The sequence below is a fragment of the Nasonia vitripennis genome (assembly GCF_009193385.2).
Source record: "Nasonia vitripennis strain AsymCx chromosome 1 unlocalized genomic scaffold, Nvit_psr_1.1 chr1_random0007, whole genome shotgun sequence".
In the NCBI taxonomy this organism is placed as follows: Eukaryota; Metazoa; Arthropoda; class Insecta; order Hymenoptera; family Pteromalidae; genus Nasonia; species Nasonia vitripennis.
In genome coordinates this window covers 1280001-1771900 of record NW_022279594.1, presented here as the reverse complement: position 1 = coordinate 1771900, position 491900 = coordinate 1280001, and the positions used below count along the sequence as shown (strand labels likewise).

The 491900-nt window shown below is 36.3% G+C and overlaps 7 protein-coding genes across 13 annotated transcripts; 3 read left to right on the top strand and 4 right to left on the bottom strand.

Annotated features, from left to right (window-relative positions):
• Positions 1–34464: 34464 nt before the first annotated feature.
• On the bottom strand, positions 34465–381677 carry LOC107981625 (sodium/hydrogen exchanger 3). 6 transcript variants are annotated; one of them, XM_031932706.2, is made up of 9 exons: positions 380892–381650; positions 313042–313253; positions 312856–312917; positions 311547–312446; positions 245262–245485; positions 242589–242802; positions 227002–227265; positions 97125–97321; positions 35652–36587 (listed from the first exon to the last, which is right to left on the bottom strand). In XM_031932706.2, the coding sequence occupies exons 4-9, from the start codon at positions 311629–311631 to the stop codon at positions 36327–36329; spliced, it is 1245 nt and encodes a 414-aa protein (XP_031788566.1). In that variant the 5' UTR covers positions 311632–312446; positions 312856–312917; positions 313042–313253; positions 380892–381650; the 3' UTR covers positions 35652–36326. The 6 variants fall into 6 exon arrangements, with proteins under 6 accessions (XP_031788568.1, XP_031788575.1, XP_031788566.1 ...); XM_031932689.2 differs by lacking the exons at positions 311547–312446; positions 312856–312917; positions 313042–313253 and having other exon boundaries at positions 380892–381677; XM_031932695.2 differs by lacking the exons at positions 245262–245485; positions 311547–312446; positions 312856–312917; positions 313042–313253 and adding an exon at positions 243419–243474 and having other exon boundaries at positions 380892–381677.
• Positions 260231–266573, bottom strand: LOC116417766. 2 transcript variants are annotated; one of them, XM_031932729.1, is made up of 6 exons: positions 265805–266573; positions 265550–265696; positions 264941–265192; positions 264522–264805; positions 263599–263849; positions 260231–260535 (listed from the first exon to the last, which is right to left on the bottom strand). In XM_031932729.1, the coding sequence occupies exons 2-6, from the start codon at positions 265578–265580 to the stop codon at positions 260529–260531; spliced, it is 825 nt and encodes a 274-aa protein (XP_031788589.1). In that variant the 5' UTR covers positions 265581–265696; positions 265805–266573; the 3' UTR covers positions 260231–260528. The 2 variants fall into 2 exon arrangements, with proteins under 2 accessions (XP_031788589.1, XP_031788587.1); XM_031932727.1 differs by having other exon boundaries at positions 265550–266573.
• On the top strand, positions 355637–356206 carry LOC107981537 (putative uncharacterized protein DDB_G0271974). The gene is made up of 2 exons (XM_031932742.1): positions 355637–355918; positions 356002–356206. Exons 1-2 carry the CDS (start codon positions 355699–355701, stop codon positions 356109–356111), a joined length of 330 nt encoding a protein of 109 aa, XP_031788602.1. The 5' UTR covers positions 355637–355698; the 3' UTR covers positions 356112–356206.
• On the top strand, positions 361950–362495 carry LOC116738630. The gene is made up of 2 exons (XM_032601365.1): positions 361950–362014; positions 362099–362495. Exons 1-2 carry the CDS (start codon positions 361968–361970, stop codon positions 362397–362399), a joined length of 348 nt encoding a protein of 115 aa, XP_032457256.1. The 5' UTR covers positions 361950–361967; the 3' UTR covers positions 362400–362495.
• Positions 381678–431364: 49687 nt separating the features above from the next.
• LOC116417759 (bromodomain and WD repeat-containing protein 3-like) lies at positions 431365–434483 on the bottom strand. Its single transcript, XM_031932671.2, has 3 exons — positions 434327–434483; positions 431606–431701; positions 431365–431512 (listed from the first exon to the last, which is right to left on the bottom strand). Exons 1-3 carry the CDS (start codon positions 434472–434474, stop codon positions 431391–431393), a joined length of 366 nt encoding a protein of 121 aa, XP_031788531.1. The 5' UTR covers positions 434475–434483; the 3' UTR covers positions 431365–431390.
• A 35726-nt stretch (positions 434484–470209) lies between these two features.
• Positions 470210–471451, bottom strand: LOC116417738. Its single transcript, XM_031932554.1, has one exon. It carries the CDS (start codon positions 471449–471451, stop codon positions 470210–470212), a length of 1242 nt encoding a protein of 413 aa, XP_031788414.1.
• A 16540-nt stretch (positions 471452–487991) lies between these two features.
• On the top strand, positions 487992–489752 carry LOC116417756. Its single transcript, XM_031932667.1, has 2 exons — positions 487992–489410; positions 489493–489752. Exons 1-2 carry the CDS (start codon positions 489244–489246, stop codon positions 489725–489727), a joined length of 402 nt encoding a protein of 133 aa, XP_031788527.1. The 5' UTR covers positions 487992–489243; the 3' UTR covers positions 489728–489752.
• Positions 489753–491900: the final 2148 nt, after the last annotated feature.

Below are 491900 nucleotides of genomic sequence, written 5' to 3'. Positions count from 1 at the left end.
ACCAAATTTGCAGATTACATCTTGTGATTTGCGTGAATACATAGAGCAGTCGACATTTATCATTCATAAACAGATATCTTTAGAAAACCAGGTCATATCTGCATATGTGAGTATTCGCAGCATCCCGTTGATCTGGACCAAATTTGCAGATTACATCTTGTGATTTGCGTGAATACAGAGAGCAGTCGACATTTATCATTCATAAACAGATATCTTTAGAAAACCAGGTCATATCTGCATATGTGAGTATTCGCAGCATCCCTTTCATCTGTACCTAATCTGCAGATAACGTCTCGTGATATGCGTGAATACCTAGAGCAGTCGTCATTTGTCATTCACACACAGATATCATTAGATAACCAGATCATATCTGCACATATGAGTATTCGCAGCATTCCTTTCATCCCGGACCAAATTAGCAGATTACGTCTCGTGATATGCGTGAATACCTAGAGCAGTCGTCATTTGTCATTCACACACAGATATCATTAGATAACCAGATCATATCTGCACATATGAGTATTCGCAGCATCCCTTTCATCTGGACCAAATTTGCAGATCACATCTTGTGATTTGCGTGAATACATAGAGCAGTCAACATTTATCATTCATAAACAGATATCTTTAGAAAACCAGATCATATCTGCACATATGAGTATTCGCAGCATCCCTTTCATCTGGACCAAATTTGCAGATTACATCTTGTGATATGCGTGAATACATAGAGCTGTCGACATTTCTCATTCACAAACAGTTATCTTTAGAAAACCAGATCATATCTGCATATGTGATTATTCGCAGCATCCCGTTGATCTGGATCAAATTTGCAGATAATATCTTGTGATATGCGTGAAAATATAGGGTAGTCGTCATTTATTATTTACAAACATATATCTTTAGAAAACCAGATCATATCTGCGCCTCTGATTATTTGCAGCATTCCTTCCATCCCGAACCAAATATGAAGATTACATCTTGTGATATGCGTGAATATATAGAGCAGTCGTCATTTATCATTCACAAACAGATATCTTTAGAAAACCAGATCATATCTGCACAGGTGATTATTTGCAGCATTCCTTTCAGCGCGGACCAAATTTGCAGATTAGGTCTCGTGATATGCGTGAAGAACTAGAGCAGTCGTCATTTGTCATTCACACACAGATATTTTTAGAAAACCAGATCATATCTGCACAGGTGAGTATTCGCAGCATCCCGTTGATCTGGACCAAATTTGCAGATTACATCTTGTGATATGCGTGAATACATAGAGCAGTCGTCATTTATTATTTACAAACAGATATCTTTAGAAAACCAGATCATATCTGCACATATGAGTATTCGCAGCATCCCTTTCATCTGGACCAAATCTGCAGATAACGACTCGTGATATGCGTGAATACATAGAGCAGTCGTCATTTGTCATTCACACACAGATATCTTTAGATAACCAGATCAGATCTGCACCTCTGATTATTTACAGCATTCCTTTTATCCCGGACCAAATTAGCACATTACGTCTCGTAATATGCGTGAATACCTAGAGCAGTCGACATTTATCATTCATAAACAGATATCTTTAGAAAACCAGGTCATATCTGCATATGTGAGTATTCGCAGCATCCCGTTGATCTGGACCAAATTTGCAGATTACATCTTGTGATATGCGTGAATACATAGAGTAGTCGTCATTTATCATTCACATACAGATATCTTTAGAAAACCAGATCATATCTGCATATGTGAGTATTCGCAGCGTCCCTTACATCCAGGACCAAATTAGCAGATTACGTCTCGTGATATGCGTGAATACATAGAGCAGTCGTCATTTGTCATTCAAACACAGATATCTTTAGAAAACCAGATCATATCTGCACATATGAGTATTCGCACCATCCCTTTCATCTGGACCAAATCTGCAGATTACATCTTGTGATATGCGTGAATACATAGAGCAGTCGTCATTTATCATTCACACACAGATATCATTAGATAACCAGATCATATCTGCACATATGAGTATTCGCAGCATCCCTTTCATCTGGACCAAATCTGCAGGTTACGTCTTGTGATATGCGCAAATACATAGAGCAGTCGTCATTTATCATTCACAAACAGATAGCTTTAAAATACCAGATCATATGTACACAGGTGAGTATTCGGAGCATCCCTTTCATCCTGACTAAATCTGCAGATAACGTCTCGTGATATGCGTGAATACATAAAGTAGTCATCATTTATTATTTACAAACCGATATCTTTAGGAAACATGATCGTATCTGCACTGGTGAGTATTCGGAGCATCCCTTTCATCCTGACTAAATCTGCAGATTACATCATGTGATATGCGTGAATACATAGAGCTGTCGACATTTTACATTTTTAAAGTATATCTGCGATTTGGACGTAATCTGCAGATAACGTCTCGTGATATGCGTGAATACATAGAGTAGTAGTCATTTATTATTTACAAACAGATATCTTTAGAAAACCTGATCGTATCTGCACAGGTGAGTATTCGCAGCATCCCTTTCATCTGGACCAAATCTGCAGGTTACGTCTTGTGATATGCGTAAATACGTCGAGTAGTATCCATTTATTATTTACAAACAGATATTTTTAGAAAACCAGATCATATCTGCACTTGTGATTATTTGCAGCATTCCTTTCACTAAATTTGCAGATTACATCTTGTGATGTGCGTGGATACATAGAGCTGTCGACATTTTACATTTTTAAACAGATATCTTTAAAATACCAGATCATACCTGCACAGGTGAGTATTCGCAAAATCCCTATCATGTGGACCAAATCTGCAGGTTACGTCTTGTGATATGCGTGAATACATAGAGCAGTCGTCATTTATCATTCACAAACAGATATCTTTAGAAAACCAGATCATATCTGCACAGGTGAGTATTCGGAGCCTCCCATTCATCCGGAAAAAAATCTGCAGATTACGTCTCGTGATATGCGTGAATACATCGAGTAGTATCCATTTATTATTTACAAACAGATATCTTTAGAAAACCAGATCATATCTGCACTTGTGATTATTTGCAGCATTCCTTTCACCAAATTTGCAGATTACATCTTGTGATGTGCGTGGATACATAGAGCTGTCGACATTTTACATTTTTAAACAGATATCTTTAAAATACCAGATCATATCTGCACAGGTGAGTATTCGCAAAATCCCTATCATGTGGACCAAATCTGCAGGTTACGTCTTGTGATATGCGTGAATACATAGAGCAGTCGTCATTTATCATTCACAAACAGATATCTTTAGAAAACGAGATCATATCTGCACAGGTGAGTATTCGGAGCATCCCTTTCATTCGGACCAAATCTGCAGATAACGTCTCGTGATATGCGTGAATACATAGAGTAGTCATCATTTATTATTTACAAACCGATATCTTTAGAAAACCAGATCATATCTGCATATGTGAGTATTCGCAGCATCCCTTTCATCTGGACCAAATCTGTAGGTTACGTCTTGTGATATGAGTAAATACATAGATCATACGAAATTTATCATTCACAAACAGATATCTATAAGATACCAGATCATATGTACACAGGTGAATATTCGGAGCCTCCCTTTCATCCGGAAAAAATCTGCAGATTACGTCTCGTGATATGCGCGAATACATAGAGCAGTCGTCATTTATCATTCACAAACAGATATCTGTAGAACACCAGGTTGTATCTGCACAGGTGAGTATTCAGAGCATCCCTTTCATTCGGACCAAATCTGCAGGTTACGTCTTGTGATATGCGCAAATACATAGAGCAGTCGTCATTTATCATTCACAAACAGATAGCTTTAAAATACCAGATCATATGTGCACAGGTGAGTATTCGGAGCATCCCTTTCATCCTGACTAAATCTGTAGGTTACGTCTTGTGATATGAGTAAATACATAGATCATACGAAATTTATCATTCACAAACAGATATCTATAAGATACCAGATCATATGTACACAGGTGAATATTCGGAGCCTCCCTTTCATCCGGAAAAAAATCTGCAGATTACGTCTCGTGATATGCGCGAATACATAGAGCAGTCGTCATTTATCATTCACAAACAGATATCTGTAGAACACCAGGTTGTATCTGCACAGGTGAGTATTCAGAGCATCCCTTTCATTCGGACCAAATCTGCAGGTTACGTCTTGTGATATGCGCAAATACATAGAGCAGTCGTCATTTATCATTCACAAACAGATAGCTTTAAAATACCAGATCATATGTGCACAGGTGAGTATTCGGAGCATCCCTTTCATCCTGACTAAATCTGCAGATTACTTCTTATGATATGCGTGAATACATAGAGCAGTCGTCATTTATCATTCACAAACAGATATCTTTAGAAAACCAGATCATATCTGCACAGGTGAGCATTCGGAGCATCCGTTTCATTCGGACCAAATCTGCAGATAACGTCTCGTGATATGCGTGAATACATAGAGTAGTAGTCATTTATTATTCACAAACAGATATCTTTAGAAAACCAGATCATATCTGCATATGTGAGTATTCGCAGCATCACTTTCATCTGGACCAAATCTGCAGGTTACGTCTTTTGATATGCGTAAATACATAGATCAGACGAAATTTATCATTCACAAACAGATATCTTTAAGAATCCAGATCATATGTGCACAGGTTTATATTCGGAGCCTCCCTTTCATCCGGAAAAAAATCTTCAGATTACGTCTCGTGATATGCGCGAATACATAGAGCAGTCGTCATTTATCATTCACAAACAGATATCTGTAGAACACCAGGTTGTATCTGCACAGGTGAGTATTCAGAGCATCCCTTTCATTCGGACCAAATCTGCAGGTTACGTCTCGTGATATGCGTGAATACATAGAGCAGTCGTCATTTGTCATTCAAACACAGATATCTTTAGAAAACCAGATCATATCTGCACATATGAGTATTCGCACCATCCCTTTCATCTGGACCAAATCTGCAGATTACATCTTGTGATATGCGTGAATACATAGAGCAGTCGTCATTTATCATTCAGAAACAGATATTTTTAGAAAACCAAATCATATCTGCACAGGTGATTATTTGCAGCATTCCTTTCATCCCGGACCAAATTTGCAGATTACGTCTCGTGATATGCGTGAATACATAGAGCAGTCGTCATTTGTCATTCAAACACAGATTTCTTTAGAAAACCAGATCATCTTTGCACAGGTGAATATTCAGAGAATCCCTTTCATCCAGACTAAATCTACAGATTACGTTCTAGTGATATGCGTGAATACATAGAGCAGTCGTCATTTATCATTCACAAACAGATATCTTTAGAAAACCAGATCATATCTGCACACGTGAGTATTCAGAGCATCCCTTTCATTCGGACTAAATCTGCAGATTACATCTTGTGATATGCGTGAATACATAGAGCAATCGTCATTTATCATTCACAAACAGATATCTTTAGAATACCAGATCATATCTGCCCCTCTGATTATTTGCAGCATGCCTTTCATCTGGACCAAATCTGCAGATAACGACTCGTGATATGCGTGAATACATAAGGTAGTCGTCATTTATTATTCACACACAGATATCTTTAGAAAACCAGATCATATCTGCACATATGAGTATTCGCAGCATCCCTTTCATCTGGACCAAATCTGCAGATTACATCTTGTGATATGCGTGAATACATAGAGCAGTCGTCATTTATCATTCACAAACAGATATCTTTAGAAAACCAGATCATATCTGCACAGGTGAGTATTCGGAGCCTCCCATTCATCCGGAAAAAAATCTGCAGATTACGTCTCGTGATATGCGTGAATACATCGAGTAGTATCCATTTATTATTTACAAACAGATATCTTTAGAAAACCAGATCATATCTGCACTTGTGATTATTTGCAGCATTCCTTTCACCAAATTTGCAGATTACATCTTGTGATGTGCGTGGATACATAGAGCTGTCCACATTTTACATTTTTAAACAGATATCTTTAAAATACCAGATCATATCTGCACAGGTGAGTATTCGCAAAATCCCTATCATGTGGACCAAATCTGCAGGTTACGTCTTGTGATATGCGTGAATACATAGAGCTGTCGACATTTATCATTCATAAACAGATATCTTTAGAAAACCAGATCATATCTGCATATGTGAGTACTCGCAGCATCCCGTTGATCTGGACCAAATCTGCAGATTACATCTTCTGATAAGCGTGAATACATAGAGCAGTCGTCATTTATCATTCACAAACATATATCTTTAGAAAACCAGATCATATCTGCCCCTCTGATTATTTGCAGCATTCCTTACATCCCGGACCAAATATGCAGATTACATCTCTTGAGATGCCTGAATACATAGAGCAGTCGTCATTTATCATTCACAAACAGATATCTTTAGAAAACCAGATCATATCTGCACATATGAGTACTCGCACCATCCCTTTCATCCCGGACCAAAGTTGCAGATTACATCTTGAGATGCCTGAATACATAGAGCAGTCGTCATTTATCATTCACAAAGAGATATCTTTAGAAAACCAGATCATATCTGCATAGGTGATTATTTGCAGCATTCCTTTCATCCCGGACCAAATTTGCAGATTACGTCTCGTGATATGCGTGAATACATAAAGTAGTCGTCATTTATCATTCACAAACAGATATCTTTTAAATATCAGATCGTATCTGCACGGGTGAGTATTCGCAGCATCCCTTTCATCTGGAACTAATCTGCAGGTTACGTCTTGTGATATGCATAAATACATAGAGCAGTCGTCATTTATCATTCACAAACAGATATCTTTAAGAAACCAGATCATATGTGCACAGGTGAGTATTCGCGGCATCCCTTTCATTCGGACCAAATCTGCAGATAACGTCTCGTGATATGCGTGAATACATAGAGTAGTAGTCATTTATTATTTACAAACAGATATCTTTAGAAAACCTGATCGTATCTGCACTGGTGAGTATTCGGAGCATCCCTTTCATCCTGAATAAATCTGCAGATTACATCATGTGATATGCGTGAATACATAGAGCTGTCGACATTTTACATTTTTGAAGTATATCTGCGATTTGGACGTAATCAGCAGATAACGTCTCGTGATATGCGTGAATACATAGAGTAGTAGTCATTTATTATTTACAAACAGATATCTTTAGAAAACCTGATCGTATCTGCACAGGTGAGTATTCGCAGCATCCCTTTAATCTGGACCAAATCTGCAGGTTACGTCTTGTGATATGCGTAAATACATAGATCAGACGAAATTTATCATTCACAAACAGATCTCTTTTAAATACCAGATCGTATCTGCACAGGTGTGTATTTGGAGCATTTCTTTCATCCGGAAAAAAATCTGCAGATGCAGAAATTTATCATTCACAAACAGATATCTATAAGATACCAGATCATATGTGCACATGTGAATATTCGGAGCCTCCCTTTCATCCGGACCAAATCTGCAGATTACGTCTCGTGATATGCGTGAATACATCGAATAGTATCCATTTATTATTTACAAACAGATATCTTTAGAAAACCAGATCATATCTGCATATGTGAGTATTCGCAGCATCCCTTTCATCTGGACCAAATCTGCAGGTTACGTCTTTTGATATGAGTAAATACATAGATCATACGAAATTTATCATTCACAAACAGATATCTTTTAAATACCAGATCGTATCTGGACAGGTGAGTATTCGGAGCATTTCTTTCATCCTGACTAAATCTGCAGATTACATCTTGTGATATGCGTGAATACATAGAGCAGTCGTCATTTATCATTCATAAACAGATATCTGTAGAACACCAGGTTGTATCTGCACAGGTGAGTATTCAGAGCATCTCTTTCATTTGGACCAAATCTGCAGGTTACGTCTTGTGATATGCGCAATTACATAGAGCAGTCGTCATTTATCATTCACAAACAGATAGCTTTAAAATACCAGATCATATGTGCACAGGTGAGTATTCGGAGCCTCCCTTTCATCAGGAAAAAAATCTGCAGATTACGTCTCGTGATATGCGTGAATACATCGAGTAGTATCCATTTATTATTTACAAACAGATATCTTTAGAAAACCAGATCATATCTGCATATGTGAGTATTCGGAGCATCCCTTTCATCCCGACTAAATCTGCAGATTACTTCTTATGATATGCGTGAATACATAGAGCAGTCGTCATTTATCATTCACAAACAGATATCTTTAAGAAACCAGATCATATCTGTACAGGTTAATATTCGGAGCCTCCCTTTCATCCGGAAAAAAATCTGCAGATTACATCTCGTGATATGCGTGAATACATCGAGTAATATCCATTTATTATTTACAAACAGATATCTTTAGAAATCCAGATCATATCTGCATATGTGAGTATTCGCAGCATCCCTTTCATCTGGACCAAATCTGCAGGTTACGTCTTTTGATATGTGTAAATACATAGATCAGACGAAATTTATCATTCACAAACAGATATCTTTTAAATACCAGATCGTATCTGGACAGGTGAGTATTCGGAGCATTTCTTTCATCCTGAATAAATCTGCAGATTACATCTTCTGATATGCGTGAATACATAGAGTAGTCATCATTTATTATTTACAAACAGATATCTTTAGAAAACCAGATCATATCTGCATATGTGAGTATTCGCAGCATCCCTTTCATCTCGAACAAATCTGCAGGTTACGTCTTGTGATATGCGTGAATACCTAGAGCAGTCGTCATTTATCATTCACACACAGATATCATTGATAACCAGATCATATCTTCACATATGAGTATTCGCAGCATCCCTTTCATCTGGACCAAATTTGCAGATTACATGTTGTGATTTGCGTGAATACATATAGCAGTCGACATTTATCATTCACAAACAGATATCTATAAGATACCTGATCATATGTGCACAGGTGAGTATTCGGAGCCTCCATTTCATCCGGAAAAAAATCTGCAGATTATGTCTCGTGATATGCGTGAATACATCGAGTAGTATCCATTTATTATTTACAAACAGATATCTTTAGAAAACCAGATCATATCTGCACATGTGAGTATTCGGAGCATCCCTTTCATCCTGACTAAATCTGCAGATTACGTCTCGTGATATGCGTGAATACCTAGAGCAGTCGTCATTTGTCATTCACACACAGATATCATTGATAACCAGATCATATCTTCACATATGAGTATTCGCAGCATCCCTTTCATCTGGACCAAATTTGCAGATTACATGTTGTGATTTGCGTGAATACATAGAGCAGTCGACATTTATGATTCATAAACAGATATCTTTAGAAAACCAGGTCATATCCGCATATGTGAGTATTCGCAGCATCCCGTTGATCTGGACCAAATTTGCAGATTACATCTGGTGATATGAGTGAATACATAGAGTAGTAGTCATTTATTATTTACAAACAGATATCTTTAGAAAACCTGATCGTATCTGCACTGGTGAGTATTCGGAGCATCCCTTTCATCCTGACTAAATCTGCAGATTACATCATGTGATATGCGTGAATACATAGAGCTGTCGACATTTTACATTTTTAAAGTCTATCTGCGATTTGGACGTAATCTGCAGATAACGTCTCGTGATATGCGTGAATACATAGAGTAGTAGTTATTTATTATTTACATACAGATATCTTTAGAAAACCTGATCGTATCTGCATATGTGAGTATTCGCAGCATCCCTTTCATCTGGACCAAATTTGCAGATTACATCTTGTGATATGCGTAAATACATAGATCAGACGAAATTTATCATTCACAAACAGATATCTTTTAAATACCAGATCGTATCTGGACAGGTGAGTATTCGGAGCATTTCTTTCATCCTGACTAAATCTGCAGATTACATCTTCTGATATGCGTGAATACATAGAGTAGTCATCATTTATTATTTACAAACAGATATCTTTAAGAAACCAGATCATATGTGCACAGGTGAGTATTCGCGGCATCCCTTTCATTCGGACCAAATCTGCAGGTTACGTCTTGTGATATGCGTGAATACATAGAGCAGTCGTCATTTATCATTCACAAACAGATATCTTTAGAAAACCAGATCATATCTGCACAGGTGAGTATTCGGAGCCTCCCTTTCATCCGGAAAAAAATCTGCAGATTACGTCTCGTGATATGCGTGAATACATAGAGTAATAGTCATTTATTATTTACAAACAGATATCTTTAGAAAACCAGATCGTATCTGCACAGGTGAGGATTCTGAGCATCCCTTTCATCCGGAAAAAAAATCTGCAGATTACGTCTCGTGATATGCGTGAATACATAGAGTAGTAGTCATTTATTATTTACAAACAGATATCTTTAGAAAACCAGATCATATCTGCACAGGTTAGTATTCGGAGCCTCCCTTTCATCCGGAAAAAAATCTGCAGATTACGTCTCATGATATGCGTGAATACATCGAGTAGTATCCATTTATTATTTACAAACAGATATCTTTAGAAAACCAGATTATATCTGCACTTGTGATTATTTGCAGCATTCCTTTCACCAAATTTGCAGATTACATCTTGTGATGTGCGTGGATACATAGAGCTGTCGTCATTTATCATTCACAAACAGATATCTTTAGAAAACCAGATCATATCTGCACAGGTGAGTATTTGGAGCCTCCCTTTCATCCGGAAAAAAATCTGCAGATTACGTCTCGTGATATGCGTGAATACATAGAGTAGTCATCATTTATTATTTACAAACGGATATCTTTAAGAAACCAGATCATACGTGCACAGGTGAGTATTCGCGGCATCCCTTTCATTCGGACCAAATCTGCAGGTTACGTCTTGTGATATGCGTGAATACATAGAGCAGTCGTCATTTATCATTCACAAACAGATATCTTTAGAAAACCAGATCATATCTGCACAGGTGAGTATTCGGAGCCTCCCTTTCATCCGGAAAAAAATCTGCAGATTACGTCTCGTGATATGCGTGAATACATAGAGTAATAGTCATTTATTATTTACAAACAGATATCTTTAGAAAACCAGATCGTATCTGCACAGGTGAGGATTCTGAGCATCCCTTTCATCCGGAAAAAAATCTGCAGATTACGTCTCGTGATATGCGTGAATACATAGAGTAGTAGTCATTTATTATTTACAAACAGATATCTTTAGAAAACCAGATCATATCTGCACAGGTTAGTATTCGGAGCCTCCCTTTCATCCGGAAAAAAATCTGCAGATTACGTCTCGTGATATGCGTGATTACATAGAGTAATAGTCATTTATTATTTACAAACAGATATCTTTAGAAAACCAGATCATATCTGCATATGTGAGTATTCGGAGCATCCCTTTCATCCCGACTAAATCTGCAGATTACTTCTTATGATATGCGTGAATACATAGAGCAGTCGTCATTTATCATTTTTAAAGTATATCTGCGATTTGGACGTAATCTGCAGATAACGTCTCGTAATATGCGTGAATACATAAAGTAGTCGTCATTTATCATTCACAAACAGATATCTTTAAGAAACCAGATCGTATCTGCACAGGTGAGGATTCTGAGCATCCCTTTCATCCGGAAAAAAATCTGCAGATTACGTCTCGTGATATGCGTGAATACATAGAGTAGTCATCATTTATTATTTACAAACGGATATCTTTAAGAAACCAGATCATACGTGCACAGGTGAGTATTCGCGGCATCCCTTTCATTCGGACCAAATCTGCAGGTTACGTCTTGTGATATGCGTGAATACATAGAGCAGTCGTCATTTATCATTCACAAACAGATATCTATAGAAAACCAGATCATATCTGCACAGGTGAGTATTCGGAGCCTCCCTTTCATCCGGAAAAAAATCTGCAGATTACGTCTCGTGATATGCGTGAATACATAGAGTAATAGTCATTTATTATTTACAAACAGATATCTTTAGACAACCAGATCGTATCTGCACAGGTGAGGATTCTGAGCATCCCTTTCATCCGGAAAAAAATCTGCAGATTACGTCTCGTGATATGCGTGAATACATAGAGTAGTAGCCATTTATTATTTACAAACAGATATCTTTAGAAAACCAGATCATATCTGCACAGGTTAGTATTCGGAGCCTCCCTTTCATCCGGAAAAAAATCTGCAGATTACGTCTCGTGATATGCGTGATTACATAGAGTAATAGTCATTTATTATTTACAAACAGATATCTTTAGAAAACCAGATCATATCTGCATATGTGAGTATTCGGAGCATCCCTTTCATCCCGACTAAATCTGCAGATTACTTCTTATGATATGCGTGAATACATAGAGCAGTCGTCATTTATCATTTTTAAAGTATATCTGCGATTTGGACGTAATCTGCAGATAACGTCTCGTAATATGCGTGAATACATAAAGTAGTCGTCATTTATCATTCACAAACAGATATCTTTAAGAAACCAGATCGTATCTGCACAGGTGAGGATTCTGAGCATCCCTTTCATCCGGAAAAAAATCTGCAGATTACGTCTCGTGATATGCGTGAATACATAGAGTAGTAGTCATTTATTATTTACAAACAGATATCTTTAGAAAACCAGATCATATCTGCACAGGTTAGTATTCGGAGCCTCCCTTTCATCCGGAAAAAAATCTGCAGATTACGTCTCGTGATATGCGTGATTACATAGAGTAATAGTCATTTATTATTTACAAACAGATATCTTTAAAAAACCAGATCATATCTGCATATGTGAGTTTTCGCAGCATCCCTTTCATCTGGACCAAATCTGCAGGTTACGTCTTGTGATATGCGTAAATACATAGATCAGTCGAAATTTCTCATTCACAAACAGATATCTTTAAGAAACCAGATCATATGTGCACAGGTTAATATTCGGAGCCTCCCTTTCATCCGGAAAAAAATCTGCAGATTACGTTTCGTGATATGCGTGAATACATAGAGTAGTAGCCATTTATTATTTACAAACAGATATTTTTAGAAAACCAGATCATATCTGCACTTGTGATTATTTGCAGCATTCCTTTCACCAAATTTGCAGATTACATCTTGTGATATGCGCGAATACATAGAGCAGTCGTCATTTATCATTCACAAACAGATATCTGTAGAACACCAGGTTGTATCTGTACAGGTTAATATTCGGAGCCTCCCTTTCATCCGGAAAAAAATCTGCAGATTACATCTCGTGATATGCGTGAATACATCGAGTAGTATCCATTTATTATTTACAAACAGATATCTTTAGAAATCCAGATCATATCTGCATATGTGAGTATTCGCAGCATCCCTTTCATCTGGACCAAATCTGCAGGTTACGTCTTTTGATATGCGTAAATACATAGATCAGACGAAATTTATCATTCACAAACAGATATCTTTTAAATACCAGATCGTATCTGGACAGGTGAGTATTCGGAGCATCCCTTTCATTCGGGCCAAATCTGCAGGTTACGTCTCGTGATATGCGTGAATACATAGCGTAATAGTCATTTATTATTTACAAACAGATATCTTTAGAAAACCAGATCATATCTGCATATGTGAGTATTCGCATCATCCCTTTCATCTGGTCCAAATCTGCAGGTTACGTCTTTTGATATGAGTAAATACATAGATCATACGAAATTTATCATTCACAAACAGATATCTTTTAAATACCAGATCGTATCTGGACAGGTGAGTATTCGGAGCATTTCTTTCATCCTGACTAAATCTGCAGATTACATCTTGTGATATGCGTGAATACATAGAGCAGTCGTCATTTATCATTCATAAACAGATATCTGTAGAACACCAGGTTGTATCTGCACAGGTGAGTATTCAGAGCATCCCTTTCATTTGGACCAAATCTTCAGGTTACGTCTTGTGATATGCGCAAATACATAGAGCAGTCGTCATTTATCATTCACAAACAGATAGCTTTAAAATACCAGATCATATGTGCACAGGTGAGTATTCGGAGCCTCCCTTTCATCAGGAAGAAAATCTGCAGATTACGTCTCGTGATATGCGTGAATACATCGAGTAGTATCCATTTATTATTTACAAACAGATATCTTTAGAAAACCAGATCATATCTGCATATGTGAGTATTCGGAGCATCCCTTTCATCCCGACTAAATCTGCAGATTACTTCTTATGATATGCGTGAATACATAGAGCAGTCGTCATTTATCATTCACAAACAGATATCTTTAAGAAACCAGATCATATCTGTACAGGTTAATATTCGGAGCCTCCCTTTCATCCGGAAAAAAATCTGCAGATTACATCTCGTGATATGCGTGAATACATCGAGTAGTATCCATTTATTATTTACAAACAGATATCTTTAGAAATCCAGATCATATCTGCATATGTGAGTATTCGCAGCATCCCTTTCATCTGGACCAAATCTGCAGGTTACGTCTTTTGATATGCGTAAATACATAGATCAGACGAAATTTATCATTCACAAACAGATATCTTTTAAATACCAGATCGTATCTGGACAGGTGAGTATTCGGAGCATTTCTTTCATCCTGAATAAATCTGCAGATTACATCTTCTGATATGCGTGAATACATAGAGTAGTCATCATTTATTATTTACAAACAGATATCTTTAGAAAACCAGATCATATCTGCATATGTGAGTATTCGCAGCATCCCTTTCATCTCGAACAAATCTGCAGGTTACGTCTTGAGATATGCGTGAATACCTAGAGCAGTCGTCATTTGTCATTCACACACAGATATCATTGATAACCAGATCATATCTTCACATATGAGTATTCGCAGCATCCCTTTCATCTGGAACAAATTTGCAGATTACATGTTGTGATTTGCGTGAATACATAGAGCAGTCGAGATTTATCATTCACAAACAGATATCTATAAGATACCTGATCATATGTGCACAGGTGAGTATTCGGAGCCTCCATTTCATCCGGAAAAAAATCTGCAGATTATGTCTCGTGATATGCGTGAATACATCGAGTAGTATCCATTTATTATTTACAAACAGATATCTTTAGAAAACCAGATCATATCTGCACATGTGAGTATTCGGAGCATCCCTTTCATCCTGACTAAATCTGCAGATTACGTCTCGTGATATGCGTGAATACCTAGAGCAGTCGTCATTTGTCATTCACACACAGATATCATTGATAACCAGATCATATCTTCACATATGAGTATTCGCAGCATCCCTTTCATCTGGACCAAATTTGCAGATTACATGTTGTGATTTGCGTGAATACATAGAGCAGTCGAAATTTATGATTCATAAACAGATATCTTTAGAAAACCAGGTCATATCCGCATATGTGAGTATTCGCAGCATCCCGTTGATCTGGACCAAATTTGCAGATTACATCTGGTGATATGAGTGAATACATCGAGTAGTATCCATTTATTATTTACAAACAGATATCTGTAGAAAACCAGGTTGTATCTGCACAGGTGTGTATTCGGAGCATCCCTTTCATCCTGACTAAATCTGCAGATTACATCATGTGATATGCGTGAATACATAGAGCTGTCGACATTATACATTTTTGAAGTATATCTGCGATTTGGACGTAATCAGGAGATTACATCATGTGATATGCGTGAATACATAGAACTGTCTACATTTTACATTTTTAAAGTATATCTGCGATTTGGACGTAATCTGCAGATAACGTCTCGTAATATGCGTGAATACATAAAGTAGTCGTCATTTATCATTCACAAACAGATATCTTTTAAATACCAGATCGTATCTGCACGGGTGAGTATTCGCAGCATCCCTTTCATCTGGAACAAATCTGCAGGTTACGTCTTGTGATATGCGTAAATACATAGAGCAGTCGTCATTTATCATTCACAAACAGATATCTTTAAGAAACCAGATCATATGTGCACAGGTGAGTATTCGCGGCATCCCTTTCATTCGGACCAAATCTGCAGATAACGTCTCGTGATATGCGTGAATACATAGAGTAGTAGTCATTTATTATTTACAAACAGATATCTTTAGAAAACCTGATCGTATCTGCACAGGTGAGTATTCGCAGCAACCCTTTCATCTGGACCAAATCTGCAGGTTACTTCTTGTGATATGCGTAAATACATAGATCAGTCGAAATTTCTCATTCACAAATAGATATCTAAGAAACCAGATCATATGTGCACAGGTGAATATTCGGAGCCTCCCTTTCATCCGGAAAAAAATCTGCAGATTACGTCTCGTGATATGCGTGAATACATCGAGTAGTATCCATTTATTATTTACAAACAGATATCTTTAGAAAACCAGATCATATCTGCATATGTGAGTATTCGGAGCATCCCTTTCATCCCGACTAAATCTGCAGATTACTTCTTATGATATGCGTGAATACATAGAGCAGTCGTCATTTATCATTCACAAACAGATATCTTTAAGAAACCAGATCATATCTGTACAGGTTAATATTCGGAGCCTCCCTTTCATCCGGAAAAAAATCTGCAGATTACATCTCGTGATATGCGTGAATACATCGAGTAGTATCCATTTATTATTTACAAACAGATATCTTTAGAAATCCAGATCATATCTGCATATGTGAGTATTCGCAGCATCCCTTTCATCTGGACCAAATCTGCAGGTTACGTCTTTTGATATGATTAAATACATAGATCAGACGAAATTTATCATTCACAAACAGATATCTTTTAAATACCAGATCGTATCTGGACAGGTGAGTATTCGGAGCATTTCTTTCATCCTGAATAAATCTGCAGATTACATCTTCTGATATGCGTGAATACATAGAGTAGTCATCATTTATTATTTACAAACAGATATCTTTAGAAAACCAGATCATATCTGCATATGTGAGTATTCGCAGCATCCCTTTCATCTCGAACAAATCTGCAGGTTACGTCTTGAGATATGCGTGAATACCTAGAGCAGTCGTCATTTGTCATTCACACACAGATATCATTGATAACCAGATCATATCTTCACATATGAGTATTCGCAGCATCCCTTTCATCTGGACCAAATTTGCAGATTACATGTTGTGATTTGCGTGAATACATAGAGCAGTCGACATTTATCATTCACAAACAGATATCTATAAGATACCTGATCATATGTGCACAGGTGAGTATTCGGAGCCTCCATTTCATCCGGAAAAAAATCTGCAGATTATGTCTCGTGATATGCGTGAATACATCGAGTAGTATCCATTTATTATTTACAAACAGATATCTTTAGAAAACCAGATCATATCTGCACATGTGAGTATTCGGAGCATCCCTTTCATCCTGACTAAATCTGCAGATTACGTCTCGTGATATGCGTGAATACCTAGAGCAGTCGTCATTTGTCATTCACACACAGATATCATTGATAACCAGATCATATCTTCACATATGAGTATTCGCAGCATCCCTTTCATCTGGACCAAATTTGCAGATTACATGTTGTGATTTGCGTGAATACATAGAGCAGTCGACATTTATGATTCATAAACAGATATCTTTAGAAAACCAGGTCATATCCGCATATGTGAGTATTCGCAGCATCCCGTTGATCTGGACCAAATTTGCAGATTACATCTGGTGATATGAGTGAATACATCGAGTAGTATCCATTTATTATTTACAAACAGATATCTGTAGAAAACCAGGTTGTATCTGCACAGGTGTGTATTCGGAGCATCCCTTTCATCCTGACTAAATCTGCAGATTACATCATGTGATATGCGTGAATACATAGAGCTGTCGACATTATACATTTTTGAAGTATATCTGCGATTTGGACGTAATCAGCAGATTACATCATGTGATATGCGTGAATACATAGAGCTGTCTACATTTTACATTTTTAAAGTATATCTGCGATTTGGACGTAAGCTGCAGATAACGTCTCGTAATATGCGTGAATACATAAAGTAGTCGTCATTTATCATTCACAAACAGATATCTTTTAAATACCAGATCGTATCTGTACGGGTGAGTATTCGCAGCATCCCTTTCATCTGGAACAAATCTGCAGGTTACGTCTTGTGATATGCGTAAATACATAGAGCAGTCGTCATTTATCATTCACAAACAGATATCTTTAAGAAACCAGATCATATGTGCACAGGTGAGTATTCGCGGCATCCCTTTCATTCGGACCAAATCTGCAGATAACGTCTCGTGATATGCGTGAATACATAGAGTAGTAGTCATTTATTATTTACAAACAGATATCTTTAGAAAACCTGATCGTATCTGCACATGTGAGTATTCGCAGCAACCCTTTCATCTGGACCAAATCTGCAGGTTACTTCTTGTGATATGCGTAAATACATAGATCAGTCGAAATTTCTCATTCACAAACAGATATCTTTAGAAAACCAGATCATATCTGCACATATGAGTATTCGCAGCATCCCCTTGATCTGAACCAAATTTGCAGATTACATCTTGTGATATGCGTGAATACATAGAGCAGTCGTCATTTATCATTTTTAAAGTATATCTGCGATTTGGACGTAATCTGCAGATAACGTCTCGTAATATGCGTGAATACATAAAGTAGTCGTCATTTATCATTCACAAATAGATATCTTTAAGAAACCAGATCATATGTGCACAGGTGAATATTCGGAGCCTCCCTTTCATCCGGAAAAAAATCTGCAGATTACGTCTCGTGATATGCGTGAATACATCGAGTAGTATCCATTTATTATTTACAAACTGATATCTTTTGAAAATCAGATCATATCGGCACCTATGATTATTTGCAGCATTCCTTTCACCAAATTTGCAGATTACATCTTGTGATATGCGAGAATACATAGAGCAGTCGTCATTTATCATTCACAAACAGATATCTGTAGAACACCAGGTTGTATCTGCACAAGTGAGTATTCAGAGCATCCCTTTCATTCGGACCAAATCTTCAGGTTACGTCTTGTGATATGCGCAAATACATAGAGCTGTCGTCATGTATCATTCACAAACAGATAGCTTTAAAATACTAGATCATATGTGCACAGGTGAGTATTCGGAGCCTCCCTTTCATCAGGAAAAAAATCTGCAGATTACGTCTCGTGATATGCGTGAATACATCGAGTAGTATCCATTTATTATTTACAAACAGATATATTTAGAAAACCAGATCATATCTGCATATGTGAGTATTCGGAGCATCCCTTTCATCCCGACTAAATCTGCAGATTACTTCTTATGATATGCGTGAATACATAGAGCAGTCGTCATTTATCATTTTTAAAGTATATCTGCGATTTGGACGTAATCTGCAGATAACGTCTCGTAATATGCGTGAATACATAAAGTAGTCGTCATTTATCATTCACAAACAGATATCTTTAAGAAACCAGATCATATGTGCACAGGAGAGTATTCGCGGCATCCCTTTCATTCGGACCAAATCTGCAGATAACGTCTCCTGATATGCGTGAATACATAGAGTAGTAGTCATTTATTATTTACAAACAGATATCTTTAGAAAACCAGATCATATCTGTACAGGTTAATATTCGGAGCCTCCCTTTCATCCGGAAAAAAATCTGCAGATTACATCTCGTGATATGCGTGAATACATCGAGTAGTATCCATTTATTATTTACAAACAGATATCTTTAGAAAACCAGATCATATCTGCATATGTGAGTATTCGCAGCATCCCTTTCATCTGGACCAAATCTGCAGGTTACGTCTTTTGATATGCGTGAATACATAGAGTAGTAGTCATTTATTATTTACAAACAGATATCTTTAGAAAACCAGATCATATCTGCACAGGTTAGTATTCGGAGCCTCCCTTTCATCCGGAAAAAAATCTGCAGATTACGTCTCGTGATATGCGTGATTACATAGAGTAATAGTCATTTATTATTTACAAACAGATATCTTTAGAAAACCAGATCATATCTGCATATGTGAGTATTCGGAGCATCCCTTTCATCCCGACTAAATCTGCAGATTACTTCTTATGATATGCGTGAATACATAGAGCAGTCGTCATTTATCATTTTTAAAGTATATCTGCGATTTGGACGTAATCTGCAGATAACGTCTCGTAATATGCGTGAATACATAAAGTAGTCGTCATTTATCATTCACAAACAGATATCTTTAAGAAACCAGATCGTATCTGCACAGGTGAGGATTCTGAGCATCCCTTTCATCCGGAAAAAAATCTGCAGATTACGTCTCGTGATATGCGTGAATACATAGAGTAGTCATCATTTATTATTTACAAACGGATATCTTTAAGAAACCAGATCATACGTGCACAGGTGAGTATTCGCGGCATCCCTTTCATTCGGACCAAATCTGCAGATAACGTCTCGTGATATGCGTGAATACATAGAGCAGTCGTCATTTATCATTCACAAACAGATATCTTTAGAAAATCAGATCATATCTGCACCTATGATTATTTGCAGCTTTCCTTTCACCAAATTTGCAGATTACATCTTGTGATATGCGCGAATACATAGAGCAGTCGTCATTTATCATTCACAAACAGATATCTGTAGAACACCAGGTTGTATCTGCACAGATGAGTATTCAGAGCATCCCTTTCATTCGGACCAAATCTGCAGGCTACGTCTTGTGATATGCGCAAATACATAGAGCAGTCGTCATTTATCATTCACAAACAGATAGCTTTAAAATACCAGATCATATCTGCACAGGTGAGTATTCGGAGCATCCCTTTCATTCGGACCAAATCTGCAGATGACGTCTTGTAATATGCGCGAATACATAGAGCAGTCGTCATTTATCATTCACAAACAGATATCTTTAAGAAACCAGATCATATGTGCACAGGTGAGTATTCGCGGCATCCCTTTCATTCGGACCAAATCTGCAGATAACGTCTCGTGATATGCGTGAATACATAAGGTAGTAGTCATTTATTATTTGCAAACAGATATATTTAGAAAACCTGATCGTATCTGCACTGGTGAGTATTCGGAGCATCCCTTTTATCCTGACTAAATCTGCAGATTACGTCTCGTGATATGCGTGAATACATCGAGTAGTATCCATTTATTATTTACAAACAGATATCTTTAGAAAACCAGATCATATCTGCACAGGTGAGTATTCGCAAAATCCCTATCATGTGGACCAAATCTGCAGGTTACGTCTTGTGATATGCGTGAATACATAGAGCAGTCGTCATTTATCATTCACAAACAGATAGCTTTAAAATACCAGATCATATCTGCACAGGTGAGTATTCGGAGCATCCCTTTCATTCGGACCAAATCTGCAGATGACGTCTTGTAATATGCGCGAATACATAGAGCAGTCGTCATTTATCATTCACAAACAGATATCTTTAAGAAACCAGATCATATGTGCACAGGTGAGTATTCGCGGCATCCCTTTCATTCGGACCAAATCTGCAGATAACGTCTCGTGATATGCGTGAATACATAAGGTAGTAGCCATTTATTATTTACAAACAGATATTTTTAGAAAACCAGATCATATCTGCACTTGTGATTATTTGCAGCATTCCTTTCACCAAATTTGCAGATTACATCTTGTGATATGCGCGAATACATAGAGCAGTCGTCATTTATCATTCACAAACAGATATCTGTAGAACACCAGGTTGTATCTGCACAGGTGAGTATTCAGAGCATCCCTTTCATTCGGGCCAAATCTGCAGGTTACGTCTCGTGATATGCGTGAATGCATAGAGTAATAGTCATTTATTATTTACAAACAGATATCTATAGAAAACCAGATCATATCTGCATATGTGAGTATTCGCAGCATCCCTTTCATCTGGACCAAATCTGCAGGTTACGTCTTTTGATATGAGTAAATACATAGATCATACGAAATTTATCATTCACAAACAGATATCTTTTAAATACCAGATCGTATCTGGACAGGTGAGTATTCGGCGCATTTCTTTCATCCTGACTAAATCTGCAGATTACATCTTGTGATATGCGTGAATACATAGAGCAGTCGTCATTTATCATTCATAAACAGATATCTGTAGAACACCAGGTTGTATCTGCACAGGTGAGTATTCAGAGCATCCCTTTCATTTGGACCAAATCTGCAGGTTACGTCTTGTGATATGCGCAAATACATAGAACAGTCGTCATTTATCATTCACAAACAGATAGCTTTAAAATACCAGATCATATGTGCACAGGTGAGTATTCGGAGCCTCCCTTTCATCAGGAAAAAAATCTGCAGATTACGTCTCGTGATATGCGTGAATACATCGAGTAGTATCCATTTATTATTTACAAACAGATATCTTTAGAAAACCAGATCATATCTGCATATGTGAGTATTCGGAGCATCCCTTTCATCCCGACTAAATCTGCAGATTACTTCTTATGATATGCGTGAATACATAGAGCAGTCGTCATTTATCATTTTTAAAGTATATCTGCGATTTGGACGTAATCTGCAGATAACGTCTCGTAATATGCGTGAATACATAAAGTAGTCGTCATTTATCATTCACAAACAGATATCTTTTAAATACCAGATCGTATCTGCACGGGTGAGTATTCGCAGCATCCCTTTCATCTGGAACAAATCTGCAGGTTACGTCTTGTGATATGCGTAAATACATAGAGCAGTCGTCATTTATCATTCACAAACAGATATCTTTAAGAAACCAGATCATATGTGCACAGGTGAGTATTCGCGGCATCCCTTTCATTCGGACCAAATCTGCAGATAACGTCTCGTGATATGCGTGAATACATAGAGTAGTAGTCATTTATTATTTACAAACAGATATCTTTAGAAAACCAGATCATATCTGCACAGGTTAGTATTCGGAGCCTCCCTTTCATCCGGAAAAAAATCTGCAGATTACGTCTCGTGATATGCGTGAATACATCGAGTAGTATCCATTTATCATTCACAAACAGATATCTTTTAAATACCAGATCGTATCTGGACAGGTGAGTATTCGGAGCATTTCTTTCATCCTGACTAAATCTGCAGATTACATCTTCTGATATGCGTGAATACATAGAGTAGTCCTCATTTATTATTTACAAACAGATATCTTTAGAAAACCAGATCATATCTGCATATGTGAGTATTCGCAGCATCCCTTTCATCTGGACCAAATCTGCAGGTTACGTCTTGTGATATGCGTAAATACATAGATCAGTCGAAATTTCTCATTCACAAACAGATATCTTTAAGAAACCAGATCATATGTGCACAGGTTAATATTCGGAGCCTCCCTTTCATCCGGAAAAAAATCTGCAGATTAAGTCTCGTGATATGCGTGAATACATCGAGTAGTATCCATTTATTATTTACAAACAGATATCTTTAGAAAACCAGATCATATCTGTACAGGTTAATATTCGGAGCCTCCCTTTCATCCGGAAAAAAATCTGCAGATTACATCTCGTGATATGCGTGAATACATCGAGTAGTAGTCATTTATTATTTACAAACAGATATCTTTAGAAAACCAGATCATATCTGTACAGGTTAATATTCGGAGCCTCCCTTTCATCCGGAAAAAAATCTGCAGATTACATCTCGTGATATGCGTGAATACATCGAGTAGTATCCATTTATTATTTACAAACAGATATCTTTAGAAAACCAGATCATATCTGCATATGTGAGTATTCGCAGCATCCCTTTCATCTGGACCAAATCTGCAGGTTACGTCTTTTGATATGCGTAAATACATAGATCAGACGAAATTTATCATTCACAAACAGATATCTTTTAAATACCAGATCGTATCTGGACAGGTGAGTATTCGGAGCATTTCTTTCATCCTGAATAAATCTGCAGATTACATCTTCTGATATGCGTGAATACATAGAGTAGTCATCATTTATTATTTACAAACAGATATCTTTAGAAAACCAGATCATATCTGCATATGTGAGTATTCGCAGCATCCCTTTCATCTCGAACAAATCTGCAGGTTACGTCTTGTGATATGCGTAAATGCATAGAGCAGTCGTCATTTATCATTCACAAACAGATATCTATAAGATACCTGATCATATGTGCACAGGTGAGTATTCGGAGCCTCCATTTCATCCGGAAAAAAATCTGCAGATTATGTCTCGTGATATGCGTGAATACATCGAGTAGTATCCATTTATTATTTACAAACAGATATCTTTAGAAAACCAGTTCATATCTGCACATGTGAGTATTCGGAGCATCCCTTTCATCCTGACTAAATCTGCAGATTACGTCTCGTGATATGCGTGAATACCTAGAGCAGTCGTCATTTGTCATTCACACACAGATATCTTTAGAAAACCAGATCATATCTGCATATGTGAGTATTCGCAGCATCCCTTTCATCTGGACCAAATCTGCAGGTTACGTCTTTTGATATGCGTAAATACATAGATCAGACGAAATTTATCATTCACAAACAGATATCTTTTAAATACCAGATCGTATCTGGACAGGTGAGTATTCGGAGCATTTCTTTCATCCTGAATAAATCTGCAGATTACATCTTCTGATATGCGTGAATACATAGAGTAGTCATCATTTATTATTTACAAACAGATATCTTTAGAAAACCAGATCATATCTGCACAGGTGAGTATTCGGAGCCTCCCATTCATCCGGAAAAAAATCTGCAGATTACGTCTCGTGATATGCGAGAATACATCGAGTAGTATCCATTTATTATTTACAAACAGATATTTTTAGAAAATCACATCATATCTGCACCTGTGATTATTTGCAGCATTCCTTTCACCAAATTTGCAGATTACATCTTGTGATATGCGCGAATACATAGAGCAGTCGTCATTTATCATTCACAAACAGATATCTGTAGAAAACCGGGTTGTATCTGCACAGGTGAGTATTCAGAGCATCCCTTTCATTCGGACCAAATCTGCAGGTTACGTCTCGTGATATGCGTGAATACATAGAGTAATAGTCATTTATTATTTACAAACTGATATCTTTAGAAAACCAGATCGTATCTGCACAGGTTAGTATTCGGAGCCTCCCTTTCATCCGGAAAAAAATCTGCAGATTACGTCTCGTGATATGCGTGAATACATCGAGTAGTATCCATTTATCATTCACAAGCAGATATCTTTTAAATACCAGATCGTATCTGGACAGGTGAGTATTCGGAGCATTTCTTTCATCCTGACTAAATCTGCAGATTACATCTTCTGATATGCGTGAATACATAGAGTAGTCCTCATTTATTATTTACAAACAGATATCTTTAGAAAACCAGATCATATCTGCATATGTGAGTATTCGCAGCATCCCTTTCATCTGGACCAAATCTGCAGGTTACGTCTTGTGATATGCGTAAATACATAGATCAGTCGAAATTTCTCATTCACAAACAGATATCTTTAAGAAACCAGATCATATGTGCACAGGTTAATATTCGGAGCGTCCCTTTCATCCGGAAAAAAATCTGCAGATTAAGTCTCGTGATATGCGTGAATACATAGAGTAGTAGTCATTTATTATTTACAAACAGATATCTTTAGAAAACCAGATCATATCTGCACAGGTTAGTATTCGGAGTCTCACTTTCATCCGGAAAAAAATCTGCAGATTACGTCTCGTGATATGAGTGAATACATCGAGTAGTATCCATTTATTATTTACAAACAGATATCTGTAGAAAACCAGGTTGTATCTGCACAGGTGTGTATTCGAAGCATCCCTTTCATCCTGACTAAATCTGGAGATTACATCATGTGATATGCGTGAATACATAGAGCTGTCGACATTTTACATTTTTGAAGTATATCTGCGATTTGGACGTAATCAGCAGAAAACGTCTCGTGATATGCGTGAATACATAGAGTAGTAGTCATTTATTATTCACAAACAGATATCTTTAGAAAACCAGATCATATCTGCACAGGTGAGTATTCGGAGCATCCCTTTCATTCAGACCAAATCTGCAGATAACGTCTCGTGATATGCGTGAATACATAGAGCAGTCGTCATTTATCATTCACAAACAGATATCTGTAGATCACCAGGTTGTATCTGCACAGATGAGTATTCAGAGCATCCCTTTCATTCGGACCAAATCTGCAGGCTACGTCTTGTGATATGCGCAAATACATAGAGCAGTCGTCATTTATCATTCACAAACAGATAGCTTTAAAATACCAGATCATATGTGCACAGGTGAGTATTGGGAGCATCCCTTTCATCCTGACTAAATCTGCAGATTACATCTTCTGATATGCGTGAATACATAGAGTAGTCATCATTTATTATTTACAAACAGATATCTTTAGAAAACCAGATCATATCTGCACAGGTGAGTATTCGGAGCTTCCCTTTCATTCGGACCAAATCTGCAGATGACGTCTTGTAATATGCGCGAATACATAGAGCAGTCGTCATTTATCATTCACAAACAGATATCTTTAAGAAACCAGATCATATGTGCACAGGTGAGTATTCGCGGCATCCCTTTCATTCGGACCAAATCTGCAGATTTCGTCTCGTGATATGCGTGAATACATAAAGTAGTAGTCATTTATTATTTGCAAACAGATATATTTAGAAAACCTGATCGTATCTGCACTGGTGAGTATTCGGAGCATCCCTTTTATCCTGACTAAATCTGCAGATTACGTTTCGTGATATACGTGAATACATCGAGTAGTATCCATTTATTATTTACAAACAGATATCTTTAGAAAACCAGATCATATCTGCACAGGTGAGTATTCGCAAAATCCCTATCATGTGGACCAAATCTGCAGGTTACGTCTTGTGATATGCGTGAATACATAGAGCAGTCGTCATTTATCATTCACAAACAGATATCTTTTAAATACCAGATCGTATCTGGACAGGTGAGTATTCGGAGCATTTCTTTCATCCTGACTAAATCTGCAGATTACATCTTCTGATATGCGTGAATACATAGAGTAGTCATCATTTATTATTTACAAACAGATATCTTTAGAAAACCAGATCATATCTGCATATGTGAGTATTCGCAGCATCCATTTCATCTGGACCAAATCTGCAGGTTACGTCTTGTGATATGCGTAAATACATAGATCAGTCGAAATTTCTCATTCACAAACAGATATCTTTAAGAAACCAGATCATATGTGCACAGGTTAATATTCGGAGCCTCCCTTTCATCCGGAAAAAAATCTGCAGATTAAGTATCGTGATATGCGTGAATACATAGAGTAGTAGTCAGTTATTATTTACAAACAGATATCTTTAGAAAACCAGATCATATCTGCACAGGTTAGTATTCGGAGTCTCACTTTCATCCGGAAAAAAATCTGCAGATTACGTCTCGTGATATGAGTGAATACATCGAGTAGTATCCATTTATTATTTACAAACAGATATCTGTAGAAAACCAGGTTGTATCTGCACAGGTGTGTATTCGGAGCATTTCTTTCATCCTGAATAAATCTGCAGATTACATCTTCTGATATGCGTGAATACATAGAGTAGTCATCATTTATTATTTACAAACAGATATCTTTAGAAAACCAGATCATATCTGCATATGTGAGTATTCGCAGCATCCCTTTCATCTCGAACAAATCTGCAGGTTACGTCTTGTGATATGCGTAAATGCATAGAGCAGTCGTCATTTATCATTCACAAACAGATATCTATAAGATACCTGATCATATGTGCACAGGTGAGTATTCGGAGCCTCCATTTCATCCGGAAAAAAATCTGCAGATTATGTCTCGTGATATGCGTGAATACATCGAGTAGTATCCATTTATTATTTACAAACAGATATCTTTAGAAAACCAGTTCATATCTGCACATGTGAGTATTCGGAGCATCCCTTTCATCCTGACTAAATCTGCAGATTACGTCTCGTGATATGCGTGAATACCTAGAGCAGTCGTCATTTGTCATTCACACACAGATATCTTTAGAAAACCAGATCATATCTGCATATGTGAGTATTCGCAGCATCCCTTTCATCTGGACCAAATCTGCAGGTTACGTCTTTTGATATGCGTAAATACATAGATCAGACGAAATTTATCATTCACAAACAGATATCTTTTAAATACCAGATCGTATCTGGACAGGTGAGTATTCGGAGCATTTCTTTCATCCTGAATAAATCTGCAGATTACATCTTCTGATATGCGTGAATACATAGAGTAGTCATCATTTATTATTTACAAACAGATATCTTTAGAAAACCAGATCATATCTGCACAGGTGAGTATTCGGAGCCTCCCATTCATCCGGAAAAAAATCTGCAGATTACGTCTCGTGATATGCGAGAATACATCGAGTAGTATCCATTTATTATTTACAAACAGATATTTTTAGAAAATCACATCATATCTGCACCTGTGATTATTTGCAGCATTCCTTTCACCAAATTTGCAGATTACATCTTGTGATATGCGCGAATACATAGAGCAGTCGTCATTTATCATTCACAAACAGATATCTGTAGAAAACCGGGTTGTATCTGCACAGGTGAGTATTCAGAGCATCCCTTTCATTCGGACCAAATCTGCAGGTTACGTCTCGTGATATGCGTGAATACATAGAGTAATAGTCATTTATTATTTACAAACTGATATCTTTAGAAAACCAGATCGTATCTGCACAGGTTAGTATTCGGAGCCTCCCTTTCATCCGGAAAAAAATCTGCAGATTACGTCTCGTGATATGCGTGAATACATCGAGTAGTATCCATTTATCATTCACAAGCAGATATCTTTTAAATACCAGATCGTATCTGGACAGGTGAGTATTCGGAGCATTTCTTTCATCCTGACTAAATCTGCAGATTACATCTTCTGATATGCGTGAATACATAGAGTAGTCCTCATTTATTATTTACAAACAGATATCTTTAGAAAACCAGATCATATCTGCATATGTGAGTATTCGCAGCATCCCTTTCATCTGGACCAAATCTGCAGGTTACGTCTTGTGATATGCGTAAATACATAGATCAGTCGAAATTTCTCATTCACAAACAGATATCTTTAAGAAACCAGATCATATGTGCACAGGTTAATATTCGGAGCGTCCCTTTCATCCGGAAAAAAATCTGCAGATTAAGTCTCGTGATATGCGTGAATACATAGAGTAGTAGTCATTTATTATTTACAAACAGATATCTTTAGAAAACCAGATCATATCTGCACAGGTTAGTATTCGGAGTCTCACTTTCATCCGGAAAAAAATCTGCAGATTACGTCTCGTGATATGAGTGAATACATCGAGTAGTATCCATTTATTATTTACAAACAGATATCTGTAGAAAACCAGGTTGTATCTGCACAGGTGTGTATTCGAAGCATCCCTTTCATCCTGACTAAATCTGGAGATTACATCATGTGATATGCGTGAATACATAGAGCTGTCGACATTTTACATTTTTGAAGTATATCTGCGATTTGGACGTAATCAGCAGAAAACGTCTCGTGATATGCGTGAATACATAGAGTAGTAGTCATTTATTATTCACAAACAGATATCTTTAGAAAACCAGATCATATCTGCACAGGTGAGTATTCGGAGCATCCCTTTCATTCAGACCAAATCTGCAGATAACGTCTCGTGATATGCGTGAATACATAGAGCAGTCGTCATTTATCATTCACAAACAGATATCTGTAGATCACCAGGTTGTATCTGCACAGATGAGTATTCAGAGCATCCCTTTCATTCGGACCAAATCTGCAGGCTACGTCTTGTGATATGCGCAAATACATAGAGCAGTCGTCATTTATCATTCACAAACAGATAGCTTTAAAATACCAGATCATATGTGCACAGGTGAGTATTGGGAGCATCCCTTTCATCCTGACTAAATCTGCAGATTACATCTTCTGATATGCGTGAATACATAGAGTAGTCATCATTTATTATTTACAAACAGATATCTTTAGAAAACCAGATCATATCTGCACAGGTGAGTATTCGGAGCTTCCCTTTCATTCGGACCAAATCTGCAGATGACGTCTTGTAATATGCGCGAATACATAGAGCAGTCGTCATTTATCATTCACAAACAGATATCTTTAAGAAACCAGATCATATGTGCACAGGTGAGTATTCGCGGCATCCCTTTCATTCGGACCAAATCTGCAGATTTCGTCTCGTGATATGCGTGAATACATAAAGTAGTAGTCATTTATTATTTGCAAACAGATATATTTAGAAAACCTGATCGTATCTGCACTGGTGAGTATTCGGAGCATCCCTTTTATCCTGACTAAATCTGCAGATTACGTCTCGTGATATACGTGAATACATCGAGTAGTATCCATTTATTATTTACAAACAGATATCTTTAGAAAACCAGATCATATCTGCACAGGTGAGTATTCGCAAAATCCCTATCATGTGGACCAAATCTGCAGGTTACGTCTTGTGATATGCGTGAATACATAGAGCAGTCGTCATTTATCATTCACAAACAGATATCTTTTAAATACCAGATCGTATCTGGACAGGTGAGTATTCGGAGCATTTCTTTCATCCTGACTAAATCTGCAGATTACATCTTCTGATATGCGTGAATACATAGAGTAGTCATCATTTATTATTTACAAACAGATATCTTTAGAAAACCAGATCATATCTGCATATGTGAGTATTCGCAGCATCCATTTCATCTGGACCAAATCTGCAGGTTACGTCTTGTGATATGCGTAAATACATAGATCAGTCGAAATTTCTCATTCACAAACAGATATCTTTAAGAAACCAGATCATATGTGCACAGGTTAATATTCGGAGCCTCCCTTTCATCCGGAAAAAAATCTGCAGATTAAGTATCGTGATATGCGTGAATACATAGAGTAGTAGTCAGTTATTATTTACAAACAGATATCTTTAGAAAACCAGATCATATCTGCACAGGTTAGTATTCGGAGTCTCACTTTCATCCGGAAAAAAATCTGCAGATTACGTCTCGTGATATGAGTGAATACATCGAGTAGTATCCATTTATTATTTACAAACAGATATCTGTAGAAAACCAGGTTGTATCTGCACAGGTGTGTATTCGGAGCATCCCTTTCATCCTGACTAAATCTGCAGATTACATCATGTGATATGCGTGAATACATAGAGCTGTCGACATTTTACATTTTTGAAGTATATCTGCGATTTGGACGTAATCAGCAGAAAACGTCTCGTGATATGCGTGAATACATAGAGCAGTCGTCATTTATCATTCACAAACAGATATCTTTAGAAAATCAGATCATATCTGCACCTATGATTATTTGCAGCTTTCCTTTCACCAAATTTGCAGATTACATCTTGTGATATGCGCGAATACATAGAGCAGTCGTCATTTATCATTCACAAACAGATATCTGTAGAACACCAGGTTGTATCTGCACAGATGAGTATTCAGAGCATCCCTTTCATTCGGACCAAATCTGCAGGATACGTCTTGTGATATGCGCAAATACATAGAGCAGTCGTCATTTATCATTCACAAACAGATAGCTTTAAAATACCAGATCATATGTGCACAGGTGAGTATTCGGAGCATCCCTTTCATCCTGACTAAATCTGCAGATTACATCTTCTGATATGCGTGAATACATAGAGTAGTCATCATTTATTATTTACAAACAGATATCTTTAGAAAACCAGATCATATCTGCACAGGTGAGTATTCGGAGCATCCCTTTCATTCGGACCAAATCTGCAGATGACGTCTTGTAATATGCGCGAATACATAGAGCAGTCGTCATTTATCATTCACAAACAGATATCTTTAAGAAACCAGATCATATGTGCACAGGTGAGTATTCGCGGCATCCCTTTCATTCGGACCAAATCTGCAGATAACGTCTCGTGATATGCGTGAATACATAAAGTAGTAGTCATTGATTATTTGCAAACAGATATATTTAGAAAACCTGATCGTATCTGCACTGGTGAGTATTCGGAGCATCCCTTTTATCCTGACTAAATCTGCAGATTACATCATGTGATATGCGTGAATACATAGAGCTGTCGACATTTTACATTTTTAAAGTATATCTGCGATTTGGACGTAATCTGCAGATAACGTCTCGTGATATGCGTGAATACATAGAGTAGTAGTCATTTATTATTTACAAACAGATATCTTTAGAAAACCTGATCGTATCTGCACAGGTGAGTATTCGCAGCATCCTTTTCATCTGGACCAAATCTGCAGGTTACGTCTTGTGATATGCGTAAATACGTCGAGTAGTATCCATTTATTATTTACAAACATATAGCTTTAAAATAGCAGATCATATGTGCACAGGTGAGTATTCGGAGCATCCCTTTCATCCTGACTAAATCTGCAGATTACATCATGTGATATGCGTGAATACATAGAGCTGTCGACATTTTACATTTTTGAAGTATATCTGCGATTTGGACGTAATCAGCAGAAAACGTCTCGTGATATGCGTGAATACATACAAAACCAGATCATATCTGCACTTGTGATTATTTGCAGCATTCCTTTCACCAAATTTGCAGATTACATCTTGTGATGTGCGTGGATACATAGAGCTGTCGACATTTTACATTTTTAAACAGATATCTTTAAAATACCAGATCATACCTGCACAGGTGAGTATTCGCAAAATCCCTATCATGTGGACCAAATCTGCAGGTTACGTCTTGTGATATGCGTGAATACATAGAGCAGTCGTCATTTATCATTCACAAACAGATATCTTTAGAAAACCAGATCATATCTGCACAGGTGAGTATTCGGAGCCTCCCTTTCATCCGGAAAAAAATCTGCAGATTACGTCTCGTGATATGCGTGAATACATCGAGTAGTATCCATTTATTATTTACAAACAGATATCTTTAGAAAACCAGATCATATCTGCACTTGCGATTATTTGCAGCATTCCTTTCACCAAATTTGCAGATTACATCTTGTGATGTGCGTGGATACATAGAGTAGTAGTCATTTATGATTTACAAACAGATATCTTTAGAAAACCAGATCATATCTGCACAGGTTAGTATTCGGAGCCTCCCTTTCATCCGGAAAAAAATCTGCAGATTACGTCTCGTGATATGCGTGAATACATCGAGTATTATCCATTTATTATTTACAAACAGATATCTTTAGAAAACCAGATCATATCTGCACAGATGAGTATTCGGAGCATCCCTTTCATTCGGACCAAATCTGCAGATAACGTCTCGTGATATGCGTGAATACATAGAGTAGTCATCATTTATAATTTACAAACAGATATCTTTAGAAAACCAGATCATATCTGCATACGTGAGTATTCGCAGCATCCCTTTCATCTGGACCAAATCTGCAGGTTACGTTTCGTGATATGCGTGAATACATAGAGTAGTAACCATTTATTATTTACAAACAGATATTTTTAGAAAACCAGATCATATCTGCACTTGTGATTATTTGCAGCATTCCTTTCACCAAATTTGCAGATTACATCTTGTGATGTGCGTGGATACATAGAGCTGTCGACATTTTACATTTTTAAACAGATATCTTTAAAATACCAGATCATATCTGCACAGGTGAGTATTCGCAAAATCCCTATCATGTGGACCAAATCTGCAGGTTACGTCTTGTGATATGCGTGAATACATAGAGCAGTCGTCATTTATCATACACAAACAGATATCTTTAGAAAATCAGATCATATCTGCACCTATGATTATTTGCAGCATTCCTTTCACCAAATTTGCAGATTACATCTTGTGATATGCACGAATACATAGAGCAGTCGTTTTTTGACTCAAGAACCTCAAAAATATCAAAATTTATCAAAATCTCTGATTCGATTATTTGCACTGTTACAAAGCTTTCTCTTGGAGAAAGCAAAACGGACTGTTTTTCCATTAGGCTACATTAAAAATAAAGAAAATAAGAAAATAATTGTAACGAGGTGCGTAATCAGGTAGATTCGCGCATCGTAGAAACGCGACATTGCGCAAGCGCGAGGCAAGATTTGGGGCCTCGCGTATCAGTCGCGGTCCGTAGGACTGATAGATAGCTTCTGGCCATAGGTGCGAACGCGTTAGCTCTCGTGTGCGAGAGTGACTGCATCGAGCGACGACCGAGAGCGTGCGAGAGAGTGAGAGTGTGTGTGATCGCGAGAAGAAGACGTCCGAGCCAACTCCTGCTACGAGAAGAAAGGACGACCTGGCTTGTCGATCAGCGACTAAACGAGAGGACGTCGGCTGCTACGAGTGAGCCAGCAACACCACCGGCGCAGAGTGTGTGTGAGTATGTGGTGCGAGAACGGCGACAACGAGAAAGAAGGGCTGAGCCCTTTAATCGGGATCGCATCAGCAGTAGCAGCGGCTACAGCTTTGCGACTTGGTGCAGCGGCACCAAGTAACGCCTTTGCGCGCGTAGGCTTCGTGAGATACTCTCCACGCCGAGTCGATATTGAGGTGACTTGGCGCACATTTGTAAAGAGACAATATTGCCGCACAATATATGATTTTGTTATTTTATTTTAATTGGGACTAAATTCATTTTCATGAGTTGTTCTCTCCCGTTCCCTACGTCCTCATCGCAAATACCGCCGCCTCCGCGGGCGTTACAACGAACGGTCGTAACGCAAAACTGAGAAGCCGGCTCTGCACAGGAGAGTGAGGAGAAATAGCAAAGTGCGAACACGACTTTCGCGAAGCAGCTTTCACAGCAAGCTGCGTTGCAACGCGGGTAAATCACAAGCGTTGAGAGAGTTCTCCGCCGCACCGAGGTATTGTGATCGGGTCGGGTATTGCCGAGTTTCCTTCGAAATCGAACCCCGTTACAAGATATATTTTATAGTGATTTATGCAAATATTTGTGCATTATAAAATATTTCTCACAAAATATGCTCGAATCAAACGAAAATATATTTTAAAAATATACAAAAAATATTTTTTAATATTTCCTTTACAATATTTACAATTACATATTTTAAATTGTATAAATCTTTAGGTCATATATTTTATGAAAATGTTTATTTCATAGTTTTAAATTGTCTTTAAAATGTTCCTAAAATATTTTAAAATATACAAATATTTTAAAATATTGTGTGCTATTAGGGTTGTGACTGTGTACACTGAGAAATTCTTCGCTTTGCTGCCCCGGCCCGAGTGAATGGTGCACTAAACGCACTAGCTCGTCTCTCCCAAAAGTTAGAGAAGTTGCTGCCCGAAAATGGTGCAGCAGTGCTCCCGTTTAGTGCTCTTTTCTCCCGTGTGGCGCATCGAAACCGCCGAATTTCGGCGGAATAACAGCTTGCGGGGCAGTAGCGCTCCTAAAATTGGGAGTGCTGCTGCTTGAAGCTCATAGTACAGTTGTGCTATGAGCTTCAAGCAGCAGTTCATGCTATGTGCAGCTACTGCCCGAAGAATTTTGCAGTATATATGTGGTGGTTCACGCCAGTGCAAGCAGATGCTCCAGCCCAGACCCGACTTCACCTAGCCGAGTCTGGCCGCAATCTGAGGCATGAGCGCCATTGGCCAACGACACGCTGCGGGTAGCGCGCACCCAATCGCCATTCTGGGCTCGGACGCTAAGTAGTCTAGACGCTGCTGAATTCTCTAATCAGTATTATAGAATAAAGTCGTCGTAATTCTGGTTTTTCATAAATAATCAGAGTTATTTGTACCACCCGCTCTACCTCATTCTTAACGCGTCAAGTATAAAATAAGGAGAACGATCTCCAAATATATACTTTCATATTCTTATTGCATATTAAGTATAGTTGCAGAATGCTTCAAAAACAGTTAAGGTTTCAAAAATCTCGCATTAATACAGATTTAATATAATATACTATTTTAAAAACAAATCGTTTAATCTAAGCTCTTGAATATTTCTACACACAGCGTGTATTAACTATTTGAAAATATCATTCATCGTGCTACACTATGAAATGCAGAGATAAGAATTTTTCAATCATTTCGTAAATTCCAACAATAGTAAATAATCCTTGCAGCAGTGTTATAGTAAGTTACATAAATAATGTATTTAAAATTAGTATTTGTGCAAATTAATATTTGTGACATTATTTACAATTTTTTAATTACGATAGGCAAAACTTCATACAATTCAATAGGTATATTTAAAACATTCGATAATAGTAAAAGGAAGAAAATGACATAAAAAGTAAGTTTTTCTGGAAAATTTTGCAAAACAATTTTCTTAATTTTTAATACTTAGATATTTGCAATATAATTTTATACAAAATAATTCCTTAGATATATTCAAAAGTCATAATCCAAATCGCGCTAGAAATCCTTTAAAATTTTTGCTTATTATAAGTAAAAACATTTTCAAAATATGAAAATTCTAGTAAAAATTAAATACTTACGCTAAAATTCCTGACATGTGAAAGATTTCAGCAGTTAAATATGCTAGGTACGCCATCACGAAAATAAAAATTGGTTCAATAACACGAACTTGGTTTGTAAATCGTGTTACAAATCCAGTCGTGAAGCCCCATATCACTCCAATAATAGTACCACCAATGGCCACAACAAAAAAAGATGCTAAACCAGATAATATATCAGAATATGAAATTCTATGATGTCCCATTTCACTGTAGGCTTCAAACATATGGTACAATACCTACAAATATGAAGAAAACAGTTAGGCAGTGAAATTAGCAAATTATTTAGGAAGTCAATGATTCTTTATTTATATAAAGCATATAATATTCATTAAACTGTGCAATAACTAATACCAATTTTCATATGCAATAAAAATTTTTAAATAAACTAGCACGCCACACGCGGCTTAACGGCCGCGGTGCCTTGCCGCCTTGCATCACTTCGTATTTTGCGTATAAGGCACGACCACTAACGCTTGCGCTTCGTGCTCGTTATCTAAGGTTTTTGTAAGCTATATACTTAAACACCCGTTTTTGAAGATTTGTCCTTGGTTTAAGCATTTTGGAAAAATATTTGTTACAGTAGAAATTCAGGTTTTGAAAATATCTTCTTACATTTATCATTTTTATATAAAACGTACAGCCGCAAAGTTTTATGGCGAATAATTTATTTTTTGTTTTGCTTTAAAAAAACGATTTTTGGCTGTTGACTCGAGTTTTAAGCATTTTGATAATTAGATACTAACAGAAAAAAGTTGTACTTGTTAAATATCTACATGTTTTCTATCTAACTTTTTTTGTAGAAAGCTTAGAATTCGTGTTAGAGCCAGAAAACCGTTTTTATCGATTTTTGGAGGTAACCTCACTCTGCGTATATATGCGGAATAAAGCTTAAAATAAAACCACAAGTTTTCAGTGATAAGAAAAATTTGTACACAAATTTTTAGTCCGATTGATTTAAGTTTTTCAGAGATAATCGTGTAACACCAACATTTTTATTTAAAAATACACGTAAAAATCTAACAAATTGTGCCCGCATTTTAAAACGATGTAGATGATCGCGATAAAAAAAAATAGTTTTTTAGTTTATGCGAGAGTGGACCTTCTAAAATTGCAGTCCAATTGTTTAAAAATTGCGTAAAATAGGGTATCTCACATATTTTTCGCTTACAAAACTATAAGGCACTTTCGTACTGTTGTCATGCCCAAAATTAAGACTATCGATTTCTACAATAATTTTTGGGAGAGTTATTGATCTATATTATCCAATATCAAGGGACCAAAACACTTCTAAACTTCAAAAAATTGATTATCATTATTTATTAATTAGAACATTTTTTGTAAAACGAGCTACTGAAACACGTTTATCGAAGGAAGTTTTTCCCGCAAAGTTATAAGTGAAATATGTATAGTCGACAGAGACTGGTATTCCTCAACTAAACATATTGAGGGTACTCAGATAACGATAACCATTCAGATCCCTATTAAAAATTTTACTTAAGGTTTTATATAAGAACTTACGTAAGGTCTTATATCAGATCTTGGCAAAGATCTTGCGCAAGATCGTACATAAGATCTCATCAGCGATTTTTAACCAAGAACTAACATAAAATCTTCCGTAAAATCTTATACAAGATCTTATGTTCATGATAAAAAAAAATATATTTTCATCAAATATTCATTTAAGATCTTACGCAAGATCGTATACAAGATCTTGAATTAATCTCTCTATATTAATAAAAAATCGTTGCTGCCGCCACCACCGCCACCGCTTCAATAATGAGCTCCGCCTCAATTTGGGTAATTGGGTTAAAATTATGCCTTTTTTTACGTCATTTTTAACCCAACTTTCGTTATTGGGTTAATAGTGAATGATTTTCACGTAATTTTACTGTTTCTGGCTCCCCCTCATTTTGGGTTATTAGCTCCGCCTCATTTTGGCGCCCCATCATTGGGCCTCCCTCTCATTTTGGCTTGCCTTTATCATAACTTTCCCTTATTTGGGCATCCCATGATATATATTTTACCCTTTCTCGCTTTGCTCGGTAATACCCCATTTGGATATATAATATGCTATGATTAATTATTATCTATTAATTTACTAAATATGCAATTCAGAAAGTACTGACAGATTTCCACACCACCCAAGGGGTACTGCCATAAATATACTGTAAATTTAGTGGAATATGCTGTTAGTGCGTTTTTTTAATATTTTGTTAATAAACATCAACAATGTGTTTTTCTTAAATATCATTACTAACATTTATTACTCTTTATATAAGTCTCTTTACATTTATATTTTCACATTCATTATGTGTTCTTCTTCAATGTTTATTAGACATATTATAACAGTGAAATGTATTTTAGTATCAAATTTATTTAATTTTTGTTATTAACGTTTATTAACAAATAAAGTGGTATCCACAGTAGACCTATTCCACTTTTATAATTTGCATTATAAAACTTTTGCTTGCATTTAAAATATACTTTTTTTTAAATAACTTTTCTCATATTTGTCCAATATGAAAACATGTATGTACATTTTTTATTATGTTTCATATATATTGCTTTTCTATGGACCTATATGAGCATACTACTTTATGATTTTCTAAAAAACATTAGATTCATAAATATAAATTGTAACGAGGAACAACGATTCTCGCCACGCCGGTAATCGAGGCAGAATAGAGTGTGACGAAAGACGGCGGCATTAGCTCGACGTACAGAGCGCGCGCCTAGAGATCTCGGGAGCGCCGGATCGATTCTCGGTCCCGGCGTCTCCTTTTGTGATTTTCTCCACTCACGTCAATGTCTCACCCCGTTACAAAATATAGTAATAACATGATTACAGCACAATTTTACTTATGTAATTTCATATGTCTTCTTAAAATTGTCAGTTCTATAAAATCTTTTGTTACAATAAGTACATATTTGTATATTTTTTCATATAAAAGTAAGTGACAAATAAGGTTATTATGTTTTTTGAATAATATTCCGCATTTGTGACAAAGAAAGATTTTAATGGCTGCATGCTCCCTTATGTGCCTTAAATAATTTTTCTTAAAATTAAATCTCGAAACACAAATTCTACAAATATCTCAAATCCTATGTGAGTTTCTTGATTTTGGAGAGGATCTGATTCCATTTTTTGTTGAATGAATAAAAACTTCCGATTGGGATTTGATCTAAAACAAAAGTTAGTATGTTAAATTATGTTTAGCAATCTCGAACAAAAAGTAAGACAATATCCAGAATATGCATAAAAATAATGAATCTAAAGACGTTTACACTACATAAGTTTGAACAAGTTTGCATGTATTTTTTCATATATTTTTCATACTTATAACATTGTGTTCAAATCTATAAAGATGTTAAGTATACAAAAAAAAAAATTTTTCTATGAAACGACAATTACTAAAGTGGATATTATAATCGGAGAACAGACATTTGCACTTATTTAAACGCTTCTGCCCAAACAATATTTTTATAAGTTGGGTATCATCGGTTTCATTTTGAATAAACAATTAATTTTCATTTTTACATCTAGAAAGGGCAACATACAACTGACCGTGAAAAAAAAATGGCTTATAAATATAAATACCAACTGGGTCAAAACTTTGTCCTTGCGATTCATTTATAGTCATGGCAAAAGCCAAAATTAGAGGAAATTGTCGACGGAATATTACAAAAGGCAAAGGTGTATATCACAGGTATCTAAAATAATTCTTGGAATAAAAGCAGTAGTTCCCTTTTTATCACCTGTAATAATCTCAGCTTTGTATACAGTTCAATTATTTTCAATCTGGTACTATTGCAAAGACCGTCATTTATACTTATATTTTGAATGAGCATGACTATTGTACTTTTTTTCAATTCAATTTATGTACTGGAAAACCTGGAATTTTAGAGAATTTAAATATTCTGTTGGATACTTTAATTGTGCATCACTATGAGTTTCATCAACACCTTTATGTCTAGCGTAATCGATACTATAATATATAACTTTCTCGCTATTAATTTTTTTTTAATATTTTTTTATTTATTTTGTAAATATCTTTATTATGGGGCGATAAAATGACTCTATTTAAAAGATCATCATTTACAGATATAACTGAACCGTAAATTTTATTGCATATAATATTATTTTTCCATTTATCTGGAATCTTAAAACTATCAATATGTCCATCACCAATATTTAAAAGAAAAGATAAAAAATTAATATTTTCCGATCTCATGTTTATCTTTAATTTTAACACCTTGAAATTCTCCAGAATATACACGAACAAATGCTATAATTTCCACTTCACGTACGTACCATTCATTGACATATGCATTTTATAAGTACTTCTATCAGTAATTTTTAAAGATTCGTCGACTACGATAAATGGCTAAAAATATTCCCAATTCTCATAAACATGATTTACAATTTTAGCTCTAATATGATTTTGTTTCGTATTAAACAAAAAATACGAAAAGCAACGAAATAAGCAATTGCCATCTCCAAGGATTTTTTTTGTCTATTTCACATTCTGACATTTTATTGGATATTCTGTACATCTACTATGTCAAAATTTAATAGATTATAAATACTTAACTTTCAATGTTGAGTATGGTTCTCTTTATCTCTCTTTTCCCCTTTCTCTCTCTCCTTCTCTCTCACCTTCTCTCTTTCAAATGATTGCAGCCTGGATTTAGTATCCCGCACAATAATTTATACATAAAAACTCGCGATTTAATTTTGAATTCAGTTTTATAGGAATAACCAAACTATTTCTGCATATAGCATTAAAAAATCGCAAGTAAAACTTCGAATTTAACTCAAACTTAACCAAATTTTTGACGCGACGTGAATACAAAGCTGCCAAGAATTTGTTGTTATATGTTGTTGATACGGTTGCTATGTATTATGTTATAGGTAACCTCTGCGAGTTTAAACATAATAGATTTTCGAATATCTAATACAATTAAAATTACAACTGCAGTAGAAATATTTTCAACTTATAAATTACTACCTATTTTAAAATTGGGGGTTGGCGAGCGAAGCGAGTTCAATTAAAAAATTAATCATTCTCATTACGATTTTGAATGAACAATCAAAATCGTAATGAGAAGATTTAGAAATTATAAAATTATACAATTAAAAACGAAAATTGAAATTAGGGGTTGGCCAGCGAAGCGAGCAGGGGGTACCCCCCCACCCCCCTAGTTATTAATAAAAAGATTTCTTTTGATCATGGCGGTAAGATCTTGCATAAGATCTTATGTAAGAAATTGGGAAAGATATTACGTAATGTCTTATGCAAGATCTTGTATACTATCTTGCGTAAGATTTTGAATAAATATTTGATGAAAATAATTTTTTTTTTATCATGAACATAAGATCTTATGTAAGATCTTCCGTAAGAGCTTATCTTCATTCTTGATCGAAAATCGCTGATAAGATCTTATGTACGATCTTACACAAGATCTTTGACAAGATCTGATATATGATTTTACGTAAGTTCACACATACGATCTTGAGTGAAATTTTTAATAGGGATGAGATTTTAAGACCCATACAGTAACAAAAGGTAAGTACATAGCAATAAGAATCCACCCTACATTTTCACCTGCATATAAATTTTTACACATACTTGTATGCTTCTCTGCAAGTGGCACTGCATGGTGACCTATACAATTATGTACGTACTGTGCTAAATACAAGCATGCAGTAAATTGACGGAAAGTCTGCATGAGATTATGCATGTTGATTTACATATTAGGATCTGCATATGGCCATGCATAAAACTGCTGAAGAAAATTTGATTATAATATTAGTGTACTGACTGACCATTTTGCCCTTCTATTTTATTTTGCTACATACTAACCTGCTTACACATTTGCATGAACATTCATAGCAAATCAAATTGCTGGTTACTCCGCATAGGCTTTAGGAGACTACTCTATATACCATTTGGCAGGATACTCCGCAGATCACTTTGTAGCTGTTCCAGCAGCATTTAAACATATCTTCAAACGAACCCGGTTATAAATATTCATAAAAAATTAGTATATGATTATATTATATGATTTTATTTAGATTTTACAGTCTTAAATCATTATATGCTAAAATCATATACTAAAATTATATATACACTTTTAGTATATCAAATACTGTAATAGAATTCTATGCTGCTGCCCTCATTGCAAAAAAGTATTTTAAACAGTTTTCTTAGAATATTTTCAAAAAACTAGCTTATGGTGTAAAATAGCAATACAAATCATGGAGAAAAAGTTGGATAGGGCAAACGAGGCTTTATTTTAAGATACAACAATTCAAAGTTTTCATCCCATGCTATCAGTATATCTATATAGGTGCGCAGTGTTCCTCCTTTTTACAAGTTTTATGAGTATTTTATACTCTAAACAATTTATATCACCATTCTAATGTTTGATACTATGAATTGTAAGGTTTTGACATTAGATAACCCTGTATAATATCTTAAAAAAGAAATTTTCTAATAAAAATCCTAATTGAGCACCACTTCAGCCGGTGAACTAGCTTAAGTGATAGAATTAGGATTTGAAGGAGGAGATAAAGGAACAACAGCAATGACAGGGTTCGACAGGAAACAGATGACAGAGTTAGAATGGAGGATAGAGGAGGGAGAAAGAGACAGCAAGAAAAATAACCTGGTGATTTCAGGATGGCAAGAAGAAAAATGGAACAAAGATACAGTGGAATCATGGATAAAGAAGAAGCTAAATATAGAGATAAACATAAGAAAGACGTGGACAATAAAAGGAAAGACCCGCAGGCTAGGGCTAGAATGCATGAAATGGGAGGAAAAAGGGGCGATTATGAGAGAAAAGTCGAAGCTACAAGGCACAAACATCTTCGTAGATCACGACCTAACCTGGAAAGAAAGGAGGAATAAGGAAAATATAAAAGATGCGGCGATAAAGCTAAGAAAGGAGGGAAAAGTGGTGAAGATAGGATACAATAGGCTATAGATAGATGGGGCAAAGCACACATGGAATGAAAGGGAACAGGAATTTTTTCGGAGCAGAAGAAGGACGGGGGAAAGTAACAAAGAGAAAACGGAGGAACATACGGATAGTTAACTGGAATATAGCGGGCATAAAAGGATCAGATGATGATACATGGAAATACTTGAGAGGATTTGACATCATCTGTCTACAAGAGACATGGATAGAAGATATAGAGGTTAGATTCTGGAAAAAGAAGCTGGTTGGCTTCGAGTTCAAGACAAGGGATACAAAAAAGCGGGAGAAAGAGGAAGAGTAAAAGGAGGTTTAGCAATGGCAATAAAAATAGATGAAAAGGCAGAAGAGGTAGTATGGATAGAGAAAAAATCAAGTGAATTCATAGGGGCTAAAATAAAAAAGAAGCGAGAGACATGGTGGATAGGGACAACATACATGAGAGAGGAGAAACAGGAAAACTACAAAGAAATAGATGAACTGATAGAAAGGGCCAGAGGAGAGAAGGTGCTAATATGTGGAGATATGAACGCAAGAACAGGTATGGAAAGAGGAGGACTGGATGAGAAAGGAATGGCGGAGGTAAGAAACTCTAAAGACGAAAAGAAAAACAGAGAAGGGGAAGAATTGGTGGACAGGACAAGAGAACTAGGCTTAAGCATTCTAAACGGTATCACAGAGGGAGATGAACAGAGAGAGTATACTTATATAGGACGAGCGGGCTATTCTGTAATAGACTATGCCATAACATATGAGGAGGAGACAAGAGGAATAAAGAGAATGAGTATAGCACACAGGCTAGAATCGGACCACAACGCAATGGAGATAGAGGCAAGTACAGAGGAATAGGAGAGAGAAAAAGAGGAAAGTCAGGTTGAAACGGTAACAGTGTGGACAGAAGAGGCAGTAGGACGCTTTAGACAGGGTCTAGAGAAAGCAGAACAAGCGACAGAATGGAAAAAGTTGAAACAGAAAATAGAAAGGGCAACCAAGAAAAGACTAAAAAAAGGGGAAGGAAATACCTGGTGGGATGAAGAGTGCAGGAAGAAGAAAGCCGAAGTAAAGAGGATAGGAAGGGATATAAGAGGAGGAGAAGAAAGGAGGGAATACATAAAAGCAAAGAAGGAATGGAGGATACTCGTGGAGAAGAAGAGAGAGGTGGATATGGAAAAGAGGATAAGGGAAGCGGAAGAGGACAGGTCAGGGAAGAAATTCTGGGAAGTGGTGAAGAAAAGAAGAAGGAAGAAGAGAGTAAAAGGAGGCAGCACCATAGGAGAAGGGACGTGGATTGAATACTTCAAAGCACACCTAGGAGAGGAAGAGGAAGAGGAAAACTCAATTAGAGAAGGAGGAGCAGAGGAAAGAGGAGAGGACTCGGGAGATGATGGACAGATAACGGAAGAAGAGGGGAGGAATGCCATAAGAAAAATGAAAAAAGGTAAGGCACCGGGGGCAGACGGGATACAGAACGAGGTATGGTTGTACGGGGAGGAACAGGTGATAGGAGAGTTAACAAAGATACTAAATGACATATGGGCGGGAAACACAATCCCAACAGAGTGGAATACGGGTTTAATTACCCCATTATTTAAGAAGGGGGGCAAAGAGGATGCAAAAAACTATAGAGGGATAACGCTGGTGGACACAGGGTATAAAATCTACACAGAAATAATCAGAGGAAAAATGGAAAGGGTACTAGAGAGAAATGGGATGCTGGACGATACACAAATAGGTTTTAGAAAAGGAAGAGGGACGGCAGACGTGATATATATATATATATATATATATATATATATATATATATATATACTGAGTAAAGCGATGGAAACAGAACTCATGAAGAAAGGAGGGAAAGTGTACATCTTCTTCGCGGATATGAAGGCAGCGTTTGATAAAGTGAGAAGAAAGGAGATATGGGGAATGATGAGGAAACTGGGTCTGGGGAGCAGAGTTAGGGACAGGGTAAAGGAGCTTTATGAGGGTATAAGGAGTGAATTAAAATTTGGGAATAGAAAGATAGGAGGCTTCGAATTACACAAAGGTGTAAGACAAGGATGCCCGCTAAGCCCGACGTTATTCAACGTAGTGATGGCAGACGTAGAAAATGAACTAAACAAAGTGCAAGAAGGAGGGATCGTATTAGGAAAAAAGAAATTTTGGTCTTTATCATACGCGGATCATATGGTACTTCTAGCGACGAGTACAGGAGGATTAAAGCATATGCTAAGGAGGTTTAAAAGGATTATAAATAGGAAAGGGCTGGAGCTAAATACAGAAAAATCTAAGATCATGGTATTTAAGAATGGAGGAAGAAGGAAAAAAGAAGAGAAATTCTACTGGGAAGACACATAACTGGAAATAGTAAAGAGCTTCGACTACCTAGGATATACACTAAAAGAAAATGGCAAGGAGGAGGGACAGATAAAAAAGCTAAATGAGAAGGCTAACACAGTGATGAGCTCAATGTGGGGGCTAGGAGAAGAGCTTTTCAGGGACAACTGGGAACTAAGGATGAGGTTATTTGATGCAATGGTCAAAAGCGTAACAGAGTATGGGGCAGAGATATGGGGATGGAAAACAAAGGATTTAGAGAAAATACATAGGAAATACATGAAATGGGTATTAAAACTGGATAGGACAACGCCAGAGCACATACTGCACCTAGAGACGAATAGAATCAGACTAGAGACAAGGACAAGAAAACGGGCGATGAAGTATGAGGAAAAACTATGCAAGGCAGAGGAGCGCACACTATGGAGTGAATGTTGGAGAGTTTTAGAAAAGGAGACGGGAGAAAGAAAAGGAAGGAGAGAGCGCAGACAAACAAGAGAAGAAGAGCTAAACAAAAGAGGATGGTCAATAGCGCAATACCATAGAAAAGTGAGAGAAGGAGAGCAGGTATGGATAGAAATAGAAAAAGTGCACAAGGATATGCAGACCCAGACATGAGAAGGGAAAATGAGAGACTCAAGACAAGCAAGAGATGTAAAGAAGCCAATAAACCAAACAGAAGAGAGGCCTGAGTACCTGAAAAGAGGGGGAAACACGGGGAAGAGAGGTTTTAGCCACGACAGCAAGATTCAGGATGGGGAATGAGGTCAGAGGATACAGATATTGGATGAAGGAAGAGGAAAGAAGATGCAGGTTATGCGGAGAAGAGGAGGAAACGCTGGGGCACATCTTTGAACGTTGTAGCTATATAGGAAGCAGTGTGGAGGTCTGGGAGAACACGCTGAACGGAGAGAGAACAAATTTGGGGAAACTGTATGGAGTTCTTTGGAAAAGAGAAGAAAAAGAGAAAATAGAAAGAGGATAGAGGAAGAGCAAACGAACAGGTAGAAGGAGCTTTCGAATTCAGATGGGAGCAATTCAAAAAAGAGAAAGATATAAGAAAAAGCGGCAAGAGTCAAAAATCTGAAAAGGAACTAGAGGAAGGTGAGAAAGGAGAAGGGACTTTTTGTGAACAGGGGAGCAGGTAAACAAGAAGCAAAGGAAAAGTAACTAGAAAGAGAACTAGCTAGAGGATTAGAACCGAAGAGGAATGAGGAAATGAAAAAAGATGTGAAACAAGGAAGCAGACAAATATACACACGGGGTGATAAAACGAGATAGAGGTTAAAAAAGTATCAGAGAAGTGAAAGTGAAAAGCAAAGAAAGCGAAGTAGGGTAGCAGAAATGTCAAGAATGGATGGAGGATATCATGGAGGGAGTAGCATGGTAACTAGAAGACACGAGAACGGAGGAGACTAAAAAAGTAATTTTCAAGAGTAAAGAAGATATGGAGAAAATCTAGGAGAGGAGGGCAGAGATTGGAGAAGGAGGAAAAATTAGATTGGAGTAGTGGCTTACGCACGAGGAGAAGAGCCAAAGCACTCATTATGAGAGAGCTAAGGAAGAGAGAGGAAGAGGAAAAAGAGGGAGATGAAAGATGTCTGCAGGAGGAAATAATAGCAGAAGTGGAGGGAATGAGGTACTCATGGGACGAGGAGAAGGAGTGGATAGTGAAGAGAGGAAAGAGGGCTAGGATCCAAGTAGAAGAAAAAAGATACAAAAGATGGAAGGATGAAGACGAAGTGGAGGAAGAGGAAGAGTAAAGGAGTGACAGAGACAGTGGAAGAAAGGAGGAAGATGGGAAAAAGCCCATAGCTCACCTACAAAAGTGGAGGAGCAGGCGCGCACGCGCACTCATACACACACGCACTCACACAAACACTCACTTAAACACACGAGCACAAACAGACACATCCGTACACGAAACAACAGAGTATACAAACACGCACACAAAACATAACCTAAAACAGACACACACCACAGACAGACATACACAAAAGGAGACAAGAGGATGAAAATAAATGAAATAAAAAACAAATGTAATATAAATGATGTAATAAAGTGTACAAAGGAAGAAGTTTGTGAACCCCAGAGGGGAGACACAATAAAGCTTAATAATAATACATAAAATTCTATCTACTTGGAAAAATCTCTTTCCTTGCATTCACCACTGTGTGAATTAGAATCATTTTCTAACCGTTAGAAAGTAGGAACCAAGTGTCGGTTAGCTAATAAATTAGTTTTATTACTAGTGTTGCGAAGCATAACAAATTCTATAGTAGTTATATTCACACTGCTGAATATAAACACTCAAACCGCGAGTTTCGCGGTTTGAGTGTTTATATTCAGCGCGAAAAATAAAAAAATTAATTAAATTCAAAACCCAACATTAATTTACAACCTAAATTTTAGATTTGGTTATTTATAAAATAAAAAGTTTTCTCTTTTCTTTATTAAATATTGTCCCGGTGAACATTCTTATTTACGCACGACAAAGCTCATCCCTATCTATTTGCGGCAACGCAAGGATAGAAAGGAGCGACTTACTTTCTAGAGATTCAGATTTGGTTCGAAAGGACTGAATCCGACGTGACATAAATATGAAAATGCTTGTTTATCAAGAGGTATTATTAGTACTGATAAAGAATAAAATAAATGTTTAGCAGAAGCTGCAGTATTCAAGTTTCCAAAATCCTTGTGTGAATTATTTGCATACATTCTTGTATTTCAAAAACCTATTAATTCATTAGAATTATACAATAAATACAAACATCACTTTATGGCTTTGAAATTACCAAAAATCCAAGTAGATCAAAGAATAACATAGAATAACATAGAAAGTATTTTATTATTACATGGGTTGAGACTAAATGATTTTCATATATCCTGTATGGAAAATAATTACGATGATGAAGAATATAATAACGAATTAAAAGTATGTAATGATGGTGAAAATTTAGAAACATTAATTGATTCTTTGTCTGCCAATCAAGAAAAAAAAATCGCTGCAAATTCTTTGGCACGTAGCTGCCTTCAAAATTATGTTTTGGTTTGATATCAAAATTATTTTTACTTCACATATCATTCTTCAAAGTTTTTGTACTTTTTGACATTCGTCACGATAACAGGCGCCAAACGCCAAAGAGAAACAAAGAGAAGGACTCCGGATTTGCTTCATAAAAGGACTTAGAAATACAGTAGTCTATAAAGTTATAATAACCTTCAATATTCATGATTTTTTAAGAAAAATTTAACATGGGTTTCCGAGTTTTAATGGTTACGATAGTTTGCGGAACACGTCTAAAATCACTAGTAATCGAAAAATCGTCATCAACAGAACCCACATGCGTACCTAAAAATCTTCACGTTCTTTCTTTTTCACGAATTAGTAAAAAAAAAAACAGAAAAAAACAAGCTTAGGTATAGATAAAAATCCATTAAAAAGAAGCTGAGATCTAAGCGATGTCATTTTCAGTTATATAGAGTATACAGGGTGAAGAACCAAAATTTTGAAGCCTAATATCTTTGAAACTAACTGGTTTCATAAACAGCCCAAAGAAAGGGATCAACGTACTATATAATGCTAAGTAAATCTAAAATTTGAACTTGATGATATTGCCTTTAACTCTCGCTACGCTCGGGTGTTAACTGCGTCGTGTAAAAAAGAACCATTTAAGTCACATGTATCGTAATGTACTATTTTTTCTAGAAAGGTTCGACATTAAGTTTTCGAGTTAAAACGATTTTTAAAAAATGTGCTTTTTATATATATATAGAACGACGAATGATAGTATAAATTTTCGGCAGTAAAAAGATAGGTTATTTTATTCTCTTTCAGGTACATATCAAGCAATTCACTTCTATTAACTTTTCCTATAACTTTATTAGAAAAAACTACAATCTCAAGACTAAAAAATCACCATAGAAAAAAAACGCGTTCACAAAATGTAAAAACATACTGTATTTCCGCTATGTACTAGTAAAAACAAAGAAAAAGAGACTTACTGGGTTAAAATCCACTGAGTAGATGCTGAGATGCAGGCGTATACGGACGAACCAACACATACACATCCGTATGGACATTTTCTAAAAACACTATTTTTCGACTAATAATAAATCAAAACACACTTTCTACGTGTTTTTACAAAAACTCTAAAAATTACTATTACAAGGCTTCCTTAGAAAGGAAGCAATTTATGACCTAATCAGAAACTTAGCAGGAATAAAGGTATTAGATGAAAGGGCATGGGGTTACATAAGAGGATTTGATGTTATCTGTCTACAAGAAACGTGGTTAGAAGACAAAGAAGGAAAATTCTACGAAAATTCTACGAAGAAATTAGGAGGATTCGAAGTTAGAGCAAAAAATGCGAAAAAAGAGGGAGAATAAGGGAGAGTGAAAGGGGGAATGGTGATAGCAGTAAAAATAGGAGATAAAACTGAGAAAATAGAATGGATAAGGGAAAAGACAAACGAATTTAAAGAAGCGAAGATAAGGAGATGAGAGGATACATGGTGTATAGGAACAGCATTCGTGAGAGAGGAAAAACAGGACAACTATAAAGAAATGTAAAAGATGGTAAAAAAGGCCAGAGGAGAGAAAGGTACAGAGATATGAATGAGAGAACGAGATTTGAAGGAGGTGGAAAAAATGAAGAGGAAATCGCAGAGACAAGGGTATCGAAAGACTGAATTTGTTCGTGAATATGAAATAACGAATGCTATATGTATTAATGCATATAAAAAGATGCAATTTACAGTTTTGATCGAGATAAAAGAGATGCTGCGAATAATTCTTTGTGCAAATATGCTCTATTTTCAAAATGATATGTTCATGAACATGAAAAGACGTATACTGTATATATTTATGGATATCACAAGATGTAATCTGCAAATTCGGTCGAGATGAAAGGTATGCTGAAAATAATTATTTGTTTGGGTATGCTGTTTTTTCATTCCTATCTGTTTTTCTTTTTTTTTTGTAATATTATAATATTACAAAAAAATAAAATATATCTTTTGCCTTCTCAAGTCCTATCCAGGTCTTATATGGCTCATCCCTCTGCCCGATACCATACAATGGTACCGGTCAGAGAGGTTTCCTATAGTCGCGGTGCATGCACATCGGAATATAGTGCACATGCATCTGGATTGGACCTACTAATTATACAGTGCGAAACTGTATACAGTGGGATCCAAACCATTGGAGCTTTGACGTTATAAGATACTTATGTATGTAACATACAAACGTATGTGAACATAGAGGTGTCCCGATGTCAGAAAAGCCAAGAGTCAGGCTTAAACCCAGAACCTCCGGATTACTAGCCCAACACTCTGCCTACTGAGCTTCTTTTTTTAAAGTTACTTGTTTGTGAACATGAAATGACAAATGCTGCATGAATTCATGTATATCACAAGATGTAATCTGCAGTTCTGGTTGAGATAAGAGGGATGCCGCGAATAATTCTTTGTGCATATATGCTTATGGTTTAAGGCTATGTCTTTGTCAATTTGAAATTACGAATGCCTTATATATTTATACATATCACAGGATGTAATCTGCAGATTCAATCTAGATGAAAAAACTACTGCAAATAATTATTTTTACTGAAATGGTCTTTTTTTCTGTAGTGATTTGTTTGTGAACATGAAATGACGAATGCTGCATGTATTCATGCATATCACAAGATGTAATATGCAAATTTAGTCTAGATAAAAGAGATGCTGTGAGTAATTCTTAAAAATAATGTTTTTCTTTTTACAAGCAATGTCTTTGTAACTTCAAAACGATGAATGCCGTATGTATTTATGCATTTCACAATCAACCACATCTGCCGATTCGGTCAAGATAATAAGCATGCTGCAAATACTAATTTGTGCAGACATCATTTTTTTTTTTTTTAATGTGTTTGTTGTATTAGTAACTTAGTTATACATACTTATTTGTGTAAATAAACTTATAAAATAGTCATTTCGATACAATGATATATCATTAATGTAGATAACAAGACACAACAATTATTTACTAAAAGATTTATACAAACTTTTGCATACTCAAAAACTCTTTATAAGTACCAATAAAATATACGTATAAAAATAAAGTATTGATAAATCAGATATAACATTCTTACATATAAAAGAAAAATTAAGTTGTTCACTAATAAAAAAAAATGAATCGGGCATGGCAAGTTACAGTTTTCATTGTTAAATTATTTATATTATTTATATATTTGAAACGGGTGAGGGTAGAAATTTTGAAAAATAAAGATTTGAAAGGCAAAAATTACGAATTGAATTATAACAAAAGGTAAAATTATAAGTCCCAGAATATTGGAAAGGTATAATTTTGAAAACCTAAATTTTGAAATTCATAAAAATATCGCTTCTGCATTGTTTTAACTACAAATATAACCTTTCGCAATATTTCGCAATATTTTAATTCAACATTTTTGTTTCATAAATTTATTAATCTCAAAATCTTAGTTTATAAATTTTGAATTTCTTATACTTACCCTTTCTAATTTTTATTTTTCAAAATTTTTACCCTCACCCATTTTAAACTTGACTATTTTTCATTGATCTCATTACCTTTTTATCTATGGTTTCAATTATTACATTTCCTACAGTATTTATTAAGTCACAATTAACTTTGACAAATATAAGAATTGTTGTAATATTATTATTATTATTATTATTACTATGAAGGGGGGACCACCAAGATCCCTGGGACTTAGGCTGTAAACCCATTGTACCACCCTTCGTCATGGCATCCCCTACGCAGGTAAGCCTGCCCTTCTCCAGAAGGTCAGTATGGCTCCCGCGTCGAGTGCCCTAATCTCTTCATACGTGGGAAAAAGCTCCCCCAAGCACTGATGTCTGAGCCGCGCAAACAGTTAGTACATGGGTAGGCGTTTCTTCCGCCCCCTCGCACCACCTGCATATACCCGTAGCCTCCTTCCCCATCTTTAGACCGTGATACCTTAAGCGGATGTGCCCGGCCACTATCTGTGTCGGGAGTCGGGAGTCTATCTGCTATTTCGTTACCCCTGATCCCGGTGTGTCCTGGGACCCAGAGCAGCCTGACCTTGTTGTTGTGAGCGGTCAGCTGATTTACAACCACTTTGCATTCCCAGACCAGTCTGGAGGTCGTCCTATGAGCCATAAGTGCTCTATGTGCCGCCTGACTGTCTGAGCAAATGGTGATAATTCTATCCCTTGCGCCGAGTTCAATGTTCCTCTGAGCACAGGTCAGTATAGCGTATATCTCAGTCTGGAAGACCGTAGCATACCACCCCAGGGAAAAGAAGGTTCCCCTTCCATCCCTTTGGCAGTAGTACCCCGAACCAGTGCCAGTCTCTGCCCTAGAGCCATCTGTGTACCAGACGTCCCCAGTTCCTGGTCGACTGTCCCTGCGGGCCTTCCATTCTTCTCTTGTAGGACCCCGTATCTTCTTCCAAAGAAGTAGCGCGGGATCATCATATCAGTTTTGATGGAAAATTCCGGTAAGAGACCCACCCCACCCGGAAGCCGGGTGTGCCTCGTGCCTTGTGTCCATTGTCCGTACGCATTGAGTCTGTGCGCTGCCTTAGCAGCCATCCCAATGATAGTAAGATGGAGTGGTTCCACCTTCACAAGGATTCCAAGTGCCTTGGTAGGCGTGGTCCTATAGGACCCTGTCGACCCACCCCCTTAGCGCCTGTCCCCTGAGTTTCGACGGGGTTGAAAGTTCCTTATGGCCCACTTGACCTTTTCCGGTGTAACGACCTTCGCCGCCAAATCCCATGCCGCCCTCTGCTGCCTATTCTTACCCGAGCTCTCATCCCCCATCTCATGGGAGAGCCGAAAGCCCGGGAAGTTGGCTTCCAGAAGTAGTTTTAAACACTCCTCTTCCGAGGTTGTGTATTCTCCTGTAGGCAGTCTGAAGCGTTAAGCCATACCTCAGGATTTTTCGCGAGTATCCGGAGGAGTCTGGACGCGTCAGGATATCTCTAGATATACGCGCAGTAGTCCCTCCATCCCTTGATTCTTACCGCGTTGATGCGGTTTTTATATAGCCTCTGGGCTTTTCTGTCAATCCGCCAATCGACACTATTGCGAGTATTCTTGGCCCTGTTAAAGGTCCTCCCCATTTCACGTCGCAGATCCTCTAGCTCCCGGTTCCACCATGGGGTACCCCATGTTCCCTTTCGGATGGTCCAGGGATAGCTTCTCTGGAAAGAGATGTTTACTATCTCACCTAGCTCGAATGCCCAGTGATCAAGCTCATCCGATGTTCCAAAGCTTAGTTTGAAGGATTGAAGCTCGTTCCTAAGGTTTTCCCTAAAGAACGCCCAGTCTGTTTTCCTGGGATTCCTAAAGGCCCTTGTTGCCGAGCATGTTTCCTTCCATTCGAATTGGATGTATCTGTGGTCGCACAGTGAAGGTTTGTTGGATACCCGCCAGCTGCCCACCTACCCCTCCATTCCAACTGTACACAGAGTGAGGCCAATCACCTCACTTCTAACCGAATTGTAGAAGGTAGGTTCTCTGCCCCTGTTCATAATACACAGACTCGTCGTTACCAGATACTGCAGCAGTACGTCGCCCCTGCCGTTAGTATCCGAACTGCCCCAAACTATGTGATGAGTATTAGCGTCGCATCCCAGTATAAGAGGAATGCTTCGCTGTCTGCAGTGTTCCACTAGATCTTGTACCTCCCTTGGTGGGGACTCTTCTTGAGAGTCGTATGGAAAGTAGCCAGAGGCGACCACAATATCACTCTCAGAGCCCCCTCCTACAGGGAGTTTGATCTTTATTGCCGTGAGGTCCCTGCTGCACCGAGCCGGCAGCAGCAGAGCATCAAAACCTTTAACAAGTATGCACGCCCTGGGAACGCTGCACGTGGGGTCTCTATAGATCGGACCAGCACCCCCCAGACCACTGATCCTCTCCGCGAATAGTCAAGGTTCTTGTATTAGGCATATGCCTGTGTGCATCTTAACCATGCGCCTGACCAGTGCGGCCGAGGCGCCTTTACTATGATGCAAGTTTATTTGTGTAAACACTATCTCGTCGCCAGCCATGGTGATTAGGATGGGACAGTGTTGCTCTGTTCGCGCTGACCCCGGGGCTTAGGGAGAGAGGAGGGGACAGACCCAGAGCTGGGACACGTAGCATCCCTTGCTCCAGGAGCCCCCGCCTCCCTCTCCCGTTTTCGCCTCTTTACTCCGCTGTGCTCCCGAAATTCTCGGTCGCAACTTCAGAGATCGAAGCTCGCCGGTTACTAGATCCGCCTGAGGGTTCTGTGAGCCCCCCCTCCCGGCAAGATCCGTGTCGGAAACACCAGCAGTGCGCGTATACGCCCCTGCCCACCCCCATGCTGATCTGCATTGTTGTAATAAATATGTATAAAATGCTACGTGATTGTCTTCCATAATAATTTTGCGGAATGCTTCAAACTCGCCTAACCTTTTACTTTATTGGAAGTTAATTTTTTTTAAGATTTCAGTCTTTTTTGGTAAATTTTTCTGAGTATTTACTACCCAGACTTCGTAATAGGCTACTCTATACACCTAGACACAGTCCTTAAATGATTTTACACCAATACACCTCAAACCACGGTGCGAACTACCTGAACGTCGTCATCGACTATTCTGTACTCCTAGACACCTTCCTCGAATGATTTTTACAACTAGACACAAAAACCACAGAGCGAACAACCTAGACCTTGTCATCGGCCACCCTGTAGCTACCTAGACACCGCACTTGAAGGATTTATTTACCTACACACCAAAAACCATGGAGCGCATCACCTAGACGTCGTCATCGCCCACCCTGTACACCTAGACACCGTACTTGAATGATTTGTATACCAAGACTCCATAAACTACCTGAACATTGTCATCAGATATATATATATATATATATATATATATATATATATATATATAGCTGATGTATATTCAATATATTGATGTTCTAGACATCAGTATATTGAATATATATTGATGTCTAGAACATATAGCACTAATAATCTGCGATACTTAATATGATAGAAGTGTGTAGAAAAGCAATATCCAACTACACTATTCATATAGCTTATTAGTGGCAAACTTCACAGTCGTAACGTTTTTCTGTCTGGAGAATCGCAAAATCGTACATCGTTCATTATTACGTAAATAAAATCTGCTTTTCGCTTATATTTTTACTGAAACACTTAATAAAACATAAGCCACTTTATATAAGCTACAATTTTTGCAGCAGGTTAAATGGCGGAAAAGCAATAATGAATAATTAATCCAACTACACTGCATGCGCAGCTAACTTAACGGTCCTAAAATTTGTCTGGAGAATAAGGAGATGATTGGAGCATTTGGGAATTATACATCCATTTATTTTGAAAATGAAACAGTTTTTTGCCAATATTTTTAGTAGAATCATAGATTAGCACAATAACATGCTAATAAATCGAAAATTAATTGAAAACAGTAATGGTATGCATTTTTTCTGGATACTTTAAAATCCGAACCCCAATATAGAAGTAAATTGTGCCGCGGCACCGCGGCTTCGTCTGCTTCTCAAACTCGCTTTCGTGACGTTGCCGCGCCACTTAATTATATGTACGTAATATATAATAACACAATCGCGTGTCACTGAGTAGCAGATGAGTGTCGGTATACGTATTACGTACCTAGGCCGGGAAAATAAATAATGTCCCAGATCGCACGTGTATTGCCTAAGGCGAAGCCGAGGGTGGCGAACATGCGACCTCAGCATTCTTTGTTCCCTGCTGTAGTGCGTACGCGATTTTACATGCCCCAGTTGTCGGAATAATACATCTGACATCGGCGTATAATACATCTGACCGGAAGTTACGTGACCGAAGGAGACAAAATATCGGTAGAAGTAATTCTGACAAAAAGAAAATTCACCGAGCAAATTTACAACTTGCAATATTAAGTTATTAGCGTAATATATCGGAATAAATCCTTTAAAAGATGAAAGATTAGGTTAATATATTTCAAATAGATACCAACAGATTGCGCATAAGCGCAATATTAGTGATTTCAATGCAATCGAAATTTTTGTTGAAGGTTAGAAAATCCAATTTTAAAGTATATAGGGTCGCCCTGTCCTAACAAGGAAAGGTACCCAACCCGAACTCACCGATTTTGATGATTTTCATATATGTTGTAGAACATAAAAAAATAAGAGACACGTATTTTTTTTTATCGGCTAATTTTCACTTTTAAGGGGTAAAAACCTCCCCTAAAGTTAACCCCCAAAAAGCGTTTTTTTTAAATATCTCGGCTTAAAATTAATATTTTTCAATGAAACAAATTGGAGGTTATTTCTTACAAAAAGAGCAAGTATTTCATGGTGATTTGAAGAGTAAGGGTAGCATCCCCTATTTTTTAGGGGTTGAAAACATATATTTTTTGGCATAATTTTATAATAAAAATGTTTAAACCGACTAAAAAAAATTGGAAAAAATGTTTAAACATCCTTAATAACAAAATTTAGTTGACGTCTTTCGGTGTTTTCATAAATATTATCCCTCAGGGGGTAAACCACCCCTAACACAAAATAACTGTAAATATGTAATTCAATACATAATATTTCGTAGAAAGTTTGTATATAGAGGTTTTCGAGGTCGCTGATTACAAATCTGTTATCAGATTTTGAAAATTCAAAATGGCGGATCCAATATGGCGGACGGAAATATCGAAAAAAAATTTTATATAATAAAAAAGTTTTAAACGACTACAAAATTTGGAAAAAATTTGTAAACATCTATAATAAACAAATTAAGTTTTTCGGTTTTTTCATAGATACTTCCCCTTAGGGGGGTAAACCACCCCTAACACAAAATAACTATAAGTATACTTCAATCCATAATATTTTGTAGAAGGTTTGTATATAGGGGTTTTCGAGATCGCTCTTTACAAATCTGATATCAGATTTTAAAAATACAAAATGGCAAAACCAATGTGGTGGACGAAAATGTCGAAAAAAAATTTTAACTTTCAAAAAAACTTGTTTACAAATGTGTGATCTTTGTAGCCTGTACATGTGAACTAAAGAGCCTTAAACCCTAAACCCCTAAAGAACAAATAGGCTAAATGGTTGTGCTTTTTAACCAAACCACCTCAAATTCCTAAATTTGTAAACAAGAAAATTCTGTGTGTGAAGCAGTTTTATAATTTCCGTAGAAATTGTTATCAGAATGTTATTGAAATTCCTTTATTGTAAATTCAACTTATAATGTATTTTTGTTTATAATATTAGAGTATAATAATAATCTACAATCTTTTATCTTTTGCCATAGTGCATTTTTTGTATTCAGCATAAAATATATTATTTTACGATGTTTTTACAATATTGGTAGTCCTCATAAAAGTGTTTAAAGCACAATGCTTTTTTGCACCAACCACATCGTACAATTGCAATGTTTGTGCACCCTTCTATTTCACAATGTGTTGCACAAGACTTTCCAAAACTGAAATCTATAGGATTATCAAATTTATCTGGTTTTTCATTGACGTAACCGCTTTTATACCAGGAATATTTAAACAAATCTATATATCTCGGTGAAGACAGTTGGTTGTGAACCAATGATTGAAGTTTAATCATATTATTTCTCACATGTAAATTCATATCATGATCCATTAACATTACATTATCAGAAAATGTTCGGACAAAGTTTTTCCAAATACGGAATCCATAGACATCAAGTGGTTGTATTTTTCCTGTGGTTCCAGTTGGAATTTTTTTTATGTTAATAATTTTATTTTGTGGCATTGTTTCTTCTATAACTTTGTCACAATGACCACTCCAAGAATCAAGTAATAGTATTGAGTGATGGCCTACATAGGGATAAAATATTTTTTCCAACCAGATTTTGAAGTGATCTGCAATTAAACGACTTACTAATTAACTGATCAACGATATTACAATGTAAAAATTGTTATTAGTTCCCTTACTTGTTGTTAATTTTCCAGATTTGGATGCTTCCACGTACACGTTTTCTGGTCTAAATATGTTTTGTTCTACAATAGAGCCAAACTTGCCACTTGGTTCCTTTAAAACAAGAAATAGCGGTGACAACAGTTGTCCAGTAGCTGATATTAGTGGCTGTATAGTATAACTATGCGTTGTTGCTGAAATTGACTGTACCAGACATTGCACTTGCTTTTCTCCTTCTACTGCTAATGTTCTTCCAGAATGCATTTCTAGCTGAAATCCGCTCTGATCTGTATTATACAAATTTTCGAGTCCAATCCTTGGTATACACGATTTAACGTCATCGATAAATGCTTCAGCTTTAGCCGTAAGTTCTGCACTACTTTCTAGTGTTTTTCTTGTTATGAACTTATTTATTTTCCTAGAAACTATTCGGTGTGCTTGCTTAAATTTGAGTAACCAATGTTTAGAAGCTTTGAATCTAATATCATCAAAACAAATTTCTTTTTTAGCTTGTAAGGCCCATCGAATTATATCTTCATCATGGATAATTGAACCACTGTCGAGAGCTGCTTGAAAATTATCCAGGGTATACTGACAAATTTGTGCTACTTTTTCTCTATACGTGCCACCTTTATTAATTGAATGAGCCCAACGACGTAGCTGACTAATAGATGATACTTTTTTGAATCTGTTTTGCACTGTTTTGAGACTTAAATTTTGCTTCGTTTTGCTACTTCTCCAAAATTCTACAGCTCTTTTTTTGTATTCAAAATCTAGTTCTTCATTATCTGCAGTACATTGATTTGTTGGTGCTATATCCGGATCAGGAAAATGATGTTGCACTTCATCTTCAATTATTTCCGCATTATGGTCTTTATACTCTTCTTGAAAATCCAAAGAGTCATCAGTAATCATTTCTACATCGTTGAAATCATGTGTTGCATCTATTAAAATTTCTTTTATTTTTTCGGCCAACTCTGTTTCGTGATAATTCGTGACACTATCTGGTATGTTTAACGCTTGAAAGTATGCTAATAATAAGTTTAGAACGTTTAACGGATTAATTTTCATTTTTCAATCTAAAATGAAAACAAGCGGTAAAATTTATACAAGCTGTGTTTTTGCATGTAAGGCACGACTGCTACATTTCTACCAGAATAAAACGAGTGAATGTAAATTGAACCAAATCATTAATTTATGCATTGGAGAAGAATTCTCGTTCCACTTTGTGATGTTCGGAAAACTCTATTTTTGGTTTTATTCAACTTTTATTCACTTTGAAATTGAATAATATAAATCTATATAAAATCACTAAAGAAAATTTTCTACAATGATACCACTGACAAACAAAAAGGCGTACTATTTGTACTTTCCGGTATCGAACTAGAATACCCACAAAACTCACTCACTGCCTAAAAAATAACACAGGCAGCTGAGGTAAACACTCGATGAAAACAATCTAAAAAAAGAACATACTGATTCGCACATATTGTCAACAACTTTTATGAGTGAAAGACATTTATCTGTGGAATTATCATTGAATGTACGATAACATTCATTAAACTAATGAATGCATATAAAATTCCCTTTCAATAACAACGTGTTCTTTAATTGCAAATGAAGTTCGAGTATTAATATTCTTTTATGTATTTTGACCAATAACAAAAATTATCATAGTAATATAATAATAATAATAAGAAGAAGAAGAATAAGCATAATTGCAATAGCAATAATAACAGTAATACTGATAATAGCAATGATAATGAAAAATAATAATAATAATTAGAATAATATTTATTATTAAATATAGATTTTTTGATAAATTCATTAAATCGTAGCAAATAGTATTATTATGGAATTCCAGACTGTAAATATTTTACTATAGATACAATAATCATTACTTCGAGAATTCATCTAAAAAACTTTCGGCTTACGAAATAATTGTAACAATGAAAAACTCCCAAGTCTGACAACATTAAATTTTATTACAAAACGCAAAAGAGTTTGATAAACTAATTTTATTAACCTATGTTTTTTCATTTGCAAAAAAGTGTGGACTTTTTGAATTTATAAAATTATATAATTATGCAATTTATGAAATTACTTTTGAAATTATGCTAATTTATAAAAGCAGAAAAATAAATAATCTTTGTTTGAAACATAAAACGAGACATTATTTGTTACATACAAAATGATAGAATAAAATATCGGTAATATGTCTATACTCGTGTCTACGGTAAAACATAGGCCTTCGGCTTGTCTGGAGGTTAGGGGTTTGGAGTCGTTTGGTTAAAAAGCACAACCATTTAGCCTATTTGTTCTTTAGGGGTTTAGGGTTTAAGGCTCTTTAGTTCACATGTACAGGCTACAAAGATCACACATTTGTAAACAAGTTTTTTTGAAAGTTAAAATTTTTTTTCGACATTTTCGTCCACCACATTGGTTTCGCCATTTTGTATTTTTAAAATCTGATATCAGATTTGTAAAGAGCGATCTCGAAAACCCCTATATACAAACCTTCTACAAAATATTATGGATTGAAGTATACTTATAGTTATTTTGTGTTAGGGGTGGTTTACCCCCCTAAGGGGAAGATCTATGAAAAAACCGAAAAACTTAATTTGTTTATTATAGATGTTTACAAATTTTTTCCAAATTTTTTAGTCGTTTAAAACTTTTTTATAATATAAAATTTTTTTTCGATATTTCCGTCCGCCATATTGGATCCGCCATTTTGAATTTTCAAAATCTGATAACAGATTTGTAATCAGCGACCTCGAAAACCTCTATATACAAACTTTCTACGAAATATTATGTATTGAATTACATATTTACAGTTATTTTGTGTTAGGGGTGGTTTACCCCTTTAGGGATAATATTTATGAAAACACCGAAAGACGTCAACTAAATTTTGTTATTAAGGATGTTTAAACATTTTTTCCAATTTTTTTTAGTCGGTTTAAACATTTTTATTATAAAATTATGCCAAAAAATATATGTTTTCAACCCCTAAAAAATAGGGGATGCTACCCTTACTCTTCAAATCACCATGAAATACTTGCTCTTTTTGTAAGAAATAACCTCCAATTTGTTTCATTGAAAAATATTAATTTTAAGCCGAGATATTTAAAAAAAAACGCTTGTTGGGGGTTAACTTTAGGGGAGGTTTTTACCCCTTAAAAGTGAAAATTAGCCGATAAAAAAAAATACGTGTCTCTTATTTTTTTATGTTCTACAACATATATGAAAATCATCAAAATCGGTGAGTTCGGGTTGGGTACCTTTCCTTGTAAGACATACAGACGGATCAGAGAAAAGTTTTACTGGAATGGAATCATATCAGATGTAACTGAATATATTAGAAGTTGTCAAAAATGCGAAGAAATTGGTTCGAGTGAAAAACAGAGAACCCATGATTATAACGGATACTCCTATAGAACCATTCGATAAAATCTCTATCGATACAGTCGGCCCTCTACCGGCCACTGCTGACCGCAACAAACATATATTAACCATACAAGACAATCTAACAAAATATTGCATAGCGGTACCGATACCGAACACTAAGGCAGAGACGATAGCGGATACTCTCGCCAGACATGTCATAGCAACCTACGGTGCTCCAAGAGTCATCCTATCAGACAAAGCTCCAGCTCTGATAGGTAAAGTAATGCAAGAATTGTCTCGAATTTTTAAAATCCAGCAAGTCAACACTTCCGGATACCATCCACAGACCAATGGAAGTTTAGAAAGAAGTCACTTAGTATTAGTAGAATATATCCGCCAATACCTGGATGAATTCGAAGATTGAGATAAAGTATTACCATTTGCAGTATTTTCTTATAATACAAGTGTACACGAATCGACAAATTTTACACCATATGAGTTAATTTTCGGTAGACCAGCCAGAACTCCTACAGCATTTCCTGATAGCAAAAACGAGACATATACATCTTATATGACTGATCTAATTAATCGCATGAATGATATCAGAAAATTTGCTAGTAAAAATCTGATTGACTCGAAATATAAATCTAAACGATATTACGACAGAAGTGCAAAATCAAGTATTTATAAAATCGGTGATCTCGTTTATGTAATCAAGGAACAGAAAAAAAAAAATAAATTATATAAAATGTACAAAGGTCCTTACCAAGTACTTGACATTCTCAATCAAAATAATGTAATATTGGAAGATGAAAACTGCAAAAGAATCCTAAAACATGTTGACAAAATCAAACCAGCTTATAGCAGATTTGATTCTGTTGCAGATGAAATTTGAATTGTTAATTCTATCAACACTACTGATCGCCTGAACATCAGGAGCGAAAAGATATACTACTCAGGAGCTGCCCCACAATCCTGGAATTTATTATGAAAGAATAGAGGACATTAGATTCACACAAGCAGACTGGAAAATCATCGTATACTTGGACGTAACTAATCTGCATTTTAATGCTTCACATATGAATTATACACTTCATACAATGAGACTTACTTGTCAAGAACAACAATACTGGTGCGATACTCTCACCACACGCATAGAGTACGCCGATCATGGGATACAAAAGGTCAGTAATATCTACAATGAATTAATTGAAACGATAAGCGAAATTGAACCATTAGACCCCACGGAAAACAATTTCCAACAACAATACAGAAACGAAGTGCTCCTCTCGGATTTATAGGCAGTTTAAGCAAGAGCCTATTCGGCACTCTGTCAGAAGCCGATGGAGAATATCTGACTGACCAAATTAACCAATTGTTTACAGGACAATTGAAACTTGCGAAAATCGCAAAAGAAGATGCACATATTGTTAAACATAAAATTTCATTCAACACGCCCGAACTGACAAATTAACGGAAATTTCGTCAGTATAACTAGGATTTAGAAATAACAAATTTTTACTTAAAGCAACAATACCGATGCTTACCAAATTCAGTAATGAATTATATAAAATGCATCCAGTACCAATTTTACAACAACATGGAGAGCACAGAGCTTCTGCCTTCATTATTCCCCAAGCAACTTATATCGTTTTAAGTCACGACAGACGAGCATATAGCTTCATGTCAGAAGATACTCTCCGAAAATGCAAAATCACATCCAACTACAGAATATGTACTCAAGATCAACCGGAATATGAAGCAGATGAAGACATAGCATGTGAATATTTATTATTGAATCATCCATACAAAGAAAATTTAAAAAGATGTATAATAAATTATTTGCCAAAACAAATAAACCACTGGGTACACCTAGAGTCAATAGATGCATGGATATACTCCTTACCCGTCCAAACCGACGTAAAAATCCTATGTCCAGGAGAAAAACAAGAAATATTTCAAACAAAAGGAATAGGGATCCTGAAAATTTAACCTCGTTGCTCGGCAAAACAAGACCACACAACGTTGACTGGCATAACGAATTTAGGGAGCAGTGAAGAATTCATGTATAGCCCGAAATTATCCTTGAACATCACAGAAATAGATCACTCATTTTTCCACAAATTAAAGAGAATCAATCACACATTATACTTTCCGACAGTTAACCCTAAAAACAATTTGGTTTCACGACTAACACTAGATAACATAATTGACAAATATGACGATTTCATTGACCACCAAGACTACCATACTCAATTAGTACTGTAAAAAAAAAAAAATAAATAAATAAAAAAAAATGGAGTGGACATGTTACACATACGTTACACATCGCATATCACACACCGCTTTATTGTCGCACTAACTAAATTTTTGTTTTGCTTGCGAAAAATAACAATATTTGAAACTAATTCAAAAATGTATGATTTATTCACAGATCAAAATGCAAACAGGACTATCAACAACCGTTATAATGATTATCGTGTGTAGCCAGATACACGCCTTCGAAATAACATACTTTCCAAATAACCCCGGATTGTACTTCGAGTTTTTGGGCCGCATGCACAACGCCGCAGACCACTATGCAATCCGAATGAATATCAACTTGAAATTAATAAAGATCAACAAAACAGAAATTGATATGCAAATCCACAACATTTTATTGGAATGCACTAGATTTCAGACGCAATGCAGAACGATAAATTCAAAAATTAATTATATCACTGAAAAGCTGGCATTGGCGACCGAACTTATTAATCAAATAAACAAAGCTGATTATAATGCGCAGAAATAAAAGCCAAGATATTTACCTCATTTGCACAATATGAAATTAATGAAACAGGAAACCAAATTTGCAAGTAACCTACTCCATGATACAGCTAATGGTGTCATGATGCAAGAAGATAAATTAAAAAGGTCACAACAACAAGTCGGACATGCCTACAACATCACTATGGCATATAACACTCCAGAGGAATTCGAAAATCTAAGCCAAGCTTGGAGTGCCACAACAAAACTACTCGTAGATTCCTACGTAAAATTGTACCGAGAAGTATTAAATATAAAAGAAACAGCAAAAAACGGAATAATCAGCAAATTTTTGTTGCCTGAAGACTTATTGAAAAGATTAGAACCTCAGATAAAATACGAAAGACCACATTTAAAATTACCACCAGTCGATATTCACTCAACAAATCTCAACAATTTAATTAAAGTCAATACCAAATTGACAATAACTATACCGTTATATACTAATGAAAGTCAAGAACTATACAGAATGATTCCAGTAGAAGTACCACAAACGGAGAATACATCCGCCACTATACAATTAACTAAGGAACTTATGGCAAAATCAGACGAAATGGGTAAGCATGCATTTTGTAACCAAGAATAAATAAATAAATGCATGATAACGGATACTACTGCGATGTGGAAACCTCGATCAGAAAAACTCGATCGTGTGAACTAGATATATTAACAGATAATAAAAACATCAATTGGGATAATTATCAAAATTACACACGGAATTGTAAATCCTTGGACCCAGATAAAAACCACAGGAGATTGGTTATCCACATTCAATAACGAAGCACCAGTACGTATAGAATACGGAAACTACTCAAAGGAAGATTTATTGTTAAAAGGATATGGTTTATTAAGCATGGAATCAAACTGTCGCTTATGAACAGATCAAGAGATTATCCCAAGGCCAAATAAGCAAGATATTCTTAAGACCATTTACTTCTCTGGCTTAAATTTAAAAATAAAGGACCGTTAACAAACAACAGTAAAAATATCAGATTTTACAATATACATAATAATCGTATTTGTCGCTTTCGCAATAATTGCAATAGCCTATAATATACATGTTATTGTCTACAATCATCATAAAGCAAGAAAAACAGTTGTTTTTACTGAAAATTACACAACAAAAAAACGGAATAACACCAACTTGTCAACTAACTCAGACCCTGCAGTAAATCTATTAACTATGCAAAGCTACGACGACGCCGACTCATACGAAGCACCGCTAGCCATTCCACCTAAGAAAGGAAAAACCAAGACAAATTCAGAATCAGACTACATAACTATGTACTCGATCGCCTCACCACCACGACCAATACGCCGAGACACCTATAGACCAACAATTGACTTCCATCCAATGAACAGTCTTGTAACATTCGCAACTAAAGTTGAAGAAAAAGCAGAAGGAACAATAGAAGAAGAAGAACGTACGTGACATTTAACTACATTAATAGCATTAATTATTGTAAACTAACTCTAAATTTGGTCAAATGTACGCTAATATTGCGTTTAGTAAAACTTAAGAATTTGTGAAAATTACTAACCCATTAAGTTAAGAATATAACAAAAACTAAAAGAAAAAAAAACAAAAGGGGGATATAAGTCTAACCGACACTATTAAGTTTATAGACACTAACATATTCAGACTATTAGCGCAATTTAATTACAAATGAACCAAAATTTTTCTTTTTTTTTTTTTTTTACATGGCATTTGGAACTCGAAAGTTCATCGCCTCATCTACGCAAGCCTTCCACGCTGCCCTATCTTGTGTCAACCCCACCCAAGATGCACCTCTCCGATCGACACCCACCCGTCCTATTTCTACTAGATCCGCTTTTACGTTGTCCTCCCATCTACGTCTAGGTCTACCTAGAGGTCGCGTTACCATCGGCCTGCCCTTCATGACACGCGCTTCCGTACGGTCGTCTCCCATTCTCGCTACGTGCCCTGCCCATCCCAATCTGCGCGATTTTATTATTCTGTTAATATTTGGTGACGCGTACAGATTGTGTAACTCATCATTGTGTAGTCTCCTCCATTCCCCGGTTTCCTCATCTTTCTTCGGCCCGTATATTTTTCGCTAGACTTTATTTTCATATACCCTAAAACGGTTGTCCGCCTGCTTAGTGAGAGCCCACGTTTCGCACCCGTACAGAACCACCGGCAGTATTATTGTCCTGTATATTCTTATTTTAACGTTTTTAGACAACAGCCTCGACTTAAGTAAATTACTCACGGCGTAGAAGCAAGCATTACCCGAATGGAGTCTCTTCTTTATTTCGACATTAATCTCGTTTCTATCATTTATGGTCGTACCCAGATACCTGAATTCGCTAACCTTTTCAAAAGTAAAATTCCCAACTCTGAGATCTTCCTCCCCTCTGCAGATGCCTAGCTTATCCACAATCATGTACTTTGTTTTTGATTCACTCACTTCTAACCCTGTATACTCCACCGATTTTATGAGGATTTCCGCGTTTCTTGCTACCGTTTCCCTACAATCCCCCAGTATATCCAAATCACCTGCGTAGCCTAGTATCTGCGTTGTTCCATTAAGCGTTGCGCCCATCTGGCTAACCTGCATTTTTCTAACGGCATACTCTAACGTTAAGTTGAACAGCACCGTAGAGAGCCCATCCCCTTGTTTTAAACCATCGCGTATCATGAAGGGTTCTGATACATTACCGCCTACTCGGACCTTTCCCGTGCTTCCGTTCAGACATATTTGAATTAATCTCACGAGTTTTTTCGGTACACCGAGAAGTACTAGAATTTGATACATTTTGCTTCGCTTAATAGAGTCGTACGCTTTTTTAAAATCTATAAATAGTTGGTGTATGGTTTCGCAAAATTCCCACTTTTTCTCTAACAACTGTCTTATGGTAAACATTTGATCGCTCGTCGATCTGTTGCGCCGAAATCCGCACTGATAATCTCCTACTATATCTTCCGTGAATGGAGTGAGTCTAGCTTGTATTACGTTTGACAGAACTTTGTAGCACGTTGCTAAAAGTGAAATAACCCTATAGTTATTGCAGTCTGTCTTATCCCCCTTTTTAAAAATCGGTATAATGATAGATTCCTTCCAATTTTCGGGTATTGTTTCATTTTTCCAGATGGCACATACTAGTTTATAGATTTTGAAAGTGAGCTCGACGCCCCCATATTTGAGTAACTCAGCTGGTATAGAGTCATTTCCCGCGGCTTTGTTGTTTTTTTAGTTTTTTAATCGCGGCCTCTACTTCTTGGTACCTCGGTTCCTCCACGTGGAGTTCAGCAGTGTGAATTTCGGCCCCTAATTCTTCGCTATTTTCGTGCACGTTTAATAATTTATCGAAATAATTTTTCCACAGCGACAGTAATTCGTTGTCATTTGTTACGAGGTCCCCGTTTTCGTCCTTCATCAATTGCGCTCTACTCCTAAAAGCCTTTACGATGGCGTTAATCCCACTGTACATTTCGCGAGGGTTATTTTCCTTACTGTTAGTTTCTATTCTCCTAATAAGATTCTTTTGATACTCCCGCTTCTAATTTCTGTAGATCGCGCTCGTCTGTTTCCTTACGTTAGAATACTCTTCTACGGTCCTATCGCTTCTATTTTGTAAGCTATCTAATTTAGCCATTTTGCGCCTTTCAAACCAGAGTTCGCACTCTTCGTCAAACCATGGTTTGCTCTTTGGCTTTTTCTTTTTACCCAGTACTTTGTTCGCGGCCTCTTTTACCGTTTTTTCGATGTCCCCCCCATAAGCTATTCGGTTCGTCATTCCCCTCCGGCGATGTGTTTGCTTCTTCAAGTGCCTGAAATCTGTTATTAATTTCTATCTGGTACCTAATTCGCTCTGTTCTATCTCGTAGTTCCTCAATATCGAAGCTTTCTACCTTGTTTTCTCGCTTACTATTTTGATTCGCTACTAGTCTAGCTCTTAATTTGGCTACTACTAGGAAGTGGTCCGAGTCGCTATCTGCCCCTCTGTAAGCCCTTACGTCAAGAACATTAGTATGACGTCTTTTTTCAATGAGGAAATGATCAATTTGGTTCTGTGTGGCCCCGTCCGGCGATGTCCACGTTGCCTTGTGTATGTTCTTGTGCTTAAAACACGTAGTTTTGATTATAAGATCTTTTGCCGCCGCGAAATTTATGACCCTAATACCGTTATCATTGCTGGCTTCGTGCAGGCTTTCCTTACCTATAGTAGGCCTAAACATTTCCTCCCTACCTATTTTAGCATTGAAATCGCCTAATACTATTCTTGTGTCGTAAGACGTGAACTGGTCGATTACCTGCTCTAAAGTTTCGTAATAGAGATCCTTAGCTTCTTCTTCTTTGTCCTCCGTAGGACAGTGTACATTAATAAATACATATCTATACCATTCACCTTCGATAATGATGTACGAGAGCCTATCATTGACGGATTTAAAACTTTTAACCGAATGTATGATGCTTTTGCTTATGAGACATCCAGTGCCTAGAGATCCCCCACTCCCGGCCCCATACAGGTACGTGAAGTTACCCGATGCTAGTACTCCGCCATCTGGCCACCGTGATCCCTGTATTGCTACCAAATCTAGATTGTACCTATCAGCTTCCTTTACGAGTTCTTTAAACGCACCTGCTCTGTATAGACTGCGAACATTCCAAGTTCCGACCCTTAAGTCCCTTTTGGTTCGAATTTGATTTTTTTGAGCCATGATGTTATGTTAAACCCGCGCGCTTCGGATCCTGTTCCGATCGCAGGTGAGTCCACCGTTCTAGAGGTGATAACCCCCATACCTCTCTAGAACTAAGTATGAGAGCTTTCCGACTTTGACGAGTACAGTGTCAATTCGTCGTCAGACACACTACGGTTTCAGTCTCGCATCCTAACGCCCCCCTGCAAGGCAGCGCGCCTTCGCTGGCATCGTTACCACGTAAGACCAGGTGACAAATCATTCTACACATCCCCTTTCGGGGCAGTTGTCATCGCTCCCGCATCCTCCTCGGCAGCAGGATTTTTACCCATTTTTGTAATGTGTGATGAAAGAGATAGATTGAGAGATAAGAGATGAAGAGATGAATGAAGTGTTTTTGTTGTTGTGGTGCTAGCGTAGTGTTTTTAGATGAATGCGTTCGACAGTGTGGGCTCATCACACCCACGCCTGTTCCTATCGGCTGTCCGCGGCTGCTTATTCAATTTATTCGCAGCTAACCTCTTTCTCAGGGGCTGTTCCTCTATCCGCAACCTAAGGACGCGCTGTGTAGTGGTGATAGGCACCCACCCGTCCGATCTGGACGACAACGCCCAAGACCCGCTTAGGGTAGCGGCATTGTAACAGACAAATGAACCAAAATAGTATAAATAATATAACTAACACACATATATAACTAACAATAAACGTATGATAAACAAACTAACTATAGAATTAATTATACTAACATCTATGATTACAGCTATAAGATTATATACTTACATTGTACACCTGCATTAACACAAATTGTACACATAACATAAAATTACATGGTTGCAGAAACAAACTTCACTCCTCTCAAATTTACATTGTTAAGAATAATTAATTTTATTTTCGTTCAAAGGTTAAAAAATCCTAATTGTACCCTGTCCAAACAAATGAATAATGACTAAACGCGCACAGTGCGAAATATATACGCCAAACAATGACACGATCAGTAACCAATTTAGCAAGGTCATCTGTGCTGCACACGATAATGTCTAAACGACGAATTAAATCTGTCCAAAAAGGAAACCAACGACATCTACATCGAAAGATCTAAGTCGCATCCTCAACTGATTCAGATGCACATTATTTACACACCGTCAATGTGGACGTGTCGAGGCATCGCACGTTACCTACACTCAAGATCACAGCCGCTTGCCGACGACTATTCCTTGGTTACACTGTGTCGAACTACAAGCATTACGTGAGTCGTTTATTTTCCCAATCCCTAAAGTATATCCTTCGTCATATCCATAATGCTCCCGTAACTAACCTGCGCACGAATAAAAATTAAGTACACCGATATATACTTGTTTAAATTGATTGATATTGTCTCTGTAAAAACTCTTGTTTCCTAAAATAATGTAATTTAATAGTTATATATAAAACTAGTTAAGTAAGACTCTTTATTACAATGGATTGATATGCACAAGAATATCGACTCTTGGCGAATAAATGTTGCACTTATTCATCGAGGATGATGAACTTTTCTAACAAGGGAGTTGTAATATACCCCGAATTTTATTAATAAGTATAGCAACATTTATTCTTTTGAAACGATACTCTTTAATATTCTGTCACCGCAACTGACTAGGCCTCACGGCATCGTTGGTGTCGAAACCGACACAGGGCGATACCGCTCGGTTTGATGATTAGGCCCAGCGACGCTGTGAATCCTAACTAGTTATCGAAAAATTGTCTAGGCTCCAAATATGGACCTAGCATTCAATATATAAGTGCCGATGGCCCTACCATCGGGCAGTCTGTTATCGACAATAGAGAACGAAACTCTGGCTGTTTAAGTTACCTCCGCGACGCGCCGCGAAAAGCGTTTTATTATTAAATATCTCTAATCCATTATTATTGTTATTATAAACTACGCGAGTGTCATATTTGTTGTGAAGTGAATATATTGTAAAGAGAACTATTAGAGTAAAGAGTGAATTACGAACTACCAGCGTGTAATTAATTGTTCGAATCCACACCCAAATAATAATGTAAGATAATAAGTTATAAATATAATAAACTTTAGATTATTTCATTCCCGTATGGGATGTCGATTCCCTCCCTAGTCCTTGTCCTACGTATCAGCCACGCTTCCATGTTCATCCGGCACGCGATGAACGATAGTTAATGACGCGAACGTTAATAATTTCGGTTTAACTTTAACCAAATTAAAGCGAGAACGTCACAGCACAGTTTAAAATCTAAATCGAAATAAAGATGAAATTGGAAATAAAAAAGCAATCGTAGAACGAAATCGAAGCAAAAAATTAAACAAATTTGAAAAGACAGGGGGAGAAAATTCAGCAGGAAAGAAAGCGTGCTTAAAAAACTGGAAGCAGTCCTGAGGGACGCGGAGCGGATTATAAAAAAAGAGGTGCTAATAGAGGAGATTATTTTTAATATGCACACTAAAGTAATAAGCGTACTCCTAAGCCTCAACAGCCTAACCCGGTACAGCTCGGAAGATACAAGGGTAGCACTTGAAAGGATGTTGGACGCAATTAGGCTAGGCACCTGGCGAGAGACGAAATTTCACGGTATTTCAGAAAAAGCGCACGAGCAGCTGTCAAAAACGCAAAGGGACCTGCAAAGCCAGCGGGTAGAAACATGCGTATATTGTCAACTAGTCCCGATCATAAATAACGATAGGATGAAAAAAGTGTCCGAACAACTGCGTTTGGAGCATATTTCCGAGGGTGAAAAAACCAAAGTACAGAGGTTAGTAAAGGAATTCCACGACATATTCCATGTTGAAGGGAAGAAACTGTCAAAAACACCGGAACTTAAATTAACAATACCTACAGTCGACGAGGTACCGGTATCAACTAAGCCTTATTGACGCTCGCCCGAAGAGAGAGAAAAGCAAGAAAGACAGATAGCGCTACTCAAGGACGGCATTATCGAAAAATCCACGTCGTCTTTTTGCAGCCCGTGTTTTCTAGTCCCAAAAAAGGCTGACTCAAAAGGTGTCGTTAAATTCAGACTAGTTATCGACTATAGCAAAGTAAATGCTAAAACACTGAACGATCAATATCCGATGCAAAATATACTTGATATCCTCGATCAATTCGGGGAAGCCAAATACTTTTCGGTATTCGATTAAAAATCAGGTTATCATCAAATAGAAATAGCAGATGAGTACAGACACAAAACGGCATTTGCTACACAGAGCGGACTATAACACTTTAAGCGCGGCAGTTTCGATCTACGCACAATGCTGGCGACATTTTCGCGCGCGCTCGCAATAGCGCTGGCGGGCTTTACAGGTAGCGAACTCTTCATTTACATGGATGACATTATATTACATTCAGATTCATTTGAACAGCACTTAGAACGAATTAGGCACTTGTACGAAAGATTAAGAGAACACGTATTAAAATTACAGGCAGATAAATGCGAATTCTTAAAGAAGGAGGTCGCGTACCCCGGACACATAATTTCGGAAGCGTGTGTTAAACCGGACCCTAGGAAAATAAAGGCTGTAAAGAACTATCCAGCTTCGCGCAATAAAAAGAATATAAAACAGTTCTTGGGCTTTGTGGGCTATTATAGGAGGTTCATTGACGAATTTAACTAATTAACTTCAATTTAACTAATTTAACAACTTTCTCACTAATTAACGTCGGAGAATGCGACATAGAAATGCTGGTAGTAAACATAACGCGAGTATTCGTGAAACTGTTGCAATTAAATTAATTCACGAACACTCACGTAAGGTTCCGTAAAGTAGAGATAAAGAGAACGGCAAAAACCTGCGGCGCGTTTTCACACTCAAGCGACGTGTTTATTACTAACTTAAAAATAAACGAGACTACAGTGCACCAGATGACCTTCGCGGAAAAAATAGATCACGCAAGGAATTGCGAACAAGCGGGCACGTACATGGACCCATCCGGAGTATATGACAAAGTAGTAGTTTCGGGATATCTCAAAATAACATTAAAAGAATACGAAGCATCGGTAAATTTAAATACAAACGAGATAGTTTTGAGATCGGGAACAAGGTGCACTTTTACACAAGACCAATGTATATACTCGGAGGACGGATACGCGTTTTGGGACCCGGTACCACCAACAACATGCAAATTCAATAAATACGCCGAGTTATACGCCGGCGAAGTAAATAAAGTTACGGAGGAAGGACACGTTCGCGTTTACAGCGGTAGGCATAGTAAACGTATGCGGATACGACGCATGAAATGAAACGGTCACGGCTCTTCTAGGTCCAGTGCAGAGTATTTAATTTATATTATTGTTAAAGAGCTATGAACAACTGCCTGTGTCGTAATTCTGACGACAGGTCAAGAAAGAGAGAGAAAAATGAATATAATTGATGGCTTAAGTATAAGTCAGGTCCAGGATACCAGGTAGTGGAGTTTTATCAAAATAATAAGATTTTGTTGTATTTTTAAATAGTAACTGAAATATATTCAATGAATCGTTTTAATGTAGAATATTGTGTAAATTGTAATGTTCTTTTTAACAAAAATTTGTGTAAATCCGCTTTTGATTTTTACAATAGTTTTATTGGATATGCGTTATTTTGCATTATACCTAACAAATTGAAGTGTGTTTTATAGATGTCGTATATAATCCATATATTATATTTGATTCGTAAATGATACGCCGAAATTGCGTTATCATTTAAACAAGTTTAATTTGTAGTGGTCGAAGTATTTGTACTCAAGGCGTAAATTGCTCTTGAATAGAGACTAGTGCGCTTAAATTGCGCCAGAGCTAGTAAATATACTAGGCCGCGCAGGGCCTTTTATATCATTCTATGCGAGCGCGAATCGAGCCGCCGAAATTAATCACACCCTCGCATATCTTGCACGTATACAAATATTAGCGAGCAAAGCTGCGCACGCTTCGTCGCTGCCGCGTCATCGCTCGCTCCTAGACAGCACGCATACATGTATTCATAGGTGAAAGCTACGCCGGTGCATGCTCGCTCTTGTTACGCAATCTTTATTATGCTCCTCTCCCGCCGCTGCTGGCTACTCTGCGGTGTTGTTTATGTGCCAGAGCGGGGCAGCGGAGCATTCTTGGATTTCTGAAAAATAATCGAGTGACTTCAGAATTTATGAATTATATTATATTGATTTGATTTTAATTTAATACGCGGATCGTGTGCGGGGTATTGCACTGTTTTATCCACGTTTAGAGATAACTTATTTACCGCCAACCATTTGTATATCACAGTAAGAAAATCATTTATATTCTTTTGCGCCTCTATCCACGTATTGCCTGTTGCTATTATTGCAGTATCATCTGCGTACGATAGAATTGATTCTAGTGAAATCTCCTTGAGTACATCATTTGTGTATAAAATAAATAGAAGTGGACCCAGTATCGTACCCTGTGTAACACCCATACTTATTAGTAAACTATCACTTTCTACGCTGTCAATTTTAACAGTTTGATATCTGTTATTCAAATAGCTTCGAAGAAGATCCAACGCCTGTCCTCTAATACCAATACGATACAGTTTATCTAGTAACAACTTATGGTCGACTGTATCAAAAGCTTTAGCCAAGTCGAGAATTGTGACTACTGTTAGTATCGATTTATCTACGTTATTGTACAATATTTAAATGATATAGTTTAAGGCATTTTTTAAACGAATATTTTTCATAAAACCAAATAGGTGTTTGGAGATTATGTCATTATTTTGGATAAAATCATATAGCCTGTTATACATAATTCTTTGGAAAATTTTAGCAACATTAGATATGAGTGAGATGGGCCTATAATTGTTAATGTTATGTTTTTCCCCTGCTTTATATATTGGAGCTATCTCGGCCTTTTTTAGTGCATCTGGCCATATAGCAATTTCAATACACAAATTAAAAATATGCGTTAAGGCTACCGCAATATAATTACAAATCACTTTTAAGGACTTAGCATTTATTTTGTCTACTTCACCATTTTTTATTTTCAATGTATTGCTTATGTTTTTCACTTCATTCGTGTTTGTAGGATTTATAAAAAATGAAGTTGCATTAACATCCGGTAGTTTAAATTCTGCATTATTGGGTTGCAATATCATTACTCAATTTCTGGCCGATCTCACAGAAAAACTTGTTCATGTTTGTAGCTATCTCAACTTTCTCTGTAACTTTATTATCATTTATCTTTATACATCTTATGGTTTCATTAGATCTTTTTTTGCCAAGTTTATTGTTTATGATTTCCTAAAGTTTTTTGGGGTTATTTGCATTTTTTTCACTAGTTTTTTATCATATCTAAATTTGGCGTCTTTAATAACTTTCTCTAAGATTTTGAAGTAAGTTCTATATTCAGCTTTAAGTTGTTGATTATTGATATCCAACTTCCATAAGTTATATAAGAATTCTTTGGTTTCGCACGATTTAATTATCGCATCAGTAATCCAATTTTTCCTCCCCACCTGTTTAAGCTTTCTTTGATTCATTTTGGATAACTCTATATATTGTTTAATCTCATACAACAATTTATCTGTTGCCAAATTAGGATCCTGCATTGTGATAATTTTATTCCAGTTTCTTGTTTCAGCACTATTTATTAATTTTTTATAATTGAAAACTATTGTTGGTTTGTTATGTATTTTTTCATTTTATTGAGAGCTATAAATATAGGGTAATGGTCTGTTATAGATAGTTTAAGTTTATAAGTAATTGTATTTAAGTTATCAGTTTTTATAAAAATATTATCAATGCAAGATTCCTTTACAATGCCCACAGGTAGCCTCATAATTCCAACGAATCCAGGAATATGTCCTTTATCGAAGAAATTACACAGGAATTCTTGGCTCACATGATCGCATTCCAAAATATCAATATAGAAATCTTCTATTACTAAGTGATTTTTAATGTTCCTCTTTTTTATCAAATATTTATTTAAATGTAATATAAACTGAGTTTTAGGTATGCCATGAGATCTGTACATGGATGAGACTTCAATATTGCTTGTAGTACATTTCAATTAACGTTCTTTTTAAGTTCTATTGTTTTTCATGCAACTTCATATTATTGATTGTGAATAATAAGTGTCATTCAAAATTGACCTATCATTGAGTAAACATCTTTGCACTTTCTCTAAGTTTACTTTATACGTATACAATATTTTGATGTCAGAACTGGTTTCGAAAATACGCCGATTACTTGATTTTCTATATTCTACTGCAATATCACGCAGAGAGAAATAGTGAAAAGCTCATATTTTTAATACAAATCAATGTCAACATAACCATGTCGAACGTAGAGGAACCTTCTACTGCATTAATTGCTGCTGTGACGAAAGCGTTGGCGGATGCTCTGAGGATTGCTATTCCACAAGTTAACACTCCTGTTACAAGCCAGACTGAATCTACTTCTCAAGTTCAACCCAAAGCTCCTCCGTTTAAGTATCGAGAATATCGTTCGTCCGACAAAACGACAGTCAACGATTATTTCAAGAGATTCGAGTGGGCATTACAACTAAGTTAAATTTCGGAAGAAGAATACGGTGAACTCGCTCGAGTATATATGGGCGCAGAACTGAATAATGCTCTAACAATGTTTGTTACTCGTGATACACCAGTATCAACAAATTCGCACTGTTTTAATTGCACATTTCGATGTCAAGAAAAATAAATGTGCAGAAAGTGTTAAGTTCCGACAAATTGTACAGCTACAGAATGAATCCATTGATGATTTCTCACTACGATTAAAGCAAGGGGCTACGTTCTGCGAATACGACACATTTCTCGACAGAATGCTGATTGAACAGTTCCTGCATGGTCTCACCGATCGTGATATGCGCGACGAAATAATCGCCAAGAAACCTACTACATTCAAAGACGCTTACGAAATAGGACATACATTGGAGTCAACTCGTCAAACAACTCCTAATAAGATACATGCGCTATCTTATTCAACGACGCATTTCAAGCCTTAACGGAATGGTAGTGAACAACAAGGTCAGTATGCTTGTTATGGATGCGGAGAACGTCACAAACGCAGTGAGTGTCCATTTCGTACTTCTGAGTGTCATAAGTGCAAAAAACGTGGGCACATAGCAAAAGTTTGCAGACCTTCATCTTCGCTTTCTACTTCTCAAATACAAAATTCTGAAGAGCATGCACAACAAAAAGATACATTGAAATGTTTCAACACTGTCGAAAAAATCCACGTTATTGATAAGTCTTGTGGTAAGAAAATACTTCAAGTGCTCAAAGAAATTCATGAGTTACTCGCAACATCGCCTCAACTGCATCAAGTTTCTAGTGAAACAGCTGGAAAGCTTACTGGACCTTCAGTTAAGGTATATTTTAAACCTGGAACTTCTCCTGTTTATGCTCGTGCTCAAGATATAGCATATGCATTACGCGACAAATATTCTAAAGCAGTTGACGCTAAACTTGCGTCTAGATTTTACAAAAAAGTTGATTTTTCCTAGTGGGCTACACACGTCGTCATTAAAAAAAAAATGGTGATATTCGTATAACTAGAAATTAGAAACCTACGTTGAATCCGCGTATAATAATAGATGAATGTCCTATTCCAAAACCTAGTGACATTTTCAACAAACTAGGAGCCAAAATTTACGCACATCTTGATATTACAGATGCTTATACTCATCTTCCTGCTAACGACGAGTACAGTCATGCTTTAACCCTCAATATTCCTACACATGGGTTGGTTCGTCCTACACGAGCTGTTTACGGTGCAGCTAACGTCCCTGCAGTTTGGCAACGTCGATTAAAAGAAATCTTACAAGGTCTAAAAAACGTTCAAAATTTGTTCGACGACATCATTGTATGGGCTGAAAGTTTCGAAGAATTGTTGATTATTCTAGAAACGTGTTTGATCCGTCTTCTTGAAAATGGTGTTCGTTTTAATCGACGTAAATGTGTTTTCGCTACAAATCCTGTAGAATTTTTGGATCATAAACTAGATACACAAAGCATTCATAAATCTGATTCTCACATCAAGGCAATTCGTAATGCACCTAAACCTTCTACACCTCAAGAATTAGAATTGTTTATTGGTAAAGCTACGTACTACAATTCATTTATTCCTGACTTAGCTACTAAAGCTCGTCATAGCTCGTCAAAGCTTCGCATACGAAGAGCTTAAGGGGGCACACCACCTTTGAAATTAAAATCAAAATTTTTCATTAAAAATTTATAAATACTTATATAAATAAACCAAATTTTTTTTACTCTTCTTAGTTTAAATTTCATAGAAAAAGTTTTATAAGCATATTACTGATTTTTTTATCAATTTTTGATTAATTTTAACATAACTATCATGTAACTTTTTTTCTATGAAATTTAAACCAAATCCCCTCATTCATACCATAACTAATGTACTTTTAAACAATATCCTGGAGTTAGAGCTCATTTGGGCCATTCGTTCCTTTTGAAACTTACGGTCAGTGAATTATGGACTACCTACTATACGTAGGTATTATAGAGGTATATAGAAGGTCTAAAACCATCAAAATAAAGGTAATTATGTCTAAGAATAGTAAACAAAATTTGGTTCATTTTTATAAGTATTTATAAATTTTTAATGAAAAATTTTGATTTTGATTTCAAAGGTGGTGTGCCCCCTTAAAAATATTCTCATTTCTCCTCAAGTTTTAATGCCATACGACCCATCCTTACCTCTCATACTCGCTACTGATGCAAGCAAAGTAGGACTTGGAGCTGTTTTATCACACAAACTTAGCAATTGAATCGAAAGGTCAATTGCTTATGCGAGCCGTACATTAACTGCTATTGAACAACGCTATCCTCAAATCGACAAGGAAGCTTTAGCTATTGTATGGACTTGTCAAAAATTTTTCAATTATTTATAAGCTCGTCATTTTACGCTGTTTACAGATCACAAGTCATTGACACAGATTTTTCATCCTGAAAAATCATTTCCTATTCTTTTTATCAGTCGAATGGCTAATTATGCTGCTTACTTAGCTCTTTTCAATAATGATATTAAGTTCTAGCCAACTAAAGCTAATGCAAATGCAAATTATTGTTTACGTGCTCCACTTCCTTCAACGATTGACACTATTACAGAAATTACAGAACTTGATTCTTTTGACACTTATATTATCAACTAGATTAATCAGTTACCTTTACAAGCAGAGCAGATTGCGAAGGAAACTCGTAAAGATTCTAACCTAGGTAAAATTGTTCAACTACTCGAAGCTGGTCAAGATCTATCTCATCATGGATACGAAGCGCCTAAGTCTTCTTATAGTCTATCTTCAAATTGCTTGATTTTTGAACATCGAGTTGTGATTCCATCGTCTCTTCGTCAAGCAATTTTAAACGACATTCATTTAGCGCATTTGAGCATTGTCAAAATGGAAGGTTTGGCACGATCATTTGTTTACTGGCCAGGAATTGATGTAGATATTGAACTTATTACTAAATCTTGTGCTGAGTGTGCTAAGCATGCTCATGCTCCTCCTAAACTCAACACGCATCATTGGGAATATCCTAAAGGTCCATGGGAACGTATCCATATAGACTACGCTGGACCAGTAGCTAGTAAAATGCTTCTAGTGATTACGGATGCTTATATTAAATGGCTTGACGTCAAGGTCACAAGTTCCAGTACTAGCACTGCTACAATCGATATTCTCGATCAGCTATTCGATACTTATGGTGTACCTAGCATTTTTGTTTCAGATAATGGCCGTCAATTTGTTTCAGATGAGTTTGAAACATTTCTCAATATAAGTGGAGTGAAATATTACAAACTTACTGCTTTTTATCACCCTTCGACAAATGGTCAAGCAGAAAAATGCGTGGGTGTAACAAAAAGAGCCTTACTTAAAATGGATACGACACAAGGTTCTTTGCAGCAGATCTTGAATGAATTCTTGAGATAATATAGAAAAGCTCCTCATTCAACTACTGGACAACCACCTGCTTTATTAATTTTAAAACGAAACATTCGCACACGATTATATCTTGTTCGACCCGAACCTATCTACGAGAAGATTTCTGAGAAACATCAAGCTGATTTTATCGCGTACCGAGAATTTAAACAACTTGCAAACGTTTATTTTCTTTCCGGTAATCCAAAATTAGATAAATGGATTCCAGGATAAATTAATTCTCGTCTAGGAGATCTGCATTATGAAATCAGTTACATGGATAAAAAGTATAAACGACACGTCGATCAAATTCGTGCTTTTAGAAAAAAATCAGAAGAAGTGGAAGAAACAAAAAAGAATCCAGAAAGAGTAACATTTTTTGAAGATAAAATTGGTGATAATTTAACAAATTTCCCACCACAAGCACACGACGTCGTACTCGATTTTACAAAAATAACGTAACTCCAAGATCTATGAGTGCACAACAAGAAGTAAACACACCGCCGATTCGACGATCATCTTGGATACGCAAATCACGAATTATTTACTCTCCACCATTATAATTCGAGAAATCTTTATAAAGGAGGGAGGAAATGTAGTATATTTTAATTAAAGTTCTTTTTAAGTTTTATTGTTTTTCATGCAACTTCATATTATTGATTGTAAATAATAACTGTCATTCAAAATTAACCTATTTTTGAGTAAACATCTTTGCACTTTCTCTAAGTTTACTCTATACATATACAATATTGCTATTATTATTTAAGTTGATTTTTGTATTTACAATTCTAATCCTACCCTGTTGAACAATTTCTGTGCTCTGAACTAAGTTTCTATTAACGAATACTATAAGTCCGTCATTCATATTGATCTTACTATTGTTGTAGTAAGACTCGCATTCATAGTTGCTTCCGATTAGTTAAAAAAATGTATGATTAGCCTGCTTAAATGTTTCAGAAAGAACAACAACAGACGGCTTAACGATCAAACTTTCAAAAAATATTTTTACCTTGTCAAAATTTGCATTCATGCTTCTTACATTTAAGTGTATAATAATATCGTTTTTGTTGCTAATCGCCTTGTTTAGATCGTCAATACCACTGCATGTTTTTTCTTTCTGTATTGACTCCTTTTGAATTATATCTAAATAATCAAAAGTATCCATTTTATGAACTTAAGTTTTACTGCTTTTTAACCTTGAACTTTTCGCTTGAGCAGCTTGTTGTGGCGTTCGAGCCATCTTCAATTGTTGATGTTGTTGCTGCTTGGCTGCCTCACTTCTATCTTGTTTATATTTTGTAGATTTAGGTGGTTCTTGTAATAGCTCTTTTGTTGTGTTGTCCGTGGATGGGTTTTGTGTCTCTGTTGTAATATCACGTTCTCGATACACTTGATTCACCGCTGATAAGGTAGATCAGATTGAGATCTGATAGGATTATCAGTAGAGTCTATGAATATGCTTATTTTTTTTCTTAAGAATGTTGCATTGGTATCGCTGGCAACGTGATTAGTGTCAAGCTTTGTCTTGTATTTGCTATTTGAAAATTCACAATTTAGTCACTTAATGGTGTTGTTTGTGCAGGTACTGGTCTTGAGCTTTTCTGCACACTTGAGGCATGCAGAATTGTTAATGCATTTGTTACCGTTATGCCCAAATCTTCCACAATTGTAACATGGCTTTATATGTATTGAGTCATATACTTTACAGTTCTGGTAGCCAACAAAAATCTTACTTTTGTTCTCCTTGATAATTTTGTTGATGTCAGCAGGAACCTCCATTAGTACTGTAGTCAGGATACTAAGACTGCTTTTGTACATATGTAGTACTTGACCCTTGTTTATAAAACTTCCAAAGTTTCTCATGTTTATATACTCCTCTACCCCCTCAAAGGATTGCTACCTAGTCGTCTGCCCGTTGGGCCGGTAAAGGGGCTCCGCTAGTCGATTGTGCGGCGGATTTCCCCAGACTCGGCGAGAGAGAGTGAATGTTTCTGGCTGTGCCTGATTCCCTGTAAAACGGGCTCTCAAATGTATGTCGATCCCCGTAAAAAGGGCTCTCACTCGAGTACGGTATCCCCCTAAAAAGGGCTCTCCCTTGCTTCGGACTCTCAACAGGCCTTGGGGCGGGACTCATTTAATTCTCCTCGTATCAGGGGGAGGAGAGTAAAAACTGCCTGGCGGACCGACTAGAGGCTAGGAGCAATCCCCCAACCAGGCGAAGGCGGTATTGCCGGTTGGGATACACAACCCATGAACACAGATTTTACACCCCAACACTCACACACTGCCGACCCCATAGCTGACCCTGGGCACGTATGTCCACCGGAGTCACTCGAGGAGGGCTGCCTAACCAGCATGTGCTGGCTGCCCTATCAGCCTCCAAAGATCTCGCCTGACCTAACAGTGCCGGTTAGTGACCGGATAGGGCCATGTTGGGTTAAGTGGGGGGCCCTACTGAGGCACAGGCGTTGGGGTTGGCTTCTCCGGGATGAGTGGCTTCTGGGGGGGGGGGCGTACTGGTCTGGGATGCGGGGGCGGTGCTTGATCCACACATACTAACACACCCGTTAACATAAAAAAAATGAAATGGAAAAGAATGAAACGCGGGAAACAGTTGCAGAAGTGCCAGCAACAAAGGAGCTCCCCAGCTCAAACCAAGTCCTCACGGACGGTATTCTAAATGAACGGGCAGGTGTCGTCAAGACGGCGAATGCCGGTGCAAGTTCCCAGGAGAGTCACCGAGCGGCTGCGAAGTCCGCCCCAGTGGCAAATACCGGTGCCACCTCTGAAACTGAAAATAGTAAGGTAAAGAAAAGAAACGGGCACGCTTATAGGAAGCTAGCCTTGGGGGCGAAGCTGAGGATGAAGCGTCTGGAGGACGCTCCTAGGGGGTCTCAGGTTGAGACTCTTGCGGGCGCGATCAAAAGACAACACTCCGACAGCTCCACCCCAAAGGAGCTCAAGAACAGGTTCATTGGGGACGCTCCAAAAAGCTACAGCTGAGCCGTGGCTACTGACTTAAAGGTGGTCATCGTTCCGGTCAAGTACCCGGAAGAGCGCTTTAACAAGGACCAGGAAAAGAAGGTCCTGGAGGCCTTAGAGGAGGAGATTGTTGACGCCCCAGACGGAGGCTATTTTCCAAGTTTCTTGGTTAATTGGTTCCAAAGGGGTGCACAGATCTTTTACTGCAAGGACCAAAAGGACAAAGAGTGATTACTTAGTAATGCCACTAAATGACCGTGTAAGGAGGGAACCCAACTCAAGGCTATTGGGATGGGAGACATCCAGAAGCTGGTCAGAGCGATGATCTACGCTTCCCGGAGTGCATACTCCGGAGGCCGTAATAAAGCTCTTGAAAAGGCAAAACACCACACTCACATCGGACTGCTGGGTGGTCGCTGAAACCAAAACGGTGACGGTGGGCACCAAGGGGAAAAAGAAGGAGGAGACGGCCATTTGGGTGCTGCTGGAAAGGACTGAGGTCGAGGCACTGAAGGCTCTTGACTTCAGACCTTTCTGTGGAGGCGGCAGGGCACGTGTCGTACCGTTTAAGCAAAAGACAGAGAAAGAGCCGGGACAGACGGAAGTCGAGGTTATGGAAGTCGATCCCGGCCTTACTAAGATAAATATAGAGGTAGATGTGGGTAGCGGTGCTCTCGAACAAGATGGCTGATTAGGGGCAACGCAACAACGTGAACAATATGAATGGGGCCGAATTTGTACCAGACGCCACCATAGAGTTTACGCAGATTAATCTGCACCATTGCAAAAGTGCCTCGGCCGTTCTGGCAAGACGTATGGGAGTGGTGCGTATAGTCATTTGCTTAATCCAAGAACCTTGGATTCACAACGGCAAAATCGCAGGCTTAAACGGAATAGGTACCCTGATCTGCGGCAGTCCTGTTTCGACTAGAACGTGCCTTATTGTTAGGGGCTTCAGGTGGAGACGGTGCGAAAGTACTGCTCAAGGGATCTATGTACGGCGAGGGTAAGCTACAAGGGTACCGAAGGTGAGCAAAAAGTCATTATGATTGCCGCAGCATACTTTCCTTACGAGGAAGCGTGCCCACCAGAGGATATGGTCGCAATAATTAGAGAATGCGAAGCTGAAGGCACCAAGCTTATAATGGGTTGTGATGCAAACGCACATCACACATTTTGGGGCAGCACAGACTGCAATTCTAGAGGAGATATTGGAGTTCTTAGCAGATACGAACATGGACTTTCTCAATACGGGCAGCAGACCCACGTTCCGAAACTCCGTAAGGAAGAAGGTCATAGACATCACCCTGGCCTCCAGGAACATGTGGTCCGAGGTTATGGACTGGAGGGTGTCGGAAGAAGTCTCCATGTCGGATCACCAACACATTGTGTTCAGACTCGGCGGACAAAGTACGTTCGACCAGCTCATAAGGAACCCCAGGTAAACAAACTGGGTAGGTTACAGAGAGGAACACAAGGCCAAGAGAAGTTGCTTCTCTGTCACATACGGGACGGCGAAGGACATCGATCACTGCAGTAGGATCGTAAGGGACATAATAATAAGTTCTTACAAGAACAATCGTGTACTTAGGCTGAGAAGGCCATCAAAGGGCGCTCGCTGGTGGAATAAGTCACTGGAGAAACGCAGAAAGAAAGTAAGGCAGCTATACAACCGGTCCAAGCACAGGAAGAGCGACAAGGACGAACGGGCGTATAGTGCGGAGCAAAAGGAATATAAGAAGGAGATCGAAAAAGCCGGGGTGGAGGGTTGGAAGTGACACTGCACAAGCCGAACCACGTTATCAGGCACGGCCAGGCTGTGCAGTGTCCTGCAAAATCCGAAGAAGCCAATGACAGACTCGATCGGACTAGCAACAGGGGACTGGGCAAAGGATGGACAGAAGGCCGTAGAGGGATAAATGAAAACCCACTTTTCAAACTTCAGAGAAGGGTCAGAGGCGATTCAGCTGATAGCCCGCAGAGAGGACTGGAGACTGGCGAGACGGGTAAAAGACAAGGCAAGGATTAGGTAAGCCATAGGGACGTTAGAGCCCTACAAGGCGGCAGGTCCGGACGGCATTTTCGCGGCGCTGCTGTAGCAAAGCATGGGCGTATTAGTTCCAGCTTTACAAAAATCGTACTGAGCCTGTCTGGCACTGGGATATGTGCCGGAAGAATGGGGGCAGGCGAGGGTGGCTTTCCTGCCGAACCCAGGTAAGACACATCACGCGTTTGCAAAGGACTTCAGGCCAATCAGCATGACCTCGTTTTTACTCAAAACCCTGGAAAGGCTGGTTGACAGATATATTAAGGAGTCATCACTAGTAGAAGCACCGCTGTACAGCAAACAGCATGCCTACCAGACAGGAAAGTCAGTGGATACAGCGTTGATGGACGCTGTCAGCTTTATTTAAAAGGGCATGAAAAACAAGGGTTTGGTATTGGTGACTTTTCTAGACATCAAAAGAGCTTTCAATCACACGACCGGCGAGGCAATTTCAGCAGGTATGGAGGAGCAATACCAGCAACTGTCGCCAGGTAATTCAGCGTTATGCTGAGGACCAGGACGATAGTGGCTGCCTGGGGAGCGTACTCTTGCAAAGGAGTGGTGAGGAAGGGATGCCCACAAGGAGGGGTACTGTCACCGACACTATGGTGCCTGGTGGTGGACGGCTTGCTCTTCATCCTGAACGAGGCTAGTATAAACGCACAGGCATATGCAGACGATATCGTCATCCTGATTAGGGGGACGACGGGGACGTGCTAGCAGGTCTAATGCAGTTCGCACTGGTCCTGGTGGAGAACTAGTGTAATAAATTAAAACTGGGGGTTAACCCTAACAAAGTCAGTGTTATGCTGTGTACAAACAGGTATAAAACCAAGCTGATGGAAGGGCTCCAACTCTATGGAGTTCCTCTGAAATTGGTAAAGGAGGTCGAATACCTGGGAGTCACACTCGACGCCAGACTCAACTGGATCAAAGATAAATGCGAGAAAGCGATAGGCACTTTCTGGGCCTGCAGGTTTTTTGGCAATACCTGGGGTCTAGAACCGGATAAAGTGAGATGGCTATATGACGCTATCATAAAACCAAGACTCACCCATGAGGCACCGGTATGGGGCCACAAGTGTGAGTTGATCACTCACACAAGGGCACTACACAGGGTGCAAAGATTGGTCATGGGAGGAATCATGAGATCCATGCGAACAACACCTACTGCGCTATGGAAAGACTGTTGGAACTCCCTCGAATAGGCAAGGTAATAAGGGCAAATGCGTGCAGGACGTTCTGCAGAATAGCAGAATCAACGAACTGTTCAGATTTTAAGAATGCGGCACTTCTAAAGAGGTTGTGACAGAATGGCGGAAAGAATTTATTTGTCTAAACCGTTCTCGATCATAATCCCAGAAAGGGAAGAATGGAAGACGGGTTTACATGAACTCCTCAAAAAGGAATAGGAGGAGGTGCCTGGGTAAAAAGAGACACACAAGAAATTGTGTGCTTGCTCGACCACTATGTTACGGTGTTCCAGGCAGAAATCAGAGCCATTACAGAAGCTGCTAAACGGCTGTTGGAGGACAGAATAAAGAACTGTAAGCTTCTGCTCGGATAGCAGGGCAGCTCTCATGGCGCTGGACAGTATCAGTATCTCCTTAAAAGAGGTACTAAGGTGCAGACAGGCGCTGGAATCACTGGCAGAACACAACACAGTGAGACTGGTGTGGGTACCGGGACACTCCGGTGTGGTAGGTAACGAAAAGGTGGACAGATTAGCGCGTAGGGGCGCGGACGGCATTCGTGCAAGAAGGTGCGTAGTCGCTGTCCCAACCTGCGAGGTTAATAGTGCAATTAAAGACTAGCTTAACACGCAACTGAGCGACAAATGGACTAATGCCGATAAGCAAAGGCAGGCTAGGGCTCTGATGGGTAGCAGCCCACCTGAGGGGTGGCTGATGACCATTAGGGGCCTAAGCAGAAATAGGTTAAGGCTGGCTGTTGGCTCGCTGACGGGACATTAAAGGGTAGGATACCACCTGTGGAACCTGAGACTAAGGGACTCCGGGAACTGCTGTGTAAATGCCTAGCTTTTGCATGGACAAGACAGAGGGTGTGGGGGGTTGCCATGTTGGGGTTAGAGGAGCTAAGGTTAAAAAGCTTGCATCAATTTGCCGAAGCTATAAACAAGGTTTTATAAAGTAACTACTAATGGTAAAGGAGGCACAACACAATGGGCTTCGCCTGAGTGCTCGACCGACACGTCTTCGTACAGGGGCCAGCGCAGTTCACCTCTACCCAATATGACTATGACTATGACTATCCTACTCTATGTCCTCCATTTCCATGTTACTATAGTTATCAATTTCGACAATTTTAATTTTAGGATTTTTCAACGTGTCTTTCCTAACCTCACATATACCTTCGAGGTTATGTTTTAATACAGATTCAGTTAGCATATTACTTCACTATTTAAGCAATTGATAATTAGTTCTTCTTTTTTGTTTACGTATAAGTTTTTTGTTTGAATTTTCTTTTCAGTAACTAAGCACTCAATAACTTTCTTTTTAACATTTACAGCTTTATTGCTCACATTTTTCACAGTTATCTTCGCACTTTCTTTTGCAGTAGTTTAGGGAAGCTTGTAACTTCTGCATATGAAAAACTAACCACGGCACTTTCATTTAGCTTATTTAGTACTTTTTCTTTAAGTAACGAGTTTTTTTCCTGCAATTCACTGACTAGCTATTTCAAAAGTAAGTTTTCATTTTTTATTAGCTTATACTTTTCTTCAATATTGATGTCGAGTTCCTCCGTTTTTATTGTTGAAGTTTCATGTAATAATTCTCTCCTTACTTCTTCTGTTTTACTTAGTTTTATTTGAGCAATCAGGAATCTTGTTGCTTCGTTTAAACTTTCCTTATCTATCTTTGAGGTTAAGTTTCTGTCGCTGTGTTCTGGACACACTATTAAGTTTCCACTTATAATTTTTATGTCAGTTGTTTTTTGTGCCAAACGAAAATAACATCCGCTCTCATCCACTTCGCGCGTCGCCTACTCGCTTAAGATATAAGATAAGCCAAACAAAAATTTTATAATTCTAGAAATATTAATACTCATATAAGTATAGAGTTAATAAAATTATGTAAACCGGCAGCAAGAAAAGGGGAAACGAGATACCTGGACTCGAGAGGACTCGTACCGCTTCGCTTGCCCAAGGGAGTAAAATCGATGTATGTGACAAAAAATAAATGAAGAAAAGGGCACTAGCCCACCAAAAAAAACGAATCAGAATTATCTAATTAACATAGAAAATCGCTAAAACTGAAATCAAAATAACGAGGACAAGCAACATGAGAAAGGATTTGGGCGGACGAAAATAAAAATAAGATAAATTGGGAAATGCTTTTTAGAGTACAGTTTATTTAAGCCACACAAAAACAAAAAAACACACACATGAATACATAGGAAACAAACTAGTAAAAACTAAAACACTCCAATACATAATACAAATACAATAAGTAAACAGAACAAAACAGCGAGGAACGCGCGCATCACACTCGGCGCGCCGTTACGCACAAAAGAAATCTCTAAAAAGGGAATCCGTCGGCGTTCATTGATGAACCAGGAGGGAGTGAAAAAAGTTATTTACTCAATGTTTTAATAGATTACTTCAAAATTAGATAATACATCATTTTTATGTATTGCTTAGACCGATATTGCAGCGAACTTCAGTAATGAAAGAACAGTACATACAACATTTAAATTACCACTGAATATTAATGATTGTACAACATGTAATGTAAATCCTAATTCTATCAATTGAAGAAAACTAAAAGAAGTACAAATTATAATATGGGATAAAATATCAATGATATCGAAATTTGTTTTTGAAGCAATTGATCGTTTATTTTAAGATTTATGTGACGTAAAAGTAATGTTTGTTGGTAATTCTGCTTGTTTTAGGAGATTTTAGACAAATATTATTAGTAGTTCGACACTGTGGTCGGATTGAAGTTATCGAAAATTCAGTACAGTGAAGCTACTTATGGACGAATTTTAGACGCATAATATTGAATTAAAACCTTTAAGGCTTAATTTTTAAGGCTTAAACTTTTTATGGTCAATCATTTTTTTTTTTAAAGCAAACGTAAAATCTAAGGAAGTGTGACGTAGGACTCGTAGCTTGGAGAACGGAAGAAAATTTGTTTCACTTTAATATAATGTAAGATTTTTGTCCAAGCCATTGATAAAATATTTTTTCTATTGATAGATAATAATATATTACTAGCGCAAGTTACCTCACTCCTAACGTCGCTCGGTTAAAATATATATTGCAATAGTGATAAAATTCAAGTTTTGTTAAGATCTTTTTTCCTAATGTCAAGATTTAAAACACGGAAATTACGCATTAATTTATAATGGAAGGTAAAATTTTAAAAGTGGAAATATTGAAAAACTATGACAGTCGAAAATAGTATATTGTGTACCAAGGGCGTAAAGTGGGCTTTTTTAGGCTGAGTGTGGAGTTTGCAGTACGAGTTAAGGCGAGTTAGCCCGAAGGCGAGGGCGTTGCACTGATTTTTGCGTTTCAAATTGCACTTGTTGAATCTATTGCGAGTTTAGAAGATTTGCCAAAGAATTGAGTAGCGGGCGCAAATAGTATATTTCGATACAAGTGCGCAAATAATACAAGGCTCGCTTACTCCGTGCACATGTATCGAACCATATTATTTAACACGACGTGCGCGAAAAACGTGGTTTTCACGGAGCTCGTTTTTGTGTAGCGTATGCGAAACGACGTTTCCATAACAACAAAACTGGTGTTTCGCGCACGAAAAACGAGCCCAAGAAACCGCGTTCCGCGCACGGAGTGTTAAAAAGTACTGTGCGCCCGATGCTGCATTTTTTCGCCTGCCAGAAAACCATACTTTTGTCCCTTATTTTAGGTCAAAAAAACGCAAAAATCGTGCATGTGCTACAAAAAATAAATTTTCAATTCTAAATTTGAAACAAAAATACTCTAAACTATTGTTATTGTATATTTCCTAATATTTCAATTAAACATTTTCGTTTTAGGAATTGTTTAATCTCAGTTTTTTAATTTTTGCTTTTCATGCTTTAATTTGTCAAATTTTAATTTTTTAAATTTTTGCCGCAAGTTTAATTAATTATTGAATTACTGATAATCATGAAAATGAAGACGCTAAAATTTTAGTAAACAAATAGAAAAATATGATTAATGAAAATAAAAATTTTAAATAGATTATTTGCTGTTGTACGACAATTTATGATACATTTATAATACTACAGATGTACTTTATTAAAAGGAATTATAAATTATTCTAATTCTAAAAGTCAATTAAATTAGAACCATATACTTGAATTCAACAACATTTTCAAAATTGTACTCGATTTTTGATAAGCAATTTGCAGTGAATTTTCAACGATTATCCAATATTCAACCTATTGGTAGATATAAAGAATATATCAAATTTTTCTGGTTCGAGTTCAAACAGACACTGTATTTGTTTGTGGTACAAAGAGAATGTAATATGAATTTTTGATAGTATTAACAAGAAATGTCTTGATAATGATCATACAATTTTATTGATAGGTTTTTTCAAAATAAAGATAATTAACGCATATCTTTTGAACAAGTACAGTATCAGACTAATTATTATGATTGTGGTGTTTTTGCTACAGCATTTGCAGTCGCTATTGTATTTAATATTTGCCCGTGCAATGTTCAATTTAATATTTGTAAAATGCGAGAACATTTTATTAGAAGGTATGATACATTAACTTTATCATTTTTTCCAATATCAGAAGATTATAAGTATAAAATTTATTTTTAAACAATTGCTAGAATTTCAATTATAAGAAACGCTACTCACGCAATAAAATTTGCTAAATTCAAATTTATATTGAGGAACTTGAGGTATTATATAAAGCAATCATTAATTAACTCTTTTAGAAACCGACACAACGATAAAGTAACTGCTAAAAATCAATCAAATAATAATATATTGTATATTTATCAATTCAAAATTGCAAAAACTGCTAAAACAAAAATTTAATTAAAACAGTAGAGTATTTATAATACCTTATCGATATTAGATCAATAGATAATTGATTTGTTTTGTTGATTAGAATTGTACGTAATTTCAAATATTTTGATATTTCAACACTAAAATATGTATATATGTATATATGTATATATTTATGTACAAGAAAGGCTTCAACATTATTTAAGGTTTATGAATGATACTTTTCAAATTTTTCTCAATTAACTCCTTAGGAGTACTTCAGCAAATATACATAATTTTGGTCACTTCCTGTTTATTTTTGGTATATTTCCGGTTTATTGCCGGTTATTTCCGGTCACTTCCGGGTCATTTTGTATTTTTATCGATTATTCTGGTTCACTTCCGATCGACTTCCGGTCGACTTCCAGTCAATGTCTGGTTTACCCCGACCCTTGAGGAGGCGTAGTTTTGGGGATAAAGTGAACTTAAAGCCGGAGACTACCAGACACATTTTAATATAATAAAGGATTTTTTAATACATTAATTTTTTTTTACTTTTCGTCGGCTTTCGGTTTACTATTGATTAATTTTTGATTCATCCTTCAGATGTAGTTGAGCAAATATAACGCATTCCGGCCACTTCCTGTCCATTTTCGGTATATTTATGGTTCATTTATGGTTATTTTAGGTCCTTCTAACAAGGAAAGGTACCCAACCCGAACTCACCGATTTTGATGATTTTCATATATGTTGTAGAACAGAAAAAAATAAGAGACACGTATTTTTTTTATCGGCTAATTTTCACTTTTAAGGGGTAAAAACCTCCCCTAAAGTTAACCCCCAAAAAGCGTTTTTTTTAAATATCTCGGCTTAAAATTAATATTTTTCAATGAAACAAATTGGAGGTTATTTCTTACAAAAAGAGCAAGTATTTCATGGTGATTTGAAGAGTAAGGGTAGCATCCCCTATTTTTTAGGGGTTGAAAACATATATTTTTTGGCATAATTTTATAATAAAAATGTTTAAACCGACTAAAAAAAATTGGAAAAAATGTTTAAACATCCTTAATAACAAAATTTAGTTGACGTCTTTCGGTGTTTTCATAAATATTACCCCTAAGGGGGTAAACCACCCCTAACACAAAATAACTGTAAATATGTAATTCAATACATAATATTTCGTAGAAAGTTTGTATATAGAGGTTTTCGAGGTCGCTGATTACAAATCTGTTATCAGATTTTGAAAATTCAAAATGGCGGATCCAATATGGTGGACGGAAATATCGAAAAAAAATTTTAACTTTCAAAAAAACTTGTTTACAAATGTGTGATCTTTGTAGCCTGTACATGTGAACTAAAGAGCCTTAAACCCTAAACCCCTAAAGAACAAATAGGCTAAATGGTTGTGCATTTTAACCAAACGACTCCAAACCCCTAACCTCCAGACAAGCCGAAGGCCTATGCTTTACCGTAGACACGAGTATAGACATATTACCGATATTTTATTCTATCATTTTGTATGTAACAAATAACGTCTCGTTTTATGTTTCAATCAAAGATTATTTATTTTTCTGCTTTTATAAATTAGCATAATTTCAAAAGTAATTTCATAAATTATAAAGTATTTCATAAATTGCATAATTATATAATTTTATAAATTCAAAAAGTCCACACTTTTTTGCAAATGAAAAAACATAGGTTAATAAAATTAGTTTATCAAACTCTTTTGCGTTTTGTAATAAAATTTAATGTTGTCAAACTTGGGAGTTTTTCATTGTTACAATTATTTCGTAAGCCAAACGTTTTTTAGATGAATTCTCGAAGTAATGATTATTGTATCTATAGTAAAATATTTACAGTCTGGAATTCCATAATAATACTATTTGATACGATTTAATGAATTTATCAAAAAATCTAAATTTAATAATAAATATTATTCTAATTATTATTATTATTTTTCATTATCATTGCTATTATCAGTATTACTGTTATTATTGCTATTGCAATTATGCTTATTCTTCTTCTTCTTATTATTATTATTATATTACTATGATAATTTTTGTTATTGGTAAAAATACATAAAAGAATATTAATACTCGAACTTCATTTGCAATTAAAGAACACGTTGTTATTGAAAGGGAATTTTATATGCATTCATTAGTTTAATGAATGTTATCGTACATTCAATGATAATTCCACAGATAAATGTCTTTCACTCATAAAAGTTGTTGACAATATGTGCGAATCAGTATGTTCTTTTTTTAGATTGTTTTCATCGAGTGTTTACCTCAGCTGCCTGTGTTATTTTTTAGGCAGTGAGTGAGTTTTGTGGGTATTCTAGTTCGATGCCGGAAAGTACGAATAGTACGTCTTTTTGTTTGTCAGTGGTATCATACAGTTGTAGAAAATTTTCTTTAGTTTTATATAGATTTACATTATTCAATTTCAAAGTGAATAAAAGTTGAATAAAACCAAAAATAGAGTTTTCCGAACATCACAAAGTGGAACGAGAATTCTTCTCCAATGCATAAATTAATGATTTGATTCAATTTACATTCACTCGTTTTATTCTGGTAGAAATGTAGCAGTCGTGCCTTACATGCAAAAACACAGCTTGTATAAATTTTACCGCTTGTTTTCATTTTAGATTGAAAAATGAAAATTAATCCGTTAAACGTTCTAAACTTATTATTAGCATACTTTCAAGCGTTAAACATACCAGATAGTGTCACGAATTATCACGAAACAGAGTTGGCCGAAAAAATAAAAGAAATTTTAATAGATGCAACACATGATTTCAACGATGTAGAAATGATTACTGATGACTCTTTGGATTTTCAAGAAGAGTATAAAGACCATAATGTGGAAATAATTGAAGATGAAGTGCAACATCATTTTCCTGATCCGGATATAGCACCAACAAATCAATGTATAGCAGATAATGAAGAACTAGATTTTGAATACAAAAAAAGAGCTGTAGAATTTTGGAGAAGTAGCAAAACGAAGCAAAATTTAAGTCTCAAAACAGTGCAAAACAGATTCAAAAAAGTATCATCTATTAGTCAGCTACGTCGTTGGGCTCATTCAATTAATAAAGGTGGCACGTATAGAGAAAAAGTAGCACAAATTTGTCAGTATACCCTGGATAATTTTCAAGCAGCTCTCGACAGTGGTTCAATTATCCATGATGAAGATATAATTCGATGGGCCTTACAAGCTAAAAAAGAAATTGGTTTTGATGATATTAGATTCAAAGCTTCTAAACATTGGTTACTCAAATTTAAGCAAGCACACCGTATAGTTTCTAGGAAAATAAATAAGTTCATAACAAGAAAAACACTAGAAAGTAGTGCAGAACTTACGGCTAAAGCTGAAGCATTTATCGATGACGTTAAATCGTGTATACCAAGGATTGGACTCGAAAATTTGTATAATACAGATCAGAGCGGATTTCAGCTAGAAATGCATTCTGGAAGAACATTAGCAGTAGAAGGAGAAAAGCAAGTGCAATGTCTGGTACAGTCAATTTCAGCAACAACGCATAGTTATACTATACAGCCACTAATATCAGCTACTGGACAACTGTTGTCACCGCTATTTCTTGTTTTAAAGGAACCAAGTGGCAAGTTTGGCCCTATTGTAGAACAAAACATATTTAGACCAGAAAACGTGTACGTGGAAGCATCCAAATCTGGAAAATTAACAACAAGTAAGGGAACTAATAACAATTTTTACATTGTAATATCGTTGATCAGTTAATTAGTAAGTCGTTTAATTGCAGATCACTTCAAAATCTGGTTGGAAAAAATATTTTATCCCTATGTAGGCAATCACTCAATACTATTACTTGATTCTTGGAGTGGTCATTGTGACAAAGTTATAGAAGAAACAATGCCATAAAATAAAATTATTAACATAAAAAAATTCCAACTGGAACCACAGGAAAAATACAACCACTTGATGTCTATGGATTCCGTATTTGGAAAAACTTTGTCCGAACATTTTCTGATAATGTAATGTTAATGGATCATGATATGAATTTACATGTGAGAAATAATATAATTAAACTTCAATCATTGGTTCACAACCAACTGTCTTCACCGAGATATATAGATTTGTTTAAATATTCCTGGTATAAAAGCGGTTACGTCAATGAAAAACCAGATAAATTTGATAATCCTATAGATTTCAGTTTTGGAAAGTCTTGTGCAACACATTGTGAAATAGAAGGGTGCACAAACATTGCAATTGTACGATGTGGTTGGTGCAAAAAAACATTGTGCTTTAAACACTTTTATGAGGACTACCATTCTTGTAAAAACATCGTAAAATAATATATTTTATGCTCAATACAAAAAATGCACTATGGCAAAAGATAAAAGATTGTAGATTATTATTATACTCTAATATTATAAACAAAAATACATTATAAGTTGAATTTACAATAAAGGAATTTCAATAACATTCTGATAACAATTTCTACGGAAATTATAAAAAATATAAAACTGCTTCACACACAGAATTTTCTTGTTTACAAATTTAGGAATTTGAGGTGGTTTGGTTAAAAAGCACAACCATTTAGCCTATTTGTTCTTTAGGGGTTTAGGGTTTAAGGCTCTTTAGTTCACATGTACAGGCTACAAAGATAACACATTTATAACAAGTTTTTATGAAAGTTAAAATTTTTTTTCGACATTTTTGTCCACCACATTGGTTCCGCCATTTTGAATTTTCAAAATCTGATATCAGATTTGCAAAGAGCGATCTCGAAAACCCTTATATACAAACCTTCTACAAAATATTATGGATTGAAGTATACTTATAGTTATTTTGTGTTAGGGGTGGTTTACCCCCTAAAGGGTAGTATCTATGAAAAAATCGAAAAACTTAATTTGTTTATTATAGATGTTTACAAATTTTTTCCAATTTTTTTAGTCGTTTAAAACTTTTTTATTATATAAAATTTTTTTTCGATATTTCCGTCCTATTGGTTCCGCCATTTTGAATTTTCAAAATCTGATAACAGATTTGTAATCAGCGACCTCGAAAACCTCTATATACAAACTTTCTACGAAATATTATGTATTGAATTACATATTTACAGTTATTTTGTGTTAGGGGTGGTTTACCCCCTAGGGGTAATATTTATGAAAACACCGAAAGACGTCAACTAAATTTTGTTATTAAGGATGTTTAAACATTTTTTTCAATTTTTTTAGTCGGTTTAAATATTTTTATTATAAAATTATGCCAAAAAATATATGTTTTCAACCCCTAAAAAATAGGGGATGCTACTCTTACTCTTCAAATCACCATGAAATACTTGCTCTTTTTGTAAGAAATAACCTCCAATTTGTTTCATTAAAAAATATTAATTTGAAGCCGAGATATTTAAAAAAAAACGCTTTTTGGGGGTTAACTTTAGGGGAGGTTTTTACCCCTTAAAAGTGAAAATTAGCCGATAAAAAAAAATACGTGTCTCTTATTTTTTTATGTTCTACAACATATATGAAAATCATCAAAATCGGTGAGTTCGGGTTGGGTACCTTTCCTTGTAAGTCATTTTGTATTTTCTCGAATTACTCCTGGTCAATTTTCGGTTCACTTCTGATCGACTTCCGATCATCTTTGGGTTTACCACAACCATTTAGAAAGGTTAGTTTTGGAAAGAAAGTGAACTAATAGCCAGAGACTATCAATGACCAGACACATTTTAATTTAATAGAGGAAAAGTATTGTTCTGAATACTTACTACTGTTACTGCATCATTAAGTAAACTTTCTCCAAATACTACAATATACAATATTTCGTTCACATGAATTTCTTCAAAAACTGCTAGAACTGCGACAGGATCTACGGCACTTATAAGAGCTGCAAAAAGGAGCATATCAAGTATTGGAGTTTCGCAAGAGAAAAAGCCACTTCTTCCTATTAACCACAACGTAAAACCTGCGAATAAAAAATAGAATTTTTCGAATAATACAAATTATGTCTGTACATAAATGAAATATCAGCATTTGTCTTGAATAATTAGATAAATAGATGGTAAAATGCATTATAATTACAATAAAATAATTACATTTATTTGTATTATTTTTACAATCTTTGAGCACATCTGACTTTACGAGCATTTTTCTTAATGTATGTACCCAAAATGCATGTTGAGTAAATTTGAAGGACTAATCTAAAACTTTAAAGATATGTGTTAGTATTACATAATTTTTGTGTTTTGTGACCTATCAAACGGGCTAAAGTAAGAAGTGGAACTCAGGGTGAAAATTGAATCAAATGTCTTTCTAAATTCAAACAGTAGCAAGAAGATGCGTAACTGTTTGTCTTTGTTGGTACCAATCCTGCGTGTTTTCTGTCAATTCGAGTACCGCTGTCTGCATCGAATTATATAGACGTTTTTATTGTTTACTAAGGCATCGAAAACTCCATGTTGAATGATTTTTCCTCGCGCTTGATTGGTTCGTTCGTTCAGTCTAATGCCTCGTGGGGCATGTTTGTGTCATCTTTTTAAAACTTCTCCATCCATGGAAAGTAACCTTTCTGTCTCGGTTTAAATTTTTGCTTTTCCCAGGAGAAAGCTTTGTAATAGTAAAAATTTTGATATCAAAGATTTTAATAGATTTCGATGTTTTTAAAATGTTCTTGGGTCAGGAAAATTGGTTTTTGAAAAATTTATATCTGTATGTATATATGTATGTATGCAAACTCAATATTAGTTAATTCTCGTGGAACGTTTCAAATTGAATGGCAACAGCGCTTGAGAGAGAGAGAGAGAGATTAAAAAAATCGCTTTATATTTTTTTAATTAAAATACTGGGAGAAATGTTATTAAATTAATAAAAAAAACGATAAAAAATAAATAATGATTTTTTATTTATTTTATTTTATGACTTTACATTTATGACATTCTTTACAGAATTTGAAGATTATATCTATATCAGATGGTGTGATTCAGCAATATAGTAGATACGTATGGTCAAACTCGGACCTCATGTCACTGCATTCGTAGACTTTATCAGTTTTTTGCGTCTACAATATCAAGAACAACTGCTTTCTACAATATCAAGAATGAAAAAAATCTATTATACATAATAAAAAAGAAGCAATCAACATGAAAAAACTCATATACTTACAGATGCTGTGATATATGAGCTGGCTTGTTGGTGAGTAGTGACAAGATAATGCGAAAAGTTATAGTACTCTGCTTACACCAGAACATAAGTTATAAATAATCTCTGATGCCTTGCTACGATAAGAAACTTGAAGCTGAAAGAGAAGATTTTTATAACAGTTTATAACAAGTAGGAATTTGTGTATCTTGGATACTTTTACATGCTTTTTGGTTGATTATTAATGGTCTGGAATTATTATCGTCCCAGTCGAGCAAATGCTGTATCTGCTTTGGTTTGACTAGGACAATAGTAATTCCATACTACTATTAATAATTAACCAAATAGCTTGTAAAAGTAGGCACAGCAAGACAAGAGAAACTATTCGAAACTGATGAGTTGCAAAACAGTTGTGCAGTGAAAAAGTATCAGTATTTTCTTCTTGTTTGTGATCTGACTTCCTGTCTCCGCGAGGTTTCTTTTTTCTCTCACTAGCACCAAAACTTAATATAGCAGTACTGTGCTTTTGGTATGGTACTCGTATAATGTCTTAATTTTTCCGGATTTTCAGAGTTATTTGTTTGGGCGGAATTTCCACTACTAACTGTTAAAACTATATAAATTTATATTTTAACAAGATTGTACAAATACTTAATGGATACAGTTTGAAAAAGATCTATTTGTGCAAAATTGTAAAATTTACCTGCAATTACTTTTAGCTAATACAGATTCATTTGAAAATGCATGTAAGAAACTTGCAAGATCAGATTCGAGTATCGGATCTGTCAAATCTTCCAAGTACAAGCCTCTGTTTATTTAAAATCGCTCTAAATATATACTACGTATGTTTGGTGAAAGAATCTTCTGTAAAATCAGCCATTGAATCATTTGCTTGTATTGGTTGATGCGGAAGCAGTTAAGTACTCAACTCTTCAATCTTGTTATCAATATCGATTGAAGAAGCTTGTGTCTGAACACATGCATTTTTCGTGTTCTCCGAATTATCAGAATCTTTTGTTTCAGAAAAACTGGAGTTTATAATAGAATCATCTACAGCTGAATTGTCCAACTCATTAGAACCACTTTTAGTAACTATATCATCCAAGCATACGTCGTCTGGATGAATCGATGGAGAACTATTTTCCTCCTCTGTATCCCACGTTTCAGATTTAGCCTTAAGATCAGGTGGTTCATTTTCAATCCATGGTGTTTTATCCCACTCTTCCTCAGAAAAATTTCTTCTTCTAAACGGTCCTCATTTATGGAAAACTTTCTTATGCATATACAGCATCATCGAGGATTTTCTGCTCATCCGATCGATTATCTATCTCATATGGATATTCGTGAGTTGTTACAGGATTATAAAGAACTTCCGTACCTGTTACTTTTTCAACACTCAAATCGTTGGTTTTATGGAAGACTGCCATTTGTGAACATACACCAAGATTTTCAGTTCCTACTGGTCCATCACATATCCATGGAACGTTGCTTCATACTCTGGGAATCTTGTTGTGAATTGAATCTCTATTGTTTGCCCTAAAATTAAGTAGATAATTAAATACTATGTTGGCTAATAAAAAAATTTGTAGATTGCTAAAAGAAATAAAAAATAACTGTACCAATCTTGAAACTGTATTCTTGTCCATTCAAACTTGTGATCCCAATTCCTCAATTTTGCCATGTTTGTAAAAAGTACATTTAAATCTGCATTTGGTGTTGTAATGATTGCTACTTTGGGCCTTATATATCCAAATATATTGAAACTGTCTCAAAAGTAAAACCATGCAGAGATTGAAGCACACTCACAATTCTATACACACAACAGCATCACAGCGATCCAAAATCAACAATCTAAAAAACATGAATGATTTCATAGAGTATTTGACACGTAAACAAAGCCTGACGAAAAATTGCGCAGTAATGCACATACCTTCTCCAGTTTACCACCGTATCTCTTTTCTCTCAGCACGTTTACGACAGCCTCATATCTCTGAATAAAAGCAACCGGCGTGAACCTGATGGTCGACTTGCTCTCCTCGTCATCATTTGACAACCTCCGCTGAAGGTTTACCTGTTTCTTCATCGCCTTGGACTGGGCTCCGACATCGACGTAAGGGACGTCGTCTCCCATTAGGCGCCACTTATCACCGCTGCAGCGGTTGTAAACAAACTTGCCCAAAAGATAGAAAACGTGGAAGAGCACGATTATCATCGTGCAGTCTCCTTTTGCTAATCTGAAGAATACTCTAACCTCCATACCCAGGCGCTATTCACTTCGTCTACTACTTGTCTGCTATGATCGCAGAGAGACAGAGACAGAGACAGAGACAGAGATTTATAAGCACACAGATTGATAGAGTCAAAGAGGGGGAGGGGGGAGATCGATTAATACCGCAAAATTTAACAGTAATATGAGCAGGCGGCATTTGTAACAAATAAATAATTATTTGTAGCAAACTTGACAATAACGCAAATTAAATATTATTGATACTTAAAATGATAAAATTATTAAACGTTTACGCGTCCATTAGCGTTCTCTTCGAGCTGCCGAATCTGTCGAATGACATTCTTGTTAAAGCCCTCCTAACGCTGCGTGAAATTAAATAGAAAATGCAGTTTCACCAGCAGTCTTCTAGAGGACTCGGTGAACGTTCTCCTTCCTCCGATAAGAAGCCGTTGGAGATAACCATACCTCTTTCTGAGTCAGTTCCATCTCGGATTGACAAAATTAACTAAAATGAAACAAATTAGATATAGTTACATGAAAAATTAATAAATTAACATTGTCCATATTTTATAACTAACCATCTAACCCTAATTGCTCATTGATCACCTCGCCTTTATATGCTGATTTTGGCTATATGGGTGATTTTTGTCGTAGAGCATGGGATGCTCCTCATTCGCGCAGCAATTGCGATATCTTCTGGCCTCATTTTAGTCAACAATTTAAGTTATAAATAATACTTGTCAAGTCAACTACTGAATTTTTGCAGGTAGCAGTCATTTTCAAACAAGTGAAAATCGCGTGCCGTCATTTGTAGAGCGCCGCACTGTGGCGAAATGCCGCATACCAATTATGGCGCTCTTTTCAAAATTTGAATAGTTATCAAATTTTTTTAAAATAGTAATAATAATATTTTATTTGGATAGATGATTAAAATAGACAGACATTTATTTCAATCCAATATTATTAAGTTGTCCAGTATTAACTAAAATTTAAGGTTTTTAGTTTTTCACATTTTTTTTTAGTTTTCATTAAAAATATCAGCTTTTTAGCATAAACAATTTTCGGATGGTGGAGAATTTCTTCAAGATACTTCAGCAATGCATCAAATGTTGAAGTCACATAATTATTTGTAACAAAATAAATATATGATTAGTTTTTTATTAATTTTACAAATAATTTTCAAATTTCTTACAGTTTTAGTAATTTATGTAGGCACCTCTAGCTTCAATCACAGCTTGCATTCTCCTGCGCATTGAATTCATCAGATTATGGCAATAGTTATTTTCTAAATTGTTCCAAGCTTTTGTTACCACACGACGGAGTTGTCCATGATTGTGGCCGTATCTGGAGTCCAATCCCTTGACATTTCTGACCACAAATTTTTAATGGGATTTAAGTCTGGAGATCTTGCAGGCCAAGGAGATAAAGATGTGGATGTGCTTCATACCATTGCCTTATTAATATATACTGGTTCTTCATCTGGAATTCTTGCTTGTACTCGAGGAAGAAGCCAACTATCTAGAAGTCCTTTGTATGTCTTTGCATTCAGCCATACATGAATTTCCACCAGGCTACCTGGTTCAGTAGCAGACATCCATCCCTAGCAATTGATATTGACACGACCACTGTGGTTTTTTGGCAGAACATAAGGTGCATCATACCTTGTCCCAACTGGTCGCCAAGCCCTACATCTGCTGTCCTTTTCAGTTGTAAATTGCTGTGAAAAATTAAGCGTTTAGAACAAGTCTTTATAATTACAAAATATGAATATTATATTATATTATTTATGCTTATACTTTTTCATCCATGCATATGGTTCTGCTCCAAAGCTGCTGAAACGTCCAAGCTGAATGTTGCAAAGCAAATTGATGACGAGCAACAAAATTTGGGTCAGTGAGCACTGGTTTCTTAGCTGCTTTCCGGTTATTAAGTCTACCACGCTCTTTCGAAGCTTTTCTAATTGTCTTGTAGGAAACTTCTAAGCCTAAAATATCTGGTAGGTGTTTGGCAGCTGCGAATGGATTATCCTCCATAATTCTAACTGCTGCACCTAAATCTTCATCAGTGATTTTGTAAGCTGCTTCGTTGCACTCTCTCAAATCGTAAGCAGGAACAACTCCTTCCTCTTCTAGAAAGAGGCATAGAACCCATTTCCTTGCTGTAGAGAACGAGCATTGCTATGCGATGGCTATCTCATGGATAGGGAATTCCTCATAATACAGTTGACGTATCCTCTCAATGTTCTCTGATGTGGGTCAAAATGCCATATTGTAAATAAATAATGCAAGCACTACTTATATCTACTAACACTTCTTATGTCTTGAATCATTGAGACGCAATCTTGAAACACAAAGCCTATGACATTGCAGTGGCTTAAGATAAAACGACAATTGACATCTCGATGTCAGTATTATGGTGTAAGTACTATAACAAAATTACCTGATATCAATGAATCACGTATTATTGTTTTATAGGAGGTCAAAGATGTCATGGGTAAACAGTGGAAGCTTCTGAGTGACAAAGAGCTTCCAAAAGTTGTGATAAATCCACTGAATGAGATAGCAAAAAAGTAATAATGCCAATGGTTTGTTGATCAAATCTACAAAATACTTCTTGAAATTATATGTTCAACATTTTTACAATTTATGAATTTGCAGGACAACCAATGGAAAAAGTACTGTTATTAATGCTATGTTGAGACAACAGAGTACCGCTGTATTGAGTTTTGGTGCTAGTAAAAGAAAAAAGAAACCTCATGGAGACAGGAAGTCAGAACACAAACAAGAAGAAAATACTGATACTTTTTCACTGCACAACTGTTTTGCAACTCATCAGTTTCGAATAGTTTCTCTTGTCTTGCTGTGCCTACTTTTACAAGCTATTTGGTTGATTATTAATGGTAGTATGGGATTACTATTGTCCTAGTCAAACCGAAGCAGATACAGAATTTTCTCGACTAGGACAATAGAGATTCCAGACCAATGATAATCAATCAAAAAGCATGTAAAAGGATCCAAGATACATCAATTCCTACTTGTTATAAACTGTTGTGAAAATCTTTTCTTTCTGCTTCAAGTTTCTTATCGTAGAAAGGCATCAGAGATTATTTATAACTAATGTTCTGGGGTAAGCAGAGTACTATAACTTTTCGCATTATCTTGTCACTACTCACCACCAAGCCAGCTTATATATCACTGCATCCGTAGGTTTATGAGTTTTTTTATGTTAATGTACAAATATTGCTTATTTTTTATTGTATGGTGGATTTTTTCAATTCTTGATATTGAAGACGCAAAAAAACTGATACGTCTACGGATGCAGTAACATGAGCTGGCTTAATGATGATTATCAGACTGGACATGTTTACCTGAGATAACAAGGCAGCAGTTTGACCATACGTAAATACTATATTGCTAGAGCACACCATCTAATATAGATATAATCATTAAATTTTTTGAAAAGAATGTCATAAATATAAAGTCATGAAATAAAATAAATAAAATTCACAATAAAAAATCATTATTTATTTTTCATCGTTTTTTTTTATTATTTTAATAACATTTCTTTCAGTATTTTATCTAAAAAAATATAAAGCGATTTTATTTAATCTCTCTCTCTCTTTCTCTCTCTCTCTCTCTCTCTCTCTCTCTCTCTCTCTCTCTCTCTATACATGCGCTGTAACGATGACAGCGAGCGTGCTACGATCATCAACACCGACGCTGTGCTGGAGACTTTTTTATCCCGGTTTCCGCCCGCTGTCAACATCGTCCAACACTGAGGCTACAACACACACACATCATTCCACCACACCCACCATCAAGCTCATCTGCCACGTCTTCATCTGGTTCTAAGGTATCTCTGTCCGAAGGTCTACGAGTCTGTCATTTTAATGCGAACTCGCTTACGGGTCACATTGAGATGATCAGGCTTTTCTTATCCACTCGCTCTACATTCCACATAATAGCTGTTACTGAAATCTGGCTAAGCGACAAGGTAACGTCCATCCCTTCTCTGGACGATTACCTACTGTATAGACGAGACAGAAACAGAAACGGAGGAGGTGTGGCCCTCTATATACATACACAAATCTCTGACAGTTAGCGTTATTTCATCATCTGACGGTGAATGGTCTGGTAAGCCAGGCAAGCCTGAATATCTCTTCTGTAAAGTATCGGCAAAGAGAGTCACTCCTATCTTCGTGGGGGTTGTGTATCGTCCACCTCATGCTCCTTTCTTCCAAGGCTCTAACTTTATAGACCAGCTAACAACCCACATGCACAACTACTCCACGAAGGTTATAATGGGAGACTTTAATTCTGACCAACTCTCCTCATCTGAAGACGCCAATTTCATCAGGGCCTTCATTGATGAAAACTCCTTTTCGTCTGTTCCCTATGGTGCCACGCACCACAAACAGGATTCTGACACCTGGCTTGACTTGTGTTTAATCGATGAGCAGGATCGCCTGCTATCACACTACAAGACTGATACTCCTTTCATCAATGGACATGACCTAATCACTGCCACTCTCGACGTACAGATCCCACGCTACGTACCTAAGCATACTTTTACAGAAACTTTAAAGGAATCAGCGCCGAGAAGCTAAGGGACTTTCTTAGCTCATGTGACTGGTCATCTCTCACCACGTCATCACTCGACAAAAGCATATCTATACTTAACGCTAACCTAACAAATGCCATCAATCATCTCGCCTCATTGCGGACTGTGACACCAAGACGACAACGTCACCCGTGGTACACCACGGCTCTTCGTGACCTTGTATCCGAGAGGGATAGACTTTACAGACGTTTCAGGGACTCTAGGCTCGATTCGGATCTCCGAATTTGCAGACTAGCTAGAGACTATGCTCACAAACAAGTCGAGGAAGCCAGGCTGAATTATTATTATTTACGCCTGTCTACCTTGACCGACGTTGCAAAGATCTGGAGAGAGCTGGAGAAACTTTGAATTTCTGCCACTAAGGCCCCATTACCATCACGATTTACAACAGATGAACTCAACAGGCATTTCGGCGCGATCTACAACGATTAGATTAGATTAGATTACATTAGATTAGATTTATTTGCTGTACAATGTGTTGTACAATACTTGTATATACAAATACATAATTTAAAGTTTAATTGGATTAAGGACATGTGTGTAGGTGTGCTTGAAGGTGAGTGTGTGTGTGTGTGTGTGTGTTTGTAGTTTTGTTTAATGATGGTGATGTATGAGACTGTATGAGAGGTAAGTGCTTAGTTTGCTATGAGGATGATTACGAATTACGAATTTTCAAGGTTAAAAAAGTATTTTTTAGCCTCGCTTTTGAAATGATTGATGGGTATGATGTCTCGTAATCGTGAGGGTAATGAATTCCAAAGGTATGCGGCGACTATGTGAAATGAATTCCTCAGCGCCTCTGACGAGAAAGGAGGTATGTCTAGCGGTATCGCTTCACCTCTCACAGGACGGAGTGCGACGTGGAAGTCAAAGTAGGCAATTAAATAAGATGGTTTAGCATTGTTAAAGAGCTTTCTCAAGAAGCAGGCCGCAAAGTACTTCCTACGTCCGGCAGTGGTGAGCCATTGCAGCTTGCGCCTGTAAGGCGTGATGTGCTCGTACCTCTTAAGACCATAGATGTAACGTATACCTGTGTTAACCAGTCTTAGTAGTTTAATGTCGAGTTCTTGTGTTAAGTTGCAGTAAACCAGTAAGCAGTAGTCTATGATCGGGAACAGTAGGGCCTGGACGAGGTGTTTGCGCAGACCGAGGTTCGTGCTTTTCCGGAAAAAGTATAGCCTATACATAAGAGAGTGAGCACGCTTACACATTTGTGTTACGTGCTCTTTCCAGGTTAGTTTGGAGTCAAGCACAACCCCCAGGCTACGCACAGAAGATTCAAAATCGACCCGGGCTACCCCTATATTGATGTAAGTGTTAGCCATTGTAGGTAGAGTATTGATATAGTAGGGCGAGCCCAGGACGATCGCCTTAGTTTGGAGGACATTGAGTTTTAGATTGTTTTGCTCAGCCCAGCACCTTATCCTCTCGGCATTATCTCTCATTCTGTCAAGCTCCTCGAGGTGGCACTGGGTGTAGATCTGCGGGTCATCCGCATAGATCAGATGTGCAATATCCACGTCCAGACAGAGGCTTATGTCATTGACGTACAGTGCAAAAAGTAGAGGGCCCAGTACGGATCCCTGAGGGACTCCCGTATTGAACGGAAGGTATGAGGATAGTTGATTGTCGTCACCAATGACGGCCTGCTGTCTGTCCGTGAGATAAGATGCAATTCATCGGATGACCTGCTTAGAAAAGCCGAAAGAGGTTAGCTTTTTTAAGGAGCTTGGCGTGACACACAGTGTCAAACGCCTTGCTAAAATCAAAAAGAAGAAGAAGTGTGACCTTCTTTTTGTCTATTCCAAGCCTGACATCATCAGTCAGCTTTATTAAGCCGGACTGTGTTCTGTGACCGGTACGAAAACCTGTCTGTAGGTCATCAAGGAAGAGCCTAGTTTCCAGGTAATGAGAAAGCTGCCTATGTACCAGCCACTCCAGCGCCTTGGATAGAAAACATAAGAGTGAGATCAATGATCCGTTGGCCCCTGCCGTTGAGGATTATCTTCTCACCCTGGAAAGTCTTGACCTCCCGGAACACTTCGAGTTCAGCCCTATAACGGAATCGGACGTGTTAGCTGCGGTTTCGTACTTTGACACCCAGGCCAGAGGAAGTGACGGCATCCCACAGGTTGTTATTTCAAAAGCATTGCCGGTTCTTGCTCCCTTACTAAGTCATATTTTCAACCTGTCCCTGAGCGAACCCTGCTTCCCATCTGCCTGGAAATTGTCACTTGTGCGCGCACTCAACAAAGTCAGTTCACCAACAGCCGTGACTGACTACCGTCCGATTTCACTTCTCTGCTTTCTATCCAAGGCCCTGGGGTGGCTGGTGCACAGGCAAGTCTCAGAATACCTTGAATCAAGGCTCCTACTAGATAATCTTCAAACAGGCTTCCGCACTGGTCACAGCACTCAGTCTGGCCTAATTAAGCTAACTGATGATGCCAGGGCCGGGATAAACAAAAAGAAAGTAACACTTCTCCTTCTCTTTGACTTTAGCAAGGCGTTTGATACTGTGTGTCACGTCAGGCTCCGGAGAAAGCTATCCACCTTCGGCTTCTCAAAGCAGGTCATCCGCTGGTTTGTCTCCTACCTCACTGGGAGAAAGCAGGCCGTCGTTGGTGACAATAGCGAACGTTCCTCCCCTCGGCGTCTTAACATCGGCGTCCCGCAGGGGTCCGATCTGGGTCCCTTGCTGTTCGCATTGTACATCAATGACATCGGTTTCTGTCTTGATACCGATGTTTCCCATCTCATCTATGCGGATGACTTGCAAATTTACAGTCAATGCCACCTTGAGGAGCTCGATTCTTTATCAAAAAGGATGAGTGCTAATGCCAAGAGGATAATGCGCTGGGCTGCACAGAACAGGCTAAAACTCGATGTTAACAAAACCAAAGCAATTGTCCTGGGCTCCACCTACTACATAAATGCACTACCTTCAATAGCTAACACCTATATCAACATTGGGGGTGCCCAGGTCAGCTTTGAATCTTCTGTGCGTAATTTGGGATTGGCGCTTGACTCTAAACTCACGTGGAAGGAGCACATTACACAAGTGTGTAAGCGTGCTCACTCGCTAATGTACAGGCTTTACCTTTTCAGAAAAAGTACCAATCTCAGATTGCGCAAGCACTTAGTGCAAGCGCTCCTGTTTCCCCTTATAGACTACTGTTCTCTTGTATACTGTGACCTGACGCAGGAACTCGACTTAAAACTACAGAGGCTCGTGAACACGGGGATTCGGTACATCTATGGTGTAAGTATAGATGAGCACATCTCCCCATACAGGCGGGAGCTGCAGTGGCTTACCACTGCCGAACGCAGAAATTATTTCACTGCTTGTTTCTTACGAAAAATGTTTAACACTGCCGTACCATCATACGTACTGGCCTACTTCGACTTTCGCGTAGCACTCCGGCCTGTTAGGGGGGAGGTGACACCTCTGGATATCCCTACTTTCGCGACGGAGACGCTGAGGAACTCGTTTCATATCAGCGCCTCATATCTATGGAATAACCTGCCATCACACCTCCGTAGCACTACATCCATCGCAATATTCAACAAACTAGCTAAAGATTACTTTTTCGAACTCGAAAACGCATAAACACATAAACATCGTGTACACAGTCACGCACACGCACACACTTGCTCACTCTCGCTTAACCCATCTTCACCTCAGCATACTTTCACACTACACACCTGCTAAAACAGATACCTCAAATTTATTATTTTTGTACTTTTACTACTCTGCTCTACATATTGAATCGTACAACATAATGTACGCAAATTAATTAATCTAATTAATCTAATCTAATCTCTCTCTCCTCTCTCTCTCTCTCTCTCTCTCTCTCTCTCTCTCTCTCTCTCTCTCTCTCTCTCTCTCTCTCTCTCTGTCTGTCTCTGTAGCAATTTTTTTAACAAAAAATTTTTTTAGCATTTGACAATGCGAGTTTTGAATTTCGCACCACTAAGTCAGTTTAGCTTTCCTTGCTCTCTTCAGGCGCGAACTACAAAACTTGCAAAACGCGATTCTAGCACCACGTCACAAAACTTGAAATTTACAAGCGCTGTTGCCATTCAAATGAAAATGTTCCACGAGAATCAACTACCACTGAGTGTATGTGCGTGTGTGCGCGAAAATGGTTACCACGATAACTCCCTAATGCATTTATATGTTTCGCTGTAACTTTACAGGCTCATCAAATATGACCTAAAAAAGAACTGATTAAATTTGAGTTGATTCACAAAGATAAAGCGTGTTTTAAAAAAAAATTTATATTCGATTTAAATATTGATAACTTTTTTTTTATTTTATCTCCAGAATGCAATTATAGTCATAGTCATAGTCATAGTTGGTAAAGGTGAACTACGGCGGCTCCTGCACAAGGACGTGCCGGTCCAGCACTCAGCCGAAGCCTATTGTGCTGTGCCTCCTGTACCTTAATAAGCTACTTTATAAACCCTTTTTTAAAGCTTCGGTAACTTGGAAAATTGATGCCAAGCTGTTTGTCCTCAGCTCCTTCAACCCCTACATAGGAACCCCCCACTCCCTCTTTCTCGTCTCCGCGAAAGCTGGGCATTCACACAGCGGGTGGTGATCTCTTCGTACTCGCACCACCTGCAGCTCCCAGAGTTGCTTAGTCCTAAGTTCCACAAGTGGTATCCTACTCTCCAATGTCCCGTCAGCCGGCCATCAGAGCCCTAGCCTGTCTTAGCCCTATGGTGTTAGTCTATTTATCGCTTAGTTGCGAATTGAACCATTCCTTGATTGCTCTGTATAAGTCGCAGGTGGGAACGGCGACTGCGCACCTTCTTGCTCGAATGCTGTCCACGCCCCTACCTGCCAGTCTGTCTGCCTTATTGATACCCACTACACCGTAGTGCCCTAGTAACCACACTAGTCTCACTACGTTGTATTCCGCTAGTGATTCTAGCACCTGTCTGCACCTTAGTACCTCTTTCGAGGAGATACTTATACTATCTAGCGCCATGAGAGCTGTCCTGCTGTCCGAGAAGAAACTTACAATTCTTTGCCCTGTACCACTCTCCAACAGCCTTTTGGCTGCCTCTGTAATGGCCCTGATTTCCGCCTGGAAAACCGTAGCATAATGGTCAAGCGAGCACACAATCTCTTGTATGTCCCCCTTTACCCAGGCTCCTGCTCCTACGCCATTCTCATTCTTAGAGCCGTCGGTAAAACACACTACACTGTTTTTAAGGAGTTCATGTGATCCCGTCTCCCATTCTTCTCTTTCCGGGATCACAATCGAGAAGGGTTTGGAGAAATAAATTCTTTCCGCCATTCCGTCGCAACCTCTTTCTTCCATTAGCGGCATTACTTGATCCAGAAGTGCCGCATCCTTGAACTTTGAACCGTTCGTTGGTTTCGCTATTCTGCAGAATGACCTACGCGCATTTGCCCTAATTACCTTGCCTAGTAGGGGCAGATCCAACAGTTTTTCCAAAGCAACCGTAGGTGCCGTTCGCATGGAACCCGTGATTCCTCCCATAACCAATCTTTGCAGTCTGCCTAGTGCATTAGTGTAAGTTTTCAACTCACATTTGTGGCTCCATACCAGTGCCCCATGAGTGAGTCTTAGTTAAATAATTGCATCATACAACCATCTCACTTTATCCGGTTCCGAACCCCAGGTATTGCCAAAAGCCCTCCTGCAATCCCAGAAAGTGCCTATCGCTTTCTCGCATTTTTCTTTAATATGTATCTCCCAGTAAAGTCTAGCGTCGAGCGTGACTTCCAGGTATTTTACCTCCTTTACGAACTTCAGGGGGACACCATATTAATTAGACCCTTCTATCGGTTTGGTCTTATACCTGTTCGTGCACAACATGACACTTACTTTGTTGGGGTTAACGCCCAGTTTTACTTTATTACACCATTTCTCCACCAGGCTTAGTGCGAACTGCATTAGACCTGCTAGGGCGTCCTCGTTTTCTCCTCTAATCAGGATGACGATGTCGTCTGCATATGCCTGTGCGTTTATACAAGTCTCGTTCAGGATGCAGAGCAAGCTGTCCACCACCAGGCACCGTAGTTCCTCACCACTCCTTCACAAGAGTACGCTTCCGATGCGGCCACTATCGTCCTGGTCCTCAGCATAATGCTGATCCATCTGGCGTCAGTTGCTGATATTCCGTGCTCCTCCATACTTGCTGAAATCACCTCGCTGGTCGTGTAATTAAAAGCCCCCTCGATGTCTAGGAAAGCCACTAATACCAAACCTCTGCTTTTCATGCTCTTTTGAATGAAGCTTACCTTGTTCACCAACGCTGTGTCCACTAACTTTCCTGTCTAGTAGGCATGCTGCTTGTTGTGCAGCGGCGCTTCTACTAGTAATGACTCATTGATATATCTATCAACCAGCCTTTTCAGGGTTTTGAGTAAAAACGAGGTCATGCTGATTGGCGTGAAGTCTCTCGCGACCGCGTGATGTGTCTTACCTGGTTTGGGCAGGAAAGCCAACCTCTTTCCCCATTCTTCCGGTACATATCCTAGTGCCAGACAGGCTCGGTATGATTTCTCCTAGGCTCGGACTAGTACGTCCATGCCCTACTGTAGCAGAACCAGGCAAATGCCATCCAGAGCTACTGCCTCGTAAGGCTCGAACGTGCCTATAGCCCACCTTATAGTTGCTTTGTCTGTTACCGATTTCGCCAGTCTCTAATCCTCTCCGCGGGCTATCAGCTAAACGGTCTCTGACCTCACCCCTTCCCTGAAGTCTGGAAAGTCGGTTTCCATCAAGCCCTTTAGGGCCTCCAGCCCATTCTCTGCCCAGTCCCCTGTTACTAATTTGATCAAGTCTGTTAGCGGCTTCTTCGGGTACTGCAGGACATTGCTCAGCCTGGCCGTGTCTGATACCGTGCTTTGGCATTTGCAGTATCGCTTCCAACTCTCCACCCAGGCCTTTTCGATCTCCTTCTTACTTTCTCTCTCTCTCTCTCTCTCTCTCTCTCTCTCTCTCTCTCTCTCTCTCTCTCGCACGTGAGTACAACAGTCTGCTTTGCTCTGCTTACTTTTCTAAGATCTATTACTGCCGCACGCTGCCTTCGGGAATATTGTTTTGTAGTTTGTTGCATGCGCCTTTCTGCAACCTTCATCGTGAGATCAACCAAAAACCACGCAGACGAGAGCTCAAACAGCAGCAGCGGCAGCAGCAGCAAATAGGTCAGCCAAGGGCACGCCTGGAACGGGCGCGCACAAAAAGAACAACTCGGCACCTCCTTCTCTTGCGGGCTCCAGAACCCAGTCGCCTGCAAGAACACAGGTTTCGTTCATCGAAACGTCCCTTAAGGACATATTCGCGGCGCTGGATGACATTAGGAAGATCCAGAATGAGGCCCTTCAGGCACAAAACACCATGTCTGAAAGGGTCTCAAGAATCGAGAGTAGGCTTGGCCCTCTTGAAAGCCGCCTCAAAGCCCTTGACGGCTTGCCTGCGCTCAAGACTCGACTAACCAATGTCGAGTTCTCCATCTCCGAGCTGCAGGCTCAATATCAAGAGCTGTCGTCAAGGAGTCCCGCAGAGCAGCACAATATCAGCAGTGCTCCTGCCTCCGAGGAGATCAACAACCTCCGCAGTGAACTGGCTGAGGTTAAGAGGAAGCAGGAGCGCTCTGCGAATAATGTGGTGGTGATCTCCGGCCTAGCCTACACCCAGCAGACGTCACTGCATCTCCTGGCCTTTACCGTCTTGGCTGCACTGGACCCCACGGTCCTAAGGCGGGATGTTGCAATCTGGAGAGAGCTTGGGAATCTTGGTATTACTACTTCTAAAACTCTTTCACCTGCTCGGTTCTCTCCGGATGCTCTCAACGAACACTTTAGCTCCATCTCAAATGACCCTCAAGCTCCATCTGCTGAGGAGTATCTGCGAACCCTGGAGAGTCTGGACCTCCCTGAACACTTCATCTTCAGGGAAATCACAGAATCGGACGTGTCGGCTGCAGTAACACACTTTAACACCCAGGCCAGAGGAAGTGATGGCATCCCACAGGTTGTAGTTTCTAAAGCACTGCCAATACTCGCTCCCTTACTCTGTCAAATTTTCAACCTGTCTCTGAGCGAGGCACGCTTTCCCTCCGCCTGGAAATCATCGCTCGTAAGAGCACTAAATAAAGTCAACTCTCCAACAGCTGTAACTGACTACCGTCCGATCTCTCTACTCTGTTTCCTGTCCAAGGCGCTGGAGCGGCTGGTGCACAAGCAAATTTCTGAATATCTTGAAACAAGGCTTTACCTTGACAACTTCCAAACTGGCTTTCGCACTGACCACAGCACGAAAGCCTGGCTTGATTAAGCTGACTGTGCGACGCTGTGCCTCCCAACACAGGTGCGCAACACCTAGAGCCTCGCATGCACTAGGATTTTTCTAAACGTAGGATTTGACCGCGATCATCACGTTTGGGAGAACGCTAGGGAGAGGGGAAAATGATCACACACAATGGTTAAGTTTTATTGCACATGTATTTCGCCCAGCCCTTCCCTACAATACGGTGGCTGTAGTGCCTCCCGCGCACAGTTTAGCCACGCAGGGCTTACACTGGGACGCTTAAACACGAGCCACGCTCGTGCAGCAGACGGCGGGCCACAGGCCCAGGTCCAGTCCGCTGACGGCTGACTCTCTCTCTCTCTCTCTCTCTCTTTCTCTCTCGCGCGCGCGGGCTATGCCTCCCGCTTGTGGCAAGCCCGACCTGCTGCAGCCGCGCAGCTATAGGGTTTTCTCTTGCGCTGTCTCTATCTCACGCACACGCGTTTCCTCGCACTGTTCTCTCTCTCTCTCTCTCTCTCTCTCTCTCTCTCTCTCGCGTGCGCTGGCCAGACGCCTCGCGCAGAAGACGTCTTGGTGTGCGCCCGCACTGTACACCAACACCCTGGTCTCTCGAGTTCTCTCTCTCTCTCTAGTGTGCCCGCACCACACTCGTCTCACTCTCGGATCTCTCTCTCTCTCTCTCTCTCTCTCTCTCTCTCTATCTCTTTCTCTCTCTCTCTCTCTCTCTCTCTTTCTAATACTTTCTTACTCGCTCTCTCCCTGGTGGACGTCCGTCGGTGCTCCCGCCGGCGCCTCCCTGACTCTCGTGGACCTGGTGACGGCTAGCTTCCTCGGCTCTCCCACGCCAAGGCTGCTGGTTGCTCTGGTCCTCCGGACAATGATGGCGGACTGGCTAGCTTCCTTCCTCTCGTGCGGATGGTTGCTGGCTCGTCCGGGTGTCGGCACTTGATCGTGCCAACGCGCTGCACCTATGACTCTCTCACACTCTCGCACACTCGCACAACCTCGGGAGACTCTCCCGATTCTCCTCGCAACAGAGGAGGCCACGTATCTCTCTCGCACGTCGACGTACTCCGTCGACAGTCGTGAGAGAACTCCCCGATTTCCCGCTCGTTCTCGCGCTCACTCTCCACTCGCGCTCGTCGGGCCCGCGCATCTTCCTCGCGCCTGATTGGCTGGCAGTCCGCGCGGATAGCGAGTCGCACATCGGCGCCCACTGATTGGCTCGCGACATGCGGAGGACCAATCAGCGCGCGCGCCGTCGAGGCTCACTCTCGCGCCAACGATGCTCACTCTCGCGCTAACGTGGACGGTTAGCCGGCCCGTTCCTCGAACTCGAGGTCAGGCTGGCACTGACAACAACAATCCAACTCGCTTGTTTCTTCCGCGCACTCAGAGCTTGGCCGCATCGAACGAGATTCCTCGTATCGACGCGGCTGCGACGTTTGCAACGTCGCAACTGATGATGTCAGGCTTGGGATAGACAGGAAGAAAGTCACTCTGCTACTTCTATTTGACTTCAGCAAGGCGTTTGATACAGTTGTCACGTCAGGCTGCTCGGAAAGCTATCCTCTTTCGGCTTCTCCAAGCAGGTCATCCGCTGGCTTGCATCTTACCTTTCCGAAAGAGAACAGGCCGTCATTGGTGACAACAACGAACTCTCAACATTCCTATCACTAAACACCTGTGTCCCACAGGGGTCAGTTTTGGGCCCCTTGTTGTTCGCGTTGTACATCAATGACTTTGGCTTCTGCCTTGATTCAGATGTATCCCATCTAATCTACGCGGATGACTTGCAAATCTACTGCCAATGCCCCCTTGAGGAGCTCGACTCCTGTTCTGTCAGGATGAGTGCTAACGCCGAGAGGATAATGGGCTGGGCAGCACTAAATAGGCTTAGGCTGAATGTCAGTAAGGCTAAGGCAATCGTCCTGGGTTCCCCCTACTATATCAATGCTCTTTCCTCTACTGCCAACACCTATATAAATATAGGGGGAGCCCAGGTCGACTTCGAATCATCTGTACACAATGAGGGGTTGGTGCTCGATTCCTAACTATCATGGAAAGAGCACGTCACACAAATTTGCAAACGTGCTCACTCTTTAATGTATCGTCTCTACCTTTTTCGGAAGAGCACTAACTGCAGATTGCGCCAACATTTAGTGCAAGCACTCTTGTTTCCCATCATCGACTACTGTTCACTGGCTTACTGTGACCTGACGCAAGAACTCGACCTGAAGCTTCAGAGGCTTGTCAACACGGGGATCCGTTATATCTACGGTGTAAGGAGGGACAAGCACATCTCCCCTTATAGGCGTGAGTTGCAATGGCTTACCACCGCCGGACGTAGGAAATACTTTATGGCATGTTTTTTTAGAAAAATCTTTAACACCTCAGTACCCTCTTACTTATTAGCCTATTTTGATTTCCACGTCGCGCTCAGGCCTCTGAGGGGTGAGGTGACCCCCCTGGACATCTCGCCCTTCAAGACGGAGACGCTGAAAAACTCATTTTTCATCAGCGCTTCCTACCTCTGGAACAGCCTTCCATCTCACCTACGTAACACCCTGTCCATATCACACTTTAAACAGGCGGCTAAAAATCACTTCTTCAATTTGGAAAATACACAAACATGACGCAAACATTTCATCTCATGAACACACTTTCATCTCATCTCACTTAATTCCATTACTCACTTTCACACTTACACCCTGACACAACAATTATTATCTTTATTTCACCAAACTACTATAATGTATATGTACAACATAATGTACAAAAATAAAACCAATCTAAATCTAAATCAAAATCTTATACTCCTTTTGCTCCGCTCTATACGCCCGTTTGTCCTTGTCACTCTTCGTGTGCTTGGACCGGTTGTATAGCCGACTTAATTTCTTTCTGCGCTTCTCCAGTGGCTTATTCCACCAGTGAGCGCCCTTTGATGGCCTTCTTAGCCTAAGTACACGATTGTTCTCGTAAGAACTTATTATTATGTCCCTTAAGATCCTACTGCAGTGATCGATGTCCTTCGCCGTTCCGAATGTGACGAAGAAGCAACTTCTCTTGGCCTTGCGTTCCTCTCTGTAACCTACCCAGTTTGTTTTCCTGGGGTTCCTTATGAGCTGGTCAAACGTACTTTGTCCGCCAAGTCTGAACACGATGTGTTGGTGGTCTGACATGGAGACTTCTTGAACATTAAAAATTGAATTGAACATTAAAAATTGAAAAACAATTGTTTTCGTTAATTATTGTTAGTTATGTAGGAACTGTAAACTATCGGTAGTTTTTCGAATTGCTGCAATCAGAATTCTTGATTAACCAAAACTAATTACTCAGATTACAAAAACTTTCTGCAAAAATACCTTACTGCAAAGTGTTCATGAGTTTGTCGTTAGCTCAGTGGTAGAACAAACGCGCGAGATCTCGGGAATGTCGGGTCAAATCACCCTCGTCACTTTACTTTTGTGCAATTAAGTTCCTAAAAACTCCGTTACAATATATATTTCGATGTTACTTGTTAACAAAACAGGACTTTTTATTAGCTGTTTGGAGCTAGTCAAAATTGTGGAAATAGAAGATTTTAAAAAAGGTTTTAAGAAAGATGTTTATAATTTTTTGACTTGGATAATGTTTTGTGCAATTTTAGTTTCGGATACTATAAAGTGCCGATTCTCTCACCACAGTTGTGATGTTTTTGCTCTAGTCGAAAGTCATCTCCGCTATCGAAACAATTAACCAACGACTAGTCGCAAGCAGCCCGATAGGATTAACGCTTCCTAAAGTTTATCAATTTAAAGATCTTGTATGTAAAACTGTAGAGAGCAGGAAACTGTAGTCTTAAAGTAAATCTGAACGGTAATAATGTTATGGCTACTTGTAAAGGTCGCCAATAAATTCGCATTTAGCACTACGTTGTTGCCCTTAATGAAGATTATGTCAATCCACGTGTGAGTTTTTCTGACGTAGTGAGTTGTGCCATGATCCACTAGTTTTGGGTTTTATTCGCAGGTCAGATCTCTGAAAAATTCTGTGTCTTTCGAGGCTGATACCATGTTAGCGTTCAAATCGCCTACAACTAGCTTATAATTATAACCTACGGAGTATCTTAGTAACTTGGTCGTGAGCTCTGAATTGTCAAAGAAAGAAATACCCGATAGTTGATAGATTACGGTAACAAACATTTGTGGATTTTGCCCTATTGTATGCTACAAATCAGATACTCTGAAATGCCCGGTCTTTCTTCACCCCTGACTGCGACGAGCACAGAATTGTTGCTTTAAAACTATTACAAGATTACAAGGCTACACCTCTTTTAGAATACTGCTATATCGTAAAGGTCTGCAACTCGGGTAAACTCATGGGTTTATTTCCACTGTCTCCTTTCTTTATAAGGAATCGCCTGTCTTTATGAAATATGTATTGGAATACAATTTTTTTTTTTTTTTTGCTTAAAAGCTCATTAATAAAACTTATAAAAATGATATGTCAATTTCTAACAGGGGAGGAAGTAAAAATTTTAAATAATAAAGATTTGAAACACAAAAATTATGCATTGATTTATAATGAAAGGCAAAATTTTGTAATAGAAATATTAAAAATCTATGACTGTCGAAAAAAAAAAATTAATTTCTAAATTCAAAACAAAAACATTCTAAACTCTTGTTATTGTATATTTATCAATATTTTAAATCAACATTTTCGTTTTAGAAATTGTTTAATTTTTTAAGCAAAAAATTTAAGAAATTGTTTAATTTTTTAAGCAAAAAAAAAGCTGTATTCCATTACATATTTCATAAAAAAATAACAAAATAGTCAGTTTTTTAATTTTTGCCTTTCATGCTTTAATTTTTCTAAATTTTTAGTAAACAAATAAAAAATATGATGTCTCATTAGTATCTAGTAAGCAACATGAAATTTTCATATTATCATATGCATATAGTTATTTATCACTGGCCTGACTTTGCTATTTATCTAAATTCTATAGTTTTCTACGTCAATTCGTCACTGTCAATGTAACATTCGTTTAAAAACGAGGTAAAAAAATTTATGCTGCAAATCACTTACACCAATTAATTAGTGCTAAAGAACTTGATGAAAATGAAAATGAAAAATAGATTATTTGCTGTTGTACGACAATTTATGATACATTTATGATACTATAGATGTACTTATTTTAAAAGGAATTAGAAATTATTCTAATTCTAAAAGTCGATTAAATGATAACCATATACTTGAGTTCATTAACATTTTAAAATTTTACTTGATTTTTTATATGCAATCTGCAGTTAATATTCACAAATCAAGTGGCGCGGCAGCGCCACAAAGGCGAGTTTGAGAAGCAGACGAAGGCGCGACGCCCGTGACACTATTTACTTCTATATTGGTGTTCGGATTTTACATGATACAGAAAAAAATGCTTATCGGTTCTGTTCGTGAGTTTTTTTGGCATATCAGTACGTTTTCTGTGCTAAACTATGGTTTTCAATGAAAATATTTGTTAAAAAGCCGTTTCGTTCAATAATAAACGAGTTTCTATATCACGAATGCTCAAAACAGTATCTCTACTTTTTTCTGCAGTGTGGTAGAATCGTGAAGTTGGCTTTCTGGCCTAAAAGTGGTAAGACTGTGGAGTTAGCCGCACAAGCTATTATGTGTAATACAGTTGGGTATCGCTTTCCCACAGATTTCTATAAGTTGCGCAGTGTAAATGTGTTTACATTGGCTGCTTGAATTTAAGGTTATATTTCTGAACAGCTGTCGCACTGTCGCTGCACAAACTTTCTGAGTATTCGGGGTCACTGACGACGGGGCCCAGGAAGTAGATTTCGAGACTTTCTGTGCATACACAAGTATCGTTTCGCGGTATCCGGTCACGCTCGATATCTAGGTGCCAAGGGTCTTCAATGACGAGGCTATCAAAATATATTGCGCGCTGTAGATTTTTGTATCCACGTGTCAATATCGGCCATGAATGCGGTCTAGGGTGCGATCGATAACGGAGCCATTACGCACTGTACTTCTTAGTGCAAAAATGTTCAAATCATTATGTTTACTGTCCAGGTACATGCAGTCGACAATAACGCGATCGAGGTAGTGCGTTTCATAGCTTTCATTGTCTGAGTGTAAAAACTGATTTTAGATATCAAAAGCTATCGAGTACATCAACAAGACCCTGTCATCGGCGATCTTATGCACCTGGATACCATACACGAGAGATATCGATATTCCCGTAATAAAAATTTCAGTGTGCACTATACCCGAACCCCATCATCATGTATTTTATTTTTAGAACAAATTTAAGGTACATACTTCAACAAGTTTGCTCAAAAAGACATGAAATCTCTAAAAAAAACCTAACCAAAGTAAAAAGGTTAGGGACGTTTGATGTTTTGCGAATCATCAATAATATTCTAATTCCTTCTTCAAAATTTATGAAATCATTGAAAGAATTGCCAAGTGTTTGCAGCTTGCAAAGTTTCTGTATATGCTTATAAATATACGTTAATGAATGTAGTGAAATCAGTTTTATATACATCAAGCATCAAGCATTAAAGTTCATCAGGTGACATAAGATCAGCTGACTAGTGGTTACATTATATTAAAAAAGAGGTTACAATTTTCAAAAATATTATTTTAATGCACACTTGCCGTTCCGTCGTCTTATAGTCTACGATGTGCAATGACTCAAGACAACTTATTGATTACTTAACAATCATTCCCCACACAAATATGCACATTAATCGCCTTTTTAATGAAAATAGAGAAATTCAATAAAACACTTCATTCATACGCAAAAGTTTATGGTAAAAAAAGGAATCGTAAATTCAATATGATTCCAAAAATATTATTTATGAAAATTATTAAATTTGGCTTGAGATTTTGTCTTTGCTATGAACTTTCACGGATGTATTTAAAGATTTTTACAATACAGCAAAGATCCTTTTGGATTATAATAAAAAAATGTTGTGATTTTAATTTGATTTAACAGATTTACACCTCAATAATAACAATTCGAATGTTTCGTCAGTAAACTATAAGACGACGGGACGGCAAGTGTGCATTAAAATAATATTTTCGAAAATTGTAACCTCTTAAATAACTACTAGTCAGCTGATCTTATCTTACCTGCTAAACTTTAATGCTTGATGCTTGACATATATAAAACTGATTTCACTACATTTATTAACGTATATTTATAAGCATATACAGAAACCTTGCAAGCTGAACACTTGGCAATTCTTTCAATGATTGCATAAATATTGTATATGTATAGAGTAAATTTAGAGAAAGTGCAAAACTGTTTACTCAAAGATAGGTTTATTTTGAATGACAGTTATTATTTACAATCAATAATATGAAGTTGCATGAAAAACAATAAAACTTAAAAAAGAACGTTAATTGAAATATACTACATTTCCTCCCTCCTTTATGAAGATTTCTCGAATTATCATGGTGGAGAGTAAATAGTTCGTGATTTGCGTATCCAAGATGATCGTCGAATCGGTGATGTGTTTGGAATGAAAAATTACTGTTCTTGAGGTAAATGTTCAGTACGTTGATCTTGAGTTTGTAACGGAAATTCTTCTTGAAGAGTTGCAGAGGTAGATTGATTTTGGAATGAATCATTTACGGTAGATGGAAGAGATGCGTGAGAATTTGAGGATTGAGCTTCCGTTGTAGTCGTAGACATCTCAACACATGGTAAAGATTTTAAAATTAAAGATTCTTGAGTTGACGTAGCTTGTATAGTCGGTGATTCTTTAAACGACACAGTCTGAGAAGAGCGTTATATGATGGTGTAATTAATTCAGTATTTACTTCTTGTTGTGCACTCATAGATCTTGGAGGTACGTTATTTTTGTAAAATCGAGTACGACGTCGTGTGCTTGTGGTGAAAAATATTGTTAATTTAGCACCAATTTTATCTTCAAAAAATGTTACTCTTTCTGGATTCTTTCTTGTTTCTTCCCCTTCTTCTGATTTTTTTCTAAAAGCACGAATTTGATCGACGTGTCGTTTATACTTTTTATCCATGTAACTGATTTCATAATGCAGATCTCCTAGACAAGAATTAATTTGTCCTGGAATCCATTTATCTAATTTTGGAATAACGGAAAGAAAATAAACATGTTCAAGTGGTTTAAATTCTCGGTACGTATTGATAAAATCAGCTTGATGTTTCTCAAAAATCTTTTTGTTGATAGGTTCGGGTCGAACAAGATCTAATCGTGTGCGAATGTTCCGTTCTAAAAATAATACAGCAGGTGGTTGTCCAGTAGTTGAATGAGGAGCTTTTCTATATTGTCTCAAGAATTCATTCAAGTTCCGCTGCAAAGAACCTTGTGTCGTATCCATTTTAAGTAAGGCTCTTTTTTTTGTACCCAAGCATTTTTCTGCTTCACCATTTGTCGAAGGGTGATAAGGAGCAGTAAGTTTGTGATATTTCACTCCACTTATCTTGAGAAATGTTTTAAACTCATCTGAAACAAATTGACAGACATTATCTGAAAAAACAATGCTAGGTACACCATAAGCAGGGAATAACTGATCGAGAATATCGATTGTAGCAGTGCTAGTATTGGAACTTGTGACCTTGACTTTAAGCCATTCACTATAAGCTTCAGTGATTACTAGAAGAATTTTACCAGCTACTGGTCAAGCGTATTCTATATGGATACGTTCCCATGGACCTTTAGGATATTCCCAATGATGTGTGTTGAATTTAGGAGAAGCATGCTTGGCACACTCAGCACAAAATTTAGTAATAAGTTCAATATCTGCATAAATTCCTGGCCAGTACACAAATGATCGTGCCAAATGGAATCACATCTCGATGTTCAAAAATCAAGCAATTTGAAGATAGACTATAAGAAGACTCAGGAGCTTTGTATCCATGACGAGACAGATCTTGACCAGCTTCGATTAGTTGAACAATTTTACCTCGGTTAGAATCTTTACGAGTTTCCTTCGCAATCTGTTCTGCTCGTACAGGAAACTGATTGATCTGGTTGATAATAAACGTGTCAAAGGAATCAAGTTCTGTCATTTCTTAAATTGTGTCAACCGTTGAAGGAAGTGGAGCACGCGAACAATAATCTACATTTGCATTAGCTATAGTTGGCTTGAACTTAATATCGTAGTTGATATGAGCTAAGTAATCAGCATAATTAGACATTCGACTGATACAAAGAATAGAAAGTGATTTTTCAGGATACAATATCTGTGTCAATGGCTTGTGATCTGTAAACAGCGTAAAATGACGAGCGTATAAATAATTGAAAAATTTTTGACAAGCTGTTGCCAAACTGCAGGAACGTTAGGTGCGCCGTAGACAGCTCGTGTAGGACGAACCAACCCATGTGTACGAATATTGAGGGTTAAAGCATGACTGTACTCGTCGTCAGCAGGAAGATGAGTATAAGCATCTGTAATATCAAGATGTGCGTAAATTTTGGTTCCTTTTACTTTGTTGAAAGTGTCACTAGGTTTTGAAATAGGACATTCATCTATTATTATACGCGGATTCAACGTAGGTTTATAATTGCCAGTTATGCGAATATCACCATTTTTTTAATAACGACGTGTGTAGGCGAAGCCCACTCGGAAAAATCAACTTTTTTGTAAAATCCAAACGCAAGTTTAGCGTCAACTGCTTTAGAATATTTGTCGCGTAACGCATATGCTAAATCTTGAGCATGAGCAAAAAGCAGGAGAAGTTCCAGGTTTAAAATGTACCTTAACTGAAGGTAGCTTTCCAGCTGTTTCATTGAAAACTTCAGCGTACCTTGTCAAAAGTTGATCCAGCTGTGCTTATTGATTACGAGTTAATGAAGATGGAAAAGGAGAAAGGGTATTAACCTTGATTGGAGAAAAGAGTTCGGTCCAATCAATTTCGTGACTGAATTGTGCGATCTATTCACGACCAAATAAGGAATCGTAAGAGCCTTGAATAACATAGACCGGAAGTTGACGAGATGTAAAACCAAATAAGACATTAACAGAGCAAGCCCCGATGCACTTGAGGCGATGTTGCGAGTAACTCATGAATTTCTTAGAAGTTGGCTGAAATTGAAAATTAGGTTTGAGGTTACGAAGTGTATCGCTACCAATGAAACCATATGGTGCACCAAAATCTAATTCCATATTTAATTTGTGGCCTTCAATGAGCACTTGAAGTATTTTTTTACCACAAGACTTATCAATAACGTGGATTTCTTCGGCTACGTTGAAAAATTTCAATGTATCTATTTGTTGTGCAGGCTCTTCAGAATTTTGTATCTGAGAAGTAGAAAGCGAAGATGTAGCTCTGCAAACTTTTGCTATGTGCCCACGTTTTTTGCACTTATGGCACTCAGAAGTACGAAATGGACACTCACTGCGTTTGTGACGTTCTTCTCATTCATAACAAGCGTACTGACCTTCTTGTTCACCATGATCTTGCTTCCGAGAAGCACTGCGCGATGTATGTGAAGCATTCCGTTTATGCTTGAAATGCGTCGCTAAATAAGATAGCACATGTATCTTATTAAAAGTAGAGGTAACCTCAGCCGCTGTTTGACGAGTTGACTCTAATGTATGTGCTATTTCGTAAGCGTCTTTGAATGTAGTAGGTTTCTTGGCGATTATTTCGTCGTGCATATCACGATCGGTACGACCATGTAGGCGCTGTTCAATCAGCATCCTGTCGAGAAATTTGTCGTATTCGCAGAACGTAGCCTCTTGCTATAATCGTACTGAGAAATTAGCAATGTATTCATTCTGTAGCTGTTCAATTTGTCGGAACTTAACACTTTCTGCATATTTATTTTTCTTGACGTCGAAATCTGCAATTAAAATAGTGCGAATCTGTTGATACGTACGACTTTCTGGTTTATCAGGAGCAACAAGAATTTTTAGAATATTATTAATTTCTGCGCCCATATATACTCGAGCGAAATCACCGTATTCTTGTTCCAAAATTTTACTCAGTAGTAATGCCCACTCGAATCTCTTGAAATAATCGTTGACTGTCGTTCCGTCGGACAAATGATATTCTTGATACTTAATCGGAGGAGCTTTGGGTTGTACTTGAGAAGTAGATTACGTTGATTTGTATTGAAAATATGCACTTTTCACTATTTTTATCTGCGTGATATTAAAGTAGAATATAGAAAATCAAGTAATCGGCGTATTTTCGAAACCAATTCTGCCACCAAAATATTGTATATGTATAGAGTAAACTTAGAGAAAGTACAAAGATGTTTACTCAAAGATAGGTTTATTTTGAATGACAGTTATTATTTACAATCAATAATATGAATTTGCATGAAAAACAATAGAACTTGAAAAGAACGTCAATTGAAATATACTACAATGAATTTTGAAATAGGAATTAGAATATTATTGACATTTGTTTAGTTCATTATTAATCAATTAAGTAGTGTAGATGCGGGTTCGGGTATTTGAATTTCGCGCCGCTGCGCGCTCTCCGTTGTGACGTTGAGCGGCGCGCACGCATGCGTCAAGGCGCGCGCCACTGGCCCCGCTCGCGAGCGCGCGAAGGGCCCGCGCTCGCTCACTCCTGTTAGGAACGCCAAACGACTCGTACGTTTGGCTTCCTTACGCTTCTCTACGTTTGCTTTGTAAAGTGAATTTGAGATCTGCCCTTCTAAGAGCAATCACTGTTCACTTCGTCGTGCTTTAGTGTTCGTGCGTTTTGCGGAAATTTCGCGATCGCGTCGTTTGCGTGTGTGTGTGCCTTGAGGCGTAAGGCTAAGTGTACTTTTGGAAAGTGCCCACGTTGTGGACGTGGTTCCAGGACGAGCAAGCTGCGGCAACACCTTGTTGCCCTCGTGCCAAGCGGCTGGCTCCCCGAGACGTTAGGGCGCGCTTGGTACACGGTTGCGGACCATATTCTCGCTCGCCAGGGCCGGCTTTCAGGCCTCAGGGACCAGGACGAAAGCAGCAGCGGACTACGGTGAGGCCAGCTCAGCGTGTTCTTCAGCTGCAGCTTATTTCTTTGCGATATAGCGGTAAGAGAGCTATCTGCGTGCGTCAAAGGTACCTCGCGTCTTTGCGTTTCTTGCGTGCGTCTTTATCAGTTATTTTTCTCTCTTAGAGTCTCTTTCTTGTCTTTCTTCTTTGTATAATTTCCTTTCTTTTAGTTGAATAAAGTTCATGCTTGCTACGGCTTTTCCCTCAAAACCGTGAGAGTTTTTATGCCATAGCAAGTGCACTTTTCTTTTACCGCGAAATAGTGTGTTTTTAATTAAAGAACCCTTTACTCACTCAATCCTTTTCCTTGTCGGAACTCACTCTGAGTTCTTCCACTCACTTTTCAGATTAATATTCAACAATCATGATGATACGCAAAACATCAAACGCGCTTAACCTTTTTACTTTGGTTAAGTTTTTTTTCTAATATTTAACCTATTGGTAGACATAAAGAATATATTCAAATACTTTTTTCTGGTTCAAGTACAAACGGACACTGGATTTGTTTGTGGTGCAAACACAATGTAATATAAATTTTTAATAGTATTAACAAAAAATGTCTTGATGATGATCATACAATTTTTGTTGATAGGCTGTTTCAAAATAAAGATAATTAACGCGTCTTTTGAACGAGTACGGTATCAGACTAATTATTATGTGGTGTTTTTGCTATAGCATTTGCAATCGCTATTGTATTTAATATTTGCCCGTGCAATGTTCAATTTAATATTTTGTAACGAGTTGAGCACCGCGGCTAACTCGTACCGCTGCGCCGCGACGAAACAGGGTAGACTCGCGCGCGCGAGGAAAAACACGTGCGAATTCGGGAATAAGAGCGAGAGAGATAGAGAGCGAGCGTGCGGGCTAATCCTTTAGGTGCGCGCTCAGATAGCTCTCGGCCATCGGAAAGTAAATACGCGACTTCGCTCGTGATCTCGTGTGCTGTGCTGAGTCCAGCGGATCATATTAAATCTTGTGTGTGAGTGCGACGCGGAGTTCAGGTATCCCGATCTCCCTGCCTAGCGGTCCAGCGACGTTCTAATTTTGCAGTCTGGCAGGGATCAGGAGCGTCGGCGACAAGATCGAGGAGGTTTCTGTGACTCGCAGTGACTGTGATTGTGTGCATGAGAGTGTATATTACCCGCGCGAGGGTGATCCGGCGCACGCGACCTTCAAGGCGATATAAGCGTGCGAGCGCGATTATTCCAGCGTCGCGGCGAGTCGCAAAGTTGTTGGCTACTCGCGTATTATTATTATTTTTTTGTATTTTTAAACTCACGGTTTTGATGCGCTAGTAAAATATAACTTAGTCTTATTATTTTACGAGCTTTTTCGTAATTTCTAAACCTCGCTCGTTTACTTCCGATTCCCGTTCCTTCCTACGAATACCGCCGCCTCCGCGGGCGTTATTTATTCGTATCTAATGCAGTTAAGCAGCCGAGCACGTGTCAGGCGGCGCATAGATCCAGCAAAACAAAAGCAGCTGAGACAGCGTTTAGCGCGTTATTCGTTGATCAAATTTACACTCCGTTACAATTTGTAAAATGCGAGAACATTTGATTAGAATGTATGATACATTAACTTTATCATTTTTTCCAATCTCAGAAGATTATAAAAATAAAATTTATTTTGAACAATTGCTGAAATTTCAATAATAAGAAACGCTACTCACGCAATAAAATTTGCTGAATTTAAATTTAATTTTGATAAAATTAATATTGAGAAACTTGAGGTATTGTATACAGCAATCATTAATTAACTTTTTTAGAAGCCGACACAAAGAAAAAGTATGTGCTAAAAATCAATCAAATAATAATATAGATAATAAAATAATAAGTTTAGCTGATAAAACAACTAATAATTGTATTCATTATTTTGAAAGAATCCTACCGATGGATATGGATAACAATGACATTGTATATTTATCAAATCAAAATAGCAAAAAAAACGTTGCTAAAATGAAAATTTGATTAAAACAGTATAGTATTGTATAATACCTTATCAATAATAGATCAATAAATAATATATTATAAATTACACAGTTAATAGATAAATAGATAATTTATTTGTTTTTCATATAGTCCATACTAATTATTAAAATTTAACTATCACATTAATGTTGAAGTGTGTTCAACTGTACACTTCATTATATATTTATTTTAATGTACATTGTCGAAAATGATTTGAATTTATGTGATTTTTAGTATTGGATACAATTAGAATTGTAAATAATTTTAAATATTATGATATTTCAACACTAAAATATGTAATATGTATATTAGGGCTTATCGAATTTTTTATACGCAATTTGGCGACTTGTAATAGTGCGGCAATTTTAGTACTTATATCAAATAGAACGTCCGTAGAATTTGGGTGCATAGGTCAATTGCTTCCGCTCTGTCTAAGGTCGCCAAGAATGATGAAAATTTTTTTTTTTTGATTCTTTATACAAATTTAAGAGAAAAATGTTTGCATACATTTTTTTGTAAAATGCATTCCTTCTTGTCGAAAACTCATTAAAGTGTTGAATTCAATATTTTCAACTTAAATTTCCGCAACTTCAATAATTTATCAACAAGAAGGAATGCAGTTTACAAAAAAATGTATCAGAACATTTTCTTCTTAATATTTGTTTAAAGAATTTAAAAAAAATTTTTAAGCAAAAATGTGGTAATTTTGGACTGTTTGACTTTTGACAGAGCGGAAGCAATAGACTTTATGCGCCTAAATTTTACAGACATTCTATTTGATATAACTACTAAAATTTTCGCAATATTACGAGTCGCCAAAGTGCGTACAAAAATTTGATACACCCTAATATATATATTTATGTATGAGAAAGGCTTCAACATTATTTAAAGTTTAGGAATAATACTTTTCAAACATTTTAAAATTTTTATTAAGTATTTATTGATTAATTTCCGATTTACTCCTTAGGAGTACTTCAGCAAATATACATTATTCTAGTCACTTCCTGTGTATTTTCGGTATATTTCTGGTTCATCGCCGGTTATTTTCGGTCACTTCCGGGTCATTTTGTATTTTTTCCTATTACTTCCTGTTCACTTTCGGTTCACTTCCGCTTCACTATCGGTTCACTTACGGTTCACTTTCGGTTCACTTCCAGTCGACTTTCGGTTCACTTCCAGTCGACTTTCGGTTCCCTTCTGGTCAACTTCCGGTTCAGTTCTAGTCGACTTCCGGTTGACTTCTGGTCAACTTCCGGTTTACCTTGACCGGCGGCGTAGTTTTAGGGATGACGTGAACTTATAGCCGGGGACTACCAAACACATTTTAATATAATAGAAGAAGAGATTATATTAAAGTGCCTAATGTATCTGTGTGCTGTGAAACCATTCCCATCTTTTCCCACTAACTTAACATCTAGGAATTATCCTGACACCTAGACAACGTCTATGAGTCTAATATAATTTTGGGCCTTCAAATTTTTGGGCCTTAAAACTTTTAGACCTTGAAATTTTTGGGCCTTAACATTTTTTAATTTTGAAATTTTTAAACTTAATATTTTTGGGCTTTTAAATTTTTGGGCCCTAAAAATGTTGAGTTATTTTAATTTTCCTGTGTTCCGTGGAGCTATTCACATCTTTTCTCAACAACTGACATATTTTATTTGTTTATTATTATTTATAATTCATAGCGCATTATTTGCATGTGGCCCATGTATATCTGAAATAGAAGATATTTTATTTATTTATCATATATATGGGACGTTTCACGTGAACCCGACAATCAGTGCACCCAAAATTTGGGTTAACCTAACAAGACGTTTGAGGTCTCAAAATGATCGTCTGGTCAAGGGATTTTGAAAAAGTTCTGGCCTTTTCAAAAATCCAATGTGGCGCATAAAATATGGAGCCTGAAACCCACGTTTTCATAGCACATTCAACAAAAACAATAGTAAAAATGTTCTAATTTGTGAAATATCCCACCAAAAAATATGTACAACTCATGATAGGACATATTATGACAATGCTGACGGAATTCCAAAATCAAAAATGGCGGAATCAAAATGGTGGACATTATACCTCCACCAAACCCATTTTACTGACACGTAATGGATCGTTCTCCAGCAGGGATTGGAATTTGTTTTTAAGTCCAGTTAAAATATCTGTAAGACCATCTTGCAAAGGTGCATCCGTGTTTGAAACCGAAGGTGAGTCAGTCTCTGATTCAAAATCAACACTCATACTGACGTTTGGAGATGACAAATCATATAGTTTGTAAAAGGATTTTCTACATGTATCACAAATCAGTGAAGATGTTGGATAATCAGGATAGACATCTTGAAATTCTTTGGAGATCTATAGATAATTTATTTGTTTTTCATATAGGAATCAAAATGGTGGACATTATACCTCCACCAAACCCATTTTACCGCAACAAATGATTTTTGATCAGTTTAAAGTATCGATGTGCCGAGGTGTTGATTAAATAAATGATTGAGTTCGAGGAGCGTGGGTAGCTGGGTTTAAGCGCTTTGATTTTAGATTTTATCCTCGCTTTGCACGTATTCCTCAGATGTGCCGAGGTGTTGATTAAATAAATGATTGAGCTCGGCGAGCGTGGGGTAGTTTGGTTTTGGATTTTTTCCAGGCATAGCTCGCCTTCCTCCGATGTGCCGAGGTGTTGATTAAATAAATGATTGAGCTCGGGGAGCGTGGGGTAGCTGGGTTTAAGTGCTTTGATTTTAGATTTTATCCTCGCTTTGCACGTATTCCTCAGATGTGCCGAGGTGTTGATTAAATAAATGATTGAGCTCGGCGAGCGTGGGGTAGTTGGGTTTAAGCACTTTGGTTTTGGATTTTTTCCAGGCATAGCTCGCCTTCCTCCGATGTGCCGAGGTGTTGATTAAATAAATGATTGAGCTCGGGGAGCGTGGGGAAGCTGGGTTTAAGCGCTTTGATTTTAGATTTTATCCTCGCTTGGCACGCATTCTTCAGATGTGCCGAGGTGTTGTAATAAATGATTGAGCTCGGGGAGCGTGGTGTAGTAGGGTTTAAGCAATTTGGTTTTAGATTTATACTCACTTTGCACGCATTCCTCAGATGTGCCGAAGTGTTGATTAAATAAATGATTGAGCTCGGCGAGCGTGGGGTAGTTGGGTTTAAGCAAGTACCGCGGCGCGCCGCTAGGCGGCTGTGCATTACCCACAAGTGAAGTAGCGTCGCGGAGGGCACATAAGGAGGCCGGGTCCAGCGCTGTACCTCGCCCCTCTTCCAACAGCCTAATGCTGCAAGTACACGACTCGTGTCCAATGACAACTTGTGCAAACACTTCAGCAAATAAAACTGTTTTGTGGCAAAGGAATTTATTGCTTTCAAGTGATTTATTTCATCCCTCCTTTTTACCTACACCCCCAACCCCTTCCCACGTTTAGCAACCCATAGAAAGGAATATTTTCTTCAAGGAATGCTTTCTTCATCGGCGACTTTTTCTCCAACAGTCTTTTTCAGGATAGTTGGTGAGCAAGTCCATCAGCGGCTTTATTCATAGGCGACTTTTTCTCCAACAGTCCTTTTTAGGATAGTTAATAGGTACATTAATAGATACATTGGCGACTTCTTCTTCAACATCCTTTTTAAGGCAACTCCTTGTTCAACTGTACCAGCCGTAATTTTGTTATTTCTAACATTTTTTTGTTTTGGTTGTGCTTTCTCATATCCTACAACAATGTCTTCTCCTGCGAAAAATATCGTATCGATAGATGCGTTAATCCATTCGATATTAATACAGGACACAGCAAATCTTTTAGGAAGATCTCCAAAGAATTTCAAGATGTCTATCCTGATTATCCAACATCTTCACTGATTTGTGATACATGTAGAAAATCCTTTTACAAACTACATGATTTGTCATCTCCAAACGTCAGTATGAGTGTTGATTTTGAATCAGAGACTGACTCACCTTCGGTTTCAAACACGGATGCACCTATGCAAGATGGTCTTACAGATATTTTAACTGGACTTAAAAACAAATTCCAATCCCTGCCGGAGAATGATCCATTACGTGTCAGTAAAATGGGTTTGGTGGAGGTATAATGTCCACCATTTTTGATTTTGGAATTCCGTCAGCATTGTCAATAATATGTCCTATCATGAGTTGTACATACTTTTTGGTGGGATATTTCACAAATTAGAACATTTTTACTATTGTTTTTGTTGAATGTGCTATGAAAACATGGGTTTCACGCTCCATATTTTATGCGCCACATTGGATACACACCAACTTTGTTAAATGTTTGGCCTTGCGATTTGTTGATTGTCATTGGATATTCTAATCGTACTGGAAACTGTCGTCTTGTCATTTCAAAAGGAATTTCTTCTTTTGAAGAAGTCAAATTAATCCGTGGGGACACAACACCTTTAAACCCTGAGAAAAAGAATTAGAAGTAAAAATCACAAAATTAAAGTAAATCATTTAAAATTTTTTATAGTTATATTTAGTATGAATACCTTAATTTCAACATGCTAAAACCTTCATTATCCCTGCTGACCAATTGTGGCACTCGGCGCAAGGATTTGTGAATTTTTTCACTGTCCGTAAGATTTCAAGTGAGCGAATAGTTCTTTTGGGTTTAAACTTAAGGAGGATACTTCGTACACCTGTAGTTTTAGTATGTAGGCAGGAATTTTAATTTTAATGCTTAAAAATGATTTGGCTGTTACGACCTGACTATCCTAAATTGAATAGATAGGTACGTAGATAGGAACGTAATGATATGTGTAGTGGCGAGGCTGTAAGAAATTGTTAATTCGCGCCTAACACTCTCACTGTTAGTAAAATAAATGAGAAACTTACCTTTACGTTGAACCGTGTACTAGTTGAGTAGATTGCAGCTGTAGACTGCTACTGGGTAGTTTGGATTTTCTCGTAAATGAATATAACTCACAAGATCTCTGTTACGGTAAACCGATCGTTTATTCATATAATTTTTAGAAGTGGAAGTAAATAATAAATATCGTTTCAATGTAAAATAATATTCTCACTTAATTTAAAAGAACTAAGTCTTGTAGTTTATAAAATATGTATATTTAGCCTTTGTAAGAAATATATAATTGCGGCTAGGCGGCTTTAAGTTTTAAAATAATTGTCAGCGATTGTCGGACCGGCGCGATACGGAGCTCGTGACTGACGACGAAAAACTGCTCGTTTGAGTGCGTATAAGGCTTTCTAAAACCTTCGTTCGTAGTGTAATTTTTGCAATATTTACAAACTTAAAATTACGGAAAATGTATACATGAAAAGTAGCGCTCGCTTACAACGTCACGAATTGCTGATTTATCATTTCGCTGATTCGCAAGGTAAATCGAAAACGTATTACAAAAGTGATTATTTTGCATTTTGCGAACTCAACTCATAAGCGACACTGACGCATTGGAAGATTGAGATTCATCAGTTTTTATTTAATTTAGGCCATATCGAATTGTTAAAATCATAAAGAAATATTACTAATAGTAAGCATACGTCGTACGACGTAACATGGCAATGAAAAAACTAAATTAATTTTTTTTTGCTTATTCTGGCACCTTTTTGTGTATAAAACATTTTCTAAACATTTAAATAAAAATCCCGGCATTCATACTAAAACTACCGGTGAATAAAGTATCCTCCTTGAGTTCGAGACCAGAAGAACCATTCGTTCAGTTGGAATCTTACGGACAGTGAGCTAAAATTAATAAAATAACTTAAATTAGTGCCTACCAAATCCTTTAGGGCCAAGTTTTCTATGTTCCACTCACATAGATCTTGACTATCCGCAATGAATCAATGCTTATATATTTTTTGACATTGCCTTCTATTTTTGATAAAATTTCATTATTTATATTCAAAATATCAAAGTTTCTTGGTGCTCAAATTACCTTTTCACATATCGGCTACAGCGCCGCCATTAGCCAATCATATTTCTTGATTCATCAGAATCAACTAATCTATTCTCGGCTTTAATTTTCCGGTATCACTTTTTTATACTAGAGAATATTTGTTACGTAATATTGTTTTGGAAATTCGGGCGAGAGGGATGGAAATGTATGTAGATGTATGAACGAATAATATGAAGCATTAATATTTCATCTACATATCTATCGCAACTAGCGTCGCTGAAAAACCACCCAGTGGAGGCAGCAGGAATTAGTAACATTACTCTAAGTGGATACAGAGGCAAAGCAACAAGAGAAAAAGGGAGAGGAGAAAAAGAGCTAAGGCAAAGGAATTTAGAAGGAAGCTTCAAGCAGAACAAGAAAACAGGGAATAAAAGAAAAGATAGAAGCCTAGCAGAGACGGAAGACACCAAAAAAAAAAAAAAAAAAGAAAAAGTGAAGGATAACAAAGAAAACCAAATTTGCAAGAAGTACGAAGTTACTCAGGTCAGCAATGGGTACAAATACGAATAAAGAAGAGTAGGGTATAGAAGAGATGGATGAAGTATTGTAACAGTTTAGAGGCATAAAAACAATTATAAATGAGAAAGAGTAGGGCAGTCAGAAAATGATGAAGGACTGGAGAAAGAGGTAGGAGGCGCTAAAAGAGAAGGTGATGAAGAAAATAAAGTCAGAAGCAAGAAGGAAAGTCACGGCACTAAAAAGAGTAAGCATGCTAGAGATAAGATTACATTAGATGGTATTTATTGCTGTACATTGTTTTCTATTAAATACAAATTTACAGATATATTCGAAGTAAGATAAAACATTTTTTGTTGTGTGAGTGAGTGAGAGATAGTGTTAAGGGGATGTAGGAGCTGAAAACGCTGTTTTTCTGTTCCATATAACTTTTTGAATAAAGCTTACAATAAAAAACCAAGACCAGAGCGCCATAGTGTTGAGTTTAGATAATCATTCTATCAAAAAAAAATACCAATCGGACTTTTGGTTTTTGTAAAAGTTGTGAAATACGAGCGGGTCTTTACGCGTGTTTATGCGATTACAGCGCCAATCTCAAACATCAATTTTGCTTATTAACTTGTTTTAATTTGAAATTTCATCAATATAATGAGCAGAGCGCCATAGGTTTGAGATAAGTGAATCATTCTACCGAAAGAAAATGTCAATACGGCTTTTAGTTTTTTTTTGGCATTTGAAATACTAAATACCCCGTGGCGGATTTGCGAAGCTATAGCTCCCACCTCCCTTAAGCATGAGCATGATAAAATTTGGTGAAAAGAAGGATGAGGGCTGAGGGATAAAGGCTTAAATTTAGGTGATCTTAATGGATGTTATGTGTTTTCTAGGTTAAAAGAGTGTTGATTAGTTAATTGTTTGAAGTGTGAAATCAATTGTATATTGCGAATGCGGGATGGTGGAGAATTCCATAGATATAAGGCACTGACGTAAAATAAATTTCTCAGCAACTCTGTCGTAAAGGTTGGCATATCTAAGGACCTCACCTTTCCCCTCACAGGCCTAAGTGTGACATTGAAGTCGTAAAAAGTCATGATGTAAGAGGGCACAGCTGTATTAGAATTTATTAGTCTCTGCAGTTTTGCATCAAGACCCTCTAAGAAGTCGCAGTATACTAGTAAGTAGTAGTCTATGATTGGCAATAGGACCGTTGGCACAAGATGCTTGCGCAACCCAAGATTGGTGCTTTTCCCAGAGAAGTATAGCCTGCACATCAATGAGTGAGCACACTTGCATAGCTGTGTAACATGTTCTTTCCACGTTGGTTTGGAGTCAGGCACCAATCCCAGAATCGACGAGCCCCCCTCTCCTACATTGATGAAGATATTAGCTACAGATAATGAATTAATGTAGTAGGGTGAGCCCAGGACAATTGCCTTAGTTATAAGGACATTAAGTTTGAGGTGATTTTGAGCAGCCGAGCCTATTATCCTATCAGCGATAGCACTCATCTTGACAGAACAAGCGTTGAGCTCCTCTAGGTGGCATTGGCTGTATATTTACAAGTCATTCGCATAGATTAGATGGGACACATTAGAATCTGGGCAAAAGCCGATGTCATTGATGTACAACGCAAACATGAAAGGACCTTACACCGATCTTGTGGTACACCGATGTTGAGAAGGCGGAAGGTGAAGGGTTCGTTGTTATCGACAATGATATCCTGATTTCTTCCCATGAGTCAAGAGTCAAGCCAGCGAATGACCTGCTTGGAGAAGCCGAAGAAGGATAGCTTTCTGAGAAACTCGACGTAACAGATATTGTCAAACGCCTTTCTAAAATTGAAGAAAAGAAAAAGCGTGATCTTCCTTTGGTTTATACTTAGCCTGATATCATCAGTCTAGTGCCTTGGAACAGAGGAGAAAGATCAGACAGTAATCAGTCCGAGCAGTTGGTAAGCTGAATTTGTTAAGTGCTTGCACAAGTGACAACTTCCAAGAAGAGGGGAAACGAGACTTACTTAAAAACAGGTTGAAAATTTAACATATCAAGGGAACAAGTATGGGTAATGCTTTAGAAATTACAACCTGTGGGATGCCATCGTTGCCTTAAGCCTGGGTGTTGAAGTTATTCAGAGCAGCCAATACATTTGATTCCGCTATAGTTTTGAGGTTGAAGTGCTCAGGAAAATATGTACTCTCAAGGGTAAGCAGATAATCCTCAACAGCAGGAGCAAGAGGATCGTAAGAGATTGAACCAAAATGCTTGTTGAGATTATCTGTGGGGAGGCAAGTAGGAACGTGTGCCTTAGAGGTGGTCATTTCAAGGTTTTTAAGTTTCCTCCATATCTCACAATTAAAATAGAGTCTATAAAGACTGAATAAGATCCAATAGTTAAAAATTAATGTGTTGAATTATGTACATTCTATATTGCGGAATAGACGTAAACAAACTAGATAGTTGTACGACCCTTACATAAAGAGGTTCCTTTATATCGATGGTTACGAAGATTGCGTAAAAATGAGCTACACCTACTCATACATGTATGGGTGCGTAAGCTCCCCGTCTGAGCACCTAGTCTGACTTAAGCGCAAGCGGCAGCAGCCGACTCGCGTCCCTCCCTCTCTTGACTCTGGAATTCCGATGTGAGCGGACGTGTTTCAGCGCTAGGCTTTTGCCGACTATAATCTTATCACAATATAGTTAATATTATTATTAACCAAGATCCACATTGTGCGACGCTGTGCCTCCCAACACAGGTGCGCAACACCTAGAGCCTCGCATCCACTAGGATTTTTCTAAACGTAGGATTTGACCGCGATCATCACGTTTGGGAGAACGCTAGGGAGAGGGGAAAATGATCACACACAATGGTTAAGTTTTATTGCACATGTATTTCGCCCAGCCCTTCCCTACAACACGGTGGCTGTAGGGCCTCCCGCGCACAGTTTAGCCACGCAGGGCTTACGCTGGGACGCTCAAACACGAGCCACGCTCGTGCAGCAGACGGCGGGCCACAGGCCCAGGTCCAGTCCGCTGACGGCTCTCTCTCTCTCTCTCTCTCTCTCTCTCTCTCTCTCTCTCTCTCCATGTGACTGGTCATCCTTCGCCACGCCATCACTAGACGAATGCATCACTATTCTCAACACTAACATCTCAAACGCCATCAACATTCTCGCCCCATTAAAAACTGTGACTCCCGGACGCAAACGTCACCCGTGGTTCACCGCGGCTCTTCGTGACCTTTTAACTGAAAGGAATAGGCTCTACAGGCGTTTTCGCAGAAGTCGTCTACTTTGGGACCTATATTTTTATAGAGTTGCCAGAGATGACGCCCACAAACGGATTGAGGAAGCTAGGCTGGATTATTATTATTCACGCCTATCAACCCTGACCGACGTTGCAGAGATATGGAGGGAACTACAAAAACTCGGTATTTCTACCTCTAAATCTTCTCCACCTTCTCGGTTCTCTCCAGATGCTCTCAACCATCACTTTAGTTCCATCTCAAATGATCCTCAAGCTCCATCAGTTGAGGAATATCTGCGAACCCTCGAGAGTCTAGACCTCCCTAAACACTTCATCTTTAGGGAAATCACTGAGTCGGACGTGTCTGCTGCAGTATCGCACTTTAATACCCAGGCCAGGGGGAGTGACGGCATCCCACAGGTTGTAATTACTAAAGCATTGCCAATACTCGCTCCTCTACTCTGTCAAATTTTTAACCTGTCATTGAGCGAGGCTTGCTTTCCCTCGGCCTGGAAATCATCGCTCGTAAGAGCATTAAATAAGATCAACTCTCCAACTGCTGTAACAGACTATCGTCCGATCTCTCTACTTTGTTTTCTATCCAAGGCGCTGGAGTGGCTGGTGCACAACCAGATATCTGAATACCTAGAGTCAAGACTCTACCTCGACAACTTCCAAACTGGTTTTCGCACTGGCCACAGCACGCAGTCCGGCTTAATTAAGCTGACTGACGATGTCAGGCTTGGGATGGACAGAAAGAAGGTCACCCTTCTACTTCTTTTTGACTTTAGCAAGGCGTTTGATACGGTGTGTCACGTCAGGCTACTCAGAAAGCTATCCTCTTTCGGCTTTTCTAAGCAGGTTATCCGCTGGCTTGCATCATATCTATCGGGAAGAGAGCAAGCAGTCATTGGTGACAACAATGAAATCTCTGCATTTCTACCACTTAACACCGGTGTTCCACAGGGGTCTGTCTTAGGACCCCTGCTGTTCTCGTTGTACATCAATGACATTGGCTATTGCCTTGATGCAGATATGTCCCATCTCATCTATGCGGATGATCTGCAGATCTACAGCCAATGCCACCTCGAGGAGCTCGACTCCTGCTCTGTCAGGATGAGTGCTAACGCCGAGAGGATTAGTAGCTGGGCTGCTTTGAACAGGCTTAAACTGAATGTTACTAAAACCAAGGCTATTGTCCTGGGTTCCCCCTATTATATAAATGCTTCACCTAATACCGCTAACACCTATATAAATATAGGGGGAGCCCAGGTCAATTTTGAATCATCTGTGCGTAATCTGGGGCTGGTGCTAGACTCCAAGCTCACATGGAAAGAGCACGTTACGCAAATTTGTAAACGTGCTCACTCTTTAATGTATCGCCTCTATTTCTTTCGGAAGAGCACCAGCCTCAGGCTGCGCAAACATCTGGTGCAGGCACTCCTTTTCCCTCTCATTGACTACTGCTCACTTGTTTACTGTGACTTATCACAAGAACTTGACCTAAAACTACAGAGACTTGTCAATACGGGGATCCGCTACATCTATGGTGTAAGGAGGGACGAGCGCATCTCCCCTTACAGGCGTGAGCTGCAATGGCTCACCACCGCCGGACGTAGGAAATATTTTATGGCCTGTTTTCTAAAGAAAATTTTCAACACCTCTACACCATCTTATCTAGTTGCCTATTTTGATTTCCACGTCGCGCTCAGGCCTGTGAGGGGTGAGGTGACTCCACTGGACATTCCGCCCTTCAAAACGGAGACACTAAGGAACTCATTTTTCATCAGCGCCTCTTACCTCTGGAATAGCCTGCCATCTCAAATACGTAACACACAATCCATATCTAACTTTAAAATACTAGCGAAAAATTACTTTTTCAATATGGAAAACACTTAAACATCACACAAACATCCACACTTCCACTTTCATCTCATCTCACCTCATACCATTTCATTTCACACTCGTCACTCGTGCTATCACCAAACTCACACACGCCTACACCAAACTCACACACTGAATACCTTATACTTTTTATTTTACTTCTTTATATTGATATATGTACAACATAATGTACAATAATAAAAATTAATTAATCTAATCTAATCTAATCTCTCTCTCTCTCTCGCGTCTGCACGTTAGCCCCCAAGCCGTAGCCTGTAGTGTCACGTGGTATGCGTTGTGTATATGTACTTGCCCCTTGTTAGTAAAACTCCCAAAATTTCTCATGTTTATGTCATCCTCTATGTCCTCCACTTCCATGTTACTGCAGTTGTCGATTCCGACAATTTTGATTTTAGGATTCTTCAACGTATCTTTCCTAATCTCACATATGCCTTCAAGGTTATGTTTCGAAACCGATTCAGTCAACACTGCACTTTCACTATTCAAGCAATTGATAACAAGTTCTGTTTACGTACAAGTTTTTTGTTTGTATCTTCTTTTCAGTAACTAAGCACTCTATAACTTTCTTTTTGACGTCCACTGCTTTATTACTCACATTTTTTACAGTTATCTTAGGCACTTTCTTTTGTAACAGTTTAGGAAAACTTGTAACTTCTACATACGAAAAACTAGCCGCAGGGCTTTCATTTTGTTTATTTAGCAATTTTTCTCTAAGTAGTATGTTTTTTTCCTTCAATTCGCTGACTAGCTGTTTCAGAAGAAGGTTTTCATTTTTTATTAGCTTGTACTTTCCTTCAATATTGATGTCAAGTTCATCCTGTTCTGCTGTTGAAACTTCAAGTAGTAGATCTCTCCTTACTTCTTCCGGTTTATTCAGTTTTATTTGTACAATCAGTAATCTTGTTGCATCGTCTAAACCTTCCTCTTCTATTTTTGAGGTTAGGTTTGTGTCACTATGTTCTGGGCACACTATTAAGTTACCACTTATGAATTTGATGTCGGTTGTTTTTTGTCCTAAATAACTAAAATGATATACTGCATCACATATGATGCAAAATAATGTTGTTGAAGTTTTATTGCTATGACACTCAAAATTCGAGACACACTTATCGGGAGGCATCCGCACTCCCGCCATGTTGCTTATGTACATCTATATAAAAGTAAAATAAATCAACCTATATCCACAGCAGGGAACAGATACAGATACAAGGAACAGCTCGCTGTTCCTCATATCTATAGTTATACTTACCTATGTATAAGACCCGTTGGGGCCTTTACAGGCAAAAAAAACAGGGAACAAATACAGATACAGGAACATATACAAGATAACATTGGTTAGTATATCTATATAAGTGTGGAACAGCGTGCTGTTATCTAAGCTGTATATCTGTTCCCTGTTCCTTTTCGACTGTGACCGGTAACGGCCTTATTCCGAATTCAAGCTTACGAGCTAACTTCAGAGTGTTAGGTCGAAAAAAATGCGCTACTGTTCATGAAGACTAGAGACCATCATGAGCAGCAGGGGGCCCTCTCAGCTACAGTAACTTTTATACATAGATCTATATCTATATGTACAATTTTCATAAGGCCAACAAGGATAACATAACCTCTAATGTCAATTTTTACATGTCATTTATTGGATCTGATAAAATCTAATATCTAAAAGATATAGTGAAATTTATAATATAAAAATAATATAAATATATACTATAAAGTTAGAGTGAAATATATACTATAAAAACAGTGTTTTCATAATAAATTTATATTTTTATATAGCGTGTGCATAATGAATTTTTCAAGTCAGCGTCACAGAAAAGCTGATACAAGAAATTATATTGGCAGAAAAAAAAGACTCAAATTTTTTTATGCTAATAAAAAAATAAAAAGTTCTTCTGCCCGTAAGCTGTCGTCTCTAGATTATCCTGAGGTTGATTTCGAAGGTTATAGAATCTTTGATATGAGACTTTTGTTTACATTCTTACAGAACTTCGAAGAGATGTGATGTGTAAGTGTGGTGGAAATATAAAATTTTATGAAATAAAATGTCATGGATTAGGTGGCAATTATTCTATTACGTGTGATAAGTGTTTACATGAGAAGACTTTTCACAACTGTTAAAAAATTGGAAAAAAATCAAATATTTTTGAAATCAATCGACGCAGTCTCCTAGCTATGAGACTGGTTGGTGGCGGCCTTGAAAGTCTGAGAACTTTTTGTCGAGTAATGGACTTTCCTCGTCCAATTCAAAATGCAACTTTTACTAAAATACGTAATGTGCTTTTTGAAGTTACATTAAGAGTTGCGGATAAGTTTATGTCTGAAGCTGTAGATAAAGAACTTCGACTTACACGTACTAATTCACAGAATGAGATATGTGAACCTGAAAGTGTTAATCCAGAAGCTATTAGTCAACTGAGTATTGAAGATTTAGATGAAAATATGTTAGATTATGAATCAGATGTTATGAATACTCCAGATAAAATCATAGCTTGTAAACGAGAAATAGGTGTTCAAGGTGATGGTACGTGGCAGCGTCGAGGTCATAGATCCTACAATGGAGTTTTTACAATCTTGGGTCAAGAAAGTGGAAAGATTATTGATTTCGAAGTACTTTCTTCTCACTGTTTACAATGCAACCAGTATGAAAAAGTTCATGGATCAGAAGGTACTAAAGAATGGGAAATTTGGTACAGCGCACACTTACCATCATGTACCAAAAACCATTGGGGTTCTTCTGGGTCAATGGAGTCTTCAGTGGATATTTTTAGTCGATCAATAGAAAAATATAATGTAAAATATGTGTCGTACTTAGTAGATGGAGATTCGTCAACATTTTCAAACATTATAAATTCTAAACCTTATGGAACTCATGTGACAATAAGTAAGAAAGAGTGTTGTGGTCATGTTCAAAAACGCTTTGGAACGCAGCTCAGAAACTTGCAGAAAAACAAAAAACTTGGAGGAAAAGGAAAACTGACCTATAAAATTATAGATACACTACAAACTTATTACGGCAATGTTATTAGAGCACACCCGGATTCAATAGAAGACATGACATAAATACAGACGTATATTATAAGACATTTTTATATAAGTATTTATAATGATATGTAAAACATATTGCAATTTGTAAATACACTTACTTTTGTTTTACAGGTTATGATCTACAAAACTTAAAGTATAGTGCTAGAACTCCAAATAAATGTAAAGCTCTCCCCAACTCAATCATGATCAAATATCATCAAGCATCATCGGGAGCTATCACATCGTCATGCTCGCTAAAAGGAAAATATTGTATACCATCGATAGGTTCTAAAAATTTTTTAGATATTTATCCTTGGATTGATTGAGAGATTTTGAGTATACATATACGTTTTCATCTCTATTACCATTAGGATGTGTTATAAGAGCAAGTAAGGTATTCGTTTTACCACAGTTTGATTGTCCACAAAACACAGCTCGAATGCTGTCCGGAAGTAGATCTCCATGAAGCCTAATTTTTTTCTCAGGTTCGACGACAGTGTCGAAATTCACTACGGGAAGTCTGACTAGTTGCTCTTTAAAGTTCATTCTTAGAGGTCTGATTTAACTACGTGTAAAAGTATAAATAGAGCTCGTTTATATACTCTTGGTATCAGTTATCATTTAACCTTCATGGTGTGATGATCATATATAAAAAACAACGACGTGGTCGTGGATTTATTAATAAACTTATCAACAAACTTCCCATTGAACTTCATTTACCAGGATATCATTACTGTTGACCAGGTACCAAGTAAGTTAAACGTCTTGCTCGAGGTGATTCAGGAATTAATCCGTTGGATAAAGCTTGTAAGGAGCACGATATATTCTATTCGCAAAATCGCGAAGACGATTAAGTTAGGCAAGTTGCTGATAAAGTATTGACTATCAAAGCTTGTCAAAGAATTTTGGCAAAGGATTAAAAATTGGTGAAAAAATAGCTGCGTACGTCATAACTAACGCTATGAAATGAAACTTAGAAGAGTAGTGAAGGCTGCTTCAAAATCAATTGTACCAAGTAAACGTGCAAATAAAGTTATTCTTTCTGCTTTGAAAGGTGCTCGCAAAATGGTTAAGAAGGTCAATGGTAAGAAAAATATTATAGTTCCTCGAATATTACCAGTTCCAGTTAAGGTAGGTGGTTTTATACCATTTTTTGTTCCCATATTTGCTGGTCTTAGTGCAACTGGTGCACTAGCAGGTGGCACTGCTGGAATAGCTAAGGCTGTTAATGATGCTAAAGCTGCCAAACTTAGATTAGAAGAGAGTCAGAGATATAATCAAAAGATGCAAGAGATTGCACTTGGTAAAGGACTGTACTTAAAACCTCACAAGAAGGGATCAGTTCTTTATCTGAAGCTTGGAAATAGATTGAAAAAAAATATCCTAGAAGTAAGATGGCCTGAGAGAGCTCTTACAGATTTTGATCTTCTAAAGTATGCTAAAATTATGAAGATCTCGAACTTTCGTGGTGTATTTATGCGTGATTTATTACCGATAGATGGCCCAGATTACGATGAACCAGCCATAGTAAATTTGGATGATACTCGTGGCCCTGGTACGCATTGTATTTCATACCATAAGCGCGGTCCAAATGTAATTTACTTCGATAGTTTCGGTCATCTTCAACCTCCAATACAATTACTACTTTCTCTGGGTGTCGATAAAGTAAAATATAATCATAAAAGATATCAAGATTATAATACATTTAATTGTGGTCATCTTTGTCTTAAGTTTTTGAGTGGAAGCCTATATAAGAAGATGAAAAAATAGTTGATAAGTCATTATCAGTTTAATTGTCATGGAGGATTTATTAACTCTGAGTTTCTCTGCTACAACTTCTATACTTGAAGCTCAATACTTTCCTCTTATTGAACTATCTCCAAATAAAAATACGTAGGAGATTATCAGTGCGGATTTCGGCGCAACAGATCGACGAGCGATCAAATGTTTATTATAAGACAGTTGTTAGAGAAAAAGTGGGAATTTTGCGAAACCATACATCAACTATTTATAGATTTTAAAAAAGCGTATGATTCTATTAAGCGAAGCATAATGTATCAAATTCTAGTACTTCTCGGTGTACCAAAAAAACTCGTGAGATTGATTAAAATATGTCTGAACGGAAGCACGGAAAAGGTCCGGTAATGTATCAGAACCCTTCACGATACGCGATGGTTTAAAACAAGGGGATGGACTTTCTACGGTGCCGTTCAACTTAACGTTAGAGTATGTCGTTAGAAAAAATGCAGGTTAGCCATTTGGGCGCAACGCTTAATGGAACAACGCAGATACTAGGCTACGCAGATGATTTGGATATACTGGGGGATTGAAGGGAAACGGTAGCAAGAAACGCGGAAACCCTCATAAAAGCGGCAGAGTATACAGGGGTAGAAGTGAGTGAATCAAAAACAAAGTACATGATTGTGGATAAACTAGGAGGGAGATCTCAGAGTTGGGAATTCGAATGTCGAAATAAACAAGAGACTCCATTCGGGTATTGCTTGCTTCTATGCCGTGAGTCATTTACTTAAGTCAAGGCTGTTGTCTAAAAACGTTAAAATAAGAATATACAGGACAATAATACTGCCGGTGGTTCTGTACGGGTGCGAAACGTGGGCTCTCACTAAGCAGGCGGACAACCGTTTTAGGGTATTTGAAAATAAAGTTTTGCGAAAAATATACGGGCCGAAAAAAGGTGAGGAAACCGGGGAATGGAGGAGACTACACAATGATGAGTTACACAATCTGTACTCGTCACCAAGTATTAACAGAATAATAATATCACGCAGATTGGGATGGGCAGGGCACGTAGCGAGAATGGGAGGCGACCGTACGGCAGCGCGTGTCATGAAGGGCAGGCCAATGGTAACGCGACCTCTAGGTAGACCTAGACGCAGATGGGAGGACAACGTAAAAGCGGATCTAGTAGAAATAGGGCAGGTGGGTGTCGATCGGAGGGGTGCATCTTAGGTGGGGTTAACACAAGACAGGGCAGCGTGGAAGGCTTGCGTAGACGAGGCGATGAACTTTCGAGTTCCAAATTCCACTTAAAAAAAGGGTATTCGTGAAATTTAAATAGAAACTTATAATAAAAAATTTCATTCCAAACTCTATTTTATATTTCTGAATTATTTTCATTTTTATTTTAAATAATCATTTGATTAGGATTTTTGCATCTAGATAATGATATCTATAATTGCTCATGAGAAAATAAGGATTTTTTAAAGTATATTCCTACATTATTGAAGCTTTGTCCTTGATATTTATTCATAGTCATAGCAAACGCTAAGACTGAAGGAAATTGTTTTTTGTATAAAATAATTGGCAATGAAGATCAATTTCCGGTATTTAAAGTAATTCTAGGGATAAAAACTTCATTTCTAATTTTTTCCTTAGTTATAATTTTGGCTTTAATGTTGTACTTAAATAATTAGTAACTTTTAATCGCGTGCCATTTACATGCCATTTGCATACGTGCCATTACACAAACTATCTGTTATGCTTAAGTTTCTTACTAACATAATAATAGCTCCAATTCTGAATTAAGTTTATTAGGTGGCAATCCTTCACGAATACTACTTAATATTTTGATTAGAAAATGTATGTAAATGTTATCATCAAATTTATCAAGACCTTGATATGTTGCAGTTTAAACAAATAAATAAATATCATAAAGCCCAATTATTTAAATCGTTTTGACTCAAATACTAAATGTCGAACCTTTCTAAATATTAACATGATCATTGAAGGTTATTAGAACTATATACAATTTAATTATAAGTCATTTAATTCGGCAGATTGCGACGTTGTACATCGCAGCCGAGCAAATCGCGCGTTATTGTTTGCGCGGCAACCTCACTCGATGCGAGGAAGAAAAGGCGATCGGTTCCAGCGAGGCCCGCGTTTTCTCGGACGCGAGCTACGTCCCGGGAATTCGTGGAATTCGCTGGCCGACGTACCCAAGGGGGGAGCTCGCCGGTTCGAGCTGGTGCGAGACGAGTAGCCAATCAGAGCGTCTCGCGCCTCGCGCGGCCAATCGGGCTACGTTATCAGCCGGGCCCGACGGCCGACGGCGAGACGCCGAGCGCGCGCGCGGCAGAGCGGCTCGGCAGTTCCTCTCCGAGCCCTGTCGATGACACTTCGACGTGGCGAGAGCGCGCGAAAGTGAATCGTGATAAGAGCGAGAGTGAGAGAGGGGAAAGAAGAGAAGGGTGAACGATGACAACCAGGTAAGGTTGATCAATCCACGTTCTAGCGAAAGCAAGGACGGAGGAGACGATCACCGAATCGGTGTCAATCTAAACGTGCCACCGAGTACGGCAGTAGCGACTACGACGTCGTCGAGTGTAGTCACCTCACGGGCTGGAGCGGCCCTGGTGACTGCTACGGCGGCGTTATCAGGATGACCGATTACCTCTGCAGTAATTGGAAACTGATATCGCCTCCGACTCCAGCACCACGTGGCTACCGGTTTGAGAACCGCATGCCAGTGAGACACCCAGCAGCGTGGGAGTATTTCTCGGCTCGAATAGTACGAGGTATAGGCGAATCACCTATTGCCCGACCGGGACTCAGAAAAATTCCGAGCAGGGTTCCTGTCGCCGAAAGCCGACCTCCGCTAGGAAGAGAGCGGTGGTATATACCATCGACCACTCTAGCGGGAGGAAATGTTTCTGCGACAGCCAACTGTAACGAGCAGAGAAATGAGGAAAGCTCGTCGGGGAACTCCGCGCGAACAGAATGACCTACGAGCAAGCCGGAGAGAGGGCTCTTGAAGAGGAGCTCGAACTTGAGGGCCATCGCGTTTTTGGCCATCGTGTAGGTCATCACGCCTCACAGTGTCCCGAAGTAGTCTGCTACAGATGCAGAGAGAAGGGGCACACCTCGAGGAACTGCACAACCCCTCCGACGGCGTATGCGAATTCGACTCCTGTACCATGGATTACGGACGCCCCTAAGACCCATTGTCAGTGATGCGGACGAGAAGGCGTCACTTTACTCTCGTACCCCGACTGTCGTGTGATAACTACAGCTCTGGGAAACTTGAAGTTGGGGGCCCAGAAATAAAGAAACCGGCGCACCCAGAACAAGAAAGAACGGGAGGAAAGGAGACTAGAGGAGTTACGTTCGCTCAGCCACTCGTAAAGCTCGACGAAACCGAGAGGAAAGACGAGGAAGAAGCGCGCCGGTTTGCCGAGTTGAGAAAGGTTGAGGAGAAGGCCACGAGATTACTGAGTGAAAACGAGAAGGGAGAGAGGAGAAGGTGGGACCTGACCGCAGTCCAATTAGACATTAGAGGCTGCCAATGGTTCAAACCGTTAGGAGTAGAGTGGTAGCCGGAGCAAACACGGAAAATAGAAATTTTCTATCAGTGAGCTTAGGCGGGCATGTGTATCAAGCACTGCTCGATCCTGGGGCAACTCTATCGTTGATTGGCCCGAAAATCGTCGAGAGATTTCGGGAGCGGTTAACGAAGAGCATGACTAAGCTCCGCGCAGCCACGGGGCACATTCACTCAGTGCTTGGAGAATTGGAGATGATACTCGATATTGGGGGCAAAGAACAAGCTATATCTTTCAAAGCCGCACCGTCGCTCGAACAACCAATGATCCTCGGAATGGATTTTTGTAAGAAGTTCGATTGCGACGTGCGACTGGGAAGAGGTTTGTGGCGTACGGAAGAGGGCGAGTGGCGACCATTTGCTGATACAAACAACAAAGAGGAAGCTACCGTGTACGCGGAGTGTGCCGGCCTGTCGACTATCACGGAGGAGGAGCGTGCGGAGGTGAGAGAGCTAGTGGAAGGGATCCTTAAAGACCAAGGCTCATCGATAGGGCTCACGCATCTTACGGAGCACCATATCGAGCTGATGGACTTCACGCCGATTCGGCATAAGCCTCGGCGTTAATCTCCAGCAAAACAGCAAGCCGCGGTCGAGGAAGTTGAGAGATTGTTCCTTGAAGGAATCATAGAGAGATCGGCGAGCGATTATACGAGCGCACCTCTCATGATCCGCAAAGCCGACGGAACATGGAGGTTTTGCGTCGATTATCGAGAACTGAATCGAGTCACTATTAAGGATGAGCATCCAATCCCTAATATGGACTCAATTACAGATAGGCTACGCAGTGCTCGTTATCAGGAAGTATACGGCTTTTTCTGTGCCGGGCTCAGGTCTGTGGCAGTTTAAGCGTATGCCGTTCGGTCTGTGTAACGCGCCCAGGACCCAGCAGAGACTAATCGATGCTTTGTTTGGGCCTGCGTGCGAGCCAGCAGTGTTCGCCTACCTCGATGACCTGGTGATCGCCACGGAGACTTTCGAAGAGCACCTAGAGTGGCTCGAGTTTGTCCTGAAGCGACTCACGGGCGCGGGGCTAGTCGTGAATGAGGAGAAGTGAGAATTCTGTTGTTCGCAGATCAGGTGGCTGGGTTTCTTACTGGACAAGGAGGGACTGCGTCCTGATCCCGAAAGGGAGAGCCAGTAAAAAACTTTCCGGCACCGAAAAACGCCAAACAATTGAGACGATTTCTGGGCATGTTGGGCTGGTATTCGCGCTTTATCGAGCGCGAATCCGAGCTCAAAGTCCCGCTCGTCCGACTGCTGCGAAAAGATCAGAAATGGGAGTGGGGAGATGAGCAACAAGAGGCTTTTGAAGCTCTCCCACACGCGCTCACCGTAGCTGATTTTACAAGGCCGTTCAAAGTGCAATGTGATGCTAGTGGCGCGGCTATCGGGGCCGTTCTGACTCAAGACCATGATGATGGCGAGCACCCGATAGTGTATATCAGTCGTGTACTAACTTCTGCCGAGAGAAATTACACGACGACGGAGAAAGAGTGTTTGGCAGTGGTCTGGGCTATCAGAAAGCTGAGGCCGTACATAGAGGGATACGACTTCAGCGTGATAACAGACCACAAAAGTCTGCAGTGGCTGAGGAATTTGAAAGATCCCAGCGGTCGCCTAGCAAGATGGGCAATTGAGTTGCAACAGTGGCAATTTGACGTGATTTATCGAAAAGGTGAACTAAATCACTTTCCGGATGCGCTATCCCCAAGCGACGACAATGGCGAGGACGCTGTTGCCGCTTTCGAGGAGGTACAAGATCCGGAATATTTGAAACTGCGAGAGCAAGTTGAAAAATTCCCGGAGAAGTACCAAGGATGGCGTATCGAAAATGGAGTGCTTTATCGTTGTCACAAGGATGCCTTGCTGGACCCGATAACACACCGCGAGGAAGCGTGGAGATTGGTAGTGCCGGAGGAACAGAAGGAGAGAGTAATAAGAGATGCACACTGTCCGCCTTCCTCGGGTCACTTGAGAATAGAGAAGACCTATGACCGAGTGGCTCGAGAGTACTATTGGCGAGGAGCCTATCACGACGTGTACAATTTCGTGCAGTCGTGCGAGGAGTGCCAAAAATATAAAACGGCGTAAAGCGGAGCGAAAGGGCTCATGGGACGGCGAGTCGTCGAGCGGCCTTGGGCCATCGTCGCAGCTGATCTCATTGAGTTTCCTCCGAGCAAAAATCGATTCAAATGTCTAGTCGTGTTCCAAGACTTGTTTTCACGCTGGATCGAATTGAAGCCGTTGAGGAAGGCGGATGCGAAATCAGTAGCCAGAGCGTTTGAGGAGTTGATTTTATTCAGGTGGGAAACCCCTGAATATTTTCTAACCGATAACGGAAAGGAGTTCGACAACCAACACTTGAAGAAGGTGTTAGAAGTCTACGGTGTGAAACATATCACCACTCCGCCTTATCATCCTCAGGCAAATCCCGTCGAGCGTACGAATCGCACGCTTAAAACGATGATCGCGATGTATGTAAAAAACGATCATCGCGACTGGGATTTGCATCTCCACGAGTTTCGCCATGCCATTAACACGGCGACGCAAGCTTCTACTCGAGTCTCTCCGGCGTTTCTCAACTACGGGCGACATCCTCGTCCGGTGTTGAGTTTGCGACGGGAGATCGAGGGCGGAAAACCCATGGAAAGAAGGGAGCCAGATGAGTGGATGGACAGGATGAAGAGATTAGGTATGCTGCGAGATTTAGTGGGGAAATACACGAGCGCTGCAACCGAAAAACAAGAACGCGTTTATAACAAGGGACGGAAAAACGCGCAATTTCAAGTAGGAGATGAGGTCATGCGAAAGACCCATGTCCTATCCGACGCAGCCAAGAGTGTTTCTAAAAAACTAGCTCCGCACTGGGAAGGCCCGTATGAGGATGTCGAGGTTAAATCCCCGATAGTCTATGTACTAAGCTACGGTGACGGAAAATCGCGACGGTTGACAAAGGCTTACGTGAATGAACTTAAGCGCTGGGTCCCGCCGAGAAAGGCTAAGCAAAAATACTAATTCATTTGTGTTTTTAGGATGGAGCGACCAGAGGACGAGAGAGAGAGACGGCGCCAACCGACCCGCCACCTACCAACATCGCACCGCCACGTCCGACGTTCGCCCAGGTAGCGAGATCACCAGCAAGACTGCCAACGCCAGCAACATCGTCGATGCCTCTGCAGGTTTCAGGGGCGGGGATAACCAGCCTGAGGATCGGCGCGACCACACCAAGGCTGCGTCTAGGCCTGCGCCAATCCACAGCTGGTCTGATGACGACGCCAGCGAGCAGCCAGCAGTGAGATGGGAGCAACGAGGAGAGGCCAAGGACGGAGACGATCACAAGCCTAAGCCAGGCGATCTCGACAGGGGCAATTCCCCGGCGTTTGGGCCTAATCCGAGAGGAGGTCGAGAGAGAGAAGGAGAGTAGGATTCGGATGGAGAGGCAGAAGCCATCCGCCGAGTCACAAGACAAAGAGAGCTCGGAGGCAGAGGAAAGCAGACGGGCGTAGAGGGAGTTGGAGTTGTACGTCGCCAACTCTCCTGTTGTTCCCGCTGCCGCTCCTACTCCGAGGGGCCAGACCAGAGTAGACTCGGGCGAGGGTCCACCGACGAAGAAGAGGAGGAAGAATAAGAAGAAGAAGAGCAAAAATCCTCCTCAGCTCACGAAAGAGGATTACGTCGCGGCATATCTATCCAGCTCGGACGACGATGAACCGGGTTCGCCGATCAGGGGTTTCTTCGGCGGTGTCTACTCTGGAACAGCCGAGATAGATTGGGACAATTGGTCTCCGATTCGTCATCAGGAGGAAGAGGACCAGACACCGGAACCCAACGAAGACGAGAGGAGGAGAGGAGAGGAGCAACAAAGAGAGGAAGAGAGAAGGCGGCGAGAAGAAATGGAGCAGAGAGAAAAAGAGGCCAGAGAACGAGAAGAAGAAGAGCGGCGAGCCCGAGAAGAGGAGCAGCGACTACGCGAGGCCCGCGACGACGAAAAGCGGCTCAGAGCTGAGCGAGCTGCTGCCGCGGCAGAGGAAAGAAAGAGAAAGAGCGAGAAGGAGAAGAAGGGGAGAGAGGAAACTGAGCGTCGTCACCAAGAGGAGCAGCGAACACGAGACGAAGCTGCTTCCATGCCCGTCGACCAAGAGCAGATGGAAACTGATCCACCAGCATCCACTGCAACCCCGGAGAACGACATGAGCCGGGAGGAGGCTGTAGCAGCGAGGAACGTCATCGAAGATCGGTCGGCAGATCGAACAAGGAGTCGCTCCTCCAACCGCAGGACCTTGCCCGTAAAGGAAAGGGGAGCGTGATTCGGAGGACTCCGACCGATTCCGACAAACCCGACGATCGACCCAGCCCCGTACAGTTGTTTTAACTGTTGGCCGCCGGGCCATGGTGTTACCCAGTGTAACAAGGGGATCACCCGTGACTTCTGCGGAAATTCCGGAAGACATGGAGTCCAGGTGACCAGCTGCCCGCGATGCGCCGAGGCCTTTCGGAGCTGCCAGCAGCGAGGAGGAGGTTACATTCCCATCGAGACGGCCAGTGGCGTCTACATCGCCGAAGAGAACTGGGACGAACCCGATGACCGGCAGCGAGAGAAGCCGGAAAGACGGGACCATCGCCAGCGAGAAGAGCGAGAGGCCCGCGAGCGTCAAGAGAGAGAAGAGAGAGAGGAACGAGAAGCGAACGATCGCCGCATACAAGAGGAAAGGCAGCAGCAGGAAGCGAGGTATCGGAACGAGATCGAAGAGCTGGTGACACGAGAGCTGTAGCAACAGCTATACCAACAGCAGGAGAGGGAGCGTCTCCGCTGTCTCCGCCTAGAAGAAGACACCCAGAATCGCCAGATCCACGTAGTCAGGGAGGTCTCTAACAATAGCCAGCAAGAGGAGAGAAATATCCTACTTCAAATCTTGCGAGGCTTAGAAGGAGTATCACCTGAAACGAGAGAGCTCGTCCTTCGGCGCATTTACGGAGGACGTCGCGAGGTTCGAGCAGAATAGAGCCGAGAGGAGAGAATCGAGAGAGAAGAGAGCCACGAGAGAGACAAGAGGGAAGAGAAGTCGGGGTTGCAGTTGTGCTCCAAACGCAATTCCGGGGCGGGTGGGAGGATGTAGGGTGGCGCCTCCGCCCAACTTAAAAAGATAGAGAGAGAGAGAGAGAGAGAGAGAGAGAGAGAGAGAGAGAGAGAGAGACAGAGTAAGGGAAGCCAGCACCTCCTGGGCTAGCGAGGCTTCCGCTGGGGGACGGGAGACTAGTGTTCGTCTCTCCTACACCAGGTAAGAACCTTTGGGTTTCTCGGGATACTCTCGGTGCGAGCCATTAGGCCGCCAAGAGAAGAGAGAGAGAGAGAGAGAGAGAGAGAGAGAGAGAGAGAGAGAGAGAGAGAGAGAGAGAGAAAGCCGCGGGTGTGTACGAGAAAGAGTGAGCGAGACGAGAGAGCGGTGTGCGGTGCGGGCGCATACCTCGACGTCATCCACGCGAGGCATCGGGCCAGCGTGCGCGAGAGCGAGAAAGGGAGAGAGAAGCGCAGCGCAGAAGAAACGCGGGAGAGTGTGTGAGTGAGAGAGAGAGAGAGAGAGAGAGAGAGAGGCATCGGGGCGTCCGAGAAATCCTCGCTGCTCGGTAGCAGCAGGTCGGGCTTGCTGCCAACGCGAGGCAAAGCCTGTGCGCGCCAGCTCCGAGAAGAGCGCGAGAGAGAGAGAGAGAGAGGGAGAGAGAAGTAGAAAGGGGGGAAAGCAGATCGCTACGCCGGCGTCGGTTCAGGCATCGTCGTGCCGGGACCGCTGGCGCGAGCTGTTGGTGAGCGCGCAGCTACGTGTGTGCGTGCCCGAGAGTAGAGAGAGGGGACCGCGTTGGTTCGGCCGACGACGTCGCGGTAAGTGCGCGGTGCTCGCAATTATACGTACGGGAGAGAGAGAGAGAGAGAGCCGGCCGCGTAGCTACTCGAGCGGGTTGCGCCGAGCCGAAATACGGGTGTGTGAGAGAGAGAGAGAGAGCAGACGGGTCAGACTGCGCGACGTCAGAGGCGAGAGCTTCGAGGCGCGCGCGTGTATATGCGAGTAGAGGTGTGACGGCGAGCCCTGCGTGGCTACTGTGCGTGGGCGGCTACGGCCACCACGTTGTAGGGAAGGGCTTGGCCAAATATACGTGCAATATAACTTAATAACTTGTGTGATTACTTCTTCCTTCTTTCCCCACGTTCTCCCAAACGTCGGCGATTACGCGAAATCCCGCGATTAACGAAAAATCTTAGCGCGTACGAGGCGTCAAGTGTTGCGCACCTGTACTGTGAAAAAATCGTTTTTCTGCGTGACGCAATAACTGGAGTAAAAAGGCAATAATCAAGTTAAAATTTTTTATTTAGTCAGCACTATATTCCTACTGAAAAAGTCACGTGATGATTGCGTGATATTTTTAACCAAATCATCATGTGATTATCACGTGATAATCAAGCAATTATCGCATGTTTTATAATAAATATTGTTAAATATTACTAAAAATAACATTTATAAATGAAAAATATTTGGAATAGATCATTACTAAAAAAGATTAAAGATAAAAATCATCTGTATATATGAATTGCTTTTATAAGTTATGCGTCAAAGAGAGCAAAACAGCTTAGTTGGTAGAGCGATAGACTGTCACGCCAAAGTTCTGGGTTCAAATCTTGACCAAAAAAATTTTTTTTTTAATTTTCTCCTTATTTATTGGTAGTTGTCCATTTTCTACGTATTTTGTATAGTAGGGATAGCACCGTGATCCCTTCCTTAAGGCTGCTTATGAAACCAGATAGTTTCAAAGATACTAAGGTTTAAAAAAAATTTTTCCACCCTGTATACTCTGCATAACGGAAAACTGTATTGCTTGGATCTCAGCTTGTATTAAATATATTTAAATCTACCCAGGCTTAAGGGGACCTAACCATCTTAAAATAATTATTATAATAATGTCTTGTTTTTTGTAAAACTGAATGATTTTGTATGCCAAATTGTAAGGTAATTATTTAATTTAATATTATAATGTAAAAAACTGTAGAAATAATTTTTTATATACGTCTCAATAGATATATTCTCTTAAAAACTGCTGCAGTGTAAAACATGCTATTTTTTTGAGTACCGCAGGATTCAGACTAAACGGATGAATGAATTGTACCAAACCAAGGCTTGTTCTGTTCCTTAGATATCTCTCTACGGAGTGAGTGTGGGATTTTGTGAAATACTGAAAGCTTATAAAGTTATAGCTTTTTAAATTTAAAAATTCCAATAAAATATAAAAAAATACAAAAATTTGGGCTTTAAGAAGCTATAACTTTATACGCTTTCAGTATTTTACAAAGAGATGTCTAATGAACAGAACAAGCCTTGGTTTGGTACAATTCATTCATCCGTTTAGTCTGAATCCTGCGGTACTAAAAGAAAAATACAAGGTATTGAAACAAGCATTATTAGAATAATATTTAAAATAATACAAAAACGTGTTTTTATTATTTTTCTGAAATTTGCATCATAATTCTGTATTAAATATATTACAATATGTTGTTCTACTACTTTTAGATTTTTTTTGATGATGTTGCCTGTGAAAAGCAAGATAACATAAAAGCATATTACTGCATGGGGAGAAATAAAAAAGTAGATTGTTTCTATCTCTGTCAGTCTTATGCAACAATGTTAATCTATTGGTAATTTTTCGACAAGATGATCTAAATCTCAAACATCTGTACAATGATCATATTAATTCTGATATGAGTTATATGCAGTTTAAAAATTAATGTTCAAAATGTTAGTGTGATGATAAGTATGGTTTTATAATGATTGATAAGGATAGTCCAATCAATGGAGGTAGATATCGGAAAGGGTTCGATAGTTTTGCTATAAATATAGCACGCATGTAGTAAAATTTATAGTTTATTAAAGCATCAAGATGAGTGATATTCAAAGAAAAAAGTATATATTACGTCAGCTTGTAAAAGCACAAAACGCAGTCAAACACAAGTATAAGATGTTAAAGATGGAAAAAGATAGTTTTCAAAAGGCTGTAGGAGATACTTTCAAACCGATTGTTGATCCTCTACAACAGCTTATTTATTTAACTGAAAGAAATGCTTTTTTACCTCCTCCTCCTCCTCCTCCTCACAAGAAGAAGAAGAGATCTTCTCTAAATTAAACAGTGAGAAAAGGGAAAATCAATGAGAGTACTGATAAAACTTACGTTGATTCTGATGGTGAGAACAGTGATACTGATGGTGATGATAGTCTCGATGAAACTTTAGCTGATAAGGATGCTAAAATGAGTGGATTTGAAAGAGCTGCTAGTGACGATGATGATGAAAATGATGAAGAAGAAGTAGAAGAGAAAAAAGAAGAAAATGATATGTATATGAAGATGTTAAAGCAAAAATAGAATAACGATAAAATTTATGGAGTTCGAAAAGAAGGTTGAATATGGATGTTTGGTGATTTTTCTATCATTTTTAGTGATTAGAGTGTTAAAGTAAAAGATGGAAGATATCATAAAACCCCAAGATTGATGGAGTTGCTAATAGCAAAATATCCAAATAAGCAGATATATAATCAAACAGATCTGCAGAACTATCAAAGTATACTTGAAGCGACGAGTGCTTCAAGTGGTAGAAAGACTTCAAAAGTCATGAATCAATTCGCATTTATAATAGTAAAAAGTATACCAAAGTAGCTCGAAGAAACACTCAAATGGACTATGTATATTGGAATGATCTTAATGAACTAGTCGATTGTCTTCATCTACTTATAACTGAACAATCAGCTGGTAATCCAAGCCACGTCAATGAGATTCACTAAATTATTGAGGAGCTCCATGAGCAAGGGTATATATATCAAATGCTTCGATAAATATGCATCATTTTAAAGATAAGTGTCGATGTGTTCGGACGTAATTTTAAAAAAAGCGAAGGTGGTCGTGGTCCTCCTGGTTTTGTTTTCAAAATCATAACAGATGGTCAATACGATATGGATAAAAAGAGGTTATGCAACGTGGGAGATGCTGTCAGTTTGATTTTAATTCAAATGGAAAACCAAAATATTCTAGATTCAATATCCCGATAAGAAAGAGACTTAAACAATTTAGATTCTCTTTTGGAAGCATATAGAGAACAATTTGATTTAAAATTACTTACCTACAAGATGGAAATCGATACTATAAAAGAAGCTGCGTCACAGATCACAAGCAACATTCATTATGCAAACGTTCAACATGCAACATAAAAAAGTAGTAGTTGAAGAACGCCACAAACCAGCTCGTCGGAATTATCTTCGTCGCAGTTTTAATGTTCGAGGATTAGATGAGACTTGGTAAACTGATTTAGTAGAAATGCAACCATATGCTAAGGAGAACAAGGATTATAGATATCTTCTTACAATCATCGATACATTCGCTAAATTTGCATGGGCTGTTCCAGTAAAGAGAAAAACTGGAGAAGAAGTTACAGCAGCTATGAAGTCTGTAATATGTGAAGGTCGAGTACCAACAATTTTGCATACAGATAGAGGTAAAGAGTTCTACAATGCGAATTTTTAAAAGCTCATGAAGCAATACAAGATTAATTTATACTCCACATATAGCAATCTTAAAGCTTCCATATGTAAGCGTTTCAATCGTTCTTTAAAAACGAAAATGTGGATTCAGTTTAGCCTTCAAGGAAACTACAAGTGGCTAACTATCTTACTTGATTTGATAGCTAAGTATAATGATAGTAAACATCTAACTATTGGAATGAGGCCTAATGAAGTCTCTACCAATAATCAAACTCAAATTCGAAAAGATTTTGCTTATACAATTACAAAAACAAAGAAACCTAAAGTAGGAGATCATGTACAATTGAGTAGAGTAAAGCAGATTTTTCAGAAGGGTTATACACCTAACTGGTCAACAAAGATATTTACAGTGAGTAAAGTAGCTGCAACGAATCCAGTTACCTATTATCTCAAGGAATATCAGGATAAACCAATCACTGGAGGATTTTATGAAGAAGACTTAGTTTTTAGTTAGTAATTATTTGATTCAGAACTTAATTGATCCCAACAATTCTGTGTTTGTTATATTATGAATAAAATAATATTGTAATATTACTATAATATTGTATAACTTATATTATTTAATATACTATAATATGCTTTATTCTATTAATCATATTTCTTTTTAGATCTGTAATTTTATTTTAATCCAAATTATTATGTTACATACTATTATTGACATGCACTGCAATATAGAATAAATCAAACTCGGCTAACCGTTTACTTTTGTTGAAAGTTAATATTTTTGAGACATTACATTTTTTTCTATCAAACTTATTAGAAGTATCTGAAATATGGTCTAGAAATAAAATGTATGTTTTATAAACAGTTTTAATTACAAACAAAAAACGGTTAATGGACTTGACATTGAAAATTTTTGAATCATAATTGATGTTACGTGATCGAACTATGTAAAAAATGTGGTTCGATTAATGAAAAAAATTACATTTATTAAAGTTCCTCATTAAGTTATTTTTTATATATTGCAATTGCAGAAAAATTTCAAATTTTCAGTTTGTGGGCTCCGCCTCAATCAGTTACGTCAGTGACTAGATTAATACGCACTATTATATTATTTGCACGAAAAAGATATGAGAGGCTTCACATGTTGCTAATATATACCTAAAAAAACTAAACCATACATAGTGAATTACGATTAATAAACGAACGCATTTACCGATAATCTATTGTACTCATTTCATCGACGCGATATTTTTACGCAGCAATTGTGAACTTAACACCTCACGAAGAACAAAACCATCGACTCTCACATGTAAAATTTGTACGATAATATTCATATATTACAATAGCATTTCGCGCATGCGTACAAATATTTTATAGGATAATATTTGTAGGTTTTACTAGTCTTTGCGACAATATATATATATATATATATATATACATATATATATATATATATATACATATTGTCGCAAAGACTAACTTTCACCCACATAAATATGGGTGAAAGTTGTTTCATTGATCAGTCTGCTCGAATCTTTCGATATAGTATGATCAGTAAATCATAAACATTTTGTACGATAATATTCCTATAAGTTTATGCGTAATATTTTTCTAATATAGTATTTGACGCAGAAAATAATAGTGTCAAAGCCGACTAAACTTTGAAAGACAGTGTAAATTAAATATATATATATATATATATATATATACTGTGGGAATCGTACCCGCAAATAATTTGATTTATAATATATGAATAAGATGATCGTTTGGAAAATCCCCCAAGGATTTTTATTCGTAAGTATTTTTATTCACATTTTATATTTGCAAACAATTGGTTATTGTTATTAATTAACACAATGTATTATTTTCAGTTATAGTTCCAGTAGACTTTGTAAATATATTGTGCGTTGTAAATATTTGTGTAGAGTAAGAAATTTTTTATGTATAAAAATTAATACATTAAATAAATAATACTACCTGCTTCATTAATTAATGTATGTAACATGTAATAAAACATTTATAATAAATAGTTTTTTATTTTTTACTTTCTTAAATCTATCTAAGTGTATATATATATATTCAAATTTTACTCAAAATTATTAATTCATATCATTAACTTTAATTTTTTTTAACTTAATTGATTTTTTAGTTCATATAAAAGTTAATTCATATAGTCTTTGTATAAAGATTGATTCGTACAGTCGTCTTTGTTTAGATACATTTTTAATGTCCTGACCGTTTTTGACGGTCTTGACGTCAAAGGAGAATATAGTGGATTGCGCATGTGCCTGCCGCTGAGTAAAATCAAAATTTACCACTCAAATTTAAATAGTGTAATTTTCGTTTGGAAAAAAATTATAAACATATTTTTTACCATTGAATAATTATTTATAAATTGTTGCTGCTGAGCGAGTTAACGCGAGCCATTCGGATGATATGAAATAATTATTTCGTTATTGTAAAATTGTTTTTTTAATTTATAAATAATTATTTGATAGTAAAAAACTGTATTAATTAATAATAAAAAAATGTATTTATAAACTTTTTTAAACGGCAATTACACTATTTAAATTTGCGCGGCAAGTTTTGGCTTACCGCGCAAGATCGTCAAATACGGTCACGACATTAGCAATTGTAGTTCGGTGTACTTTAAAATTTGTTTTTTTACTGTTCAAAAAAAATCTTGATTGCATTGAGATATTTCGATTGCATTGCATATTGCAAGTTGAAAATTTGCCTGGTATATTTATTTTCGTCAAAGTTTTTTCTTCTGAAATATTGTCACGTGACCGGTCCGGTAAGATGTATTATACGCCAATAGTTACAGCAGTTAATCTCTATTTTACCGACATTTGTCTACTCTTGCTACTCAGTGATACTTTTGTTATTTACGTTTGATCCTGTGATAACATCTTATACTTAATTTGTATATATACATAGTTAAAGATACAGTTTTGTTTTGAAGGTTTTACTTAGGTGTGTATATATACAAAACTGTTATTAAGATACAGTTCTGTTCTGGAGAATAAAATCACTGCCATTGTAAGTCTAGCACAGTTTATTACAGTTTTCGATTTTTTTATTTCAATTAATATATATTTTATTATTCATGCTTTTTAGGATTACAAGAGACGTATGTATAATTATGCATTTTTATAATCATACATTTGTAATACTGCTAACCTCAAAGTGTGTTTACATGGGAGAATTGAGTAAGTTTTATTCATTATAACATAATTTTATGTATGTAGTCATATATTCATATAGTCATTGTTTTTTACAGAAAATGGAGTATGAATGTGTGTCGTGCGATAGAATATTTAAAAATAGGAGTTCGTTACTGACGCACTCGCAGATTCACACAAACAAAAAAAATTTTGCTTGTGATATTTGCGATAAAAAATTTACTCAAAGAGGGAACTTAAACGTTCACAAGAAATCTCATTTGAATAAAAAAGAGTTCGAATGTGCACTTTGTGATTCTAAGTTCATCACAAAATCACAATTAGAAAATCATCAAAACACCCATACAGGATTGAAGAAATTCGAGTGTGATTTTTGTGGGAAAAAATTTAACAGAAAAAGTGTGTTAGTTGATCACATAAATGTACACATGAATAATGAGTCGTATAAATGTCAAATCTGTTTAAAAGTGTACAGATTTAGACAATATTTAACGACTCACATGCGAGTGCATACCAATGAAAAGAAATATAGTTGTCCTATTTGTTTGAAAGGATTTTCAGACAAAAGTAATTTTAATCCACAAATATTTAAAAATGGAGTGGGATCCAACTCAAAATTCTTTAGTTCCAATAGAAAACGAAGCACATGAAAACTTTTTGCGAGCATTAAATAATCAAATTGAAGAACATGAATTAGAGCAAGTAAATTATGAACTTTATTTAAATGATTTGATCAGAGAATATGATGAAGATCAATTAAAAAGATTACATTCACGAATTCAATTTTTCGAAATATTTGACGAAGTTCAAATAACATCAAAATTTATAAGTTTAGACCAAATTCCAACTAAAACTACATTAACTATTCAATGTATTTTAAAATTTCGTAGAACACATGATCTTCTTCCGGATTCCTTGAAAAATGATGATGCAGCTTATGTTGAATATATAATTAATATAGCTAACATTCTCAACTATATCAATCAAAATTAATTGTGTAATTAATGAAAGTACGAATATTATTTCATAAATTATTTATGTAAATTCATAATTTTCTAAATAAGCAATTATTATCATAGATTCAATTCACAAAACAAAATCAATATTTTTTTTTTACAAAGGCTATAGCCGGGTTACTATGGTGAAATGGCCCCCTTGGAAAATGTATATATGTTATATACCATTCGATGGGGGATAAAAAAAAACTCCCATAGCCAAATTTTTAGCTCTCTGCCTAGTGCGCATGCGCAGTAACGTCGATAAACGTGTTTTTTTGATTTTATTTTTTTCTGAAGTCCCTATAGGATAAAATTTTTTTTAAAAATTCACATTGGTGTATTTTTATGTCATGAATAACTGCAATTTTTTTGGGATTACATAACCTCAAATATCGGATCTAAAAAAATTATTAAAGTTTTCAATCGATATTTTGACCCCCTTGTTTTTGAGGTGCAACTTTTTAAGTAGACTTTTTTTGTGTACTTTTTCCCGTTCTTTACGATGGCACTAACGTTTTTTCCTTAAAAATGGTGGCACAACTCGATTTGAGCCAAAAACTGATTTTTTTGCCATTTTTTCACGTTTTTAGCTGGTTATGTTACAATTTAGTTACTAAAGTGACTCCTTTTGAGTAGTTTTGCATATCTTCCCATGAAAACATAATCAAATGAAATATTTTGTTCGCTCCAAGCCGTATTTTTTATATTATCTTACGTTTTCAATGATGGTCTTATCAGAATTGTGATATCACCTTATTATAAAACTGATGGCTAATGTTATGTTCTTTTTAAACGTTCTGTGATTGGTCGAAAGTATTGTCTCTGTCGCACTTTTTTGTTTATTGTTTATTTTTATTTATAATAAAAGGTTATGCTTGGCCGCGCGGTTGACGCGGCGGCTGCAATGCAGACGATCTGCGTAGTGAATGGTCAATCATAAAATTAAGAATTATCAGGAGCATAAACAAATAAAGTATTTTGATTTCTTAATTAATTAAACGATGCGCAAACCAATGGCCAACATTGTTTTTTTCAAAACTAATTTTTTTTTTTTCTTACAATTGTCTATATAAGGGAGAAAGTACAATACGTCCCGTCCCGTCCCGTACCGACCCCGGGACATACCGTCTGAAATAAGTCACTTTTATATTATTGGCTAATTCTGTTCGATAACCCAATCGACGGTACAGAATTAGCCAATCCCGTAAAAACAGCTTATTTCAGACGGTATGTCCCGAGGTCGGTACGGGACGACGGACTCAATTGTACTTTCTCCATAATATACTAATACAAGTGAATGGTGAAAACGCTGTTAGTATAAGTTTATAACTTTTAAAGTAAATTAAAATCTAGCAAATAAAAATTGTTTCGATTTTTCTTTTTACTATTTCGGCTTTTGACTGATAATTGATAGCAATACTAGAAAAAATAATAAAGTAGTTAAGTATTTATTTTCAAATACATTGGAGTTAGTTGGAACCGAAGGCTGACGCGGCTACTTTAAATCTTTCTGCTGTTTACTTCAAAACTAACAATCTTGTATATTTAAAGTGAGTACTATATATTTTACATATCTTTTAAAAAAATGAAGATTTAACAAAGTTTTTCAAAAGTTTTGACATCACAGATTATATGCTTTGATATTAGGGTTATATGTATTTCTAATACATATTACACAATAAATTAATATTTTGTTAAATAACTTCTTTAAAATCAAAACCTATTATTAATATCTAAAATGTTATTTTTATGCCGACACTTTGAGTTTTGAAAAAAATACTGTAACCAACCTACTGATAAATAAAAAATCTCCCATGTATTTATAATAAATACACTTGTATTTTACCGGTATATGCAGAGTAAGACTTATTAATGGGTAGAAAAATAAAATTTTTATTATAAATTCTGTAGTATTAAGAGTAATTGTATCAAAAATAATGACAGATAATATAGTAATATAATAACATGATATAATAATATAATAATATGATATAATAATATAATAATATAATATAATAATATAATAATGTAATAATAATAACAGATAATTATTAGACCTTTTTATACGCTAAATAAGAAAAACATGTTGTGTACGTTATTAAATTCTTGCATAAAATCAAAAGTTTAAACCAACATTAAATTATAAACTGTTTTAGTACTCGCATAAAGATCCGATCTTATCCTAAAACAAAAATAGCAATCAGATTTTAAATCAATAAGCTAACAAAAAAGTAATTAATAAAAATGAATTTTCAATCCTATAGATATAGATATACGTACAATGCATGTAAGGGGAACGAGTCTTTATCTATTTAATTTAACCAATTTAGGCTAATCACATAAAGTAAAATGAGAAATTAGTTAAACATAAAGTTGTTGAAACTATTAACTAAATAAAATTAAGAAGGAAAAACATTTGAATAAAATATGACAATAAACTTTTGCTAGAAACGGATTTGACGATTGATGAGTTGCATGTTTTGATGTAATGCGGTATATTAATTATACAAGTATGATTAAATTGATAAAATATAGAAAGTCTTGAACAATAATTAATTTGTTTATGTATAAAATACTGTCAAATTAATAAAAAATGCACATAAATATCTGCATATGACTATATGTGATGTGATTTTTACTATAGTTAATTATTATGAGATGAGAAAAAATATTTGGTTTTACATAAAAACAATACATGAGAAATAATAAAAATGAAAAATAGAACTAATAGGATGCGAACTTATTAATTGTCAATTAACTTTTAAGTTAAAAAAATGTAAAATGAATAAAGTAAACACAAGCTAACCTATACTTTAAACACATACGTATATGAAACATCATTAAAAACAACATTATTTATTTATTTTAAAATACACTATTATTCATGTCTAGATACAAGAACATATTTTTACAAAAAAACAAATTGAATATAATAATTTCATAGGTTTGTTGATTTTATAAAATCACTAGGTGCAAGCACTTCAATACAGTTTTTATGACAAAAAAAATTATTTGCTTAAAAAACTTATAAATGAAATACAACTTATTTCACTTTTACTAGGCAATATTATTTTTTTACTTTTCATGTAAAGCTACTGAGAAAACTGGATTATACAAGAACTTAGATTATAATATTTTTGTAATATTTATTATTCATTCTAGTTTTTAATTTAAAAAAAGGCAAACAATTTTTTTAGATTTTTAAAAACTAACTAACAGCATTTTTAAATGTATTGTAAAATATTTATATTTTATTATTTCAGAAGTGATCTTCTTGTCTAATGGTTAAATAAATATGGCATCTAATAGTAATGAAGAGTAAGATAACATCAGGAAACGCGATGATCGAAGATGTGCCATGTGTAATATTTATATTAGAAAATCAATTGGTCGAGAAAAGGAAATCGAATCTGAAGTTGAAATCGAATATGCTAAACAATTATCAAATAAAGATATTTACATCCATGATGTAATTTGTGATTCATGTAGAAAGCGATTAGCCAAATACATATCAAGCTCTAAACCTAAAAAGGTTAATGTTCCAGCAACTGCTTCGTCTCAAGATTCAAATGTTTCTGAATCATTTTCTTAGCTAACTGTCACTTCATCATCTCAGGAAAGTACACAATCATCTGTATACACAATAAAGGAACAAAAAGTACGAGCAACCACGGAATTACTTATTCAAAGGACGATTGCGACACATAAATATTGCTTTGTTTGTGGGTACCAAAAACAGACTAATAATATATTAGTTCCTTTAGAGGCCCGAATTCAAGTTTATAGTAAAATGAATGTTTTTATTCTACATGGCAATAGATGCTGTTGCACACATTTAATTAAAAAAAGATTTTATGAAGATGAACTAAATAAAATTAATATTTTTTCCACTACAAGTACGGTATATATTGATGAATTACTACAATTTTTGAGTCAATTATCAATGAAAGCAGACGAAACTTTATTAGATACAGTAACTGAATTTTCCATGCCTGAAAAAAAAATTGAAAGTTTTTACGGGATTAACGTGGGAAAATATTAATTATCTTAAAGATCAACTCACTTCTCTGAAGAATTCCTGTGTAAGGACAGCGACACAAGCCATTGTCGTATTTTTATTCAAAATGCGCTCTGGGAATTCTAACTCGCTCATCTCTACAATATTTGACATTGAAAGCGAACAACAAGTATCTCGTTTTTGTCAATCAGTATTATTATCTTTCGAAAAAGATTTACTACCAAAACACTTTGGATTAGAAAATGTAGACAGAAATGAATTGATTGAAAATCAAACTTCTAATATGGCAAAGAAATTACATCCTGGTAAACAACTTATTTTGATTGCTGATGGTACTTATATAAGGCATGAAAACAGCTCTAATAACGAGTACCAAAGAAAATCTTATTCAGGCCAAAAAAAAGTTCCTCTGACTAAACCATTTACTATATGTACTACTAATGGTTATGTTGTTGACCAGTTAGGTCCATATCTTGCAAATAAAAATGATGCTACAATACTGATTGAAATATTGGAAGAGAAGCAGAATATTTTACAGAAACTTCTTCGCCAAGGGGACATTTTTATACTGGATAGAGGTTTCAGGGACATTAAACAAAAATTAGAAAATATGGGTTATATTGTTTTGATGCCTGCACTCAAAGGTTCAAAATCTCAACTTTCTACGCAAGAATCAAATGAAACAAGATTCACGACAAAACTGCGATGGGTTGTTGAAGCAGTGCACGGAGTTCAAAAGAAAAAATATAGGTTATTAGATCACAAACTTGATAATAAAATGGTGAAAAATACTGGATCTTATTGTAAAATTTCTTGCTACTTAAATAACTTGTTTGGCAAACGCCTAGATTCTGATGAAGACATGCAAGATGAAATATTTAGTGCTATGCAATCTAGAAAAAATGTTGAAAATACATTAGCAGTTTTAGTAGCAGACAAAAGATGGAGTCGTCGGAAACTACCATTTAAAATAATAACTTCGGATGATTTACCAGACTTTCCTGAATTAACAATAAAAGATTTGAAAATTCTGTTTACAGGAACATATCAGCTTAAACAGACAATATCTTACTTAGCGGAAATGCTTGACGCAGATAATAATTTGAAGATTGGATATTCAAAAGAGACTAACAATATTCTCAAACTTGAAGTTCAATCCAGGCATATTAACAGAAAACAATACAAATGTTTCGTTGAGTATAAACCAAATGGTATTGGTTATTCTAGCATCTTAAGACACTGTTGTGATTGTGCTAACGGTAACCGTACTATAGGATGTTGTGCGCATATTGCTGCCATAATCTATTATCTTTCACATGGAAGATATTTATCAAAAATCATACGACCAGCTGAAATTCTGTCTAAAATGTTTCTTAATGATCAAATTGAAGTGTGTATTGATGAAGATAGTGACATTGATGAGTGAATCATTTTTTCTATTGTGAACATTCGTTATTTTTAAAAAGCTACTTGTATACGTTCCATAATTTATTTTAAATAGCCTATGAAGATAATAAATTATACTTTGTACGAATTGAACATACTTAACTTCAATTCCTTTTTACCTGATAATTATTACTGTCAATAGATTTTGAATAATCAATTAAGTAGAGGCAGATAAGCCAAATATGGCCTTTTTAAGACCACAAGACGCCAAAAGTACCCTCAAACGATCGATTTCAAGGCTATGTTTAGCTAAAAACAGGCTTTTTTGCGTGAAAACCCTTGCATTATGACATTTTTAGGTTAGTTTTGGGTTACATGGTACCAAAAATGGCCTTTTTCGGCGTTAAATCACTCAAATGAGGGCATTTTTAGGTTAAAGAGAAAAGCAGACACTGACAGCGGCGATATTCTTTTTATATATAGAGAGAAACCCTTTATTACCTCAAATTCTGATAAGACCATCATTGAAAACGTAAGATAATATAAAAAATACGGCTTGGAGCGAACAAAATATTTCATTTGATTATGTTTTCATGGGAAGATATGCAAAACTACTCAAAAGGAGTCACTTTAGTAACTAAATTGTAACATAACCAGCTAAAAACGTGAAAAAATGGCAAAAAAATCAGTTTTTGGCTCAAATCGAGTTGTGCCACCATTTTTAAGGAAAAAACGTTAGTGCCATCGTAAAGAACGGGAAAAAGTACACAAAAAAAGTCTACTTAAAAAGTTGCACCTCAAAAACAAGGGGGTCAAAATATCGATTGAAAACTTTAATAATTTTTTTAGATCCGATATTTGAGGTTATGTAATCCCAAAAAAATTGCAGTTATTCATGACATAAAAATACACCAATGTGAATTTTTAAAAAAATTTTTATCCTATAGGGACTTCAGAAAAAAATAAAATCAAAAAAACACGTTTATCGACGTTACTGCGCATGCGCACTAGGCAGAGAGCTAAAAATTTGGCTATGGGAGTTTTTTTTTATCCCCCATCGAATGGTATATAACATATATACATTTTCCAAGGGGGCCATTTCACCATAGTAACCCGGCTATAGCCTTATTCATTACAAATTATTATTTTTTATTACGATCATAAATATTATTCGAAAATATTGTATCAAAATTTCAGTCAAAAAATATTTTTCATTTTTAAAATTCTTCTTTTTAAAAACCTTTTTCATACACCATAACACAAAAACAGCACAGAACAGACACACAAATAATCATTAATAGTAATACAGTAAGTTAATTTTGTATTATTATAGGACATGATGTAATAATACTTAGTTAACTTAAAAATATTTAATGATTATTTGTACACTTTTACATGAAAAAAGTTTCAATTTAAATTGTACCCTGTTCAAAAATTATATTTAATTTTGTAAATAAATAGTAGTACATTAGTTGTAACATTTAGAAACTTTTTTCAAGTAAAAGTGTCTGTAGGAAGGAGGATGGTATGAGGAGGAGTCTTAGGGGAGGAGGATTGGTATCTAAGACTCCCGTGGTTATATGGCTCATGGCGATGATTCCACGGTTTTTTTTTAGATTATTGTATAAAAATTCTAATTGATAAAAATGAATCAATAATAATCATTTTATTTACAAATGCATGAAGTTTAGAACATAATTCATTTTTGCCAATAACCATAATTTTATATAATTTGATCATGTCATGAAATTATATGAAATTATTGGTAATTTTTATACAATAAAATAAAAAAAAACAAAAAAAAAATCAACGCGCCTAAAGTACATTGTATTATGACTAATAAAATGTACTTTTGACAGTACCCCTTGGGTGGTGTGGAAAACTGTCTCTTTATTCTGTCTCTCTAGTTCTGTCTGACTACTCATATTACCTGAAAATTCATCGAGGTCTTTGATCTCGCTTATCTTGTCCATTTTGTTGTTTATTCAATCAGTGAATCATCTATAATGATTATACTTTCTGATGGTTCTTTGAGTTCTTTGAACTCAATTATTCCCTAACTTATTTACACGTTATTAATAATTAACTTTAATCTTATAACTTAAATAAAATTAGAGGTAGATCTTCAATATCTGGTTCTCTTGGAACTGATACTTCTTACCTTAACCTAAACCTTAATTCTATTTAATATTATCCAATTTAAATCTATTTAATCATAATATGTTATAAATTTGTATTTAATTGGACTGTTAATGCGGCCTTATTTTACTACGCAATAGCGTTGTGAAAGTATGACGGTCTCAAGCCCGATAACGCAGAGAGCAGTCATGTTATTTGGTGGGGGGGAGGTGGGGGGGTTTTTGAGATTTTCGAAAATAACAGAAAAATGAAAGAATTTTACGTGTTTTGGTGGGGGGGGCCAAGGTGGGGGGGTGGTGGAGGGGTGGTGGGGGGAGTCTTGCCAAAACAACTATATAATATAGGAAGATATATATATATATATGTGTGTGTATATGTATATATATATATATATATATATATATATATATATATATATATATATATATATATATATATATATATATATACATATACACACATATATATATGTATTAATGTCGAAGTTTGAGACCATGAATCTTGATATACACCAAAGTTTGAGTACATTTGCTAACTTTGGGGCCGGTCCCCAAACTTTTATACATCTAAGCCTAAATATGGGGACCGGCCCCAAAGTTTTATGTATAATAGTACATATTTGGAGACAAATTCAATTGTGTATGCTAAAGTTTGAGGACTTTAGCAAATTTTGAGGACGGTCCTCAAAGTTTTATGTATCTAATCAGCAGTTTGAGGACGTAATAAGAATTATACACCCAATTTTAGGTACATGAGGGCGTACAACTACTACAAATATTATATAAGCTTAAAAAATAAACATTTTGTTAAGTTACAAATTAAGAAACTAAGCGTCAAGTACAAAAATCTCTAATGCATCGTATAGTTCTTGATCTAGAAACTCCCAATTAAAATATGAAAAAGGCATATAGCCACAACCCTCTGACTTAGCGTCCTAAATATTCAGTATACTCCAAAGGTAACGTGCTTAGAATCAAGCAAAATAGATCCTGAGATTGAAAACAAGTTTATATGTTCAACCCAGACAAGAGCGTTAGACTTTTGATAAAAAACTAAAATATAAAAAAATTTTGAGCTAATTGGTGCATGATGTATAGTGTTAATTATATTCGTAGAACTTCGCTCAATTGACTGCTCAAAAAAGTTTAAAAACATGAGAAAACTAAAAACATTGATTAAGATTATCAGCTAAAATAAACAACAAGGAAAATCTCATTTGATTTTCGTACTAAATATATTTTTATACACTTTGATAAAGGCATCAGCAGAACTCTCGAACTTAGCGTCTGAAATGGTATCCAAAATTTAAAACTCCTGATAGATTAAATGAATTAAACTTTGAGAAAAACATCGCCACATCCCTTCAACTGAGCGTCGTTAAAATACGGTATACATATCTAGTTTTAAACTCTAATTGACGAAAACGTTCCTAAACTTAGGTACAAGTAGAAACGTTTGAATAAAGATAAATCTGTGACTGAAATAATAGCAATTTACTTATTAAGCAGCTTTTAAGATAATCAATGCAAGCTATACATCCTTAATGTAAGCATAGATCTTGGGTTTGATAATCGTTCCAAAATAACCTAATATTAATGGCTGGAATCAATATCGTAGATATACAGGTGCGTAAATTTGCGTTGTCAATCAAATCCAGCTGAGACAATAATCAAATTAAGAACATAAATATCTATTTAAAGTTTATCAATATCTACAAATTGAAACTCCTAGAAGATTAAATGAATTAAACTTTGAGAGAAGCATCACTACAACCCATTAAATACGCGTCCCCAAAATCCGGTATACATATATAGTTTTGAACTTATAATGAGGTGTACATAGACAAAGATGTTCCTGATCTTAGGTGCGCGTAGAAACGTTCAACTGAGACAAAACCACTGACTGAATTGATAGCAATTTAATTACTAAAAAGCTGCTAGGTTGATAAGTGCAAGCTATACAACCATAATAGAACTTGAGTTAAATAATCGTATCGAAATAACTTTAGAGTAATGGCTAGAAACAATATCGTAGATATGCTTGGAGCGAAATCATGCGTAGTGTATCAAATTCAGCAGCAAAAATAATCAAAATAAGGACATAAAAATCTAGTTAAGCATAAATAGTACCAACTATTAAAAATACCTAGAAAAATAAATGAATTAAACTTTGAGAGAAGTATCGCCACAACCCTGTAACTAAGCGTCCTCAAAATTCGGTATACATATATAGCTTTAAACTTATAATGAGGTGTACATAGACAAAAATGTTCCTAAAATTAGGTACGCGTGAAATAGTTTTTCTAAGAATGAACCGCTGACTAAAATAATAACAATTTACTTATTAAACAGCTTATTTAAGGTAATAAGTGAAAGCTATGCATCCTTAATAAAGGCATAGATCTTGGGTTTCATAATCGTTCCAAAATAACGTAATATTAATGGCTGGAAACCATATCGTAGATATTCAGGTGCGTAAATTTGCGTTGTCAATCAAATCCAGCAGAAGAAATAACGAAATTAAGAACATGAAAATCTAATTAAACATGAATGGTATCCACGATTTAAAACTTCTACAAGAATAAATAAATTAAACTTTCACAGTAAAGGCTAGAATCAATATCGTAGATATGTAGGTGCAAAAACCTGCGTAATTAATTGAATCTAGCAGCGGAAAAAAAAGAACATAAATGTCTACTCAAAGTTTATCAGTATCTACAAATTAAAACTCCTACACTGAAAAAAGATTCGTGCAGCAGCTTCCTTAGGAGCTGCTACATTTAGTGTTTGAGTTGCTGTTACTCGATCATCGAGGAGCTGCCCCTCGATAAAGGAGAGCTGCTACTCAAGGTATATTGTGTAGCAGGACCTCGATAATTTGGGTAGTAGATACTCTGCGGACGGCGATCTGCGCGAAAGGGTCAGATTAGGTTAGATTTTGGGGTTATGGTAGGAGATGGCTTGAAAGCGGGGCCAAAAGGAAGTGCATTTCGTTCATTTCCTCTAATATATATTAGAGGAAATATACGAAATGCACTTATGCATATGTATAATTGTTATTAAACAATTTTTATAAATAAATTATTAAGTGCAAAATTTCAGTCCGAGAATATTTTTATTATATTTAATGGCTTATTCTGAAAACAAAGTAATCGCATTAATTATTTCAGATATTGTTTACTTTTCAAGATATACGCGTTTGAAAATAAAAAAAAAGTCATTTTTAGGCCTTTTTTAATCGCTTATTACTTCGGCCAAATTGAATATTGTTTAAATGTAAAAGGCATAAAATGTTAATCTGACATTTAATTTTAAAGTATATCTACTAACTCGAGACAAACATTTTATGCCTTTTACATTTAAACAATATTCAATTTTGTCAAAGTAATAAGCGCCCAAGAAAGGCCTAAAATTGCCTTTTTTTCATTTTCCAACGCGTATATCTTAAAAAGTAAACAATATATGAAAAAAATTAATGCGATAATTTTGTTTAGAATGTGCCATTCAGTATAAAAAAAATATTCTCGGACCAAAATTTTGCAATGATTAATTTATTTATAAAAATTGTTTATTAACAAACATGTCATTTCATAAATTTTATACTTCTTTATAATTAATAATATATAATAATTACTAAAATTTGCATTGAACATTTAAAGTTTTCTAATTTTAAAAACGGCTGATTCGCGACGTTTCGTAATTATTGAGCCGAGAATCTGTTCCCCGACAATTGAGACGGACTGTTCCTCGATATGTTTTGAGTGGCTGCTCCTTGAATTTCGACAAGCAGCTTCTCGATGGCAGTTGTGGAGCTGCCGTACGACTTTGGGGGCACTACTCCACAAATCTTTTTTCAATGTAGAAGATTAAATAAATTAAACTTTGAGAGAAGCATTGCTACAACCCTTTAAATATACGTCCTTAAAATTCGGTATACATATATAGTATTGAACTTATAATGAGGTGTACATAGACGAAAATGTTCCTGATCTTAAGTACGCGTGGAACAGTTTTTTTAAGAATAAACCGCTGACTAAAATAATAACAATTTACTTATTAAACAGCTTTTAAGGTAATAAGTGCAAGCTATGCATCCTTAATGAAGGCATAGATCTTGGGTTTAATAATCGTTCCAAAATAAACTAATATTAATGGCTGGAAACAATATCGTAAATATGCAGGTGCGAAAACCTGCGTAGTTAATTAAATTCAGCGGCGAAAATAAAAAAAAGAACATAAATATCTACTTAAAGTTTATCAGTATCTACAAATTAAAACTCCTAGAAGAATAATTAAATTATACTTTGAGAGCAGCATCGCTACAACCCTTTAAATATGCGTCCTCAAAATTCGGTATACATATATAGTTTTGAACTTATAATGAGGTGTACATAGACAAAGATGTTCCTGATCTTAGGTGCGCGTAGAAACGTTAAACTGAGACGAAACCACTGACTGAAATGATAGCAATTAACTTACTAAAAAGCTGCTAGGTTGATTAGTGCAAGCTATACAACCTTAATGTGAGCATAGAACTTGAGTTAACTAATCGGGTCCAAATAACTTTAGAGTAATGGCTAGAAACAATCTCGTAGATATGCAGGTGCGAAATCATGCGTAGTGAATCAAATTCAGCAGTAAAAATAATCATAATAAAGACATAAACATCTAGTTGAGCATAAATAGTACCAACTATATTAAAGACCTAGAAAAATAAATGAATTAAACTACAGAAAAGTATCGCCACAACCCTGTAACTAAGCGACCCCAAAATTCAGTATACATATATAGTTTTGAACTCATAATCAGGTGTACATAGACAAAGATGTTCCTGATCTTAGGTGCGCGTAGAAACGTTAAACTGAGACGAAACAACTGACTAAAATGACAGGAATTTACTTACTAAAAAGCTGCTAAGTTGAAAAGTGCAAGCTATACAACCTTAATGAAGGCATAGATCTTGGGTTCAATAATCGTTCCAAAATAACCTAATATTAATGACTGGAAACTAAATCGTAGATATTCAAATGCGAAAACCTGCGTAATTAATTAAATCCAGCAGCGAAAGTAAAGAAAAGAACATAATATCTACTTAAAGTTTATCAGTATCTACAAATTAAAACTCCTAGAAGAATAATTAAATTATACTTTGAGAGCAGCATCGCTACAACCCTTTAAATATGCGTCCCCAAAATTTGGTATACATATATAGTTTTGAACTTATAATGAGGTGTACATAGACAAAGATGTTCCTGATCTTAGGTGCGCGTAGAAACGTTAAACTGAGACGAAACCACTGACTGAAATGATAGCAATTAACTTACTATAAAGCTGCTAGGTTGATTAGTGCAAGCTATACAACCTTAATGTGAGCATAGAACTTGAGTTAACAAATCGTGTCCAAATAACTTTAGAGTAATGGCTAGAAACAATCTCGTAGATATGCAGGTGCGAAATCATGCGAAGTGAATCAAATTCAGCAGTAAAAATAATCATAATAAAGACATTAAAATCTAGTTAAGCATAAATAGTACCAACTATATTAAAGACCTAGAAAAATAAATGAATTAAACTGCAGAAAAGTATCGCCACAACCCTGTAACTAAGCGACCCCAAAATTCGGTATACATATATAGTTTTGAACTCATAATCAGGTGTACATAGACAAAGATGTTCCTGATGTTAGGTACGCGTAGAAACGTTAAACTGAGACAAAACCACTGACTGAAATAATCCTATTCTACATTATATTAAGCACGATCAATTTTTCTCCGGTCCAATTTTTCTCCGGTCGTCTTAAAGTTGCTCATTTTATCTTGGTTAGGTGTTCCTTTTTTACAACTTTTTTTTTATAATATTAGCATGTGGCGGAGGGGTATTTCGAAAGTGACTGGAAGTGAACCGGAAGTAACCGGAAGTTAACAGGAAATGACTGAAAGTGAACGAAGATGAACCGGAAGTGAACCGGAATTGATTGCCAGTGATTGCATGTGATCACAAGTGAGATCAGAAATGACTAAGAGTGACCGAAAAATGACGTAAATAAATAATAATATCTGTAAATATCTATATATTATACCGGTCACCACCAGTCACTTCCTATCACTTTGGGTCTACTACTACTCACTTCCGGTTCACTTCCAATCACTTTCGAAATACCCCTCCACCACATGCTAATATTATAAGAAAAAAGTTATAAAAAATGAACACCTAACTAAGATAAAATGAGCAACTTCAAAACGACTGGAGAAAAATTGATCATGCTTAATATAATGTAGAATAGGATACTTTAATACAGATAATATTAAAAATTAATCACATCCACATACTGCAAACTAAGTCTTATTAAAATTTAGTGTTGCATAAAATTCATCGAATAACATTCATGGAAGCTTATTTATAATTAAGCAATTATATCTTTAATTAAATTATTGTTTAAAAATGTTTCTTAGTATTTTAACAAAAATGCACACTTAATAAATAAATTCATAAAATACTATAATTCAGAACGTATGTTTTTCATAAGCATCTCTTAATGACATCCGTGCTATCATTAGCAACTTTGCCTCATTGGTATTTTGAACACGATTTTTTACTTTTTTGCTTGATCTGATTAATTCATATTTCCTCTAAAAGCACTTTTTACTATGGACATGGTTTTTGCAGAAAAATTTTATTATTACTATCAATTAACCGCATAAAAGCAAACTTAACCGAGTGAGCGTCAGCGAGTGAGGTATCTCTGGCTAGTAGGAAATAACTTACTTAAAAGATGCTAGGTTGATCAGTACAAGTTATACAACCTTAATGTGTGCATAGAACTTGAGTTAACTAATCGTGTCCAAAATAACCTAATATTAATGACTGGAAACTAAATCGTAGATATGCAAATGCGAAAACCTGCGTAATTAATTAAATCCAGCAGCGAAAGTAAAGAAAAGAACATAATATCTACTTAAAGTTTATCAGTATCTACAAATTAAAACTCCTAGAAGAATAATTAAATTATACTTTGAGAGCAGCATCGCTACATCCCTTTAAATATGCGTCCCCAAAATTTGGTATACATATATAGTTTTGAACTTATAATGAGGTGTACATAGACAAAGATGTTCCTGATCTTAGGTGCGCGTAGAAACGTTAAACTGAGACGAAACCACTGACTGAAATGGTAGCAATTAACTTACTTAAAAGCTGCTAGGTTGATTAGTGCAAGCTATACAACCTTAATGTGAGCATAGAACTTGAGTTAACTAATCGTGTCCAAATAACTTTAGAGTAATGGCTAGAAACAATCTCGTAGATATGCAGGTGCGAAATCATGCGTAGTGAATCAAATTCAGCAGTAAAAATAATCATAATAAAGACATAAACATCTAGCTGAGCATAAATAGTACCAACTATATTAAAGACCTAGAAAAATAAATGAATTAAACTACAGAAAAGTATCGCCACAACCCTGTAACTAAGAGTCCCCAAAATTCGGTATACATATATAGTTTTGAACTCATAATCAGGTGTACATAGACAAAGATGTTTCTGATCTTAGGTGCGCGTAGAAACGTTAAACTGAGACAAAACCACTGACTGAAATTATGGCAATTAATTTACTAAAGAGCTGCTAGGTTGATTAGTGAAAGCTATACAACCTTAATGTGAGCATAGAACTTGAGTTAACTAATCGTGTCCAAATAACTTTAGAGTAATGGCTAGAAACAATCTCGTAGATATGCAGGTGCGAAATCATGCGTAGTGAATCAAATTCAGCAGTAAAAATAATCATAATAAAGACATAAACATCTAGTTGAGCATAAATAGTACCAACTATATTAAAGACCTAGAAAAATAAATGAATTAAACTACAGAAAAGTATCGCCACAACCCTGTAACTAAGCGTCCCCAAAATTCGGTATACATATAAAGTTTTGAACTCATAATCAGGTGTACATAGACAAAGATGTTTCTGATCTTAGGTGCGCGTAGAAACGTTAAACTGAGACAAAACCACTGACTGAAATTATGGCAATTAATTTACTAAAGAGCTGCTAGGTTGATTAGTGAAAGCTATACAACCTTAATGTGAGCATAGAACTTGAGTTAACTAATCGTGTCCAAATAACTTTAGAGTAATGGCTAGAAACAATCTCGTAGATATGCAGGTGCGAAATCATGCGTAGTGAATCAAATTCAGCAGTAAAAATAATCATAATAAAGACATAAACATCTAGTTGAGCATAAATAGTACCAACTATATTAAAGACCTAGAAAAATAAATGAATTAAACTACAGAAAAGTATCGCCACAACCCTGTAACTAAGCGACCCCAAAATTCAGTATACATATATAGTTTTGAACTCATAATCAGGTGTACATAGACAAAGATGTTCCTGATCTTAGGTGCGCGTAGAAACGTTAAACTGAGACGAAACAACTGACTAAAATGACAGGAATTTACTTACTAAAAAGCTGCTAAGTTGATAAGTGCAAGCTATACAACCTTAATGAAGGCATAGATCTTGGGTTCAATAATCGTTCCAAAATAACCTAATATTAATGACTGGAAACTAAATCGTAGATATGCAAATGCGAAAACCTGCGTAATTAATTAAATCCAGCAGCGAAAGTAAAGAAAAGAACATAATATCTACTTAAAGTTTATCAGTATCTACAAATTAAAACTCCTAGAAGAATAATTAAATTATACTTTGAGAGCAGCATCGCTACAACCCTTTAAATATGCGTCCCCAAAATTTGGTATACATATATAGTTTTGAACTTATAATGAGGTGTACATAGACAAAGATGTTCCTGATCTTAGGTGCGCGTAGAAACGTTAAACTGAGACGAAACCACTGACTGAAATGATAGCAATTAACTTACTAAAAAGCTGCTAGGTTGATTAGTGCAAGCTATACAACCTTAATGTGAGCATAGAACTTGAGTTAACAAATCGTGTCCAAATAACTTTAGAGTAATGGCTAGAAACAATCTCGTAGATATGCAGGTGCGAAATCATGCGTAGTGAATCAAATTCAGCAGTAAAAATAATCATAATAAAGACATTAAAATCTAGTTAAGCATAAATAGTACCAACTATATTAAAGACCTAGAAAAATAAATGAATTAAACTACAGAAAAGTATCGCCACAACCCTGTAACTAAGCGACCCCAAAATTCGGTATACATATATAGTTTTGAACTCATAATCAGGTGTACATAGACAAAGATGTTCCTGATGTTAGGTACGCGTAGAAACGTTAAACTGACAAGGAAAGGTACCCAACCCGAACTCACCGATTTTGACGATTTTCATATATGTTGTAGAACATAAAAAAATAAGAGACACGTATTTTTTTTTATCGGCTAATTTTCACTTTTAAGGGGTAAAAACCTCCCCTAAAGTTAACCCCCAAAAAGCGTTTTTTTTAAATATCTCGGCTTAAAATTAATATTTTTCAATGAAACAAATTGGAGGTTATTTCTTACAAAAAGAGCAAGTATTTCATGGTGATTTGAAGAGTAAGAGTAGCATCCCCTATTTTTTAGGGGTTGAAAACATATATTTTTTGGCATAATTTTATAATAAAAATGTTTAAACCGACTAAAAAAATTGGAAAAAATGTTTAAACATCCTTAATAACAAAATTTAGTTGACGTCTTTCGGTGTTTTCATAAATATTACCCCTAAGGGGGTAAACCACCCCTAACACAAAATAACTGTAAATATGTAATTCAATACATAATATTTCGTAGAAAGTTTGTATATAGAGGTTTTCGAGGTCGCTGATTACAAATCTGTATCAGATTTTGAAAATTCAAAATGGCGGAACCAATAGGACGGAAATATCGAAAAAAAATTTTATATAATACAAAAGTTTTAAACGACTAAAAAATTGGAAAAAATTTGTAAACATCTATAATAAACAAATTAAGTTTTTCGACTTTTTCATAGATACTACCCTTTAGGGGGTAAACCACCCCTAACACAAAATAACTATAAGTATACTTCAATCCATAATATTTTGTAGAAGGTTTGTATATAAGGGTTTTCGAGATCGCTCTTTGCAAATCTGATATCAGATTTTGAAAATTCAAAATGGCGGAACCAATGTGGTGGACGAAAATGTCGAAAAAAAATTTTAACTTTCATAAAAACTTGTTATAAATGTGTTATCTTTGTAGCCTGTACATGTGAACTAAAGAGCCTTAAACCCTAAACCCCTAAAGAACAAATAGGCTAAATGGTTGTGCTTTTTAACCAAACCACCTCAAATTCCTAAATTTGTAAACAAGAAAATTCTGTGTGTGAAGCAGTTTTATAATTTCCGTAGAAATTGTTATCAGAATGTTATTGAAATTCCTTTATTGTAAATTCAACTTATAATGTATTTTTGTTTATAATATTAGAGTATAATAATAATCTACAATCTTTTATCTTTTGCCATAGTGCATTTTTTGTATTGAGCATAAAATATATTATTTTACGATGTTTTTACAATAATGGTAGTCCTCATAAAAGTGTTTAAAGCACAATGCTTTTTTGCACCAACCACATCGTACAATTGCAATGTTTGTGCACCCTTCTATTTCACAATGTGTTGCACAAGACTTTCCAAAACTGAAATCTATAGGATTATCAAATTTATCTGGTTTTTCATTGACGTAACCGCTTTTATACCAGGAATATTTAAACAAATCTATATATCTCGGTGAAGACAGTTGGTTGTGAACCAATGATTGAAGTTTAATTATATTATTTCTCACATGTAAATTATACTATATACTATACTATATACTATACTATATACTACACTCATATCATGATCCATTAACATTACATTATCAGAAAATGTTCGGACAAAGTTTTTCCAAATACGGAATCCATAGATATCAAGTGGTTGTATTTTTTCTGTGGTTCCAGTTGGAATTTTTTTATGTTAATAATTTTATTTTGTGGCATTGTTTCTTCTATAACTTTGTCACAATGACCACTCCAAGAATCAAGTAATTGTATTGAGTGATGGCCTACATAGGGATAAAATATTTTTTCCAACCAGATTTTGAAGTGATCTGCAATTAAACGACTTACTAATTAACTGATCAACGATATTACAATGTAAAAATTGTTATTAGTTCCCTTACTTGTTGTTAATTTTCCAGATTTGGATGCTTCCACGTACACGTTTTCTGTTCTAAATATGTTTTGTTCTACAATAGGGCCAAACTTGCCACTTGGTTCCTTTAAAACAAGAAATAGCGGTGACAACAGTTGTCCAGTAGCTGATATTAGTGGCTGTATAGTATAACTATGCGTTGTTGCTGAAATTGACTGTACCAGACATTGCACTTGCTTGTCTCCTTCTACTGCTAATGTTCTTCCAGAATGCATTTCTAGCTGAAATCCGCTCTGATCTGTATTATACAAATTTTCGAGTCCAATCCTTGGTATACACGATTTAACGTCATCGATAAATGCTTCAGCTTTAGCCGTAAGTTCTGCACTACTTTCTAGTGTTTTTCTTGTTATGAACTTATTTATTTTCCTAGAAACTATTCGGTGTGCTTGCTTAAATTTGAGTAACCAATGTTTAGAAGCTTTGAATCTAATATCATCAAAACCAATTTCTTTTTTAGCTTGTAAGGCCCATCGAATTATATCTTCATCATGGATAATTGAACCACTGTCGAGAGCTGCTTGAAAATTATCCAGGGTATACTGACAAATTTGTGCTACTTTTTCTCTATACGTGCCACCTTTATTAATTGAATGAGCCCAACGACGTAGCTGACTAATAGATGATACTTTTTTGAATCTGTTTTGCACTGTTTTGAGACTTAAATTTTGCTTCGTTTTGCTACTTCTCCAAAATTCTACAGCTCTTTTTTTGTATTCAAAATCTAGTTCTTCATTATCTGCTGTACATTGATTTGTTGGTGCTATATCCGGATCAGGAAAATGATGTTGCACTTCATCTTCAATTATTTCCACATTATGGTCTTTATACTCTTCTTGAAAATCCAAAGAGTCATCAGTAATCATTTCTACATCGTTGAAATCATGTGTTGCATCTATTAAAATTTCTTTTATTTTTTCGGCCAACTCTGTTTCGTGATAATTCGTGACACTATCTGGTATGTTTAACGCTTGAAAGTATGCTAATAATAAGTTTAGAACGTTTAACGGATTAATTTTCATTTTTCAATCTAAAATGAAAACAAGCGGTAAAATTTATACAAGCTGTGTTTTTGCATGTAAGGCACGACTGCTACATTTCTACCAGAATAAAACGAGTGAATGTAAATTGAATCAAATCATTAATTTATGCATTGGAGAAGAATTCTCGTTCCACTTTGTGATGTTCGGAAAACTCTATTTTTAGTTTTATTCAACTTTTATTCACTTTGAAATTGAATAATGTAAATCTATATAAAATCACTAAAGAAAATTTTCTACAACTGTATGATACCACTGACAAACAAAAAGACGTACTATTCGTACTTTCCGGCATCGAACTAGAATACCCACAAAACTCACTCACTGCCTAAAAAATAACACAGGCAGCTGAGGTAAACACTCGATGAAAACAATCTAAAAAAAGAACATACTGATTCGCACATATTGTCAACAACTTTTATGAGTGAAAGACATTTATCTGTGGAATTATCATTGAATGTACGATAACATTCATTAAACTAATGAATGCATATAAAATTCCCTTTCAATAACAACGTGTTCTTTAATTGCAAATGAAGTTCGAGTATTAATATTCTTTTATGTATTTTTACCAATAACAAAAATTATCATAGTAATATAATAATAATAATAAGAAGAAGAAGAATAAGCATAATTGCAATAGCAATAATAACAGTAATACTGATAATAGCAATGATAATGAAAAATAATAATAATAATTAGAATAATATTTATTATTAAATTTAGATTTTTTGATAAATTCATTAAATCGTATCAAATAGTATTATTATGGAATTCCAGACTGTAAATATTTTACTATAGATACAATAATCATTACTTCGAGAATTCATCTAAAAAACGTTTGGCTTACGAAATAATTGTAACAATGAAAAACTCCCAAGTTTGACAACATTAAATTTTATTACAAAACGCAAAAGAGTTTGATAAACTAATTTTATTAACCTATGTTTTTTCATTTGCAAAAAAGTGTGGACTTTTTGAATTTATAAAATTATATAATTATGCAATTTATGAAATACTTTATAATTTATGAAATTACTTTTGAAATTATGCTAATTTATAAAAGCAGAACAATAAATAATCTTTGATTGAAACATAAAACGAGACGTTATTTGTTACATACAAAATGATAGAATAAAATATCGGTAATATGTCTATACTCGTGTCTACGGTAAAGCATAGGCCTTCGGCTTGTCTGGAGGTTAGGGGTTTGGAGTCGTTTGGTTAAAATGCACAACCATTTAGCCTATTTGTTCTTTAGGGGTTTAGGGTTTAAGGCTCTTTAGTTCACATGTACAGGCTACAAAGATCACACATTTGTAAACAAGTTTTTTTGAAAGTTAAAATTTTTTTTCGATATTTCCGTCCACCATATTGTCTTCCAATCACTTTCGAAATACCCCTCCACCACATGCTAATATTATAAGAAAAAAGTTATAAAAAATGAACACCTAACTAAGATAAAATGAGCAACTTCAAAACGACTGGAGAAAAATTGATCATGCTTAATATAATGTAGAATAGGATACTTTAATACAGATAATATTAAAAATTAATCACATCCACATACTGCAAACTAAGTCTTATTAAAATTTAGTGTTGCATAAAATTCATCGAATAACATTCATGGAAGCTTATTTATAATTAAGCAATTATATCTTTAATTAAATTATTGTTTAAAAATGTTTCTTAGTATTTTAACAAAAATGCACACTTAATAAATAAATTCATAAAATACTATAATTCAGAACGTATGTTTTTCATAAGCATCTCTTAATGACATCCGTGCTATCATTAGCAACTTTGCCTCATTGGTATTTTGAACACGATTTTTTACTTTTTTGCTTGATCTGATTAATTCATATTTCCTCTAAAAGCACTTTTTACTATGGACATGGTTTTTGCAGAAAAATTTTATTATTACTATCAATTAACCGCATAAAAGCAAACTTAACCGAGTGAGCGTCAGCGAGTGAGGTATCTCTGGCTAGTAGGAAATAACTTACTTAAAAGATGCTAGGTTGATCAGTACAAGTTATACAACCTTAATGTGTGCATAGAACTTGAGTTAACTAATCGTGTCCAAAATAACCTAATATTAATGACTGGAAACTAAATCGTAGATATGCAAATGCGAAAACCTGCGTAATTAATTAAATCCAGCAGCGAAAGTAAAGAAAAGAACATAATATCTACTTAAAGTTTATCAGTATCTACAAATTAAAACTCCTAGAAGAATAATTAAATTATACTTTGAGAGCAGCATCGCTACATCCCTTTAAATATGCGTCCCCAAAATTTGGTATACATATATAGTTTTGAACTTATAATGAGGTGTACATAGACAAAGATGTTCCTGATCTTAGGTGCGCGTAGAAACGTTAAACTGAGACGAAACCACTGACTGAAATGATAGCAATTAACTTACTTAAAAGCTGCTAGGTTGATTAGTGCAAGCTATACAACCTTAATGTGAGCATAGAACTTGAGTTAACTAATCGTGTCCAAATAACTTTAGAGTAATGGCTAGAAACAATCTCGTAGATATGCAGGTGCGAAATCATGCGTAGTGAATCAAATTCAGCAGTAAAAATAATCATAATAAAGACATAAACATCTAGCTGAGCATAAATAGTACCAACTATATTAAAGACCTAGAAAAATAAATGAATTAAACTACAGAAAAGTATCGCCACAACCCTGTAACTAAGAGTCCCCAAAATTCGGTATACATATATAGTTTTGAACTCATAATCAGGTGTACATAGACAAAGATGTTTCTGATCTTAGGTGCGCGTAGAAACGTTAAACTGAGACAAAACCACTGACTGAAATTATGGCAATTAATTTACTAAAGAGCTGCTAGGTTGATTAGTGAAAGCTATACAACCTTAATGTGAGCATAGAACTTGAGTTAACTAATCGTGTCCAAATAACTTTAGAGTAATGGCTAGAAACAATCTCGTAGATATGCAGGTGCGAAATCATGCGTAGTGAATCAAATTCAGCAGTAAAAATAATCATAATAAAGACATAAACATCTAGTTGAGCATAAATAGTACCAACTATATTAAAGACCTAGAAAAATAAATGAATTAAACTACAGAAAAGTATCGCCACAACCCTGTAACTAAGCGTCCCCAAAATTCGGTATACATATAAAGTTTTGAACTCATAATCAGGTGTACATAGACAAAGATGTTTCTGATCTTAGGTGCGCGTAGAAACGTTAAACTGAGACAAAACCACTGACTGAAATTATGGCAATTAATTTACTAAAGAGCTGCTAGGTTGATTAGTGAAAGCTATACAACCTTAATGTGAGCATAGAACTTGAGTTAACTAATCGTGTCCAAATAACTTTAGAGTAATGGCTAGAAACAATCTCGTAGATATGCAGGTGCGAAATCATGCGTAGTGAATCAAATTCAGCAGTAAAAATAATCATAATAAAGACATAAACATCTAGTTGAGCATAAATAGTACCAACTATATTAAAGACCTAGAAAAATAAATGAATTAAACTACAGAAAAGTATCGCCACAACCCTGTAACTAAGCGACCCCAAAATTCAGTATACATATATAGTTTTGAACTCATAATCAGGTGTACATAGACAAAGATGTTCCTGATCTTAGGTGCGCGTAGAAACGTTAAACTGAGACGAAACAACTGACTAAAATGACAGGAATTTACTTACTAAAAAGCTGCTAAGTTGATAAGTGCAAGCTATACAACCTTAATGAAGGCATAGATCTTGGGTTCAATAATCGTTCCAAAATAACCTAATATTAATGACTGGAAACTAAATCGTAGATATGCAAATGCGAAAACCTGCGTAATTAATTAAATCCAGCAGCGAAAGTAAAGAAAAGAACATAATATCTACTTAAAGTTTATCAGTATCTACAAATTAAAACTCCTAGAAGAATAATTAAATTATACTTTGAGAGCAGCATCGCTACAACCCTTTAAATATGCGTCCCCAAAATTTGGTATACATATATAGTTTTGAACTTATAATGAGGTGTACATAGACAAAGATGTTCCTGATCTTAGGTGCGCGTAGAAACGTTAAACTGAGACGAAACCACTGACTGAAATGATAGCAATTAACTTACTAAAAAGCTGCTAGGTTGATTAGTGCAAGCTATACAACCTTAATGTGAGCATAGAACTTGAGTTAACAAATCGTGTCCAAATAACTTTAGAGTAATGGCTAGAAACAATCTCGTAGATATGCAGGTGCGAAATCATGCGTAGTGAATCAAATTCAGCAGTAAAAATAATCATAATAAAGACATTAAAATCTAGTTGAGCATAAATAGTACCAACTATATTAAAGACCTAGAAAAATAAATGAATTAAACTACAGAAAAGTATCGCCACAACCCTGTAACTAAGCGTCCCCAAAATTCGGTATACATATAAAGTTTTGAACTCATAATCAGGTGTACATAGACAAAGATGTTTCTGATCTTAGGTGCGCGTAGAAACGTTAAACTGAGACAAAACCACTGACTGAAATTATGGCAATTAATTTACTAAAGAGCTGCTAGGTTGATTAGTGAAAGCTATACAACCTTAATGTGAGCATAGAACTTGAGTTAACTAATCGTGTCCAAATAACTTTAGAGTAATGGCTAGAAACAATCTCGTAGATATGCAGGTGCGAAATCATGCGTAGTGAATCAAATTCAGCAGTAAAAATAATCATAATAAAGACATAAACATCTAGTTGAGCATAAATAGTACCAACTATATTAAAGACCTAGAAAAATAAATGAATTAAACTACAGAAAAGTATCGCCACAACCCTGTAACTAAGCGACCCCAAAATTCAGTATACATATATAGTTTTGAACTCATAATCAGGTGTACATAGACAAAGATGTTCCTGATCTTAGGTGCGCGTAGAAACGTTAAACTGAGACGAAACAACTGACTAAAATGACAGGAATTTACTTACTAAAAAGCTGCTAAGTTGATAAGTGCAAGCTATACAACCTTAATGAAGGCATAGATCTTGGGTTCAATAATCGTTCCAAAATAACCTAATATTAATGACTGGAAACTAAATCGTAGATATGCAAATGCGAAAACCTGCGTAATTAATTAAATCCAGCAGCGAAAGTAAAGAAAAGAACATAATATCTACTTAAAGTTTATCAGTATCTACAAATTAAAACTCCTAGAAGAATAATTAAATTATACTTTGAGAGCAGCATCGCTACAACCCTTTAAATATGCGTCCCCAAAATTTGGTATACATATATAGTTTTGAACTTATAATGAGGTGTACATAGACAAAGATGTTCCTGATCTTAGGTGCGCGTAGAAACGTTAAACTGAGACGAAACCACTGACTGAAATGATAGCAATTAACTTACTAAAAAGCTGCTAGGTTGATTAGTGCAAGCTATACAACCTTAATGTGAGCATAGAACTTGAGTTAACAAATCGTGTCCAAATAACTTTAGAGTAATGGCTAGAAACAATCTCGTAGATATGCAGGTGCGAAATCATGCGTAGTGAATCAAATTCAGCAGTAAAAATAATCATAATAAAGACATTAAAATCTAGTTAAGCATAAATAGTACCAACTATATTAAAGACCTAGAAAAATAAATGAATTAAACTACAGAAAAGTATCGCCACAACCCTGTAACTAAGCGACCCCAAAATTCGGTATACATATATAGTTTTGAACTCATAATCAGGTGTACATAGACAAAGATGTTCCTGATGTTAGGTACGCGTAGAAACGTTAAACTGACAAGGAAAGGTACCCAACCCGAACTCACCGATTTTGACGATTTTCATATATGTTGTAGAACATAAAAAAATAAGAGACACGTATTTTTTTTTATCGGCTAATTTTCACTTTTAAGGGGTAAAAACCTCCCCTAAAGTTAACCCCCAAAAAGCGTTTTTTTTAAATATCTCGGCTTAAAATTAATATTTTTCAATGAAACAAATTGGAGGTTATTTCTTACAAAAAGAGCAAGTATTTCATGGTGATTTGAAGAGTAAGAGTAGCATCCCCTATTTTTTAGGGGTTGAAAACATATATTTTTTGGCATAATTTTATAATAAAAATGTTTAAACCGACTAAAAAAATTGGAAAAAATGTTTAAACATCCTTAATAACAAAATTTAGTTGACGTCTTTCGGTGTTTTCATAAATATTACCCCTAAGGGGGTAAACCACCCCTAACACAAAATAACTGTAAATATGTAATTCAATACATAATATTTCGTAGAAAGTTTGTATATAGAGGTTTTCGAGGTCGCTGATTACAAATCTGTATCAGATTTTGAAAATTCAAAATGGCGGAACCAATAGGACGGAAATATCGAAAAAAAATTTTATATAATACAAAAGTTTTAAACGACTAAAAAAATTGGAAAAAATTTGTAAACATCTATAATAAACAAATTAAGTTTTTCGACTTTTTCATAGATACTACCCTTTAGGGGGTAAACCACCCCTAACACAAAATAACTATAAGTATACTTCAATCCATAATATCTTGTAGAAGGTTTGTATATAAGGGTTTTCGAGATCGCTCTTTGCAAATCTGATATCAGATTTTGAAAATTCAAAATGGCGGAACCAATGTGGTGGACGAAAATGTCGAAAAAAAATTTTAACTTTCATAAAAACTTGTTATAAATGTGTTATCTTTGTAGCCTGTACATGTGAACTAAAGAGCCTTAAACCCTAAACCCCTAAAGAACAAATAGGCTAAATGGTTGTGCTTTTTAACCAAACCACCTCAAATTCCTAAATTTGTAAACAAGAAAATTCTGTGTGTGAAGCAGTTTTATAATTTCCGTAGAAATTGTTATCAGAATGTTATTGAAATTCCTTTATTGTAAATTCAACTTATAATGTATTTTTGTTTATAATATTAGAGTATAATAATAATCTACAATCTTTTATCTTTTGCCATAGTGCATTTTTTGTATTGAGCATAAAATATATTATTTTACGATGTTTTTACAATAATGGTAGTCCTCATAAAAGTGTTTAAAGCACAATGCTTTTTTGCACCAACCACATCGTACAATTGCAATGTTTGTGCACCCTTCTATTTCACAATGTGTTGCACAAGACTTTCCAAAACTGAAATCTATAGGATTATCAAATTTATCTGGTTTTTCATTGACGTAACCGCTTTTATACCAGGAATATTTAAACAAATCTATATATCTCGGTGAAGACAGTTGGTTGTGAACCAATGATTGAAGTTTAATTATATTATTTCTCACATGTAAATTATACTATATACTATACTATATACTATACTATATACTACACTCATATCATGATCCATTAACATTACATTATCAGAAAATGTTCGGACAAAGTTTTTCCAAATACGGAATCCATAGATATCAAGTGGTTGTATTTTTTCTGTGGTTCCAGTTGGAATTTTTTTATGTTAATAATTTTATTTTGTGGCATTGTTTCTTCTATAACTTTGTCACAATGACCACTCCAAGAATCAAGTAATTGTATTGAGTGATGGCCTACATAGGGATAAAATATTTTTTCCAACCAGATTTTGAAGTGATCTGCAATTAAACGACTTACTAATTAACTGATCAACGATATTACAATGTAAAAATTGTTATTAGTTCCCTTACTTGTTGTTAATTTTCCAGATTTGGATGCTTCCACGTACACGTTTTCTGTTCTAAATATGTTTTGTTCTACAATAGGGCCAAACTTGCCACTTGGTTCCTTTAAAACAAGAAATAGCGGTGACAACAGTTGTCCAGTAGCTGATATTAGTGGCTGTATAGTATAACTATGCGTTGTTGCTGAAATTGACTGTACCAGACATTGCACTTGCTTGTCTCCTTCTACTGCTAATGTTCTTCCAGAATGCATTTCTAGCTGAAATCCGCTCTGATCTGTATTATACAAATTTTCGAGTCCAATCCTTGGTATACACGATTTAACGTCATCGATAAATGCTTCAGCTTTAGCCGTAAGTTCTGCACTACTTTCTAGTGTTTTTCTTGTTATGAACTTATTTATTTTCCTAGAAACTATTCGGTGTGCTTGCTTAAATTTGAGTAACCAATGTTTAGAAGCTTTGAATCTAATATCATCAAAACCAATTTCTTTTTTAGCTTGTAAGGCCCATCGAATTATATCTTCATCATGGATAATTGAACCACTGTCGAGAGCTGCTTGAAAATTATCCAGGGTATACTGACAAATTTGTGCTACTTTTTCTCTATACGTGCCACCTTTATTAATTGAATGAGCCCAACGACGTAGCTGACTAATAGATGATACTTTTTTGAATCTGTTTTGCACTGTTTTGAGACTTAAATTTTGCTTCGTTTTGCTACTTCTCCAAAATTCTACAGCTCTTTTTTTGTATTCAAAATCTAGTTCTTCATTATCTGCTGTACATTGATTTGTTGGTGCTATATCCGGATCAGGAAAATGATGTTGCACTTCATCTTCAATTATTTCCACATTATGGTCTTTATACTCTTCTTGAAAATCCAAAGAGTCATCAGTAATCATTTCTACATCGTTGAAATCATGTGTTGCATCTATTAAAATTTCTTTTATTTTTTCGGCCAACTCTGTTTCGTGATAATTCGTGACACTATCTGGTATGTTTAACGCTTGAAAGTATGCTAATAATAAGTTTAGAACGTTTAACGGATTAATTTTCATTTTTCAATCTAAAATGAAAACAAGCGGTAAAATTTATACAAGCTGTGTTTTTGCATGTAAGGCACGACTGCTACATTTCTACCAGAATAAAACGAGTGAATGTAAATTGAATCAAATCATTAATTTATGCATTGGAGAAGAATTCTCGTTCCACTTTGTGATGTTCGGAAAACTCTATTTTTAGTTTTATTCAACTTTTATTCACTTTGAAATTGAATAATGTAAATCTATATAAAATCACTAAAGAAAATTTTCTACAACTGTATGATACCACTGACAAACAAAAAGACGTACTATTCGTACTTTCCGGCATCGAACTAGAATACCCACAAAACTCACTCACTGCCTAAAAAATAACACAGGCAGCTGAGGTAAACACTCGATGAAAACAATCTAAAAAAAGAACATACTGATTCGCACATATTGTCAACAACTTTTATGAGTGAAAGACATTTATCTGTGGAATTATCATTGAATGTACGATAACATTCATTAAACTAATGAATGCATATAAAATTCCCTTTCAATAACAACGTGTTCTTTAATTGCAAATGAAGTTCGAGTATTAATATTCTTTTATGTATTTTTACCAATAACAAAAATTATCATAGTAATATAATAATAATAATAAGAAGAAGAAGAATAAGCATAATTGCAATAGCAATAATAACAGTAATACTGATAATAGCAATGATAATGAAAAATAATAATAATAATTAGAATAATATTTATTATTAAATTTAGATTTTTTGATAAATTCATTAAATCGTATCAAATAGTATTATTATGGAATTCCAGACTGTAAATATTTTACTATAGATACAATAATCATTACTTCGAGAATTCATCTAAAAAACGTTTGGCTTACGAAATAATTGTAACAATGAAAAACTCCCAAGTTTGACAACATTAAATTTTATTACAAAACGCAAAAGAGTTTGATAAACTAATTTTATTAACCTATGTTTTTTCATTTGCAAAAAAGTGTGGACTTTTTGAATTTATAAAATTATATAATTATGCAATTTATGAAATACTTTATAATTTATGAAATTACTTTTGAAATTATGCTAATTTATAAAAGCAGAACAATAAATAATCTTTGATTGAAACATAAAACGAGACGTTATTTGTTACATACAAAATGATAGAATAAAATATCGGTAATATGTCTATACTCGTGTCTACGGTAAAGCATAGGCCTTCGGCTTGTCTGGAGGTTAGGGGTTTGGAGTCGTTTGGTTAAAATGCACAACCATTTAGCCTATTTGTTCTTTAGGGGTTTAGGGTTTAAGGCTCTTTAGTTCACATGTACAGGCTACAAAGATCACACATTTGTAAACAAGTTTTTTTGAAAGTTAAAATTTTTTTTCGATATTTCCGTCCACCATATTGGATCCGCCATTTTGAATTTTCAAAATCTGATAACAGATTTGTAATCAGCGACCTCGAAAACCTCTATATACAAACCTTCTACAAAATATTATGGATTGAAGTATACTTATAGTTATTTTGTGTTAGGGGTGGTTTACCCCCCTAAGGGGAAGTATCTATGAAAAAACCGAAAAACTTAATTTGTTTATTATAGATGTTTACAAAAGAAAACCTCTATATACAAACCTTCTACAAAATATTATGGATTGAAGTATACTTATAGTTATTTTGTGTTAGGGGTGGTTTACCCCCCTAAGGGGAAGTATCTATGAAAAAACCGAAAAACTTAATTTGTTTATTATAGATGTTTACAAATTTTTTCCAAATTTTTTAGTCGTTTAAAACTTTTTTATTATATAAAATTTTTTTCGATATTTCCGTCCGCCATATTGGATCCGCCATTTTGAATTTTCAAAATCTGATAACAGTTTTGTTATCAGCGACCTCGAAAACCTCTATATACAAACTTTCTACGAAATATTATGTATTGAATTACATATTTACAGTTATTTTGTGTTAGGGGTGGTTTACCCCCTTAGGGGTAATATTTATGAAAACACCGAAAGACGTCAACTAAATTTTGTTATTAAGGATGTTTAAAATTTTTTCCAATTGTTTTAGTCGGTTTAAACATTTTTATTATAAAATTATGCCAAAAAATATATGTTTTCAACCCCTAAAAAATAGGGGATGCTACCCTTACTCTTCAAATCACCATGAAATACTTGCTCTTTTTGTAAGAAATAACCTCCAATTTGTTTCATTGAAAAATATTAATTTTAAGCCGAGATATTTAAAAAAACCGCTTTTTGGGGGTTAACTTTAGGGGAGGTTTTTACCCGAAAACTTGCGTAGGTAATAAAATCCAGCAGCGAAAATAACCAAAAAAATAACATAAAAATCTAGTTAAGCATAAATAGTACCCACAATTTAAAACACCTAGAAAAATAAATGAATCAAACTTTGAGAGAAGTCTCTCCACAACCTTTTGACTAAGCGTCCTTAAAATTTGGTATAGATATATAGTTTTGAACTCATATTGAGGTGTACATAGACAAAGATGTTTCTAAACTTATTACGCGTAAAACAGTTCAACTGAGACAAAACTACTGACTGAAATTAAAGCAATTTTTTAACTAAAAAGCTGCTAAGGTGATAAGTGCAAGCTATACAACCTTAATGTGAGCATAGAACTTGGCTAAAATAAGCGTATCAAAATGGCTTAATTTTAATGGCTGGAAACAATATCGTAGATATGCACGTGCAAAAACTAGCGCGGTCGATCGAATCAAGCATAAAAAATAAACAGAAGAAAAACATATACATCAAGTTAAAAATTAATGGTATGCACAATTTAATTTTATATTTTGATTGATTGAATACGCATTAGATTCGCTGTGTCCAAAACAGTTCGAGGAGGCTTAGAAACTCTTTGATTATATAGTGTCTTAATAATTTTGCTCACATGGGATATCTCTTATAACTTGATGAAACTTTATTGATAATTACTTACGTCAATAGAGTCTATAGTTAGACTGATCAGTTAAAGTAAACAATAATCATATTGTAAGGATTTAAAGGATATTTTTCTGCATTTAATCAACAAATCATAATGTTTTTACACTTGCTTTATTTTTACAGTAATACATGTACAACGTGTACGTTTTTGAAATCATAAAATAAAAAAACGTGTATCTTTTATCAATTATGGGTTTCCTTAAATTATTAATACTTGAAATAACAATATTTTTACGTAGTTATCAAAATTGTTATAGTATGGCCTAAGTGTTTAAACAATAGATCTAACAACTTATTCTAATTCTCATATAGACGCATCTTGACAAATAAAATAACTTTAAAAGTTTTTTTTATTACTAGACTTTTGAAGCCTTATACTTTTTTATCTTTTATTTATTTTATTTATTTATATTTAATTAAAATAAAAAAATTTTTAAGTGTTGAAAAATAAAAATGTTGGACCTCACAGCCAGAGTTTTTGTGTTATCATCCTGATGGTAACACCAGTACTGGCCTTCATTATGTGAAATTTATACATTTTACTAATGATAAACAACTTATGAGAAATATATTAAAGATTACAAATTTTGAATAATTATCACCTGATTATCACTTGATTATCATTAACATTTTATCTTATATAAACGCATATTTATAACTATCAGCTTTAATAAAAATATTGATCTGAAATCACCTGATAATCAGCTGACGTTATAGCATGATTATCAACTGATTATCAGCTGATTATCAGCCGATTATCAGCTGATTGTCATCTGATTTTTTTCAGTAGGGGGACTTTAAGCTCCAGGCGTGCCGTCGATATGACGACTTCGTGCAGTGGCAATGTATTGGCGCGCAGGTGGCGGGATATATCTCCTGTACCGAAGTGTGCCAAAGTGTGCTATAGTGACCAAAGTGTAATAAAGTGTGCTATGCTGTTATGCTATGCTGTGCCGTACTTTGTCGAAAAAGCGATGTTTGTTTCTGAAATACCCATGTGTGTCCAAGTGTGCCAAAGTGCACTTTGGCATACTTTAGCACACTATGGCACACTTTGGCATACTTTGACACACTTTCGCATGGTTTGCCATACTTTGGCTAACCTAATCATTTCCACCAGGGTAAAATAAGATTTTAAGACTGGCGCTGCAATCTTATGAGTGGCGCTGCAATCTTATGAGTGCGACGAAGTACGCGTCAATATCTGTTCGTATTTTAAGATTTTTGCAAATCCATCAATTGATATTTTGCATATCAATGTTACATATCAATAGTTATGAATTTCTATGAAACTTTTAGGAACGAAATTGATAATATTGTCCGTCCTAGGCACCAGGTACCTCGAGGGTTAGCAACGACGTTACTTTCAAAGTTAAACTAAAACTAAATAGATCAAGAATCAAATTGTGCATCCAAGCAATTTACAACTTATTATTTATCTTTTATTTGTTGTTTATTGTTGCTGCTAGATGTGATAAACCGTATTTATCTGCGTTATAGCAAACCAGTTAATTTCAAACATTTAATCAAGCCAAGTTTTATGCACATTGACGACACTTAACTAGCCCCTATCAGCTCCGAAACCGTTTATTCATCAGATTTTTAATATGTACACCTAATTATCAGTCCAAATCTATGTACGTATATCTAATTTTAAGTACGATTTCAAGAGTTGTGATGACGATTCGTACAGAGTTGAATTGAAGCTATCTTGATCAAGAACGATCAAGAACGTGACGACATTTAACTAGCTCCCATCAGCTCAAAAACAGTTTATTTATCAGATTGTTATCATATATTGTTTACTAGTTTATTCTTTGATACGCATTTATACGTGTACCCCAGTTCAGGAACCTATTTATCTATGTACTTACAATAAATCCAAATCTATGTACGCATACCGAATTTTGAGGACGCTTAATTCAAGGTTTGTGACGACGATTCGTTCAAAGTCAAATTAAATCTATCTAGACCAAGAATAAAATCATGCATCTAATTAATTTATAACTTAATATTTATCTTGTATTTTTTACTTATTTTTGCTGCTGGATTCAATTAACCGTGTTGGCACACTTTGGCACACTTTGGCACACTTTGACACACATGGATTTTTCGGTAATTAAGGACTTCGCACGTGCGAAAGATCTACGATATTTTTTCTAGCTATTACTATAAAATTATTTTGAAACAATTATACAAAACAACTTCTATGCGTAAATTAACGTCGCATAGATTGCACTTATTAACATAAAAACTGATTATTAATTAAATTGTCATAATATCAGACAGCAGTTTTATCTCAGTTAAACATTTTTACACGTACCTAAGTTTAGGAACATATTTGTCGATGTACACCTCATTAAAAGTCCAAAACTATATATGTATACCGAATTTTGAGGACGCTCAATCCGAGGGTCGTGGCGATGCCCTCAAAGTTTTGTTTATGTGATTTTCTCGGAGTTTTAAATTGTAGATACAATTTATGTTTTATTAGATTTGTATGTTTATATTTTGTTTATTTTCGCTTCTGGATTCGATTAACTAAGCATGTTTTCGAACGTGCTAAAGATCTATGGTATTTTTTCTAGCCATTACTACAAGGTTATTTTGGAACGATAATTTAAGCCATGTTCTATGCGTGAAGTAAGATCTTATAGATTGAACTTATTACCATAAAAACTGATTATTAATTAAATTGTCATAATATTAGACAGCAGTTTTATCTTAGTTAAAAATTTTTACACGTACCTAAGTTTAGGAACATATTTGTCGATGTACACCTCATTATAAGTCCAAAACTATATATGTATACCGAATTTTGAGGACGCTCAATCCGAGGGTCGTGGCGATGCTTCCCTCAAAGTTTTGTTTAAATTATTTTCTCTGAGTTTTAAATTGTGGATACAACTTATAAATTATTAGATTTTCATGTTCATACTTTGTCTATTTTCGCTTCTGGATTCGATTAACTAAGCAAGTTTTTGCACGTGCGAAAGATCTACGATATTATTTCTAGCCATTACTACAAGGTTATTTTGAAACGATTATTCAAGCCAAGTTCTATGCGTAAATTAACGTCGCATAGATTGCACTTATTACCATAAAAGCTGATTATTGATTTAATTGTCATAATATCAGACAGCAGTTTTATCTCAGTTAAACATTTTTACACGTACCTAAGTTTAGGAACATATTTGTCGATGTACACCTCATTAAAAGTCCAAAACTATATATGTATACCGAATTTTGAGGACGCTCAATCCGAGGGTCGTGGCAATGCCCTCAAAGTTTTGTTTATGTGATTTTCTCGGAGTTTTAAATTGTAGATACAATTTATGTTTTATTAGATTTGTATGTTTATATTTTGTTTATTTTCGCTTCTGGATTCGATTAACTAAGCATGTTTTCGAACGTGCTAAAGATCTATGGTATTTTTTCTAGCCATCACTACAAGGTTATTTTGGAACGATAACTAAAGCCATGTTCTATGCGTGAAGTAAGGTCTTATAGATTGAACTTATTACCATAAAAACTGATTATTAATTAACTTGTCATAATATCAGACAGCAGTTTTATCTTAGTTAAAAATTTTTACACGTACCTAAGTTTAGGAACATATTTGTCGATGTACACCTCATTAAAAGTCCAAAACTATATATGTATACCGAATTTTGAGGACGCGCAATTCGAGGGTCGTGGCGATGCTGCCCTCAAAGTTTTGTTTAATTTATTTTCTCAGAGTTTTAAATTGTGGATACAATTTATGTTTTATTAGATTTTTATGTATATATTTTGTTTATTTTCGCTTCTGGATTTGATTAACTAAGCATGTTTTTGAACGTGCGAAAGATCTATGGTATTTTTTCTAGCCTTTACTACAAGGTTATTTTGAAACGATTATTCAAAACAAGTTCTATGCGTAAATCAACGTCTGATAGATTGCACTTATTACCATAAAAGCTGATTATTGATTAAATTGTCATAATATCAGACAGCAGTGTTATCTCGTTAAACTGTTGTACGCGTACCTAAGTTTAGGAACATATTTGTCGATGTACACCTCATTATAAGTCCAAAACTATATATGTATACCGAATTTTGAGGACGCTCAATTCGAGGGTCGTGGCGATGCTGCCCTCAAAGTTTTGTTTAATTTATTTTCTCAGAGTTTTAGATTGTGGATACAATTTATGTTTATATTTTTTTTATTTTCGATCCTGGATTTGATTAACTAAGCATGTTTTCGCACGTGCGAAGATCTACGTTATTTTTTAGCCATTACTTAATTTAAGCCATGTTCTATGCGTAAAGTAATGTCTCATAGATTGAACTTATTACCATAAAAGCTGATTATTGATTAAATTGTCATAATATCAGACAGCAGTGTTTTCTCGTTAAACTGTTATACGCGTACCTACGTTTAGGAACATACTTGTCGATGTACACCTCATTATAAGTCCAAAACTATATATGTATACCGAATTTTGAGGACGCTCAATTCGAGGGTCGTGGCGATGCTGCCCTCAAAGTTTTGTTTAATTTATTTTCTCAGAGTTTTAGATTGTGGATACAATTTATGTTTATATTTTTTTTATTTTCGATCCTGGATTTGATTAACTAAGCATGTTTTCGCACGTGCGAAGATCTACGTTATTTTTTAGCCATTACTTAATTTAAGCCATGTTCTATGCGTAAAGTAATGTCTCATAGATTGAACTTATTACCATAAAACTGATTATTAATTAAATTGTCACAATATCAGACAGCAGTTTTATTTTATTTTAGAATTGTTACACGTACCTAAGTTTAGGAACATATTTGTCGATGTACACCTCATTATAAGTCCAAAACTATATATGTATACCGAATTTTGAGGACGCTCAATTCGAAGGTCGTGGCGATGCTTTCCTCAAAGTTTTGTTAAATTTATTTTCTCAGAGTTTTAAATTTTGGATACAATTTATGTTTTATTAGATTTTTATGTATATATTTTGTTTATTTTCGCTTCTGGATTCGATTAACCAAGCAAGTTTTTGCACATGCGAAAGATCTACGGTATTTTCTCTAGCCATTACTACTACGTTATTTTGAAACGATTATCCAAGCCAAGTTCTATGCGTAAATTAACGTCGTATAGATTGCACTTATTACAATAAAAGCTGATTATTGATTAAATTGTCATAATATCAGACAGCAGTGTTTTCTCGTTAAACTGTTATACGCGTACCTACGTTTAGGAACATACTTGTCGATGTACACCTCATTATAAGTCCAAAACTATATATGTATACCGAATTTTGAGGACGCTCAATTCGAGGGTCGTGGCGATGCTGCCCTCAAAGTTTTGTTTAATTTATTTTCTCAGAGTTTTAGATTGTGGATACAATTTATGTTTATATTTTTTTTATTTTCGATCCTGGATTTGATTAACTAAGCATGTTTTCGCACGTGCGAAGATCTACGTAATTTTTTAGCCATTACTTAATTTAAGCCATGTTCTATGCGTAAAGTAATGTCTCATAGATTGAACTTATTACCATAAAACTGATTATTAATTAAATTGTCACAATATCAGACAGCAGTTTTATTTTATTTTAGAATTGTTACACGTACCTAAGTTTAGGAACATATTTGTCGATGTACACCTCATTATAAGTCCAAAACTATATATGTATACCGAATTTTGAGGACGCTCAATTCGAAGGTCGTGGCGATGCTTTCCTCAAAGTTTTGTTAAATTTATTTTCTCAGAGTTTTAAATTTTGGATACAATTTATGTTTTATTAGATTTTTATGTATATATTTTGTTTATTTTCGCTTCTGGATTCGATTAACCAAGCAAGTTTTTGCACATGCGAAAGATCTACGGTATTTTCTCTAGCCATTACTACTACGTTATTTTGAAACGATTATCCAAGCCAAGTTCTATGCGTAAATTAACGTCGTATAGATTGCACTTATTACAATAAAAGCTGATTATTGATATAATTGTCATAATATCAGACAGCAGTATTATCTCGTTAAACTGTTGTACGCGTACCTAAGTTTAGGAACATATTTGTTGATGTACACCTCATTATAAGCATAAAACTATATAGGTATATATCATGTTCCATTTGTCGCTGTTCTTCTCTATTGATTTTATTCCTTTTTACGCATAATAGCTGTAAGTCCCCAAAATTAGGTATACATATATTTATTTGGTCTCAAATGACTGTATACATATAAAAGTCCTCAAAATACGATGTATACGTAAATGATAGAGCCTAAACTACTATTTTTTCAAATAACTCTGTTTAAACTATAAAAATTGGGGTATACATTATGATTTTTGAGCTCAGCGACGTCATGTACATCTATATATAGTGTTTGTATAGCGATGTATACAACGTCCACAAACTTCGGCAAAGGTATATATATATATATATATATATATATATATTATATATATATATATATATATATATATATATATATATATATATATATATATATATATATATATATATATATATATATATATATATTTATACATATTTCTAATATTCACAAATGTAATCTGCTCATGTGTACCAATATTTATAAATAGCCGAGAAAGTGGTTTCGATTCCTCAGTCTGCCCTGAACTTTAGAAGTCGCCAGTTCGGAAAAATTATAATAATTTTGTACGATAATATTCATATACATATCTGATGTTTATCAACGCAGTCCGCGCATGCGTACTCATATGTATAGATAGCCGGAGTAGAGAGGGGCAAGCCCAGGCCGACACGTAGGAGAGGTAAAGGAGGGGAGGGTGGCGCCATGGCTCGTCGGGGCAAGTCTAGATGGGTCTCGCGGTGGGGGGTGATGACATCAAGAAGGGTCTTGGACCGCGTATAGTACTTTTTTTGTTAGTATGTCATTATATGCTAAAATGGATACTTGTTTTATGCACCAGTGGACTATGATTTGCGCTGGTCCTGCCTCCGCAGGTAAAATTCAGTGTTTGTACAGAGATTTTTAAAGCATCTTGATGTATTGGCTAATGTGAAGTTTGATAGAATAATATTTTATTATAGTGAATGGCAAGAACGTTATAGAGTGGAGAATGTAGAGATTGAATTTCGTGAAGTATTACCGCGGAACGAGGACTATTCGAACGATCCGGATAAACGAAAATTATTAATAATAGATGATTTGATGCGTGAGTCAGCGAATAATGGTACATTTGTTTAGTAAGGGAAGTCGTCATCGTAATGCATCGGTTATTTACATATGTCAGAATATATTTCACAAAGGGCAGCGCGATATATCGCTGAATGCGAATTATATGGTTTTATTTAAGAATCCTCGGGACCGTGCACAGATTCAGCATTTGGCTCGTCAACTACACCCCGAAGATTTCAAGTTTTTGCAAGAAGCTTATTATGATAGTACTATAAAGCCGTATTCTTATTTAGTTATTGATTTGAAGCAGAGTAAACCTGAGGAGTTACGTTTCCGTAGTTGTATATTTCCTGATGATGAATATCATTATGTTTATATTCCCAAATATTTGTCGAGTCAGTACAGCAACTTAAATGTTGTGTAAAGAGAAAATATCGGTTCAGTTATAATCCGACAATGGCGAAGCGAGCATCTCGTAAGAGTCGAGCGTTAATTAGGAAGAAGAATAACGCATCGCCTTTTGAAGAAAAATATTTTGTGTTGATGCAGGCACTGAGACATTCTAATAAAGAACAACGACTAGCGTTATTGCGTACTGCCGATGAAAAACTTGTAAAGTACATTTGTGAGTGTGCATTGAACGTATTAAAAGGTGTTGTATGTTTAAACGTCACGGAAAAAAATAAGCTGAAAAAGTATAAAACAATTCTGCGTAATTTAACAAAAGTTACAAAACGAAAAAAAAATTCTTGGAAGAGTAAAAAGCGCATTATTGTACAAAAAGGAGGGAGTTTTCTAAGCTTTCTGTTGCCACCTATTTTTGATCTTTTTCTAAACGCATAAAAAATGGAAAGAGCACGAAAACTGGTTTTGATTCCTCAAGAAAGTTTACAAAAAATGCAAGCAAGTGTAAAAACAGCATCAATAAATAGTTTGTCAGCAGCAGCCGGCGTACAAGGAGTTCCAGAACAGGAGAAAAAATTAACGAGTGAATCTATTCAAACGCCTGGAGATAAATTTTCACGGCTTGATAGCGAAATGCGACAGATCTTGGATTCAGGAAAATATACGACAGATAGTGACAAGTACAGAGGTTTTCTACAAGTTTTACAGAGATATCTATTTTTTGTCGATGGAAAACGCCGGTTTGACGATAAGAAAAATTTAGCAGATGGTAAAAGTGATGAGAAAGATCAAATGAGCGATGAGTACATTCTTGAAAGTGTGCCAAAATTATACAAAAATAAAACAAAACTTTTATAAAATTATTTGAAAAATAATAGTAACCAGATAAGTTGGAGTGCAACTAGTGTTGTAAAAATTGACGGAGAAAAAATAAAAAATTCAAACATAATTGACTTGGTAAATGATGTAGCCAGAGCACGTAAAAATATTAAAGGCACGGGTCGACAACAGTTTGGTGAATTACGGTTTACAGCCCAGATTCCGAGGGAGTTCATTGGAAATAGTGAATTTTTTAATCTCAATGGTTCTCTGTCTCGCAGTGGTTTTGAAAACGGACTTGAAAAAAATTGGAAAAAAAAGTCGACGAGAAGAAGACGAAGAGGAAATCTTCTTCGTTAATAATGAATACAAATGTAGCAAAAAAAGCAAAACGACGTCAGCAATAAAATAAATAGTTCTCGAACATCTACTCCTATAATTAAACGTTGGAATGAATTACGGTTGAAATGACATAATAATGGTGAGAAATTGAGAAACAATATTTTGATCCGGGGCATGCGGTTGGCTTTACAGGAGCGAGAAATTTAATAAGTGCGAATAAGAAAAAGATACCAGGATCACGAATCAAGGACTGGTTGACAAGACACGACACTTATACACTTCACAAACCTATTCGAAAAAAATTTCCACGTTTATACTACGATGTTTTGGGATTGGATCACGTATGGGAAGCCGATCTCATAGTTCTGTCATCTCTGAAGAGTCACAATGATAATTATTCATATTTGCTAGTAGTGATTGATGTTTTAAGTAAATATACTTTTGTCGAGCCGTTGCGTGACAAAACCGTAAAAGAAGTGACTAAAGCATTTAAACAAATTCTAAATAAAAATAAAAATTCCTGTCCTTATATGTTGCAAACGGACGCGGGAAAAGAATTTGTTGGTAGAGAATTTCAAAAGTTTTTAAGTGAAACGGGTATAAAATTTCGTGTAGCGCGTAATCCTGATGTAAAAGCCGCAGTTGTGGAAAGATTCAACAGAACACCAAAGGAACGAATGTTTCGCTATTTTACCTATAAAAATACGAAACGTTATATTGATGTACTGCAAGCTATAGTTCAGAGTTATAACAACAGTATACATTCAACGATAAAAATGAAACCTGCTGCCGTGACAGTTTACAATGCACAGGAAGCTAGAAAACATATGTTGGAAAAATCTTTAAAACAACAGTTTATACGGAAAAGACCGAGATATAAAGTGGATCAGTATGTTCAAATTAGCAGAGAGCGTAACATCTTTGAAAAAGGTTACGAAAAAGGCTGGAGCAAAGAGATTTTTAAAATTGTTAAAGTAAAAAAACGTCAAAACTTGTTCATCTATGAACTTGTTGATTTAGAAGGTGAGGAAATTGAAGGATTTTTCTACCCAGAAGAATTGAGTTTGGTGCACAGTGAAAGAGTATCGCGAGAAGAATATAAAATAAATGAAATCTTAAAAACACGCGGTAAAGGAGCTAAAAAGGAGTATTTCGTAAGCTGGATCGGTTATCTCGACAAATTTAACTCTTGGATTCTCGCAAGTGACGTAACAAAGCTGTAAAAATGAATCAATCGTAATTCACAGTAGTGCTCCCTAGTAATAGTAGCATGACATTTTTTCCGGACAACACGACGACTAGTTTTTCAGTAAGATTACCTCGTGCAATCAATTTACATGAAAAGTGGCAAGTTGAACTGTCAGAAATTCATATACCCTGCACTACGCTTCATTTACGTTATAAAGAAGAAACGTTAATATCACCTGCAGAAAGGAAGAATAATTTTCATTTCCAGCATGGTGTATATAAATCCGTACAGGGTTTGATTGATGCAATAAACGAAGGCTTTAAAGAATATCACGACAATCAAACGGCTAAAGAATTGTTTTACGATGAAAAAGGAGGTTACGTTACTCTAAGAGAGTATCCGGAGCTTGTAAAAAAGAAAAGCAGACTTGGAAAGCCTGTACAACGTATTCTTGGTTTTCGAAATGGTACCTTTAAAATTACACTGGAGTCGGAAACTAAACCTTATAGAGATTATGTAGCTAGCCAACCTGCTACTCTCGCTCACGCTATACCCGACCAACTTTTTATTTATTCAAACATTTGTGAACCCTGTATCGTAGCCGACGCACATGTGCCTCTGTTAAGAATTGTGAATGTTGAAGCAAGGGATTATAAATACGGTAGTACTATTGTTAAACGATATTCACCTGTTAATTATATACCACTTTTGAACAGTCGTTTCCAAATTATAGATATTGATATAAGATATCAATTTGGGAGTTCAATACCATTCGAGTTTGGAACGTTGACCGTTGCACTTCATTTTAGAAGAGCATTTTAAAAATGAATTACTACGACACATATTATAGTGCACAGAGTGGTGGTGGGGGGCGCGGTATTGAGAGTTTATATGTAGGCTCGCGAGGGCAGCGCGGTCATGGTATTGGTTCCTTCCTGGGTGGACTATTTCGACGAGCATTACCGATTTTGGCGAAAGGAGCCCGAACTGTCGGTCAAGAGGCCTTGAGAGCAGGTATAAATGTTCTCGACGATGTAACAGAAAATAATATGTCATTTAAGGATTCCCTCAACAATCACCTAGCCGAGTCTGGACTGAAACTAAAACGTAAGGCTAATGAGAAAATAAGCGAACTTATGGAAAGCTCCGGCTATAAAGGGATGGTGCTCAAACGAGCGCCACAGTTGCAGTACGTCAGTCGGGCATGCAAAACCGCTAATAAGAAGAAGAAGAGGCGAACTAGCAAGAAAAAAACAAAAGCTGTAAAAAGACTAAAAAGTGGTAGAAAGAAGAAGAAGAATACAAGAGGAAAAAAAGTGAAAAGTGCAGTGAAGAAGAAGCGTAGGAAATCTACTAAAAAAAATTAAGTTTTGGATATTTTTGATTAAATCAAAAATTTAAAATGTCTTTTTTACATCATTCAAGCTGCGAGTGCTTAAAATCGGAGCTTGATTTGTTTTCACTGCCAATGACCCAGACCACTATCGAATCATCATCATGTGTGGAATACAAGCCTGTTTCATAACTCTCCGATCAAGCACCTTTAGAATTTTTAGTCGCCGCATCAGGCGAAGAGTATATAGATTTAGCTCATACTATGATCAAACTAAATGTTCAAATAACACCCCACAACAAGGAAACGGATGCGAGTGTGGCACCTGTGAACAATTTCTTGCACTCAATGTTTAGTCAAGTTGACGTTTTTTTTCAATCAAAAACTTGTGACGTCGTCTAATACATTGTATCCTTATAGAGCGTACATTGAAACTTTATTGAATTACGGGCCTGATGCAAAAACTTCGCATCTCTCGACGTCGTTATGGGGAGCGGATACAGCAGGAAAAATAGATGAGAAGCCTGCCACTGATTGTACAAATAAAGGTCTTTTAAGTCGTCAAAAATTTACGAGCGATGGAAAAGTCGTTGATCTTTTAGGACATCTGCACATTGACGTATGTAACCAGGATAGATTTCTTTTAAATGGTGTAGAAATGAGAGTCCGTTTGGTACGTGCAAAGGACGCTTTTTGTTTAATGGATGCCTCCGATAAAAATTATAGTGTACATATAAAAGAATCTAGTTTACTTGTACGACCAGCAAAAATAATCCCAGGTGTTTTAGTGGCACACGCTAAAACATTAGCGACAACAACTGCAAAATACCCTCCGACACGCGTCGAGGTTAAAGCATTCAGCATGCATAACGGTATACTCGGCGAGTGTTTAGATAATGTAATTCTCGGGCAATTACCGAAAAGACTCATCATAGGATTTGTCAATAATAAAGCTTTTAACGGCGATAGATTACTAAATCCATTCAACTTTCAAAATTACGGTATTAATTATTTATCACTTTATATCGATGTTCAACAAGTGCCGGGTAAACCGGTACAGCCAAGCTTCTCCGCAGCTGCGCCTCTTTACGTAGACTGTTACCACACTCTTTATTCTGGTACTGGAATACACTTTGCAAATGAGGGAAATGATATCGATAGAACAGAATATCCCGATAGCTTTTGTTTGTCTGCATTCGATCTTACCCCCGATATGTCTGCTCATTGCGGTACGCATTGGTCCTTAGTCCGTAATGGAAATGTGCGTATCGAAGTGCGTTTCGATAAACCATTAACACACACCGTAAATTGTATCGTTTATGCTGAATATGACAATATTTTAGATATCGATTCTATGCGTCAAGTTATTTTAGATTACAATTCATAAGATGTGCGTAGTAAGAATGAACGAACGAATCACAGAACTCTGCCTCCTCCGTCTTTTTCGTTAAAGTTCTGCGTTGTATGCAGGAGGGAGAGAGGGAGAAACCGTAAAGATGAGAGAGGGTTTGCCTATATAACCTCTCTGGATTTTGAGGGCTGTTAGTTCATCTCTAGTATTTGAGAATGAAACAGTCGATAGCTACAATGGATTTTATCATTGATATCCAAGCTTTTCACGATAAAGAAGGGTTATTTTACCCAAGGAGATTGCTGTAATTGCAGTTGACCGTAATTTTATCGCTCATTGGATTGTGAAACCACCGTGTGATTACAACGAATTACCCAAGGTAATAATTTCGGCTAATTCTTATCTTTCGTGTTATCATCACGGTATAGAATAGTACGATGGTGAGGCCGCGTTGGCCACTACATTTACCCGTAGTTACGCTATATTGCCAGAGAAGCACACACAATTTACACACTTGGCTACCAGAAAGCTAATCTACTAGAGCGTATTTTGGGGAGATAGATTACAAACCTTGAAGAATACAGCTGTCCATCCTTTAGAAACTTATCCAGTGTGGACGATTATATTTGCATGTATCACGGAGGAAAATCTGAACACCTCACGTGTGCATTGGCTTACACATTCAGAGTGCGCTCATGGTTGAGAAAGGCCTTATACGGTCACAGCGTAATCGACATGAACGAGCAGAGAAAGAAGAAGAAGAGCCCAATTGAAAAACCTCCTCGAAGAGCACTCGTGGATGGTGCTACATCATAGTCGTCCTCCTCGTCGTCATCAGGGTCGTCTGTAGCACCTCGTAAAATCAGTGTCAACAACAACAACAACAACATCAGCAAAATTACTACTTCAGTTACTGCCACATCTGCCGAGGTTATTGAATCTTGCTTTGCTGTCATTGTTGAAGAAGAAGAAGCTGCTGCTGCTGCTAGTCGTGCTCGTGGTACAGGTGGCGGTGGTAGTGGAGCAAATAGAAAAAAAAGAGAGGGAGAAGTAGAAGAAGAGCCCTACTACTTGAAACCTTACGATGAACTCACTACAGATTCAGCAGGCACTGAGGGGCATATCAGCACAGACCGTCGGAGTCTTCCCAGCAGACCGGTTACCCAGGGTGTGGACGAGACCGGTCGCTATTATTGCTAATACTCAAGAACATCATCTACCTGGTGCTCACTGGATAGCAATTTTTGTCGACAAAAACAGTCATGGCGTTTATTTCGACTCCTACGGTATACAACCAACCGTGTCGTATCACTTTGACGGATGGCGACGAAATTGTACACTATTCACGTGGTCTACAAGTCGGTTACAGAGTTTCGATTCCGATGTGCGCAGCAATTATTGTGTGGATTTTTTGTATTTTATGTGTCGCTATAATTGTACTATGGATTTTTGTAAACTCTTTTGGGGCGACACAGGGAGTAACGACAAATTATGCATGGTAATTTTCCAAAAAATTATGAAAAGTATAAAAAAGAAAAAATTTAAAAGTGTATCAAACTCATGTTCACATTGCATTCAATCTTGTAAATCCGAATCTTGTAAGAAAAAGAAAAGAATCTGACTTTTGTTAATTTACATTACTACGTATTCAAAATTTATGAGTGAATTATATAACCGCATTTATTCTAGATTTAAGAATTTCTCATGTATTACGTATATTTCTTTACCAATCAACTGATTTAATAAATTTTTTTCAAAAGAAAAAATTGTAGTGGTGTTTCAAATTATTTTTACGTGAAATAGATATGTTTATTTATTTTCTCCTCCTCCTCCGTCTTAAATTTGATTAGTATTCTTGTCAAGAAAAAGGTTAAAAGACAGAAAGAGAAAAATAACTTTGATAGATTTTTCGTTTACTTTTATTGTTATTATTTTTATATGTAATTTATATATTATTAACGCAAAGTATCTGATAGCCAGATTGAATGATGCATTCCGGTGAGATCATTCATGGCTGTGTCAAATGCGACAAGCATTGGATTCACATGAACCATACCTCCACCTTCCTTGCCCACACTGCTTAGAAATACGTAAGCTGAATTACGTCGAATAATCCTTTTTGTGCAAAAACGCATCTTAAAATACGTTTTACGGTGACCATAAGAAATATTTCAGCAGAACGAGGTGACCAGTGGAGACCATTTGTCGATATGGGCATGACGAAAGCAAGTCCAGCTAAAATTGCTCGTGGAGGTAAGGCAAGAAATCGGGCTTCTAGCAGATAAATGCCACTTTCCTCGTTTGACTCAATCATAGTCACACATGTACCATTATCTATTAGTCGGCATCGTTGCGGGCATCCTTCTTCTGTTACTCCTCATAACCATCTTGCCATTATTTTCACTGCAATTATCGTGTTTCCCTAAAAGGAAAAAAATTTTCTATCACTATATCATCGTAAAAAATAAATTTGGATTCTTCTTCTTATTCTTTTTCTTACCTTTAACTCGTGGAGTTTTTCCTTGTGTAACACTAGTGACTTTTTCCATTGAAATTGTAAAACTTTCTTCAGAAAAATATAACAACGACTATGTACTATAATAATTTAACATTTCTACCTCCAATTTCACGTACGCGGCATCTTCTTTTATTAATTGTATATGGAAACAAGATGGTGTTCAAGAACAAGAATGGTGTCCCGTGCAAGAACTCCACGAGGATTCATGATGCAGGAATTGCTACCTCTACAAACTGTCTACGTATGACAGATTTTACTAGAGCAAAAAGAAAATTTGGTCCCCCCCCCTCTACATCTAGTGTTGCTATAGTGAAAAAAATAAGTGGGGTGAGAGAGGAAAGGAGGAGGAGGAGGAAGAAATAGTGAAGAAAATCATCCATGCTGTATACGAATTTTCGGTTCAGAGCGCCACTAAAGGTGTTGCTTATATAGTGGCGCATGTCTCCTTGTAAAATATAGGTCAACTGCAGTGCGAGAAGCGACACCGCTGGTCATTCACCTGTGCCGGAGTTAAACCGCTTACCTGCACGTCGAGTAAAAGTCCTACCCAGCGGACCTGCTAGGTCTTTGTTTACCTGCGCGTGTGCGCGTGTACTAACCTACTAGTGCGGGTGCCGGGGGGGGGGGGGGGGGCCGGTCCCGCTGATCAGCAAGCCACCGCGCCGCGCCGCCGCCCGCCGCCGCCTGAGGGATGCTATTATTTTATAGGATTTAAGGGTTTGAATAAATAAAATAGGATATAATTTTTATTTTTTACTCATGTATATAACCATATGGTACAGAATATCGATGATTAACAAATTGTCTTTTTTTCAAAACAGCGCGACATTTTTTCGTTTGCTTAAAACTAATAATGTCATTGACTGACGTTCGACCTATATGGAAATTCCTAACATATATACAATTATTCGCGCCCCGATCCTCATTTACGTCCTCCTCTCCCTCCTCCTCCTCCTCTGCGTCTATAATATCGAATTCGTGATTTTCCATCATCTCTACAACAGAGTCGAAATTTATTTTTTGACTATTCTCATAGTTGAGTCGGATGCCTTTTACTTTACACGTATCAAAGGTTTCGCGAGCCTTCTCCGTACTCTTCCAGTTCATCTGTTAATTGGCCTAGCAGAGACCCGGTTTCTGGTTCGTACTCATCACGCTCACCCTTTGATACGTATATGACGGAATCGGTATCATAATACAGTACCCGCTCGCCTAGATTTTCGAGATATTCATGCAATCTTAAACGTCCTTGCGCAGACGTGTAAGGGGCTATCACTAAATTCGTATTTCGCGCCGAAGTAGCTACTTCTGTTTTTAACTTACTGGTTGCATATATTACATTCTCGTTAACTAAAACTATTCTACCTACTTCCTTTTCCGGGCTAGTTAATAATTGTAAAAACTGCTCACTCGACTTAATAATTTCGGTGTTTGGCAAATTATCTCGTTGTCCAAATTTCCCCCATAAACTATTTAAACAAAGTTTTGCAACCGAGCACATGCCCGGATTTTTCTCTATTTTTTGAGGATCTAGATCTATACCCTCCTTTTCTTTATAATAGGCGATGTAAGCCGCTTTACTAGCCTCATCCGTGCAATTACGTGGCCAGCCTGAGCTCTCCTGTTTTAACTTTAAAAATAAGTTAATGTAATCGGTGAACAATCCGCATGTCGTATCATCTTGATTACCGGCTTTAGGGTCGTACTGCGTTATCTCGTATTGGCAGATAACGCTGATATTTAAAATTGTATAATCGAGTTGTAAACTTTTTATAATCTCATCCGATACCCATGTACCGCTTAAAGCGCGAGCTTCCGGCGTTACGTGTGTACATCGGACTTTGCTCAACATTTCATAACAAGTTCTGCATAAGGGAAAAAGTAACCGATTATGCAGACGATACGGTAGCACAGGATGAAAGAGTTTACGCGGCGGTAGAATCGTTTAACTAAGCCCTCAACATGGTCAAAATGTTCAAAATTAGGCCCAGTTAGTTCGAGACAGTCGGTGCTGTTATATACGCGCGGGTTTTTTATCGGAAACTTGCCCGTTTTACAAACAAAGGGGTATAAAGAGCAAACATCGACATATTTTATTTTTTCACCCGGTTCGACTTTATATAAGGTCGCAATGTTACCCGCGCGACCACCGTAAAAAGCATTTCGCGGATTGAGAATTTCATTATGAGCGATCTGGTGATTTTCGATTAAGCGTTTAAAAGCGTTTAAAGTAGCTATATTCGAATTAAAGTCATGCTCCCACATTTCAACTAAAATAAAACCATTTGATCTTATTTTAGCTGAAATTGCTAGGGTACTCTTATACTTTTGATTGAGAGTAGTCCGATCTAGAAGCGCGATGCGCCTCGTTGGATAGCAGATCGGACTGCCATGAAAATAACATCTATGAAACTGGTACACTGTACCGGTTTCTGGATTTTGAAGATCCGCTAAAAATCCGTCGACTTTTATACGACCGAAATGGGTGTACTCCCGTCCACGCCCGGCATGAATGATTTCCCTGTCTATCTGCTGCTCAACTCATAACAACCACTCTATGGCCTTTTGGCTATGTCTATCGACGCGCACATAACCTTCGTTGCTTATAAGACCTATCAAATTATCTTTTAAGAAATTACGGGCATAAGCAAGAGAACACGAGCCAGCCAAAGTCACGCTTTCCGTGAATGGACACAGATTAGCGCAATCTAAGAATATCTGTCTAAATTTTAAACAAGCTAATCGCAAGACAGTTACATCTTGCTCACAATAAGAGACTATTTCTCTTCGCATATTGAACTCTTCGATAATCGATACTTCATTGTACCAATTAAAAAAGTGTTCACGCTCCTTGGAGCTCATCGCATCCGGTGCATAATATTCGGCTACCGGATAAGGACCTTCATAATCCGCGTTATCATCTGTATTAAACAGATGCGGGAAATATCCTTTCTTTGCTTCTTCCGGCAGACCGAACGAAGCTGTTAATGCGGCAAGTTTCATAGGCATAAAATGTATGCTATCTATGAATTTCGTTTTACCGAAACTTATTAAAATTATTTTTCGTCCGTTCATAATTAAGCTCGGAACGCTGCCGGATTCTTTCAGAATTCTATTCTCTACAATGTCATGTAGAACGAATTGTTAATCAAATGCTTTTGCGTTATGCGCAATGTAGATGATGTATTTAAAATTAGTTTTTTTCCGCAAAACTAAATTTAAAAAGCTATTAATCGGCTCTTTTGTGTAAACGTGTTGGCGAAGGCCACAATAATTGCAAAATTGCGATACATCGTTTTCATTTAAACACGACGAGCATGCAAACTGCACCACGCATAAATTTACCACGTATAGGTAAACGATATTTTCACCCTCTTCTCTTAGAACGGTGCTTTGCGTCGTCTCGAAATCGTAGAAGACGAAAAGAGTTTCCGGGTGAAAATTTATTGTTGTCGTAACTACACGTGCATATTTTTTGAGAGGTCTAATTTGCATTTAGCAGTTGGCATTTTTCTCATGCACTGCTTTACAATTCGCACAGTACATATTTTTGCAATTATGTTTATTCAAGTCAATATCATAAATATAATGACAAAAAGTACAATACTTTACGAATTGACAAATTGAGCGTCGCGCATTGTTCGATTTACTCATCGTGTACGAGCCAGGAGCCCTGTGATTCGCGAAGCACTGTGGGTTTTTAAACTCACGGTGGCAATCGTCACAAGTTATGGTGGTGAGAGCCTGACACGGTGGTGAAGTATTGCACGATATGCAAAGATTTTCACATTTATGATGAAAAGGCCGCGTATATACTGTGCTCCAATCTTCACAGTAATATCGCTGATGCTTTTTCACACATAACGCAGTCAAGTTTAAAATTAAATTAAAATGATTAATATCCCTATGGAACATGTTATTAATTTTTTTAGTATATTTTATATTTACCCCGTCAAAAAATGCTTTCCCATTAAATAACGCACCCTCTCCACGACCTAAACTCTGTATATAATATACCATTCACGCAACTCCGTAATCCAACAAGTATAATTGGAATTTCTGAAACTCGATATAGCCACAGCCATTTCTGCAGGTACGACTACTCCAGCTTTTTGAGAAATTTCAATTGCACATGTTCTTTGGTGCGTCATTGAATTAAAGGCGATTTTTCGCCAATTTTTTTCCCAGATCGTGCGTTTGGACTCCGCTTTCTCAAGAAAAACTAACCCGCATGCGATAGCCCGCGGTAGACATAAATTATCGTTATTTTTAATAGTCAAAATTGATTGTCGATTTAACGCGTCAACTAACTTTGACTCCTGCAGACCATTACCACCGCGTGGAAAGTCTGAATAAGTCACATTTACGCGGAGGGTCTCGTCTATAAAAAATGATTCGTTACTCTGTGTAATGCTACCTATACGGTTCCACAGATCGTTAAAGACGAAATCGCGGATCTGGAGGCGGCGGCGGCACCTGGAGCATGTCACCACTCCAGTCGATCCACGCATCCGTCGTACCTTGTTTGCTTTGTTCGACTTCTCTTTCTTCGCTCGTTATAGTTCTATCCGCCACCGGGACTTGCGAAGATGTTGGAGAGCAAGATTCGCCATTCCACTCGACCCAATCATCGGCATTAGTCCCCAGTAATTCCATGCACGCCTCAATTGTTGCACTTGCTTCTGCTGCTGCTGATACCGGCACTGGTAATGTTTGCACAGCCGGCGGCGGTGTTCGTGCTGCTGCGACTGGCGGCGATAGTGCAACACAGCCTGTAAACCACAAATATTTTAAAATGTGCCACACGTTTAAAAACAAAACGAAAGAAAAGTTTATCAAGAATCATAAAGTTTACTTACGGTTTCGCTCTGCAAGCACACGTAATGGACCTGGATTACGTGTGTAGTCCCAATGGTGACAAGCTTCACACACTTGCATGGTTAATCAAACCAGCTCTTCATTTTTTCTATACAGCGGGTAGCACCGGCCTATTTGTCATGGCCGTACGTGGCTAAACACTTTTTCTGCGATTTTCAGCAAGCCACGCTCGCTTGCTTGTTTCACGCACTTTTGCCACTTTTTTGCACAAGCAATCTCTCCACGTCATAATTGTTGTCCACTAAATAGTGAACGAGACGCCACACAATTTTTCGGAGAGACATTTTTAGTCTTAGACACAGAACGTAGTTTGCATTGCGCAAGCGAAACTCAGAGTGACCACTAGATTTTCCCGAGATCTCGTCCACCCTCGAAAGAATTTTCTTCCTCAGTGTAGAACAGTTGACATTTTTCTTTCATCAGTGCCCTTTTTTTTACATAATACAGGGATGCCCTGAGTATCCCCTCTTCTGGACCTGTGGTTCACCTACGCTACCACTACCACTCTCACGCCAAGTCAGGTCATCCCTTGTATTGGGCCGCACGCGCCCCCCCTCCACCCTCTACTCTGAACCGTTTACCACCACCACCAGTAGCCGGGATTTTCTCACAGTGACACAAACCGCTATAAAAAAAGGGTACACTTGACCGCGAGCATCCGGACACAGTCTACCTCTCGCTCTATCCAGTTACTCGATCGTTGTGGAATTTTTTTTTTCATTGACGTCCTAACTGGAAAAACTCTCGATTTTTGTACCTTGTGCATCGCTGTAAATTTACTGTGCAGTTCAAGATAGTGCTTTATTTAACAACAACGTCTAACTAATTGAACAAAACGTTGTGCATTTTAAGACAGTGTTTTATTTACTTTATTCAATAACAACATCGCTGAAACTATCTTACTTGCAAACCAGGAAAAGCAAGATGTTGTTGCCGAAGAATTCAACAGTGAAAGAGCAAAAAATCACAGTCGTCCGCTTCTGTTTACCTCTACGTATCTTCTAAACAAGTCAGGATCGAAGAAACTTTATACCGGCTTGGAATACGATGATTCCACACAAAAATACCAACCGATTATTGAACTAAAGAATACTCAATATTCCAGAAGGCTCAGAATCGATATCGAAAGGCTTGAACTAGAAAATAAACTAGAGGATATTTCGACGTATTTCAAATCAAACAGTGTTGCGTTATGTATTCAACAACAAGAACGTATAAAACTGAAAAAAATGGACATTATTCTAACTACTTCATACGGGATGAAGTCAGTGATGTTCATGCTTCAACAACAGCTACAACAAACTCAAGAATCTCTTTACGCCCAAAAGAAGAAGAGGGCCTTGATGCCATCAATAACAATGTAGAAACGGACATTTGATGGATTATTGAACATTGTATTGTGTGTAAATGAGCGTTATCGGCGTTTAGAACGCGTATTGAATGAAATTAATGAGTGCAAAAATTTGTTACGCGACGAACTTGCTGAAATTTTAACGCTGTATGACTACCGTAATATTGAACGAAGCTATGATATTATTAAAAGCATAGTTATTGACAAAAGAAAATATTTAAAAGAAAACATTTTAAAAAAACTCTCACCGAACAATTCTTGTTTTCTTGATAATTATTTTGAAATGATTTTCACCGAAATGATAGTACTTCATAGTGACGTTTTTCACGATAAAGTTTACAATATTTTCTGTAATCAAAATGCTCAAAAAATATAAATAAAAAATTTATTTACATAATTATGCTTTTAAAAATTTTTAACCTTCACCATTATATATTTATGAGCATAAAACATACTATATACGTCAATCTTTAGTACAAAAATTCATTTTAATAAAGCTTGTAAAATAAAAAAAAACTTCAGTTTTATTTCTCCGAAAAACACACATAATAGCATTTCTCTCACTGCTTTTTCTCGTAGCTTTCCACGAAATTTCACCTTGTCAAAAAAAAGGTCGATCCCTCTACACATCCTGTAGAAAAAAAATTCTGCTGCATCTCATTGCTTTAACGCCACTTACATAGCTCGGTATGCTATATAAAAAAAAGGGTCAATGCCCATGTCGTAGCTAGCCAACAGATAAACGCACTTATTGTCTTTTTCATTGTGCAAATGACCTCCTGTAGCGCGGGTGCGATCCCTACACCCGCACGGGCCCTGCAGTACCTCCCGCTGGGGACGCACCACCGTACGTGCGACGCTCTTACGTCATCACCTCCCACCAGAGGGGCCCAACTAGACTTGCCCTGACGAGCCATGGCGCCACCCTCCCCTCCTTTACCTCCCCTACCTGTCTGTCTAGGCTTGCCCCTCTCTACTAGCCGGGAAAATTGTTTTGATTGCTCAGTCTGCTCTGACCTTTGAAATTTGAAGATCTTTAATTTTTATTTTGCTTTGTATTGTCATATTAGCTTTGGTCTTGTATATGGTTTTTTATTTTGTATTATTTTTTATTTGTATTTAAAATGTAGATGTATGACGAGTGAGACTTATTCGTCTCCTGTGCAATATTTTTGTTTATTTATTTAATATGGCTTGAGGAGGTCCCCACCAGGGACGAAACGTTGCCGGTTATTTTTATATAATTGTTGTTTGAGAGAAGTTTATTCACAACCAGGGTTATCCTCCCACTTTTGCCTATTTTAAATTTTAATACTATTAATATGGAGAGGAAAAATAATACTTATGTAGGAAATATGTTTTGAGGCATTTTAAGTCGAAAAATAGTGTTTTCAGAAAATGTCCGTATGGATGTGTGTGTGTGTGTGTTATTGGAAAAGTTAATGAAAGTAGATTGCTTCATATGTACCTGGAAGAGAATAAAATTACCTATCTTTTTACCGCGGAAAATTTATATTTTCGTTCGTCGTTTTTTTTATTATACACCATAAAGTGCAAATTTTTGAAATTGTTTTACCTCGAAAAATAAATTTTGAATCTGTCTGAAGAAAAGCATGATTATGGAATGTTATTAGGACTATACTTCACTTTAATTTTGTCATTTCATGGGGCAGATCCTGAGAAAAACATTAACAACTGAAAAAAGTCGTTTTTCTACGTGACGTGGTAACTGGAGTAAAAAGGCATTAATCAAGTTCAAATTTTGGATTTAGTTAGCATTATATAACACTTTGATACCTAGGTTTATTGCGGCTACCGCAGACATACTGCCATCTTGCGTCAGTATTCGCAACGCCGGTGGTGCGGTGTGTATACGGCTGCCTTTCGGTTCTCGAAGCCATCGAAGGTATAATCTTCGAATATACTGAGGATATACCAGGAGTATACCGGAAGTACCTGAGGGTATACTGAGGATACTCGAGGATATACCGAAGATACCCAAGGGTATCTGAGAGTATTTTGGGCTATCTTCATGACAGTGCGGCCAACGCAACAAGTTCCCCCACATATGTGATAAATACTATATACAAGACGAATGCACATACACCTACATTTAATTAGTTAGCTATGCAAGCTATGCGAAAGAAAGATAGGAAGAAAGAGGGAGAGAGAAAGATTTAATTATATATACTAGAGGGGTAACCTCCTGCTCGCTTCGCTCGCCAACCCCCATTTCTGCGTAAGAATTAAAGCCAAAAAGTTGATATTAAATATAATTTATATTTCTTTATATAATTGATATGAAAAAGCTTTACTTGCTTTTGCTGACACTCAGCTGTCCACACACACACACATACACACACACACACACACACACATTATCAGCTGATTATTAGTTGATTGTCATTTGTTTTTTTTTTCAGTAGAGTTGGCGCTATTGTAAAGGGCACGAGTCTCCGCACCTTTGAGCTTTGGTGCCAAAAAAGCCCTTCTACTTATGTTGCGGTTTTCCGAAGCGCGGAGGAAGCGCGACTCTCTTTGGATGCAACTTACTTTTGCTCTATGCTTATCTGAATATCGTAGCACACGCTAGATATTATGAAATTGTTGAACTGCTTATATGATTATGTTATATTATGTATACTCGTCCCCGAGAAAGATGGCGACGCTTGTGCCATTTACAATGAAAAAGTGAATATTTATACTATATTGTAAAAATAAAAATAGCCTCCGAAAATTGTCGAAAGAGTCTCACACTCGGCCTTCCGCCAAAAATATTAACGAAAATTTGTATTAAAAAGCCAATCATCGATACAGAAAAAGATTAAGTAAAACATCGAAGTATTGTAGAAAAACGTCAAAGTTTGATAAAAACGTAAAAAAAATATTAAATGTTTTATTTTTAAAAAATCATAAATTGATAAACCGTAATGCCAAAATATGAATAGAATTTTACAATAAAAAGCCATCGATACAGAAAAAGAAAAAGTAAAACATCGAAGTATAAAGTAAAAAAGTTTTTATATTTATTTTACACACATTTATTATTTGAATCAGAAATAAATTGCATTATGTTTTTTTAAATAACGTTGTTGTTTTTCCATTTAATTTATTCATAAATTATTATTGTTTTAAGTATACATAGATATACATACATACGTATGTTTGTATACATATGCTATACACACATACATGTAAACACGCATGTTGAAAATACATATGTATAAGCAGAATTATAAAGTTTGTAATACATACCATGTCGTCACACAGATTATACATACAATTACTGGCAACAGTTAATATAATTATTTAGTGATAATTCCACTGTATAAATATTTTAATTCTATTAGAAATATTTTTGCAGCAGAAATTGGTAGGTACTTAAATTTTTTGCACTTTTCTATTAGATAAGTAATAATAAACAACCAACAACACTAAAAAATGTATGTTCATTATTTAAACTTATACAATATGTAAGCTGTAAAATATTGTATTTAACACGATAATAATTAATTAATAACATACATATTAATATAAAATATTGCATCTAAAGTTATGTTAATGTAAAAAAATTTTTATCTAACGTAACAGAATATTTATTATTGTTAACAAATGAAGATTGTACTTTTTACATCATTTCATTTAATATTAAAAATAATACGAATATACATTTTCTATTAAAATTTTTGTATTAATGTCTTGTATAAAAAAAGTTCTGCAATACGTAATGAAGGTATTTCTTGAAGAATCAATTTACTTAAAATTAAAAAATGTTTGATATAATTTCAAGTCATAGCGATTATTCTAGAAAATATTGTTTAAGAGCTAAATATTCCGATTAATTACCCATATTTTAAATGTATGTATAAGTTTGATTTCACTTCATAAAATTTAATAAGTTAAAATAAATCTTTTACTAAAATACAATTTTAACTATTTTATAAGTTATCTATTAAAATTTACTTTTAACACTTTTGGAATTACAAAATATTTATTTATTATCTATTTCATAAAAGCTTCCTAATCAATAAATTATTTTATAATAAAAAATTAATAATTACTATCTGCAATTAAATAATTGTTTAAGTAGTTTTTTATTTATTATTTTTTGCAGAAAACAGTCTAAGTTCTAGTAATGCAGTAGAATTTTTAAATTTATTTAGATATTTATCGACTTCAAATACTAATTTAATAATTGAAAATATGTGATTTGAGTCATTTTTTTTATTTTTGTAATATTTATAATCTAAGTAAATATGCCGGACTATAGTCGAAGCGAAATTGTTGATATTTTATTGATTTTGGGAGAGTGTCGAAGAAATTATAATGCAGCAGCACAATTATATCGGAGGCGTTTCCCAAACAGAAATCATCATCCATCTCGAAGTACGATCCAGAGAATTGAACAGCGAGAGAGGCGAGGACCTCAAAGATCACGACAACGTCATAGAGTAATGACTATCGAGCGAAATGATCCACGAGTATTGGTGGTGCTTGCCAAAATAATTTGACCTTGAAATGACCTTGTAGGACTGGCTCAAATTCGAGGTCACAATTCTCCCCCCCCCCCCCTATACAACTACTTTGGTCTCTACCACTTTTTTTTAATTTGGCGTTGCTAGAGGAATTACGTAGGCGGGGTTTCATTCTGGCTGCAGGACATTGAGATGACCTTCAGTGCCGCAACCGAACATACCATTCTGAACGTAAAATTTACCGCTCTTTCCATTCCCGCAATAAAAGAATGGGGTTCCTATTTAAAAATCCAAAGTTGACCTTCAAATGACCTTGAAAACGCGTTCAAGGTCAAATCCAAGGTCACCATCGGGTTGCCCCTTCGATATCCTACAACTTTGGTCTCTACCATTTTTTCGATTGTGGCTGTCCCTGACGAGTTATGAGCGGTGCCCGTTTAAATTGGGTCACCCTGTATACATATATGGGACGTTCCACGTCAAACGTAACAAAGCTCTGCCCAAAATTCATTTTGATCTACAAATTTTTATAAATATGGAAAATTTAGCATTTTTTATGTACTTTCAATTAGTGAGGGGCGTTTTTTAAATTTGTTTTCCGAGACGGAACTACGCGTTCCCTAACCTTAAAAAATGACTACTTTACGAAATGATCAAGCTGTCAAAAATCACAGGGGCTCAGAAAAATCCTAAGCAACGACTATTTTCATATATTTTGAGCTGCTGAACAAGAATCCGGTGGTATTTTTTACCGATACCTCAAGCGTTCGCCCCTAACCTCAAAAAACACCCCCCAAAATTGCTTTTTCACGCAGTTGTGAGGTTTATCCTGTGATCGACGGGAGGAAAATTATTGACAGAGAGTTTTTTTATGTATTTTTATGTATTTTGTGCTGCTGAACACGAAACCGGCCGTCGTTTTTGCCGATACCTTAAGCGCTCGTCCCTAACCTCAAAAAACCACCCGAAATGTCTGTTTTATGCGGTTAAGAAATTTACGTCTAGAGGAAAATTATTGACGAAGGCTATTTTTAGGAATTTTGAGCCACTGAATTTAAACACGAAGCTTATTGCTTTTGGAAAATGATGGAAATACCTGTCATTTTAGAAAATTTATTGATTTAATTAACTCGATTGCGTCAATTCCATGTAGCGTTCATAATGACCAAATAGTACTAAACTTCATAAGTAATCAGAACAAAGCCCGCCTTGTAATTGAATTTATTCTGAAAAGCCTTAGTTGGGATATTCTAAAAATTACCAAAATAAAAAAGAAATTTAGCTGTTTAGCTATAAGATTATACTAAAAATGGTAGAGAACCGTAAAGAAGCATGTTTTACAAGATTTTACAGATTTCTACCCTTTTATATTTTATATTTTTTTACGTATTTCACATTTTGTGCAATCAGACATCTTTTCTAATTTTTTATTTTTCTGCAGTTTATAACAGTTTTAAAGTTTAAAATTTTTTTAATTTATCAAATTTAGAAATGTTATTAACTGCAAAACAATGTAAAAATATAATAATAAAAATAAATATAAAAAAAATGTAAAAAGTGTATGATTCTGTAAAAAACTGTAAAGCATAGTCTAAATACAAACAATCTTTTATAGTGATTAACTATTTTTATTAGAATTTTATAACAATTTACAGTGTACAACTTCATAACATTAAATAAACGTTTTATCAAATTAATAAAATCCAAAAAGTGTGGACATTCGATCATTTATTTATCGTTTTTTTCAATATTTCTTAAACTTTCATTCCAGCTTTCAAAGTGTGGTATTAAAAGTTTTTAAAATGTTTTTAGAACCTTTTCATGTTAGGGCTACATTAAAACATTCACTAAACATATTTATTATTTATTTTATCATTATTATTGCCAATAAGATATTATGTTTGCAGTATACTTAATACTATCAAAATTTGGTAATATTTTGATACTTGCTAATGAGAATTTTTATTGAAAAAAATATCAAAATATTTAATTATATTTTAATTTTAAACATTATGACATATAGTTTACTTTACTTAATTTTTTTAAGAGATAAAATAGAAATAAAATAGATAAATAGAATAAAATAGCTTTATCATTTTTGTAAAAAAAAACGAATACAAGTTAAAAGATAATTTCATAGCACCTGCACGTTCGGTCTCGCTTCGCTTGCGGAAAACATATTTTTCTAATCTTCATCTGCTATCCAATGCAACCAATAAAGATACTAAACTTTAAAAATTATTCTAAGTTTATAATTTTTTAATGATATTAATTGAGTAGTACTTGCTATCACTGTGTAAAAGTTGCAGACGCTACTCTTGTCTTTGATATAATTTCTGACGGTAATGTTTTAGTAAAAATTGTATCACACGTTGTTTTATCTAGAATTCTTTTAAAATATTTAAATCAAAGTTTAGATTATTATTCTCATTAATTAAATTTTGATTTCAAGTATATTTAAAATAATATTATTTTGTATACTGTTGTAGTCCAGAATCTTTCTCTATAGTTTAGTTTTGTTTCAAATTCTACAAAATTTATTAGCTGTTACTTTCCACATGGTATTTTTAATGACAGAAAAATTAGTTTGAAGCAGACGCAATTAACTTTTAAGGTGATATAGCTTTTGTATACTTGTCCATGATTAATTGAAGCATCTAAAATATTTATAATGTCTGAGTCTACTGCAAAGCATTCTTTTCCACAAGTTCATGTTGACAGATGTATTAATTCATTTAATATTAATGGACATAGAGGTAAAGGTCTTCGCAAATTTTCAAAGAAATTTTTGTTAGATTATTCAGATATACTTGAAACAGATATGATTTGTTCATCTTGTAGAAAGTCGTACTCTTCTGTAAATTTTAATTTATCGAATAACGCTCTAAATGAGCCGAGTGAGGAAGAAAATGAAAGACCACAAAATAAGAGAATTCGTCTGTCGAGAGAAGCTCAACTAGAACAAATGTTGGATGGTCTGAAAAGTAAGTTATCTTCTTTACCTCCAAATGATCCATTGATAGTTTCTATTTTGACAATAGCACCTGAATGCTAGACATTACGCGATATTGAATCAGAGTTTAATGTCTCTTTAAGAATTGCAAAAAAGGCGAGAGATTTGAAAGATGAATTCGGTATCTTAGCGATTCCTGATCCGAAAAAAGGGAAAAGTTTAGCTGAAATTACAATTAAAGAGGTAAACAAATTTTATGAATCTGATATTAACAGTCGAGTTATGCCGAATAAGAAAGATGTAGTTAAAATTAACGAAATTGGTGAAACTCAGTATGTTCCAAAAAAATTGCTACTATGTGATATTAAAGTATTGTATCGAACTTTTAAAGAAGAATGTCCACAATTTCCTATCAGCTTTAGTAAATTCGCCGAACTACGTCAAAAATGGTGTGTTTTGTCTGGTAAAAGAGGCACGCATAGCGTGTGTGTATGTGTAATACACCAAAATTTCAAGGCCATGCTTGAAGCATCCAAATTGATGATACTCACGAAGGGATCCGGTGATCCAATAAATGGTTATATCGATTGATTTTCGTTCATCTTATGCAGAAATCAGAATCCTGCTTGTTTTTTAGGAAGTTGTCAAAATTGTGGTAATTTTTTAAGATTTGAAGAACATGTATCTTCTGTATTATACGAAAATAAGATTGAAGAATTAATTTTTAGCGTCTGGCAGTCAACAAATAAATGTACTTTAAAAAAAGAATGTCTTTCGGTGGATGATGTTAAGTCTGAATTGTCTTTGAGTTTAAAAAAATTTATACCACATCATTTCATCGCAAAAAAATCAATCTAAATATATAAAAGATCAGAAGAACAATTTACAAGAGAACGAAGGACTTCTGGAGATGGATTATTCTGAAAATTTTGCTTACGTCGTTCAAGATGCTGCTCAGCAATTTCATTTTAACAATGATCAGTGTACAATAATTGTTGCAGTACTATATTATAGAGAAGATAATGAAACAAGGCATTGTAGTTTTATAGCACTTTCTGAATATACTACTCATGATACGGCCGCAGTTTATATTTTACAAGAAAAGATTATTTCTGAAATAAAGAAAAGATTCCCAAAAATTAATAAGATTATATACGTCACAGATGGTGCAAAGCAGCACTATGAAAATAGATATTAAATGATGAACTTGGTTAATCATGAGTCAGATTTCCAAATAATGGCGGATTGGCATTTCCATGCTACTGCTCATGGAAAGGGTTCATGTGACGGAGTAGGAGCCGTGTTAAACAGAGAAGCTACTCGTACCAGCTTGCAGGCCAAAGCGACGGAAGCGATTTTAAATTCAAAACAACTTTATGACTGGGCGAGACAAAAGTTCCAAACAATAACATTCTTTCACTATTCCAAATAAGATTACGAAAAAACTTCAAGATCACTAAAGAAAAGATTCTCGGCTGTACCGTCTGTTACAAAAATTTCAGAAGGACATGCGTTTTTAGTTTCTCACGACAAAAAAATTACTGTGTTTAGATACTCTAATGCACCAAGTCCATTATCAATAGTACAATATTAATAATTGAATTTAAAATATGTTCAACAAAATAATACAAATATACAAAAATAAAAGTAATAATTAAAAAACTTAAAAAAAAATGAAAGTAATGCGGGCTTTGTAATAAAGACTTAGATTTAGAAAAACGAACAAAACAGAGACGATAAACGGGCGACGTTACATTTACGAACACAAAGCTTTAAAAAAGAGCATAATTGCACAAATAATTATTTGCAGCATCCCTTTTATCTGAAACAAATCTGCGATTATATCGTCGCTCCCTACGAAGAGTAGCACTGTTCAAAATTTACGTCATAAGTAGCACAACTCATTTCACGAACGCTAGACTAGCACAACTTAAGATTTCCCGCGAAGACTAGCACAACTCAAACTTCAAAGAAGGAATTTTTATAAAATTTTCTCGATTTTTGCGAAAATGTCCCTAATGAACATCTTTGAATATTCACAATTTACAACTTTTTACTGAACTTAAAATTGTTTTTACAAATACAATAATTTTTTATAAACATTGTTTTAAATTATTCACTTTTTTTAGAAACCTTTTAAAATTTCCGAAATCTTTTTAAACGTTGAGGTTTGTCTGTCTTTGACTTAACCAATAAAATAACCCAATAAAAACGTAAAATACTCACATTTTAAGTAATATAAAGTCGCGAGTTGTGCTTTTATTATTTCACTTTCACTAACAAATAACTTTTATAACGGTGTGCTGGATGCAGTTGTTCAGTTTCCAGCTCCGCTATAATCAAGGTCCGTAGACCTCGTTACTCTCGAGGAAGAGAGTCGTTGGGATAGCACCTAGTGCTGAATAGGTTCCGGCTAGGCCAGTTACGCTGCGATCTCGTACATATACGAGACGCAAGCCCGCGGAGGCGGCTGGGTCGGTGATGGAGCGAGATACAAGTGTACGCGTAGGAACACGCAAAATAACGACTACCGAGATTGTTGAAGGACAGTCACATCGTTTATTGATAAGCTATATACAGGGCTTGCATGCGAGCAAGCGAGGTCGCAGGTACGAGGGAGGATAAGGAGAGCCCTGGCGAGTGTAGCGTGAGAGAGAGAGAGCTGGCACTTACAGTTAGCCGGCATCGCCCTAATGTTCGCTGTCAGCAGTCAGAACCACGTCGGTGCAGTTCTGGATGCGGTAGCGAGACGCAACGTCGTATACGCACGCACACTCACACACTTCGACTTTCACTCTCTTAGCAGCTATCTCCCGAAAGTACTGAGCGTCTCGCGAGGAGTCGGTTCAAAGGTCGGATCGTATCTGGCGGCACGCGTCTCAGTCGCGTGTCGCCGAATTTTCTCTCTCTCTCTCCCCCTCTCTCCGCCTCTCTCGTGTCGTCCAGCGGCTCTCCCCGCCTTGCCAGCGCTGGTACCTGTAACAGTGTGGATTTAGTACAAGTTTTTCTTCTCGCGGCATGCTGAGCTTATGACGTGCTAATATCGCCCGTCATACTTTATTACATCATGTAATATGCATGTATTCATAGAGCATTTGTCATTTGATATTCACAAGCACATAGCTTACAAAAAAAGAGCATATCTGCACAAACAGTTATTGGCAGCATCTTTTTATCTGGACCGATTCTACTGCAGATTACTTTATGTTATATGCATAAACAGATAGAGCATTCATTATTTCATATTCACAAACACATGGTTTTTAAAAGAAAGATCATATCTGCGCAAATCTGAACCGAATATGCAAATGGCATCTTGTTATATGCATAAATATATACAATATTTATCATTTAATATTCTCAAACACATAGCTTCAAGAAAAGCTCATATCTGCACAAATAATTATTTGCAGCATCCCTTTAATCTGGAACTAATCTGCAGATTACATCTCGTGATATGCATGAATACATACACTAATGCATAGCTTTAAAAAAGCTCATATTTGCACAAATTAGTATTTGTAGCATTCCTTTTATCTGGATAAAATCTGCAGTTCACATCTTATAGTATGCATGAATACATACAGCATTCGTCATTTGATATTCACATTCACAAAATATATAATAAAAAAAATTTCATTTAGCAACTATAATTCGAAACTTGCATATGATCATCGATACCGCGGAGATTTAATTATGACGTAATAGTTAAGGCTCAAATAATGTAATAAGCTGTCTAAAGGTTTGATGCGCTTGTTTGAATAACAAAAATTTTTCATGGATTTTGGCATTATAATAAAATTATGCAAGATTTGCTTGTCAAATTTAGAGCAACCATGTACATACATGTATCAACGAAGTTGTTCATTTGCAATCGTATCATTGCCCGATTAGTTCATGCGTATAAGTAGAAGTAGTTTATGCATATAATTAAGTAATAAAAAGTTTTTTGCATACTCTGATATACTCTTTGCGATCTGATTTACCGACCACATGCGCCCGCAGTCAGCTGTCTCCACGCAGGCACCAGCATAAGCTCTGCCCATTATAAAGACATAGAATGCTTTCGTTCGATCAGTCTTTCTTTCTTGCACCGGAAGCCACTTTTCGTACATTTGACCCGCAGTCTATACGTATTACGTCTATGCACTGCACATACCTTTCCATAACATCATCTATAACTCCAAGTCCGAGTTTTTCCGTAGATTTGTGTTGGTAGCACTAGCAGAACGCAATCGTCACGTCTTAAATGTATGTATACTAATCTGTCAGCAATATTGCTTGAATGTTCCCTATTGCAAAATCTCACGTGAGATCTCACCTGAGATCTCATGCCAAAATCTCATCTGTAATTTTGGTCTGGAAGCTGCTGTATCCTCTTATTTAATAAAAAATAAGATTTTTAATATTGGAAGTCGCCTATAAGAAGGTGCTCCTTCTCAGAAGAGTTCAAAAACCTAGGTTTCGAAGCTTTAAGATCTTTTTTCGATTTTTAAAAATTTCTCATCTGATATCTCATCTTAGATGTTACCTGAGATCTCAGGTGAGATTTTAGATTAGATATTTTTAAAAATCGAAAAAATGTCTAAAATGCTTTGAAACCTAGTTTTTTTTTTAACTTATTTGGGGGGAGGCTCCTTCTTATAGGCGACTACCAATATTAAAAAACTCATTTTTGAATAAATAAGAGGATCCGGCAGCTTCCGGACCAAAATAACAGATGAGATTTTGGCATGAGATCTCATGTAAGATCTCACGTGAGATTTTGCAATATGGTTGCGTTCACAGATTCGCTAGATTCAATCATATTTTTGAAAGATTATATAACCTTGCTGAGCGTTTGGAGCAATATTGCTGTGGACAGCTATGTCCGTTTTACAATTATCAAGTTTGCCCGGCCTACTGGGCTTGTCCGTCTACAGCACCCAATATTGTCAGACCATTGTCTTCCGGTTGCAATACCAGATTTGGTAATATTGCACAGGGGCATAATAATATTGCTGCCACTATTAGAGAACATTTCTACCAGATAGTGCGGTGTGCGTCGTCTGCTGACTGTCTCTCTCTCTCCCCCTCTCTCTCTCTCTCTCCAATTAACATGCGGCAGCAATCTGGCTGCTACTTCTCTTTTTTACTCTCCTCTCACGGCATGTCTTTCTACAAACACCACCTTAATGACTAACTATTGTGGTTACTCATGACGTCTCAGGTGAAGACACGTGCGAGGGTCTTTTACCACTGGGTTTGCCGGTTACCCCGTTGCAAGATAGATAGTAAGATATTATTACTAGTGAAATTCACTGGCAAAAGACGTAGGGGTCTACATGGGTTTTATGTTGATTAAAAATACTTTTTTTAAATAAAATCGTTGATAAAGAAACCATTGTCTATTTATGAAAATATAATGCCGAATCAATGAGCAGAGTTTTTTTAGACTATAACTAAGGTTCTAAGTGCAGTAACATTTGTACTTTTTTTCTAAATGCATGAACAAAATTAGAGGATATATAGGAGTACTTGGTCGAGAAATCCATTGGATGGCTTAAATCGAACTTAAGTGAGTACTATATAAAATTACAAATTTGTTTTTGAATGCTCTTGTTTAGTCTACTAATATTTTCGTAAGTTTTTGTACTTACCAATTGATAGAGTATTGAATATTGTTCCAATAACTGCAAATAGTAGTATAGTTCCTAAGTGATCAAAAAATAATCTGTTTGGCATAAAATATCCAGCATCTAATATAATTGGTGGTAACATGTATAAGAAGAAAGTATCTGGTGTTAATGGTGACATATGGACGTTGTTTATTTGAAATAAAAATAATCCAATTACGACTCCTACGACTATTAACAAACATGATTCTGGAAATATTTTGCTAAATTTTGGTGCCATGTGAAATCCTGCTTAAAAATCAAAGGATTAGTTTATATATTAAATATTTAATCAATATTAACAACAACAAATAATGATTATGATAAAATAGCATACGTAAAAAGTCAGCTTCCCTTTAAATCTAAAAAATCTTCAACATAAAAGTTTGAAGTAAGATTAATATTTTATGACCCAAGAAAATAGCTGTGCAAGGTTTTATACTCTAAATAAGATCTTGCAATGCGTAATGTAATAAAATAAATAAAATTGTATATAATGTGTATCAAGTTACATTTTATACACACTGTTGTTTTGCATACTTTTCTTTGCTACCAGCAGGTTGGTACAATATTGTTACATAAAATGGTCATAAAATCATCATATGTGCTATCTATCACGGAGAAAAAACAAACGTTGCGGGTACAAAAACTTTAGTAGAGAAAAGTATGCGCTGTGGGCGTGCATCAGATGCGTAGAATGTTAAAACTTGTCCATCCCCATCGAGCCCCCGTTCTTCCCTTCCCTTTCTCTTCGGTTTTGGACGTGCAGAGTATGGCAGACTTGTGCGTGTCTATGCGCGCACTATTTGGTTCTCTCGCCCACTTAGGTAAATCCGACTGAAGTGAATTTCGTAGATTCAACTTTTTTTCTCCATGTAGCAATAACCACTATGAATACAGACAGACTATACGTGTAATGCAAACAAATAAATAGTTGATTACATATCTGGGGTAAAAGAGAACGATAGTCTCATCTTCGGCTCAGGTGGCATTTTACATGGGCTATGGATTAACATTCTTTTTTCCGAGTCAAAGGCGATGGTAGCAAACACGTGCTTTGAAGTGGTCCTCTTTTCTTTCATGGTGTATATGCTATTACAAGGTGAAATGTTGGCAACCATGAGTTTTGTGTCCATCCTCACCAATCTATACCTTAGATTATAATTATAATTTTTTCTCCAAAAAGTTATAAAATCCTTAAAGATATTGTACAAAGTTTTTCTGTATTCTTATCAATATACGCTAATGAATGTAGTGAAATCAGTTTCAAAAATGTCAAGTACTAAAAATTAACACACTCACAACAATCATTACTCATTATTCCAAGAAGAATTTTAATCTCACTGTAGTTTTAAGATGAGAATTCTTAAAGCTACAGTACGATGAGATGAGAATCTTGATCTTCTCAAATTAATCCGAATCATATTTTGCAAAGATACGAGAAGAAACATAATTAAAAAAAATCAAGCTCATTCCCTTTAATTATAGGAAAATCATTTCAACATAAAGCGGATTTTCATCTAGAATCTATAATTAGATTAATCCTTCTTGGAGTAACAAATGATTTTTGTCAGTGCAGGTAAAAAGTATATGCTGACTAGTAGATATAAAAATTAGGATGGTTATACTTTTTTAAATGTTAATTTTAATGCTTACTTGTCGTCTTCTTGTAGCCTACGATGTGCATAGAGTAAATCATATGCGTAATAACTAAAAACAACTAATTGATTACTTAACAATCAATCCCCAAGAAAATATAAAAATTTATCGCCTTGTTAATCGAAGTTGTCGAACATATATTTGAAGGTTATAATAAAAAAATGTAGTAATTTTAATTGATATTATCTCACAGATTCACACCTTGAAGTAATCATTTTAGTGTTTCATCGATAAATTATAACGGTACTTTTTAGCACTTGACATATTTAAAACTGATTTCACTACATTCATGAGCATATATTGATAAAAATACAAAAAAACTTTGGACAATATCTTTAAGGATTTTATGGTTGCCAACATCTTACCTTGTAAAAGGTGTTTTTCAAACCGATTTCATATTCTTTCAATCCCTATTGAAAATTTTTTGCAAGATCTGACGTAAGATCATATCAACGATCTTATACAAGATCTGGTCTAAGATCTTGTCCCAGATCTTACACAAGATCTTATCATCGATTTTCAACCACGAACCTACATAAGATCTTACATAAGATCTTACATAAGATCTTGGGTGAATTATTGGAAAAAAAATTGTTTTACTTGTAAGCAAGCTCTTATACAAGATCTGGTGCAAGATCTTGTGTAAGATCTGGTGTAAGATCTGGTGCAAGATCTTGTGTAAGATCTTATGTAAGATCTTGTGCAAGATCTTGTGTAAGATCTTAAGTCAGATCTGATGGTAGATTTTGCCTGATATTTATTGTAAAATCATGTATAATTTTATCAGGAAAAAATTTTTTTTATGAAAGCAAGATTTCATGCAAATTCGTACATAAAATCTCTTAAAAATTGTTTTTAAATGCTATTTCTTATTACCTTCTCTCTTAAAATGATTGATATTTAGGTAAGTAGCCATTACAAAGCAAACTATAGCTGTCGATGAAAAATAAGACTAGTAGGATGGGGCCTGAAAGAAAGGCTCGGGGATTCGCAAATAACCACGACGCAAGATAGCCAATAAAAGTAGAAGTTTCTCTATTTTATTCTGGATTAAAAAACTATTTTAAATTAACTCGTGTTTTATTTTACATACTGTAAATTAACATTTTATTAGGAAACAATATTTATTCTTGGTTTTTCTTCATACCAGCTAAATGCTCTTTTCGTAGGTATTGTAGTTTTTGACTGATATACGGCTTCATTGTGTTCATTAGAAGCGCGACAGTGTCCTTGTCTTTTATTATTTTTCTAAAAAGTCTTTGTACAACTCTGAAATTAAAAAAAAATTAATCAAATGAAATGAGTATTTCCTTGCGAAAATAATGTGCAGTATCTGTACATGGATCTCTGCAAAGTTTTCTGCACTGATCTCTGTCAAAAATTTGGATCGTCTATTTTTAATTTCCAGAAAAATCCTAAAATCAAAAAATTATGAAAAATGCCTTACTAGGTGATTTAGAAGATAACTCTATAACTTTGATAGTGAATTCCATAATTTTTATTTTTCAAGTTTAAAAAAATTTTTTTGTTAATCTGTTATTAAATAAATTAAGTTTGGAGTCCACAACCAGAGTATTAGTGTTATTATCAGGATGATAACACCTATTAAGGCATTTATTATGTTTTTAGCTTTTAAGAATTTTTTTTTGGAATTAAAAAAAAATACGGTCCAAATTATGTGCAGAGATCAGTGCAGAAAATTTTGCAGACATCTATGCACATATTTTGTTTTTTGTAGCAGATTTTTATGTTTATGGTATTTTACATTTTTTAGATAAAGAAGATCAATAAAATGAATGGAGAATGCATGAACCTTCAGAATTTTGTATAGCATAACCTTACGATAATAATGTGCAAATATCTGTGTAGAAATCTCTACAGAAATCTGTGCACAGGTGTTTGCACATTATGTTAGTAATGGGTAGCATAAAATTTCGCTTTGTTTGTATTCGAAAATAAACGCACATGTATGTAACCACCTTCCACACCCGTATAGAAAAAACTGTTAAGCTGTATATTTGCAACACTCTTTTGCATTTTGTAATTTACAATAATAAATTTAAAAAAAAAACTAAAATTCGGCTTTACATATTTTTTGGCGATCAATAGCCCATTTTTCAATAAAAGTTTTTTAATAAAATAAAGTTATTTCGCAAATCTCGATTTACCTACAATCCTGCAAACACGTTCGTAATACCAAAGCTAGTTGCATTGAGATTTTTATATTAATTCAGATTTTAGGATAATGGGTTAAAGGTTAATAAAATTGGGATTTGTAGGGATTATTAGGACTAAATTATTTTTCACTATCAAGGATTGATATATCACAGGAATATAGTTTTTAAATCAATCGTTCACAGTATCCTGTTGAAATAACTTACGTAATTACTATCACGATTATTAAAGCAGATACATGAGTAATTCCATGTATAACATCCGAATAGTAAAAAATTTCGTGTGAGTACAGGATAGTCGCGTAAGTAGTCCTGTTATTAGTCGCGTAATTGATTTCGTGATTATCTCATGATTAATATTGAAAATAATTGCTTCATTATATAATCAAGTTAGTTCTCGTGTGGGTTATTAATTTATCGATATACATACGTGTTTAGTCACGTAAGTAAACGCGTGAGTAATCAGTGGAGTGATCACGGGAGTTGTCGAATGGGGTTTTTAGTAGGACAGGTTATAATAATTGTAATTTGATTGATTTAGAAGCTATATAATAGACGTCTATGGTGTTTGGAAGAAATGGATATGTGATGAAATTAAGGATTTGAAAAATTAATTTCTATAAGTTTATGCTAATAATCTAAGCTTACACTGTGTAGTGACGAGATAAGTGAATTGATACCTTAGCTGTAAAAAAAATTTTCTTTGTTAGTTGTGAATACGTAAAATTAATTAAATTTAGATTATAATAAGGGAGTTAATAAAAAGTATCTACGAGAATCTTAAATCTTAAAGGAGGCTAGAAGAGGCTAGAAAGCTGGGAATAGTGGGAACGAACAAGCGCTGAAAGTTTATGAGTGTGAGGATTCTGGATGACTCAAACGGGGATGAAATACCTTAGGATCGCTCTGTAATCCAAAGTATAAATAATCTTTTAAAAAATCACATACTCCGTCGATCTCCCTGAAACAACTATATACTGACGACGACTTCGCAAGAAATACAATAAAGTTAAAGTTACGCAGACAGATAGCAAGGATAAGGTGAGCAAGAAGTTTGTTCGAGCCTTACGAAGTTACAGGTCCGAATGATATTTTCCCGACACTACTGCAGCGAGGCATCAACATACTAACATAGGCCCTGAAGAAATTGTATCAAGCATGCCTGGCACTAGGGTATGTGTCGAAAGAATAGCGACTGACAAAGGTGGCGTTCATGCCTAAACCAGACAAAGCGCAATATATGGTCACGAAGGACTTCAGACTAATCAGCCTGATTTCATTCATGGAATCATCAAATTCAACCTGGAAAAGCTGGTTGACAGGTTTATCAAGAAGACATTGCTATACCCCTCCAAAGAGTAGGACAGCTTTGTGGCCCTGAAAAGAGCCGGTTGTGTTCTCGTGTGGTAATCAATGAGGCCTAGATGGCCTAACGTAGCCTAGTAGGCTTACCGTGGCCACCGATGCAACTCATGCACTGAATAGCGCGACTGACGCTCCTACTCCTCAGGAGATTGTTGGTCGCTTGGAGCAAGTCTTTACTTAAAGCGATACTCGCCCACGGTTACTCTTAATCCATTTCTACTAAGTCCTCTTGCAGCCTTAAGCAATTTTGTAGGAGGGCTATCGCCTAAAATATTCTTGGACTGTCTGAGTCCCTCGGCATTCTGCCATTTAGCGCTCAGTTCTTTGTTAAGCCAGCGCAGAGGTTATCAGCGCATCTGCCCGCCAGCCTGTCCACCATTTCGTTGCCCACCACGCTGGACACCTGGAACCCACAGTAGTCTTACGACGTTGCGATTTGCTAGTACTTTCAGCATCTGTCTGCAGCTAAGAAGTTCTTTTGAAGTAACTCTGTGATGGCCCCTGTAAGACTGGTATGCTGGTCGAGGGAGCATACAATTTCTTGTAAAGGTCACATTAAAAGTTGTTCTAAACTGTAGACAGACGTTGGAATTATTGGCAAATAGCAACGTTGTGCAAGGTAGCAAAATGCCAATGGAGTTAGACAGGCCAAATATATCATAGGTTACATCCTACCGGTGAAATAGCTTGCGTCTACAAGAGGACTAAGAATAAATGGATTCAGGTTAGCCGTGGACTGGCTAACTGAACACTGAAACGTAATGTACCACCTACAGAAAATAGGATACGCAGATTCTGAGGACTGCAGGTAATGCAAAGAAGAAGAAAATACCACCTCTCACCTACTGTTTAGATGTCCTGTTTTCGCGGGGTCGAGGCAGAGTATGTGGGATGTCTCCTTAATAGGGACAGAGGAGTTAAGGGCGGCTAACTTGACATGCCTAATTGCCGTAGCTGTCAACAAGAAATTTTAAGGTGTAATGTTATAGGTTAACGAGGCAAATTACTAAGACACTTCAGATAGATGCAGCCCTGCCAAGGTGCTGTGGCCTTCCCAAAATCGACAAAAATGAAAGTTCAGTATGACCAGTTGACCAATAATTTTGACAATAGGTTAACCTTCTTATTTCTTGTCAAAAAGCTTTCTTAAAAGGCTATAGCCGGGTTACTATGGTGAAATGGTCCCCTTGGAAAATGTATATATGTTATATACCATTCGATGGGGGATAAAAAAAAACTCCCATAGCCAAATTTTTAGCTCTCTGCCTAGTGCGCATGCGCAGTAACGTCGATAAACGTGTTTTTTTGATTTTATTTTTTTCTGAAGTCCCTATAGGATAAAAATTTTTTTAAAAATTCACATTGGTGTATTTTTATGTCATGAATAACTGCAATTTTTTTGGGATTACATAACCTCAAATATCGGATCTAAAAAAATTATTAAAGTTTTCAATCGATATTTTGACCCCCTTGTTTTTGAGGTGCAACTTTTTAAGTAGACTTTTTTTGTGTACTTTTTCCCGTTCTTTACGATGGCACTAACGTTTTTTCCTTAAAAATGGTGGCACAACTCGATTTGAGCCAAAAACTGATTTTTTTGCCATTTTTTCACGTTTTTAGCTGGTTATGTTACAATTTAGTTACTAAAGTGACTCCTTTTGAGTAGTTTTGCATATCTTCCCATGAAAACATAATCAAATGAAATATTTTGTTCGCTCCAAGCCGTATTTTTTATATTATCTTACGTTTTCAATGATGGTCTTATCAGAATTTGAGGTAATAAAGGGTTTCTCTCTATATATAAAAAGAATATCGCCGCTGTCAGTGTCTGCTTTTCTCTTTAACCTAAAAATGCCCTCATTTGAGTGATTTAACGCCGAAAAAGGCCATTTTTGGTACCATGTAACCCAAAACTAACCTAAAAATGTCATAATGCAAGGGTTTTCACGCAAAAAAGCCTGTTTTTAGCTAAACATAGCCTTGAAATCGATCGTTTGAGGGTACTTTTGGCGTCTTGTGGTCTTAAAAAGGCCATATTTGGCTTATCTGCCTCTACTTAATTGATTATTCAAAATCTATTGACAGTAATAATTATCAGGTAAAAAGGAATTGAAGTTAAGTATGTTCAATTCGTACAAAGTATAATTTATTATCTTCATAGGCTATTTAAAATAAATTATGGAACGTATACAAGTAGCTTTTTAAAAATAACGAATGTTCACAATAGAAAAAATGATTCACTCATCATTGTCACTATCTTCATCAATACACACTTCAATTTGATCATTAAGAAACATTTTAGACAGAATTTCAGCTGGTCGTATGATTTTTGATAAATATCTTCCATGTGAAAGATAATAGATTATGGCAGCAATATGCGCACAACATCCTATAGTACGGTTACCGTTAGCACAATCACAACAGTGTCTTAAGATGCTAGAATAACCAATACCATTTGGTTTATACTCAACGAAACATTTGTATTGTTTTCTGTTAATATGCCTGGATTGAACTTCAAGTTTGAGAATATTGTTAGTCTCTTTTGAATATCCAATCTTCAAATTATTATCTGCGTCAAGCATTTCCGCTAAGTAAGATATTGTCTGTTTAAGCTGATAAGTTCCTGTAAACAGAATTTTCAAATCTTTTATTGTTAATTCAGGAAAGTCTGGTAAATCATCCGAAGTTATTATTTTAAATGGTAGTTTCCGACGACTCCATCTTTTGTCTGCTACTAAAACTGCTAATGTATTTTCAACATTTTTTCTAGATTGCATAGCACTAAATATTTCATCTTGCATGTCTTCATCAGAATCTAGGCGTTTGCCAAACAAGTTATTTAGGTAGCAAGAAATTTTACAATAAGATCCAGTATTTTTCACCATTTTATTATCAAGTTTGTGATCTAATAACCTATATTTTTTCTTTTGAACTCCGTGCACTGCTTCAACAACCCATCGCAGTTTTGTCGTGAATCTTGTTTCATTTGATTCTTGCGTAGAAAGTTGAGATTTTGAACCTTTGAGTGCAGGCATCAAAACAATATAACCCATATTTTCTAATTTTTGTTTAATGTCCCTGAAACCTCTATCCAGTATAAAAATGTCCCCTTGGCGAAGAAGTTTCTGTAAAATATTCTGCTTCTCTTCCAATATTTCAATCAGTATTGTAGCATCATTTTTATTTGCAAGATATGGACCTAACTGGTCAACAACATAACCATTAGTAGTACATATAGTAAATGGTTTAGTCAGAGGAACTTTTTTTTGGCCTGAATAAGATTTTCTTTGGTACTCGTTATTAGAGCTTTTTTCATGCCTTATATAAGTACCATCAGCAATCAAAATAAGTTGTTTACCAGGATGTAATTTCTTTGCCATATTAGAAGTTTGATTTTCAATCAATTCATTTCTGTCTACATTTTCTAATCCAAAGTGTTTTGGTAGTAAATCTTTTTCGAAAGATAATAATACTGATTGACAAAAACGAGATACTTGTTGTTCGCTTTCAATGTCAAATATTGTAGAGATGAGCGAGTTAGAATTCCCAGAGCGCATTTTGAATAAAAATACGACAATGGCTTGTGTCGCTGTCCTTACACAGGAATTCTTCAGAGAAGTGAGTTGATCTTTAAGATAATTAATATTTTCCCACGTTAATCCCGTAAAAACTTTCAATTTTTTTTCAGGCATGGAAAATTCAGCTACTGTATCTAATAAAGTTTCGTCTGCTTTCATTGATAATTGACTCAAAAATTGTAGTAATTCATCAATATATACCGTACTTGTAGTGGAAAAAATATTAATTTTATTTAGTTCATCTTCATGAAATCTTTTTTTAATTAAATGTGTGCAACAGCATCTATTGCCATGTGGAATAAAAACATTCATTTTACTATAAACTTGAATTCGGGCCTCTAAAGGAACTAATATATTATTAGTCTGTTTTTGGTACCCACAAACAAAGCAATATTTATGTGCCGCAATCGTCCTTTGAATAAGTAATTCCGTGGTTGCTCGTACTTTTTGTTCCTTTATTGTGTATACAGATGATTGTGTACTTTCCTAAGATGATGAAGTGACAGTTAGCTGAGAAAATGATTCAGAAACATTTGAATCTTGAGACGAAGCAGTTGTTGGAACATTAACCTTTTTAGGTTTAGAGCTTGATATGTATTTGGCTAATCGCTTTCTACATGAATCACAAATTACATCATGGATGTAAATATCTTTATTTGATAATTGTTTAGCATATTCGATTTCCTTTTCTCGACCAATTGATTTTCTAATCTAAATATTACACATGGCACATCTTCGATCATCGCGTTTCCTGATGTTATCTGACTCTTCATTACTATTAGATGCCATATTTATTTAACCATTAGACAAGAAGATCACTTCTGAAATAATAAAATATAAATATTTTACAATACATTTAAAAATGCTGTTAGTTAGTTTTTAAAAATCTAAAAAAATTGTTTGCCTTTTTTTAAATTAAAAACTAGAATGAATAATAAATATTACAAAAATATTATAATCTAAGTTCTTGTATAATCCAGTTTTCTCAGTAGCTTTACATGAAAAGTAAAAAAATAATATTGCCTAGTAAAAGTGAAATAAGTTGTATTTCATTTATAAGTTTTTTAAGCAAATAATTTTTTTTTGTCATAAAAACTGTATTGAAGTGCTTGCACCTAGTGATTTTATAAAATCAACAAACCTATGAAATTATTATATTCAATTTGTTTTTTTGTAAAAATATGTTCTTGTATCTAGACATGAATAATAGTGTATTTTAAAATAAATAAATAATGTTGTTTTTAATGATGTTTCATATACGTATGTGTTTAAAGCATAGGTTAGCTTGTGTTTACTTTATTCATTTTACATTTTTTTAACTTAAAAGTTAATTGACAATTAATAAGTTCGCATCCTATTAGTTCTATTTTTCATTTTTATTATTTCTCATGTATTGTTTTTATGTAAAACCAAATATTTTTTCTCATCTCATAATAATTAACTATAGTAAAAATCACATCATATATAGTCATATGCAGATATTTATGTGCATTTTTTATTAATTTGACAGTATTTTATACATAAACAAATTAATTATTGTTCAAGACTTTCTATATTTTATCAATTTAATCATACTTGTATAATTGATATACCGCATTACATCAAAACATGCAACTCATCAATCGTCAAATCCGTTTCTAGCAAAAGTTTATTGTCATATTTTATTCAAATGTTTTTCCTTCTTAATTTTATTTAGTTAATAGTTTCAACAACTTTATGTTTAACTAATTTCTCATTTTACTTTATGTGATTAGCCTAAATTGGTTAAGTTAAATAGATAAAGACTCGTTCCCCTTACATGCATTGTACGTATATCTATATCTATAGGATTGAAAATTCATTTTTATTAATTACTTTTTTGTTAGCTTATTGATTTAAAATCTGATTGCTATTTTTGTTTTAGGATAAGATCGGATCTTTATGCGAGTACTAAAACAGTTTATAATTTAATGTTGGTTTAAACTTTTGATTTTATGCAAGAATTTAATAACGTACACAACATGTTTTTCTTATTTAGCGTATAAAAAGGTCTAATAATTATCTGTTATTATTATTACATTATTATATTATTATATTATATTATTATATTATTATATCATATTATTATATTATTATATCATATTATTATATTACTATATTATCTGTCATTATTTTTGATACAATTACTCTTAATACTACAGAATTTATAATAAAAATTTTATTTTTCTACCCATTAATAAGTCTTACTCTGCATATACCGGTAAAATACAAGTGTATTTATTATAAATACATGGGAGATTTTTTATTTATCAGTAGGTTGGTTACAGTATTTTTTTCAAAACTCAAAGTGTCGGCATAAAAATAACATTTTAGATATTAATAATAGGTTTTGATTTTAAAGAAGTTATTTAACAAAATATTAATTTATTGTGTAATATGTATTAGAAATACATATAACCCTAATATCAAAGCATATAATCTGTGATGTCAAAACTTTTGAAAAACTTTGTTAAATCTTCATTTTTTTAAAAGATATGTAAAATATATAGTACTCACTTTAAATATACAAGATTGTTAGTTTTGAAGTAAACAGCAGAAAGATTTAAAGTAGCCGCGTCAGCCTTCGGTTCCAACTAACTCCAATGTATTTGAAAATAAATACTTAACTACTTTATTATTTTTTCTAGTATTGCTATCAATTATCAGTCAAAAGCCGAAATAGTAAAAAGAAAAATCGAAACAATTTTTATTTGCTAGATTTTAATTTACTTTAAAAGTTATAAACTTATACTAACAGCGTTTTCACCATTCACTTGTATTAGTATATTATGGAGAAAGTACAATTGAGTCCGTCGTCCCGTACCGACCTCGGGACATACCGTCTGAAATAAGCTGTTTTTACGGGATTGGCTAATTCTGTACCGTCGATTGGGTTATCGAACAGAATTAGCCAATAATATAAAAGTGACTTATTTCAGACGGTATGTCCCGGGGTCGGTACGGGACGGGACGGGACGTATTGTACTTTCTCCCTTATATAGACAATTGTAAGAAAAAAAAAAAATTAGTTTTGAAAAAAACAATGTTGGCCATTGGTTTGCGCATCGTTTAATTAATTAAGAAATCAAAATACTTTATTTGTTTATGCTCCTGATAATTCTTAATTTTATGATTGACCATTCACTACGCAGATCGTCTGCATTGCAGCCGCCGCGTCAACCGCGCGGCCAAGCATAACCTTTTATTATAAATAAAAATAAACAATAAACAAAAAAGTGCGACAGAGACAATACTTTCGACCAATCACAGAACGTTTAAAAAGAACATAACATTAGCCATCAGTTTTATAATAAGGTGATATCACAATTCTGATAAGACCATCATTGAAAACGTAAGATAATATAAAAAATACGGCTTGGAGCGAACAAAATATTTCATTTGATTATGTTTTCATGGGAAGATATGCAAAACTACTCAAAAGGAGTCACTTTAGTAACTAAATTGTAACATAACCAGCTAAAAACGTGAAAAAATGGCAAAAAAATCAGTTTTTGGCTCAAATCGAGTTGTGCCACCATTTTTAAGGAAAAAACGTTAGTGCCATCGTAAAGAACGGGAAAAAGTACACAAAAAAAGTCTACTTAAAAAGTTGCACCTCAAAAACAAGGGGGTCAAAATATCGATTGAAAACTTTAATAATTTTTTTAGATCCGATATTTGAGGTTATGTAATCCCAAAAAAATTGCAGTTATTCATGACATAAAAATACACCAATGTGAATTTTTAAAAAAATTTTTATCCTATAGGGACTTCAGAAAAAAATAAAATCAAAAAAACACGTTTATCGACGTTACTGCGCATGCGCACTAGGCAGAGAGCTAAAAATTTGGCTATGGGAGTTTTTTTTTATCCCCCATCGAATGGTATATAACATATATACATTTTCCAAGGGGGCCATTTCACCATAGTAACCCGGCTATAGCCTTTAACAAAACAGTATGAAGAAGCCTGATTCACATACAGAAAATAGCTACGAATTCGTAAATAATAATGTTAATACTTCTGAAAATGATTGTTGGATCAGCCTCTACATAATTGCATATTACGATACAAGTGTCATAAATAGTCCGATACGGCACGATGTGTATTGGGCACCCAAGCATGACTAATGAGCGGTGCGTGGCTCAGTTGATTAAGGCACACACCTTAACTAACGAAAACTCAGTTGTTCAAGGCGTCAAGAATTTGATTCACCGTAAAGTCACTTGGATTTTTTTTAGTTTTTTTTTCAGTGTAATTTCGGGGTTTTTCTGTCTCACAGGCACATGCCTGGGCGAATGCGAAACAATAGTGAAGAATATATCAGAGGTAAATAAAAATGTTAGGGTAGCCAGTCCGATGCACTAGGCAGAGAAAGTCGGCCTTACTGGAGGAGCTGGTCGCTAAAGCTGAAACTATTGTCAGCTTAACTAGCAAATGTGTGAGTCTGGGTCCTGACCGGAAATGCCTCGCAGGCGTAAGAGGTATGAGCCAGAAAATTGGTAGTAAAAAGGCGTTCAAAACAAAAGTAGTGGCAAAAAATAGAGTGCTAAAGTGAATAAAGGTATAAAAACACTATCCATGCCCGTGCAGGATACCAGTGTATAAGCCCATCACTTTTCTTTTATAGTACTCACTCACTCATAAATTCGCTGTTGACCTGCAAAAATTGAGCTCAGCAGGAAAACATTCTATACTGACAACGATTCCGTAATTGCGAGTTTTGACTTTAGGTTATTGTTAATTAACTTTTTGCACGTACAGGAACATTTCGATGAAATAAAACCTACTTTGACTGATCCTGATAAGGATGGTACTGATTGTTGAAACGACGAAAGGAAAAGAAAGAATTTTATGTATTTAAAGAAAGATCCTGTTGTATTTTGGATGCTCGTTAACTACTTTAGATGCGCTCGGCGCGTTTTTTTAGTGTTTACTTTCCACGTGCCTTCTTTAGAGTAAGATAACTAAAAAAGTGTTTGGAATAGTGATAAAATAACCATTATTCAAGCTGGCTTTTGGCAATGTTTTGCCTGGTTTATAATATGTACAAAACTTATTCTATAATTGCCAAACTGTTCCAGTACATATTTAATACTATGATACTTTTCTTTAGCATTTGATATCATCATGGAAACAAGTATTTTTTATTATATGTCAGTTCAAAGTAGTTTTATTCTGTTATAGATTTATGAGCTCAAGAAATTCTGGATTCAAAGGTTTTAGGATTTTATGGTTAATTGATTAATGGTTGTAAGGAAGTAATACAAATTTATAGATTCAGGAGTTTATGTGATTATGAGATAAGGGTTGTATATGTTCAGTGGTTTATTAATTTGTATCAATAAGCGCTTGAGGAATGTCTACACGAGTTACTGTCAGTATCGAGTTCATCTTTGTTGCAGCAGAAGACAAGCGTTCTTTGAAAAACTTTGAAATTTAAGGTTCTGGTCGTACTTCATTTGTTAATCAAAAGTATTGATAAATGTTCTATATTCAAGATACAATATAATTTCAAGAAATAACATTTTGAAGATGGGCTCTCAGAGCATTTTTCTACAGCACGATGCTACTGCATAGATGCATGCATAAAGCGAAAACTAATAAATTATGATTTTTTGAAAAAATATAGTAAAAGGTTTTTTTGAATTTGAGCCTATCGAGACTTTTGACCAGCGGAATTATCAGAGCCCGAAGTTTTGCTCAAAGCACACTTCAGGAACTAAATAACTTTTTTTGACAAGTGCATGCAAAAGGGCTTTTTTCGTGCATGAAAAGAGAATGGAAAATCAAGTTTTTCATGCAGCGAGAGAAAAGTACTTATCCTTCCGCTGCTCAGAGACTTTCAAAATTGTTATTAAATGTTTAAATTCGTTAAAATTTGTTTAAAAATATATAAACATGTAAGAATGACATTTTATTGAAATGATATACACTGTGAAGTCCTTCATTTCCTATTCGTTTTTCGTGCGCAAAAGGAGCCTTTTTGACGTAGTTAAAAAAGTATGATGGGTAACAAGGAGAAAGTGGCTTTTTCTGTCTAAGATGATGCTTGAACTAGAGTTAAAGTCACTAAAGGCTCGCTAGAAAATTCCAATTCCCCCTCCCCTCTCTAGGTGCACCATATAGTAATAAATAGTTCTGATTCTTCATCATTCGTGCCAAGTTCGTTCCTACGTCATAATCGACAGTGGTATCCAGCCCTCGTAAAATTGCGGGTAAGTACGAGGGATCATGACGGGTAATTACGAGGGATCAGGAGAATCAGAAATATTTAAATGTCTTTTTTGTAACAAACGAACGATTTTCGCGTTTTTTGTATCTATTAATCTGTTAATTTTTTTAAAAATGCGTTGATTTTGATTTATTTTCATTATTTATTTATTATTTACAAAAAAATTGAATTTCACTTGAGTGTAATGTTTCAACAAGAGCGTAGTTGCCATGTTATAAAATAGTCACGTCAGCCCTGTTTAACACGTACGAAAAAACACAAAAATATGTCCGCTCGTTACAAAAAATATGATGTGGCTAAGTGGGTTTTTTAGGCTGAATGTAGAGTTTGCAGTACTTACCTGCGGCTCGTGCTACCTCTCCTCGATTCGTACTACAAAATCCACACTCGGTCTAACAAAGCCCATTTTACGACCTTGGTACACAATATATATACTATTGTGCTCCAAGAGAAAAACATTCTGTATATACACATGCAAATGCCAAAATATTTCTGTAACTGAATCCGTATGCTTCATAATTATTATTGATTATACAAAAGTACCTTTGAGTAATTGCATTCGATCTGGCTCCATTCTTTCTTCCCCAGCGTATCGAAACGAGGTAAGATGTAATTTAAGACATTTATTTTTTAGTTCGTTTTCAGGCCATATAAGTTCCATTAAGTCTCTCAAAAAGATCGTAGAATTTTTAGGTTTGCTCTTATTCATTTCTCTCCATATTTCTTTGTCTACTGAGACATCTAATCCTAAATAGATCTGAAAATGTTTGAATATTATCATATTATTGTAATATAGGCAAAGACGCACACATGGATATTTTCCAAACTCAGTCAAGAAATGGAATTTTTATGACACGTGCATGAAAAACACCACTTTTCATGCATGTAAAATGAAAAAAAATCGAGTTTCTCTTATCAGTGGAAGGAAATAATTTTTTCCTTGCCCCGTATCAAGAGAAGGAGTTTTAGCGTACTTTATACCCTAGATGCACAATGAATAAGATTGGTGATCCGAAAGCCTTGTTGTCAGATTGTAAGTAAATTTGTTGGTAAAGAATACCGATGCAAAAGTCCGATTTTTGAATTTAATAAAAAAAGTTAAACATTCTCGTACTTAAATGTTTGCTGATAAACTTTTTTGGTGTACTAGGAAATCTAAGTGTGCTGCACCCACTTTTTATCATGTCATAAATAAAATTTGAATTTTGCCGCCTGCTGAGCATCAACAATTTAAAGCGATTGTAGCTTATGTAATAAAATTCGCACTTTTAATTTGCGTTCCTAAATTCTTGTAGCAGGCGACTGATTATTTATTAAATGTTTCACGATAAAGCCCATCACTTTTTTAAGAAAGGATTAAAAACATGACATACCGTGTCTTCCTCCAGCTCTTCATATCTCTTGTGTCCTATGTTAAGCTCGAATTTTTCTGCAAATAAATAGAAAAATAAAATATATCAAAAGTAAAGAAGAAAATAAAGTGACAGATGGAGAGAAGCAAAGGAAGAAGGCAAGTAAGAGTAAGCACTATAAAAAGAGAAATAAAGAGAAACAAGAAAATTAATAATTCTAGAAAAAAGTGAGGTGGGGAGAAAAAGAAATAGAGGAGAGAGGGGGAGGGGGGAAAAGAGCAGTTTAAAAAGTTACACAGAGGAAAAAAATCTTAGATAAAAAGATCTGTTTAATGTACAGAAAATCGCTTTGAGCATTAACAACGGAGAAAAATAAAAAAATTCTCACTGAATTTTGTAAAAAATTTGGATGTTTTTGCAAGCCAGGTATCGAAAAACGTGTGGTTATCCTCTGTCGTTTTAGTAGATGTATAGACATTTTTCACCTGCAACACCTTTTCACGCGATGACTACAACCTATATAATATTGCCATTTGTCAATACATTACTGTCGATCGCAAATACTTGACACAGAAATTATTTTTTTTAACAGAAAACTAAATCTGCTACATTTGACTCCATGTTAATCGCTGGGATAGTGACGTCATATTGATGAGCTATATCTATGTATTTCGCCTCAGTGTCAGAATCTAATAGCTGCCTTACGTATTTTAACTATCTCTCATTTAATACAATTTAAAGTTTATATGTCCATATATTGTCCATATATCAAACAAAGTTTGATTAATGTCTCAAAATCATGTAATTTAATATTTATTTTGTGTGATATTGACATATAAACTTCAAACTTGATGAAATGATAAATAATTACATTACGTAGGGGAACTTTGTCGTGGTTTATCGTAATTTAACTTTTATTATTATTATTATAAGGAAATTGTTACTTTTGTTGTTTGCTATTTAATAATATCATAAAGGGTCGATCAAGGTGAATTTACAACCGAATTTAAATACAGAATGTCTAATTGTTTATTAGTATATAGCTCCTTTCAAACTAATTTATTTTATAATTATGATATTATTGAGGTACATGATGTAATTATTAAAAAAATAAAAAATAAATAAGAAAACACCTGTCTTCATAAAATTAATAGCATCGAGGAAATATATTAAGCTGTGTACTAGACGCACACAACCTGCAGTATTTTTTTGAGCAATAATATACTAAAGTTGATGGCCAATATAGGTGTTACCATTCAGATGATACCTTTTGAATCTGCTACCAAGCTTACTAATTTTGCATTTAGAACAAGTTTATTTTATTTGAAAATGCATTGCATATAAGTTACTCGATTAGTCACGAGACTTATTGTGCGATGAAACACGTCACTAATCACGACAAAAAAAGTTTGATAGATGCCGATAAGTCGTTATTTTCCTTCGCGCGTTTATTATGAGAAGATATTTACTCCTAAACTACAATAATCTCTAATGAGAATAGATACACTAAAGGTAGCAAACAGGAGATGACCACAATAGTTAGCAATAACAAACAGAACTAAAACAAATAGCTGTTAATGTACACGGTCAAGGGGCGGCTGGAGGTGTGCCCCCTTTTTGCATTTCGTAATTCTCAAGTTTATAAAAAAAGTCTGATTTATATTTTCTTTTGGTAGAATGATTCATTAAATTTAACACTAGGCACGTACAGAGCTGGGTTTTTATTAGAAGGTTTCTTTAAAAAAAAAACAATCATCATTGAAAAACAGTGTTTGTACCTCCAACCGCACCTTAAATAACTATTTGAAACAGTAAAAATTGTTTATGATTATAACTTTTTTTTGTTGTTGTAAAATTATATTACATAGTCATCATCTTCATTTTCTCCATCAGATTGAGAATCATCGCTGATGATTCCATTACTGAAAATTTCTGGCTTATTATTAGCATTTGATACGTCTTGTTCATTACTCTCAAGCGAAAATGTATTTCTTTCAGGAGTCACGTAAGTATATTCCGAAGCCCAATCCATCTTAGGAAATTTAACTCTTCCAGCTTCAATTTTTTTACTTACAGCATCTCTTGAATCTTCAAAACCAAAAAATCAATATCAAAAGACAAAGTTTATTTAATTGGTTAAAAGTAAAAATGTTTTTCAATTTTGAAATAAGGAAACCAAATAAATAATAAATAATATAAAATAAGCATTAAAACGATTTGCAATATTGTACAATATGTATACGTTTTCAAGGATTTAGCTAATGTTTCAGAGAATCTCTAAATTGCGTTCACAAGTGTCATGCATAGGCGTATATTAATGACCGTATATATGTTAAAACTGAGAAGAAGAAAATGCAGCTATTGCTTTTACCCTATAGTAGAAGTGACATGAGCTACAATGTGCTCTCAGAAGGTATAGTGACTTTGCTTTTTAAGGTGTGCTAACTGTAGCTATAAAAAGTTAAAGTCAGCTATAACGTTTGTAAACGTCATCAAAATCTTTTAGCATGTACGTGTATGTGTGTTTTATATGTGTTTGTCTGCGTGTACACACACACACACACGGGTCAAGCCACAGAGTCCAGTCCCGCCGTCGATTCTGATCGGGTGAAAGCCCTGGTGGTCGGCGCTGGCCCCATAGAGTTTGGAGGGGAGGAGGGTGGGTCAAACTCACTTAGGAGCCGCAGAGGTTTGTCACCTGACCACTGCTCCATGTAGAGACGCAGGTGATATGGAAATAAAGGTTGATGCAGACAAGGATAAGAGAGCTGTTTGCATAACGCAAAGGAATGCGCACTTGGATCGCCTTGGCAGCAGAATCGATGAATTGATCGACTATGTCAGGGACAGGCACAATATGCACAAACAAGTTAAAAATCTTGCCCGAATCATAAGAGCAAGCTATAAGATTCTCTACATGGCAGATGATAACTTGTAGCAATGCCAACGCCCGGGAACTCAGGGGAGGGAAACCCAGGCAACCCCAAGTCTTAGATCTCGGAAGGCGGGTACAACAAAGAAAGCCCCAACTACTCCGTAGGATAGAAATGGAGGAAATAAAGAAGAGCATAATCAACCTAAAAAGGCAGCATGGCAGAAAGTCGCCACAAGAAAGTCAAAGAAAAAGGAAAAAAGACAAGCAAAGAGGATAAAAGTGTCTCTGGCGTTACAAACCAGAATAGGACCAGTAAGGATGGACCAAAGCGGGCAAGACTTCTTAGACCGGATGCTCTAATCATCAAGGCTGCAGAAGGAAAGAGCTATGCAGACATTTTGTCAAAAATGAAAGCGGCTCCGTCACTTAAGATGTTGGTGAATAGCGTAAATAAAATACGCAGAACAGTTGCAGGAGATCTTCTGATAGAGCTTAAACGCACAAGAGAAGTCAAAATCTCGGACTTCCAAGAAACAGTTAAAGCGGTACTAGTGGAAGGCGCCACAATAAAAACAATCCAGCAAGAAGAAACCATTGAAGTAAGAGATCTAGACATGCTTACCTTAAAAAAGAAGGTACTAGAAGCAGTACAGAAGGAAATTGGCGAAGAGAACATCATATAAGACTCTACGATAAGATCTCTGCGAAAGCCGTAAGGTGACACGCAGATTGCAGTAATACGGGTACTAGCTTAGATAGCGGCTAAGATCAGAAAAGGATAGGTCAACTGTAGGATCCGAGTGGCTAACCGCAAAAACGAGCCGCTTAGGTGTGAGAACCAACCCAACCGTGCACTCTGCAAAGGAGGCACAGGTGGAAAGAGTGACCACGAAGCTGGTAGCTATGCATGCCCAGTTTACCGAGCTGCAGTAGAAGACACTAACAGACGAAGAAAATGAAAATAGTGCAGTTGAATATAAATCACTGCGCGACTGCACAGGACCTACTGAGCCAGTATGTCCGTGAGACAGAAATCGACATAGCCATCGTCTTTGAACAATACAGAGACCTGGACAAACCATCGTGGGATATGGACTGATAAAGCGGCGATATAGGCATACGGAGACGCCGCTTTCCAGGAAAAACTGACAAGACGTAATGAAGAATTCGTACGCGCTAAGGGCGCAGGCGTACACATTTACAGCTGCTATGCTTCTCCTAACACGTCGATAGAACAATTCAGACAACTGTTGGACCGGTTAGTACAGGATGCTGTAGGAAGAAAACCGGTACTGACAACAGGCGGTTTCAACGCCTGGGCAGTAGAGTGGGGCAGCCAAAGGACGAACGAAAGCGGACGAGCGCTATTGGAAGCATTCGCCCTCCTTGACTTGGTCTTAGTTAACCAGAAATGTTCTTACACATTTCAAAGAGGAGACGCAGGGTCCATCATAGATCTCACGTTTGTCAGTAGCTGCCTGATTGGCTTAGTTAGATCGTGAACGGTAAGCGATCATTACACAAATAGTGACCACCAAGCGATAATAATGGAGATTAAAAATATCAAAACAGATATCCAACGGGAGGGCAACGACAAAAAGAGTCGGAAGGAAAACGATTATGGTAAGGGGACATTCCTGCTGGCTCTAGAAGAAATACAATTGTTTAGATCGGCGAATGATAGGGTCGAGCAGGTAATAGGAAATATTACTCGAACCTGTGATGCAACGATGTCAAGGAGGGCTCCCAATAATAGACGACCGCCAGTATACTCGTGGGATAAAGAAATTGGCGCTGCCCGCAGCAAGTGTCATCGAACCAGAAGACGGGAACAGCGGGCTCGGAAGAAATATTACAAGACTGGTCGAGGTAGAGAAATAGTAGACGCTGTAAACAAAGAAATGAAGGATGCTAAACGGATACTCAAGAAAAAAATGTGAAAAAATAAACGAGGGTGCCTTAAAGAGTTACAGGACGAGGTTCAGCTAGATCCCCGGGGGCGACCGTACCAAGTAGTAATGAAGAAGATAAAGCGAGGAACGATGCAGAGGAACGTAGGAGCTAGGGTTGAGTAGCTGTAAGTGCTCCTCAGACCGATGCTGAGGAACGTAGGTAACTGAGTTGAGCCCAGACTCCCTCACCCGATGCAGATGAACGTAGGAGTCGGGGTTGAGTCTGTCCAGAGGATGGCCGGTTGATGCTGCTCGAAGTAGACGACCGGATGATGCTGCAGGAAGCAGGCGCTGGACGATGCAGAATGAAGAAGACGGCAGGACGATGCAGAATGAAGAAGACGAGTTTGATCCTCAACCCCTAATCACCTTGGTGGATGGGGATGTATTTAAATGTCAAACTTCAAAGGAGAAGCCAGAAAAGGCTAGCTAATGAGCCCCACAGAAGTATTGTTCAACGATAGTACCTGTGGAAATTCGGTGTCGGAGGGCCACTTGTGCAGAGCTTGCTCTGCCTACACCACATAAAAATAAAAAAAAAGAAACACACCACACACACACACACACTTGACCCGATACGATTATTGACATAAGTACGCAATCCGGTATATAATCCCTTATAAGATCCGGAGAAATGTTGATGCACAGAAAGACATTTTAAACTGTAAGAGAACGCAGCAGCTCAGTGCTTTATTCGTACAACTCATGGTTTTGCTATGGTATTCCGATTTTCACGAAAGCTACTTCAGCCGCGCCTTCCCTTTCTACAAAACTTATGGTGAAGTAGCCATTGTGTGCGAGCAATATAGAAACCTGGAAGAGTCGACATGGGAATCTGATGGATCAGGCAAAGCAGCGATTTGGACATGCGGGGACGCTGCTTTTCAGGACAAGTCAGCTACATGAGTGAAACGTTTTGTGCGAGCAAAAATCGCAGGTATACATATCTACAGCTTCTATGCCTCACTAAATGCGTTAATCGAAGAATTCGAACGATTGTTAGATATACTGGTACAGGATATCAGAGGAAGAAAGCCAGTGATTATGGCTGGTGACTTTAACGCTTGGGCAGTAGATTGGGACAGCCAAAGGACTAACTGAAAAGGGCAGGTGCTCCTAAAGGCATTCTCTTCTCTAGATTTGGTATTAGCCAATAAAGGCTGCACCCACACCTTCAGAAGATGAGACACGGGATCTATAGTAGGTCTGACGTATGTAGCAGCTGCCTGATTGACTCAGTTGACGAGTGGATGGTAAGTGAACACTATACAAATAGTGCCAAATCTGAGACGACCGACAGTATAATGGTGAGACATCGAGGTTGAGAGTGTCCGCGGTGAGTGCCAACGATCTAGGAGGCAGGAACAGCGGGTGAGGAAGAAATATTATAAGACCGGTAGATGCCAGGATATAGTAAAAGCACGAGAGCTGGAAATAAAGGACGTTAAGCGGAAACTCAAGAGGATAATTCGTGACAACAAGCGAAGGAGCCTCAAAGAACTGCAGGACGAGGTCAAACTGGATCCCTGGGGCCAACTTTATAAAGTAGTAATCAAAAAGATAAAGTGAAGTTACGTACCGCCTCCTAAGTGCACAGAATTAAGGTACCGTATCGTAACTATGCTATTTCCTCTTAAATTAGACGAAACATATGAAATTTAGAAAAGGACAGACAATGTAACTATTATCCTAATCACTACGGAGGAGCTGCTGACTGCATGCAAAAAGGTGGGATACTAATACATAATTCGTGTCTTAAGGGAGGAACGTTTCCTGCGAACTGGAAATAACAACGTCCCATGCTGCTACCAGAAGGAGATAAGCCACCCGGAGAATCCGCATCGTACAGACCACTATGCATGATATACACTTCAAGCAAGATTCTTAAACGCATAATCTGCGTAAGGATTGATCAGGCCATATAAAGATCAAGTGGACTAGATGATTAAGATAACACTAAGCTGATCACTAAAATGACAGCATCTAGGGTGGAGCGCTTCTTCTTAAAGACACATTGTTAATCATCTAGTCCACTGTGATCGACACTGCCTAATCAGCGATAAAAGGAAAAAGATGGAAAGAAGAATCCAGGATGTACTGTGGTATCATTACACTAGACGTAAAAAATGCGTTCAACTTGACTGAATTCTTATAAGAGGAATAACATGAAAATCATATGAGGAATCATTTGAGCATCGTATGTTATATCGCGAGTTTGCATAAGTATAAATAATCAGGTGTTGGGGATTTAAATGATCTACACAAACTATGCATTTAACCTTGTATATTTTTGTCGTCCCTCTTCAGAGAAAGTCTATAAATTACAAGAAAAGAAACGAAAAGAAACGCATAGTTCGAGTAGATCATTTGAATCCACGACATCCTAGTCCATCGTATAAACATCCAAGACAATCTCAATTAAAAATAGTCATACTTATTTTCCCGTGCTCTGACATAGATTTCTCTTTTACTACTACTGATGCTATACGAAATACTTCTATAAAGTGATTTTATATAAATATAATATTGAAAAAAACTAAAACTAATGGATTAGTGGAGCGGTGAGAGCGGGCCAGAGCGCTCTAGATGCGGCACAAACTTTAGCATATCCACCCTTCAAGAATTAACGGCACGTATCGAAAGGATCATGCGCTGAGTCCTCGCGAGGTCGCTATGTGTGGCAAAGCGAGTCAGTGTATCAAGCGTGAGGCGAGAGAATGGCCGCCAAGCACCAAGAAAAGGGAATAAAAGGCTGAGTTAGCCTGTTCTGAAAGAAAAAAACGAGGAAGAGGGAGAGAGGGGGGGGGTAGGTCGATGACATTGAGCAATATAGATAACGTTATTTGCGTGCGTTTGGTGCGTTGGTGTTGCGCGCGAGAGAGGCGTTCGAAAGAAGATTGCAAGAGAAAACGCGGCTGAAAACCATGAAATTGAAGAAAAGAGCGAGAATGTACAGGAAAAGTTTCAGAGCTGATTCTGAGAAACCAGGTCCACTTTGTGTTGCCGGTCGCGAGAGGGAAGGGAGATCAAACGTGGGCGAGGCACGTGTCGACAGAAACCTTTTCAAAAACGGCGGCGTAGGGCGCTGCTTTACCAACTTCAGCGAGTAGAGTAAGCTGGAGGCAGAGAGAGAGAGAGAGAGAGAGATTTAGATTTAGATTTATTAGATTTATTTGGCGTGCAATATGTTGTACGATAAATTGTATACAGCAGGAATAGTAGTACAGCAAAAATGTGTATTGTGATAGTATGATAATGTGAAGATGGGTTAAGCGAGAGTGTGTGAGTGTGTGCGTTTGCGTGAATGTGTACAAGCGTGTGTGTGTGCGTTTGCGTGAATGTGTACAAGCGATTCAAGTGTTTGTATTTTCAAGCTCAGGAAGTGCTCTTTAGCTAGTCTCTTGAAACCTGAGACAGATGTAGTGTTACGAATGTGAGATGCTAGTTTGTTCCATAGGTATGAGGCGCTGATATGAAACGAGTTCCTCAGCGTCTCCGTCGCGAATGTCGGAATATCCAGAGGTATCACCTCCCCCCTAACAGGCCGAAGTGTCACGCGGAAGTCAAAGTATGCCAGTACGTATGATGGTACGGCTGTGTTAAACATTTTTCTTAGGAAACAAGCAGTGAAATACTTCCTGCGTCCGGCAGTGGTTAGCCACTGCAACTCCCGCCTGTATGCGGAGATGTGCTCATCTCTTCTTACACCATAAATGTACCGAATTCCTGTATTCACGAGCCTCTGAAGTTTTAGGTCGAGTTCCTGCGTCAGGTCACAGTATACGAGAGAACAATAGTCTATAAGAGGAAACAGGAGGGCCTGCACTAAGTGCTTGCGCAACCTGAGATTGGTGCTTTTCCTGAAAAAGTAAAGCCTGTACATTAGTGTGTGAGCACGCTTACACACTTGTGTAATATGCTCCCTCCACGTAAGCTTAGAGTCGAGCACCAATCCCAGATTACGCACGGAAGATTCAAAGCTGACCTGGGCACCCCCTATGTTAATGAAAGTGTTAGCTGTTGAGGGTAATGCGTTTATGTAGTAGGGAGAGAGAGAGAGAGAGAGAGAGAGAGAGAGAGAGAGAGAGAGAGAGAGAGAGAGAGAGAGAGATAGAGAGAGAGAGAGAGAGAGAGAGAGAGAGAGAGAGAGAGAGAGAGAGAGAGTTGCAAGCGACGAATGGTAGCGCGAACTTAGAGATATTTTGTAACTTTTGGGTTGCAATGAAGAGTGAATTGTATCTTATACTTTGGTGTGTTCCTTCCAGTCATCCCTGTGTAACTCGACTTCAGGCAATCTAGCGGGACTTCTTCCAAGTTTGGAAATGGAACATTTTAGAAATAAAAATCATGTAGATAAGAGGCCGAGAAACGAAAGTAAAAATTCGTTTTCACGGATTTTTGCTACATCACACAATAATGAAATGATACTTGATAGTATTGACATGTGGTTTGTACACAAATTTAAGAAACAGCATTTAGATATGTAATTTTTAATGACAGTTTAAATCTAAAGATATGAAAGATTACGATAGCTAAGCGATCAAGACACTTAATTCATAACTTTAAAATCCCAATTTCAACTCTTTGCGAGACAAAGTTTTTTTTGTTATAATATTTTATAGTAATATTATAGTGTGGCTAAAATCTGCCTTTAAGTTACGCCTATCTGTGACTATAGTATTTTTTTTTTTGCACCGTGTGAGTGCACTCGTTAAGCTCGGGCGGTAACCTTGAGGTGCAAATAAGGACTACTTTAGTCACTAAAAGGTGCGACTTGTGGATTTTATCAGTCTGTGCTACAAAATTTTATACGATACTCGTGACTTAAGGAGGTTCACCACCAAAATCATTTTCGTAGGAAATTGATGAAACTTTGCAATTTAAAATGAATGATGAAACTTTAAAATTTCAGATCAATCCGAGGTCTAGAAGCTTAGATATAAGGACTTAAAGTTTGGACGATTAACACGCGATCCCTATGCTGGGCCCGCGAGTCCGCTGAGTCTCTCGCTTACCGACGCGGCGAGTCTAACGATGTGTGCGTGCGGCCTGTAGAGGCGCGTTCAAAAGTATCTGCGCTGCTGAGAGAGGGAAGCCATACTGAGAGCGCAGCTAAAAAGCTTTGAGGAAACGTTTTTCCCGAGTTAAAATTACGATCTTATCGATTATTCAATAATAAATTATTGATAACTACCCTAGTGGAAATGAAAATTGTGCCGCACTGTGCCAGACTGTGCTACATATATATCAATTCGAACATTCCCCGATAACATCGCGTGCCGGGCATTTTGGGGTCACGCATGCTGGCCGCTCGTGCCGTCATTGTGACGTCCCCAAGACATCTTTCGTTGGAATTTTCAAAAAAAAAATTTTCCTGCCATTCGGGAAGTCATAATGTTGACATTTTGGCGTCACAGCGTGCCAGCACGCGTGCTCATATTGCGACGGCACGAAACTTTGTCAGAATGACGGCCATGTGTGCCGGCTGTATACCACCGGTACGAACGAAGGCAGAATGTCGGCATTTTGCAGTCACGCCGTGTTGGCACTCATGGCAGCATTATGATGACATTTTGAGGAGCTACATCACGGCATTGTGCCTTTGACCCGTGTTCAAAATTTTTTAGCATTCAGCGCTGTCAGAGTACTGGCAGAATGTCAGCTCGAAATTCCAAATTCCCGCAGAATGCCGGCTTTGATGGCTGCGAAATTTAGAAAATTTTCGGTCGCACAATTCATGAAATAAGGCTTTTCAATGTATTCTATTATTCAGGCGGTTGATTTTTATTCACCGGACTTTGCTCGTTGTCAATTTTCGCTAATCATATTATTATGACTACTCTTTTATAACTACCGAATTTATAGCAGCCTGCAGGTTTCGCGCCTATACACGAAATAAGCGGCGAATATCGATGTTGTTATCGCGTTGATAATAATTCTGGTTATTCTTTATTACGATTACTTGCAACTTTATTAATATCAACAGCTACTCGCAGTATATAAGGACACAATTGTCCATGACTTGTAACAAGTATTCGTGGTCGAGTGGCAAAGTGCCAGCCTGCTAACCGAAAGGTTCAGGGTTCGATCCCCGCTCGGGTATAATTTTTTTCTTTTTTCTTAATTTAAGTACCGGCACGATGTTGGCACCGCGTGCCTGGACGTCACGCGTGGCCATGATCATATAAAAAATTAGCACAGGCAGTTAGGCGTTTGACTGGCACGCCGAAGAATCAGGTTCGATCGCACCTCACGTCGATTTTTTAAATTTTTGATTAATCCTGCACGATATTTTTGTAAGGGACATACTGTACCACACTGAGCCGTACCGTGCCACACTGTGTCATACTGTACCAAGCTATTACCAAATGTTCGAATTGGTATATATGTATCACAGTGTGGCACAGCTTGGCACAGTCTGGCACAGTTTCGGCACAGTATAGCACGATTTCGCACAGTTTTGGCATGATGTGGCACAGCAAATTATTTCCACTAGGGTACTTGTGATTTAGATTCAGGAGGCCAAAATACATTAGAAAATTGTTGATGTTAGAGAGGACATTAAATTTTCTACAAGAAGTATTGTGGCCCTGCTAAAAATACTCGATATTAAATTTTCAATGGAATTTGAAGCTATATCTTAATCCCACTTTTTATATTAGAACTCGATTAAAATCGATAAAATCAATAGAAGTTAATGACATTTAATGCGAAAAACAACTATTAAATTCGATTGCTAATTCCAACGATTTGCTTTTATAAACTTTTATAGTCGGTAGCGAGTTTAGACGCGCTCCGTGCGTTCTTTTTATCGTATCATATATTTTCACAATATACACTTTTTGAGGTTAGGAATTCATACATCTGCACAGATCGCGCGCGAAAATGAACAGCCAATCAGAACGACTCTTCGCTGTCCTTTAAGACGGCGCGATCAATTCTTTTAGATAGGATTATTCGTATAGAATCTATAGGATATATAAGAATATTTTGTCAATCCCTGTCAATTCGATCAATTTTAATCGACTTCTAATACAAAAAGTGGAATTAAGATATAGCTTCTAATTTGATTGAAAATTTAATCAATCCCTATTGTCTATTATTAGTCTATTTTTGTCTATTTTTTATAATGTTATATACGACGAAGCATCACGGGATTGAAAAGCTCAAATTATTTTACACACAAACTTCTCTCAGGTCTGCTTGTATGTGTTCAGGCCTCTCTGTATGTGTTTATATATGTATAATGCATGTTGTTATATACCATGGTAAAAATGGAAGTGTGATAAAAGTGTTACTTTTAATATAGGGGAGTGTAATTTTATAATATGAAAACGTGAATTTTTGTTGTAGTGGGGACATTTTATAATACTTATATAGCACTTTTTAAATAAATATGTAACATTTTTTAACAGCTCTGTCACACTTTCATATTACAAATAAAAAAATGAAATGCACATCGTCTATTTTGCAATGAATGGGTAAGGTTCGAGTCAAAGGATTTCCTTGGTTATGATTGAAAACGATCTTTTTAAAGAATTTTCGAGGACTTTTCAATGTAATTTTTAAGATGATAATTTTTTATAATAATAATTTTGATCAGTTTTTTTAGGCAGTCTTATGGGCAGTTACACTAATGTATGGATTTAACAGCACTCAAAAAGCAGTTATAATATGAACTATCTTACGTCAGATAGTATAACAAGAAACAAAAGTATTATTATACCCAAAAACAAGAAAACAATTAGTTATAAGAATAGTTTTAAGAAAGCCATAGTGATATTTAATGCGCTTCAAACGAATCAAAAACTATAAATATAGAAAAACATGCGCAAATTATTAAGATTAAAAGTTGGGTAAAACTCAACTATTAGTAGTGATAGTTTAAAGTGATCTTACAAGCCTACAGTTTTAAATTGTACTGTAATTGTTCAAAATGATATATTTAATGATACAAATTGTTTTTTTAGTTTGTAAGAATTTAGTATATAAGTATTTGAATTTTTTTATCTGTATACACCCCAGTCCTGCGATCTGGTAACAATGTTTACCTCTGCGTGTTTTTTGGTAAAATTACTAGTTTCATTAAATAAATAATTTTTTTTACAGGATAAATGTCTGATAATATTTACTGCTCTTAAAAAATTGTGCATTTAACCTCAAAAAGTGATGTGCAAGTTTTTTATGCAGCTTTTAATGAATCCTTTTATAATAATTAGAACAAAAGTAGAACAAATAGACATGTTTTATTATGATGTATGAATCTTATTTGATGCATCGCAATTTGTATAACTTTGTAAGTAAATTATTTCAGAAATTAACAACAAACCTAAAAAGCCCTCATTTCGACTAGTTGTGTATCAAGGAAACTCTCAGGTCCAAAGACTCTTGCATCTCTCTTACACCGTTTATTGTAATGTATCGTAAAAAGTTACGGCTAGTACTCGTATAAATGAAAAAATATACAACAACAAAGGAAGACTAGCAGGAATGAGTTTGAAAACTCTTAAACTGTCGTGCGCCACGGACTACGAATTTCGGCATTTTAAATTCTTTTCAATAAATAATTCAGACAGAAATTATAAAATAAGCAAGCAGCAATGCGTCTTTAAAAAAAGTGTACAGGACAATAAAACTGCTCTGTAAATATCTTAAAGAATAATTGAAAAATCTCTTTACCTCGTTTAATGATGCTCATTTAAAAAAAGAAAGCGTTTATTTTAGGAAAGTATTGTTGAATAGGGAAGGATCCCTGCTCGAAGCGACTTTTCAAGCTAAGTTCAAATCTACAATTTATACCTCACGCGTTGCTAACGAGTTTTAAATTCACTTCATGCGCAAAACTTAATACGATGAGGTTCTATAGACGCGAAGAATCTAGTGACTTATTGAAACTGAACAAATAATCCTTTTACCGATTCGCTCCGGACATTAGTATTCATCATTTCACGTACTCGATCCAAATAAAAGCAAAGGTGACAATCCGGGGAATCTTTTCTTTTTTTTTTTTTTTTTTTTGAACATCGGAGAGTGGTGGGCGAAAGCGAGGAAAGCAACTCCGAAACGTGAATTTCTACAACCGGCGAGAGAGACTCTAGCTTGTCGCGGCGAGCCAGCACCGCCTCGTTTCCCCGCCGCGCGCTCTCCCACTCTGGGCGCTGAGCTCTTTCGCCGTTTGGGCTCTTTCGCCTAGGTCCTACATAGTCACACAAACATACACACACACACACACACACACATATATATATATATATATATATTCAACCAGAGATGAGATGATTACATATATATGCTGTACATACCTTAAGATCTGTCACAGTTTTCGCTAGTTCCTTCTGGTAACTATACAACTATATATATATATATATATATATATATATATAGGGTGGACCATTTTAATCTATTATGGGAAATATCTCAGATTTATGGTTAGATACAGAAAAATGTTTTAGACAAAAGTTGTAGAGGTCAAAGGGGGTCAACTTTTGGTACCAACAACTTTGACCTTGAACTTGTTTTTGAAGGTCATTTCAAGGTCAAGATCATTTTTTTAAATAGGAAGACCTACTTTTGACTCCGGATTTGAAAAGTGCAGAAAATTTTACGTTCAAAATGATATTTTGAACAAGGTCATGGAAGGTTATATGAAGGTCAAATTTACGAAAATTATTAAATAATGTGTGTTAGCTCGGAATAACGGTTGGAAGCATCAAAATGTTTTTAAAAAACGTTGTCAAGGGTGGAGAGTTTCACTTTCTGGTTGCAATAACCTTGACCTTGAATTTGGTTCTCAAGGTTATGTCAAGGTCAGTAATTTTTCAAGCGAGAACCCCTGCTTTTGATCTCCGATTTGGTAAAAATAAGAGAATGCCCGTTGGAAATGCTAATCAAGGTCATGGTAAGGTCGTGTCAAGGCCAATTTACTGTGCACTTCAAAAGTTAAAAATAAATATTTGTAGGTCAAAAGACATCAAAGACCTTGAACATCTGTCTAATTTTGAGGTAAAATTAGTCTAAAATATCAAAAAATTACATGAAATCCATTAATTTTTTAAAGACAAATCTTTCTTACTTGGTATTTTACATTTTTTAAAAGATAGAAAATCAGCCAAGTACCTATGACTTTCTCAAAGCTTTTTACTTCCTATTTTTAGCGTTACCCAGAAACAACGACGTGGACGTAATAGGATTATGTTTCCTTTGGGGTGCTTTATTACAGTGAGTTCCCCTTGCCTCTCACTGGGGTGATTGTTTAACGTGAGTCCCCTTGCCTCTCACTTCTAACCATTGAGTATGTGCTCAAACTGACGACCGTTTGCGTCGATACAAAGTTGAATTCTTCTCCAAAAATGTCTTACCGTTGAAAGCAAGACATTTCTTGGAATTTCTGCACAAGCTGTTCATATGCGTTCCATTGAGTCTTCTCGTGTCATTGGTTGCTGTTCGTAACAAGTGTTTTTCAAATATCCCCAAAGGTACAAGTCAGGTGAAGTTAGGTCAGGCGAGTTAGGAGGCCATGCAACTGGACCTCCACGTCCAATCCATTGGTTTGGGTACCGTTCGTTAAGAAAGGTTCTTACAATGAACGGGCATTCTCTTATTTTTACCAAATCGGAGAACAAAAGCAGGGGTTCTCGCTTGAAAAATCACTTTGACCTTGACATAACCTTGAGAACCAAATTCAAGGTCAAGGTTATTGCAACCAGAAAGTGAAACTCTCCACCCTTGACAACGTTTTTTAAAAACATTTTGATGTTTCCAACCGTTATTCCGAGCTAACACACATTATTTAACCTTTTTCTGTACTGTATCAAACATTTTTCTGTATCCAACCATAAATCTGAGATATTTCCTATAATAGATTAAAATGGTCCACCCTGTGTATATATATATATATATATATATATATTGGCATGAAGTATATAGGTTTGTATATTTACGTTTTTGTATAATACATATCCCGTCGTTATGTGTGTACTTTTTCACGGTTTCGAAATAAACAATTTTGATACACACGAAGAAATAGAAATTAAAAGATACAAACGTTATCTAAGATCACGAAGAAGAGAAGACCTTACAAACTATTCCATGCGGAAAAGACCATCCGAGGAAAATGACTGCAATCAACAAGTAAGTTCATGAATAGTATTTACATAATAATTATACATGGAGGAATTTGATTTTACGTGCCTGCTTCTCAGAGGTTTGTATGTACATAATTCATGAAAAAAAATTTACCCTAATATATTAGAAATTAGAAAATTTTATAAACCACGCACTGATCTTTTCCCAAAATTTCAAGTTAATTATTATAAAGCCTTCTTACTCCCATAACCGTACAACATAGAAAATTCATTTTTTTAGGTTTTTTAATTCTAGCTATCAAACTAATCACTAAAATGACTTAAAATTTTTACAACATGTTGATATTATCATCCTTTATTGTCATTATTTTTTTAACATTTTCCCTCCGCAATTTCGTTTTGAAGATAGGAATTTTTTAAAGGAAAATCCCCTATTATTATAACAATTACAATTAACTGCATTTACCATAAGTTGAAGCTGAATATGCAGGTTTATATTTGAAACCAAGTAGTGCAGTATGTCCTAAATGTCAGTTTCTTAACATGTCTCCAACACAAATTATAATTTAAACCTATCCGTACACAATAGTGGACACCTAACCAACTGTACACATAGATACACTACAAACATATTTCCCTAAGCGAAAAAATTCTACATGGATATTTTCTACATGAACATTCCATACACTTATTTTATATTATTCTACTACACTGCAAAACTCTACTCAAGCATATAACCTATTGTTGTAACAATGGTATAAGAATACATAGGTTATCTGATTGCATAGAGTTTTGTGGTGTATAAAATTTAAAAAAAAAACAAATTTATGTACTAAATATCGATGTCAAATTTTTTTTTGTGTAAGTTATTTGTTGGACCTATACTAGGCCTGGCGTGACTTGGGAAAATAAATAACACCTATTTTCATATAAAACACTTTATTAATTGGAGCTTACCCTCGAGCTTACTTAACACAAGTAATGAACTATAAATCGAACTAACAAACAAAGGAACTATGTAGATGCAATCGTATCGCGAAAGCGTCTTTCTCGCATGAGAACAGACAGAGAAGTGAGCGCCGCCGCCGCAGCCGCGACGTCGACGCTGACCGTAGTTCGATGGGGAGAGAGGGAAGAACAGTCGCTCGAATTCTGCTCGCTCATTCTCAACACTCCCTCCCGAGCAGATTTCAGCGACGTCGTTCATCATTACGTCCATATTAGCGTCTGAAAAGAAGCAAACAAATGTTAATATTTTAAATAATAGTTTAAAAGCAATTTAGTTAGTTTAGCATGTAATTTAAAAGGTAACGCCTTTGTGAATATATCTGCTATTTGATCTTTTGATGCGATCCAACTGACTTTGATTAGATTTCTGGCTACGCACTCTCGAACAAAGTGTTCTCTAACTACAGTCATATGTCTGAGTTTGCTTGTACTGCTTACTTGAGTACTAGCCTCAGCAGCTTTATTATCGCACCAAAGAGTCTTGGGCAAGAAGGAGTTTCTCAGAATCAAGCATAACGAGTTTTGTAGATCTCCATCTCCTGATCCATCTCCTGACTAGCTTCGCTCATTGCTACATACTCAGCTTGACAGGTCGATAAAGCTACGAATTTCTGTCTATGGATTTTCCACGCTACTGTGTCACCATACAGCTTGATTACAAAACCACTCGTTGTAATCGAGCCTTTGCAGTCAGCAAAACTGGCATCTGGAAAACCTTGTAAGTTATCAAGCTTTCCTTCAAACTTAACACCCAGACTTCTGGTGTGTTTCAAGTATCTGCAAACTCGTTTCACCATTTTCCACTCCTCATCAGTGGGATTGATTTGGTGTCTGCTTAACACATTCACCGCATATGCTATGTCGGGACGTACAGTGTTAGCAAGATACAAGAGAGAACCTACTATCTCTCTATAAGGACCGTTCGTTTTGTTCATAGTATTTTCGAGCTGATCTTCGCATTCCTCTCTTTCTCGCCTTTCTCGGTTTGACACTTGGTTTGTCACCATTGGCGTTCTCTGAGGATGCATTTCACTATATCCAAAACGTTTCAGCATTTTATCAATGTAATTTTCTAGAGTCAGAGTCATCGTTTGATTTCGCTTGTCCCGATTTATTTCAATGCCAAGGAAACTCTTGGGCTCTCCCATATCAGACATTTCGAATTCCAACTTAAGTTTTGACGTAATTTCATCCAGCTTTTGTGTGTCATTACTGGCTATCAGTATATCATCAACATACAGCAACATTATCAGATATTTTTCATTGTTGCGCCAAGTAAAGAGACAGGTCTCTGAATCATGAGACTTTAGTCCTAGTTTTATTATAACTTCTGTAAATTTTTCATACCATCTTTTGGGACTTATTTTCAAACCGTACAAAGCACGATGAATTTTACAGACTTTATTTCGTCTGATTTCAGGTGAAGCGTCAATACCCTCAGGTATTTCCATGTATACTTCACTGTCGATTGTTCCATTCAGAAAAGCTGTTTTAACATCAAGCTGTCTTACTTCGAGATCAAACTTATTTATGATTGCTAGCACTGATCTAATCAGAGGTAGCCGAGAAACAAGTGCATATGTTTCCATTAATTTATAATGGTTTTGATCTTTGAAACCCCTTATCACAAGTCGAGCTTTGTACTTATTGTCATTATTCAATCCAACTTTTGTTTTTAGAACCCATCTTAAGTCAATTATGTTAGGTCTTTTTCCTCCTTGAATCACAGGTCTGTCGACAAGTGTCCAGACTTTGTTCTTCTCCATTGAGTCTAATTCGCTCCTAATAGCCTTTTGCCATTCAAGCTTGTTTTTCGTACTCATGGCTTCTCTGTAGGAATTCGGATCATTTTCCACAGTTGCTATGAACGCCATCGTTTTCCAGCAAGTTTAATTCGGATCCAAGTACCTGTGACTCTGATGGACATTCGATTTCTTTTACTTTTCTTGGGCGACCTCTTCGCTGTTTTTCTCCCTCCGTTTCAGAGATCAAAACTTCATCATCTTCATCGAACTTAACAAGCCATGTTTCTCTATTCATTTCTGCCATTGGATTAGCCCAATCCTTAATGATCTTTTTATTGTATTTGTCTCCAAACACGAGCTTTTCATTGAATTGAACATCTCTGCTTTCGTAGTATTTTCCTTCTTCTGGTTTCAAAAATAAATATCCAGTTGGTTTGTAGCCTATCAATACTACTCGTTTTCCCAGCTGATCAAACTTAGGTCCTATTTTCCTTTGTACTTTGATATAAGCTATACAACCAAAACGCTTTAGTTGGTCCAGGTTGAGCTTGAATTCTGGTTTGAACATTTGTAAGGGCGGTATCATTTCATTCGAGCTATGAAGCGTCCTATTATAGAAATAGACGGCTACAGTCAGGGCAAGGTCCCACATATTCTCAGGTAGGCGTGTATCGTACATTAAAGCTCTCGTAAGTTTTTGGATTGTCTGATTAAAACGTTCAGCCACTCCATTATGCTCAGGTGTATCTGGGCTAGCTAACTGTAGCTCTGCTTCGAACTTATCTAGAACTTCCTGTGTATACCCTCCTGTAAATTCTGTACCCTGATCACATGATCATACCTTGTGGTTATATATGCAACAACCTTATTTACATTATTATTTTCATTTTTATCCGAGTTATTTGTTTCTAACTCTATTACCCAATAAGGTTGCTCATATATCTCAGAGACAAAAATCGTTTTTGACATCGGATCAAATATATCAATTTTCTTGTTATCCAAGTATATACCTAAGCCCTTATCAACAAATTTCCTCAGTGATAGCAAATTTTCCGACAATGACTTAGCATAGATTACATTTTTCAAGCTTAAAAAGTCATCATTTTTGGTGTAACCAGATATGTTACCTACTCCCTCGGATTTTATAATCGCTGAATCATTGTCATTTGCACATTTAATATCGAGCCTTTTAGTATTTTCAAACGTTTTAAAAATTAATTTATAATTAGTCATGTGCTCCGTAACACCAGAGTCCGCCAGAAATCTAATCAGTCGGTTTTTATCGCTTTCTTCCGCGTTAAGAAGTGTACTGTCTACATACAGACCTGTGCACTCACCAGATTCGGAGGTTTTGGTACAATTATTGTTGTTTTGTCTATTTTGTATACCTTTCCCCCGTGATCTGCCTCGGGCATGGCCTCTATCGGACTTGATTTTCTTAGGGTTGCTACCCTTCTGTGATTCGCAATTGCGTCGTTTTTCACCGCGACTAAAGCCACCTCGTCTACCACCCCGATTAGAATTTGAGGATTCATACCTTCTTTGACTTTCATTCTCCTTCAAAACCTTTTCCAACTGACTCTCCGTGTATGGGCAGTTTGCACGGACATGCCCTTTGTACCTCTTGCATCTGAAGCACATCTTCCCTGACCTTGTGCATTCGTCCTGATGGTGCCCCTTGTTACCGCATTTGTAACAAAGCGCCGCAGGATCAGACACGTAATATGCTTTTGCTCCAGCTTCTGTAGTCTTTTCAGCTGATTCGATTGATCCAATTCGAGCTGTTTCCTGTCGCACAATATAATCTTTAAGTTGGTTTAAAGTTAAAAGTTTGCCAGTCGTATACTTATTAAAAAATTCAGACTCTTTAACTTGAGGTAAATGTACGACAATGGCCTCATAGAATGCATCGCATATTTCGTCATCTGATAAGGAAGGTGTGTCGGGCAACTTATTGTACAATCGAACTAATTTATCGAATCTATCCCAGAAAGCTGATGCTTTCTCTTTATGTGGATTGTATCGAATAGTGTGCAATTCTTTTCGAATACTTCATGTAGTCACGTTCAATTCATTTTCTTTAATGCGTTTAATTTCATCAAGCAATTCAATAGGATCCCGGATATCCGATACCTTTTCGTAATAAGAAATATCGATTCTATTGATAATGATGTCTCGAACTCGAACTTTATCTTTTTCCAACTTAGTTTGATCAGGCACGCGTGATGGCTGAACCGTCGAATCAATCACGTACAATAAATCAGTAAGAGATAGTTCTGAAGTTAAAAAGTCTAAAAAGGTATTAACATTCAAATTTTGTGTTAATTTATATTCTCTACGGAAAGTACTATCTCTATTTGTTACTTCGATCTGTATTTTGTCTTTTATACCAGTACTTTTACTCGAATCAATTTTATTAACTTCATCCTGAACTAGTTTTGCTAAATATTCTCTACTCACATGAGGTTTTGTAACTACTTCATTTGCAGCGTTTTGATTCGATGATCGATAGTTGTTTTGTGCAGATTTTCCAGCTGATAAAATCTGTTCTTCCTCGTACAGTCGATCTTGTTCTGCCCAATACTGTACTTTTTCCTCCATCCAGCTGTACCTCTCATCCACTGCATATTTGTGCCTGATCAATTCGGTGACTACGTCATCGTGTACTCGATTGCACTCACTTTCGATTTTCCCTTTCAATTCTTTGTTTTCTTTTTCTAATTTATCCAGCTTAGCCGTTACCCCTGAAATTTCAATATTTTCATTAGAATCATTCAAAGAAAACTTTCCAAACTTAGCTGTCCCCTCATCCTGACGGAATTTGTTCAGTTCCAAATTCAGTTGTATCGGTATATTCGATTCAACAGGGGTGGATTTACCTTTCAAGCTTTTCTCAAACTTAATTTTCCAGCTGTCATTATCCACAAAATCGGACTTTTGTTCTTTCCCTTCATCGAACTTATAGGCCGGCCCACCGTCAGCAGTTACAGTAATAACATCCAGCTTTGGGGACAAGGTATTCCCACGTTGGCTTGGGTCAACCGTTTCAGCTGGAGCCACCTCTTCAGCTCGAATCCTTTTGATCTCCTTCTTCACGGATTCCAGTAAACGTTCCTCGACGAGAGAGTTATCTAAGAACATTTTGTAAATGAGTTGTTTGTTTTGACGAACGACAATCAAAATAAACACTCTATCACATGTAGCAATTTATTAAGCATGTGCTTAGTTGACGAACAACAATCAAGAAAGCAATGCACATTGCCTGTTTGTTTAAAAAAAAAAAATAATAATAAAACTGTGATTTTACAGCACACACAGTGTAGCAGCAACAACATACACTACCCTGCATGTACCGGCCAACATTTAAATTTTGGAACTGAACAGCATGCATTTTTTTTTTTTTTTTTTTGAAAATTTAATATGTACATATTTTGTTGTGGAAGATCGAGTTTTAATTTTCGAACTTATCAGAAAAATTCAAACTTTACCTAAATCGAATCTTTTACCACTTAACGTCATTATGTAGATGTTCCCATCAATATCCAACTCTGGATAAAAGGAGTCATCGGGATACAGTTCTGAAATTTCCAGCTCCTGGTCCTGGAGCAGCAGAAAAAACTGCAGGATTTTCTTGTCTGTTAAATTCAAGCTAGTCAGTTAACTGTTTCACTATAATTTTTAATCGGACTTAAAATTAACTCGAGCTTGCTTAACCCAAGTAATGAACTATAAATCGAACTAACAAACAAAGGAACTATGTAGATGCAATCGTATCGCGAACGCGTCTTTCTCACATGAGAACACACAGAGAAGTGAGCTCCGCCGCCGTAGCCGCGATGTCGACGCTGGCCGTAGTTCGACGGGGAGAGGGGGAAGAACAGTCCCATCGTGCTCTCTGCAGTCGCTCGAATTCTGCTCGCTTATTCTCAACAGTATTTATGTGCACAATTTGTTTGATGTCCAATAGTGCAGCGTGTAGAAAGAGTTTCATCATTCATAGTATGAACTATATAGATAGATGTTACAACAAAATGTATAGCTGTTGTAATAGATTTCAAATAATTTAAAAATTCAATGAAAAGTTAATTGAATATTGAAGATTACCTATATTAATTTCAAAAGTGTTCAAGTGTATCGTATAATTTTGCCTATTGTGTTAGGCTATGCGAGCTAAGAAACATTGAAATTTCAGCTGATCTGTAGCATATAATATAAGCATTACAAGTTTTCTTCTATTATATATATATCTGTATACTGATTTTTATCAAGCTTTATGTCAATTTAATTGCCTTTAACCGAGTCCCATGTGATTTGCAAACTTTATATTCAAATATACTTCCTAAATATTTGAATACTTTGGAAAAAGACAGTTTCTTAGTTTCACTTCTTTCTTTGCAATTATTTAAAGTCCGTACCCTGTTAAAAATGAACAATGCAAAGCAATAAAAAACTGCTGCCAATACATTTCCTACTGAAAAAAATCACGTTATTACCACGTAAAAATCACGAAAAAATCACGTGAGATTTTCGACCAATTTCTCGCGTGATTATCATGTGATAATCGCGTAAAATAATATTTATAAATTAAGAAAATGGACAATTAACGATAAATAAAGACCTAATTAAAAAAAAAATTTCTCTGATCGAGATTTGAACCCAAAACCTTGGCGTGAAAATCTATTGCTCTACCATCTGAGCTATTTGCTTTCTTTGACGGTTAATGTATAATAGCTAATCACATATTTAGGGATATAATTTTTTTTCAAGGTTTCTAGTTAAAATTGATTCTCTTGAGTTATTGTTATTAAAATAATAGTTAATAGTGTAACCTCGAAAAAAAATTATATCAATATATGTGATTAGCTATTATACATTAACCGTCAAAGAAAGCAAATAGCTCAGATGGTAGAGCAATAGATTTTCACGCCAAGGTTTTGGGTTCAAATCTCGATCAAAGAAATTTTTTTTAATTAGGTCTTTATTTATTGGTTATTATCCATTTTCTTAATTTATAAATATTATTTTACACGATTATCACGTGATAATTACGTGACAAATTGGTAAAAAATTTCACGTGATTTTCACGCGATTTTCTCGTGATTTTTTTCAATAGAATTAGCACGTAGCTTCCTTTAAACTAATGTATTGTTTTTTAATTCAATGTATTGTACTAATTAATTTAAGAATCCATTAAATAGTAATATCTTGATAAGTTGAAGAGTAATTGTTCAATATAAATAAAAATATCAAATGTAGTATTAGTCTAAAGTCATTTGGTTTTAGAAATAAATTAAACTTTAAATTTCAAAAACTAAATATCCTTCCCAAAATTTAATAAAACCATTTTACTCCCGTAACTGTACGACATAGAAAATTCATTTTTTTATGTTTTTGATTTTTAGCTCACATTCTAGAAAATATTGCGGTAAAAAGTAGTAAATTGTAGGCCCTTTTAGAAGTGCTATTGTCGAATTTTTTGTATAACTTGTATATAAGGGGGCTCGTTTTTGGGGAGAAAACTCGAAAATACTCAACCTGATCACCATCTCTCGATGATGCGGAGAACTCGCTTAACGCCTATATGATCTGCCCGCGTTGCAACGCAGCTAGCTTTGAGAGCTGCTTCGCGAGTTTCGTATTCACATGTGTGCTATTCCCCCGCACTCTCCTGTGGGGAGCCGGCTTCTCAAATAAGCGTTGAAAACTTTAGTTGCAACGATCGAGGAGGCGGCGGTATTCCTGATAACTCGAATGGAAAAATGTATTAATACGATAAGGAATATAAGTGAACGTACACGAATGTGCGCATATGTACGGAAAAGTACACGAACGTATGAATAAAATAAATATTTAAGACCCAAAATTTTACGGATTATTTGCAGAAATCTTCAATATAAACTTGTACGACTTGATTTCTTGCTGCTATAATTAACTTTATTCGTAGTAACCTTATCGCTCTTATATATTAACTAATATAAAAACTTAGCACTTGTGAGAAGAAAAAATCGGACGCCACCGAGGGGCGGGTCTGAAACGATCATTATTTTTCTTAGTTTACTACATATTCACACGTTCACTTACGGCCGCGTAAGTTTGCGTACGTTTGCGTACGTTTCTGTGTAATGCTGTACAAAATATTCGAATCTCAACCAAAATGTACGCGAACGTACGTGAACATGCGACACCGTACAAAAATCTACAGCAGCGTCCCGTAATATAACAAAAACGTACGATTTCAATTTCCATTAGGGAAGGCGGTTGGAAATGGGAGAGAACAATCTCGGGAAAAAGAAACGAATCCTGAAGTAATATAGAATGAAAGAAATAATGTATTGTGTGGCTAATCTTGTTTCTACACAAGCAAGCGTATACGCGCCTGGAAAAGAAGGCCGTTACTCGGTGCCGCTGCACCAAGTTGCAAAGCTGTAGCCGCTGTTCTCGGTGGGCGCGCACTACACACAACACATTCACACACACTCTGCTCCGGTGAAGTTGGTGGCTCACACGCTTGGTTGCTGGTCGACAGACCGCGTCGTCGTTCCCTGGTGTGGCAGGAATCCATTGAGATGTCTTCTTCTCGCATTCACACACTCTTACTCTTTCGTACGCTATCGGTATCGGTCGCTGGAGTCAGTCTTACACGCGAGAGCTAACGCGTCCGCACCCATGGCCGAAAGATATTTATCTGTCCGAACATAAGAAGTTTTTTTTTTAAATAAATAAATTGCCATTAAAAAGGCCATAATTGTCAAGCAATTTTTCTTTACTAAATTCAGAATCAGAAAACACAAATGCATGTAAAATTTGATTACTGTTCGCCACGTAGCACGAGAAATATCACGGTATACACACACGGTCATTTGCACGGACAGTTTTTTACAACACATGATTCGAACTCCAAACTCCGCATAAGACGTTACTTAAATACAAATAGTAAATTACGATATGTGTGACTTAAATGGTTCTTTTTACATGGCTCTCTCTCTCTCATATATGCACAATTACTCCACGAAGGTCATCATGGGAGACTTTAATGCAGACCAGCTTTCCCCGTCTGAAGACGCCAACTTCATCAAGGCTTTTATTGACGAAAATTCCCTTACTTCTGTGCCATATGGTGCAACCCATCACAGACAGGACTCTGACACCTGGCTCGACCTGTGTTGGCTGCAGTATCACACTTCAATACCCAGGCCAGGGGAAGCGATGGCATCCCACAGGTTGTAATCTCCAAAGCATTGCCAATACTCGCTCCTTTACTTTGTCAAATTTTCAACCTGTCTTTGAGAGAGACACGCTTTCCTTCCGCCTGGAAGTCATCGCTCGTAAGAGCATTAGACAAGATCAACTCTCTAACAGCTGTAACAGACTACCGTCCGATCTCTCTACTTTGTTTCCTATCTAAGGCGCTGGAGTGGCTGGTGCACAATCAAATCTCTGAATACTTTGAAACAAGACTTTATCTTGACAACTTCCAAACTGGTTTTCGCACGCAGGTTATCCGATGGCTTGCATCTTACCTCTCGGGAAGAGAACAGGCCGTCATTGGTGATAACAATGAGATCTCTACCTTTCTACCACTAAACACCGGTGTCCCACAGGGGTTAGTTTTAGACCCTTGTTGTTCTCGTTGTACATCAATGATATTGGTTTTTGCCTAGATTCAGATGTATCCCATCTAATCTACGCGGATGACCTGCAGATCTACAGCCAATGCTACCTCGAGGAGCTTGACTCCTATTCTGTCAGGATGAGCGCTAACGCCGAGAGGATAATGGGCTGGGCTGCGCTGAATAGACTTAAACTAAATGTAACTAAAACTAAGGCTATCGTCCTGGGTTCCCCCTACTATATAAACGCTCTACCTTCTACTGCTAACACCTATATAAATATAGGGGGAGCCCAGGTCAACTTTGAATCATCGGTGCGCAACCTGGGGCTGGTTCTTGACTCCAAATTTACGTGGAAAGAGCACGTTACACAAATTTGTAAATATGCTCACTCTTTAATGTACCGACTCTATTTTTTCGGAAAAGCACTAGCCTTAGATTGCGCCAACATTTAGTGCAAGCACTCCTGTTTCCCCTCATTGACTATTGCTCACTTGCTTGCTGCGACCTGACTCAGGAACTTGACTTAAAACTGCAGAGGCTTGTCAATACGGAGATTCGTTATATCTACGGTGTGAGGAGGGACGAGTACATCTCCCCTTACAGGCATGAGCTGCAATGGGTTAGCACCGCCGGACGTTGGAAATACTTCATGGCCTATTTTCTAAGAAAAATTTTCAACACCCAATACCTACTTATCTATTAGCCTATTTTGATTTCCACGTCGCGCTCAGGCCTGTCAGGGGTGAGGTGACTCCACTGGATATCCCGTCCTTCAAGACGGAGACGTTGAAGAATTCATTTTTCATCAGCGCCTCCTACCTCTGGAATAGCCTTCCATCTCATCTCCGCAACACACTATCCATATCACACTTTAAACAAGCAGCTAAAAATTACTTCTTCAATCTGAAAAACACATAAACATCACACAAACACACACACATTCTCATTTCACTTCATTCCATTTCACACTCTTCACATGCACTAGCACCCTTACACAAAACACCCTTATACAAAATTTTTATTTTTTTTATAATGTACTATAATTGTATATGTACAACACAATGTACAACAATAAAAAACAATTAAATCTAAATCTCTCTCTTTCTCTCTTGAGAGTTCGGACGGACAAATCTATCTTGTCTTTCTCTTTTGTTTCGTCGGTGCAGTAAAGTCGCAGTCAGCTGAGTAGCCTACATAAAATATTTATTCTTATCTTCAACTTTAAAATCACACGTGTTAGCAATCACCTACTCATCGAGCCACTTTCTCAAGTAGACGACTAGCCTCCACTTTAAGCGCTCAGCTAGTGCGCTAGGCAAGGAAGTATTTTTGCTAGCATTAGAATATACGCAGTTGTTTATCTCGAACTGAAAATTTGAGCAAGTGATAAGTATATAAGTACACGAGCCTGCGATGCCGCCATGCCAAGAATACCAAATTAGAAACAACTGCCGTGATACTAGTGGGATAAAGAAGTCAAGAGTGCCTGTAGCGAGTGTCTTATTATACTAGGAAGCAGGAACAGCTAGTAAGAAAGAAGTAATAGAAGATTGGTAAAGGCAAGAAAATAGTAGAAGTCAGTCACCACATAAACAGGAGGTATCTTTGTATATAAGAAGGATTGTCTTACAACCAAAAGGACAGAATTCTACTATATGATACAGTTCTATAATTGATAGAGTTCTAAGGTTAGAAGTACTTAAAGTACATTGCAGTGGTGCTAGTAGCAAATAAAAAAAAACAATATAGTGGCAGATATTACTTGGGAGGCTATTCTTTTGTATAATTCACGAATGGCTGATTAATGGGATCCGAAACCCAACTTTTACCGACTGTATGAGTGCTCGGCAGAAAATGGCATGCAACAAAAGAAGTACAATGAATTATGAAAAACCAAGAGTTAGTTGTCCTTCCTTTTATAAACATCTATCACAGTACCAAGTTTCAAATAAAAATATTAACGCATTAATAATTAGCATTTGAATGAAAATCAGTAGCTGAAGCGTGAGTATGCTGAGAATTTAGCATACTCTTATTTTTCATAATCTTTTCTTTTTCTCGCAAAATCGACTGCGTTAACCTTTAGCGTATCATGTAAAAACTCCATTACGTATGCTTTAAAATCATTACCATCCGTATTCACGCCTCTAATTACAATATTGTCTTTTCTTTCGATTTCCTCTCTTATTCATACAATAATTTTTGCATTGTAACTACTCTCTCTCTCTCTCTCTCTCTCTCTCTCTCTCTCTCTCTCTCTCTCTCTCTCTCTCTCTATCTATCTATCTATCTCTGATACAACGCGTTGCTTTTACCGCACCATCCGCTTCTGAAACTCCATACGGAACCCCTGCCTCCCTCTGTTGTCATGCTCTCTAAGCTAGTGGCCAACCTAGTGGTCTGCATTTCCTGCCATTCGCGGTCCTTCGTTTCCAATTCCGTTATTTGATTTTCTAACATTTCCAAACGCTCTCCTATTTCTACCAAAGCCGCGCTCATCGCTATCGTTTTGCATCTCTACCTTTTCCTGCTTAATCTTTCTTACCTCATCTCTAATTTTATTTTTGAACGCACGCATCTCATCCTCCCACTTCTCTAACTCGCGCCGTTTTTCAGTCTTGTCCTTCTTGGTTTTGCCCGTTTCCTCTTCCGCGAAGTTTACTTTCTTTGTCAGCTTCTGGTCGAACGTTGTCTGGGTTCCAGTACGGCCTCCTCCTTTGCTCTTGTTGTCCTCGCCAGTTTCGGTCTTCTTCATCTGCGACAATCTCGTATACGCACCGCCGCCGACCATTGCTCTACGCACAAGAAAGGACTCTGCGCCGTGCTTCAAGCTAACCTCACAATCTTACCTCAAATTTCTTAACCAGATTATGGCCCCACAAAAGTTACCAATTTCTACGCCTATTTTCTTCACCGATACTATACCTGTTTTAGTTTGGAAATCTACACTTATTTCACTTACAACAATATTTATCGCCTTACAAAACTAGATATTTGAACGAGCTGCCTCGCGTGCATGTGGTAATCAACAGGCCCTATAACCAAGTACAAGCAACAGCACAGTTACTACACTTAGAGGGAAATCTGGGAATCCGCGAAGAAACGGGCTCTAAGTGAGATTTAGAGATTGATGGTTGGATCTCTTCTTCTACGCTCCCTGATAGAACATAAGGTAGGAAAGAACGAACAAACAGGGTAGAGAGAGTAATGATAAAACTGAGTGCTCATTGAGACTAGATTATATTAAACTATGTACAAGTTGACTAGTTTTGTTCAACCGGCGGCCAGGCCGTGACTGATTGATGAAAGTGACTGCCAAAGCGCTCGCCACGTCGTGGTGCTCCGTTAGGCGGCGCGTCGGGCTGCGTGTGGTGGTAGAAGGGGACCGCCACAGAGATGGTATAAATAAGATGGAACTCCAACAATAAGCGAATAGAGCGATGAACAAGACTGGACATAGGGTAGTTAATTACTACCTCATGCAGTTTTTGAGCGGACATGGGTGGCTCTAAGCTTACCTGCACAGTTTTAAGAAAGATGGCTGTCCAAACTTTTTAGTATGTTTAGAAACAAATAAAGATGCCGAGCATGTCTTCTGCGACTACTGAAGGTATCAACGGGAGCGGGAAGAACTAGTACGTTTTCTTTAAGGCAAGAGTGACAGATAATGCGCTCGCGTAGTTTCAACTGAATGAATAGTTCGGCAGTTAACTCCAGTACTAAATAAAATTTGTAAATGAAAATTGCATAATAGATATTATTACTATGCTCGACATTGCCTTAGTCATAGTTGGTTTGTGAAACCAAAAAAATAAGGCCATATAATAATAAGAAGAAGAATATGTTTGACTGTGCCGCGAAAGCAACTCAAACAAAAGTTATGGGCACAAAGGAAGGGTGATCGGCGCAGATCCGACTTCTCGGACGAAACACTCTATATTGTATCCATATATTTCTCGTCCTTTCTCTCTCTGTCTCTCGTTTCTCACGCTACACCATACTAGTATACTTCTTTAGGTTAGGTCTGCCGCGGCCGCCCCTTTTCGCTGTCGCGCGAGTTATATGAGCCGTATTAGTCGTCGCTTATTCATCGCTTGTTATCGATCGCCTTCTGCATGCTGTATCGATCGCTTTGGCTTCTCGAGACCTGCAACAATAAGGTGTTTATGTTGGCACATACGGCGGAGCACGCATCGAGCACGCATGGAGAACAATGGAGGAAAGATTAAACAAACAAAGTTACAAACCTTTTAAAAAGGCTCTTGCACTGGTAACGAGTCAGTCTCTGTCGGGTTTCCAAGCTGTAAAGACGGATTAATAAATCTGAACAAATCCATATTCAATTTATTTAATTACTTACCTGCGAATCTACGTACGCTCTGCAATACGTACACTTAACTGGCGCTGCGGACAGGATACTGCGAGGCTGCTGAATCGAGATTCTCCTCCAATACCGTGACGGAAATCATCAGAGAGGAAGCGGCTGGTGTTTCAACCCCTTCGTCGCAGTACTTTTGGGACGTCAAGTTTGAGGCCCACCTTCGAACAGAGATTCACCTGGAATCATCAAAGAAGAGAGTAAGTCTTTGAAATTCCCTATTCACCTATCTTTACCTTATCCCTAAATACGACTGATTTGAGAGCAAAATGGCGCAGCAAATCACAGTGGAACAATTTAAATTGAGGTTAGCCATATGGCGTGACGCGATACCAATTTATGAAGGAGGAACAAAGCTCCTTTCTCACTTTCTCCAAACATGCGATAAATTTGTTGAAAATTTAGTCACTGCAGAGGAAGCATTAAATACAGCGCTATTTGCGTTAATTAAATCAAGAATTCGCGGAGAAGCTTTAAATTTAATAGTCGCGAATGATCCAGCAACATGGAATGATTGTAAAAATCTCTTAATAAATAGATATAGCGATCCCAGCTCGGAGGACCTGCTATACAATAAACTTAGCTCTTGTTTTCAACTATCGAATCAAAATTATGAAAAGTATGCTGATGAAATTAAACAACGTTTAAATAAGCTAAAAGAACATATAAACTTAAACAATCAAGACCGTAACTTGATAAGTATGAAGATTGGGTTTTACGAAAATGTTGCGAAAAATACGTTTATAAACGGAATAAAAGAGCCGTATCACACACATCTTACACATTTCGAGTTGGCGGATATAGAGGCTTGTCTGATAAAATGCAGAAAGCTTGACAATCACGAGCAACAAGCTGCATGTTTAAATTTCGCGAGACAACGCGAAAGTAAACCAAAAACCAATAATGTAAACAATAATTCAAAGGGTACAAGCCCGTTTATGAATCAGAGAAATAATAGTCCGTTCAATAACTCTGGAGCAAATAAAAGTCCGTTTTCATTTGCACCTAGACCCGCAACTGCACAAAATAATTTTGTACCGACATTTGCAAATAATTTCGGACGACCTATTCAGCAAAATCGACCGACACCGATGTCGATTAATACCAGAAACATCAATCGGCCAAATAATAATCAGAGCAACCGGTCAAATAATTTTGTCCCTCAGAATAAATTCTTTAGGAGTACCGGACCACCGAATTTCATTTCCGAAGAGTTGCATTATCAAGAGGAGCAGCAACCGGAGGAAGATGCTTACAATGAGGAGCAAGAAGATATTAACGTGAATGACGACAATTATGAAAATCAAGAGAATTCAGAAAATGAAAAATTTTCAACGGGATTCCGATCCAACCGAAGAACATAGTAAATTTAAATAACATAGGCAGTTCGCCCGAACTACCACACATAATAACTACAAATCCATCGCTTAAAATACTAATAGATTCGGGAGCATCATCATCGATTATTAACCCTAAAGTAGCCTACGATTTATTTTCAAATTACGTTTTTCCATATAAATTCGAAATTAAATCTTTGCATAAAATAACGCAAGGGACACATGCACTCACCTTTCCGATTTTGCAAGAGTTAGGTGACAATACACCAATTACATTTTTAATTGCTCCTTGGCATTCTACATATGATTGTCTAATAGGTCACAAGGACCTACAAAATTTAAAAGCAAATATTAACTATAGAACTCAAATATTTAGCACACCGAGATTTGAAATTAATTATTTAAACAATATGCCGGATAAATGTAAAATGGTTATACTGAGCAATCATCAGGAGACAAAAGTGCAAATCCGAACGGAACACATGAATGAAGAGGAAAAGGAGAAAATTATAGCTTTGTGTCAGAAATTTAGAGACTGTTTCTATAATGAGTGTGAAAAATTAACAGCCACAAATGCAGTCACACATAAAATAAGGACAAAGGACGAAAATCCGATTTATGTCAAAAGTTATAAATATCCATATCACCTGAAGGAGGTTATTCAAGATCAAGTGGGAAAATTATTAAATGACGAAATTATTCAATCAAATAATTCACCTTATTCATCACCTGTCTGGATAGTACCCAAAAAGCAAGATGCAAGTGGAAAGAAGAAATGGAGAATGGTTATTGATTATCGTAAGTTGAATGATAAAACCATTGAGGATAAATACCCATTGCCGAGAATGGACGATATTTTAGAGAATTTAGGAAAATGCGCATATTTTACAACATTAGATCTAGCACAAGGATTCCATCAGATACCAGTTGATCGAGATTCAGTAGAGAAGACAGCATTCACAGTAGAAAATGGACACTACGAATACCGTCGTATGCCCTTTGGTTTAAAAAATGCACCAGCTACATTCCAGCGATTAATGGACAAAATTCTCAGAAAATATTTACACAAATTTTGCTTTGTATACATGGATGATATAGTCATATTTTCAAAATCTCTACAACATCTAAAATTAGTATTTGAAGAACTTCGGGAATACGGTTTGAAAGTGCAATTAGATAAGAGTGAGTTTTTAAGGAAAGAAGTACCTTTTTTGGGACATATAATTACACCAGGAGGAATTAAACCAAACCCAGATAAAATCAAGGCCATCGTAAAATATCCCATCCCAAGGACACAAAAAGAAATTAAAGCGTTTCTAGGATTAACAGGGTTTTATAGAAAATTCATAAAAAACTACGCTAGAATATCAAAACCACTAACGAAAGCGCTTAAAAAGGAAGAAAAAATAAACATAGAGGATAGACAATATATAGAAGCATTCAATAGACTTAAAGAATTAATCGTCAATGCACCAATACTAGCTTATCCAGATTTCACAAAAATGTTTACTGTCACAACTGATGCGTCAAATGTCGCTATTGGTAGCGTTCTATCGCAAGATAAACACCTCATATCATGTTTTTCACGAACCCTGAATTCAGCTGAGCAAAACTATTCGACCATCGAAAAAGAACTACTAGCTATAGTCGAGGCGTGTCGACATTTTAGACCACTAACTTGGCTCTGGTCTTTAAAAACACCAAATTCACGTTTGATTAGATGGAAAATAAAATTAGAGGAATATGATTATGAGATTAAATACAAGAAAGGAAGTGAAAATTATGTAGCTGACGCCTTAAGCAGAATAGAAATAAATAATCAGGAAGAGAATGATGACTCACTTTCAATGATTCCTCAAGTCTCGGATATAACATCGCGCCGAATCGAGGAAGTGGACGAGAGCCCCGGCGATGATCTAGAAACAGCTCACACTGCTGTAGAAGATCCAGTGTTTTCATTGCCTATAACAGACAAAAATATTCATGCATTTAATTATAGCATTATAATAAAATCGGGAAGGGACTACAATGTGAAAGTAAATAAAGATAAGCTCAAGATTCAGTATATGGTAAAGATAAACAAGGATGAAGCTGAAACACAATTATTAAAATTTCTAAATGAAAACGTAAAACCAGACAAACAATACGGGATTTACTTTACAAATGATGATTTGGAAATGATCGCTTACAGAGTACTGCTAAAACATTTCAATGAAAAACTAAAGTTGATTAAAACTAACACTTATACACCCGTAATAGACAAAAATAATTTTTTGAAGAAACTTGAAGAATATCATAATAGAACCCATAATGGAATTCAAGAGACAATAGCCCATTTTAAGAAAGAGTTATATACACTAAATATGGATAGGCTCGTACAAAACTATATTAACCAATGCGAACTATGCTTAGAACACAAATATGAGAGAAAGCCTTACGAAACAGGAAGGTATGGACCCATTATCGCTAATAGGCCCTTACAGCACATACCTATGGACGTTTTTCATGTTGGAAAAGAAAAGTTTCTGACAATTATTGATATATTTTCGAAATACGCTCAAGCTTATCATCTATTGGATGGGAATGCTATAACAGTATTAAACAAACTGAGGCATTTCGCATCACATCACAATTTCCCAGATAAAATTACTACGGATAATGGGAGTGAATTTAACTCCGCTGTATTTAAAGAATTTTGTCGGATACACAAAATCGAATATCATCAAACTACAATAGACACACGTCAAATGGACCAATAGAGAGATTACATTCAACTTTAAGAGAAAAATTAAGTATTTTAGTCGATAAAAATCCTCGAGAAACAATAAAGAATCATATGACTACAGCAATCCTAATATATAATCAGAGCATTCATTCATCAACAAATTTTGCACCGTTTACTCTACTGTATGGACCATATGAGGAACTGCATAAGCATGTCATCGAACCTGGAGTCGACATAACCGAAGAATATAATGAAATACGGAAAAATGAAATTTTACCGTTCTATGACGAATTGTATAAAAGACAGAAAGAGAAACAAAAACTTACGGAATCTTATGAAAACTCTTAACGATCAAAATACGCGATTTGAATTAATTGAGACAGTTGTAACTCTTATTGTGCAGGAGCAACATTTTCTAAATCTATTAGGGAAAATAAAAAGATCATTCGTTTTCATCGATGAAAAATTTAATTTGGAAATATTAACCCATGAACAAATACTAAGTATAAAGACACATCTATTAGAACTTTATTCCCAAAAAGAGTTAATATCACATTATCATAATTTGTTAGACTTTCGATTTGCTCAGGGATCAGTCGTAACTATCCATGATTCCATAATTTATACCATAAAAATTCCTATCCTAAATTCCATTGAATTCTCCCTTTTTCAAAGACTTGCTATAATTAACCGAAATAACCAGACGGAGATCGTAACGATACCGTGGAAGCTGGATGGCTCGATAATAAAATTATTTTCAAGAAGATGTCAATTGATCTATCAGAGCGACTATGTATGCTATCAAATCCTCGCAGAAGACGCAAAAACAATAACAATTTCAATAAATGCGCCTCTAGCATTGGCGTATCCACTCCTAAACAACTTGACGCTGATATCCAGTAATTATAAAACAGAAATCGAAAATAACAAGAACAAGGAAACATTTTTTGGAACGAAGATCTTTGGAGGAAACAATCTGTTGATATAGGGACATAGGGTGGACGACAATCCCGGAGAACTTAAGGTGTCGGAAGTTCAACCATTGATCATCGAGGATCATCAACGGAGATTCGAACCGCTAAAAACACAAGCAGTACCTACGATGGAGACACCAAAATTCACAAAATTCGGAATCGAATTCCATACATCAATAGCGTCATTTATAATTGTCATGCTGATTCTAATAATTGGAATAATTTTCATTATCTATAAATATAAATGTAAAAACAGGGGTTCATGTAAAAGCAGGAGTCCAAACAGGAGCCCACAACATACCGAGATAACAAATAACGAGGACGTCATTCAACTTGGGCATGGAGGAGTTATATGAGCCGTATTAGTCGTCGCTTATTCATCGCTTGTTATCGATCGCCTTCTGCATGCCGTATCGATCGCTTTGGCTTCTCGAGACCTGCAACAATAAGGTGTTTATGTTGGCACATACGGCGGAGCACGCATCGAGCACGCATGGAGAACAATGGAGGAAAGATTAAACAAACAAAGTTACAAACCTTTTAAAAAGGCTCTTGCACTGGTAACGAGTCAGTCTCTGTCGGGTTTCCAAGCTGTAAAGACGGATTAATAAATCTGAACAAATCCATATTCAATTTATTTAATTACTTACCTGCGAATCTACGTACGCTCTGCAATACGTACACTTAACTCGCGCAGTTACGTAGATTTTACAAAAGTCTGTAGTAGCATCTACTCAACGGCTTTACTTAAGTAGCTGCAGTAAACGCTACTGTTCTTTTTTATCCATGTAGAGATCCGGTTCCAGATGGTAACGTTCGCAAAGTTTGCTCTGTCTAGGCCCAAATATAAAAAGAATAAGGGGTGCTGAAAAGCGCGTTGGCGAAAGATTGAAGGCTACTCAACCCTTATGTTGGTACTGTTGCGCATACTTTTCATTTAGGACAGTCGCGCTTTGGATACGTTCATCAGGATCGTTGTCCAACATTCAAGCCTCTTTCACACTTGCTAAAATATATGTCCAGGCTGATCCCTTGCCTAAACAATACCTTACTGCTAGATGATACTTTTCTTGAACCACTTGTAGCGTTGTGCAGTTTTTCGGTATTTATCATGGCTGTTTTACCACTAACTCACTTTTGTTAAACTTAGTTGGTTGAGTTTGGCCAGTTAAATAGCAGTATGTTTATTTTCTGGCTTTTTGCTGTTTTGCTTTATGAGTTGCTGTCATCCTGCTTAGCTCACTTACTTTGTCTTTTTCTATTAGGAATCTTTAGATATCACTGTTGTCATCCGCACGCCGATGGTTAGAAAAAAATGTTGATCTACAGTAGGATACGGAGTAAAAATTATTGTTTACTCTAAAAATACAGCCATAAATTGTTGCAGTAAGAATTTTTGTTTATTTTTTAATGGAAGTGGAGCACTAAAAATACATCAATTAAAATAAAAATTAGTCATTGAAACATACTTAAGTTTAAAAGATTTCTGTAATTATTAACTTTTCTCAAAATTAAAATTTTATTATTTGAAAAGATAGAATGCTATTAATGATGAATTCATAACAATTATTACTTCCATATATATCTAGTAACTCGTTCTTGTTAAAAATATTTAAAGAATTTCAGAATATTTTGAAACTTGATAATACTAAGTCACAATAAAAATAGCTTTATCATTATATTTTTTCAGGTCACATTTAATGATATTGCTGAATAAATAAATCCTCTTATTGATAATAACGCAAATCCTAGAATATATCCTGCGGATAATGATGTTGTTATACACGAAAGTAGAACTACCGAATACGAACTAAATCTGCACCCAGATAATGTAAATATAATTGGCTTTTTTAAATTTTGCTAAAATCAAAATCATGAATATTTTATGATATCAAGTCCAAATTTATCTATTTTATTCTAATCTTTAATATAAAAGTTGCATAAAGCGCATTTAAAATTGCCTATTCTTAGAATAAAACATGGCACAGAGCAATTACTCGAGTTTAAAATGTTTAATCTACTTATAATTTAGTTCAAATAAATAGTTTAAAGTACTTAATTGTTTCTTGAATTACTTATCATAATATAATTACATAAATTCTATATTTAATTAATTTTTTCAGGATATTTCAATGTGTAATCATGATGATGGTAGAAATTTTCATCTACCAGAAGATTTATTTGGAAACGATTCAGAGTTTTATTTTGATGATGAAATGAAAAAACAAAAAATAAAAAACTTAAAAGATTTGATGAACACAAAAGGATTTTTTGACACAATTACGACACCTGTTAATATAAGTAGAGGCGAGCTACTGTTAATGCTTTTAAAATTTTGTTTAATGAATCATGTGCATGTGCATGATAGCACCTTCTCAAACTATGTTCCCAGATAACACCTTTTCGAAGCACGCAAATCATACACTGAAATGGCGTCTTATTAAAACGCATTCTCAAATAACGCCAACTTCCTTTTAATCATCGAAATAAGTGAATGTAATTATTAGTCTGTAAATTATTTTATATTTTTCAGATGCTGACTGTATGTACGAATTTATCTCTGCTTCGCACTTACTTCAAAGCCCAGATCTTTGTTCGAAATGACTATACTACATCGTCAGTTTGTATGTTACATATAGAAAACATCAACTACTTTATCTTCTAAAAAACTGTTAACAGACCAGCATACCAGATATACCGGAAGAAGTTGTTCCTGAAACATAATAGTTATGCGTTCTCCGATTTCTAAAAATAGGTAGTTTGCATACTACCCGTTATGCTGGGTTTGATACCGATCTTGTTCAGTATTTATTAGTTTACTATGGCGTCCAAGTGCACCAATTAAAAATGTTTGATAGCATATATTTGGTAGCACTACTTTGTACATTTTCCTGTCACTTAAGGTGTTAATATTCCTATAAAGTAAATAGTGTAATGTCGTAAAGTTTACGTGGGCTAGCTAAATTCTCTGTAATATAACTTGATGCGAGTAGCGCAATCTCTTTTATTGAATATCAATTTTTATTTACTTTTTAATCAAATTTTGTAAGTACGATCATGAAAATAAGTGAAAAAAGCTTATAACAACTATATTATATTGTATACATTATACAAAGTTGTATTGTGATGAATGATATTCTACACGCTAACTGAAATATAGAGAAAAATGAATTATGAATATCTTATTTCTTGTATTACCTAATTTTTAATTTATATTCATTCATCTTATCTGTTAACTCATTCTCGTTTGCAAACATATATCAATATTTTACGGCATTTTCAAACAGTACGCCATTTGAATATGTATAAACCGTCATTAACATTCCTTATTCTCTACGGATATATTACATGGTTGACCAATACTTAGAATGTTTGCTTCAGGTAAGGCTCCTTTTTTTATTTAAAGATTGCTATACGAAATTCTAAATTATATTAAATCTAGAGATTAAAATCAGAGAGAGAGAGAGAGAGAGAGAGAGAGAGAGAGAGAGAGAGAGAGAAAGAGAGAGAGAGAGAGAGAGAGAAAGAGAGAGAGAGAGAGAGAGAGAGATATTAAATTTAAAGAAATGTATGAATTACATAAAATACAAATCAGCTTTTTTATTAGAAAATCGCAAAATAGTATATTTTGACACTAATGTGATTTCAGCTGTGTAAGATCGATTGTGTGAAAAGGTGTCGTGAGACCCTGGTAGAAAATCACCCATTTCAAATGGCCCTAAAAGCAAAAACTGACTAAGTAAAATGTAAAAAAACTGGACATTTTAAATTTCCCAAAAGTAATGATATCTTGTATATTTTTTATAGGTGAGAATTAAATTTCATGAAAGTATCAAAAAATTATTTCTTTTTTTGGATGCAAGATACAAAATTATTAATATTTAGGCGTAAACTGAATAATTTGAATAATTCAAACATATGGCGAAGCTCGTAGGGCTTGTGTGTAACAATGTCTACGTGGCTCAGTCAGCTATGGTGCACGAACGTACTTATTTGGCCTCGTACATGGTGTGGATTCAAGTCCCCGGTCAGACAGAATTTTTTCTGATGCAAATAATTTTTCTATACTTTCCTCTAAACTAAAAACTCAAATCCAAGTCTGCTAGCTACCATTTTTCAATTCTAACCTCAAACCGTGATAAGCCACGTATAACCTAGCTGTGTTACTCGACAAACTATAATGCAGGCAGTTTGTACTTAAAAACAAAATAAGTAGATTGAATCAAAGAACAGCCCATTAAGTTGAAGAAAAAAAGTTACATTCTGCCTAGGAAATGGCAAAGAAAACTGCCCAGTTCTTAGATTCCATGCCAAGAACTGACCATTAAGTGGGTTACCGATTCTACCAGGGGACTAAAAATCATATTTTCGCTCGTATTTAAAACCAAATTTTCAACACGACTTGTGCAAAGGTTGATTTATCATGCGCTTTTCTGACACAGCGTATGCGAAATAGTTTCGCGCAAGGAATGTCGAATAAATATGTGTATGATATGAGCTCATATCCCTCCAACATATTTTAAAAGTAATGAATAAATTAAAAATTCACAGAAAATCTCACACAAGATCTTACACAAGATAACACACTTGATTAAACGCTTTGTTACAGACTCACTCTCACACTCATGTCGAACGCGAATTCCGCAAACGCCGGAACGACCTATTCTAAGATTGCCCGACCACTTTACGCCTCGTGCTACTAGGTGTTGGCGCCAAGTATTATCCTACGCTTGTCACAGAATCCTTAACTCTACGATTTAATTACTATGCGATGAGATAACCGGTACAATAGTTGAAGGAGGAGCGCACCGCCTCATACCACGTATTATTGTCTGGACCAATAGACGATATGGGGAAGTGAATTACTACCTTACGCAGTTTTTAAGCGGACATAGGTGCTTTCGAGTCTACCTACACCGCTTCAAGATAGAGGATAATCTAAATTGCCCAGTATGTTTAGAAGCAAACGAAGATGCGGAGCATGTCTTCTGTAACTGTTCGCGATACTAAATGCAACGAGAAGAACTCGAGCGTCACCTTCAGACTAGGATGACCCCGAGTCAATGATGACAGCTATGTTAGCGTCAAAGGATGGCTGGTGCGCGGTAAACAACTACGTAAGGGCCGTTCTCAAGAAGGTTAGAAATGACGAAGAGAATAGAAGGGATGGACAAGGCGAAACAGCTGAGTAAAACTGTTGCTAGACAAAGGCCACTAGGTAATAGATACGAAACGCTCCTCGGACTGATGCAGAGGAACGTAGGTCACAGAGTTGAGCATTCACTCCCCTGCCCGATGCAGAGGAACGTAGAAGCTAGGGTTGAGTATCTTTAAGTGTTCCTTAAACCGATGCTGAGAAACGTAGGTAACTAAGTTGAGCCCAGACTCCCTCACACGATGCAGAAGAACGTAGGTGTCGGAGTTAAGTCTGTCTAGAGGATAGCCGGTCGATGATGCTTGAATTAGACGACCGGACGATGCTGCAGGAAGCAGACGGCTGGACGATGAAGAATGAAGAAGACGAGTTTGATCCTGAACCCCTAATCACCTTGGTGGGTGGGGAATGTATGGAAATGTCAAACTTCAAAGAAGAAGCCAAAAAAGGCTAGTTATCGGGCCCCACGAAAGCATTGTTCAATGATAGTACCCGTGGGGATCCGGTGTCGGAGGGCCACTTGTGCAAAGCTTGCTCTGCCTACGCCACATAAAAAACACACACACATACGTACATACGCCTACATACTCTAAATTTATTTGCAACAAATTAATAACTAATCACAAACAAGCAATGCACCTACACTTGCGAGTCGCGCGTTGTTGGCGCAGTTGATGTGTGGGCCCTCCTCGCAGTAATCCGAGCACCAACTCTTTCGGCGGCGTAGTCATCCGGTGAAAGTTAAAAGGTACGCGGCGTGCTGTCGGTGGCGTACCTTGGACGTTGTTGTCGTCGCCGTGGTCGTTGTCGCCTGCTGATGGTGGTGGAGGCGAAGGCGATCTCGGCGAATCCATATCCAGGATGCACGGGCAGGGCTGTCCGTCGCATTTCCAGCAGCGAAAGAGAAGGCACCTCCAGCACTGCTGCCACATGTCGTTCTCCGAAGTGTTGGCGGGGCACATTCTGTACCTCACGTTGATCGGCATAAACTGTACCGTCAAAGCAGCCTTTCGCACGGCTTCTTGCTGCTTTTGCTGCAATAGCGCTGATATGTCCATCAGTCGCTGCTGATAGCGCTCGAGCTGAGCATTCAGCTTCTCCATTGCACGTTTTTTTACTTCAATACTGACAAGAAGCGCATCATGTTGGGCTATTTTTTCTTTAATTCTGCCCTGTTGGCGGCCACGTGTGTGCTCTCTGCAGGAACTTAGAGCGGACTGATCGGTTTGAGCCGTGTCATAAACGTAAGCCGTTGGCAGAGGAAATTTCTGTACGTGGGTAGAGGGAGACCGCACCTCTCCACTTTTCGTTTTTTAATGGCGTTCATTGTTTTAAGAATGCGCGACCATTGGAAACGCTATACTCAGAGTGATTTAATGGTGTACACTTAAGATCCAGCGCTGGCGCGGGCTTATCAGAAAAAATCAGAGACGGGTGAGAGCGAAAGAAAGGTTATCAATGTCTCGAAAATCAGCTCCAGGAAGTATTGCGATAATGTGCGTCCCATGGACTCGGACTTTGTTTTATTACCGCCAACGGTTCAGTTTTCAAAACTAAGCAAAGAGCGATTTATCGGATCTTCAGTAGCTACTTGGGAATAAGTTTCAAACTGCTTGTACAAAGATTACAGATGGCTGATAAAAGGAATTAAAAAGGGTCAGCCGTAAAGCCGCGTTTATCGCATGTGCAAGGAGAGGCTGCGACACGATCTGTGCTGCTTGCTGTCGCATTGCGCGTACCGGTGGATCGCCGGTTTTTATCACAAATACTTGTGACATTCTAGTGTTGTGATAAAAATCGTCGGCGATTACCTGGTGCAGCGCGGTGTGTACTGCTTGAGGCATATCATCGAGGAGCATGGTAAGTGTTTACAGTGTCCCCTACATTCAATTTTATAAAAACTAGTGTTAATAATACTTGTTTATTTATTTATTTTTTTTTAGCTCGGATTACCCTGCAAGAGGACGCTGATGAAAGCGACAGCGACGCAACGCTGTACAATGTGTCGTCACCTCCTTCACCACAGCGAGCCACTTCATCCAAAGGGGATGAGGACGAGGAGGAGGAGGAGGAGGATAAGCCAGAGATTCCTATGAAGCAGGAGAATCAGGAGGAGGAGGATGAGCAGGAGATTCATATGGAGGAGAAGGAGGAGGAGGATCAGGAGGAGATCGTGGAGGAGATGCTGACAGCAGCAAGATAGAGGACAGCGATCATAGTGATAAAAGGCCTGACGTCTACGAGCAGGCTGTATACAGAGCGGACACTGCAGCTCCGCTCAGAGGTAGCAAGCAAACAATGGTGGCTTGCTACCTCTGACCGGCTATGATTCTGTTGTCTTTCCGCTACGAGCCAGCTCCTAAGTTTGGTCCTACGAGAGCCGAGGTTTTCGAGGACTTTGCGACTCGGGATAAGACCGCTGGGAAAGTTGCGAGGAATCCCTATGATCGCTTCGACCAATACAGCCCGTTTGACCGTCGAATCAACAAAAGTAAGAAAACATTTTTTTAATCTTTTAAATTTTCTTAAAAAATTATTACTAACAATAATAATTTTTTAAGTTATTAGACGTCGCCTGAACGAGGGCATGGAGCCGTGTTTGAATGAAGATCCGGAAAATTACGCGGCTACGATTTTTCAAGCTGCTGCGTTACGAATCGCTAATAACGGTCGTGCACAGCAAGTACGTTGGTTAAACAACTTGCTTGAAAAATCCGCAGACGAATTATTTTCCATGACTGTATTCGAGATGGCCGAGCTGTTCAGCAGCGTCGTTCAAAGCCTCAGCAGTCGTGCAAAGGAATAAAGGCTCACTTCTTTGCAGTCGATGACGACAACATCAGCAGCAGCGAGGAAGAGGGACCATTATCGCTAGCTATATTATCGGACTCGGACTCTTCAACAGTGCTGAGCGGTTCAGCCTGAGCTCCACATTATCCATGCTGCAGGAGGTTAAGTTTTACGATGCGGGTCACCCGGCCATCGAGGACATCTCAGCGAGCGTTATATCGAAGATTTGAACAGCGAAGAGATTGACGGCTTTGTATATTTCAAGAAGCACGCTCACGTTAATTTAACTCATGGATCAAGGCCTCTGAAGTACAGAAAATTTTAAAATGGACCAAAACGATTTTTACCTAATTCTGCCTAACAACAGCAGTATGATGTACTATAACGAAAACGCCACTAGTTGCTCTACATTTGCGCGAGCTCAGACTCAGCGGTAATTGGTCCGTTGCGCTCGTCGAAATTCACGCGCCGAGCACTATCACGCCCATTTAAGAATAGGACGCCTTTTACACGTTTAAAGAGTCGGAAAATGCAAAGCAGGAAATTCATTTTTTTCGTACGGTATTTACGACAAGATCGAGCAACTAGCAAACGAAACAAATAAATCAGCCGCCTTTTACGATCATCTGCGTCTCGAGGTTGCACCGTTGCTCATTACATTCCATTTTTACATCACAGTTTTCGCTCGATAGAAGAAGAGTACGTAGATGCACCATTAATATAAATACGAGTCAAATAATCACAGCTATTAGAGGATTAAAAGCCGATTCAATAGGAGTTTACGCTGCCAATCACGTTTCGTAATTGCTTTCTATACCGACAGCTATTGTAACAAATCTCGACACGTCCGATCAGCCAGGATCGCACTGGATTGCCATCTTTATACATAAAAATGGATACGGAATTTACTTTGACAGCTACAGAGTTGCACCCGTATCAAAGCATCTCGATTGACTTGGAAAAAACTGCGCGCGATTCGACTGTAATAAAAACTGCTGCTAATTCATTGACACGTAGCTTCCTCCAACTAAATTTATAGGTCCAATAAATAAAATATTGTTTTAATATACAGAAAATGCTAATATATTTGGCGGTCTTTGATACATAATTTAATATATACTACCAAAGAACGCTCGCTTCGCTCGCGATTTACATATTGATTAAAATGATATTCAATCATTCGATGCGTCATTATTAAATATACTGTTAAATATTAGATATATCTTCGATGATAATTAATTTTTGTAAAACGTTTTTAAAATGGTTCAATTAGATTGTCGGATTCAAAAATTACAATTAATCAAAAAGCACGATTTCAAAAACGTTTCATAAGAATCAATTGGAACGGCAGAGCCACGAAGGCGAGTTTGAGAAGCAGACGAAGCCGTGGCGCCCACGCTAATATTTACTTCTATGTTGGGAATCGCATTTTTCATTACAAAGAAATAAATGTGTTTCTTTGTTGTCTCTAATATATTTTGACTTATATCATGTTTTATTATGATTTTCAACAAAAATATTGATGAAAACAGCTACCTTTGATATAGTATTCTGAGTTTGTTATAATTAAAAATTATTTTTCAAATAGTAAAACTGTATTCAAAAATAGATGCATTGAAGCATTTTACATTTATTCCACAATCAATAAAGTGTTATTCTAATATTGACAACTAAATTTTATCTATTATAAAATTATAAAAATCAACTTTTTGCATGTGTATCGAACGTTATTTCCTGATACAGAAGGCGGAAAATGTGATTGAACAGACACGAAGCGTGCGTAATAGTGCATTTTACACACACTATATCGTAATATATTTTAAATAATGTCTTATTTAATAATTTAGATAAGTATTAAATAAAATAATAATAAAATGAATTTATCTTATATGAGGATATAAAATATGATTTTGTATAAAATTACATAATTTTCCATACTTATATTGATTGTTAGTGAAACAAAAATTCTGCACATAACAGTTTCCATCTAAAGATTTCAGACTAAAACAGAAGATAACTGAACAAAACAGAAATATTCAGCAGAAAAATGTCGGAATTAAGACGAAGTCAACAGTTATTTACAGGTATTATTAGTAGTTTTTTCAGTTTTTTTGTAGTTTACTGCGGACGGTACCAGATTTCAACAGTTTTCAATAGGTACGTTAATTAGATTCTATTATCAAGTGGCGCATTAGCGCCACGAAGGCGAGTTTGAGAAACCGACAAAGCCGCGGTGCCCACGCTACTATTTACTTCGAATGTTAAGGTTCGCATTTTTCATTACCAAGATGGATATTGCTTTCTCATCGGTTTTCTGCATGAATCATACGGGAACGGCGTCTAGGTGTACAGGGTGGCCGATGACAAAGTCTAGGTAATGCGCTTCGTGGCTTTTTATTTCTAGGTACATAAATCATACGAGGATGGCGTTTTGGTGTACAGGGTGGCCGATGACGAGGTCTAGGTATTTTGCACTTGGTTTTGGTGTCTAGGTGTAGAAATCATTCGAGGGTAGTGTATCAGAACAATCAGTGATTTAATCTTAGTGATAAAAATGTTACAATAAAACCATGGTCAAAAGGTGCTAAAGATGCTTATATTTTATTTTTGGGAGAAATATGAAATACCTAAAAAAATTTACTAAAAAGGACTAAAATCTCAAAAAATTAACTTTTAAAAACGTAAAACCTTAGGCGAGTTCGATATATTTTGCAACGAAATGACAGATAAAAAGAACTAAGATCAATCAACCAAAGTTAAATTTATTATATTTAATCATAATGAAGCAACAACATTTATTTTGGTCAATAAAGGGCTTACTTAACTTAAGTTAAGGTCAGTCATATACTGATCAATTAGAAAAATTCTCAAGATACTTACTACGTAACCTTTCATGACCGTTTCATTTTGTTTATTGGTTGTAACGGGGCAATTCGACAGCCTATCGCACGGCCGCGAAGATGCCGCACGTCACCTCCAGGAGGTTAATTTCCCGGTCTGCGATCCCTCGATGATGGCCAGGCGATAGTGAGCGGACTTTAGCCGCTGGTGCAGCGCTATCACCAGTGCGTTGGCTTGCCGAATGCTCGGTACAAATGCGTGGTTGCCTGGAGCACCACACTTTCCTTCGCGTATCCGTGGGTGATCAGTCAGTCAGGGAAATTGGGAATTGAACAAAAGTGAACAAAATTGAACAAATGAGCACTCGCGTGTTAGTTTAACAAAGCGAAATATATTGTCGAGGTTCTAATAGCAAACACAAACTGAAGTAATCTTATAAATGTGACGTTAGCGCGCGACTGCAAGAAGGACGCGCGCGGTGTCTCAGGCGAAGCCGGGCCGATAATTTGGTGGCGACGAATTTCGGCCTTCGACGGCTTTGTCCCGGGTATGTACGGAGTTTTTATACTTACTCAAACGCTGACCGAAACACTCTGCTGCTCGTCCTTACGGCCGTTTATGGCACCGGGAGTAGTGGGGTAAGTCTGGAGGCGTCCCTCCAGGTACACGAAGCTCAGGACACACACTTATGTGCCGGTGCGGGTCAGCGGTTCGCGGAATATCGACGGTTGTCACGATGCGTTCCGATGTTACTTCGACTAAAGCGTAAACGAGTCTGAACCGCGCTTGCTTCTCGCGGCCTGTCAGCGCCGCCGCTAACGTCGTCTGCTATACTCAAAATTCTGAACGCGCGACATACGAGCGCGCGAGATCTAAAATCTCAGCGCTTGTTACATGGTGAACAACAAAATTTTCTCTTTATGTATTAGGACGTCATAAAAACACCATAAGTAAAATGAAACGGTCATGGAAAGTTACGTAGTAAGTATCTTGAGAGTTGTTCCTAAACAATCAGTATATAATTTAACTTTAAGTTAAGTAAACCCTTAATTGACTAAACAAGTTTTTGACTAAACAAATTGACTAAACAAATAACTGAAAAAAAGAACTTTCATTTTTATGTTATTAAAGGTGTGTTTTTAAAAAAGTTAAGAAAAATGTGTAGAAATCCGAATATAGCTGTTATGATTGGGAATAAACTAGTGAACGTAAAAGAAAGAAATTATAAAATAAGGAAAACTGTTTTGAACTATGAAAAAACTTGCCTTTACTTATTCATAGTTATTGTCTGTTATATTAATTTTTTTATTTATTTTCTAAATTATAAAATTTTACACTTGAAAAAAAAAATCCAACAGAAATATCTAGCAAACTAAATAAAACTGAAGACAACAAAATATTACTGTTATCTGTGTCTTAATTCCAACATTTTTCTGCTATTATCTGCAGGTCATAACGTTTTTTTTTAATTGTTTTCAATTTTCTTTTTCGTTAGGGATTAAAGATATCGTTATCATTTAATATAAAATTAAATATCGTATTATGTATTATATTTTAGTATAGAATATAAATGTTATAATCTTAAAATTTACATTATTTTATCCATGTGAATAAAAAAAATGTTTAATTAATATTATTTTTTGTTAGATTTCGTTAATATAATTAATACTATCATCAAATAATTACAGAGTTTAAAAACATTTTTTAATATTCAAAATTTATTTCTTTTTTATTCTATAATTTTAAAGCCGGTCCTGTGTACTAGTGGCTATAAATACTTTTATAGAATGTTGGCTGTATTGAATATATTCATTCATACTCGACGGTAATTAATTCTTAAGAACGTTTTTGAAGCCGTGCGTTTTTGATTGGTTAGAATTCATCAATCTGGAATCTGATTGGAGCATTTCAAAAACGTTCTACAAGAATTAACTAATATCGAGTGTACATCTAATATTTAACAGTATATTTAATAATCACACGTCAAATAATTAACAGGATGTCGGCGCAAAAGCATAGCAAATCCATCACGGAGTATTTTGTATTTTTAAACTTCTAGAAAAACAGAAAGTCTGATCGAATTTTTCTTTCAGTAGAACGATTCATTAAACTTTACACAACAGCGCAACAGACTTAGTTTTTCATTTGCAAACTTTATTCAAAAAGTTTTATGTAATAGAAAAACCGTGTTTTTTGGGACGACATCCCCTTAAATATCATCATAATTAATTTTTAAATTGCGAGCGAAGCGAGCGTTTTTTTGCTAGTATAATGTTAAATCATTTCATAAAAATCATAAAAATGTTTTTACAGTGATTCTTCAGAGACTAATTAATTGAAAATTTGAAAGGCTCCATATGATCCGTAACAAACTTCACTGCAGACATGCGATTTGCAGTCTTATTTTGGAGCAGTTCCATCGGCATAACCAAATGTGGCTTCCTCTTATTTTGGATTACATCTTTGGCAAAAAAATAATCAGTATCTGTAAGTATGAAAAGAATGTTATTAACTATTCTAGTACATAAATAATTTATATATTAAGTGTATACTAACCTCTTTAATCTATTCCATTTATTTATCACATTTTGCGTACACAAGTAAGCTAATTTTAATTTTTGGTTTTTTGTTATCTGTCAGCATTTTTTTCTTCTTCAATAAATCATTTTTTTCTACCCAGGCATTCCTTATAGATCAGCAATATGCCACATAGTGACCTAGTCCATCTTTTATAGCTGGAGGATCATATCGAATAACACAATATAGAACATAAATATTATTGTCGATAATAATCTTTGAGGGTACATCTTTTAAGTCTATTGCTGTCTCACTTGCATTTAGTTCATAATTATCTTGTGCATATGTAGACTCTTTATATGCATTCTCAACATCTATACACAGATAAGGACCTAAAACTTATTGCAAATGAGCTGTGGTTGTATTGCATTTCTTACAATACACAGTTTTTTTTATTTCTTTAAAATAGTTTTGCATTTCTTATTCAAGATTTTTATACTTATTTTGCCACACAATCTTTGTATTTGGTATAGTATTATATATTTTTTCTTTCTTCTATATTACCACAGTCGTAGTTTAAAATTTTTCTTAGACTGTCATATTCAGAAGTCAAATTTTCAAGCATTCTACTTACATTAATTGTACAATCTATTAAGCTATCAGTCTGTGGTAATAATTTATATAATATTTGTAAGCGATTCTTATATATTAAATTACTAGCACCTGATACTGCGTAGTTTCCTAATGTTGTTGTATAACACAAGCTCTTTATTGCTAACGTATTATTTTTACTGTCTTCTATAAATTTCTTGAAACTGTGTATGTTCCAAAAACAAGATCATATTACTTCCATTGTAGAGTCAAAAGCACGTGTATTCTTAAGAATTATTGTTTGTCCTTTAATTAATTTGGGTAATAATTTATTTCCATTTTGAATTGCTCCTTTTTCTCTTGATCTTGCAGAATTAGCTGGCTTTTGCTGTCGCGGGGAAAATTCTGGATCAGCAGATACGTATATGCCTCTACTTGATTTCCCTAGCAAGAAAAATCATGTGATATATCACACGATCCATCACGTGATAGATCACTTGAATTCTCACGTGATTTGGCGTGATTCCTCACGTGATGAATCACCTTTAAAATCACGTCAGAAATCACTCATAAAATTAAAGTATTTGTTTCAATTAAAATAAATTAAATTATTTTATTTTTACTTGTTAGGGTAGTAATAAATTTACCGAACTAACAAAGTAACGTTGTGTGATTATGCGGATGATAGCTTACTCTCCCATACCGCCGAGATCAGTACTTCGCACTGATTGTCGCGGCGAAACTGTTTGCGTGATAATAAAACACCAAGGAAAATTAAATTAACGAGAACGACTTACTTGTGTTTGTTGACGGGGATGACCCAAAGGTTGACGATCAAAACTCTCAAATCAAATAATCTCTTAGACTCAATTATTTCAAAAATTCCTTTATTTGTTTCTGGAGACTTCAAATAACATTCAAATGGAATAAGACACAATTTCGGTAAATGATTATCAAGACGGAAACACAATTAAGACTAAACTCCAACTTAAAGACTCAGAACTATAAAATCGAACTCTTGAATAGTCTTTACTTCTCCTTCGCACTTCAGTTTAGCCGCGCTCTCTTTCTTACTCATTAGGCCTTATGGGCCTAAGTACGGTCAACGGCTAAACTGCAGCGTCGACTGTGCACGCGCGCTTTCAGCCGAGGGAGGAGAAGTTTGTTTTGGTTTAGGGTTACTTCTTGCGCTCGTTAAGCGTCGAAGTTTCTGGATTTTTCCTGTTGTCTTTGTTTCATTTAATTTAATATTTCTGAATATTCATCCAGTAACTTCGTCATTTAACATTACTAAACAATTATGAAAAATAGATTTGTTGCTAATTCGAATAAATTAACCACAAAAAAAAAATAAAAAAAAATACTTTGTCCTAACCGAGGATTGAACCCCGGTCCTCAACCTTATAATCCATTATTTTACTGCCTGAGCTATTTGTGCTGTAGTGAGCCTTGAAATTCTATGCTACTTTTACCTAAAAATATGTTAGATTTATAACTTTGTAAAGTTTACACGTTTACTTCAAGATAAAAATTAAAAAGAAAAATATTTTTGAAGTTAAAATTGATATTTATTTTTAAATGTGTACTACTACATTATATATATATATATATATATATATATATATATAATTTAATACAGAAGAATCACTACAATTTATAAGGATTAAAACACAAAATTAATTTTTTTTATTATGTAATAAAATTATTTTCCTTATTTTATCAAATAACAGCAGATAGTCTATACACGTAAATGATGTATTACTAAGATTCATATATGCTCTGCAAGTCATCATTATTAGGACAAGTAAAAATGGCTCAGTGAGTAAGATAATGGATTGTGAATTTAAGGACCAGGGTTCAAGTCTTGGTTAGATCAACGTTTTTTTTCTTCACTTTTTTGTGGGCAATATGTTTGGATTAGCATAAAAAAAATATATTTTTCATAATTGTTTAGTAAAAACAAAATAATTTATTTCAAGTAAAACAAATACTTTAATTTTATTAGTGATTTCTGGCGTAATTTATTACGTGAAAATTTACGCCAAATAGTCAAGTGATGAATTACGTGAGAATTCAAATGATCTATCACGTGTTTGATCGTGTGATAAATCACGTGATTTTTCTCGCCAGGGTTAACATAACTTTGATCATTAGAAACGACCAATGCAGACTGAGAATTCGGATCACTGTTTGAACGTAGTTCATCAGAATCAAAATCAATAGGTTTGCCATTATTTTGATCATCAGTATAGTTAACTTTATCAGTAATAAAATACATAGGCTGGTACGCAGTATCTTTGTTATCATTGACGTCTGATTCATTAGAAAACTTAGGTGGCAAATCACACTTATTTTGAGTATTAGTAACAGGTTGATTTTGATTATTTGTACAGCTGTCAACCACTTGAGAAGAATTACATTTGACATTGTTCATAAAATCTGCAAATCTATCTTCTTTACCATCCATATCTATATCTATACTCCATTCATCGTCATTTAGTGTAGTTTCTAAATTTTCTATACTATTTAACTTTTCAATATAAGTATCTATTTGCGACTCACTATCTTCAACTACGTAGTTGGTGTCTTCAGTCTTTTTATGGAGATTGTTAGAACAATTCTTGTCTACATCTTCTTCAGCCTCTATTTCTAATTCATCAGAACTTTTTTCAGATTCAATTAAAGTGTATGCATGTTTCCATCTTTCTGCCACTAGTAGGTGATCCTTTTTTCTTTTACATGACATTTTTGGATAAACGTTGATTTAGTTTTGTTTATCACATTATTAACAGCAGCTCTTGCTAATATCACATCCTTTTCAATTGTTCGACAAGTTTTGACAATTAATTTATCAGATTTTACAGGAATTCAATTTTCAAGCTGATCATCTTTAAATCCTGCAAAATTTCCTTCTGAGCGAGAACTAGCAACATTGTGAGTATTCTTGAAATGTTTGTTCATAACATTTGTCCAACAAGAAAACTCTCTACACAAGGCTGTTAAATTGTCACTGAGTATCACCAGCTGTAGATGAACCGGTGAGAATCGTCCTCTGCGGCTGTGTGTGGGCCGCAGCGTGATTAAAAGCGTCGGCGCGGGCTAAAAATGGCCGACGCGCGACGTGAAATCGTCAAAGTAATAAAAGCGTCGTTGCGCGGCTGTAAAGTGGCCTGCGCGAGACGTGATGCCCGAAAGAGTAAAATCGTCATCGCGCGGCTGAAAAGGGCCGCGCGAAAAGACGTGTGTTTTTCGGTGTAAAGACCGAGATGAGAGCTAAAAGCTCGAAGTGAGCGAAAGGCTGCTGGCCGCCGGGAGCGAAAGCCGAGGCGAGCTCTGAAGAGAGCGAACTCGCGGTCGAGGCTTCGCGAAATGGCGCCACGCGATGACTCGCGGATTGCGAATATTTGAAGTCGGGGTCACCACTTTAGAGAGTGAAGTTGGTTGGTTAAAACTCTATCTTCTACGCTCCCTAATAGGAGATAAGGTAGGGAAAGGCGAACGGACCAGGTACAAAGAATAAAGATAATGCTGAGAGCTGATTGTGACTAGATTATAATTATTTATGTACAGGATGACTAGGTCTGTTCGACCCGGCGGCCAGGTCGTAACTGATTCACGAAAGTGTCAAAGCTTCTAAGCTCCCCTCGCGCTCGCCACGTCGTGGTGCTCCGCTAGGCGGCGCGTCGGGCCGCATGTGGTGGTAAGAGGGGACCGCCACATACATTATTTTGAGTTTCGGAATCTATCTGACTATCGCTTGTATTATTAAACAATGTGCTTTCTTTAATTTTCTCAATAAATTTGTAAATGAATGTATGTTTATCACTTGAATCCTCACACTCTAAATCATTTGTTTCTTTATTGATATTGGTACATTTCTTTTTTTCAGTTATGGTCTCGTCAAACTGAAATGTTTTAATCATTTTTACTATATAACTTAAGGCTTCTTTACATCTTCTATCATTTTTATTTTTGCTGTTTGCTACGAAAAAAAAAAACAAATTCGAGAAATTCTGTAAAATTAGCTAGACTGTCAATGGTAGCCATGAAACCTTCGGTTCGTTTGTAAAATATTTTTTAAATGTGCAACATCAGTTCTTAATTTAGTCTGTAATTTAAAGTGACTTTTATTGCCTAGTAAAATTGACAGACACTTGTCATTGTACTGCCAAAAAGTAATTGTATTAAAAGCCATACATACACATTGCTGAATGGCTTTTCCCATGTCTGTAACAGCGTATTTTGGTATTTGTGCACCTGACTTTAGCCAATCTATAAGCCAGTAACATAAATATTAGCATCATTTGTCTCTGATAATACTTGAGCTATCAGTACTATCATATTATTGACATGGGTACATATAACGCTGAGGAGTAAGTCACTACTATCTCCATCGATTTGATCAATCTTGATAGCAACAGATCCAGTAGCATCTAAATATACTGGTTGTTTAAATATTTCTCTATATCATTGTGAACATGGATCTGTTCTGGTGACCAGAATGAAACGAAAAATTTGTCATATCCTATTTGCTTTATGTACTTATTGAATTTAAAATTTTTTTTTAAATTACATAAAGAATCAAATAAATTTTCTCCTTGCTTCAGGCCCAACTCCTTATACTTAGCTGGGATGCTTTTTGCAGAACTGAAAATTTATACAGTGTAGGAGGTTCGCAATCACCATAATCCATCATTTTTAGCTTCATCACGTCTACAATTTTTAGGTTTTTTGTGTTTCAATTCTTCTTTTACTTTTTTTCTTTGGAGACCTGCTAAACGTCTCTTTTAATTATAAGGAACACCATGAGCGAGTTTATTGTAGTGATGCTAAAAGTTACTGCACAATCTGGTAATGGGCTAGTGTAACACTTTGCTCGTAAATCACTTGAACATGTTTTATAATAACCAATCAATATAATAAAGGCATTATAATGATCAATCAACTGCCTTTTAAAATTATAACAGCAAGGTAGGTGTTCTTTTTCCCAAATAGCTTGACCAATCATGTCTGCCCAACCTGGTTGAAGAACTTGGTCTTCTCGACCATCTTGATAAACCTTTTCGATTGAACTTATTTCTGATCACAGCTTAGCTGTTAATTCAATGTTAAATTTAATTTATTTTATACCATTGATCCTGCTCTTTTTTGGCACTGAAGGTAAATCGCCATCTGTTTCACTGTCTGAATCCGTAGAACAGTAATCTGAGCTTTCCTCTTCATTGTCTTCTTCGTTGTCAACAAAATCATCTTTGTCAATGTGCTTATAACATCTATAATATGCTAAAAGATTGTGTCTGTCTTGCTTTACCATCAAGCACAAGTTTACTGGCTTTATTACATTGACCAATAATTCACAAACGTCATTCCAATCCACATTTTTTCTACTTTTTAATACACCTTCATCATCAAAAATTTCTTGCAATAAAAGTTTTTGTAAAATTCCATCTGGTTGAGCTTTTGGTCGAGGGCCAACCATTTTGCTAATTATATTTGTTATAAGTTAAAAAATCATATCATATTACATGTGCGTACTAATGAGATTCTATACTTTCTTTGTTTTGACAGATTCTGATAGGACCGATTCGTGGAATTAAAATCCGTGGGGTAATCGTGATCGACGTGACCAAGTTTCAAAGTTAAGCTATGATTGGTGGACAAAAAATTAATCATGAGAGCAGTTTCAAGAGTGCAACTTTTTAGGCGGAAATATCGTAAGAAAATTATATTTATATTTTCAATTAATTGTCTGTTTCAAAAATTATTATTTTATTGGTTTGGTATATGACTTGCAAAACATGATTTAATATTTAAAAGCAACAGTTTATTATCAGTTTTTTTATGTATATGCAGATGAAATAGCAAAAAACACTAACATATTAAAAATTAAATGTTTAACACTTAAAAAAAAGTTATAAATTAAATTTGTGGTAAATTGAGTGGTCAATTGAAAAAAGTTTTTCTCAATTTTTAATAGACATATTACTAATTTAAATGACTTTACTGAGTGGTAGTGTACGTTTGTTTTAACTTAACCTCAAATTTATAATGTAAATATTTATAAGCATAAACAGAATTCTAAAAATTTGATTTCAGGAAAAAAGGCATACAAAACCAAGTACAAAACAGCAAATGGATGACAAACAAAGACAAGGTATAGCCTGGCACAATGACCTATATTTAAAGTTACTTCGATTTGTGGATAAAAATAATATAGTAATTAATGAAAATACTTACTCTAGTCTTTCTACTGAGCAATTACAACATTTGAGTACAGCGGATTTCCCAAAATATGGTCATAGAAGATCTCATGAAGACAAAGTTCTCTTTTTTTTACAGTGCTATTATGAAACTATTATTAAAGTTCTTTTAAGTGCGCATAAAAAAGATATATTATAATAAACTAGTTTTCACTCGAAATGATGACTGTGTCGTCTGCATAAGACATTATAGAGTCTTTTAGCATATCTATCAGTAGGTCATTTACATATAGGATAAAAAATAAAGGACCTAAAATGGTTCCCTGCGGAACACCTGTGGAAATATCTTTGTATTCACTTTTGAAATTATTTATCTTAACGCATTGTTTCCCACCTGATAGATAGCTAGTTAAGAGTTTTAAGGAATACCTCTTATTCCATATCTTTCCAACTTATCCAATAATATTCTGTGATCAACAGTATCAAAAGCTTTAGCTAGATCTAAAAATGTCGTTATTATTGGTTTACTTTTGTCTAGACTTTTGTATATAATATCCGCAAGACAATCAAGCGCATCTGTTGCTCCTCTGCCTCTGACGAAACCAAACTGTCTCTCTGATATAATATTATGCTTCATTATAAAATTGAAAAGTCTGTTATATATATATATATTTTTTCAAATATTTTAGCTATATTAGAAATCAGTGATATTGGGCGATAGTTTGCAATACATCTACTATCTCCAGACTTGTGAATTGGTACTATATCAGCTCGTTTTAGCGCATTCGGCCAAATCGATTGCTGTATACTTATGTTAAAAATATGTTCCAAGGGTTTTGCCAGAAACATAGCAATGCACTTGATTGTACTTGCATTGATGTTGTCTACCCCACCAGTATTAGTTGGTTGTATAGATATGGATTCCCTATTTCTTGCTGGCAGTCTTATTTGATCATCGCACTTATTATTTATTTGGTTACTTAAGTCTATTCCAACTTGACTAAAATAATCATTCATTTCATTCGTGTTTGCAAATGCAAACATGAATTCTATTCTATTTTCTTTGCATATTCCTTTAACTTTCTATCATTAATACAATTTTCTATCTTTTCTTGCTCATTCTGCACTTTAAGCTGATCGATACTTATTACTAGCGGATAGTGGTCGTTAAACGGAATACATAGTTTATAAGATTCAATATTAACGTCTCTAGTCTTTGCAAAATAATTATCAATACAAGAACCTGATTCGTTATCTAGAGAGGGTCTTGTTACACCTCTATAATACGGAATGAATTCCTGTTCAAAGAAATTATTTAAGAATTCCTGACTTATTGGTATTGTACCTATATTATTATTTTGTACATTACTTTCTATTATGTCTATATTGAAATCTCCTATTATACAGTGGTTTTTGGTTCTAATGTGTTTTGATAGAAATTTTTTTACACTATTAAGAAATTTTGTTTTGGGAACATCATGACACCTGTACATAGCCGAAACTCTTAATGATTCACCTGATTGAAGCATAAGATCTGAGCTAACCACCCTCAATTTATCAATTACTTCTACTTTATTTTTTTCATAAATATTATTTTTAATATACACAAGGACACCATCTGCCCTATTAATTTTACTCTCGTTGTAGCATAATTTATATCCATGTAATTGATAGAAATGAGGGTGCTGCACGATCCATGTCTTCGTACAGATTATCACGCATGGCTTTTTTTGACATACTTTCTACAAATGTTTCTAGTTTTTCATAATTTGCATTAAGACTTCTTATATTCACACACAAAATTAAATTTTTCTTCTTTACGATCTTCTGAGTTGAGTTCTCTGATGTTTTCTACTTCACACTCTGCCTTGCCTACTTCTTCAATGTTAATATCCTGATCCATGCTTAATTTTTATTTCTTTCTTTATTTGATATATGATCGTTGAGTGTGTTAATCGAGGCTGTTGACATCCTGATATTTCTCCATCCCGCGGTTTTAACTGTTGTGGCCCCTGCCATGCAAACATATCTTGGTAATATAGGTTGCATTGTATAGTCGTTAAAGTCAATAAACTTTCTTATCTTGGCTTGCAAAATTTTGCATTCGTGACTATCTATTGCCATATGTTCTGTCTTGTATTCTGTCTTGTATTTACTATTACTGTATATACAATTCAGACATTTCATTGTGTTTCCTTGTCTTTCACACTCTCTATTTTTATGGTTGCCGGTACACTTAAAACAGATAGGTCTATTATTACATTTCAGACCATTATGTCCAAATCTGCCACAGTTGAAGCATGGTTTAATATTGCAATAATAATAAACTCTGCAGTTTTGATATCCTACAAATAGTTTATTATTGCTTTCTTTGACACTTTGATACAATTCTGCTAGCATTTCAATTAACGCTGTTTGCAAGTTAGTCTCCTTGTTCTTATATGTATATAGAACTATACATTTTTTTGAAAATTTACTAAAGTTTCTTTCGTTTATATCTTCTTCCAATTTTTTATCATCTAGGTTTTCAAAATTATTAATTCCAACTACTTTTACTTTTGAATTTTCTACTTGTTCTTTGTTCACTTCACATTCATCAGCTAGTTTTTCTTAATATACTAAAAGCTTTACTTGTACTTTCTTCATTCAAACAATTAACAATCACTTCATTCTTTTTCTTGTGAACTTTTTTGGTCTGAATTGCCTTATCCTTATTTAAATAGTGTGCTACAAACAAGTTTATTTGATCAATGGTATGTGCTGATTTGTTTTTTATTATTATGCTATTGGTACTAGTTTTTGAATAAGACATTACTTTCGCAAAAGTTTTATTTTTCACTGTATTTGAACAAAAGCTAATGAGTTCAAATTTTATATATATATATATATATATATATATATATATATATATATATATTAAATTAAAATGGTGGAATGAGAGAGGGAAGCTTGGGTGAATAAATCAACCCAAAACACAATGAATTTCGCGGGAGAAAAAAGACGACTTGCCGCGGCGTAAAAACTCTCACGGAGTAGAGAGAAAAGCCGGGACAAGCCTATAGCTTTATTTTAGAAATAAGGAAATTATACAAAGAAAAGTGACTCTAGGATAGACTAAACAAATAGAGAGAAACGCAATTACAATGTACGCTTATACAAAAAAAAGAGAGACTCTACTCTAGACAACAACCGAGGAAGAAACGCAAGTAGCTTAATTCTATCGCCGCAAAGGTACCTTTCGCACGCTAGAGAGCTCTCTTACCTTAGACGCAGAACGAGACGTGGACGGCGCGACGTAAAGCCCTGGCCGCTGGTTGGTGGGATGCACCTTCCTCGGTCGCAGGACGCCTCGACTTTTCAGCCCTGCCGCGTAGGTAGCAATCGCCGGGTGGAGATCGACACGGCGAGGAAGCTCACACGTGCCCGAAATCCCAACTCTCGAAGAATTCACACAATCCGCACACCGCACGCAAAATGCACACACACACTACGCAACGCACGGTCATACAATAAAGAGTGTCGATCGTCCTGTAAAGGACGATGATGACGACTCTATTCACTCGCAATCTACACAGAGACTCTTGCAATTGCAAGTACAAAAGCGCAAAAGGTCAACTGATTACTCGAGAGGAGGTGTCAGAACTGAACTGCACGTGCTCCCTCGCGCCGGAGCCCGCGCAAACGGGAGAGGCCCACATCAGCGCGCGCATGCGCTCGACCGCTCTCGCTGCAGTGCTCGCCGCGCTACGGCACGAAATTAAAAATTCACCCTCCCGCTCTTACATAACCCGAACAGTATTTGTGTCACTTTTTTGTTTCTCCAGTAAATCACTTAGCATCTTGTTTTTTTGTTATTCTTTATTAACTTCTCTTAACAGTGAATTTTCTCTTTTCAAACCATTCTCATACACTTATCCTTCTTCTTCATCACTGATGATTTCTAAATTATGGAGCAATTTCTTTCTAGATTCCGAGTTATGGTTTGATTTTATCTGAGCGACTATATGCCTTGCATCATTACTCAGCGTTTCTTTACTTATATTTAAGGTTAGATCGAGATCATGATGTTCGTTGCATATTCCCAATATGCAACGAACACTACTTAATATAAATACACTACTTAATCGCACCATCTAATGATGCAATATCACTTGTGTGGTACACACTTTTACAAATTAGACACACAACTGTTTTCACTTCTATTTTAGAATGACATTTGTAATAAATTGTCGCTTGTGCACACGACGAGCCTGCGCTCGTCTCCGACATGTTGGCGAAGTTGTTTGTTTGAATTTTTGTTTAATTTTTTCCAAATTGTTAAAAAAATTAATTAAACTATTAAATATATTCAAGTTTAATGTAAGAAACATAAAACCATGTTTATATATGCCATATTATCAGGTATGACATTTCTTCGAAGGCCAAAATTCAGAATTTCCATTTTTCAGCTACCGCAGACTTATATTAGACTTGGGCTTCAAAGGGCACTTTTATACTAATAGATATGCTTCAAACACATATAGGTTCCAGATGAGTATGGGGTTTTACAAAAAAATATTATTTAAGAAAGTTATCTGGATATTAACATAAAATTTGTTACTTTTCAAAGTGTTTAAACAATTTTTATTGATTATTTTCAGAAAACTTTTTCGAATAATATTTTGTTTGTAAAACACCACACTCATCTGGAACCTATATGTGTTTGAAGCATATCTATTAGTATAAAAGTGCCTTTTGAAGCCCAAATCTTAAGTAAGACTACGGTAGCTGAAAAATGGAAATTCTGAATTTTGGCCTTGGAAGAAATGTCATACCTGATGATAATATGGCACATATAAACATGGTTTTATGTTTCTTACATTATACCTGAATATATTTAATAGTTTAATTGATTTTTTAAACAATTTGGGAAAAATATACCATAGCGAGAAAAATCACCTGATTTATCACACAATCAATCACGTGATCAGTCACGTCATTTTTTACGTGACTATTTGACGTGATTTCTCACGTGAATTCAATTTTTTGCGGTCAATTTATTTGGATTATCACCAAATCTATTTTACATAATTGTTTAGTAAAAATAAAATAATTTATTTTAATTAAAAGAAAAACTTTAATTTTATGAGTGATTTCTGACGTGATTTTTAACGTGATATCTCACGTGAGATATCCCGCCAAATAATCATGTGATAAATCATGTGAGAAATCAACTGACTGATCACATTGATCGTGAAATATTTCTCGCCAAGGTAAACAAAAAATTAAATTTTTCATTTTTGACTATTTATGGTGTATCCGTCCCCTTAAGTGAAAATAATGTAGACAAAGAAGACTTTTATGGATTTACCTGAAGAGAAAAAAGTATTACAATTACCAGTAGAAAAATTTTAGATTCTATTATAAATAGAATTGCAGATGCTGAATCAACTATTACACCAAAAGGGAATGATGCGAACAAGATTAGTAATTATATTATTAATGAAACAAATCAAGATAAATCACTAATGCCAGATGTACCAACCAATAAAAATAAAAATTCTTTAAAAAGAATTCTTCTGATTAGAGAAACAAGTTTATATTAAAATATTGATATATTTTGCAGTTATTATCTATGACAAAGTATCTGATGAAGATGTGCTTGAATTTTTTAAAACAAAAGGTCAAGTTAAAAACATTTACATACATGTTTAAGATTTTGAAAAATATTCTAAATATTTAATAATTGCAAATTAATTACTGGTACAAACGATCAGATTGAATTATTAAAAAAACTGATTATTTTAAATATGGTATCAAAGAATAATAGTGCTCTGAAGAAGTTTTTTGACTGGAACAATTAGGATTAGTCATGAAACTAACCGAATTATTTCGGAAAGTAAAATGATGATGACATTTTAAAAGATTCCCTAGTGGAAAAAATATAAAATAATAAATTGTAATAAAACGTAAAAAAATGTAAGAAACTGTACCTTTTTGTTCCATTTCAGACATTTTTTCTCATACGTTTTTGTACACTTTCTTACATTTTCAGATTTGTTAACTTCTTTATTGCATTTTATTACATTTTATTACATTTTATTACATTTTATTACATTTCATCACATTTCATCACATTTCATCACATTTCATCACATTTCATCACATTTTCATTGTTGGATCTATTAATGTCTAAGCGATACTTAATCAAACAGAAAGGGAAGAAAATCAATAATTTCTTGAAAATAAATAGTATAAATTTTCAAAAGGAACTTGAAGACAAGATGTTTTTTAAAGATCTTGAACCTATATTTTATGAAAGTATGTAGATACACTACTACACATAAGATATTGTCAAAATATTTTATAGCAGTTATTTTATATAGTTTGTTTATTTTGCAGCTCTACAAAAACTTAGTGCAGGTGGCTATACAATGTACATAGATCAAACACATGTACAAATGATACAAACCCTTGTAAGTATATACTGCGCATGTAAAAAATTTTTAATAATCCGTTTTAAACAACTAAATGTAAAAATATCTGCCTAATTTATCAGCTTAAAATCCTTTGTATGGAATATATATATATATATATATATATATATCAATATTTTTATTAGCATGGTGTGCATTGAGTAAGCAATTCTTTATACTAATATTTCATTAAACTAAATGTATGAGTCATGTAATTTGACGTTTGATACAAATTTCTCATCGATTTAGATTACATTTATAGCAAGAGTACAGTAATTTCTATATAGCTGTTAATTGACGGAAATGTGCCGATATTGAACGACTGTATGGACCCCTCACAAGGTTAATAAGAATTGTAGTATTAGGAATGCATACTACTTAATGTATGATTATTTTTCTTTGGTTATTTAATAACGAATCTCACATATTTAGTTTGCACAATTTAAACATTTTAGTTTGAAAAAAGTTGTATGATGCACCTTACGTCACATAGCAAACGTTAAATTTTCCAAAAAAAAGACAAACAGGCAGACGATTACAATTACGATTGTGATCGACGCCCCGAACAAGTATTCGTAAGTATCTTTTGAACAGGAATACACAAAATGATTTAAACGTTTTTGAATCTTCGCGCAGTGGATACGTACGAGCGCACGTGCGCGGGGATATGCGCCGCGCTAACACGTATTTAGCGGTAACCGTCGGTGGTATACTAAATTGTTGAATTTACCAACTAAATAAGTATGTGCAATAAAAAGACGTTATTGTGCAATTATAATCAAAGTATGTGCAATTTATTGGTACTCTGTGCAATTCTAAAGAAGCTTTAATAACGGAGATATCAATATTGCAATACTAGTAAAAACCATCATTTACTTTTTGATTTTTTATAAAAAATTGAAGGGTGAGCAATTACAAATACAAGTATAATCGTAATGTGCTATTAAAAATATGTCGACTAGTATTTTTTTATACTAAAATAAGTAATTATGCAGGCTGCGGGGGGGGGGGGGATATCCCTATCTCGCCCGCCGCTCCAAAAAGGCGCTATCTCGGGCGCCGCTCCGACAAGGCCCTATCTCGGCCGCCGCTCCAAGAAGGCTCTATCTCGGCCGCCTCTCCGACAAGGATCAGTTTCAAACGCGATTTTATTTCCTCAAATGTTGTAGTGGCAGTACTGCGCGATATTGAAATACGACTTAATAAGGCGTAAGTATGCGTAAAAAACTCAGAATTACTTATTTTTCATTGCTTTTGCATATATTATGAAAACTTTTAACATTAAGCGAATCAAATTCGACTTAATGGACGAATTAAGTCTAATTATTTTGATCTATACACACAAACCCCAAGCACATAAAGATCCGTCTCCGTTCTAAGTTAAAGTCCCTGACTTTAATTCACCAAGGCTTTTACCCGCGTTTGCACATACAATATGTAAAAAACATGGGTAGCACCCTGCTAAAAATATGCGATTGAATTCGATTGAAATTGATCAAAATTTAATCGAATTTAATCGTTTTAAATCCATTCAATCGACCAGCCAAATTTGGTCGATTAAATTCCTATCGATTTAAATCATTTTTAATTACAATCGGTTTCAATACGAAAAATAAGTATTAAATTTAATATATTTTTATCGACGTTTATGTAGTAATTATTTTAGTGCAGTGAAATTGTAATTTTTTTCACTAATTCTAATCGATTTTAAAATCTCTAATCATTACTAAATCGTCTATCGATCTTAATACTAGTTTTATGAATAGCTTCGAATATATTTTAATCGACTTTAATAACCAAAACAATTACTATTCTTGTTATATCATTTAGATATTTTTTGGTAATTAGTAATTGGCCCGTAAATTTTCAAACGCAGGTAAAAACTTGGTGAATTAAAGTTGGGGACTTTAACTTAGAACGGAGACGGATCTTTATGGGCTTGGGGTTTGTGTGCATAGATCAAAATAATTAGATTTAATTCGTCCATTAAGTCGAATTTGATTCGGTTAATGTTAAAAGTTTTCATAATATATGCAAAGGTAATGAAAAAAAAAGTAGTTCTGATTATTTTCATAATTTTTTACGCACATTTATGCCTCATTAAGTCGTATCCCTATTGAAAAATCTCACGTAAGATCTCAGGTGAGATCTCAGGGGAGAGCTCACGCCCAAATCTCATCTAACCAATTTTTTGTTTTTTACGCATTGTAAACCATTCTCAGCCAATTGGCGACTTTTATAAAAAAATTCAAATTTAGAAAATTTTTCAAAAATTGGACTTAATTTTTTTTAAGTCAATATTTGTGATAAATTTTCTAAGTTTGAATTTTTCAAAGAAACCACTAATTGACTAAAAATGGTATGAAACGCGTGAAAAACGAAAAAATTGGTTAGATAAAATTTTGGCGTGAGATCTCACCTGAGATCTCGCCTGAGATCCCACGTGAGATTTTTCAATAGGGATTTCAATATCACGCAGTACTGCCACTACAACATTTGAAAAAATGAAATCGTGTTTGAAATAGCCCTGCTAGAAATAACGGATTCAAAAGATTAAAAATGTATTAAAATTGAATCTCATTGATTACTTCTAATACCGTTAATCCATTTCATGAAAAGTACCGGATTAAAATTTAATCAGATTTAATTTATTTCAATTCTAATCCATTTTAATTTCCAAAAAAGATGAATGTCTTTCAATACACAAATTAAGTATTACAATTAAATACAGTTTAATGATATTCAATTACGCAAACTTTAATGCTTTTTAAGTCGCCATTTTGGTGTATACATTCAATCATATTGTATCCAAATTTGATACTGTTTATTTAAATCTCTTTTAATACAGAAAGCTGTCATTGAAGTTAAAACTGTTTTAAACTATTTTAATTACAAACAAATGAATCCCTTTTAATATGCTATTTAATTATTAACATTTAATTCTTTTTTATCCATAAATTTTGAACTTCTAGTGTTCATCGCCTTTAATGCATAAAACAAGCATTAAAATCAAATCTACTTTTATCTACTTCAATGACATACAATTTAATACCTTTTAATCTACTATGTAAGGATTAACACAATACGTTTTTATTAAGCCCTTTTAATTAATCACTTTTAATACCTAAAAAAAAGGTATTGAACTCGGATCTACTTTTATCTATTTTTCCCCTTTTAAATTATGTATTATTTTATGCATTATTCAATACTACTGGTTTCTATTATTTTGAATATATACAGCAGTTGTTGAAACTGATCATAGATTTATTATCACTTATTTACATTTCAGATCATATAAATATTATTTACATAATTTGTTCCCATGAGCATATTACTACACGGAAAGTAGTCCGCAGGCTCCGTGACGCTGTCGACAGCGTCGAGAGCGCTGTATTCCGCAGACCCCTCCCCACTTCCCCGCATGGCGCGGCAGCCTGTGCGCAGCGTACCCTCTCCTTCGCTGCAGCGTGCCGGACCCTGCGCCGCACGTGTTTTCCCGTGCGACGTTCGGAAAGTTGGTGCGTCGAGTGTTCGAACGGGAGGAAAACTTTGTGTTTTTCTCTCTTTATTTTGATTAAACGATTATGGGATAATTATTGGATGATTATTGGATGATAAATGATAGGTAGAAAATAGTTTTTAGTTCAAATACTTTTTATTAAAAAACGTACCTGGTTGCAATAAACAAGGCATTTTCTTTTTCGAATAACAAACACGGCGTTTTGATGGACAATTCTTCATAAGTGATGTTATTTTCTAATATGCCATCAATATAGCTAACCGCTGTATGAAAAATAATGCGTATTAAAACCAATAGTACTTAAAAGTACGTAATGAAATATAATTTCATTATCAACAACAAAAATTTTGTTGATTTTACCAAATTTTGGCATCTCATCGGTAGACTGAAGTACAATAATAGTGTCTTTACAATAATCAAAACCATTTATCGATACACTTTTTATAGCGTACTTATCATTTGATGACGGAAATATGTAATGTACTGAATCATCTGCTACTTTGGAACCGTAACTAATATACTTTTCTTCATATTTTGTATATTGTAAATTCATCATTGCTAACAAATATCTTTTGCTTACAGATTTTAAAATTTGTTGGTTGGAAGAAGAGTTAGATACAATTAATTGAATTATTCGATGATATGACTCGAATCGCATGGATGAGTATTTAGAAACAGGTCCATTTTTTAAAATCTGTTTACAGTAATGGAGTAGCAGATGAAACTTTGGTTTTAAATTTCCAAACAGTTGAATATACATATCACTAAATTCAGTTATGACAGTTTCAAGTTGTAAAATATGCGAATATTTAAAAACTGGAGACGTTACTAAATGAATGATTGATCTTAATTGTTTATATAATGTCCAGTATTTGTTATCAGGATTTATAATACCTCCGACAATAACGCCAAAATAACGCGAGAAAAATAAACATTTAGCTGCAGACATTTTTAACCTTCTATTATTTTCTAAATAATCTAAATTTATAGCAGGGGATATATTGGAGGATTCAAAACCAAAATTTATGCTACGCAGCTTATAGTTAATATAGTCTAATTTTAATACTTTATCTTCAATAATAAATTGTAATAGAATCTCCGCCATTACGTAATTACTTACTCCTTCGTACACATCATGCATTACATCAACACTCGAATTTTCTATAACATTAAAATCTTTGATGCCATTAAAAATGCAATCTTCCTTAATACCATTTTCAGACAAAGATATATTTTTTAAATCTTTTTTGTACTTATCTAGGGTTCTCAATAAAGTTTCATCTTCACTAATCAAATTATGTACAAGGTCACCATTTTGCATACAGCGTTAGCTATATTGATGGCATATTAGAAAATAACATTACGTATGAAGAATTGTCCATCAAAACGCCGTGTTTGTTATTCGAAAAAGAAAATGCCTTGTTTATTGCAACCAGGCACGTTTTTTAATAAAAAGTATTTGAACTAAAAACTATTTTCTACCTATCATTTATCATCCAATAATCATCCAATAATTATCCCATAATCGTTTAATCAAAATAAAGAGAGAAAAACACAAAGTTTTCCAACCGTTCGAACACTCGACGCATCGACTTTCCGAACGTCGCACGGGAAAACACGTGCGGCGCAGGGTCCGGCTCGCTGCAGCGAAGGAGAGGGGACGCTGCGCACAGGCTGCCGCGCCATGCGGGGAAGTGGGGAGGTATCTGCGGAATACAGCGCTCTCGACGCTGTCGACAGCGTCATGGAGCCTGCGGACTACTTTCCGTGTATACATAATACAGTTACCTTAATAATTACATAAAACTACATCATGAATTTTTGACACATCAAAATGCAACAATTTAAACGTCGTTATAATTATGGCACAGTTTCTATTGTCAGTTTTCATTGTATTTCAATATTATTCGGTAAAGCACATACGAATTTTTTAGAGTTTACGTCAATAAGTATTGCTTTATTTTTAATTGTACTGAGAGGTAATATAACGACGATGTTGTCATTGCCAGCTTCAGTCATGTTTACTTCTTTTATGTGATCAATGCCATTGAATGGATTTGTATGTGCTAAGTTAAATATTGACAATTCTAAATAACATCGTCTATCATCTAGGGACTTTAATAAGCGTAGAATAGTAGCAAAACGTTCATCGTTGAGTTGAACTATAGTATCATTTGTTTTATTGGGTCGCTTGTACTTCGTACTGTGATAGACAGAACCATTGAAAATACACTTTTTGTATGCAATACAATTCGGAAAATCATGTACATTATATACTCGCGTACCCTTTCCTACGTACGTAACTTTTTCTACATTCTCATCCATTTCACCAATATCATAATTTTTTTTAATCTTTGTGGATTAAATAAATTAGCACAGAAATCCTTACTTTTTTCAGAATTAGATGTAATGTCACCAGTCTTAAACATCAAGGCTTTTACGAGCCATTTGCCTGTCCATGCCATTTGGTCCATTAACAAAAGTTTTTAAAGTGTAGATGTTGCTTTCAAACGGAAAAGCTGAATTTGTACACAATAATCCCGTTTTTCTAATGGATTTACAAATATGGAGAAGCGTGTGAATGTAGAAAATCATGGATGTTTCTCCATAATACATTTCATAGTGCACTACAAATGTCAGTAAATCATTTTCACAAATTTTTAATACATCTTCTGTAATTTGTGATTTTAAAAGAGTGCACGATGAGTTTACCAATAAAGAATAATGATCCAAAGTTTCTGGTTGCAAAGTTCCTGATAAACAGGGTAAACTGTAACAAAAAAGCCAAGAACGTAGTTCACTAGCTTTTGCTTTGCTGGAACCAACAATTATCCCTGACCTTGGAAGTCGGTGAATTTCTTTATTAGGTGTAATGGTCAAAAATCGTTTCTCGATCATCTCAATCATATTCTTTTTTATTTTAAATGGTGAATTGCCACTTTTCCACTCATTTAATATTTGGTGGGTCACTCCAAGAAGAAATCCGTGCATATATTCGTAAGAAAAGGACCAGACAATGTCAAAATATGGTAGATTCCTTAATACGGAATCTCCTTCTACTCTTCTTATTGTTTTATTATTTTCTAAAGCTAACGTCAGATCAGCCAAATGACTTTCTTTTGTCCTTAAACAGTGGCTTGGTTGAGTAGCAGTGTATCTAATTCCTATTGACAGCAAATATTGACCTAGTTGGTAACACCAACTGCAACCGCAGAAGCCATTAAACTGGAGTCTGTTATGCGCTACAGGACGGCAGACAGAGTCGACTAAACAATTGTGAGTGATAAATCTGAAAGTTATATCGATGTCATCTTTTGTTATTGTTATTCCATGTTTATGTAATAAGTTAATTTGATCCACAAATTTAGACATATAAAGATTCATTAAATCGGGGTTTGGCTCCCTTTTTACAATTAACATTCCAGCCAGCAAAATGTTTTTATATCTCAATTTAGGAGATAAGTTATTTATAGTTATTTGCAATGGCCAGAATGCGTTTTTGCCACTTATTGTTAACGGAGCACCATCAGTACTAAAATTTAATAGAATCAAAAATTCATAATATGCAATGTCTATGTATCTGTTCAATATTGAGTAAACAAAAAGTAACAATTTTTATATACACAATATACCAGAGGCAACAAGTCTTCGAAGGCCATAATACATAGTTTTAATTTTTGCTGGTATCGTAGACTTACTTAAATTCTGGTCTGCTTGAAATACATCATGTATTTAATACATGTATCCTGATAATAGGCACCTGCAATAAAAAATCAGCTGTTAGAATTTATTACATGTACTTTCTAACAGGCAACTCGCACAGCAAGTGCTGCACAAAAAGAACAACAATCACTATAGGAATCAGATCCCAAGCTAATACCCACGCAATTATTCTCCACTCCGGACACAACAGACAACAGCAGTATAGCAGTATGTAGGTTGTAGAATCTGCCAAACCCACTGAATCTGCTCTCGGATGTAGACAGCAAGCATCTACGAATCGATTGCCCTTTTCTGTGCTGTTTGCGAGGCTTTCATATATATGAGAGATGGGTGACCAGGACAACAATGATGACTGTATCCTGGTAACAGGTACCTGCAATAAAAAATCAGCTGTTAGAACTGTACTTTCTAACAGGCATCTCGTACATCAACCAGAAGGGCAGTCACGGCACAGTATCACATCCCATATAAGGCCACAGGTAGATAAATATAGCCAGGCCGGAACCAAATCCTGGAATCATCCTGGTCTGACCTTTGAAATATGTGTGTGTGTGTGTGTATGTGTGTGTGTGTGCGTGTTGCAGTAATGAAAATAGGCGAGGTAAGCGCGGAGCTGCCGGGGTATAAGTATATAACGTAAACTAAGTATATACGCGCGCGCGCCAACAGCATCGGAGCGCGCGGGCGAGATATAGTAAGAAAAATGACTTTTCCTTCTAGTCTATTTGTCGGCTGGTGCGAGAAATAAAAGACGGCGGAAAAAACGAGTAGCGCTATAGCATATAGAAAAAGGAGCTCGGGGGTGTCACGTTTCGGGGCCTCAAACGGGCAGCATGCGGCAGCCTCGGTAGCGGGGGGGGGGGCACATTGTTGTCGTCGAATCGTTTACAATAGATACATACATATAGCTATTCATAAGAGTATATAGTATATAGCTGCTGATCAAGCCGTGGCCGCGACGCGCACATGCGCTTGCTTGGGCTAGAGAGAGAGAGAGAGAGAGAGAGAGAGAGAGAGAGAGAGAGAGAGAGAGAGAGAGAGAGAGAGAGAGAGAGAGAGAGAGAGAGAGAGAGAGAGAGAGAGAGAGAGAGAGAGAGAGAGAGAGAGAGAGAGAGAGAGAGAGAGAGAGAGAGAGAGAGAGAGAGAGAGAGAGAGAGAGAGAGAGAGAGATTAGATTAGATTAGATTAATTGCTCTTTATTTTTGTACATTTTGTTGTACATATAACAAATATAGTGTATTATGATAAAGGAATAAATAAAATTTGTGTAAGGGTATATAGTATAAGGTGTGTGTGATGTTGAGAGATGACATGAGATGAAAGAGAATGTATGTATGTTTGTGCGATGTTTATGTGTTTTCCAAATTAAAGAAATAATTTTTAGCTGCTTGTTTGAAGTGTGATATGGATAGTGTGTCGCGAAGTTGAGATGGAAGGCTGTTCCAGAGGTAGGAGGCGCTGATGAAAAATGAATTCCTCAGCTTCTCCGTCTTGAAGGACGGGATGTCCAGTGGAGTCACCTCGCCCCTGACAGGCCTCAGTGCGACGTAGAAGTCAAAATAGGCTAGTAGATAAGCTGGTATTGAGGTGTTGAAAATTTTTCTAAGAAAACAGGCCATGAAGTACTTCCTACGTCCGGCGGTGGTGAGCCATTGCAACTCACGCCTGTAAGGGGAGATGTGCTCGTCCCTCTTTACACCATAGATGTATCGGATTCCCGTATTGACAAGCCTCTGCAGTTTTAAGTCAAGCTCTTGAGTCAGGTCGCAGTAAACAAGTGAGCAGTAGTCGATGAGGGGAAATAGGAGTGCCTGCACCAAATGTTGGCGCAACCTGAGGCTAGTGCTCTTCCGAAAGAAATATAGCCGATACATTAAAGAGTGAGCACGTTTACAAGTTTGTGTAACGTGCTCTTTCCACGTAAGTTTTGAGTCAAGCACCAGCCCCAGGTTGCGCACAGATGATTCAAAGTTGACCTGGGCCCCCCCTATATTTATATAGGTGTTAGCAGTAGAAGGTAGAGCATTGATATAGTAGGGTGAGCCCAGGACGATCGCCTTAGTCTTACTAACATTCAGCTTAAGTCTGTTTAGTGCTGCCCAGCACATTATCCTCTCGGCGTTAGCACTCATCTTGTCAGAACAGGAATCGAGCTCCTCAAGGGGGCATTGACAGTAGATTTGCGGATCATCCGCGTAGACTAGATGGGATACATCTGAGTCAAGGCAGAGGCCAATGTCATTGATGTATAACGCGAACAATAAGGGGCCCAAGACTGACCCCTGTGGGACACCGGTGTTTAGTGGTAGGAATGTAGAGAGTTCGTTGTTGTCACCAATGACGGCCTGTTCTCTACCAGAAAGGTAAGATGCAAGCCAGCGGATAACCTGCTTGGAGAAGCCGAAGGAGGGTAGCTTTCTGAGTAGCCTGACGTGACACACTGTATCAAACGCCTTGCTAAAATCAAAAAGAAGCAGAAGGGTGACCTTCTTCCTGTCCATTCCAAGCCTGACATCATCAGTCAGCTTAATCAAGCCGGACTGCGTGCTGTGGCCAGTGCGAAAACCAGTTTGGAAACTATCAAGATAGAGTCTAGTTTCAAGGTATTCAGAGATTTGATTGTGCACCAGCCACTCCAGCGCCTTGGATAGAAAGCAAAGTAGGGAAATCGGTCGGTAGTCAATTACAGTTGTAGGAGAGTTGATCTTGTTTAATGCTCTTACGAGCGATGATTTCCAGGCAGAGGGAAAGCATGCCTCACTCAAAGACAGGTTGAAAATTTGACAGATTAAAGGAGTGAGTATTGGTAGTGCTTTAGAGATTACAACCTGTGGGATGCCATCGCTTCCCCTGGCCTGGGTATTGAAATGTGAAACTGCAGCTAACACGTCCGATTCTGTAATGGCCCTGAAGATAAAGTGTTCAGGGAGGTCTAGACTCTCGAGGGTCCGCAGATACTCCTCGACAGATGGAGCTTGAGGGTCATTTGAGATGGAACTGAAGTGTTCGTTGAGAGCATCTGGAGAGAACCGAGCAGGTGGAGAAGATTTAGAGGTGGTAATGCCAAGATTTTCAAGTTCTCTCCATATCTCTGCAACGTCGGTTAGAGTAGACAAGCGTGAATAATAGTAATTCAGCCTGGCTTCCTCGACCCGTTGATGAGCGTCATCCCTTGCGATTCTATAAAAGTATAGATCCCAAGGTAGACGACTTCTGCGAAAACGCCTGTAGAGCCTATTCCTTTCAGTTAAAAGGTCACGAAGAGCCGCGGTGAACCACGGGTGACGTTTACGTCCAGGTGTCACAGTCTTTAATAGGGCGAGATGATTTATGGCTTTTGTGATGTTTTCGTTGAGGATGGTGATGCATTCGTCAAGTGATGGTGTGGTGAAGGATGACCAGTCGCATGCGCTAAGGAAGTCCCTTAGCTTCTCAGCACAGATTCCTTTGTAGTTTCTGTAAGTGTAGGTATTAGGTACGTAGCGTGGAATCTGTACGTCGAGTGTGGCTGTAATAAGGTCATGTCCATTAATGAAAGGTGTGTCAGTCTTCCAGTATGAGAGCAGGCGATCCTGCTCATCGATGAAGCAAAGGTCAAGCCAGGTGTCAGAGTCTTGTCTATGATGAGTTGCATCATATGGCACAGAAATAAGGGAGTTCTCGTCGATGAAAGCCTTGATGAAATTGGCGTCTTCAGACGAGGAAAGTTGGTCAGCATTGAAATCACCCATGATGACCTTCGTGGAGTAGTTGTGCATGTGTGTTGTTAGTTGCTCAATAAAGTTAGATCCCTGGATAAAGGGAGAATGAGGAGGGCGATACACAACCCCCACGAAGATGGGCGATATTCCCTTAGCTGTGATTTCACAGAAAAGATACTCCGGCTTACCTGGTTTGCCCGACCATTCACCATCAGATGACGAGATGATACAAGCTGTCAGTGAGTGATGGATGTAGAGAGCCACACCTCCACCGTTCCTGTTTCTGTCCCGTCTGTAAAGAGTGTAATCGTCCAGTGAAGGGATGGACGATATCTTGTCGCTTAGCCAGGTCTCGGTCACAGCCACTACGTGGAAGGGGGAACGAGTGGACAAGAAGAACCTGATCATCTCAATATGACCCGTAAGGGAGTTCGCATTGAGATGACAGACCCTGAGACCCCCAGACAGAGACGCTTTAGATGTAGATGTGGATGTGTTTGATGTTTTAGACGGTGGTTTTGGTGGAATGATGTGTAAGTGTTTTAATGTGTGGTGTCCGTGTTGGCTATTGGCGGTGTTCGGGCTAAAAAATCTTCCAGATCAGCCTCTGTAGTGATGATGGTGGCCCGTTCATTGTCTTCGCCAGAACGGATGAGGATCCTACCATCCCTCACAAAAGAGCGGCATCCTTTCCTCCTCTTTGCCTCCAGCCTTGCCCTGATTCGCAGCTAGTGAATATCTGGAGGAAGCAGCTCATTTATATTGATGAGTCCCTGATGGTCTGGACAGAGAGCTCTCGCTTCCTCCAGTAGCGCAGCATCCAGTTCACTAGTGTGAAGTTTGCGCTTCCTGGCTTTGGCCACTATGATGGAGCGGGCCAGTGCACTGGAAGAGAGGGTGACAGCAAGTGGTGGAAGTCTGCTGTCACCCGGCGCACTGATGTTCGTTGTGTCCAGTCTCCCCATGATCCTGACGGACGCCACATCCCGCTTCAGGACCGTGGGATCCAGTGCAGCCAGGACCGAGTAGGCCAGGAGCTGCAGTGATGTCTCCTGGGTGTAGCCCAGGCCGGTGATCACCACCACGTTGTTGGAAGTACGCTCCTGCTTCCTCTTTAAATCGGCCAGCTCGCTGCGGATGGTATTGAGCTCCTCCGAGGCCGGCGCAATGCTGTTGTTCTGCTGCTCTACAGGGCTCCTTGACGACAGCTGTTGAATTTGTGCCTGCAGCTCAGAGATGGAGGACTCGGCTTTACTTAGCCGAGTGTTGAGCGCAGGCAAGTCGTCAAGGGCTTTGAGGCGTTTCTCAAGCGGGCCAAGTCGCTTCTCGATTTTTGAGACCCGTTCAGACACGGTGTTTTGCGCCTGAAGGGCCTCATTTTGGACCCGCTTGATATCATCCAGTGCCGCAATGATGTCCTTGAGGGACGCCTCGATTGACGCCTGTGTCCTCGCCGGCGACTGCGCTCTGGAGCCGGCAAGAGATGGAGGCGCAGACCTATTCTTCTTGGGCACACCTGTTAAAGGAGTGCCCTTGGTGGATGTGCTTGCCGTTGCCGCTGTCGCTGCCGCTGCCCTTGCCCTCGTCTGCGTGGTCTTGGGCGTGCCGACGTCTGTATATTCTGCTGCACAGGCAGCACAGACGAGTGTGGCATCATTCCCCACCATTATGGACCGAAATGAGACACATATGGTGTGGAAATGGTCATTGCACAACTTGCATGTCTTCATTCTTCCCCTGGCTGCTTTGTTGCATTGAGCACACATAACAGAGAGAGAGAGAGAGAGAGAGAGAGAGTATAAGCGCACTGGCATCACATGTGAGAGATGTGTATGTGTGTGTGTGTTTTGAGTTGCTTCGATCAGTCTGAGGTAACCCCCCCTACCCCAGCCTATTAAAGTATATTTTTTGTAATAATCAAAATACTGACCGATGTATTTTAATTAGCTCTATCCAAAAACATATGCTACTGTATTAACTATAAGAAGGAGATTTTTAGTCAAATAATCTGTGATAATCTAAGAAATAGCGATGGTAGTTTTATAATACTTCTTATAGTTAATACAGTGGCACCTAAGGCAGAATCTAAAATAAAATACGTTTTCATTAAACACCATTGGCAATAAATAATAATAAAAAAATTTATTTCGTTAGAAACTTAGTTTGTAACACATGAATTCTTTACCTTAATTTAAACTTTATCCCGGCAATACGGCAATGAATGAGATCCGCGCCTGCGCGCTACGAGCTTCAGTCAGCACATTTCTGACAAAATGAATTTTACTTATTTTGCAGTTAACTATAGCGGAGCCGATAAAAATTACTATGGAGCAGTATTATATGGATGTAGAGCAGTTTGGAGCAGTTTGGAGCAGTTTGAAATATTGTTTATTTAAAAAGATATGGCTGTATCAAAATTAAGATAATTTATTTTTTTCCCAAATCTTTATTGATTTTTCATTAGAAATATAAGGTGGAGCAGTTTAATCTGGCGATGTTTTTGGATAGAGCTAATTAAAATACATCGGTCAGTATTTTTATTATTACAAAAAATATACTTTTATTGGCTGGGGCAGGGGGGGTTCTGAGGTATATATATATAATATATTATATATACACTGGTACAATGTATTTGACTGGTGAACGGAGCTGTGTATCTATTCGCGCTTATCAGGGACCGTATTCTCGAGACTACTATACTATAATATACTTTGTGGACGATACGACAAGTATGTCTTCCATATAACAAATATAGTTATATAGCCCACATGTTTTGTATATAAAATGTATTTTACAGGTTGACAAACAAATATGGATTGCTGGGCGTACATAAAGTACCTCGAAGGGCCTGCAAAAATCAATTCCACGGTTCCAAATTCTGATTTCTTGAAGCCATTCGGAACTCTTAGCTTTAATGAAAGGAAAAAATACTTTATGAAAGATAATAGGGACAACAAGGGCCCAGAAGAATACACCAAATGCAAAGTTATATTTTTGGAGTGTAAGTGAACATTTTAAAAGGGTATACAAATTAATTTATTTTTTATATCATTTTAGTTTAATTAACTTATGAAAAATCATCCCATATATTGCATCAGATATAGATTTTTTACTATGCAATAGTTTGTTGTTTTTTTTCTATTAATTATTTAATTTCTTACATTTTATTCTTAAATGATTTTAATACAAAATGTTGCGTTGCTATATTTATTCTTTTGAACTGTAAATGCAAAAAATAAGTTTTAAGTAATTCTTACAAACTTTAATAATGGCAGCAAAATCAACGCATAAAATTTATCCTCTTACTCTTATTATAATATTTCACTTCTTATTAAAATAATTTATTTACTCAATGTTGTTATTTTAGCTACGAAAGAAGATGTTGAGAGAAAAGAGAATGCTACACCTGCTGGTGGTAAACGACGCAAAAATTGCCCAGAAAAAATAATGGAAACGGATGACAGTGCACCTGAGAAAAAAAGTCAAGAAATCCAAAATTAGAAATGTCAAAACTGAAAAACAACAGAATCGAGTAAGTGCCAAAACTATTGCTTAATCTTTGGATCATTGTCAATCTTTGATATACTTCAAATATTATGTTTGTATTTGCAGGACAAAAAAATGAAGCAGTATGCATCAATACTGAACATGAAAAAATCAGCATTATTTCAAGTATTGAGTGATTCAGATGGCCTAGTCAAAAGTAATCAAATTGACCAAGATACAAACGATGATGTTATCTTGAGTCATAATCAGATGATCGATGCCACGAAAAGTGTATCAGTATTATCTTCAAGTAGTACATCATTAGGTATTGCTATAGTAAAGAAGAGAACCACAAGACAGCCAATACAGGTATTGGTCAAAGTATTAATGCAGAAGAAGCTGATGCTGACGACATCAGAGATGTTGAAAAAGGAATAAACATAACAACTTTGGACTCAAAATCATCAGGCAAACGTAATGTACGTAAAATGATATAGTTGTGTTAAATTTCTATAAAAAAAAATCATTGAAAATTATTTATTTATTTATTTATTTATTTATTTATTTAACCAGAAAATTTACACTAGTGAATTACAATAGTGACTTACACTCCGCAATGCACCAGTAAATCCCGCAGAGGTACTCGCAGGTACCTGTTGGCAGGACTGACCACTCTTATCTACTAAAACTTAATACTAATTACAATTCCTTTATTATAACACTTTTCCCCTTACAAGAGATCCTCTTACAATTTAATTTTTAAATAGAACCTAAATATTCATCCCTAGTATTTTAGCATATCATTCATTCATCCTAATCCATTCCTTTATTTTACTTTTCGCTGTTTCATATTTGTTTAAAGTCTTTAGCTCGTTCGGAAGATCATTGAATACACCAACAGCCTTTATATAGCTGTTTTTTTGGCTTACAGTTTTAGTTCTTTGTGGTATCTGTATCAACTTTTTCCTTGTTACGCTATTCGATGTCAAGAACCTGTTTTTCATATGATTATAGTGGAACACTATGGATTCAAACGCAAACAATTGTCTTAAGTTTAGAGGTTTGTTATGAGTCATGAATTTGTTGTTACTTATTATTTTTAGCAATCTACTTTGTAAATTTTGTAATATATTCAAGTTGTTATTATACGCTCCCCCCCATGCTATTATTCCATAATTTATAACACTGTGAAAGAATGCATAGTATATCATTAATAATGTATGTGTTTCCATGAATGTTCTTAGCTTATAAAATACAAACACTAAATATTTAGTTTTATTTATTAAATATTCTATATGTTATTTCCATTTCATGTTGAAATCGAAGATTATACCTAAGTATTTACAGTGTTCCACCCTTTTCAAGACCTTTCCCTCTATTTGACATGTAAAGTTTCTTGGGACACTATCAATATAATTACCAAAAGTCATATATACCGTTTTGTCAATGTTTAAGGATAATTTATTTTGTGCAAGCCAGACCGATATGTTACTTAAGTAGTCGTTCATCTTGATTTCAACATTACTCCAGTTATCATCAGTTGATATTACAGCTGTGTCATCAGCATAGGATATGATTGTTTCTTTTGTCATATTTTTCAAGAGATCATTGACGTATAAAATAAAAAATAGTGGTCCTAATATAGTTCCTTGTGGCACCCCTGTATCAACAGCCTCATAACTGCTTACGACATCTTTCAGTTTAACTCTTTGGCACCTATTAGTTAAGTAACTCCTAATTAATTTATATGCTATTCCCCTAATACCATAATTATAAAGTTTATCCAACAAGATTTTGTGATTTACAGTATCAAATGCTTTTGAGAGATCCAAAAAACTTATAGCTATTGGCTTACTTTTATCTAATTTATTATAAATAATGTTTGTTATATGATATAATGCTTCCTTTGTGCCTTTATTTTTTACAAAACCATACTGATTTTCCGCTATGATCTTACTTTTGTTTATAAATTCAGTAATTCTGCAATATATAACTCTTTCCAATATCTTAGCTAAGTTTGAGATTAAAGAGATAGGTCTGTAGTTTGATACTTGTTTCTTACTTTTCGCTTTATATATTGGTATCACCTCAGCACTTTTTAACGCTTCTGGCCAAATACCCTTTTCAATACATAAGTTAATAATATGCACTAATGGATTTATTATATAATCCGATAGCAGCTTTATTGTTTTTACATTTATCTTATCTACTCCACCGCTTTTCAATTCCATATTCTTTATGATTTTACTTATCTCACTGTTATTAGTTGGGGTCAAGAAAATAGATTTTGGATACTTTATTGGTTGATGTGCCTTAGCACTAGTTGGTTGTTTAATTTTATCACTTAGTTTTTTACCAATATTGCAGAAATAAGAGTTGAACTCATTGGCTATGCCAATGGGTTCATCGATCTTCTGCATATCTTTATTTAAAATTTGTTTTATAGTGTCGTCTTTCTTATTTGTTTTCCCTAGTTTAGTTTTCACTATTTCCCATAAACGTCTAGGATTTCTTAGATTTTTTCCTACTTGTTCACTATCATATTTAAATGTTGCCTCATTGATAACTTTATTTAGAATTTTTGTATAGTCCTTATACTCTTTCTTCAGCCTATTATTACCTGGTTCCAATTGCCAAGTCTTATACAATAACTCTTTTTTATTGCACGATTCTATTATGGCCTTAGTAATCCATATTTTTCTAGGTTTTGTGATGTCTCGTATGTTACGTATTTTTTTGTTTTCCGTAGCTAAATCTATGCTAATCTTTATGTGTTCAATAAGTGTATTGGTAGCTTCAGTTGGATCATGCATAGTCAATATCAATTCCCAATTTACATCCTTCGCTATTTTCCTTAGTTTTTTGTAATTTATTGTTGTTTTGTTCTCTTCTACCTTGTTTGCTCTTTGCTTGTTAATCGATACAAATAGTGGATAATGATCAGTTAGCGCATAAATTAATTTGAAAGTCCTGGTTAAAATTGTATTAGTTTTTATAAATACATTGTCTATGCATGTTCCAATATTTTTAGAATCTGACGGTCTAGTTATACCCTGAAATCCTGGGTGGTACCCGGAGTCTAGTAAGTTACATAAAAACTCATTACTATAATTTTCTTGTGTCAGTGTGTCAATATTAAAGTCTCCTATTATTAAATGATTCTTAGTCTTCTTTTTGTTTTTTATTAGTTCTTTTATGTTCATAATAAATTCCGATTTTGGTATGTCATGAGATCGATATATTGCGGATATGTCTACTGTGTTCTCATTGTTTATTTTTATACAAGAATTGAGTATTTTAAGCTTGCCTATATCAATAATCTCCGTGTCTTCCTCTATATCGTTTTCAATATATACAACCACACCGTCAGATCTGTTTATTTTGCTACTGTTATAATACATTTTATATCCTTCTATCATAAAATAGTCTTTAAAATCTAAGTTCCATGATTCAGCGCATACGATTATGCATGGTTTTATCTTTAGTCTCTCAATAAATACTTGAAGTTTGTTAAAATTTGCATTTAAGCTTCTTATATTTACATACAGTATATTTTCTTTATTCATTTTCAAGTGTTTATTTAGAGAGTTTAGATCTAATATTGTTGTTTCTCGTTGTATCGTCTCGCTCTGTATATCTTCTACTATGTCAATGATATTCTCCATGTTACTTGATTCCTTGATTGCCTCCTCGCTGACTCTGCAGATTGAGAAGGCTGGAACGAGGTGAAGTTGATAGCAGCGTGTCCATGGAATTTGTTCTTCTTGGTCTTGTATCAGTCGGTACAGGGATATCTATTTTACCGATATATCTCTGGATAAATGGGTCCACAGGGTAATCCGTTGATTCAATATGCCTTTTGATTTTTTTCATAAGCACTTGACATTGGTGGCTATCATTTGCCACGTGTGCTGTATTATACTTTGTCTTATAGATGTTATTAATAACAGTTAATACAGCATAAATCAGACTGCTTTGTACAGTTGATTGTATTATGAGGGCCTGCACATCTTAAACATACCTTGTCATTTATGCACTTCCTACTGCTGTGTCCGAATCTCCCACAGTTTATACAGGGTTGTAGATTAATGTCGTCATATACTTTGCAGTTCTGGTATCCTACAAAGATTTTGTTATTGTTCTCGTTTATAGTCTTGTATAGTTCTGAGGTTACTTCAATTATTATGCTTTCTTGATTGTTTTTTTTGTTTACAAATTTATGCACAGCTACACATTTTGTTTCACAGCCTTTAAAGTTTCTTGTATTTATGTCATTTTCTAATTCTTTTAAGTCCATTTGTTCATAATTATCCACACCCACTATTTTCAATCTTGGTTTTTTTACTACTTCTTTTTCAATCGTACATGTATTAGATAATTTCTTACTCATGTATTTAAGGGTTTCAGCAGCACTTGTGTTGTTCATACAACTGATTATCATCTCATTGTCATTTTTGCAATATACCTTTTTGGTTTGAATTGACTTCTCTTTATTTAAATAATGTTTCACACTTGTTCTTATATCTGTTCTGTCCTCATTGTTTTTCTTCCTTATTATGATGTTCGGTACTCTTTCGCTTTTTGGCTTTTCTCCTGATAAAACTTGAGCATATGGTTTCTTAACAATATTGTTTTCTTTTTGTAGTTGCTTAATAAATTCCTTCAATATTTCATTCTTATCGCTCATCTCTGTATTTATTTGTTTTAGTAGACTATTTTCTTTTCTCAAATTACTCACTTCCATACTATCATCCTGACTATTTTGTACGTCCTCCTCGTCCTTGTTTTCCAGTTCTTTCAAAATTTCTTCCCTTAGTTCTTCCTTCAATTGACTTTTCACATGTGCTACTATGATTCTGGCATCCTCATTTAATGCCGATTCATTATATTTTGAGGTTAGATTTATGTGCGCGTGATCAGCACAAATTACCAATGTATTACTGACATATCTTATGTTGTTTAATTTATTAAAGTCACTTCTATGGTACACATTATCACATATTAAACAAATTACTACTCCAACTCTCGCTGAGGGATGACATTTAAACGATTTTTCACGAACCTTGTCAGGCGGTATTCCCCCGCCCGACGCCATGTTGGAATCCCAACATGGCGTCCCATTATGTTTAAATTTTTTTTTTATTTCAGATAGAAAGTAAGGCATATAATAATAATCAACGCATTTTAACCAAAGAAGAAACTAATAAAGAAAACAATGAACAATTGGATGATAATACAGCAAAAAAAATTAACCAAGCAAACTTGATGTAAGTTTTAAAACATTTGTATTGAATTTGTTTAAAAGATAATTATTTTAAAGTACTTTTCTTATTGTAAGTCAATTGCAGTTAAAGGAAAATATCAACGTCAATCTACTGAGACTAAAGAAAAGGAAACTATATCCAGTGCAAGCGAAAACAAAGAATTGCAAGATAAAAAAAAATCGTAACAAAACCATTGGTGAGTATATTAAGATTCTGATCAAATTTTTTTAATCTATGATTAATTTGTTTATATTTTATTTTGTTTCAGATAAAGTCGTTAGTCCAAGTTCACAACTCGTCTGCCTGTGATAAGAAAATGGATAAATTGAAGACAGAAGCCGATAATCTTAAAAAGAAGGTTAAAGAATACAAAGACAGTTTGGATAAAGTAGATAAAAAATACCTTAAATTGAAAGAAGAACACAAGAATGTACTATCAAAACTGAACAGTAGTCAAGAACTAAATGTGAAACTGCAAACTGAAATACTTGACAAGATGAGAGAAAAAGCAGGTAAAGCCAGCTAGTAATATTGTATCTATTATGTATACGATGGAAGAAGTTCATCGTTTGAGTACTTCCATATTTTGTGGAAAGAAATAACGAAGTAGAAACAGAGTTAGATGGGGAGGGAGGAATGAGAGATAATGAGAAAGCAAAAGATAAAAATTTAAAATAGTAAAAATTGAATTACAGCATTTCAGTCCTGGGTCAACGTATTATGCAACTCATACGTATAATATTGTTGCGACTGAGCTTCATAACGATGTATGTATGTATATATATATATATAGACAGAAGTTTCAGCAGCTAAACAGCAGTTGAATGGTATTAGAGGAAGTATATAACTTAATGCTCGTTGCTTTAAGTTTCTAGTTGTATATATATTTGTATATAGACTACTATAAAATATATTCTTTTTATTGCATGTTGTAAATACAGAAACTTTGCACAATTTTTATTATTTTTTAATATTACCTAAAGATCTAGAACAATTATCATTTTCGGTAATCAGTGGAATGGATTGATAAGTTTTAATAGATAATAAGCATCCCTTATCTTCTCTATTGAACTGGTCATTGCTTAATAATTAATTTTATTATTGTAATAAAAAGATTATTAACATATTTGTTACAATAATAAAGTGAATAACCTAATAATTAAATTACCACTTAAATATCTTCTACATTATTTCATGCATCTTAGTTTAAAGGATTATCCTATGTCCTGCAACAGCTGTTTAATCTTTTGCGCTGCTTCATTTATGGGCATTTATTGCAATTATGTGAAATTATTATATTTATTTACTTATCCATATATAATCTGATGTTATACATTGAAGAACATTAACAACTACTTCTATATTTCAGTTATTGATACGCAGCTGCAGTCGAAGATAACGTCAACTGCTGAAATTGTTACTCAGGACAATTACCCGCCGATAGGGTTCTATCGGGAGAGTAATGATAGGGTAAAATACTAATATATTTAATAAAATTGTATTCCTAAATGTTTTGTAAATATTAAGACTTCACTTATCACTTCCAGTTTCATATTGGCCGAGGTGTACGACTAAGCTCAGCGCAATACAATAGAGTTATGGTTAGATCTCCCAGACCTCCAGTTTTTCTTGGACATGCTCTTAGAGCATTATTTGATGATACTATTTAATGAATAGTACAGTAACTGGTCGTTGCAGCAATAGAACAATAGGAAATACGAATGATAAAGATTCGTTCACAGCATTGGATCCGACATAGTTGGGGGCAATGGAAGGTAACAAAATATTTTTATTATTGTATATCTATGTAACATTTATGAAGTTTTACATGAGCGTTGTATTTATGGTACATATTTGTAGATTTCTACGGTTTTTGGTTAAAAACAACATGGATGACCAATAACAAAAAAATGAGTTGGATTACGGACTAGAAGCTTCTAAATTCAAGATGTACGTCGGAAAAAAACTTGCATAAAGATAAACCAGGTAACATTGTTATTGTTATAAATATGTACATGTATAAACTATATTTTTTAATTTAACTAGCTTCAGGCTAAAAGAGTAAAGCAACAGATGCTGAAAGTGCCAAACCCGCCAAACAGTTAAATGCCAGCAAGAAAAGACCATCTGAAGAATGGGATCACAGCAATGATGTCGAAAGTCATAGTAAAAAAGCAAAGTTGGAGGAAGCACACAAATAGAAGAGTGAGATTCTAGAGATAAGTGATATAAAGAGTACCGAGGAAGTCAACATCGAAGAGACGAATATGGAAAAGAGTGAGAATGTAGAGAGTGACATAGATAATGACGAGGAAGACCACATCGATGAGGATAACAGCGTAACAGATGAATCCGATTTAGTTACCGACGTAGACGATTAATTTATGTCTTGAAACGTATAATTATTTAAGTAATTTATTTATTTAATATTTCTCGATACTCATTATATTAAGTAATTTATTTAATTATTAATATTTGCATGACAAAAAAATTATAAGGCGATATTTACAATTTTAATACGGTAGCCGAACGGCTTAGAAATGTTAAAATAACGTTTCCCCCTTTCGCACTATTACCTAGGATACTTAAGAAAATCAGAGACGAGAGCTTAGCTCGTTAAGTTTAATCAGCCTTACCAAAAAATTAACAATGTTAATTGCGCTAGGTACTAGTTTTAGAGTACAATCATTATCACTAATAAAAATGTGTAATATTAAGCGAAATCACAATAGCATACAGATTAAGATTGAGGATATGATAAAAACCTCTAGACCTGGTGCTTTTCAACCGTTCGCATATTTACCATACTTCTCAGAGAAACCAGGTATATGCATTGCTAAAACTTTAGATCATTACATCAAAGTAACAAAAAATTTAAGAAAGGATAACTATTTATTACTTGTAAAAAACCTCATAAGAGTAGGGAATCAGCGAACAAGTTAAGTAGATATTTAAAAGAGACTTTGCATGAATGTGGAATCGACAAAGAATTTACGGAACACAGTACTAGACACGCATCGACTACCAAAGCCTTCCAAAAAGGTCTTAGTATAAACACTATAAAAAACGATGCTGGCAGGTCTGCAGGTTCACAGACATTTGCAAGATTCTACAACCGACCAGTTGAATCATTAGAAGAAAACTTTGCATCTACGGTATTCTCATAAATTAAATGTTTAAACATAGTTTGTATGTAAAAATAAATTCATTGAATAAACTCGTATTAAAAGGGATTTATTTAACCAGTTTTAGACAGTAAGAAAAGTATAAAAGTCGTATTAGGAAGGATTCAGTTAGTATCACATTTACACCACTTTTTAAAAAATAGGATAAAATTTGGATTCAAATGGATTTATCCAAGCAGTATTGGAAATTTAAAAAAGAAAAAAAGATTAAATTGGTATTACAAATGATTTAGTTTTATCAAATCTAATCATTTTCCAATAATATTATATACAATTAGGATTAAAAAAGATTCGTTTTATCAGCTTTCATTCTTTTATAATTAAATCCTTTTTTATCACATTTAATATACCAAATCGTTATTAAGAATCGATATTGAAAAAAGTTTTTAAAAGTATTATTTTTTTTATACTTTTGAATCCCTCATTTCGAGCAGGGAGGTCCTTGTCGGAGAAGCGGCCGAGATAGGGCCTTCTTGGAGCGGCGGCTAAGATAGGGCCCTCTCGGAGCGGCGCCCGAGAAAGGTCCTTCTGCCTGGGAGCCGTCGATATGAGCAAATCCAGAAATAACCGGATACTTTTAGAGGTCTAAGTGAACGAAATTGAAATTTGAGGGCACACCTACCAGACCAACTTTTTCGGGTTCCTTAGGCTACCCAGAACACCTTGGGATTCCACGCTTTCGCAATACTTATTTTTCATTAGGAATTGTATTAAATGAATCTAAATTAATTGTATCCTTAAAATTACTTGATAACGGAAAAAATGACAAATTAAATGTATCGCATACATCAAATATAAATGTTCGCATTTTACTTATATCAAATTCTACACTACATAGACATGTAACAAAAATTAACTTTTAAAAAAGTAAAAGGTAAGACGAGTTTGATATATTCCGCAACGAAATTACAGATAGAAAAGAACTGAGATCAATCAAACAAAGTCAAGTTTATCATATTTAATCGTAATGAAGCAAGTAGCAACTCTCAAGATAATTACTATTTAACTTCCTTGTCAAAACGATCAACGTTGATTCAATGCTGATTTCAATATAGATTTCAGTCTGAAATCAGCTTTGATTCAATATTGAATCCACGTTGAATCAACGTTGAATCAACATTGAATTTGTCCGAAAACGCAACGTGGATTCAGCGTTGATTTCAGACTGAATCAGTGCTGGATTTCAGGGTTCAATCAGAGTTGAAATAATTAATTGTAAAAAAAAATATCGCTAAAACCTGGGCTCGAACCCGAGACCTTTTGAATAGTAGCCGAATGACTTGACCACTTAGCCATTTCGACACTTACATTTATATCTCATAATGTAACATAAACGGAATCCTATAGAGAATAATCGAAAATTAACCTACTCTATCATGATTTTTATAATAATACTGGACTAGACCCTCAACTGGATCTCTCTGTGCTCTCGGGAAGGTACCCAGCTTCGAGACAATTTGCCACCTATAGGTTTCCGTGTATGTTACATTATGAGATATACATTGCAAGTGTCGAAATGGCTTAGTGGTCAAGTTGTTCGTCTACTAATCAAAAAGTCTTGGGTTCGAGCCCACGTCTTGGCGGTTTTTCTTTTTACAATTTTATTTCAACCCTGATTGAACTGTGAAATCAGCGTTGATTCAATATTAAATCAACGCTGAATCCACGTTGCGTTCTCGGACAAATTTAATGTTGATTCAACGTGGATTCAATATTGAATCAACGCTGATTTCATACTGAAATCAATATTGAAATCAGCATTGAATCAACGTTGATCGTTTTGACGGGGTTGTCATGCCCGTTTCATTGTACTTATGGTGTTTGTATGACGTTCTAATATATAAAAAGAAAATTTTAGTTGTTTACCAATAAACAAAATGAAACGGGCATGGTAAGTTACGTAGTAATTATCTTGAGAGTTGTTCCTTGCTTCATTACGATTAAATATAATAAACTTGACTTTGCTTGATTGATCTCAGTTCTTTTCTATCTGTCATTTCGTTGCAGATTATATCAAACTCGCCTAACCTTTTACTTTTTTAAAAGTTAATTTTTTTTAGAGATTTCAATCATTTTTAGTAAATTTTTTTGAGTATTTCATATTTACGTCGTAAAAATAAAAAATAAAAGTAAAAAAATATAAGCATCTTTCGCACCTTTCGACCATAGCTTTTTTGTAACATTTTTATGATATACACCACCCTCGAATTATCTCTACACCTAGACACCGAAAAACACGGTGCGAACTATCCAGACCTCGCGATCGGCCACCCTGTACACCTAGACGCCGTCCTCGTACGATTTATTCACCTAGACACCAAAAACCACGGAGCGCACCACCTAGACTTCGTCATAGGCCACCTTGTACACCTAGACACTGCCCTTGAATGATTTTTATATCAAGACACTGAAAACAACCTGAACCTTGTCATCGGCTACCATGGCAAGCTAGTTACTATTACAGCTCCGGAACGCAGAATATGCACCGGCAACCTCTTAATTCTAAATATCGTAATATATTATTATATTTTCTTGAGAAAACAATTCCCATTTGTATATAGCTTTGCGGCCAACTTCACGGTCCTAACATTTCTTGCGGCTAACTTAACGGTTCTTTCACATTTCAGGCTGAAGAAGAAAAACGTGATTTTAGCATTTGTGGATTATACACTCACATATTATAAAAATAAGCAGCCTTTTCACTAATATTTTGTTGGAAATCATAGTTCAGCTCAGAAAACATTCTAATGAGCCAAAAAACCTTAGCAACATTAATGATAAGTATTTTTTTTGTATAATGAAAAATCCGAACACCAATATAGAAGTAAATAGTGTCACGGGCGCCGCAGCTTCGTCTGCTTCTCAAACTCGCCTTCGTGACGATACCGCGCTACTTCATATCAAAATACAATTGCTACTGCAAATGCAATAGCAAATATTCGACAATCATAAGAATTTGTTTGTTATTCAGTATTCAAAACCATAATAAATTAAAATATCGCTGCCAATTCATTGGTACGTAGCTTCTTCCAACTAAATTTATAGCTCCAACTATATTTATAAATAAAATATTGTTTTGAAATACAGTATATTTATGCTTTTTAAATGTTTATGAATAATTTTTTTTTAATGCCAGCAAAACCGCGCTTGAAGGTATGGTTTAATTTAAATAACCTATATCCCAAAAGAGTGAGTGACAAAAATCGGTTTTTACATTTCAGCTCTTTACTTGAGAACCGATCAACGAAACCGTTCAAAATTTTAACAGCAGATTGCTTTGTTTATGGTAAATTGCCAAGTACAATTTTGAAGCATTTAACTACATTGTTTTAGAGATATAAAGAATCAAAAAATATTCAAAAAAAAATTGAAACCTTGATATCTTAAGAACCACAGGGGTTTAAAAGCTGTGCAATGAACTTAGCCAAAACATATAAAATATCTACTTTTCCTTAAAATCTTAAGTACGATAAGGGTTTTTTACATCCGTAATCGATGCACAAAAGAATAGTACATTGTGTACCAATGGCGTAAAGTGGGCTATTTTAGGCCGAGTGTGGAGTTTGCAGTACAAGCCGCAGACGAGTACTGTAACCACAGGAGGCCATAAAGCCCGCTTAGCCCTTGGTGCACACCATATTTTCAATCTCATTCCTAATGTTTTATAATGTTTTACTCGTTCTTAGAGTGTGCTTTGTTTGTTATTTAGTGTGTCGAGCTCATGCACTACAGCATTCTTCCATTCAAGTTCTTTCTTCGCATTGTCTGGGTTATGTTCGTTTTGTAATTTCTAGATTTTTTCCAGTATTGCTAAAGAACGTCTGTTGTGCTTTCTACCGGTGGCTTCTGCCATTTTGAAAATATATTATGCCACAGACAAAGCTAAAGAAGGGCCTAAAGGCTGTATAGAGAAAAAGAAAAAAAATGTTTTGAGAGACTCTATATACTTGGTCTAATTATGGTGATTGAGATTGCCACATAGATATCCGTGACCGATACCGATTATTACAGTAGATTGCATGAATTCTCGTGAAGCGCTAATTTACTCATGCCGTCGATTACACCGGCACACAAAATAAAAAAAGATGTCTGTACAAAAAATCAGACCCATGTATCCTTATGTTTTTCGAGTCGCTGAATTCGAATCCGGTGTCAGTTTGGCCCCATCACGTCAGGGTCAAGGTCAGTTGGAGGTCAAATTAAGAAGAAACGGTTCAAAAAAATTAAAATGCCATATATGTATGTTTTTTAGGTCGCTGAATCCGAATCCGGAGCCAGTTTGGCCCTATCACGTCAGGGTCAAGGTCAGCTCAAGGTCAAACTGAGGAGAAACGGTTCAAAAAAATTGAAATGCCATATATTTATGCTTTTGTGGTCGCTAAATCCGAATCCGGGGTCAGTTTGACCCGATCACGTCAGGGTCAAGGTCAGTTCGAGGTCAAATTGGGAAGAAACAGTTTAAACCGATAATAATGTTATATAAAACTTTCCAAAAATGGAAAAAGATACCAAAAATTGTAAAAAGTCTTATTCAAGAGATTTTATCACTTAATACCTTCCTTGTGTACAGAGCAAAGTTGCTTTCGTTTATATTTTTTTCTTATTTTTTTCCGCTAGTTTAGTAACTGTCGATATCTTTCTTTACTTCTTTTTTCTCTTGTAACGAACTCTTTTTTCTTCAAATGACCTATGCAATGGGTTTCTTTTTCTCTTTTTGTTATTTGTTTTAATGTCTCTGTTCAGCGTCCAGCAAAAATCTGCCATCATGTTGACATTCCATCTTCCTTGGTATCGATTCTCCATTACACTTATATCTTGATGAAATCGTTCACCCTGTTCTTCACTGACGTCTCCTAGATTAAGAGGAAAGTAATCAAGATGGGAATGTAAGAAATGCATTTTATAACTCATCAAGCAACCCAAATTTTTTAAATTCTCCAACATTTGTGCAACTACTTCCTGATAGTTCTCACTCTTTTTATTTCCTAAAAAGTTCTCACGAACAGTTTTGAAACTTTGCCATGCAGCTTTTTCTGTGTCGTTCATTTTGTTGGTTGGTCAATCATGGCTATTGTTTCCAGTATTTAGGAGAAAAGTTTCCCGCAATAAGTGATGCTAAATTAAAAGAAGGTATTTTTAATGGTCCTCAAATTCGTACTCTATTTGAAGACGAAACATTTATTACAAAAATGTCGGCTAGCGATATTTGTAAAATGAGAATCATTGAGCGTTCCTTAGCCTCTGATGTTAAATTAAATTTTCAAGTATCTCAATGATCTCCCTTCAGTAATCTTCCCTTATTATATAAAACCCGACGAGTCCCTGTTCGGGCGTCAATGAAATTGAAGTCAACATATTTTCCTATTTGATCGGTAAGAGTATGGAAGTATGAATGCGTACTTACGTGTGTGTCCTCGCTTTCTTATCCCTACTCACCGAACTCTTAATTCAGCACGTAAGAGAGTATGAAGTACATTTCCGTGTATCTGTGAATGTGACGCCTATAAAGCGAGCGAACTATGGTCCGCTCGCCTTGTTTGCCGAAAGTACTGTGAGCAGGTAGTGCGCTGATGGTGGTCTGCTGTAAGTCGCAAGTTGGAGACTCGTTGTGAAGGTGCGAGTGGTTTCTATATCCTCAATAAATTGTACAGAAAAGAGAATTCTATGTGTGTCATTTTATTTGAGCCTTACCAATTACATTAGAAAATGAAACGTGACTCGGGGTTAGTAATAAGAAGAGACACGCACATTCGAAGAATGATGATTGACTTGGATCCACCCCACTTTATCAGTTGAGTAGACTATCCTTTAAATTGGAAGATCCACTAGAGGAGAGCTGCTCGTGTGTTGTAGAAGATGAGTAGGGGAGATTCACTACGCGTGCTCCGCACACTTAGGTAAACCACACAGCTTCAGACTGATACGTGAGGTACTACCATCTCACTATGAGTCTGTAACCAGATAGCTCCACCTGAGAGCAGGAAACTACCTTTCTAATCCGGTGGAGTAGCGGATGGGGAAAAGGAGGGGATGAAAATATTCAATAAGAGTTTGCTATCATCATTATTATATTCATTAATTAAAATCATTTATTCTTTTAATCAATTCTACATACGATCTGGATCTCACGAACTTTTAATTTTTTTAATAATTTGATTAAAACAAATTTTTTTCTAATTCTTTAAAAATAAAAATGTTGGAGTTAACAACCAGAATTTCACTGTTATTATCCGAATAGTAACACCTATAGAGGCACTCATTATATTATTTTTTTGCTTTTAAGAATGTTCCGGAAATTAACAGGAGATGGTCCAAATTTTATGCAGAGATATATACAGAGATCCGATCAGAAAACTCTGCCGAGATCTCTGCACAGATCTATGCAAATTTTTTCTGTATGGGTTTTCCATTGAATTTGCATTACTTTTACGATATGATCACAACCCTGGTAGAAATTTCGCCAGAAAATCTAGTCAGTACTCTAGCTGCTCGCCAGATTTTCTTGGTAGAATAGGAGTAGAAATGTATGTTCTTTCTCGGCTGAAACTTGCGTTTATAAATTACTGAAATACTTTTTACATCCAAGAATGAGAGCAGGATAGGAGCTTAGTGGTTTTCTATGCATACAGGTATAAGTTCTGCTCCAAGATGATGTGCACGCTATGCGGGACCTCACCCGGGTCTCTCGTAGATGATGTCCAGGTATCCGGCGGAATAAAAATCAAGTCCAGGAGTGGGCTCTGTGGATTTTTGTGTAAACACATAGGTTCGGCTTGAAGATAATGAGTACGTTATCTGGAACTCTCGTAGACGATGTCTAGGTGTCTGAAAGTAGAAAAAATCAAGTTTAGATAATGCGCTTCGTGGCTTTTTGTGAGTAAACAACCATTTTGCTTGAAGATAATGTGCATGTTACCCATGACTCCCGTAGACGATGTCCAGGTGTCCGGAGGAAGAAAAAATCAAGTCTAGGTAGTGCACTCCATGGCTTTCGGTGCGTACTAAGGAGGCTCGATTTGTCCTTCCGTCGAACACCAGGACATCATCTATAAGAGTTCCGGGTAGCGTGCTCATCATCTTTGATCAGTCTTCAGTAATATTATCGAGTACGATATACACTATTGTTATGTCCTAGACTCGGCGGTCTTCATCGGACAGTAAGATTCCGCGGTCATTTAAAATATGAGAGCACGGAGGGCGAAGGAGATTATAAGTAAGAAATCTGGGTGCCGACGGTGCTTAGTTGTCCCCGCGATCCTGAAGAACAGCCTGAGACAACTGTCCGAGCACACTCTCAAAACAACCAAACCCGATACGCGGACTAATAAAATGTTAGGACGTAACCCTTTTTTCGTCACGTCCTTAACTTATGAGAAAGGGGAACTACTCGGATGTTAATAACTCGAAAATAGAAGTGAATGTCAGAGAAAGAGAGGGAGATGTTATTGACTTATAGTAATATTGATTGACACTTACCTTTGTATGTATCAGGATGAAAGCCGCTCCGCTACTTGCTCGTCCTCTCAGTTGTGATTTGGGAAGCGCGATTAGGTCAGCGCAGCAAGGTGTAGGAATTTACCAAATGATTTACTCTTACACACGTCTTAGATTAAAAGTTCTTTAATTGATTCAATTGTTGATTCGTTCACAATACAACTCACACTTGCGCACGCACGAAGATTAGAATTTTGTAAAGAGTCAGCGTTTAAATACCCGGAAACACAAGGCGGCGATACAAATAGAGAAATTTATATCATGCGAACTGTCTTTATAACACTGCACAAATACGTAATTTTCTGTTTGCAGTTAATAATTTTAATTCCGAATAAGTAATCAACAAGAACCGATCTGGAAACGGGCAGAGCTTTCGCACAATCCAAGAAATTATAAAAATTGACGGTCCTCTCAGCTTGCACTCCAAGTTTATATATCCTCCGATTTTTGTAACCGTCTTCTTCCAATTTCCCGGAGGGGTGAGTACTTAGCCAATTAGAGGCTTAGACGTCGATTTTCTCCTCTCGGCGTTTGAATTTTGGAGTAGTGTGGATCAATCAGAATTTTATTATTAGTCGATAAGAATTTCTCCTCTTCTAGCAACGCGGCTGATCCTCTTCTCGCCTCCCGACGTGTCCCCGCGCTCTATTATCTGAGTTATCGCAACTTTTACGACCTGCACTGCGCTCGGTCCATGCATATGTCGACGACTTCTCAGCTTGGGAACACGTACTCTTTTTGTGTAGTAATATTATATTTTTATAATATTCCATGTAGGGCGTATAGATGTCGTGTAGGCGTTGCTCTTCTTGCGAATGTGATAGTGAACTCGTTATCGTAATTTCTCCGCCTGGTTGCTTCCTTCTATTCTCTGTGTACTTGTCGGATATTGGTGTGCAAGCATTGTGCTTATTGCTGCTTCGTTGCAGTATTTAATCAAATAAGGTCCTCCTGGAGTATGTACTTTTTGTTACCTGCGAATCACGATTTAAATTTTGGTTCGGATTTGAATTCGTACTCGGACTGTGATGAATGCTCTGCGCGCTTTAAAGTTTACATCGCAATTTCTTTTATGTTCGCGAATTCGATTCTATTCGCGATTGTTTTAATATTCAATTTTAATTAATTAATCCTATTGTTTTTTAATTTAATTATATTCCTTGTATCGCCGTCTTAAGTTTAGATAACTTTTTCTGACTTTCAATTTCGAGTTTCTTATCGCTTCTCGGAATCGAGGCGCCTAATCTCTCTCGGTTCCTATGGGGAAGTGCATTTATTTTTAATATTTTAATTTGTCTCTTCATTAAAATGATATTTGTTTATTTTTAATCATTTGTTTTTTTCTTTTATATATAATTTTATATGTAAAAAGTAAGCATTTCACACTATTTTGTCTAATCAGTAAGCTTTTTTAACCCATTAAAAACCAGGCAAAACCTGGCAGAGATATCGAGAAACGAACTGTGCCATCCTTTGCATAACAAAAAAAAAATACCCGTGTTTTTTCTTTTGTCGATGACAATTGTTTATAACAAATTATTTAAACAAATAACCCAAAATGTTGTAATTTTGCAAAACTGAATGCGGATATCGATTCTACGGGCAAAAACACGACAAAAACTTAAGTAACGTTTTTTTGTCAGAGTTCTATTTGTTAGTGTAAAATAAGGATAAACAATCGTGCGCAAAGTAGTAAAAGTTTCAATAAGTTTCCGAGTTATGAACCCAATTATGGCTCATTGCCGTGATCTTCTTTGTGTTTTCTGCAAATAGGTTTGCAACATTTCGTACAGAACCATTCATTTCTCGTCGAACACGTACCTATCCCACATTTTTTCATACTTCCTTGTTTCATGATGTGTTCTGAAGAATTTTCAGGCTTCCAAGATAAAATAAAAAATTCCAAGATAAAGGCTTTCCAAAATAATTATAATTGAAAATTATTGATGAAATTTCTTTTAATTTTCGCCTATCCGATTCTCTTGTATTCCAAGTCAGCCAGTTCAACTTCGGAAGAAGTAAGTTGAGTATATGAGTGGTTTCATCTATACTACGACGCGAATATCTCAAGTGTATAGCTGCGAATAAAATCTCCAGAGTCCGCTTCGCATTCTCCTTGTTAGAAATATTGGATAAATATGCACTTAAACATGTTTCTAGTATTTTGCTTTCTGTGGCGGTACTACGGCCGCTTAGAATCAACAAGAAACAGCAAAAATACAAAATATCATGTTTGCAATATTTCAACCCCGAATATCCCCGTAAGCAATATTTCAATTCAACATTTTTGTTTTATGAATTTTTTCATTTTAAAATTCAGTTAATAAATTTCTAATCTTTACCCTTTAATTTTTAATTTACAAAATGTTTAGCCTTATCCGGTGCAGGAGGGTGATTCTACATCAATAAAAAAGTGATGTACTCATTGTTAATCACAAGTTCTTATAGCGATAAACAAAATTTATCACCTCAGAATAACCCCCTAGTAGCAGACTAGCTTACGCATTATTCGCATCATTAACTAAAAAAGTAACACATTTCAATACTCACCATAAAGATAAGCACAAATTATTTTCGCTATGAAGACTAGCATTTTGTGACAGACGACTAATATGTTTTGAAAACCTCAATTTTGAAATTACTAAAAATATTTCTTTTGCACCACGAATATCTCCTTTCGCAATATTTTAATTTAGCATTTGGTTTATAAACTTTTTCATCTCGAAATATCAGTTTATAAATTTTGAATTTTGCTTCCTCCTAGAGTAAGCTTTGTAATAGTAAAATTTTGAGTTTCGTCAAAACTTCTAGTAAATACTTTTTGGTGTGTTACAAGTTCAAATCAAATGTTTTTAGAAAATGTCCGTATGGATGTGGGTGTGTGAGTGTGCATTAGTGTGTGTGTGTGTGTGTTTTCTATGTGGCGTAGGCAGAGCAAGCTCTGCACAAGTGGCCCTCCGACACTGGATCCCTACAGGTAGTATCGTTGAACAATACTTCCGTGGGGCCCGTTAACTAGCCTTTTTTTGGCTTCTCCTTTGAGGTTTGAAATCTCCGTACATCCCCCATCCACTAAGGTGATTAGGGGTTCAGGATCAAACTCGTCTTCTTCATTCTGCATCGTCCTGCCGTCTTCTTTCTTCTGCATCGTTCAGCCGTCTACTTCCTGCCGCCGGTCATCTACTTCAAGCAGCATCGACCGGTCATCCTCTGGACAGACTCAACCCCGACACCTACGTTCCTCTGCATCGGGTGAGGGAGTCTGGGCTCAACTCAGTTACCTACGTTTTTCAGCATCGGTCTGAGAAGCACTTAGAGGTACTACCAACACCAGGACATCATCTATAAGAGTTCCGGGTAGCGTGCTCATCATCTTTGATCAGTCTTCAGTAATATTATCGAGTACGATATACACTATTGTTATGTCCTAGACTCGGCGGTCTTCATCGGACAGTAAGATTCCGCGGTCATTTAAAATATGAGAGCACGGAGGGCGAAGGAGATTATAAGTAAGAAATCTGGGTGCCGACGGTGCTTAGTTGTCCCCGCGATCCTGAAGAACAGCCTGAGACAACTGTCCGAGCACACTCTCAAAACAACCAAACCCGATACGCGGACTAATAAAATGTTAGGACGTAACCCTTTTTTCGTCACGTCCTTAACTTATGAGAAAGGGGAACTACTCGGATGTTAATAACTCGAAAATAGAAGTGAATGTCAGAGAAAGAGAGGGAGATGTTATTGACTTATAGTAATATTGATTGACACTTACCTTTGTATGTATCAGGATGAAAGCCGCTCCGCTACTTGCTCGTCCTCTCAGTTGTGATTTGGGAAGCGCGATTAGGTCAGCGCAGCAAGGTGTAGGAATTTACCAAATGATTTACTCTTACACACGTCTTAGATTAAAAGTTCTTTAATTGATTCAATTGTTGATTCGTTCACAATACAACTCACACTTGCGCACGCACGAAGATTAGAATTTTGTAAAGAGTCAGCGTTTAAATACCCGGAAACACAAGGCGGCGATACAAATAGAGAAATTTATATCATGCGAACTGTCTTTATAACACTGCACAAATACGTAATTTTCTGTTTGCAGTTAATAATTTTAATTCCGAATAAGTAATCAACAAGAACCGATCTGGAAACGGGCAGAGCTTTCGCACAATCCAAGAAATTATAAAAATTGACGGTCCTCTCAGCTTGCACTCCAAGTTTATATATCCTCCGATTTTTGTAACCGTCTTCTTCCAATTTCCCGGAGGGGTGAGTACTTAGCCAATTAGAGGCTTAGACGTCGATTTTCTCCTCTCGGCGTTTGAATTTTGGAGTAGTGTGGATCAATCAGAATTTTATTATTAGTCGATAAGAATTTCTCCTCTTCTAGCAACGCGGCTGATCCTCTTCTCGCCTCCCGACGTGTCCCCGCGCTCTATTATCTGAGTTATCGCAACTTTTACGACCTGCACTGCGCTCGGTCCATGCATATGTCGACGACTTCTCAGCTTGGGAACACGTACTCTTTTTGTGTAGTAATATTATATTTTTATAATATTCCATGTAGGGCGTATAGATGTCGTGTAGGCGTTGCTCTTCTTGCGAATGTGATAGTGAACTCGTTATCGTAATTTCTCCGCCTGGTTGCTTCCTTCTATTCTCTGTGTACTTGTCGGATATTGGTGTGCAAGCATTGTGCTTATTGCTGCTTCGTTGCAGTATTTAATCAAATAAGGTCCTCCTGGAGTATGTACTTTTTGTTACCTGCGAATCACGATTTAAATTTTGGTTCGGATTTGAATTCGTACTCGGACTGTGATGAATGCTCTGCGCGCTTTAAAGTTTACATCGCAATTTCTTTTATGTTCGCGAATTCGATTCTATTCGCGATTGTTTTAATATTCAATTTTAATTAATTAATCCTATTGTTTTTTAATTTAATTATATTCCTTGTATCGCCGTCTTAAGTTTAGATAACTTTTTCTGACTTTCAATTTCGAGTTTCTTATCGCTTCTCGGAATCGAGGCGCCTAATCTCTCTCGGTTCCTATGGGGAAGTGCATTTATTTTTAATATTTTAATTTGTCTCTTCATTAAAATGATATTTGTTTATTTTTAATCATTTGTTTTTTTCTTTTATATATAATTTTATATGTAAAAAGTAAGCATTTCACACTATTTTGTCTAATCAGTAAGCTTTTTTAACCCATTAAAAACCAGGCAAAACCTGGCAGAGATATCGAGAAACGAACTGTGCCATCCTTTGCATAACAAAAAAAAAATACCCGTGTTTTTTCTTTTGTCGATGACAATTGTTTATAACAAATTATTTAAACAAATAACCCAAAATGTTGTAATTTTGCAAAACTGAATGCGGATATCGATTCTACGGGCAAAAACACGACAAAAACTTAAGTAACGTTTTTTTGTCAGAGTTCTATTTGTTAGTGTAAAATAAGGATAAACAATCGTGCGCAAAGTAGTAAAAGTTTCAATAAGTTTCCGAGTTATGAACCCAATTATGGCTCATTGCCGTGATCTTCTTTGTGTTTTCTGCAAATAGGTTTGCAACATTTCGTACAGAACCATTCATTTCTCGTCGAACACGTACCTATCCCACATTTTTTCATACTTCCTTGTTTCATGATGTGTTCTGAAGAATTTTCAGGCTTCCAAGATAAAATAAAAAATTCCAAGATAAAGGCTTTCCAAAATAATTATAATTGAAAATTATTGATGAAATTTCTTTTAATTTTCGCCTATCCGATTCTCTTGTATTCCAAGTCAGCCAGTTCAACTTCGGAAGAAGTAAGTTGAGTATATGAGTGGTTTCATCTATACTACGACGCGAATATCTCAAGTGTATAGCTGCGAATAAAATCTCCAGAGTCCGCTTCGCATTCTCCTTGTTAGAAATATTGGATAAATATGCACTTAAACATGTTTCTAGTATTTTGCTTTCTGTGGCGGTACTACGGCCGCTTAGAATCAACAAGAAACAGCAAAAATACAAAATATCATGTTTGCAATATTTCAACCCCGAATATCCCCGTAAGCAATATTTCAATTCAACATTTTTGTTTTATGAATTTTTTCATTTTAAAATTCAGTTAATAAATTTCTAATCTTTACCCTTTAATTTTTAATTTACAAAATGTTTAGCCTTATCCGGTGCAGGAGGGTGATTCTACATCAATAAAAAAGTGATGTACTCATTGTTAATCACAAGTTCTTATAGCGATAAACAAAATTTATCACCTCAGAATAACCCCCTAGTAGCAGACTAGCTTACGCATTATTCGCATCATTAACTAAAAAAGTAACACATTTCAATACTCACCATAAAGATAAGCACAAATTATTTTCGCTATGAAGACTAGCATTTTGTGACAGACGACTAATATGTTTTGAAAACCTCAATTTTGAAATTACTAAAAATATTTCTTTTGCACCACGAATATCTCCTTTCGCAATATTTTAATTTAGCATTTGGTTTATAAACTTTTTCATCTCGAAATATCAGTTTATAAATTTTGAATTTTGCTTCCTCCTAGAGTAAGCTTTGTAATAGTAAAATTTTGAGTTTCGTCAAAACTTCTAGTAAATACTTTTTGGTGTGTTACAAGTTCAAATCAAATGTTTTTAGAAAATGTCCGTATGGATGTGGGTGTGTGAGTGTGCATTAGTGTGTGTGTGTGTGTGTTTTCTATGTGGCGTAGGCAGAGCAAGCTCTGCACAAGTGGCCCTCCGACACTGGATCCCTACAGGTAGTATCGTTGAACAATACTTCCGTGGGGCCCGTTAACTAGCCTTTTTTTGGCTTCTCCTTTGAGGTTTGAAATCTCCGTACATCCCCCATCCACTAAGGTGATTAGGGGTTCAGGATCAAACTCGTCTTCTTCATTCTGCATCGTCCTGCCGTCTTCTTTCTTCTGCATCGTTCAGCCGTCTACTTCCTGCCGCCGGTCATCTACTTCAAGCAGCATCGACCGGTCATCCTCTGGACAGACTCAACCCCGACACCTACGTTCCTCTGCATCGGGTGAGGGAGTCTGGGCTCAACTCAGTTACCTACGTTTTTCAGCATCGGTCTGAGAAGCACTTAGAGGTACTCAACCCTAGCTCCTACGTTCCTCTGCATCGGGCAGGGGTGTGAGACCTTAACTTTGTCACCTACGCTCCTCTTTGTTATATGTACAACAAAATGTACAAAAATAAAGAGCAATTAATCTAATCTAATCTAATCCTCTGCATCAGTCCGAGGAGCGTTTTGTATCTATTACCTAGTGGCCTTCGTCCAGCAACAGTTTTACTCAGCTGTTTCGCCATGTTCTTCCCTTCTATTCTCTTCGTCATTTCTAATCTTCTTGATAATAGTCCTTACGTAGTTGTTTACTGCGCACTAGCCATCTTTCGACGCTAGCATAGCTGTCATCATTGACTCAGGGGTTCCTCTCTTTCCATTTCGTATCGCGAACAGTTGCAGAAGACATGTTCCGCATCTTCGTTTGTTTCCAAACTTACTGGGCAATTTGGATTATCCTCTATCTTGAAGCGGTGTAGGTAGGCTCGAAAGCACCCATGTCCGCTCAAAAACTGCGTAAGGTAGTAATTCACTTCCCGGTGTCGTCTATTGGTCCAGCCAACAATACATGGTATGAGGCGGTGCGTCCATCGCCTATTTCCACTGGAGTCCCATTGTCTTTGCCACTCAGCTAGGGTTTGTTCCTTTGCGGATTTCCAAACTTCCTTTTGAGTATTGTCACCACGCCGGTTTTCTTCGTATATATTCTTTCGTTCTGTTGCTAGGAGGTCAATAGGTGGCATGCTTGAAATAGATATGCATGTCAAATTTTATTGATATTGACGAAGTAGTTACAGAAATATTACGGTATACATAAAAACACACACACACACACTTATTTCAAGTTTTATTATATTATATATTTTTGGATTCTATATTCGGGAAAAACAGTTATTTTTTATTTCCTTAACTATTTTTTATGGCCATTTTTTGATTTCTGAAAAACACTATTTTGCGTTTTTTTTTTCAATCATCTCATTGTTACAAACAATTTAGCTATAATGTATTTGAAAGAGAACGAAATTACCTACTTTTCCTCGTTTGGTTCTCGGATCGACCGCTTTGTTCGGCAGATAAAATGAAAAAAATTATATTTTTTTTAAATTCATATCTCTGAAACTAATAAAAAAAAATCATGTCGATGGGTCACGTGTCAAACTATATCCTGTTAAAATTTAAAGTGATTTGACAACTTATTTTTTCAGTAATAAATCAAAAACTGAAAAAAATAAGTTTTTTTTGTGCCTTGATTGCGGACGTAAAAAACCCTTATTGCACATTGAAATTTTGGGAAAAAGTAGATATTTTATGTGTTTTGGCTAAGTTCATTGCATAGCTTTTAAACCCCTATGATTCTCAAGATATCAAAATTTCAATTTTTTTTTTTTAATTTTTTGATTCCTTATATCTAAAGCAATGTAGTCAAATGCTTCAAAATTTTATTTGGTGATTTATTATAAAAAAGCTGACTGCTGCTAAAATTTTAAACAATTTCGTCGAGCTGTTCTCAAGTAAAGAGCTAAAATGTAAAAACCATTTTTCTTAAAACTTTTGCTTCCTCTTAGAGAGGTGTCATTGTGTAAAGACCGTACTTGCTATAAAGACGGGTTGTGCAAGTATACAAATAATTATTTAAATTAAAAGGAACTAGCCTGCGGCTCGAGAGCCTTATGCCACTAGTGTTACGCGCGGACTGAATGATCTGAGTATGTCCCGCGCTTCTCGTCTGCGCGGACGCGTGTTTGTGCGCGGACGGTATTCTATCCCCGTTGCCTGCTAAAACGGACAGGTTAGTTTCGCGCAAACGTTGTTGGTGTCCCAGCATTATAGTCACGAAGACTAGGAAATGTCCACGACTATATTGCTTGCTCTTACCTTGTGTGGCTTATGGTGTTGACAGAAAGTGTATTTTCTCCTTCTATTCTCGTCTCAATGGTTTTAGGTTGTTTTATGGATGTTATCGATTATTAATAATAACTAGCTAAAAACTCGCTCGCTGACGCTCGCTCGTTCTATTTAAACATTGATTCAAGTTTTAAATATATATATATATATATTAGGGTGACCCAATTTAAACGGGCACCGCTCATAACTCGTCAGGGACAGCCACAATCGAAAAAATGGTAGAGACCAAAGTTGTAGGATATCGAAGGGGCAACCCGATGGTGACCTTGGATTTGACCTTGAACGCGTTTTTCAAGGTCATTTGAAGGTCAACTTTAGATTTTTAAATAGGAACCCCATTCTTTTATTGCGGGAATGGAAAGAGCGGTAAATTTTACGTTCAGAATGGTATGTTCGGTTGCGGCACTGAAGGTCATCGCAAGGTCATGCAGCCAGAATGAAACCCCGCCTACGTAATTCCTCTAGCAACGCCAAATTAAAAAAAAGTGGTAGAGACCAAAGTTGTAGGATATCGAGGGGACAACCCGATGGTGACCTTGGATTTGACCTTGAACGCGTTTTTCAAGGTCATTTGAAGGTCAACTTTGGATTTTTAAATAGGAACCCCATTCTTTTATTGCGGGAATGGAAAGAGCGGTAAATTTTACGTTCAGAATGGTATGTTCGGTTGCGGCACTGAAGGTCATCTCAATGTCCTGCAGCCAGAATGAAACCCCGCCTACGTAATTCCTCTAGCAACGCCAAATTAAAAAAAAGTGGTAGAGACCAAAGTTGTTGTATAGGGGGGGGGGAGAATTGTGACCTCGAATTTGAGCCAGTCCTACAAGGTCATTTCAAGGTCAAATTATTTTTTTTTCAAACTTTACTTTTACTTTGTATCCGAGATGAAATCCCTTCTTAGATGTTCTCTGTCCAGCGGCCAAGACGCAAATGAGCCCTCGCTAGCGTCCAAACATAAGTCTCGCTATTCCCCGAATGATCCCTTCCGACGGTTAACTTGCGAATGACTCCTCTAGGTGGTCGCCACCTACCTACCCGAACTCCTGATGTGCGAAAAATAAAAATGGCTCCCGAAATAAGCCTTTTAAAATAAGTCCCGCGCTCAGTCTTGCCACCGCGACTCCGTCGAACCTTCCCCTACGACGCTTAACTCACGAATGATTTTCAAGCAGGCGCCCCGGCCCCGCGCCGTACCTGCCGCCCGAACTTTCGATTTGCAAAAATAAAAATAGCCTCCGAAAATTGTCGAAAGAGTCTCACACTCGGCCTTCCGCCAAAAATATTAACGAAAATTTTTATTAAAAAGCCAATCATCGATACAGAAAAAGATTAAGTAAAACATCGAAGTATTGTAGAAAAACGTCAAAGTTTGATAAAAACGTAAAAAAAAATATTAAATGTTTTATTTTTAAAAAATCATAAATTGATAAACCGTAATGCCAAAATATGAATAGAATTTTACAATAAAAAGCCATCGATACAGAAAAAGAAAAAGTAAAACATCGAAGTATAAAGTAAAAAAGTTTTTATATTTATTTTACACACATTTATTATTTGAATCAGAAATAAATTGCATTATGTTTTTTTAAATAACGTTGTTGTTTTTCCATTTAATTTATTCATAAATTATTATTGTTTTAAGTATACATAGATATACATACATACGTATGTTTGTATACATATGCTATACACACATACATGTAAACACGCATGTTGAAAATACATATGTATAAGCAGAATTATAAAGTTTGTAATACATACCATGTCGTCACACAGATTATACATACAATTACTGGCAACAGTTAATATAATTATTTAGTGATAATTCCACTGTATAAATATTTTAATTCTATTAGAAATATTTTTGCAGCAGAAATTGGTAGGTACTTAAATTTTTTGCACTTTTCTATTAGATAAGTAATAATAAACAACCAACAACACTAAAAAATGTATGTTCATTATTTAAACTTGTACAATATGTAAGCTGTAAAATATTGTATTTAACACGATAATAATTAATTAATAACATACATATTAATATAAACATTGCATCTAAAGTTATGTTAATGTAAAAAAATTTTTATCTAACGTAACAGAATATTTGTTATTGTTAACAAATGAAGATTGTACTTTTTACATCATTTCATTTAATATTAAAAATAATACGAATATACATTTTCTATTAAAATTTTTGTATTAATGTCTTGTATAAAAAAAGTTCTGCAATACGTAATGAAGGTATTTCTTGAAGAATCAATTTACTTAAAATTAAAAAATGTTTGATATAATTTCAAGTCATAGCGATTATTCTAGAAAATATTGTTTAAGAGCTAAATATTCCGATTAATTACCCATATTTTAAATGTATGTATAAGTTTGATTTCACTTCATAAAATTTAATAAGTTAAAATAAATCTTTTACTAAAATACAATTTTAACTATTTTATAAGTTATCTATTAAAATTTACTTTTAACACTTTTGGAATTACAAAATATTTATTTATTATCTATTTCATAAAAGCTTCCTAATCAATAAATTATTTTATAATAAAAAATTAATAATTACTATTTGCAATTAAATAATTGTTTAAGTAGTTTTTTATTTATTATTTTTTGCAGAAAACAGTCTAAGTTCTAGTAATGCAGTAGAATTTTTAAATTTACTTAGATATTTATCGACTTCAAATACTAATTTAATAATTGAAAATATGTGATTTGAGTCATTTTTTTTATTTTTGTAATATTTATAATCTAAGTAAATATGCCGGACTATAGTCGAAGCGAAATTGTTGATATTTTATTGATTTTGGGAGAGTGTCGAAGAAATTATAATGCAGCAGCACAATTATATCGGAGGCGTTTCCCAAACAGAAATCATCATCTATCTCGAAGTACGATCCAGAGAATTGAACAGCGAGAGAGGCGAGGACCTCAAAGATCACGACAACGTCATAGAGTAATGACTATCGAGCGAAATGATCCACGAGTATTGGTGGTGCTTGCCAAAATAATTTGACCTTGAAATGACCTTGTAGGACTGGCTCAAATTCGAGGTCACAATTCTCCCCCCCCCCCCCCCCTATACAACTACTTTGGTCTCTACCACTTTTTTTTAATTTGGCGTTGCTAGAGGAATTACGTAGGCGGGGTTTCATTCTGGCTGCAGGACATTGAGATGACCTTCAGTGCCGCAACCGAACATACCATTCTGAACGTAAAATTTACCGCTCTTTCCATTCCCGCAATAAAAGAATGGGGTTCCTATTTAAAAATCCAAAGTTGACCTTCAAATGACCTTGAAAAACGCATTCAAGGTCAAATCCAAGGTCACCATCGGGTTGCCCCTTCGATATCCTACAACTTTGGTCTCTACCATTTTTTCGATTGTGGCTGTCCCTGACGAGTTATGAGCGGTGCCCGTTTAAATTGGGTCACCCTGTATATATATATATATATATATATATATATATATATGTATTCCACAAATTTATGATAATAGAAATATGAAACAAAAACAATAATAAAAAAATATATCAATAATTAAATATAATTTTATTTTAAAATTAAAAGTAATTGTATTATAACATTAAAACGTAATACTTCTTATTTAAATTTATGCGATATAATGTATTAAATATAATACCTAAGGGATTTAATTATATTTACCAACCTTGACGAGAAAAATCGCGTAATTTATCACACAGTTAATTACGTAATAAATTACTTAAATTCTTACGAAATGAATTACACATAGCGTGATTTTTCACGTGAGAAATCATATCAGAAACCAATTATAAAACTCATCACAAATCTTAAGTCATATAATTATTAAGACAAATAAAAGTGTCTTAAAGAATAAGGTAATGAATTATAAAATTGAGAATCAGGGTTCCATCCTCAATTAAGGTAAAGTTTTTTTTATTTTTTTGTACTTAGTCAATTTATTTGGATTAGCATTAACATTTATTTAGTAAAAATAAATACTTCAATTTTATGAGTATTTTCTGACGAAATTTTTAATGTGATTTCTTACGTGAGAAATCACGCCCAATAATTATATGATAAATCATATGATTCTTTTTGTCAGGAAATATATTAAACATAAAAAAAAGAACTAAATTTGACGTCAAGACTATTACATCATTATTAACGATAAATGAAAAATTGCGAAATATTTGTCATATATATATTTAAGACTAATGTATGTATAATAAATATTCATTTAAAATTTATGATTATAGGAACACAAAAGATTCTATAGAAATATTAGGATATATTCAATTACGCCAATAGTGGGGTCAGATCAAAGAAATTATTATATGATAGCGAGGTTATAATCATTTGTTTTCGTATAACTTTCAGAGCTTTCGAATATATCCATCAGGTGTACCACTTTTGCCTTAACCTGCGAATATTTAAAACGAGATCAATTATCATATTATGGCCCATTTTTCAAAATTACAACTATGTCAGATTTATCTATTTATTAATTTATACTACAAAATTTGAGTTAGCAATATTGAAATATTTAATTTCAATTGAATGTAATTATAAGATTATTTTAAAGTTATAAATTAAAAAATGTTAAATGAAAATTATATTAATATATTATTATAAATCATGATTCGTGGGGTGCGTGGTAGCATAGCTGGGTAAATTGCCCTGTTGATAAAATGACGTCATTATTTTCAATAAGGTGAGTACGTTATTATGATAATAATAATATGTATTGTTTTATCATAAGCGTTCAATGATCTAATTATTGAATAATCGAAACAATAGTGTATATATTCATCCTGAATTTCAAATTACACATTCTATAAATTTAAGAGAAAATATTCATTCAAATCATATATTATCTAAGTTTTCTAATAATTTAAATGTTGAATTACCTACAATTGATTTAACTAAAAATGAAAAAATAGCGCAAAAAACAAATTTAACTTTGTTTAATCCTAAAAGTGCAAATATAAAAGCAAACCATTTTGATTCTAATATAAAATCATATTCTATTTCATATTCTGGAAACATAATGAAAAGTAATAATTATGCAATTAATAGCGATTTAACTTCAAATTATATTTTTTCTGATAATTCAATGTTAAAAAATAATATTCATTTTTCTTCTATTCGAAAGCGAAATCGAAATGCGAAGCGAAATCAAAATTCAACATCCAGAATTCCATATAACCCATTGGATAATTTTGATTCATCGCCTCAAATTAAAATTCGTAAATTAAATAATTCTGTGGAAACATCAAATAAAATTTTATTAGCTTATGTTCCATTGCACTGTTACAATGCCGCTACCCTAAGTGGGTCTTGGGCCTTGTCGTCCAGATCGGACAGGTGGGTGCCTATCATCACTACACAGCGCGTCCTTAGGTTGCGGATAGAGGAACAGCCCCTGAGAAAGAGGTTAGCTGCGAATAAATTGAATAAGCAGCCGCGGACAGCCGATAGGAACAGGCGTGGGTGTGATGAGCCCACACTGTCGAACGCATTCATCTAGAAACACTACGCAAGCACCACAACAACAAAAACACTTCACATTATCTCTTATCTCTCAATCTATCTCTTTCATCACACATTACAAAAATGGGCAAAAATCCTGCTGCCGAGGAGGATGCGGGAGCGATGACAACTGCCCCGAAAGGGGATGTGTAGAATGATTCGTCACCTGGTCTTACGCGGTAACGATGCCAGCGAAGGCGCGCTGCCTTGCAGGGGGCGTTAGGATGCGAGAATGAAACCGTAGTGTGTCTGACGACGAATTGACACTGTCCTCGTCAAAGTCGGAAAGCTCTCATACTTAGTTCTAGAGAGGTATGGGGGTTATCACCTCTAGAACGGTGGACTCACCTGCGATTTAACATAACATCATGGCTCAAAAAAATCAAATCCGAACCAAAAGGGACTTAAGGGTCGGAACTTGGAATATTCGCAGTCTATACAGAACAGGTGCGTTTAAAGAACTCGTAAAGGAAGCTGATAGGTACAATCTAGATTTGGTAGCAATACAGGAATCGCGGTGGCCAGATGGCGGAGTACTAGCATCGGGTAACTTCACGTACCTGTATGGGGCCGGGAATGGGGGATCTCTAGGCATCGGGTTTCTCGTAAGCAAAAGCATCATACATTCGGTTAAAAGTTTAAAATCCGTCAATGATAGGCTCTCGTACATCATTATCGAAGGTGAATAGTATAGATATGTATTTATTAATGTACACTGTCCTACGGAGGAGAAAGAAGAAGAAGCTAAGGATCTCTATTACGAAACTTTAGAGCAGGTAATCGACCAGTTCGCGTCTTACAACACAAGAATAGTATTAGCCGATTTCAATGCTAAAATAGGTAGGGAGGAAATGTTTAGGCCTACTATAGGTAAGGAAAGCCTGCACGAAGCCAGCAATGATAACGGTAATAGGGTCATAAATTTCGCGGCGGCAAAAGATCTTATAATCAAAACTACGTGTTTTAAGCACAAGAACATACACAAGGCAACGTGGACATCGCCGGACGGGGCCACACAGAACCAAATTGATCATTTTCTCATTGAAAAAAGACGTCATACTAATGTTCTTGACGTAAGGGCTTACAGAGGGGCAGATAGCGACTCGGACCACTTCCTAGTAGTAGCCAAATTAAGAGCTAGTCTAGTAGCGAATCAAAATAGTAAGCGAGCAAAAAAGGTAGAAAGCTTCGATATTGAGAAACTACGAGATAGAACAGAGCGAATTAGGTACCAGATAGAAATTAATAACAGGTTTCAGGCACTTGAAGAAGCAAACACATCGCCGGAGGGGAATGACGAACCGAATAGCTTATGGGGGGACATCGAAGAAACGGTAAAAGAGGCCGCGAACAAAGTACTGGGTAAAAAGAAAAAGCCAAAGAGCAAACCATGGTTTGACGAAGAGTGCGAACTCTGGTTTGAAAGGCGCAAAAAGGCTAAATTAGATAGCTTACAAAATAGAAGCGATAGGACCGTAGAAGAGTATTCTAACGTAAGGAAGCAGACGAGCGCGATCTACAGAAATAAGAAGCGGGAGTATCAAAAGAATCTTACTAGGAGAATAGAAACTAACAGTAAGGAAAATAACCCCCGCGAAATGTACAGAGGGATTAACGCCATCAGAAAGGGTTTTAGGAGTACAGCGCAATTGATGAAGGACGAAAAAGGGGACCTCGTAACAAATGACAACGAATTACTGTCGCTGTGGAAAAATTATTTCGATAAATTATTAAACGTGCACGAAAATAGCGAAGAATTAGGGGACGAAATTCACACTGCTGAACCCCACGTGGAGGAACCGAGCTACCAAGAACTAGAGGCCGCGATTAAAAAACTAAAAAACAATAAAGCCGCGGGAAATGACTATACCAGATGAGTTACTCAAATATGGGGGCGTCGAGCTCACTTTCAAAATCTATAAACTAGTATGTGCCATCTGGAAAAATGAAACAATACCCGAAAATTGGAAGGAATCTATCATTATACCGATTTTTAAAAAGGGGGATAAGACAGACTGCAATAACTATAGGGGTATTTCACTTTTAGCAACGTGCTACAAGCAAAGTCAAACGTAATACAAGCTAGACTCACTCCATTCGCGGAAGATATAGTAGGAGATTATCAGTGCGGATTTCGACGCAACAGATCGACGAGCGATCAAATGTTTACCATAAGACAGTTGTTAGAGAAAAAGTGGGAATTTTGCGAAACCATACACCAACTATTTATAGATTTTAAAAAAGCGTACGACTCTATTAAGCGAAGCAAAATGTATCAAATTCTAGTACTTCTCGGTGTACCGAAAAACTCGTGAGATTAATTCAAATATGTCTGAACGGAAGCACGGGAAAGGTCCGAGTAGGCGGTAATGTATCAGAACCCTTCATGATACGCGATGGTTTAAAACAAGGGGATGGGCTCTCTACGGTGCTGTTCAACTTAACGTTAGAGTATGCCGTTAGAAAAATGCAGGTTAGCCAGCTGGGCGCAACGCTTAATGGAACAACGCAAATACTAGGCTACGCAGATGATTTGGATATACTGGGGGATTGTAGGGAAACGGTAGCAAGAAACGCGGAAATCCTCATAAAAGCGGTGGAGTATACAGGGATAGAAGTGAGTGAATCAAAAACAAAGTACATGATTGTGGATAAGCTAGGCATCTGCAGAGGGGAGGAAGATCTCAGAGTTGGGAATTTTACTTTTGAAAAGGTTAGCGAATTCAGGTATCTGGGTAAGACCATAAATGATAGAAACGAGATTAATGTCGAAATAAATAAGAGACTCCATTCGGGTAATGCTTGCTTCTACGCCGTTGTCTAAAAACGTTAAAATAAGAATATACAGGACAATAATACTGCCGGTGGTTCTGTACGGGTGCGAAACGTGGGCTCTCACTAAGCAGGCGGACAACCGTTTTAGGGTATTTGAAAATAAAGTCTTGCAAAAAATATACGGACCGAAGAAAGATGAGGAAACCGGGGAATGGAGGAGACTACACAATGAGTTACACAATCTGTACGCGTCACCAAATATTAACAGAATAATAAAATCGCGCAGATTGGGATGGGCAGGGCACGTAGCGAGAATGCAAGACGACCGTACGGCAGCGCGTGTCATGAAGGGCAGGCCGATGGTAACGCGACCTCTAGGTAGACCTAGACGTAGATGGGAGGACAACGTAAAAGTGGATCTAGTAGAAATAGGACGGGTGGGGGTCGATCGGAGAGGTGCATCTTGGGTGGGGTTGACACAAGGTAGGGCAGCGTGAAAGGCTTGCGTAGATGAGGCGATAAACTTTCGAGTTCCAAATGCCATGTAAAAAAAAAATGTTCCATTGCAAGATTTAAAATTTACTAATCCTGAAACATATCATAAATGGCATGATGATAAATTTAAAATCAATGAATCAAATAGAAAATTAAATGAATACCATAATATGAACTCAAAAAAAAAAAAAATTTCTTCAAAAACAGAAAGAGTAGATAGGCTATAGGCATACCAAAACATAGGCATACTAAAACACCTCCTCTCCTCTCAGAGTGTTTTGGTACCCGATGGAAGAGGAGGGATCCCCTCTCTCTCTCTCCAAGATACTAAAACACCCTCTCGCCTCTCAGAGTGTTTTAATACCCGATTAGAGAGTGGGAGAGTATCCCCAGTCTACCCCCGTATGTATTTTTTTGAAAGCCTATAGCGTTCTTTCAATCCCTTCCCTTGCATGAGCGATTCAAAGTTTTCTCACCGCCTACAAATGCTATTGGCTGCTTGTGGGACCACCCCTAATTTTAAGTCCCAATTAGCTTTCTCAGAAAAGCTAGGCAATTTTCCTTCCAGAGATCCGCTTTTAGCGATTGACAAGTGGCGTAGAGACAATGGTCACAAAAATGCACTCAGACCGATAGGCCTGCAGAGAGCCCGAAGATGAACATGAGCTGATAGGACTAGAGAACGACAAACAATACTTATAGTGATTGACGAGTAACCTAGAGGCATGCACCAAGACCGATGGCTCTCGTGATAGTCATTTTTGGCAGGAGATACCTTATTTTGTTGCGCTACCTGCAGAGAGCGCGGAGATTAACACGTCGTACTGGCTTTGACGAGTTTCCTAGAGGCCTGCAGGAAATCCCCCAAAAAGATGCAGAGGCACCGATAAGTTTTATGAAGATACCCCTCCCTTTTTTTCGTTTCGCTAGCAGTGGACGAAAATACATGAGTGTTGCAGATACCTGCAGAGATGAACGTTGTAAAGGCTTTTAGCGTTTGACGAGTGACCGAAGAGGCCCGCAGGAATCTAGAAACTATACCCGCTGGCAAGACCTTTCTTTTTGTTTCGCTATCCACGGTGAAAATCAATTATTTTTTGGAAAAGGTCTGCAAAAGTGCCCATAGATTATCTCACGAAGGCAAGTGAAATTTTTATTTGACGGGGAGGAGCATGGTCAAGGGAGGTGTTTTTGAAATTAAGGGAGGAACATTTTTCTCTAATTAGAGGACTTTTCAGGAAAGTAGTGGGAAAAGAAGCTCAGCAAATCAGAGGATTTTCGGCAAAATAATGAAAAGTGTGCTCCTGTTTTCGAGTATAAATAACCCCTCAAGATACACCGGAGTCAGTCACAGGTTTTCTTGCAAGCTGTCAAGAAAATGTCTTCGAAGAAAAGTTCATCAATACAGCCTTCTCGGAGCCGACGAAGTATACAGGATGCTCAGGAGCGTATACCTTGGCTGATCTCCAACGCACCGACTCTCCTGACGATGCTAGACTACGTGTCCTGGGCCATGGACATAGTAGAAACATGTAAGTTAATTTTCTTATTACTCCACTTTAAAGTCACGAATTTTTTAAGTTTTTAATTAATTTATTTGAATTTTTTTAATGTTGCAGTGCCGCAACCACCGAATGCTGCTTTGCAACAATTGGCGCCGCGACGATCGCCGGCAGCTGACCCGCCTCGGCGATCCCCGGTGACTGACCCGCCGCGTCGATCTCCGGCGGCTGACCCACCGCGGCGATCCCCGGCTGCTGACCCGCCGCGGCGATCGCCGGCAGCTGACCCGCTTCGACGATCCCCAGTGGCTGACCCACCGCATCGATCGCCGACAGCTGACCTGCCTCAACGATCCCCGGCGGTTGACCCGCCGCAGCGATCCCCAGCTGCTAACTCGTCTGGGCGATCCCCAATGGCTGAGCAGCCTCGGCAATCCTCGGCGACCCGAAGAAGACGGTCTCGTTCGAGCTCGAGCTCCAGCTCGAGTTCGAGTTCAAGCTCGAGCTCTAGTTCGAGCTCCAGTTCAAGCGGAACATCATCCAGTTGCACATCGTGCAAATCCGTTAAAAGTATACGCGATCTCAAGCGGATTCCTAAAATTACATCCTCGAATATGAAGAGAAAAGCAAATGGTAAAAATATTAAATTTATTCTAAAAATGATAACTTTATTTTCAATAAAATAATAATACCAATTTGATTTCTTATTTTTACAGAACAAGAAGGCAACGAGCAGAAGAAGAAGAAGGCAGGAGAGAGAGAGACGTCACCAAAACCAGGAACATCTACAATGACTTCAGGTAAAAATGCTTTAACAGTAAATTAGTTTTATTTTGTATAATTTTTTTGTTCGTTTAATTTTTTCAGAGGTTACGAGACTAGTACCGAGACGTGGTATTTTACAATTGAAAAGGACAGACAGTCAACAGCAGCAGCAACAGCAGCAACAGCAGCAACATCAGCAACAGCCACAGCAGCAGCAGCAACAGCAGCAGCAACAACATCAGCAGCAACAGCAGCTGCAACCACAGCCGCAGCATCAACACCAACAGCGACCACAGCAACAACAACGCAATTTTCCGAGGATTATAGATGATGAGATAATAATAGATCATCTAAACGTAAATAAAATTTACAAAAATTATAAAAAAAAATAAATTTAAAGAACTGTGAACACCTCACCATTAATTAAAACTTTGAATTCCGGAAAATTCCCGCCAGCGCTGACCGTTGATTAACTGAAGCTGATGCGCATGCGCGTCAGCTCCGGTTAACCTACGACGGACACTGGCGGGAGTTTTCCCAAATTCAAAGTTTTATTTAACGATAGGTGTACGAAATTTTTAGAAAAGTTGAAAAAATTGTCAAATATTTAAGAAAATTTAGGTATGATTTTTAAATTGAATTATTCTGCTCTTTGTCTTCGTTTTAGTCTAAGTAAATAAATGAACTAATCTAATAAATTGACTACGTGTGAATAAGAGGTAATGACAAATTTCAATCCCTTTTCAAATTAATAATAAAAGTTTTCATATTTTTTTATAATAAAAAATAACAACTGTGTACAAAATTTTAATTTTTCTAAAAAAAAATCATTTTATTCAATAATTTTTTTCATAGTACATTTCAATAATTATCAACTTCGTCTTGACTAAATTTTTCAGACAAATAATTTAATAACCATGCTCTTATTGAAAGAGCATTATGGACGGCACATGATGGTTTTCTTCTAATAGAAAGATGATGGTGCAAGCAAAAGTAATTTTTATTACTTTTTATGTTCTCAAGCGGAGGGCATCCAAGATCTTCGACATTACATATTAGACTGAAAAAAAATAATGTGGATAAAATGAAGTATTAAAAGCATGAAAAAAAAAGAACTGAAGGAATGTATAAATACTTACGTATTCGGCAAATAATTTTTCAACCACAGTGCTTTCTGTTCTCCCTTAACGAATATCTTTTTAACATCTCGTGTAAAGATTTGTAAGACATGTTGAAGTCGATGGTATGGAATGTCACCAGAATTCCATTCAATTCCATGGTGACTTTTTTCTAGCCAATATATCATACATTTTTCTTCCTCGGTTCTTCCCACGGCAATGGAGACTTGAAGAGGTAAGCAGTTGGTAAAGCTGTTTTTCTTATATTGAGAAAACTAATTTCCTTGAAAATGAAAGTATCCGCAGCAATTCTTTGAAATCCTTGTATGTCAACAATATAAACATTTTCTTCCGGATATTTCAGTATGGTATTTTGAAACATCTTTTTGCATTCACACATTGCAGTCATCTTGCAGCTTCGTACAGTTAGTTCTATAAGACGAATTTATTGTAAATGAACAGATGAATTTTGTCATCCTGCTTATATAAGAAGAAACTCCACCTTGGTTGTCACACAATTGGTTGTCAAAAAGAAGCATAGACCTCATTGGTCTAAAAATAGAAAATTCATCCCCTCCCAAGAAAATATCCCTTCTCCTCGTCATGACTGCTTCTCAGAGAATGCTCCTCAGCTTTTCAATATCGAAGATGACCACTTCTCATTGGAACAAAGATAGAAAATCCATCCCTTCCCGAGAAAATATCCCTTCTCCTTGTCAAACTTCCTATTCATTGGTAGTTTCTAAAATTTTCCGCCTTTTCTTTCGTGGTCTCGTCTATATATAGCAAGAAATTTTACTGTGAGGAGCAGACTTCGTCTACCACAGTACACGAAAGTAGTTCTTTATAAAATTCTGTTTTGTGAGTGTTAAGTGAAAAAGTAAATATAGCTTCATTTCAACTTTTTGAACGCCTTGTTGAAGTAGTGCGTGATACTTTGCGAAATATACATGAAATGAGCAATAATGATATTCATTATTGGCTGGACATGTGCAATTCCACAATAAAGGAATTGAACGAAAAAAACGACAAAGCTAATCTTGCAAGAGGAGAAAAGCAGAAATATCAAACTTGTATGACACATCTATCATGTGTGCAAGTTCAACTCCAACAATCTTAATCATTTCTTCTCAGTTTGACCTTGAACTGGCCTTGAACCTGACGAGATGGGGCCAAACTGATTCCGGATTTGGATTCAGCGACCAAAAAAACATAAATATATGGCATTTTAATTTTTTTAAACCTTTTCTTCTTAATTTGACCTCCAACTGACCTTGACCCTGACGTGATTCGAATTCAGCGACCCGAAAAACATAAAGATAGATAGGTCTGATTTCTTGCGCAGACAACTTTTTTTATTTTGTGTGCCGGTGTAATCATTGTTTCAAGTATGCTATACTTTCAGCATTGCATCCTAGTGAAACTAATCTCAATAGAGTTAATCAACATCGTTTGTATGAGAACGAGCTGAACTTTGGTGATATAGAATTTCCAGTGAAACTCAAAGATGTTCCGAAATTCGAAAAATTAAATGATATTTCAATAAATGTATACATATTAAAAAAGTACAATGCAAAATTCGAAGTATCGCCATGCCATATTACAAAAGAAAAGAAAGAAAAAAATGTTAATCTACTCCTCATTCAAGATTTTTACTAGATGAAAATGAAGAAAATAATCATGATGATGGCGGAAGCTTGCCTAAATACCACTACGTTTGGATTAAATATCTGTCTCGACTTTTAAGCACTCAATTAAGTAAATCTCATGTAAAATCATACCACTGCGAAAGGTGTTTACAAATATTTTACTGTGAAGAAAGGTTGGAAATGCACGAAAATGATTGCAAAAATTTAATTAATGTCGAATTAATTTGCCCGACTTTAAGAATAACATTCTTAAATTTGAAGATTACAATAAAAGTGAAAAAGTTCCTTTTGTTATGTATGCAGATTTTGAATGTTTGTTCAAGCCTACTGAAAATGAAAATGCTTTTCAGCTTCATGAAGCATATAGCATAGGCTATTATATAAAGTGCAGCTTCGATGACAGTTTATCTGTTTATAAATCATACAGACAAGAAAATGAAGATGAAGAGACACCGGCAAAATGGTTTGTTCGAGAACTGAAAGGAATTAGTGAAAAGATTGATCTACTCTACAAAAATCCAAAACCAATGAGACGTCTTCGGACGTCATCTGTTTGCCATATATGCCGAAAGCCTATCAAAAGTGAAGAACTCGCAGTACGAGACCATTGTCATCTAACAGGACGGTACGTTAGTTTTTAATGTATACAAATATTTAACTTAAATGCTATACAACATGTAAGACTTTTTTTTCTATTTAGTTTCAGAGGTGCAGCTCACAATTCATGCAATTTAAATTACAAGGATTCGAGGTTTGTGCCGGTTATCTTTCATAACCTCAATTATGACACATACTTAATTTTGAAAGAGATTGCTACTTCTACAATAATGAATGGACGAGTATCTCTGATACCTCACAACAAAGAAAAATATATTTCATTTACGAAGTATATAGATGACTGTGACATCAGTTTTAGATTTATAGATTCATGGCGTTTTTTACCATCATCGTTGGAAAAGCTTGCATCATATTTGGAAACCGTGCCGATAGCAGTAAATGAGTTTAAAAATGATGGATTAACAGATGAACAAATCAATCTTCTTAGACGAAAAGGTATATTTCCATATGATTTCGTAGATGGATTGGACAAGTTGATGACTACAAAACTGCCAGAGAAGAATGAGTTTTACAATAAACTAACAGATTCTCATATTATTGACGAAGACTATCACTATGCTGTTACAGTATGGAATATGTTTACTATAAAAACTTTGGGCGAATATTCAGATTTGTACTTGAAAACAGATGTTTTATTATTAGCTGACGTCTTCGAAAGTTTTCGAGAGGCATCTCTGAAAGCGTATAGTTTATGCCCTGTACACTTTTACACGACTCCAGGTCTCACATTTTCAGCAGCTCTAAAAATGTCAAAAGTGGAATTGGAGCTTCTTACAGATATAGATATGCTGATGTTTATTGAAGCAGGCATTCGAGGAAGAATAAGTCAATGTTGCAATCGGTATGCTAAGGCGAACAATCCGTACATGGGACCATCATACGATAAGAATCAGAAAATGAAGACACTCTTATATTTTGATATTAATAATCTTTATGGATGGGCTATGGTGCAGTATTTACCAGTGGGAAAATTCAAATGGATCGAATATGAAACGAATTCAAATTTTTTCAATGCACCACCAGACTCTGATACAGGCTACTTTGCTGAAGTAGATTTAGAGTATCCTGAAGAAATACATGATGATCATCAAGACTTGCCTTTTTGTGCAGAGCATCGTACACCCCCTGGCTCAAAGCAAAAGAAACTGTTGACTACTTTGAACGGTAAGAAAAGGTATGTCATTTATTATCTTGCGTTAAAACAGTTATTAGATAATGGACTTCGACTAAAATAAGTACATAGGATTCTAAGTTTTGAGCAGAAGCCTTGGCTCAAACCATATGTTCAATTTAATACAGAGAAGAGAAAGCAGGCCAAGAATGAGTTTGAAAAACTTTTCTACAAGTTATTAATTAATGCAGTATATGGTAAGTGCATCGAGCGAGAACGATCTCGCGTTGATGTGCGATTAGCGAATAAATTTACAGGTCGATATGGAGCAGAAGCACGTGTAGCTCAACCAAATTTTCATAGTTGTGCTATCTTTGATGAAAATTTGGTTGCTATACAGCTAAAGAGAACAAGTATTACAATTAAAAAACCAATATACGTTGGTCTCAGCATTCTCGATTTGTCTAAAACATTGTTATACGATTTTCATTATTCATATATGAAGCGTCGACTTGGGGACAAATGTAAACTCCTTTACACCGACACAGATAGTCTAATATATGAAGTCGTTGACGTGGATATGTATACAATAATGAAAGAAGACTTGCATAAATTTGATACTTCTGATTACAAAGAGAACAATCAATTTGGAATCCCGCGTGTCAATAAAAAAGTGCCTGGATTAATGAAAGATGAATGCTGTGGCAAGATTATGACGGAATTTATTGGTTTACGTAGCAAAATGTATAATATTTTGATAGATGGATCTGAGACTGTGAAAAAAGCCAAAGGCATAAAATCGAGTGTTGTGAAGAAAACAATCACGTTCGAAGATTATCGAAAATGTCTTGAAGAACAAATTATTGTTAAACGTGAGCAGTGCAACATTCGCTCTAAATTGCATGTAGTGCATACTGAAAAACAGAATAAAATAGCACTAAGTCCGCATGATGATAAAAGATACTTATTACCTCATAGCACAGACACTTTGCCTTGGGGTCATTACCGAATTATTGAGGAACAGATGGCGCTGGCTGTAATTCAAATGGAGGGGGATGAAAAAATGGCTGATACAAGAGAAAAAAGAGTGGGGGAGATGGAAGTGGAGAAGGGGTATGAAGCGACCAATACTGAAGAAGAAAGCGAGAGAGCAATGGAGAGGGGGAATGAAGTGACCAATGAAAACAGTGCAGCACAAGTGGGGGTGACACTTTATGGCGATACAGGTGAACAAATCATTATCGAATACGATGTTTGTGAGGAGCTAATGCATGAATGGAATCCATCGATGGAGGGGGCATCTTCCGATAGAAGGGATATTCTACAAGAGGCGATGGAAGGGGTAGACATCATGGTGGGGAATGGGCTATATCAACCGACGCAGCACGGTGAAGAGCACATTCGAGCAGTCGAGCTTGAAAATGACCTGCCTTTGGAGAAGAAACCAAGACTCACTTAACATTTCCAAGTAAGTTCATAGCTGATTCTCACTATTTTTCTTCTCAAAGAAAGTATTTTCTCTAACACAAATTCTTATATTTTTACTTTTCAGAATGGATCTATCTGCACTTAACAAAATTGCTGAGCGCGAGTTCTTGCCCAAGAAGAAAGCCACGGACTTAGAAAAAGATCATGCATACATGGTGACTGCGCTCAAGGAAGTAAAGACGAGATTCGGTACGAAGATCGTGGCCGAGATCGATGACAGCTTTCAAATATTTCTTCCAGAAAAGATCTCATCAGCAATCTTGAAAGATCAAGAACTTTTCAATAATCTCTCTAACACAGCAAATAAACTTAGTTTATTTATAACATATCAGGGTGGAACTTCTTTTAAGTTAACCACATGCTAAAATAATGAAATACAAAGACTGATAATTGTTAAATACTATTTATTTATTTGTTCAAACTTGTGTGCAATTGACATGAATAAATACATTATTAAATATAATAACAATTGCTTTCTTATTTATTTGAACCTTGAATAATTCATACAATCATTTAACATATACGCGTTTACCACTTTACTTTAAAACTTTTTCTACTAAATTGTCTATGGTAAGTCTAACATTATCAACAAGTCGATCTGCCTGTTTAACATCTTTTTAATGTGTTTTCTCACTCGATTGAGTGATTTTTCGCAGCGGGAAGGATCCTCTAACCGGCTCGCACGCTAGCGCTAAAAAAAACCACGGCTTTTCGTGTGTTTTACGAGCCTGGAGGATTTTTTTTCGCAAGCTGGTGATAACATAACCTCATCTCAACCACTGAACGACTGCTGACGACGAAGATACTCATAGCTGTTCCATCAGGAGGACATAACATCAGTGTTCAACATCGTTAAAAAGGAAAAAAAGGAAAATCACGTTTCTGTGATCATCAGCTCCAAATTCCACCGAACCGAGGTGTTCTTCAGAAATGTTTTGAGGTTAGAAACATATAGCTCTATCTCTCTCTAAAGAGCGCGATATCAGTTGTCACCGTCGCTGTGCCTCTAGTACCAATTTTCGCCACCAGAGTGCAACACCATCGACTCTGGAAAAACGTTGGCACCTATGACTGATCGGCCATGGTAATTTTGGCGCGTGTCTCAAGAATCTGCTAGAGCGGGAGTTTTGAAAATTGAAAAAGGAAGGAAGGTTTCTTTCTTTTCTCTCGAAAATTTTGATAAGCATTACAAGCTGAAAAAACACATACGTCCTCACATTCCAAAATGGCGCCGGGCCGAAACAAGCCTCCTGACAAGTGTCGCAGTAATTTTGCATGTTGCAAACAAAAACCTGCAACAACAACAGTGTGCGTGATCTGTGATGAGGCATATCACCTTAGCTGCCTTAAGAGCAAGAATGAAAACTTTAAATTCATTGGTAATAACCTTATAGTATGCTCTGAACACAGTGATCGGAACATAACCTCAAAAATTGATGAGGATGTCCTGAGTGAGTCAGCATCACTTTTAATTGCACAGATTAAACTAAAAAAATCAGAAGATGTGAGGAATGACCTTCTGGCAGAAACTAGTAACAAGACTCAAGACTTGCAAGAAACTGATTCCATAGATGAAAGTGATCTTGAACTGCTGAAAACGGAAAACATGCTGTTAAGGAGATTAGTTAGTGAATTAACTGAGAAAAATGACCTCCTAAAAGAAAAATTACAAAACACCAGAAGTAAAACTGACAAGAATGTCCTTACATACTCAGATGCCATGAAGTACTCTAGACCAATCCATCAAAAAATTCCTAAAATATCCGTAAGAAAAAACAACAACAGTAATATAGATGTTATGAAGTCAGTTATTGAATGTCTAACAGCTGAAAAAAACATCCAAACAAAGAACATCTACGTAAATAAAAATGCAGAAGTCATTATAAGCTGTCTTAATGAGAATAGTGTGGTAATGACAGAGACAGCACTAAAGGAAAAACTAGAGGACCAATGTGATGTCATGAAAAATGAACTCAACAACCCGAAAATTAAGATAGTAGGTATAGATAATCACGCAAATATGGACATCAAGGATATTGAAAAGGACATAAACGAAAGTAACTTCAGTTATTTTGAAAAGGGAGGACAAGTCCTACACATGTATAAGAATAATTATAATAGCTTGAGTACGGTCATAATGGAAGTCCCAGCTGACATCTACAAGCATATAAGAGAAAATAATAACAAAGTTTTTGTTGGATATCAGCAATACAAAGCCTATGATTTGGTTAACGTTTGCCCATGTTTCAAGTGCGGTAGATTTGGACACAGTGCCAGGAAATGCCAAAATGAGTTTCTGTGTTTGAAATGTTCCGGGAAGCATAATACGTGTAATTGTGATAAAGATTATGCTAAGTGCATTAACTGTCACTATAGTAACACAAAATACAAGTCAAAGTTAGACACAAAACATCATACTTATGACTCTAACTTGTGCAGCATCTTGAAAACGAAAATTGACAGATATATTGACTCTATTGATTACCCGATAAAACCTACTCTACCTGAAACTGAATCGATCTATCACAGCATAGAATTGGCAAACAGGCGTAAAGTATCCACAGAGGCTAATAATGTCGTAGATAGTGAACAACAGGAAAATGACACTCCACGCAACAAAACAAAGCCAGAAACTGAACAAAACAGAAGACCAATCACAAGACGTGATCCACAAATTCCACTGAACCATCTAAAACTGCAATCCTCTACATTGTCACCAGCCAACAAGAGTGATAAAAACAAGATCAAGAAATAGGTAAAAATGGATATTTTTGATTATTTGGATAGGTTTCAATATGAATCGATGCAAAAAGAACGGACATGCGGTAATATTGAAAATTTTATCAAAGCTATAAACAATAAGAAGGACTTTATCATGCATGTAAACATTCGTAGTATGAATGCAAATTTTGATAAGCTGAAAATTTTAATAGAAAGTTTAGCTATCAAACCAGCGATTGTGATATGTTCAGAAGCTTTTGAGCAAGTTAATTATAATTTCTATCAACTGAATGGTTCAGATTATGAATATAAAACTTATTATAACGAAAGTAGGATAAACAGGAATGATGGAGTCTTTGTTTTTGTCAATAGCAATCTAGTCCAAAATACCAAAGTCATTGAAGCAGGGAGAATTAAAATAATAAATACTAGAATAACCTTAAATGATAAAAGCGGTCTTGAAATATCAGCCATGTATAGGTCACATGGGATACCGAAAACAGAATTTATACTAGATCTTAATAAGTACTTAATTTATAAAAAAAATGTAAAGAATCACTTAGTCATAGGTGATTTTAATATTGACCTGCTAGACTGTGATCATTATAGCCAAGATTTTCTATGTAACTTCCTTGATAAGGGATTTATTCAGGGTTTTGTTGGTATTACAAAGCCAGCTATCGGTAGAGCTAAAGGATCAAGTATCGACAACATTTTCATTAAATCTCACAACATTAACACAGCCACATACAAGCTTAAGCATGATCTAACGGATCATTACCCGATTATCATAGCTGTAAATAAGCTAAAGACAGTAACTAAAGAACCGTATGTTTTCTTAAACTACAAAAAAATAATAAATAACGCTAATTCAAGAAACTGGGATGAAATTAGTTCGATACCTGATCCAAACTTGGCTGTAGAAAAATTGTTAAATGAAATCAAGCAATGCGTAGAATTGTCAAAAACAACAAAAAAGGCTAATAATAGACAAAATAATAATAGACAAAATGGTAGAAAAAACTGGATTACCGACGCAATAATAAGATCATGTGAAACCAAAGAATTTTTGTATAATTTGTGGCAACTAGATGTGCAGAATAAACAGCTTAAAATACAGTATTAAACCTATTCTAAAATCTTGGATAAGGTAATTACCGATGCCAAAATGAAATATGAATTGAATCTAGTGCAGAATAATTACAACAACCCAAAAAAACTATGGGAAATAATAAATACAAAAATCGGTAAAGTTAAAAAATCTAATGATGCCATAAATTATATAAAGGTTAATGATAGGAAAATTACAGACAAAGTCGAAATAGCTCAAAACATGAATACTTTCTTTTGCGAAATTGGGAGATAATTAAGTGCAAATATCATGAAACCTGTCAACGCAGAACTTAGGCTACCTGACATGAATCCTATGTCGATTTTCTTAAAGCCAACCAGTATGGCTGAAATAATAAGTATAATCAATACGCTAAAACTGAAAAATGGGGGATTTGATAAGATAAATGCCAAGACTTTAAAATTGCTATGTAATCATATAGCAGGTCCTCTGACCCATATTTTCAATAAGTGTATTGAAAAAGCGGTATGGCCTGATGCTCTAAAGAGTGCTGAAGTAGTGCCGATTTATAAATCAGGCGAAAAACCTAAGATCACGAATCATCGACCTATCTCTCTTATATCTAATGTTGCAAAAATTCTTGAGCGAATTATATATAATAGAATAAATGATTTTGTAGAAAAGAGTAATATAATTTCTAAGCAACAATTTGGTTTTATGAGAGGGATTGGTACGAAGGATGCTCTGAACTACCTAACCAATGTATTATATAATAATATCGATAAGAGTAAGCCTACGATAATAACCTTTCTTGACCTGGCGAAGGCTTTTGATACTGTTGATCACAGTATACTACTGGCCAAATTATATCGTATTGGAATCAGGGGTCAAGCGTTGGATCTCCTTTCCAGCTATCTAAATGACAGATATCAAGTAGTCAAAATAGACGGTAATGAAAGTGATAGAACTTTAGTTAACACAGGATATTAGGACCGCTACTATTTATCCTGTATATTTATGATGTCTTAAAGGAGATTCCCCCCGAGTCCATAATTTCTTATGCACATGATACTGCTATTATAGCTACAGGTAAAGACTGGATAGAAGCTCAAGTAAACATGAACAATTTCTTAAGTGTAATTGCCGAGTGGCTGGCAGTAAACAAGTTGTCCTTAAATGTAGGAAAAACAGTGTGCATGACTTTTGGAAGTAATATTGGAAGCGTACCAGCTCAGATAAATGTTAAAATTCTTGATAAAAGTATAACTAGGGTGGAGAACTTTAAATATTTAGGAGTTGTCTTTGATAGTAATCTAAAGTGGGATAACCACATGCAATATATAGTTGGAAAAACTAAATACCTAGTCTATATTTTTTATAAAATCTCTAAATCAATGCCCATAGAGACTTCCAGAATGATTTACTACGCTTTTTTTCATAGTATTATAACTTATGGCATCATTGCTTGGGGCGGTGCATATAGGAATAGCCGAGACCAAGTTCAAAAATTACAAAACAAAATTTTAAAAATCATCAATAAAAATAACTTTTTGTTACAAGACAATCCATTAAATATAGGACAACTGTTTGCTTTCGAAGCTCTTAAACTACACTACTATGATCTCAAAGAAAAATTCTTAGCATCAGATAGTGTTACTAGGAATAGAAGTATTATTATACCAAAAACAAATAAGAGAATCGGCAATAAGAACAGCTATATGAAAGCAATGAATGTATATAATGAGCTTCCTAATCGACTAAAAGTATTAAATATAAATAAATACCCTCAAAAGAAAATCATAAAAGACTGGATACGATACAACTGTTAGAAAAATAAAAGAAAAAAATTGTTTCTGTATGCAATAAACAAATTTGTTATTAGAAGCTAATGCCAAATATATCTTAGTTTTAAGTTTTAATTTTAAGTTTTGTTTATATTTTTCTTTTTCCTTTGTAACCAGACTGCGAACAGGTAATTTTATTTACCTCTGCAGGTTTCCAGGTATGAAATACATACCTTGTAAATTTCTTCTGGTAATAATAAATAAATAAAAAAATTAATAAATAAATTACCTGATACATAGTTTTATGAATTTCCGTTTCATAAAAGCCGCCAGAGACGGGTTTATCATAATAATCTTTGAGATGGTAAGTTACTGGATCTGTTTTTACAACTCGCGTTATTGTGAAAATTTCCGTTGACCAGTTTTGCGTGTAACCTTTTTCAAAAACATTTTTTATCCTACTTATTCGTACTTTATTTCCTACTTTAAATTTTGGTTTTTTCACTGGCGACTGTTCATTTGGAAAACGTCTCTTGACTTCTCGCTCATTTGCCTGTGTAACATTTTCAGGCTCGATTCCTGTTGTCGGATGTTCTCTCGAATTATATGCTTTGAGCAAGTTAGGTAGAATATCCAACCATTTATAGCTTCCTTGTTTGCTGAATTCTGTCCACACTGCATTTTTTAACTTTCTATTGAATCGTTCGCATATACTTGCATGAAGATTACTATGTGAAGAGTATAAGTGTATATTGTGCTTCTTCATAAGTTTTTGAAAAATTGAATTGTAAAATTCTTTTCCTTGGTCAGTTTGTAGATTCTTCGGTAACTTCGGTTCTTCTTTCAGTGTTGACTTCATAGCTGTAGTAACATCATTACCACTCTTTGACTTGACTGGCACGGCCCATGCATACTTTGAAAATATATCTATGACAGTGAGTAAGTAATGAAAACCTTTGGTTTCTTTAGAATATGGTATCATTTCTACAAGATCAGCTTGACAAGTCTCGTCTATTCCACGTATGTCATATTTTCTTCTCTTGTATCGCCGACGTGCTGGCTTGTGCAGCTCTTCAGCTACTCTATGCCGTTCCATCTTCCTTTACAGTAGATGAAAATCCATCTGGAAATTCGTCTATACGAACTCTTAATTGTTTATTCAATTCTTCAATGATATAATCAACACCAGAGTAATTGCGAAGAGTTGTACTATAAAGATAACGCAATTTTGCATTCACTTCCAAATGATGTTTTTCAACTTGCTGCTTGTATTCTTCTATAACTTCACCAATTCCAGCAATTTTAGCAGCTATATAATTTATTTCAGTTTGTAGAATAACTTTCAGTGAATGCAATGTGATTGCATCGTTTGGATGATTGGGCGGTCCTAGGTTGCAAAGTCGCTTATTTTCTAAATCAAAATCACCGTCCGGTGTAAAATTGAAACCAATGCCTGGAGGGCCACGACTCACTTGCGAGCCCTCGAGTTTTCTTCCAAACACATCGAGACTCATGGTAGTACTGATGCAAAGAAGAAAGTTGCGTATCAATATATATGCCCAGCATCACGTAATTCCTCAATAATCGACTGGATTTCATTGTTGTGATTATTATTTCCAGCTGATCGTTCGGCAATCAATAGTCGAAGTCTCTCAGTAAGCTCATTTGGATCATCCCAGTAGACGAGATCAATGAAAGAATTTTTCTTAGCTATTTTATATTTAGGTATGAGTCCTCCTCCGCTGCTACTGTTCTTTCTACGTGGAGTGCTGCGGAACATTGGTGCTAAAATATTCTTATATTTATTACTTCTCGACATTCGTATAGATTCATCTTTGCTGAATCTTTTCCGATGAGCATTTGTTGCTTCCAGAATCTTGCGATATTTTGCACGATCTGATGAGCTCAGAAGAAGATGATCCGGATATTTTTTAAATAGCAATTCCATCAGTCCACTCGTTTTAGGATAACTTTAATTTCTGACTTTGACATATTTATCATCAAATTCAATTTCTGAATCACCAATCATATACACTTCATCAACCTTTCGCACTCCGTATATATTATCAATCGTTCTACGGCTTTTATCTAGCAATGATAAAAAGTCTTCAGCTGATTCATTTTTTCCACTCGCGGATCTAAATGTAGAATTGTGTCATAAACATCATTATCATCATCATCATCATTATCATCATCATCATAATCATAAACAGTATAATCCAATAAATTTGATTTATTGTTCTTATTTTGATCGTTGAGCAAACTCGATCGATCGATTCTCATTCGTTTTTTCATTTTTTTACTGCTGTTTTGATCCAAAATGTGATTGGATGGTTGTTGTAGTGGGCTTTCACTTTTCATCTCAACAAGTTTCTCAAGTGGTGTGATGACTGGTTTTAGAGTATCACCGATGACTTTTTCAAAATCATCTTTCTCCTGTTTTAATAAAGTGTATTTTTTTTAATAGCCTCACGAGCTCGCAAGAGCTCACTAAGAACATTCTTCTCTTTCTCGAAGTCTGACATGCTGACGTGGCGATGTCTACAACTTAACTGTAAGTTTGAGACTCATAATTCCTTTTTTATTGCAAAACTGTCAAATCCTTTTTTGCATCTACCCTCATTCATCGGCCTATCTTTGTCAATAACGATGAATCCATATCTATCATTCTTCCAACATTCAGAACAAAGATTCCGAAATTCGTTGAAAGTTAAATCGTTATTCACATAATCTTCATACATATGTTTAAGATTTACATCATCTTGTCGATAAATTACTAACAAATTGACATTATCTCTAATGAGATGTTTTCCTATATGAGCATAAGATTGACATAGATAGAAGCTATCTACACTCTTATGTCTCCCCATACAGAAGAATGCTCTGACGTTATCCTGCTTCTCACATGCCACATCATCAAAAATCATTATTGCATTTGGAAGGGCTTCATCTGGAGATACTACAGATTCACTGAACGGAAGATATGATACTCCTTCAATCGGATCCAAGACATTTTTGAGAAATTGATACTTTGGTTGATTCAAGGATTTAGAGTATACATACAAATTCTCAAACCTAAGACCATTGGGGTGTGTAATTAAAGCCAATAAACTATTTGTTTTTCCACAGTTTGATGGACCACAGAATACTGCTCGTATACTATCTGGTAGTAATTCCCCATGACACTTCTTTCTCTTCTCTTTTCCAAAATCAAAATTCGTGACAGGGAGTTTGAGATTCTGCTCGGTAAAATCCATGTTCACTCAACAGAGTCAAATATAACATTGAGCTCTCGAAATATAAACGCTCGTTTTATACCATGAACGTCAGTTGTGAATCAACACCCGAAGAGAGATGACCATACACAAATCTCAGAAACAGCCGAAAGGCTATGGATTGCTTGCGGTCCCGGAACTAAATTGAAAAAGCGAATGAAAAGAGGAGATCCTGGTATTAATCCGCTTGATCAGGCTTGTAAAAAACACGACATAGCTTACTCTGATAAAAACGGAGATCGTAAAGCTGCTGACAAGATGCTTGCTGAGGAAGCTATGCAACGTGTCAGAGCTAAGGATGCTAGTCTTGGCGAAAAAGCTTTTGCTTTTGCTGTTAGCAATGCTATGAAATTAAAAGGAAAAACTGGAATGGGACTGAAATTTAATAAGTTAGTGACTGCGGCTAAAAAATCAATGTCAAAAAGTAAAAGTTCTCGCAAGGTTATTCAATCAGCCTTGAAGAGTGCACGTCAAGCTGTTAAAAGTGTAGGTGGAAAGAAAAAAGTTATCATTCCACGTGTTCTGCCGCTTCCATCAAAAATTGGTGGAGTTCTTCCTTTTCTCATTCCATTGTTCGCAGGACTAAGTACAACCGGTGCTCTAGCAAGAGGCGCTGCTGGAATAGCTAAAGCAGTTAATGATGCTAAAGCTGCGCAGAAAAATCATGAACAAAGTAAGAGGCATAATAAGACCATGGAAGCTATTGCTTTAGGCAAAGGTCTTCATCTTAAGCCCTATAAAACTGGAATGGGATTATTTATGAAACCTCATAACGGTCCTGGTCATCAAGTCAGTAGAAAAAAAAAACTTTGATTTAACTTTGCCAAATCGTGCACTGACTGACTACGATCTAAAAAAATATGCTCATATGATGAAAATCTCAGATTTCAGAGGTGTTTTCATGAGAAATAATCTACCACCCGATGGTCCATGGCATAATGAAACAGCAGTGGTAAACTTGGACGACTTTCAAAATAGAGGCACTCACTGGGTTTGCTATCGCAAACGTGGTCCTAAAGTGATTTATTTTGATAGTTTTGGTGATCTTAAACCTCCTAAAGATCTCATGTTGTATTTTAACGTGAAAGAAGTGAAATACAACTATAAAAGATATAAAAATTTTGACTCATGTGGCCATCTTTGTCTCTTTTTCTTAGCTGGGAGACTATAAAAGAGGTGCTCACTGATGAATAGAATCATTATCTTCCGATCAGTCATGGAAGATAGCTTCACTCTGAGTCTCTCAGGAAACTCATCTGTCTTAGAAGCGCAATATTTTCCTTCGATTGAACTACCGAAGCATACAAATTTTGTCTTGGGTTAGTTGAACTTTTATCATTTAACTCTATTCCCAATGTTGACTATTCAAATAATAAACTGCATTTAAACGGAGATATTATTATTAATAATATTCCTACTGGCAGTTATGAGATTGATGCTATTAATCAATTTTTACAAGCAAATTTGAAATCCAAAGGAATCGAATTTTCGTTGAAAGCTAACAACAATACTCTTAGAAGTGAAATTATCTGCAGTCATCCGATAGATCTTACACCTCACGATTCCATAGGCCGTCTCCTTGGCTTTGCTCCTCGCACTCTCGAAGAGAACATTCAACACAGCTCTGATTTACCAGTGAAAATATTGAGAATCAATGCACTCAGAGTTGAGTGCAATATTACTGGAGGTGCTTATATCAATAATAAGAAAGTTCATACAATCCATGAGTTCTTTACCAGAGTGCCTCCGGAATATAAAATCATAGAAGTTCCGTCACACATCATATATCTACCGGTCAGTGTCAAGTGCATAGATCATCTACAAATTCAAATTGTTGATCAGGATGGAAATTTAGTTAATTTTCGAGGAGAGGAAATAACTATTAGACTTCACATCAAATCTGTATAATGGGCATCGTTTACAATTTTGGATCATATATAAATCAGTCATCATGGCAACCAGTCATCAGTCGACCGAAGAAACTCAAACCGTTAACACGCAAGAGCATTCAGTTTCTGAAAATTCTAGGACTAAAAGTTCGTGGAAAAATTCACGTGTATAATTCTTTGCTGCTTCCAGAAAATGGACGAAATTCTAAGCATTCGATCAGGTGTCGTATTCGATGAGTCTATTGCTCATTACGAAGTACACGCACATCAACCATACTCATCATGAAGCTTGGACAACAGTGATGAAATTCGTATGTCTCTTACCATCGCGCAGCTCTATCCATATATGTGAAAAGTTGCAAGTAAAAGGTGGATCAGCATTTGTCATCTGTTTGATGAAATTCGTTATGAGATTAATGCTGTGGATATAGATAAAAGTAAAAATGTTGGTCTGAGCAGTGTTATGAAAGGATTGATTTCATTTAATTTGAATCAGAATAATATGCTGGAGAATGCAGGCTGGCTTGGTATTCAAGAAAATATCAAATCGGTCGTAGATTACAGGGAAATTTTGACGTTGCGATTTCACTGAGTATGATCTTGGGTTTTGCAGAAGACTATAAAAAGATTATAGTTAATATGAAGCATGAGCTCATTCTCACAAGATCGAGAAGCGACTTGAACGTAATAATCTAAGAAGGTACTGTAGCATCTGGTGTAACTACTTATGAAGATTATGAAGTAAAAGTATCAAAGATAGAGTGGTTCATGCCATATGTTGTTGCATCTGATAAACAAAAAATCCAGCTATTGAATTTAATTGGTAAAGATAATCCTATCTCCATGTGTTTCCGTTCTTGGGAATTATTTGAATATCCTCTTCTCCCAAGCACTACTAAACACGTCTGGGCGGTGAAAACATCAAATGAATTGGAAAAACCTCATTTTGTGATTCTTGGACTTCAAACAAAGAGAAAATCATTGAGAACTGCAAACGCCAGTCGATTTGACCATTGTGAGTTGAGTAATATGAAACTTTTCTTGAATTCACAATATTATCCATACAACAATATGAACCTCGACATAGCTAAAAATAATCCGTGCGGATTTCGGCGCAACAGATCGACGAGCGATCAAATGTTTACCATAAGACAGTTGTTAGAGAAAAAGTGGGAATTTTGCGAAACCATACACCAACTATTTATAGATTTTGAAAAAGCGTACGACTCTATTAAGCGAAGCAAAATGTATCAAATTCTAGTACTTCTCGGTGTACCGAAAAACCTCGTGAGATTAATTCAAATATGTCTGAACGGAAGCACGCGAAAGGTCCGAGTAGGCGGTAATGTATCAGAACCCTTCATGATACGCGATGGTTTAAAACAAGGGGATGGACTCTCTACGGTGCTGTTCAACTTAACGTTAGAGTATGCCGTTAGAAAAATGCAGGTTAGCCAGATGGGCGCAACGCTTAATGGAACAACGCAGATACTAGGCTACGCAGATGATTTGGATATACTGGGGGATTGTAGGGAAACGGTAGCAAGAAACGCGGAAATCCTCATAAAAGCGGTGGAGTATACACGGTTAGAAGTGAGTGAATCAAAAACAAAGTACATGATTGTGGATAAGATGGGCATCTGCAGAGGGGAGGAAGATCTCAGAGTTAGGAATTTTACTTTTGAAAAGGTTAGCGAATTCAGGTATCTGGGTAGGACCATAAATGATAGAAACGAGATTAATGTCGAAATAAATACGAGACTCCATTCGGGTAATGCTTGCTTCTACGCCGTGAGTAATTTACTTAAGTCGAGGCTGTTGTCTAAAAACGTTAAAATAAGAATATATAGGACAATAATACTGCCGGTGGTTCTGTACGGGTGCGAAACGTGGGCTCTCACTAAGCAGGCGGACAACCGTTTTAGGGTATTTGAAAATAAAGTCTTGCGAAAAATATACGGGCCGAAGAAAGATGAGGAAACCGTGGAATGGAGGAGACTACACAATGATGAGTTACACAATCTGTACGCGTCACCAAATATTAACAGAATAATAAAATCGCGCAGATTGGGATGGGCAGGGCACGTAGCGAGAATGGGAGACGACCGTACGGCAGCGCGTGTCATGAAGGGCAGGTCGATTGTAACGCGACCTCTAGGTAGACCTAGACGTAGATGGGAGGACAACGTAAAAGCGGATCTAGTAGAAATAGGACGGGTGGGTGTCGATCGGAGAGGTGCATCTTGGGTGGGGTTGATACAAGATAGGGCAGCGTGGAACGCTTGCGTAGATGAGGCGATGAACTTTCGAGTTCCAAATGCCATGTAAAAAAAAAACACTGAACATTAATTTAATTTTTATATACATTACAATTTTTAATATATTTATGTATAAGTCTGTTCTGTCCAACAATTAAATAATAAGCATCTAAGAAATAAAAATAGCAGCAACCACTTTCATTGCCATTGGTAGCGCTTGTATATTATCATTTTTATATAATAAATTAATTAAATAGCAAAAAATAACAAGCAAAAAATAAACAAAATATAAGTATTTGATTATAAAAATTTTATATAGTAAGAATCAAACAAATAAAATAGCAGCAACCAATTTCATTACCGTTGGTAGGGCTTTTACATTATCATTTATGTATATAACAAAATATGAGTATTTGATTGTAAAAATTTTACGTAATAAGCATCAAAGAAAAATAAATAGCAGCAACCAATTTCATTGCCATTGGTATCGCCTGTATATTATCATTTTTCTATGATAAATTAATTAAATAGCAAAATACAATTATTTAATTATAAAAGTTTCATATTGTAAGCATCAAACAAATAAAAGAGCAGCAACCAATTTTATTGACGTTGGTAGCGGTTGTACATTATTATTTATGTATTTAACAAATTATTTAAATAACAAAATATAATTATTTAATTATAAAAATTTTATATAGTAAACATCTAAGAAAAAAATAGAATCAACCAATTTCATTGCCATTGGTAGCGCTTGTGCATTATAATTTATAAATTCAATAAATTAAATAATAAAGTTATTCAAATGTTATTAAATTTACAGTACAAAACTACATTTTAATTTAATATAAGAGCTACTTCTACATCTCAAATTTAGTAGCGCTCCCTTTATTATATATACAAATTTATGGTATAAAATATGTATATAAAAACTTCAAAATAAACCACTAAATTATATTATCTTTAACATTAATTTTTTTATAATAATTGTATTGACCATAAATTATTTATACAAACTATTCAAACAATATTAAATGAGTAAGTGTAAGAAGTTATGATTTTCTTCCTTAATATACGCATATATTGTCAATAATATTAATGCGGGCTTCTTTCGATATGCTATCTAATTATTTAAATATTCTAACATTAAGATTATTATGTATTATAGTATTAACATTTTATACATGTTTCGTATATTCTAGAATCTTATTACTTATTTATTTTAGTTATTTGCTACTCTTAACTTTGAACTATTGCATATTTTTTATATGATTTATTATACTTGATTATTACAACTATTAAATTTATATTTAACTCTAATTATATTTTAATAGATTAACAGTTATATTTAGTTTAATAAAAGTTTAGGTAATTATATTTATTCACTCATTGTTATATCGAAAGAATGACAGTTTCAACCCTGTTAAACGCAGAGTGTATTATTAATAAACTCGAATTAGAATCTAATTTCTTTTTCTCGGTCTACATCCCAACACACACACACACACAAACAGACGACATCACAAATAAGTTTTTACTTCCAATAGACGATGTCCAGGTGTCAAAATCACCTCCCAGATGGCGAAAAATGGACTATAATACAAAGCATTGATTATACAACAAATATATCGAACAAAAATTTTAACTTCCAGTAGACGATGTCCAGGTGTCAAAATCACCTCCCGGATGGCGAGACAGGGTCTATGAGATAACGCACTTAATATACGAGAAATGTACCAAAACAAAAATTTTACTTCCAGTAGACGATGTCCAGGTGTCAAAATCACCTCCCGGATGGCAAGACATGGTCTATGATACAACGCTCTTAATATACAACAAATGTACCAAAAAAAAATTTTACTTCCAGTAGACGATGTCCAAGTGTCAAAATCACCTCCCGGATGGCGAGACATGGGCTATGATACAACGCACTTAGTATACAACAAATGTACTAAAAAAAATTTTTATTTCCAGTAGACGATGTCCAGGTGTCAAAATCACCTCCCGGATGGCGAGACATGGTCTATGATACAACGCACTAAGTATACAACAAATATACCAAAAAAAAATTTTACTTCCAGTAGACGATGTCTAGGTGTCAGGATGATCCTGAGGTTATCCATTATGAATGTAGTATATATGATATATAATGCTACCTTTCAAGTTATACAAAGTTTAACCACAAAAAATCTCGTTTATAATAAAAAAATATATTATCAGCGTCAGAATTCCAGGAAGACTATAATTCTAAGAAGTCCAGAAAAATTCCCTGAAAAACCCGGAAAGTGCAAAATTTCATCTTTACATTAAAATATCACAATATTGGCGCACAAAAAATAAAATAATAAAACGATACAAATATTCTTGATGTTAGTACTAATGTGACAGTTAAAAAATTTCAATTAGAATTGAAGGGATTTGAATAAATTGAACTGGAAATGACGTTTTGGACAAAAATTTAAGCAAATGAATATTATGTATATATATATATATATATATATATATATATATATATATATATATATTTATATATATATATATATATATATATATATATATATATATATATATATATATATATATATATATATATATATATATATATTATATATTATATATATATATATATATATATATATATATATATATATATATATATATAATATATATATATATATGTATATATATATATATATAGTATAGATGTATAGAAGATATAGATTATAGGCTGAATAATTGCAATGGTTTTTGTTATATTGGAGACAACCCGGAACTCAGCAGATGTTACAGTTCCGTAAAATTTGGTTATTATAGTATTGTTGTTATTATGTTGTGCGGTGGCTTATTTGTAATTACATTTGACACTTGTACAATTGAACTTAACTTACGATATATTTATATATTCTCTTTCGTGACCTGGAAACTGGATACTCCTTCGTGGCACGTCAGATACTAATTGGTCTTAACTCTACACGATTACTCGTGGAAAGTTTTACTATCTTATCTAAGCTGTGTTACCACTAACGCCAGATTTGTTGACGGGCCCTTCGCCTAGTGCACGATGCAGACTCTCTATCAGAAAACAAGGAGTTTACTATTGTTGAGATATGAGTAATCTATATGCTATCCGTACACACTATAGAGAGTATACGAACAGGCATGCGTACGCGACTATAGCAAGCAGGATAGACTAGCGCGCGGTAGCGGGAACCATAGGTATAGTGTAAGAGCGTGAGTATAGAGTCAGAGTAGCAGCTCGACCGCCGAGAGCGTAAGATGGCTATATAGCGAGCCCGAGCACATGTTGTGCGTATTTGACGATATAAGTTTAATCTCCAACGATGAGTATTAAATAAAGATACAACACTAACCCGAAGGGTCTACTGGAACAATGGGTAATATTATTTATTGCACCAAACCCCTCATTTATTAACAACAATATCTCACACACAGAGTTTGAGTGATTTGCACACACTCGCTGACCGGGTACAGCCACACAACAACAGGTTTCTTATTCAAAGGCGTTCGTGGATCGTTTCCTGGCTTTTTAAAGCCTCGGTGACGATTCAAGGAGTTGTGAAATTAAATGAAATGCGGCAACGATCGACCAATCAACATCTGACGTGCAAGGATGATGTACAAAAGTAAGTCAGTAATACGCGCGTAAGAAGTGCTGACTCGTAGGACAAAGCACTCCCTCAGATGTTCGGCGATCGGTCTCGTATTGTTGCAATCGGACTAGTATACGTTGCCTGTATGAGTGCACGGATGCAGTCGTACAGGCGTTATACATCTACGTAAATTCCAGAGTATGTATGAGCATGGGACATTACAATTGCAGGTCGTTAAAGTCCCTCCCTTCATTTATACCCCTCGTTCTAGTATTTTGTTTACCATAGTATTTTTTTAAGAAGATTGCTCCAGCAAAATAATTAAAATTAATAATATCAATTGGTAACATTTTATTTAGTTCAGACAGTTCATTATTATAAAACATTGATGAAATCCAATATGATACAAAATAACACTTTTTAACACACCCAAGCATAAAGTTAAAAGGGAATAAAGAGCTACATGTATGTATATAGAAACGGAGGATTCAGAGGAATAACAAGAACCAACGACGAATTTAACATCGGCTACTATATATATAGCTATGGAGAGCACTGAGCTTATTCCTCGCTGTGATAATATTTGCGACAGCAGAGCACACGATAGCCCTTGTGCGTCTCGACTTGGATTTTAGCGTTTTTGCGTGTGTGGTTTATTTCTTTAAAAACAATAATAAAAACATTAACATTCTGTATATTCAAACAATATTTTATTTATTGGAACTACGAATTTAGTTGGAGGAAGCTACGTGCCAATGAATTGGCAGCAGTTTTTATCTTTGTCTTTCTAATTTTTATTTTTTTAAATATTTACCCTCACCTCTTGACCGCATCGTTGGTGACCGCATGCACCTGGACACGACACAAATATCTACAGGGCGCAATACATTTCGACCTTGTCATCAAAAACCCTGGACATAGGTCCCGTTATCAGTAATGGGTGAGGATAAGAATTTTGAAAAATAAAAAGTAAAAATGGTAAAGATTATAAATTCAAAGTTTGTTAACGGAGAATTTGAAATGAAAAAAATTTAATTTTAAAATTTCTTAGTTTTTCTTAGATTTAACTTCTGACAGGGTAAGCACGTTTTTGTATTATGAAAAATCTGAACACCAATATAAAAGAAAATCACTGGCTCCGCGGCTTTGTTTGCACTTCTCAAACTCGCATTCGTGGCGCTACCATTGTATCAGAGGCTTCTGAATCCTTATTTTTCATCAAGATTCCAAAATTTAAAACGGCGGATCCAGTATGTCTGACCTTACCCCCACCAGTCTATTTCATCGTAACGAATGATTTTAGATCAGCTTGAAGTATTGATATAGGAGTTTTCGGGGCCGCTGATCTTAATTTACATCGAAATTCTAAAATTTCAAATGGTGCATACAAATATGGCGGACATTGCCCCCTACTGAAAAAAATCAGATGATAATCAGCTGATAAAATTTTTATTTTTTAACACTTATAAAAATTTAATTTAAATTAAATTATTAAAAAACCAAAATATTGGAGCTCACAGCCAGAGTTTTCGTGTTATCATCCTGATGGTAACACGAGTACTGGCCCTCATTATGTGAAATTTATAAATTTTACTTATTTTAAACAACTTATAATAAATATATTAAAGATTACAAATTTTGAATGATTATCACCTGATTATCATTAACATTTTATCTCATATAAACGCATATTTATAACTATCAGCTTTAATAAAAATATTGAGCTGAAATCACCTGATAATCAGCTGACGTTTTGGCATGATTATCAGCTGATTATCAGCTGATTATCAGTTGATTGTCATCTGATTTTTTGCAGTAGGGCCCTGCCTAACGCATTTCCGCTATTTTGAACTCCATACAGGCAATTTAAGGCATATGATGAGCAAGTCAATCACCGGCTTTCTTTATCGGCGACTTTTTCCCCAACAGCCCTTTTCAGGATAGTTGGTGAACAAGTCCACCATTTTGAATTTTATATCTGGTTGACGTGAAATGTCCCTATAGTATATGAAAAAGAATATAAATTACTAATAACGTTAACAAAATACAAAGCATACATTATGTTTTTAGTCAACCTAACAAGTATATATCTATATTAGACTACGATTATTACCAGAGTATATACTTTAATTTATTACAAAAATTTAATGCTAATATCATCAAGAATAGCTATTTTATAGAACAAAAATAATCTCATGCAAATTACAGTTTTGATTATAGAATATATTCTGAATATTATAATCTTACCTATTTTAGCTAAACTAGCAAAAAAAATCCAAATTCCAATTATAAAAGGAGTTTCAACACGATGAAATTCTATTGTAAAAATTTTATATTCCTTTAGGTATTCCATGGAACTTATAGTAGTTTTAAAAATACTTGGATTTGTTTTATACTCTTCAATTATTTTCTTTTTTACAATATCTTTTACGTAGTCATAATTCTTGACTTTAGATAACTCTAAATTTGCATAAGAAAATGGCTCTACGTAATATTTTAAACTATAATCGATTTCTTCAAGATGATTTTCAATGATAGAGTTATATATTTTGGCAGGCCTGACAAAAAATACTACATTGAGCAGTTCGCAAATGAATGTTAGACAAGATATAATGGATTTCTGATGATTTTTTGAAGATCCAAGTATGATGACAACATTCTTAAACATTGTGTTGTTTGAAAATAATTTACTACTTAAATTTTTTACTGTGTTACACTTCTTTATTGATTGAAAGTCAGAAACAAATAATCAAATTGTTTTATAACTAATACGATGATAAACCTGTGAGATATAAAATAACTATCAGTAATTAACTAATTTCTTTTTTAAACTTACTTTAAAAAGAATGAAATACAACTTTTTACGCATTGATTACTAGTAAATAATCAATATTAAGAATTTAGTTTAATTGTTCTAATTGTGTTTATCATCAATTCAAAATTTAACAAAATAGAATTAATATTATATAAAAAGCATGACAACCAAAAGGTTAATGTTGATATTACGGAGCAGACATGCGCTGTACAATATTCTATATCTGCGCAGAACATATATATTCAAAACAAATAAATTTCTAAGATTATAATTTAAAAAAAAAACTCGATTTGATTAAGATAATTATATTTACGGCATTATTGGGTAAGGGGTAAAAATTTTGAAAAATAAAGATTTGGAATGAAAAAATTACCCATTGATTTATTATCACAGTAATTTGTACTCTCTCACTAATTTGTATGCTTTTAATTTTTTACCCTCACTTTTAATGATATTTGGTGATTTGACTTTTACTTTTACCGTGGAAAATTATTTATTACACCCACTTATCCATTGTGGCATACAGTGCAATGTTTTAGGAATTTTGCTTCTTCCTACAGGAAGCTTTGTTGCTCTCTTAAAAAAGAGATGACTGGATGTTGTGAAGCCGTTAATGGAGCGATTTTATTAGTTGAAAAACGAATGTCCGGTCTGTATGTAGTTGCGATTTTAAAATTCTAACCTCAAAAAAATTAAGCGCGCGAATCACGCATTGGATTTAGCTGTAACAGTAAAATTTTCAGTTTCTAAAACTTAATTTTTCTAAAAACGTATTTTGAGGTGTAAAATTATTGCTTTTTTTTTAATGATATGTTCCATACAATAAATACAGCAATAGTGTTTTTAAAAGAGCATTATATTACCTACTTTTTCCCTCAAGATTTATGAAACTTCCATTTAATTGTTGCAATAAAAAAGTGATTTTTTAATAAAATCACTTTTTTATATAATAAATAATAATAACATCTCCAAAATGAAATTGTCAAGCATTTTGAAAAAATGTATGACTATAAAAAAACGATAATATCTATATGCTATAAAAATTTTAAGCCATTTAGACGACTACTTTTTGAGCGGACAAGGGTAACAATTTTGAAAAATAATGACTTCAAATGAGAAAATCAAGATTTGATTCATAACGAAAGGTAAAATTAAGAGTCTCTAAATCACAAAGGTATAATTTTGAAAAACTATATTTTAAAGTTACTAAATATGTCTCTTTTAAAATATTTTAACGGCAAATATCCCCTTCATATTCAAATTCAAGATTTTTGTTTTATGAATTTTATTTCAAAATATCAGTTTATAAATTGTGAATTTCTTATCTTAGCCCTTTTCTAATTTTTATTTTGCAATATTTTTACCCTTACCCATTTTAAGTTAAGAATAAAAAACAAAAAAAAAATGGATTTTTTATGTCGTACGATTACGGGAGTAAGATGACTTTAATTAAGTTGAAATTTTAGAAAAAGATAGATCTTTTGCTTACCTCAGCTAAGTTATTTTTGCAGCTTACCACAACTGAAAAAATCATGTAATTACCACGTGAAAATTACGAGAAAATCACGAAAAAATTACGAGATAATCGCATAAAAATCACGTGCGACTTTTGAATCATTGCTCACGTGATTATCACGTGACTATAACGTGATTTATAATAAAATTTAGAAATATTATTAAAAATGTTGAAATATTAATGAATTAAGAAAATGGATAATTTATAATAAATAAGGATCAAATTAGAAAAGAAAAAATGTTCTCGAATCAAGATTTAAACCCAGAACCTTGGCGTGTAAAACCATTGCTCTACCATCTGAGCTATTTGTTTTATTGACGGTTAATATATAAAAGCTATTAATATAAATAGAGATATAATTTTTTTTCAAAGTTTCTAGTAAACATTGATTCTCTGGAGTTATTGTTATTAAAATAATAGTTAATTGTAACATTAATTAATTTTCTGACCTAAATTTTTTGATATTTAAACTATTTGATACATATATATATATATATATTTTCTTTTTACCTCTTTATTATATATAATTATAAACCAGTAGATCAGGACTTATGCGGACAAAATTGTAAACGAAAGAGGAATTATGCTGACTTTTGTGTAATTATGTAGACGTCAGCATAATTTTGTGATAATTGCTTTCGCACAATAGGACCTATGCGGACAAAAAAGCCTCTTTTCTATATATGTATCCGTACTTATGCTTCAACTTAGGCTTCACCGCGTCTGCATAAGTACGGATACATATGAATATACAATAACGACTAGCACAGTCACACATATACCACAACAATTTACCACATCAACAACACATCACACGGGCGCCACACAAAAACACTTTACACACGGCATACCACTCTCAAGCTGTGAAATTCAATCGCCCTTCATTCCAATTTCTAGTGTTCAAAAAATACGGCAACCTCACACGGCAGAAGCGAACACACTAAGCATTTCCACTCATATTTCCAAACTGGTTGGCAAAGCAATCAATTAAGTGACTCGCAACAGGCGAACTTTTTCCACTGAATCACTCATTCGCAAAATAATCAAATAATACACAATATGCGTAATGCTAGCACACCCCACGCGGGGAAGCCTGACACCCCGTATGTGGCGCGTCTCCCGGGTGGCAGATGGGGGAGTGCTCGCCGAGGCACACACCTCGGAAGGTAGAGCAGAAATAAAATATGCTCCGTGGATCAAATCAGGCCGCTGCGTTCGTCGTGCGGTACGAAAAGGAGATCCTGGATGGAGAGGCGATCTAACGGTCTCTCTAAGACCCACGGTTGCGTGCCGAAGTGACCTGAACCATCTTTGGCTCCCGCTGACAGCAAGACGAGAGGCCGGTTACCTAGCTAGTATCGGTCAACCGGCTCAAGCGAGTGCGTGATATTGTGTGACATCCGCCGGAAACTCTCCAGAGAGCCGAGCACCTTTGTTCGAAGTGGGAGGCTCGAGAGAGTGGAGGTGGGCTAGTGCGATACCGCGTGCTATACCCTGACATGATGTACCCAGTCTGGCACCGCCTACGGTCATGTGTTGGGGCCATGTCAGCTGCCCCCATAGACGGGGGGATCCAGGGGGTCGGACACATGCCGGGATGAAGAAAAATGCTTATAATATGGGAACCACAAACAAATTTGGGAAAAACTCACAGGAAAACCTGGAAGTTGAAACCTTAAGGGTGCCAACAACGTAAGACGGTGGATATCCAATCCACAAATGAAGCAGCAGTACCAGTTGTGAAATGCTCACTTTCTTTCGCATTTTAATACATTGAAAACAAGTAAGGTTAATTACACCGGCACACAAAATAAAAAAAGTTGTCTGCGCGAGAAATCAGACCAATCTATCTTTATGTTTTTCGGGTCGTTGAATTCGAATATAAGGTCAGTTAGGCCCCATCACGTCAGGGTCAAGGTCAGTTGGAGGTCAAATTGGGAAGTAACGGTTAAAAAAATTAAAATGCTATATATTCATGTTTTTTTGGTCGCTGAATCCAAATCCGGAATCAGTTTGGCCCCATCACGTCAGGGTCAAGGTCAGTTCAAGATCAAACTGAGAAGAAACAGTTTAAACCGATTAAAATGTCATATCAAAACTTTCCGAAAATAGAAAAAGATACCGAAAAATTGTAAAAAATCTTATTTAATCACATATCTTCCTTGTGTACAGAGAAAAGTTGCTTTCGTTTATATTTTTTTCTTATTTTGCTTTTTTTCCACTAGCTTAGTAACTCTCGATGTCTTTCTTTACTCCTTTTTTCTCTTGTAACGAACTCTTTTTACTTCAAATGACCTATGCAATAGGTTTCTTTTTCTCTTTTTGTTATTTGTTTTAATGTCTCTCTTCAGTGTCCAGCAAAAATCTCCCATCATGTTGACATTCCATCTTCCTTGGTATCGATTCTCCATTACATTTATATCTTGATGAAATCGTTATCCCTGTTCTTCACTGACATCTCCTAGATTAAGAGGGAAGTAATCAAGATGGGAATGTAAGAAATGCATTTTATAACTCAGCAAGCTACCCAAATTTTTGAAATTCTCTAACATTTGTTCAACTAGTTCCTGATAGTTCTCACTCTTTTTATTTCCTAAAAAGTTCTCACGAACAGTTTTAAAACTTTGCTATGCAGCTTTTTCTGTGTCGTTTATTTTTGTGATAAATGTTTCGTCTTCAAATAGAGTACGAATTTGAGGACCATCAAAAATACCTTCTTTTAATTTAGCTTCTCTTATTGCGGGAAACTTTTCTCCCAAATACTGGAAACAATCGCCATCTTTATCCAGAGCGTTGACGAACTGCTTCATGATGCCAAGTTTTATATGAAGTGGTGGTAGCAGATAGTTTGATGGGTCAATCAATAGCGTACGTATAATGTTCCTCGATCCTGGTTCAAAATGTATTCTAGTTGGCCATACTTTCTTAACGTAGTGATTTATCCTGTCTCTACTATCCCATAAACACAAGAAGCAGGGATTTTTAGTAAAACCTGATTGTTGTCCTAAGATCATGGTTGCAATTTTAAGATCACCACAAATTTTCCATTGATGTTCCAAGTACTTTATTTTTTCCAATACAATTTCTAAATTTTCATAAGTCTCTTTCAGCTTAGTCGAGTGAGCTATGGGAATGGATGCAAACCTGTTTCCATTATGAAGCAGAACAGCTTTCAGACTTCGTTTTGACGAATTTATACGTATTCGGTTTTATTGCATCGACTAAACCTTTAACATCTATACAATATACCAACGAATTCTCTTCATCGTTCGTAAAAAAATTCCTAAATTCTTTTTCTCTATCTCGATAAAAAGAGGCCGTTGTTCCTTTTGCTAACAGATTTTTCGTTTTAAGAACTGACGCTAGATATTCTCCTCCATCTTTAGGTAATCCTAAATTTCGAATAAGATCACTTAACTCTTCTTGGTTAAAGGTTTCTGGAGCTTTTCTTGTACTAGCTGGCAGGTATTCTTCGTTTGAGGATTCTTCGTCAGATTCTTCTTCAACCTCAGAACCTTCTTCGTCACAGGACTCATCAACTTGCATTTCTTCTACTTCTCCTGAGCGGTCCACGTCCATGGGTTCGATACTAACAGTTTTATCCCTGACTTCTATTCTCACAGGTTTCACTACTGAAGAAACGTCTGCGTATACAATTTTAGATTTAGTAGCCGTGTTAAATCTTTGGTATTAGTCATACAAAAATAGCAGTCATTTTGACACGTTGGAGAAAACCATATCATTGGTTTTGTAAATTTCAAGTTTCTTTCTGTTTTATCTCTTTCCCACCGTGTTACCATCGTATAACATCTACTGCAAACTTTTTGTGGCACCCAGTTTACATTTTGATTGGCTACTTCAATACCAAAGCATTCACTGTAAATCAACTTAAACTTTTCAGATAATGACCTCATGTTTTTTTCTAATACATATTCTCCACATACAAAACAAAACAAAAAAAGCAAAATAAGAAAAAAATATAAACGAAAGCAACTTTTCTCTGTACACAAGGAAGATATTATGTGATTAAATAAGATTTTTTACAATTTTTCGGTATCTTTTTCCATTTTCGGAAAGTTTTGATATGACATTTTAATCGGTTTAAACTGTTTCTTCTCAGTTTGACCTTGAAGTGACCTTGACCCTGACGTGATGGGGCCAAACTGATTCCGGATTTGGATTCAGCGACCAAATAAACATAAATATATGGTATTTTAATTTTTTTAAACCTTTTCTTCTTAATTTGACCTCCAACTGACCTTGAACCTGACGTGATCGGGTAAAACTGACCCCGGATTCGGATTCAGCGACCGAAAAACATAAATATATGGCATTTTAATTTTTTTAAACCTTTTCTTCTTAATTTGACCTCCAACTGACCTTGACCCTGACGTGATGGGGCCTAACTGACCTTATATTCGAATTCAGCGACCCGAAAAACATAAAGATAGATAGGTCTGATTTCTCGCGCAGACAACTTTTTTTATTTTGTGTGCCGGTGTTATTATAAGCAAATCAATCGATACCCTTCCCACTAGAATGCAGTGTATCGTAAAATATGCTCTCAATAGCACAAAGTATAACACTATATTTGGCATCGGGATACTATCAAACTATCATTAAACAGACCCTAAATACGAAACCGATAGTAATTGACACATTAAATAATTAACGAAATAGATAAGAACAAGGAACGACAACGTAAGGCGCAGTAAGAATAAAAACAAAATTAAAATCGAATGTTGACAAGTAAAATCAGTTAAGAAATCAATAATAATAGTAGACTCACATAAGACAATAATGATAAATTAGAGCAAACGCATAATAATTGTAGTATATTTCAATTAACGTTCTTTTTAAGTTCTATTGTTTTTCATGCAACTTCATATTATTGATTGTAAATAATAACTGTCATTCGAAATAAACCTATCTTTGAGTAAACATCTTTGCACTTTCTCTAAGTCTATGCATATACAATATTTTGGTGTCAGAATTGGTTTCGAAAAAACGCCGATTACTTGATTTTCTATATTTTACTTCAATATCACGCAGAGAGAAATAGTAAAAAGTGCATATTTTCTACTGCATTGATTGCTGCTGTGACGAAGGCGTTGGCGGATACACTGAGGATTGCTATTCCACAAGTTAAAACTCCTGTTACAAGCCAGCCTGAATCTACTTCTCAAGTTCAACCCAAAGCTCCTCCGTTTAAGTATCAAGAATATCATTCGTCCGACGGAACGACAGTCAACGATTATTTCAAGAGATTCGAGTGGGCATTACAACTGAGTAAAATTTCGGAAGAGTAATACGGTGATTACGCTCGAGTATATATGGGCGCAGAACTTAATAATGCTCTAAAAATTCTTGTTGCTCCTTATACACCAGAAATTCGTACGTATCAACAAATTCGCACTGTTTTAATTGCACATTTCGACATCAAGAAAAATAAATATGCAGAAAGTATTAAGTTCCGACAAATTGTACAGCTATAGAATGAATCCATTGCTAATTTCTCACTACGATTAAAGTAAGGGACTACGTTTTACGAATACGACACATTTCTCGACAGGATGCTGATTGAACAGCTCCTACATGGTCTCACCGATCGTGATGTGCGCGACGAAATAATCGCCAAGAAACCTACTACATTCAAAGACGCTTACGAAATAGCACATACATTGGAGTCAACTCATCAAACAGTGGATGAGGCTACCTCTACTTCTAATAAGATACATGCACTATCTTATTCAACGACGCATTTCCAGCATAAACGGAATGCTTCACATACATCGCGCAGTGCTTCTCGGAAGCAAGATCATGGTGAACAACAAGGTCAGTACGCTTGTTATGGATGCGGAGAACGTCACAAACGCAGTGAGTGTCCATTTCGTACTTCTGAGTGTCATAAGTGCAAAAAACGTGGGTACATAGTGAAAGTTTGCAGAGCTTCATCTTCCCTTTCTACTTCTCAAATACAAAATTCTGAAGAGCCTGCATAACAAATAGATACATTGAAATGTTTCAACGCAGTCGAAGAAATCCACGTTATTGATAAGTCTTGTGGTAAGAAAATACTTCAAGTGCTCATTGAAGGCCACAAATTAAATATGGAATTAGATTCTGGTGCACCATATGGTTTCATTGGTAGCGATACACTTCGTAACCTCAAACCTAATTTTCAATTACAGCCAACTTCTAAGAAATTCACGAGTTACTCGCAACATCGCCTCAACTACATCGGGACTTGCTCTGTTAATGTCTCATTTGGTTCTACACCTCGTCAACTTCCGGTCGACGTTATTCAAGGCTCTTACGATTCCTTATTTGGTCGTGAATGGATCACACAATTCAGTCACGAAATTGATTGGACCGAACTCTTTTCTCCAATCAAGGTTAATGCCCTTTCTACTCTTCCATCTTCATTAACTCGTGATCAACCAGCACAGCTGGATCTACTTTTGACAAGGTACGCTGAAATTTTCAGTGAAACAGCTGGAAAGCTGACTGAACCTTCAGTTAAGGTACATTTTAAACCTGGAACTTCTCCTGTTTTTGCTCGTGCTCAAGATATAGCATATGCGTTACGCGACAAATATTCTAAAGCAGTTGACGCTAAACTTGCGTCTGGATTTTACAAAAAAGTTGATTTTTCCGAGTAGGCTTCGCCTACATACATCGTTATTTAAGAAAATGGTGATATTCGTATAACTGGAAATTATAAACCTACGTTGAATCTACGTTTATTAATAGATGAATATCCTATTCCAAAACCTAGTGACATTTTCAACAAAGTAAAAGGAGCCAAAATTTACGCACATCTTGATATTACAGATGCTTACACTCATCTTCCTGCTGACGACGAGTAAAGTCATGCTTTAACCCTCAATACTCCTACACACGGGTTGGTTCGTCCTACACGAGCTGTTTACGGCGCAGCTAACGTTCCTGCAGTTTGGCAACGTCGATTAAAAGAAATCTTACAAGGTCTAAATAACTTTGAAAATTTTTTCGACATCATTGTATGAGAGTTTCGAAGAATTGTTGATTATTCTGGAAACGTTTTTGATCCGTCTTTTTGAAAATGGTGTTCGTCTTAACCGACGTAAATGTGTTTCCGCTACAAATTCTGTAGAATTTTTGGGTCATAAACTAAATACACACGGCATTCATAAATCTGATTCTCACATCAAGGCAATTCGTGATACACCTAAACCTTCTACACCTCAAGTATTAGAATTGTTTATTGGTAAAGCTACGTACTACAATTCATTTATTCCTGACTTAGCTACAAAAGCTCGACTACTTCGGGACATGCTTCTTACATCATCTTTTCAATGGTCGCCAACTGCTGATAAAGCATACAAAGAGCTTACAAATATTCTCATTTCTCCTCAAGTTTTGATGCCATACAACCCATCCTTACCTCTCATACTTGCCACTGATGCAAGTAGGACTCAAAGCTGTTTTATCACATAAACTTAGGAATCGAAAGGCCAATCGCTTATGCGAGCCGTACATTAACTGCTACTGAACAACGCTATCCTCAAATGGACAAGGAAGCTTTAGCTATTGTATGGGCTTGTCAAAAATTTTTTAATTATTTATACGCTCGTCATTTTACGCTGTTTACAGATCACAAGCCATTGACACAGATTTTTCATCCTGAAAAATCACTTCCTATTCTTTGTATATTGAACTTATTGCTTAACCTTGTGCTGAGTGTACCAAGCATGCTCATGCTCCTCCTAAATTCAACACACATCATTGGGAATATCCTAAAGGCCTATGGGAACGTATCCATATAGACTACGCTGAGCCAGTAGCTGGTAAGATGCTTCTAGTTATCACTGATGCTTAAAGTAAATGGCTTGAAGTCAAGGTCACAAGTTCCAGTACTAGCACTGCTACAATCGATATTCTCAATCAGTTATTCGCTACTTACGGTGTACCTAGCATTGTTGTTTCAAATATTGGCCGTCAATTTGTTTTAGATGAGTTTGAAACATTTCTCAAGATAAGTGGAGTGAAATATCACAAACTTGCTGCTCCTTATCACCCTTCGATAAATGGTCAAGCAGAAAAATGCGTGGGTACAACAAAAAGAGCCTTACTTCAAATGGATACGACACAAGGTTCTTTGCAGCGGAACTTGAATGAATTCTTGAGACAATATAGAAAAGCTCCTCATTCAACTACTGGACAACCACCTGCTTTATTATTGTTAAATCGAAACATTCGCGCACGATTAGACCTTGTTCGCCCGAACCTATCAACGAGAAGATTTCTGAGAAACATCAAGCTGATTTTATCAATACTTACCGATGATTTAAATCAGTTATATGGATAAAAAGTATAAACGACGCGTCGATCAAATTCGTGCTTTTACAAAGAAATCAGAAGAAAGGGAAGAAACAAGAAAGAATCCAGAAAGAGTAACATTTTTTGAAGATAAAATTGGTGCTAATTTAACAACATTTCCCACCACAAGCACACGACGCCGTACCCGATTTTACAAAAATAACGTAACTCCAAGATCTATGAGTACACAACAAGAAGTAAATACTGAAGTAATTACACCATCATGTAAGGCTCCTTCGACTTCTCAGACTGTGTCGTTTAAAGAATCACCGACTGTACAAGCTACGTCAACTTAAGAATCTTTAATTTCAAAATCTTTACCATCTTCAAGTGTTGAGATGTCTACGACTACAACGGAAGCTCAATCCTCCACATCTCACGCATATCTTTTACCTACCGTAAATGATTAATTCCAAAATCAATCTACCTCTTTTTCATGCAACTTCATATTATTGATTGTAAGTAATAACTGTCATTTAAATTAAAATTATCTTTGAATAAACATCTTTGCACTTTCTCTAAGTTTACTCTATACATATACAATAATAATGTAAAGACACATCGATATACACGCACATCTTACGACTCTACGGCAAGAGACCAAGCGAAACACACCGATACGCACGCACACATTGCGGTTTTTCAGCAGAGGCACAAGATTAAGCAAAGCACACCGATATGCACGCACACACTACTTCTCTACGGCAAGAGACCAAGCAGAACACACTGATACTTAAACCGAGCCGCTACAAAATATAATGAATACAGCACAGCACAAGTAGAAAGAAAAATAAGAAGCCTACTGTACATCATGGACCGCGCATACCCGAAATTGATGCACGTGCAATGAAGGAGAAACCCACAGAGCGCGCAGCGCTATCGGTAAGTGACACATAAGTCACGCGCTCTGGAAGCTCGAGGAGCCGCCAAAGGGGACACCGCGCCAGTCGGCTCAAAACGCAAAGAGGAGCTTCTATAAGCCTACAGATAGGAAAAAGTAAATCAGAGGAGAGTTGACAGGAGATGAGTACAAGGGGGCTCGATGTACTAGAGGAGAGGATTTTTACTCTGGTTTTCTGATTGGCCCTCCCTGCAACGTCACATGCATTAAACGCTCCAAATAAGGCAAGAAGCTGTATCTAGGCCTCCTACAACGAGAGCATAAAAGAGCCCAGCAACATGTCCTCACGTCCTCAGTCTGCTTCAAAAATCGTCGCCACGCAAAAGCTCTGCCCGAGTCCGATCCGGTATAATCTCTTGAAACTTAGAATCATTTTACCAGTTCGGGACTTAGAAAATTTCGGATAAGTGCAAAGACTTATAATATTTCGGATAGTGAAAGAACTTCGAATATTTTGATCATATAAACTTAAAATCATTTCAGTCATACAACTAGCATACTTACGTTGTTGCACTTTATTTTTGATAATCTAAAATAATTCACAAAACGATTAGATAGTTGCGAGCGAGCGTTAATATTAAACCGTGTAGCAATTGAATAAATCTATTTAAAGCGAAATCGTGAGTAAATATTTGACCCCAAAGCTCCTGATCCCTGACGCACCCATTTAAAATCGAAACCATGCGCTTAGGGAAGCAGAATTGATACCGCTGAGAGGACGTGCTAGTAGCCGAGCAGTCCAGTAGCAGATAATAAAGAAAAGGTAAGTGACTTTATGTAAATAAGCATGCTTCAATCGCGCACTTCTCTCTTTCTCTCTCATGATTAGAAATCCAAGTAGCCTCTCGAATATCACGAATTTGCGATAACGATATCACGATTAGAGTCACGTCCATTCGACAAATTAGTAGTACCGCCCGAAAAGTAGCGGAATCAAAATTTAGGAGTTAAATTAAATTTGTGCGTGTAACGGGAACTAGTGCAATTTCAAAAGATTTTCGGGCGGCTACTGGAGGCCGTTCTATTAAATAGATCGCAAAGGTAGTCAAGTACCGTCGGCGCTCAGCTTCGCGCTCTGAAGCTTTGTCCTCGTCCGTGCTTATGAAAGCAAAATAACCCCTAGAGTTACTGTCCGGTGACAGCTTTAAATAGCTTAGGACATAACACAGTATAGGTAGCGCGATGAGTGCTGCAGGATACCGATACGAGAGTGGAACGGTAGGTGAAGAGAACCAGACCATAAGGGAATGGCTACAAGCCCATACCAGCTTGCGTGAACTCCAAGATTAAAGATGGATTACCCTTAATAGAATCAATGTAGATCGAAGCTGTCACACTTCTTGACAAGATGGAGGATGTTGTGAAGAGGCAGCCCCTTCAACAACCTAGAGTGGACAATGCAAAGTCTCAAAAAACGGCAAATTCGAAGAAAAGGGTACGAGCATCATCCGACGGAGGCGGCGGTACCCCCGCCAAAAAAGACAAGCAGGATGTAAGTGCTCCCTCGACAAGTAGGGACAGCGAGGGGAACGGACAGACTTCTCATGGATAGACACAATGGGAAGTAGATGCTGGCAGGAAGGCAAAAGAAACAGAAGGACAAACTGGAAAAGATCCAACCCACCTGCCTGGTGATAGTCCCGTGTCAGGAGAGTCCCACATACGGGGAGTCTCGCACGACTCCTGACATGGTGCATCAAGCATTTCTCCAACTCTCCGGATAAACAAAAAAAAAATGCTAGCATACCTGTATACGCACAATATAATTCTATCATACCGCATCAAAATGTAACTGTTACGACTTACATAAATCTGCAAAATTTAAATGCAAACAGAGACATGAAAATAACTTGCGAAAATAACACAGACCAATCATTTTTATACACACCGGGATATTCACCGAAATTACAATTAAATAATACATACACAATGACAACAAATAAAAATAATTCCGAACCAAATTTTACACAATATACGGATAATAGAAACCTCAATCACATCAAAATTCAAACAGTAACATAAATTTCACTCCCTTTAATATGCGAGGGAACTCCAACTGACAGAATATGCACGCACAATACATATAACTCACAACAAAGCAGAATACCCGTAAACCAAATAATAAATCCGCAACAGGTCTCATTTAGCGCTCCTATAGACAATTGTCAGCGTACAAGGAGTTTCCCTATTAAACATTTTTTGAAAGATCTGGTATAAGCTTGATATACCTTGCCCAAGATAGTAAATAAGATCTTATCATCGATTTTTAACCACGAACCTATGAAAGATCTTCTATAAGATCTCATACAAAATCTTAAGTTCATGTTAATCAAAAATTTCTTTTTTTTTTTTGAAAATTTACTTAAGATTATGAGTAAATTAACAATAAAACGGTTTTTCTATTGGTGTTACATAAGATTGAAACGCTCCGACTTAGCTCGGTTTGAAAATTATTATTTTGTGGTCCACAATGTCGTGGTATTTGAATCTCTTCTATTTATGAAATTTAATATATGTATTTTTAGTATTTCGTACTTGGCTAGGCAGTAAGATAATTGATTGGGAAGTTGAGGACCGGGGTTCAATCCTCGGTTAGGGCAATGTTTTGTTTAATTCTTTTGCGGTAAATTTATTTGGATTATCAACAAATATATTTTACATAATTATTTAGTAAAAATAAGATAAATTATTTTAATTAAAAGAAATACTTTAATTTTATGAGTGATTTCTGATGTGATTTTTAACGTGAGATATCACGCCAAATAATCACATGAGAAATCATGTGATAAATCACGTGATTTTTCTCACCAGGGTCCTTATCTAGAATTTTCTCAAAGACGTAGTGTCATTGAAATACTCTAGATACAAAAATTTTATAATACAATTGATTCTTAAAGGACTTATTGCATCTAAGATTATTAGGTATAATAAGATTATAGAGATGAGCAGCGATGTCCAAGTATTTCGTTCTTGACTAACGTATTGTAGCCAAGACTATTGTACCTGAAAAAAATTAATGTTTGAATTTATTTAATAAAGATATTTACTCAAACAGATGTATTACTGTTTGAGTTACTCGTCTTAACTGGAACTTTCTCTAAAGACGTAGTGTCTCTAGAATGTTCCGTTTCACTAAAAGTTTGGTAAATAGTTGACTTTCAGAGGACTTATTGCCTCTGAAGTCGTACTATGTGGTTGCTAGAGAAGGAAAAGAAATATATATATATATATATATATATATATATCGTAATGAGTTGAGCACCACAGCCAACTCGTAGCAGTATGAGTACCGCTGCGCTGCGACGAAATCGCGTAGAGTCGCGTGCGCGATAATAAACACGTGCGAATTCGACAATAGGCGAAAAAGAGATAGAGAGAGCGAGCGCACGGGCTAATCCTTCAGGAGCGCGCTCAGATAGCTCTCGGCCCTCGCTAGATATACACGCAACTTCGCTAAGTTTTCAAAGGTCTCGCGGTATTGTTTGCGCTGTGCTATGTCTAGCGACTTTGAGACGCATTTTGTGTGTGTGAGTGTGACGCGGAGCCAGATGACCCCAGCCTTAGCATAGCGGTCCAGGGTGGTTACGGAGTCTTGCGGCCTGTCCAGGACTACGAGCGTCTTCGACGAAAGAGAGAAGATTTGTGTGGCGCGCAGTGCATGAGAGAGAGTGCCTGGTGAGTGGATATCACCCATGCGAGGGTGATCCGAAGCGCGCGACCTTCACGTCGATACACGCGTGCGAGCGCGAATATTCTAGCATCGCGGCGAGTCGCAAAGTTGTTGGCGACCCGCGTATTATAACTTATTAGTGTAACTTCACGTTTATTTCGCGACTAACTAATATAACCCTAGTCTTTTTATTCAACGTGAGTTGTCGTCATTTCTGAACCTCGTTCGCTTATTTCCGATCCCTGTTCCTTCCTGCGAATACCGCCGCACAGTGGGAGAAAATGAACAAAATTCGAGCCACACGTCATTTTTAATCGTAGAGCCATTATTTTTTTTAAACTCTTTAAAAAAGCATCAAGTTTAAGCTACAGGTGCGGAAATTATTGTATCACCTTCCCCTAAACCCATGCGACCCGTAGAAGTCACCCCTTCCAAACCACAAGCAGTCTAACTCATCTATCCCAGGGAACAGCGAGTTAAATCGCTTTATTTATTCTTAAAATAATTAAGCCACACACCATAAGCCAGTTAATAACCTAAATACCTACCCTTAACCCCTAGAAACCACCCCTACCAAACCACAAGCAGGCTAACTAGCCTAACCCTGTCATGTCGATTTTTCACATTGAAATCATTTAAGATTTAATGTTTAGAGAGAAGAAATCGTATCCTCGAGACTTAAACTTCAGTGTCACAGTTTAAATTTTGAAAAAAAAGGTAAAAGCATATAAAATTGCGGCTAACACGGGAAAATCGTGAAAAATTTACAGAATTTTTTACTTGAGAATGATAGACTTTAGAAGAAAAAGTTCTTAGATTAAATAAAAAAATACGTTGAAATTCTATCAGAATATCTCGAATTCTATCATGATTTCTCGAATTTATTATATTATAGTATAATTTAATATAATTAAATCTATTGATCATACGAGTGTTTGATGGTTAAATGTTTATTTTTGAATTTATTAGATTATAGTATAATACATACAAATATTGATCATACGATTTTTCGATGGCTAAATGTTTACTTTTTAATTTATTAGATTATAGTATACTACGTACAAATGTTTATTTTATCATATTGAATAAAATAAGTTTAAATTTAAATTAAGTTTTCTTCCGTCAAATCTAAGAATATTTCTCTTCAGTAAAATTTGTTCTATTATGTCTGTTATAACATAAGGCATACGTGCGTTCTGATGATTCTAACTTTATGTATTTATTTTTTGTTAATTAATACAGCTGCGACTAAAGAATCAATCAACTTTTATTTCATATTTTCTGTTTCTACATTAATAAACACATGGACTTCAATTTTAATTGAGGATGTAAAATTACTTAACTTTTTTCTTATATTTCATATCAGCAGTAGTTATTTTTAAAATTTATTTAGAAATGAAATAATGGATACATACATCATATTCATTTACTTAATAAAATAAATACTTAGGTGAAAACGAAATGATATTTACTTTGTCAATAATAATTTTCTGAAGGGGTACAAAATTTATTAAATAACTACAACGTAGAATTATTTAAGAGCTAAAATAATGTTACTCAATATAGAACACACATATTTATGTGAATTAATATGGAATCATCCTAATGAGCAAAATTGTATTCTCGACATAGTTGTAAATGATGTAAAAATAAAGCATGCACTTTCTGAAAGACATACACAGCATCTAAGAAACCAACTAACCAAATCATTTTTTCCAAATTATAAACTAAAATGGCAAGCTGTTTCTCGAAAGAAAGATATTTTTAAATCGAAACACAAAGAATTTTTTGAAAATTCTTTTGTGATTCAGTTACTTGACGAAGCTTCAACGTCAAATATAAATACTTCAACATCAAATATGAATACTTCAATATCAATCATGAATAATGAAGCTTTAACATTATTTACTAGTAATACTTCACGTATTTCTGAAAAATTTTCTAATGTTCGTAATATAGGTCGACCTCATATAAGTTATGACAAAGGATGTTCAAAAACAAAAAATAGACGAGCTCGTGAAATCTCTGTAAAGCATTCTAAAGAGGAGCTATCGTTGGCGCTAAAATTAAAAGAACAAACATCTTCAGCAGATAATACTACGGATACTATAGAAAATTTATTTAGTACCGAATATACAAATAAAGTATTAGCGATGTTTATGGACTTGGATTTATCAAAACGAACATATGAGAAATTAAGGAACCACACTTACAATATGCATGGAAATAAATTATATCCACCTTATTCTGCAATCGTAGAAGCTAAGAAAGCTTGTTACCCTGAGCATATCACTTGTTCTAATAGTGGAGCGAAAGTTCATTTTATATCTTAGCTAGAACATACTATAAAACGGATTCTAATGACTTTAAATAAAGAAGTATTAACAAATGCAACGAAAAGTTTAATATTTGTGGGCAAGTGGGGAATGGATGGAGCTTCAGGACAACAGACGACAAGACAAAAATGGAATTTTGATGATGTCGACACCACCGATCTTGAATCAAGCGATGATAATTCTGTTTATCAAACTACAGCCACTGACGCATCTGTATTTATTTGTAATTTTGTACCTCTGCAGCTAAGGACTACAAAAAACGAAATTTTATGGGTTAACAAAAAACCTTCATCCGTGTTTTATTTTCGTCCAATAAATTTCAAATTTCTTAAAGAAAGCGATAAAGTAACCGAGAAATATTACGAAAATATGTCAGCATTGCTAAAGAAAATAAAAAATTATAACTTTGAATGTATGGAGATGGCATTTGACGTAGCATTTGACATAAAATGTACCATGATAGATGGCAAAGTATGCAATGTTTTAACTAAACAAAAGGCTAGTCACAGTACTAAACAAAAGTCCTCAAGATATTAATGATATGAATTTTGTCTTTGAACTTCAGGGCAATACAGAAAAAATTCTAAAAACCAATATGGATTTCCTATCTTACACACCTGGATTCGATCCATGAAATATATTTTACATATTTCTTACAATCTAGATTTTAAGAAAGGATCAGCAAGAGGTTCAGATAAAGATTTGAAAAAAGAGAGAAAATCGTTAGTTCAGCAGTCTTTAAAGAGCAAACTTGGTTTAACGGTAGATGTAGTCAAGCAAGGTTCTGGAACAACTAACACAGAAAATGTGGCACGTTCTTTTTTTTGCCAAATCTAAAGCAGTATCTCAAATTATCGGTGTCGACGAAGAGTTGTTAATTAGAATGCATGTAATTCTACAAATTATATCTTGCACAAAAGAAGTTAATTTAAACGCATTTAAAAAATATTGCTTGGAAACTGCTAAAAAATGCACAGAAATTTACCCGTGATATATGATGCCACCTTCTGTGCATAAAGTGCTAATACATGGATGTGACATTATGAGGACATTTGATGGACCTACTGGGTATTTTTCAGAAGAAGCCCAGGAATCCAACAACAAAATATTTCGCAATGCTCGAGTTCGACATAGCAGAATGTATGAAAGAAGAAAGACGAATGAAGATATAATTCATTATTGCTTAGTTTTATCAGATCCAGTCATAAGCAGCTTGCGAGATGTTGAAGAAAAAAAACTAAAGAATTAACTTCACAAGCTCAAACATTTCTGATGAAATGATAATTCAGTAATTCTAATCCTCAATAAATGTCTCAACTTTGCTATGTAAAAATTATAAAACATTACAGATATAAAAACTAAAAAAAATTAAAAACAACAAACAAACCTCTTTGAAGACTGCAACCTTGACGTGGTAAAGGGGCTTAAATCTGTTTCAACGCAGATGACTATATGACGCAACTGGCGGGTTATACGATTTTGCGTGTTTCCGGTCTAGCCTGTGGAGTGGGTTTTTATTATTTTTAGAAAAAATAAAGCGATTTAACTTTCTGTTCCCAGGGTTATTTCGGGTTGGCGAAGATCAAAACTAGTATACCCAGGCCCTTGTAAGCTAGTCGGGCTCTAACTAGCTGCTTGGGACTCTAGCCCTGGGAATGCTCCGGCATAATGTATGGTTGGCCAATGCCAAAAATGAGTGGGACGTTTAAAACGTGGTAGCTTGCTTAGTACACTCGGGTGCAAACGTTTGTGAACTCTCTACTGGGGAGGATAAAATCAGTACCACGGGGTCGGGAAGCCGCAGGATAGCATATCCTGTCCCGACAGGGTAAAGGACTTGTGGTGGCGGTGGTTAGCCCGCATGCTGGGCAGAAAGTTTATCTTTCGATGTGTGAGTTGCAGTGCACAACTCGGGTATTGACCTGCAGAGTCATGAGGGATTGGATGGGATCCCGCCGCCCATCCGAGCGGCCGGCTGACTTCCCACATAAGTCACTGGGCTTCGGTAGGCCATGTATGTTAACGTGCATTCATTGGTCGCGTTGGCCGAGCGTATCTCGGCCCGTTGTCCTACGGCGCATCGAAAGTCAGTGGAGGCTAGCCCGGACAAGCTGCGAGGTGGTATTTTAAAAAGTGTGTGTGTGCATAAAGAGTGTGGATGTATTAAGGCCGAATGGTGAGCACTGGCGAGTTTTCTGCTGACTAGTAAGTGTGCCAAGAGGGCCATGTGGGTGAGCCGAAAGGCAGGTACTGCATGTAAAAACAAAAACAGGACTTGACTTGTTCCCAGGGTTATGTTAGTTAGCCTGCTTGTGGTTTGGTAGGGCTGGTTTCTAGGGGTAGGGGGGTTAGTGGTTAGGTAGTTAGCTAGCTTATGGTGTGTGGCTTTATTATTTAAGAAAAAATAACTCGATTTAACTCGCTGTTCCCAGGGTTAGGCTAGTTAGCCTGCTTGTGGTTTCTATGGGTTAAGCGGGTTAGGGGTAGGTATTTAGGTGATTTGTTGGCTTCTGGCGTGTGAGTTAATTATTTTGAGAAAAAAATAAAGCGATTTAACTTGCTGTTCCCTGGGATAGATGAGTTAGACTGCTTGTGGTTTGGTAGGGGTGGCTTCTACGGGTCGCTTGGGTTTAGGGGAAGGTGATACAATAATTTCCGCACCTGTAGCTTAAACTTGATGCTTTTTTAAAGAGTTTTAAAAAAAATCATGGCTCTACGATTAAAAATGACGCGTATCTCGAATTTTGTCCATTTTCTCCCACTGTGCGCCGCCTCCGCGGGCGTTATTTAAGAGCATTCATTTAACGCAGTTGAGCAGCCGAGCACGCGCCGGGCGGCGCGTCGACCCAGCAAGCAGAAGCAGCTGAAACAGCTGCATGCAACGGTGGTGTTTCGCGGGCGGAGAGAAATCCTCCGCCGCATCGAGGGAACGCAATCCAGTCGTTCTACGAGTTATTTGGTGATCGAATTCACACCCCGTTACTATATATATATATATATATATATATATATATATATATATATATATATATATATATATATATATATATATATATATATATATATATATATATATATATATATATATATATATATATATAAATTTAATTTAAAATCGCAAGTATAAGAAGGTGGATGTACTACTAGTACCTTAGCTCACGCACAAACAGTTGCTCTGACCGAACTCTACTTGGAGAGAGCGTATTGCTTCTGTCCGTTCGAGCGCGGTCAAGCGAGTGATGCTGAGGAGCTGGATGAGGCGCCTTTTATTTCCTGAGCTAGCTGCTGCGCCGAGCCACTGCTGTACGCGTCCCCCTCCAGTGCGCCGGCGCTGCTGCTACTTCCCCTTGCAGGCCGCCGCCGCTGCTGCTCGCTGATTGGTTCGGCGCTGATCGCTTTTTTGATATACTCCCTTTTTGGGATATTTTTTGTGAACGCATTACTCGCGCGTCGCTCGCGATGTACACAAGTCCGGACCGTTACAAGATCTTATATCAGAAGTTACGTATGATCTCATGTAACACTCACAGGAAAACTATTTTTTGATAATTTACTCAAGATCTTGCATAAGATCTTATGCGAAATCTTGGGTAAATCATTAACATAACAGTTTTTTCTTAAAGTGAATCATAAGTTCTTACATGAGAATTTATATAAGATCTTATGTAAAATATTCTAAAAAATCTTACTTCATTTTTTATGTAAGATCTTGTACATGATCTTGTATGAGGTCTTAAATGAATATTTGATAAAAAAAAGTTTTTTACTATGAACGTAAGATCTCTTATATGAGATCTTATGTGAGACCTTAGCTAGGTTCATGGTTGAAAATCAATGAAAAAATCTTGTGTGAGATCTTGTACAAAATCTTGTACCAGATCTTACATAAGACCGTTTGTAGAATCTTATCTCTGATCTTGTGGAAAATTTTCAATAGAGTTGACCCTTTCACAGGCTTTAAATCTGATAACGAGTTTTGATGGGTCTCCAGAGAAGTTAAATATGCATTCTGTATGGCAATAAGGCAAATTAGCGCAAATTTTGGCCCTGACTCCAACAAATATATTTTTATGTCATTGGCTAGCAAATTATCAGGTAGAGCTGCGGACAGCTTCGCAGCGCGATTATTAAACTATAGCTCCATACATGATTTCTTGTCAGATTTAATTTTACAATAAAGTAGAGATGGAATTAGAACGGAAAAGTTACTCAATAGACTAACAACAATTTACAAATCTGCCCCCAGTATCAAAACAACGGAGGTTACAATTAATTATAATAACAATAACCGTTATTTCAATCGTAACGGTGAGTTAAGAAACAACAACGCACCTCGTTATGAAGGTAAGAATAATAATGCAAATAATGAGGGGTCGAACGACAGACGTCCAGAAAACCAAAACAAGAACAATCAATAAACCAGATATCTTCTTGATTCAATCTTTAAGTGTCGAGCAGACAGGATGCATGGTGTTGGATAACGCAAAGATGTCATACGAGCCGAAAATTCCACAGCAACGTCATGCAGCAAAAAATCCGAAACCCCACAGCGAATTAATTAACACTGTGAGTCACAACGGCTTCAGTGATAAGAAAATAGATTACCATCCTCAGAAACCATCACCTTCATCCATGCAAAATAATTCGTCATGGACACTGAAGGCAGTAGAAGACAAATCAGATAAAACTATAACAAAATGCTGCAAACAGCGCAATACCGTCAACGCCAGCTTGGCAAAAGCAGGACGCTACCCGCCGCTAATATCGCTTCAAAGTAAATGTATAACAAGAAATGAGCCAGACTTTTACATTGATACAGGAGCCAAAATGTCCGTAGTTGAAAGAAAATATATTAATGAGAAAATATCACAAATATGCAAGAATACAATACTGGCAATCAGAGGCGTCGTGCCGGGCGAATGCGTGACTCTGGGTAAAATAAACATGGAAATTGGAAATGGTATTACTTGCAACCTACACATTGTCCCCGATAGCACCCCCATTGACGATGCGGGTCTCATCGGATGCAACATTATACGTGAATACAACGGAAAAGTAGATTTTTCAAGAAAGACATTAAAATCACAAAATAAATTATTTCCGTTTAAGCAAGAAGAAACTTTTACTATACCAGCCAGATCACGCCAAATTATATTTGCAAGAGCAACTAACCAACAGATGAAGATGGATATGTCCCAATACAAGACTTAGGACTAAATATTTTATTTGGACATTTTCTCGTAACAAACAAAAATAATATGCTGTACGCATATTGCTACAATACAGGCCACTGCCCTGTAAAGCTGCTTGTACCACACGTAGAATTAATCGAGTGTCTCACTTCTAGACAATCTAGCGGCAATATAGTAGATGAGTACGATCATACTGGCGCATCTAATTATATAAACATATGTTCACTATTTTGTACCACAAAGGAGCCTATTGATGTCGCTGTGAAAAATAGAATTTTAGCAGAGAATCCGGTTTTGAGAGTAGAAAAAGTAAATAAAATGATATCCATTATAGATACAAAAGGCTGCACTGAGGAAGAAATAGAACATGTGTATGATTTAATAAAAGATTTTTCAGGAGTGTTTGGTTTAGACGGCGAGCCTTTGCTAGCAACCAATGTACAACAGCATGTTATTAAATTTAAATAATGATTTTTGGCAAAGATTTGGAAGAACATGCCAAAAGGTTCAAGAGAGTCATGCAACGACTAGTAGAAGCGAATCTAACTATTAAACCGAAGAAGTGTCATTTTTTAAAGTGAGAAGCTGCAGTATTGGGACATATTGTTGGAGGAGGATGCATTTGTACAGATCCGAAAAAAAGTTGAAGCTGCAGCGAAAACCCAGTACCAACCACTACTAAGAAAGTAAGGCAAGCAGTAGCTTTCTTCTCATATTACAGAATGTATATCAAAGATTTTGCCAAAATAGCCAAACCACTATACGATTTATTACACAAGAATGTAAAGCTTTATTGGAATGAAGAACAACAAGCGGCCTTTGATAAACTTAAATAAATACTGAGTGACTATGGGCTCGGGACTCGGGTCAAGGAAAGATTGGGCAAGATCGACCGTGCGCTTATGCTTTAAGGCTACTCAAGGGCAGTGAACTTGTATACAGGCCGGGCCGTACTAATGTGAATGCAGACGCTCTCTCACGCAATCCAATCATACTCAAAGGCGAGAAAAATCCAGAACTACCGCGGGCTCAATTATATGAACTCGCTAGTGAACAAGAATACAAAAATAGTGATCTCGATGAAAAATTGACACCTGCAAGACTATTCATTACCAAAGCAAACGAACAGAATGATATAACTAAATTGCAGAAGAAAAAGAGACTGAAATTTTATTTAGAAAAGGAGAGGTACTTGCAGTAAGGAATGAGGATGATGATTTTTAATTATCCATATTGACGCACCACGTATATGATAAAGAAACCGAAGTACTAATTCGTTGGCTAACACAGCTAAACAAGAAAGACCATTTCATATACACATTACATTACAGAGTCTGTATATCATTTGCTAGTATTCTGACAGTAGATAGGCTATAGGTAAACCAAAAAATAGGCATACTAAAACACCTCCTCTTCTCTCAGAGTGTTTTGGCACCCGATGAAAGAGAAGGGGTCCCCTTTCTCTCTCCCAGATACTAAAGCATCATCTCTCCTCTCTGAGTGTTTTAGTACCCGATGAGAGAGTGGTATAATTTTGCCTCTCTCCATTATGTTTTGAAATGCCTATAACGTTCTCTACTTTTTAAAAATTTTTAAAAATTCTTTTTATTTTACTTTATAGTTTATGCTGATAGAACAATTTCATGAGTTTGACGTTGTGCAATGCACAGGTCGTCTTATAGCTTGGATTATGATTTGTGCATATTGTGACGCACTTAAAAGATGGTTTTGCCGGATAGACATACTGTTCAATGTTGTAAACAGGAAATCTGAATCGTTGAAGCCATTTCTGTTTTAATGCTCTCATAACAAAAATTTTTGATGTGTCATGTAAAGGAAGCAAGTGTCCAATTTGAGAGTTGTCATGTTCATCCGTTTTCCACCTAATGCCATGATAATTATGTTTGAGCCAATTGTTTTTCCTTTGCATATTGTCTGAGAGTTTTTTCCATGAGAAGGGATTTTTGAATGTTAGAACAACAGGATCTGCACTATTTTCCTTGAGAGGTATGATTGCTTTTAGAATATAATCTTCTCAGGTTTGCTTGAAACCAATCATGTCTACTGCATACTCCATTTTTCGGTGCAGCCTAGACAAGTTTCTTGAGATCGCCACTAATAGGATTGTACTGAACGAAGCAATCGTGTAAGATCAGACAGTAGGCTGAAGTGTTAGCAGGAAAATCTTTTTTAGCCTCAAACTCCAGACGTACATCGACAGGAGCGCACTTAAGAGATTCGTTTTGTCGTGAACAGATAATAACTACGAGTGGTGCAAAGTTGAGAAACGAAGACTTTGTTAGCAGCGGTTGCGTATCTTTTCCATAGTAGGGCATTTGAAAATTAGCGTACATACCATAGAGGATGGCAAACTGATTTTTAGCTATGTCGAGATTCATATTGTTGTATGGATAATATTGAAAATTCAAAAAAAGTTTCACATTATTCAACTCACAATGGTCAAATTGACTGGCGTTTGCAGTTCTCGATGATTTTCTTTGTTTGTAGTCCAAGAATCACAAAACGAGGTTTTTCCAATTGATTTGATGTCTTCACCGTCCACACGTGTTTAGTAGAGCTTGGGAGAAGAGGATATTCAAATAACTTCTAAGAACGGAAACACATGGAGATAGGTGTGTTTTATCTTTACCAATGAAATTCAATAGCTGGATTTTTTGTTTATCAGGTGCAACAACATATAGCATCAACCACTATATCTTTGATACTTTTACTTCGTAATCTTCATAAGTAGTTACACCAGATGCAACAGTACCTTCCTGGATTATTACGTTCAACTCATCGACAATTTGAATTTGCAGATGATCTATGCACTTGATACTGACCGGTAGATATATGTCGTGTGACGGAACTTCTGTGATTTTATATCCCGGATGCACTCTGGGAAAGAATTCATGGATTGTATGAACTTTCTTATTATTATCGTTACTTCTTTCACGTTAAAATACAACATGAGATCTTTAGGAGGTTTAAGATTGCCAAAACTATCAAAATAAATCACTTCAGGCCCACGTTTGTGATAGCAAACCCAGTGAGTGCCTCTATGTTAAAAGTCGTCCAAGTTTACCACTGCTGTTTCATTATGCCATGGACCATCGGGAGGTAGATTATTTCTCATGAAAACACTTTGAAAATCTGAGATTTTCATCATATCAGCATATTTTTTTAGATTGTAGTCAGTCAGTGCACGATTTGGCAAAGTTAAATCGAAGTTTTTTTTTCTACTGACTTGATGATCACGACCGATATGAGGTTTCATAAATAATCCCATTCCAGTTTTATAGAGCTTAAGATGAAGACCGTTGCCTAAAGCTTCCATGGTCTTATTATGCCTCTTACTTTCTTCGTGATTTTTCTACGCAGCTTTAGCATCATTAACTGCCTTAGCTATTCAAGCAGCGCCTCCTGCTAGAGCACCGGTTGCACTTAGTCCTGCGAACAATGGAATGAGAAAAGGAAGAACTCCACAAATTTTTGATAGAAGCGGCAGAACACGTGGAATGATAACTTTTTTCTTTCCACCTACACTTTTAACAGCTTGACGTACACCCTTCAGGGCTGATTGAATAACCTTGCGAGAACTTTTACTTGTTGACATTCATTTTTTAGCCGCAGTAACTAACTTATTAAATTTCAGTCCCATTCCAGTTTTTCCTTTTAATTTCATAGCATTGCTAACAGCAAAAGCAAAAGCTTTTTCACCAAGACTAGCATCCTTAGCTCTGACACGTTGCATAGCTTCCTCAGCAAGCATCTTGTCAGCAGCTTTACGATCTCCGTTTTTATCAGAGTAAGCTATGTCGTATTTTTTACAAGCCTGATCAAGCGGATTAATGCCAGGATCTCCTCTTTTCATTCGCTTTTTCAATTTGGTTCCGGGACCGCAGTATTGATATCCAGGAAGATGCATTTCAACAGGTAAGTTATTGATAACTTTATCAAGCAATCCATAGCGTTGATTCACAACTGACGTTCATGATATAAAAAGGGCGTTTATATTTCAAGAGCTCAATGTTATATCTGACTCTGTTGAGTTAACATGGATTATACCGAGCAGAACGTCAAACTCCTCGTGACAAATTTCGATTTTGGAAAAGAGAAAAGAAAAAAGCGTCATGGGGAATTACTACCAGATAGTATACGAGCAGTATTCTGTGGGCCATCGAATTGTGGAAAAACAAATAGTATATTGGCTTTAATAACACATCCCAATAGTCTTAGGTTTGAAAATTTGTATGTATACTCTAAATCCTTGAATCAGCCAAAGTATCAATTTCTCAAAGATGTCCTGGATCCGATTGAAGGAGTATCATATCTTTCGTTCAGTGAGCATGAATCTGTAGTATCTCCGGATGAAGCCCTTCCAAATTCAATTATGATTTTTGATGATGTGGCATGTGAGAAGCAGGATAACGTCAGAGCATTCTTCTGTATGGGGAGACATAAAAGTGTAGATAGTTTCTATCTATGTCAATGTTATGCTCATATAGGAAAACATTTGATTAGGGATAATGTCAATTTGTTAGTAATTTATCGATAAGATGATGTAAATCTTAAACATATCTATGAAGATCATGTGAACACCGATTTAACTTTTAATGAATTTCGAAATCTTTGTTCTGAATGTTGGAAGAATGATAGATATGGATTCATTGTCATTGACAAAGATAGATCGATGAATGAGGGTAGATACAGAAAAGGATTTGACTGTTTTGCAATAAAAAAGGAATTATGAGTCTCAAACTTGCAGTTCAGATGTAGACATCACCACGTCAGCATGTCAGACTTCAAGAAAGAGAAGAATGTTCTTAGAGAGCTCTTGCGAGCTCGTGAGGCTATTAAAAAAAAATACACTTTATTAAAACAGGAGAAAGATGATTTTGAAAAAGTCATCGGTGATATTCTAAAACCAGTCATCTCACCACTTGAAAAACTTGTTGAGATGAAAAGTGAAAGCACACTGCAGCAACCATTTAATCATATTTTGGATAAAAACAGCGGCAGTAAGAAAATGAAAAAACGAATGAAAATCGATCGATCAAGTTTGCTCAACGATCAAAATAAGAACAATAAATCAAGTTTATTGGATTATACTGTTTATGATTATGATGATGATGATGATGATGATGATGATGTTTATGACACAATATCCAATTCTACATTTAGATCCGCGAGTGGAAAAAATGAATCAGCTGAGGACTTTTTATCATTGCTAGATAAAAGCCGTAGAACGATTGATAATATATACGGAGTGCGATAGGTTGATGAAGTGTTTATGATTGGTGATTCGGAAATTGAATTTGATGATAAATATGTCAAAGTCAGAAATGAAAGTTATCCTAAAACGAGTGGACTGATGGAATTGCTATTTAAAAAATATCCGGATGATCTTCTTTTGAGCTCATCAGATCGTGCAAATTATCGCAAGATTCTGGAAGCAACAAATGCTCATCGGAAAAAATTCAGCAAAGATGAATCTATACGAATGTCGAGAAGTAATAAATATAAGAATATTTTAGCACCAATGTTCCGCAGCACTCCACGTAAAAAGAACAGTAGTAGCGGAGGAGGTCTCATACCTAAATATAAAATAGCTAAGAAAAATTCTTCCATTGATCTCGTCTACTGGGATGATCCAAACGAGCTTACTGAGAGACTTCGATTATTGATTGCCGAATGATCAGCTGGAAATAATAATCACGTCAATGAAATCCAGTCGATTATTGAGGAATTACGTGAAGCTGGGCATATATATAGATACGCAACTTTCTTCTTTGCATCAGTACTACCATGAGTCTCGATGTATTTGGAAGAAAACTTGAGGGTTCGCAAGTGAGTTGTGGTCCTCCAGGCATTGGTTTCAATTTTAGACCGGACGGTGATTTTGATTTAAAAAACAAGCGACTTTGCAACCTAGGACCGCCCAATCATCCAAACGATGCAATCACATTGCATTCATTGAAAGTTATTCTACAAACTGAAATAAATTATATAGCTACTAAAATTGCTGGAATTGGTGAAGTTATAGAAGAATATAAGCAGCAAGTTGAAAAACATCAATTGGAAGTGAATGCAAAATTGCGTTATCTTTATAGTACAACTCTTCGCAATTACTCTGGTGTTGATTATATCATTGAAGAAGTGAATAAACAATTAAAAGTTCGTATAGACGAATTTCCAGATGGATTTTCATCTACTGTAAAGGAAGATGGAACGTCATAGAGTAGCTGAAGAGCTGCACAAGCCAGCACGTCGGCGATACAAGAGAAGAAAATATGACATACGTGGAATAGACGAGACTTGGCAAGCGGATCTTATAGAAATGATACCACATTCTAAAGAAAACAAAGATTTTCATTACTTACTCACTGTCATAGATATATTTTCAAAGTATGCATGGGCCGTACCAGTCAAGTCAAAGAGTGGTAATGATGTTACTAGAGCTATGAAGTCAATACTGATAGAAGGACGAGTACCGAAGAATCTACAAACTGACCAAGGAAAAGAATTTTACAATTCAATTTTTCAAAAACTTATAAAGAAGCACAATATACACGTATACTCTTCACATAGTAATCTTCATGCAAGTATATGCGAACGATTCAATACAACGTTAAAAAATGCAATGTGGATAGAATTCAGCAAACAAGGAAACTATATAGTTGAATATTCTACCTAACTTGCTCAAAGCATACAATTCGGAAAAACATCGGAAAACAGGAATCGAGCCTGAAAATATTACACAGGCGAATGAGCGAGAAGTCAAGAGACGTTTTCCAAATGAAAAAAAATCGCCTGTGGAAAATCCGAAAGTCAAAGTAGGAGATAAAGTACGAATAAGTAGGATAAAAAATGTTTTTGAAAAAGGTTACACGTCCACCAGTAACAACTGGTCAACGGAAATTTTCACAATCTCGCGAGTTGTAAATCAGATCCTGTAACTTACCACCTCAAAAGATTATTATGATAAACCCGTCTCTGGCGGATTTTATGAAACGGAAATTCATAAAACTATGTATCCGAAAATGTATTTAGTACAAAAAGTTTTAAAGAAAAGTGGTAAACGCGTATATGTTAAATGGTTAGGATTTATACATAAATAAGAAAACAGTAACTGTGTTTAATGCTGTATTCATACATGTTTATTATGTACAAATTTGAACAAATAAATAGTTTTAAAAATAATCAATCTTTGTATTTTATTATTTCAGAAAGTACTGAACTTAAAAGAAGTTCCACCTAGATATTATATAAATCAACTGAGTTTTTTCGCCGTATTTGAGAGATTATAGAAAAGTTCTTGATCTTTCAAAAGTGCTGAAGTGATCTTTTCTGGCAAAAATATTTGAAAGTTGTCATCGATTTCGGCCACAACCTTTGTGTCGAACCTTGTTGCGTGCAGTCACCATGTACTGATGATCTTTTTCTAAGTCTGTGACTTTCTTCCTAGGCGAGAACTCGCGCTCAGCAATCTTGTTGAGTGCAGATAGATCCATTCTGAAAAATATAAAATAAGAATTTATCTTAGTGAAAAATGTCTCAATAGTGCAAATTCAAAGAGAACTGAGAAACAGAACTTACTTATAAAGGTAGATGAGTCTTGCTCGCTTTGCTCCTTGTCAACATCCGTCCATTCATATAGCTCGTTTTCCACCAATCCCACCACAATTTCACCCCCTTCCATTGACTGTAAAAAATATATCCCTTCCCTCTCCTTGTTCTAATCCTACCTTGTCCAACGATGGATCCCAGTCGTGCATAAACTTTTGTATTATTCTTTTCCATACTTTTCGATACTTTTTGCTACTCTTGATACTATTTTTGATGCTGTTTTGATACTTTTTGATTCTTTTTGATTCTTTTTGATTCTTTTTGATTCTTTTTGATCCTTTTTGATCCTTTTTGATACTTTTTTGATACTTTTTTGATACTTTTTTGATACTTTTTAATACTTTTTTGATACTTGTTTGATACTTTTTGATATTTTCTTGTACTTTCTCAAAGAGAAAGCTTTATAACGATGCAAATTTCCGCATAAAAGATTTTGATGTTTTCGATGTTTCTGAGCTAAAAAATAAAAATCGGTTCAAAAATGTATGCATGGATGTATGCTGAAATTTAGCATGCAATTCAACTATGCTTGTACTTAGAACTCATTAAATTTTGAGTACGATTGCCCGTCACATTCTGGATTTATTATAATGTCTAATTAAAAAAAATAATTTTTTTCTTAAATTTTGAACTCCACCATAACTCAGGAACAGATATGTTCGGAAGTCCAAGGTCCGCTTGAGGGCGTTTTTGTCGGTACGCTAAGTTATACTAAGTCATGAGGTATGTTAAGAAAAGTATATCTGTATATAAATGCGATGTAATATATACAGATATGCAGTTTTTTTTTTGTATAATTTACAGCACTTATAAATATAAATTCTTATACCAGATGAGCCACTTTTGCTTGGACGTCCAAATATGATAAGCTAAAATGTATCTATGTCCTAACTTACATCTGGTTAAATTTTGGAGGACTGACTAGTTTTTATATTTTATATGTTTGATTTTTGAAATACGGTTTCTCACAATTTTTTGTCCCTGGTGCGGACAGCGATACGCCGCGGAGCTAAAGCAGGCAAGGCGGGAAAAAAGATAGGACATTTTCTTGAGATTTCAACACAGGTAGAAGCCCGGGCGCTGAAAGGATACAAAGGAGAGAAAAAACGGCAGTCACAAACAGGAACTCGAGAGTGCAGGGTCGGAGGGCAGGCACGATATTGCGACGCGTTCAAGAAAAAGCGTAGTTCAATTGGAGCGCATTACAGGATTGTACGACGATTTGAAAAAGTATTTGTTATCAAAGAAATGAGAACTTTTTATTTTCCATCCTGTCCTAAACCCGTTCAGTCCCTCACCAGAACTTTGGAACGGATCCATATGATGAGCTGAAATTCAGCATGCAATTCGACTATGTCCTTACTTAAAACTGATAATTATTCAAAATACACATTTTGCTTTTTCAAATTCTGTTAAACTGATTCGTGTAATAAGCTAAGGATTATCTAAGCGGAAACGGATTTGTATAATGTATCTCTCACGGTATCAAAATGTCCTTTTTTATTTATTACTTGACACCTTACACTTCAAACTAACACACTACCAATTCAACTGAAAGACTGCCGATAAAATTGGCTAAAATCTCTTCTCTTCTCTTAGGGAAAAAATCTCTGTGAATTTACTTAGATATCTTGTCTAAAAAGGAAAGAAATTCATGCATAACTGCACGACAGACCTTTGTGCACACAGTCAGTAGTCTATATTGGCCAGCTTTACTGAAAGACAAGTATCTTAGTCGAAAAAACGTTGCGTGTATTGACTAGCCTTCGCCTTCTCCTACAAAACTCAAAAGACATCTCTGTATGAGATTTTAAAAGGGAGGGGGTTGTGTCGCTACAACACTCTTCAAAAGTACAGCACGCTGAGTGTTAAGCGGTCCGATTTCTTGGCGCAATCCCCACTCTTCCTCCTAAGTCCCATCTCTTAGCAGTGAGCAGTGTCTATCTTTGCACACATAGAAAAGGTTCGTGGTGTGCATGCACACAAGTTATAAAGATATGACAACGCTGCATTTCGTGTCAAAGCACGGGCAGACGAAGCTCAAGCTATAAAATTTTTAAAATCCTCTTTTAAATATTCTTGCTTACATTATACTAGTTTTTTAACAAAATCTAAAAAAGATTTTCAGCGCTATAAATGAAAATGTGCGTAAAAGAGCTACGGCTCCATAAGGCTCTGTGTTAAAGATTAATTTATCCTGTTAGGTACATAAAAAGTTTTGGTAGATGAATGACAATATTGCATACATTTTGACTAATTTTTTTTAAAAATTTGTAAGAAATTTAATGAGGTTTAGTAAAACAAAATAATCGTGCAGAGCTGTATTGATATGTATGCAAAAATTAATACTATCTATTATAAACTTCCTTATTAATTACCGAGAAAAAATGGTTTGTAAAATACTTCGAGTTACATGTTGTTCCGTCGAGACCCGAGGAGAAGAGTTCCGCCGTGACAACTGTCGACCGTGACAAATGTCGAGCGAACTCAGCGAGGTCGACATAGAACCCATGGCGCCATCTCCCGTGCTCGAGTTGAGCAAACGACGTCGCGACTTGCTGCGATCGCTGACAGCGCCGCCGGCCTCGAGTCGCGCGCGATCGGACGAGCGCCGAGTCAGTTCACGATAAGACGCCAAGCGGTTGACAGCTCGTGCAGTCATAGCTAGCGACGAATCGAACGACACCTTTGCATTTGCGATCTCGTCCGTACGACCACCGAGTGTTTCTCTGGTGCTAGTGCTTATTACTTATTTCTCTCTCTCTCTAGATCTCTCGTTCTCTCTCTATTTCTCCCGTTTTATCTCTTTTTCTCTCTATCGCTGCCTGCAAACCGCGTTCGGCTCGCGGCCGGTTCCGCGAACGTATTTGCGCGCGCGTCGAAACGTGCAAGTCGGTAGAACTGCGCTACCGACTTAAGTCAGCGGAACTGCGCCGCTGACACGAGACGAAGATTCTCTCCGAGAATCAGACACGATCACGACACACACACAGTCCACACTTCTTCTAATTTCCGCAGCTTGTAACATTTTCGAGAGGGGTTTTATGCCGGATGGCTTTCCCCTCTCATTCTGAGCGTATTAAAAACACTCTCGTTTCCGCTCAATCGAATTCTTTTATTTCTCTCCCACACCTCATTCCTCTGAGAAATTCGAAAACGAGAACAAGCGGGAATCCACGCCTAAGGGGCTTCCCGCGCGACAATTCACATGTAGAGGCCGGTTTTATTAGGTCATACTTTTAGAAAAAATCTCACAGTCACGCTCATACGTAGCCCACACTCATTTTCGTAAATAAAATACTGAGTCGAAATCTCCCGATAATCAGCTGACGTTTAAGATTTACTGATTTTTTATCGATCAAAATTAAGAAGATTATTAATCTATTTCATATAGTTCGTCTTACCTATTTTTAAGTATGAAAAAATTTTCTTCGATGGTGTCTCTTAAAAGGTTGTGATTCCGATATTCTTGCAATTAATATAAAAAGAAATAATCGAAAATTATCTTTTCTATTCTTTCAACGTTAGCTTACTTTATTATGTTGTTACTCGACATTCACGGCGAGGACGTGTTGGTAAGGTATATTTTTCGAAAGTCATATGTATTTTTTTCTTTTATTTTATTAATCATCAGCGCATCCTTTTATTAAAATGCTGCAGCCCTGTTGAAAATATAGAGGTAGATATCTATATGGATGATCTATGTGGATAATCTATATGGATTTATATGGATTCCATAGTAACGGGGTGAGACTTGACGTGAGAGGAGAAAATCACAATAGGAGACGCCGGGACCGAGAATCGATCCGGCGCTCCCAAGATCTCTAGGCGCGCGTGCTACCGCTTGAGCCAACGCCGCCCTATTTCGTCACTCTCTATCCTGCCTCGATTACCGGCGTGGCGAGGGACGTTGTTCCTGGTTACACGATATGGATTTGTATGGATTCCATGTGGATATTCTATATGGATTATACATATGGATATCCATCAAGTTTTTTTGAAAAGTTCAAAGTTTAAAACATTACTTATGCGCCTGTTATATATAGGTTATCTGACCATTAATGGAAGTGCCATCCGGATGATAACACCAAAACTGGAGTTCCCTGCTAAAAATATGCGATTCAAATCGATGGACAAAAAATGAATCGATTCCGAGTCTATATCTTAATCCTGCGTTTTACATTTGAAAGCGATTATATTCAGGCTGCTGCGTGTGTAATATATTGATGGCATTAAAATCTATTTAAAACGATAAAATAATATCGATTAAACCGGATTAGAATACATAAGTATTAGGATATTCACTTAATCAATTCAATGCTTATTTAAATCGGAACCAATGTATCTGTGTTCACTAGAAAACCGGTTTTAATGATTTTTTATATCTAGAATAACATTTGATATTATTCAATCGTACTGTATTCAACTATGCAATCGTTTTTACTGATGTGTATATCGTGGTGTTAATCGATTTGAATTGACATGATTTTTTTTAATCATGTGTCGTTTAATAAAGTCAATCGATTTTAATAAAGTTTCAATTTAAATCGATTGTAGTTAATAAATCTAATATGTTCTCTACTGCATCTGATCTTTCTTATATAGTAACGGAGAAGAAATCTTGTCACTTGCGAGTATGAACATTTGATGCGACACCAAGCGGTTATATTAAGAAACATAGGGTTGTTTAAAATCGACTAGTTTCGCAATGAATTTAATCGATTCTAATCGAAATATAAAGGTTTTTTTATAAGGGATATAACAAAACTTTGATCATTAAGGTCACTTAAACTGTTATCAGAATTATTTGTAAAATTAAACTGATTTAATATCGACTAATAAGTTGATTCATATTTATTGAAAGAATCTCAATTGAACTGCATTAAAATAATCATCGTATAGAAGTCGATAAAAATATCTTCATTTTGATATTTAGATTGCGATTGAGACCAATGCACATCGATAATTTAAAATGTCAATTAATTCAATCGAGCATTTTAGCAGGGATTCTTTTTTTGATCATTTAAATCGATTGAAATATAATTAAATCCAACCGTAAAAAAGTATTGAGATCGATTAAATATTATATAAATGAATTATTACCTTATAAATTAATTCAAATTATTAATAAAATCACTAACAAATCATATTAGAAAAATGATTATTATTTTTATTATTCGAATCAATTAAAGTACTATTAAAACCAATCCTTAAAAAACAAAGATTAGGGTCTATTCAATATTATACTTATAAATTACCATTCAAAAAGATTCAAGTTTGTTGACAAAATTAAAAATAATTATTAAAAGTATGATTATTGTTATGATCATTTTAATCGATTGAAGTAACATTAAAAGCTAATCCTTGAAAGATAGATTAGGATAGATTTAATATTTTACTAATAAAGTACCATTCAAACAGATTTATACATACTGATAAAATAACAATTAAATGATATTGCAAGAATAGTATTTGTTTTGGTTATTAAGGTCTATTAAACTATATTCAGAGCTGTTCATAAAACTAGTATTGGGATCGATAAACTATTTAGTAATGAATAGTAATTTTCAAATCGATTAAAATAGATTGACCGAATAACATTTGAATGATATAACAAGAATAGTAATTGTTTTGGTTATTAAAGTCGATTAAAATATATTCAAAGCTATTCATAAAACTAGTATTAAGATCGATAGACGATTTAGTAGTGATTAGAGATTTTGAAATCGATTAAAATTAGTGACAAAAATTACAATTCAACTGCACTAAAATAATTACTACATAAACATCGATAAAAACATATTAAATTTAATACTTATTTTTCATATTTAAACCGATTGTAATTAACAACGATTTAAATCGATAGGAATTTAATCGACGAAATTGGGCTGGTCGATAGAATGGATTTAAAACGATTAAATTTAATTAAATTTTAATCGATTTCAATCAAATTGTTGTCATATTGTCATATTTTTAGCAGGGTTGTGAGCTCCAATATTTTCATTTTCTAATTATTTTATAGAAATAAAAATTTTTTGTTGTCAAAAGAATCAAGCTTTTGGAGCTCATACACTTAGAAAAAAACAGAGTTAGGATTACCGGAGAGTCCGGTAGAGACTACCAGAGTTGCTCAAGTAAGCATTGTCAAGTAGCCCTAACCGGAGAAAGTCCGGTAGCCAGTACCAGACAAAATCCATAGGCCAGAGTAGATGCATTTTCGAACTCGTGCTACCGCATCTACATTGTTTGTAAACTAGAGAATTATCAATAATAGACAATATGATCGATGATGCAGTATAACCAGAAGCAAAATGCTATTTACGAGCAAGACAGCGTATGTACTGTCACGTACGAACACTAGCGTGCATACGTGTAGCGCAGCATGGCAACAACGAAAGGGCATCGCGAGCTCGGACGAACCGAGCGGATGACACCTTACACCCGCCTTATCACTGCATGCCGATGCGCAGTGGCAGGCTTAATTAGCCGTGCGCGACCAGCTCGCGGCTCAGTTCTACGAGAATCACACTATCAAACACACCTCTCTCTCACTATCCTTTAATAAAGATCATTCAATACATTCAGTGAAGTCTTTCTTGCACCTTTCATCAAGTTCCTAGGCCTATCCTATGAACGCTACAACCATCCTTATTCCCGACTATCCCACGTAACAGATGGCATCCCTTGTGGTGTCGTAGTTAAAGGTGTCAAAGAAAATTTTTTTACAATCAAGAAGAAAATATTCCAAACACCACAACGCCATTTAACAACATGCAAATAGTGTATTTAGAAATATTACAAGGAAATCGAGGAAGATATATATTATAAAAGGAAAAGGAATATTTTTATACTACACTAAGGAGAGGACAGAACCAAAGGAAATAGAAGTCTACACAGTCGAGAGGAAATATTCACAATATAAAAATTTTTTTTTTCAAATTAAGCGGAAGTGCAATTGATCATGAACGGAATGAAACTGTGGAACATTTTGACTCTATTAGAATTTTTGCGGTAAGTACATTTCTTTAAATTTAAATAAAATATAACACTGTGTCCCGGGAAATCAGATTGCGCATGAAATTCAGAGTTGAAAAATTAAAAGTATACCGTAACAGTAATTTTTTTTTACAAAAAGAAAGAATTCTTATTTTTACGCGCATAGCTCACGCAGACTCAAAATAAAATAACACTATCCCATCCTCAAGCCTGCTCAGTAGCTTATTCCTCGATCTGCTGTTTTTAGCGGTCATCTCTCACCACATAACGGTCAGCTTTGTAGCGGCCTTCCCTCGATCTGCTGTTTTAGTGGTCATCCACTCCTGGGCCAAATTAATTGCGGCCTATCCCTCGATCTGCTTAAGTCAGATTATTCTCACCGCACACAAGTGTATTTTATTCAATGAGTGGCGAGACTTGTAGTATAAATAAGAACAAAAATAAACGTAGCGGAAAAAGAGCATACTTGCAAAAGCTAATACAACAGAAAAATCAACTCTTAGAGGAGTTGAGAACTGTTTACAAAAAGATTGATAAGCTGTCTTTTCCACGCGAATTTAGTCAAAGAGAAACGGCACTATTAACAGACAGCCTGTTTGAACGCTCTGAATTTCAGATAGAATTAGGGACAAAATTTGACAAATTATACAATTTTGCAACAAGCGAACTGAATAAGAACAAGCCGTATTCGATCAAGCAGCGTTGAGAGTAAAATATTTCGGGGTTGTTTAAATAAGAAACAAATTATTAACATAATTTTTTTTTATTAATACAGTCAAACATACAACATGGCACTTTCGGGAATTTTCAATTTAAATAAAAATAAGAGGTCACCCTCTAGAAGCACGGTGCCGTCGCGTTATAATAGCCTAAATTACCTTGACCCGGCAAATTTTATAAATGAACAAGATCCCCTAGTTCAAAAAATAATATCGCGCTTAGACCCGGAAGATGCGACAGAGTTTATCCGTCGCACAGCCACTTCTCGTCCCTCCTCGGTTGCAGGTGCTTATCCGGATCATACGCAATCATAACCATCCACGCCGAATCCAATGATAAAAACAGAATGGGATCAATTCGCGCAAAAATATGAATCCGCGGCAAAAGAAAACTTTTCATTAAACCCGCCACCACTTACAAAAACCATTAAAAGCGAGCCGCAATTTACCACACCAATCATAACTTCAAGTGCAATTAGATCTCCGAATTTAGCCACCACATACTACATCAGTACATCAGTGTGCTTTTACATTTCCGAATACTAACACAATCACTAATATACCACAACAATTTGCCACTTCAGCGCATAATACGGGCACCATACAAAAACATTTTACGCACGGCATACCGCTCTCAAATTACGAAATTCAGTCGCCTTTCATTCCGATTTCTAGTATTCAAAAAACACAGCAGCCTCACACGACAGAGACAAACACGCTAAGTATTTCCACCCACATTCCATATACGGGTTGGCAAAATAGTCAGTTAAATGATCCACGACAGGCGAGTTATTTCCATCCAATTACTTATTCGCAAAATAATCACACATTGGACAACATGCGTAATGCAAGCACTCCCATACATACACCATACCATTCTATGTCTCCTCATCAAAATGTAGCTTTTACAACCGTCCCGACACATATTTATAATAGCACAATTAGTCGGCAAAATCCAAATGCAAACAGGGATATGAAAATTACTTGGGATCACAATATGGCACAACCGTATTTATACACACCGAAATATTCATCCGAATCACAGTTGAATTATAATAACACAATAACAGCAAATAAAAATAGCCTTAAATCAAATTTTACGCAATTTACTAATAATAGAAACCTTGAATCACATCAAATTCTAAACAACAATGTGAATTTTACGCCCTTTAAAATGCAAGGTAATTTGAACGGACAGAACATACACGATTTAAATAATTTACAACAGATTGAAACACCCGTTAATAGAGTAACAAATCCGGAACAAATTTCTTTTAATGCCCCTACAGATATTTGTCAACGTACAAGGGGTTTGACCCTTTCACAAGCCTTAAACCTAATACCAAATTTTGATGGTACCCCGGAAAAATTAAATATGTTCTGTATGGCGATTAGGCAGGTTCGTGCGAATTTTGGCCCTGACTCGGACAAATACATTTTTATGTCGTTGGCTAGTAAATTATCGGGAAGAGCTGCAGACAGCTTTGCAGCGCCATTATTAAACTATAGCTCCATACACGATTTTCTGTCAGATCTAATTTTGCAATATAGCAATATTGGTCTGGCAGATGAGATTATGAGTAAATTAAAAATGATCGCTCAGATGCCGGGAAAAAAGGCTGGGGATTATAGTATTAGAACGGAAAAATTGCTTAACAGACTCACTACGATCTACGAATCTGCTCCCAGCATTGATGATAATGATCGTATGTACAAAAAAGAACGGCAAATAGTAAAGCGTTACAACACTTTACATTTGGCCTTAGGTCCCCTCTTGATCATCAAGTCCGCAGCGATCATCCCAAATCGCTTGGCGAAGCTATTAGACTCGCTATAGAATATGAATGCAAGCAAAGCGCGCATATTAATAAATATCAAAACACGAATAATCAAAGTGCGTCACCCGCGCAATTAAATTTCACCACTGCAAAACAAGCCCAAACGAAAAACGAACCGACTAACGGAAATAAAAAATCGAAAATGAATGGAATAGAGAAAGAGGCGCTCTCTTTTACTTGTAATTATTGTGGGTCCAAGGGTCATTTACAACCTGCATGCGAAAAGCGGAAAAAAGGTAAAGGATTTTGCAACTATTGCGGCAGAATCGGGCATACTATAGATATTTGCCGAACTAAGGAATATCAATTAAATAATGGTCGAAATAATAATAATCGAAATGCAAATAATGGGGCACGCAGTGACACAAACAATCAATATGGCAGATATAATAATGGGAATAGATAACCAAATAATTACAACAATAATGGGAATCGGAATAACGGAGGCTTCAATCGGAATAATAATAACAACGGTTATTTCGATCGTAACGGTGATTTAAGAAATAATAACGTACCACGCTACGAAGACAACAATAATAATGCAAATAATGATGGGTCAAACGACAGACATCCAGAAGATCAGAATAAGAACAATCATTTAAACTAGATACCTGCTCGACTTAATATTTAAGTGTTGAGCAGACAGGATGTGTGGTTTTAAATAACGCAAAGCCGTCACCGAGCCAAAAATTCCACAGCGACGTCACGCAGCAGAAAATCCGAAGCCCTGCTGCGAACCAACTGACACCGTGAGTCATAGCGGTCTCAGTGATAAAAAATCAAGTTGCTATCCTCGAAAAACATCACCTCCAGCTATGCAAAATAATTCGACATGGCTACTGGAAGCTGCAGAAAACAAATCAGATAATACTACAACAAAAAATTGCGAGCAGCAAAATACTGCCAACATCAGATTGGCAAAAGCAGGGCGCTCCCCGCCGCTGGTATCACTTCAAAGTGAATGTATAATAAAAAATGAGGCCGATTTTTACATTGATACAGGGGCCGAAATTTCCGTAAGTAAAAGAGAATATATTGATAAGAAAATTTCACAAATATGCAAGAATACAATACTTGCAATCAGAGGCGTCGTGCCTGGTGAATGCATGACTCTGGGTACTCTAAACATGGAAATTGGTAATGGTATTACGTGCAACTTACACATTGTCACCGATAGTTTCCTCATTGACGTTCCGGGTCTCATCGGTTGCGACATTATACGCGAATACAACGGAAGAGTGGATTTTTCAAAAAAGACATTACAATTACAAAACACTCTATTTCCGTTTAAGCGAGAAGAAACTCTCACTATACCAGCCAGATCACGCCAAATTATATTTGCAAGAGCAACTAACCCAGAGGTGAAGATTGGATACCTCGCAATACAAAATTTGGAAGAACATGCCAAGAGGTTCAATAGCCAAACCATTATACGATCTATTACGCAAAAATGTGAAATTTTATTGGAGTGAAGAACAACAAACGGCCTTTGATAAACTTAAAGAAATATTATGTAGTGAACCAGTTTTAGCAGCCCCAGATTTATCTCAATCTATTGTTGTAACATGTGATGCAAGTGACTATGGCCTCGGGGCCGTCATAGGTCAAGGCAAAATTGAACAAGATCGACCATGCGCTTATGCTTCAAGACCACTCAAGGGCAGCGAACTCAGATATTCAACGTATGACAAAGAACTTCTCGCCATAGTATTCGCAAAGGAGCAGTTTAGACACTGGTTATATGACCGAAAATTCACAGTGGTCACAGATCATGAACCTCTCAAATATTTTCACAGCACGAAAAAAGTGGATTTACGATTCAACAGGTTAAAAGCAGCTCTACGAGGGTACGATTTCGATATAGTATACAGACCGGGCCGTACCAATGTGAATGCAGACGCTCTTTCACGCAATATAATCATACCTGAAGGCGAGAAAAATCCAGAACTGCCAAGGGCTCAATTGTACAAACTTGCTAGTGAACAAGAATATAAGAATAGTGATCTCGATGAAAAATCACCACCCGCAAGACTATTTATCACCAAAGCAAACAAGGAGAATGTCATAACCAAATTACAAAAGAAAAAAAGACCTCATCCAAATTCCGAAAATTTACTACATATCTCGTAAAAGATATAAAGAAACTGAAATTTTATTTAGAAAAGGTGAGGTACTTGCAGTAAGAAATGAGGAGGATACTTTTTATTTATGCATATTAACACATCATGTATATGATAAAGAAACCGAAATACTAATTCGTTGGCTAACGCAGCTAAATCAGGATAACAATTTCATATATATTTTAGATTATAGAGACTGCATATCGTTTGCTAGTATTTTAACAAATGTAAGAGTGGCAAAATCAGGTAAAGATAAGTATATCTTAGACCCAAATGAGAAACAGCGTATTGAGTCGATATTGCACGAATCAATACAAAAATTTGCTTTGAATATTGAAGGTACTCCACCTGTCTCCAACAACACTCCCATTAATATTCCTGAAAATATAGAAAGCTACTCTTCAGACGATTCATTGGGCCCAAATGTCAGAAAGGATCCTTGGGAGAGCTGTAGAAAGAAACGCAAGAAGACGAAGAAGACGAAGAATACTTCATTACCATATTCTCCCAATGCACAAAAACTGTTCAATCGCTATGCTTTAAGAGTAGCAGATCATAATCACACACTCACGAACAGTAAAAATATAAGTGCTGAAAACTCAAAATCAAAACAGAACGTATCATGTACGCAAATTCCGACAATTAAAACAAGGAAGCCACTCAGGCCAACTTCTTTACATAATCTTTGCCAAATTTCGACATAACCCTGGAGGATATAATTACAGAAAATCAAGATATGCCGCCAATAAAAGTCACGAGTCACAATGAGGATAATATGCCATTCGGTAATATAACAGGCAATTTCCAGCCGCTAATCCATTCTACACGAAAATCTCCACCTGAAAAGTCGCATTTAGTAAAAGAAAATGATCAGTTACCACGACAATTATGTTATGGGTATTAACCCCAGGCGATTTACCCCCAAGCCAAACACTACCCGAAATAGCAATGAAATTGCATGCAAAATTAAAGGTAAACATCAAAGAAAAAGAACACAACGGTAAAAACGGCATACAGGTGGATATTTGAGAAACTGATTCACAATTAAAGTGTGAAAATACGACTGACAATGCAAAACCAAACACAGTAAATAACATCTATCATGGGACAGGAATACTCCCAACACATACATCTCATGAATTAATGATAGAACAAAATAGCATAGTAACTATAAGCAATAACTCCTCTGCCAAAGAGATTATAAACAACGTTGTAAAAGACATGAGCAATGCAGCAGAACTAATAAATATCACGGATAAAAACTTGGATAACAATCCAACGTGTAATAGCATGACTACTGTCAGTGGATTTTTAGCGAATGAGGAGTCGGGGTATGAAGCCTCGGACACGTCTTCAGAAAATTCGGAACCTCTTGAAATACCGGTATCCGTCTTTGAAGCTTTCGACGATTTTGCATACGTCCCTCGACAAGCCGAACGAGAACGAGAAGTAGAGTCAACGACACCGGACACCTCGGTCTCATATCTTGGAAGATTCAGAGTATTTGGTTACGAAGATCACTGTGCAGATCCACATGCGAGCCTCGTACGAAGCGATGACATACCACCATACCCACCGGGTAATTGCTTATTCCATTCCATTATCAAAACAGCAAACTTAAATTATTCGGCTCTTGGCCTCAGAGCAAAAGTTACACTAAACGAACTTTTTGCACTTACACTCACTATATATATTGAATATATTATATTCTACACTACGCCTAGCCTAAATATCTTAAAAAACCTTATATTACATTTCATACTTTTTTGAACGAACTTTTTGCACTTACACTCACTATAATATATACTGAATATACAATATTTTGCACAACGCACTAGACTAAATTTTCAAAATAACCTTATATTACACATACTTGCTCATACTTCACAGTCCGTATCCTGTAAGCCTGCGAACGGTAGAGGCTTGTCTTTGTCAACCACTACTTTATCATGTCGTACACATAATGTGTGCTGCCTTGCTATGGCTGACAGCAGCAAGTCAGTTATATTGCTTTTATCACCATATATATATATATATATATATATATATATATATATATATATATATATATATATATATATATATATATATATATATATATATATATATATATATATATATACAAATTTAATATTTGCATGTTACTTAAAATCTTGAATTGATGAATTTTTTATTATATACTTGTGTCCACTAAACACTTACATATGTGTAGATGTGTACATACATATACAACTACCGCATATAAACACAAAATCTAAAACGATAAATCTTTAATCTTACTTGCTCTGAACATAATACTATGCCTCAGAACTATAAAAATACATATAAATTATAAAAATTTAAATCATTAACTCAATGATATATGGTTACTGCATCACAGAATCGACTTCTTAAACAAATATTGAACAAGATACTTTTACTAAATTGTAACTTATGCATTGTATACATTAATTAAATTGTAACTAGATTATACATAGCAAATTATAACAATCATAAGTAACAATCATTATTGCATTGAAAAATTAATAATAATAATAATAAAAATTACAATAAGAACAATATTTTAATAATAATTTTAACCGTGAACAAATATTTATGCAATTTTTTACTATAATGAAATATCAATGACATATTATACTTTGCAATAAAATGCAACAAAATCATTTATATACAAGATAAACAATAATTTTAATAAATGAAAAATAATATACTTTACCAGTCAAAAGGCTGGTAGAAAAATTCATCTGCTACAAACATTATAAACATTGAAGAACCTGAACAATAAAATAAATTCCACAAAGTAAATGCTTAATAGAAAAAGTTTTAAACAATAATTTTTGTTTTTAATTTATAATAAATTACTTATCTAATAATTCCATTGAAGTACTTTATTGAAAGCAGGATACACATACATGGAACACTTGTGCAATTTAACAAATTGTAATCATACTTGCACATAGATCACTAATAATAAGAAAAAAATAATAACTATTCAACAATATTAGTATGCACCAACAATATATGTAATACAATTCACAATTTAAAATTGAAAAGTCAAAACAAACTGAAATCTAAAATACTAATTAAATATGGAATGTAAACTTCAATATTAAAATTGAACAAACGAACCGAATCATAAACTACATAAATATTCGGGCGCCCAACCAAAAGTGGCACACCTAGCGGTAGAATTTAGAAGTACTGAGAGTTATACCAAAACAATCAACAATGTAGGTACCTTAACCGATAAATTAATTGTTTAATCTGCCCCCACTGTTGTCATAAATCAGTGCAACCCAACTGTTCAATTGAATCTTTGTTTCTCCTAATAATATAGATAAATTACTTTAAAAATTTCAATAAAATGCATCAATTTCCCATTTACTTACTGATTTAGAAGTAAAAAAACACCTACAATTGCAATTTATCATACAGCAGAGGAACAATAACATTGATTGTCGTCGCGCCGAGGAAAATAACCTCACCTGCTAGCCTCGTGGAGCCGCGGTGGCTCCCCTGCGGGCTTGGCAGGTGACTATGCCCTGTGTTGTCGGGTACCGCTGTACCGATGCAGCCAGCACGCACCTGATCCTGTACACACTAGGAGTCGCATCGCGACACGAGTAAGCGGATTCGGGATGAGCACGGTGCGCGGCACGAGGCGGACTGACGAGTGCGCATCACGGCCGCGCATCTGTGAGCATACCGCGGTATCTCGGTGGGACGATCGAAAGGGAGAGCGAGAGCGCGCGCGGAGAGAGGGGCTCGCGCGCGAAACCGAGTATCATCGCAGAGTCGGTGAGACTAGTGGGGGGAGCGCGCACCACTAACCGAGCCATACCACCGCACTGGCGCGGTCCAATACGCTAGTGGGAGTCCCGTGCACCGCGACTGCACGATGACTTGAATATAACTTCAGAGCTAGATGCCGCGTCAGGACGATATGACATTCGCGCTGTCTCTTTCTCGCTCGTTAGACGCGGACGGAAAGGAGCGTCCGTGCGTTTGACGCCGGCGGTGTCGCGCCGCCGTTACTTAATATAGGGGGCGCGGATTCGGGTTTTCCGGGAACGTGCAGGACTATTAGGGTGAACGAGACTTCCTTCTAGAACACAATATCCTCGACTGCTAAACCGAAAGGACGCACTTGCTACCACCAACCCCATTTCAACGGATCCAGAGCGAGAGATAGAGGAAGTCGCCGGGCAGTAGGAAGAAGTCGGAGACGAAGAAGAAGATTAAGTAAGTTGTTGCATATTCGGTACGAGGGCCACTAATTGTTGGTCGTAGATGTATTGGTTGGGGTACGCGACGCGGAACGAAATTACGTATGTCGAGAACGAGAGAATACTCAAAACAAAGGGGCAGTCAAAAAACGTGTCTCACGTCGTCCCGTTCGTCACCGCAGTACTTACACCCCGGTGTTGCCACCCTGTTCATCGCGAACAGGTAGCTCCTAAAGTATCCGTGACCGGAGAAAAACTGGGTAAGGTAAAAGTTGACCTCCCCCCATTTCCTGTCCACCCACGGGCCCACATCTTTTATAAGGGTCCTAGTCCATCTAGCCTTTGGACAATAGGTCCACCTAGTCTGCCAATTGCGCATTGTTATTTTTCTTTCTTCCGCGGCAATCGAGGTGCTATTCGACGCTAAACGAGCCTCGTAGATCCGCTTTCGTTCAATCTCAAGAAGATCTACGGGGATTACCCCCGCGATTACCATCGATGCCTCGGCCGCGACCGTCCGGTAGAAGCATGCTATTCTAAGGGCTCCCCTTCGCTGTACCGCCATAATCTTTTTCCAATACTTATTCATAGTCAAAGCGTCGGCCCACACCTCTGCTCCATATAACAGGATAGAGTTAGTGGTCGCCATGAGTAGCCGCCTAACTGTTGGCCTAGGTCCACGGACGTTGGCCATGAGTCGGCTAAGTTGCGCTATTCTAGTCGTGGCTTTTTTACAGACGCGATCTAGGTGCTCCCTGTAGTTCAACTTCGTGTCTAGAGTTATTCCTAGATACTTGGCTGATGGTTTCGTCGTTATAGTCTCGCTGCCTACCTTCATGGGTATGATGGTCGGTATCCGCTTTCCTGTCAGTAGGACAATTTCGGTCTCATCAAGTGCTAAAATCAATCCGTCGTTCGCCACCCACCATAGTACCCTGCTCATAATCGCGTTTAACTTCGCTTGCGTGATGCCCACATTCCGTGCTGTTATAACCGCGGCCACGTCGTCGGTGTATCCAACGAGCATCACGTCCCCCGGCATTTCGAATTTCAGAAGCCCATCGTAGAAGATACCCCAGAAGTCTGGCCCCAAGATCGAACCCTGCGCAACTCCTGCAGTTATAGGCCTTCTTCTGCGAGCTTCTGGCCGCCTTCTCAGATAATCTTCCGTAAGACGCATAATGTATCGCGTCATACCGAATGATTCTAAGGCAGCAAGTATGTCGGTCCATCTGTGCCGAGTTGAACGCGTTTATTACGTCTGACGTTACCAGAATCACGATGTCTCTAGTCGCGTGTCTAACTTCCTCTACTTTCTTTACCATGTCTGTTACCTCTCTAACGGCCCCTATGGTGGATCGTCCTTTTCTAAAGCCATACTGTTTATAGAAAAGGTCTCCTGCTTTGCGTACAGCACTTAGTATTCGCGATTTAACCAGTGCTTCCCCCGTCTTTCCCATTGTGTCTAAAAGACTCAATGGCCTATAGGAAGTATCCGTATCCGCTTCTTTTTTCGGTTTTTCAATCAGTACAAGTCTCGCTCTTTTCCACCGCGAGCTAAAAACTCCCTGCACCAGGCACTGGTTGTATATCTCTAAGAGCAGCTCAGGCCGTTGCGACGCGACGATCCTGAGCATTTCCGCAGGGATGCCATCCAGTCCCGGTGCCCTGCTACTCTTAAGGTACGAAGTTGCCGCGATGAGTTCGCCTTCTGTAAAAAGAGGTATCTCGTCTGCCGGTATTTCTGCAGCTTCTTTTTGGGGTCTGATGGGATGTGTGGGGAACAGCCCATCGATTACTTTTTCCATCGTTTCAGCTTCCATGGATTCCGTGCGTTTCATTTCGCCCATCTTTCGTGTAATAATCACGTATCCATCGCCGAATGGATCTTTCTCAACGTCGTCGATGATCTTCGTCCAGCAGCGGTGCTTGCTCTCTTTTATCGCGTCTCTGACAATTGTGTCTCTGAGTGTCTCTCGGTTCATGCGTCGGGTGTTCCATCTTGGCGCTCGACTGTGATTTCTCCTTGTACTGGTTTGACGGTCTTCATTGATATTGAATAGAATATACTGGTCGTCGCTAGCTGTATATTCTTCCGTGACGTGCCAGTCCCTTATGTTGCGGATCGTCATTTCGCTTGTGATGGTTACATCCGGTATTGATTCCCCAAAGCCTGTTCTACGGTAGGTAGTGGTATTACCCTCGTTCACTACTATCCAGTTCAGCCTGGCTGCCATCTCGAGGATGGCTCTGCCTCTTGGGTTCGTCGTCGGCACGCCCCATTCTGCGGCCCTCGCGTTGAAGTCGCCCCCGATCACGATTTCCCCGGGGACCTCTCTAATAGCGTCCTCCAATACCCCTAGTTTCCTTGTAAAGTCGGCGGCAGTTAGGTTCGGTGACAGATATACGCTGAAGAATGTTATGCGACCCATCCTTCCTCTTACGAAGTCTTCTCCCGTACCCGTATTCACCAACCCGCGCCCGGGCACCCAAATAGCTGCGGTTTTTTCGTCGTTTGACATCCAAAAGGGTGGGTCTAGGTTCTTGTATTGTTCGCTGATCAATAGAACATCCACTTTCTGCTCCCTCACGTGTTGGGTTAGCAGATCATGTGCTAGCCTACTTCTGTGCAAGTTTCCTTGGAGTATCCTCGCCATTATCTTTGGATCTTGCTTGCGTTTAGGGCCGTTCGGAAGACTGTGCACGCTCCGGTGCCTGGAGTGTACATCGTCCTATCCTCAGGCGTCTTGTCGTCTTTGCAAAGAAAACACTTTATCTGTTGGGTCGGCACATTGCATGCCGCCGCTCTATGTCCACCCGCACCACACTTCCAACAGCTAGTGCTCCTGTCAGGGCCTTTGCATTTGGCTTTCACGTGCCCGTAGCCAAGGCAACGGTAGCATCGCGTGACGCTCGCTCGCACCCGCACTCGGCAGTTTACCTAGCCGATGAGAATCTTTCCCTTTTTGAGCAGCGCGGCGGCCTTGATCTGGTCCAATTCGACCACCGCCATCCTCTGCTCTCTCGTGTTTGGCTCAAACAGATGGACTTTAGCATCTTCTTTGCCGCAGCCTGTTGCGGCTGTGATAGCACTGTTGACCTCTTCCTTCGTCGTAAGTCCATCGATGTCTCTGATCTCTAGTATTGTCTTGGAGTAATCACCGTGTTTAGCTCTTCCGGCTTTACCCGTGCCTTCATCAGAGACAAAATGTCAGCATAGGTCTTGCCACTCTCCGGCTTTATCAGAATGGCGTCCGTCCTCTGACGTGGAGCCTTCTCTTCTCTCTTCTTTAGTTGGATCTGCTCCGGCTTTACATTCTGTTTCTTTTTAGCCCTCCTGCCAGCAGCTACTTCCCATTGTGTCTGACCATGAGAAGTCTGGCCATTCCCCTCGCTGTCCCTACTTGCCGAGGGAGCACTTACATCCTTCTTGTCTTTTTTGGCGGGGGTACCGCCGCCTCCGTCAGATGATGCTCGTACCCTCTTCTTTGATTTTACCGTTTTTTGAAGCTTTGCTTTGTCCTCACTAGAATGTTTGGGAGACTGCCTCTTCGCGACATCTTCCATCTGGTCAAGAAGCGTGAAAGCTTCGATCATCATGGATCCTATTAAGGGTAAGCCTTCTTTGATCTTGATATTCACGCTCTTTTGTTTTTCCAGGGTTTTGGTAATTTCCCTGGCCGTTTCACGGACCTCCCGTAGGTTGTCTCGCAGGCTGGCGTGGGCTTGTAGCCAATCCCTTATGGTCTGGCTCTCTTCTCCTACCGCTGCGTTCTTGTCATACCGGTATGCTGCAGTACTCAAGGCGCTGCCTATACTGGTACTGCTGCTTGATTTGTGGACTGTGGATTTTCCCCGAGTTCGTTTGTGGACCTCCTGGATCCCCCCCCCCCCCTCTATGGGGGCAGCTGACATGGCCCCAACACATGACTGTAGGCGGTGCCAGACTGGGTACATCATGTCAGGGTATAGCACGCGCTATCGCCTTAGCCCACCTCCACTCTCTCGAGCCTCCCACCCCGAACACAGGTGCTCGGCTCTCTGGATAGTTTCCGGCGGATGTCACACAATAACACGTACTCGCTCGAGCCGGTTGACCGAAACTAGTTAGGTAACCGGCCTCCCGTCGTGCTGTCAGCAGGAGTCAAAGATGGTTCGGGTCATTTCGGTACGCAACCGTAGGTCTTGAGGAGACCGAGAGGCGTTAGATCGCCTCTCCATCCAGGATCTCCCTTTGGCAGCCCACGGGTCGCACCGCACGGCAAACGCGACGGCCTGATTTGGTCCACGGAACATATTTTATTTCTGCTCTACCCTCCGAGGTGTGTGCCTCGGCGAGCACTCCCCCATCCACCAACCGGGGCACGCGCCACATACGGGGTGTCAGGCTTCCCCGCGTGGATAGTTATAAGTTACAAGTTATATAATTATTGTTGTTTATTGTAATAGTGATATATAAAAATTCCTCCTCTTCCCTTGCCTCTTCCTCTGCCTCTGCCTTTTCCTCTGCCATTTCCTCCTCCTCGATTATTGTTTCCTCTATTATTACCTGCAATCATTTTTAATAAATTTTTATTATTTTCAATTCTTTATTTGAAATACTAAAGTTTAATTAATACAAAATAATAATTCAAAAATTCACCTCGATTATTTTGCTGCAATTCACGTTTGCTCCTTGTTGGCGAAGATTGTCCTGCAATCTTTGCAACTCCTCGAAAACGTTGCTTAAAACTTGGTTCTAAAACATAAATTATAATTTAAATATTTAATATGTCTTTATTATTATTCCAAATAACTTTGTACATAAAACTTATCTATTTAATTTAGATTTCTATTTAAATTGTATAATTTCATAAAAAAAAAACTTAGTGCATAATTTTTATGAAATTCTACATTTAACTATCTCTCTGGTATATTACAACATTTTTTAATAATAATACTTTGTTAAAAATATTTACACCGAATTTTACAACAAATTTTATGTAATAATTTAGAACTTTTACGTGTACAATTTTACATAAATCAATTAAATTGTAAAACTTTACGTAAAATTTTAAATAAAATTGTACGTAAAGATCAATATGTAAAATTTTATGTGAAATATTACATAAAGTCTTACAATATTATTCGTGCATATGAATATTTTTGACAAGATAACTTTTTATTGTCTTGATATATTCCTAGTAAAATTTTAAGCAATCTGGCTGGCATATTTTCTATGATGAAAACTACTTATACAAACTAACAAGTTTCGCTTATATACATATAAAGCGCTTTGCATGTATACTTAACCTTTTGAGGTTAATATCATATAGTATAATAACACTTATTCAATATAAGAAGAAAATGATTTATTAATGAAGGCTTGTATTGTTGATTATTTTTGAAATAAATCATACTTAACATTATTTTACATCTTACAAAGTTATGATAGTAGCTTAAGTAAATATAAATAAAAGCCATATAATTTTAATAGCCAATATCCAAATCCATTAACCTTTGCCATTTGTGTTATATTGCAGCTACATATCTGGTTTTTTGCACAAATATTTTTTCAAATGTTTAGAATTAAATTACAGTACCTGTTAAAATTTTCAGCTCAAGACCTATAAAATATTTGCTAACAGCCGAGTCAAATTTCTCATAAAAATTATTACAAAAAATCTACTAACTCTTACCAATTATATTTTTGGTTTCCAGTGTATTTTTACATTCAGAAGGATATACAATAACTTTGTCTCTTTTCTCAATGCAATAATGAAAATCTTCACTTTTAAAAATTGCAATTGAATTTATCTCAAATAATACACTTTGAATACCTGTACAAAAATACACACTTACGTACAATTCTATACACTTTTGTATTTTTATATACATTTTTTTCTATACTAGAAATACTGTACGATTTTCACATTTCGCAATAAACCATAATATTCACATGATTGTCCAAATAAAAATTTAAAATATGTCATCTGAGATCAATTTAACTTTAAATTTCATTTCACTATCTATTTTATGTATATTTATGTATATGAGTTTTCGAATAAAAGCAACAACAAAATTTGAAAAGCAAGTATCATGTTCAAAACTTCTTGTAACTATTAAAAGTGAAAATACTTATTAATGCATTAAGAAAAGAGACAAAGTTATTATAACTTTCTGCATATAAAAATACACTAGAATTTAGAAATACAATTAGCTAGAAATAGTAGATCCTCTAAAAAAATGCTAACAAGAAATTTAACACGACAAATCCAAAATTTATCATAGGCCTCGATCTGAATATTCCAACCAAGACAATTAAGTAAAAACTGTTACGGTAACTTATATTTGACTAATTTTACAAATATCTATGTAAAAATTCAACCATCTAACTTTAATATAACGCAGATAAAATAATAACAATTGATCATCACCTTCATTCTAACTTAAGTTATCAACATTACTTTTTAAGAGATAAAATAATTTTTTACACTTTATTGTGCTGCACACTTTAAGACAGTTTAATACACCTATTAAAGTAATTCAAATTCATGCATATTCTCTGATTATAAATTTTTCTACTCCACTAATCCTATGAATATTAATTGACTTTTGATAATAATATTTTAATTCTTTTAAAAAAACAGTAACATTCTTATCAATAAAAATTAATAATTCAATAATTATTTATACTTCAAAAATACACCAATTGCCATAGTTATAAGGCAAAAAATCGCTATTCTCTTTTATAATTAAATCAAATTAATGTCGAATATTACCAAACTTTGATAAAATATGTAAATCTGATTACAAAAATAATAAAGTAGGGTAGGCAGGAGGGCCTAGGTCTGTGCGAGTCTCTGATTCGAGCGAGAGTGACGAGTGCCCCCAGCGAAGCCACCTTTCAGACCTCGCAGGGAAGACGTTGGTCTCGCTCATGAGGCCCGAAGGGAAGGGATAACTTGGGCACTTTAGCGGATGAGTGGCGCGCGTGTTTTTTTAAGAATTCCGAAGATTATCGAGCGCGCGCGGCCGATCGTTTTATTGCTTTAAGTGCAATAGGCGACAGACCGCTCCGCTGCCGAAAATCCGGGGACTGCCTCGTCTGGGGGATTAGCGAGCGCGCGCGCGGCGGATCGCTTTATTGAGGTGAAGCAATAAAGCGAGGGACCGCTTGGCGAAAGCTCGAGAGCATTGTGAACGCTCTCTACCAGGCCCCGCAGATGCGGGAAACATGTACGCCACATTTCTATAATAAACATATTTTTTTAACTCACAATTAAAATTTTTATCACGATATACTTGAAAAAAATTCTCAGGTTCCTTGAATTAACTAAAATACCAAATGACTCTCAATAAATACATTAAAAATAAAATTTACCACATCCCGAGGCTGGGGCTGAGGTGGTGGCTGCGGCTGGGGCTGAGATAGTGGCTGAGCTGGGGCTGAGGTGGTGGCTGAGGCTGGGGCTGAGGCGGTGGCTGAGGCTGGGGCTGAGGTGGTGGCTGCGGCTGGGGCTGATAATCATCACCGTTATTACGTTCTGAAAAATTTCAACATTAAATCATATTTAAAAAAAGTATATAGGTACATACATATAATTATTATGCAATATAATTCTTATAAATACTTACCATCAGCCATAATAATTATATAATATTATTATTATTCCAATCCCTTTCCACTAATGCGCTGTGTGGTATGAGCAGCAAACAATACATACACAAAATACACAATGTATATAGACTTTCCACTTTCTATAAGCACTACAATCTCGAGTCGAATCTGGAATTAATACTAACTTCAGAGCAATATCAAATATAAGAATTATCCACTCACACCGCCAGGAGCGCTACTGAACATATAAGAATAAGAGCACATACGTACGTTTCGTATTCACCATGTTAAGCGACTAGCGCCCTCTCAGCAACCAATAATGGACAAAGTAAAAAACTTTAAAAGATAGTCACACGACACATACGCGCGTGTGTGTGTGTATATATATATATATATATATATATATATATATATATACACGTAACTATTCTTGTGAGGATTTATTTCGGCACCTATCCAGTATTTTAAGGATTATATCGACTTTTAAGAATCGATCATCAAAAGACGAAAGTACACTTCCTATCTTTTGAGGGTTTTTCTAGAGTCTATTTACTCAGAGTCTGTCGAAGTGTGTATAATTCATTCAGTACAACTCTGAATAAAGAGACTAAAAATCCTCAACCATATAATGTATGTATATATGTATAAAGACAACTTCCGATTATCGACCAAGTTAATGACAGTAGTCGATACCATTTACGCCAACGACAACATATATAATAACTAAATATTCGTTATATATATTAAGCTGGTGAACCCTTGCATATACATACAACATTATTCTTACGTATCTAATATATGAATAATAATTATTTACGTATGACATATTTATACACGTCATTATTCATGAACAATTACTTATAAGTGTATAAAGATTTTCACAATAATACATAATAATATTTAAATATAGTGTTTTATACTTTCAATAAAGTGATCATTTTTTTATATTTACTTATAAATTATAACTATAGTTAAAAATATTTGTATGCGTTATTATTATGTAAAATTCTAAGTTTTGTGGGAAGGCATTTCCGCGCTTCCCGAGTCCAGAGGCCAAGCGACGCTTTCCCGTTGCAGATGGCGGCGGGCGAAGCGATGCTTTCGGCAGCGTTCTAACCTACCTGAGCCCGCAGGGGCCCGCAGGGAGGGAGGGACGCCGTCGGCCGAGATCGTAGGTCTGTGAGAGGGCCTCCCAGTTGAAAGTACCCAATAAAATCCAATTAAAATTTAAAGTAAATTGTATTGGATGCTATCGTAATTTACGAATGAAGGTATTTTTCTACAGATCGTATAGTATTTTACTAATAAACTTTAAAAGTAGTTTTATTATAAAATTTTTTATTGGTTTCAGTTATGAAAATCATATATAATATTAGGTTGCTTTTATAAGCTTATTTTTTTCATCGTCATTTATAAGGAATTGGATTATTTAATTATCCAAGCAATAACGGTAATTTTAAATATAATCGATTTTGTAAGCAATCATTATTTTTTTCAAGTTGATTAACAATGAGAGTTTCATAGTAAATTTTTAAAATAGTATTTTATTGAATTTCGCTTATTAATATTATATTATTAAGCGTAAGCAGATTCAAGTAGCGACTATTCTAGAAAATACAAGACCTTCCCATTAAATGTTCCTAGGATGTTATGAGAAAGTGACGATAAAATGTTTTTTTTTTAATATTGTTTCTGTATTATAATTAAAAGAAAGAAGTTTACTACAAGTATTTTCTGGTGCAAATACTCATGGCAACTTATTATAGTGAAAAATGTATAGGATTTTGTGTGTAAAAACGTTCTGTTCGAAATAGTGGTTTATATTTGTTTTTGTCCGAATCATTTTCTTAGGAAATTAATGAAACTTTGTACACTTGTTCGTAATGGTTTTGTCCATACACACCTAAAATTTCAGATCGATCTGACGTCTAGAAGCTGAGATGAGGCCTCAAAGTTCGGGCGTTTAACACGCGATCCCTCTGGGCCCGCGCGAAACATACATTTTTGTTGATAGCAGCTAAACGCTTCTTACGGTTTTGTTAAAAAACTAAAGTAAGGTTAAGGACGACATTACGAATCTTTTGAGACCTCGTGAACAATTATCTGACGTCTAGTTCCCGATTTATTGTAACCTAAAGTAGGCTGTCGTCAGCCGCGCGCGCACGCACACTAGTGCCGCTGGCGTGTACGTGTGAGTCTCTCGCTCACCGTCGCGGCGCGCCTAACGATCATGTGTGCGTGCGGCAGGCAGAGTCAAGAGGCGCGTTCTAAACTCTTTGCGCTGCGGAGAGGGGGACGCCATTCGGAGAGAGGTGGTGAACCTCCTTAACTCAGTATCGCTCTGCCTGCGGAGCTGGAGAGACGTCACGCGTATTACCTCATTCTCTTACGAATTGTAATATTGTTTTTATGGTGCTGTTTTCTTAAGATAACTAAGTACTTACAACGTAGCCCGTACAACGTACGCCTATAGGTGCGGCTGGCCCGATATTCGCGTAGTGTCACTTTCTATGCAGAGCTGGAAGAATATATTGAATTTTGGATACTGCACGTGGATCATCATCTCATTCTCTTTACGATTTCTGTTGCTTTCGCGGTGCTGTTCTACTAACGAAATAAGTGCGACGTATAAGGTGAGTAATATTGTCATTGCTATCTATTTATCTATACTTTTATGCAATTATCTTTCATTTTTATGTGCGCGAGTAGGTTTATTCAAATGATCTAAGAGTTTTACTTACACGTGTCTGAAGTTAATAACTATTTTATATATACCGTAAACAATTATATTTATATTATTGTACTGATTCGCGCGCGGGCATATTTCTTTCAAAATTGCACGGTAAATACGTTTTTTTTTCAGTGTTAGTGTTTTTGTATAATACTGTTCTCGGAATCAAGTAACTAAGCGTATGCGGACATTCGTTCGCTTGTTCGGTCATGTTTTGTTTGTCTCTCCGTAGTTGGTAGAAGTCCAATGTTTTGAAACTGTATTTCATGGATACTCTTTCCGAGAATCGGCGAACGTACTAGCTGCGGTTAATATGTATTATTTTCAAAATTACTTTTCATTAGTACTCACAGGTTTATACGAGTGCTTCTCAATTGTGTAAATAATACCAATATACTTGTCTACAGTTAATTTTAATTTATTTTCTTATGATAATTTGTTTAACACTTAGTATAATAATATCTAGTAAAATCAACTAAGAGAAATAAACTAGCAAAAACTGATAAAATCCCATACATTAATCGTATGACTATAAACAACCGGTTATCAATAACGTAGTCAATTTTCATTGCTAAAAATGTAAGTTTAATCAATATATTTCTTTCGAGTCAATATTTTCAATCGAAAATATAAAAATGTAACATTTTTATTTAATAAATAATGTTTGTATCAGTTTTTATAGGTATATACAGATACTCATAATAAGTTCTATTAACAATTATTAAATTTAAATTACTTTTGTTGAATAATAATAACTAGGATTCAATTATTTCAAAGAAAATGTTTTAAAAGATGTTGAATGTTAAAAAAAATTAATAGTGCATCATTCTTAATGATTTTTATTTATAATAATCATGTATTGGTTTTCATAAGTAATTGCTAGTCTTTTTTCAATTTGTTGCTTTTATTATAGATTTAAATTGTATTAACCGGGTTTAATGGATAATAAATGTTAGACAATTATTTTTTATTCATTTTCATTGATTTGTTTGAATGATTAATTTGTCTTAATGAAATTAAGAATACATCCTTGATAATGGAAGAAAAATTTCAATTCGAAATTGATCCCGACGTTTTTTTTAAAGGCTCCATCGTATGCCTATCATTACATATAATTGAAATTATAAAAGTTACTAATAAAGTTACTTTGTGCTTGTTCCATTACTTTTAGCATTCTTTTTTGTTACTTTTACGCCCGCTTGTATTACCGATTGAGCATTGCGCAAATTCTAGAATAGTAAATAATTGTTGCTTTAAAATAAACATACACATACAGATTGTACACTCTTTGTGAATGTTAATATTCTACATATATTGTACATATGTTCTGATAATTGCAATGCTTCTGTTGCAATTTGCTACTAACCATTTAAAATATAATTTTTTCTTTTTTATATGCCTTTTTAAAATTATTATTTGTTTTTTTTTATTCATAAGTTATGTATATGTATGTACAATATAATTTAAATTAAAAAATCACTATTCTCTTTTATAAAATCAAATTAATGTCGAATAATACCAAATTTTGATAAAATACTTTAATCTGATTACAAAAATAAGAAAGTAGTTACTCTTATTAGTATTCTCATCATAAAATTCTAAAGTAACCTTATTATTTCTAGTTATATCACATTTTAATTTTGTTATCTTATACAACTGTAGAGCTACAAAATATTTATATTATTTTAATAAAAACGAACAGATTAAATATTCAATATATATATATATATATATATTAATTTATATATATATATATATATATATATAAATTCATATAATTAATTTTTCAATCACACATTTTTTGATAGAGTTGAAAAAATATTAAATAATCAATATGAACTCTTATAATCCAATTATTGTTAATATTAACAATAGCCAAAGACCAAAATGGAAAAAAAAATAATTCCAGATGGTAACTGCTTATTTAGAAGTTTTTCATTTGCATTATTTAATACTCAGGACCAACATGAACAAATTAGAAATACAATTGTCGATTATGTATTTAACAATTGGGAAGAAGTACAATATACTCTGTCAGCAACCGATATTTTTTATAGATACAAAAATAAATATGATTATCGTCAGAGAATGAGTAGATTTGGTACAATAGGAACAGATTTTGAAATATGAACGTTTGTGAGAATTTACAACAGAACTGTGTTTTTATATGAACTTGAAAATGACCAAATAAATTTAATATTTAGAATCCATAACAATAAAAACAGTGACATAGATACTGTACAATTACTATTTTCAGGAGATAGAACTGCAGGACACTTCGATTGTATAATAAATAATGTACCTATTATTCAGCATACAAAACTTGAACAAATGATAGAAAAATCACAATTAATATCTACAAATGAATTGAATATAAAATGCAAAAAAATATCCTTGTTAAATCATTAAATGATGAAAATGAACAAGCAAAAATTAAAGAAATAAATCTTACAAAAAATGATACAAATAACTGCTTTAATAAAAAAGGACTTATTGAAAACAATCATAGACTTGAAAAAAATAACAATTCTCTTATAACAACCAACCATATAACAACTATTGATTTAATAAGTATAACAGATGACATGAGTTGTATAGATACAAAATTAAAAAAAAGTGAATTTCAACAGCTTAAAAACCACAACTAGATAAATGTTATGACAAAAAATTTAGAACTCAGAAAAAAGATACGCAAAATGATATATTACAGATAACAAATGATATTGATAACTTAAAAATAAATGAAAAAACATTCACGTGGAATAATTTTAATGATGTTAATATGAAAAATAAATTAGAACCTTGCGTATTGTTAACTAAAATAAATGATAACGTTTCTGCAAATACGATGAATAAGAAATTTTTTACTAAGAAATACTTTCGAATAAAAATACTCATTCAAAACATAACAATTTACTAAATCCCTGCTAAAAATAGTCTATAAAAATCGATAAGACCTCTTATCAAATTGAATGGTAAGTCTTAATCACGATTTTTGCAATAAAACTCGATTAAATTAGATTGGGTCAATGGGAATCGATTAAAATCTATAGAGAAATCAATGGCTTTTAATTGCTGTTTTCTATCTATTTATTTCAATTATTGTTTTTCATATAGAATTGAATCGACTTCTATTGACCCTATCCAATTTAATCTAGTTTTAATACGAGAATGGCGATTAAGACTTCCAAGACCATTCAATTCAATAAGATGTCTTATCGATTTCAATGTACTTCTATAGACTTTTTTTAGCAGGGATAGCAAAACTCAGAACACTTCAAAAATTAAGAATGTTTCCGAAACTTTAAAGCCTTGTTTTATAGTATTGCCTAAAATTGAAAAAGACGTTAATATAAAAACAATATTTCTAAATAAAAAACAACAAAATGATGAAATAAATAGTCGACATACTTTAAATCCATGTTCTGTAGTATTATCAAAACAAAACAATTAAACGAAACGTAACATCAATAACAGAACAAAAACATGACCACACAAAAAGTATTAACAAAGAATATTTAATATCTACTGATTTAGAAGAACAAAACTATATTATAAATAACAAAACTAATAAATCACATCATGAAATTTTGAGCCTAAATTCAATTTTGAATGAGCAAACAAATTTAATAGATAATGTCGATAAAATGTCATCAAATCCAAATACAATTGAAAACATGCCAGAATCTCTTAATTCAAAACAATATTTAGTACAACCTAAAATTATAACAAACATACAAACAAATTTCAATATAAAAAAAATAATTAAAGATGGAAAAATTGTATATAACATTTAAACTAATCAAAATTGCAACACGACAGAAAATTTAATAAAAATTAAAAATTGCTCAATCTCCTTATCACCTATAGAACTTCGTAAAAATTCCTTAGATATTAAATTGAAACTAAAAAGATTAAAAAATAAAAATAGAATGAGATTATTACGTCTTGACAACAAATTTAGAAATATCGAACGTTCAAAGGATGTAATAAGAAAAAAAGAATTAAGAAAAGATATTGATTTTGAACCAAAGAAAAAGATCATGATAAAATAAGAAAAAATAAAAAATATACAAATCAAACAAAGAATATAAATTCCTTGGAAACCCAAGAAGAAATAATCAATACTGAATATATATCAATCAATAATAATAAAATAATTGATGATTTTTATAAATCCATAGCTGAAGGACCAACGCACATATGTTCAAGTTGTGGTGGACTTTTTTTTAAAAGATCTGTAACTAAATTAAAGCTAGACGATGAAAACATATGTACTGATAAAGTTAATATCTCTGAGATTTGTAAAATAAGAACAGAACAAAACAAAATACTTGTATGTTTAACTTGTAAAAGATACATAAAAAAAAATATGATACCAAAACTAGCGTTAGTAAATGGTTTTGAATTTGACAAAATTGATGATACTTTATTAGATTTAACTACAATGGAAGAACGATTTATCTCACCTCGACTTCCATTTCTACAAATTCGAACCTTAGGAGTAGATAAACAATACGGCCTTATTGCGTCAATGTTCCTGTTGTTGTAAATTCGTTTATATCTAAATTACCACGAAATCCAGATAATATTCAATTAATACACATAAAACTATGTAGAAGAATAACAGATAAACATCACTATGATTATCAAGTCATAAGACCATCTAAAATTTTAGAAGCTATGAATTACCTTTTGAAAATCGATGTTTACACCAAACATAAAATCACTCTAGACGAAAATTGGCAAATAAATATAAACGTATATATAAACCAAAAACAAAATGTAACGAATGAAATAACTAACTTAAATGATAATATTGAAGAAGTTGATATTGGGAAGAAATTGAAGAAGAACCCCTAAATCCGGGCAATGTAGAAACAGCACTTGAGGATGAACATATAAATAATGTTGGAATTAAATTAGCCCCTGGTTAGAATAAAATGCCAATTTCAATCATCCATGATGAAGATTTTATGTCTTTATAGCCTTCCCAAGAATTTATGAAGAAAAGATCAGATCATATAAAAAAACAACTCCTTCAAGAATAACATTGGCAGATATTGCTAAAACTGAAATTCATATGTACGATCGACGATGCACAAAAAATATACCACTTATATTTATACACCATAGTAGAGTTCGATTAGAAAGATTATTTTCACACATTCAAATTAATTTAAGAATGAAAAGAAAAACTAATAATGTTACAGCACGTAATATTATTAATAATAATTTACTAGACAAATTAATACAAGATGATGATTGCTTTAGAATCCTAAAATGCGATAGATCCAGTCCTTCCTTTTGGGAACATAAAAAAAAGTTTTGATGGCAATGATTAGGCAGCGTGGAAGGCCAGATTTATTTTTAACACTATCAGCTGCAGAAACGCAATGGTTAGATCTCTTTCGCATACTTGTAAAAATTTTAGAGAATAAAAATATAACAAATGAAGATGCCGAAAAATTGACTTGACAAGAAAGAACTAAACTAATTCAATCAGATCCAGTTACATGTGCTAGATATTTTGATCATAAAATAAGATGTCTATTAAAAGTTTTAAAAGCAGAATCTGGACCGTTTAAAAATTATCCAATTGCAGACATGTATCACAGAATCGAATTTCAACATCGAGGAAGTCCTCATGTTCATGCCATGATTTGGTTAAAAACGCACCAAAATACGAACCAAATAATACATTATCAAAATCTTTAGTTGAAAAATTTATTGATCAATATATTACATGTGATTCTAAAAATTAACTAGTTAAAGATTTTATAAAATATCAAGGTCATAAACATGCAAAAAATTGTAAAAAAACTGTTAATGGTATACCAATATGCCGATATAACATGCCTGGATATCCAATGAGAAAAACTACCATCCTAGAACCACTTGAAAATTCTCAAAATAATAATAATAAAAAACAATTACAAGAACAATATGTAAATATCAGAAAATACTTAGATGGTCTAGGTAAAAATATTACGCAATTCGATAACATGACATTTGACGAATTTTTAAACAATTTGTCTATATCAGAAGAGGAATACTCGAAAACTATACAATATAACATAAAACAACCAATACTTATACTTAAACAAAATGTTTGTGACATAAGTACTAATGCTTATAACCCTACAATATTAAAATTACTTCAGGCAAATATGGATTTACAAAGCATATTAACTCCATATGGTTGTGTATCTTACGTTGCCAACTACATTAATAAATCCCAGCGAGGTATGGCAAGCACACTAAAACAATGCGCCGATTTAATTACAAAAGGAGGTGTGACAACTAAGCTGTAATTACGTACAATAGCTAATTGTTTTATAAATAAAAGTGAAATTTCAGCACAAGAAGTGATATATCATTTATTGTCCATGACATTATCAAATTGTACAAGAAATTCAATTTACGTAAATACATCTCCCGTAGAAGAACGTACAAAAGTCATAAAACAAAAATACGAATTGTATCAATTTGATCCAGATTCTACAGATATAATTGTACCAGCATTATTAGAAGACTATCAACAACGGCCTTTAGCCTTAGAAAATATTTGTTTGGCTGATTTCGCAGCTGAATATGATTACTTTAAAAGTAAACAAAATCGAATTGAAGACAACAACAACGACTTTAATAATGAAGATGATCCAGGTCATGAAAATAATGAAGAAACATATCTGACAAAAAGATTACCATTATTAGACAATTCCGGATTTATAAAAAAGCGATCAAAAACAAAAATCATTAGATACAGAAAATATAATATACATCAAGATGAACCAAATTACTATCGAGAACAGTTAATGTTGTATAAACCATGGCGAGAAATTGAACCCGATATAATTAATGCTAAAATTTTGTATAATGATAATATAGATTTAATACAAGAAAATAGAAAAATTATGTGTACGAAATTGAAATAGATTATGATAACATTTTAGAAAACATACAAATAGATGAAGAAAATGAATATATTACTAATGATAACAGATCATCAGAATTTCTTATATTTGAAGCAGCTGAAAATGAAACTGATATAGCAATTGATATTCTGAATGAACCCAGTAAAAAAGCAGAATCATTTATTGTTCCGAAACTCACGACAGACACGGAATACGATGAATTAATCAAGAGCTTAAATAAAGAACAATACGAATATCATATAAATTTATTACACAAATTAAAAACGAAGAATCAACAATTCTTTGGTTTTATAAGCGGAGGAACAGGCGTTGGTAAAAGTAGATTAATTAAAGTTATCGTGCAAACATTACTTCGTTTTTATATAAAAATGTATAAAGAAGAAGCAGATTCTTTATTTGTCTTACTTTGTGCACCTACTGGAAAAGCAGCGTTTAATATTGGAGGAATGACTCTTCATTCAGCATTCAGCTTACCAGTGAATCAAATTTCAATGAATCATCTAAATGCAGATACAGCGAATACGCTTGCTACAAAATTAAAATATTTTAAATTATTAATCGTTGATGAAATAAGTATGACAGGTCGACGAATGTTTTCACAAGTGAACCAAAGATTACAGCAAATATTTAGATCTAATGAACTATTCGGCGGTGTATCACTTATAGTTTGTGGAGACTTCATTCAGTTAAAACCTGTTATGGATGGCTGGATTTACGAACCACAAAACACAACTCTAGAAATCGTACAAGGAGCTTACTTGCGGTCAAAGTTCAAAATCTATACTCTGAAAGAAATAATGCGCCAAAGAGATGATAAATTATTTGCTGAAGCACTAAATAATTTAGCAACAGCTTCAACAAGAACTATAGACGATGAGTTATTTAAATCGCGACAAATAAATAATATTCAAAATATTAACATACCAGAAAACTGTATAATGTTATTTAGTACTAATAATGCAGTGAATCATTACAATAATACATTTTTAAATTCGTTAAACACAGACGGATGTATCAGTGATTGTATTGACAACTGCATAAAAGAAGGAACTGCAGCTGCAAAAACAAAATTATTAGAAAATGCAAAAATGTTACCAGCTCAGAAAATGCAAGGATTATCAAACAATTTACTATTGAAAATAACAGCCAGATATATTTTGACCAATAATGTTGACACCGAAGATGGCTTAACCAATGGAGCAACTGGAAAATTTAAAAACATCCATTATGGATATTACGTTTGTATGAAAACCAAAAATAAAATAAACATACCATTACAAGTTTATATTGAATTTGATGATGAGCGTGTAGGAAAGAAAATGAGATCACAATGTTTCGAAAAAATGACAAGTAAAAATATTCCCATGAATTGGACACCAATTGATAGAATTTCACGATCTGTTAATATAATAAAATCATCAGCGTTACAAATAAACAGAAATCAGTTTCCTTTACAACCAGCAGAAGCAGTGACAATAATACATAAATCGCAAGGATCCACGTATAAAGCTGTATATGTAAATATTGATAATATCAAAGACAAAAGAATGCTATACATAGCATTTAGTCAAGTAACAAGCGCTTCTGGACTATTTCTAGAAGGAGAATATATACCACCACAAAAACACCCTGATAAAGATGAAAACGAAATGCATCAAATCGTGAAAGTCATTTATTACTTTCATTAAACCTTATAAAAAATCATAGAAATTTAAATACTATAACTTATATTTATCAAAATGTAAGAAGTTTAAATAAAAATATAAATTATATAAGATATGATAGAAATTTCATTAATAGCGATATAATATCACTTGTTGAAACATGGACATTAAGTAAAGACGTAATAGATATCGATGATTTTGTAATTATTTCTAGGCAAAACTGTATAGGATCCATAAGGAAACCATATGGTTATGTAACATATTTTAACAAAAAAATTAACTACGAATCCATAAAATGTTTTTACGAAAGAACGATTTCTGTAAATAAACGTTATGTATCATTTACGGGAATTAACAAGGATAGGTATAGCATAATTACTGTTTATAAATCACCCAAATATCCATATTTTCATTTTACAATGAATTTAATAAATATTTTCGAAGAAATTAAAAAACAAAATACATCAGGTATTATTTTTATAGGAGATATTAATATTAATGTTAGGAATATTCATGACAGTGAAACAAAAATATAATAAATATTGTGTCAAATCATGGTTTAAAATTAACAATATCAGAAGACTCTGTAACAACAGATTACTATACGACAATTGATTTGTGCTTTAGTAATATTCTTTTAAATGTTAACATTTTTTAAAGTATTTACAGTGATCACAAGCCATTATGGTTTGAATTACAAATAAATAATATGTGAATAAATAATTAAATTCGAATACAACAATTCTTTGATTTTAAAATAACCATTTTATTAATGATACGATACAACGAGATGACTAATGAAACACTTTATGAAATCATATTAAATACAATAATTGAATTATTCATATTTATATACTAGATAACATTTAAAATTCAAAAAGTAAAATCAATTGAATATATAGCCCAAGCATTATTCCTTCTAAAAAAAACAGGGTAAACTTGTCTGATATGTGTTGCATTGCAGGATTTAAAAACATACAGAACAAATTAGCAACTATAAATTCAGTTGTTAATATTTTATATGATTTCATAAAAAAATATATATTAGATTCTTATTTTAAAAATAAAATATAAATATAGTTCATATAAAATGTATTAATCAATTAATAATAATTAAGATAAAATTTTAGTAATCAAACAAAATATATTTTATTTAATATACATCTATTCAATAAAATACTGTACTTGAATAATAAGTTCAAGTATATGTATCATCCTGTAGTGCAACATTTATCAGGAATAGTTTAATCTGTTTTTTTAGCTGGAATAATGCTATTGCGAGAAAAGTCTCGTTGGTTATTATTGTCTAATCGTATCATTAACGTTTACATTTCATATGTTATTATTATTACAATCCCTCCCTGGTGGAAATAATTGGGTGTGCCAAAGTGTGCCATACTGTGCCAAAGTGTGCCAAAGTGTTCAAATTCGTAAACTTTGATACACTTTGACACACATGGGTTTTTCGGAAACAAACATCTCTTTTTTGACAAAGTGTGGCACAGTATAGCACAGTTTGGCACGGTATGACAGCATGTCACACTTTATTACACTTTGGCACACTATGGCACATTTTGGCACACACACTTTTGCACACTTCGGTACAGTGAGATATCCCGTCGTCCGCGCGCCAAAACATTGCCATATCGACGGCACGCGTGGAGCTTGAAATCCCAGTTATAGAACGTAACAATAAATAATTTAATAAAAAAAAAATCTAACGTCGGTAAGACTTGAACCCGCATCCATTGGGTTAGTAAGCTGAAGGTCTACCACTGAGCCACAAGTACTCGTTACAGTTAATACAAAAATTTAAACTTATGTACTTCAAGCAGCTTTAGATACTTAGTACTTTTACAATATTAATTAACAATTGCCCGTAATTGCCTTATAGCTGCTGTCCGCCGTAAATGTTGGAAAAACATGCCTCAACAGAGGAATCCGTCGGGAATACAAGTTTTCCAGATTTCTTGCAAAAATTTTCTAAGTCCTCAATTTCCGAAAAACCCATGTCTGTCAAAATGTGCCAGAGTGTGCCAGAGTGTGCCAAAGTATACCAAGGTATGCCAAAGTGTAATAAATTTCCGAATTTGAACACTTTGGAACATTATGGAACACTATGGCACACTTTGGCACACTTTGACACATTGGCACACTTTGGCACACTTTGACACATTGGCACACTTTGACACATTGGCACACTTTGGCACACTTTGACACATTGGCACACTTTGGCACACTTTGACACACTTTGGCACACAATCCATTTCCACTAGGGCTAAAATCTTTTATACACAAATCAATTGTCATTAAAATTTAACATTCTTTTTTACTGCAGTAAATCAATAAAAGTATTCGAATGAAACTGAGTAGTTTTATTTAGATTGTGCAATTGACGAATCTGAAAAAATTAATCTGTTTCATAAGAATACGAATTTCTTCTATACAAAATGGTCAGGTGTTGTATAATATCAACGTATACGTATGGTTTAGTGAGTATATTGTTTATATAAAATATATCATTTTTGCAGCAAGGAAGAACGTCTCTCGCCACGTCACAACCGGTAATCAGAACAGCAAAAAACGTACGTTCGTTTTTAACATGTGTAGTATATCTATATATACTGATATACTACACATGTTAAAAACGAGCGTACGTTCCTAAATCAAACGCACCCGTCTTCTTTCATCGTCAAGTCTTACCCCATTACAGTTTATCAATAATATTTGAATATCTGCATACTTTATCTGTCTGTGTGTGTGTATGCGCGCGCACGTGTGTGTATGGATGTGCGTGTGTATGTGTATGTGTGTATTCATCGGCGAACCTTTAAATATCGGCTAGTTCCTTATGTGAAAAGCAAAGCGTTTTGCTTTTAGCGATGTTTTAGTTTTTTAATTGCGGCCTCTACTTCTTGGTAGCTCGGTTCCTCCACGTGGAGTTCAGCAGTGTGAATTTCGTCCCCTAATTCTTCGCTATTTTCATGCACGTTTAATAATTTATCGAAATAGTTTTTTCACAGCGACAGTAATTTGTTGTCATTTGTTACGAGATCCCCGTTTTAAAACCCTTTCTGATGGCGTTAATCCCTCTGTACATTTCGCGGGGGTTATTTTCGTTACTGTTTGTTTCTATTCTCCTAATAAGATTCTTTTGATACTCCCGCTTCTTATTTCTGTAGATCGCACCCGCCTGTTTCCTTACGTTAGAAAACTCTTCTACGGTCCTATCGCTTCTATTGTGTAAGCTATCTAATTTAGCCTTTTGCGTCTTTCAAACCAGAGTTCGTACTCTTCGTCAAACCATGGTTTACTCTTTGGCCTTTTCTTTTTACCCAGTACTTTGTTCGCGGTCTCTTTTACCGTTTTTTCGATGTTCCCCATAAGCTATTCGGTTCGACATTCCCCTCCGGCGATGTGTTTGCTTCTTCAAATGCCTGAAACCTGTTATTTATTTCTATCTGGTACCTAATTCGCTCTGTTCTATCTCGTAGCTTTTCAATATCGAAGCTTTCTACCTTGTTAGTTCGCTTACTATTTTGATTCGCTACTAATCTAGCTCTTAATTTGGCTGCTACAAGGAAGTGGTCCGAGTCGCTATCCGCCCCTCTATGAGCCCTCCCGTCGAGAATGTTAGCATGACGTCTTTTTTCAATGAGAAAATGATTAATTTAGTGCTGTGTGTCCCCGTCCGGCGATATCCACCTTGCTTTGTGTATGTCCTTGTGCTTAAAACACGTAGCTTTGATTATAAGATCTTTTGCTGCCGCGAAATTTATGACCCTAATACCGTTATCGTTGCTGGCTTCGTGCAGGCTTTCCTTTCCTATAGTAGGTCTAAACATTTCCTCCCTACCTATTTTAGCATTGAAATCGCCTAATACTATTCTTGTGTTGTAAGACGCGAACTGATCGATTACCTGCTCTACAGTTTCGTAATAGAGATCGTTAGCTTCTTCTTCTTCTTTGTCCTCCGCAACCTGAGGACGCGCTGTGTAATGGTGATAGGCACCCACTCGTCCGATCTGGACGACAACGCCCAAGACCCGCTTAGGGTAGCGGCATTGTAACAGCAAACCAATAAACTTATAATGGTAAAAACAAGAATTGCCCTAAAAATAACGGACACGCCGTCTAAACCATTTCAGAAAGTCTCAATGGACTTTTACAGTCGGTTAAAAAGTTCAAAAGGTTACAATTATATTTTAACAGTACAAGACTGACTAACAAAATATTGCATCTTGATACCGGTAAGAAGAGCGACAGCTGAAGAGGTTGCAAGAGCATTCACGGACAAAGTGATATGTTATTTTAGCCCGCCAGCAGCTATCTTGACAGATCAAGGCACACATTTCCAAAATAGACTCTTGGAAGAATTTGCTAGACTGTTCAAAATAGATAAGTACTGCTCAACAGCCTATCACCCGCAATCAAACGGCGGTATCGAGAGAATGCATAATACACTAACTGAATATTTAAAAAAGTACATGGAGTCACAAACAGATTGGAGTAAATGGCTTCCAATTTGCCAGCATGCATATAACTGCACGAAACACAAGGCATCTGATTTCACACCGCACGAGTTAGTCTTCGGACAAAAACCACGTACACCGTCAAGCTTCTAGCCGAGAGACACTGACATGTCCGTAACTTATAACAAATACATTACTGATTTAATAAGCAATTTATCTCAATTGCAAACTTCAGCAGCAATGAACTTAGTTCAGGCGAAATATAATCAAAATACTACTACGATAAGAGACTGAATGTAAAACATTTTAGAGAAGGGGAACTAGTCTATATGCTAAAAGAACTACAGAAGGGCAAGCACAACCGAGATTACGAAGGATCCTACGAAATCATCGGTATAGATTATAAGACAAAAAATGTCAAATTGAAAAACGGGGATATAATCAAAATAACGATCATGGATAAATTTAAAAGATGCACGGCACTCAAAGATCCACCGCCTTGCCCTCAAAGCATTTCACAACACACCGAGGTAAAGGCTATAGCCGGGTTACTATGGTGAAATGGCCCCCTTGGAAAATGTATATATGTTATATACCATTCGATGGGGGATAAAAAAAAACTCCCATAGCCAAATTTTTAGCTCTCTGCCTAGTGCGCATGCGCAGTAACGTCGATAAACGTGTTTTTTTGATTTTATTTTTTCTGAAGTCCCTATAGGATAAAAATTTTTTTAAAAATTCACATTGGTGTATTTTTATGTCATGAATAACTGCAATTTTTTTGGGATTACATAACCTCAAATATCGGATCTAAAAAAATTATTAAAGTTTTCAATCGATATTTTGACCCCCTTGTTTTTGAGGTGCAACTTTTTAAGTAGACTTTTTTTGTGTACTTTTTCCCGTTCTTTACGATGGCACTAACGTTTTTTCCTTAAAAATGGTGGCACAACTCGATTTGAGCCAAAAACTGATTTTTTTGCCATTTTTTCACGTTTTTAGCTGGTTATGTTACAATTTAGTTACTAAAGTGACTCCTTTTGAGTAGTTTTGCATATCTTCCCATGAAAACATAATCAAATGAAATATTTTGTTCGCTCCAAGCCGTATTTTTTATATTATCTTACGTTTTCAATGATGGTCTTATCAGAATTTGAGGTAATAAAGGGTTTCTCTCTATATATAAAAAGAATATCGCCGCTGTCAGTGTCTGCTTTTCTCTTTAACCTAAAAATGCCCTCATTTGAGTGATTTAACGCCGAAAAAGGCCATTTTTGGTACCATGTAACCCAAAACTAACCTAAAAATGTCATAATGCAAGGGTTTTCACGCAAAAAAGCCTGTTTTTAGCTAAACATAGCCTTGAAATCGATCGTTTGAGGGTACTTTTGGCGTCTTGTGGTCTTAAAAAGGCCATATTTGGCTTATCTGCCTCTACTTAATTGATTATTCAAAATCTATTGACAGTAATAATTATCAGGTAAAAAGGAATTGAAGTTAAGTATGTTCAATTCGTACAAAGTATAATTTATTATCTTCATAGGCTATTTAAAATAAATTATGGAACGTATACAAGTAGCTTTTTAAAAATAACGAATGTTCACAATAGAAAAAATGATTCACTCATCAATGTCACTATCTTCATCAATACACACTTCAATTTGATCATTAAGAAACATTTTAGACAGAATTTCAGCTGGTCGTATGATTTTTGATAAATATCTTCCATGTGAAAGATAATAGATTATGGCAGCAATATGCGCACAACATCCTATAGTACGGTTACCGTTAGCACAATCACAACAGTGTCTTAAGATGCTAGAATAACCAATACCATTTGGTTTATACTCAACGAAACATTTGTATTGTTTTCTGTTAATATGCCTGGATTGAACTTCAAGTTTGAGAATATTGTTAGTCTCTTTTGAATATCCAATCTTCAAATTATTATCTGCGTCAAGCATTTCCGCTAAGTAAGATATTGTCTGTTTAAGCTGATATGTTCCTGTAAACAGAATTTTCAAATCTTTTATTGTTAATTCAGGAAAGTCTGGTAAATCATCCGAAGTTATTATTTTAAATGGTAGTTTCCGACGACTCCATCTTTTGTCTGCTACTAAAACTGCTAATGTATTTTCAACATTTTTTCTAGATTGCATAGCACTAAATATTTCATCTTGCATGTCTTCATCAGAATCTAGGCGTTTGCCAAACAAGTTATTTAAGTAGCAAGAAATTTTACAATAAGATCCAGTATTTTTCACCATTTTATTATCAAGTTTGTGATCTAATAACCTATATTTTTTCTTTTGAACTCCGTGCACTGCTTCAACAACCCATCGCAGTTTTGTCGTGAATCTTGTTTCATTTGATTCTTGCGTAGAAAGTTGAGATTTTGAACCTTTGAGTGCAGGCATCAAAACAATATAACCCATATTTTCTAATTTTTGTTTAATGTCCCTGAAACCTCTATCCAGTATAAAAATGTCCCCTTGGCGAAGAAGTTTCTGTAAAATATTCTGCTTCTCTTCCAATATTTCAATCAGTATTGTAGCATCATTTTTATTTGCAAGATATGGACCTAACTGGTCAACAACATAACCATTAGTAGTACATATAGTAAATGGTTTAGTCAGAGGAACTTTTTTTTGGCCTGAATAAGATTTTCTTTGGTACTCGTTATTAGAGCTTTTTTCATGCCTTATATAAGTACCATCAGCAATCAAAATAAGTTGTTTACCAGGATGTAATTTCTTTGCCATATTAGAAGTTTGATTTTCAATCAATTCATTTCTGTCTACATTTTCTAATCCAAAGTGTTTTGGTAGTAAATCTTTTTCGAAAGATAATAATACTGATTGACAAAAACGAGATACTTGTTGTTCGCTTTCAATGTCAAATATTGTAGAGATGAGCGAGTTAGAATTCCCAGAGCGCATTTTGAATAAAAATACGACAATGGCTTGTGTCGCTGTCCTTACACAGGAATTCTTCAGAGAAGTGAGTTGATCTTTAAGATAATTAATATTTTCCCACGTTAATCCCGTAAAAACTTTCAATTTTTTTTTCAGGCATGGAAAATTCAGTTACTGTATCTAATAAAGTTTCGTCTGCTTTCATTGATAATTGACTCAAAAATTGTAGTAATTCATCAATATATACCGTACTTGTAGTGGAAAAAATATTAATTTTATTTAGTTCATCTTCATAAAATCTTTTTTTAATTAAATGTGTGCAACAGCATCTATTGCCATGTAGAATAAAAACATTCATTTTACTATAAACTTGAATTCGGGCCTCTAAAGGAACTAATATATTATTAGTCTGTTTTTGGTACCCACAAACAAAGCAATATTTATGTGTCGCAATCGTCCTTTGAATAAGTAATTCCGTGGTTGCTCGTACTTTTTGTTCCTTTATTGTGTATACAGATGATTGTGTACTTTCCTGAGATGATGAAGTGACAGTTAGCTGAGAAAATGATTCAGAAACATTTGAATCTTGAGACGAAGCAGTTGCTGGAACATTAACCTTTTTAGGTTTAGAGCTTGATATGTATTTGGCTAATCGCTTTCTACATGAATCACAAATTACATCATGGATGTAAATATCTTTATTTGATAATTGTTTAGCATATTCGATTTCAACTTCAGATTCGATTTCCTTTTCTCGACCAATTGATTTTCTAATATAAATATTACACATGGCACATCTTCGATCATCGCGTTTCCTGATGTTATCTGACTCTTCATTACTATTAGATGCCATATTTATTTAACCATTAGACAAGAAGATCACTTCTGAAATAATAAAATATAAATATTTTACAATACATTTAAAAATGCTGTTAGTTAGTTTTTAAAAATCTAAAAAAATTGTTTGCCTTTTTTTAAATTAAAAACTAGAATGAATAATAAATATTACAAAAATATTATAATCTAAGTTCTTGTATAATCCAGTTTTCTCAGTAGCTTTACATGAAAAGTAAAAAAATAATATTGCCTAGTAAAAGTGAAATAAGTTGTATTTCATTTATAAGTTTTTTAAGCAAATAATTTTTTTTTGTCATAAAAACTGTATTGAAGTGCTTGCACCTAGTGATTTTATAAAATCAACAAACCTATGAAATTATTATATTCAATTTGTTTTTTTGTAAAAATATGTTCTTGTATCTAGACATGAATAATAGTGTATTTTAAAATAAATAAATAATGTTGTTTTTAATGATGTTTCATATACGTATGTGTTTAAAGTATAGGTTAGCTTGTGTTTACTTTATTCATTTTACATTTTTTTAACTTAAAAGTTAATTGACAATTAATAAGTTCGCATCCTATTAGTTCTATTTTTCATTTTTATTATTTCTCATGTATTGTTTTTATGTAAAACCAAATATTTTTTCTCATCTCATAATAATTAACTATAGTAAAAATCACATCACATATAGTCATATGCAGATATTTATGTGCATTTTTTATTAATTTGACAGTATTTTATACATAAACAAATTAATTATTGTTCAAGACTTTCTATATTTTATCAATTTAATCATACTTGTATAATTAATATACCGCATTACATCAAAACATGCAACTCATCAATCGTCAAATCCGTTTCTAGCAAAAGTTTATTGTCATATTTTATTCAAATGTTTTTCCTTCTTAATTTTATTTAGTTAATAGTTTCAACAACTTTATGTTTAACTAATTTCTCATTTTACTTTATGTGATTAGCCTAAATTGGTTAAGTTAAATAGATAAAGACTCGTTCCCCTTACATGCATTGTACGTATATCTATATCTATAGGATTGAAAATTCATTTTTATTAATTACTTTTTTGTTAGCTTATTGATTTAAAATCTGATTGCTATTTTTGTTTTAGGATAAGATCGGATCTTTATGCGAGTACTAAAACAGTTTATAATTTAATGTTGGTTTAAACTTTTGATTTTATGCAAGAATTTAATAACGTACACAACATGTTTTTCTTATTTAGCGTATAAAAAGGTCTAATAATTATCTGTTATTATTATTACATTATTATATTATTATATTATATTATTATATTATTATATCATATTATTATATTATTATATCATGTTATTATATTACTATATTATCTGTCATTATTTTTGATACAATTACTCTTAATACTACAGAATTTATAATAAAAATTTTATTTTTCTACCCATTAATAAGTCTTACTCTGCATATACCGGTAAAATACAAGTGTATTTATTATAAATACATGGGAGATTTTTTATTTATCAGTAGGTTGGTTACAGTATTTTTTTCAAAACTCAAAGTGTCGGCATAAAAATAACATTTTAGATATTAATAATAGGTTTTGATTTTAAAGAAGTTATTTAACAAAATATTAATTTATTGTGTAATATGTATTAGAAATACATATAACCCTAATATCAAAGCATATAATCTGTGATGTCAAAACTTTTGAAAAACTTTGTTAAATCTTCATTTTTTTAAAAGATATGTAAAATATATAGTACTCACTTTAAATATACAAGATTGTTAGTTTTGAAGTAAACAGCAGAAAGATTTAAAGTAGCCGCGTCAGCCTTCGGTTCCAACTAACTCCAATGTATTTGAAAATAAATACTTAACTACTTTATTATTTTTTCTAGTATTGCTATCAATTATCAGTCAAAAGCCGAAATAGTAAAAAGAAAAATCGAAACAATTTTTATTTGCTAGATTTTAATTTACTTTAAAAGTTATAAACTTATACTAACAGCGTTTTCACCATTCACTTGTATTAGTATATTATGGAGAAAGTACAATTGAGTCCGTCGTCCCGTACCGACCTCGGGACATACCGTCTGAAATAAGCTGTTTTTACGGGATTGGCTAATTCTGTACCGTCGATTGGGTTATCGAACAGAATTAGCCAATAATATAAAAGTGACTTATTTCAGACGGTATGTCCCGGGGTCGGTACGGGACGGGACGGGACGTATTGTACTTTCTCCCTTATATAGACAATTGTAAGAAAAAAAAAAAATTAGTTTTGAAAAAAACAATGTTGGCCATTGGTTTGCGCATCGTTTAATTAATTAAGAAATCAAAATACTTTATTTGTTTATGCTCCTGATAATTCTTAATTTTATGATTGACCATTCACTACGCAGATCGTCTGCATTGCAGCCGCCGCGTCAACCGCGCGGCCAAGCATAACCTTTTATTATAAATAAAAATAAACAATAAACAAAAAAGTGCGACAGAGACAATACTTTCGACCAATCACAGAACGTTTAAAAAGAACATAACATTAGCCATCAGTTTTATAATAAGGTGATATCACAATTCTGATAAGACCATCATTGAAAACGTAAGATAATATAAAAAATACGGCTTGGAGCGAACAAAATATTTCATTTGATTATGTTTTCATGGGAAGATATGCAAAACTACTCAAAAGGAGTCACTTTAGTAACTAAATTGTAACATAACCAGCTAAAAACGTGAAAAAATGGCAAAAAAATCAGTTTTTGGCTCAAATCGAGTTGTGCCACCATTTTTAAGGAAAAAACGTTAGTGCCATCGTAAAGAACGGGAAAAAGTACACAAAAAAAGTCTACTTAAAAAGTTGCACCTCAAAAACAAGGGGGTCAAAATATCGATTGAAAACTTTAATAATTTTTTTAGATCCGATATTTGAGGTTATGTAATCCCAAAAAAATTGCAGTTATTCATGACATAAAAATACACCAATGTGAATTTTTAAAAAAATTTTTATCCTATAGGGACTTCAGAAAAAAATAAAATCAAAAAAACACGTTTATCGACGTTACTGCGCATGCGCACTAGGCAGAGAGCTAAAAATTTGGCTATGGGAGTTTTTTTTTATCCCCCATCGAATGGTATATAACATATATACATTTTCCAAGGGGGCCATTTCACCATAGTAACCCGGCTATAGCCTTTGTCAAATCACAGCAATCATTCAAATGTACAGAATTAAAGTAATTTACAATCCACATGATCGATCACCAGATGCAATATAACACTCAACGTCACATCATTTTGTCATACGCATCCTACGAACACATTATTCAATTTGCCAGAAAAGCTTTTGCCTTATTAATCCCGCGGCCATAGGGCGCGCGGCAGTGCGCAAAAAAAAAGAATGTTCATACAAAATTGGTGCTATACATTTTTTTGCTATTCTCGAAATAACACCTGCACATCTAGCAAAACTGCAGAGGAGTAAATGCATGTGTATTTATTCTTAACATATTCATCTCACGTAACTAGTGTTATTATATATCAGAAACTAGGTGCACCATTATGCGAATTTGCAACACACAATATCTCACCAAAATACATGTAGCCAGAAAAGTCAAAACACCAATAATACTTACAAAAAAAAGAGAGAAGAAAATTTACCGAACAAGTCTTTAATCTAAAATATTAAATTAAACTGCATTATCAGGAAGTTTTTTTTAATTCTACCCAGAAAAACAAAATGATCAACCACTCAGAATTCAACAAAATTGAATATGCTATTAAATATTGATAGATTATACGCTTGGTCACATTTTAGCAAAGATTAAAGCATATGCGAATTTCAAAATTTTCTTTCTCAAAATATATACTTTACATAATTGAAAACTACATCGCTTATATCTCTAGCTTTCTCACAATAGCGGACGGATTAGATAATTTTAAATTCAACGAGCGGATATATACTAGACAAATGCACGTGCACGTATATTCAATTAGCTATGCAAGCTATGTGAAAGAAGGATATGAAGAGCGAGAGAGAAAGAGAGAGATTTAATTTTATATATATATATATATATATATATATATATATATATATATATGTGTGTGTGTGTGTATATATATATATACATATATATGTATATATGTATGTGTGTGTGTGTGTGTGTAATGTAATTGATTCAAAATAATTTATATCCATCAAACAAAAAAAAATTTATTTTTGATAAAGTCATGATTGAAGTAAAATCAATTCTAGTTTTATGATATATATAAGGTCAAAGAAAACTACATGCAAAGAAGAAAAATTAGCAGCATTTTGATATAGGAACAAAAGGAGTGGCAGTGTATACAAAAATAGAAACACAAATTTTTTTTAGAATACAAAGCATTATATTGTCGATAAAACTAATAAAATTTAAAATATAATATTGGCTTTAGTCGGAGGCGCTTGTCACGACTTCAAATAATAAAAAGCTACCGTGACAGCGACACCGCAACATCTTCTGGTACGACGTGCATCCTTCTTGCATGTCGCACCGCAAAAAAATCACATTGGGCTTCTCCCCCATATTTAGATGTTTCACGCTTGACGGCAAATACGCTGGACGTTGTGACCCGGTATGGACAATTACCGAATATGGCTGCAACATACAAACAATTCAAAAAAATTATGCAATTAATCATATTAGGAAAAAGAAGATTAAGAAAAATACATAAAAACTAACCTTTCCCCGTGAACATTTATACTTAAATATACGGACACGCTTCCCTCTGTACTACACGTTCTCGCGCTCCTCCATGAGCACATCTCCAAACTGTTCGAGATCAAACTCTTCGTCATCCGTACGCTCCATAACGGGCCACATCGCCACACGAGTCCCAAGCTATAACAATATACAGTCATGTTATAACAATAATGCAATTTAATATGAAAAGAAAAGTAAAATCATAGTGAATATGCACTTACGTAGCAATCATTGGGGCATATGACTGGAAAACGAGTCTCACCGCGCTCCCCCAAGAACTAAGCCTACCACCTGCCTTCCAGTTTCCAAAATCGGTATAGCCCTGTACCTTAGTCTCTACGTGAAACTCAAGGTCCTGTAAGAAAAATAAAGAGATTAGACGAATATAATACACATATTAATACGTACATCCTAATACACACATATTCGTAATTATAAGAAATTGACACGCATTCGCACATTCACTCTTCAAGCATTTACACTCTGTAACACAAAACATACACGTTCAGTCGCATATAAGCATGTACGTTTGCATATATCTGTGCACAAATAACGTATACTACTCTTTTTTTTAATATCACATAAACAACAATAGATAAAAGCATAAATATACGTGCATTCACTTTACACTCACTCACACTTCATACGAGCTCAACACATGCTATACTTTCACTCATACTCACAAACAAAAACACATATCCACAATTACTCCTACTAACATTCACATGGATTCATACGGCGACGCACATACTCTCACTCGTTCAAGCATGCTCAATACATACTACACAATCAATCACACGTTCAATTAGACACATGCGTAAACGTACACCGAAGCAAGCATTTACACTTATTTACACAAAGACACTCACATTTACGTTTTACACAAGCAATTCAATAAGAAGAGACACCCTCACTGATTTGCAATTTTACACACTCTCACATACATTAACATATATATAAGACAAGCTAAAATTAGGAGCATTTCCATTCATGCAATCTAACTGCTCGGACACACACACACACACACAGAAAAGCAATGAGGAAAATATATCAAACTTTTATTTACGGCATCACGAAATCGGCATTGCTGCCGGTCTATCAAACGCTCATGAACGAGCACTCCAAACCGTGTTCGGTCCAGGCTCCGAAACAGCATCTCCTTGGCGTATGCTTCCTAATCCGTCAAGGAAACTGTTGCCCACCTTGCCAGGGACATCGAGCAGGCTATGTCGAACGGCGAATTTATGAAACTCGGCATGGAGCACATATTTAAACAGTTTTAAAAACACTTCCGCACAGTTTGAAAAACAAATCAGATATGCGCGCAGTCGAAGACGCAGCGTCGAAACAACCGAGATCGTTTTGTCCTCCCCATCCGCACGGTCATCTCATTCATAAACGGCAGCGGTGGAGAGCCGTCACGCCAAACAAAGCTCACCCCTCTTCCCCCGCTCTCCTATACACAAGCCCTACTCTCTCTCTCTCTCTCTCTCTCTCTCTCTCTCTCTCTCTCTCTCTCTCTCTCTCTCTCAAAGCCTGCTCAGAACGCCGCTCGAGACATAAACACATGTAAACACGCATTTCAACAAGCTGATAAAACAGCGACACTCATTCTAGCCAGTGACAACCATGCTAATTAACTTTCGAAAAAATGATAATTTAATTTCGCATTCTCGCAGCCATTGGGCGCGCAAGTTCATATACAATCAATGCACTTATAACACAGTTTCAGCGTTTTCTTTTGTGTTCATAAAATATTTATATTTAAATGTACATACGTATTAATTACTTTACTACCCGCAATTGCCAGTATAATATTATTATGACTAGAGTATATGTGTTTCGAGCATTTCAGATCAATCGTGCTTAGCGCGGCATTTAATTTATTGCAATCTAATTTTGGTAAAACGTAACGAGCATTTGAAATCACATAAAGTTTTTCTTTGTTTCAAATGGACCGATATTACTTTAAATATCTACAAGTAGAAATAAAAATACAAGCAAGGATAGTTCTTGTAAAATTTTTGTAATAATAAACGTACAGCACGCATCACTATATTATATGCTTATTGTGACGTGAACATACGCGCCTCGAGCCTTTCTCATGCAACACATTAAATACGACGCGTAAATTTTTATATTATAACTTAGCTGAAGCACGTTTTGCGTTGAAAATTATAATATGCTTCCCTTGTTTTAAGTAGCTTAATATTTTCTTGAATTTCTACAGAAGAAACGAAGATATAAATGAGAGTAGTTCTTGTTAAAATGTCGCGATATTAATCGCGCAATATGCACCGCTGCATTATGTACTTATCGTGATATAAGCGTGCGCGCGTCGAACCTTTCTCATGCAATATGTTAAGCGCGACGCGTAAAATTTTTGTATTATATCTTGCGACGTGGTGCGTCGCAGCCGCGCCGATAAACCTCTTTTCGGCACGGCAGATTCCTTGCCTAGAAAATATCGCACGAACAGTTGTTGTCCGAGCCGTCGCGCGTCCCAAGAATATCCGGGCCTGGTGAGCTCGCGGTAACGTTCCTAGAAGCAGCGAGACGAACGACGTCGCGAGAGAAAGGATTAGCCAATCAAGGAGAAATAGTGCAGCCCGGGCCGCCAATCAGAGCGCGGCTTCGTTTCGGCCTAAGGAGTAGGGGAGGTAGCGAGCACGACGAGCGCGCGCCGGACCGGCAGTATCTCGTGAGCCCTCGTTAAGTGAAGAGTTGACGTAGAGGTTTGCGAGCGCGAGTAAAAGAGTTTGAGATGAGTTCGGTATTTGGGGGAAGTCTCACAGCTTTCCCGAGGCGCATCCCGGCGAGCAGGGTGAGCAGAGAGGGAGTTCTGTCGGAAGGACCGCCACGGCCCAGTCACCGGCGATCCAGTAGGAGAGAGAACGGCGTTGAAGAAGACGAGACGGGAAGGACGCCCACGGTCCAGCCAACGGTCTACCTTCCCTTGGAGATTAGATTAGATTAGATTAAATAAGTTTTATTTCTGTACATTGTGTTGTACAATTCAAAATAACAGTATAAAGTAAAACAAGTTATAATTTGTGTGTGTGTGTGTGTGTGTGTGAGAGATGATATATATAGAGTGAATGTGAAATGATATATATAGAGTGGAGGAGTGTAAGTGTTTGTGAGATGATTATGAGTTTTCAAGTGCATAAAAATATTCTTTAGCTAATTGTTTGAAGTGTGACATGGATTTAGTGTTGCGAAGGCGCGATGGTAGCGAGTTCCAGAGGTATGAGGCGCTTATATGGAATGAACCTTTCAGCGTCTCCGTCTTGAAAGTCGGGATGTCCAGAGGCGTCACCTCCCCCCTCACAAGCCTGTGCGCGACGTGAAAGTAAAAAAAAGGCCAAGATGTAGGAAGGCACAGCTGTGTTAAACAGTTTTCGTAGAAAACAGACTGCAAAGTACTTTCTACGTCCGGCAGTTGTAAGCCATTGTAGTTCACGCCTGTAGGGGGTGATGTGCTCGTCCCTCCTTACACCATAGATGTATCGAATTCCCGTGTTCTTGGGTCAGGTCACAGTATACCAATGAGCAGTAGTCGATGATTGGAAATAGGAGTGCTTGTACGAGATGTTTACACAACCTGAGATTGGTACTTTTCCTGAAAAAGTAAAGGCTATACATTAATGAGTGAGCACGTTTGCATAGTTGTGTAACGTGCTCTTTCCACGTTAGTTTGGAGTCAAGCCTTAGTTTTCAGAACATTAAGTTTAAGGTGATTTTGTGCAGCCCAGCCCATTATCCTTGAGCTCCTCAAGGTGGCATTGGCTGTATATTTGAGAGAGAGAGAGAGAGAGAGAGAGAGAGAGAGAGAGAAAGAGAGAGATCAGTTGCGGGAGCAGTTGCGGGATACCAGCTTGCCTGGAAGGGCAAGTTTTCCGGGCGCCGCGGAGAAGAGATCCTGCAAGCGGCGATTACACGCGGTAAGTGGTCTTAGGGTCGATTAGAACGCTGCATCGTGAGTGCTTGTGTGAAAGGGAAAGAGAGAGAGAGAGAGAGAGAGAGAGAGAGAGAGAGAGAGAGAGAGAGAGAGAGAGAGAGATTTATTAGATTTATTTGACGTACAATATGTTGTACGATAAATTGTATACAGCAGCAATAGTAGTACAGCAAAAATGTGTATTGTGATAGTATGATAATGTGAAGATGGGTCAAGCGAGAGTGTGTGCGTTTGCGTGAATGTGTACAAGCGTGTGTGTGTGTGTGCGTTTGAGTGAATGTGTACAAGCGATTCAAGTGTTTGTGTTTTCAAGCTCAAGAAAGTGCTCTTTATCTATTCTCTTGAAACCTGAGACAGATGTAGTGTTACGAATGTGAGATGGTAGGTTGTTCCATAGGTATGAGGCGCTGATATGAAACGAGTTCCTCAGCGTCTCCGTCGCGAATGTCGGAATATCCAGAGGTATCACCTCCCCCCTAACAGGCCGAAGTGTCACGCGGAAGTCAAAGTATGCCAGTACGTATGATGGTACGGCTGTGTTAAACATTTTTCTTAGGAAACAAACAGTGAAATACTTCCTGCGTCCGGCAGTGGTTAGCCACTGCAACTCCCGCCTGTATGGGGAGATGTGCTCATCTCTTCTTACACCATAGATGTACCGAATTCCTGTATTCACGAGCCTCTGAAGTTTTAGGTCGAGTTCCTGCGTCAGGTCACAGTATACGAGGGAACAATAGTCTATAAGAGGAAACAGGAGGGCCTGCACTAAGTGCTTGCGCAACCTGAGATTGGTGCTTTACCTGAAAAAGTAAAGCCTGTACATTATTGTGTGAGCACGCTTACACACTTGTGTAATATGCTCCCTCCACGTAAGCTTAGAGTCGAGCACCAATCCCAGATTACGCACGGAAGATTCAAAGCTGACCTGGGCACCCCCTATGTTAATGAAAGTGTTAGCTGTTGAGGGTAATGCGTTTATGTAGTAGGGAGAGCCCAGGACAATTGCTTTAGTTAAGTTTTAGCTTATTCTGTGCAGCCCAACCAGTAATCCTCTCAGCATTGGCACTCATCTTGTTTGATAAAGAATCGAGCTCTTCGAGGTGGCATTGACTGTAAATTTGCAAGTCATCCGCGTAGATGAGATGGAAAACATCGGTATCAAGGCAGAAACCGATGTCATTGATGTACAATGCAAACAGCAGTGGACCCAGAACGGACCCCTGCGGGACGCCGATGTTGAGACGCCGAGGAGAAGAACGTTCGTTATTGTCACCAACGACGGCCTGCTCTCTACCAGAGAGGTAGGAGGCAAACCAGCGGATGACTTGCTTTGAGAAGCCGAAGGTGGATAGCTTTCTCAGGAGCCTGACGTGACACACAGTGTCAAACGCCTTGCTAAAGTCAAAGAGAAGGAGTAGTGTTACTTTCTTTTTGTTTATCCCAGCTCTGGCATTATCAGTTAGCTTAATTAGGCCAGACTGAGTGCTGTGACCAGTGCGGAAGCCTGTTTGAAGGTTATCTAGTAATAGCCTTGATTCAAGGTATTCTGAGACTTGCCTGTGCACTAGCCACTCCAGAGCCTTGGAAAGAAAGCAGAGAAGTGAAATCGGACGGTAATCAGTCAGGGCTGTTGGTGAGCTGACTTTGTTGAGTGCGCGCACAAGTGACATTTTCCAGGCAGATGGGAAGCAGGGTTCGCTAAGGGACAGGTTGAAAATATGACTTAGTGAGGGAGCAAGAACCGGCAAAGCTTTTGAGATGACAACCTGTGGGATGCCGTCGCTCTCCCTGGCCTGAGTGTCAAAGTGCGACACCGCAGCCAACACGTCCGATTCCGTTATAGGTTTGAATTCGAAATGTTCCGGGAGGTCAAGACTTTCCAGGGTAACAAGATAATCCTCAACAGCAGGAGCCAGCGGATCATTTGACATCGCGCTGAAATGCGTGTTGAGTTCATCTGTGGTGAATCTAGATGGTAAGGGGGCCTTGGTGGCAGAAATTCCAAGTTTCTCCAGCTCTTTCCAGATCTCAGCAATATCGGTCAAGGTGGACAGGCATGAATAGTAATAATTCAGTCTGGCCTCCTCGACTTGTTTGTGAGCATAGTCTCTAGCTAATCTGTAAACGCGTCGATCTGATTCGAGCCTGGAGTCCCTGAAACGCCTGTAAAGTCTATTGCTCTCGGATACAAGGCCACGAAGAGCCGCAGTGTACCACGGGTGACGTTGTCGTCCTGGTGTCACAGTCCGCAATGGAGCGAGGTGGTTGATGGCGTTAGTGAGGTTAGCGTTGAGTAAAGATATGCAGTCGTCAAGTGATGAAGTGGTGAGAGATGACCAGTCACATTCGCTAAGAAAGTCTCTCAACTTCTCAGCGCTGATTCCTTTAAAGTTTCTGTATTAGTATGTATTTGGTACGTAGCGTGGAATCTGTACGTCGAGAGTGGCCGTGATAAGGTCGTGTCCGTTGATGAAAGGTGCGTCTGTCTTCCAGTATGACTGCAGGCGATCCTGCTCGTCGATTAGACACAGATCAAGCCAGGTGTCAGAACCCTGTTTATGGTGTGTGGCACCATAGGGAACGGACGAAAGAGAGTTCTCATCAATGAAGGCCCTGATGAAATTGGCATCTTCAGATGAGGATAGTTGGTCAGAGTTAAAGTTCCCCATTATAACCTTCGTGGAGTAGTTGTGCATGTGAGTTGTTAGTTCGTTAATAAAGTTAGAGCCTTGGAAAAAAGGAGCATGAGGTGGACGATACACAACCCCCACGAAGATGGGAGAAACTCCCTTGGCCGATATCTCACAAAAGAGGTATTCAGGCTTGCCTGGCTTGCCGGACCATTCACCGTCGGATGATGAAATAACACTAACCGTCAGAGATTTGTGTATATAGAGGGCCACACCTCCACCGTTTCTGTTTCTGTCTCGTCTGTAGAGCAGGTAATCATCCAGCGAAGGGCTGGATGTCACCTTCTCGCTTAGCCAGGTATCAGTAACAGCTATTATGTGGAATAAAGAGCGAGTGGATAAAAAGAGCCTGATCATCTCAATGCGACCCGTGAGAGAGTTCGCATTAAAATGACAGACCCTTAGACCTTCAGACAGAGAAACCTTAGAACCCGATGAAGACACGGCGGATGAGCTTGATGGCGGACGTGGTGGGATGAAATGTATGTGTGGCAGCTTCATTGTGGAGTGATGTTTACGGCGAGCGGGATCCGAGCTAAAAAATTATCCAGCTCGGCGTCGGTGGTAATGACGGTGGCACGCTCGTTGTCATCGTTGCAGCGTACGAACAATCTTCCGTCCCTGACGAACGTTCGGCAGCCCTGCCTCCTCTTGGCTTCCAGCCTAGCCCGTGAACGCAGCTTGTGGACGTCGGTGGGGCGTAGCTCATTGATGTTTATGAGCCCTTGGTGGTCAGGGCTCAGAGCTTTGGCCTCCTCCATCACGGTTGCATCCAGCTCGTTGGTGTGGAGCTTGCGTTTACGGGCTTTGGCAACGACGATTGCTAGTGCTAGTGCACTCGACGAGAGGGTGACGGCCAGTGGTGGCAATCTGCCGTCATTCCTGGCAGTGTTCCGGGGTGCATCGAGCCTACCCATGACCCTGACGGATGCAACATCTCTCCGCAGGACCGTTGGGTCAAGTGCGTTTATGACTGCAAACGCGAGAAGATGCAGCGAGGTCACACGGGTGTAGTGCAAGCCCGTGATGACAACAACACTATTTGAGGTCTGCTCCTGCCGTCGTTTGACCTCAGCCAGCTCACTGCGGAGGCTGCTAATTTCCGCAGCGCTGCTGCGGTTGTTGCTGTTGTTGTCGATAACTTACTGGCAGTCGGTAGAGCAGAAATTCGTGGTGTGATGTTAAGTTATCGACGGAGTGGTAGAGTCGGTGTTATAACTCTTACGGCTAGATGGAGCGTTAATGTAAAGAGCGAGAAAGCACCGACCTCAAACAATGTGCAGACGCCTTAGAAGTTCTCCCTCGATGCGGTAGATGTCTCCTCGATGTTGATTAGGAGCGGAGAGACGCCGTGCGAGCGGGAAACCAAGCCAAGCCGAGCCGAGTAGATTTTGAGGTTAGAAGCCGTGCAGAAAGTTTGTGCAGAAAAGATGTTGAAAATAAATTGCAACCTTCAGCGATTTATATGTCGTCGTAAAGGTTGCAAAAAAGAGCGTGCAACAATCTACAACAAAAGAGGGCCCGAAGGCAAGAAGCGGCAGAAAAGCAGTGCGAAAGTAGGAGTAGAATGAAAAGCTGTCAAAGCGACTCACCAGAGAGAGAGAGAGAGAGAGAGAGAGAGAGAGAGAGAGAGAGACAGACGAGTGTGTACGGGGGCAGTGCGGGTGCACGAGGAGAACACCGTAAGTAGTGCGGGGCGTACGGCGTGAAAAGTGAGAAAAATGCGACAAAGGGGGCATACGCTTGTCCTACCGGATTGGCGTCCGTGGCGTTGAAACCCAGCGCCGTGCGGCGCTGAGGAATTGGCCCCGCGCCTCGTGAGCGGAAGAGCGATAGAAAGAGCGAGAGAGAAAGAGACCGTCAGCGGGGCGACCAGCACTTCGTGTGAGGTCGGCCACGCCGGATGCCGTAAACAAAGGAACGCCACGGCGTAGCGAGAAGCGAGCGGGAGAAGCGGCGCGCGCGCGAGTGCTCGCCAACAAAGGAGAAAGAGAGAGGAGTGGGGAAAGAGAGCAGGTCTCCGCCGGCGCGGTCTGACTACTAACGCTCAGTTTAGGTGCGAGAGCATCGGGATGGCGCGGAGGAGAGAGAGTGTTGCTTACGCCCTGCGTGGCTGAATTGTGCGGGAAACATAAGTCACCGCGTTGTAGGGAAGAGTTGGGTGAAATATAGTGGATTCGTTACTGAGAATGAAGATTAATTATTTCTTTCCTTTCCCCCACGTGCTCCCAAACGTACGACGACTGCGGCGAATCCGCCGCGTAATAAATAAATTCGGGCACATTGGAGCGCCAGGAGTTGCGCACCTGTGCTGGGAGGCACAGCGTCGCAAACTTAGCTGAAGCACGTTTTGCATCGAAAATAATAATATGCTCCCCTTGTTTTAGATAGCCTGATATTTTCTTGTATTCTACAGCAGGAATGATGTAATAAATGAAAGTAATTCTCACCAAAAATTTTGTGACAATGATAGCGCAGTATACACCACTATGTTATATACTCATTGTTGCATGAATATGCGCAGATCGAGCCTTTCTCATGCAACACGTTAAATACAGTGCGTACATTTTTGCATACTAATTAAGCTGAAGCATGTTCTACGTCAAGAATCACAAGATATTTCCCTTGTTTTAAATAAACTGATATTTGCTTAAATTTTCTACGATAGGAATGAACGTATAAATATGAGCGGATTTTCTTTTTTGACAAAATTTCATAACAATGACCATTGCTGCAGTATGTGCTTATTGCAGCATAAATATATACGCATCAGGCTATCCTAGCACATTATACTAATTGCAACATGATAGGCGCGGCGCGTGAATTTTATGTATTATAACTTGGTTAAATCATGTTTTGACTCAGAAATTGCAAAATATTTTCCCTGTTTAAGATGCTCTGATAGTTATTCAAATTTCTACAATGAAAATGAAGATGTATTTGAAAATATTTTTGACAAAATGAACGTATAATGTACGTTGCTGTATTGTGCGCTTATCGCGACGAGAGTATGCGGGCGTCAAGTCTCTCATACAACATGCTTAACGTGGCGCGTGAACCTTTTGTATTATAACTTGACTAAAGCATGTTTTGCGTCAAAATTGTGAGACATTTTTCCTTATTCTAAATGCCTAAATATTCGTTCAAATTTCTACATTAGAAACTGAGACGCACCTGAAAGTATTTTTCATCAAAATCTAGAGGGAAACATATGCGCATAAGATTTTATATTCTAACTTGGCCGAAATCTATTTAGTATTGAAATTTATGAATTATTTCATTTAATTTAGACAGTTCGATGCTTGTATGAATTTTTACATTATAAATGAATGCATGAATGTGAATATGTTTTATCAAATCTTCGTAGTAATGAACTTATAATATCAGCTGCTGCCTTGCATATCCACTATAGCGCAATATATTGTGCCAATGCATATAATCGGATACTATTTGTTTAAATTTCTTTTGCCAACACATATACTCTGCCACACCTTATTTCGAATAAGTTCAGATATGTGTACAAAGCCATGATTTTTTTTTTATTTTTCTCAGTTTCTTTTTTGAAACCTCGCTCACATGAACCGATACGGTTAAATGCATCAAAGCCATATTTGTGTGCTACAAGCAAGTGATTAAACTTGCCATAAAAGCACCTACAACCAACTATTTTTATTTAATAAATACAAAGACAATCTCATATCCTCAACCTTTGTAATAATCAAGAAGTATGATTATTTCAGGTGTTGATTACATATGAGCCACATTACTACAATACATGAATATACTACCGCCTCTATTTGTGGCGAGAGAATTTTTAAATAAGTGCGTCAAATTAACGTTTGTGCGCCACGGACTACCCTTAAATAAACTTTAAACACTTCTTAACTAATAAAATACATGCAATCTGGCATTGCTATGCAATTCTTGTTTTCTCTATTAAAACCTACCTCACATACACTCATACGCACGAAATGTGTCGAAGTTACAATTGTGTGCTACATGTAGCACATTATATTACTAAAACCACTTAAAACAAATATAGCACACGCATTTCGGCGTTAATTTATTCAACAAAACAATGCTGCAAAGCATTTTTTAAATTGATACACGAACAACGTAAAATTACTTATAAAACTTCTTCAGTAAGTGTGCACACTTGCAATAAATGTACACACATGTAACGACTATCGCTGTATTTGTTTAATATGTCATAACTGATCAGACCCATAACATTTGTGGGAAAACTATCGAAGAAAAAATGCGCTTATAACGTGAATTAAATCAAGCTTATATTAAATTTATATTAAAATTAAATTAAGTGTTCCGTACGTCCAGCGTTGCCAAGAGTACCAGTGTTTTGGCTCCATGACATATGTCGTTTGTCCTGTCCACAATCTGTATTACGTGTGTTATAGCTCCTATTGTTGAGTGTCCTCGTCTAAATCCGTGCTGTCGGTCCGAGAGGTCTCCGACAGCTTCCACTGCTTGCAACAGTCTCGATCGTAGCAGTAATTCGTACAATTTACCCGGCGTGTTCAGGAGACTTAGAGGCCTATAGAAGGACGACGAAGCAGGGACCCTCTTACCTTTGGCAATGAGGACCAGCCGCGCGCACTTTCAAGGCCCACCAAACACTCCCGCCGTCAGACAGCCGTTGTAGAGCCTCAATAGCGCATCGGGCTGTTCAGCTACGATGATCTATAGCAGCTCCCCAGGCACGCGGTCAGGTCCCGGGGCCTTTCGAGGCTTCAGTTTGGCTGCAGCACTCTCAAGCTCCGCCACCGTGAAAAGTGGACATTCCACTGCGTTGTCCATGTCCGTATCGTCCGTTCTGTCCTGGTGAGTAGGAAAGAGATCGTGGACAATCCTCACCAATGTATCCGCGTCCTTCGTCTCGGGGGGATTCCAGGCGCCAAGTTTGCGAGTCACAATCTTATAGCCTTCCCCCCAGAGGTCTGACTCTACTTCGTCTTCCAGTCGTCTCCAACGCCGTTGTTTCGTGCTGTTGATCGTCTGTCTAAGTAGCCGTCTCGCGAGCTTGTATTCCCGCGAGATAGCCTCTCTTTCGTCCGGGTCCCGTTCCCTTCCCGCTAGTCTGCGGTGTCGGAGGCATGCTTTTCTGATTTCGGCAATTTCCTGCGTCCACCAGTAGGTCTGCCTTCTGTCCTGTCTGTATCGTTTCCGTGGCATCGCGGCCTCGGAGATGCCCTGCAGATACTTTTCCAGATCATTAGCACTCCGTTCAGCCTCGGCTCGGTCCGCCCGCCCTTGAGACAAATCCGCAGAAGGTATTACTACGTTCCGCAGTTGTCTCTTGATTTCGTCCCTGTTTATGCGTCCAATGTCCCATCGTGTTGTCCGCATGCTCTGTCTTTGCCTCGACGTGGCGTCATTAGTCAGGTTGAAGACGATGTACTGGTGATCACTGGCTGTGTAGTCCTCGATCACTTTCCATCCCCTCAGCCTTGTCAATATCCTGTCCGTGGCTAGGGTTATATCTGGTATAGAATTACCAAAACCGGGTCGTTTGTAGGTGGTCATGTTTCCGTCATTTACGACTTCCAATTCTAGTCGGACGGCCATTTGTAGAATCAGTCGTCCTCGTCTGTTCGTCGTAGGCATCCCCCATTCGATCGCTCTCGCGTTAAAATCGCCCGCCTTGATTACATCGCCAGTAAGGTCTCTTACGACGTCTTCCAGGACTTTTAGCTTGTCTTCGTATTCGCGCGCGCTATTGTTCGGAGAAAGGTAGACACTGACAATAGTGACAGAGCCCACCCTTGTACAAGAATAGTCTTCTCCGGCCCCACTGTCTATTCGGTTTCTGTACTGTTCGCTTATCACGAGTACGTCCGCGTCCATTTCCGCCGCAATTTGTGGGAGCAGCGAATGTGCGAAGCTGCTCCCGTTCAGGTTGCATTGGAGTATTGTCAGGTCCATTTTGTCTGTTTCGTCCTGTATTCAGTCAGAGCTGCCTTAAATGCTGCGCACGAGGCCGTGCCAGGCACGTGTGCTAGATCTTGGTTGGCTCGCCCCGCGCAGAGAATGCAGGAAGACGCGCTTGTGCACGCCTTGCCTACATGCCCCTTTCGGCCGCATTTCTAGCAGCACTCTTGTCTGTCCGGTCCTTTGCAGTCAACCCTCACGTGTCCATAGCCAAGGCACCTGTAGCACCTCGGAACGCGAAGCCTGGGTCTGATCCGGCAATTAATCCACCCGATTTTAATTCGGCCTTTCTTAAGTAGATCCGTTGCCTCCTTCGCGTCAAACTCACAGACAGCTAGGGCTTGTCCGCGGTTATTCGCGTCAAAGATGTGGACATTTCGATCAGTCGTGGTCCCCGTTTCGCGGTTGATCGCGTCCTCGACGTCCTGTACTGTTGTGACGCAGTCCAGGTCCATGAATTCCAGTGTCACCTTGGAAGTCACGTCCCTCACTGTGGCAGTCTGTCCCAGTACGTTTTGTAACGTCTGCTGGAATACCTGTCGCTCCTGTTCTTTGTCAAGCTGTAGCAATACAGAACCGTCTTTGGTCTTACGAATAGCTCGCATGTCCACTTTACTGTCCGTCAAATTCACTCTCTGTCGCATAGAAAGTAGAACGTCCGCGTGCGTCTTGCCCTCTGCTGGCTTGATCAAAATCGCGCTTCGCCTGGGTTTCAGGTTTGGGCGATCTGTCTTGCGCGCCGTGGGCTCTTTTGTCTTTGTCCTGTTTGCTTCAGTAGCATTTGTCTCTGTTTCCGTGGCCGCCTTTCGTTTCTTTCGTTTCGTGGCGGTTGTCCACGTATCCTTTGCCGGTAACTCCTGCTTGTCTGAAGTTCCCGGTTCCGGAGTCGGGGTTTGTCTGTCCCATTTACGTTTAGTTCGTGGCGTTTTTTCCGTGTCCGTCCTTTGTATTTCTGTGAGAGTCTGTCGCAGTTGCTTCATACGTTGGAGTTCATGCATCCCAACCTCAACAGCTTTATAGATCTCACACATTCCATCCGTAATGACGCGACTGACATTCTTTTGGACGTTTGTCTTCGCCTTCATCTTCACCAGGTTGTTGCGTATTATGAGTAGTTGGTCTTCCAACTTCCTCTCTGCAGCCTCCCAGTTTTGTGGCAACCCTCCGATTATATCGCCCGTCCCTTTACGATTTTGTGCCGCGGTGTCATTTATAGTAGCCAGGCTACCTACCAGGTTCTTACTTTTACCTCCGCTGACCGCATCTCCGTCTGCAGGCACGCCGTACTCCTCCATCCTCAAATTGCTCCGTTCGGTTGCCTCATCCATGCTGAAATCAAACTTCGTCCTGGTATGTATCCGACCCCCTGGATCCCCCCGTCTATGGAGGCAGCTGACATGGTCCCAACACATGCCTGCAGGCGATGCCAGACTGGGTACATCATACCAGGATATAGAACCCACTGCCGCACTAGCCCACCTCCGCTCTTTCGAGCTTCCCACCCCCGAACAAAAGTGTTCAGCTCTCTAGAGAGTTTACAACAGGCGTTACACGACAGCAGGCACTCGCCAAGCCGATTGATCGGTGCTGGCTAGGCAACCGATCTCCCGTCTTGCCGTCAGCGGGAGCCAAAGGTGGCTCGAGTCACTTCAGCACGCAGCCTAAGATCGTCTCCCCATCCAGGATCTCCTTTTGGCAGCTCATGGGTCGCACCGCACGGCCAACACGGCGGTCCGCTTGATTGGTTTGAGAGCAGCCTTCCCCTGACTTAGACGACAACAAGACACTCCCATCTATCACTCTGATACGTCCGGGAGATATCCGTTTATAGGACCCCCTCAATCATGCATCAACAATTCTCTCCACCAAGACGCTACCATGCTGCGGGGTCGCCGCAGAAAGGGCATAGTCCCGGCTTGTGCTCCGCGTGTGATTTCGCTTCTGAAAGAACACCCGTTTATAGAGGTCTTCGATAGTACGTGCCTTCCTGCGTCTCTGTGTGGCCGGTCAAGGTCTTTTTAAAGGACCTACGGCTCCGACTGTGGTTGGCATGCAGCTTGCATATTCGGTTTCCCTTTCTGCTACTGCAGCTCATCTCCGCTCCGTGCGCTGATTCATCGAGATACTCTTTTTAAGGAGTTTCGTTCAATCGTCCCTCATTTACACTCCCACCAGAATGCCATACATTCACTCCCTCAAGGGACTGCTGCTATCGTAAGCCCATCAGCCGGCAGGTTGCGAAGATGTTAAAGCAACCGCCTACAACAAGGAGCGGACATACCGATGGGATTATTATTATTATTATTATTATTATTATTATTATTATTATTATTATTATTATTATTATTATTATTATTATTATTATTATTATTATTATTATTATCGTTATTTTCACGGTTAATATTAAATGTAAACTAGGGAAATCTAATAAAAAAAACAATGAAACAAAAAAATCTTAATATCAATCACCCAAGCCGGACAGCTATAAACTCATAAAACGACTAACCTTTCTTTCCCTTCCCGCCACACGTACGGGAAAAACCCAACCGATCGTTTTACGACTAGACCTTTCTCGAAACCCCGAGCACATGGCCTATTCAGCCAGTTTTCTTTTTCTGTCCCTTTAAAAGCGCCATTCTCCTTCAATGCAAGACCATACAATCTTTGTGTGACAAAACTTCATCAGTCTGCCCGCATAACCAACTAATCAAAAGCTATATTGGGCAAATCCAAGAGACCAAAATGCAATCCGAAAAAGTTATAGAATTGCTAGTTGGCCTTGATTTATCAAAAACATCAAGACAACGCAGGTCTGTTCTGTCATTCATTGGTCAAATAAGCAGATTTTATTCGGAATTTATTCGGCACAATGGATGAAAAAGCACAAAGAGATATGGAAAATTTAATTAAATTATCATCCAACGACACGCGCAAGACAGCGAAGCTGTTAGCTCAACAAACGGAATTGGTAGAAACGGAATTTCAGGAAATGAATATCAAAATAAATAAATTAACTAGTGTGGTTTCGAACATTTCTAAATCGTTTGACTATTACTACAAAAGAGACACACTTCAGATAGCAACACAAATTCTAGGCCTATCTGTCACTCAATACAAACTTGACACAGAAATGTTTACAGACGCTATATTATTCGCCTCACAGGGCGCAATACACCCGCGTTTTCTATCTCCGGACCTAATTTATAAGTCAGCCGAATTAGTATGAGAAACTGTCCCGGGTGCGATTTTTCCGAGCAGCGACAAAATCGACACAATAATTCAATTAATGAAAATCTCGGATTTATCAATATTCTATTCTAACTATAAATTGATCTATCACCTTTCGATACCTCTTCTTGACTTACAAGAATATCTTCTATACAAAGCTTCCCCAAATAAACAAAATCTGAAAAATCTATTAAATATTTTCGCATACATCTGGCCCGAAACCCAATTTTTCGCTATTAGCCTAAATAAACACAACTACATTCCCATTACAGCTGAAAATCTTGAAAAATGCAAAAATTTCAATGATCTCATAGTTTGCAAAAATACCGAACTGGTACGCGAGATAAGAAAGAATGTGGCCTGTGAAATAAAGTTCGCCATCAAGGACACGAGTTTTAATATAACAGACTGCAACATAAAATTAATTCAATTACACGATACATATTGGCTATTCTCAACTATCAACTCCGAAACCTTATTCATACAATGCCAAAGATCAGTACATTCAACACATGAATTAAACGGAACTGGTATCTTGCGTTTAAACGCGGGCTGTACGGCTCACACTAACAACGCAAGGTTTACTGCGTCTAGAACCTATAACTTACAAACAATTGAAATATTTTACCCTAACATAACTATTGATATTTATACTATGCTTAACAGTACACCGGAAGCCAAAATTTTTTCATCTTATTTAAACGAAATAATAGAGAGCGAGATAGCTCTCGAAGCAAAGAATTTACACAAAATACATACTGATACACTCAGCACAGGCTCAAGTTTTCATGACATCATACAAAAAGCCAAATCTCTATCAGAGTTTCACAAAGCTAATAGCAATTTCGAAACAATTAAAAGACAGTTCAAATCTCAGGATATACGCTAGCAAGCATTGCACTGTTTATAATCATAGTTTGGAAATGCGCAATCCCGGGGGGGGGGGGGGTCGCAAATACTAAAATTATTAACAGTTTCAGCCACACCGGAAAACGCGACAAACAGCCATGTTATAAGACTCGACTTTAAGCAGAATTAACAGCCAAGAAAGAATGCAGCCGCTTTACGACCCTCAAATTCCATGGACAATAAGTGCTCCTATGCCGATCCCATTGCGGGCGTCGGATGTCAACTATACCCAGAATCAGAGAGCTCTTCGACAATTCGAGCCCTCAGCATAAAAATAAAACACACCATGCACTGCCCGATTTTATAAACAATGACGAGCCTCAAAAAAATCAGTACTCCTCGAACCGTCACACGCAACACATCGCTCGAATGTTCCTAACCAACATGGAGAAAATACACCATATAGTAAAATCATCGACTCTCTCGAAGTTCAATCAACGTTACTGGAAGACTTAACGCTTGACGACACCGCAACCAAAAACATGCTGGAGGCTGCCGTCTGCAATTTGAGAGTGTCCATGCTAAACTTGGAACTTATTGCAAACAACATTTTAAAGAAAGTAGAAGAAGAGGAGGAGAAGACACTGCAACCTGTCCCGTCAACTAGTGGCACACAGGGCAAGGCCACAATTTACACAGATACAATATCCGACCAATCTTCAAATTGCGCCAGTGAGAATACAATCAAGAAAAAGAAAAGTGCACTTAGGAGAGTAAGGAGAGAGGAAAAGAGAAAATTAAAGCGAAAACGGAATAGTGAGAAGGAAAAGTTTAAGAAAGCGGTGAAAAGTGAATTTCTCCGTAAAACAAAAATGTGCGCACATAGGGATGCATTCCCAAACCCGGAGGTTATAAAGTATAGCAGCAGTGATGAGCGCAGTTCGAAAAGCGCACCGCTCGCCTCCCGCATAGGCGCTAATCCAGTCTCGGCCATCAAACATCTAGCGGCCGAAAGAGAATCCTTTGCGGTCCCATCTGTAGGGCAGGGTACACAGTGCGTGAGGTGCGGCACCAGATTCAGGAAATCAAAGGAGGAGGAAGCAGAAGAAAACATGGACGTTTGAAATGAACAGTGGTGGATATGCAGATTATGCAGTAATCATACGCATAATTTATGCATGACAAGGCACGAAATACAGCAAGGACCGCTGTTCGTTTGCAGGACATGTGCCAATACAAATGATAGATTCAAGATCCTGCAGCAAGAGCAACAAACCAAGAGTTAAATCCAATGTCGTGGTGCACGTGCACATGGCACATGTGAACTCGGCCAGATCAACTACCCAAGCTGCACCATTCCAATCTACCTCACAAACAACACAGCAGTGGAGGGAGAGTAAGGAAACCTTAACAGAGGCAACAAGTACCAGCTGCGACACATGCGAGGATTCTTACATGGGTCCTACCTGCAGCTGCAGCAGCCAAAGTGAAAGTGATTAGTGAAATATGTAGTCCGAACGAGGTATGAGGAAGTATGTAAGGTATGGGCTATGATAGCATTAGATTATAACTAATTATTATTATTCAAATTTACTAAAATCACGACATTTCAATGCATATACAGTATACACTTGTATGAGATCAAGTCTCAAAGTCAGTAAAAACTTCAAACATTTTAGTTACAAAATATTTAAATATAAATATCATTATTTTAGTAAATTAATATTCACGCAATTTCATGTTAACGCAAAGATAAATAAAAAAAAATTTTTTTAAATGTAGACTACGTAACAATAAAACCAACAACTGAAATCGTTCATCATAATCTTTCACTTAAAATATTAAAATAGGGAATTCAATATAATCAAACTCACGCGGCGGCAGAAAATAATCACATTAAAATATTTATAAGACAATAATATCAAACCGCTTTCAAGGTTTCGTACGCGCAACTTACAATGAAAATTGCATAGTTAAACGGTTAATTCATACATGAAAGTATCAAAAAAAAAATTATTACACGTAATTAAATAATAAATTCATTGGAAGTTGCATGCGCGATAAGAACGTTAGTTGCAAAAACAATGGATCCACACAGTAACTCACTTATAGACATTAATGTTTACCTACATTTATAATTGCATATTATACCCTTTCCCTTTTTCGAAATTACTGTGTGAATTCATCAAATATTCATATTAAAAGTTGAATTAAATATTATGACGGTAGCTCGGCCGTCATTATTATTTTAAGTTGTTTGTTGTTTATGCTACTATTCACCGTTTCCGTCGGCTGTGCAGAAGGCACTAGATTCTACCGACTATAATCTATCCGCGTATGGACGTAAAGACGTATGAACACGCGGCGGTGATAGTAGTACTCAGGACGTGGATTCAAAAGGAGGAAAAGTCAATGAACACTCGCGGATTATTGTAAAACTTAGACTAACTGTTTATTGGCGCTTGGCTTACACAAGCGCGCCAGACGGGCGCATGCCAGCTACCAGCATGTAGTGGAGGTGAGGGAGAGAGGAGGCTTAAAGTCGCCCGAGTAAGCGAGAGTTGATAAGAACTAGTACTTACAGATGTACGTGGCCGGCATGGCCGTTCTAACCCACGCGAAGATAGTCTCGGACGGATTGTCCTCGGTTCGGTTGACCTCGCAACCCTCGCACACAATAATCGCAATCGCAGAGTGTCTATTCGCGAACGCGACTCGGAATGGCTCGCTAGCGCGAGCACAGATTTACCTATGCCCTCTGACACACTGTTGTCAACTCTTGACAGCAGTGTGCGAGCAGATGGCAACATTGTACGTTGCTGAATTTAAATCTCTCTCGATGCTTATTCTCTCTCTGTCTCTCTTACTCTCTCACATGCTGCGCCTTTAGTAGCTGTAACAACAGAAGTATTATACAGAATGTTGATTCTGTCCCGGAGAGACGTCGTAACGTGCTCAACGTGCGTTAATTGCACTGGCAACCGTTACAATATATAAAAAAATACATGATCCGATAGTCGAAACGATAAGGTTTAAATATTCTCGCGAATAGTACTTACGCAAATAGCAAACAAATTGAAATCAAGGTGCATAGGAGTATAAGATACTCGTATCAGGCTTAGCGATTATCCAATGGCATGAGAAAATAAAAAAGAATTTAATGGCTGTCGCTCAAAAGCAAAGCTCAATATACTTATATGAGCACAAAATAAAGCACGACTATTAATAGTCTCACATCACGAGCGTTTATTTGATTGTTCACAAATCTTCGACCTTATCAGTGCAATGTTAACAGTTCAGCATTTTTATGCGTCCCTCACGGAAAAACATGAACTAATGTTTTTCTAATATGCAACAAAAAGCATACAAATTTTTGCACTCAAACAATATCAAAAAAGACACAGTCAGCAACCAGTGAACAATCTCTACGATCTCACAGCAGTATATTCTGAAAAATCTCATTTCTCTTGATATTCGCATGAGATAGAACTACGGTCATTCTTAGCTTCTATTCTTAACACTATCAAATTTCATTTAATTACAATTGCCAAATTCGTTTACACCTTTAATTTGGAGCCATTAATATAAATAATTATAAATAAATAATTTACACCAAGCTCGATTCGACAATCGATGATATGTAGAAAGTTACAATTAAAAGAAAATCATACAAAAAATTTAATTTCACCAAATACAAAAAAAAATTTATATTTATACACAGCATACAAACAAATCAAGTTAATTACTAATTATATTTTTCATATTATACCTATTGTTACCTCTTAATTACAATAAATTTTTATATAGCTTATAAAAACAATAAGAATCCGTAACTAGATTAAGCATTTTTTATCATTATATATAAAATAAGAGAGAAAGAGAGAGAGAGAGAGAGAGACCACACATGTATTTACACTTAAGAAGAAATCACAAAAGTAGATAGGCTATAGGCATACCAGAACATAGGCATACTAAAACACCCCCTCTCCTCTCAGAGTGTTTTCGTACCCGATGAGAGAGTGGGGATAATTTTTCCTCTCTCTCTATTATGTTTTGGAATGCCTATAACGTTCTCTACTTTTTTTTTAATTATTTTTTTATTTTACTTTACAGTTTATGCTGATAGAACAATTTCATGAGTTTGACGTTGTGCAATGCATAGGTCGTCTTATAGCTTGGATTATGATTTGTGCATACTGTGACGCACTTAAAAGATGGTTTTGACGGATAGCCATACTGTTCAATATTGTGAACAGGAAATTTGAATCGTTGAAACCATTTCTGTTTTAATGCACCCATGACAACAATTTTTGATGCATCATGTAAAGCGTCACGAAGCAAGTTTCCAATTTGAGAGTAGTCATGTCCATCCGTTTTCCACCTGATGCCATGATAATTATGTTTGAGCCATTTGTTTTCCCTTTGCATTTTGTCTGAGAGTTTTTTCCACGAGAAGGGATTTTTGAATGTTAGAACAATAGGATCTGCACTATTTTCCTTGAGAGATATGATTGCTAATTCCTTTAGAATATAATCTTCTTTGGTTTGCTTGAAACCAGTCATGTCTACTGCATACTCCATTTTCCGATGCAGCTTAGACGAGCTTCTTGACATCTCCACTAATAGGATTGTACTGAACGATGCGATCGTGTAAGATCAGATAGTAGGCTGAAGTGTTAGCAGGAAAATCTTTTATAGCCTTGAGAGATTCGTTGTCGTGAACAGTCAATAACTACGAGTGGTGCAAAGTTGAGAAACGAAGACTTTGTCAGCAGCGGTTGCGGATCTCTTCCATAGTAGGATTTTTGAAAATTAGCGTACATATCATAGAGAATGGCAAACTGATTTTTAGCTATGTCGAGATTCATATTGTTGTATGGATAATATTGTGAATTCAAGAAAAGTTTCACATTACTCAACTCACAATGGTCAAATCGACTGGCGTTTGCAGTTCTCATTGATTTTCTCTTTGTTTGCAGTCCAAGAATCACAAAACGAGGTTTTTCCAATTGATTTGATGTTTTCACTGTCCAGACGTGTTTAGTAGTGCTTGGGAGAAGAGGATATTCAAATAACTCCCAAGAACGGAAACACATGGAGATAGGATTATCTTTACCAATGAAATTCAATAGCTGGATTTTTTGTTTATCAGATGCAACAACATATGGCATCAACCACTCTATCTTTGATACTTTTACTTCGTAATCTTCATAAGTAGTTACACCAGATGCTGCAGCGCCTTCCTGGATTATTACGTTCAAGTCGCTTCTCGATCTTGTGAGAATGAGCTCATGCTTCATATTAACTATTATCTTTTTATAGTCTTCTGCAAAACCCAAAATCATACTCAGTGGAATCGCAACGTCAAAATTTCCTTTGTCATCTACGACCGATTGGATATCGTCTTGAATACCAAGCCAGCCCGCATTCTCCAGCATATCATTCTGATTTATGTTAAATGAAATCAATCCTTTCATAACACTGCTCAGACCAATATTTTTACTTTTATCTATCTCCACAGCATTAATCTCATAACGAATTTCATCAAACAGATGACAAATGCCATTGTTGATAAATTTAGTTTTAACAAGTGCTGCTGATCTACCTTTTACTTGCAATTTTCCACATATATGGATAGAGCTGCGAGATGGTAAGAGACATAGATCTTGATGTTGGATAGAAATACGAATTTCATCGCTGTTGTCAAAGCTTAATAATGAGTATGGTTGATGTGCGTGTACTTCGTAATGAGCAATAGACTCATCGAATACGACACCTGATCGAATGCTTAGAATTTCGTCCATTTTCTGGAAGCAGCAAAGAATTATACACGTGAATTTTTTCCACGAACTTTTAGTCCTAGACTTTTCAGAAACTAAATGCTCTCGCGTGTTAACGGTTTGAGTTTCTTCGGTCGACTGATGACTGGTTGCCATGATGACTGATTTATATATGATCCAGAATTGTAAACGATGCCCATTATACAGATTTGATGTGAAGTCTAATAGTGATTTCCTCTCCTGGAAAATTCACCAAATTTCCATCCTGATCGACAATTTGAATTTGTAGATGATCTATGCACTTGACACTGACCGGTAGATACATGACGTGTGACGGAACTTCTATGATTTTATATCCCGGAGGCACTCTGGGAAATAACTCATGGATTGTATGAACTTTCTTATTATTGATATAAGCACCTCCAGTAATATTGCACTTAACTCTGAGTGCATTCATTCTCAATATTTTCACTGGTAAATCAGAGCTGTGTTGAATGTTCTCTTCGAGAGTGCGAGGAGCAAAGCCAAGGAGACTGCCTATGGAATCGTGAGGTGTGAGATCTATCTGATGACTGCAGAGAATTTCACTTCTAAGCGTATTGTTGTTAGCTTCCAAAGAGAATTCGATTCCTTTAGATTTCAAAGTTGTTTGTAAAAATTGATTAATAGCATCAATCTCATAACTGCCAGTAGGAATATTAATAATAATATCTCCGTTTAAATGCAGTTTATTATTTGAATAGTCAACATTGGGAATAGAGTTAAATGATAAAAGTTCAACTAAACCCAAGACAAAATTTTTATGCTTCGGTAGTTCAATCGAAGGAAAATATTGCGCTTCTAAGACAGATGAATTTCCTGAGAGACTCAGAGTGAAGCTATCTTCCGTGACTGATCGGAAGATAATGATTCCATTCGTCAGTGAGCACGTCTTTTATAGTCTCCCAGCTAAGAAAAAAAGACAAAGATGGCCACATATAAATGAGTCAAAATTTTGATATCTTTTATAGTTGTATTTCACTTCTTTCACGTTAAAATACAACATGAGATCTTTAGGAGGTTTAAGATCGCCAAAACTATCAAAATAAATCACTTCAGGACCACGTTTGCGATAGCAAACCCAGTGAGTGCCTCTATTTTGAAAGTCGTCCAAGTTTACCACTGATGACTCATTATGCCATGGACCGCCGGGAGGTAGATTATTTCTCATGAAAACACCTCGGAAATCTGAGATTTTCATCAACTGAGCATATTTTTTTAGATCATAGTCAGTCAGTGCATGATTTGGCAAAGTTAAATCGAAGTTTTTTTTTCTACTGACTTGATGACCACTGCCGATATGAGGTTTCATAAATAATCCCATTCAAGTTTTATAGGGCTTAAGATGAAGACCTTTGCCTAAAGCAATAGCTTCTATGGTCTTATTATGCCTCTTACTTTCTTCATGATTTTTCTGCGCAGCTTTAGCATCATTAACTGCTTTAGCTATTCCAGCAGCACCTCCTGCTAGAGCACCGGTGTCACTTAGTCCTGCGAACAATGGAATGAGAAAAGGAAGAACTCCACCAATTTTTTATGGAAGCGGCAGAACACGTGGAATGATAACTTTTTTCTTTCCACCTACACTTTTAACAGCTTGACGTGCACCCTTCAAGGCTGATTGAATAACCTTGCGAGAATGTTTACTTGCTGTCATTGATTTTTTAGCTACAGTCACTAACTTATTAAATTTCAATCCCATTCCAGTTTTTCCTTTTAATTTCATAGCATTGCTAACAGCAAAAGCAAAAGCTTTTTCACCGAGACTAGCATCCTTGGCTCTGACACGTTGCATAGCTTCCTCAACAAGCTTCTTGTCTGCAGCTTTACGATCTCCGTTTTTATCGGAGTAAACAATGTCATGTTTTTTACACGCCTGATCAAGCGGATTAATGCCAGGATCTCCTCTTTTCATTCGCTTTTTCAATTTGGTTCCGGGACCGCAGTATTGATATCCAGGAAGATGCATTTCAACAGGTAAGTTATTGATAACTTTATCAAGCAATCCATAGCCTTTCGGCTGTTTCTGAGATTTATGTATGATCATCTCTCTTCTAGCGTTGATTCACAACTGACGTTCATGGTATAAAAAGGGAGTTTATATTTCAAGAGCTCAATGTTATATCTGACTCTGTTGAGTTAACATGGATTATACCGAGCAGAACGTCAAACTCCTCGTGACAAATTTCGATTTTGGAAAAGAGAAAAGAAAAAAGCGTCATGGGGAATTACTACCAGATAGTATACGAGCAGTATTCTGTGGGCCATCGAATTGTGGAAAAACAAATAGTTTATTGGCTTTAATAACACATCCCAATGGTCTTAGGTTTGAAAATTTGTATGTATACTCTAAATCCTTGAATCAGCCAAAGTATCAATTTCTCAAAGATGTCCTGGATCCGATTGAAGGAGTATCATATCTTTCGTTCAGTGAGCATGAATCTGTAGTATCTCCGGATGAAGCCCTTCCAAATTCAATTATGATTTTTGATGATGTGGCATGTGAGAAGCAGGATAACGTCAGAGCATTCTTCTGTATGGGAAGACATAAAAGTGTAGATAGTTTCTATCTATGTCAATGTTATGCTCATATAGGAAAACATTTGATTAGGGATAATGTCAATTTGTTAGTAATTTATCGATAAGATGATGTAAATCTTAAACATATCTATGAAGATCATGTGAACACCGATTTAACTTTTAATGAATTTCGAAATCTTTGTTCTGAATGTTGGAAGAATGATAGATATGGATTCATTGTCATTGACAAAGATAGATCGATGAATGAGGGTAGATACAGAAAAGGATTTGACTGTTTTGCAATAAAAAAGGAATTATGAGTCTCAAACTTGCAGTTCAGATGTAGACATCACCACGTCAGCATGTCAGACTTCAAGAAAGAGAAGAATGTTCTTAGTGAGCTCTTGCGAGCTCGTGAGGCTATTAAAAAAAATTACACTTTATTAAAACAGGAGAAAGATGATTTTGAAAAAGTCATCGGTGATACTCTAAAACCAGTCATCTCACCACTTGAAAAACTTGTTGTACAATTATATTGTTTATGATTATGATGATGATGATGATGATGATGATGATGATGTTTATGACACAATAACCAATTCTACATTTAGATCCGCGAGTGGAAAAAATGAATCAGCTGAAGACTTTTTATCATTGCTAGATAAAAGCCGTAGAACGATTGATAATATATACGGAGTGCGAAAGGTTGATGAAGTGTATATGATTGGTGATTCAGAAATTGAATTTGATGATAAATATGTCAAAGTCAGAAATGAAAGTTATCCTAAAACGAGTGGACTGATGGAATTGCTATTTAAAAAATATCCGGATGATCTTCTTTTGAGCTCATCAGATCGTGCAAATTATCGCAAGATTCTGGAAGCAACAAATGCTCATCGGAAAAAATTCAGCAAAGATGAATCTATACGAATGTCGAGAAGTAATAAATATAAGAATATTTTAGCACCAATGTTCCGCAGCACTCCACGTAAAAAGAACAGTAGCAGCGGAGGAGGTCTCATACCTAAATATAAAATAGCTAAGAAAAATTCTTCCATTGATCTCGTCTACTGGGATGATCCAAACGAGCTTACTGAGAGACTTCGATTATTGATTGCCGAATGATCAGCTGGAAATAATAATCACGTCAATGAAATCCAGTCGATTATTGAGGAATTACGTGAAGCTGGGCATATATATTGATACGCAACTTTCTTCTTTGCATCAGTACTACCATGAGTCTCGATGTATTTGGAAGAAAACTTGAGGGTTCGCAAGTGAGTTGTGGTCCTGACTGAAACTGAAATAAATTATATAGCTACTAAAATTGCTGGAATTGGTGAAGTTATAGAAGAATATAAGCAGCAAGTTGAAAAACATCAATTGGAAGTGAATGCAAAATTGCGTTATCTTTATAGTACAACTCTTCGCAATTACTCTGGTGTTGATTATATCATTGAAGAAGTGAATAAACAATTAAAAGTTCGTATAGACGAATTTCCAGATGGATTTTCATCTACTGTAAAGGAAGATGGAACGTCATAGAGTAGCTGAAGAGCAGCACAAACCAGCACGTCGGTGATACAAGAGAAGAAAATATGACATACGTGGAATAGACGAGACTTGGCAAGCGGATCTTGTAGAAATGATACCATATTCTAAAGAAAACAAAGGTTTTCATTACTTACTCACTGTCATAGATATATTTTCAAAGTATGCATGGGCCATGCCAGTCAAGTCAAAGAGTGGTAATGATGTTACTACAGCTATGAAGTTAATACTAAAAGAAGGACGAGTACCGAAGTATCTACAAATTGACCAAGGAAAAGAATATTATAATTCAATTTTTCAAAAACTTATGAAGAAGCACAATATACACTTATACTCCTCGCATAGTAATCTTCATGCAAGTATATGCGAACGATTCAATAGAACATTAAAAAAGCAATGTGGACAGAATTCAGCAAACAAGGAAGCTATAAATGGTTGGATATTCTACCTAACTTGCTCAAAGCATACAATTTGGTGTATGTTGTATTGAAAAAACATGTATTTGTCTCATATTCTATCCATTTAAATTTTCCAACTGGCAAAGGTTGTACCATTGCCCATCCATAAAGATTATTTATATCAAAATATAAGAGAGTCTTTGTTTTCTGCTCCTTATCATATGAAGGTCCCATATATGGATTGTTTACCTTGGCATACAGATTACAACATTGGCTTATACCACCTCGAATCCCTGCTTCAATAAACATCAGCATGTCAATATCTGTAAAAAGCTCCAATTCCACCTTTGTCATTTTAAGAGCTGCTGAAAATGTTAGTCCAGGAGTCGTGTAAAAATGTGCAGGGCATAAATCATATACTCTAAGAGATGTCTCCCGAAAACTTTCAAAAACGTCAGCCAATAATAAAACATCCGTTTTCAAGTATAGATCAGAATATTCACCTAAAGTTTTTATATTAAACATATTCCAGACTTGAACAGCATGATTGTAATCTTTCTCAGTAATATGTGAATCTGTTAATTTGTTGTGAAATTCATTTTTTTTTTCTGGCAGTTTTGTAGTCATTAGTTTATCTAATTCATCAACAAAATCATATGGAAATATGCCTTTGCGTCTAAGAAGATTGATTTTTTCATCCGTGAATCCATCAGATCGAAACTCATTTACTCCTATCGGCACGTTCTCTAGATATGATGCAAGTTTCTCCAATGATGATGGTAAAAAACGCCATGAATCTATAAATCTAAAACTGATGTCCAATTCATCAATGTACTTTGTAAATGAAATATATTTTTCCTTATTATGAGGTATCAGAGAAACTCGTCCTTTCATCAATGTAGAAGTAGCGGAGTAGCGATTTCATTCAAAATGAAGTGTGTGTCATAATTGATGTTATGAAAAATAACTGGCACAAATCTCGAATTCTTATAATTCAAATTACATGAATTATGAGCTGCACCTCTGAAACTGAAGAAAAAAAAAATTAGGCTAAAAAACTTAGTAAATTTAATTTTTCAAAGTAATTAAAGTGACAACATACCGTCCCGTAAGATGACAATTATCTCGTACTGCAAGTTCATCACCATGGATTGGTTTTCGATATATATGACATATCGTTGCCCTTCGAAAAGATAATTCTTCCAAGTCTGTAAGTTTTAATGGTTTAGGATTTTTGTAGAGTAGATCAATCTGCTCCCCGATTGATTTCAGCTCTTGAACAAACCATTCTGCAGGTGTCTTTTCATCTCTATTTTCTTGTCTGTATGATTTATAGCTAGATAATCCATCATCATAGCTACATTTTATATAGTAGCCTATGCTGTACGCTTCATGCAGTTGAAAAGCATTTTCATTTCCAGTATGCTTTAACATACATTCAAAATCTGCATAAATAGCAAAAGTCACTTTTTCACTCTTACTATAATCTTCAAATTTAAGAATGTTATTCTTAGAGTCAGGCAGATTTATCCGGCAACTATTCAAATTTTTACAGTTATTTTCGTGAAATTCCAATCTTTCTTCATTGTAAAATACTTGTAAACAACTTTCACAATGGTGAGATTTTATATGAGATTTAGATAATTGAGAACACAAAAGCCGGGACATATTTTTAATCCAAACATAGTGGTATTTAGGTAAGCTTCCATCATCATCACGATTATTTTCTTCATATTCGTTTATGTAAAAATCTTGAATCAAGAGCAAATTTACATGTTGATCCTTCTTCTCAGATGTAACATGACAAGGTGATACTTCGAATTTTGCACCATATTGCTTCAGCATGTATACATTTACTGAAATATCATTAAGCTTTTCAAATTTTACAATATTTTTTAGCTTTACTGGAAATTCTATATCACTAAAGTTTAACTTGTCTTCATGCACACGATATTGAGCAACTCGATGGGCGTTACTGACACTAGGATATATTGCTGAAAGTATAGCATACTTGAAACATTGATTGTCATAATTTCGAACATTGACGCACGCTTTTTTGCGTTCTATATACTTTGGAAGAGGAATGTAAGAAGACCCTTTAATTGGAGAATATTTTTTCATGTTTATACACAAACTTATGATACTTTTAAGAGTCCAGCTTGAGTCCTTTTCTTGAAATTCTTCTAACTGTACAAGAATAGGCTCTTTGATATTGTCTTTAAACCATTCCTCTAAATTCGTTGACAAATATATCGTCGCACTTTCACTAGTAAAATATTTAATGTCCGTTGTTTCCTCACCACTTTTCTGCATAGAAAATTCGGCGATGTCAGAATTAACTTTCACTGCATTATACTCATCTAAGCAGCTCTTTACCTTATCATTAAAGAGCTTTTGTGCATCGTTTAAAAAACTTAGAATATCAACATGTTTTATATTCACTACCACACCACTTCTAATTCTATTCTGAAAAGCTGACTGCACATCTCGCCACTCTACTCTAGCTTCAGTTTTTTCCTCCGCTTGTAAACTACCTCCACACCGAAGGTTGTTCGAATTCAACTTGTATGCACGACAAATGTGTTAAACAAGTTTAACACTTTTGTTTTTCTTCTCGCGTTAAATTCGCTTTATCAATTTTATCGTTCAATTCCTTTATCGTAGAATTACACACGTCCAGCCAATGATAAATATCTTCATCGCTCATATCAGTTTTACTTTGTATGGTGTCACGAAGTAAGCCAACAAGACGTTCAAAAAAATCCATCGAATTCATCTTTACTTTTTACTGAAATATGACTAGAATATTACTCGTGAACTTGCACAAAACTATCACTTTACATCAAGGAAACGCAACTAACGAACTGTGATCGTTCAAGGTAGATGCTCCCGCTCTTAAATAGGGAGAGAAGGTATTCTCGCAAAGGACCAATGGTAGAGTCGAAGAGCTAGTAGATAAGATTAAGAGAAAGATTTTCTCGGGAAAGACCAATGGTGTGGACGAAGAGCTCATAGATAAGATAAGAACGAAGATTTTCTTGAGAGGGGATGCATTTTCTTTCTTGTCATCCAATCCAAAATCGACTTTTAAAATCCTAGATAAGCCAGAGGCGGAGTTATGTATTATAAAAACAGAGAGTAAGAGTCTAGCTCAGATCATTTCTTACTGAATAGCAAGATGACTAGCGTGATTGATAGAAGTTCAAGTGAATATAATGTATTGTTTAGAAATACAATATTGCAATGTCAAGAAGAAGAAAAAGTTTATCTCTGTGACATTCAAGGTTTTCAAAGAATTGCCGACGATACTTTTATTTTCAAGGAAATCAGTTTTCTCAATTTGATTAAAACTGCTTTACCGACTGCGTATCTCTTTAAACCTCCATTACCATGGGATGAACTAACAGAGGAATAAAAATGTATGACTCACTGGATTGAAAAGAGCCATCACGGCATAGAATGGGATTCTGGAGATATTCCGTATCACCGTCTTCATAAAATTTTAGAAATATGTACGCAAGGAGTCACAAAATTATTCATCAAAGGAAAGCAGAAAGCAGAATGGATAAAAAATTTATTGCCCGATTTGTAAGTTGCAAATATAATAAATTTATTTAAACTTTCACATTAAAAAAAAATCCCTCACACATTCTTCTATTTATTTTTTCAGATCAATCACAAACGTCGAAAATTTTGGCTGTCCATCGTTTGAAAAAATAATATGTGATAAGCAGTTCGTCTGCTTTAATCACGATCTCTGCATTAGAAGAGTGCCTATGTGTGCTGTTCGAAACGTTATTGCAATACGAACCTGGCTACTCGATTATTTAGATGATCGATTTAGTTTAGATACGGTGGATAATCAAAATTCAAAATGTATTTGCTTATACTGGAAATCAGCTTAACTAAATAAAAAATGATTTTAATAAATGAATGTTTTATTCCCTTATCAACCTTATATATATATATATATACATATATATATATATATATATATATATATATATATATATATCTATATTCGGCAACATACGTTGTTGCCACCTACTTGCACGCTGCTGTCAAGACGTGACAATGTGTCAGATGGCATAGGTAAATCCGTGCCCGCGTGAGTCGGCCGAGCCATGCCTTCTGCATGTCCGACGTTTCTAATTATAATAAACAGGACCCTTCTGGCCCTGGTTGTAACGCGCGATCAACGACAGTAAACATGCGTTATAATATACATTTCTAAAAGGAATAGTTTAAACAAGCAGGAAACACAAAATATTAGTGGAAAATTGTGTTTATTTATTTTTATTTTTTTACATTTATCTTATCAAAAATTTATTACAAAAATTTATTGAAAAATATCATTCAGATTTTTCGCATATTTGCTTTTTTATCGAACACAATAAGCGGATCGTTGAGCATTTCGTCTTGCAATATACGCAGTCATGCTCGTTGCTGTAGTGGCATCGGTTGATCTGCTTGATGCTGAAGTGGTATCGGCTGATCTGCATGATAGAGAGGCTGTGGTGATGGCTGCTGTCGCGGAGATGGTGGTGGTAGATCAGTCTTTTTTAAAGACAACGAAAGTTTTCTCCGTTCCTTCTTTTCTGCTGCAATAACAAACCAAAAAAAGACAAAAATTAATGTATATATTATCATAAAAAATGAAATGAAATGAATGAAAAAAAAAATTATCTTACCTGATTTTTCACTCTCTTGAGATGATGTGATTGTCATCCTTTTACTACCTATACCACTGATTGCTTCATCTGCAATTAAAGAAAAAATATGTATTATTATTTTTTGAAAAAATTAAAATTTTTTTTTTATAACTAACCATCAGATTTCCTCTTTCTTGAACTTTTGTCAGAACCGCATCCCGACCTGGATCCCGAGCTGGTGCTCGAGCCAGAACTCGAGCTTGAGCCTGTACCCGAGCTTGAGCCTGAACGCGAACTTGATCTCGACCTTGAAGATTGTGATAGCCTAATCCCCTTGGATGCTATTACGGATCGTAGGGGAGCTGTAAATGCTCAACAGCGCTAACAGATGTATTCGACGCTTGGCAATCAGCCCTCGTGCTTGCCATACTTATGTGGTGATCGCTTGGTACATAAGAGCGATCGCTTCTTACAGTTTTTGATGACGAGTGATGGCGATCACTTTTGGCTGCCGGCGGAGAGCGAGGGTCCCTGAGTGTCTTCCTAGCTGGTGCTGTGGCTGCGGCTTTGGCTGCGGATGCGGCTTCTGCTGCTTTGGCTTCTGCTGCGTCTTTAGCTGCGGATGCGACTTCTGCTGCGACTGCTGCTTGTTGCTGCGAGATTTGCTCCTGTCGAAGCTGCTGCTGATGGTGCATCTCTGACAAGGATGATATACTTTTAAACATCTGCTGCATCACACCAATCGACGGAAGTTGCTGCTGTTGTTGCGACTCTGGTGAGGTGACCGCACCCTCATTCAGCTGCTTCATCGCAGCAGTTAACTCGGCTGGTAGAGCTGAAGAATATAACAAAAAATAATTAAATTTAAAAAAAAATGTTACAAATAAAATCTAAACTAATGTAAAAAAATAACACTTACACTTTCTCAAAATGAAATCATCATTAATTCCATTCGATGTCCAGGACATCAACTGCCACGCCACATTAAAGAGATGGACAATTGTACTGTAGCCGTTGACCTTCTAAAAAGCTGCCTTCATGCTGTCGTTGATTCCTTCCATCTTCTCACACTTTGAATTGAAGAATGAACTTTAAAACGAAGAGTGAACTGACTGACGAAGCATGCATCAGGTCCTTAAATACGGTGGACAGCGAAGCTTCCCTTTCCACTTCAATTGCCAAAAGTCCTTCGATTTGCGAAAAATTTCCACATTCTTCTCATAGAACCTCCCTTAGACACTTCCCACCGGAAGTTTCAAAATCTCCTCCCTCTCAGCAAAATTTGACTATCCCTCAATCACTCGAGTACACACCTACGCTTTCTTGGAGAGAGAGAGAGAGAGAGAGAGAGAGAGAGAGAGAGAGAGAGAGAGAGAGAGAGAGAGAGAGAGAGCGATCATTGTTGACTGTCCATATCTTAAATTTT

What these genes read in the sequence shown, in the direction of transcription:
- LOC116417766 (XM_031932727.1), bottom strand. Translation starts at nt 265,580, where the DNA reads ATGACGTTAAGTGGTAAAAGATTCGATTTAG. An exon ending in TGGTAAAAGATTCGATTTAG is followed by an intron (nt 265,193 to 265,549) that starts GTAAAGTTTGAA and finishes AAATGTTCTTAG; the next exon opens with ATAACTCTCTCGTCGAGGAA. An exon ending in GTTTGAGAAAAGCTTGAAAG is followed by an intron (nt 264,806 to 264,940) that starts GTAAATCCACCC and finishes TTGAAATTTCAG; the next exon opens with GGGTAACGGCTAAGCTGGAT.
- LOC107981537 (XM_031932742.1), top strand. Translation starts at nt 355,699, where the DNA reads ATGGCTGAGCAGCCTCGGCAATCCTCGGCGACCCGAAGAAGACGGTCT. An exon ending in TATGAAGAGAAAAGCAAATG is followed by an intron (nt 355,919 to 356,001) that starts GTAAAAATATTA and finishes TTATTTTTACAG; the next exon opens with AACAAGAAGGCAACGAGCAG.
- LOC116738630 (XM_032601365.1), top strand. Translation starts at nt 361,968, where the DNA reads ATGACCTGCCTTTGGAGAAGAAACCAAGACTCACTTAACATTTCCAA. An exon ending in GACTCACTTAACATTTCCAA is followed by an intron (nt 362,015 to 362,098) that starts GTAAGTTCATAG and finishes TTTACTTTTCAG; the next exon opens with AATGGATCTATCTGCACTTA.
- LOC107981625 (XM_031932689.2), bottom strand. Translation starts at nt 381,312, where the DNA reads ATGTTTAAGAATGTTGTCATCATACTTGGATCTTCAAAAAATCATCAG. An exon ending in AAAATGAAGATGATGACTAT is followed by an intron (nt 242,803 to 245,261) that starts GTAATATAATTT and finishes AAACATTTTCAG; the next exon opens with ATCTATTTAGGATTAGATGT. An exon ending in ATTCAATACTCTATCAATTG is followed by an intron (nt 97,322 to 227,001) that starts GTAAGTACAAAA and finishes TTTTATTCGCAG; the next exon opens with GTTTTACGTTGTGGTTAATA.
- LOC116417759 (XM_031932671.2), bottom strand. Translation starts at nt 434,474, where the DNA reads ATGATTATCAGCCCCAGCCGCAGCCACCACCTCAGCCCCAGCCTCAGC. An exon ending in AGCCCCAGCCTCGGGATGTG is followed by an intron (nt 431,702 to 434,326) that starts GTAAATTTTATT and finishes TTTATGTTTTAG; the next exon opens with AACCAAGTTTTAAGCAACGT. An exon ending in ATTGCAGCAAAATAATCGAG is followed by an intron (nt 431,513 to 431,605) that starts GTGAATTTTTGA and finishes AAATGATTGCAG; the next exon opens with GTAATAATAGAGGAAACAAT.
- LOC116417738 (XM_031932554.1), bottom strand. Translation starts at nt 471,451, where the DNA reads ATGGACCTGACAATACTCCAATGCAACCTGAACGGGAGCAGCTTCGCA.
- LOC116417756 (XM_031932667.1), top strand. Translation starts at nt 489,244, where the DNA reads ATGACTCACTGGATTGAAAAGAGCCATCACGGCATAGAATGGGATTCT. An exon ending in AAAAATTTATTGCCCGATTT is followed by an intron (nt 489,411 to 489,492) that starts GTAAGTTGCAAA and finishes TTATTTTTTCAG; the next exon opens with ATCAATCACAAACGTCGAAA.